The 515,230-nt window shown below is 38.9% G+C and overlaps 3 protein-coding genes, 3 long non-coding RNA genes and 1 pseudogene across 9 annotated transcripts; 1 reads left to right on the plus strand and 6 right to left on the minus strand.

Moving 5' to 3' along the window:
• Positions 1 to 27,638: 27,638 nt before the first annotated feature.
• LOC117022793 (uncharacterized) lies at positions 27,639 to 43,504 on the minus strand. Its single transcript, XR_004423121.1, has 4 exons — positions 43,303 to 43,504; positions 42,135 to 42,251; positions 32,881 to 32,996; positions 27,639 to 32,770 (listed from the first exon to the last, which is right to left on the minus strand). It is a non-coding gene; the product is annotated as an uncharacterized LOC117022793 (long non-coding RNA).
• Positions 43,505 to 53,755: 10,251 nt separating this feature from the next.
• On the minus strand, positions 53,756 to 274,776 carry SYT16 (synaptotagmin 16). 3 transcript variants are annotated; one of them, XM_033106914.1, is made up of 9 exons: positions 193,942 to 194,037; positions 190,939 to 191,029; positions 172,144 to 172,323; positions 152,887 to 153,553; positions 86,875 to 87,087; positions 81,007 to 81,266; positions 75,352 to 75,792; positions 72,028 to 72,217; positions 53,756 to 58,943 (listed from the first exon to the last, which is right to left on the minus strand). In XM_033106914.1, the coding sequence occupies exons 4-9, from the start codon at positions 153,407 to 153,409 to the stop codon at positions 58,630 to 58,632; spliced, it is 1,941 nt and encodes a 646-aa protein (XP_032962805.1). In that variant the 5' UTR covers positions 153,410 to 153,553; positions 172,144 to 172,323; positions 190,939 to 191,029; positions 193,942 to 194,037; the 3' UTR covers positions 53,756 to 58,629. The 3 variants fall into 3 exon arrangements, with proteins under 3 accessions (XP_032962805.1, XP_032962806.1, XP_032962808.1); XM_033106915.1 differs by lacking the exon at positions 152,887 to 153,553; XM_033106917.1 differs by lacking the exons at positions 152,887 to 153,553; positions 190,939 to 191,029; positions 193,942 to 194,037 and adding an exon at positions 274,660 to 274,776.
• Positions 274,777 to 284,445: 9,669 nt separating this feature from the next.
• SNAPC1 (small nuclear RNA activating complex polypeptide 1) lies at positions 284,446 to 314,675 on the minus strand. 2 transcript variants are annotated; one of them, XR_004423309.1, is made up of 11 exons: positions 314,433 to 314,675; positions 312,107 to 312,266; positions 311,806 to 311,946; positions 310,365 to 310,469; positions 305,958 to 306,116; positions 304,387 to 304,455; positions 303,608 to 303,670; positions 300,248 to 300,398; positions 290,714 to 290,812; positions 286,920 to 288,394; positions 284,446 to 286,684 (listed from the first exon to the last, which is right to left on the minus strand). XR_004423309.1 is itself a non-coding variant. In XM_033109472.1 (10 exons), the coding sequence occupies exons 1-10, from the start codon at positions 314,558 to 314,560 to the stop codon at positions 288,342 to 288,344; spliced, it is 1,128 nt and encodes a 375-aa protein (XP_032965363.1). In that variant the 5' UTR covers positions 314,561 to 314,675; the 3' UTR covers positions 284,446 to 288,341. The 2 variants fall into 2 exon arrangements, 1 of the variants encoding a protein (XP_032965363.1); XM_033109472.1 differs by having other exon boundaries at positions 284,446 to 288,394.
• Positions 314,676 to 330,349: 15,674 nt separating this feature from the next.
• On the minus strand, positions 330,350 to 371,695 carry HIF1A (hypoxia inducible factor 1 subunit alpha). The gene is made up of 15 exons (XM_033108589.1): positions 371,378 to 371,695; positions 353,903 to 354,093; positions 353,279 to 353,424; positions 353,112 to 353,196; positions 348,756 to 348,868; positions 347,935 to 348,137; positions 343,201 to 343,307; positions 341,914 to 342,061; positions 339,989 to 340,209; positions 338,996 to 339,282; positions 336,519 to 336,641; positions 335,965 to 336,392; positions 333,522 to 333,630; positions 332,155 to 332,281; positions 330,350 to 331,667 (listed from the first exon to the last, which is right to left on the minus strand). Exons 1-15 carry the CDS (start codon positions 371,410 to 371,412, stop codon positions 331,516 to 331,518), a joined length of 2,475 nt encoding a protein of 824 aa, XP_032964480.1. The 5' UTR covers positions 371,413 to 371,695; the 3' UTR covers positions 330,350 to 331,515.
• Positions 371,696 to 400,120: 28,425 nt separating this feature from the next.
• LOC117023115 (peptidyl-prolyl cis-trans isomerase D-like) lies at positions 400,121 to 401,172 on the minus strand (annotated as a pseudogene).
• A 70,649-nt stretch (positions 401,173 to 471,821) lies between these two features.
• On the plus strand, positions 471,822 to 475,401 carry LOC117022862 (uncharacterized). The gene is made up of 3 exons (XR_004423131.1): positions 471,822 to 471,954; positions 474,830 to 474,921; positions 475,271 to 475,401. It is a non-coding gene; the product is annotated as an uncharacterized LOC117022862 (long non-coding RNA).
• A 14,435-nt stretch (positions 475,402 to 489,836) lies between these two features.
• Positions 489,837 to 495,523, minus strand: LOC117023810 (uncharacterized). The gene is made up of 3 exons (XR_004423263.1): positions 494,863 to 495,523; positions 492,213 to 492,323; positions 489,837 to 490,004 (listed from the first exon to the last, which is right to left on the minus strand). It is a non-coding gene; the product is annotated as an uncharacterized LOC117023810 (long non-coding RNA).
• Positions 495,524 to 515,230: the final 19,707 nt, after the last annotated feature.

The following is a 515,230-nucleotide window of genomic DNA, read 5'->3' on the forward strand; positions in this document are numbered from 1 at the left end:
TGCCATAATCAGAAGTGTTTGGATGCTGATGGTAACCACTTTGAGCACCTCTTGTAATTGCACACGTCAAACGTGACTTGTATTCGTCTTTTTTTATTGGTGTATATTATCACAATTTTAATAGCTTTCCTTTCTTAAAATGTGTATACATTTTTTGTCTCTCTCTCTCTCTCTCTCTCTCTCTCTCTCTCTATATATATATATATATATATATACACACACACATATATATATAATATATTGTATATTATATACATTTTATATATATATGTATACATAAATATATGGAGAGAGAGAGAACTAAGAGTGTAGGCAAGTGCCTCTGTGAGTCTGGGAAATGAAGAAGGTGTCACACAAAAAGGAAGAACTGTGTGAACTGAAACTTGAGGGTGAAAAGACTTTGTCAGGTCAGCAATGGAGAGGGCAAGGCAGGTCAAGTACAGCTATCCAAAAGCATTAAGAGAGCAGAATTCTTCAGGGAACTACAAATTCTGTGACCACCCTCAAAGTTTTTCTATGTCTTCTTTGGCTGACTCTTAATGGACAATAATCAATGTCATAGAATGATCCAAATGGATTCACCTAGTGTGAATGAGTGAAAGCATTGGACTTAGAAGGCTCTTTTCATTCATGACCATGATTGGCGGTGACTCAGTGAATTCAGCAAGCTGATGCAGTGAGGACCAGTGGCCCTTGGAAGGGAACATGGGGCAGAGGTTAGGGTTGTGGGCTTTGGAGTCAGGAGACCTGTGAACATTATGGAGCTCAATGACACTGAGATATTTAGCATGATGTGTGACACGAAAGAAGCACCTTATAACAATCACATGCTGTTACTGTTTCTTCTATTATTAAAATTATCATTTGGAAGTTTACTCTATAATCATACTATGACATTTCTGAATTTTGGTATCCATTAAGACATGTAATTCTACAGGACAAGACTGTGAATGACAATGAGTAATATAAAATTATGTGGTGATATTTTAAAATAACAAATCTACAAATGTATGTAAATTGTCATAATAAATTCAGACTATAAGTTATATATTTTATATAATTCATATTTACATATGCATTTCTATCTGCAGTAGCTATTCATCATATAGAAGAAAAATAGGGGATAAATGTGTGTGATTTTTGTAAAACGACAGATATTTGTAAACATATAATTTTTTAAAATGTAACTTCCTAAGGGATTTTTATTTTTAACTACATTTCCTTATTAGTTTGACAATATCTAGGAGGGAAAGATATTCTATGTTAGTTTGTATATTTGTTCTCTCTTTATATTAAATTAGTATTATTTGGCTGTCTTATCCAAAAGATTTCTGAAGAGATCAGATATGTTAAGTCCAAAACAAAAAGTTTTCCATTGTGGGTGCATCAAGTCAAAGAAACAAAACAAAACTTAGCCACATGAATACAAATGGATTTTAAGTTACCTAGTAATTTTCAAGAAAAAAAATATGAGTCAGGAATAATACTATGACTCAGTCATCTGAATAAGACTAAGAAAATGAGGGTTGGGGGAATCAGATTTTTTTTTTCATTTTAACATCAGTTGGAAAATAATAAAATAATTCATTGTCATCGATATACAACAAATTGAAATTAATGACCAGACCATGGCAATGGAAATGTGTTTTGGAGAAGTAGCTGACCAAAGGGGTGGGAAGGCACACTGCATACTTTGTCAGAATTTATGAATCTAAGAATGACAAGTGTTTGTTCAACAAATACTTTTGGAGCCTATACTGTAGACCAGGCAGTGTTCTAGGTGCTAGGAAGAGAACAATGCAAGAAAAAAAATCACCGCCTTCAGAATGCTCACATTGCAAGGTCATTCTTTTTCATCCAGTTTAAGCTTGTTTGCCTTGAGAGTTAGACAAATTTGACTGTGGATCCTGCTCTGTCAGACCACCCAGATCCTCCATCAAGAATGGAAGAGTGGTCAGAGGGTACAAACTTCCAGTTACAACAGGAATAAGTTCTGGGGATTGTGGGGAGCCATGATTTCTTGTTATTTTAAAGCCTTGCAGACTGGCTCAGTTTATGATTAACTTGTTTCAGCTTCTAAGGCATTATCTCTGCCTGCACCTGGAGGGTGCTTGCAAGCTGCTGAGGAATGAGGTGGGAGTGACCGGTTCTCGGACACTGAGGACTGAAGACTAGCAGGATAATTGGTGGGCTTTGTCATGAGATAATGACTTTGAAAAAGTTTCAAGGATTTTGTAGTTTGTATGTAACAGTCATAAATTTACTCTTAATGAGATAATGCATACTTATGATTGTTAAGCTGCATGTACACAGATGGTATAAATTGGTAAAAAAAAGTAAACTCAGGGCTTCAACATCACTGGAAACCAAATTCACATCATCATCATTTGTGAGTGTCTTTGTTCATTCCCACTCCCCCTTTCAGGTTCTTCGTTGACTCGTGGCTGCTGGTCGGTCACAGGGGATCTAATGTACAGCATGGTATTATAGTTAATGATACTGTATTATATATTTGAAAGTTGCTAAGAGAATAGATCTTAAGTGTCCTCACCACCAAAAAGACATGGTAATTACGCAATGCGGTGGAGGTGTTGGCGAACGCTATGGTGGTAATCATTATACGATATATAAGTGTATCAAATCAACACATTGTACGCTTTAAACTTAAACAATATAAGTTACTTATACCTCAATAAAGCTGGAAACAATATAATGAAGGATTTATTTCCTCAGCTGCTACGAGTGAAACTATCAACCCTCTTTGGAGAGTTGAACTGACTGAAGAAATAGCTTCACCTAAAATCAGCTCAGAGCCAATGACTGATTAACACTACAACTTAGGATGAAGGACATGGCAGCTTCAGAGCTCCTTCCTTGGGGGGCCAACGGAGGCCTTTATTTAATCTATGTTGGGGCTCAACCTTCCCTTCTTCTTTCCTTTCTTCCTTAAGAATTGATCCCAAGAACATTCTCTATTAAGCCTCCTGTCTGTCTTCCTCTATTTCACAGTTGGCTTCCCAGGTAACCCAACTGGCAACACTTTGTATCGGGAGTGAGAAAACAAATGCTAAACTGGAGCACGAGCCCACCTGCTGGCAATGAGGACCCATCTCTGATGACAGCAGCAGCACAGAGAGCCCCTGGCACACTGTAGCTGCAATTGTTGAAACTTTTATGGTAGTGAACAAGAATTGGTGAAAGGAGTGTATTATCAGGATTTGGAGGGAAAGTGGGGGGAATGGCAACTATAAGAACAGTGGGAAGAGGTGGCTGCTGCCATCTGTTGATGTTCTGGATAAAGATAACAAAAAGCTGATATGGATAAATTGGCAATTAAAAGCTAAGTATAAAAAGCAGAGTACATCCTTGGTAGTGAATCAAGTGGTTCTTATCTCCCCAACGGGAGTGCAGAGAAAGCTGTGGACCCACCTAAAACATTCAAGTTTCATAGACTAAACTCCGAACCAAGGCAGATAAGCTGTTCCATAGTCAGGTCCCTGATTTGAAAAGAATGGGATGCTGACACATGGAATGGAGACATCTAGGTTGATGCACTCAAAAATCTTGAATCCACACACTGCTGTAAACTCTCTAAGCCTGCAGAAGTGGCCCAATCCTCCCTGTGAAAGGTTAGCCCTCTTCTTTTGCTTGAAAACTGTGCAGAGATCTCATCCATGCAAATGAATATGTGCCCACTCAGATCCTGCCCCAACTCTCAATCCTGGCCATTTAATCAGTAACTATGGTTAAATCACAGTATCACTCAGTTGGAGACAGGCTGGAAGGAAAGGGACAATACCCCAAAGTGACTGCATGGTGCAATGACAGCGAGAAATGGATAAATAGGACTGGATTCTGAGTGTGCTGGACCAAGGTGGGTAAAACAAATTTGAATAAAAGCTTATTGATATAGGAGTAGTCTCTCATGATATGCCATTTAACACTCTGACAGGACCCTTGAAAATGCTGCAAACACACAGCTAGGATGACCTCTACAAGCATGAGAAAGGTGATAGCCTATACTAAGTGAGATATAAATACCAGAATTACTATTCCAGACAATGGGAAGGGATTAAAATATAGGGAAGTGGTTTTGTCCACATGCACATGTTATGTAAAGCCAGAAAATCCACCAGATCACTTTGTTCCACAGGAGAGCTAGAGGACATACTATTTCCCAAAGCAACAGGGAATGACTGCTAAGTGAGGTAATATCACTAAGAAGTTTGGTGGTGGCTCCCCTATGGGCAGATGATGGGAAATACAGAAATGGGCTCACATCTGATAGGCTAAATCTCCAAATCAATCAAGGCCATGTGTCTGCACTTAACCAATAGAAGCCAGGTGGATGAAAGTATTGTCGTGAATGGCAAGATTAAAGTGACAGCAAAAGAAGCCCTGACCAGCTAGGAGTTATGAAGATGGATAATAGAAAAGAGGGGTGAACTAGATGGGCAGTCAACAAAGGTACTTTCCAATTTGTAAAATTTAGAGAGATCCAATATGGTCAATCAGGAGTTCGAAGGCAGTCACCTCAATACAAAGTCACGATTCCTTTATCGGTTTCTAGAACCTGAGCCAGGTTTCAGAATCAGAATACATCGATTGAAGGAGAAACCAGGTCTCCAGGAGGAAAAACTCAACAACACTGTGGCAAGTATACAAGGAATGATTCCCAGTCTTTTCCCAAGAGACCTAGGCAATTGATTCAGGAAACTATACACTTGAGAAAGGGAAATCCAAACATTTTAAGGACAAAGGGTTTGAGTTACAGTAACACCTGTATACTCAAACAGTCTGCATCCAATGACTGACCTACACAGGGCTACAACTTGTCCAGACCCTTACCCCAAACTCAGGAGAATTCTGAAGGGCCACCCAGGTCCGGAGCTCCCCATGTAAATTTGGCTGAGGACTTCTTTGGGACTGCACTGCATCTCATCTCTATCTACTCAATTCTATTTCTTTCCTTCCCTCGTGGGTGTTGTTTGCAAAAACACTTCATACCGAGTATCCTGCAAACTAATGTTCTCAGAGTCCACTCCCCGGTTAACCAATCTGCAACACTAGGTGAGTTTGAAAAAATGGAGGGAAGTCAGAGGTTCCTGGCATAAGATATCTTCCATTGGCTCCTCCTGCTCTGTTCCCTGCTCTATGAACTGTGTCATCCAAACCCCTTTGCACCCTGGCTTCTCAAGAGAGACCAACAGGAGATTAAAGAGTGGGAAAAGAAAGCAATAAAAATATTTATTACCCAAGCTCCCTGACAGCCTTGCCACAGGTTTGGCCATGGCTTCAATTCTCTACTAAAAAAAATCTTAGCTCCAGAGGGTGATCCTGTCCTATACACAGAATTACAGCTCTCTCCAGCTTCCCCTAATTGTCCCCCACCTCCTCACTTCTACATTACCCCTTTGGCTATTGGAGTATAAATAACTCTTGTCTATAACTAGCCCTAAGAACTTCATTTACCTTTTGGGGGTGGGGCGTGGAGTTCCCTTAATCCTGCCCACACCTTTGTATAGGGCCCCCTTATTAAACACTGCTTAATTAAGCCAGTTGACTATGCAATCTGTTTTCTGCTATGTCCCTGATAAATACAGATCAGTTAGAGCCACATTACACAGGAGCTCAGAAATCAAGCAAAATGGAGTTCAAATGTCTATGCGTGACTTGAAACAAGTGATTTCACTTCCATGAACCTTAGTTTCCTCATCTAGTACTTGAGAGAACAATGATGTCTATCTACCTGTAAGGATGCTTTCAGCTCTAAGCAACAGAAAATCTGAACCAAAGTGACCAAAATAATCATCACACTTACCTCATACAGCAGGAAAGTTAGAGGTCATGAGGACTCTGTACAGTTGGGTTTCGGGCACAATTTCTCTGTAATTCTCTTGTTTTCCCCACCCTTGTGTGTAGATTTAGTCTTCAGGTGGGCTTCCTTCACTGTTAAGAGAAGACCGCAAGCAGCAACAATGGCAACATACTTTCTGTTCCATCCAATGGAAGAGAGTGAACCTCTTTCACCTGAACCATGGAATAAAAGCCTTTCCTTCAATCTGATTGGATCAACTTAGTTTGCTTGACCATCCCTTCACCAGTAAAGATTGTTCTGATTGGCCAAGGGCTACATACTGAACTACCCAATTGTCTTCTAGACCCCAGATCTATATATTTGACACTGTTTGGATATTCCCAGACATTACAGGTGCTACTTGTCTAAAGCTGACCTCATAACCTGGTACCCACCTCTTTCAGTTATCCATGTCATAAACTCAGCTGCTTGCTGAAGCCAGGCACTTGGATGCCACCCTTGATTATTCCCCACCCCCTCATTCCCTACATAACCAGTTACTAACTCCTGGCTCTTCTTCCTCTTACAGATTTCTCAATTCCATCCCCTTCATCCCTACCCCATCTCCATTGGCAAGGAGAAAGCTAGTACTAACATTAATTTAAATGAATTAGGATCCATCCCTGGAGCTGGACTATCACTGGCTACCGAGTTTCACAGGCTTCCTGAGTTTCACAGGCTGCCTGAAGCAAAAGATACCTTTCAGGCAAAGGATTCAGGTGAACACCATCTGTGGAGAGCAGGCTTGGGGTAGTATAGCTGGGTGCAGAGTATGGCTGTGCTCCAGGGAAAGAACATCATTACCCATTGGTCTTCCTTTTTGTGATCAAAAACAATTCAGTTTGGAATGATGATAGATGTGAACTATATTTATGTGGTAATCATTTTTCAATGTATATAAATATTGAATCGGTATGTTGTGCACCTAAAACGAATATAATGTTATATGTATGTAAATTATATCTCAATAAAAATGTTTCTACTATTAAAAATGATTAACAAACAATTGAGTTTGGTGACCAACTTATCCGAGTTGAGCCATATACTTGTGATCTATACACATTTCTATATGTATGCTAAATATACATACAATTAAAATGAAAAACTCAACTTCACATTCCCCATCAACTATAACCCATCTTTCATCTCCTGTTCTAAGACAAGCTTATCAAAGGGGAATATGCCACCCCCACTTTTTCATCTTTCTCTCATTCTTTAACCCACACTCAATGGGCTACTTGTACCACTGTTCACTCATAACTGCTCTAATTACAATCACCAATAACATTCATGTTGTTAAGCCAACAGATTCATTTCAGTCCTTGCTCTATTTGACTTCTGAGAAGCATTCCATCCAGTTGACCTCTCTCTTGTTCAGCTTCTGTGACTCCATACTTCCCAGATTTCCCGCTACAACTCTCATCATTTCTTGAGAACTCTTGCTTACTCATCCTCCTCTACAAAACTTCTAAATGTTGGAGACATATTCTAATAGTTCTCAAACTTTAGTATGAATCAGAATCATGTAAGGAGTTTGTTAAAACACAGATTTCTGGGCTTCACTCCCAGAATTTCTGATTCACTAGGGCTGGAATGGAGCCCAAGAATTTTCATTTCTTTTTTTTTTTTTTTAATTTATTGGGGTGACAATTGTTAGTAAAATTACATAGATTTCAGGTGTACAATTCTGTATTACATCATTTATAAATCCCATTGTGTGTTCACCACCCAGAGTCAGTTCTCCTTCCATCACCATATATTTGATCCCCCTTACCCTCATCTCCCACCCCCTACCCCTCCTTACCCTCTGGTAACCACTAAACTATTGTCTGTGTCTATGAGTTTTTGTTTTTCATTTGTTTGTCTTGTTCTTTTGTTGTTTTTGGTTTATATACCACATATCACTGAAATCACATGGTTCTCTGCTTTTTCTGTCTGACTTATTTCGCTTAGCATCATACTCTCAAGATCCATCCATGTTGCCACAAATGTTCCTATTTCATCTTTTCTTACCGCCAAATAGTATTCCATTGTGTATATATACCACAACTTCTTTATCCATTCATCTATCAAAGGACATTTTGGTTGTTTCCATGTCTTGGCCACCGTTAACAAAGCTGCGATGAACATTGGAGCACACGTGTCTTTATGTATAAATGTTTTCAGATTTTTCAGGTAGATACCCAGGAGAGGGATTGCTGGGTCATATGGTAATTCTATTCGTAATTTTTTGAGGAAACTCCACACTGCCTTCCATAACGGCTGAACCAGTCTGCATTCCCACCAACAGTGTATGAGGGTTCCTTTTTCTCCACAGCCTCTCCAACACTTGTTACTATTTCTCTTGTTGATGATAGCCATTCTAACTGGGGTGAGGTGATATCTCATTGTGGTTTTTATTTGCATTTCTCTGATGATTAGTGATGTTGAGCATTTTTTCATATGTCTATTTGCCATTTTTGTGTCCTCTTTGGAGAAATGTCTCTTCAGGTCCTCTGCCCATTTTTCAATTGGGGTGTTTGTTTTTTTGTTGTTGAGTTTCATGAGTTCTTATATATTTTGGATATTAGCCCCTTATCGGAGGCACTGTTTGCGAAAACCTTCTCCCATTCGGTTGGTTGCCTCTTTATTTTGTCGATGGTTTCTTTTGCTGTGCAGAAGCTTTTAAGTTTCATATAGTCCCATTCATTTATTTTAGCTTTTACTTCCATTGCCTTTTTATGAATTTGACTCCAAAGAATTTTCATTTCTAATAAGTCCCAGGTGTTGCTGCTAGTCTAGAGATTGTACTTAGAAGATCACTGTCCTACCCAAGACTCTTCAAGACCCCAGATCTATATATTTGACAATAGTACTTGGATACTTGCCAGACATTACAGACGTTACTTGTCTAAAGCTGACCTTACAACCTGGTACCCACATCTGTTTCTCTTCCAGTTATGCATGTCTTAGACTCAACTACTTGCTGAAGCCAGGCACTTGGATGCCATCCTTGATTACTCCCTCTCCCTCACTCCCCACATAATCAGTTACTAACTCCTGGCTCTTCCATCTCTTATATCTCTCTCAATTCCATCCCTTTCATCCCCACTACCACCAAAACCTTTTGTTTAGAAGATTGTATCTCTTCCCAACTAATCTCCGAGCATCCATACACTGAGCCATTGTCAACATATCTGCCAGTGATCTTCTCTAAATCAAATTTGATCCCATTATTTTCTTATTTTAAACCTTCACAGAGTTTTCCAAATGCTCTTAGACAGATTTAAAGTCCACAGTGAGGCCAATAGGTTGTGGGAGATCCTCTCCAGTCTCATTTCGTGTCACTCTCCATTGGGCACCAGCAACGCGGGACTCACTCTCCGTTCCTCGTGTGATTAAGTCCCTCCCTCCTGAGGCCCTGGGCACTGCTTTCCTCCCTGCCTGGCTCCCTCACCCTGATCGCTTCAGCAAACTAACTCCTAGTCTTCCTTGGCTTTCCAAACTGGATTGCTTTAAGTACTATAAGAATTTACTTGTAATTATGTAAGAAATGTATTTGTCCTTTATGATACTTTTCAAAATATTAATAATTAAGTGACATTTCATTAACTACTGAGCTCTGAGAAGCAGAAACCATGTGTGTCTTGTTCGTTGTGAACCCCAAACACAGTTAGTACTCAATAAATATTTTTGAACAAAGAATGAATCGATATGCTTGGGAGCACAAAAGAGGAAGCTACTGTCTCTGGACCTAGAGGGACCAAGAAAAGCTGTACAGAGGTGGAGATATTTGAGTTGAGTGGAGTCTTGAAAGATGCACAGGTTATTACCATGTGAACAAGCACTAGTACAATTTTCTCAGAGTGATTGTCCCCAAAGATTGACAAGATTCTTACCCATCTCTCCTACCCAAGGCATTTCTTCAATGATGGCAAAGAAGCCTCGGGCTCTGCTGGATGGTGGCCATCTTTCCAGAAACTTTCAGATTAAAATTCAAGTTCTGCTCTGTTTACACCACAGAGAGAGAGGCAGGTGAGTGATCTGCATGGCACACCACCATCCTGTCCTCAGAGAAGTGAAGACTCTCATACCCACAGATCAAGAAGAAACCAGAGAGAGACCATCCACTGGAGAGTCGTCTTTTGGAATAAGGAGGAAAAGTGAGGTAGCCCACTGCCAAGTTGCCCTGAGAAATAGATAGTAAATGTGTGAGAATAAGGGTTGCAACAACAACTTAGTGGATGAGAATATATTTTCATCGTTTCAAGCTGCAGGATTTATAACCTCACTGCACCCTTGTCAATATCCACCCCTTTCTTCAGAGGCATCTCTGAAAGAGTTCATGCCAAGATAGAACTTGTGGAATCTTGGCCTTGAATAGATAATGCTTTATAGACAAAAGTTGTATGACCACTTCCCCACTGCTGTCTCTCTTCTGTTTTAGTAGATCCACATACAATTGCAAAAACTATCCTTTGCACTTGGCAGAGCAGAAGTGATGAAACGTCGCCATCTAGAGTAGAAATTATGCTACAGCACTTCACCTAGAGGAGAGGAACCACAGAATCCTGGAATCGCAGGTCACACCTCGCAGGGAGCTACGTGAAAAGCCTTACTTTGACCTGGTGACGCCCCCTTCCAGGACTTGATTCAAAGGAATTTATTCTTAAACTGAGGTCAACAAACCACCAGATATCATTAAATGCACTATAGTCCTGAAAATTCTAAAGTTTCTGAAATGATCTTAAATATTAATGAATGGATGCACACACAGAGTTACACATTTCTTATCAGAGGGATGTTTATAACAGCAAAAGAGCCGAAAGAATAACAATGTCCAACAACAGAGATTTTGTTAAATAAATTGTGGAATATTTTACAATCACTAAAATTAATAATATGAAAGAATATCGAATAACTTAAAAACATTTTCACAAAACATATAGTATATGTATATGCAAGTGTGTGTAAAAGTCAGGTTAAAACAAAATATGGTATGTCCAGTATCATCCTACTCTTTGGAGGGAATGAGGGAGGGAGGGAAAAAGAGAGAGAGAGAGAAAGAGGGAGGAGAGAGAGAGAGAACGGATCTGTATCAAAATGCAGATAGATAATGATTATCTCTGAGTGGTGGACTAGAAGTGATTTTTATTTTATTCTTTTTCATTACCTATATTTTTTCAGGTTTTTCTACCATCAACATCAATGTTATCAATGAGCGTTTTATGTTTTTCTGATGGAAACAAAAGCACAAATCTGACAAAGCATTGAAGAGCACAAACATCTTCACTACAAGTCTGAGCTTTCATCTATATCCAAAATAATACTACAGGGAGGAGAATTCAATCTCAGTCATCAGAGGAACACACACACACACGCACACACGCACACACACACACACACACCTGTGCCAAAATAGTTGCGGGGCTATGTAGTGGCAAGATGCAGGGAGGCCCACTGTGGTTAAAGTAGAGATAAGCACTATCCCATCCTGGGTGACCCCTTCAGATTCAGCACCCAATGGCTGCAGGCCTGACAACCAAGCATTACAACCAAGCAGTAAGCCCCTGCCTGCTCTTTTCCGCATTGCATAGACCTCTACTCCCCTTCTAAATCCAAGGAAAATCTATTCTCCCCACAGTTTTCTGAAAATTTGTCCATCGTTTTATCCCAGTCGAATATCTAGGATGGTGACATTCATTCTCCCCTATAGTTACATGCCATGTATATTGGCCAACCAGTGTATGGGTAAAGCTTTAGTGCTGGGCAACCCCTGAGACATGATTCTTATATGTAGCTGGGGCAGCCATTTTAACTGGGGGCCTAGCTCACGAACAGGTGCACAGGTCCCTCTCAGCACTACGGTAACATCTTCAGTGCCAGCAGGAAAAACATCAAAGAGATTCATCATACATTAAGCCTTTCAATGTTCTTATACTAGATTTCCATGAGTGGAATTACTATGTAAAATTAAGTTAACATTTATGACGCGATATGTATTCTCAAATTATTTTTCAAAATGGCTATGTTGTAGCCTCTGAAAGTGCTTATATCACCACACCTCAGTAGCACTATTTCTCTATTTTTCTACGAAATGAAGGCATAATAAGTTACCACTATTAAAGCATGAAGCATCAGTGGAATATGCACGCATGTGCACAAGTGTGGTGAGAGCGTGTTTGTCTATTTATTTTGGGAAAGGAGCTGGGCAGTGGGAGTCTGGTATGTACAAGTTTTCTGCGTGACTTGTTTTTTATTTCTTTGTATCTTTTTCTGTTTGTTTTCCTTCTTTACCACACAGAGTTCTCATACTTCCTTTCTCATTAAGAAGGGCAGGGTTGTTCAGCGGCTTCAAACCATTTTTCTTTTTTCATTTGAAACTGAGGAATGCACACAGTGATCACTGCCTAGTAGAAATATTGATGAAACATTTGCAGGCACTGTGTAACATACGACAAATGATGGCCCAGTTTCCCTGCTCTGTTGGCCATCAGGCCTGTGTGTGCTGTGTCCTCTTCTGGGGTCATTCTTCCCTTCCCCCAATTAGTCTGGTGAACTAGAAACTTCGGGAAAACTTTTCTTGAGTCTGTAAGTTTACAGGGCATGCTGAGCCTCGCCTATCCATTTGGACATTTTCACAGAATCCAAACAGGGAAATAATGGCTTAACTAATAAACAGATGCTGGAATTCGGGGGAAAGTGTTGGGGGCTCCGACACCCTCTCAGAGCCAGTTTTTCTGTCTGTATCTGTGCCAGGCTTCCTCTGTGCTGTCCTGGCTCTCCAACATCCCCCCCTTGTGGTAGCAAGTTCCACCTTATATTCTCTCTCAGTCTAGTGGGAAAAGGGAGATTTCTTCTCTGATAGCTCAACCCAAAATTTGGGAATTGTGTTTTATTAGTTTTGATTTGCTTTCCTGAAATAAAAAACCCAATTCAAAACCTATCCCTCAATAGAAAGGAGCAAAATCAGCTGACTGACTTGGCTTTAGGTCACACATCCTAACCTTGGACTGTGAGGTGTTACAGATGCCAGACAAAAATCAGGGGCTGTTACAAAAGGGACATCTGGCAACCACCTATAACTTGTATGGCTCTCCATTCTCAATGTCATTTTCCCCATGATCCCCCCTCTGATCCCAGGGACAACGTCTGCCTTGTTCTTCAATGCCAAGCCACAAACCTTGTCCATAGCAAGCCCTCAATGTCTGTCAAATGAATGAATAGAACCAGTTGATTAACATCTCTCAATTTAATCTCCTGCTATTTTTGGTAATTATAAAATTGTGACAGTGGTAGAGTCTATGACATTTTCAAATCCTCGTTCTGAATTATCAAGTAGAGTCTATGACATTTTCAAATCCTCGTTATGAATTATCAAAGAGAGCTTTTTACATTTCCATGTAAAAGCTGGTAACTCAGCTGGCAACTTGATCTATATTGCAGACTGTAAATGCAGGCGTCCCTCCCTTGGCAGTGTCTACTCGAGAAGCCCATCCTCAGTGACTTTTCTCTTCTTCTGGGCTCCAAGCATGAACAGCATTGAATCACAGTCTATATATAGAGAACCCTAAAGACTCCACCAAGAAACTATTAGAACTGACAGATGAATTTAGTAAAGTAGCAGGATACAAAATTAATATTCAGAAATCAGTTGCATTTGTATATACCAATAATAAAACATCAGAAGGAGAAATTAAAACATCAATCCCATTTACAATTGCTCCAAAGACTATAAAATACCTGGGAATAAATTTAACCAAAGAAGTAAAAGATCTGTACTCAGAAAATTATAAGACACTGAAGAAAGAAATGAAAGAAGATACAAATAGATGGAAACACATACCATGCTCATGGATAGGAAGAATTAATATAGTTAAAATGTCCCTACTGCTTAAGGCAATATACATATTCAACAGAATTCCTATCAAACTACCAACGACGTTTTCCACAGAAATAGAACATATAATCCTAAAATTTATATGGGACCATAAAAGACCCCAGATAGCCTCAGCAATCTTGAGAAATAAGAACAAAGTGGGAGGTATAACAATACCTGACTTCAAATTATACTACAAGGCTACAGTAATCAAAACAGCATGGTACTGGCATAAAAACAGAAACATAGATCATTGGAACAGAATAGAGAGTCCAGAAATAAATCCATGCCTATATGGCCATTTAATCTACGACAATGGAAGCAAGAATGTACGATGGGGTAAAGACAGTCTCTTCAATAAATGGTGCTGGGAAACCTGGACAGACACATGCAAAAAAATGAAGCTGGACCACCTCCTTACACCATATACAAAAATAAATTCAAAATGGCTTAAAGACTTAAATGTAAGATCTGAAACCATAAAATACCCAGAAGAAAATATAGGAAGAAACTTCACAGACATTACCCGGAGTAAGATTTTTACTGATATATCCCCTCGCGCGAGGGAAGTAAGAGAAAAAATAAACATGTGGGATTACATCAAACTAAAAAGGTTTTTCACAGCAAAGGAAACCATCAATAAAACGAAAAGGGATCCTATTGAATGGGAAAAGATATTTGCCAATGATATATCTGATAAGGAGTTAATATCACAAATTTATAAAAAACTCACTCAACTCAACTCCAAAAAAACAAACAACCCAATTAAAAAATGGGCAGAGGACTTAAAGAGACATTTTTCTAAACAGGACATACAGATGGCAAACAGACATATGAAGAAATGCTCAACCTCACTAACCATCAGAGAAATGCAAATAAAAACCACAATGAGATACCACCTCACCCCAGTCAAAATGGCTATCATCAATAAATCAACAAACAACAAGTGCTGGCGCGGATGTGGAGAAAAGGGAACGCTTGTGCACTGTTGGTGGAATTGCAGATTGGTGCAGCCACTGTGGAAAACAGTATGGAGGTATCTCAAAAATCTGAAAATGGAACTACCTTATGATCCAACAATTCCACTCCTAGGTATCTATCCGGAGAAATCCAAAACTCTAATTCAAAAATCTTTATGCACTCCTATGTTTATTGCAGCACTATACACAATAGCCAAGACATGGAAACAACTGAAATGCCCATCGGTAGATGACTGGATTAAGAAACTGTGGTACATTTGTACAATGGAGTATTATACAGCCATAAAGAAGAAATAAATCTTATCATTTGCAACAATATGGATGGACCTAGAGAACATTATGTTAAGTGAAATAAGTCAGACAGAGAAAGACAAATACCATATGATCTCACTTATATGTGGAATCTAAAGAAAAGAATAAGTGAATGAACTAATCAGAAACAGTTTTGGAGACATAGAGGAAAAACTGAGGATTGCTAGATGGGCGGGGGGGGTGGGCATAAGGGGGAAGGTGAGGGGATTAGAAAACAGTCAGTAACCACAAGATGGCCATGGGGTTTTGAAAATTAATTTGGGGAATGTAATCAATAATGTTGTAAAGATTTTGTAGGGTATCCGATGGACACTTGTCCCATTTAGCAGACCACCTCAGGGATGATGTAGATGCCTGATCACTGCACTGTACACCTGAAGCTGAACAATAATGAATGCCAACTATAATTTTTATATATATATACACATATATATATGTATATACTGTATGTATACTGTATATATATATATATATATGTATGTATATACTTACAAGAAGCGGAGTACAGCATTAGGAATAGAGACAGTGGAAATGTAATGGCTGTGTGCGATGTCAGAGGGATAGTGGATGGGAGGAGGGGTGTTCACACAGTGTGAGGGATATAAATGATAAACATCTAAGTATTACTTTGTCTTGTGCACCTGAAACTAATAATAAATAAATAAATAAATAAATAAATAAATAAATAAATAAATAAATAAAAGGTTAAGGACAGAATACATTTTACTATAATGACAGTGAAAAGAGCTGGATACAAACTTGCATGTACGCCATAATCTTAACCCTGGGAACATAAACTATGTTCATTTCAATTTCTTTGTTGATTCATCTTTTAATTTGTAAGAATAAATGAGAAATTGATTAAATGTGTTTCCCAATGAGACTAATCTTAGCTTTTTCCAGTGTGATCAAAATAGACAGCTCAATTCTCTCCTCAATTATCTAGATAGTCAATGTGGTCAGCTGCCACACTGGTTTCGTTTTGTTTATGTCAGGATGGTTTTGTTTATGTCAGGAGCCCTAATAGGCCAACACTGATCAGCTAACCAGACAGCTCTACAGGATCTGCGCTGGGCTGCCCACCAGTGAGCTGAGCAGTTGCTGATGATTGATCCAATTTCTATTAACATTGTGATCACATGCACTGCTTATTGCTTAAAGTATAGTTTATAGTTCATGTCCTCATTTCTGTCCTGCTTTTAAGTGGGCCTAATAAATATGTGTTGCCAAGAAACTCCTTGACTTATATATTCAAGCAAAAGTCACAGTAACCTTATTTTAAATTACGTTTTCTTTCTTCCAGGATATGGGAAAATAATTCACTTGGCAGATAGCCCAAATATCTGGTCCGTACACTAAATTAAAAAAAAAAAAAAAACAGGCAATTTGTTGTTCAGAGAAAAAAACTGTTCCAGAATTTAAAAGGAAATAAATAAACAGACAGGCAATCAAGGCTCCTGATGTACAATCTGAGAAAGGGCTCTTCAAGAGCTCATGCTCCGGGACTCAGCAGCCCAGGTCTCAGTGTGGAAGCAGCCCCGCGCAGGGCCACCTGGGCCTTGTGTGGGCGAGGCTCACCTGCTTGTCTTAGAGCATTGGCCTGAGGGACAGGCATTTGATTTGACACACATTTGGGGGCCTGCTGGGGTACTCTCTGGGGACAGAGACTGTCGGTGCCATCTCTGCACTCTCTTTCTGCCTTTCTCCACTTGGGAGGTGCCATCTTTCTTTCTTTTCCTTTTCTTCTGTCTTTCTCATCATCTCTACCCCACCCTCTGCTTTGCTCCAGCCAGTGTCCACTATTCTTTTTAAAAACAAAACAACAACAAAAAAAACTGTAGGCTTTTTTCTTTCTGTTTTTCTTTCTTTCTTGTTTTTTTCGCCTTTTCTGGCGGGCACCTGTTCTTCTACACTCTCCCTCTGCCTCTTTCGAGCTGGTGGGCACCATCTTCGTGCTCTCCCTCTGCTGCACCCCAGAGCACCAGTATGTCCCAGACGTGAGCTTTTATAGCATCTCATGCCCTTGTTTTACATCTGGTGCCCGGTTTTTGTGGCTGCTGCCATTTTTCACCGTATATAGGTGAAAGGTTAGAGGTAGGAGAGTTTTCTGAGGCACATGAAGACATACATGTTCTGGAAAGGTCTCTGAGATGGTTGCAGCCCATGGAACTAAGGGAGAAGATAAGGGTCTATCATGTTAGACTCTTGTTAGCTTTTAGGCTCCTTTGTTTTAAATGAGTCTTATTTCTCTTCTCTAACTATCCACCATGATCTCGTTAAGTTATGTTTCCAAAAACAATTTTTAAAGGATAATACAGAACTTGAATCTTTGAGAGTACATACTTTCTCTTTTAAGAATGATTTTTGTGTTTTATTCAATTTTGTAACCATATTTCTGGAATTCATTTATATGTAAGTTGTGTTTAACTGATTTCAGTGCTCACTGCCAGTTTTTTATACCAGTTCCCCCATTCCTGTTTTCTTAAGTTTGAGTCAGCATCTCTTCAAGTAATTTTTTTTCTAAGAATATGTTGAGTTGATTTAAAAAAATGTCCTCATTTTCTCCCTCCCTCCCTGTATCCATGTCTTCTGTAACATGCTTTTGCAGGTCCTCCCATTAAGAGGTAGTCTATTTCCTAACTCTTGTGACCTTATGACTTGCTCTAACCAAATCCATATGGTGGAAGTAAAATTGTGTCAGTTTGAGCCTAGTCCTCAAAAAGTCTTGTGTGCTTTCACTCTTGGAAACCTGAAACCATCCGCTGAATAAGCCAGCAGTAGCCTGCTGAATGATGAAATATGTGTGATTCCCTCACCACAGTTGTCTCATCTAATAGCCAGCAACCATCAGACGGCCGTCCTAGCCGTCAGACAACCCGGTAGCTGACTGCAGACATATGAGCAAGACTAACGAAGATCAGCTGAGACAAGTCCAGCTCTACAGAACTACCCAGTTGAGCTGTAAAGTTATAAGCAATAATAAATATTTGAGGCTTCAAGGTCCTAAATTTTAGGGTGATTTTTTATTACCCTAAAAAATCATTATCTGATACAAAAGATAAGAGAGTGACATTTTCTAAGACTTGATGTACCTAAGACTATGATTATACCTCTTTATTACTTGACCATCCATCTAACTCACATTTAAAATTCCTGATTTACAAAGTTCTTCTCTCAATATTCTGTATATATTGTTCTATTAATTTCTGGCATTATATTTTGCTGATGTGTAGTCATTTATATGTCTCTATACTTATATCTGAATGCTTATATTTATTTTTACTTATCTTTATAATGAAACATATTTCTGTGATTTGGAATTTTGTCAGCTTTTCCTCAGACATAATGAGCCCTTTTAATATGTATGCTTAGAAGTATTTTTTAGTGATATCTTTTAATAGCACTTCTGTTCCAACTATTTATTCTTCAATAAATATCTACATTTTAAAGTTTCTCTCTCCATCGTATGTCCTCTATAAATACTCTTTTTAATAATATTTAAAACTCTAACTTTTGACTCTGCATTATGGGAGAAATCATTAAATTTGCCTTCATATTACTATTTCCATTATTGATTTTATATTGACATTCTGCTCTATGTCTAATATTGATTTCAATCTGCTTTGTAGTTCTAATTGCTATGTAATCTTTTCTCATCCCGCTCAGCTCCATCTTTACCTTTAACTACTGACTTTTGAGTTCATCTGATTATCTGGTCCATGTAATTTGTACTTTTTTAGCTTTCTGTTCCTATTTTATAGATGTTGCATCTTTACATATGTTACAATGGATGTTAATTTTTTATAAACTTTTTTCTAACTCTAGGGAATAATTATGTAAAGAAATTTCTATTCCTCTGAGTTGTAAGATGTATGCAACATTTCTTTTAATCTGAAATCCTTTTACATGTTGAGCAACACTCCAACTGAAAATAAGTCACTGAGAATGGTTTTCCCAAATACAAACACTGCCAAGGGAGGGAAGCCAGCATTTACAGGCTGAAAAATAAATTAAGTTACCAGTCGACTTAGCAATTTTCACATGGGGTGGGGGAAGCTCTTTTTAAGATCTTTATAAATGTTAATATTTTAAAATATTTCAATATTTAATATTTTTAATTTAACTTTATTAAAATTTATAAAGCTAATTTGAAAATGTCAGACTCTACCACCACTACAATTTCATAGTTACCAAAAATAGGAGATATTAAATAGAGGTCTGTTCTTATTTTTTAGTTTACTCCTCATGGAATGAGGAAAGACCCATTGAGACCCAATGTTTCCCAATTCACAGGAATTGTGGCTTAGCTTTAGTACCACTCATTATAAGTGGAAGACAATATCCAGGGCTTAGAGATACTTGTTTATGATAGCTCTTCAGGATTTCAGTGAAATCCCTGTTTCTGCCAGTTGAGCCTCTGATATTGTGAGCTATTGGAGTAGTAGGGCTATTCTTGATTTTGCCCCCACCACGTTCTTTTTATATATTAGGACTACATCTCCAATAATACAAAGCAAACCTTTGCCACTGCCCTACCCAAATGCTCATTTCTTGTCCTGTTGTTTTCTAGAGGTTTCAACTTTCAAATTAATGTGTAAAAACAGGTACTAATGAGGAAGGCAGAAATAGGAGGGGAGAGGAATAGTACTCAGATAGGAGAACAAGAACCCCAATCAGAAGGCAGACATTGAGAAAGGGATTGATGATGGCTTGGTTAAGTTTCAGGTGGCAAAATAGATGACAACAATCATTTCAGCTCCATTTGTCTTAGAAAATAGGAAACATCCCCAGAAGCTGGAAAGAGATATGCCGCAGCTTAGTTTTAAAGGTATTGTCAGTTCTTTGTCTTTGTTTGTATAATGGGAGGTGCGGGAGGGTTAGGGAGAGGGAGTGTGAGCAGGACTTTAGAGTGGACATTGTGGCAGAAAGTAGGAACTTAGTCAAGGAATTCTTGACATGTACACTTCAACCCAGAAGTTTCTACCTGACATTGTTTCCTCAAAATTCAGTTTTATTATTCATATAGGCTTGTATAAATCTGTTAAGGAACTGTTTAGATTACCCACTATCTAAAAAATCTTAACATTGACAATTACTTGATGGGTCCAAAAGGAAAATACAGATAAAATCAAACTCAGCTGGTATAGGTGGATGAGGATGAAGAGATATTTAGTATTTTAAATATACTTAAATCCTACTAATATGTTGAAGTAACCAAAATTAGTCATAATTTATGTATAATACTAATTATTGCTAGTAGAACCTTCCTGTTCCATTTGGGCTTGCATATGTCAGCAGAAACCAAAGTCTGCCACAAATTAGTATAATATAATAATATTTCTGAAAAATCACCAGATGTATTTTTCACTTCCAAAAATTCTTGCTGCACACAGTGAAGCTGAGGCATCTAGCGCTTCAGAAGAAGGATAAATACAGCCAAGAACAATGAAGGAATTGTCCAACACTGACTTTCAAAGCAAAATTTCTGAAAAAGCACAAGTAGAAACAATAATCTTCAGTTGCCAGAACCAGCCAGGCATTGGAAAGACAGGACTTTTCTGAATCCAACAGTGTCCCTTTAAATATGCAGAATTAGCCCCGGCTGATGTTTTTCCCTTTTGACTTTTTTCCCCTTTCTGTCCCATGAGGCAAAAAGAATATTTACCAACACAGTGGTTTTCTAAATGTATTAAATTATAGCTCCACAGTCAAATGTACAATAGCAGAGTCCACCTTTAAGGGCAGTGAACTGAGAGTCCTGGGTTTGGAATTAAGAACCCCGAATGGTGTGTTTACTTACAACTGACTTTCAGGGTAAGATTGAGCAACACATCGTTTTGCTACTTCCATTTTAATGGATTGTACCTGAAACCACATCTTTTCTTTGAAACTTCTCCTGGCTCTGGATAAAAGGGCAGTCTTAATCCTAATCCTTCCATCGATTAATATGGTCTTTTACAATGTACTCAAAAATTAGTGTATACTACCCTCACCTCCTTTACTCATTTCATTTTGGCATAAGGATTCTTTTGTTTACCTGTTTGAAGATTTGCTCTAAGTTTGACCACATTGTCACCACCTGGTCTTCATGCCTACAGAGATTAGGAATTAGATGTTTACTTTGTCCTCAAAGCACCTTCTCTAGCGGCACATGCACTTGTCATTATGCTCTATTTTATCATCCACACTTATTTAGTAGGTCTTCTGCTTGATAGTTTCATTTATATGTTAGCTTGTCATTTGCAATATTGATCCTCTTTGATTGTAAACATCTAGTGAATAGGAATTGTGTGTTTTGTTCCAAGCACCTACTATCATCTTAATAATTAAGCATGGGCCTGCCTGAGTTTCACTGTGTGTGATGTGCTCTGTAAACGGAATTTCACAGACAGGTTCATGTCTATTCGTTTACTCATTCAAGAAACATTTATTTAGTTCCTGAGGATAAAGAGAAAAACAAAAGACAGTCTTTCTCTTGGGGACCTCACAATATAGAGAAGGAAATAGACAGAAATCATTGGTTACAACAAAGAGTGACAGCATTATTAATAAAGCATTATTAATATTGAAACATAATCCTTAAATTATCTAGCATTTGTTAACGATGATGTTACAAGGCTCCTGAGATAACTGCATAATGGAATATTATGATTGTGAAAAATGTTCAGACCTGGTAAAGAGTTAAAATTTCTGCATTCAAATCCGATTTCAATCCTGATCACTTAACTTCTTAAGTTCTGTTCTTCCTATAAAATGAGAAAGCAAAGCAAGATGGCCTCCAACATTCTATCTGACTATCACGTGCTACATGATTCTAAAGGCTATAGAAGAAACTCTTCTACAACTAGTCCAAACTGTAACCTCTCGATAATGTACTTTTGAATACATAGCTTTGAAGTACTGATTGACTGCCAAACTGCCTAGCTGTGTTTATCTCCCCTCAAGATGAACAACCAGAGTGGGAATTAAAAATTGGACACATCAGTGGTGACCATACCACATTCCTATGAATCAGACCAATAGCCATCTGGCTCCTGAGTGTGTTTGAAAACACTGCCAAGCTGGGGAAGTGCCCTTACTCAGGCTTCTGGCCACAAGTATTGAGTCAGATCCTCACTCTGGTTGGAGTCCTATGTTAGGAGGCGGCTTTGTGCGTCAGGAGGATGCAGTTGTGGCTGTGTGGTTATGGGCATCACTCACCTCCCAGGAACATGGCCTGGAAAATACACAGTGAGGCATCTTATAGTTATGCTTTACTTTTTGTCCCCCAGCACCAGTTGCTATCAATTCATTTATGGTGTGTATGGGGTTCTTCAGCATGTCCTTGGCAGGAAAGAAGGCTTCCTCTTATTTTGAAGCCCCCCCACCCACACACACACGTACACACAGACAATTAATACATACACATTGTCACAGAACAAAGCATCTTTCATGGAGAAGACATACCTTACCTTTGAGAACACTCACGAGTAGCATCAGAATTATTTGTTGGGAACTATTTTACGCTGGACCATTTTGGAAGAAGTAGGGAACCCAGGATCCCTGGAAAGCTAAAGATTTGTCATTATTTCTGAATTAGTAACAAAAATTTATTTAATTGGGTTAATGAATTAGCATTTTTACTTTGCATTGTTATTTATTTTACATGGCTGAGAATTTTTGAGCGTAGACTGTAAATTGGACATGATAATAAATGTTATGCATACATTATCTCGTGTGAGTCACATAATAAACCTCAGAGTTAAGAAAAATTATTTCTCCTAATTTAGGTAAAAGAAAACCAAAGTTTAAAGAAGCTTAGGGCAGAACTTCCCCAAAGTCCTGCAACTGTAGGTAGTAGAACTAAGGCTTGGAATTGGGCCTGACTCCAAAAACAATTTTCTTAAGAACTATAATACATTGTCTCTCACGTTGAAATCTCAGGAGTCTGACCACAGACAGTCCAATTTTGGCTCTGCCACTTACCAGCTAGATGGTACTGGAGAAGTTTCTTAAATTCCCTGGGCCTCAGTTGCCTCATCTATAAATTGGGAAATAATAAAATGTAACTCATATGGTTGGTGAGATTAAATATTTACAAAGCATTTAGTTCAGTGCCTGGAATATAGAAAATGCTCAAGAAATTGTAGCTATTTTAATTTTTACTCATTCAACATTCAACTTGCTGAATGAAGGCAAATTAAGCACTTCAAGAAAGATAAATTTGTGGTCTCTGTTCTGGGATCATAGTCAGTCTAGGGGAGAAGAGAGAGAGATAGTTCAATAATTCCATACAAGGCAGACAATGTTTAAAAGGCGGGAGGTCTCAAATGAAAAAGAGAATATATTCAGTTGGAAGACTCTGATGTTGGGAAGAGATGATGTTGATCAAAAATGAATGGAGCATCTACAATCGCTGGGCATATTCTAGATACTAGGATCAAAGGTGAAGACTCTCACTGTCTAGCTAAGAGAAGCAAATCTCTGGGATCCTTTGGTAGTGGTAAACAAAAGTGTGGGAAACCAATTGTGTCAAATAGCCTTTCATTATTCAGGCAACAAGAAATGCGCAGAAAGGCAAAATATTTAATATGATAAATTTTTACTGTAAACTTGAACTAGAAGCCAAGATTAACAGTCAACACCTAGCCTACCACTTTCTTTCGGGGATGTGTTTTACGAGGCAGAGTTGTTTTGGAAAGTACTGGATGTGAGAGATGGGACTGGCACCATTACTGAAGTGTTATCATATTATAATTCAGATAAAAAATATGTATCTCCTTTCCATGTCTGGGAGCATTTTTTTCCATACTATAATCTTGATTTTGACTAAGGACATCACCAAAGATTTCCTGGATGATGTCAAACTCTATCCAGGACCAGTATGTATTGGGTCTTTGTTCCAGAGTAATAGTACGCAAGTTTGTAAAGCAGTGGGCCAGTAGTATGTAAAGAAATATAAAAACTTCTTCAGATGCAACCAATTCAATGAAACTAAATTGTGCAGTGAGAGTAGCAATCATTTCAGCCATCTGTCCGAAAGACACTCGCTCCCTTAGAGCAAATTCAAAGAAGGAAAAAAATAAGAATACTGTCTACATTTTGGAAGACATTGCCAGAGCCCTTTCCTTCCAAATATATAATAGATATTTAAGTCCCTGGTGTATTTGTACCTGATGTCCAGGCTGCTTCCATGATTCTACTTCCCCACCACATGACTGCTTCTTATCCGCAGGCAGACAGCTCTCTCCATCGATGCCAACTGTACCAATGCAATGCTATCCAATTATGTAGGAATCCAAGAAACTGGACATAATGAAAACCAGAGACAGTGAACTACTTAGTGTTTTACGTTTTTCTCCAGTTTCTAATGGCCTATCAACTACAGCAGAGTGAAGAGTTTTTATAGCTGGTTCATTTTGAAAGCAAAACAGAGACAACAATTACTGGTTTGTTTAGGTCTCTTAATTATTTAATATCAATGGCAAAAATTTCACTGTAGAGTTTGACATGAGACGTTTAGCCTCTGTGTATTTTATGGAACTATGACAATCAGGATAAGGTTCCACTGTAAAGAGACAGTTTCCCTATTCACAGTAACCACAAGTAGCAAGGCCTGGTCCTGAATGGCCCTGGTTTCCACGGCGACGACACATTGACACTTGAGCCACTACAGCCTCTGGTGGCAAGATGAGACCCTTAAGGAGTCCCCCTCTCTCCTGACAGGCTGCAGCTGGCTAGTGAGTCATGGAAATGGCCCTGGAGCACCTTGGAAAGGCTTTCCCAGAAGGAAGGCTGGACTTCCTGCCAATGAGGTCAAGTGAGGAGGAAGTAGATTTAATTTGATAATTAAATAATTATGACCTATTTTGTATCACAAACTAATGAAAAGGGAATATGAGACATACAGATAAAACTTCCATATTCAGCTTCCTCATGAACTATAAAAACACTATGACCACAATTAGTCAAAGTGAGTCTATATTCTACTTGTACATATGTATGAACTCATAATAGTTTATTTTCTGTATCTTCTTTTACCTTGAGGTGAGTAATGATAATTTGATATAACTTGTGTTTACATAGCACTGTTAACAAAGATTTCTAATTTAAAAATTCATGGGGCAACAGTAAAAATACATTACAGATAAGTGACTGGTTGGGAGTGGCTCTCACACTGTGGAATGTATTTAATTCAGTGGACTCACATCAAAGAATTTTTACGATAACTGTCACAACATGAAGGAATCACTATGGAGATTTAATCAAGTTTTTATAAAGATGTGTGCTGGTCGAGCTTGCCATGATTATTAACTAACTTCAGTGACAGCAATCAGGTCACAAATAGAGGACGTGGGCCAGGGGTGGGGTAGCATGAGGTGGGGAAGTAGTATACAAGGAACAGGATCGAGAACAGGAAAAGATCCTCCTTTTTTGTGCAGGGTCTTTGTTCAGAGGTTAAAACTTGGCTATCTTTATTACCATAAACTCAACAATTCTAATATATTTATGCTTCTCAATATGACTTGAAATTCTTATGTAGATTTTAGGCTTACTAAAAGAAGTACCCTGAAAGGCACTCATCCTTTCTTCTACTTCTAAATAAATAAATAGCCCATCCACCTGCAACCTGTGGCTTCTCTGGGGTGTGTGTGTGTGTATATGTGTGTGTGTGTGTGTGTGTGTTCCATAAACTTTCAAATAGAAAAGAAAAGCATAACCACTTACTCTTGAACTCAAGAATAGAGCACAAATGGAAGAAATGCATTTATTTGTAAAAAAAAAAAAAAAAAAAAAAAAAAAGAAGAAGAAGAAGAAGAAGAAGAAGAAAAGGAAAAAATAAGAATTACCTGGACAACACATTTTATTACCACCACATACAATACTGTCCAAGGCACTTAAATAATATACAAGGTTGTTTTCTGACTACTGGGAAGAGACCAAATGGCTCTTTTTTTTATCTCAGATGTGTTCTTCCATGTAATTTTAAGTTTCTACTAACACATACGTGAAAGTCTCTGTAATGTATAGGGGTTAGTTGCTCCTGGATTGCTCAAATAACTACACTTAATCAAACCTTTGTCTGGATATACAGAGAAAAATGTTGTTTGCTTGGAAATACCTTACACTTGGGCACTGATGTCTCATATAAGTCAATGGATTGTAGGGGATTTCACAATCACTGGTTTGCAAAATTGATTAAAAAAGATAAAATACCAACAACGACAAAAAGAAAACACCAGCTCCTACTACATAGAGAAGGAATTATCTTCCCGGCGTGTTCTACCTTCTCTTCACATAACAAATCCATGGAGAAGCAAGGGGCACATCTACTGCTGTTCTATGGGTAGAGAAATTATCTTTGACTCTGAGATTTATACTTGGGATGTTGGATAACGCCTACACAGAGTGAGTTCTGTCATGTGTTCTCATGATTCTGCTACCTAAAAACCATTCCGGGGTCAATTTTAGTGAAGAAAATTTTCCAGAAAGATTGGGAATATCTTCCAGGTACTGAAGCAAACTTTGTGTTGAAAATAATCTGCTGAGAGAAATGCCTTTAGGTGAGACCTCTGGAATCGAGGGACATAAAGCCACTGCAGAACGTTCATGATCCTCCCTCCCCTCCTTAACAAAAGCACCCATATTTCACCAGAAATAAAATTTTATTAGTAACGTGTCAAATATGTTTTAAAATACAGTTACCTTTCTTCTTCCTCTCAGTTTAAAAAACAATCTGATAAAAACTCTAAATCAGGAACCAAATATTTTTACATGTTAAAAAGACATATTTTAGATTATGTAACAGATACACATTTTCCCAAATAAATGTTGTAGAACACCATCTGCTTGATATCTGAGTGCGTTTGCACAGAACTAAACTGCTGCTTTCCTCCCTTCGTTAATGGTTTATGACAAATTTATGACACTGTATTTCACAATAGCTATACCAACACTTTATGACCAAAGGAGAGCCTGACAAAAATCACTTGGCATGCTCAAATAAGACAATTTCTGCAACGTTCTCATTTACCCCAATCCTCCACCCTTTACTCGGACGGTGACAACTCAAGGGAAACAGGGTGGTCCATGGCAAGGGGTGGGTCTCTCAGAGAATAAAGCTCAAGAAAAAGTTCAGAACAAGAAGTTCAAGATCCAGGTGCCGTTGTTCAGCTCAGTTTTACCAAATTCTTCAGTCCATGCATCCACCTCTACGTCTGAATTTAATATAGAATGTTTTCATGAGATTTTTCTCAGATTTGGCCAAGAAAGAAATTGCCAACTTCTTGTGAATTATGAACAAATTTTGTGTTTGCCCTAACATTACAAAGTGGTTCTGCCTTGTCTGGGTATAATCAAGGAACAAAAGGCAAGAAGAGAAATTTACCATGTGTCATTTCCTAACTGATAATAATGGTACACAACGTCCATGTTCCTTTTTTGCACTTGATGCAGACAAAATCTATAAGAGAAATCATTTTCTATGTACTTTGCTATATAAAATATTATAATATTTGCGGCCAATTTGGAAAACCAGTTTACAATATTTACTTTTCACCTTGCATTTCTTCAAAGAAAAAACTTTCCAAATATACACTCAGGCCTATACTCAGTATGAATATAGGCCTGAGTGTATATTTTGATTCTCAAACTGATGTAGAGTCTCACTACTCTAAATAGGGTCAGTCGACTGGCAACATCTACATCACCAAGAAGACTTGAGAAATGCAGACTCTCGGGCCCCATCCCAGACCTACTAAAAAGAATCTATATTTTAACAAAATCTCCAGTGACTTACATGCACAAGAAGATTTGAGAAGTGCTAATGTAGAGGAAAGTTTTTTTACCCACCCAACTATAAATAATCCTTGGGAACAGATAGAACTACTTTAATGGGGAAATTTTATCCAAAATGTTCAACCATGAATGAAACAACAACTTTTAGACATGATCCACTTATAAAGAAACAAAGAACCTGAAACATGTCACATGCTGATGCATGGTAATGAAGTTTGAGAATGGGAAAATGTAAGTTAAAATTCCATATATTACATAAATATTCATAAACTGCTTGAATTAATTATACACAATCTTGTATTGTTTCCAAGCTAAAGTATTTTCTTTAGCAAAACATATACAATGGATAACTAACACATTGAACTCTAGAAACATGAAGATGACCTTGATAGGCAATTATTTAATGACCAAGCACAATAGTTTTACAAAGCATTGTATAGAGAAACTGACAAATTGTAGTTTGATACACTCTGGAAACACTTTCCCAAAGAAGTTCAATCAGTACTGCAAATTGTTGCTTTCTTCCACAGATATTTGAGTAAATCAGTATCAACGCTGGGGGAAAAGGGAGAGAATGAAGAACTAGAACCACACCTCCACGTCCAGTGGACTGCAAAGACTGGATGTTTGGCTGTGATTGATTCAGAGAGGAAGCCAGTGGTAGAGAAGGAGGTGGGCTCCAGTAGCTGCTGTTAAGATATCCCAAGGTTCTTTAAAGCAATCACCAGCACAAGGCAAATTAAAAACCGCTGCCCTTCTAACCTCGAACATACTATATACAGTTCTCAGGCTATGATTTCCCAGTCCTGATTCTCTGTCAAATTTCTCCTTGACATTAATATTAACCTGATTTCCCCTGTAAAAGAACATGAAAACTACGGAGGTCAGGGCAGGAGGAATTGGTCTGTATTTGCATTTGTCTCTTCAGCTCCCCTATGACCTCTTGTTTCTCAGGGATGAGCTAAGGTCAGCCACGCTTCTCGTCTTCAACAGTGGTTTTCTATTATCCTTCCAAGTATAAAATACACTGCAAAGCAGAATGTACACTCCTTCTGCTCTGAGATCTGGGTCAGTAGGCCCTCCCTTCTCCCTGTGCATCTTCTTAGCCACATGGGCATCTTGGAGACATATGTTTGACAACCATCCCATAGTTTGGAAAAGAGAAATGCAGGTGCAACTCCCAATAAAGAGTTCTTACCTTTTAAACCAAAGCCAAACATCTCTGAGTCCCTCCCTCATCAGTGAACTGCTTAAGCAAAGAGACTGTGCATTACTCACTCTGTATCCCCAGCTCAGGCACAGTGCCTGGTTCATAGAAGTTGCTCAACTAATCATGGGAAATTGCACTATTTCCAAGTCCTCTAGTACTGAATTTATTCAATCTAGGGATGTACATTGAAATCTTATCATGTGTTTGAGCTCATCCATGTATACACGGGCTTGCCAATTACTCTCCCCCTCAACGTAATTAATTTCTAATTTTCCTTTTCTCATCTACTCAGGAGCTCAATTTTAGGGATATTTCATAATAACACCAAATATCCAATAATACATATACTGAATAGAATCTAATCTAATACATCACTGACAAATGAAAGAAACGATCAATACATTGAGGACATCAGGTTCTAGAAGTACAGCAGGTATAAGAAAGCAAAATTGAGTATAGCAAACAAGCAACTCCCCCCAACACACACACACACATGAAACAACTGTCTTGTTCATTTACTAACCCTGTTTCTTATTTCTCTGCCCTCTTTTTAATCTTCCTCATCTCTTCATTTTTCCTCTACTCTCTTTTTAAAATTTTCTTCTTCCTTAATAGGCCTTCAGGCTGTTTCGGCACCACAAGAGTGATCAACATTACTAAAGGCACTCAGATATCCCATCCGATCTTTCTTACTCTAAGGGTGGCTCTTGTCACCACAGAAAGGATGTCCAGGTCAAAAAAGTTGTAACTGGTCTCCCACAGTTTGCCTCTCTCATAATAGAGCATGCATGGTGGGGTCAGCAGAGCAGGCCTATATAGGGTCTCCCTCTACATCAGTTTGCCATGGTAAAATGACAGAAATCTTACGGGTTTACTCAGACAAGCTACACAGTTTAAATACAAATTATTGTTTTTCTAAAAGTCAAGATAACATTTGTCCACTCTTTATCTATGAATTGTTTATTGGAAGAGAAATTAGATGTTCTGAAAGATATTTTTTAAATAACGTGTTTTGAAATCAACACATTTTTTTAAAGCATATTCACAAATACTGCTGGTTTCTAAGACAGTTTCTTCTCTACATATGAATGTATAGATCAGAGAGTTGGGTTAACAAAGTCACCAAACAAAACAGACTTTATGTCTCTTACTGGTTCATTGCCTAAGAGTTCTTGCTTTGTTTAAGATTTCCGATATACAACAAATATTACAATTTCACACTTTCTTGGTTATTTTTTCCACTCCTTCTCTTTTCTATTCCAAAGTATTTGTGTTTCTCTCCTCAAACAATTTTAATACGTGACCTTTTTTAACTCACTTCTATTAACGCTGGTGTGTTTTTCTTATAGACACTGTCCTAAACCAAGCCAAATGTTCTTTTCAGTAAAAAAATTTTTAACTATTAGAGAGCTAATTCTAATTTTTAGTTACATAACAGTATAATTATCCTATCATGTTTGGAATCTATTCAATTAATATCACCAGTGTTTAAGAAATTTTAAAAGAAGCGTTCTGAGAAATAAGATATTTTATAAGCAGTAAAATTAAGTTTTCAACTTTGGTGCCAAATTTTTGCCCTTAATTTTTAAATATTTAGATTTGTATTTCAAAGCTATCTATCTCACTATTCATACTAAACTGCCTTTAAAAATTAGCCTCAATTGTAATTTTTTAGTTTGTTCTAAAGCATTTTTTCCTAATTTTGATTGAGCAATTAAATATAAACCTGATTATCAATTATTATGTACGTGGTGTTCAACAATGCATGCTAATTAGAGTACCAATATTCTTTATATCCAAAGCATCCATGTTAATCACCCTTGTGATTCATTAGAGGGAGCAAGTAGTGAATCAAAACTAAAAACAAAATTCACTTGAAGAGAAAAAGGCCTTCTTGGTTACAAGATGGCTTCCAACTAGGAAAGATACAATGTTGACAAATCACCATATTTAAATTTGCCAAAACATATGATCACTAAAGGCTTGTAATGTCTTTGTTTAAAGCAGTGTTCTTGATTATCATTCTCATGTATAAAGTGCTCTGAAAGCACATGAGTAATAAAATCATTCCAAAATCTTTTAACAATGTTCTCCTATGTCCTGTGAAATCCTTGTTTTAGATTCCTATCTTCATTATCATAGTCTCTCTAATACTCATCTTTGGGTCTTTGGTATTTTCTTGAATATACCTTTGGCACCTAGTTTTCCCAATCTGTTTTATCAGTTAGTGACAATTCTTTAAAAGATATGTTCCATGGGACATAACTCCAGACATTGAAATCGAACATCTCACTCAAACCTCAAAGAACATTATGAACCACTTCAAACAATTTCAGGACTCTGTCCAACTTATTAAATAATTATCTTTCAAGTTGCAAAATATAGGGACTTATCTAAAGGTCACTACCAAAGTCATTCTGAAACATTTTGTCAAATAGTGAATGGTCGACTATTATACAAAAATCAGTGCAAAGTTTCATCCAGGCAGCTTTAAATGCACTCTAAGATGAAGAAATAACATCACGTAGAGTTTCTGCCATTCTTGCCAATTTTTGCAGATAAGATTTTTAAAAATTATCAACCCTATTAAAAAACAAATTTTACCTGCCTACCCTTTTCCTGAGCTTCACAGCCTATAAAAAATGACATCATAAATAAAATTTAAACTCTTAACTAAAGACCCACCACAAATTTTAACCATCTTAGAACTTAGAGATAAGCCCATCCACAGGCTATTTCATTAAATTTCACTTTTAAAGAGAAAAATCTATCAAGCGAGAAAAAAAAAAAAAGTAAGATGGATCAGGTTGGGAGTAGTCTGGTTGTTACATTCAACAGCTAAGTTGCAGTATGTTTGCCCCATCTTGAATTTCCACCAATGGTCAAAGGAGAATGGTGTCAAACAATGATTTGGCACAATGCTTGACAAGCCAAAGCTTTTCAGAAAGAACCTATTCCTCTCCTCATCATTTACAGAAAATTACCGTAAATTTGTTCCACCCTCAATCCTCAGGGACAAGATTTTATGGGTTTAATCTGTTACTTTTTGTTACTTTCCACTATAAGTGGCAGAATTTGGAAATAGGGAGCTTGAAATGTTTAAATCTGTGTAAGATATTGATGTACGTCTCTTCCACATACCTTATCTTAAAAAAAAATTTTTTTTTGTTTCTTTGCTTCTAAAGCACTTACTCGCCACTTTATAATATGTGGACACATTTCCAATTTGACTTGATAATGCAAAGGACTGCTGAGTAATAACCAGGGTTCTCTCCAATCAGTTCAGCATGCATCTCATCTTTGATCTCAAGTGCACTGGTCAATAGTGCCTTATGTTAACATCTTCACTATAAACAGTTCAGGCATTTAGAAACAAAGTATCAATGGACTTAACAGTTACTTTAATTCATTTTATAAATAAGCAACTGAGAATTTTGCTCCATGTGGCTGCTAGTGTAGCCCATTCCATAAATGGCATTCTCCGAAGCATAAGGCACAATATGATACGAATGCAGCTCTTTGTAATAGAGAGACTGAGAACAGCATTCCTGTACCATAAACTTCAGCCGTTTTCTTGTATCAGAATAAGTAGTCTTATAACACGGAGCTTCTTTAAAGTATTCATAGCTCTCTCTCTCCGTCTCTAGATGGATCTTCCTCAGCAAATTGTTAATTAACACAGACCTTCTCAAGTAGGTTTCTGGGTCTTCAAGAAACCTGAGCTTCTCCAGGGACAGTTTGAGAATGCAAGTCCTGTCCTCAGGTAATATCAGGTGCTGGAAAGCAAACATATCATTAAATCTACTTTTTGGAAAAATGAAAACCAGAGCCATTTGCTATTGACAAGACTTATAAAAATGAAAGAATAATAACAATAAACCCTTACTTTTGGAAAATACCCATGGTAATCTTGATGTAAATCTTCTTCTTCTGCATATTTTCTCTTAAAGTAGGCTACTTTCGACGTTGTTAATGTATATGTTAATACTTTTGTCGGATAAGCTAAACAAAATAAAATATTGGAGAAAAGTCAGATTGTACAGCAAAGAGTATTTTATAAGTTCTGCTTGTAAAAAGAAACGTGTGACTCCAGAAATTAATATTCTCTCTTCATTCACTAAGCAACCTGGTGAAGTAGTCAGTGACAATTGTCCCGGACTGAAAAACTTGTTTGCAGGCAAATGCCATTCAGATCCAAAATAGATGTTACAGAATTATATTTATTTCCTTATGCATCCCCTAAGAAATAAAATACCAATTCTCTACTCAATTTCATGCCACTTAATGTCAAAACATACCCAAATTTGATGTTGAATCACAAAATGTAAGGAAAAGACATAAGTTATTTTTCATCATTCTTTTAAGCAGCCTAATTTACAGAGGGATCTTAATGTTGCTGGATTAGTCAAGCTGGTGCAAAATGGTTGGTGACCCAATTACACTTTAAGGAAATAATTGTGTGTTTTTATAGACAAACCCTATGATATGGTCATGGTATAACAATTCTCATAACACATGGCTTACTGGGGGGTTAACTACCGGTAAGTGAAAAGGTTTAAATAATATCCTGACTAGCAAACTTGAACTTGACCTAATAGATGAAAATGAAACTCTTTGTTCTCTCTTTTAAAATACTGTTGCTATTGAGGATTCTGACTTGTTTAAGGAAGGACAGTGTTGTGAAAGCAGATTTTCAGAAAAGAAATGCTTTGGTTTAAAGGGAGTTCCTAGTGTGCACGCTAGATGGTGATCATATCACAGAAAAGAGGCAAGTTCAACCTTAAAAGCCAAAGACAAGGCGCTTCCTAGTGAAAGCATTGAATTTAGAATACAAATTGAGTCCTGTTCAGGACTCATTCAACCTCAGAGGGCCAGACCAGAAAAAAGTCCATGTTTAAACATCATCTATTTTACCTTTAATCCACACACTCAAACATTTCCAGGTGTTAAAAGCATTTGATTCACAAAGTGAGTAGTTTATTAATATGTTGGTTAAATAAATTTAGGCTTAAGAAACCTGATGGTTTTCCTCTAACATCTTAAAATCATAAATATTAAAAATGTGTTCTTCAAGAACCTGCTTTTTCTAGTTTTCCCTCCAACTCAGTGGCATCTGTATAATGAATGCTTCCTGCAGCTTTTTGTAGCTGGATGGTTTTCCTAAACCAGTAGGAAAAGCTACAAAAATCACCCCTAAAGCATTCCAAATTTTCACTGTACCACTGTGGTTTTAAACATGCTTTGTAAGGACAAAAAAAAAAAAAAAAAAAAAAACATGCTTTGTAAGGACAAAAAAAACTGCAAACCATTCATGTATCTGACCTAAGAAGAGACGGATATGTAAGGATCACTCACAGTCAAAGCAAAGATAATAATTCTTACTATGTGTATATGTACAATGTTTGGATTCAAGTAACAAACCTCAGTTTATATGGAGTTTTCAAAGATTTCAAAAGGTTAGAACAAAAGGAGAACAAAATGATTATATTGGAAACAGAGGAAACATCACCAAATCCAGTTTTCTCAGGGGCTGTTTTTCAGCAAACTCTATTTCTTAAGTATATTTTAAATAGATTTATTCCCATTATTAGGTGAAGCTTTGGGTTATTCCACGACGACAATTAATTATTGTGACTGACTTCCTTTTAAACTGTTTAACTAGTCGATGCCACAGTGGTTCTCAAATGTTAGTGAGCATCAGAACTATTAAAACCAACTTGCTGCGTTCCATCCCTGGAGTTTCTGATTCAGTAGGCCTGGGGTAGGAGCAGAGAATTCATATTTGTAACAAATTCCCAGGTGATGCTGATGCTGCAGGTCTGGGGATCATATTTTTAGGGCCTCGTGTTAAAGTATCAGGCAAGCTTGGTAGTAACACTACAACAGCAAGTTGAAAAACAGAACAGTTAGCCAATCAGCTGATTGCCTTACCATCAGAATGCCAAGAAATCGGCATTCTTGATTGATTTTTGTTGTTGTTGCTGTTGCAATGTTGGCTACATTGGCTTAGATGCTTTCGCATCACAAACAAAGCCAGACTGCATTTTAACTAAATAGCAAAGAATGATTGTCACTTTTCAACATAAATTCCTGGGCTCACATTAAGAAGTATCAATGGGTGTCATTAGCATTACAGCTGGGTAAGTCGTTGATTTTTTTTTTTTAATGAGGTCCAACGAATTACTACAGTGTAGTAAAGGGTAAAGAAAAACTTGGAAATGAGAAGTGACTTAACCATAAGCAAAACATTATTTTCATGTATATGTATATGCCTCTGTGTGTGTGCGTGTGTGTCTTCTTTAGATGTTTGCTCATTTTGTTTTCCAAAGTAATGCAATGTTGACAGAATTTATGACCAATTAAAAAAACCTTGAATCTTTGAATGAATGATACAAGGGAAGGCAGGTGGCAGCTCAGAGAACAAACTGTCAAATAAAGCAAGGGATGCTCTGGGGAAGATATGTTTTACTTAAGAGATCAAGGCCAAAAAATTATACTAAATGTCTCCAAGGTTCATAAAGATTCTGTCTGGCCGTATTCAAGAAGTCAGCCTAAGATTATGAATGTATCAGACCCTGAATATACAGAGCAGATTCTCAGAGGACTGGATTTGTGTCTCAGCTCCACGGGCAACACACTTAGCCACTTAGTTTATTGCTCTTAAAAAACACCCCCATGGGTTGTTGAAATGCTGAAAAGCTTTCACAGCTGGTATCAGTTTGACAATTACCTCCTTGCAGGCAGTTTAGCTATTTGCAATGTTTTCAGCATCAAATTTTGGAGGATGCTTTTAGCCACTTTGAAGCTAAAATATATAGCAAACATAAGTTCCGACATCTGTTTTCTTGGCTGAACCGAACTCAAAAATTCAGACCTGGAAACTATTTATTGATCACCTAGTTCAGCCTCCAAAGATGAGGAAACTGTGGCTTAGAGGGGCTCAATGATTTACTGTCTAGTGTGTGCTGAGAGTGTGGGTTTTGGAGTCTGAATTCCAGCTCTGCTGCTTCTTAGTTGTGTGACCTTGAGAAAAATTACATCAACTCTTTACAAATCTCATTTGTAAAGTGGGCATAGAAATAATACTGGCTCATAGGACCACTAAAATAATTCACGGAAAATGACTGGCACTGTACCTAGTATGTAGTAAGCACTCAATAATTTCTAGCTCTCATTAGTGCCAATGGGACAGATCTATCCCACAGAAGCAACTCTCAGACTGGCCTCCTAGCTCTGACTCTAAGATTTTCCCTCCACTGTGCCTCCTCGAGATACTAGATTATAATTAGAGAGTTAAAAGACTGCAAAGGAATATTTCAAACATTCACATTTAAAAATATAGTGCAGGTACTATACAGGCTCCTAGTAAATATTTATGGACTTATTGCCACTGTTCATACATTTCAGGTGAAGAAAATGTAAGTTGTTTCTGAAACATCCAGACAGTCATTTGGAGAGTTAGAGTTACTCCAAATATCCAAAGAAGTTTGCCTGTTATGATCCAGTAAACATGTATAAATATATATAAATCTATTTAAAAAGGCAAACTCAACCCAGCCTGTTATTCAAATAGAGCTGATGAAATAGACAAGAAAAAGTAAAATGACTTTGTCTTCATAGTCAGTATCCTAAACTCTGAGAACAGCATATAAATTATAAAACTGAATTAGGCTGAGCCTAAATTTATCTCTGAAAGGTGCAATGGCTAGTGCTGGCTTCAATATTCAAATTGTTTTTAATTCTATAACCTTTGGGTGCATAAAATATCTGTGCTAGCCTCAGTGTGTTTCAAAGTGTAAAACTTCAACCAACAACAAATTCAGAGTCACAGGACAGAATGACCATCCCTGTCACTAGACTTCTGGCAATACAATTGATACGCATTTCTTTAAATAAATGTTTAAAATGGAATTACAAACATTGCTCAAATGCTCTTCCTTATTGTTCTGCTTCTGCCTCCAGACAACTGAAACCCTATTATTGTACAAGCGATTTCATTTGGTACGCGGCCCAGGGGCAGTACATTAAGGAAAGATCATCAGCAAATTAATTTACAAACACTTTGAGACAACAGACAATAATAAAAGAAAACTCCTGCCACAGTAATCCATTCTTTATCCAAGACTGTGAAAAGCCTGAGAGATGATAAAGTGATGAGAGCAATGCATCTTAATTTTGGTAAGGTTTTCATTTTCTTCCCCACAACGTTAATCAATACACTGCAAAACCAGAGTTGAGACCACCCTATTTGATGTGTGCATCCATAGCCACAGACAAAAGAAGAGTCTGATCAATGCGGAAAACAAGGTGAGTTTTAATCTCAGATCAACAACTGACTCGTGTTATAGACAAATCACGGCCCCGGCTTCCAGTCTCTCTCACTGATTTCCCTTTATTTGGTGTTAGCCTGGCATCAGCCTTAAAAAGTATGTGTCCCTACCTATCTAAATAATGCTTTGCTGGTGGCAAAGCTACCAGACATCCTTTTTGAAAGGCCATGACCACTTTTGTTTAGAAAACTATCCCATCTGTCACTGTTAGCCACGTTCTGCAAGCTTGTTGCATGGCTTAAAATATGGACGTCAGCATGACATTCTAGTTCTGTCCCACAGCACGAGTTCAATTCCCAGCTCTACAATTTATTTACATACTGACTTTGGGCAAAGTATTTAACCTCTAAGAGCCTGAGTTTCCTCATCAATGAAATATCAAACTCATTGAGTTGAATGCAAATTAAATCAGACGACATTTTAAAAGTACATGCTCAGTGCCTGTCAAATATACACATATTTTCTTCTCAATAAATGGTAGGTATTATTATTGCAGTGATTTCATTTTTGAAATCATACACAAGTCCTACTCAGCAGCACTGTTACCTCTAGGACATTTGTCCTCCCTTCAGTGTTAAGCACAGGTTGCCTGAAACATTCCTGAGTACTTTCAAGAAGGTAGACTGGTACAACATTCAAGGCTGTAAAGCTATGCCCTCTGTAGACCTCCAGTTTTGTTGATAGTTAGCAACAGTCCATCAATCTTCTCCCTCCTAAGCCTTTGCCTGGCACCTTTCTGGGAAATATGCTCCATGGGGCAGAACTCAGCAGCAGATTTTAGCTTCAAATCAATGGAGCAATTTGTTTCTTCAAATTTATCCTCTACCCCGAGTACAAAATTGACTCTACTGGCAGTTTAAGATTACCGACAAGTTGCAGCTGCTGGAAGACTTTCTTAGGAACTTTCAGGGATACTGACAGCCAATTACTTAGAAGGTTTCTCAAGACCCCAGCAGCATTGTCTGGGACCAGAGTCCATGTCCCTTGGGATAGTCTCAAGCACAGGCATGGAATATTAAATAACATGCCACCAGTTCCACAAGCCCAGCTTGTTCCACTGGTGATGGCCTTTGGACCAAAGAGAACACCAGTAAATGGGATATGACCAGCCATGTAATCATGAAGTTACTTTAGATGTTACACCAAAGCCTAACTTTTGCCACGATCTGGTCCCACTAGTGATAGAAAACAAGTACAGTAGTTTTTGTGGGTAAACTTTGTGATTCACCCTCCCTCAGAAGTGCATTCCTCGGTTTGAAGATGATGCTTTCTTTCACTCCACCTTTCACTTTAGAAAGTGGGAATGAATCAAAAAGAAAATTAGCAGAGCAATCACATGGCTAGATATAGGTTCCAAGAAATATCTTACAAACAATGTCTAGGGAGATGCTATAACTTCCTAGATACCCAGGTCTGTTGCTCAGAGAGGAAGGTTGGAATCCCTAACATAGGGGATAGCAGTGGTATTTTGAAAAGTACCTGATCTATGTCACCCACATCGGCTTCCACTTTGATACCACCATCAGGTTTAGGTACATCACCAAGAAGGCTTGTAAAAAAAATATATATAGATGCACACACACACACACACACACACACAGACAAGGAAGTTTGCGAACTTTACACCGTGTACTTACACAGTGTGTCCATATACACCGAGGATGCCAAAAAAGCATATACGCATTTTAAGAAAGGAAAAAAACTGTATTAAAATGGTAATACTCGATATATACCGATAACAAAGATGAATAGAAATTATGTTTGACTTCTGCAATTACAAGAGGTGCTCAAAGCAGTTACTATCAGCATAATTTTAATACAGTTTTTTCCTTTCTTAAAATGTGTATACATTTTTTTGGCACCCTCTGTATGTATATAAATTTTATATATAATATATATAACACAATATTATATATCACTTTAACTATATATACACACATATATATGTATATATGTGTATATATACACACACACATATATATTTATATTTATATTTATATATATATATATATATATATATATATATATATATATATATATATATATATAAGCTGTAGCTAACCATTAACAACTTTACTCACAAGAATACATGAGAATTTGCTCTGGGGTTGGGTGATACTCTGCCCTCACTCACATGGTACCTGATTTGTGTCACCATTTGGAATTACTCTAGTGGTAAGATGTTCTTCATTCACAGAGTACCTGTCTTCTAAGGAGCTTTACATAGGGGCTACTATGAAATTGCATTTTGTTCAAGCTCAAGCACTCCACCCATTAACAGGTGGTCTATCCTTCACATATATGTAGAGAAACTGAGCCATAAAGCAGTAAAACAAGTTACATATGGGGACAGAGTTGAGATTCTAGGCTCTTGAATCTTGATTATTTTTGCAATATCCCCAGTTTTTCTTCACATTTCTACCCCCTGCTCCCCTTTGATATGCATTTTTATAATAATCCCTATTCTAACACACCACTGTAGAGAAGATGTTCCAGCTTCAAACCTGTCCCTTCTCCCTTTCTAAGCATCATTAATATTTAGAAGACACTTGTAGCTCTACTTACACAGACTTTTTGTTGCACTTTACATTCAACAATTTATAATATGAAAAAAGTTTTTTAATGTTCTAAAAATAAAGGCATATTACAATACTGAACATCACACAAGCCAACCCTTAGTGCTTTTCATTAATATTCTCCTACCACTCACACTGAGAATTACTGCAGTAAACTAGATGGCTCTGTTATTGGCCTGTTTGTATAAATTTAATCAGAAAAAAATAAATTGTGTTAGACTGAAAAAGGGAAACATTAAAGTAATGAATTGACACTATTTAGACCGACAAGAGATGAAAAATAAGGCGTAGGGATGTAGGAACTTCATCAAAATCAGCTTCTCCCAAACCTGAAGGTATACTTCTTTCTCAGTTTTAGTGCTTAAGGATTATGGTCAATTTACTCCTCTGCTTCTGAAATCATTATTTTATTTTAGCTTTTTCTGGGTTCCTAAAGCATATTGCTTTGTTAAATACAGCAATCTGAACTGGTCATGCCTTGGCATTAGAGCTATTGCTGGGAAGTCAGTGTTTTGACAGCTAACGCCAGCTGGCATGAGTCCTCAGTGGAGAGCCCAGATGTGGAGGCAAGATGCCTCAGCATCTTGATATTTCTCCACGTTTCAAAGCATCTCCTAAATCCCATGAAAGTAACATGACATAAAATTGAACACAGAATGTTCATAAACACCTATAAACTTCCAACTAGAGTATATAAAGAAAAACTGAAATTAGGAGTTGGTTTCAGTTTACGCTGCCTGATCTCAGCTTTATCTAAGTCTTATAGACCTAAGTACACCCACCCCCTTTCTAACCCCTATTAAATTCAAGCACAGTGGGCATTCCCATTGACAAAAATGACGAGGTCCTTCACTACAAATCGGTGGATTTTTTTTTTCACATTCTAATTTAAGATCCACCAATGTCTCTAGGAATTAATGCTTATATTATAATGATACCATTGGATTTATTTTACTTATTTAAAGCTAGGTATGATGATAACATTTTCTGGTGAATAATTTTAAACAGATCTGGTCATCAAAAGTGCACAACACATATTCTACACATTATACATTCAAGATAGAATCAAAACAAAAATTTAAGAACCTCTTTCACTTGACCTTTTTTGATTGTGACAGTGATCTCCATGAAAGGGCAGACTGAGTCACAGAATTAAAGGGCACTGAATGATTATAAACTTCTATACATATTACATAAGAAATAAGATGTGTGTAAATTACTAATGCATATATATGAACCAATACTTGTGGCTGCTTTATTCCAACTTTCCCAAGATTGATAGAATGCCTACAACTCTATATACATCTCATGGCAGATGACCGTAAATTTCATTGGTCTCCTTGGATTTGTCTCTTACCATAAAATATAGTAATTATGATGGAGGAAGGAAAAGGGATGGGCAATGCTAATGGCTAATTGAAGCCAACATTTTTGATGGTTCAAATGGTCATCTTTAATGCTTAAAATTACTAAACTACAGATATTTCAATGGCTATGGGGACCAGTACTTTTCAAGTTTCATGATATTCATAAACATTATACTAATATAACTAATGTAATATTATATACCAACTATATTTAAATAAATGAAAAAACAGTGTACAACAACCAGACCAGAATAAATTTTCAAATAGGTTTCTGAAAACAATTGTTCAATTATTTATTTTTATAAAGGGAAGTAAGGTAAGGGAAGAAATACAGCATATTTTCATGAATTTGATTGTAATTTGCTAGGCTGGTTAGTAACAGGAACTGCACATGGCTAGCTCAGTACATGTGAAAGTTACACAATGCTGGAGGGCTGAATAATCATTAAAAGACTCTATTCAGTCTTGAAAATTGAGTTTAAATGCTTAACACTCACGAGTTTCTATCATCATGACCTTAATGCAAATTAAATTTAAAACATCACCACAATCTTTTTTTGCAACTTGGAGAGTTCTCTTCACATCCTTCATTCAGACATGCATCAGCGTGCTCATATGGCTTCTGCTTGATCTGTTCCCCGAGCCAGGCTATCTAATTTGGCCCATCCTATTCACATGGGTCTAAGAGAGGAAAATCTGCCAGCCCACAAATGGGCTTCCGACAGAAAACCTCTATTGACTTCTGCCCAGCAACCATCTATATAAACAACCATTTATATTGATCTTATAAGTTATGGTAATATCACATTAGCATTTATTTCTCTGGATACATATTTAAACAGTAATTTCTTTTAAGCTAGTGATTACCTGGTAATGCTGAATCAATCTGAAAACTGTATTTCTAGGACAGCTTCAGAAAATCTGGTGAGAGTTCCCCTTTGCACAGTGAGCATTTCTCACAGCCTCAAGCTCATGAATGGTTACCTGAGATTTTGGAAAAAGGAGACAGACAAATAACATGGGAAGAGTCAGGACTGCACTGACCTGAACTGGTTAACAAGTCAGGAGAAAGCATGTAGTAGGAGGACACTAAAATGTTTGGGGTGGGGTTGATCTAGACCAGAGAGATCAATAGATAAGCCTCAAAAACACAATTAATTTAATCTCCAGATTTAATTTCAAACATGAGGAATCTTAACTATCCTAAGAAATTTGGAAATAACTGAATAACTGATCTCACCCATTATTTACTGGGAGATTATTTGGGGGAGATCAGTAGGTTGATTTTTTTAAAAATCAGAGTCTGAGATACTTAATTTGTTTTTAAATGCCAGGTTTTGTATAATTAGAGGAAATATTCTAAGTAACAATGTAGCAGTTAACTCAAAACAGACTAACTCTGGATGGAATACACACTATTTCTCACAAGATTTGAAAGAGCCAAACGGTACTTTTCTTTAAAGGGCCATGGTTAACTGCACCTTTTCTACATAGATGTACGCTTACAGATCTCATCATCTTCTATATTTAGAGAGATGAGCTTTCCAAAGGAAGACAAGCAGCCAATGAGGAGGTTCCCATCAAAAGAGAGGTGAGTTACTATGGTTACTTTTCAGGAGGTTGAGTAACAGTGAATGACTGTTCCCAGCCAAATGGACCCTTTCCAGAGCAGGACCTAAAAACATTGTTGCTCTCCATAAGTGTTGATTCAATTAGTCCGGACTGCACTATGTCATTTTAGCCTTAATCATAGGCTTTCTATGGGTGCTTGCTGCTTCCAGCTCTCCGGGCGCACATAGACAGTGAAGTCAAAGGAAAAACATGGACTGAAAAGTTCCGAGGACAAACCTAACAGTGACGGGCAGGGAAATCCTTAAGAAACAATTCCAAGATTTGGGGGAGCCCACCCGCTGGCCGCTTTTCAATGGCTGGGGGCGGGGTAGGATCCTGTAACAGTCCCTACTCTCACCTTCAATGAAAGGAGTCATTTCTAAGCCTCAGAGGAAGGCACCTGGCTGGAGGAGTCCAAACCTACCTTGCGAGCTGGGTCCACTCGCCAGGAGATGGGCGCATGCACTTGTTTCGTAAAGGCACGGGGTTCGGTTCTCCCTCCTGCTTTTTCAGTGCTGTCACTCTCCAGACTGGTGCTGACAGCGACAGCGGCGGTGGCGCGACAGTGGCAGCAGCAGCAACTGCAGCTCGCGGGCAGCCCTGGCTCCTGCAGGTCCTTCCCTCCCGTCTCTGAAGTGCCTCTAGCTCCGGGTTCGGAACGTGAGGCGGGCGCGCAGCTGTTCTCGTCTCGCATTGGACCGGAGGGAGCAGATGTTACCCGGTTGCTAGGAGCGTTGCTAGGAGGCAATGATGCCCCTCCAACAGCTCGGGAGCAACTTTACTGTAGGTCAGGTAACACTGGCAGGGGCTGCTAGGAGCAAGGTTTGAGAGTAGGGATGAAGAAGGGCAGCAAACAAAGTCCCAAACAGGGAGAGTCCTGTGCTCACCTAAGCTGGGTCCAGGAAAGCCGGCAGGGGCCCCTGGGGGTGGATTAGCACCTCAGCTCTCCGCACCAGGTTTCTTTTGGCCGATTCCCGTGGGCCAGGGCAGGTGACGGGGGCTAAGCCTCCAGTAGCACCGTCACTAGCAGGAGGCCCTAACTGGGTGTTACGAGGGGGCGGGGGGGGGGGTTGGGGCGCAGAGTGGAGCAGCACTCTCAGCGGCTGAGGAAGCAGCGGGACTTCGTCAGCGCTTCTTAGACACCCAGGCTTACACTGGGAAACTGCCTGGGGCAGGACCCTGGCAAGGGGCAGAGATAGAAGGTTGTGGGTGTGACCTGGGGTGAGGCGTGTGGAATGAAGAGCATAAATCTTCTCCCTTCTGGGACTCTCCTCCCCAGAAAGTTCCTGTTTGTGCCTGCAGGTTTGAGCAGTTGATAGATTTTGAAGAGGGAAATACTAAGTAATCCACGAAAATCAAACCAGAGTCTAATTCCTTTAAACAGTGTCTATGGCTGACTACCGGCGCAATGCCAAAGATTTCAGGAAAAAATGTCCCTTGGGGGGTCTAAAATATTTCCTTTATACAGTTAGAAAGTCTTCGTTTTGATCCAGTGACTAATTAAAGCCTTAGGCGAATATGCAAACTTCTTTAAAGTAACAATACACAAAAGAAGTTTGTCACAAAGGAAACTGGAGAAGGTGTGTATGTTTCAGTCATTTACATTTTAGTATAAATTCATCCAAAAAATTATATCATCTCTGATATCTTATTCAAGCTGTATTTTTAATTTTTACCATTGGTTTTTTGTTGTTGTTGTTCAATTGACTTGCTATTCCTATGCAGGAAGTATAATGAGAACATCAAAATGGGCAAATTTGGGTAGCCAGTGAGCCAAATTAAGGACAGGAAAATGACAGACCTAGCAGAGAACTTTTTCCCAAAGCTACCCTCAGAGGGGGAGTCTCATCGAAGAAGGAGATGCACCACTTCCCTGGTTCCCTATAGGCTCAGGCAAGGGCCTGGAAGGAAGAGAGCACAGCTGGGAAACAATCACAATGAAAAGTTGCTGTCTTTGGAGCCAGGACCCACCTTCTGTGCAGTGTCACGTTGACTCCTGCAATGGTAGACATTCTGCAAGGCTGAAGGGGCGACCCAAAGTGGCCCCATAAATCTCAGTGTTCCTGCTCCTTCAAGCACCCAGTACGAACTTAACACTTGTGACAAAACTTAAGAGTTAACAATGTGTTAGCCCTAAGGCTCTCCCTTTTGCTCTTCAAGGTCCAGTCCCTCTGGACTTTATTCAGTTTCCTTGAATGGGGGAGGTTCTCACTTGTCTCGGGTATTTTGTGTACGCTGTTTCTTCTTCCGTAACGCTCCTCCTTTTCACCTGGCTTACTCCTACTCAGCCTCCAAGTCTCAGCTTAAATACGACTTCCTCAGAGTGACTTTTTCCCTTACAGCCTCCCACTGAGTATTACAGATTGGCCTTCTAATTACATTCCCCAATCATTCTACTGATCCCATTTCATAACATTCACCACACCAGGTGTTAAGCTCTCTCCACCTCGTGGAACACTCTGTCCCCAGCACCCAGCTCACAGTGCCTGGTACATCAGAGGTAATCAAAAGCACTTGTGAATGGACAGAGCCACCCTGCCCGGCCCACATCCCTGTTTACATTTAGCTGTGTAGCTCTCAGTTAGTGAACTTATACAAGCTACGAGGGCAGCCACTAGTTACTGTTCTTTTAGTTAATCAAGTAGAGGGAAACGCCTATTATACAGAAAATTGTTTTCTGCTCTTAATGAGACATTGTGTTGATACAACAATGCATTTTCCTTTTCAAAGCATCTCATAAAGGTCACTACCCGGATTTTAATGACATTGGGAAATAAACTGAAAGTTCTTTATATATCTTCCTAATTCTCTTCTGCGTCCTCCAAAGTAGATGTGAGTCCTCTGAGCTGAACTATTTCATCTTTCCTTAAAACACTCCTCTACCTCAGGTGAAAAGCAGCCTCCATCATCACATGCTACATCTCTATGGATAAAAAAAAATGGGGGGAGAAGCTAGTGAACTTGACCAATATGGGTAGCACTTCTAGTCTACTTTATCAGTATAGACCAGGACATATTCTTTTCTGTTGCTATAACTCACCAAATAATTGTCAAATCCCCTCTTGATCTGGGACCACCTCAAGAAAAATAACAGATGTTGGAAGACATGAAGGAAATGTCAAGGTAATCTCAAGATTAAAGTTGCTTGATGGAAAAGTTGAAAATAGAACACAGGTATAAGAGTTTAACCTTTACTGGACTATTTTATGTCTGCAGATTTAATTTTATAAATTCTTCAATTCTCCTGGCAAGTAATTATAACAAATCTTTCACTAAACAATTTTGGATTTTAAAATTAAATATTAAAATGCCATACAAGCCACCTTAGACTTCATCTAAATTCTAATCTTCTCACCGCTGAATCTCATCCCTTCTCAAGGTAACCACAGATGTAATGCTAATCCTCTCCTACTCCTTATCTGTTTGCTGAAAAGAATGAGATGTTTTATTATGTAGTAGAATACATATTAAAATTCATCAGCACTCCGAATTTTCAGCCAATCTTCCTCTTGAGCTATAGTCTCTGAATTTCCTTGGAGAAATCCTAGGGAAACTATACAGAGAGACTGAAGTTTACAAGACATACAATGTGATTTGATTCATCAATAAAATGTTACTTGGGATAGTTAAGTTTTTTTAAAAAAAATTACTACCTAAAGATTTCAAGAACCAGAGTCATAGATGCCTGTGTCAATTATTTGAACATTTTAAGGATGGGTAAGTCTTTGTTGAAGGAATGTCAGAAGGTAACAATCATTTGTCAAGTTTTAGGTTCTGTGGATGATTTACTCTAAGATTAATATACTGAAAAAATCTGTCTCCTCTGCAATATTCTGCTTTTGCTCATAATTTTATGTTATTTGCTTTGGTGTTTTTAATATGTCATATATGTATTTACTAGTGCACCATACACATGTAGAAAAATGTTCAACCTTGCTCAGGTTATCAGTCCAGAAATGTGAAGTCAAATGAAGTCAACCTTATCTCCCTCCACCGGTGCTGAAACACTCTAAGAAGACTAGGGTGAACTAGGAGAATCCTTAATCAGCCTTTTATGAGTATGTTCTAGAGCCACCATGGGTTAGGAAGAACGTAAGCAACAATATGCCTGCAGTTAGCAAGCTTTCCTTAAATAATCACCACTACCACAGCATTTGAAATCATTTTTTAGAAAAAGAAAAATATATTTGTGGTAGATACTGGCCAGCATAGTCTCACCAAACTGATTCATTTTCCTGTACACACAAAATACAATTCCCAGCCTTCTTAAATATAGGTGGAGCATGTAACTAGTTCTGGCTAGTGGAGTTCAGAGAGCAGTGGAGATTGACAACTCTGGCCCCTTAAACGTACATTTGATTCTCCTACCTTTTCTTCCTCCTCTATTTTCAGGGCAAAATATTCCTTCAGATTCCTTAAGGACTCTGAGATGGCCCTCAATCCCCGAGATGCTGCTAAGAAAGAAGCTGCATGGACAAACATCTTAGATTAGTGAGAAATAAACCATTCTTATGCTAACTCACTGACATTTAGGATTGCTTATTATAATAGGTAGCATTAATTAACTAATGCAGTGTGCAAAAATGGTTAAAAACAAAACAGATTTTTCCTGAAACATCTATAGAATTTTATTTTCTATTTTCTTTTTTTGTTTTGGGGTCATCAGCCATGCTTTTACTACTCTGGGGGGTGTCTGATCATAATTGCCCTGCTCCTTCTACTTCTAGATTGTTGCATCTGAGCCTCGTAAACTTACTAAAACTGGGTCTACGTAGCGAGGAGAGGACTCTGGACAATAACCTCTCTGATGAGCCATTACCTACACATTGTACAAGAATACCTACGTTTTGCCTTCTCAGAAAACTTCAGATGCAATTTAGTTATTTCAGGTGATCTTTACATCAATGTACCTCCTGACTTACCTTCTATTCTTAATTTAAATTCAACACTTGAAACTAGCATCTGAATTGATATACATTGATTTGTATACGTGTTCCACATAAAGCCTATAGCATCCTGAAACCAAAATAAATTACGTGGATCATAAATGTAATGCTTGTAGTTCTAATATATATGTCTGCAGTTGGTACGGTTTTGGAGTTAATGGTTTTTGTATATACTAAAATAAGCAATATCATTCAGGCCCATAAAATTTGCATGTTGATGCGGCAAAACCGTATCTTTTTTTAACATAAAAAATTTTCACACGTATACATATAAGCCATCTGCTTAAACTTTATTGATAAAACCAGTAGCAGCAGTTTTACAAAATTGGAAATGATTCTCAGTTTTGAACTATCATGAGTTCAGTTGCAGCAGACATTTTGTACAAACTGAGGCTAATGCTTCTTCTATGTTTCTGTTTTAAACAAAAAGCAATTAGAATTTATCCTCATGCATTTAAATATCTAATACAGAAATAGTTTTTAGGCTGCATAAAATATGTTTTCAACATCACTGTGAGACTGAACATCTGCCTTAAGCATTATTTGTATAAGAAAAACAATATAATTCTTCTAATCACGAACTTACTCTTTATCACAGGTAAACAATTTTATTTTTTCTAATATATTTTCAAAAGGTGATCCGAAAACATAAGTATCACCATTAAATATTTCACTGACTTGCCCAGTTAAAACACAAGACCTAGTGCAACAGTAATACACTAAAACCATTGCTATGAAATCTTGAACATTACAAAATGTTGAGAGGTACTCTAGTTTTTACGTTTAACAATTAAAAGTTTTTCCAAACCTTTACACTAATTATTCACAGACATAAGTAATTTTAGAAATGGGGTGGATCATTACATTCTATAGCTGTTTGTTCTGGTAACAGCTAGAGATACATTCACGCTTCTTAAGCAGCAGACACCATAAGTCAATAAGTCACACTGTGAGAAACACAGGGACACCCACATGGAATGTTCTGAAGATTTTCAGAAGTTTCTAAAATTAGAGTGCAACCCTTTAGAAGAGAAAATACATTATTCTTCCTTGAATCTCTGGATCACCCAGGAATTCTCTGCTGGAAAACTTTGGAAGAGGAAATTTGACAACAGTCAAGGCCTGAAAATACCCATGAAGCAATGGGAGAAGTTTAGGGCAGCGCCTACGTTACAACTCATTCTAGCCTTGAACAATGAATTTGCCCAGGAATGCTTTCTATTGACTTAGGAATCTAAAGGAAGAGCGAATTTCATACTAAACTGTGTGATTAGATTTCATACCAAACTAAGTGAAATCCATAAAACTATTGACCACCATTCACAACCACAAAAAACTCAGGACAGTCTAGTACATATAAATAACTCATTAAAGTAAACATAGAGGTACAGGTTTATAATATTAATACACCTCCAGCATTCAGATGTGAGTAGAGCCCACTCCTTGCTGAAAAGTATGTGCCCCATGTAGGATCAAGTCTCCCAAAAATAGTTACATATGCGTGTGTTCAAAATGAGTGAATCATCCTCATTTACATTTTTAATGCAAGTTCTTCAAGGACACCCATCAAAAGTTGAGATATAATGGAAAACCAGTAAAATATTTTAAAACAACACAGTTGCACACACTATGCATATGGTGAAACATAAGTGTGTGAATGTGAACAACTGTTTCGGATGCTACACGAAGACCAAAAAAATCGAGAGTCAGATTTATCTTGTACTGTGAACACAAAATATTGCTATGAAATCTTGGATGTACCCTCAAAATGTTTTTTTTTTTAATCTTTAGTTTTTTCTGAACGATAATAAATGGTATTTGGGAAAAAATGGTTATGTGGGTGAGGAAAGTCACTTGGGAGGGAAGAGATGGAGAAGCATGATTTTTCAAAAGAAAAATAATAAGGTAGATTGAAGGACACTTTTTTGGTGGAGGAAGCATCTTTCCAAATACTGTATCCAAATCCCATTTTATGGGGAAAAAATGGTATTCTGTTTAATACTTTCCCTGTACTCAAAGTTAAATTGTTCTAAAGAAGAAAGGTCTATATTCAACTCAAAGATTGGCAAGCCTCCTGAAAAGATGGATTTTCAATTTGTTCTGTGGTCAGGGTGTCTGAACAAAAGAATTAGAACCTAATACTTTATCTTCTCAGAGGCAGAATGGCTAAAGACTATTCGAATTGTAACTTTTAGTCAAATTACTAACATTCTGTGAATATAGCTTGATGATTGGCAGAGATCTAAAAGTGTCAATTACTTTGATACATCAACATAAAGAATTGATTTAACCTTAAAATAAAACTAATGTCTCACAGTCTTCAAAAACTTTTAATTCTTCAAAGTGTTTTTCTATCTATTACCTTGTCATGCTACACAGTGGGTACTCAGAATGTTTGTTATATTAATGAAAGAATGAATGAATCTTACGCTTACAACAACCTGGTGAAAATACGTAAAATGAATATTACTCTTTCCATCTGACAGATGTCAAAATGAAGGCTTGGAGAACTTGTGACTTGACATTCCCTTTAGAGCTCATTAGGGAAGGATTTGATACTGGGACACAGGCCTCATTAATTTTAATCTAATGCAATATTTTTTTCACAACAACACCTTCATCTCTGTAGTAACCCCAGGTTCTACAAATTGCTTCCACTACAAAGCCAAGGGCAGTCAGTACACAAAAAATAATGTCAAATGTTCACGAGACACTGATTGTCAGTCAGGCCTCCCCATTCACCCGGTGTGATTATCAGTGTTATCACTGCAACATCGATCCACTCGCTCATTCAGCCTATCCATTATCATGAGTCATCCTGTCATTCAGAATTCAGAGCTGCTGTATTATGATCCAGATGCTTATATATCACTTGTAGTTAGTATAACTATGACACGGCACAATCACAAAGCTTCCTTCTCTTGGCAGCCGTGGTAAAGTCATACAAACTAGTAACAGAAGGTGGTTTTCTATCATGAATCAGTAATAATATAATTAGCACTTTTTATCAATGTATATTTAAATCATTGCTCAACAACAGAAAACACTACAGAGTCACTAAATTTGGATATCACATCCTCATAGTCTTCAGAGAAAGCTCTAAATAGAGCTTTCTCTGTTTAGATTCCAATGGAGGAGGAAAAGGCTTGGATAAGTTAACAAAAATGAGGAAATTGTGATATTTTTCATGAGTCTTCTCCTCAAGCGTAAAACAATCATTTAGGTGAAATTGATTCCAGATTGGAAGTTGCTACATTTTATTTGATGAATCAAATAAATGAATTCATCTATTTTTCTTGAGAACATGCACATTAACAAAGTGTACCATAGCAATTAGAACTACATTAACAGTTAGATTCTCACAGAACTACAAATAAAACAGATAATAAACAAACTGATACATCCAGACAATAGGATATTATTATTATTCGGTGTTTAAAAGAAATGAGCTGTCAAGCCATGAAAAGACATGTAGGAAACTTAAATGCCTATCACTAAGTAAAAGAAGCCAATCTGAAAAAACTACATACTATATGATTCCAACTATATGACATTCTGGAAAAGGCAAAACTATGGAAACAGTAAAAAAGATCAGTGGTTGCCAAGGGTTAGGGGGGAGGGATGAATAGGCAGAACACAGAAGATTTTTAGGGTAGTGAATCATCAAGATTGAAACGCAGTGTGAAATATGGACTTTGGGTGAAATGATGTGTCCACGTAGGTTCGTAGACAGGAACAAATGCACCCCTCCTGGTATGGGATGTTGTCAGTGAAGGAGGGTATACAAGAGTGGGAGGAGGGGGTGTACAGAAACTGTCTATACGTTCCACTCAATTTTGTTGTGAACCTGAAATTGCTCAAAATTAATTAAAGTTCACCAATGAAAAAAATAGATCACAAAGATCATCATGCTTTTTCCTGAAAATCTTAGGCCAAATCTTATTCCAATAAACATTATTACATAAATTTCTCAGTCACAATAAAGTATACAAATACTAACTTCTTATTCACAAACTTAAAATCTGCAATAAAATTAAAAATTAAAGATCTGGAAAAGGCTTTGCATTTCACAATAAAATTTAATTTCTAGCTGCATTAGTATGGTGGCATAATAAAAGACTGCATTATAATTTGGTGTAGCTGTGAATTAATAAAGATTATTATGGGTCATAGGGAAATGTGGCAAAATCAGTAAGCTTTGTTCAAGGTGCCAACTATAAGGAACTTGACAAAGAAACTCTTAAGAGAGACATGTGGCCCTAAAGTGGGAATACATTATAGAGAATAACATACAAAAAAGTACGTGCTCCTCACCAATCAGAGTTTTTATTGGGAGCCTTCTGATATCTTTTCCCAAACATCAAAGTTTTCATCAAATAAGAGATGTGAACTTTTTTATTATGGGCCATGAAGTAGGCAACAATATAAAACTGTCTTCAGTAAGAATTTTTAGGACATTAAAGATTCTGACTTAACTTACATGATTGAGACATGTTTAGTAACTATTTGAGATAAGTTTTTATGATGTTAAGAATTATAAGTAATAAATCCATTGGTAAAACTCCTATATTTGTCTCTTGTTATAAAATTGAAAGCATTAAGAGTTAGATTCTCACAGGTCTAAAATTATTTGAGACGAGAAAACCATTATTGGTCCATCTACCAAGGTAGGGACACTCTCAATGTTAGCTTTACCCATGTCATTGGGATGCCCCAAATGTGCTTAGTATATAATATCCGAGACAAGTTTTAATCAAAAGACACAGAGAAGTAAGCAGGCTGTTTGTTCACCTCGTCACCCCTTTATCTGGCAGCTACGGGCTCCAGTCACTCTTTCAAAAAGTAAAATGCCTTTCAACTTTTAAAACACAGAGCTTACAAGAACTGTGTCACATTTGTTTGTACAAACCTAGCATTCCAGGGCCTAACTTACTGCCTTGCAAAGGGCACCCAATATTCCATTATAAAAATAAACAAATACTAAACAACTTATATTTCATGGTATAATTCATTTCATTACCAGAATGGAATGCTACATTGCTACCTTCAGATGCAAAACACATCCACTTATTTTGCAGGGAAGCATAGACTGACCAAAACAGCATGCTTCATAACCAGAGGCATAACCAAAGTAACTTATTATTACTTCCATATTTTCTAAATCCTTTCCCTTTCCATGGAGGTGAGGGGAGAAGAAGCACATTGAGCCAAAAATTAAAGGATAAGAAAAGAGCTTATTGTTTGCCTGGAGTTCCTATCAGGATCTAGTCTGTAAAAAGGGAATATTTAGAGACGAAAATGATTGTTGAACTCAAACTGTTTCACTCACCTGCTATTCTCCAGCCCCATGCCCAGGCTCTGGGACATAACATACTGAATGGTCTTTTGAATGAATACGCTCTACACGAAAGAAAAATCAGCAAGCAGATACTTCAAGGTGAAATGAAGTAAACAAAAAGAATGCATAAATGTGGCGATACTAATCGGAAGGCAGCCTTCTCACGTCCTCCACGTGGAATTGGTAACATTGAAATGAAGTAAAAACTGCCATGGAGACACCGCAAGGCAGCGTTAGTGGGCAACAGAGAGCCGGGAGCACATTTGGGGGTGGTTTCATTCTCAGAGGCCCACCGACCTCCATGACAGCCTCTGTGTTCTGTAAAGTCACCAGCTGTTTCACAAGTTCCACAGTGGCCACAAATATACCTGACTCTTGTCTGTGTGTCTTGGATCTGCTTTGTGACCCAAGGGTAACACAGTCAATGCCCCCTAGTGGCGGGAACTCACCGGGAGCCTGCAGGCCTCCGCAGTCACCTACACCCCCCCCCCCCCCCCCCCCCCCCCCCCCCCCCCCCCCCCCCCCCCCCCCCCCCGAAGCAACTCCCCAGAGAAAACCTGGTATGATACAGAGAAAAATCAATGTGGAAAAGGTCCAAAGGGAAGAGGACAGGCCTAGAGTGTTGTTATGTTGATTCTGCTTGGAGACTACACATAAAATATTAGACTTTAGAAGGAGCTTTATAAAGGCTATCTTCCTGGGTGCACTTCCATTCTCCTTTAGACAGAACCCACAGCTCATGCAGATGTTCCTATTTTAAAAGACTTTCAAAGATGGCGATGTCCCAGTGTAACCAAGGGCCACTGTAAGTCCCAGGCTTCCTAGCCCCTTTCTCCAATAAGCTCAGTCCATCTGTTTTACCTTTTCCCACTAAACCGTAACAGGAGACTCTATTTTTTATGGAATGTGATTAGACTAATTAAACAATTGTATGCTGGTAAACACTGCTGGTTTTATGATGATGTTTAAAGCTTCCATGTGTAGTTACAGTCCACCAAAAAGATGTGAAGTCGTCCCATGTTATCCTAAAGAACATGGTGCTAGACCCAACGAAATCCAATGAACACATTTTTATTCATTTTTAATTCATTCATGTTTAGCTCCATGAACCTATCCTTTTTAAGGTATCTGGAAACTGTTTTTGGCTTATCTCTAATCTATCAGGATAGATTTCCCTAATCTATCAGCTATTCGCAGTTTTTCCCTCTAATGCTACAATTATTTTCACTAGAAAGAAAACAAATCTTAAATACCTTTTTTTTTTTTTCTGTTTTAAAGCATGATTGTGAGGGGGAAATATTGAATGCTCATAGTATGCCAGGCTCTATGCTGTTATTTCATTAAAGACTTTTAAAATGCCTTATGAGGTAGGTGTTATTTCCATTTTCCACTTGAGGAAATAGAGATACAGGCTGGATAAGTCATTTTCTTAAGGCCACACAGTTAGCAGAGTTCCATCCGAACCCAGGCTAACACTACAGCCTGTGCCAACTTCTCTCAGCTGTGTTGGACCAGCTTCATTTCCCCCATCTTTAAGTGTTTGCAAGAATTCCACAAGTTGTGAAACAAACGATAGCTAGTTAGCCTGATTTGTCTTTTGGATTATTAGTTTTCTCTTCTTGAGTATATGCTGGAGGATGCATGTTTATTTATTCTTTAATTCTTCCATACACATGCTATATGATTTGTTTTTTATTGTTTGCTTCACTTTTTTCTTTGGAACAAATGAATGATTTTTCTTAAGACAATAAAAATACTTTTGCCATTTCAGGATTATCTATCATTTGCTTTTGTTGTGGATCAAATAAAATGGAATGTTCTTTAGCCAATTTCCTCAAAGGTAAGAGGAGACAATACCACGTGTGCTTTCTAGTCCTGTTTCTTTATCATTACAGAATATGCCTCCATTTGATTTTGTGTCATCTACAAATAATCCTTTCCTATTCACTTATCTGATATTCATGTACTAAGTCCTCTGCTACGAAAGGATAGCCAGGGTTTGCGGAAACTCACAATTCAATGACCACACTGAACCATTAATTTAATCAATTCATTGGCAATCAGATGACTTTCCCTTAACTTGATGGTAATTTCAACTTAAATAATATTTTACTTGAAAAGAAACGAGTTTTGATTCTCAGATAAGACCCTCTAGTACAGCCAGGACATAAAGGTCACTGACCGAGAGGTGTCAACAACCGGTAAAATATTGTGTGAGCCCACCTGTAGCACCTAGCACTCCAGAGAATATCAGTGTTTGAGGTCAATCAGTTATTGTCTTTGAAGGAGGAACAGAGTGAACAGTGCCTGCAGTAAATGATGATACAGCACCATACTCTCTTTTCCCTTTGAAATCACGGTGAGGAATCTTCCTCAAATTTTGTGCAGGTGGAATGCTGAGTATAAGACATTTAAAGGCATTAAAAGTACTTCTTCTGTTCGGGAGGCAAGACCTCCCTTCACAGTTATGCAACATCAGCAAAAACAGGGACCAAAACAACTGCGCATCACACTGGGAGCCAGTGAAGGAAACAGAGTAAGAGCAGGTGGTCAGCGGCCGCTGAATGGCCCATTCAAAAATTCAACAATAGTCACAGAGTAGCAGGGAACCCAAGAGCCACCGTGATGGGTAAAACCAGCACTTCACGATTCAGTATAAACTCCTGCCCCGAAAGAAGGCACATTATAAAACTCATTTCCATAAACCTAGTGCATCATTTACTCTCAAAATATTATGTAAAAAGCACCTCTTCAGGAAAAATCGTGGAGAGAACCTCTCATGCAACAAATACTGATGCTTCCTCAATTTCAAAAATCCCTGTGAGATATTAATTATGAGCTAGATAAAATATGTAAAAGCAGTTTCTCTTACTGCAGAACCAACTAATTATCTTTCATAATTCTTTTGAAAAGCAAATGTAGATGCAAAAGCTCGAGTGAAAAACATGTTAAATGCATTGTGTCTAGACTTTGCCAAGAAAATAAGGGAGTTTAAGTGCACAAAATCAAAAGATCTTCCTAAACCAGAATTTCAAATCAATGTAAAAAATATTCAGCCTCATATTTTAATGTATCTTGTCATTAGCATTTTATGTTTATACAGTCAGTTTTAGGGTGAATGTTACTGTATATTCAAGATATGCATACATCTTACATGGGGAGTAGCACTAACATAGTAAAATCATAAACATAAAAAAATGCTTTTTAGGCATCCCTTCTCTTAAAACACTACACATTCTTGTAACTGTATCATAAACAGACTATTGGAAAGCAGATCAAACACACAAAGATATCTTCATGACACCAGCAGAAAACCTTAAAAATCGGTGGGTCAAGGCAGCAGAAAATGAACTGTAGGTGATCACAGGGTACGATGAGATAAGGGATGCAGCAAAACATAAAGCAGGGAAATGAGGGGTGGGGAAGAAATCCAGGACTGTCTGTACAATATACGCAGATTTTTTTCAAATGTAAATTCTAAAGTGAATGCTGCTTTTATGTGACTGCATCAAAGAAAACATAACAAGGCTGCTCTACTTGTCTTTGAACACAAGCACACAGAAAGGAAGGGATGTGAGAAGCCAATTCTTTGTGCCACGACTTAATCAATTGCACTCAGTTCTCCTCGATGACACAGCCACACTGCAAAGGCCACTCAGCAGTTAATGGATACAATGTTGGAAAAGCACTTTGAGGTCTTCCAAAGAAAGATAGGCTAAAAACCCAAAGGAGCATGTTTTATTAGTCATTCTCAATAACTGAACAGCATTACATAGGAAACGCCCATGACCTAAACAGAAATTAAGATATTAATCTTTTTTGCTAATTCTGATTATTCCATATGAAATCACTTCTGTCAAAAGTGGGAACTTGAAATCATAGTCGGGTTATCCTACTACAGATCACCCTAGTCTCGTCTTGCCAGGATAACAATTACAGGCTGTAAGGAATAAATATGTTCTTCAAGTGTTACAGCCTACATCTACAATCTGTCAAAGTGTAGAGCTGAGGAGGAGTTATGTGTTTTTAACTGTATACATCCATCACTAGCTCTCACTCTTCCCACAGACAGCAAAAAGTCAACAATGAAACATAAAAGCTAAAAATAAGTGACTGAGCAATTGCACAGGGTTACACATTCCTTTCCCTTTTTTATTATTTCCAATTTAAAGTAATTAAAATTAAGGGCTCAGAAAAAAATAAATAAACATGCACTGCACACGTATGTAAAAGTCAGTCAGAAGTAAAATTTCATGCTCATAACCACAAAATACTGTTCTGAATGGCATGTGCCCTGAATGCAAGTATGGACTAATATATGTTTCTGCAAAGGCCATGAAAAATGACAATTATAGGCACATCAAATGCTTCAAGAAAAATTTAGTGTCATTCCATACAAGCTGAAAATATTCCTTCATTCAGTTATTATAACATGTTCATTTCTAAGAGGCAATCAAATCAACATTATGAAAGACCCATAGTTTACAATTTACTATACTCTAATGATGGAAAATATTGCATTAAAAAAAAAACATGGTTTACATGCAGGCGTACATTCAAAATATATGCCTCAATATATAATTGCATATAGAAAAAGTAATCTAAAGGAAAAACACTAGAGTCAGAAAAATCAATAAATCCATGACTTAAGTAGGTTTTTTTGGTTTTCTTCTCATTCTGTAAGAATTTATTAGGTGAGAAAAAGAGCATAAAAACCTTGAAAGTTACAAGTTTGAAATCTTACATATTCAAAAGGAGACAAGTTGTCTTTCAACAGTAGTTTTTTAGCTTCAAAATGATTTATATAACCAAACCTCATAGGAAACCACAATATATAAGTGAGATAAAAAGAGGTATTTAATGAATACAAATTTGTTTTATAAGTGCAAGTTTTAACATTTATTTGTTAGGTAAATAAATGGGGGGTTGATAAAGAGAAAATGTGAAATAGGAGATTATAGGGGACAATTACATTCTTCTTTGAGCCTCAGCGTCTGACTCATTTCTGTATTTTGGGGTTTTTTTGCACCATATTAAGAAAATTCTGATTCATACACATAAGTGGTTACAAATAGTAACATTTACAGCTTCCTGGCAATCTCAGGTTACTCTTCAAGCAAACAGAGAGAGCAGGAGAAGCTTTATGCCACAGCCTGAACCAAAACTCAATAACCTATTAACACAAATCAACTCGTCGTCGCTGCTTACCATGGTAATTTTCCAGATAGTTCACTGTACACATAGGATTTTAAAAAATTGTAATACTTAAATCCAAATCAAACCTTTGAGAAACCCAAAGATTCCCCCACCCCCATAGACACATAAAATGTCTTCGGGGTTAGTGGAATCCAATCCCTATTTGAAAGTCTGTCTTTAAAAAGCCTGCCAGCATACGCTAAGTTGGTGTTAGTAGTCAAAAACTAGGGCCACCTGGGAGGATGCAGCGTATAAATGCTTGTTGGCAAATCTAGGATTCAAGCAAGGTGTGCCATCTGCAGACCTGCTGGCCCCTGGATTCTTTCATTTCCTCCCAGTGGTCTTGTTCCTCCTCCCCACTACTGTTTTGGCCCAGAGCAATCCAACCAATCATCTCTTTACGCTTCATAGTACGCCTGTTATAAACGGAAATCATCAGTGTGACATCAGAGAGCTGAAAGAGGGCCACCTGGAAGACAAAGGTCTCCTTATAGACAGGATTGGGCTGACCACGTCGAATGGACGTCTTGCAGCGTGACATCTCTTGACCCACAGAATTGAGGAGAAAAAGCTTTCCGTATGTATCTAAGAAAAAAAAACAGTGGAAATGAGAAAACATCAGTGCTTTCTGTTTCGCTGTAATATTTCTAAAAAAACATTGGGCTGAAATTGTTTTTCCTTTTTAACATACTGACTGACATCCTTAAGCCTGGCACTTGCTGTAGGACTAACACAATTTACATGAATTATTAAGGAAACGGGTTATTACCTTGAATGCATAATGTCTCATGCAGCTGAATATCAGGCCCCTTGCTGAGGGTCATTAGAAGCTCTACCTGGACAGGAGTGGATACGTGCATAGGCATGTGTGATAGTGTTTGTGGACATACCATATTTCTTCAGTTTGTATTTATGTAATGAGATAAATATACACATTTTGCTCTATGTGTGTTTTTCTTCTCATAGTGAAAAGAAAGTGTTCTATGTCTGAGTTAAAGAGTCTCTTCTCTTCTTACTCTCTACATATCCTTTGGACCATCTCATCTACTCAGTGACAACTGCCAAATCTGGCTTCAATGACAACTACTAAAGCTGTGTCTCTGGCCTAGACTTCTCTCTCAAGCTCTAGATCCAGCTGAATAGCACATTTCTTCTTATGGACATCCCACACACATCTCACACTCAACTCTTAAAAACATGCAGCTCTAGTGTTCCTCATCTCTGTGAATTGTTGCCACACAGCAGCCTAACCGTCTGTCTCCTCGTACCTGACCCTAAAGAAATGAGAGTCTGTGAGACTGACCCTTTCAGGGACTTTGCTTCACCTTTGTGCTTGCACCTATGTCTCCCTGTTTGGTTCCAGAAAGATGGCTGGTCAGCCAATGACAAGTAAGATTCCCCACGGCGGTGGTGGTGGGGGGGGGAGATGGACAACTTAAGCCAGGGGGAGACACGAGGGGACCAACAGGAGAATCCACGGGGTTCACAGAGGTGGGCACAGCTCCCCTCCTTCCCCCAGCTAAGGAGAGCCTCTGCTTCTGTGGCTGCATTCCTTCCTACAACCTGCAGGGGTGACTCAATGATGTGCTCTCCATCTATTCATATGCATAAAGGTTTTATCCTTTGGGGAAGTACAGACATCCTGAGACTCCTGGTCCAGCTGCCTGCAGGCAAGGGTGACTGGCTTGAATCAGTTTCCTATTATGATGTATGGGATCCACAGATCTTGAGATTGACAAGATCTATTTCCTTTACTTGCCCACCTAATTAATAAAAGCTATGCGTAGGCCCAATACGGGGCTCAGTTCTTGAGGCTGGGGTCCCTTGGCCCCGCTTGCACTCTATTCATGACTACTGTCTTTCTTAACCCTGCGTCGCCCTCCTCACTCCCCACAACCCTCGTCGCGCGGACGCAACAGTGAATGGTGGCATCAATGATACAAATCAGAAATCAGGACTACATTGTTCATAAGACTGGCTTCTTCACCCTAGTCCAGCAAATCAATCACCAACATTTATTGACTCTACCTCCTCAACAGCTCCCAAATCCACCCACTTCTTTCCGCCCCCAACGCCATTGAACTTTCGGGGTATACCGTAAGCTCAGATCAGCAGCATCTCTCACCTTCATTACTGCACATTTTCTCACTGAACTCCAGACACTGGATTGCCCAATCCCAAACAGAGTCAGAGGGATCTTTGTAAAATGCATATCTATTCGTGTTACTGTCACTAATAAGCAAAAACTAAACCTTCAGTATTTCCCACTAGTCTCAGGATAAAACCAAATTTCTTGGTATGGACGACATACTCAGGCCCTGTTATCGTCTAGTCTCATGACACACCACTGCTGCCTTTAAACATGGCAATCCAGCTACTGAACTACCTCCATCCCTCCAACTCTTGCATTTCTGCACAAGCTGTCCATGCCCTGATATCCCAAGTGACATTCACCTTCAATGACTTGTCCTCATGAGTTTGGTTTGGACATCACTTTATCCAGGAATCTTTGCTTACCACTTTCCCCTCCCCACCAGCCCTGGTTCAGATAACCCTCCCGTGAGCTTCACCAAAATCAAGTGTTAGCCCATCTCTGCACTTAGCACCCAATATTATCATTGCCTGTTTACTTGTCTGCAAGACTGTCAGTTCCCCAGTGGTAGAAAGAGGGGTTGCCTTGTTTACCATTATATCCCGATGCCTGGCCCAAGGTCTAACATGTGGTATACATTAAAAAAAATATTTAAAATTTTGTAATGAATGTTCATGACTAGCCAGGAGGCTCAACTTCCTTTTTCCTTCTGGTGTCAAGTTTTCAAACAGGCAAAACGAAACTAAAACCCTTATTTTATAACCTCTGTACTAGAATGCTATAAAATAGTGACTAGCATTATATGTTTAGTCATTTATAGAAAGAAAATATCCAAATTAATGACGTAGGCTACTAGTTTTGCTAAAATTCCTAAATGAGTCATTACAAAAAAATATTACCTCCTTAGACGATTATATTTTTATTAAAATCATTTAATTTAGCAATTTCTTGACTTTTTTCTTAACTACAATTTTTACCACTAATTTATGTGTTCTATTCTTTTTTGAAAAATCTAAATTTTAAGGTGTTTCCCAAATTGTATCATTCTGTACATTCTGTTCAACCAGGCTGAAAGCTGATTAGTGTTTACTGCTCACTTTCCCACCTAACAACCAGTCAAACTTTTTAAAAGTGTAAACTCAGATGTCTATAATTTACTGTTCTCTCCAAGAGCATTGTAAGATAGGAAACAAATTACAACCTGCAGTTTTCTTTCTATGTTGATCTTTTTCTATTCTGATTTGATGTGTTATTTTATGCACTTATCTGCTGAGAAACACAAGGTGTGAAATTGCACTTCAGGTGGGAAAACACTTCTCTGTCTCAGAAACAGGGCTCTCCACTCTTCAAACTGCTCTCCAGAGAAAGCTGTCAGAAAACCGACAATGGGGGAGTGAATTTGCATTTCCGCAGCTGTACAGCTACATGATTCCTGTAGGAAAAGTTCAATCTAGTCACCAAACTGCTCTGACAATTCTGTTGCCAGTTATGGCAATGGGAATTGAGTTAATCTTGCAAACAAAGAGCTGTTCATTTCACAAAGAGAGCAATTTCAAGCTTTATCCCGTCACAAGATTGTTTTCTAATTTTGAGAAAGGCCACTTACTACTAAACCTCCATCACCGAAGTTGAATTGTAAGTGACAAAAAGGGACCATAATAATTTGATAAACAACCCAGTCTGAGGATAGCTGACCAAAAGAAGGAAATGCTGATTGTTCTAGCTCAAAAGGGAAACTTTATCAGTAGTAACAATGTGGTTGCTTTTCCATGTTCAGTGCAGATGCTCAGGAAATTCTACTGTGCAAAATAGTGGAGAACATGGCTGGGGTCTTTTGGGGTTCAGCGTCTTATTCTGATGAGCGCCACTTCAAACAGATATAGAGAACTGGTTCAGTAAATATACAACTTAACTGAGCTGTTTTAATTCTTTGGAACTGACACGACTTTTTACAAAATAACACCGAGCAATATTTATCTTCTGATGATGATTCAGAAAGTCTCTCAGTGTCTCTAGTAACGCAAGGCCATCATGAAAAGGCTGAATGGCTCATAATCCCTTGATAGTTTTGGTTGCTGCTTTTCTGAGTCAGCCTGCCAACTGCTTATCTCTCCATAAAGGAAAATACCCCACATACCAAAAAAAATGGCAACAGTACAGTAGCCCCCACCCCTTATCTGTGGTTATGTTTTCTCCAGTTTCAGTTACCCATGATCAACCATGGTCCAAAAATATTAAATGGAAATTTTCAGAAATAAACAATTCATAAGTTTTTAACTGCATGGCATTCTAAGTAGCATGAGGAAATCTCGCACCCTGCTGCTCTGTCCTGTCAGGGAGGGGAATCACCCCTTTGCCCAGCATATTCACACTATATATGTTCCCCACCCGTTCATCACTTAGTGTTTCAGTGTTTAGTAAACCACAATTCACTTATCCATTATTTTAATTGATGCACATTTGTTTATAATAAGAATTAAAAATATTGTAGTGAACACTTTTCTATATTTACATTGTACCAATATTTGAGGATTTCTCTATTACATACCTGGGAGTAGATTACTAGCTGTTTATTTTAGATACAGAATCTTTGTTATATAGCCTGCTAATATCTTCTCCCTGTTTGTGGCTTATTCTTTTGTTTTGTTTAAAGTGACTTTTGTAGTATAAATGTTTTAAATTTTGTGGAGTTAGATTTATCAATGTTTTCCTTTTCAGTTGATGATTTTTAAAAATTAAGAAATTCTACCCAAACTCAAGAGTCTCCCATATTTTCTGCTACAAGTCTTGAGGCCTTGTTTTTCACATTTGATCTTCTTTATAAGATGTAACTGACATATAATATTGTATTAGATTTTAGTGTACACCACATTAATTTGATATACACGTATGCATTACAAAATGATTATCACAATAACTTTAGTTGTCATTCATCACCACACATATTACAAATTATTTCTCTTATGATGAGAACTTTTAAATTTTACCCTCTTGGAACCTTTCAAACATACAATACAGTATTGTTAACTATAATCACCATGCTGTACATTACATCCCCAGGACTTATTTATCTGATAACTAACTGGAAGTTTGTACCTTTTGACCATCGTCACCTATTTCACCCTACCCTCCACCCTCCACCCATGGCAAACAGCAATCTGTTCTCTTTATCTTTTTTTAAATTTTAGATGTAAGTGAGATCATATACTATTTGTTTTTCTCTGTCTGACTTACTACATTTGATCTTTAATCCACCTGAAATTGATGTTTGTGTGTAGTGTGAGGTAGGGATCTAATTATTTTTCCATATGGAAAGCATTATTCACTAAATAGTCCATTATAGCCCAGCTAATTTGTAATACAAAATCTGTCAAGTGTCCAGGCTTGTGTGTCCTTCCTTAAGCCTAATAATATTTATCATCATCATTTTATGTCTTGATTTCATTAGCAGAATCCCTCTATCATTTTTTTAATAAACTACTTAAGTTATTCCAAGCTCTTGCTTGGTTTAACTGGCTCTTTCACATAAATTTTGGAACCAGCTTATCAAGTTCTATGTTTTAAAAAGAGCAAAACATACCAGAAAACACTGTCAGAATTTCTATTGGGATTGTAATGGATACATAGATTAATTTGAGGAAAATTGTTGTTTTCACAATATGGAATAATCTCACCAATGACCATGGTATATCTATTTAGCGTTCTTTTGTGTGTTTTAAAAAGTTTTGTATTTTTTCCCCAAAATGTTCTTATTCATCTTTTATTGTTATCCTTTAATATCTTAGATATTTTGTTGCTGTTACAAATAGTAATGTTTTAAAACTCTACTTTCTAATTGTTCCTGATGCATTAGAAAACAATTGATTTTGTATAAGAAACATCTTAGTAGTTTAAATGTACAGATTTTCTTGTATTTTTAATGTAGACAACCATATTTTTCTACAAATAATGAGTTTTGCTTCTTCCTTTCAAGCTTTAAATTTTTATTTCTTATTCTACTGAAATGCCTTGAAGCTCCAGTCTAATGATGAATAAGAGTGATGTTAGTGGGAACCTCATTTTGTTCTTGACTTTGAAGGGATTGCAGAATTGAGAATGATCGTCTATATTTCTTTTAAATGCCCACTATCACAGTTAAGCAAGTTCCCTTCTTTACATTAGTTGTTATATTCAATACCATTTCCACCTTTCTAAGCTCTTTCCTGTACCAAAGGGGTATAAATCCCTAAAGCTACATTTCCCTAAATCTCTTGCCAGTAAGATCGCAGTTAGATTCCACTAATGAAAGCTACTTTTATGAGACTGGAAAGTAGAAGAAAAGGGCGCCATAACCATCTAGACTCGGTTGCAGGCATGTGTGTAGGCATTAGCAGATTGCAAAGCAAGGGTTTTGCCACTTGTGTACAGACATCCTTATGAGAATCACCCCTGTCACGTGCACAGAGCCCAGACCACATTGGGATCTTTCTTGTGATGCCTGGACGTCTGGATTTTGTGAAGAGAGCCTTCCTGACCTTTCCTCCCCAGACTTCCTATGCTTAAACCCTATAATAAACCACTTCGGACTCAAAACACCTAGAGTCTTTTCTCTTTTTCTGACAACATCTGACTGATCTAGTAATTGGTAACCTGAACTGAAATGTTACAATAGTAATAATAATAATAATAATAATAATAATAATAATAAAAGTAAGAATGATCACTGGCCTAGAAGTTGGGTGCCAGGTGATGGAGAAACTAATATCAGAGCCTAGAACAGTAGAGATCTATAACCCATAGTATATGGTGGTAAAACCGCCATCTGCTATAACTTGGAAGGAAGAGCATATGCCTAATAAGTTTGTTGCTTTAGGTAAACAGTTTGAAAGACAGAGTGTTCGAAGTGAGTATTCAGTATGAGTAGCCTTCATTTGGGAGTTGTGGGGAGGTAAAAAAGGTAAGCTTGGGAAAGGACTCACCAGTGTCCAAGGAAACAGGAAAAGAAAAAGAGAGAAAACAGAAATTCAGACATTTTTGTGGTTGGAAAAACTTATTGCTTCCAGACCTCCAAGCAGACAGAGACAGATTTTAAAAGATTTTGAGTAACAAAGACCCAGTAAACCTTCTCAGGTGAATAATGTGATAGTGATTCAGGTCAAATATCAAATAAAGGATGTAGGGTGCCCACCAGATGTGAGTTGACTGGGCAATGTGACTGAGTTCTGAATAATGAAACCCGAGATTAATATTATCTCCAATCATGGCTGTATCCAACCACTCCTACAAAGCAAGAAATCTCCCATGCTGCCTCTTCCACTTTCATGGCAACAATGGAGGTCATGTTTGAATATATTATCCCCTTATTTAAGAGCCTGTATGCCTTAGTCACAGCTTAGAAGAGAGCCACCTGACTCACTTTGGACAGTGATGCAGGGGAAAAATAAACTCTGTTGTGTTAAACCACTGAGACTATAGGGTTTACTTGTTATTGTATCATAGCCTAGCCTACACTGATATGCCTTCTATTATTCATCTGCAAAGAGTAATTTTTATAAATAATGGATACTACATTTTTATCAAAAGCTTCTTTTGCACCAACTGAGAAAATGATAATGTTTTCTCTTATATCAGTTAATATGGTGAACTACATGAGCAGATTTCCCTAATATTAAATCATTCTTGCATTCCTGAGTTAAGCCCAATTTGTGGGTAATTAGTTGTTGTTGTTTTTTCTTTTTCCTATACATTAGGAGGCTGATGGGCCCAACATAAACTACAATGTATGTGAGATGTAGGGAGTAGAGACAGGGAGAGGTTGAAAGGAAGGGAAATATTAATCTAACATTATATCTGCTTTTTACATGATAGTTTTAGTCTTTACATTTTTATGATCACTGATATATTTTATTTTTATTGTTTGGTTTGTACTTTCTATCTAATCTGCATTTTCTATGTTTCTAAATATATCTTCCTGCTTTCTACTGCATTAAATTTTCTTTATTCTAATTTATTCCCTCTATTGGTTTAAAAGATGGATTAAAATTTTAAATTGTACATTTGATTTAATGTCTAAAATTAATCAGTATCTTTGCCTTCCTCTTAAGCAACGTAAGGACCTCAGAATTCTTTGACTTCCATCTCCTCTTCCCATCCTTCATGTTATTTCTGTGTAGAATTTTATTTCCACTTTATTGCTGTACTGCCAGTATTAGTCATTTTTCCTACTGTTGCTGTTTTTCACGTATGCAGTCTATATGCTTATATTCCCCTACATGTTCACCATTTTTTGTGCAATATTTCTTCTTGCACTTCACTTCTTCCAAGTTCAATTCCTGTCTTCCTGAAATATGCCAGTTAGTAGTTCTTTCAGTGATAAAACCTTTCAAACTCTGTGGAAAATATCTTTATTTTTCCCACATTTGAACAGAACACTAAGTGAGAGTATTATTCTTCTCAGGACTGTGATGATATTCTCCTCTTGTCCTCTGGTTTCTATCATTCCTGTTGAGAGGTCTGTCCTCTGTCTCACTGTTATTCTTCTGCAGGTAACTGAATTTTTTTAATATATATATTTTTTCTTTTTTATTGTTATCTTTTTCTTTTTTAAAAATAGCTTTATTGAGATATAATTCATATGCCATGGTAACTTTATTTTCTCTCCTGTTGCTTTTCAGATTTTATAACTTTGATATGGCTGTGAAAATTAAATGACTTGATTAAGGGATATCACATGTATACTCAATAAGTCAATGCCGCATGCACATCTTCATATGAACTGGTCATAATTCTGAGCCCACAGTGGCTATTAGTAAATAGTCATTATATTTAACTGAAAACTGGACCAGGATTTTAAAAGAAGGTGGTATGCCCCCGTCTTCGTTTAGTCCCTTTTTCCCTGCCCTTCATTTGCAGAGTGTACCCCCTGCCTGCATCCCACTTTCTCTTCACACTAAATATGAGGCAGCTTGATGTGCTTTTTTGTTTTTCTTCCCTCTACTCTCTGCTATTGTGAGTGCCTAACAAGGTTAATATGCTGCTGCCATAAGTATTGTCATTTGGGATGTAATTATTGCATGTGGCTAATCATGCACATACTGAGAGGCTGGGCAACTTGTTTTTAACTGGCAGGGACAGCTTAATGATAGTTTTTGACAAGGACCATTACGTGTGTGTATATACACATATACACACAATGCAGTAGCATGCTGTAGAAGGTGACATAGCAAAGATGGAGAAGGAGAAAGACAACTTGCCAGCAGAATAGCTAACTTTTTTTTTTTTAACGTAGCACTTGTATCAGTAACATTAGCTTGTTAACCTCATTTAATAGGGAAGGAAATGAAATTCAGTGAGGTTAAATCAAATGTCAAGGCCATGCAGTAATTGGGTGGCAGGCCCAGGAAAAGAACAGAACAGAGTGGCTAAAGTATTAGTGAATTGCTTTCTCATGACGCCAAACTCAAAAGATAATCAAATGTTCCTTAATTCTCAATGGTAACTTTTTCAAAAACATTTGTAAATGCATGTGAGTATTTCAGATGTCTACCAGACACAATAAGCTGCTTTTTCCCTGGACCATCCGCCATGTACAGATGTGGAGAACATCCCCTGCTGTCAGATTTGTAGACTAGCCTGTACCCATGTTAATAGCAACCATGACAACAATATTTCTGAACACTGACCACCTGGTCTAAATGAAATGGTACCTTGAAAGTGCCTGGAATGATATTTGGCACATTGTTATGTGACTTGGGTTAAGATCAGTTCATGTTGCTACCTCATTAATATATTGTTTCTGAATAGGTTCTACAGGCTAGTTTCAGTAATTTTCAAATAACTTATTTTATCTTCCCTAGCCCACCTATGATTTGAAAAAAACACAACAAATTATAACATGGACATTTTCACTAAAAAGATGATAGATAGATAGATAGATAGATAGATAGATAGATAGATAGATAGATAGATAGATGATAGAGAGGGAGAGGGAGAGGGAGAAGGAGGGAGAGAAATCTAGCTTGCTAGCTATCAGATGAATTGAGAAAAGACTCAACCTATAAATGAAAAATGCCCAGCCACATGCTTTTTCTTGGTATGGATGTGGTTTATGGAGGATACTACAGAAGACGTCCTCAGGTTCAGGGGCTTGGTACCCTGTTCATCCTGTCCAAGGTTGATTCAGGGGAATGAGGCTGGACCTTGAGATGTCACCATAATAAAAAAACACATAATGCCAATCACAGAAGCCCCTGTCCACGGCTAAGACTCTTGTTTTATTTTTATCCTCCTGACCCAGCTGAACTATTTCAGACCAGTTTTTTCTGCCCAGTATTTTATACCTAAAATTTTCAAATGCACTGGAAATTTGAAATAATTGTACACTGGACACCCACCACCAAGTTCTTCAATTGTTACATGTTGCTCCATTTGCACTATGGTCTGAATGTATACATCCTCCCCAAATTCATATGGTGCAGCCCTAATCCCCAGTGTGATGCTGTTTGGAGGTGTGATGGGGCCTTTGGAAAGTAATTAGGTCATGAGGGTGGAGCCCTCCTGAAAGGGATTAGTGTCCTTCCACTCTTCACATTAGCATAGACACCCTGTAAGGTAGGATTGATGTCTCCTCTTTTCAGAGGAGACACTGCACCTGTGCCAAGAGTCCCAAGGACAGGATTTGTGATCCTCGAATATAGAGGGTGCCAAAAGAAAGTATACATATTTTAAGAAAGGAAAACTGCATTAAAATTGTAATACTCGATATATACCTATAACAAAAGATGAATACTAGTCACACTTGACTTCTGCAGTTACAAGAGGTGCTCAAAGTCGTTACCATCAGCGTCCAGACACTTCTGATTACGGTGAACTACTGCTTGAGCAACGTTGACCAAAGTGTCACCTTGTACATATTTTTTGGAAACCCCAGTATATGTTCCTCCATGTGTCTCTCCCCTGGCAGGCACCTCCTTCGTGGTGGACTCTGACCAAGGGCTTTGGTCCTGCCTCCTGCCCACCCTCCACCTCCAACTTGGAGGCCAGTGCACTTGGCAGGATCCTGCCACCACCCCTCACGCTCAGTCCCATTCATCGCACTTGCATCCTCTGTCCTTCTCCCCCTCTTGCTTCCAACTCTGCTCTGTTACCTCATGAAACTCTTGTTCCCTCATCCCTTCTTTCTCTTGTTCTCTTCCATACAAGAACTAAAAATGCATCCTAAGCTTACCTGATGACTGTCAAAGTAGTGCTAGTGGTGCAATGAAGTGAGACATAATGAAATACCAATGCCATCAACATCTAAAGCCCTTGAAAGTACAAAGAGGTCCTTTTTAGAATCTCCACAAAAGAACCTTCTCCTATCTCAAACTCTCTTAATTAAGTTGGCTTTTCCTCGAGTACCAGCATTTCACATAAACAAAAAACTTTTACCTTCACTATTGGGTTTCTGTTTTAATTAACATCATCACAGAAACATTATTGTCTATTACTTTGGTTGCAAAGATACAGCATGTCAGTTGCATTTTACGTTAAATTGCAACACTATGTCTATAAAAAATCATGTTGTAAATGCCAAACTGACTTAAACTTCTGGAATAAAACCAGTTTCTAAATTAGGACTTGTGCCTTTTTTCCTATTCTGTCTAAACAGTTGTTACAAGAATTTGCCCTTTGGCATTTTTTTCTATCATATGGAAATGTATGAAAATACAATAGGACCATCCTCAACATCACAGCTTTATACATAGGAACCTTACCTGGAAAGTATATATTATCATGACCCCATTTTATAGATGAGGAAACTGAGATTCAGAAAAGTTTAGTAACTCACAGCTCTAGTAAGTGACAGAGCCTGAATTGACACCAAGTTTGCCGGTCTCCAACTGATGCTTTCTTAGCCCCCATGCTGTCCTTCTCCCCTATATTGCCTGGTACCACCCAGCACACAAATTATAGCTTCCCAGCATTCACTGGAATGAGCCATGACTGTGTGATCTGCCTCCCTATCATTCATTCTCTGTAGCTCCACCATGTTATTCCCCCCAAATTGCTCAGATCTCACCAAATCTCAGGAGGTCAGGGAAAGAGACCAGCAAAAGCTCTGATGAAGGAAAAGCAGTAAATCCAGTTCTTTAATAAATGCAGAACTATTTTATAAAACAAAGGCTGTATCTAGCAAATAGACTGTAGCTATACAATTAATAATCAGCACTTACCATGCATTTTAAATAGCTCTCACCTGACTCTGAGCATCAATACAGAATATGGCTTATGCACCTGTTTATTCTGTTATCCAGAGTGCTGGGCTTTCCTTACTAACTTGCTCTAATAGCTTTAATACAGATTGGCTAACACGATATCATAGAACAGAGATTTTGTGGGATGCAGCACACTCAAAAGCTAAAAAAAAGTGAGATCCCAGATTTGGTTGTAGGAGCTGACTTTTTCTACCAGCTCTGCTGGCTCTTCACCTGATGGCTGACACATGAGGCCTGAGTCCATTGACTCTTGCAGCTTACCATGTTCTTATTGATTTAATCCTTATTTCAGTTAAGACTTTGGTGCCTATGAGGGACAGCCTCACTTGCCCTCTACTCCACCCCCTGCTAGTTTACTTTCCTGTACTTCAAAGACTAGAAATTCAACAACAACATTTTCCAGACTCTCTTGCAGCTAGCATTCTAGATATAAAGTTCCTCTGATTAGATGTACTTACATGAGATCCAGAAGATAAAACAGAAGCAAAAACCATCTTCTTGCCCCTTTTTAAGCTGTTTTTGCTGACAAGCAAGATCATTAAACGTGAGCTCATTTTTTTAGCATTCTAATGTTCAATCTCCAACTTCTTGGGTTTTGAGAGACAATTGGCAGCGGCCACTTTCATATTCTGACTTTCTGAACCCTGGACTGCTGCTATTGAAGTACTTCTTGCACCCCTCTTTCCAGGGGTGATCTCAGAAGTTGTGAGTCAGGCCTGTATTGACCCTTATCTTCCTCCTCCACCTCTTCCTCCATCAACATCAAAACCACTAACATTTCTAGTGTGCTCATTATGTATTACACACTGTACTAAATGCTCTACATAAATTATTTTATTTATACCCCAAAACAACCCTATAAAGAGGTACTATTAATATTCCTTTGTTCCAGATGAGTCTGCTGAGCAGAAAAGGAGATAAATTGCAGAGAATCAGAGCAAAGCTAGTGGGTAAGCAGATAGAGCTGAAATTTGATCCCAGACCTGCCTCACTCCAACGCATGCCTGAGCTCTGCCTCTTTAAAGGTGTTTCAGGACCAGGGACATACTAGCAAATTTTAATTGCCCATATACATTATGTTGCTGAAAGGACATCATTCTTTTCCCTTAAACAATAGAACCATAGAGGTCAGCCTATTTCGTGTCGGGATGTATCTAGATATTGAAGAAGCCTCCAATCTAATTAAATAGAAAGGCAATTAAAAAATCCAAGAGCTATCACTTTGTAAAATTCATTTAAGCCATACCAAGATCACTTTTATTGTAAAAGTTGAAGAATTAAGATGAAAGCAGACACAGCCCCTGGAAGGAGCAGAACTGGGGGAATTTAGACATGCACTTACCAGGCGCTCTGTTAACAGCCAGGTTTCGGAAATGGCTGCCTTTGATCATTTCCACAGATAATCGCCCCGTTGTGGCATTGTAGGACAGCCCCACCAACAGCTCTGGCGCCCCTCCATGAGACAGCGACTGCGTGGATGAGGCACTATCGCTGTGAGAAACGGCAGATGGGCTGAGCGGAGACTCTCCACTCTGGAGGGGAAGAAAAACAAAGAATCCATTGGCTCACGCTGCACTACTCTCTCTTACAGAAAGCTGATATTATGTTTGGTGAAACTGTGGCCCAATCTCAACTGCTGCCAAAAATTACTGAGGAACAGTGCACTCGGTGTGAATGATAATGGGCCTGGGGAGTACAGTCATGGATGACAGCCCCTACATTATTAGCTGACATCTTTGTTTCAAGAGCTGTCTCCATTCAATATTTCCTCTCTGAAGACAAAATGAACAAAGATGTTATTACTAGTGTAAATCAAATCCTCTAAGATACATGGAGAGCTAATAATACATTTAATATAAACCCAAATTCCCTCCTGCGTAATTTGTGCTCGCATGTTTCTATGGAACCCATCTACTCCAGGCATGAGTTCTGTTTCTGTTCTCTGCAGCTTCTTGATGAATGTAGCAACACAGGGGGCATTTTGTCTTCACTAGGCAAGAAATGACCACTGGACGTCTACCACCACATAGAACATTTGGCCCCTAGTTCTGCTTCTTAAGGTTGTTAGAAATATGTCAGATGGTCAGATGCTACATTCTTCCTCCTAAGTAAATAAATAATACTGAAAATGAACACTTTTACAACTGTTTGATAAGGAAGCCAACATGGGGACCGTGGATCTCAGAGACCTTGCAGGCACTAGGTGAGCCCAGGGGAGAGCCCGTACTTTGTTATGTTTATTCAAGTGCATGCGGCTCCGAAGCACCCACATTCATGCATCAGACACATCAGGAGGAGAGCAAAGTAGATCACCAAGCTGATTCTCACCCAGGAAGGGGAAGTAGGAATCAGCCCGGAGGGGGCAAACCAGCCAGCCTCCCAGAGTCATCACCTGTCCCACTAGAAACGAGTCCATTGGACTCTACTCAAGCCTTTCTTCTCAAACATGTAAAATCATTTCCTAAAACTTCTTATCAGGAACTCCAATAAATTAATGTACTAAAAAGAATTAAATATTCTTTACATCTGTAGGAAACTATCCTATTTACCAAGCCATGGGAATCTGGAGTCCTGGGCTTTCATGAAATACAATTTGTAAACTGTAGGGCTGGGTGGTTTTGATAGGTACCTTTCAGCCCCTACTAGATGATGATAATCTAACAATGAAATATTTGCTTAGTTTGGGGTGAGGATCACCCCCTCCCCTTTTCTTCTACAGTAGCATCTACGATGGTACCTGTCACGGCATAGCTTGCGTTTCCCATCGAATTCTGCATTCTTGTAAATCTCTCAGACTATATTACACAGCCCAATGTCTGGCATATAATCATGTTTCAGAAGTAAGTGGTGAATGGAAAATTTTTCACCCTCCAAGTTCTTTCATACTGACTCATTTTCCCCACTTAACTCTGTGCTCCCAGCACATAGCACAGGGCCTGGCACACGGAGACAGGAGAGTGATCAAACCTATCCCTCAGCTTTACAGCGCAAGACTCTTTCTGATCCTCCTGTGGCTTCTGTTTTCCATGGTTTCAGATATACTTTACTCCGAGCTTAAGACAAAAAGAGGGATTTGAGCAGAGATGAGACATGATCTGTCTTGTGTCTTAAATGCGTCATTCTGCCCCCCTTCCTGTGTTGGGAACAGTCTGAGCGGACAAAGGCAGAAGCAGGAGGAACAATAGGAGTCCATTTCAATAATCCAGCAGAGAGTCAGATTCCAGTTTTATTTTGAAGATAGAACCAATATGATTTCAGGTGTCAAGGAGAGAAGTCAAAAGGACTTACAAGAATTTTTTACCTGAGCAATCAAAAGGGTGAAATTGCCTTTAGCCAAGATGGAAAGACTGCAGGTAGAATAGAGCTAGGGAGGCAAAAATCAGGATTTCAAGTCTGGAGATATTAATGTTGAGACACCTACTAAAAATTTAAGTGGCTGGATCTCCCATCTCTACACTCTAGCCTTTCTGGCTTCTTCAACAGTTATGATGAGCTCTTTCCCACCTCCTGACACCTGTATGGACCATTCTCTCTGTAAAAGCCTTGTCCTCCATGTGCCACCAGACTTCTTGGGTTCTGTATTTTATCACCACTACAAATGAATTTTCTCTGATTCTTCATAACAAACAGCAGACTCTGTCACTCTTTTTGCTTGCCTGCCTTGGTTTACCTATTGTTACCCTCCTCCACCACACGGGAAGCTCGCCAAGGACAGAGGCACTACCTGTTTTGTTCTTTCCTGCATCCCCTTTACCTATGCAGTACTGACATAGAGGAGGCACTCAGTAAACATTTTTTAATGGATTACTTGATTGGAACTACAGCCCAAGACATATACCTGATCTTTTTCACATGGTCTTTAAAAGGTCATACTCACACTAGGTGACACACAACCCACAGCAATAGTGGGGTTGCCCATCTTGTAGACATGCATGTTGCACTGTCTTTCCTAGAAACCCCATGGGATGCAGAGGATTGGGCACATGGAGGAGCTTGGTCATATAAATGGAAGGTCTTAGAAGTGCCTGGTGTTGTGGGATACTGGTGCAGCCTGCTTAGGCACACTTGTTTAGAATCTCATCTTGAGAGTGCCATCGTTTAGATTCATCTAGTACAGGGGTCTCCAAACTTTTTTCAATGTTTTTCACCAAGGGCCATATGCAGCAAAATACACAAACAGCCGGGCCACTCACTCGAGGTGAAGTACGTGATGCCTCACCTGGTTTATTTAAGTAAACTAAATCTATTTTGGGAATTTGCTGCGGGCCAATTAACAATGGATTGTGGGCCGCAGTGGGCCCGCGGGCCACAGTGTGGACACCGCTGATCTAATGCATCCCGGGGGCAGAGTCGGGGGATGGGCAGTAGGATCATTTATTAGCTAACCAAAAGGCCTAGACGCCTCTCCCAGTTTTCTTATGCCCTCTCTCACATTGTGCTGCCATTTCCTAAAATAAACAGGGAATATAGACTTCGGGTTAATAGAAAAGATGGCACGAAAAATGCATTCTAGCATGAAGTGCAAACCATGGCTTATAAGGATGAGGAGAACCAAATGGAAAATTAAATTAACATGTTTGCATTCATAGGCTGAATATACTAAATCAAGAGCTGATAATTCCACATCCTTGAACACACCATTCATGGCACCACTTAACATACTCACACTGATATTACTTCTTGGCTCCAGAACTAGAGTCACTTTCATTTCCCCTTCTGGGCGCAGATGGCTGAGATAGAATAGCTTCTCCCCCATCATTCTCTCACGGGTCATCTTCCGGGCAGCGTACAGGCGGAAGCGGATGGCACTGGCGGCCATCTCTCTGGGCTCTAGTTTGGTGAAGGTGACCTTCTCCTTGAAGACAGGGTTGGGACCCCTCTGTATGCTCGTCCTGCCCCTCTGTTTCTTACTGGGCAGCAGCACTACGTGAACTTGCCAGGAGTTGATGCCACTTCGGTCCTTATCCGGGAGGCCCTGTGCTCTCACAATCGTCACTGTGAGCTTCTGGCTGGCAGCTCTATATTCAAAGATGACATCCATGTCACCACACTTTGAGATGGGCTCCGGGACCCCAGATGGCACCTGAAAATTGGTCCCATCCTGCTCCTGTTGCAGACAGAGGAAAAGGTTAGGAATAGAAGTGATAAGGCCCCTCCGTACTCCTTCAGAACCCCATACTTTCTGACTGTTAGCACGGGTCCCTCAACATTAGCAAGGTGTGTTTACAGGTCTGTCTCTCCATTAGACTGAATTTTTTGAGAACACTGTGCCTGACATACATGAGCCTTCATGAATACTTTTGGAATGAATGAACAAACTTTTATATTTTGCAAAGAATTGTCATATATACTGCCTCTCAAAATGCACGACTGACCACTATAATTGAAACCAACTGAGATACTATGTCTAAAATTAGCCATGTACAGAACTGCCAGGAGGTAACTGTTTCTTGAGTCCCCAGGAGAAACAGTTGAGCCTGGGCTTGTCCTCCATGGGCCAGGACCTCCAAAAGACAAGAACCCTAACAAAATGGGGTCATGGACAGGTGATCCTTCAGTACATATTCAACCTACAAGGGAGAAAGGTTTAGAGTAGAGCTTCTCAAATGTTCATGTGGACTTGAATCCAATAGGGATTCTGATTCAGTAGGAATCAGAGGGTGGAGCCTGAGATTCTGCATTTCTCAGACGATTGCAAGGATGTCACAGGTGACCTCAAATCACACTTTGAGTAGCAAGGGTTTAGGAGGGCTTCCCCAGCAGCCATTTAGCAAACAGCAACACTGGACTAGGAGACAGAATACCTGGGCTGAATATATACACAAGTGCCAAGCAGAAAGCATAAGTCTATCACGGACTAGCTTTTTTACCCTGGCCATGTAGGCCATCCTCTCTGTAATCTAGCTGAAAGATGAGCAGTAAGATGCTTACTTCACTGAGTGGTGTTAATAGACGTGGAAAAATATGTGGCTCAGACCAGATTCCATAAATACCTAGTCCCATTGCTAGACTGGTGCTACCCATTTTCCAACAGGCTTTCCTCATTATGAAATATTACCCTTACACAGCAATTCACCTGTAGCCAGCCAGATCTGATGACTTCACTGAGAAAACTGAGCTGAACTGCATTTACTGTAATGAACCACCCTCCAACAAACTATAAATAATGTCAACCTAATTTGATTTTTCTTCTGAAGGCATGACATTTACCCATAAATAAACTTTGGTCTGATTCTCATTGTAAATCAGAATCAGTTCTTATTTATGTAATGGAACGCCAAACTTTGCTAATTTAAAGACCTCTTTCTTTTAAATATATAGGTAAAAGTGTGCGTTTCTCTAGAATGGGACAGCCTTAGGAATCCCAGATCTACCACTTACTACCTTGATTATGTTGGGCAAGTTATTTAATCCTTTCCACTTTCTATTTTTCTCAACAGTAAAATAGGGAAGATAGCTACTTTATAGGGTTATTGTGAAAATTAAAGGACTCGATACATAGGAGACATCTAATAAATGCCCTCTCTTTTAATATGCACATTAGTCTACCAAGAAAATTTAGGCTTCTTGCAAAAAAGGGAAGCTTCTTTTAGCTTTTCCTCTGAGCATGCATTCATGTGTGTGTTTCTATTCAGAGGTACTTAGTTTCAGGTGATAAAATTGGTTGCTATAGAGACTTTTGAATACAACTGACTAGTGTAGATACAATATTAGAAGCAAGTCTCCAAGGAGTTAGGCCAACTCAAAAATCAAGTCACAGTCTTCTGTTAAAACTCCTCTTTCTTTTAGCCTACTCTTGATCATCTGCATCGCCTGCTGGACCATCTGTAATAATAGCTAGCATCCACTAAGCCCTCCCTTATGTCAAGTAACATTCTAAACCCTTTAGAGACTCTGAAAGCCCACTTGTATGCATTTCAGACCTTGGCCTCACCTTTTGTTCCATCTTTCCCAACAGGCACAGCGTGTCTGGGCTCTAAGTGGCTTCAGTCTGGCACAAACCCCCAGTCTCACCTCCTGCCATAAAATGGAACTCTCAGCTCCCATCACATGCTCTCTGTCAGTGTCAAGGCTTGGAAAGCTACAGAATCCTGCTTGGCACTCATATACATAAAGTTCAGAGAGAGTCAGCGGGTTAATCCCCATGCAGTCAGCTTTTCTCCCTTTGAAAGACATCCTAAGACTAGTTTATACAGCTTCTTAGAGTATCGTCCCACAACACGAGCCATAAGTCACACTCACTGATGGCCAACTCGAGGTCACCTTTTCACACTGACTCTTTCTTCTTCCCTGCCTCACTGCTTTGTCCCTCGCTCTTCCATAGGATGGCATGTCCTAACAATGTAGGCTCTGCTTTTTGGGAAATCTAGCTAAGAAACATTATCTTTTAAAGTATTTACATTAACCTAATGAGGTAGGTATTTTAATATCTTCATTTTATGGGGGAGGACAATAAGACCTAGAAAGGCTTAGTAACTCACTCCCTGTCCCCAACATCATATGCCCAGGACTATCCAAGGTTTACCAGTATTAATGCTCAAAATTCCAAACTTCTTGTTAAACCATGATGTCTCCCTTCTTTTCCCACAAACCGTTCACCATAGCTATTTATAAGCGTATTAGATAGTAATAAAAAGGGAACAAGATGAGAGATGGGAATTGGAAACACTACTTTGAATTTCACATCCTTTTAGGTCCCTGCTCTTAATATTAGTTAATAGTTCTCAGTTTTGTCATCAATGTCAATGCCAAGGTAAAAATATCTTAGTTAATGAGTATCTCTCTACTTATCTATCAGGCTATCTATTCAGATAAATGCTCACTGCACCAGTAGGCTTGTGGTGAAGTCTTGCGGGGGTGCGAGGGGGGGGTAGGGGGAAAGAGGGGGAGCGGTACTCTGAAATAACAGAGTAAGACACAGCTCCGGGCCACAGCCAGGATTCTAAATGGGAACAATCCAGGCAGCAGTCCATGAAAACTGGGATTTGTGGCCTGAAATGAAGATTTGTGAAGGCTGATATTTTCGTAGCAATTAATTATTTCAACACACTTTACCTATCACCAGGCAACTAAAGGTGCCCCCCATGTGGGTACTGTTAATACCACTCATCCATCTGACCTTCCTGCAAGGTAAAAATCTCTTCATTTTTATCCCCATTTGGCAGATTTTAATTAACTTCTCAAGGCCAACCAGTTAATCAGTGGGAAGCAGAGATGAAAAGTGGGACACCTGGCTCCCTGCGTGCACAACTTCACCAGCCACCCCCCCATTGTCTTCCCTGCCAGCCTTGGGCCTGCAGGAAAAAACTGATGGCCTTTTCCAACAGAGAAGAACAGCACTTGGAAATCCATCAGCCTAACAGGTAGTCATACTGCATGACCGGTTTCCTTCTGAGGTAAAATAAATGATTCTTTTAACTCTAATATCCCAGGTTTTTCTCTAAGATGGGAACACTTGTGCCACGTTGCCAAAACCCATTGTAGGTTTAAAGATTTTTCTATCAAATTGAAAGCCTTTCTGTTTTAGTAAGATAGTGTTGATGTCATCTGTGTGGCCCTCAGTAAACAGACCCACAATATGTTCCCAATGCCAGACACACAGAGTAGACAGGGTTCTTAATACAGCTAAGAGGCAAATAAATCAATTCTTAAAAGGTGAGCTAAGCCTGCCAAGCAGGCAGTTACAGGAACTGCCTCCGAGCTGCATTTCAGGTTCTACTGTAAGAACACCCAATTACAGTTTTTGTCTCAAAATAGACAGGAAACTGAATGGAGCACAGAGAGATATCTGGTATTTTTGGAGTCTGAGAACATTTAGTGCCCTCAACACCAAGTCTTTTATTGAAACTTGATGAGGCAGGCAAATGGGTGATTACCTAGAGAAAGCAAGTCCCAGTCTGCTGGCACAGTGACCAGGGAACAGAGTATCACTAGGCAGGTAAACAGTTCTATTTTGTTTTGGTGGTGAGAGAGCCAAAAGAGAGTATTTTTAAACGTTAAATGTTACTGTGTGGGATTTGTACGACTCTCAGCGGTAAACCGACAGGGAAACAGAATTTATTTTTTACAGACCATAAGGTTAATAGCTTTGGGTGTCTCCGTATGAAGAGCTGCTTTTAACAAGCCACAAACCACGTATCTGAGTTACCATCTCGGTCCTTAACGGGAACACCAGCACACGGGTGTGCATGCACATGTGCACACCTCCTTACACAACCTCTACACACACCAGTGCATTAGCACTAAGGCTTTGGAACATGGTTTTCTGTGATTTTTTTTTCTTCTCCTTGATAAGCATTTGGTGTGTAGGACACTCCAGGTCCTAATAAGAGATTCATCCTGTTTATTTTCTGGCAGATGGATGCTACCAAAATCCATTCACCTTCCTCCTTTCTCTATCCCCACAAATTATATTCAAGTTTTATATACTTATATGACTTATTTCATCAAAATTAATTTCAAAGTAAGTATTAGACACCACTATTTAATATCTCCTACTGTCACAGAATCATAATAGGAGGGATCCAGCTAATAAAGAATAACCATAAGTGCCTGTAAGATAAAACAATGCTTGTAAAAATCCTTATCACAGTGCCTGGCACATGGTAATTGCTTAATAAATAATAATTTCTATCATCAGCACCTCTAGTCACACCTCTGGTTGGGTAGGAATACTCTGGAGTAAGTTTTAATTGAAAAATAAATGTAGACACATCTTGTATCACAGATTTATTTCAAAAAGCAAAGTCCGTGGCTAGAGGGTCATTACAAACTACTGCCATCTTCTAGACCTTCCATTTAATTCCAAGCTAACAAATATACTCCTATCGCAAGATCCTCATCATAATATAATGTATAATTTATTGTGTAATTTCATTTGGAGGGCAACTGTAGTTTAGTTTAATTTTCAAATAATTCTCATATTCAAATAATCATTACTCAAGATATGGAGTACATAAAAAGAGACTCCCCTTAATTGAAACCACGAAGGAAATAAACCAGTCTCTCTCTAAAGAACTAAAAACTCCTTTATATAAAAAAACAAGACTGATTGTTGTTGGTCCCATTCTGCTACCATTCTTCTTTGATTTTTCCATTTTTATAGAAATTATGATTATTTTATTGGTACACCTTGGGGTTGGGCCTTGGTCATCTAAACAAAAAATTATGTCAAATAAAGTTTCTTTAGGTCTTTACTTTTCAAGGCACTGCTTCCTTTTTGGAGAAATTCTTTTCTTGAGGGCTGGGAGAGGGGGAGGAGAGCAAGAACTAGAGAGCACATAATGGCCAAGCAAGAAAAAATGGAAAACAAATCACTTGCCTCTGGACTCCACAGAGAGGAGCTGTCTGTGGCATAGGAGTCTTCAAGTCCACGGTTATTAAAAACAGTTTCCATCTCCAAGCTGCCCTCTGTGGACTGGCGACTGAGGCTGTGGACCACACTCGGGGTCTCTTGGGGAGATGTGCTATGGTGCCTGGTATCTCCCACCTCACAATGGGACCGTGAGTGGGCAGAAATGGGGTCCTCATCACCATAAGACAGATTCTCAGAATACTGCAGGTGGCTGGCTCCATCCACATCTGAAGTTGCAATAAGAAAACTATTTCAACTGTGTTATTATTTTACACCTTTGGACCTAGAGAAACGGAGCATTAGCAACTATACCAGTAAAGGCCTCAAAAACAAAACTCACCAAATAAACCTGCAGAAACATAATTCCATTCATAGGATGGATAAACTTGGCCCATATAATCAAAAAGACAATTAGTTCATTATGTGGTGTAGAAGGTTAAACACCTTCTAATAATGTGTGTATAAAAGATGTCTATTTCTGTTAGGAGGATAAAATAAATACATTAGCATTTTGTTGGCGCTAATGACCAAAGGTTTCGGGGACGGACCTACAAAACAAGAACAGCAATCTACTATGGAGATCGTGTGGTCTCCTGACTACCATTCCTCATTTTCTCTTCCTCGTTCACCATATTACCCTCTGCTCAAAACGCTTCAGTGGTTATCTCAAGGAACCGTTTGATCCATGGAAAGAACACTGGACTTGGATTCAAACAAGGTGGGTTTAAATCCTAGCTCTGGGTTAAGAACTTGAACAATCTGAATTGTCTGAGTCTTTGTTTCCTTATCTATAAAAATGATGACACAAGCCATCAGAAAGATACGTTAAATAATATCTGCTGATAACTAAGAAGCCTTCCATAAATATTAGCCTTGCTTACTTTTCTGGCCCAAACTAGCCTCATCCAACCCAGCAATCCTTGTTTTCTACTACCTCCCGACTCCCTCTCACCTGAGGTCCCACTGGCTCATGAAAATGCTACTTGTGTATTTCTGTTCACAGAGATCCTCAAACCCCCCTTCTTGTCCTTTCCTTCCTGTCCATAGAAAGCCCCAACAATTCCTGAATCTTCCTTGACTCCTTCAAACTCAGTGTTTTTCTCTTCCTCCTCCTCCTTCTTTCCTCTTCTCTCCTCCCACTCCCGCTCTTGCTCTCTCTTGCTTTCTCAGTACTTCCTCACTCTGTTCATCCCCTGCGTCTCCTTCAATGTCTAGGTTACCCTCAAATAGTAAGGGTAAAACTGACAGGGTCTTCCTAAGCTACTGCTTTTACCCTGACTTGCCTCCTACACTGAAAAAGCAGCCAAAAATAAAGAGTCTTCTCTTTGGCCTCCAGATTCTCCCCAGTAGCCCCCATTACAGGATGAGAGAAAATTAGAGATACAGATATGTGAGTGGATGACAAAGTATATATCACAAATTCAGCTCTTATTTATACACTGCATGGCAGCAATTGTTTCCACTGTTAGTCTTAAAGCATCAGTTAGAACGTAAGCTCCTTGAAAGCACCAAACCACATACATCTACTGCACAATCTTTATCTACCAGGGGATTTCACTAAACCCTCAAAGAACTTCAAAGGCTAGGAAGGAAACAAATACTTCAAGCAGCCAGGTGTGTATGGAGTGGTGGTGACAGTGGTTTATCAGACAGTATATCACCTACGTATAATAAACATGTAAACTTAAAAATATATTATTACCTTTTCAGACAAACCATATAAAAATATCTTCTGGCAGACTTGATCCTGAGTGCACAACTTCAGACTCCTAAATTGTGATTTTGCAAAACCACGGCAAGCCATTGAAAAGCTCCCCTATCTGCCTTGTTATTCTTAATAATTCAGTTCAAACCCCTTGGAAATACTTTCAAGGGACACCATAATATTTTTACATCACACTTTCAGTTATTTAGCAAACACACTTTTAAAAAAAAGCCACAGAAAATGATAGAACAAGGGATATGCCACATGTAAAACTCTACATAAAGCAGAATTTTCCTCTAAGGCTCTAATTAGTACATCTATTCCTTACATACATGAACACTAAAATGTCCTATTAAACAGTAGGTCATCCATCAACGTGTGTAGCACCCAGCAGGATTTCAGCACAAAATCTAACTTTGCCGAGAAATTACCCCCATAAAATTGTCTCATGATTTCAGCTCCTACAGTGATAATACCTAGATCAGTAATAAGAGAATTTTGAAAAGCTACATTAAGCCTTGAAAAACTATTCATAACTGAAAAACATAAGAACTATATTAATGTAACACACCATTGTCCCTGACAGACATTCAAGGATGAATTAGAAAAATAAGTCTGGAGTACAAGTCAAGTTGCAAGGAGGAGGAAAGGGAAAGGTGATTCGCCGTTACATAAAGTAGTCTTGCCATGCTTTAAATTAAAGCAGATCATGTCACCTTAAACACATACCGGAAAGTAATTGCCTGTTGTCAGGGAAATGCAATCCTATCTTGGCTTCTTAGAAATTACAGGGCATAATTATGCCACATCAACCATGTGTCTTTCAGCGGAGAAATTCTTGACTTTGTTTAGCTCATATCCCACTTTGATGGAGTGTAACCAATTCTTTTACATTCCCAAACTCATCTATCCCACCACTATCCAGATCCAAATACTTTTGCTTACCATCTAGGATTAATTAATTAATTAATTTTTATTGGGGAATATTGGGGAACAACAGTGTGTTTTTCTAGGGCCCATCAGCCCAAGTCATTGTCCTTCAATCTGGTTGTGGAGGGCACAGCTCAGCTCCAAGTCCAGTTGCCGTTTTCAATCTTAGTTGCAGGGGGCACAGCCCAGCTTCCCATGTGGGAATTGAACCGGCAACCTTGTTGTTCAGAGCTCGCGCTCTAACCAATTGAACCCTCCGGCTGCCCCTCTGATGGTCAGTTTTATGTGTGAAGGTGGCTAGCTTACAGGCCCCAATTATTCAATCACACACTAATTTAGGTGTCGCTATGAAAGTACTTTGTAGATGTTAGTAAAGGCCTTAAGAAGTTGACTGTAAGTAAAGGCGATTATCCTATGCATACATAATCAGCCCATTGAAACACCTTAAAAGGAGAACTGAGGGGTCCCTGGAGAAGAAATTTCACCTGTGGACTGCAGCTTCGGCTCATACCTGAGAGGTCCAGCCTACCTGTCCCAACAGCCTGTCCTATGCATTTCAGAGCTGTGTGATTTTGTTGCCCCGCCAGCCCCCACAAGTGCATAAGCTAATTCTTTGCAATAGATCTCGTTATTTACATATATACATATACACATATATATTACATATATACATATATGTAATATATATGTGCATATATACATACATACTATATATATATATATATATATATATATATATATATATACACACACACACACCACACATATCACCTTGATATATATAAAATCCTGACTGATACACCATTCTGACAAAATTGACCACAGATTCTGAGGATAATTAAGCTTTTTTTAATGACACCAGGAAGGTGTCATTAGCTTTTATGTAATATCCTAAGAACTAAATATTCACAAGCAAAAATAAGGCCTTGCACAAAAACAGAGGACTAAAACTCCAGTAAGTGAACTATTACTCTGCAGCCCACCTTTCATGCTTAAAGACCAGATGCACAGCCTCCGATCCAGATCACTTAACACAAACACTTGGCTGGAAAATGAAGATTGTACTGCCTTGGTTCTAATAACCTCACCACTCAATAAGAATAAAGGCTCTCATTTAAGATTTTACATGAGACAACCTACCAGTAACTCATTTATGGTTCAGATTTGGACCTTTAATTTCACTGGTCCAATATAAAGTAAGAATTGCCTACAATTAAATTTGATCTTAGAAAATCATGTTTAAGGTAGAGTAAAAACTAGCTAAATTGATAGAGAACAGGCAAAAAAACAAAAAACAAAAAACCCTCTCCGCGGTGCACACTTAATCGCTTCATTATTCTTTATTGCTGAAACACAGTCGCTGAACTAAAGACAAACAGAAATGCTCAGAAAAAAATCATGTAATAAAAATTACATTAACATTTCCATGGCATTTGATACCCTAAAATTTAGCATGCAGTTATTCATTTCTTTGAAAATCCTGCTGATTTTCTTCAAAATCTACAGGTAATTCATTCAATGTAATGGACTTTTTCCTCTCTTCCTGGGGGAAAAATCCACCTTTTCTATCACCATCTGTCAAAAAATTCAGAATCACCAGCTATGACAAAAGTTGTTGCTGATTTCAGGAAGGGTAAGGGTTAGAGTGGTTGTCAGAACTCTCAGCATTAGCTCATTGTATAAATCAGAAGTCAGACATTTAGGCTTCTGGGAAATGTGGCCATTAGGTTTAGAATTAAACAAGCTACTCCTAGGGAATCAACTGCTATTAACTTTCATTAGCTAACATTTGCCCTCTCAGTGGAGAGAGAGAAAAGCAAGAAAGGGTGTGAGGAAATGACAGAGGTTCAGTATTATGCTTTGGTTACATAAGGCATTTATTTCTTGGCTTACCTTGGGCTACAAAGAATAGCAATAAAATATGTTATGTTTGCCTATTTCAATAAATAAAATTACATGGTAGATAGAAAATTATGATTTCCTGCTGATAAATACGGTTCTTTTTGGTAAATCTCCTTTTTGTCTTTGTTCTTTTTCTGCCTGCCTCATTCACATGTCAAGTCAGAAATTTCTTCTCTGTTATCTTCTATCAATTTTGCACTTCCCTTTTTCCCTTTCTACTGTTATATGTTGAAGATCATGGAAGAGCTACAGCTATGCCCCCATTGGTTTGACTGACCACATGCCCCAAAGGAAAGAAAGAATAAATTAGAGAACCCAGGTCATTCAGAACAGATCACTAAGGTGGACAGTGTGACATTTTCGCTAGCTTTTTATCAAATTCACTTTACAGACTCTTTCCTGTTCTGACGTCCTGTGTCTATTCAGGGTTCTGGGCATAAGGAGTCAGAGAGATGCCTGACATTCACTTGGGAAAGCACTAAGGGAAAGCACTAAGAAATACTGTACTGTTCTTTTCCCAGGTCATTTTGTGTAAGTGGTGGAAAGGGAAGGGGACTCTTAACAAGGCCCACCGGCCATCACAAGCTGTGTCTAGCCTTCCTTGAGTATCCTCCTCTCCACTTTGTGGAAGGGAAACTTGGTATGAAGATGCTAGAGGATGGCATAAGTCCTGGCTCTGGCCGAGTAATTCTCATGTAGAATGGGGGGTGGGGAGGTGTCCAGAAACTACAGGGAATGAGGGAGAGTGTACAGGGCATGTGTTGTCGGAAAATTTTATTCAATACTATTATAATACATATTTTTATTTGGAAAATGAAACATACCTATTGTCTTAATAATATGAACTATTAAGAGAAAGGCTTCAAAAATCTTCTGAGGTTATATAAATATATGGAAAATAGACTCTATGCTTCCAAATGGGAGAAAAGGCACAGCATCTCAATGTCAACAGACAAGTATGCGAAATTTTTGTATTTATCAGAAGGGAACAAAGATTTTATAAAGCTTGATAAATACCATCCTAGTATTTAGTTTTCAAAACGTACAAAGTAGTAACTACAAGGAAGGAAGGGGTCCCACAAATCAGGGGTCAAGGCTTCGGCACTTCTGATCCATTTCTTCCCTCAGTTCCCTGCAGGATGGCCCCCCTGAGAGGTTTGAAACAGTCCTTTGTCCTGTCCCATTTTTTTCATTCTCTCTGACTCTCAGATACAAGTGCAGTGGTTCCGGACTCAAAAACATTCTTCCCATTAGCTATCCCTGGCCCAGATAAAGGAAGGGTTTGATGCAAAGAATACCTTCACAAGCAGACACTTCTGTGCTGTCCTCTTCGCGGGTGGAGAGCAAGTGGTGGAATTTTGGTTTCTGTTCCGTTCCTGTCTGCTTCCCTTTCTCAGATGTTCTTGAGCGGAAACTCTGGGACCGGGACACAGAAATTTCAAATTGTTTGATCACCTCCTCGTCAGAGTCAGAAGATGTGCATGGCTCTTCATCGTCTCCAAAGCTGTTAACTGGGAGCAAACGAAAGCCATGAGTTTCAGGCAGGGCCCGCAAAAACACAGAGAGAGCATGGGAAAAACAGAAGAACATGGACAATTATTCTGGATCAAGCAGTCCCAAACTGGAGAGAAAAAATTTAAAGCATGTTTGAAACACAAATTTGAGTCCAGATGAAGAAAACAGGCAGAGAAGGCTCCTGAGAATAACTACAGATAGATGACTAAACCCAGGAGAAACCACTGGGACAACCTTAGTCAACACGACAAGCCCTCTTGTTGACCCGGGCAGCCCTGCTGATTTGTTATGTTGCTGAAACATGCTCATAACCGGGAAGAGGACAGTTATCCATGCATATGCCTTATGCACAGCTCTAGTCAACGATGACGGAAAACATGCCCTTTGCCTCATGGGAATTATTAACACTCACAGAGCCAAGCCCCACTTCAGAAAAGACATGTTTGCAACTGAGATTCTCCAAAAACTTCCTGGTGTTGGAGAGACATCCATAGTGTGTGTGCGTGTGTGTGTTACCCAGTTTATCCTAGAAACGTTCTGATGTTAATACCAACACCCAACCCGAGCACCATCTGAATTCAGACCGCCTTCTCAACATCTCCCCACACCTCACTCAGCACACTGGTCCTCTCAGTTTCTCCAGCACGCCCAGATTGGGCCTGCTTCAAGTCCTTTGCTTTTATCATTCCTTTGACTTAAAACCTTCCCTCCACAGGTGTTTACCTGGCTGGCTCCTCACCATTCAGGTGCCAGCTCCACTGTCACTTCACCCTAAACACTTCCCTGATCATCCTACCGTAAGCAGTTCTCTTCATAGCAATCATCATCTTTATTCCTCTCTTTTCTCCCATAAGTTTCATGAAAATAAAAACATCACCTGTTTCGTTAACTGAAGTGTGCCAATTATGTAAAGCAATATCTGTTGCTCAGTAAGTACTTAAAAGCACTTGTTCAATGTTGAGTAAAATGGTGAATACCCAATATTTTCTCCCAGCCTGAGGGCCCCCCACACATACTCACACGTGGTTCCCTGTGCCTAGAATACTCTTCAGTCCCCATCTAGACTACTCAGGAATTTAGCTCTTCCAGAAAGCCCTTCCTTGACTCTTTCAATCAGATTCAGGACTCCTTCCACGTGCTGTAAACAGCTCTCTGTCCTGCCCTGTCAGTGCGTGACAGAATTACCTATTTAAATGCCAACCATTGCACCTAACCTGTACACACCATGAAGGAGGACAACAGACCACCCACCTTTGCTTCCCTCCATGCCCTATCTCTGTGCCAGGCACCTGACAAACTACTCTGTAAATATTTGCTGAATGTGAACTGGAAACAATAACTAACGGGGAATGATTTTTTTTAAAGTCTTCCTCCTTCCATCAAAAGTCACAACGATTCTGGGGAAGAATATGGTTAATTCACAGATGGGTCCTGAAGATCACTTCTAAATCAAAAGGTAAGAAGAAATTTTAAGTGAGAGAAAAATACTTGCAACACCAGCCTGGTCAAAAACATTTATTCTCTGGCTTATTTAAGAGTTGATATTTTTCAGGCTCTTTGGAAGAGAGCCTCTTTGTTAGTAATGATAACAAACATTTTTTGAATACTTTTTTATGTTCCAGGAACTATCCTAAATGCCTTACACATATTACCTCATTTAATCCACACAAAAAGCCTGATTATTCCAAGTAAGAAAACTGAGGCAGAGAAAAGTCGACAGCTGGCTGAAGATCACACTGTCAATAAGGGGTAGAATCAAGGCTTGAATCAAGGCAGCCTGTCTCTAGAGGCCACTTTTCTAATTAGGCTGGAGAGCCAGAGAGAGGTGGTGGAAATCACTCTTATTCTATACACTTACACTGACTAGCTGAGTCCCTGAGGTCAAGTTCCTTAACCTCTCTGGCCCTGTTTCATCATTTGTGAATCATTTCTAACACCTGAGTCATTTCCCAGGTCTTTCCTAGACCTAAATTCTCTGACTCTAAACTCTCTGCCCAAAGGCATTAAAATGCAATCTGCTTCTCTCTTTTATGGAACAGTTAATCCAAGAACACAAGAGCACATCGATGTCAGCTCACTAAGTTCTACTGGCTGTGACCAGCTCCATGGGAGGACCTGAAAAGTTAAGTGTCAGGAGAGACTAGATTTCCCATTAATAACACTCCAATACTGTCCCAACAGAAAACCATCCCTATGGGCAGTCTGCTCATGTCTCAGCATGCCAGGCATAGCACGCTGGAGTTGCAGTGATCCGGAAGAGATCCAGAGCTCTATTGAAACAAAATTAAACTTATTCCACCTTCAGAGTATAGGAGCAGCTAAGCACCTGGGGGGCTGTCAGGGGGATATATGCACAGGAAGAGTGGTTGCATTAGACATCTGTCCGGAGCTCTTTCCAACTCGGAGGTTTCATTCCATTTGTATTACTAGGCCTTTTTTTTTTTTTTAATTTAAGTAGTCATAAGTCATCAATTTCAAATTAACTGAGTTAGCTCAGGGATATTTCCCCATGTATAAAATCAGTAATTAGAATTAATTAAGTTACCCATATATGGCCCTTGATTTTTTTTCACTGAGTCACTGATCACGCACAGAGCTGATTCTCCTCACTTGATATAATAATCGTAATAGTAATAACATTTCCCATTCACTAAACATATATTATATGCCAGGCACTTTTCTTGGGACTTTGCATGTATTATCCCATTTAATCATCACAGCAACACAGAAGCAGAGATGGTTATTCCCATTGTAAAGACGGAAACAGGCACAGAGGCATTAAATAATTTGCCCTAGGCAACAAAGTTAGCGAAATAAAAAAGCTGGAACTTAAACATGTAAGCTAGATGCTTAGCCGCTGTTCACATCATCAGGCATCATTGCATCAGGATGCTAGAGCCGTATCTAGCTTATTTTTCAGAGTGAGGTGACAGGAGACTCTGCTGCCCCTACCCTGACATCTGCCAGGAGCTTGCTGCCTTTATGGGAAGAGCAGTGGGACAAATAGTAAGTCCACGTGGCAGTGATGGCATCCAGGCAGGCCATAGTGTAACTGGCTATTGCTCCTGATGGGATTATAAATACAACCACCATGCTATTCTAAGCATCACCCTCCTCCCCCAGGGTCTCAGGGAATTCTCCACCAAAAAACAAAAGCTCTCATCCCTGGAAACCACTAAGCAGCAACAGAGGTCAAAAGCGGCACTACACAACAATATAAGCATTCTACCTACAGAATTTATCATGTGCCAAGCCTTGTTCTGCAACTTGAGGTATATTAACATTTTTACTCCTCATAATAGCCCAAGGAAATAGGTTATCCCCATTGTAGTAAGGGGGAACCTGAAACACAGTGAGATTAGCAACTTGCCACAGTCATAACAGTTAATAAATAGGGGAACCAATATTCAAACCCAGGCTGTGTCGCTCCAAAGCCAATGCCATTAACGACCACGTTAGGCTCCCTCTGCCTTCTGCTGTCTCAAAGAAAAACACTTCTTAAATCCTGGTCAAAATCTACACAATTCTGTTTTATCACTAAGAAGACAAAAATCACACAGGTTGCTGGAAAGAATTTTCATCATAAGCATCTATTTATTCCCTCATTTTCACAAAGGGAAAACAAAGCCCAAAGAGACAAAGTGTTTTGCCCACGGTTATACAATGCCAGGACCAAACAAAAATTTCCAGGGTTCCAAGTCAATGGTTTTGCCACATTATTTTTCAAATGCTCTCACCAATGGATTATTTTTTCTAATTCAAATCTTGACTCATCTTTTTGAAAGATCCCCAGCCACTCACCTTGTAATGAGTCTATGTCAACAAAGAAATAGCTGATCTGGATTTCATTAAACTGCAATTTTTGAAAATCACAAGTTCACATCTAAGTTGTGGCACTTATTTCAGAGATAAGATAGTACTTTCTGAAACACCATTATCAAATACCAAGTTCAAACTCCTTTCAAGCTAAATATCTGGGAAACAGCACAGAGGGAATTTGTATTAAAATCTTCATCCCTTCATCTAATTAGGCTTACTAAAATAACAGAAAAAAAATTGTACAATTACCATGGATATGGATACATCTTGAAGTTGAGATTGTTCATTTCACTCAATCACAGAATGCAGATATCTTAGATGCCACCTAAATATCTACCACCAAAGAGAGATGAGATTCTTCTGCAATCTTTGTGATGCAGGGTCACCCGGCTTCATCCCTTTGTTTACACACTATTGAGGTGCTACTGTGGGCTTTTTGCACTGACAGGAAGTTCATGACTTTGACAGAGAGAGCTATCTATCGGTGCATCAATATCTAGTCCCTACTTCAATGAAGTCAGATTGTACCTCCCTCTAATTTTTAATGATTTTTTTCTAGTTTAAATAAGGAGAGGCAGAGGAAATGCTATCTTCATCTTCCACATGTAAAAGACAAGAAGACGGGGCCCCCAAACCACAGAAAGTGTCTGTCAGGTGTAACACCAATCAAAGATAGAATGCTTAAGGAATCCGGAGTCAAGCCTGAGTTTGAATCTGGGATTTTCCAATTGCTAGCTTGAGACCTAACCAAGTTCCTTACTTTTTCTGAATATCAGTGTCCTTATTTTAATATTCCTTACTTTTTAAATGTGTTGAGAGGACTAAATGAGATAAACTACATAAAAGCACTTAGCACATGCCTGGCATATGCCATGTTAACTATTATTATTATTATGCCCCATCATGGCAGCACCCCGTGTAGAAACTCTTTTATGAAGGCTTACATTTACATGCAAAGGAAAGACTGTGCCTATTCCTGCAGGATCTCACTTCAAAACTCAGCCTCAGGGTTGTGGGGAAAGGGTAGAAGAAACAAGGGTTGTAACGGGAGAAGATTAAGTTGATAATGTCGGTTGTATTCCCTTCCTTACCTCACCATCCTTTTTCACAAGTCTAGAGCGCTGTATAAGAGTCAGCAATGCTATCTAGATGTGGGCAGTGCCCAACACCTGCTCATTTTGTTTGTTTCTTTTAAAGCAATAAAACCACCAAGTGGTGATGCAAGGAAATTATTTCTTAAGCCTATCTGCTGCTATTTTATACATGGAGAAAGAATTTCTAAATGATCAGTGTAGCGCCAAGCTTATTAATTCCTTCCCACCCACATAGGAGCAATTAGGTGGAGGAAAGTAGTGCTCACATCTTGTAGAAGGGAAGTGGAGACAGGTGGGGATGGGTTGTGCTCGGTGGTGCAGTACCAGGGTGCTACTTTTATCTACAATGCAGGAAATTCTTTATATGCCAGATTTCTCAAATATGCACAGCAAATGTCTGCCCATGTGGCTGGATAAGGATAGAAATAAGAATACGATATTGGTTACAGTAAAAAAGCAGAAGGGAGGTCAAAGGTAACAACTGCCCATTTCAGATCCTAAGAAAATGGCCACATTTCTAGAAGCATAATCCAACCATTCTTGAATTAAGACAGGATAGGAAAATATTTTTATAAATCATCCAGCACGTTATTTTTTTTCAGACTATGCTCTATAGAGGTCTAGGATTCCAAAAAAAAGCTGAAATGCTACTGTAGAAGTGCAGATGAGGGTTGTTGCACTGGGCAGGTTGGGCTATACACCCTCTACAATCAGGACTATTTTGCTTTAACATGGTTTATATTTTTATAAGATTCTGTTAAGAAATTTAAAAATAGGAGTCCTGACACTTTTTTAAAGCTTGAAAGCTTTGATATAACCCAATTGCCTCATTCTACAGAATAAAACCTAAGACTGAGACTTCTTAAGGGACTTATTTATATTCAAATAGCTAGTTAGTGGCAGAGGAAGAATTAGCATCTGGTTCTCCTGTGCACACCTATTTTGTCACCCTACACCTTGTATGAGATGTTTTGACAACTCCATTTCATATATGAACAAAGAGATGGCACTTGTAAGAGTTAAATATGAAAGAGTCAAATAGAAAATATTTTATTAAAATTAGTAACATACAGGTCACTATGAGAAGGAAAAGTAAGTTACAGTTCTGATAACAGCAGAGTAAGTGATTCAAACTAACCTACTAATAACAATTATAAATTCATACAAAAAGACTTTTACATCAACTATTTGAAGACACAGAAAATGAATAAGAGCAGGCAAAAAAACTGCAGGAAACCAAATTTTTGAAAGAAGGAAACTTCACTGGGTGAGACACAGGGTTATATTGCTTTCTTGCTAAAAGTACTCCAAAGTCAGTGAGACACAGGGCATCTACGACTCAAGCAAAAGTCAGAAGACTTATTGACTTGAGGTGTCAGAGGACAGAATTCAGGGCAGCCAGAGCAGCTGGAAATGGAGAGAGAAACCCCAGAAAGGAAGGAACCACAGAAAGGGAACCCCAAAACCCACATAGGAACTTAGCTCAAACACTTGACTAAACTCTGAACTATGAATGTATGGGGGAGAATCCAAAGAACCCAGAAAAAGTAGAAGATAGAGGGCTAAAAACTTGAGCATTTTGGCTGTAGCCTACCTCAGGGGAGACTGAGTTAGGAGTTTGAATCTGGCCAAGTTCGACAGGCATAATAGACACCACAGGTTTCCCATTAAAACTCTAGAAGGTTCAACCTTAGAAGTAAGACTAAAACTGAAACAAGCCCAATGAAACAAAATATAAAAGTATATTTCACAAGCTCAAAGGAAACAATTAGTAATTTATTTCTGGACTCAAAAAAAACAAAAATAAGATTCTTTACAGGAAGATGAAAGAATTCCTCTAAAACATTTCATCCATAATGGCCAGTGCATGATCAAAAATTACTAGACATGCAAGGAAAATGTGAATCATTGAGAAAATAAGCAGTCGATTGAAACTAGCCCCAAGATAACTCAGAAGTTAGATGTAGAAGACAAAATCTTTAAAGTATCAATTATAAATATGTTCAAAGAGTCAAAGAAAAGTGATCATAGTGAATACTAGTATGAGGTCTGACAGTCAAGTTTGAAAACTCATCCTAGAAAAAGTGCTACATATTTCATTGCTGGATATCACGATGGTCACCTTCAAAGTACTCCCCTTAGGAAGTTAAGCACCAATGCCAACATCTAGTCTACCCTTCAAAGCAATTTTGGAACTCTTTTTCTGGAATGGCCATCAGAGCTGTCATAGTATTACCCTTGAGGTCCTGAATGTCATCAAAATGTCTTCTTTTCAATATTTCCTTTATCTTTGGTTAAAGGAAGAAGTCATTGGGGGCCAGGTCAGGTGAGTAGTGAGGATATTCCAGTACAGTTATTTGTTTACTGGCTATAAATTCCCTCATAGACAGTGCTGTGTGAGCTGGTGCATTGTCGTGATGCAAGAGCCATGAACTGTTGATGAAAAGTTCAGGTCATCTAACTTTTTCATGCAGCCATTTCAGCACTTTCAAATAGTAAACTCAGTTAACTGTTTGTCCAGTTGGTATAAATTAATAAAGAATAATCCCTCTGATATCAGAAAAGGTTAGCAACATTGTTGCAACAAGTTCACAAACTTAATTGTCAGACCTTGTATATGCATATGCAAGGGTAATCTCAGCAGAGAAATGGAAACAATATAATAGAACTAAATAAGTAACTAGAATTGAAAATAAAATCTCAGAAATAACAAAATATGTACTTGATTGGCTTTATAGCAGATTGGCGATGGCAATGAACTTTGATAGATCTCAAAAAATAATAATAATCCAAAGAATGTAAATTTGGGGAAAAAATAAACAAAGCCTCAGTGAACAAAGATAGCATACCAAGTTGTCTAAAACATGTGTAACTGGAGTCCAAGAAAGAAAAAACAAAACAAAAAAAAAGTGGAAGAAACTATTTTTAAAGTAATGGCTGAGAATCTGCCAAATTTGGTAAAAAAAAAAAAAACAACATACAGATTCATAAAATTTAGCAACCTGGTTCAAAAGTTCAACCAGCTGAAAATCAAAGATGAAGCAAAATGTCTAAAAATAGGAAAGAAAAAAATGATACATTACACAAAAGAGAACAATAATACAAAGGAAAGCTGACTTCTCTCAGAAAAATATGGAAGCCACAACACAATGAAATGACATTTTTAAGTGTGAAAGAAAAAGTTGCCAACACTGAATTCTATATCCAGAGAAAATATCCTTCAAAAAGGAATGTAAAATAAACATATTTTCACATAAATGAATAGAAAATCATCAGACCTGCACTTCAAGAAATAGTAGAGGAGTGCCGGCCTGGTGGCTCAGGCAGTTAGAGCGTCGTGCATCTAACTCCGAAGGCTGCTGGTTTGATTCCCACATGCGCCAATGGGCTCTCAACCACAAGGTTGCCGGTTCAACTCCTCGAGTCCCACAAGGGATGGTGGACTCCGCCCCCTACAACTAAGATTGAACACGGCACCTTGAGATGAGCTGCCACTGAGCTCCCGGATGGCTCAGTTGGTTGGAGCACGTCCTCTCAACCACAAGGTTGCCGGTTCGACTCCTGCAAGGGATGGTGGGCTGTGCCCCCTGCAACTAGAAAACGGCAACTGGACCTGGAACTGAGCTGCGCTCTCCACAACTAAGACTGAAAGGACAATAACTTGAAGCTGAACGGCACCCTCCACAACTAAGATTGAAGGACAACAACTTGACTTGGAAAAAAGGCCTGGAAGTACACACTGTTCCCCAATAAAGTCCTGCTCCCTTTCCCCAATAAAATCTTTAAAAAAAAAAAAAAAAGAAGAAGAAGAAGAAATAGTAGAGGAACTTCATCATGTGAAAGAGAACCAGTAACAAACTAAATCTCAGATCTAAGGGAAGGAATAAAGAGTCATAATAACAATGTGGGTAAACAATAACAACATGTAGGTAAATATAAAAAGATTTTGATGTTTCCTTCATTTACTTTTTCTAAAAGATAACTGAAAAAAGTATGTACTATTGCACTGTGGGTTTGATAAAATGTGGAAAAGTAATATATGAGAGGTAAACACAAAGGAGAAGAGAGGTAATGATTTATACTGTTGCAAAATACAAATCATTGTAAAGTGGTATAATGTGGTATAATGCAAAGAGAAAATATTGAAATGTGGTACAATATTAACTCAAAGTAGACTGAGATAAACTAAGGTTGTGTATGTAATTCCTAAAGCAACCACTGAAAAAAAAGCAAATACAAACAGGTGTACTTAAAAATTTAATAAGGAAATTAAAATTGAATGCTAAAAACAATAGAAGCAACAGAAGATAAAAATCTGGTGCAATAAATAGAAAACAAACCTCAAAATGACATACCTAGACTCAACAATGTTCATACATTAAATGCAAATGAAATAAATATCTCGTTTGAAAGTAGAGATTGTCAAACTGAATAAAAAAGCCAGACTCAACTATATGATGACTATAAGAGACACACTTAAAATGTAAATACACAGACAGATTGAAAGTAAAAGCATTAAAAAAGATATATTATGCAAGCTGTAAGCATAAGGAAGCTGATGCATTATATTAATGTCAAAGTAGACTTCAAGAGTTTTACCAGAGATAAAGAAGTATATTTTATAATGATAAGATAATCAATCTATCAACACAGAGAACTCATAAGTGTGTATGCACCTATTAACATGGCTTCAAAATACATGATAGAAAAACTAATATAAGTTACAGGACAAATAAATTCAAAATAAAGTTAAAGATTTTAACACCCTCCTCCCTTCTCAGTAGTTGATAGAAGAGTTGATAGAAGAGCTAACAAAAAATTAAGTAAGTACAAATTTGTATTATGACCGAACAAATGGTTCACTGTGATGATATGGACTTGAAAAGATAGAGTATTCTGCAATTTGGGGGCACAGAGTTCATAAATGTTAAATAATACCAATATGTACACAACTGTTACGCAAAGTAGTGGCAGAGAGAACATTTCTCAATCCAGCATAATCCTATACAAACACCTGACAAAGACATCACAAGTACAGAAAATTATATACCAATATAACTATGATCAATTGAATGATCATAGTTACAAAAAATCTTTGGCAAAATATTAAGAAAGGGAATTCAGTAATGTATTAAATGGATCATACATTATGACCACATAAGGTTTAACCTAGACATGCAAAGTTAGTTTAAAATACTAAATCATAAAATAAATTGTGTAATTCGTCAAATTAACACAATAAAAGAGAAAAACAAAATAGTCATCTCAATAGTTACAGAAAAAGTTATTTACAATATTCAACATCAATTTATGATAAAAAAATATTCTCAACTTACTAGGGATATGCATTAATCTGAAAATGGGGAATCTACTAAAACTCTACATGTAACATCAATGAGGAGACCCCTTAGTGTATTTAGCAAAGTCATTATATAAAAATTAATTCTATTTTTTTATTTTGACAACAAATGAAAATGAAATTTTTAAAAATTCTGTTTACAATAGCATCAAAATACATTTTTACTAAGGAATAAATTTAACAAGAGTTATTCAAACTACCATACTAAAAGCAATAAATTACTGAGAGAAAATAAGACAATATTAATCTCCCCAAATTAGTAAATTATTGATTTAATGCAATCCAAATCAAAATCCAAGCAGAATTTTACAAAGATTCTAAAATGTCTTTGTAAAGAATTTTACAAAGACATTTTACAAAGACTCTAAAATGTATAAGGAAACAAAGGACTTAGAATATTCAAAATAATTTTTGAAAAGAACAAAGCAGGAGTACTAACCTACATGATTTTAAGATTCATTATGTAGCTGTACTAATCAAGACAATGTGTTATTGGCAAAAAAAAAAAAAATAGGCTAGTAAATCAACATAATAGAAATCAGTAGAATAGAATTAGAGTACAGAGTCCCACACAGTTATGGTCAAAATTTTTATAAAGGTACCAAGGCAATTCAATGGAGAAATTAAAGTCTTTCCAAAAAATGATGCTTGAGCAAATGAGTATTAATATAGAACATCAATCTTTATCTCACACTGTGTGTGTAAATTAATCACAGATCTAACTGTAAAACTCTAAACTATAAAACTCCTGAGGGAAAGACATAGGAGAAATCTTTGCAAACTTGAGATATACAAAAACATGAACCATAAAAGAAAAAGACTGATAAAATAGACTTCAACAAAATTTAAAACTTTTGCTCTTTGAAAGATATCATTAAGGAATGAAAAGGCAAGCCACAGACTAAGGGAAAATATTTACATACATGTCAGATAAAGGACTTGTATCCAGAATATAAAAAGACATTTTACAACTCAATACAAACACCACAATAAAAGTTTCCAAACCAACACTTTACAGACTAATATGTACAAATGGCCCATGAGCCCATGAAAAGATGTTTAACATCAGTGATCACCAGGCTAATACAAATTAAAACCAATAAAACTTTTATAAGTGATCACATCAAGGGCAAGGAAATAAAAGGCAGCTGGAGCTCTTGTATACTCCTGGTGGGAATGTAAAATGATAAAACTACTTTGGTAGTTTCTTAAAAATTCAAACATACATTTGACCCTATAACCCAGCCACTCCACTGCTAGATATTTTCCCAAGGGGGGAAAAAAAAAAAAAAGCACATGTCCACACAGACTGACACAAATGGTCACAGAAGCTCACATCTGTAATAGCCAAAATCTGGAAGCAACCCAAAAGTACAGCAACAGGTGAATGGATAAATAAATTGTGATATATGGAATATGAGTCAGCAATCAAGAGGAATGAACTATTTATACCTGCAACAACAGAGGGGTTGTTATTAGCTGAGTTGGGGTGGGGGGGGAAGTCAAAAAAAAAATTACACAGGATAAAAAAAAAAGCATACACATTATATGATTCCACTTACATAATATTCTAGAAAATTTTAAATCATATAGTGTGATAGAAAATAGGTCAGTGGTTGTCTGGGGTGGGGTGAGAAAGAGGGATGGATTATCAAGGGGTACGAGAAAATTTTTGGGGTGACGTAAATTTTTGTTTTCTTGATAGTGGTGATGAGTTCCTACATATAATAAGTAAAACTCACCAGGTTGTACACTTTATATACATGAAGTTTATTGTACTTCAATTGTAAAGTGATTGAAGTAAACCTATATTCCATGGCAGCCTTACCTCTCCTTTTTGCAAGGCCTGAGAACCTCCCCTATTGATTGAGATAGTCCCAGCCTTGAACCATTTCTTTGCAATGGAGAAGGCTCCAAGCCAATGCAGTCTAACACTTGTCCTCCTGCTCTAGCGCTAGGAAAGACATCTGAGGGCCAGAGTGCCCACCAAATGGAGCATCTCTCTAATCCACACTGTGTCTACCTGGGAAGTTCTTCTGGCTTTCTGACGTATATTCTGAGTTCCTAGATTAGCCTTGAAATGCATCCCAAATTTAGCTCTTGTCTGACATCTCTTTGTCTCCAGTTATTGGACCTTTTTCCCAACGGCCAACAGCTACTCACATCAAACCTAACCCTGAAGACAGACAATGCTGCCACGACCTGGACTCCCCTGCTGCCATACTCAGGCCGCCACATTTATCCCCAGGAGCAAAAGTGTTTGCCTAGATCAGTCCCAGATTTTTCTTGCATCTCTGGACAGGAATTTGTATTACTAGTTATTTACCACCTATGGGGTCAACCTTATATCCAGGGCTACTTTAGCCTCTTTGTAGCTTATTTCTCTTCCCCATCAGGACAAACTTGTCCAAAATATGAGAAGAGGCATCACGAAAACATTGAGTGTTAAGGCGATGAACTCTGAGTGTGGAGATATTCTGAACAGACCTGCACCTCTGCTCACTGGGTCCTCATTTCTCACTATTTGGAGTCTCTCAAGTTCAAATATTTTCTGAACACTTGGCTTTGACAATTACTCTAAGCTGTTTCATCATTGAAGCAGGGCTCATCTGGACAAGAGCAAGTGCTAAACTGTCAACCTCCCCGACATTTTTGAGCTCTGCTCTGTAATTTGAATGCCTCCTACAAGGGAATTTCTTGATAGGACCCAAGTGTTGTGTTGTTTTCCTACAATGATGGCATTTACATACAAATTAATGGCCAAGACTGTAATTTACTCTGCTGAGAACTGAGGCGACCTGATAATTAAATTTCTGCACATGCAGAGAAAACATAAAGTCAGCATGGTTGTTCTTGCTTTCTTTTTCTCAACCCCCAATAGTTCTCCATCATTCCAAAGAACCCTTGCAAGCACATGTGAATCAGGATTTTAATTTACAAATGTTCTGATTAGGAGAAAGACAAAAAAATAAAAACCCCATTGCCATGGATACTAAAATGCAGGGCCTGGGATGTGTAACCAAGGCTAAGAAAGATAATGAAGAGATCTTGTGATTTGCAGGTATTGTGAGTTCCTGAATGTCTAGCTGTTCAGTTCATTCCCTCATCTTCCCAACCCACGTTGCAAATCACCCTCAAGGCCATTTCCAAGTTTTGTTTTATCTTGCAATAGAGCCCAGCCAAACTCCAGACATGATTTCTACAAGGCATTTTCAAGTCTCCTCAGCACCAAATCTACAGTAAATATATCCAAAATATCATGACAACTGAAAAGAAACAGACTGAAATACTCACTTAGCTAAGCAACAGCTTTTCCAGAAGAAAAATAAAAGCCATATTCCCAAAAAGGTCGCATAGTTTGCACATCAGACATTCGGCAGTGGTATACATACATTAGAAGAGCACACTCCCCATTGAGGTCCCTGAACATCAAATAATGATTCTCTCCATTTGCAGAAAAATTAATGGAAAATTTTCTAAAGGTCCCATTTTTCCCATAAAGTTTCTATGCCTTGGGTGCCTGTTATCACACATACGCTGACCAGCACAAGCAGGTAATAAAACAAATGAATATTGGCAAAGAAATTGCTAATCATGCTTCTTTCCTCAGCTTGTTTTGTCATGAACGTGCATACTTACAGCTGTGACTGTTACATGGCTTACATAATCTAGTCATATTTTCCACTGGTAAAATGATCCCTGATTCATGGTGAAAATAAACACATTAAAATTTCATGGGATGCCCCACAAAGCACCTCAATTTTCAAGCATTGAACAACCTGACCAAGCCTGGCACCACTGAATTAGAAATGTTGCCCTGGGTACAATAATGTCCCTTGTTCCATCCATATTCTTAACTGTCATGCATAGTTCACCATCTATTATTTTTCTTACTTACATTTCCTAAATGGGTTTATGTAGCTGTGACTCTTCTAACATCTTTAAGGAATTTGCAATTTCAAGTCATTCTTCTCTAGTATGTCTTCTTAGTGTCTAATATACTATTAGGGAAAAAAAAACAAAAATGCTTCAATAACGAATGAAAAAATAAATTTAAAATTATTGCAGTGGTGTATTAATCAGAGTTCTCCAGAGAAATAGAACCAATAGGAGAAAAAAAAACTGAATTGGCTCGCATAATTGTGGAGGCTGAGAAGTCCCAAGACCTGCAGATGGCAAGCTGGAGACCTAGGAGAGCCAGTGTGTGGCTCCAGCCTGACTGAAGGCCTGAATCCCAGGAGAGCCATTGGTGTGAGTCCCAGTCCGAGGGCAGGATGAGACTGATATTCTAGCTCAAACAGTCAGGCAGGCAAAGTTCCCTGTTACTCAGCTTTTTTGTCCTGTTCGGGTCTTCAATTGATTGAGTCAGACCCACCCACATTAGGGAGGGCAATCTGCTTTACTTGGATCTGATTCAAATCTCATCCACAAAAAGCCTCCCAGACACACCTGGAATAACTCTCATAGCACCTTGGGACCCAGTCGACATGTAAAATTAACTATCACAAATACCATATAAAAGCTAAATGCAAAGCAGGAACTATACGAACAAGAAGTAGGTCATATGCAGATTTAATTCCAGCTCTGACACTGACCAATTGGGTAACATTGGGTGACCATTTTTTTTTAATTTAAGTTTATTGGGGTGACAATTGTTAGTAAAGTTACATAGATTTCAGGCGCACAATTCTGTAATACACCATCTATATCACATTGTTGTTCACCACCCAGAGTCAGTTCTCTTTCCATCACCATATATTGGATCCCCTTTACCCTCATCTACCAACCACCTCCCTCCTTACCCTCTGGTAATCACTAAATTATTGTCTGTATCTATGAGTTTTTGTTTCTTCATTTGTTTGTCTTGTTCTTTTGTTGTTTTCAGTTTTATATACCACATATCAGTGAAATCATATGGTTCTCTTTTTCTGACTTATTTTGCTCAGCATAATAATCTCAAGACCCATCCATGTTGTCCCAAATGGTACTATTTCATCTTTTCTTATGGTAGAATAATATTCCATTCTGTATACACACCATAGCTTCTTTATCCAATCATCTATCAAAGGGCGCTTTGGTTGTTTCCATGTCTTGGTAACCGTAAATAAAGCTGCAATAAATATCGGAGCACATATATCTTTACAGATAAATATTTTCAGATTTTTTTTTGGTAGATACCCAGGAGAGGGATTGCTGGGTCATACAGTAATTCTATTCTTAGTTTTTTGAGGAACCTCAACACTGCTTTCCATAGCGGCTGCACCAATCTGCATTCCCACCAACAGTGTATGAGGGTTCCTTTTTCTCCACAGCCTCTCCAACACTTGTTATTGTCTTGTTGATGATAGCTATTCTAACTGGTGTGAGGTGATATCTCATTGTGGTTTTTATTTGCATTTCTCTGGTGATTAACATTTTTTTCATATGTCTATTGGCTATTTGTATGTCTTTGGAGAAATGTCTATTCAGGTCCTTTGCCCATTTTTTAATTGGATTGTTTGTTTTGTTGTTATTGAATTCTATGAGTTCCTTATATATTTTGGATATTAGCCCCTTATTGGAGGTGTTGTTTACAAAAATCTTCTCCCATTCGGTTGGTTGCCTCATTTTGTCGATGGTATCTTTTGCTGCGCAGAAGATTTTTAGTTTGATATAGTCCCATTCATTTATTTTAGCTTTTACTTCCCTTGCCTTTGGGGTCAAATTCATAAAATCCTCTTTGAATGCAAGGTCCATGAGTTTGGTACCTGTTTCCTTCTATGCAGTTTATTGTTTCAGGTCTTATGTTTAGGTCTTTGATCCATTTTGAGTTAACTTTGGTACATTGTGACAGAGAGTAGTTTAGTTTCATTCTTTTGCATGTGGATTTCCAATTCTGCCAGCACCATTTATTGAAGAAGCTGTCTTTTCTCCATTGTATGTTTTTGGCTTCTTTGTCAAAAATTATCTGTCCATATTTATGTGAGTTTTATTTCTGGGTTCTCAATTCTATTCCATTGGTTTGTGTGTCTGTTTTTCTGCCAATACCATGCTGTTTTGATTATTGTTGCCCTGTAGTACAAGCTGAAGTCAGGGAGTGTGACACCTCCAGCATTGTTCCTTTTTCTTAGGATTGCTTTGGCTATTCAAGGTCTTTTGTGGTTCCATACAAATCTGATGATTTTTTGTTCTATTTCTTTAAAAAATGCCATTGGGATTTTGATGGGAATTGCATTAAATCTGTATATTGCTTTGGGTGATACGGCCATTTTAACTATGTTGATTCTTCCAATCCATGAGCACGGAATGTCTTTCCATTTCTTTGTGTCTTCTTCAATTTCTTTTTAAAATGTCTTATAGTTTTCAGTATATAAGTCTTTCACATCCTTGATTAAGTTTATTCCTATGTATTTTATTCTTTTTGTTGCAATTTCAAAAGGAATTTTTTATTTCTTTTTCTGAGATTTCATTGTTAATATATAGGAATGCAATGGACTTTTGTACATTGATGTCGCAGCCAGCAGCTTTACTATATTTGTTTATTGTTTCTAATAGCTTTTTGGTGGCGTCTTTAGTGTTTTCTATATATAGCATTATGTCATCTGCAAAGAGAGACAACTTAACTTCTTCATTCCCAAGTTGGATGCCTTTTATTTCTTTCTCTTGCTTGAGTGCTCTGGCTAGGACTTCCAATATTATGTTGAAAAGCAGAGGTGATAGAGGACAGCCCAGTCGTGTTCCTGAACATAGAGCAAAGGGCTTCAGTTTTTCACCATTAATTATGATATTAGCTGAGAGTTTGTAATATATGATCTTTGTTATGTTGAGGTCTTTTCCTTGTATAGCTATTTCATTAAATGTTTTAATCATAAATGGATGTTGTATCTTGTCAAATGATTTTTCTGCGTCTATTGATATAATCATATGATTTTTGTCCTTTATTTTGTTTATGTGATGTATCACATTGATTGATTTGTGTATGTTGAACCATCCTTGTGCCCCAGGGATGAACCCCACTTGGTTGTGATGTATAATCTTTTTAATGCATTGTTGCATGCAATTTGCTAGAATTTTGTTTAGGATTTTTGCATCTGTATTCATCAGAGATATTGCTCTGTAATTTTCTTTTTTTGTGTTATCCTTACCAGATTTTGGTATCAGGGTAATGTTGGCCTCATAAAATGAGTTACGGAGTACTGTCTCTTCTTCAATTTTTTGGAAGAGTTTGAGCAGGATTGGTATTAGATCCTCTTTGAAGGTTTGGTAGAATTCACCAGTGAAGCCATCTGGTCCTGGACTTTTCCTTTTGGTAAGGTTTTGGATGACTGATTCAATTTTGTTACTGGTGATCTGTCTATTTAGATTTTCCAGTTCTTCGTGATTCAGCCTTGGAAGGCTATATGTTTCTAAGAACATGTCCATCTCTTCTAGGCTATTGAATTTGGTGGCATATAATCCTTCATAGTATTCTTGGTTGATCCTTTGTCTTTCTGTGACATCTATGGTAACTTCCCCTCTTTCATTTCTGATTTTGTTAATTTGTGTCTTTTCTCTTTTTATCTTAGGGAGTCTAGCCAAGGGTTTGTCAATTTTATTAATCTTTTCAAATAACAAGCTCTTTGTTGTATTACTTTTTTCTATTGTCTTTTTGTTCTCTATTTCATTTAGTTCTGCTCTGGTTTTTATTATTCCCTTCCTTCTGCTGACTTTGGGTTTCATTTGTTCTTCTTTTTCTAGTTCTTTAAGGTGTAATGTGAGGTTATCTATCTGGGATTTTTCTTGTTTCTTGAGATAGGCCTGTAATGATATAAATTTCCCTCTTAAAACTGCTTTCGCTGCATCCCAAAAATTTTGGTAGGATGTGTTTTCATTCTCATTTGTTCCTATGTATCTTTTGATCTCTCCTATTTCTTCTTTGACCCAGTCATTCTTTAAAATTATATTGTTTAATCTCCACATATTTGTGGTTTTTCCTGCTTTCTTTTTGCAGTTGATATTCAATTTCAAAGCCTTGTGATGAGAAAATATGCTTGGTATGATTTCAATCTTCTTAAATTTGCTGAGGCTAGTTTTATCTCGTAATATACATTCTTTCCTTGAGAATGTTCCATGTACACTAGAAAAAAACATATAGTTTGATGTTGTAGGATGAAGTGCTCTATAAATGTCAGTTATGTCCATTTCATCTAATGTGTCATTTAGGGCTGCTATTTCTTTATTTATTTTCTGGTTAGATAATCATTCCATAGCTGCCAATGATGTATTTAGGTCCCCTACTATAATTGTGTTTTGGTCAATTTCTCCCTTTAGTTCTGTTAGTAGTTGCTTGGTATGTTTTGGTGCTCCCTGAGTGGGGGCATAAATATTGATGACTGTTATGTTTTCTTGTTGTGTAGTCCCCTTTATCATTATGAAATGTCCATCTTTGTCTCTTGTTACCTTTTTTATCCTGAAGTCTGTTTCATCTGATATCAGTATGACTACACCTGCTTCTCTGGATACCATTTGCTTGGAGAGTCAATTTCCACCCTTTCACTTTCAGTCTATGCTTGTCCTTGTAGCTGAGATGCGTCTCTTGGAGACAGCATATCATTGGGTTTAGTTTTCTTTTATCCAATATGCTACTCTGTGCCTTTTTATTGGTGAGTTCAGTCCATTTACCTTTAAGGGTGATTATTGATATATGAGAATTTTGTACTATTGTATATCTGGTTTTCTGGTAGGATGGTGTCTCCGTTGTTTCTTTGCCTTTTTGTTGCTGTCTATTATTTCAAGATGGTGGTATTCTATGATGTTTCCCCTATTTCTTCTTTTTTTATGTTGTATATTTCAGGTCTGGGGGTTTTTCTTTCTTTTCTTTTTTTTTTTTTTTTTTTTTTTTTTTGAGTGGTTACCACTAAGTTTATATAAAAGAATGTTTCATATTTAGAGTAGTGCATTTTGTTCAGAATGCTTACTTTCTCCATTCCCTTGTGCCGGTTCAGACCTTTACTCTCTCCCCTTTTATGTTTTTGCTGTCACAAATTATCCCTATTTATGCTGTATGTTGATTTCTGCACTGCAGTAGCAAATTGTCTTTTTTCTCTTTTCTTAAGTGCTTTTTTTCCCCTTCTTTACTCTGTATGTTAAATGTATAGTGTCCTGTTTGGTGTAGGGTTTGACATTTCCTGCTTCTGTCTGTTTTTTTTGGTTTTGTATTCTTTTCGTTTTTTGTTTCAGGTTGAATAGCCTCCTTCAGTATTTCTTGTTGTGCAGGTCATGTGTTAGAAAATTGCCTCAGCTTCTGTATGTCTGGAAAGGTCTTTATTCCTCCTTCATATCAAAGGATATCTTTGCTGGATATATTATTCTTGGCTTATAATTTCTCTCTTTCAATAGTTTGAATATTTGATTCTACTCCCTCCTGGCTTGTAGAGTTTCTGCTGAAAAATCTGATGATAATCTAATAGGTTTTCCTTTGTAGGTTACCATCTTCTTTTTCCTGGCTGCTTTAAGGATTCTTTTTTTGTCGTTAATTTTTGACAGCTTCAGTACAATATGCCTTGGAGAACAACTGTTGAGATTGAGGTAATTAGGTGTTCTATTTGCTTCTTGGATTCGAGGATCAGTTCTTTCTACGCGTTTGGGAAGTTCTCGTCGACTATTTGTTTGAATATACTCTCTGTTCCCTTCTTTCTTTCTTCTCCTTCTGGTATGCCTATTATTCTTATATTGCTCTTTCTAATGGAGTCAAAAAGTTCTTATAGAGTTCTCTCATTTCTTTTAACTGTCAAGTCTCTCTCTTCTTCCATCTGTGTCATTTCCAGATTTCCATCTTCAATGTCACTGATTCTTTCCTCCATCTGGTCAACTCTGTTACCTAAGCTGGCTATTTCATTCTTCATTTCTTTTATGAGTTCTTAATCTCCAGAAATTCTATTTGGATTTTTTTTAAATTTCAATCTCTTTCGTAAAATGTTCATTTTGTTCTTTGATTGTGTTTCTGAGTTAATTAAACTGTCTGTCTATGTTTTCTTGCATCTCACTGAGTTTTTCAAGAACTGCAATCTTGAATTCTGTGTCATTTAAGTCACATATTTCCATGTCTTTAAGTTCATTTTCTGGAGTCTTTTCATTTTCTTTCTGAGCTCTCTTGTAATCTTGGTTATTCATGGCAATTAATGAATTATTATTTCTCTCCCTAGGCATCTACTGTAGTGGGTTCTGCAACAGGTTGATAGGAAGAGGTCATTTTTGTTTTCCAGTAGGTATTGGTAGAATGTTTTATTTTCTCTCTGACTGCAGCCTTTTATTGTCTCTCATGCTGTATATTCTCTGACCTGTACTAGCTTCTCACACAATGGGGGGATTCCCTGGAATGCAGACTTCTCCTCTGTGAACAGGTCATCTGGGTCACAGGGCACCACCTCCACTGGGGGATGTGGAGAGCTTCTGAAGTTCCAAAGCTCTTCCTGCACCAGTTTCAGAGCCTGTGCATTTCAACGGCTCGGTTTACTTCTGTGGGATCTGCCCAGATAGGTGGGGACAGGGGTGGGATGGGTTGTGAGAGATGGCCCAGGGCAATGGCGGCAACCACCAGCACAGCCAGTCCTCATCCAGGGCTCTCTCCCCTTCGCCAGAACTAGTTGGGCTGCAAATCTGTGGCTGTGAGCCGCAGTTCTCAGAAATGAAAATATTCTGTTCTATTGACCTAACACTGCTACCTGTCCACTTCTAGTGCTAGGAGGGTAGCGGGCGGTCGGCTAGGCTCAGTGCCTAATCCTTACATCCCCTGCTTGGCAGTGAGGGCTTAAACCGCTGTTTTCACCCTTCTTCCCTCAGTCTATGCTCCAAGGTCTCTGTTGTGAGCATTGGGTTCAGCTGTGTTATATGCTGATCCCTCAGGTGGGACTGTGGGCCTTAAGCAGAGGCCTAGCAGTCCAAATTCTTTTCTCTCCCACAGCTGTGGTAATTCCGGAATGCAGGGAGCTTGGAGCTCAGATCTGCTCCTGCGCCTGCCTGCGTCTCTGCACTTCCCCTTTCCCTCCTCCCCCATTCATGCAATTTGCCCACCTTTAGATGATTTCAGTTGCATGCCTCTTAGTCTTGCCTGTCTGCTGTGCAGTGAGTCCTTTGTGGAATTACAGTTATTCAATTTGTTGTAAATTCCAGGGGAGAGTTCAAGAGGCTCACCTCACACTGCTATTTTTATGACATAATCTTGGGTGATCATTAAACCTCAGTTTATTCATCTTTAAAAATTAGACCACTTTTGGTTCATTGATATGGAAGCCTGTGGTCATATAGAACCCCTCCTGCTACAAACTCATAAAAATGATGATGAAATTAGAAAGACACCTGGTATTAGTCCAAAGGGATAACCAACTCTTTTGCAGGTCCCATAAGCTGATATCTAGCATATTAATAGTAGTGGGTTCATACAAAGCTGGCTGGATTCAGGACCCTAGCACAAGTCTCTTACTCTTTAATAACTGCTGCCCTTTCTTTGAAAGAGGGACTAGCAAAATTTCATCTAACAGTTTATATCTAGAGAAGTGGTAAGAAAGTTTACTATCTGTTGGGGCTATAAATGGGGTGGGGGATCCTATGAGAAATAAAAACATCAAGCCTTAACCTCTCACAGAGATATAATATCAGCACAGTGCAGATACCTAAAGGCAAGGAATAATAAGAGAAATGGTTAACCACCTATGAAATCCAGGAGACCCAAGAAAAGCAGAGAGAGCAAAATTTCTCTATAGGAACACTTCCATAACCCAAGGTACATGAGATTACACCCCTCACTAAGCACAAATAGACCCCTTCTGAAGATGAGCTCACCCCACAAATATACAGAATACACAAGAGGGATTAAACTAGCATGAGTGGGATGGAAAATAATCTAAGGATATAAAGTACTTTCAAGCCTTAGGGAAGATTTACAAAAATTAGCCATGTATTAGGCCACAGAAGAAGCTTCAAAAATACAATTTGACCACATTCTAATTTCAAGACAGTAATAAAACAAAAGACGTTTTTAAAAATATAAAAATGCTTTTGGAAACCAGAAACCACATTTTTAAATAATTGATGGGTCAAAGAAGAAACCCTAATTGGAATGATAAAATATTTACAACAAAAAATAATGAACACATTACATATCATAAACTTGTGGGATATATTTAAAGTTGTTTTTAAAGGAATTCATGGATTGAGATATATATTAATATTAGAAATCAAGAAAAGGATTAAAATATTAGTATGATAAATGGTCAATTCAAGATGTTATCAATCAACAGCTTTAACCAAAGCAAAATACAAGGAAGAAATAAAAAATATATAAGCAGATATTATTTAAAATATCGATATAAAGAAAACACTAAGAACTAGAGAACATAAAACTGTCTTTTAAAGATAGACCATTGACAAGATTAATTGAGACAAACAATATATTTACAAATATAGTGGATATTTAAAAATCACACAAGAAGAAAACAAGTTTAAACTTTTTTTGAAAAATAGAAAATATATAGGCCCATAGTCACTAAAATAATAAAATGTACAAAAGTCCAAAAAGAAACATATGATTTTTATATGATTCTTTCCAACTTTGAAAGAACAGGTAACTGCTCTTTTATACAAGCTGATCTGGAAGGATAAACTTCCTGTATCATTTTATAAGGATAGCATAGAGTCAAGTAAGGTAATTTATACAATATATGAATCTCTTATGATCCTAGTTGCAAATATCCTAAACTAAATAGACAGCAGCAAATAAAATATACAATGTATTAAAAACAAATATATCAAGAATAAGGTATCGGGAAAGACTCTTAAATGTAATTTACCACATTAATAGAGTAAAGATGAAAAAAATATAATCACCTTCATAGATCTGCAAATTTATTAAATAAATTTCCACATCCATTCATGATAAAAACTCTTAGCAAACTAGGAATAGAAGGAAACTTTCTTAATCTGAAAAAGAAAATCTAACTACGTATCACACTTTAAACTCTTTAAGTATAGTTGGTATAGTCAATAATATTTTAAGTTTGCACAGTGACAGATGATTACTAGAATCAGTGGGGTGATCACATTGTAAGATATAAAAATGTCAAATCACTATATTGTACACTTGAAACTAATACAACTAATATAATATTGTATATTGAAAGTAAACTGTAGCATTCCATAGAGAAAATGAAAGACAAGAATACTTGCTCCATCATTTCCTTTCTATTTTGTACTACAGGTCTTGGAAGTACTATACAACAAGAACAATAAATAAAGAATGCAGACTGGAAAGCAGGAAATGAAATTCCAAAAGATCAAACTTTTAATGTTTTAAAAAATAAATCCTAGAAAAGCCAACGTCAACTTTTAAATTATTAAGACTTCATCAAGGGGATTTCTGCCCTTGGTGAAGATGGAATAACAAGTACCAAATTTACCCTCACAGATGAAACAACTAAAAACCTGGACATAAACAATTGTTCTCAAGATATTGAACATTATGCAACAAAAAAAACAGGAATACCTGAAAGATGAGAAATGAGCAAGTCAGTCCTGTGATTGCCCAAGTTAACTGCCTGGAGACAGTTTTGAGGTCACTATGCAGGGAAGGGGAACCCAGGCAAAGCTGGTGGTCTCCCCAATTTGAGAAGATGGAACTCGGAGGCCAAAGCTGTGAAAGTTCACCAAAGCAATATTAAAGAGAGCTACAAGGAGAGAGAATCCAGACATCTGCTGCATTTGAGCATTCAGCTGAATACTGATAAATGTGTGTACATGTGAGGAAACTATCCAAAGCCATGGAGAGACTCACTGGAAATGACTGGTGGTAACAGTACCTGGAGCTCACATAGAACCAGGAAAAGTGCCAGGTTCAACTACCTAGAATAGAACACCTCATAATTAATGGGGTATCAGCTAAACTACTCAGAAGGGTTTTGCCTCAGTAAGGAAGAGTAATTAGCACTAGATCAAACATTACTTTGGTCCTATCTAACAAAGCTTAAAACCAATACCTGAAAGGATCAAATTGTTTCCATGTTAACTTAATGACATCTCAGAACAAAGCTCAAGAATAATTATATATCCAACAAGCAAGAAGGTAAAATTCACAGTGTGCGACAGCCAATCAAAAATTTCTAGGCATGCAGAGAAGCAGAAAAATATCACCAATAATGAGGGGGGAAGTCAACAAATTGAAATGGAGTAAGAAATTACACAGAATATAGAATTTGTAGGCAAGGACACTGAAAGAGTACATATCACTGTCTTCCATATTTTCAAGAAGCTAGAAGAAAGATTGAACATAATAAATAGAGATATGAAGGAGTCAAATGAAACTCATAGAGATGAAAACCATACTACGATGAAAAAATACACTAATTGGGATTAATTGCAGATTGAGCAATGCAGCAGATTAGTGATCTTGAAAACATGCAATAGAAACATATCCAAAATGACACATAGAGAAATATAATCACTGTGAATACATGGACAGAGCACCAGTGAGCTCTTCGGGCAGCGTAAAATACATGTAATTGAAGACCCTGAAGGAGGGAGGGGAGCAGGAAAATAATATATGAAGAAATCGTGACCAAACCTTGCCATATATGATGAAAATAATAAACCCATCAATCAAGAAGCTCAACATATCCTAAGTCCAAGAAATATGGTGAAAACTACACCACAGCACACTGTAATCAAATTGCTGAAAACCAGTTAGAGATAATCAGGAACAACAACGCAGTGAACTCTGATGTACACTATGGACTACAGTTAGTAATACAATTGCTTCATCAATTGAAACAAATGGCCAGACCAATCCAAGACATTATAATAATAGGAGAAACAGGGCAGGAAGAGAGGATATGAGACCTCTCAGTGAATTCTGCCCAATTTTTCTGTAAACCTAAAACTGCTCTACAAAAGCCTATTAATTTTTTTTTAAAGTAGTCAGAGGGAAAAAAGACTTTATAAACAAAGAAATGTAGATAAGGATGACAGCAGGTTTCTCATTGGGAAACCTCACAGTCAAGAAATATTTTTAAAGTGCTGAAGGGAAAAAAATAGACAGAATCCTATACCCAGAGAAAATATCTTTCAAAGACAAAGGTAAAATAAAGATTTTCCAGAAAGAATTTATCACCAGCAAAAAAATGTTAAAAGTCCTTCAAACAGAAGAAAAAACGATACCAGATATAAACCTGAAACTATACAAAGAAATAAAGAGCACCTGAAATCACTATGTGGGTAAAAATACAGACTTAGGTTCTTATTATTTAAAATTCTTTTTAAAATGTCCCAAGTTTTATGTATGTGTTGTACTATCTGGATGTTAATTTTGACCTTGAATCTTTCTTTTCTTTCTCTTTAGGTAATGACATTCTGATTATTTTTTAGGAAACCCCTCCTCTCCAAATCTCAATCCACAAGGTTGGGGGTGAGGCTGCCCACATATTCTTTAATTTCAAGGTAGGCATACAACTCAAATCTGGCCAGTGACAGCCAGCCTCAGGACTTTGCTGGAAATATTGAAAAAGAACACCCTCACCCCTGCTGTTGGATGGGATTGATAAACTAGAAGGATATAAGTCTGTGTCTACCATCATCTGGAGGATAGCCTGCCTGAGAAAGACGCCAACCCAGAAAAAAGCAGAACCAAGAATTGTGGATCTCTGATAATAACACCCACTGTAAACTAGAGCCGACTGTTCCTGTATCCACCACAGCCCACTGGGCTTTCCACTTATGTGAGCCTATAAACTCCTGAATGTGTGTGAGCATGTGTGCACACGTGCACTTAAGCCCTTTTTGAATTGAGTTTCTGTCACTTGCACCCTGAAGGGTTCTAACTAATACAGTAGTAAAATGTAAAGAGTATTATAGGTGAGAACAAAGGGATCTCTATTCTAGATCTGCCTCTGTCAACACATACAGTAATTATGAAATCTTGGCCAAGGAACTGTATATCCTGTATATCCCTCTCCTCTGAATTCCTACAATAAATACTGTCTGCATAATTTATTAAGCAAATAAGTATGTACTGTCTTATATGTCTTCGCTCTTGACTATCTATTAAAAGTTTTGTCAACATTTTATTCGCTTACATCTTATTTCCCCAACCAGATTATAAGACCTTGATTCCTCCCACACAGCTGATGCTGTTCCTCTAAAATCAAACACAGATATAACATGCCTAATATGAATTAGCGAATCTTTTAGGGTCCTGTCAGTTTAAAATAAATTTATGATTCTGTAAGAATGTTGTAGTACCAAATATCATGACTGTTTTCTGATTCCTCAGTATTTCATTCATAATGACCAAGCCACCCAAGTCCTGTTCCTGAAATACAATGAGTCCCCAAAAGGAGAGTCTGCCTCAAGCCCTCACAGCCCCAGGATGGAGCACAGTGTCCGTGACACTGTCAGCAGACTGAAAGCACTAGCAGAATTGAACTGAACTCTATCCAAGTTACCCTTTATGTCCAGAAATACATTCCTCCGCTGAAGAAGAGCAGAAGTGAAGAGCAAAGGATTTAGAATCAACAGACCCAAGTTTTAGCTCTGGTTCTGCCATTTGTGTGATTCACCATTTGTTACTTAACTTCTCTGGTCTTCCATTTCTTTATATACAAATGGAAATAATGATCCTTGCTTTGCCTTTGAAGGTTGTCCTGAGGAGCAAAAGCAATAATTTGTAGGCAAAGAAGGACTCTAAGCAACATTTACTAAGCATAATTATGTACTCATTATATTACATGTAATATTCCATGTAAAACTTATCATGTCCTCAGACGTAGCTCTCAGATGCTTACTGAGATGATCTTACTGAGGCCCACAAGAGTCAAATCATGTGTAGGCTCTGCGTGACTCCCAAGTCCATATTCCTGCTATCACACTATTTTACTTGGTAAACACAAAGTGATGTACAAACGACAGGTGTTCCATTCCCTAAGTGACAGGGGACTAAGAAAGACAACAGGCTCGGCCTCAAAACCAAAATGACAATGAGCAAACAAGAATCAAAGTGGGACCCATAGAATGCTTACCCATAGTAGCTAGGATAGGCAAAATAGAGGAACACAGGCCACCACAACCTTTCCCTCCTACACCCAAAGCCATGACACTAACTGGTCATGACACTCTTTCCTGATAAGCTTGGCTGTGGCCTCAAAGTCTGTAAACCTACTCCAAATGGCAAAATCCACCCCTCAGAGCTGCCCGCAAGATGAGGCTCCTGGCCATACCCGGCCCTGTAAAAGCCGGGCCTACATCCTGGTTAGAGACTGCAGAGAAGAGATATAGCCAAGCTTGGAAGCAGGATGGGGAAAAGGAAAGAGAATGGAAGGAAATTCACTTACTTAAAAGTCCATCTGCTTAGTAAACAGTATCGACCTTATGACATGCCAATCCCAGGGCCTGATGGCAGGTGTACATGTGAACAAAAATAGACCCAACCTTCATCTGGCATTTATAATCCCACCAAATCTATCCCTCATCATACCAAAAGGTTTTGGAGGGCCATGAAGCAGGCAGGAAAAATGGGCTCATTTAAGAAAGCGGAAGTAGCCTAGATGGGTCAGTAACTTAAGAGACTTCCAAGTCCATTGTTGGAGCCCTTGGGGTTAGACATGCTTCAGAATTCAGGTTCTCTTGGATTTTAAAAAGGCAATGTGGTGCATATACCATATATTATTTAATACCCCAGTGGAGTCTGGGGCAACACCTTGTAATAAAACTCATTAATAATTAAAACATGTGAATATTCACTCTAAGAGAGATAAGTAAAGGCTCTAAATAACCTCATTTCAGTTCAAGTCCTCCCCGACATTGTGAAAAAAAATCCAGTTTTTGATATTTTGGAGTTTGGAATTCCAGATAAGGATTAGTACACTTGTATTAGGAAAATGTTGAAAATATCAATTTAAGATAAAAGCTAATTTTACACATGTGTCTGATTTCTAGAAAAGACATTCCAAACCATATATTAGTATTTAATAAAGCCATGCAACTCTTTTGCATGCAAGATTTATTGATAAAATTAATACATTTTTAAGATGCAGCTATCTCAAATACTCTAAAAATTCCTGTTTGGGTATATTAAAGTACATTTTCAGGATAACGTACAGCTCTAGGGTCTGGAGATAGCATAGAGTACGTGAAGAAATTACACAAATACAAGGAAAACACTAGAAAACTAAAAGGACCTTGTGAACAGGACCCCTGTCATAATTAAGCTGAAGGAGCAAAATGCTCATGCCCCTGAAAGTCACTTAATGTGGGGAAAAGTGTCCCCAGAGCATATGAGACCTGCCTCTGTAGCTCAGAGGCAAAGGTGCCTAAGAAATGCAATGACTTGTTCCTTGATCCTGCACACAAAAGATGTTTGCTAGTCAGTTGTGCTTGACTGTCCCTTCACAGGATGTGACACCACTGATGCTGTACCTTCGCTGGTCCTCCGCCGCAGCACAGCCTCATCTTCTCCCCCGATCCTTCCTGCTCATCTCTTGATACCAGTGTTCCTTAGGGTTCTACTCTGAGCACTTTCGTAGGTGTTCAAACTCTCCCTGCAAATCTCAAAGCACCCTCAGTTTCAAGTACCTCATCCACAATGATGATCAGAAGAGCAGCTCTTCTATCCCTCTCTCCTGAGCTCTACATGAATGTATTCAACACCTGCCTCGAGCCAGGCTCTCTCTACAACCCCCACCCTGCCTTTCTTGCTCCCATCTATTCCAACCTATGCACTGTTAGCTCTTTCCTTTATTCATATCCTTGTGTCTCTGTACCCAAAATGACCTCTGTTTCCCCCAGACTCCCATTCCCAGTTTTACCCTCATTCTTCAAAATGCTTTTGGCTTTACCCTCATTCTTCAAAATGCTTTTGGATTCTTCAGGGTCTATTCCCCTACCCCAAATCACAAACCTGAGCTTGGGTTTCATTCCCTCATTCTTGCTCCCTGTCATCTGTTTTACCCCTACGGAAGCACTTATCAAAGTAATTTAAGCTCTCTTTATTTGTGCATGCCCCCCTCTAGACTGACAGCTCCTTAAAAGTAGGAGCAGTCCCTTTCTCTGCATGCTAAGAGCCAAGCCAGAATAATGTCAGGCCTACAGCAGCTGCTCAATAAATATTTATTGAATAAAAGCAGTACTTAATTAAACATGGAAAAGCACCTATCACCCTAATCAGGCACAGAGTGGGTGCTTAATGCAGATGTGTTAAATGAATCAGTTACATATTTTGTTAGCATTTATACAATTCCTCATCTTGTAGTTCAGAGACAAACAGATTAAATAGGCTTTTGTGGCCTGGACTTCAGACCCAACTCTTATACGAAAATGCTTTTCAAGTTCCAAATAGCTTATCAAGCAACACTTGGAACACAACCCATTGGTAAACAAGGAGCAGGGCACACAACACAGAAATACCGTTTATCAAATTTAGCTTCTATTAATCTATTTTAATTTCTTTTGCTAAATCTGTAAATGAATATCTACCTGTCTCATTCATGGAATTACAAATAAAAATCCCCTCATTATTTTCTCCCAGTATTCTATCCTTTCTTTATTTTCATGATTTCTTTTTTTCTCTTAATTAAATGGATTCAACATTGTTAAGAGCTATTAAGCATGATAAAGAGATGAACATAATCATCTGAACAAGTAATTAGGACAAGGTAAAAATCAAAGCAATATACACCACAAATAGAAACTATTCATAATTTCAAAAATAAAATGCTAAACAATTGGGTTACTTGCCCTTGGAAATGCTTCAAGCTGAGTTCTGGAAAATATACTAAAACTGATCATTATGCAAACTGGATTTAAAGGGGATACAGTGTCTAGCAACATGTCAAATAAGCTACATATAAAAACCTTATCCCAACTGTGCTTTAGGGGCAATCTGTGCCTTGAAGATTTGACCCTCCATTCTCAAAAATTACCCACCTAAATGCACTAAGAAAACAGACACACATACACAAGCATTTGAGGTTGCTTCAAAGACAATGCAACTATCATAGCTGAAAAGCCACCTTGAGAATGGTAGGAGGAGAGGAGAGGCAGAACAGGCTGGTTCCACACCCACAGGTGACCATTAAAAATTGGGAGGGATATCTTGGCTGTGGAGGTCCCCCAGGGAGAAACAAGAGGTCCCAGCTCCACAGTGGCTGCCTAGCCCAGGGTTTCAGTGGCAGGGAGAGAAGTCCCCATAACTTCTGGCTGTGAAAACCAGCAGACTGTGGCTGAGTGAGACTAGGCTGGCTGCAGTCTTAGGCACTCCTCTTAAAGAGTCTGTGCACAGACTTACTTGCAGTGGACTCACTGGGAGCACCAGCACTGGGACAGCAGCTTGAAAGGCTCTGGAGACATACAGGGAGGAAATGAGTTGTCTGGCTTCAAGACGAGGGCTGGGGGGGGCAGCTTTCTCTCAAAAGGAGGAACTGGTGGAGCTGGTGCAAGTCATTATTTATTTGTTGAGCCCTCCCTCCTCCCTGCATGCAGATGCAGGAGGCCACCATATCTGAGTCTCCATCAACCTGGCTAACAGTTTGTTTGCTCTGATTCCCTGAGACCCACCCCAACCAAATTTCAGGCTCACCCAAGTTACTTCCAGTGGCCTTTCCATATAAATAGCCTGCCTTGACTCATGTTGTGAACTTTCCTAAAATTTCTCAAAGGTTCACAAAACCAAAACAACCAGTTTGTCCTTGACCTCTGGCTGAGCAGCCCTAAGTCCAGCGCTAGTGGCAGCCAACCTCAGTTCATGGTTTGGCCTCTCAGGGCACCTCCAAGCCCAGCAGGGGCAGTGGCCATCTTCAGATTGCTTTGTGGCTCATGCCAGGTAGCACCGGACAGGGCACAGTCTGCAGCTGAACTTGGCATGCAGTGGGGTCTTGCCCAGGAGGCCCCAGGGCTGGCACGCCTACTGGACAGTGCTGGAGCATCACCCGGCCATCTCCAAAGATGACACACCCAAAGGGCAACCTGGGCAGGCACCAGAGTGCCACTAAAGTGAATCCTGATCTGGGGGGGTCAGCCCCTGCACAACAGCTCTTCCACTGTAGTCACAGCAAATCCTCACAAATAATCCACCCAAGGATCTAGCTCTCCCATTGATGTGCCAACAGCAACCAAGGTACTACAACAGGAAGGCACACATAACCCACAAAAAGGATACACCTGGAGAACCCAGCTCAGGTGACCAGAAAGACTGTGCCACTGAGCCCCACAACACACCTACTACATGACACCACTCTACTAGACTGGAAGACATAGCAGCCCTACTGAAAACATAGAAACAAACACAGGGAGGCAGCCAAAATGAAGAGACAAAGAAACATATCCCAAATAAAATGACAGAACAAAGCTCCACAAAAAGAATTAAATAAAATAGAGACAAGCAATCTACCAAGACACAAAGTTCAAAAAACTGGTTATAAGGATGCTGAGTGATCTCAGGGAGAACTTCAAAAAAGAGATAGGAAACATAAAAATGGAGATAGAAAACATTAAAAGGAACCAACCAGAGATAAAGAATGCAATAACTGAAATGAAGAATATATTAAGGGAGAATCAACAGATTAAATGAAGCAGGGAACCAAAACAGTGATTTGGAAGATAAGGTAGCAGAAAACACCCAAACAAAACAGCAAAACGAAAAAAGAATCCAAAAAAGTGAGGATAGTTTCAGGGGCCACTGGGACAACACCAAGTATACCAACATTTGCATGTACCAGAAGGGGTAATAGAAGGAAAGAAAGCAAGGAATTGAAAACCTATTTGAAGAAATGATGACAAAAACCTTTCCTAACCTGGCTAGGAAATAGATATACAAGCCCAGGAAGCACAGAGTCCCAAACAAGATGAACACAAAGAGGCCCACACCAAGATGCATCATAATTAAAATGCCAAAGGTTAAAGACAAAGGGAGAACAGCAAGAGAAAAGCAGTTACTTACCTACAAGGGAGCTCCCATAAAACTATCAGCTGATTTCTCAACAGAAACTTTGCAGGACAGAAGGGATTGACTGGAAATATTCAAAGTGATTAAAAGCAAGAACCTACAACCAAGATTTTTCTACCCAGCAAAGCTATCATTTAGAATTGAAGGACAGATAAAAAGCTTCCCAGACTAGAAAAAGCTGAAGTAGTTCATCAAAACCAAAACAGAATTACAAGGAATCTTTGAGGGACTTTTTTAAGACGAAAAAGAAAAAAAATTAAAAATACGAATAATAAAATGACAATAACTACATATCTATCAGCAATTACTTTAAGTGTAAACGGATTGAATGCTCCAATCAAAAAATAGGGTGGTTGAATGGATAAGAAAACAAGACCCTTACATATACAGCCTTCAAGAGATTGACTTCAAATCGAAAGACACACACAGAGACAGAAAGTAAAGGGATGGAAAAAGATATTTCATGAAAATGGAAACAAACAAAAACTGCGATAGCAATACTTATATAAGACAAAATAGACTTTAAAACAAAGGCTATAACAAGAGACAATGAAGGACCCAGTAATCCCACTTCAGGGTATTTGTCCAAAGAAATCCAAAATGCTAAGGTACTGCAAGGGGATGTCTGCATCCATATGTTTATTGCTGTATTGTTTACAATGGCCAAGATATGGAAGCAGCCTGGGTGTCCATCAATGAATGAGTGAATAAAGAGGAGGTGGTACATATATACAATGGAATATTGCTCAGCCATAGAAGGGATACGTTCTTGCCATCTGCGCCAGCATGGATGGACCTGGAGGATATTATGCTGAGTGGAGTATGTCAGACAGAGAAAGACAGATGCCATGTGATTTTGCTTTTATGTAGAATCTAAAGAACAAAATAAACAAACGAAACAAACAAACTCATAGATACAGAGAACATGTTGATGGTTACCAGGGAAGGGGGTTGGGAGCGGGTGCAAAGGGGGAAGGAATTAAAAAGTACAAACTTCTTGTTACAAAATAGTTATAGGAGCTGTAGGGTATAGCATTAAGAAATATAGTCAATAATAATGTAATAACTACTTATGGTGTTAGATGGGTACTAGATTTGTTGGGGTGGCAGATGGGAGGAGTTGGGGGGCAGGGTGGAAAAGGTGAAGAAGGGATTAAGCACAAATTAGTGGTTACAAAATAGTCATGGGGACGTAAAGTAAAACATGGGGAATATAGTCAATAATACAGTAATAACTATGTATAGTGCCAGGTGAGTACTAGACTACACAGGGTGATCACTTCTTAAATTACATAAATGTCTAACCACTATGTTGTACATCTGAAATTAATATAATACTAAATGCCAAATGTAATGGATAAATTTAAAAGGGGGGGGAAGGGGAATAAGAGGTCCAAATTTCCAGGTATAAAACAAATCAGTCATGGGGATGTGATGTACAGCATAGGGAATATAGTCAATAATATTGTGATAGCGTGGTACAGTGTCAGATGGTGGCTGGACTTACCATGGTGATCACTTCTTTAGGTCTATAAATGTTGAATAACTATGGTGCACACCTGAAACTATTGTAATATTGTATGTTAGCTATATTTTTAATAAAAATCTTTTTAAAATGTATTTTTGTTAAATTTATCTTAATGTTTTTTCCTGCTTAGAAACTCTCCAATCTATCAATATTAATTTTGATAAGATTTTCGATACTGAATGAGAGTTTTGCTTGTAAAACTAACCAGGTATTTAAAGCTAAAAGATCATTGCTATTCAGTTTCATTACCATACGTGGATTCATTTTTATAAACTCAAATAAATAATGTATTTAGAAAGTCAAATAAGAATGTGTTATGTATTGGGTAAACAAAAACATCCTAAGCTAATGAATATTACAAAATAATAGATTTGAAATTGTCACTATTTGGAGGAACTTTTAAGTCTTCTAAATGTCATAGAATAATAGATCTTTAGGATGGTATGCCATTTTAATTCTTATGTTACAGAGAAACGAATTAAAACCCAGAAAGATTAAATGGTTTTTCCATAGTGAATAAAATGACAAAAATTACCTTAATAGCATCCTACAATTCGATAAAACTTTAAATTTTATTAAGATGTTCAGTTACTAGCAATAATGCCAACATTTGTCCTCTTTATCTTTAGGCTTCTACCATTTTTCTTTTGTAACTTGACTTTGATTCCACTTCCGCTGCTTACCTTTCAACCTACTGGGCCATCTGTCCCATCATTCCTGTTTTATTCCTCTAAGCCATTGAATTACCTCTTAACCTCTCTAGCCATTGTCAAGGTAATTCACCTGCGATTTTTCACTCCATTAAATTCCCTTCCATTTTTATAGTTTGAAAATTGTGCTGCTGCCTTGTTTAGATTTTAGTGTCTGCAGACTCTTGCTTTAAAGGGTCAGATGAAGTCCATCTTTCCTGTATAGGCCTTTCCTCATGTCCCACTGCCTTTCAGTACCAGATAAATCTAAATCCTTCCTCTCTGGTCCAAAGTCTGACATACAGAGACACCACTCACTCTTACCTTCAGTCCAAGGCCTGGCTCCTCGGTGTCAAGGATCACTTACTAAAGTCACCACTTTATCAAGATTTTCCAATTTACCCAGGATGGTAAGTTTGATATTGAGGCATTTCATGACTCATGATGCATGTCCCCTGTCACCACCTAGTCATGTGATTTAGAGCAAGTTCACCCTACCCTCCGGTTCTTAGTTTCCTGGATTGTAATATGAGAAGACTCTTCTGGTTTCTAAATTCCTTTTAGCCTTAAAACACGATGCTTTATGTCACTTCCAGGCTCACATTTGCCTTTCTTGTTGTCATGATTAGTGGAAGTGAAAGATGCGCAAAAGTTCAACTACCTATTCATGTACATTAGTCACCATTTGCCTTTCAAATGAAGGGGAACTATTTTTTCCACCTTTAAAATATACTGTGAACATCATCTCCATTTCTGAATAGCTCCACAGTGTTTTTCTAACTATAGTGTTTGTGCTAAATGTGAATAGACCTGCAAATTAATGCAGTTTAGCTCACTCGAAACCCAGATTGGCAAGTCTCTTTCTCTGAACTCAACCAAACAGGAGTCAGTTTGAAAACACGGCTGTGTTTAATATAGACAGGCCCGTATTTATTTGTGCATTGTGACTGCTTATCTTTTCATACTTTGCATATATTTTTAAAGGGACTTTAAAGCAAACTTTCAAAATATTAAACTGAGTCAATTTTAAAAGTTCAAAAATCTATTCTATGTCACTTACATGCTTTTCAATATCTTACGTAATCCTCATAACAAAGCTATGAGACAGGTATTATTATTTCTCCCCACGTTATAGATAAGGACACTGAGGCACAGAGGGAGTAAGTGAACTTGCCCAAAGTCACCTGGGCTTTAGTCACAGACAGCTTGGTTCTAAAGCGCATGTTCTTCAACATGAAATCAAATGATATGTCATCTCTGAGGCTTACTAATAACCAAATGCAACAGATAAATCATAGCTTTGATTTTCTTTCTTTGCAGTTTTCATTTCATAAATACAAAAGGCCACTGTCTGAAAATCCATTTTATTTCACCTGTGCTTGGCTTCAATCGATGATAATACACTCTATTCACTAACTGAGCGAAAGGTTAAAACCACCTTTGAATCTGATTAACAAATAGCAAGTGAAACCTCCATAATTATGCTGCAGACTGATCAAAGCTATATTCTGGCCCTCAGCAAGGAAGTGAAAGAGGTAGTTCAACTAAAACTGTGCGAGACAGAAAGTGAGCGTAATCAACAAAATTTATGGCACAAAACTAGGATTAGGACTGGTGTGGGGATGGCCTCTATGGATCTTTCATTTTCCAACAGATTAAAGGTAAATCAAGGCCACACTTGTCTCACTACAACTCGTCATTTGAAGACATTTCAAAATGATTTCTACACAAGGAATTCATCAACTTTGGTTGAAGTTTCAATATTCTATGAGCAAGCTCTGTTTTAACACTTTCAAAACCTCTTTCCCCTAGCAGCACAATATAAGGTGGATAAAGGTATCCATTCTATTGAAAAGGAACAGATCAAAGAAGAGGAGACAGAGAAAGCTTGGCAAAAATGGCTGTAGTCTGAGCAGAAAGAGACATTTCAATTTGATTTTGATTGAATCTTTTAATAATAGTCAATCTTTCCTACTATCTAAACCTTCCTAACAGAGTTAAACATCCCATAGTTTTTTCTGCTGATGCCCAGCCGAGGAAGACGGTGGGAGGAATGGGTGGTGGAGGGCGGCCACCTACCAGCTGCTGTTAAAATCTGTCAACTGGCGAATAGAGCCTCCTGATTTGTGAGCAACGTAAAAAAAAAATAAATAAATCAGAACTACCATCTGGGAAGTGGGAAGAAGAAACCACTTGGCAAAAATGTTTCAGAAAACATAGGCAAACACAGAACACACACACAAACACACCAATGTGTATACACACATACACACACAGAAATGCAATGCCCTCAAGCTGATAAAACCAGAAAACCCTCCCTAGTACACAACAACTTTTTTCCAACTACCCTAACATTAAAGGGAGGTGAGAGATTTCCTGCAGAGAGTCAGTGGGAGCAGAACAACTGGATTCTGTTGGTAGTCCCACTGCTGACTCACTACCTGACTTCAAGCAAACCACCTGTTATGAATGTAGGGCATAGTTTATCAATTTGCAAAGCAGGTGTGAGCATTCTCACCTTCCACAAATCATGAAGCTCATTTAAATGAGGATTTCAAAGAACTGTGCTATTCTTGGAGTAGAATTCCCAAAAGCAAGTGTAATATATCATTTTTAGAGCTCCACGTGATCTCCAGACACTCATTAAGAATCTTCACAATCAAGATAAAACCACCAGTGGGCATGGCTATTTGTTCACACAGGTGCAGTGGCAAAACCTGACGTCTGTTCCCAGGGTGAGGTGTGGCTGCCACCAGTACTGGGAGAATGTGATGGATGCTCTTTGTATCTCCTTTTCACCTCACATTCACCCAAGACTTTGCTACAAAAGGGCCACTTCATTCCTAATTGTGATGTGCAGGCTGGCCCTGTGGGAACCACTCTAATGAAAGGTAATTGTACAAAAGCACCACGCGCTGCTTGGAACTCTGGCCCCTGACAATTTTTCACTGAGGAACAGACATAGCTGCATTCACTTTAAAGAAGGAGCTCCCAGAATTAGACATTGAAATGTTCTATATTTGTTTTTTATTATACCTCGTAAATCCCACTAAGTTTCTGCTACTCCTTTTTCTTGATTAGACTTCAACGTACTGTCTATATACTTAGTACTTAAAGTTCATATTTGTAAATTAATTTTCAAGTTCCCTTGTTAAATCGTCTTTTAAGCCCAATCCAAAATATTAGTATAACATACTTTTTAAAGAAAGAATATTTATTTCAACACTGGTTATAACAGCATAAAATTTTATTTAGCCTTTCAGACATCAACGCTTTGATACCTTTTCCTATTCAATCATAAAACCTGTTTTCCTTAATCAGTACTTTCAAATAAATCTTAATTCTATTTTGACATGGAAATTCATGTAAAATATTCTCCAACTTACCTAAAAGTTCAAACAAACAGAAGAATGCTATGGGATATTCTTTATAGAGGCGCATAACATTGTGGTTCAGAGGCAGACTACCAGTGTTCGAGTCCTGCTCTGCCATCTACTAGCTATGTCACCCTGGCTTTAAACACTCTGTGCCTCAGTTTCCTCTTTTGCAAAAAGGACTCAATCATAGTCCTTTAGAATTGTTGGGAGGATTAAATTATGTACTAGGTATAGAGCACTCAGAACTGCTTGGTATACAGTAAGCGTTCAGGAAATGACATCAATTACAATCGCTGTCATCACGACCACTACCAGTACTTGGTTCAACAACCTCATGAGTGCACAACCCACTGTGTTTGAGGCTCTGATGAAACAGTTGCAACACAACCAATTGAAGGCAGAGGCCAAACATAAATGACAACTCAGTGCGTTCAGAACAATTAAACTGCGCAAATCCTTCCTTCCAAAGCCCAGCTGGCTAGGAAAGGCATAAAGGTGGCACCTGCAAAAAGACATGCTCAGATAGAGTGTCAAACCCTTTAGTACTAAGGAGATAAGGATAACAACTCTTTGTGGTGTATAAAACTCTGAGATTCCTCCTTCCTAAGGAATCACGTTTACATTTGACACAACTCCCAGCCGTAAAAAAGTCTGCAATAAAAATGAGCAACTTTTCAATAATGCACTGAGTGTACAAAGTACAAAATTCCCTCTGAAATAAAAAGGCTCTCTTCAAGCAATTTGGGGAAGAAACCGAAGGTACAGAAACTTCAGTTAAACATGGCTGCCTTAAAACTTCTGAGTTGTGTTTCAATGAGGTAAGTAAGACTGATTCAATGGGAAGGTCAAGGAGAGTAAAACTCCCAACATATCAAGCATGCAAGGTCATTACACTGCAAGCACCAAAACACAGTGATCAGTGAAATGGCACCTCTAAGAGTATCACTGCAGTGCATCTAAATCTGGACTGAAATACAATGAATGGCTTACTCTGGGTGGTAAACACACAGTGCAATATAAACACGATGTATTATGGAATTGTACACTTGAAACCTATACAATTGAACTAACCACTGTCACTCCAATAAACTTAATAAAAATTATTTAAAAAGAAATACAATGAATGGCAAACTCATGCTTCAGTCTAATAAACAGAACAACACAGTAAGAGAAGATAATTTTAAATATTTTTAATAGCCCATGAGACATCAGCACCAATCAATCAGAATAGCCTCTGGATGTAAAAGCTCTTTTACCCATCCCTTCCGTGTACCCTTAGAGAATCCAAGATCTAGAGCCACCAACAAAAAAACGAGGTCTTTCTCCAGTTCAGACCACAGTCCCCCTTCTTGGGCTCTACTTTTGAAGTGGCTAGAATCATTTCCCTTTCCCAGTCCCACGTGAATACCATTTGCTCTACATTCATTCTGGGAAACATTGCTATCAGAGATGCAGCATGGCCAAGGCTGAATTGGGATGTGAAGCCATATGCTGTATCTTACAGATAAAGTCAGAGATACCAGGGGAGGAAACATGAAAACAGAAAGGCTCAACATGTTCTCAGGGAATTTATCCCCATTTTTCCTAGAGTTTTTAATGAAATAACTTACAGGCCAACTTCAGGAAAAGATGAGTTTAAAGCAAAGAGCATTAAAAAGATAGAGAATTCGTTTTATAAATGATAAAAGAGAAAATCCGCCATGAAAACATCACCGTCAGGGGCAACGTTTTTGGAGAACACACAGCATTTAAACGTGTAGAATAGTTTAATGTATACATGAAGAAATACTTTTTTAGTCCCTGGAAGATCAAATAGACAAAAATGTACTTGAAAATATTAACATGATTGATAGCTACATGAACGTCAAATGTCAATCCTTAAAAGCAGAGAAGACACATTATTTTCAAGTGTCAATAAAGTGCTTATAATGGATCATATTCTTGGGCCCTTAAGGAAAACCTAATATATTACTAGAAGGAAAAAAATGTTTGTTATTTATTCAGCAAGTATTATCTAAGCACCTATTACATGCCAGGCTATGTACTGTTTCTGCCAACATAGCAGTAACGATAGTACAAATAAGATGCCTGTCACCACAGAGATCAGAAACTAGTAAAAAAAAAAAAAAAAAAAAAGGAGAAAGGCTAGGTAATTACAATACAGTTTGAAATATATTTTGATATAGGAAAAGCTTGAGTCAGGGAAGACCCTCCAGGTGAGACTTAAGGAAAGGGACGGTTTGCTAATCACATAAAAGAACAGGGACAAAGACTACTTCAAAATTTCAAGGTACAGATATTACATGACATGTAATAATTTATTCCAAGGCACATAAAAAGGGAAAAACCACCAAATTTGTTTTGTGAAGATAGCAAAGTACAGTAAATTTGGAGAATCATCACACATAACCAAATAAGGTTTATCTCAAGAATTTAAGGATAGTTTGATAACACCAATTAATATAATGCTTCAGATATAACTTGATGCAATGGAAAATATAATTAAAGAAATATTTTTATTGCTATATCTTAAAAAGTGACCATAGCAAGGCTGCAGAATACAATGTTAATATATGAAAGTCACTTGCTTTGCTATATATCAGCAATGAACAACTGGAATTTAAAATTAAAAACAATACAATTTACATTAGTACTCAAAAAATGAACTGCTTAGGTGTAAGTATTTCACCAAAGGCACAATCCACAAAAGAAATAAATGATAAATTGGATTTCATTAAAAGTAAACACATCTGCTCTGCAAAAGACACTGTCAAGAGAATAAAAAGATGAGCCATAGACTTGGAGAAGATGTTTACAAAGAACATATCTGTTAACGAATTATTATCCAAAATATACAAAGAACTCTTAAGACTCAACAGTAAGAAAATGAACAACCTGATTAAAAAATGGGCTAAAGATGTGGCCAGATAGCTCACCAAAGAATATATAGATAACATATAAACACATGAAAAAATGCTCAACATCATATATCATCAGGGAACTCAAATTAAAAACTGCTACACACCTATTAGAATAGAATGGTGAAAATTCAGATGGAAGGGGAGCTGACTCTGGGTGGTGAACACACAGGGTGATTTATGGATGATGTGATACAGAATTGCACACCTGAAATCTATGTAATTTTACTAACAATTGTCACCCCAATAAATTAAAAAAAAAAAAGTAAACAGAAAAAAAAAAGAAAAAAAAATAATTAATTGAAAGGTAAAAAAAAAAAAAAAAAAATTCAGACCATTGGTGAGGAGATGGAGACCCAGGAAGTCCCATGCATTGCTAACGGGAATGCAAAATGGTAAAGCCACTCTGGAAGAAAGTTTGGCAGTTTCTTACAAAACTAAATAGCCAAGAATTGTCCAAAACAAATAAACAGCGAACTACTGATCCAAGAAGTATAATGAACACAAATCCAGATAAATGAAACACACACACCCTGTATTCACACTGCTGAGAAACAAGGTTAAAAAAAATCTTGAAAGCAGTCAAAGGACATATTACATATAGAGTAACAGAAATAAGAATTATGGCAGATTCTTTGTCAAAAACTATGTAACCCTCGACAACTGAAATGGTATCTTTAAGGTGCTGAAAGTGAAAAAAGACTATTGACCAGTGAAAATATCTCTCAAAAATGAAATAGAAATACAGACATTTTCAAACAAAAGCAGAGAATTCATTTACAGCATACCTGTACTACAAGTTCTTCAGAGTGAAGAACTATAATACAGATGGAAACTTACATAAACAAATGAAGAGTACTAAAAATGACATAAATGAAGGTAAGTTTAAAAATCCATTTTCTTATTTCTAAATTTTCTAAGAGATAATTGTCTAAAGCAAAAAATAATAGCAACATATTGGGTATTTAGAGTGTATGTTAAAGTAAAATGCATGCTCACAAAAGAGGGAGGACTTACGAATATACTGTTAGAAGGTCCCTATACTGCACATGAAGTGGTAAAATATTTAAATTATACCTTAATAAAAAAAACAAAAATTAATTAAAATTCCTTGGGGATTTAAAATATTTGTAGAAGTAAAAGATATGACACCAGAAACACAAAAGTACACAAGTGGGTATATAAAATTAAAATGTTACAAAGTTTTTGCATTGTTTAGGAAGTGATCAAAGTACTAATTTAGAGTAGACTTTTAAAAAGTCATTGATGAATATTACAATATCTAGGGTAGCCACCTAAAGAATAAAAGGATATATAACTAAAAAGTGAATTTAAAAATAGACTAATGCAGTATTTGATAATTCCAAAACACAAGAAAGGAAATAATGGAATAAAAAACAGACACAATAGGTATAGAAAACAAACAGTAAAATTCCTTAAGCCCATTTATATCAGTAACTACAATAAATATAAATGAACTGACTACTTACTAGGTTGGTGCAAAAGTAATTGTGGTTTTTGCAATTATTAACCTTTTAAACCGCAATTACTTTTCCACCAACATAATAAAACATAAATATTGTCATACTAGATGAAAGTAAAGAAAACCCAATTATATTTATTTATAAGAGACCCACTTTAAATTTTATAAAATTGGAAACAAAAAATATCTAGCATGCAAATAGTAACCGAAAGTAATATGGTAAAGTTATATTAATATCAGAGTAAACTTTAAGGCAAGAACTATTATTCAAAATAAGGAACAATATTTCATAATAATAAAGTGGTCAATTTAATAGAAAGAGATAAAACCTAAATAATATAACATCAAGTCATATAAAGAAAAACAGAAAAATCTGTAATCATATATCAAAATTTTAATACTCCCCTCTCTAAAACAGATATAACAAACTTAAAATAAATCAGCTTATAAAAATTGAACATGATTTACCAAATTACCCTAATATAGAGAATATATCTATAACATATACACCTTCATGATATGTATTTTTTTCAAATTTATATGGTAGGTTTACCAAAAATGGACTATGTGCTAGGCCATAAACAAAAACATCACAGACTTCAAATTTCAAAGGATTGAAATCACAAAAGTATATTCTTTGACTACAGGGCAGCTAAGCCAGAAATCAATAAAAAGATAACTGGAAAAACACTTGGAACAAATTAGAAAATGTGTCGAGCTTAATTACAATAAAAATACAACATATTACACCTGTGAGAGGTAACTAAAGCAGTTTTTTTTAAGGAAACATAACTTAAATGTATACATTAGGAAAAGTTACACATTAGAAAAGATCTGACAGAAGAAGAAAACCTAAAAGATCCATTATCCATTAAAGAAACTTAATAATCATTTAATTTCCTTCCACAAAGAAAACTCCAGTTCCAGATGGTTTCACTGGGGAAATCTGCACAACTGTAAAAGAAGAAATATTTCAAACTTACATAGTAAGAGAATAGAAAAAGAGGCAAACATTGCCCAAATCACATGATAAGGCAAGCATAACCTTGATACTAAAATCAGAAAAGGACATTACAATAAAGGAAAATGATAGGGCAATCTCTTTCACACACTAAGATGGAGAAACCGTAATCAAGATATCTGAAATTTAAATCCCTTTATATATAAGAAGATTAACACATCATAACCAAGTAGGATTTATTACAAGAATGCAAAGTTAATTTAACATTTGAAAATCAACAAATATAACCCACTCAGTAACAGAATAAAGGAGAGAAAAAAATCATGTGGTTACTTCAATAAGTGCATTAAAAGTATATAATAAAGCTTATCTATTTTATCCCCAAACTAGCAATGGAAAGAAATTTCCTTAATCTATCTATAGTGATAGAAGTTAGAGCTGTGATTACCTTAGGGAGTAGGCATGAGGGAACTGTGTGGGGTCTCTATCTTGATGTGGTAAAATTATAAGATTGGAGATATAAACATTCTTTAAACAGTACACTTAAGATTCCTGGACTTGATTAGATATAAGTTACACTGCAATAAAATAAAAAGACGAAAGAAAAGAAAGAAAGAAAGAAAGAAAGAAAGAAAGAAAGAAAGAAAGAAAGAAAGAAAGAAAGAAAGAAAGCAAGCAAGCAAGCAAGCAAGCAAGCAAGCAAGAAAGCAAGCAAGAAAGCAAGAAAGCAAGCAAGAAAGCAAGAAAGCAAGCAAGAAAGCAAGCAAGCAAGCAAGCAAGCAAGCAAGAAAGCAAGCAAGCAAGAAAGCAAGCAAGAAAGCAAGCAAGAAAGAAAGCAAGCAAGAAAGCAAGCAAGAAAGCAAGCAAGAAAGCAAGCAAGAAAGCAAGCAAGAAAGCAAGCAAGAAAGCAAGCAAGAAAGCAAGCAAGCAAGAAAGCAAGCAAGAAAGCAAGCAAGCAAGAAGGAAAGAAGGAAAGAAGGAAAGAAGGAAAGAAGGAAAGAAGGAAAGAAGGAAAGAAGGAAAGAAGGAAAGAAGGAAAGAAGGAAAGAAAGAAAGAAAGAAAGAAAGAAAGAAAGAAAGAAAGAAAGAAAGAAAGAAAGAAAGAAAGAAAGAAAGCAAGAAAGAAAGCAAGAAAGAAAGCAAGAAAGAAAGCAAGAAAGAAAGCAAGAAAGCAAGAAAGAAAGCAAGAAAGAAAGCAAGAAAGCAAGAAAGCAAGCAAGAAAGCAAGCAAGAAAGCAAGAAAGCAAGAAAGCAAGCAAGAAAGCAAGAAAGCAAGCAAGAAAGCAAGCAAGCAAGCAAGCAAGAAGGAAAGAAGGAAAGAAGGAAAGAAGGAAAGAAGGAAAGAAGGAAAGAAGGAAAGAAAGAAAGAAAGAAAGAAAGAAAGAAAGAAAGAAAGAAAGAAAGAAAGAAAGAAAGAAAGCAAGCAAGCAAGCAAGCAAGCAAGCAAGCAAGCAAGCAAGCAAGCAAGAAAGCAAGAAAGAAAGAAAGAAAGAAAGAAAGAAAGAAGGAAAGAAACCCACCAACCTATGTAATAGAACAAGAATTGACCAACAGCTAATGGACTAGATAAGGCATCCCTGAAATAGATTGACAGAAGAACATGATAAATTATAAAGGAAAGTCTACAGCTTAAAAAAAAAAAATCAATGGGGAAGAAAGAAATTACTCAACAAATGGTATTTTGAAAAAGAATGCCCATTGGAAAAATCTCCAAGTTAGAATTTCACCTTATAACCATATATCAAAATGAACTCCTAAAGGACTGAAAAGTTAAATGTAAAAACAACCCCCCTCCAACCCCTGCCGTCCCTGAATGCAAAAAGGCTAAAAAGAAAATGTAGCTGAATATTCAAATGAAAGAACTTCATATGGTTAATGTTCACTAAGAACATATTACAGGCCAGACACTACCAAAAAGGCTTTGCATACAGCACGCACTAAATACTCACAATTAGAAGGTAACATAGACGGGAAAAGTGAGATACAGAGAGTCCAAATAATGTGCCCCAAGGTCATATAGGAAATAAATGGTTGGACCAGAATTCAAATCCAAATTTCTCTGGCTCATTTTCACCACATCTTGCTCCTCCAGAGTGATACCTTAGAAAATGGGACTTTATAGAAAATTGATTCAGGATTTTATTCTTGCCTTCTAGAGTGATTCTGAACATAAAAACAATGGAACAGTCGCCTCCGCCCTAAAATGACCAACTGACACTGTATAATAGCATATTTGGAAAAATATTTGCCATACATGCCAAAAGCTTAATAGTTGTAATACAAGATGAGTTCTTTGGCATGGTGGGGGGTGGGGGGAATAGATTAAGAAGAAATCTAACAATGAATAAAACCACAAGAAGGCCACCAACATGGACTGTCAGTAAACACGCCTTTTAAAATCATAAATAGTTCACATTCCAAGAAAGAATAAAACGTCACCTCTCGCGAGAACCTTCACAACTTTTCTTTTTCTCAAGCCATCTGCATCTGAAAATTCAAGACTCGAATTTCCAGCCAAGACACACATTGGTCGAGTCCGTGTCAATTTCCAAACCAGCGGTCACCGCCAAGGGGCGCAAGCTGCGCGCACCAGCGCTGGAGACCCCGGGTCCCAGATCAGTGTAGTGGCCATGCCCGCCGCTGAACCTGTTAGAGATACCCAGCGTGGTCCGGAGTGGTTTCTGGTGCCCACTAGGAATTTTAGCAAAGCTTGGCAGAGACTCCGCGCGTGCTTGAACAAAGACGCGTCTGGGGTGGACAGAGCCCAGGGCCGGCGAGGCCGGGGTCCGCAGTTTCTGCTCAGAGCCAGGATGCTGGTTGGTTAAAACAAATTGTGGAGGGGGAAATAAAAATATGAAAGCTTTCTGGGAGCTGAGGGGAAATCTCCGGTACCTCCTGCCCTTCTCACCCCTTGGAAAATGAGGAAAAGTGAAATTGAACCCTCCAAATTCAATTTAATTCAACGTTTTCTGGGCGAATACATAGATAAATTTAGGAACTCTCCAAAGATCAGTAAAAGAATCAAGTTTTGTTTTTTTTTTCCTTCAAAAAAGAGTGAGAGGGAGGTGGTATGGTAGTAGCTGCTGTCCTACAAAAGAAATAATATAAAGAAAAAATATAAGAACAAGACAAACAAATGAAGAAACAAAAACTCATAGACACAGATAATAGTTTTGTGGTTACCAAGGGGTAAGGGGGAAGAGGGGTGGTAGATATATGGTGATGGAAAGAGAACTGACTAGGTGGTGAACACACAATGTGTTATATAGATGATGTATTATAGAATTAGATACCTGAAATCTGTGTAACGCTACTAACAATTGTCACAGTGATAAACTTCAATTAAAACAAAAAGAAAAAAATATGTATAAACCCCGTAGAAACATGAGTGAAGTCATATGTTAATTGACTTTTACCTATCTATTAGAGAAGGGGGGAAAATTCTTTTAAGAAAATTAAATCAGTGAGGATTTTAAAAGGTCTTCAAATCTCTAAACTTCTTTATAACCCACTAAAATAAGAAATCACAAAATAAAGAAATTTTCAGAATTCAAAAGAACTCTAAGATTGCCAGGCCAATTTCTTCAGCAACCTTAAAATGTGATTTATGAAATGACCCAGATAAAATCTTCTACCTTTGCCAACCCAAGTGGATCTCTAACCAATAAGGGGAGAAAAGTGAAAGGATTTCTTTATGTTAAAAAAAAAAAAAAAAAGAAAAGAAAATCTTCACCAATTCCCACTGCTGCCTATGTCCAAGTTTGAAACACAGCAACAGTAGTCTTTGGTGGGATATGATCAGGCCACCATTTAGAATACGGTGCTGGATCAGCACTTTTAAATGATACAGTGGGCAGCTCATCTTTACTGGAGGTCCCAGGAAAGAAGGCTGGTGCCCCCTCAGCTGGGCATTCTCCTTCCCATGACTTAGACTCTACCCCAGCTACTTCCTAATTGCATAGCCAGCTAGTAAGAGAAGACTCACTGTGTTTGCAAATGCATCCCATGAAGAAACACACACCTGGGAGCCTGGAGCATCTCCTCTGATTCTAGGCCAATCTTCAATTTGCAAAAGAGCATAGCCTTTCCCTACTCTCCCCAACCCCTACAAAAAAAGTAGGGTAGGAATATTTGAGAAAAAGAAAATGTATTGGTTACATATCTGACTCTGTGCCTGGTTTGCTGCAGTGTCTCACATTTAACTCGATATTGCTAACCCATGTTACAGATGAGAAAAGAGAGGGCTCTTTAGGTCAAGTAATTTGCCAATACTAACACAGCAAGAAAACAGCAGTGTTAGCATTTGAACCCAGATGCTCCAAAGACCACAGTCTTCACACACATGATTCACTGTGATAATTCAGAAAGTGGAACTGACTTGTTCCATGAGGAGGAAGGTATAAAATATCTTCCTTTGTGCATTTTCTTCCATATTCCCAGCTTCTTTTAAGATATAAGCACATTCTAAGTCTGCCTGATCAGCTGTTAAAATTTAAGCCTTGAAAAGAAAGTCTTTTGTATTGCTACAGTATTATTTCCTCTATCAAAGTTTTAGAGGGCTTCTTTCTAATGTGGTGAAAGTGAAGAAAAGCTACAGTCCTTCCATTTCAATAGCTTATATAGTTTCTCTTATTACAAATCTAAAAGCATCTCATGGCAAATTCAGCCACACAATTTGTGAATGCTGTCAGAATAAACTGTTTGAAAACAGGGTTTACCAAATATTTAAAGAAAAAAAAAAGTATTTATCCATTTAGTTGACAACTATTTCTTTCTCTCCACCATGAGGTAAGCACGTCTAGATGCAGGGGATACACCTGTGAAAAAATGCCTGCCCCCCCTGGAGATAGACACAAATAAATAAGTAAAACAGTTCAAATAGTGAAAAGTACTGTAGAGAAGAAAAGAAAACAATGGCATAGAAGGAAGATGGAATGACTGGAGAGTGGAGGGAGGTAGCATTTAAATTCTTGTGATCAGGAAGGGCTTTGAGAAGGGCCGTTTGAGCAAAGACCTGAGAGAAGAGAGGGAGCAAATGCTGGAGACATCTGGAGGACCAGCATTCAAGGCAGAGGAGACATGTCATGCAAAAGCCCTGAAAAAGGAGCACAGCTGGTGTTCTAGAAGAAGATCTGAGGTAGCCAGAGTTGCTGAAGCAGCGTGGGCAAGGGAGAAAAGAGTAGAATGAGGTCAGAGAGGCCGCATAGGCCTAGATTACTGTGGACCTTGTAGCCACTGAAAGGGCTCTGTCTTGTACTCTAAATGAGCTGGAAACTACCGACAGCAAAGGAATGACATGCTCTAACTGAAGTTTTCAAAGGAACACTGAGCACTGGGTTGCCAACAGACCATATGAGAGAGGAAAGGTAGATACAGAGAAATCAACTAAGAGGTAAGTTCAATAACACAGGGGTAACATAATGGTTGCTTAAAGCACCAGGGTAGCAGGGGTAGTGAGAAGAAACAGCCAGATTCTAGACATATTTTTATGGTAGAGCCAATAGAATTTGCTGATGGATTATACATAGGGAAAAAAGGGAGAGGTGTACATGATGACACCAAGACTTTTGGCCTGAGAAACTGGAAGGATGAAGTTGCTATTTTGAGATAGGCAAGATTATGGGAAGTGCATGATTTTTTTCAGATCAGAAATTCAGATTTGGACATACCGTATTTAAGATGCCCAACAGACATCCAAATAGTTGTGAGCAAGCACTTTGATAGTTCAAGAGAAGACTGTAGACTCATAAGCATATGAATGTTATTTAAAACCTTGAGATTTGATGAGAGTAGGAGAGAGATAAGTCCAATGGCTGAGCCCTGGATTGCGGTGACATTTAGAGGTCAGGGAGATATTAAAGATCAAGCAAGGGAGACTAAGAGAAACTGACCAGTCAAGTAAGAAGCATTTATATTCTTACAACGAAAATGTAACATTTGGATCTTTAAAGAATTATTAATAAAACATATATTTAATGAATATCAGTTTTCCATAAACTTTCTATTTTTAAATCCCCACATTTCAAAAATTCCTGAATACAGACCAAGCCGAAAGAGGCAAACAAGTATCTTTCGACATGTCCCCCAGAGTCTTCCATTTTGCCTAATAAAGCTACACCAGAACCTTTTAAGATAAACATTCCCACAAACTTAATGAAACATTTATTGTGAATCTAACATACGAGCCCTGACAATTAAGTTTGAGAACTCAACCTAGAGAAAGTGCTACATACCTCATTGCTGAATATCATTATGGTCACCTTCAAAGTACTCCCCTTCCTCTTAGGAAGCTATGCACCAACGCCAGCACCTCGTCCACCCTTCAAAGCAATTTAGGAACTCTTTTTCTGGAATGGCCATCAGAGCTGTAGCCGTATTGCCCTTGATGTCCTGAATGTCATAAAAAATGTCTTCCTTTCAATATTTCCTTTATCTTTGGGGGCCAGATCAGGTGAGTAGGGAGGGTGTTCCAATAGAGTTATTCGTTTACTGGCTAAAAACTCCCTCACAGACAGTGCCGTGTGAGCTGGTGCATTGTCGTGATGCAAGAACCATGAATTGTTGGCGAAAAGTTCAGGTCGTCTAACTTTTTCACTCAGCCTTAACAGCACTTCCAAATAGTAAACTTGGTTAACTGTTTGTCCAGTTGGTACAAATTCATAATGAATAATCCCTCTGATATTAAAAAAGGTTAATAACATCGTTGAAACAAGTTCGCGAACTTAATTGTCCTAATGAAAGTCACAGTGCTAAACACAGTGGTAATGAGATACAGGGAAGATCAATACATGCTCCCTGTTCTGAGGCATTTATACAGTCTAGCAGGGAAACTCAAACATGTACACCAGAAATATTAAGACAAAGTTAATGTAGATAAAACTCACAGCAGTTTCTCTTATTACAAATCAGCAGTTTCAGAAACACATTTGGGGGTCAAATATTTTCAGTTTGACAAGAATTCCATTGTAATCAATACCATAGGTATTAAACCAAAAATGTAACTGAAATAATTTAAAGACTCAGTTGACAACCAGCAAAATAAATATTCTTCTGTTAATACTGAATGATAGTATTTTGTTGGTACCATCTCTCCCATCTTAGCTAAAAATCTCTTGACAAGGAGACACCTCTTTGAAAATGACTTGGGTCTGTGCCACTGAGAACTGAAATATGACTTCATGTCTACTGCTAGAATGTCAAAGAAGAGTTGTTGCTCCCTTGATCTTTTGTCCCTGGTGCATGCTCAGGAGAAGTCGCCAGGACTTACCAGTTGGCTCTATGTTGTAATGGTTTTACCATTGCCAAGTTGACTGAGATGGGCCCATTCACCGCTGCTCCACATGGTGATGCCACAGTAGCCCCTCCTGTACGACCAGAGCTCCCTACTTCAATCGCAGAGGCAGGACTCAGGTGCCTTGCCCTGAATCTCAGAGAAACAACTAACCGCTACATGTGAAGGCTAACACACTGACATTCACAATCCATTTTCACTTGTCTTTTAAGTCCTCATTAATGCTGGGTGGAGAAAGTCAAGGCAAGTCTCAAAATACTGTCTTTTTCTGGCCCTTTTTTCAACAGAGTGTCAAAAGTGTTAAGAAACTTGGAGAGTGTTATTGACTAGATTCTCCAAACAATATGTAATCTATAGTTACTTGTAGGCTATTTACAAGCTGATCATTTTCCTGAAGGTAATGAGATATACTGGTGACAGCTAAGATTAGGTTTATGTTCATTCATTTTCTTTTTATTACTATTCCTGGTGTTGTGCTAAATGTTCTGCCACCAAAGAGCCTACAGACTTGGATGGGTTTACATGTTTAAAAAAAAAATTAAATACAATATAAAATCTATATCACTGAGAAATGCAAGATGCCATTGGAACACAGAAGGGGAAGTAGATAACTGCCAGGAAAAGGCAGGGGGTAGGGAAGGAGAGGTCCATATGGGGAATGTGACAGAAGCTGGAGAAAGAAGATAGGAAAGGCTTCTGTTATCAACTGAATGTCTGTGTCCCCCCAAATCCACATGATGAAATCCTAACTTGCAATGTGATGGTATGAGGAGGTGGGGCCTTTGGGAGGTGATTAGTCATAAGCATAGAGTCCTCATGAATGGGATGAGTGCCCTTATAAAAGAGACCTCGGATTGCTCCTTTGCTGCCTCCTCCATCTGAGGACACAACAAGACAAGAAGACAGCTGTTTATTAACAGTGAGAGGAAGTGACCTCTCACTAGACACGGAATCTGCTGGTGCCTTAAACTTGGACTCTCCAGCATCCAGAACTGAAATAACTATTATTCAATCCACTCGGTCTATAGCATTTTTGTTATAGCAGCCTGAATAGACTAAGAGAGCTTCCTAGAGGAAATGATATTTGAGATGACTCCTGAAAGATGAGCAGTTTTCACATGAGCAGGCAGGCATCAGAGCAGGGAGAGGAAACCAAACACTGGGGTGTGCAATGAGCTTGGTGTTTCCAGATACTGGAAGACGGCAGGCCCAAATCATTGAAGGCTGTACATCTTTCAAAGGGAAGATGCATGCTGGAAGGAGTTTGGTATGAGCGAATATGAAATCTGATGCAGAGTTTAGAATGAACATTCTGAGAGGAATCTAGAGAATGGATAAGAGATGGAAAGAACATAAAAATAGAGAGACCAGATAAAACATTATTGAACTAGACCAGGCAGAAGAGGGTATATATCCGATTAAGCTAGAGGAGATAGGAAGGAGTTGAACAGATACAAGATAAATTGCAGAGACAGAATCAATAGGATTTGGTACATACTGAAAAAAAAAAAATACAGGTGGGGTTGGGGAACTGTGAGGGATAAGGAACTGAAAACAACAAAAACCAAAAATTTTCTATCTTACTTTGATGACTGCCTTTTCAGAAAAGAGATAAGAAAGGAAGATGATTAGTTATGCTTTTAAACATGTTGAATTTGAGATGCATACCATCCAAGTGAAGGCAATTGGATATATGAGCCCAGAGCTCAAAAGAGGGGTCCAGACTAGAGATGCAGATTTGAAGTGGAAGTCATAGAAGAGCAATGTAAGAGGGGAACCAATACGTACGGAATAGGCAGAGGAAATGGAATGAAAAGGAGAGAGTAGAATTGGCAAGGAGAAAGCTAGGAACAAGGAGAGTCCAGAACCCAGGTGAGGAATGAGTTTCCAAGGAGGAATATTCAACAGCGTTCACTGCAAAATAAGTCAAGTAAAATGGAGGGTGGAGGGAGTGCTGATTATACAAATAAGGGCACGTACACTGGAGTGGCAGAATAGAAGCCAAAGTGCAGTTAGTAGGGAAGCAAGCAGGATTTAGGAAAATGAAGACGGCAGATAGAGCCCATTTTCCCATCAATTCCTTAAACTCAACTTAGGAACATGTAAGTCCACTGTCAGAATTTGTAACACCCAGTAATTTGTTGCCAGTAACAGCTGTTGAGCTGGACTTCTTGTGGGATGGAAGTGGGAACACTTCAACCCACTCTGGGACAATGGCTACATGAGGAAAGCACCTTGATGTTTTGAATCAGACGTACATGGTTTGGAATCCCAGCTTCTTTACCAGCTAGGGACATTGAGCAAGTTACTGAACCTCCCTAAAATGCTTGTCTTTTCTTTAAAAATAGGAATAATAATCCATCCACCAATGCATGGACACACCTCACAAAATTATGATTATTAAACAATATAATGTATACAAGTATAAAATATCTAGCACATAGTTCAGGTTATACTTTATCAAACACCTATCACTGTTTATTTGTTATTACTGATATTAGCAATCAAGAAGTTCTTCACCCAGAGGAATCTACAAAATCAATAAATACCCTTGGCGAGGTCTCTTGGGTACTTCCCATGATAAAGCACGTACCAGTGGTAACTTTTCCTGCAAAGCTTGCATTCCCTTTACACTCTTTACCATTTCAAAATCAATTCAGGTCTATAGATTTAGATTCTAACCAAAATCATTTTATGAGAAATTCCTGGATGAACCATTGGCAGAGCAGCCTAGAGAAGGGAGCAGTTGATTTTACAAAAATGTAATTTCCTTATTTTGAAAAAATCCGTAAGAGCAAATAACTCACATAAAGGCATGTAAGCAGCTTCCACCTTTTGTGTAATTTCTCTATTTAAATGGCCAATCCAGGATCCTGTGGTGGGCAGACTCTAAGGGAGTCATCCCCACCTCCAAAATGTTCATACTTTTCTCATCCCCTCCCTTTCAGCATGGACGGGACTTTGTGATATGCTTCTAACCAGTAGAGTATGAAAAAGGGGATGGAATGGCACAATTATGATTACATTACATAATATAAGATTCCTTGGGCCCGCAGGCTCTCCTTGCTAGCTTGATGTAGTAAGCAGCCATGTTGGGGAAGCCCATGGAGCAAAGAACTGTGGGTGGCCTCTAGGAACAACAAACAGACACCCAGAATGAAGGGTGGCCTCCAACCAACAGCCAGCATGAAGCTGAGCCCTCAGTCCTACATCAGCAAAGAAACCAAATCTGCCAATAAATGAGAAAGCTTGGAAGTGGATTTTTCCCCAGTCCAACCTCCAGATGAGAATACAGCCCTGCTGTTACTTTAATTGCAACCTTGTGAAATCCTGGACGGAGGACCCAGCTAACCATCCATGCCTGGATTCCTAACCCACAGAAATTGAAGTAATAAACACATGTCCTTTTAAGCCACTAAGTTTGTGGTAATTTGTTGTGTAGCAATAGATAACTAATGCAGATCCCATACAGTTAATTGTACAGTTAAGCCAATCTACAAAGATGAGTTAGGGAGATTTTCTAACATCCAGGAGAGAAGCCATGATCAACGAAATTATCAAATGAGGTACTGTTTTACCTGATTTGCAGCAGATATGCTTCCCTAAGCACTGAGAAGCAGGTGTTCACAGCATATGTGGTAACACAAAGAATCTAGGCTCATCCTTGGAACAGGCTTGTAATCAGTGTGCAATGTAATAAAAGCAGTGGAGTTATCCATGAAAGGCACTGATTCTTCCAGTAGACATCTTGTATTTTTTGCCACCCAATATCTATTCTTCCACCTTCTGGAATTCCAGTTTTCTTCGAGTAAACCACCTTTCCTCCGTGCTCAGACCATATTTCTGATAAAGCTGTCCCTCCACCAACTCCCAGAATGATATGTGACTTACGCCTGGCCAACCAGAGCATCACATTTTCCTGATTTCCATGGTTGCTTAGGTTTGCCACATATTTCAAGCCAATGCAAGGGAATTAAGCCGATAGGTGCTAACCCCAGGATATTTTTTTTAGTTGCCAGAAAGTGTTATTTCTTTCTCTACTGGATTATAATCTAAGAAGATGTAAAACCAGGAGCTTCTGGCAACTGTATCACTACATATGAAACCATAGAATGGTGCCGGCCCAAATGGAAGTGGAGACAAGAGACTGGAGGTGGAGAAAGAGAAACCAGTTTCCAAAGATAATATTTGAACTCCTGGATAAAACGCCTCATGAATCCAGATTTGCTCCCAGACTTATCAATTACTTGAGCTTACCCTCTCTTCTTTGTTTAGAAGAAATAGAGAAAACCCAATATAATTTTAGTTTTCTTCAGTTGTGCTAATAGCATGGTTTCTGGGACATCAGCAATATTGCTTCAACCTAACTTTATTGTTAAGAGGCAGTCCAAACTTGCAAAGGGAAGTATCCAGAGTAAGACACAATGGTCCATGTACAAGCCGATCTAGCTAGAATCAAATGAAAATAAATGCTTGGTATTATAGGTCTCAATGAAGAAGAACAATTTTCCATCTTTCTATACATAAGTTTAGCAATGGCTGTTTTTTGCAGGATCAAAATAGAATAAAAACCAGGTAGTCCCAGAAAAGCTTGTAGTTCTTATTTTGGTTTTGAAATAGGCTCTAATAGTACACCTTAACAAGATAATGCTTGAAGTTTCAACTTTGTAACTGTTTCTTTTCCCCCATGGAAACTGATTTTTGAACTGCTATAAAAGTTTGTGAAGTCTTTCCATGAACAAGAATGTCTCTTGTGATAATCCAACACCTGACATCCGTAAGCAAAAAATTTTTGAAAATTTCAAGAACAGCAGAAATTCCCAAGTAATAACTGGATAGTATTACTGATAACTAGATGCCAATAAACTTGGGTAAAGCCACATTTTACAATCAATCCACCAAATACACTCCTCATCCCACCCCATTGCATGTCCATTTATTTTTCTATGTAAAATGTAGGACCACCCTATATAAGATAACACTCACCCAATTAATATTTACCCCCCTATTCCGCTTTACTTTTCCACATGGCATGAATCGCCTGACATATTTGTTTACCTGGTGAATATCAGACATGGGTAAGACTTAGATGTCCATTTTACCAGTTACCTATCACCTTCAGAAAGTCTCAGTTCACCTTCAGATTTTAGCTCTTGCACAATTAATCTGCACTACTTCGAAATCTATACAACAGCCTAGACAACTCTTTAATTACTATACTGGTCAAGGTCCAGTGAGGAAAACAGAACCACACTAGACATTTCAACAGTGGGAACTTAATGTAGAGAGCTGGTTCTACAGGTATTGGGTATTGAATGAATAGAAAGAACATGGAAATAGCCCAGAGGTTGTAACTGCAGGAAGTAGCTCCCATCCTTCCAGCGGGGGAAGCAAAGTGAAGCAGTCAAGGTTATTAGAAACTAGAAACTCAGAAGAGAGTCCCTATGGATATGAGGCTCAGACATCTGAGAAGGGGCCATCGCGTGGCTGCTGCTGGTGGTTCAGGATCTCAGAAGAAGAGCTCCACAGAGTTTGGTCTGAGACATCTGAGGAGGGGAAACTGCCTGGCCAGTGCTGCCACCTTTGAATGGGGTGCCTGCTGAAAGAAGTTCGAGTCTAGAACCCAAACTCTGATAGCAGTGTGAAGGGCTATGCTGGGGCACCCATAACAGGAACAGTGAGTAAAGGCAGGAAAATGTAAGTCCTTTCTCCCTTCCGCCCATCTCCCAACATCCCTCTAATGCTCCTTTAGCACAACATAGGAGAACACCCACTGGCAAAGGAGACCTGCAGTTATTGGCATTCCAGCCCCATGTCCAAAGCAGGATATGAAAGAATGGATTTGAGTTCAGAGATAAGAGTTCAAAAGCCAGCGCAGATCCCAATGTATTTCCCCAACTTTATTTACTTAGGAGAAAAAACAATTTCAAATGAAATGGTACACTGGTTGACTCCTGGCTGTATTATCACCAGTTGTCTCTTGCAAACCTTGTAGATTAATCTGGAGTACCACAGATGAACTTTGGGCAGCATATGAACCCGTAAAATTTCATTACAAAATTTTTTTGATATATCATGTATGTATTTTCTGAATAAGCAGGTTCACAACTTTCATTAAAGTTTCAAAGTAGACTGTAACCCCCCTATAATTTGGTATCACTCCCTCACGTTCTCACTCATTCATTATTTAAACTTGCTATGGAAAACATAAACAACTCTTAGATTCTTTTAATGCCTTAAGTACCCTCTTGATTATGGCCCTCTTGGTTACAGAGAAAAGGAACTAGTTTGAACCATCTTAAGAAAAAGTGAGGGAGGGCAAGGGAATCTATTCAAGGGACCCCACCCCAGGAAGAAATTGCCTAGTGAAAGAAAGGGGCTCAAAATAAGACTGTGTCTTTCATGCACCCCATCTAAATAAACTCTAGTATATGTGCTCAAAGGTACATTTACATTGCAGAATTGTTTGTAGTAGTGAAAATTTGGAAATAAATTAGATGTTCATAAGAATGAAAGTTGCATCAATATAAGAATAGATAAATTATATGTTAATTAATACAGTAGACTATTATACTTGTACAGTAGTTACTATAAACCAAATCTATAGGTATCTGAATAATTTAAAAGCATAACATTTAGTGGGAAGCAAAAACAAGTTGCAGAATAATATGTTCAATATTATATCATTTGTGTAAACTTTTAAAACATAGAAAATTATGTTATGTGTAATTTACAGATATACAAATACTCGCAGCAAAAGAATAAAAACACAATAGGAATCATAACCCCCAAATTTAGATTTGTTGTACTTTTAGTAAGGAGAGAAGGGAAAGAAAACAAATAAGGGTTTGCAGGGAACTCCAATTATATCTGTTCAAGATGGCTTCTTTAAAATAAATCTGAATTAAATAAGGAAAAATGTTAAGATTTGGCAAAGTTAAATGGTGGGTTTGTGGGTATTTGTCATATCATGTTATATTTTTCTATGTTTTTGAAATGTTTCATAAATTTAAAAACTAGGAAGTGTAAAGGGCACTAAAAACTCCATTAACAATGGCCTAGATCACCCCCTGAGCAGAATTAACAAGATCTCAAAGGAACAGGAACTTATAATCACATCTCAGAAACTCTCTTCATTACAAAGCTCCTTTTCAGAAACAAGACTCTCCTCTGGGGTGGATATTGGAAAAGAGTACCAGGGCAGGGAGAAAGGGGACTGACCAATGATGGGAGATTAATGAAAGGAAGAAGAGAAGAGGATAATATCTCAATGGTATTTAAAAAGATAACACACAAGCACACAGGGAAGACTCTCCTTCAAACAAGAAGAAACAAAATAAACAAAATAAAGTAAAAAAGGTCTTACTAAGTTTGTAGTTCAGACCTGGCTCCAGCTGCTTCCCCATTAGGCCAGATCATTGCAAGAAAGATACATTCCTGAGCTTTTGTGTTATCAAGTGATTCCATTATTAAAGAAAACTTTCTGGTTCCTGGGGAATCATTAAAATAGAATTTAAGCTTATTTGCAGTGTAACTTACCTCTAATTCTTACGTCATTCCTAATGATGGTAAGAAAAGGAAATTAGAAAATGGACTTTATTTTCTCATTTTAAACTTGTCCTGAAAAATGTTCCACCATCTATTATAATAATACCCAGAAATCAAGGTAAAATTTGAATCCATATTTTGGCCATTTATATAAGTTACATGTTCTAACTTCTGTCCATGTAGGATTTTGTTACATGTCTGATATTTCCTTTAAAAATGACACAAAATTGCAAAATAAATATTAATGCAACAATCTCCTTGTCTTAAATGTTAGCTCCTAGCATGTTCATGAATAACTAGCTTTTCTAAAACATGCAGGTCAACATATCAAGAAAATTAACTTCTTGAAGCTTTTAGAAAATAAATTTTGAAGCTTTTTGCAGAATACTAAAATGGACCAATCTGGACCACCAAGGAACATGATGGCAAATGCTATCAAATAAAGGACTAACAAAGGAAGATAAATTCAACCAGGAATAGGTTTACTTTCAAGAAAGCACTGTGCAAAGAAAAAGCAAAGTGCCAGTATTGAGAATAAAGGAAAGGCAGGATGCAATGTTTTATGTGCAGTAACACGCCCGATAGAAAGGCAATAAAGCCTGTATGACTTATAAATCAACTATATTATACTGTCTGATACCATTTAATCTCAATTGCCATAAACCATCCTAAGAACATAGACAGAACAAAATACCTTCAATCCATAAAAGCCTGGGACTAACCAGCAACTACGAACACTGTATGATTCTCCCTTCCATATCATCTTAACCTCATAATCTGATTGAAAAGTCAAATTATTTCACCCTGATCTCAAAGCCTACTGTTCTACTTTTTAAATACATTCCATGTAGCCAGAGTGTTTCTAAAGTTCTATATGTCAGTATGCTTGGAACACATGAATTCCATTAGCAGGCTATTTCAGGAAACAGTAAGCATATTTCTTGGAAACAAACACATGTGGTTAAAAAAACAGCCTCAAAAAAAAACAAAAAAGTATGAGGTGAAAAACTGAAAACAAAGATGATTTTGAAATGCAATTAGGACTCCATCCCACCATATATCAAAGGTGTCATAATTGCTTCTTGACTGAGAATTTGGTGTTTTGGATTTGGGTCTTTAAACTGAAAAGCCTATCTTGAGATGGCACTATAAGTATATCTGCCTCTTAATCACAGGCAACTGCTAAATGAAGTGTATCTATTTTCTCTGTTACATTACTATTGGCAACCAGGTCCTCAGTAAGTGCCCAGAAATGTTTCCATGGTTACAAAAAGCATTCAGCATCCCTCTTGTTTTGGGCCAATTTAGCTTAAAATCTATTGTGGAGAAAAATATGGCACATTAAGAAACATAAAATCAAGATACAACGTTATGAAAAGAATTCAAGGTTAAATGCGAAAAGCAGGCTTGACAAGTCTTTTTAAAAAGTGCATATAAATCACTGATTAAAATGCTTCCTTTTCCTACTGAATCTCCAAATACATCTCTTTAATAGACTGCAAAGCAGCCCATGTACTGCGTTTCACGTGATCCCTTGGTATAAGGGGAAAATTAGCATGTGAAAATAATTTAAGACTTAACCAGCAGGTAAAATAAAAAAAAAAAAATGTGTTTTAACATTCATAGAGCTGAGAGTCCAGTCCCTTATCCTAGTTTCATAGGGCCCTGGGGTATTTAAATATTTTAAGGAAAGAGAGGACTGAGAGCTTTTGTTCATTTGCTATAGGCATTTGAAGTAAATTAGTGAGCTATATCACATCAGGGAGAGAGAAAGGGACGCTCCCTAGAGGCAACTTAGTAAAGCTCTTCCATCTATAAAGTCAGGAGTGAATTGGAACAAGGAGGCTGTCTCATTCTAGGTCTCTGCTGCATTCCCAACTCCCACTGCCACCAAAGAGCCAGGACATCAAACCTATTTTGCACCTTCTGGAAAATATTAAATAAATGGTATAAGCTTTTCAATAATCTGAAGGAGAGGCCCATGGCTTATCCTTCCGTATACTTGTCCATTCCCCACAGTGCTTTGTACATAGTAGGCATTCAATAAATATTTTATTGACTGAGAAGGGCCATCATACAAGTCCTCTCTTTACAGAGAAATGTTTCGCCCCATATTTACTTATGTGTATGCATACATGCTACCCTTTATCATTTTCTATTGTTTTTATTTTCACTGTGAAATGGACAGAAGTGATGAGATTTAAAATCATGATGCTATTAAAGACTAATTTGAAGATTTTCATTCCAGAAAGATAGATGTTCTTTTCCATATTCTTCTCCCTACTTACAACTAAAAACCCTAGACATTGTAGATAAAACAAAGATAAGAAGACTGAACTGTGCAGAGAAGAAGGCAGACTGGCTAGGGACCATGGGATGCAAGGAACAACATGATGGTGAGTGCCCTACGCTCTTTTGCCTCATCTATGTCAGACTTGAAGCTGGAGAAGCTGGCAACCCAGAAATGCCAATGGGCACAAAAAAGGGGGGGTGGACCTTGAGGAAAGCTTGCTCTCTCTAGGCAAAGGACCAGGAAGGGGCAGCCTAGCAAAACAGAAAATTTTTAGACAATAAATGTCTACTCCAGCCAAAGAGCACAGAAAAGAAATTGTGTTCCCCACTCTCACCTACACCAGCAAAGGCCAAGTGGGAAGCCTAGACTTCCATCCTCACCAAGTATGGGGTACCCCACTACCTCCACTGTGGGGTGCCAGAGAAGGCCATGTAGGGATCTAGGACTTGCATGCTTGATGACCACACTGTGCCCCCCTTGTATCAGAGGACACCACATGTGGAGCCTGGACCCCCACCTGGAAGTAATGATGCACCCAGCCCCTTCCCCTTGCGTTGTGTCAGAGGAGGTCTAGTGGAGACTCAGGATTTTCATCATCACCCAAAGTAATAAGGCTAACCTCCACTTGGTGTTAGTGGAGATCACATGGGGAGATGGAACTCCCAAACCAGCATTAATTAGGTGCAGCCCTGCAAGGGTTAAAGCAGGCCAAGAGGGAAAGCTGGACTTCTGCCTCCACCCAGCAGTAATACATTAGTGCCTCATTGCTCTGCCAGAGCCCTGGCCGGCTCTCTTTTGGAGATGCCTTTTGAGGGGAGCAACATCAAAATAATGACAAATCTTTCTCCTTATATACTCATATTGTTTTACACACTGTTTCTTCTTACAAGCGACGATAATAGCTTCCTGACATATATTCTTTCCTCCAATTTAGCCTCCAAACTGATACTAGAGTGATCCTTCTAAAACAGATCTCTGTTCATGTCACTCTTTTAGTTTCAGGTGTACAAAACAATGTAATAGTTAGACATTTATACCCCTCACAAAGTGATAACCCCGCCCCCAAGGTACTACTGTGTTTCCCCGAAAATAAGACCTAACCAGAAAATAAGCCTTAGCATGATTTTTCAGGATGACATCCCCTGAACATAAGACCTAATGCATCTTTTGGAGCAAAAATTAATATAAGACCCGGTCTTATTTTCGGGGAAACACGGTACCCCTCCGACATCGCATACAGCCGTTCCATTCACTGTTGATTAACATCTTTTTGAGATTCCCAACTGCTTAGAGGATAAAAGCTAAATCCTTAACACAAAAAGCAAAGACCTTCCCACTTGCAGCCTAAGCTCTAACCTCACGATCCTTCCCTGAAAATGTCTGGCTTGCCAACATGTCAGTGCTCACACCATTTCCTCCGATTGGAACGCCTTTCTCTCTCCGCTCACCTGTTAAATCCTGATGGTGCTCACAGTAGGTAGTCCTACATCATCTGCTCTGTGGAAACTTTCCGGATCACCTTTGGCAAAATCATCCCAAAAGTCACTATGTACATAATTGTTGCAACTTTAAACAAACTTTTTTATAGGACTTGTTATATGTAACTATCTTCAGGCTTTACAGAACTCCTTTAGGGAAAACCATGATAATCCTCTACCCAGACAGACAAAACCTCCTACAAAAAAAGAAGACAAAAATGACCAATAGCAGGAAATAAAGAGGGAGATTACTATAAACCCTACAAACATTAAAATGATAACCAGAAAACACTATGTCCACAAATTTAACAACATAAATAAAATGAAAAAAAATCCTTGAAAAACGAAAATTGCCAAAAATCACTTAAGGAAAAGACATATTGGGGGGATCATTTCATAAACTGTATAAATGTCTAACCTCTACAATGTACACCTGAAACTAATACAAAATAACATTAATTATCAACTATAATTTTTAAAAATAGTCACAGGATATAAAGTATAGCACAGGGAATATAGTCAATAATATTATAATAACTATGTACAGTGTCAGACGGGTAATAGACTTATTGGGGTAATCACTTTGTGAGGTATATAAATATCTAATCACTATGTTGTTTCATATACCTGAAACTAATAATAACAAAAGACGTATAACTTGAATATTCCTACACATACAAAAGAAATTAAATTTGTATTTTGAAATCTTCCCACAACAAAAGATAAAATAAAATAAAATTCTAAGCTCAGTTGACTTCACAGGAAAATTCCAGCAAACATTTAATAAATAAATAATACTAATTGAACACAAATCTGTCCAGACTATAGGAAAGGAGAAACATCTCACAACTCATTTTATGAGGCCAGCATTACCCAGATACCAAAACCAGACACTGGTACTGCATGAAAAGAAAACTACAGATTAATATCCCTAATGAAAAGAGTTTTTAAATCCTCAACAAAATATTAGCATATCAAATCCAGCAATATATTAAAATAATAATATACCATAACCAAGTGGATTTTATCCCAGGTAGGTAAGACTACTTAAACACTCAAAAATTTATCAGTATAATTCATTTCAACAGACTAAACAAGAAAAAAATCATATGATCTGCTTAACCAATGCAAAACACCATTTGACAGAATTCAAAATCCTTTTTGACAAAAACTCTCAGCAAATTGAAATAGAAGGGAATTTTCTTCAATATGATAAAGAGCATCTACAGAAACCTACACCTAACTACCAAGTAATAGTAAAAGTCAAAGCTTTTCCACTAAGCTCAGGATCAAGGCAAAGATACCCACATTCATCACTCATTCAAACTGATAAAATAGTGTAATCAGTCAGGAAAAAGAATTAATAGACATAGATATTAAAAAGGAAGAAATAAAACTGTCATTTCTCTCACAGATTATATCGTTGTCTATATAGAAAATCCCAAAATAGCTACAAAAAAATCTATTATGACTAATTGGTGATAATACAAGGTTATTATACAAAACTCAGTATTATTTCTATATACTGTGTTTCCCCAAAAATAAGACCTAGCCAGACCATCAGCTCTAATGCGTCTTTTGGAGCAAAAATTAACATAAGACCCAGTATTATATTATATTATATTATATTATATTATATTATATTATATATTATATTATATTACATTATATTATATAAGACACAGTCTAAGATATAATATAATATAATACAATATAATATAATATAATTTTTGCTCCAAAAGACGCATTAGAGCCGATGGCCCGGCTAAGTCTTATTTTCAGGGAAACACAGTACTAGCAAGTGACAATCGGAAATTAAACGTTATGAAAGTATTATTTACAATAGTATCCAAAAAACAAATACTTAGGTGTAAATCTAACAAAATTCATAGGTGACCTATATGCTAGAAACTACAAAACTGATGAAAAAATTTAAGAACTAAATAAATGAAGTGATATACCATGTTCATGGATTGAAAAACACAATATTATTAGTATGTCATTCTCTCCAAACTAATCTATGAATTCAACACAACTCCAATCAAATTCACAAAATTTTTTTAAAAAATCAATAAGCTTATTCTAAAAATTATATGAAAAAGCAAACAAACTAGATAGAACAGCCAAAACATTTTTTTAAATACAATAAAGTTGGAGGGCTCACATTACCTGATTTCAAGACTTAATTATAAAGCTATAGTGATCAAGACAGTGACCGCTATTGGAGAAAGAATAAAAATATAGATTAATGGGAAAATATAGAGTCCAGAAACAGATCCATACATATATAGGTAATAGGTTTCTGACAATGATGTCAAAGCATCTATTGAAGAAAGTATAGTCATTTCAACAAATGGTGTAGGAACGACTGAACATCAATATGGGGGTGGGAGAGAAAGCTCAATCCACATCTTGCATTATGTAAAAAATTACCTCAAAATGAATCATAGCTCTAAATGTAAAACCCATAACTTTAAAATTTCTGGAATAAACCATAGGGAAAATATCTCTGTGGCCCTGGATTATATAAAGATTTCTTAGATATGATGCCAAAAGCACAATTCATAAAAGAAAAACTATACCTAATTGATGTTAAAGATACAGAAATGAATCTGTGACATGGCCCCTACCTTTTGGAGGCTACAATGTAGTGAATAAACATCTCCTGAATGAATAAATGAATGCAACTGTTTTACTGCTGTTAGATTATTACAATTACAAAAGTGAACAAAAGCAAGTGTTATGCATCTATTGAGCCAAATTTATTAACAATTTTAAACATAGTTCAACTTTAGCAAGAATTTTCTAAAATAGGAATAGAAATTTCAAATCAAATCTAAGAAATCCTATTGGTTGCTCAGATATTTCTAGAATTTACTGATGATTTTATAACATTTGAAATAGTTCTTATTTAGTTTATTAGATTCAGAAAGAATATCAGCCTACCTTGTTTTCTCCAATTTATTCTAGCATTTAATGTTACTTTAATTTGGGCAAAAGTATCAAGGAAACATTATAGAAAGAATACAAAATTGTTTCCTCATTTTCCAAGACTTCATATATTTGCATAAAACATTTCCTTAAAAAGATAAAGCTAAGAGGAATCATGAATATAGATGAAGAGATTATGAAGTATTCCAGAAATGTCTGCTCCTTACAAGAGAATTAATTACTTCACCTTTATATTACATAAAAGATCCAATAGTCTCCATGAACTATGTATGTATTACAACCACAAATCACATATACATACCTAAACTCCTTTCTCTGCGTATCATGTAGTTCTCTGTCCCTCAGCCACATGGAATGTCCTAACTTAGGCTTAAAGCATTAGAAGTATGAAAAAATTTGTGCCAGCATATATAACAGCTGCTTTTACAAAGTTAATTATAGTTTCACCATATTCATCATACATTTATTGAAGGCCCATTATATGCTCAGTTATGACAGGATAGAGCTTTATAGGCAGTTTGTCTTAAATGTGTCCTTTCCATTCAAGGCTAAAGAAAACCAAGCTATTCTTATTTCAAAGATTTCTATCTACTGTCATCTCACATCATGTCTCAGTGAAACACTGTGAGAAGTGTTCTTGAAGTGTTAGCAACTGAAAATTTTGCAACAAGGATGGCTTTTTGCACAGGGTTTCACACTGAATAATATAGTAACATCTAGAGATTCCTAACCTAGTGGGGGAAAAAAAGAGAACAATTTAAAAGATACTTTTTTTAAAGCATGACATATGCATAAGGGGCTTCTCAAACAGAACCCACAGATTCATTTTCACCATTTCACTTGCTCAGAACTATTGTTTTGGAATATAGAGCCCACAAACATGGATTTTCCAAAGTGTGATATATTGAGAATATCCCTACAGATTACATCTCTAAGAAGCCAGCGTATGTAAAGATATAAGAGAGGGACAAATAAAATTCATATGACAGCTAAAACAAATCAAAATGAAAGAATTAGAAATGTCCTTCGGAAGAACCCAGAGAAAATGATTACTGGCTAGCTTACCTTGCTTTTTTCCATTAACATTTTCTAAAATACCAGAGAGTTGGCTCTCAAAGCCATGTTGAAGGCCACTCCTTTGCTTTTCAAGGTGATGTTCTTCCTCAGCAATAGAAGAAAGCACTTGCGGTGGCTTTTGGTCATCAAGGGTCTGATTGGGCCACTGGGACCTTATGGAACATGAGTCCTTTGCATGTTGGCTAAGTCTAGGGCTTGAACTTTGGGCTGAGTCCTGCAAATCACTATTACAACAGGAGAGGTGATCCACTTCAAGAAACAAGGAATTTGTGTCCTCTTGACTCCAATCATTGCTTTGTTCTTCATCTTCAGAGTAAGTTTCCTGAATCTGAATATCATCTAATTCTTGGTCTAGCTTGTCACTCAATTTCGAGTCTTGTTTGCTTACATTAACAAACGATGCAGATAATGCACCTCCCGCTTGCTGGAGAGCTTCATATGCCCGAGATATCCAGGAAGACAGAGGCTGGAAGAAGTTCTGAGCATCCTGAGACGCCATGGCCAACACCATGGCCAGCTATCTGATGTCTAAAAGTCCAGTTGTTCAGGTCTTTTGGTACTCTGGGCTTAATGTGAACTACAGAACAAGCATGATGAGAAATTAAATTGAAGGTCTCTTAATGGCTGTGAATATTTCACTCTCAAAACTTCTCAGCTGAAACAGAGGAAAGAAATACTTACACCTGTTAAAGTTACAACCTCAGACCCATCACCAAATGCCTAAAATCAGTGTCAAACAGCAATTAGGGACAAAAAGAGATCATCACTGAAATCTTAAGGCAGCTAAGTAAAAATGACTGTGAAAGTTTAAACATAAATTACTACAATGCCTATTCACCTCCACAGGCATGTGTAAAAACTCCCATTACCAGTAATGGGATCTATTTATGTGAACTGAAAGAAGTCATCCCCAAAGACCAGACCTAACAGTGTGAAAAGAGTAAATGAATCTTCATTAAAAGGCAGTTGGATATGACATTTCAAAATACAAGAAAGGTTGGATGCTTCGTCTACAAACCTGCAGATCCCAGAGCAGGCTAATAAGCATCTCTGCTTCATGCCTCACAGATTTATCCTTTCAAAGGAAATGTGTGCCTGGAATTAAAAAGCTTTTAACAAATCTTAAAGTAGGAGTTTACATTTTTATGCAATTTCTAGAAATTGTATCTATTCTTGGGGAGCAAACAATCACTGGAAAACTGATGCTGGCAAGTGGATTATGCAGCTAACTGGAGACAATCCCTAGCATCTCGTTGTCTTTGTCTATATTCCAACCTCCCCAAGACAGCCCTCCACGCCACGACCTATGAGACTCCTGAGAGACTCTTCTTCCCACCAGATGCACAACCTGAAGGAGGCAGCTAGAGGACATCAACAGAGCAACAGGGCACAATGAAGGATCGAGAGCTAAATATGTGCATTTTTACATATACACATGCATACAAATATATACATATACATGTATGTGTATTATGTGTGTATATATGTATATCTCATTGCCTTTACACTGCTCATCAACAGCTCAAGATAAATATTATAAGTGACAGCAGAGCCTAAAGTCACTGCTTGTACTTTCTAGCCCATCTCTTTCATAACAATAGCTTCCTTCTGACCAAATCTATCAGCAATCCCATAAGTTTCAGCCCTCTTAACCTCAGGCTACTGCATTTGATATGATTGCCTATATTCTCCTAAAAATTTCTCTGTAGCTTTTGCGATACCATTCATGCATGCATTGATTCATTCAATAAACAAATATTGATTAAATAACTATTAAGTGCTGGTCCAATGCCAGGTCTATAAGGTAACCCTGAGGCCTCTGCCCCCATGGAGCCCCAATTCCAGTTAAAGGGAAACTGAACTCTTTGCACTTTCTCCTTACGCTGAATAATTCATGTGTCTGTCTTTCAGGCTCTTCCTTGTCTTCCCGCCAGATACATATCTGCAACCACACATTGTCCTCTGGTTTCTCCTCCTCCCCCTTTATTCTCATCAGCTGACAGAGTGGTAGTAGGGTCCTAAAAGCCTCCTGCTGGGAGACGACTCTAATTCCTGAATCACCGAGTGTGAGGAGGTCTGGGGAGTGCAACAAGACAATGGGAGGGACCTCAGATCAATGGCTATTTAGTAACCAGCTTGGAAGTATTTCTACATTTGCATGAGTCACAGAGCCCTACCTTTCATCCTGACTGAATGTCCAGCTGTGCCTGAGCTGCCCCCAATAATACTGCCCCACAGCGAGGACGCAGCCATTCCTCACCACTTATTGCTATAAAGCCACACTAACACACCCAGCATTTTCCAAGGTGACTGCTCTTGCCTGACTTCTGTTTACTTTGCCAGGGATGCCTTCTCTCCCTCGCCTGCCTGGTAAATAGTTCTTCATTCTGTACAATGAAACTACTATGTCTTCATCTACAATCAAAGGTGTGGCTTCAAGTGCTCTGAATGTGCCTTTGATATAAGGTTTCACTTGGTGTGGTAACTATTTGTCAATCTTCCTGTCTCAGTGTACTATGAGACTGTAAGTGCTTAGACTGTGCTTATGCTTAATAACTCCAGGTCTCATACGGTAGGGACTCTATAAATGTTCGTTGAATGAATGAATGTTATTAATGAAATATTTTAAAGCTAAATGGCCCTGATTCTTTCGTTTTTCTTCATCTGTAAAGTGAAGTTGACTAGATGACCTCTCACAGTTCCTTTCTGCTCTGAAATCCAAGAATTTACCAGTATGGGCCAGAAAAGCAGTGAAATATTGAAGCTGGATATATTCAGCAGTAAGTTGACTTTTCAGGGATTGGTTCTGTACTTTTGTCAATAACCACTTTCAGATGATCTCAGAGTGACTGGAAAGAGGCCAAATCTCAGTATATATGAAACAATACCTAGTTGTTATATTCCAAAATACTAAAAAAAGAAGAGCATCCACAGCTAGAACCTGAAAAACGATCTAGTTAGCAACACTGGAGCCCTTTCATTTTTGACTAAAGCAGCCTAAAGCCATAGGGCTATGTGCTGGCAGAGTAACCATGGAGATATCTTTGCTGCTTGAGCAAATTTCAACTTGATTGGTAGAGCACGCCAAGGGTAATACCAGATATATACCTGGCAACCTGGTTCTTTGGGGGCTTTCTTACCACTGAGAAGACAAAGTGGTTTCTGATATAATAATAATAATAATAATAATAATAATAATAATAATAAAATAACATGAGAAAAAAATAGACAAGATAATACAGTCTAGGTACATAGATTTAAAGGAAAAAATACATATAAGGTCTGTGATAACTGAGAAGGCTTAGTATTTGAATTAACATAGTTCATGATACTTCTTATTATGAGAAATTAAAACAAAAATGTGTGTGTGTGTGTCTGTGTTTATGTGTACATTTTTTATATACAAGCTCCTACCACACAAATATCTACGGAAAGTCTACCACCTTTCCAAGTACTAAACAAACTAGCAATTTAATAAAGAATTAATGACAACTGACAAATACAGATGGAAGGAAAGCCATTGATATATTCCTAGGGGCTACATTTCTTTAAATTGTGTTTCAATTAGAATTATATTTTAGTTATAAAAGTATTTGATTTAATTAAGGTTATTTGAAATATAGGAAATGACTAAACAGTAAACATTAAAGAATTGTGTTTCTGTCGGGGGGAGGGGGAACAATCAAATTCCTGAGCCATATGCTTTATCACATATTTTGATCATTCTCACCAAGGGTAATTGTAAACAGAAGTGTTCCATACCCAGAATGATAATGCGCATGGTCCTTCAAAGGCTGTTAGTTAAATCTTTCTGCCCTCATTTTCTATCTGATGACAGATGCTTGGAAGGAGGGGGAGAGCTATGACCTAAGAAGAAATACCAGCTTCTAGGAGCTATGCCTTAAAAATCTGTTATTTTGGTGAAAACTAAAGTAAAAGCCTGTATGCCTCTGTGATTTTTTAAAGGATTATCAGCTCCAGGAGAGATTCAGACAAATTCTGGGAGAAAATAAAATGTTCCCAATAATATGGTCCACAGGTAACCAGTCCCTGAATCAAAATCTTATATAAGTTCATCTACTAAAGTGTGTTCATGTTTAGCATTTTTTGAAGGAGAAGTTACCTTGGGAAATTTTTCTTTTTATTCTCTACCAAGAGCTGTAGGGCAGTCATAGTAAAAGTGAAGAATATCTGGTTTATTTATGTACTATAGAAATGTACACTGGAAACCTATATAACTTTACTAACCAATGTCACCCCAATAAATTTAATAAACATTTTTAAAGTGAAAAAATAAATAAAATAAAGTGTCTTCTTGCAGCCATCAGTTAACATCCTTGAGTCATCTATTGGATGGGGTTACTTATTATTGACTTCCTAGAGTGGTCCTGGGGCGACTTAAGTCTACAATTTTTATGACAATTATCATGCCTTTCAGAGAAAGGCATTTTGCATTACCTAGTATGAATAAGAAGGCTTAGAAAGATGCATAATGCATGGAGTCAAAATAAGAACTACAAAATGGGCTGCAATCCATCTTTAACATGATTCAAGAGTCTACAGGTGTTTTCCTTTAAGAGCAAATTTGTTATGTGAATAGCAATATGTGCCGTTGAGATGACATAGCCTTTGTAGCATTTGTCCAAAATGTGTTCCAAATGCTGGAATCTTAACAAATATAAAAATGGACTATTGAGGACTCTTTTTGTCAACAACATGGACACAATACAGCTATATTGCCACTGCTGGGACATGGGCAATTCACTAGACCCTTTACCACTAGGCTTCAGTGGGACAGGTAATGTAAAGTGAAAAGTGAAACTGTATAATCAAAATACACTTTTATCACTAGACATTGAGAAAAACAAGACAGTATGAAGAAAAGAAATAGCAATGCTTTGGAATGACACAAAACAAGGCTCTGTGCTGGATTATCCGTCAGGTATGCCATAGCGTAGGGCAAATCATGTTACCTGGGGCACCGAAATGTCTTCACCAGTGAGCAGTAGCTCCTGTCTTGCAAGTCACTATGGAAACTACTCGTACCCTACACAATGTTTCTAAAGTATGCAGAACAGAGCCCAGTCCAAAACAGGCACTCAATATCAGTTATTACTACTAAACCAAAATTTGCAACATTTCAAAAGGCAAAAATATATTCAAATCTTATAGTCTTTTCCCTAGTGTGCTAAGACTGCAGAAAAATGAGACTATCATTGTAGCTAACATTTGCCAAACACTTTATAGTATGCAGTTCTTTTCAACAGCTTGTATGAATAAAAACTCTGTGAAAGATATTTTACAGTTGAAAAAGCTGATACTCAGAAAGTAAATGACTTGCCCTTAGGTTCATACCTATAATAAGGAGTAAAGCTAGTATTCCAATTCTCCTTTATTGAATTCCAAATTCTTGCTCTAACCACTATTCCAAATCTTCACGAAATGCCAATAAAACAGTGAAGACACTAGAAATCAAAAAAGTGACGGTATTTTTCTAATAAGTGACCAATGCGGGGTTCAAAGCCAGGTGTTTCTGACTCCAAAGTCTATTCTCATTCTGTTTCCACTCCACCTTGGCTACCTATTTCACTAATGAAACTCTTAAAACTAAAAAATATTGCAATTACTTTTCCAAAATAAGTGTAATAAAGTAAAAAAAAAATCTAAACTACTGCTCAAATCAAGCAATGGTTATTTTATAATATATTTTTCAAACTCTATCCAACGGATGCCTTTCTATTTGAGCATGATGATCTCAAAAAGACCAGGTTGGCTCAACAAGTTTTAAATTGCTCAGAGTTTTTCCCTATTGTAACAATAGCACCTTTTAAATATTCTCCCAGTTTTGTAAGCCCGTTGAGTATTTTGGAGTGTCTATTATATCCAAGGCAGAGAGAGACTTAAATATGCTCCACAAATACTCAGTGGTTACAAAAACACACAAGGTCTTCAGCATTTCCAGAGGGACTAGTTAAAGTGGCTTTAATGAAACAAGTTTCTTAAGAGACCGTCACTGCTCTTGCACAGAAACCCATTTTCAAGCTCACATAAAATAAAATTTTTCTTGAGGATTAAGGAATAAGTTATATTTTATTGATATTTAGCTTTTTACAGAATCCACCAAAATGAGGGAGAATTTCATTTTGCATCATCCTAGGTAAAGTGATCACGACAGACTTCCCACACGTGTGCACCTATGTTCCACGGCCATTGACATGTATCAACTGGCCCCAAATAAAAGAGATTCTGAAATCTCAAATAATGTCCACAATATGAAGAAATGTAATCAGAAGGTAATGTACTGAAATTGAGGAAGGCAAAATGCAGCACAATTAACAGGAGTTACTCTCAGACTAGGAGATTTACCAGATTGTTGATTTTTGCCCCGAGAAGAGATAGAAACATCATTTGTATCAATTGAAAATGTTGTAGGCTCAAAAATAAGGAAAAATTATGAAAAAAAATGTAATCGCATCCCTCTGAAAATAGATTAAGCAATTCTTTAAATATCAGCATTATTCAGTGTTTGTTAAAGTTTTTTATTAATTATAGAAGTAATACCAGTCTTATAAAAATTTGGTAAAAAAAGGGGGTGAGATCATTTATAATCTCTCCACCTTAACACAACTCTGATTTTTTTCACATTTCTTCTATCACTTTTCCTTGTAATTTGCACAGAGTTGTAATCTATTATATAGGAACCCAAGAGTTATCTTTAATAACTCCTTGTGCTTTACCTAGAATTCATCCCCAAGGCCTATCCATTCTTCTATCTAAATAACTCTTGAATATGCCTGCTTTTTTTAGCTGTAAAGGTAATACCCAAATCCAAGTCACCATCATTTCCCATCTGAACCACTTCAACAGGCTTTTAAGTGATGTCTTTGCATCTTACTACTACCTCATGTTTCTATACAAGAGCCTTTGTGGGTCTTTTTAAGATATATATTTGACCAATCATTCAGTGTTTAAAATGACTTAAAATTATTTCCCATTGCTTCTAAGATAAAGTCCAAAACCCTCTACAAGACTCGGAAGGCCATACATGGTTTGACCTCTTCTTATCTTTAGCCACTCTCCATTTGCTCTCTATTGGTTAGCATCCAGCCTCCTCCTTTCAGCATCTTACTTCCCCAGGCTCCTCCCTCCGTGCTTCCCTCTCCTGTTTCTCAACGCCCACTCATCTCCTTCCAGAGCTCAAGGTACACTTCACTTGATAGATGCTTTGCCTAACAACCAGCCCGCCATAATCCAGACTCCATTATATGCCCTCCTTCCCTGAAATATTCTCTCATAGCACCTCTTATTATTAACACTAACAATAATTGTAGCTCATTGATGACTTACGTAATTATTTCTTTTAACATCTGTCTTTTCTACTAAACTAGAAGCTCCATGAGATCAGGTCGCAGGTTAATTTTTGTCTTTGCCCTGTTGTCAGCCTCTAGTTTAATGACCACCATAGAATAGGTAATCAATAGTTTTGAATATCTGAATATACACACATAATACTATATCCTGTTTCTTTCGTTTAACATTTTCAATGCATTTTGCATGCTTCCACAGTCTTTTGTGTTTACTATTTTTAATGATTTAATATTTTAAAAACTAAATTTTCAGTGAGGACCTGAATACCCTTTTCCAAATACAAATCTATGAAAGTATCTATTCTTATAATAATATGCAATCCTTTACATCTCAAGAAAAAATATCCAATATTCTCCATTAGAATGAAAGTATCACTAAATTATATTAATTCAGATATCATAAGTTTGACATTTATAAGAGCCTTGACTGGAGCTAGGCTAAAGCTGACTTCTATATTTACTATTAAAATAAAACAAAAAAATATGGCTGGCTAAACAAGATAACAATCATCAACATAAAAATATTTCAGGGGACTATTTACCTTACAATTATTCTTATGTTTTTCATTAAGAGGTTAGGAGTAGGGCCTAGGTTTTTCTTTTCTAATCAGCTGCCAAATAATGCTAATGCTGCTGGTTCACTGACACACTTTGAACAACAAGGTTTTATTGAAATATGATTTACAGGTCATAAAACCCTCCCATTTTAAGTGTGTAGTTCAACAATTTTTAGTCAGTTCATTGAGCTATGCAGCCATCATTATAACCCAGAGTGAGAACATTTTTATCACCTCAATAAGATCTCTCATGACCATATACAATTAATCCCCACTCCCACCCCAGACAACCATTAATCAATCTACTTGCTGTTTTTATAATTTGTCTTTTCTGGGCATTAGATATAAATGAGGTCATACAATTTTTTAAAAATAGTTCCGAGAGACTGGAAAATAACACTGGAGGCTAACTTCCTACAAGATCCAGGTATGGTTTTTATAAATTTTAAACTGTATGCAACATGTTAGATGAATAAGCTTTTCCCTGGAGATGATGTTCCTATCTTTTTGAAAGTCTCAAAAGGATCCCTTCTACTCAGTTACTGCAAAAAACAGCGTGGATCTGAGAGGTTAGACTATCTTTGAAAGATACTCTGCATCCAACAATCAACACAAGTTTTAATCTGGTTCCCACTATGCTTGTGATGAGGGAAATATAAATCTTTCACCTAATGAAATTTTCACTTATAGCCAGAAAACCATTCTAGCACAAATTATTAATCTATTGCACATGTTTCTGCTTCATCCTAGGACAAGGCCTCAAATTCTTATTTATACTAGCCCCTTTCTGTGAATGAATGAACATATCAATACTATTAAGTTGGAACTCTCAATCTAAATTAGTGCTAACAAGTGTTCAATATTTTTCCTTATGTTTTCCTTTCATTTGTTTACACAAGCTTCAAACTAAGCAGGTATTAACATTGTTTATTACTAAAATGACTATTGCTACACATTTTATCTCCTTCATTAGTGGTTATCAAAATAAGGTCTCCTGGGGTCCTTAATGACTGGGCTCTTAGAATAATAATGCTAATAACATACAAATGTCAATACTTCTGTGTCTGGCAAACATTAATAATCAGATCCCCCTGGGATCCCATCAAAAGCAACAGCCTTAATGGGATCTCTGTGGTTAGGTGGGAGGCATCTGACGTCTCTCAGGTCTGCCCAGCCAAAGTGGCCCCAATCAAAGAACATTGGAAAGCACTCCTTTTACATTTCCTTTCCACTGGCAGGGGATTTCATGTATGAACTGGGAAGCACTGTTTTCTCAGCATGATGATGGATCCAAACGTTCCTAACTAATTCCACATACACGTACGATCCATTTTATAGCATTATATATAGTTACACCGATTATATCTATTCGGTTAAACAAAAATGCAGTTTATATTTCTATTCTAAGCAAACAATGCCTTTTACTTTTTTCATCTCTTTTTCTTTCAATCCTTCCAATTTTTCACTATGGAAGCTTGCTTGCTGAGGAACAGCAAATACCTCTACACAGTCTTCTGTTAGCACAGTTCAGTTCAGCTAGGATTTACTACCATTTACCCATAATGAATGGATTCTGCTTTCTAGTAGCAATATACTAACATTACATTCCAAAAAGAATACTAGTATGAGTATTCTCAGATTTATTATCTGCAATAAATCAGATAATGGAAAGGAAAATCCTCCAAGTGATATGGAAAATGACATTACATGTTGGCATCCCATTTCTAAACACAAAATACACACCTTTGGTTAGTTTCACATTCTTTGGGGATATTCTAAATGGAACCCTTGCCCTGAAATGTTCTTGAAACTAATTCCGGTTAGATCTTGGACTATAAAGCCAACCCATGGGAAAAATAAAAATTTAAAAGGACTCTACATCTTTCCCACATAGAATGATGAGCTACCAAGTACAGCTTTAATAAACATTACTTGTTTAGGGGCAGAAGAGTGATGGATTTGGGAAGGTGCAAGACCAACTGTAAAAAAAAAAAAAAAAAAAAAGATCTTTCTGCTAAGGAGTAAAGGTAAAACATTGAGAGCTTCACCAAACTTTCCATAATGTGCCTTATAATGCCATGATTTGGATTTTGCTTTAAGGTAATTTAAAAAGGAACATTCAAAGAATTAATGCCCTAAAATGAAGGTTTTCTCCATCATCCTCTCTCGTGTCAAGTGGCCCACACTTCTGTAGAATGACAATTACATTCTGTAGAATGTAAATTGCCACTCTGTCATCAATGCTCACTGGGGAAAAACAAGAAAGAACAGCAGTTTTTAAGCAGATAGCAATTTTATTGTATAAAACTGACATTAATTGCTCTTAAGTATTAAGAACTGTTTTTGAGGAATCAAAGTATAGAAACTAAGAAAATTATTCAAAATGTTTTTGGAATTCCTAAATTCACACCTTCAAATAATACCTGTCACCATGTCATTAAACCTCAGTCAGAAAGCCTGAAATAATACAGCCTTGAAATTATCGTGAGAGCTTTTGTGAATAAGGCTTTTGCTCCTATGGGTGGGTTTTAGAAGAATGGAGATGTTTTCATGGAAACGTAAAACCATAGACATGCCCTTGCTTTTACTTTGTCAGGCTAAGAAAAATGATGAGATTTTAAACCTATTATACCAATAACTAGTTGAAGACAGATTACTCAAAGAGCTAGTTAAGTATATGAACTTATAGACACCTATTTCGATGCAGAAACAGTGACCGTGCTACCAACTCTTCTACTCAATTAATAATCCCTCTTCCCTGCTACCCACCCATCAGCTGAATTTTTCTCAAGGCCTGCATCTCTTTAAAACACAAGAAGCATCACTGTCTTGCTGACAAGAGAAGCACAAAACTCCAATATTGCCCAATAAATGTAACTTTTGCCACCCATGGAATCCTCTAGTCATGATGGATCTCTAAGGTATCATAGACAGAACTCTTGTTAATGATGCCATCTTTTAGCACATGCAAACAAATGCAGAAGCTTTAAACTCACAGGCCATTTCTGCATCTACAAATGAAGATGACAGTTCATCTTCACTGCATCAAAATCCCTCAAAACTACCTATCAAGTTGCTGAGATAGCTGCACTGTCCCAGCAAAAAGACGTGTATTTCAGGCTTCTTCAGATCACCCAGGGGACCCATGCTGCAGAAATAAAGTAAGAATTTCAGTTCACCAAGCAATAAATATTTACTGGGTGCTTCTATGTGGTCTACCAAGATCTACCAAGGTTTACTGAGATCTACCTAGATTGCTCAGTCATAAAATTTCACGCTATGGCTATTTCAAATACAAAAAGGCTCAGAGTTTCTGCCCAAAATTAAGACTCAGGACGATATGTGTGTGTGTGTGTGTGTGTGTGTGTGTGTGTGTATACACACACACACACACAAACATATATATACACACACACACACGTACACACACACACACGTACACACACACACACACTCATATGTCATACAGTCATTGATAAAGTGAAAACTCATGAAGAAAATTTTCTGAAGCTTTTTAGTAGTGATGTTGTTTAGGGATTTCTCAAACTTAGGTGTTAAACATTTCCACAGCAATTCATAGTTACAGAGAGCTTCAAATTTGTTTTTACTAATATCCTAGTATCACAGAGGAAGCTCAAATGCCACAAGGAGAGTGTGTTTGTAAGGCAACTCATTAAGCACTCTGATGTAAATAGCTCAGAAAGCAGAGCTGCTTATAGTCCAACTGTAAATCTGTGCCCAGATCTGCTGAGTGACTTTCAGTATCCTCACAACCTTTAATCAAACGTCCCCATCTCCAATAATCAGCTAGTTGTGTAACGTTCATTTGCTGGGTCAAATTCTTGAGCTGGGGACTATAATCCATCGTCTAAGTTGCAAAAAAATAAAAAATAAAAAATAAAAAATTAAGGATGGAGATTTTAAAGGGACAGATGTATTCCCCCTTAAGCAAGGAAAACAAAGAAATGGAGACAATAGGGTATACTTTAGAAATGAATCGTCTTTCTTAATAATCGTTGAAGCTGAGTGAGAGGCAAATGGGGTTCATTACACCATTCTCTATCTACTCTCCTGCGTGTTTCAAAATTTCCATAATAAAAAGTTGTTTTTCTTTTTAAATGAAGATCTCTTCCCAACCTCCCTACCATAATACACTGAAGAAAACAAGAACACAAACAGAGATGTTAAGTAAGTTCCTGTGGTGGTTAATTTTATGTGTCAACTTGGCTGAGTCACAGTGCCCAGATATTTAATCAAACATTACTCTGGATATTTGTGTGAGGGTGTTTTTTGTGGGTGAGATTAACAATTAAAGCAGTGCACTGTGTATAAAGCAGACTGCCCTCCGTAATGTGGGTGGGCCTCATCCAATCTAAGATCTTAACGGAACAAAGACTGACCTCCCCTGAGCAAGAACTTCTACCAGCAGATGACCTTCAGACTTCAACTGCAATATCAGCCTTTCCCTAGGTCTCTAGCCTACCAGCCCACCCCGCAGTCTTTGGACTTAGCAGCCGCCAGAATCACATAAGCTAATTCATTAAAATAACACCTCTCTCTCTCTCTCTCTCTCTCTCTCTCTCTCTCTCTCTCTCTCTCTCTCTCACTCTCTCTCTCTCTCTCTCTTCCTCTCACCCTCCCTCTTTGTCTCCATATATATATGGTAGGCTAACTGAAAAGTTTGTAGTGGCCGTTATGACCTATATTAGTAAGGGTTCTCCAGAGAAACGGAACCAATATATTTTCTCTCTCTCTCTCTCTCGCTCTCTCTCGCTCTCTCTCTCTTTCTCCCCCCCATATATATATTTAATTCATCAGCCCTACTAAATGTGAAGTATGAAGACACTAATGCTGGTTATTTACAACTGTAAGATGCGCACATGGCCAAATGCCTTTCTTCATCTCAAGGAGCCAAAATAAAAAATGACTAAAAGTAAATCCATCCATATGTGCTGGACAGTACACTTTACATTGTTATTTTTACATCTGTTTCCGATTCTGATTCATACCATTTTGTAAAATTTGTCATTGCTCTTTTTTACTTGGGCATAAAAGGAAAATGGAATGTAGTCTAAATCATTCAGAAAACACTGGGAGTTATATAGATGGGATGGCCAAACTCTTCTGTTTTGATCAAATACACTAAAAATTGGTAGAATGCTCAGAATCTTGAATATAAATTAGACTTGGTTATAATTTGACAACTTTGAATAATTTTATACAGTAGACACTTTCCTAAATAATATTATTTTTTAAATCTCTGTGCAGAATGAAACTGCTGGTAGTGTCCGGGTACATACGGGATGGTGGGGAGGGAAAGCATCATGAAGGAGAAAGCTGGCTTACTGAACAAGGTAGAAGAGAGCTGAACTAGCATGGGAGGAAAATATGCGGGGAACCATCAGATGGATAGTTTGTGGGCAAAAGCAAAGGTGGATTGGGCCAGTGTCAACACTCTGCCCTTGCTGACCTGAAAGAGGAAGTCAGCCATGAACCTACCCCTGCCATCAGTGGTACTCTACCCTGGACACACCTGTGAAGCACTCAGCATTCTTTTTAAATCTACATAGTCTGTCCTGCCACTGTCACTCCCTGTTCTGACAGGATTTGTTTGCAAAGGGATTTGGGCACTGATATTTTTTAAAAGCTTCCCAGGATTGAGATCCAATGCACTTCAACTGGGCTTACAGTTGGAAAGCACCCTGATGGCTGATTACAGTCTGTTCGCATATATCTGACAGGCTTTTGTTATAACTCTTTATAAGAATCATTCTAATCCCAGAGTGGGAGTGTGGAATACCACTGTTCAGGGAAAATGGAGAAAGACAATCTTGCATCCCATTCTTCATCAACTTTCCTAATTTGTAATGCTTGAAAACCATTTCTAAGTGATGCTACCGCCTCCTATCCCAATTTAGGGGGCTGAATGGTGGCCCCCAAGAGATATGGCCCCATCCCAATTCCTGGAACCTGTGAATGTCAAAAGGGTCTTTGCAGATGTACTTAAGGACCTTGAGATGAGAAGATCTCCCTAGATTATCGAGGTGAGAGCTACATCCAGTGACAAGTGGCACAGACAGGACAGACACACACAGAAGGACAGATACACACACACAGACAGGGGCAAAGGTTGGAGTGATACAGCCACAAGCCAAAGAATGCCAAGAATGGTCAGAAGCCACCACAAGCTAAGAGAGACTGTGGACCTGCTGACACCTTGATTTCAGATTTCTGGTCTCCAGAATTGTGTGAAAAATAAATTTATGTTGTTTTAAGATACCAAGTTTGTGGTAATTTATATGGTAGCTCCAGGAAACCAAGCTATCCACCAAACCCTCCTTTCCCCTATTTTTCTCTCATCCCAGAAGTTCAAAAGCATGAAACAGTGGATTGAGTTGAGAAGATTAGGTGGGTAGAAAAAATGGTGCAATTAAGATCTTGACCTCTGGCATTAGACAGTGTTGAATATAAGTCCCAGTTTTGCCACTTAATAGCTTGGGAAGAAATTCATTCCTCTAAGCCTAAATTTCCTCAATTATAAAGCGGAGATGCTAATAGTACCTACTTATTGAATTGTGTAATGGCAAAGTTGTACTTGAACATACTCTGACCTAAATGCAGAAATGAAATAAAAAATATTTGACAACAGCAGCCATCATGACCCAAGCAGAAGGAACTGGGGCCAGTTGGAGGCCCCTGCTGGACCAGAAGCTAAGCATTTAGTTGCCGGTGAAGGTGGTCTTGGGGACGGACCAATCAGCTGGGTGTTTTCACCAACTGGTAGGGAGAAATTGTCAAATTTTAACCACCTTACTGCTAAGCTGCAGGGGGCACAGCCTTAGTGCTGAGCAGTAGCTGAGTACCAGCTTTGCCTAAATATACAAAAGCTGCCTCTGCACTGCCTCACAGTGCTCTTGTCTTTCTCTATTGCCCCCTCTTGCCATGCTCAATATTGAGAAACTAAATTTCAACTTACCCCTCAAAGTAAGTTGGTCAGTTTTATTTTGGATAAATATTCAGTTTGGGGATTTCCCCTCCTGTCCTTCAGGGGGCGTGGGAAATAGGTGTAAGCTTATTTATCATGATGGACGGTTCCTTCCTGCTGGCTCCCCTGAGCTCCCAAGAACTCAGCCTCTTTGCCTCCAGCATCCCTAGGAAGTAGCCATACCTGCAGTGCCTCCTGGTGAGCATTCCAGGCAACACAGTACAGAATTGGCAAGACCCGGGGCAAAATGCAAATGGAGGGCCCTGAGTTCAGAAATCATTAAGAAGTTCAAGATGGCAACAGCAGAGCATTAACCCGAGCACAGGGACCGAAGCCTGGGGACCTGTGTGATGGCACAGCTTGAGCAACCACGAAGCCAGCCCTGATTCCAGGAGCTTCAGGTAGTTTACCCCCGAGCCTCCAATATGGGCCTACCCCACCCCAGGGTGCAACAACTCTCTGGCAGATACATTGACTCTTACTCCCTGCTGTCTTCTCCTCCCCACAGGGTCATGCAGAAACTTCTAAAACCCATTTGACACAAACTGCTCAACTGAGAAAGTGTGGGAGTGTCTTCTAAAGTTCTCTCTTCCTCTATCCCCACCTGTATGATCCATCCACTGCAGCCACCCAGTCCCCTGCCATCGTTCCAGATGGGAAGCACATGACGCTCTGCTTTCTGCTTCTTCCTCAAGGATTCTGACCTTCTCACCACAACCACTTCAACCCCACCCGATACCTGCCACCCTTCTCACGGTTCAGGCAATGTCTCAAAGCCCTCGAAATCGCTTCCTCTGACTTCCTTCTGGCCATCGGCTGCCCTTTTCAGCAGCAGGAGAGCTTTCTTCTCCTCCTCTCTGCCTGGGAGGAATTGCCCTTATATCCCATCCTTTATCCTTTCTACATTGTGCCTCTTAAAAGGAAGCTCCAACTTGTGAATTTTGCCTTTGATACACAGAGAAAGCGTTTTCGGGGGAGGCGGAGTGGGGGTGGAAATCTCTGTCTCAAAGCTAGGCTTCTTTAAAACATATCTCACTATGGAACTTTTCTTGTTAAATGATTTTTTTATCTCAAAGTTGAACAATGGGTTCTTTATTCAGAGGGTACAAACACTTCCCCCAAAATGATCATTGCCAATAAACAACACATGTAACTTGTATAAAGAAATCAAATAATGCATGGAACATACTTAGCAGGTACATGGCAATAGTAAATGCTAAATATATGATTGCTACCAATTATCATCCTCTATTATTATTACTGTGTTATTGGAAAGAAACAGTTTCCATTTCTTTCTCCCCTTACCTAAATCCAGATATGTGTAAATTCTCTCAACTTTGAAAGATATGTATCCTAAAAAAAGGCAAAGTATTTTTGTCAGGTAAATTATTTTGCATAGTAGGTTCAGAAAATAAATTTACACTCCAGCATGATATTATCACACAAATGGAAAGAATTATTTTATTCCTCAGAACTTCACATAGATTCTATTATAATGATTAGGTTTCTGATATTCAGCCATATTTTGATCTCTAGAAGTGACAATTTCATATGGTTCAATCTAAGAGTAGGATGATCTAGTTGATTTTTTTCATGACTTTTATTAGGCCTCCTTCCATTTATGGACTAAGACCTAGAGAAGAAATTGCTATGGTAACCCTAAGAATCAAACAGAATCACACAATAGGAATTGGGAGAAACCTAGTATAGACTCATCAATTTGCAAATCAGGACTTAAGGCCTACAGAGATCAAGTGAGCTTTCCAAAATATCATGGCCAATTAATGGCAAAACGAAGCTCTGGCTGTCTACACCGTGCTTCTTTCCACCACACCAGGCTGCCTTCCTTACTTCTTTACATTTGTCAAAATATGTTAAGAACATCACTGAGAAATCCGTGCTCTGAGGATGATAATTAAGGCAAAAATCAAAAGTTAAATAAAATCAAGAGATAGAAGCATGTTTTTCAAAGACTTTTGATCAATGATAAACTTGTAAAAGGAGAAGTGTCAAAATGAAGGTGTTTGCTTCCGAGACATTCTAATTTGGAGAATCTCCTGGTGAAACTGTTTTAAAGCCCCCTTTGCGACCCTACTTGAGTTGTGCGACATGGATTTTTCAGTGTTTCTGGAGCTAACAGCTTCTGGCTCATGCTCTATTGTTATTGTTTCAGCATTATCTTCAGGCCTCAACTAATTTACAAGTATAATTCATAATTGTCTCTAAAACACTATGACATGTCAAACAAGAAAAAAAGGAACTATATTAAAAAGCTCTAACCTTCGTTCTTTGTAGCCATTATAATTTGCAAAGGAGAAAACATCACCAACTTTAACGTCCCAATTTAAGTAATGAATACAATGTGTTCACATGTGGTGTCATTCCTAGAAGCCATTACTGTGACTAATATTTTATTAGTGCTGCACAGCTATGGATAAAGTTCTATTAGAACTTTCACCACAAGCACTATATTAGTATCTATACAAAACTGACTCGTTTAATTTATACCAACTCTGTAGGGGATGTATTGATAATCTCAATATGCAGATAAGAAAACTGAAATTTAGAAAGTTTCCATAACTGTCCAAGGTCACACAACTAGTGACAGAATCATTGTGAATCCTACCGCCAGACCACCCCATGAGCAAGCAGAAGTCTACTCATCCTACTCACTTATGTCCCTGCCAGGCCAGTAGTGGCTAAACCATGTGTAAGTCCCAGATTTCATGTGACAAACTCTATTTAAAATATTCCAGTCTATTTTTCAGAAGATGAGTCAGATGTCCTAAGTGGAGTTCAAAAAAGAAGGCCACTGCAACAGCAGCAATGCCAAATCGATTTCCAGATCTGCAGTGCACACCCTTCTCATTATCATCTCCTATGGCTATTTTAAAACATTCCCACACACTCTGATACTCTTCCCTTCCAAAGTGGAGCCTAATTCCCCTTCCCTTGAGTGCAAGCTGTATTTAGTGAATGAATAGAATGTGGTAGAAGTGACTGTATGACTTCCCAGACTAGCTCATAAAAGGAACTGTGGCTTCCTTCTTGCTCTCCTCTCTTGGGTCACTCACTCTGCGGGAAACCACCTGCCATGCCATAACTACATTCAAGTAGCCCTGTGGAGGGTTCCATGTGGGTAGGGACTGAAGTCTTCTGCCATCCTGGAAAAGAGTCCATCAGTCCCAATCAAGCGTTCAGATGACTGCAGGCGAAATTCTACCTGCAGCCTCATGAAAAACCTCGACCTAGAACCACCCAAGTAAGCCAATCCCAAATCCCTGAACTTCAAAGACTGTGAGATAAGGACCATTTGTTGTCTTAAACTCTTAACTTTGGGGGTAATTTGTTTTGATGCAATAGATAATTACTACGCACTTATGCCAAAATTATGCCTTTTCTTGTAACAAAGCGAAAAGCTGAAATACCCATGGCTGCAAAAACTGCCATATCAGTAAACCAAATATTCTCCTTGGTCCACTGAGAACATACACAGGAAGCAAGGTGACTAGAAGGTGTTTTCCTCAAGGCTTTTCCCCTGCTGAAAAAAATAATGTAAGACTGTTCCTCCATCAGTGACATCATGCCCCATTCCCTATGCAGCATGGGAGAGAAGGGTCAGAATCAGACAAATAAAAAAAAAAAAAAAGAGCAAAATTGTTACCTGTCAGATAAGAGGACTATCTTTAAATGTCCAGCTTCTGTTGATGATACCCATCGCTCTGTGATAACATCCTATATCACAAAGTTTTACACTGTAGCAACTGAACAGAGAACATATTCTTTAAAAGTAGGAAGCCAGTTATTTCTTTAAGTATGTTATTTCCCCCTATCAAAGCGAAGGCAGTTAGTAAACAACGTAGTAGATTCAATTAACTTAAAGAGTGAAAAGCTTCTTTTGGAAAAGTGACTGTTGCCATATGAGGTGGGGAGTGGTCCTGAGCTCTGAAAATCTCAAAAACAGCTCACTGAAGTAAAATGTCAATTCTGTTCCAACATCATGAGGCTAAAACACATCAAGGCTCATGTCAATCAAAAACAATTTTTTTTCCTTCAAGCATTAGTCAGAGGGAAACTCGACACAGACATCTAAAAAGCTAAGGTGGGAATTGGTCATCAACCAATCTGCTGTTCAAACTCGAAAGAGAGCTAATGTATTCTTTCATAAAGCGAATATATTCTTTAGTAATGCCCATTCATCATGTCCACCACAGCGGCAGCCAAACAGCTCATGTGTGATTTCTTAATGGGCCCATCATGGAAACAGTCCCACTCTTCTCCAGACCCAAACCACAGCACGTTGCCAAGCTCTGGAGAAGTGAAGCGAAATGCTTACCCAGCCCTTCGGGGATCCCAGTCTTGTCTTTAGAGTGCTTTCTTTTCCCTCGTTGCTCCAGGCATGGAAGGCCTCCTAGGTTTTCAAAACACAGTTTCTTGTTGATGAAAAGGAAGAGGACAGCCAGAAGAACCATAAAGACTCCAACTGCAGACAAGAAGCCAATGGCTTCAGGAGGGACTGGCAAGAGAACACAAAGGAAAAAATATCATTACAATTACAGTGACCCAACTTTTAGTTCCAATACATGATCAAATTTATTCAGAACCTTAATGTTTACTAATGAGAATGGCAAATACTCTATAAGTCCTGACTCTTGCTGGCACCCCCAGGACTATGTACAGGGAAAGGGAAAAGGACTATTCCAGGTACATTCTTCGAGTCTGGTTCCTCAGACAACAGACTTCCATACCTTTGCCCATGTGGTTCCTTCTACCTGGAATACAACTCTTCTTGCTCCTATCCTCACCCTAACATTCAACTTCGAGCACGCAAACTATAAGGGAGCTTTCCATCAAATGTGTTGAGCTACAAATGGTTGACCAGTGTTATAAAAGCAAGTCTCTGCATTAAGAAACTGTGGTACATTTATACAATGGAGTATTACGCAGCCATAAAGAAGAAAGAAATCTTACCATTTGCAACAACATGGATGGACCTAGAGAACATTATGTTAAGTGACATAAGTCAGACAGAGAAAGACAAATACCATATGATTTCACTTATATGTGGAATCTAAAGAAAAGAATAAATGAATGAACTAATCAGAAACAGTTTCAGAGACATAGAGGAAAAACTGAGGGTTACTAGATGGAAAAGGGGGTGGGGATAAGGGCGAAGGTGAGGGGATTAAAAAGCACAGTCAGTAACCACAAGATTGCCACGAGGATACGAAAGTCAATTTGGGGAATGTAATCAATAATGTTGTAAAGATTTTGTAGGGTATCCGATGGACACTTGTCCCATTAGGGAGACCACCTCAGGGAAGATGTAGATGCCTGATCACTGCACTGTACACCTGAAGCTGAACAATAATGAATGTCAACTACAAGTTTATATATATATATACACATATATGTGTATATGTATGTATATGTATATATACATATACATACATATATATGTATGTATATATACATATACATACATATATATGTATATACTTACAAGAAGCAGAGTACAGCATTAGGAATAGAGACAGTGGAAATGTAATGGCTGTGTGCGATGTCAGAGGGGTAGTGGATGGGGGGAGGTGGGTTGACACAGTGTGAGGGATATAAATGATAAATGTCTAACTATTACATTGTTTTGTGCACCGGAAACTACTAAAAAGAAAAACTCAAAAAAAAAAAGCAAGTCTCTTAATAATACAGCTACCTGAAGCTTAAAAAATAATCACTTGAAACAAATTACAGACATGTACATCTATCAATAGTAACGACTGGAGGGAAAGTCATTTCCTGGATACATTTTTGCAAATCCAACTATGCAATATGACGATGATGATTATCAATAGTGACAAAAAAACTCCTAATCCATGCCATCCAGATAAGAAATTGAAATTATATTTTGACTGCTAATATTTTAGAATTTTGGAAGATGAAATTCCATCTTCCTCCTTCTCCTCATCCAAAAATCCTGAGTTTCAAATGACCCTGGTTAAGTGCTATCCAGTTAAGTGCTATCCAATCATTGAGCTCAGTTCTAAGGTCCATATAACAGGGAGATCGAGCTCATTTGGGGTTAAGGGAAGATTTCTCTAAGGAAATGACATTTGAGCCAAGAAAACATTCAGTAAAGAAATCCAGAAATCAACTTGTATAAAGGAATCAATTACAGAGTAGGTGTCAATATGTGTTATCCAAGAGAGTTGAGTATATGTGAAAGCTTATGAAAATGAATCTCGTAAGAGCAGCTTTAGTCCTTGGACAGGTTTAATATGTGCGTTAATAATATGAAGGGATAATAACACTCCACACTACCATCCAGAGAAACAGACAAAGGATGAATCAAACCAGTCCCAACCCCACAAAAAGATCAAGAAAATGAATAAAAACTGCCTCACTGAATCTGTCTAGTGGCAAGCCAATAAAGAGAACAAACAAAACAAAAAATAGCAGGCAAGCTAATAGCTCTGTAGTCTGCAAAAAGATAATAGTGCCTCCTCTCAAAGCCAACGTATACCATGAAAAAAAAATCTGCACATATTGATTCTTCCCTCTTCCTTCAGAGGCAGCACAGATAGCGGTGATTACTGGGATGGCTTCAGCAGTCACACTGCCTGGAAGAAAACCATACTCTACCACTTATTATCTGTGTGGCCTTGGGCAAATTATTTATCCTCTCTGTGTTTCAGGTTCCAAGTAATAAAAGGAGATAATAAATATAGCTACATCCAAGATTAAATGAGGTAACACAGAAAATAATCTGTGTGGCATCTGGCACATAGAGAGTTCTCAAACAGGAGTAGCCATCTTCTTCAGCATCACCATCACCATCTTTGCAAAGCTGTTCAACTGTCTGGGAGCAGTCAAATATGGGGTGCATATGCTGCTTTGTGTGCAGTCCGTGCTCTGGACCCCATCTCCCTCTCTTTTACCAAAACAATTGTCTCTGTCTATTTGCCCCTCACTTCTGTATTTCCAACTACTCCGCCTTGTTGGTACGCCATCTTGTTCATCTGCATTAAAAGAGTATTACGCAGCCATAAAGAAGAAAGAAATCTTACCATTTGCAACAACATGGATGGACCTAGAGAACATTATGTTAAGTGAAATAAGTCAGACAGAGAAAGATAAGTACCATATGATCTCACTTATTTGCGGAATCTAAAGAAAAGAATAAGTGAATGAACTAATCAGAAACAGTTTTGGAGACAAAGAGGAAAAACTGAGGGTTGCTAGATGGGCGGGAGGGGTGGGGGGTGGGGGGGAGGGTGAGGGGATTGGAGGGCAGTCGGTGACCACAGGATGGCCACGGGGTTTGAAAATTAATCTGGGGAACGTAATTTAGTGGTTACCAGAGGGTAAGGGGGTTGGGGGGTGGGGGATGAGGGTGAGGGGGATCAAATATATGGTGATGGAAGGAGAACTGACTCTGGGTGGTGAACACACAGTGTAATTTATGGATGATGTGATACAGAATTGCACACCTGAAATCTATGTAATTTTACTAACAATTGTCACCCCAATAAATTTTAAAAATAAAATTAAAAAAAAAAAAGTGTACCAAGTATCTCCCCTCCTTTAAAAGCCCCTCCTCACCACCTTGTGTTCCACCATAGCCCTCTCTCTTTTTCCCTTTCCTACACTCATTTCCACTTTCTTACCTTCAAAGTCACTAGCATCCTACCCAGGTTCCCACTGATCTCCACGTGGCCAGCCTTACCCCCTCAAATCCCTTCTCCACCCAGTAGTCAGTGATCCCTCCAATATATAAGTCTGATTTATTCAACTGCTCTCCTAAAACCCTCTGTAGTGGACTGAATTGTGGCCCCCAAAAGATACGTCCACCCTGAACCTTAGAATGTGACTTTATTTGAAATACGGGTCTTTGCGGATGTAATTAGGGTAGGATTTAAGATGAGATCATCCTGGATTAAGGTGGGCCCTAATTTAATGGTAAGTGTCCCTCTAAGAGACTGAAAAGGAAAAGGCACAGAAGAAAGTCATGTGAAGACAGGGGCAAAGATTGGCGTTACGAAGCCTGTAGATGAAGAACGCCACGGGTGGCCAGCAGCCACCAGAAGTTGGGAGAGAGTCGTTAAACAGATACTCCCTCAGAGATTCCAGAGGAACTAGCCCTGCTGACACCTTGAATTTGGACTTCTGGCCTCCAAAATCATGAGAATAAATTTCTGTTTTTCCAGGCATCATGTTCGTGGCAATTTGTCATGGAAACCCTAGGAAACTAATACACCCTCCTCCAATGGCTTTTCATTACCTACAGGACAAAATTTAAATTCCTTAACTTGGTTTACAAGGCCATTCATGACCTAGCTACTGATTCCAGCATTTGTCATTCATCATTCCCCAACATCAAACTCTGTTGTCAGTGTATTCATTTATTTCTGGTTCCCCAAACATATTCACCTTTAAATAGGCCATTTCAACTCCATGAGACAGATGCTTACCTCTCTTCTGGCTGACTCTGATACTACACTTCCTCTGAAAGCCTTTCTTGTTCTCTTCAGGAGGCTAGATGCTTCCACTGTATGTTTCCACCCACACAACCCTTGACAGCTTTTTCAACAGTTTTCAAATGTTAAATTTTAAACTTCTTAAGAATAGGGACTCTGCTTCGGTTATTCACTGTATTCTCAGCAGCTAGCATAGGTAGGCACTCAATAAATATTTGATGCCTAAATAAATGTTGAACTTTCTGTGTTACAATGCATTGAAAAATGTACCTACCAATGAAAACTTCTGGAAAGAAAAGATATACCTCAAGTGGGTCAGTAACACTAAGGACACAGGGTATGATTTACATAAGATACCTTATTAAGAAAAAGAGGGTTCATCTTTCATTCATAAGCAGAAACATTTGCACCTAATAATTCCATTCATTAATGAAGCTAAATTTTTATTTTTGAATAAAGTTTATTTTTCCATGATAAAGCTGCATGAAGTTGATTGCATAAAATCTAAAATATATAGAAAAACATGAAGACAACCAATGTTAAGACTTTGTGCACTTCCTTTCAGTCATTTTAACTTTTCAAGTTAGATGGCGGACAACACTAGAAATAAGTACAAATCTATCTGAAATGATGAGAAAGCTTAGTTTGGCAAATGTGGTTATTTCAACAGAGTTCATGTTCCTCCCAGAATCTATCCATTTCAATTTCAATTTTTTCTATGTGTTCATGGGTACTTAGTGGGAGGTCTGAAGAGGTGCAGAAGGGGTTGCTAGCAAGTGCTTTGGCTAGTACAGAAGCTTCTGTACTTTCTACATGAGAAGAGTATCACAGAAATGGCTAAAAAGTTGGTAGTGACCCTAGATTTGTAAGAATTGTTTAACCAGGGTCGTACACAAACTGTCCTCCGTAAAAGTGATTTAAAATTCCAAACATAACCCAGCAATTCCACTTCTGGGTATATAGCCAAAAGAATTGAAAATATATGTTCACACAAAACCATGTGCATGAACGTTCATAGCACCAATATTCATAATAGCCAAAAAGTGGAAATATCTCAAATGTCCATCAACTGATAAATGGATAAACAACATGTAGCATATCCATACAATGGAATATTACTCCACAATAAAAAAAATGAAGTACTGATACATGCTGCAACATGGATGAACCTTGAAAACATTATTTGTAGTGAAAGAAATCAGACACAGAAGGCCACATACCGTAAGATTCCACTGAAATGAAATGTCTAGAATAGATAAATTCATAGAGAGAGGAAGTATATTTTGTTGTTCCCAGGATCTGGGGGGAGGTAGAAATGAGGAGTGACAGCAAATGGGTATCAGATTTCTTCCTGAGGTAATGAGATTATTCTGGAATTGGATATTGATGATGGTTGTACAAGTTCATGAATATAGTAAAACCAATGAATTTTACACTTCAAGAGGGTATGAATTTTATGGAATGTGAATTTTAACTCAAAAAAAAGTTTAAATGCCAAATACATTTTAATAAAATTGGGAGGAAATATGAGAAAAATTATAATAGTTTTCTTAGATTTGGGTTGAAAGTGATTTTCTTCATATTTAAATATTCTGTAATTTTATTATTCAATATTTAGAATTAAAAATAAAGCTTAAATATAATAGGTTATGAGAATTGTAGTCAGCAGAGCTCTACCATCAATGTATAACACTGAACACAGAATGCCAACAGCTCTATCAGAATGAGCTAAAAAGGGCTTGATGCTTCATTTGAGTCTAAACAAAATGAGAGACTTTGGCAGGGAAATTCAAAGTCATTTTGCATCCCACATATACAAATGCTATAGTAAAGAATAAGTATCACATGTATCATCCGTAATAGATGACAAGGGCACATATGTCAAGAAAGTTAAGTGCCATCTGCAGAGTAACTCATCTGATTATTCCAGTAATTACTAATTGGAAATCAGATGGCTGTGAAGTTCAGTCACTAGTTCATATTGAAAACTTCCTCAAAGTTAAATATATCTCTCACGTTCCACTGGATAGCCCCATCTGTTGATTTTCAAGCAATGGCTCAAGAAGAAGACAGAGCATATAATGACATAAATAGAGAAGCCTCTTCATGTCACACAGTTACTACATGTTTGCAAATTTCATTCTATGGTTGAAGAGAACTTAAAAGTTCTCTATGAAGAGATTTTTTTAAAAGTCTGATCCATTGCAGCCATCTGACTTAGAACAAGAACTAGAAATAAGATGAAAGGAAGCTGAAATTTTTATTTAACAAAATGGTAAGGGGGAGAATCAGAATTAAAGGAACAATGACAATAGAATCGTAAAAAGTAAAGTTATGATTTCTCAGGAATAAACTTTCTTAAGCATCACTCTGAGGACCATGAGGAATCTCACCTAAAACGTGAAGAAATCCTGAGGTAAATCTAAAACTCTATTCACTTATACACACTTGCCAGTATCCATCAACCTAAAAGCCCTGTTTTCAGTGATGAAATTTCAATTTTATTCATCCCTTTGAAAAGCAGCATGACTTTCAAATTGTTTCTATGAAGTTCTCAAGCACGGCCATGCAGCAGAAGTCCCTGACTTGAACCTGAATTTGTTCATCTTAGAATTCCAGGATTGATCTAATGCACAGCATGGTGATTTATACTATAAATTTCAAAGATGCTGAGAAACTAGATCTGAATTGTTTTCACCACAAAACAAAAAAAGAAATTATAATTATGTGACATAATACATATATGTTAGCTAACAATAGTGTGGTAATCATGATGATAGAGTGGCAATATATAAATGTATAAATGTATCAAATCAACACATTATACACCTTAAACTTGTACAATGTTATATGTCAATTATATCTCAATAAAAATAAATCTAGAAAAGAATTCAGGATTGCCTGGGCATGTCTATATCCTCCTACAGAAATCCATCCACCTGAGGATCCAAGGAGCCTCCCAAGAAGGACAAGATCAGAGTAGAGGTAACCTGATTACAGCACAGGTGTCTACCACTCAGGCTGACCCAAGCCCAGACTCCTTTTGTCCCAGGGCCAGGAGGTGATAATAAAAGCTATATCGTTAAGATAAGACCAACTTTTGCAAAACAAGGAGATGTTTTCAGAAGCAATTTTGGTGCATGAAGAGTTATGGCCCTTGACCTATACAGTTTAGGTTCAGACTTTCTCTGCAACTACCAAAAAGGACAGTAAGCAATGAGAAACTTTTAAGAGTTGAACACCAATGTGCCAATTCCATTTAAAGCTACTTCAGTGTACAAATTCGAAATACCTGTACAAACAATTAGACTCACTTTAACCATTACCTGTGATTTTACAACCGACAAAATTAAATAAGTTCCTGAAAAACTTATTTAATTTAATTTAAATAAGTCACTTAAAAAATTAGTACAGAACAAATTAAACTAAGTGCTTTAATCTTCCTTTTTCTCTACAGTGATGCTTCTGGAACTAAAAAAATAAAGGAACAAAGCCTTTGACACTTAGCAGCATATTATTTTGCCAGTGTCCTAAATTTAGGTTTAGTTAAGCATTATAACCTCAATAACCTTCATAGGTAGTCAATTTTTTTTTTAATTTGGACTATGAAATATTTTACATATATATGCAAATGGGTAGTTCCATTTATATTTTCTTCCTAGTAATAGCTAACAAGGATATAGTAACTACATATTTAAAAGAATTCTTTGGAAGAAAAAAACAGACCTTTCAAAAAATAGGAAAAAATTGGCTTAATGAAACCTAAGTGCAATTTCAGCATGTTCCAAAATAAAACATAGCAACATATGGAGTCGCTAGCAACCAATCATTTCTCAACACACTTGAGAAAACAGCATTTGGGGGTATACATGGGGTGCTATCTTTAATATAGTAATATATGTGTATTGAAATGTGTCCATATTCTTCTGAGAAGTAACCTAACCTGCTTTACACATTTAAAATATAAATTCTCCCTTAGCATTAATACACACACACACGCACACACACATGCACACGCACGCACACACACACACACACACACACACTTCTAGAAATCAAGAATTATTAACAAGCGTGTTCTCCTTTCCCTTAATACTCAGATAGCTCAGAAACAGAAATCAATGATGAAAATAGCTGAAATGCACCAATAGGACCACAGAGGGAATATTTGAGACTTCTTCACTTGTGTGAGTTTGTAGCATGAATATCATTCATTATACTCACAACTGTTAGGCACAGCCGGAGTCGTGGGAGACCAAAATTGGTCTATTCGAATTTATTTGGTGTGTTTGAGCTGTGGGAGGTCAGGCTAGAAAAGACCCTAACCTCCCCGAGCCAAAGGGGTGTGGAGTTTTATAGGAGGAGGTAAACGAGACTGTTCCCCCTTCAATGCTTCAGGGGTTCTGTTGCATGGTCTCTAGCAACAAAGGGTTTCGGGGCATGACCAAGCCCTCCCGTTCCACATGCTGGCCCCCAGGTCACCATCTGGACCGCCCAGGCCCACTGAGCATAAGCCCCTAGGAGACAAACACAAGCCAGCAGGTAAAACATATAAAGCAAGACAAGATGGCTTTTAGGATAAGATGGTTTCCACATTTCAGGTGGCTTCTCCAGGCCTAAGGCAAATACAAGCCGGCAGGTACAAGGTACAAAGCAAGACAAGATGGCTTTTAAGATAAGAACCATGTAGGCTCCTGGCCTAAAGGTGGCCTAACAACAACTGGAACATTATTGAACTTAATATAATTATGTGGTAAAATTGGGAACATATGCCCAATAAAAGCATGTCATTTAAAACATTAGAGAATGTGCACTTACATGATTTTTGATGGAACAGTTGTCTTTCAAGTAAAATGAGAATATTTTTATAAATGAGAGAAATTGAGAGACAAGTCTACTTCAGACAGACAAAATGTCTTTAAAGAAATGTATCCAACTCTTTTCAACTCTCCAAAACAAATGCATTTGGAGAGCATTTGGAGTGAAATATAATTTTGATTTGTTGATAACTTCTTTATTTTTCAATTCACAGGAGACTACCCACACAGTGAGACTAAAATTTTAAGAGTTGTTTTTCACCAATCTGATACTCTCAAAAAAAAAAAATTTCTTGCATTCTGAAACAATTAAACGTTTGTAAAGATTATTATAAAGACTCTTCAAATTTTAACTTTTGACCCCCAAAAGTAGTATGTAAAGCTTTGTGCTGAAAAACTAAGGAGAATATGGGGCATCTAGAAATAGGAAGAAGATTCAAGGGCAATTTACATTCCCATTTTCTCAGACAATATAAATGTTTTCTTGTGTTCAGAGAAAGTCATCCATCCACAAAGATAAAAGTTCATCCTGTTACTAAGAATTTCTTGGGAATACTCAAAATCCACTGACATTTCAGCTAGGAGCATAATGTATAGCCCCTAACAGTAAAATGGATTATCCACTATTAGCATCCCTTTCTAAAGTTCAGACCACATGACAACTATTTAGGAAAACAAAAACCAAACAAAATTATCATTGTATTCAAATAAAATAAGCATCTTTTACCGATTCTAGCTCCTTAGTGGAAGCTAAGAAGCTTCTCTGTAGTTAATTTATGAATAAAAGCCCCTTCCAAAACAGATGGAATTCTAATCAATTCTCAGATTTCTCTACTAGAAGTATTTACTGGTTCTTTTTAACTACAAAAAAAAAAAAAAAACACCATAAAATGTCTGTTTTACTGTCTGTGCTAATTTCATTTCATTATATTATTGGAGTAAGCTATTATTTTCCCACTGGTTCCCATGGCATTTTTCATTATCAGCTGCTAATTGTCTAGCATTCACATAGGACTGTGAACCAAGTAGGCTGCTGCGGGGGCTGAAGTTCTAGGGGAAGCTGAACAGCACTAGGATTCTGCATTGTTATTATTGTGACACATTAGAAAGTTTCCACCCACTTATGTGCCCACATCACTGCTGCACAGCGTCCACACCCAGAGGGGCTGTGCACTGAAGCATGGGAGGCCATCTGCACTAGACTTTCCACTTGGTGATTATCACACATCAAGGGAAGATTTCACGGGCCAAACCATTGCAGCCCTGAAAGCCAGAGGTCTAGCATTGATCTTAAAACACAACTATGACAGGTCCATCTAAAAGGGTTCCTTAATTCCCAGCCTTGAGCACGGGTACCTGACTCTGCCCAGTTACTCTCTCAAACTTCTCCCCCATTTACCCTTCCAGAATCGAGGCCAAGTTAGGGATTTAAACATTTTTTGAAAGAGGTTAGAGACTTTTAAGTAGATTTTGAGATGTACTGCTCCTTGCGATTATTCCCAGTGGAGACTTAGATATCTGGAGCTAATTACATTTGACCTTAAAAATTCAGAATGTGCCAAACAAAAGCTATTAGAAGAGCCAAAACAACATGCAACATTTCACACATTTAGGTCAGGAGGGAGTTGTGAAAGTCTCTTAAATAGCAAAGCAAACAAGAACTATAAAAGTGGGACTTTGAGGCACAGAAGCTGGTGCTTTTATTCCTCATGCTTTGCACGCACCATGTCGCAAAGTCTTGGGAAACAAAGCTCTGATTTCATAGCATGCTATGTGCCAATCACTTTCACCAGAATATTGAGCCTGTTAAGACACCTGTGCCTCTCTGGGCACACCCCCCCTTTCAGGGTACAGGGCTGTCCTCACCGGATCAGTCATAGGGGGCTGAGTTTCTTCCACAGGTTAACCAGGATCATTCTAATGTTATAAAACATGGAAGAGGGAGGTAGAAAGCTAAGCCTCACTTAGTGGTGTGTCCTGGTGAGACCTCCACAGTCTAAATACTAGTCCAGGGTTTTAAAAGTTTACCTAGATGGATAATCCAGTATTACAAGATGATATTTAAAGTTTACCCAGAGATGCTTAGCCTCTTGAGGACAAGTTCACTCTAAATAAACCAGCCAGAGGCTGAAAGGCAGGGGGGCAGAGCAGATACAAAGAGAGCATTTGACACTGAGTTAGGAGGTTCAGGTCCAGCACTCTACTACCTAACTCCATAAACTAGAGTGATGTGAGGTCTGAGCGCATGTCTTGACTACGTGACAAGTATGTACTGTCCCAGCAATAATATATGTGACAAAGAATGACATCAACTCTTATATATAATGATGATTCCTGTCCTGGGAACTAGAACAAAACTTGTATCTATAAAATTACAATCAACTTTGTATCTGGAGAGTGGCTCCACTTAAGATGAAATTATGGGTCAAAGGATTACCTAGTAAGCAATGAATAAAAGCAAGTGTAGGTGGATCTTCTTGAGGTCTATTACCACCCGTTGACAGGGTAGATGACTCAGCTTTCTTCTTCCAAGGACTCTCTTGCTCAGATCCCAGAAAGGCCAGTTGAAATCTGAATACCCAAACCTCTGGATAGAGCTAGAACCCTCCTCACTCATCCTTCTTCAACTTTTCTTTCTACATGTCTAAGTCATCATGAGAATCTTTTGATGTAGGGATCTCCTCCTATCACTTCAACCACTCTCTCAAAGTTCCACTTCTCTGCTCACCTCTCAGAGTCTCTATACCACGTTTCCCTGAAAATAAGACCATCAGCTCTAATGTGTCTTTTGGAGCAAAAATTAATATAAAAGGCCAAGAGATCTGACCAAAATTCCCAACAATATGGTGGCAGAACCAAGACCAGAGCCGGGGCTCCCTGTGTGTTCAGACAGTGTTCATTTCTCCATTCTCTGCTGCTTCTCCCTGACATCCTCTCACAGAATCAAAGCATCTTTGGAGTAGTGCCCTTCTCCCCTCTAACATCTCACTAAATGAAGGAATCCAGTATATACCAACTCTGATTGACAGCCATCAGCATCTACTTGAATCCTTCTAGTAGTTGGGAAGGTCAATACTCTGCCAAGTAACCCATTTCTTCTTTGTCCATATCTTCTGGGTAGATATTGTTCTTCACAGAGAAAGCCAGTATCAACCCTGCCTATAGGTAAAGACAGCACTTATGCCTCCAAATTTTGTTTCTCTAACCTAAAGAACTGTAGTTTCTTCCACTATTCCTCAAAACATATGGTTGTGATGCCACAATTTTCCTGGTTGCCCTCTTCTGCCCCACAGAGTATGACCTAGCCCTAATCAGCTTTTGGCCTTGAAAATAAATGAGAAATAAAACCTTTGAAAAAATATCCTTCAATACCTATCTAATTTTTTCAGTACAAAATTGCCATTTCCACCAGCTCTATAAGATGTCTAAACAGTAATATGCAGGACCTCTTGACAAAAAATATTAGTTGAGAATATTCTGTTTCCAAACCAGTTTATATTTGGTAGAGACCTAAGGAGGAGATATAATAAGCATTATGCAAGTACCATCTAAGAAAATAAATCTTTAGGGCCACAATATCCTAGAACATAATCAAATCAAACTAAAACTTTTCAGAATGAGTTAAAACATCTCAAGACATTCTCTCATGTTTTTTTCCCTTCAAACTCCATCCCAAGTTTAGGAAAGCACTCACTAAAGTATCAATTCAAAACCAAAAATATTCTGTAGATATCTTTGATATGATCACAACCATCTAAAAACTTCTGCAGAGATTCTGTTTCAGAATCCCACTGTGAGTAGAAAAACCGGGGGGAAAAATGTATCTCTTAGTGTATCTAACACCTCCCAGCTAAACTTTCAGTATTTAAACCTAGTGGAATACTATTTTGATAACCCCAATGATATCTCCACTGAAGAGAGTTAAGATAAAATAGAACCAATTCTCCTGCATGGAATACCAACCTGAGATTACTCTTCCAATAATTCAACTGTTTACTGAGCACCCATTCATGACTAGAGTTGAGTCCTAACTCCAAGAAGTTTAGTAAAAATGTTCAGGAAAGCTTTCATATATGGAAAAATGTATTCCACACACGACTTGAATAAGGGGATACAGGGTCAATTGTAAAATAAGAAAATTTTTAAAGGAGGTTGAGTGACTTAGCAAGAAGCGCTTCAACAACTTGATTTAAAAACATCCCATTATCTACATCTGTAAGCAATGCCTTACCTTACTATTAATATTTCTAAAATTTTAACAATCTACAAAAAAATAGAGACCAATATCTGAAACTTATAATTTACATAATTCACCTTGTCAAATTGAGGAAGGTAGTATACTTTTTCCAATTTTTTGAACATCTTTAATATTGCTAAACAAATTAGTATGACTGATGAGCAATATTTTGGTATATGTGGGCAAACAAGCCTTGCATGACAAAAGCAAAGAACTCTTCTGCCCTTGGATGAATTTCATTTGGCTCCAGATATTTTCTGAAATGCTGTTGACTTGTCTTTGGATATCATCTTTAAGATAAATCAGTCCACTTGTCCACCAAAAATGGAAATTAACATCCTGCCCCACTCTCCACTGAGGCAAGCGCACGAGACCATGCTGTGGGGAAAGGCGCACATTTGCAGCCTTGGTCATGAGGTCCATCCATCTACGAGAGGCATGGAGACTGGGGAGGGAGCGCTAAAGTGAGCCACAAAGCTAAGAAGAAAAACGGGAGATTCTGCTTGACCAGAAAAGGGGGAAGCCACAGGCTAGAGCAAGAGAGGATTCAACAAGAGGTGCCAAACAGGAGGCTCCGTCTCACGGAGGACGGGAGCGTGCTGCAGAAAGGGAGAAGGGCAAGAACTTCTCACAAGGTCACTAAGGACTGAAAGAAGAACTCCAGATTGCAAGGAAAAAGTGGAGGGTTAACGAAGATTTCAAAGATTAAAAAAAAACAATTGTCACCCCTTCCTAAAGCAAAGAATAACCTGAAGAGTGGGGACATTGATGTAGACCTGAGTTACTATTGATTTCTGTATGAGTTGATGTTTTGACGGTGGAGCTGTAAATCTCAGAGCTTGGGGGGGGGGGGGTTCCTGTGACAATGTAACGCCTTCCTAGGCAGTCATTAGGGGCCAGTTAGGACTTGTAAGGTCCCCAGCAGTGGCCAGTCCAAGGCAGGCCACAAGCACAGAGAGAAGAGCTGGTGTTTGCATAATATGACCATGATCCACCAGAAGCCTGTTTAACCTCAGAGAGGCAGACGACCTTACCTTCAACACCAACAGGGATCTGTTTGTCCTATAGATCCCAACAAGAAGAGGCGCAACCCATCCTTAGTGTGACAGACTGTTCCAAACTTTCCCTTGGATCATAACAGGCTCCCAACTCCAAAAAATTGGTACTTCTGCAAGGGAAAGTGACAAATGTCTCTGCCAAGACCTGGGTAGCCCCTCCTTTCTTCGGAGGCTTCAAGGGCCCATGGTGGCTGTGTAGAGAATTGTTCTCCAGGTATTGGCCCGAGGGGGAGGCAAAGGCTCCAGCACAGCCTATATGGGACTGTTCCAGCAGAACTGCTGGAACAAGGCAAGCATAACATATAGACCTTGTCAACTGCTTTCGGTTATTGGTGGGATAAATGGACAGTTGGTCTGAGGTGGGTTCCAGGGAAGCCTGCCCACCCCTACCTACGTGGGCTATAGAAGAGAAAGCTGATAGGGAGGAAACGGAGGAGTCAATCGAGATCTGAATCTCCGGGGAAGCTCCTGAGAACAAAGGCAAGCATAGTAATAATTATATTTTACACTTGCATGGCATTTACTGTGTGCCAAGCCCTTTACACTCATTTAAACCTTACAATAGGTTGGAACTATTATCATCACTTAACAGATGAGAAAAAAGCTGAGATTTAGAGAATAATTTACCCAAAACTGGAGAGTAATAAGTGTCAGAGCCATGATTTGACCCTGACAGTCTGGCTTGAGTGCCCAGTTTTAATTACTCTGTTATCATGCCTCATCATGCATTTTTTGAGGCTAAAATGCAATAGACTGTCAGCAGGGGTTCAGATGACTGCGAGGAAAGCAGTTTTAGCCTGAAGTCCAGGCTGGAACAATAGTTTAGAAGTGAGAACCTGAGAAGCTGAGGCCTTAGCCTGAGCCAGCCGATGGCAATAGAGAAAACCAGAAATAAAGAGGAGTCAGCTCAGAGGTCAAAGTTAAATAAGTTAAAAGTAAGTGCTAACCTTGTAAGGAGAACAATAATGAAAACCATGTAGCTTGTAACTTAATTCATCTGTTTTTTCTATATATTCCACTCATCTTCAGAGATTCCCCCAATCATTATAAAAATTACCATGCACATAAACAGATGACTGCAATATATATGGTAAGAAACTAGCGTTGCCAGAAAAGTTAAAAGGGAAAAAAAAAGGAGACAGTCTGCTTGCTAATCCTAAAATTGGGAGTTGAAAAGCCCCACATGACATCAGCCTAAATTCTCCTAGAAAAGAATAGACAGAAAGCTGGCTGGCTCAGGGAACTTTCTGTTTGGGGATGGCCATTTTACCACAAGCGGCCATTTTACCACAAGTGACAGAGAGCGAGGGCCTGGATAAGGGGTCAGCGGAGATGCCTGGCCTCTGTCCTCCTGCTGCTCCTCATCTTCTTCCTCCTTGGGTGCTGTTATGGACTGAATTGTGTCCCCCCAAAAACTCAGATGTTGAAGTTCTAACCCCCAGTACCTCAAAATGTTGGAGATAGGGTCTTTAAGGAGGTAATTAAGTTAAAATGATGTCTTTCAGGTGGGCCTAAATCCCCTACAACTGGTGTCTCTGTGAGAGGAGGAAATTGGGACATAGATGTGTAGGCACAGAGGCAAGACCATGTGAAGACAAAGGGAGAAGACGGCCACCTACAAGTCAAGCAGAGAGGCCTCAGAATGACATCAACCCTGCCAGCACCTTCCTCTGTGACTTCCTGCCTCTGAAACTGTAAGAAAGTACATTTCTATTGTGTAAGCCACCCAGTTTGTGGTATTTTTTACGGCAGCCCTAGCACACAGGTGCCTTCCCTTGAACTACAAATTTACATGAGAGAATTATTAGCTGTCTCACTGAATAAACATGTATCTTTCCTGACCCTAACACAGACTGACAGTCAGTGCTTCATGGGGATTATACATCTCGTGGGGACAGAGGAGAAAATGATTCAAGTCCTTGTAGGTTTCTGCAGCCACATTTCCAGGTACCATGACCCCTCAGCACATGTCCTTTATAAACCCGTGATGAACTATCACAAAGTCCCTTTAGAGTCTCTGTTCCCATGCTCTCCCAGTCTCCTAAATTCACCCTGCTTAGCACTACACCAAATTCATCTTCATCGAGTACTGTTTTTACCATATCGCTTTCCCTCAACTGGGGTTAATGGAGCCCACCCTCAAGCAACCTACCCAAGCTTATCCCACTGTGCCCCCAAGGAAAACTTCTAGTTCAACAAAATTAGCATCCTCACTGCCCCTGGACAGAGTGGTACTTGTCCACTTCCCGGCATCAGGTCCTGTCATCCAACCCCCACCCCAAGAATGCCTTCCTAGTCAAATGCTACTCCAAGTCCCCTCTTATAAGACTTCTTTCCAGCCAAATCTAAAGGTAACTACATAGCATTTCCACACCACTTACCTGGTAAACATTTAATACCTGACAAGCTGAGCAGCTTTTTATAGCTAACACTTTCCAGCACTGTGAAGACCTTGGAGGTAAATATCTAATATTCCGGTACTCCGCCCCACCCTCAATTTCATATGGCGTCTGTCATAGTCTTTTGTTACAGTATCATTCACTAAACACCAGGGCAGGGGATAAAGAGGAAACCATGTGAAAAGAGACTGCCTGTAGCAGTCCCTACTCTGTTTAAGTCTCTCATTTCTTAAATGTTTCTTTATCCTTAGATAATTGAGCATTTAAACTGAACTAATGATCTAGATGTGTGTGATCTCTTCCATTCAAGTTTCCTCCCTGAAATACTGTGTGCGCACGCGCACATTGGGGGAGAATGGGCAGCTTAGGAGAGGCATCAGATGAAAGTTAAAGTGGGTATTACTCAGTGGACCACAAACTCCTTGAAGGCAGGACACTTGTGTGTCATGCTTACCCCTCTGTTAACTGTGCAAGTGCATATTCCTTCAATAGATGTTGGATGATTTCATGGATGAATGGACGAATTTTAAGCCTGGCCATAAATGTGTGATTCTCTGGGGTTTCCCACTGTCGCAGCACGGAAAAGTTCCCATTCTTCCTTTTTCCTCCAGTTCTCGGACCCAATAAACCCCAAAGCAACATCATATCTGAGCAGTCTGGTACCTAATACAGACTTCCATTTCTACCACTTAAACAATAACAGCAATCTTCTCTTACTGGAAACTGTCCTAACATTCCCTAGGTCTACATGGAAAGGATAGGGAGGGCTTCCTGCCCATGTAAAGCAGCTGTGTGCCAAAGCAATCACCTTGACTGGTCCCAAGTTCATCAGAGACTATGTCAGCAAATGCTCAGGTAATTTTAACAAAAGAGGAGAGAGAGGCAGAGCATAGGTACCATGTTTCCCCGAACATAAGCCCTAATGTGTCTTTTGGAGCACAACTTAATATAAGACCAGGTCTTATTTTCAGGGAAACACGGTAGGAGTTGACAACCGTTAAATAAAATCTAAAAGCTAAGTCAGTCTTACAGTTCCTATGTCTGCTACTTTCAAAAGACTTCCCTTCACGATTGCAAGACAGTTAGTCTTCTACTGAGGCAAAGGATTGAATAGTGTCCCCCCAAACTTGACTTTTAGGAACTCACTAAATCACCTGTTAACTAAGCAGAGAAAAGAAGTTCAAACTGCTAGATATTGTTCCTATTAACCCTGTGCTTGATCCAGTGATTGTGAATAACAAATTTGAAAAATCACAATGGAATACTATATAAAAGCAAAATTAGTTTAAAGCAAATGTCGACTTTGAAGCTTTTGCAAATGGAATCACAGAGACACCACTGCCACTGGCAAGTCCCCGCCCAACCCCCAACAAGGTGGGTAATAACTTTGCTCCTGGAACAATCATTTCTGCTGGCTTTGTTGTCTATAAATAAGTCCACACTTACACTGGACAGCTGTTGAGGAAGCTTTTTTAGTGCTTCAAAATTCACCAGTGAAAACAATTTGTTCAGATTTAACAAAACAAAGATGTGCAGGTTCACCTTGTGACATATGGTAAAATGCTGCTATTTTTAGAAAAACTGGAAACAGGCTGAATTGTTACAAGGAAGGGAACATGCCAGGCCTGGCAGCCTGAGGGTGATGAAAAGATGCCAGGGACGGCGACCGGGCACGTGACCCCAGTCTCCAGACGGGGGCTCAACCATCATCCTGTGCCCCTTTCCTCTGCCTTCTGAACAGCTGAGACCACAGCTGTAAGAGCAGACACAGGCAGACACAGAACAGAGAAGGGGAAGGGATGTGGCATGGAGCAGAGGGGAAGGCCAAGGGAAAAGTGTGGAAGAAAAAAAGTAAGAGGGAGGAAGAAAGGGGAAAGGAAGAAGATGTTGGAGGTGCAGCAACATCAGTATTTCATCAACTGCAAACTCTCTAGCGAATCTCAGGAGCAATATGTTAGGACCCCTACCTGTCTCACACCTAGTACTTCTCTGACATCGCCACCAGCTGACCAGTCAACATATAACTGCCTTGTGGACTGGGAGTCGGTCACCTTCAGTTCAGAGTATAATGCTTGGTTCTAACCATCCCCCAACAGCCAGAACAAATTTAGAATGACCTACTATCAACTTTTTCATTTATACTCACCCATAGTTACCAACATTCTTCTCTTTGCTGGGAAAACATGGCAGAAAATGATGATTCCTCATGCATCACTATGGAAACCCTAAAGCTTCCCCTAGAAAATATCAAAAAAGGCAGCACATAACCCAACTCTGACTTTCAATCACAATTCTCTCCAAGGAAGAACATTAAAAATTAGATAGATTCATTCCAAGTTCCCTTTTCCAATCAAACAGATGGGATTTAGATAAGCTCTTAAAGCAAATTGTGATTCGTATAATAATATGTAAACTTATCTCAAATCTCAGAGGCTTTTTCTAAAGAAGATTCCGATAATTAAAATGTTCCTATAGAACTCAAATTCCATTAAAGGAATATAGTTACATAAAAGCTCTCTAAGCTAAAATATTTCCATGCCCTGGCCAAAGGGCTAGAATATTTGTGCCCTTTACTTAGTTTATTAAAACGCTGATAATTCTGAAAAGTGTAATACTAAGAACCTGTCTAAAAACTTTTCCTATGTCTTTGTTTAATGCTTTTTAAAAGTCATTCCAAAAAAAAATATATAGTATTTAGAAAACACCTACTATGTGCTGAGCATATGCAAAAAAACAATCAAGAACAAACTAAGCACAATTATGAGAAACCTCCTTCTAAATCTGATGATTTAGGGTCCATATATGACACACTGAAATGAAGGTCCTAAATGCACAGGCCAACCACTTTCCCAGTGGAACTGCATGGTTGGTTTTCGTTTGTTTGTTTTTTACATTTTTTAAATTTATTTTTATTTTTCCCGTTACAGTTGATATTTAATATAATTTTATATTGGTTTCATGTGTATAGCATAGTGTTTAGACTTTTATATAATTTATGCAGTGATTGGAACTGCATGTTAAAGAGAAACTAGCATCCATCATGCTCTTAACACACGCCAGTCCTGTGCTTGCAATGTCCTGTGCTCAGCTCCATGCCCGCCCCCAACAACCTTGCTAGATTGGATTTATTACCCTCACTGACCTAGATCATGCCACACAGGCTTAGAGAAATGGAGTGACCTGCCTATTGGTCTGTCACAAGCCCTGGTCAACTGGAGAGCCAGGACTAGGCACCAGAAATGAAGGGTTGGGGTTTTCTGTATCAGACAATGGAATCCGACTCTGGCCGAAAAGTGAAACCAGAATGTGACGAGCAGATACGCACAGTCCACAGATGAGGAAGAACAGAGAACGGATGAGGCTATAAAACAGCCAGAAGGAGGCAGTTTGAGCATCTGGATGGGAGGAATCGATGAGAGCCACTATCAGCACACATCAGCTTCTGTTACTGCAGGACCCTGTATCTCCACTGACGGGACATGCAGACCCGTTCGCTGGAAGGGCCGGGCTGCTTGGTGCCACCCAACTGCCTGCGATGGGGAGTGGTGATGTCCCCAGGCAAAATTAGGAGGAAACAAGGAATGGACAGTGGGCAAGCAAAAATTTTCTTTCACTAAATATAGTATGGAGTTCATAACAGTAAAATTTCGATAATCTTCACAGGCCACAAAGTTTTAAACTCTGGGAAGTGTATTAAAAGCCCATGTTGTTTTCTCCACAGCTGACTACAAATGAATTGAACATAGCAGAATCGGCTTCACACCACGGAGTTTTAGATGTGAAAGGAACCTCAGAGGGTCAACTAGAACAATTCTATCGCTTTACAGGTGAGGAACCTGAGGATTTGCACATGGAGTGGCAGAACCTGGGACACTGAGCTTGCCTGGTCCAAGGTCAAAATCTGTCCACTACGCTACACCACATGCTGTCATCTCAGTAAAGTGTCAGTGCAGTAAAGGAATCTGGTGATCTCTTTGGTGGTGGCTGGCACCCTGAGCACATTTTATCTGCCAGGGTAGTCGCAAACCGTCTCATCTCTTCCTGAAGTTTCCTTTGCTTCATGCTTCAATTCTGGAGCTAACATGGCAGCTTTAGCAGTTAAATGCTCATAAAGCACTCTATATTTTCAGTCATCAGAGTGTTTTTCTCAGGCTGATTCACCAGTTTAAACAAAAAAAGAAAATTTAAATGACTAACATTTAATGGGCACTTGGGGATTTGTTGGGTATTTTTTAAGCCATTTACATACAGGTGCATGAGAATATAAGCCCAGAATTGTTTAAAGAAATAGAAACTCAGAAACAACCTAAGTGTCAAACACTGAAGGGTGGGTTTAATCAAATCATAATATATCTATATGATAAAAAGAAAAAAGATTATCCATTCATTAAAGTTATAGGCATGGGAATATCTCATGATGCACAGTTGAATGAAAAATTTATGCAGGAAAAGAATATGCAGCAAAATTCTACAAAAACAATAGCAATGCATACATGAATGCATGCTTACATATGTATATATGTATATATATATATGTAGAGTCACATATATGAACATACCCATATACATGTGTGCACATATATATGCATTCACACATATAAAATTTGTACCAAAATGTTAATTTTGGTGGTGAGGAAATGCAACAGATGGTTAAAATTTTCTATTTTCCTACTATACAAATTTATTTTTTCCTTAAATAGTTTTTTAATGTTCAAATGGCCATCTAGGCAATCCTGGAAGTGTCTGATAACCTAAACCTCACTGTCCACACGGAGCCCACCGTACGGAAGAGGCACAAGGCCCCAGAGACAGGAAGTGTGTGGGCCCCTGCACACACCAGCTGCTTTAGTTGGGGAAGGATCACACTCAGTGCACTCTCTCCTCAGAACCCAGGCCCGGAAGGTAATGGTGAGACCTCCCATCCCGAAAAAGTCGGCTTTGTTTTGTTTTTCCCAGCATCTCTTGTTTCGGAATCCAAGACTAGAACAGCTTTTGCACCCTCGGACTTTTCAAGAGAAAATAATTGCCCTAGATGTTCCCACATCTAGGGATGGGGATGGAGAGGTGGGAAAACAGGATAAAAGGACAGGTTCAGTAGTTCCAACTTTCAATGATTTCCCCCTTGTAATTTTAGAGACAGTGAGTGTACCTCTTGCTTCAGATTTAGGTGCCTTGTTTCCATGGGCAGAATCTTTGTGAAAGCAGGCAATGAGAAAGGAGCTTTGCAGCTGTCCCTTCACCTTCTCCCAGCTCTCCTCTCTGACAGGCAGCATGGTGATTTAACTGTCAAACACTAAGCAGCACATCTTCTTTCAAGAGGCTCCACAGACCACTCCATAGACTAACAAAGGAATATAACAAACAAACAAGTGCCTGAAAGCTTTTATGTTGCCATGACAACTAGCTTAGCTTTCCCAAACTCACAAGGTAAAAACTACTCCACCAAAAAGGAGGGTGTACTCCACCAAAAAGGAGGGTGTAAATAATAGTTTTTAACTATTAAGTGTCTGTACATGCCAGACACTTGTTTCAAAAACAGCCACAGTCCAGGCCAACTACCAACCAGGTCAAAACCGCCCTGGACCTAGAAGTCTAGCAGGAGGTGTTTGCTGTTAATGTTGAGTGAACAGCAATGTCAGGCTGGTCCCCTCCACAGACATTGATGGGACTCACATCCCACCATGTAAGGAGGCTTCTACACTGTATAATATGCAGTATTTACATACATGAATCATGCACGAGTAGCTCAGCTCCATGAGTAAATAAGGTCTGGAGTGAAGCTGGGGCAGAAGAGTTCAAGGGAGATACGAGGGTCTCTCTGTGTGGCTCCATACTGTTTCCTTTACAGGCTCCTGCCAGAGACCAGAAGTATATCAAAACAGGTAAAGGCCATGATTCTGATTCCTTGGTTTCTGGCATTAGATGGGGTGGGAAGGAGTGGGCCAATGCACGGACCGTTCTGAGCAGCACTGGTACCAATCCTCTGGAGGTACGATAGGAGGATATCTCTGATACAAAGACGCTGAGTGTGCTGCTTGCAGACCACAGTGCCTGGGCTGTGTTCAAATAAAGCAGTGCCTACTTCCAGTGTAACACTATCCTCTGGTCACCTTTGATGCCCTGCTCTTTAGTCTTCCCATATAGCCAAAGGATGGCCGGGCATGAAGGTCAACTTGATGAAAGGACACTGCTGACGAGGGTGCAAATTGGTACAATTTTCCTAGAGAGCATCAAACACCATAAAAATTCAAGAGTCTCTGACCCAGCTATTACACTTAAAGGACTTATTCTATGGAAGTAACCACAGACATGCACAAAGATTCTGCAAAGGTATTAATTGGAATTGCTAATCATAACTGAGAAAAATTGGACATAATATTAAAGTTCAATAACATGAGAAAGAAATTACATTTTAGTACAGCTCCACAAAGGAATTCTGTGCAACCATCCAAAGGGCTACAGAAAACTGTTCACACTATACTAAGTTAAATATTTTAAAATAAGTAAAATATCTTTTTTAAAAATATATGAATGTCGATATATAAATAACTAGGAAGCCACACACCAAAATAATAAAAGTAGTCCTCTCTGAGTGTCTTCATTATGGGTTGTTGTCCTTTTTTTAAATCAAATTGGCTACAATAAAGTGCTATTATATAATTTAAAAAACAACAGACTCTGAAAAAAAAGAAGAAATAAAGGACAGAATATATTTTTATTTCATCCTGTTCCCAGAAAGGGATATATAAAACATAAGGTAACCAACTGATTTTTAATTTATCTCCTCATATTAAAAATCATAGATTGGACCAAGGTGCGGAAAAACAGGCTGTTTCATTTATTCATTGCCTTCTGTGTATACAGTGTTGAGATGCTGAGTAAACAATGACAATATAGGGGTTATAAAGACAAAGGAGTAATATGAGGTACAAGTGGATTGCGATGCTGGCACAACAGAGGTAGCAAGACCAGTGTGTTACTCTTCGATTGCTGCTGCAACAAATTACCACAAACACAGTAACTTAAAACTACACACATTTCTTATCTTACAGTTCTGTAGATAGTCCAATGGGTTTCACTGGACTAAAATCAAAGTGTCAGCAGGGCTGCCTTCCTTTCTGAAGATTCTCGGGGAGAAGTCATTTCTTGCCTTTTCCTGATTCTAGAAGCAGCTCAGATTCCTTTGCTTAACGGCCCTTTCCCTCATCTTCAAAGCCAGTAAGGGCCGTCAAGTCCTCCTCCCATTACATGCCTGTGATCTCCACTTCTGCCTCCCTCTTCCACTTGTACAGACCCTGCCTGGATTATCCAGGATACGCTCCCTATTTTAAGTTCAGTTGATTAGCACCCTTCATTTCCTTTCATCACAGAACCTAACATATTCACAGATTCTGGGGACTAGGATGAAAATCTTTAGGGGGCCATTATTCTGACTACTAGAACCAGTTAGACAACCATTACAACAACCCAAGTGAGAGCCTGAAGGATGGCTATAGTAGTGGGGATGGGATGGAGAAGACAGTTCCATCAGATATAAGGTGGAACCCTCTAGGATTTGGTGGTCAGTTAGAAATGGGGAGGGAGCTGGAGCCTAGCTGCCAGGTGAGAGCCATTACTACTCAGAGAGATAGGAAACACAGGCAAGGGACCAGCTGGGGGAGAAAGACAAAATATGGTTTGCATGTAGAACTTGAGGGGCTCGTGGGACATGGGGGTAAACATGTCTGGTAGAATTTGGCTCTGTGAGCAGGTGGTCTGTAGGGAGGTCTGGACTGGGTAAAACAAAGTGGGAGACAGTGGCATAAATCTCCTAGATGAAGCAAGGAGACGAGCCAGCTGAAACGAGCCAGCAAGGAGACAATCAGACTAGTCGTCTGATCTAGTACGAATCACATAGAAAGGAAAGAAAAGCCTTTCTCTATGGATATCCTCATTTTATACTCAGTATCCACAGGTTGAGAAGCCCTATGTAAGAGATGAGCACTACATAAGGTAAGAAGGATTATTCTCAAGGTGGATTAACCAAGATGAGCCCTCCCTTGCTCAATTACAGCCATAGGGAAAAGAAGTTCTAAAGTACTTCTCTAAGTTAACTGTACCCCATAACTGCCTTATATATAATTCAATCTGGTGACATGTGTTATAGAAAGGCTACAGTATATTTCCAGCAGTTTTATTACCTTCTTTTTCAGTTGGGAAAAAAAAAGCAATTGAGCAACCTTTAAAAACATACTCAAGCCACCAGAAGTTTTAAATCGCTCAATTTGGGGAACACCTCTGCTACGGCACTATCTTTTTAGAAGCACTCATGGAGAAAGAGCAGAAAACTCCATTTGATCTCCCAAAGTCACATGCAAGCCTCCCACAACACCTGTCCTTCAGGGACACGAGTGCTGTAGCAATGCAGTAGTCACATAAACCTAAGATATTTCAGATGCACCTTCATTATAAATTCAGGCACCAAAGGCAAAAGAAAAAAAAATTTTTTAAAAAAGTATTGGTTGTATCAGTTTTAGTTTTGTCCAATTACTACTGAAGCAAATATTCTCCCCTGAAACATTTGAAGTCCATAAAAAGGGAGGTAGGTAATAGTTAGATCCAGAAGGGTCCTAAGAGATAATTCAGTGAATATGAGGCCACTGAGGAACAGAGAGAATTAATGACTTGTCCGAGGTCACTTTACCAACGACAGTACCAGCCCCGGGATGCTGGGCTCAACTCCCAGGGCGGTATTCCTCACCTAGCCCTTTCTGACTCTCTCCTGCTCACCTGCCCAGGAACCAATCACCCCCACATACAACAAACACATTTTATCTACTCCCATCTATCTCTCTGTATGAAATTATAGATGCCTAGAATTTTCTTTCCTTATTTCATACCCACCACTCGCATCTCCAGTGATTCCAACAATGTTTTTCTAAGCTGCCAAATCTGAGATACACTGAGCGTAGCTGGCAGAACTAAATACCATGTTTCCCCAAAAATAAGACTTAGCCAGACCATCATCTCTATTGCATCTTTTGGATCAAAAATTAATATAAGACCCAGTCTTATTTTACTATGATATAAGACTGGGTATAATATAATATAACATAATATAATACAATATAATATAACACAATACCGGGTCTTATATTAATTTTTGCTCCAAAAGACCCATTAGAGCTGATGGTCCAGCTGGGTCTTGTTTTCGGGGAAACAGGGTATATAAATAATAATCAGAAGTTTCTTTACTCATACTCTCTGAATCACGTTCCTTTGGGCCTCAGAATGGGTAGAAAAGCAGAATTAAGTCAATGCTGAAGGAGCAAAGCAGCAAAAATTTATAGTACAGGGATTTTTCATAGACATTTAACAACATTATTGCTCCACGGTACAAAGTACTTTTCCCCCCACACACACGGGTTGTCACTAATGACTATGCACACAGGACGTGTCAGGTTTGTGTGTCTATTAAATCAGCTTGCTTCCTGCAAGAGACAGTGCTTGGGGATGTGCTTTTATCCTTATTTACGTACTTATCCTCATTATCGTGCTCCTGATAACAAGCTGTCTGCTATGCTCTAGCCCCTGAAGGAAGCAGTGCTCAGTTCTAAACCCAGGTTATTAAAAAGTAACCAGACGCCTCCAGTGTGCCTTTGAACAGCGGAGTAGCCAGTATCTACAAACATGAGCCAATCTTAGAGAAGAGAAACAAGCTTTGCAAATGAGAACAAAATGTAATTGCCACCATCTGCTCCTGCCAATCCCCAGAAGACGGGCCTTCTCACCTAGATGTAAAACAGTCAGGTGCCCACAAGTGCCAGACCATGTTGCCATGGGATTTCTGATGACTACAGATCACTAATGCTCACATACAACCCCACCTGGCTAGGTGTTCAGACATACAGAAGGGACGCTGGAAATAGGCTCACTCACCTCCAAGCTCTATGTCAAGGTCAAAACTAGTTTAAAAACTGACATAAGCATAGGGGAACGAAACTTCAGTTATATTCTGTCTTCCTGCCAACTGCTGCACAGCAGACAGCTTTCTATCACCTACTTCCCTTGGGGCCCCTAATGGCCATTGCTGTCTCAAGCGAAGGGAGCAATAAGCAAAGCAGTCTGATTGCAGCTCTGGTCAGCATCTGTTGCCTCCTTTCCAGGCACACATACCTAACCTCCGGCCTCTGCCCAGTTCCAGCTCTCGACCTCTCTCCATTTCCGTGGTCAGGTGAGCCCATATGACAAAGAGGCATAAGGGGTTTTAAACTCCCAGCTAAAAGGTCTCAAATTAATCAAAAGTCCAACAAAATGTGAATAGGTTAAATACCAAATTTACCCCTATCATGTCTCTTTAACTATTTTCAAAGAAAATTGCCTCCTCCCCTTACAACACCAAAGTTAGCCAAAGAATTGTTCAGAAAAACCAACTCACCTGGCTCTGTGGAAATTCATGACGGCAAAGCAAGTTATACCAGGCGTGGTATTTCCTTGAGAAAGATGATTCAATAATTGCTTCAATCTAATATATGGTGATGGAAAGAGAACTGACTCTGGGTGGTGAACACACAATGTGATATATAGATGATGTATCACAGAATTGTACACCTGAAAACTATGTAACTTGACTAACAATTGTCACCCCAATAAACTTAATTTAAAAAAAGAAAAACAAAAAAATAAAAATTGCTTCAAGACTACCTAAATATTTCCTGAAAATGCCCCTCCACTTCCCATTCTTCTCCTAACTCTCAAGTTATTAGTTTTTTTCTAACTCTAGGTCATAATGAATTTTTACCCTCCTTGGAGTTAATATTCACTCCAACAGCACAAAACTTCGGTTCCCAGCTAAAAGGGGTAAAAGGACAGCTAGTTGCTTGTTTGAGTGTGAGAATCACCAAAGGAATGTTTGCTAAAGAGGAGGTAGAGAAACTAGTCTGACTCACTATGATAGCTATTTGAACCCTCTGCCTTAATAATTTAAAATTTTATGCAAATACAAAACCACCTGTTCACTGGCATTATTCGTTCTCTCTTTATGAGCAAAATTATCTTCCTGATAAATTTGCTCCAAGTTATTATTCATTGGCTATCAAACTGTAGGTAATTATTTCCTTTAGGGAACAGATGTAATTTGCTGCCCTGATGAAACTCAGACTCTGGCCATAAATATTTTAGTTAATCATAAAAGTCCTTTGTTTCTCTTATTTGTGCTTACAGCCCCTACAATAAAAAGCAAGTACAAAGTAGCTGCTGGGATTCTGATGGAGACAAAAATGTCTAGTCTCCCATGAATATCATAACCTGGAATAAAAATATGGCATTTCCCAAGTATTAATCACTCCTTTCTTTACTGAATAGCTCTATAGAGCTTCAGGCTGAGAAGAAGCCACATTTCCTGGAACTTAAAACCTGAAGGGTCACAGAAAGTCATAGATTAAACTGTGAAGCCAGAAGTAATAGCTGAGCTGTTAGTCTATGAAAACTAAAAATAAGTTCTGTGGCATGAAGGACCATTGTTTTTGAGTTGGAACAGATTTTAAATGTCCAGCTTCATACAAGAGGAGTCATATAATTACAGCTGAGAAATTGTTACAGAATGTCTACTTAGTCCATTTTCCCTATGTATGAATGAAAGAGAACTGTTATTTTCATGTATACTTAAAAAAAAATAGAAACTTGAAGTTATAGAAGACCTCACTACCATGGTTCATATCTCTGGGTCTAAGAACTCCCTTTGAAATTGGTGTAAGCTCCAAACCCTCTTCCAGAAAAAAAAAAAAAAGGTACAAAATTTTGTGAATACATTTATAGAATGTATTGATGCTCCCTTAAAATACATCCAAAAAAGGCCTTTGAGGTTCTCAAACTCCAGGTTAAGAACTTCTGCTTCAGAGGTTCCATGCTTAAGTCCAATTCTCCCATTAAGCCAACACACACAAAAAAAAATTCCTCTTTCACATTACAGCTCTTCAAAAGCGCGGAAGGCGCTCTCCTTCCAGTTGACCTTGATTAGACATTATTTTTACACTCCTGTGTTTTCCTCTCATCTTTTCCCAAAATGTAGAGGCAGAATGTTCTGAGAAATGAAACGGCATGCCTCAAACTACATTGAGTTTCCCATTGCTGGGTACATACAGAGGACGGACTTTGACTTGTTAGGGGAGTTGCAGAACAGATCCAAGAATCAGGAGGGGAACTGGAAGAAACGGCCTCTGAAGTCCACTCCAGTCTGAGATTTCATGATTATGTTGTACGCCAATGCCTGTGTGTCTATGTCCTTCATAGGGATGGCACTCTATAGTGAGCTTCCTGTCAGGTTCAACCAGGCAAAGCACATACTCTACTTTGCTTCTGTGCATTAATTTGGGCAGAATCAACCTTATTTTTACCCCCAAAGCAAGCAAATTCCTTCCAGCATCTAAGATCTCATTAATTTTTGAAAGTCACAACTTCACTCCTATTGAATTCTAAGTCAGTTAAACCCCTCTTTTACACATCACCCACCATTTCTGGCAATTCATTTATTCAATTTGTTCTCTTAGACAACATACGAGGTGTGATCAAACAATATGGTGAATGTTTAAATTTTAAAAAATTATTATAGTAAAAGACACATTGCCATTAATCCCCCTCAAAATACTCTCCCTCACTTCGAACACACTTATCCCATTATTTTTGCTACTTTCTGAAGCAGTTCTGGAAGTCCTCTTTTGTGTCTTCAATTGCACTCTCGCGGCTGCCTTGATGTCCTGAATCATTTTGACTTTGGGGAACAGCCAGAAGTCACACAATGCCAGATCCAATGAGTAAGATGCATGAGGATACAGTGTAATGTTTTTTTCGACAGAAATTGCTGTACCAGTAGCGATGTGTGACATGATGCATTGTCATGTCAAGGTAAAATACACCTCTCAACCGTAGCTCACACCTGACTGACTGCACCGAACAAGTTGAAACTTCTCACACACTGTTACTAAGGTTCGACGAACCAATTCCTGTATTGACGATCCCTGCCTTCTCGTTGGATGGCACTCAGCAGTAGCATTCACTGTATTTTGTGATCATAACAGAAAGGCTCCATGTCACACACTGCTTCTGGTATAAATTTCTGTTAAATAAAAACATTACCGTGTGTCCTCATCCACCTTATTCACTGGATCTGGCACCGTGCAACTTCTGGCTCTTCTCCAAAGTCAAAATGACCATGAAAGGTAAACGTTTTGAATCAATTCAGGACATCAAGGCAGCCAGGATAGCACAACTAACGACACTCACGAAAGAGGACTTCCAGCACTGCTTCAGAAAGTGGCAAGGATGATGGAATAAGTGTGTTCGAAGTGAAGGGGAGTATTTTGAGGGGGATTAATGGTAATGTACCTTCTACTGCAATAAATTTTTTTAATTTAAACATTCACCATGTTGTTTGATCACACCTTGTATTTTTATATATAGCCTACGATGTACCAAGCATCTTCTAGAGGTACAGGCAGGACTGAGGGAGAAAAAGCCCCTGCCCTCATACGTTCATGCAGTGATTTTACACATTCTGAACCATGACCCCAGTCCTAGAATTGCTAAGTTTTCCTTTAATTTTCACAAGCATGGAGGATAAAACACCTCCTTTTCCTTGAGGATAAAACATGAAATATATGTAAGCCCCACAGAGCTTTCAGAAAATTCTTCTGGGACTACTTCACCTTCAAGGTGAGAAATTCTGATTCATTCACTTCAAGTGAAGAGTGACAGGAACATAATCATTACATCGTAAAACATTAAAAGAAAATAAAGCAAAAGCACGAAAGACAGCCACTGTGAAGCCTAACCTTGAAATTTTCCTAAGAGCAGAACACGTAATACATGTGCACAGCAAAACTGCAATTATACGTTCCTACAAGTCCTGGAGAAGAACCCCTTCTTTTTCATCTATTAATTACAATGGGCCTATGCAGTGCTAAAGAGTTTCTGAGGTAGTTTTGGAAAGTGTTTGTTTTGCACGATATTAAATGCTGAGCATATAATCAGCTACTTACATGCAAATGTTAATACATCAGTTGTGTCCACAGTGAACACTCTTTGCACAACACAGGATTCGATAGTAATCCATGCCAAGATTTTCTTCCGCAATCACAAATTAACTGAAACTGGCCACAGGAATTCCTTCCTCCTGCCAAAAAGCTCTCTTTTTAGGCTTAACACTTTCTAGTCTAAACATGAAGACTCACTGCAGGTGGAAATAGCCGAGAAGAGGGGACAGGGGGAAGGAGGAGAAGGGAACATGCACTTGAAGAACATCTATGCCAGACACTACCCTGGGCTACCGTGCCAGACACTGCTAGCTGCCCCCGGTATCTCTTCTCTCCTTCTTCCTTAGGAACAGAACCACCAATTATTAGCTAGGCAAATGGCTGCCCCAGAATAAAGATAGCATTTCTTAGCCCTCCCAACAATTCAATGAGGCCATACGGCTAAGGTCTGCCAAGAAAATGTTAAGTGCAAACATTAGGAGGTGTGGTAAGGATGGTGAAGCAACAAGACGGAAGCAGCCTGGGTCCCTGATACTCAACACGCCAATACAATGGCCCCAAACTAACCTACCTGTGGACTTGACTTAGGTGAGAGAGAAATAAACGTCCAACTTGAGGAAGGCACTGTAATTTGGGGTTTTCTGTCACTTGTAGCTAAATTTAGGACACAACAAACTTGTTTAATCCACAAAATACTTCTATTAGTTAGACATTATCATCCCCTTTCACACAATAAGAAACTGAAGACTTTCTGCTAGGCCCCTCATCAGCAAGAGAATCCCATACATGAAAAAGAACATAGCAGTATGAGAAATAAACAGCACATCTTGGTGCAAAAGATAGATAATAGTACTAAGTAGACTGTCATAGAAGTGTTTTATAGAGAATTCTGAGGATTAAATAAATACCCAAACCAAGATTTAATTTAGGTACTTGATTTAATACTGAAAAGGAAATACACCCTAGTGCTGAACGCGTACCATACTAGTTGTTTACATACTAAGTTGCTGCTGCTGCTGCTGCTGCTGCTGCTGCTAACACCTTTACTCTTAGGTTAAAATGCATGGAAATGTCCAGGTCTTCCTTTACAATTTCATCCAAATGACAACTCTAATCCTCATATATCTTAGTTACATATTCCATATATGGTGACTCCCATGCACTCCGTTGGCTTACAGGTCTCAAATGCCCTCAAATATTCTCAAAGACACACAAATTAGTAGGGCTCTTGTAGTGCTTTGGTTTAATCATCTCAATACATGAGCTTCACCCAAATTACCCCCACCCTCTGTCCCCTTTCTTCAGTATATATATATATTTACCTCTCCATGGCCCTTAGCACAGTTCTGAGTATAACTAGGGTCATCAAAAGTCACTTAAAGGGGGGGGGGGGGCCAGCCCGGTGGCTCAGGCGGTTAGAGCTCCGTGCTCCTAACTCCGAAGGCTGCCGGTTCGATTCCCACATGGGCCAGTGGGCTCTCAACCACAAGGTTGCCGGTTCAATTCCTCAAGTCCCGCAAGAGATGGTGGGCTCTGCCCCCTGCAACTAAAATTGAATACGGCACCTTGAGCTGAGCTGCCTCCCCCATGGCTCAGTTGGTTGGAGCGCAGGCTCTCAACCACAGGGATCCAAGGGATGGTGGGCTGTGCCCCCTGCAACTAGCAATGGCAACCGGACCTGGAGCTGAGCTGCGCCCTCCACAACTAAGACTGAAAGGACAACAACTTGAAGGTGAACCAAGATTGAAAGGACAACAACTTGACTTGGAAAAAAAAAAAAAAAGTCCTGGAAATACACACTGTTCCCCAATAAAGTCCTGTTCTCCTTCCCCAATAAAATCTTTTTAAAAAGTCATTTGAAGGAATTATCTAATGGGCAAAAAACACCACCTCAAATTACATGTCAAAATAACTTTAATGTCTTCATACCCCTTTCCTTCCATACTGGACAGTGGTCTTATATAACATTGTGTAAGTATTAACTTTGCATGATTGACATTTAACGTTTAAAGGAAACTATTCATTGCTCCAAACAAACAAAAAGACTGAGAGCAGTCCCAAAATGTAATTGTACTCTTAATGAAAAATATAGCCTTATAATCATTTTTGGCAATATGGTTTTGAAGGAAGGTCAAATTCCTATTGATAATATGTTGATTTTGAATCTTTATAAAGAAGTGACAGCATGATTTCCAAGAACCTTATAAAATATAGCAAATACTAGATAATTAAGTTGTCAAACACTTAAGCTGAAAATTCATTTCCATTTGTCTGACTCAGGCACTTAATCTACTGCGTCCCAATAATTGCATTAAGATGTTCAGAGGCTACAAATAAAGTTTTCTTCCAGATCGTAGTAGGACACCTAGTAGGAGACAACTACACAACAAATAGCTCAAAGTGTTTGCACTCATTCATTGGCCAAAACACAGGAGGGGTTTGTCACCTAGTGGCGAGGTTAAGAAGTAAGAAATTTGGGGAAGAGGGATTTTTGGGTCCCTGGAATGGTTGACTCTGTAACAAACCAGGGCAGTACAGATCAGTGTAACTTATCACCCAAATCAATGCAGTTCAAGCTACCTGGCATCTTTTTTTTAAGAGAAAATGGTAAAGAGATAGCTGTTTGATTGTATTAACATACTTCTTATAACTGCGTTTGATACCATACCGGTAGTTCCCATAATTTGTGGCCCAACTAATTGGAATATTCTTTGGTTAACCTAATAACTTTCTATATAATTTTAAAAATCCACAAAGGTCATTCTCTTCCAGCATGCCAGAATGAGGAGAAAGAATGGCATACAAATAATCCCTCCAACTCAAACTAACACTGATTTCATCACCACCAATAAGAATTTATAAAGCATCCCTGTACCTCTTTACACATGGAGCTAGTTGGGTCCTACGTGTGATCTTTCTTTTGAACCCCTGCATTGACTATAAGTATGTGACAGATAGTCTCATTTTAAACATAAGAACCCTTGGCCCACTTTAAAGCCAAGGGGGAAACAACTCATAGAAGTACTTTCTTTGGATAAAACAGCTAGTATTTTCTTAAAGCTAAGACTTGAAACCAGGTCTGTCTATTCCGAAGTATTTTCTCTTAAGCACTGTACTATTACTTTTTCATCTCACTTCCAACAGGACATTTGCTTTGAGGTTGTTGCCCCACAGGTGACAGACTGGTATGTCTCTCTTGCTGGGTCTACCACGTAACTAACAACAACTTCCAGCGTAGCTGGTTTGGGTTACACAATGTTGAAAGGGAAGAGGCCAAATAGTTCTTCAATGGCTCTGAGCCCCTTACTCTAATCAACAAAGCTAGCAGGGCTCAGGGAAGCCGCTCACAACCTGAGGTGACACTACTCCATATGGAATACAGACAGCTGAGGAGAGAACCGAGAGTGAACGTATAAATAGGGCAGAGACAAAATTAAATATTGACACTGCCTACCGAGCAAAGGTTATGAATACAACAGAAACACAAAAGTTTCCTGTTAGAGAGAATGGGACTGAGAAAATGGTCCCCTCACTTATGATTAGTTACAGATGGCTTCTCAGAGGAGAATTCCAGGTGCTGTCACAAAGAGGAAACGGCTAGTGACCTTTCCAATAAAAAGCAATGATGTTGGACCTGATTCAAAGGGCAAAGTGAACAGAAGGAGAAGGTTCTAGGACAACCCACTGCTGAAGGATCATAGCTATGTGATGATGATGAAGCAACAAGGAGCATTTACTTGGTTCAACAAACGAGATCTTCAATGCTTACTGTGCCAGACTCTGAGCTAAATGCTGAGGGAACAAAGATGAGTAAGTCAGTGTACATTCTCCAGAGGGAGACGAGAGATAAACACAGATTTAACCATCACATGTTAGCTACTAAGCTGGAAATGAGCACAGAGGGCTGAGGGAACACAGAAGAGCTGCTCCTAAGTCAACCTGGAGGTTTGAGAAGAGTTCACTAAAAACAAACCTGAGGCTACGAAGCTGTTTAGCCTTGTAGCTGAGAGCCTGAGGGCTGCAGTCAAACTGGAAAGGTTCAAATCCTAGCTCTACCACTTACTGCCCTGTAAATTAGGCAACCACTTAACCTTTCTGGGCCTCAACTTCTTCATCTGTAAAATGGAAATAGGAATAGTATCTGTTTCATGAGGATGTCCTGACAGCTAAAATTTAGAAGAGAGCCTGGCACATGCAGTAAACAATCAATAAAAGTTACCTAGTATATTGCTGAATAGAATAATGAACATTCATTCAACAAATAAGTAAATGAATTCAACAGTTTGGGGGTAAGGGGATCAAGAGAATGTCTGTCTTGAATTTCAAATGGCTACAATGCATATGGGACACCCAAGAAAAGGTTTCTAGTAGGCACTTGTATATGCAAGTCTAGAGACAAATTTAGAACTAGAGATACAAATTTGAATATCTTCAGGTGGTCGAAGTCACGAGAATGGATGAGATCATCTAAAAGGACAGAGAGGAAGGTTAGAGCCAAGTTCTGAACACATCAAACATTTAGAAATCAGGAAAGGAAGGAGAGCCAGCAAAGAAAAAATGGGAGGTAGGACAAAAGTCAGGTGCCTGGTAATCAGATGAATAAAAGACAAAGGGGCCAGCATCAGCAAAGGCACAGGGTATGAAACAGCAATGTATGTATGTGCGGGGGGGAGAATGGCGAATTACTACAGGTTCAGTACTACCTGAACATAAACTGAGAGGCCGGAGGGAGGTGAAGACTGAGATAAAAGCCAGAGGGTGAAAAACCTTGTATGTCAAGTCAAGAGCTTTGGATAATTAAGAGGCTCAAAGAGGTTTCAACCAGGACAGAGGTCTGTCCTGGTTGTCACATGTGAGCACCGTAGTAGCCAAGGCCTGCAGTATTTCTTACATCTGCCACTTCCTGTATACCCACGGTCATCATTCTAGTTCTGTCCACCATCACTTCTTGTCTTCTATTGCCTATTCTTCAAACTGGAGAGATTGTAAGCATGTCATAAATGCCACCTCCTCCCACTAAATATTTTCTTGTACCAACTGGCTCTTTTCTTAATGTTCCTTGTGGTGCTACTTGTATTAGTAAGACAGGATTGTGGGTGCCTTGTGGGGGTCTTGTGCATACAAGACCGCTTATTCTGGTAGCTATGAAGGTGATTGTCTATGGGAGGCAGAATAATGGCCCCCCAAAGATGCCTATGTCCTAATGCCTGGATCCTGTGAATATTTTAGGTTACCTGGCAAAGGGGCATCGAGGTGGAATTAAGGTTGCTAATCAGATGACTTTAAAATAGCGACATTATCCTAGACTATCCAGATGGGTCCAATGTAATCACAAGTGTCTGTAAAAGTGGAAGAGGGAATCAGAAGAGAGAACCAGACAAGGGATAGCAGAAGGAGAACTCGACCCATAGTTGTTGGCTTTGAAGCTGAAGGACAAGGGCCACAAGCCAAGGAACATGAGCGGCCTCGAGGACCTGGAAAAAGCAAGAAAATTTGCCCCTAGAGCCTTCAGAAAGAAACTCAGTCCTGCTGACACCCTGATTTTATCCCAGCGAGATGCATTTCAGACTTCTGAACCACAGAACTGAATAATAATTTGTGTATTTTTAAGCCACTAAGTGTGTGGTCATTTATTACAGCAGCAATAAGAAACTAATACGACATCCTTAAGAGCTAAAAATATTGGAATCAGAAAACAACAGCTAGGAGGCTGTTGCACTAGTGCAAAGGAGAGAAAATGAAGGTCTGTCCTAGGAAAATGGGAACAGGCTGGGAAAGGGAGAGGTGCTTCCCTGAGCATCTACTGCTTACCTGTCCGTGTGATTATCAACACATCTCTAGCAGATGGACAGGTAGGCCTCTTCATGGAACACACTGAAGGAAAACCTACCTAATAAATTGAATTGGAAATTAGTGCCAAAGGAAGATAACAATAGACGTCGCCCATTGTCATGCTGAACTTTTAAGACTATCTGTCTTTTCTGCTATGAATCCTCCCCATTTGTTGAGTTTAGTTTTGTATTATTTTCAAAAGTTAGAAAAATGTTTTTATAACTTTTGATTCTTTCCTCTACATTTCTCTGACACGATTTTGCAACACTAGTGATTTTCTCTCTCAGGAGCTACCTTCTGCTTCTGTTTTTTTATGCAAGTAATTCATATTCATTTTAGAAAAATTAGAACACAAACAAGCAAAAGAAAGAAAAGGTAAAACATTCTAATTCCACCCCCCTTGAGGTTATCATTTTTTGCATTTTCAGAGGTATCTTTGAGAATGTTTTATTAATATTTATATGTATTCATGCATTTTGTTAAAAAAAAAAAAAGGAACCATACTTTTCTAAAATGTCATGCTTTTCTTGCCAGGCAATATATCATGAATCTTTCCAGAAACTATATTTAAAATATAATTCTTAATGGATACTAGATATTTCAACATGAAAGTATATTGTAATTTATTTATGCGGTCCCCTTACCACTCGACATTTGGTTTTGTTTTTCCTTTCCACTCCCCACCCATCTTCTGTGTTCCCTCCTCCTCCTCCTCTTTTCATCCAGGTGTTCTCAGACATCAACACTGGGTGCCATTAGGTCAGCCCGGCTGCAGCACCTGGTTCCTACTCCTAGCTCTGAGTGGCTGCCATATCTTCTTCATCTGACTGACCACTCAGATCTCCCAGACCTGTCTTTCCAGTATGGCATTGGATAGGAGACAAAGTGCATTTAAGACAGAACAACAAACTTGACCTTTGTCAATAACATTAATAGTGACCAGCAATATACAGCAGTACCAAAATTCGTCAGTGCCAAAGCTTCAGTTCCAAAGACTAAAAAGCTCCCTACTTTATTATTGCTTATAGTTTACAGTTCTGTGTTTATTTATAATTAGGAAAGGCTTGCTACATCTTAATCCTGACTTTTATTTGCAAGTGACAAAAAAGTGCCAACACAAGCGGCTTCAAGAAAAAAAAAAATGCTCAGACACTATCAGGGGACTATCCTTCTGGCCCTCTGGGCTCTGCTGTCAGTTGTGCTGGCTTTACTTTCAGGTTATGAAGGTTCCCTATAAAGTAGCAGCGGCACTTTCAGGTTTCTATCATTATAGCTCCAAGTCCAGTAAAAGACTGCTTCCTTCTTCAGTATCTCAAAAAAACAACCTTGGAACTGGCTCTGATCGTACCTCTAGGTACATGTCCTTGTCCCTGTGGCCCAGAGAATGGACAGGCTCATTGACTTAATTAGATCTGGCTACAGGCCTCCCATACCAGGTACTAAGTATGGCCAAAGACATCAGGTACAGTTACTAGGAGGGAAATGGATACTGTGTAAGCAATACAATAGATGTCCATGCAAGGCTGGAACTCTCTAAGACAGGGATCTTAACTTTGTAGGGTCACAAAACCGTCTGAGAATCTAACATAAGATCCTGATGGCAGAAAATGAACAAAAGCACATACAAGCACACATATTTGGCACACGATGCACTTGGAGACTGAAATTTTATTTCTTTCAATAGGTAGAATATACAAGCAGCTTTACAAAGAGTTATGTTTCTCACTCATTTTTTTCATGCAAAAATTAATGGGTATTTCCTGAACACTGATTGAAATAAATCCACATTTTGCCCCTGAAAAAAAATCTTCTCAAATGTAAATTTCAACAAAAAGGTTGAAGTTGTTTGACTTGAATAAGAAGTTGAAATTATGAAATGGTTTTGAAATACAATGCAAGTCATCTTAAATATTTAAGCAACTTTTCATTTTGATAGCAACTAGTCCTGAAAAAAAATGACTCATAAAGACACAGCAGCCAAAAATCAAAGCACCCATCTTTCACCTTGACAGACAGGCCAGCTTGTATCAAGGAATATAAGAACGCTCCAAGCTTTGGGTTGAATTCATGTTGTACCACTTCCCTTGTCCTCAAACCCATGAGATCATCTTTGGCAAAGACTGTATCAGTGATGCACTGTTGTGAGCAGGGAGAGAAATAATAATCCGTGCTTAATATGAAGGTCTTCCAAGTAGAAGCCACCTTCAAACAAATTCTGCAGTATTTCCAGAAGTCTACAGATTCCTACCCATAGAAACATCAACTGAAAAGGCATCGTCACACTAGACTCCAACACGCAGGAGCAATTTTTCCAGCAATGGAATTTGTATAGATATCTACTTCCATGATAGTGGCAACCTGATCAAACACAATCACCTATCATAGTGAGTTGGAAAATAAAAATATATACCTAGTTCACATATATAAATATACATGTGTACATGCATACACGCATATATTCAAAAAGAAAAGCAATAAAGAATTAACTCCTCCCTGCCAAATGGTTCCAAACGGGTTTTTTATTTTTATCACAATAAATTAGTTTAAATGTGCGCCTATCATTCAATCAGGGGCTTCAAAATTTTGATGTCTAGAAATTCAAAGAATTTCTGTAGTAGGGAATTTCATCTTGTGGTCCTATTGGATGGCTATGTATTATATATTGTATGAAACATACCTATATACATATAAACACATATAAGACGATGGACAGACAGCTAGATAAAGAGTTTTTAAAAGAATTTCTTGTCTTAAATGTAAGTTCCATGAGAACAGGGTCTTTGTTCTCTTTGCCGCTGTATCCCTCTTGGCCAAATATCTAAAGCCAAGTTCATCCATCAGCTTTAGTGTGAAAAAGGCCAATATTTTATTCACCATCTGAATGTCCTTGGTGTCCTACATGACAGGAAAAGAGGGGTATTATTTAATGTCTCCCCAAAACCACAAACATGAAGAAAATTAATTAGAAGGCACAGAGAATGGCAGGGTTTTCTTCTAGACTGAGTGACAGGGAGCATCGTAAGGACAAGAGCGGGAGGAAATAAGGTTGAACTAGATCGTGTATGACCCTTCAGGCCATGGTGAGAATTTGAATCTGATTCTAAATATAATGGATGCCACAGGAGGGGTTTTGAGCCAGAGTGTAACAAGGCCTGATTTACAGCCTGAAAGGCTCATTTTGCTGCCGTGTGGAGAATAGGCTAGAAGGGGTAAGAGTGGAAGACGGGAGATTAGTTAGGAGCCTCTCTCAGAAGTTCAAGAGTGAGGTAACGGTAGTTTCTACCTGAGTGACAGCAGAGGAGGTGGATATATTTTTGAAGGTAGCAGCAAGCCAACAGGCATGGCTGATACACTGTATAGAGGTTGTGAAGAAAATGAATGAATCACGGATCATGTCAAGGTTTTGAGCACAGATGGTGCCACATTACACAACTGAGGAATGCTTTCGGAGGAGCAGGTGGTGAGGAAGAATCAAGAGTCTGTCTTGGATATGTTCAATCACTGATGCCTACTGGACACCCAAGTGAACATGTCACGTGGATAAACGAGACTGGATTTCAAGTCAAGACTGAAGATAAAATTGGGGAATCCTAAGAGTGTACTAAAATAGTATGCATGTGACTGAATGAGATTCCTTTGTATAGACATCATGATTCAGCAACAACATGACATATGGAGCTTTTGCTTCGCCAAAATAGCAAAAAATAGATATTTCATCTGTGCTTTGTCTGGGTTCAAAGGCCAAGATTTTCCTTCCAGCTGGAGTTGTGCCTGGCAAAGAAACTTTGGTTGGACCTCAGCTTCAGAAGTCATGAGGCTTCTGCAATCTTGAAGTGATATAAAAATATACATATTACAGGGATTAATGATCTCCCAAACTGAACAAATTATAACTCCCCATCTCCTTTCAAAGACATCAGTAGCTTTCAAAGTTTCCAAAATGGGCTCCTCAAATAAGAAAAACAGGAGAGGCTATCCTGAGAAATCCCAGTAATGTCATCCACTTGTGTACTAAAGAGATGTGACCTCACTGATTTTTCTAAAACCTGCTTCAAAATATTAGATTTGCCAGTAATTCTGGAGCTTCTCCAATTGTGTATGGCTTTCTATCCTTAGCACTGCAATAAAAAAGTTTGTAGACAAAGCTAGTGTGTTTGGCAAAACCAACTTTGGTCTCATCTCATGAAGAAGATCTATTTTGCCTAGTGTATTTTTTTCAACATGCAGAGGTATAAGGTGCTCCTTTCTGCTTTGTTGTCTCTAAGCTTTCTTCAGGGGGGAAAAAAAAGCCACCCAAAGAAGGATGATCTTTTCTTCTCTGTCATTTTCAGTTGAAGCTAAACCCAGTGCAAATAAAGTCCAGTGTCCATAATCACAATAGCAGGGTATATTTTCTTTAATTTCCACCAACAGGAAATTACTTAATTTCAAAACATAAAAATGGAAATAATTACATATTATCTAACAGCACACTTCGGCAACCCATGCCACCCAACTCTAAACAGATCACATGACATTTTTTTTTTTCCTTAAGTACAGTCGTAAGAGGTGTAAAAAGAAAATAATTTTGAAAAAAATTTTGGCCAGCCCACCCATCTCCTCAAGGCTACAGACTAGGACTTTGTAGACTAACATGTAAAGTAAGTCTTCATGCTTCTGTGGTGGCAAGTTGTATTTCCAGAGCTTATCATTCATTCATTCCCTCCTCCTTTCAACAAACATTTGGTGATCACGTGCTATGTTCTGGGCACAATGGCCACGGGGATACAGCAGCAGCAGCAGCAAGCCAGACAAAATCCCTATACTCATAAGCTCACAGTCCAGGGGTAAAAACAGACAAACTAGTAAACAAATAAATATGTATATTTTCAGAAAGTGACAAGTATCAAGAAGAAGAATATATTGAGGTAAGGAAATATAGATTTGAGTTGACTGAAGGGTGGCGACAGGAAGTGGGAGAGGATTTTAACATTTGAGCCAAGACCTGGATGAAATGAGGGAGCACCAAGACTCCATGTTCCCCAGTAGAATCCATCACCCCCTACTTCATGTTTCTACTGCACTTTATATCTCTATTCATTCATTTTGACAAATATTTCTTGAGTGTCTACCACATCGCAGGCACTGTTTGAGGAGCTCTATTTAGCTTTACTTCATCCTGTTTCTATCCGTCCCAAGAGATTGCAGTGATGTGGACTAGGTCTCTCTAGCTCCTTTAGTGCTTTGTATTTGGGGAAATAAAATGTTTGATGGAGAGATGAATAGATGGATAATTGGCTGGACGGTCCAAACCTCAAGTACTTCCAAGAGTCAATTTTGTTTTTTTCCTTGCTGCTCCCCCAAGCAATGTTCATCATTTCTCAGAAGAAAACCAAGGTTATACAGCCTCCTCCTAGAGAACTCAGCATAATAAATCAGGTTAGGCCTCTGGGGAAACAAAGGATTCAAGTAAAAAGAAATCTTTGATTAAAATGTAGTTCATTATTCAACACTCTTTGCTAGACAGCAAATATAAAGGCCATAAACCTTGTCTTAACTCAATAATTCAAAGAGCTCCCAAGCACAGGGTAATACAAACTGACTGTTTTTGAAATCGTACCCAAGAAGTGACTCATTGGTCATAAGTGCATACAATGTCACACTTGGGTGTGAGGCTGTCAGTGCAACAATAGTATTCAGATGTCAAAAGCAAAATGAAAACAAATTTAGTAATCCTATCCAGCCCTCTAATTCTGAAGAAGCCCCTACATACCCCTCTTTTTCATGCTTAATTCTGTTTCTTGGTGCTTAGACAAACCTTTTCAAATTAAAAGTGAGTTTTGATAAATCCTTAGTCTCCCAGGATGGGATATGAACTAAGAGAAGTAATACAAAATATTAACTGGTTGATCAAAATTAGTTATAAATTGGCATTAAAGCTTGATGACATCACTCCCATCATGATACTAAAAATATACATGACATTAATGAATTTGCAGTTGAATCTTTGCCAGCATCCTCAGTAAGGTACGTACCAAATGGCCTTCCCAGGAATTTTCTGCTTCTATAATCATTTAGTAAACTGCAACAATGACATACTTGTTTCCCCCTAACTGTACTGTTTGGGCAATGCAGATAATATTCCTCATGTAAACCCCTGTTTCTGTTGTTTTATAGATCAAACATCTTTCACCTGAGAAGCACAGAGGGGCTGGTTTCCCTGGCAACGTAATTTGCTTCCAGTTCAATGGAACATGGAGTTCTTTTTCATGGGTTCACTGCACTGAGAGGCCAATCATAGCTCAGAGAGCTCCACTTCCTTTGCAAAGTACTACCAAAAAAAAAAAAAAGGTCTGTTGCTAAGGTGTTTTTGTTATGGTTAAATGAACCTCTTAAATATTGATTTTAATGCTTTCAATTTTTTAAGCTATTCTACTTTCAGCTTTTTCTTAAACACATAGGACACAGCTCCTCTGAGCCTCTTATTCATCTGCTGTGGCTCTTTTATTTCAATGATGCAAATTCACTTGCATCTTCTTTTGTAGATTTTTCAACTAAAAACAACAATCCTTTGAGTGAGGATGGACTTGGGAGAGAACCTGTTTTTCCAACTCTGATTTAAACAATCCAGAACTGAAAAAAAAGTGAATGTCCCTCTAAATTGGCCAAGCCTTAACTTCTAGACCCAAAATACCTAAAGGTACATTGACTGGGGTTGAATTTGTATTAAAGGTAATGGCTTTGAACCATTCTGGCAAATGCCTACTTCTGACAGCAGATCTTCAAATTTAATTAGGTTCTAGCCTGTGACCAGTCCTTCAAAATTCAACCTCTGCACCCATTTCAGAGGTATCTAGTTACGCAGTTGGAATTCCTATGAAATATGTGTCCATCAGGATAGAAGAAATCGTTTTCAAGTAATATACCTTATAAATTTTACTCAGAAAAGTTCAGGTGAGTAAATTAAGAGTGCTGCCTGCATAGTTAGGAAATAGGCAAAAAACTCTTCTATAACAAAATCCCAGTGAAACAGCATGTTGTTGCCAAAGGACAAGCAGCAGCTCGGAGTGATGTATAAAAATGAAACACAGAAAACAAACACAGGAGAACAGCTTCTGAAAATGGTGGAAAGACATTCAGTGCTCTACATGAGGGTTTGTTACCTCATCTCATCAAAGCTAGCTTCAAGTTTTGGAACACACTTAAAGACAGAGGACATGTTGCTATATTTAAAGTATTAAGACAATATGATGTCATATTTGAAAAAACAATATAAAGTTGGAGTGCCTGTATTTATATGAATGCATGATAACAAGTAGGGATAGAAATATCTATCATAATAGAAACATAGTTGTTCTATTTGGGCCAGAAATTTCCTATTCTTCAATACTGAGCTTTAAGTGAACGCAAACAGGCATTGAAGACTCTAATTGTATAAGGGTCACGGTGTCAAAAATCAATAAAAGCAGTGTGGTACATGGTTCAGCATGGAGTGTGGAAATGGATAAGGCACATCAGAGAATGATGCAGAGGGACCTTAGGAGATAAAAAAAGATATAGGTACAGACAAGACCAAGGATCTAGCTAAATGCTGCTTTAGCCATTCCTGATTAAAAGCTCCACAAATATTCAGTAAAGAAAAACTGATAGTTAACTCCGAACACTACAAGTTATATAGAGTTTGCTTTCAGTTTTACAGTCATGTAGTGAGTTGAATGGTGGCTCCCAAAAAGATATGTCCCTGTCCTAACCCTCAGGACCTGTGAATATGATCTTAGTTGAAAAAAAAAATAAAGTTCTTTGCAGATATAATGAGATAAAGGATCTTGAAATAAGATGGTCTTAAATTTTCCAGGTGAGCTCTAAATCTAGTGACAAATGTCCTTCTAAGAGACACAAAGGAGAGATACAAGAAGAGGGGAAGGCCATGTAAAGACAGAGATTGAGTTAGACAGCCACAAGCGAAGGAACACCTGGAGTCATCAATGCCAGAGAGACAGGAAATATTCTCCCCCAGAGTCTTCAGAGGGAGCACAGGCCTGCCAGCACTACAATTTTGGACTTCTGGTCTCCACAACTGTGAGAGAACAAATTTCTGTTGTTCTAAGCCACCCAGTCTCTCACATTATGGTGACCACAGGAAACTAAACAAGTAATATTATATATACCATGTATACAACACAGTTATATCTCTTGTGAGGTTTTAAAGTTAGCATATGACGTAAAATTGCATATAGATTACCCTGAAATTTTCTTGTAAAATATACAGTATGGGTCATTTTGATATCAGAGCTTGAAATGGATTGCTGCTTCCTGGTTGAGCACCAGATGCAGACACTGTGTCGGGACAGAGTCCCAGAGAGCAGTTTCCAGGCTCTCAGCCTCAGGTGGAAATGTGCTGGCTCGGTTATTAGATGGCCATCCGCTGTGGCTGGGTGGCCATCAACTGTTACAGGTTAGCCATTAGCCACTAATACAACTGCCGTGGCCACATTAGGGGGTTGGTTGGTTGATACAGAAGAGGACGGCAGGTTGCAGATCGTGTGGCTCCTGTTTCCTGTGTCTCCAACCCAGCCACCAGCGAGACTATAGTGGTGTGACTCCCCTATCTATGGCTCCGTGGGTGTTCCTTTTTGGCCTCACCATGTCCTGCGTTCTTGTGCGGGGAGTGGGACTAGAGACCCTGCATGACACACTGACTTGACTTTCAGGAACACATATATTAAAAAATAATAATAATTCCTAAGCACTAGTGTAAGGCAGGGACTCAGCTCCCGCTCCCCGCACACAAACGCAGGACATGGTGAGGCCAAAGAAACAGAGCCATGGATAGGGGGTTCATACCACTATATTCTTGCTGGCGGCGGGTCGAGACACAAAAGCAAACATCCACCAGTACCCCAACAAGGGGTTTTCCTGCACCCCAGTCTCGCTGGCGGCCGGGCAAGACACAGGAAGTAGGATCAACACGATCCGCAATTCACAACCCACTTGCTAACCGCACTTGCTAGCTGCAATCTGCGCTTGATAGCCACGGCAGTTATATTAGTGGCTAATGACTAACTGGTTACAGCTGACGGCCAACTAGTTAGAGCTGATGGCCATCTGACCACAGCTGATGGCCATCTACTACCTGAGCCAGCACCTTTCTACGTGAGGCCGAGAGCCTGGAAACCGCTCTCTGGGACTCTGTCCCTACAACTAGACTTGCCATCAAGGAGGGATACTCAGAGCCCAGAAGGCACTATAGAGCCCAAACTACTAAGACAGCATCACCCATCTCTGCTCACTTTGGAGCAAATGTTCATCAGGAGAAATCAGAAAGACAATTGCCTGCTTATTAAAATTGTTTTCTTTCTCCATATTTCAAATTGCCAAACACTTATATTTGAACCCCAATAAGTTAGATGCTGACTTGACTGTCCCCATTGTGATCTAACTCAATGTTCTTTAATCTTATGGGACCTAAAAATTACCTGAAGTGCTTTTTAAAAAAACAAAACATAGGCCTCTCAGGAAATTCTGATTTGATACAAGTAGGTCTATGCCAGGCTGAAAATCTGTATGTCTAACAAGTAGCATGTAATTCTTATGACCTAGTAAGTTCCTAAATCACTAATTTAGTCTATGACACATGCTAGGTTCTCCTCAGCTTGATCTTGTTGTCACTATAAAGTATCAGATTAAAAGAACACTTTACAATTTCACTAAGCAGCTAAACCTGGTACATCCACATCAGCTCTGCAGTCAGCATGCTGGTGGAGAAATTGTGAAGAAAGACGGGCAAAAAGCAGCCTTTAAAGACCAAAGTCTTGTCCTACAGGTATATCCCACAGTCTTACTCAAGTGAGGACTGTGAAACAATGGGACCCAAGTTTAAGACCCAAAGTCTTAAAGTCACAACATATTTGAAAAAAAAAAAAAAAGAGGCTACAAAATCAAAACTGTGTGGCTATGAACACACCTCCACCTAAACACAAAAGGAGACTTTCATACTCTATGTCCTTTTAATGTGATCCTAAAAGCCCTAAGATGGCCTGCATCTCTTTGTAGGAACATTGTCATATGTTCACTTTGTTAAAGTCATATTTATAAGAGTGAAAAAAAGTTACAGAGAAAGGATATTACGGTCGCCACCCAGTCTTCAAGATGGCTCCCAGTTATCGCCACCTCCTGGTATTCGTACTTTTCCATAGTCCCCCCACATTTTATCAGGGTTATCTACATGACCAATAGAACGTGGAAAAAGTAACAGTATATCATTCTGAGGTTGGGTCATAAAGGATATTGTGGATTGCACACTGTGGGGAAAGCCATGTCATGAGCAGCCCTATGGAGAGGTGAGGAACGGTGGCCTCCAGCAAACAGCTGTGTGAGTGCACCTGTGTGGAAGTGGATCCTCCAGCCCCAGTCAAGCCTTTAGATGACTGCAGTCCCTACTGACATCCTAACTGCAGCCTCAAGAGAGACCCTGAGCCAGAACCACACAGATAAGTCACTCCTGGGTTCCTGATATCAGAAACCGCAAAATAATAAATGTTCATTGTGTTAAGCTGCCAATTTGGGGGGTTATTTGTTACATGTCAAAAGATGACTAAAGCAGATTTCCTTAATAAATGAAGTAAATTTCCATTGGTAATAATCATTCATAAGAACATCATCTCTAGTTAATGTATAGGTCTTGTCCAGGAAGCACAAACAAGTGTTCTACTGAAAATAGTCAACGCTGCTATAACCAAGAATAAAATGATCAGCTATTTAAAAGCCATTTGTAAGATGTACTTGGATTTCAGTTTTAATGAACCATGCAACTATCTGAGAGAAATGAACAACTCTGTCCAGCTACCCTCACCCTTAGCACGGTTCTGTTTGTTATAAAGACAAAGGGGTGGCCAGGCCCATCTTTGCCTCAACCAGACTTTGAGCAGAAATGCTATGTACTGCCATCCACTGCAACTTTTAGCAGAGGGTATAGATAAAAGGCATTTAAAATACTAATTCATTTCTAAAACAATTTCTAATTTTCAGAATGTGAGCTCCATGAGACAAGAAGTGCTGTTTATCTCATTTACCACTGTGTCCTCAGAGCCTTGCAGAGCTCCAGGCACAAAATAGGTGGCACGCACAAGTGGTGGGTGGATGGGTGGGTGGGTGGGTGGATGGGTGGGTGGGTGGGTGGGTGGATGGATGGATGGATGGATGGATGGATAATGGATGGATGGATGGATGATGGATAGACGAAAAGTACATCCTGAGCTATTTAGTGCAACCACTTATTTATATAAGAGTGAAATTTTGACATGGGAGCCCAGGGGTGACAGGAAACTAAAACACTTGTGCTCTGCTGCTTAGGACTATAGGAGATTTACAAATACTCACTGCAGGCTATGAAAATAAGACAAAGGGAAACATTATGTTAAGAAAGCTGAAGAGCAGAAGGAGAATCTTAAGTGTAAACTCAGTGAGAAACCCTTATAACCAATATATTACCGGAGTACACAGTTCTAACACAAATAATTAGGTAAGGGAATTTATTTTATGGCCTACTGTTTGTGGCACACTGCTTGAGTATTTATCCTTTATCCCTGGCCACAACCCCCTCCACCTCTTCCCTGAGGAACTTGGCTGTCTCAAATTATCCATCAACATATTTTTAAGCAAGTGTTTTACCACTTTATTAGTTAGGGTAGCACTAGATGTGGTAATAGATAAGGCTGATTTCTCAGTAGCTTAACACAACAGAAGCCCAATTGCAGCAAAAAGTGGGAGTGGAGGTGACTAGACTGACGAGAACCCTGCTCTCATCAGCTCTTGGCTTCCAAAGAGACCCTGGGTGTGGACAATCACCCAGCGAGGCAAGTAGGTAACACGGAAGGTTGTCACAGGCTATGTCTAGAAGCAGCTTACATCACTTGCACCCACGTTCTGCTGGCCAGCATTCCGACATATCGCCCCAGATAGATACAAGAAGGGCTGGGAAAGGTAGTTCCTGACTACAGAGTCATTTCCCAGCAACAACTTTACACTGTAAAGTGAGAATATGAATCTTTGGACATCCATACTCACAAAACTCATTCACACAAAGGTGTTAATATTTGATAACAGCTTAAAGCTTCCCAAAGAGATTTGTTAGAAGAAATCAAGACTGTAAGCTAAAGGGATGACTCGGATGGAATTTTAGGCACCTGAGAACAGTACGGGGTTTCACTCATCTTTATGGCCCTAGGGCGTAAATCAGTGCTGGTAGGTCCTATACATTAGGTTGTTGAAGGAACAAGGAGGAAATGTAACGGAGAGGTTTTGAAGTAGGTAATAAGTAAATACATGCTACTCCACTTTGACTCCAACTATAATAGAAGCAAATAGATGGCATCACAAGTCCTAGGCTACGCAAGAAAAGGTGTTCGTGACTGTTCATCCATCTCCTGTAAGTGAGTGTTAATCATCTCCCTGTCTCAATAACTGCTACGTTTCTAACCTCCCCGTGGTCCCGCATATTCAAGTAAATTATGATTAGGAGCTGCTAATTTTAGTAATGAGAAATAGGAAAGATAAAGGGAACAATTCGCAAATATCATACATGTGACAAAAGTGGGCCAAGGCCTCGTCAATCGCCTTCAGCGGCCCAGGAAGAGGAATGCACTGGCAATAAGCATTCCCAAAGCCCTGACTTGGTCCACACTTTTGTGCCCCAGCACTCAACGGGCACACAGATTCGCTCTTTCCCTGGTAAGTCCTCCTTATATAAAATCATTACAACTATGGGCTCCTGGTGTCCAGCCAGTCACTCAAAAGACTACACAGCAAATGGGAAAGAGTATGTTTTAGTCACAGACATACTCCAACCATGCACCTCTTGAAGGCAGCTGCTTATGTTCATAATCCAGAGATAAAAATTATTTCTACTACATTTCCAAGACACAAGACTGAAACTACAGAAAGCCAGCATTCAAGGCCTTCATAAAAGTTTGACCTAAATATGATTATTAAGAAACACAAACCTCATAACATCATGGAAACTCAAAAATTGACTCTGTGTTGGCTCCAAGATGGAAGGAATCTCAGATTTGCATTTCACATGATACTGAGCTGCTCTCAGTGAAGCCCTAGAAGGAAGCTGGCATCTGTCCTCTGAGACGTGCTGCAGTGTGAGGAAGCTGACCACACACCTAAGGAAAGGACTCCAGGGGGAAAGCAGGGAAGTGAAGAAAACAAAGGCAAATTGTAACCTCCTCAGAGTTGGCAGTCCTAAATCAAGTCCCAAATGTGCCATAACTGAGGGCATCCATAGTAGAAAACTCCACAGAAGTGGGAGACCCTGAGAAAAGGCAGAGATGGGCGGTTCCACTGGAAGTAGGCAATTATCCGTTAATGCCCCATGGTGGATGGGGTTTGAGCTAAATATCCAGTTTGGGCAGTATACAAGAGCTAAACTGGGGTTCAGTCTCCTGTGATTAGGAGTTTCCAGAACTAGAAAAAAAGGAGGGTCAACCTGTCTCAGGAATTACTGGCAAACTTCCCTCATTGGTGATACCCTTGGAGGACATGAGGAAACCCACAAAGTCTTCAGGAGAACGCCAATCTACAGAAAAAAACAATTTCTGATGTCTGCAACACTCCAGCAGGGATTACTTTTATGCCAGGCTCCTACCCCCTGGGTGGCAGCTAGCAAGAAGTCAGCTTTACTTGCTAAAGTTTGTGAATTGATCTAAAGAACTACCTCAAAGTCCTGGCTGGGGCAAAACGAGCAGTGTTTCTAAAATTATCTACCCTGTTTCCCAGAAAGTAAGACTTAGCCAGACCATCAGCTCTAATGCATCTTTTGGATGTTCAAGAACATCTCTTGTATGAGAGCACACAAGAGGAAGAGATTAGCACCTGGTAAAGAGAAGCTGGCATCAGAGTAGAAGGAGCAAACACACACAGGTCCGAGAGGGAAAGTTAGATCAGGTTAAACTGAAGGTGGCAGGACAAGAGGAGCTGTTATCACAGGCACGTCCCGAGAGAGCAGTGCAAGATCACAAAAGACCATCAAGATCACACCAAGGAACCTATGTCGCTATCAACAGAGCTTCAAGAAGCTGAGCCCTTCCCACCAAGGTGCTGGCTGGCGTGGGTAGCTGGCATCCACTCCACCTTCGTGTGGCAACAACCCTCCACTTATTTCCTTGAGGAATTTCCTCTTCTCCATTGGATTACTCTTTGGAACTTAAATCAAGAGGTGTTGCCTTCCCCTGGCCAGGAGGTGGGTACCTAGTCCAACCCAGGCCAAACAGAGCCTCCGTCTCCAGACTCGAATTGGGGGGAGAGTGATGAATAGACTGACTAAAGCTAGAGGTAACTGGCTCCCACTGTGGTGGCCACAGTGAGCCCTGCAGAGATTCCCGCCTCAAGACCTTCAGTGCTGCCTGGTTCCCGCCCTTTCTGAGCCACTGTTTCTAACCTGTGAGCTCTTCTCTATTGTGCCGGTAGATACCCTCTTGATTTAAAGCATCCAGAGCCAGTATCTGTTGCTAACCACCAAAGATCCCCAACACCCTAATACAACTTCAACAAATGGGCCTTCCTGACCATTTGCTTTCAGAACAGAGGTACCAACAAGAAAATGGCAGAAAATTGGAGGACAATGCTTACTGCCCGGTAACCAAAATCACTAACCAGCTCCTTCTTCTTTCCCTTCGAGAAAACTGAAGCCTCATGGTCTATCCCGTATTCAACAGTGTGTGTGATATAGGATAATAGAAGTTATAATATAACCTGGATTTCCTACATCAATCATCTTATTAATCCCTTTTTCAGTTTTGTGGACACCACGAAAGGGGTGCTATTTCCCGAAATGAGTTCTCTCTTCTGAATACAGTTCTACCCTGGGAGATTCACTGACTCTGGTTTCCCTCATCAGTACCCGATGTTAAAAATAAAGGCATCTGCTCAGATCAGATCAGCCTCTCTCTCTGCTCTGAACCCAGTTGTTCCCTAGGGCTTTGCTCAGCTAGGATCAGGTTTCTAACCAACAGGCTTTCCACACTGCCTAAGGCAGAGACCATTCTAAACTCAAATCTATAATTCCACCAGAATCAGTGTTCTGATTCTTTCAAGTTCTTTTTCTAAAATGAGCATGATTGCAATATTCTTGATGCCACATTTGAAGTTAGACATTTCTCTCACTGCTGCTTTTGTACCTTTCAAATTTATTCACTCAACCAGTCCATACTGAGAATTCTCCATGTGAGAACGAAAAGTAGGCAGATTGTTACATCCCTGAAGGGAAGTGAATGTTATTCTTTCTGTATCCCATGCTAGCAGAGCACCTGGCACGTTATGAAAGGCCTAGAAAAGTTTCTTCATCAAAAAGGAAAGGTTTGCAATTCTGTACTACAGAACTGTATACCTGAAATCTATGTAACTTTACTAACAATCGTCACCCCAATAAACTATAATTTGAAAAAAAGGAAAAGGAAGGTTTGCTTCACTAACAGCTATATGCAAAGTAGATATCAAGGACCTATCATAGGGTCCCACCTGACTCTCAAGTATTAGGGCATGTGGAGCTGGGGGAACTCCAGTCATATTGTTGGGCCCCAAATCCTAGCTCCTCCCCTTCTGACTATGTGACCTTAGGCTAAATAATGCACCTTTGAAAGCTTTAGTTTCCGCTGCAGAATGGGATTAAAACAACTCAAAAAGTTATGAAAAGTCACGAAGTCATGAAAAGAATTAAATGAGAAAATGCTTTAAAATCATCTAGTACAACAGCTGGCACATAGTATTTAAGATATGTGACTATATCTGGTACAAATTTTATAAATCACAAATTCTAGTGTGCAAGAAACAACTTATTTCCTATAACTCAATTTCTGATTTTGAGCCTCTATTGACAAAAAAAAACTCAGTAAAATAGAAAATGTTCGGGCCGGCCCGGTGGCTGCTGTGCTGCCATGAGCTGCCGTGAGCTGCCGTGAGCAACAACTCTAGTGCCCGACTGCCTCAGCTGGGGAGCGGCGGTGGACAGGGGCACAAGGCTCATAATACCAGCTGGGCCAGAGAGCGGTGTCCTACACAACTAGACGGAGAAACGACAGCTTGAACCGGAGTGGCAGGTGGGACGGGGGGGGGGGGGGGGGAGGAGAAGAGGGCGGGAAAAAGAAAAATGTTCCCCTTTGTCCCACTCCTCTCTGAAGGTGTCCCTAAGTTCCAGACAAGGCCACTTTGGTTGTGGTGGTGGGAATAGGGGCATACGGCCTCCTCCCGAGGAGATCACGCATCCCAAATAGTCTTTTACACAGGAAATGGGCAATGCTTTCTTGAATGGCTCCCTGGAGCTAGTGATCCCCTGAGATGTTGGCCCACCATGGGCAGAGACTGTCCCTGTCACATCTTCCCAACACACACCCTTCTGTGCTGTCTGACTCTTTCAGGTCTCAGGCATACACTCTTATTTGGTGTCTGTCCCTATGAGAGGGAGTCATAGGAACTTTTGGATGCCCTGGCATGTCGCTGAGTATCTGCAGAGATCTCCAAGGCATTCTGTAGCCTAGAAGCTGGTTCTAGTATACAACAATACGTGATGGCAACAGAATCCCTCCAGGAAATCAGCCTTCTCCCTGAATCTACCCAGGATGCCAGGCATGGATCCTCTCTACTGTCACATCCCTAATCAAAGGGAGAAGGGGCAATAATGGTGTTCTCCCAACCCCAGGACTCAGCCTGAAATGGGAATCAAGAAGAACAGGGCACAAATGGAGGGGGGTACAGGAGGGACGAGGAGGAGAAAGGGAGAAGGAGGAAGGAAGGGAAGAAGAAGAAGGAGAGAGGTGGGGTGAAAGAGCAAACAGAGTAGAGGGGATGGGGAGAGAGAGAAGATAGGGGAGGAAGAAAAGAGGTCTTCCCTTTCTCCTTTTCTCTCCTCTCCTCCTCTCCCCTCTCCTTTCCTCCCCTGGTTAGAGGTCTTTAACTACTCAAGGAGGAGAACTGAGAGGGGATGAGACAGGGGAGATGTCAGGGAGGAACTCAATGAGAATTATTCTGACTCATCACATTTACTTCCTCAATCCTTGTTTCACTTTTCTATTTTGCATTTAGAAGCTAAGAATTGCTACATTTTTCTGTAGTTTGCTTCTGACAACTCCTCTAGGGGTACAGGGTGAATAGCAGTTGTTAGAGAAAGGAAGAAAGGAGAAAGATTAATGCAATCTGACATCATTAAGACAAAAGCATCCTTAAAGTGGGACCTGAGTCCAGATCCACTTTGAAACCTCTTTCATTTGAGTATCTACAGGAAAGTTCCCCTATGCAACAAATGCAGCCCCACAGGAGGTGGGGGTTCACTGCTATTTAGACAGCCTGCCAGGCTCTAGGAGGAGCCCAGAGAGCTCCAGGGCACTTTGCATTCAGGATGCGAGGACAAGCTCTGGCCCAATCTCTGATCCAAGTGTGCCTTTGGGCTTCAAGTGGCTTTTATCTTCCCTTTATCATCCAGATGGTTCCCGCCTGCCTCCCCTATCTTGTCAATACTCAAATCTCTCTAGTAGGTTCCCGACTTGGGAAGCAAATCAGCCATGTGACTCTTGCTGTGCACAAACTCCCTCAATCACATATTCCAGGACTGTTGTTAGCTGCTGTTTACTTTTCATCTACAGATGGCTTCATAAAAGCATTCTCCTTATTTGCAAAAAAGTCCAAGTGGTAGCTGGATATTCATTTAAGATGCAAATCGGGTTATGCAGGTGGCATAAAATAACGGCAGGCTTTAAGAGCCACAATGAGAGATGGAACTGACACAACACCATGCACAACTTGATGAAAGCACAACTTCTCCTGCCCACTGTCCAGATCAACGCCTCCCCAGGGGGGCTGCTTTGCTCTCACCTGTAGACAATAAAAAGAGAATTCTAAACAGAATGCTCTCCCTTATATTCTTCTTCATGTTGCATCCAAATCTCAACCAAGGGTCAGCAAACTTTTTCTGTAAAGGGTTGAATATTAAATACTTCCAGTTTTGCAAGCCATACAGTCTCTGTTGCAACTACTGGACTCTGCCAGTGTAGTGCGAAAGCAGCCACAGACAATATGTAAATGAATCAATATGGCTGTGTTTCAATAAAACTTTATGTATAGACTCCGAAATCTGAATTTCACATAATGTTCACATGTCATGAATTATTATTCTTTTGCTTTTTTTCAACCATTTGAGACTAAAAACTACTGTTTGCTCTTAAGTTATACAAAGCAGGCAGTGGACCAGGTTTGGCCCATAGGCCATAGGTAGTTGACCTCTGACTTAGATCATCACAGTCTAATGAGATGAATATCAATTCTAACAATCCACTAATTCTGGTCCCAAGTAAAACATGAAAGGAAAATTCATTAAGCCATCTCTTCTTGAAAATATGATAAAAGAGGAAATCCCTAGAGTTTACAGTAATAATGCAAAATTATAAGATGACCATAAACTGCATAAAACAAACTATTTTCAAGTACAAAGTCTATTAAGTGGAAACTCATTCTTATTTATTCATTAAAAGTGTGACAGGGTCCCTACTGGCAGTATTTAATTGGCCTATGTTGAATAGACCTGTATTCAAAGAGATTGTATTTCTCTGTCTAGTGTATAACCCAGAATTTTCATTGGTTCATTCTAGCCTTACCAACACCACCTATTTTCAGTTTGAATTGGTAAGTTGTCCACATTCAAGAACTTTGTTCCCAAACAACTGTTAAGTGCACATTGCTCATGGCTGACAATGTACTTAAGTCCGCACTAGTCACCTCCAGGCTCTAATTTCAGAGGCATAGTTCAAGACCTTATTCACCCTCTTCCCAATAGCCTTCCCACCAAAAAAATAGAGACCAACAAGTGATTGCCTGCTCCACACTTGAATTTCCTCCATGAATAATGAGTTTTGATTTGAGGAATTAAGAAAGTGAAAAATAAAATTTGGAGACTACTGGGGTAGGGGGATGGTAAGGCATAGGTAAAGCAGAGAATTATAAAACTTCCCTTAAGTTTAGGGACCCCAGGACAAAGGAGCATAGCCCAGGGAGCCTGTAGGCCTTGAAGAAAGACTTCTGGTCCAGCTTGATCCCCACGGGTGCCTGAGCTCCCCGAGAAGCCTAAGCTCAGCCCCCACAAAACAGGAGGCCAGCCAGGAGCCAGAGAACATGTGAAAATGTCTCAGTGGTGTCTGCCCATCCCATCCCCCACCTCCACCAGGCTCAAAAATGGCTAAGAGGCCAGCCCAGACCTCAGAGATGTGTAAGGACAGAGGCCACAAAACAAACTGAAGACGAGGTACCTCAGTGCAGATAGACGATAATTATGGACCACATGGCCCTGTCCCCACTGCAGGGTCGGAAGTAAATCCCAGGTGGTTAGCTCATCCTCTGAGGAAAAATAAAGTGGTGGAAGGAAGAATTTTTCAATTTAACTATTTACCTGAAAATCCAAAAGAGAATAAATGCACCTTAAATCGACAAGATTATATATTAGGTTGGTGCAAAAGTAATTGCGGTTTTTGCAATTATTTTTAACCTTTTAAACCGCAGTTACTTTTACACCAACTAATATTTTCTGCAATTAGGAGAAATAGGGGCTCAAAATTCAAATTAAGAGTAGAAGTAATACAATAGGAGTAACAATAGTGGTAAGACAGTAGTGATAATATCGTTGTAGTAATTATGCAGTAGTAGTACTCATAGTAATTGTAGTAAAAATACAGTAGTATAGTAGCAGTAATAATGCAGTAGTAGGTAGTGATGGTGGTAGTAACAGAAGTACTAAATGACAGCTGACATTTATCACGTGACGTTTATTTTCCAGGCTTTGTTTTAAGTATTTTACATAACAGTGCTCATTTAATCCTTACAACAATCCTGCGAAACAGGTATTTATCCCCATTTTACAGATGAGAAAACTGAGGACAAGTTTTCTCATCTGTAAAGAATGAGAAAAAGGTAAAAGCTTGGACAAAGACAGACTAATGAATATTTGTCAAGTGGATGAATGAGTTCATTTATGAAATCAAACATAAACAGGAAGTGGATCCCACATAAAATCAGAAGGAAGTGGGCATCCCAAAAACATTGATAATGCTTTTTAGTGCCCTGGATTCAGAAACCAAAGTTTAAAAAAAAAAAAAGGAAACTTAAAAAAATTAATGACTAAGACAACAGAGAGAAGGATAGAGAATCGTCACAGGCTAACTTGTAATCAACCTACCTTCTCTATCTTATCATTTCCTCCATCCCCTCACATTAGTTCACAGTGGATTCCCTTATTCTTCCTGATAAATGAATGCTCTTAGTCTTATCAATTTCCAAACTAAAGCTTCTAGAGTCAACGTTTCCTGCGATCCTGCACTACAAGCAGTGGGCAAGGCAGAGGAGGGAGGAAACCAGCCAGGAGGAGACATCATTAGGCCCAGACTGGCCAATGCGTGAAAGATTGTTGGCGCCCACAGCTACTCCTGATCCAGATACCGCCCTCCCCTCTAAGGCGTGGCCCCATCTCTTTAGGGATTTAATACCCTTTCATTTGATTGCTTTTTCTCCTTAGTGGTATATATTTACTTTTAATTTAAGTGATTTTAAAGTTTTTTTTTAAATGATGGTTTCCTACTCAGCCACAGGGAAGGTTTGCAGCCCCGATCAGGAAGTGAACTGAAGGGAATCTTCAGTGAGCACAGAACCCAGGTCTCCCTTTCTGAGAGGGGACAAACACTGGGCCCTAGATGATCACGCCACCTAGTGGCACACTCATTCTTCTGTGAGCCTCCCTCACTCTGAAATGAGGGTGCCCAGCCATCAGTTAAATTATTCCATCACACAGCCTATGAATTTCAATAAACATACCATCTGTTCACCTTCTGTGTGGGAGTTCAGTCATCTTCTTGGCAGCAGCATTATTCTACAGCAATTACCTATGTCTTTATCACCCCTCACTGAGCTGCAGCAGCATCTCTGTAAAACCGACAAGTTTTAAAGCACAGTTTCTGTAGATAGGGCAGTCTCTGTGGTTAGAACACAGAAAAGTCTCTACCCGTAATTGCGTGTGGGGCAGGGGTGGCACACCCTAATGAAATGAGCAGGCTTTCCTTCGAGCCACGGCGTAAAACTGAGGAGGCTTCATTTCAGGCTGCCCGTCTTGATCTGTTGAAGTAACAAGACTGGGAAAAGGGAAAGGCCATGCTGGAGAGAGGAGCCTCCTGCTGACAGACAGCACAATCAGGAGATGTGGAATCTGCCTCCAGCTCTGGCACCAACCTGCTGACTGTGTGCATAGTCAGGCAGCCTCTCTGGGCCTCAGTTTCCCCTTCTGTAACATGAGGAGGTTGGAATGAGTGACCCCTGAACTAACTCCCTTTAGCTCTGAAATTATCAGATTCTAGTGGGTGGGGAGGCAGAGTGTACAGTGCAGCCCACGCCCAGATGCACCACTGACTTGCTGTGCTTCATTGAGTTGCTAAGTAAAATTACAGCTAGAAAAAGAAAAGAATCACAACTACCAAAGTGATTTGAATGTTTTTTTTATTTAGATATAATTGACATGTCACGTTATGTGTTTTGGCTTCAGGTGAGTGCTTTTTAAATTTGGGTTATTGTTAATGATATTTTCTTGTGCAGTGCATGAGAAGAGGAAACAAAGACTTAGAGAGGCTAATTTCTTCACAATTGCCACAAGAAAATGGGGAAGCTGCGGGTTAACTCACGCCATTTGGTTCTAAAGCCCAAGCTCTTAAATACGGTGCCCTATCAAAAGGCTTTGTGAAAAACCAGAATTTTAGGACAAGGTATAGATCCCAAGAAAGAGTGGAAGGCATTTCAGAGGAAAGCGTATTTATATTAGATCAGTGCAAAAGTAATGGCAGTTTTTGCAATTATTTTTAACCTTTTAAACCGCAATTACTTTTGCACCAACCTAGTATCTCATAAATACCCGGCATTACATAAGTTTATATTCATTCAGATCTAGCTACCGACCGATCATATATCCAAACAAGCTGACTATGGCCCTAACAGTGCTATGCATTCCTCAAACCCCCTTCATTTTCTTTCTGAGCACAAAGGAAAACTGAGTTCCCAGCATCCCTTGCAGTGAGAGTGGGAACAAGGGATTGGGTTCCAACCAATGTGGTGTGGGCAGAAATCCTGTACACCCTCTGTGTGTGGCCATAAAACCCTGTGTGGTTTACACTCTTGCCCTCTCACTCATGCACCTGGAAGTGCAGGACTCCAGCACAGCAGCACCATGGGATAAAAAAGCCTCAATCCCTGTGTTGTCACATTGAGGGAAGCCTTATAGAGAGCTGCTCCCCCTGCACTGGACTGTGGAGACTGAGAAACACACCTTCATTTTGTATCCTCCTGAGATGTGGGACGGAGGGAATTACATCTTTTTCAGTTTGGATTATTATAAATATTTTCTTGTAGAAAAAGTAGTCAGTAGACCACTAGTCAGTGGACAAACCAATGGGAATAGTAATGGCACCTTGTCGTTTTCCTTTCTTCTGAATCCAATCCCCAATTCTCCTCCTCTGGCACCTTGATTTTCCTAAACTTCTGTCCACATGGTTCAGAAAGGGATACTACCACCTGTTCTCAGCTCTAAGTTCTGTCAGCATATTCCAGCATCAGCCAAATGGGAGGCAATCCTGGGACATTTTGCTGAAACTATTATGAAAAAGAAACAACTCTTTTTCCATTGGGAAGTCTAAGCTCGATAATGTAAGTCTGGAGCACCAGGGAGGTCACCATAGACGAGAGCCTGCCCTAGAATAAAGTTAGCATGGGGGACAACAGAACTACAAAAGGGGCGGAGAGAGGGGAGAAAGAGGAATAGAGACGGAGAGAAGGAGTGGAAGGCAGAGCAAGAGAGAAAAATGGAGGCAGGGAGGCAAAAGATGGCCAAGGGAGCAAAGAGAAGAAGGGGTGTGGAGGTGTGAAGGATACAGGGACGAAAAGTAGGAGCAGAGGGAGAGGGGACAGAAGGAGAGAGATTGGGAGGTAAAGAGTGGGAAGCCGAAGGAGAGAGAGAGAGTGAGACCAGAGAGAGAAATTGGCAGGGACACTGAAAGAGAGATCAGGCAGGCACGGGGAGCATGGGCTGGGGAAGGGGCAGTGCGGAGAGGGGCAGAATCCGGGAGAGAAGCAGCCAAGGGAAAGGAGAAGAAGAGAAAAAGAGAGAAAGAAGAGAGAATTCATGGTTGGGGGATGGAGGGCTAAGGAAAAAGGGACAGAGATGCACTAAGAGAATCAGGAAGAGAGAAAAGGGGAGAGAAAAAAGGGAAGGGAAAGAAGGAGTGAAGGAAATACGATCTTTGATTCCCTGGGTCCAGCCCCACCTAGTCGGCCTTACCCCTAGAATTCTTTGTTATCTGAGTCAAATTCTCTTTTGCATTTACCCATTTTAATTGGGGTCCTGCCACATGCTAGAGGGATTTTTTTTCATATTTTCCAAAACAACCTTAAAAATAGATGAAGCAATTTAGTAAGTGTCAAAATACGGACACATAGTTATGTAAGACGTTCAAAAAAAATTGATTTCTACCAAAATAAGAATTTTCAATATGCAAAGCATCTCTATCAACTTATCCTTTTACTCTTTCCCAACTGACTTCTTCAGTCCTCTCCTAGCCTGGGATTACATTCTATTATGATTTCTGGCTTGATTCTTTACTCTCTCTCTTTCATCTTGTTCCCTATTCTAATAGGTTGAACTGTCTTTAGCATCTTTTCCTGATGCAACTTTCCATGTTTTTGTCTTTCACATAATGGTTTAGAGTTCTGTAAGGGTTCCAGATAACAGTTCCTTCAAGTCCCACATCTACTCTCAGCACTGCAGCGGCAGCTACTGAGGCACATGAACTTGATCTCACAGGTTGTCAGCTTTAGCTGCTGCTGCGCAAATCACCCGACATGAGTCAACAGTGAGCTGAGATTCATTATTCTGAATCCCCTAACATCCCATTCTCATGAGCAAAAGCAAGAGAGAGAATTGGGTTGAAATGCAAGCCAATGCTCAAATCTGTAAGCACACACACACGGTGAAAAAAATGTGCTTACCACAAAGAGCAAATGCAAGACACACACACACACACACACATTATGTGTGTGTGCATGGGGGTACATATCCTAGAAGGAGGGGGTAGAAGGTAAATCAAAGGATCTAGTTCTCAAACGCTCATCAGGAAATAAAACACTCCAGCTTTCTCTAGGGTCAGAAGAAAAGCAATTAGTAGAATTTTAAAAGGTGAAAGAAGGAACGTCCCTTGGCCAAAGCCCAGGGAGCAGTTTCACAAGTTAGGGGCAAAGATCACCTCCTCTCTTAGTGACAGCACCCGAAACTATCGCCAACAGGGAGTCCCTGCACACCAGGGACTTATTTTCCGAGCATATTTTGTTCCATTCAAGCAAGATGATATATATGACATTTGGGCACAAGGTCCTGTTCAAAGAGAAAAGTCAACCCAGCCAAGCTAATTTTACCCATTCACCAGCCACCGCCCTACCCACTGGCCGCCTGCCCTCTACCATTCACTCACAGAACACAGCCAGGAAACTGTTCGATATAATCCCAGAGGCTTGTTTTTTTCTGCTACTCTTATGCATAATTTACTAACATACACAATTCCTGTCAACAGTGGCCTCGGTTTTTCATGTATCGATGAATTTCAGGGCTTTATAAAAACCTGGATACAGATAAAAGAACACTGCAGACAAAGAGCTCAGTTGTGCTTTTTTTTTTTTTTCCTAAAAAGAAATGAAAATGGTATTTTCTATAGAAGGTTAAGCTTTTGTTGTTGTTGTTGTTGTTGTTGGGGGTTGTTATTAAGAAAACACTCCTGATAAATTTAAAACCATCCAACTCCTTCCTTCATCCAGAATTCCACACTCAGAGGCCCATGGGACAAATGCAGCCCCTCTACTTTGGGGGCTGACCTCCGTGAGCCTGGATCCTTGTCCCTCTTATAATGTGTGAAATGAGATGGGCAACTTGGAAGGAAACACAAAGCACCTTCTCTCTCGTTCCCTGCTCCGCATCTACAGCTCTGGGACCTGCCTGGGCCCCTCCTTTTATCCAGGGCAGCAGTCCTCCCTCCAACCCCCACCCAAATCACCCGCGGCTACAAAGCCCCCAACCCTCCTCCCCTCTACACTTCCACCAAAGGTATCCACCCAGTCATGGAGCATCTGAAACGAAAGGCGGGAAGAGAGGGAAGGCTTGTCCATGCTCCTCCTAACCCAAGATAGAGCAATATCCTGCCTCTTCTTACTCTTTCTCCACTTGCAAAAAGATTACCCTTATTCCCCAATGAGTTTTATGTCCCTGGTGGCTGCAAACCCCTTTTTCTCTGAAGTGGCTACCAGAACCTCGCCCTGGGCCTCCTAGGGTGAATGGGGTCCTAATGCCTTGTACCAACACCAGCAAAAACTCAAATGTGAGAGAAGATTACAAGATGGGATGTTACAGCGAGAGCTATCAGCTTTTGCCCCATCATTGTAAATTTTTAGGGGAAAAAATAGGTGGAAATAAGATCTACCTTTCTATTAAGATACCATAAAACATGGATTCCATTTTATTTCCAAATATCCGCTTGCTTTGTCAAGCCTCAGGAGACCAGTTATTAAACATTAACCTGGCTCCATGTGCAAGGATTCATCTATCCACAGATATTAATGCCAGAACGAATTTACCTAGAGTGTCCCCTGAAAGACCAAAAGATAACTTTGGGCCATTCTCCGGTAACCTCAACAATAATAGTAATTCTAGTACCGCATTTCCCCGAAAATAAGAACTAGCCGGACAATCAGCTCTAATGCATCTTTTGGAGCAAAAATTAATATAAGACCCAGTCTTATTTTACTATAATATAAGACCAGGTCTATAATATAATGTAATGTAATGCAATGTAATATAATGTAATATAATATAATATAATATAATATAATTAATATAAAATATAATGCCAGGTCTTATATTAATTTTTGCTCCAAAAGACGCATTAGAGCTGATTGTCCAGCTAGGTCTTATTTTCGGGGAAACAGGGTAGTAGTCATCACTATCTGCCATGGATTTTACACAAATACATTTAATTATCACCAAAACACTCTGAGAGGCACTGTTATCTTCCCCCACTTTGCAGATAAAGAAACAGAGGCAAAGAGTAGGTAAGTTACTCACCCAAAGTCACACAACCAGCTGAGTCAACATTTGAATCCAGATCTCTGGTTCAAGAGCCCATGATCTTAATTAAGCATTCCACTACCTCTCTGTACCCATTTAAAATAAGGTATCTTGTTACACAATATTAAACAGATAATGCATTTCCAATACTACTTTCTGAAACAACGGCACCTAAGAAAAGAAAGCAGGGTATGACCCAACCAAAGAAATCGGTAGAGATTATTTTGCTCAAATCTTTCAAGGGAGAAATCATTCCATTATGTTTATGGCTCTATGTCAAAAGAGGACAATTTGACTTTACTTCCTGGAGTCCTCTGGTTTTTAGTGGGTCCCAAGTGAGAAATCTGCTGGAGACTTTTCAATGTTGCACAAAGCCTCCGATCACATTTATTGACTTTCTGTCCTACACACAGTGGGAAGAGTGACTTCATCCCCTAATCAGCATAACAGATCTTGACACTGAATGCGCAAAAGCTTTTTGCACTCCAGAAAAGCAATTATTTTCTAAAAAGAAAACAACAAACCCAGTCAACTTCTTAGGCATAATGAACCCACCTATTAATCTTGTCCATCTACTCTTGCTAATTCTGAAAACAGGAAAATAGTCACGCCTTGTTGCTCTTAAATTTTAAAACCATGAACGTCATCAACAACAAAGGACTTTTCAACTTTGTCCTTCAATTGGTCAAGCTGTTCTGCAAGCAACTACTTAGGCACCAACTGATGAAGAAGAGCAGCTATTGAATTATCACTTTAAACTTAGGTTTTGGCTTTTGTCATAGGGAATCTAAATATCATTGACTAAAGCACTTAAAGGACCTTTAGTAATTTACAAAACGCCACTTCCTTAACTAGTTGGAAATCTATGTCTAACAAAGGAAGGAAAACAATAATAAACTGACTTTGGACCACTAACAATCCTTAATATTAATGTAGGGAGACTGAGGAGTTCTCTTTTTAATGTTTTCATAAGTTGTTGATGAATGAATTGCCAGGTAGTGCACCAACCCCAGATAACTAGTTCTGCTTATACATTTCCTTCTAATGATTAGTGCAAATCTTCCCTCTGTTACTGAGAAAGCATGTACGGACTTCAGTTGAAAGAAAAGGTAGATGTAGAAACAAAAAAGCACCTGATGGGTCAATAGTTGTATGGAAATCCAAAAGATGCTCTGAAAATTTGGAAAAACAGTGATATTTAAATTAAACACAATTTACTTATCAAGTCATTTGTATTTGATAGTGCCGTCCTGCACTGTCTTGCTTACCCTACGTTAATTCTAGTTTTATATGTTTGGGGGATAGTATATGATGCAATGTCTACTATTTGAGGGTGATTTAATTAGACTTGTGTTTTTAAGAGGGCCACTTTGGCTACTATGTAGAGAACTAATTAGAGGGAAGCAATCCCCGAGTTTAGAACACAGTTCAGAAGCTCCTGCAGTAACTGACGTGGTGATATAACAGAAGGACAAAAATGAAACTAGAGGGAAGTGAATGCACTCAGAAAAGGTATTTAAGCAGTAGCATGGTCTGGCATTAGTGATACACTGGATGTAGGGAAGAGGAAGAAGAAGGAGTTCAGATTTCTGGTTTAATGGATGGTGTCTACTGAAACAGGGAACACTAGTGAAGGAAGGAGTGTGGGGACTAAGATGATAAACACATCTGGACCTGTTGAAGTTGAGGTACCTGCAAGACATTAAAGTAGACATGAGACAGAAGTGATTGGATATGTATTGTAATCCCTAAGGCCCAGGCAACAAATATTTGTCAATCTACTATCTAGCACACACTAGACTGGATGCTGGGGCTAAAGCAGTGAAAAAGTTAGACATTCCCCGCCTTTGTGGATGTTGGAGTCTAGGTGACAAAAAGGGCATTCAACAAGCAATCACCCAAATGAATAATAAATGGAAGCCATGGAAAGGACGTATTTCAAATGGGCAAGGGCCACTGACATCAAGTGATGCTGAGAGATGGGAAAGGGGACAGACAGCGCTCTCTATTGGATTTGGTAACATGGAGGTCACTGCAATCTTGACAAGAGCTGTTTCAGTAGAATGCCAAAAACAGAAGTCAGATCTAAGATGAAAAGAAAACTGTAAAGTGAGAAAGTAGAAACAGTGACTGTGGGACTTTTGTTCAAAAAGCTTCACTGAGAAAGGGAGCAGCAAAATGGAGCATTGACAAGAAAGGGACATTGGTCAAGGGAGAATTGTTTAAGATGGATGATTTCAAAGCATGTTTGTATGTTACAGGGAATATTCCAACAGAAAGGGAGAAAGTGATCCACTGGAGAAAGGGGACTCTGCCTGAGCCGAGTCTATGAGACCAGAAAAAAATATTAGAAGCACAAGGGTCACTTTTGGGGAGGTAGTGCTGGAAGGGAACACAGGGAGGGGGCATCTGAGGTACAAACAATGTTCTGTTTCCTAATCTAGGTACTAAATAAGTGTGTTCATTTTGTTAAAATGCATCAAGAGGTAAATTTGTGTGTGTTCTTTCCTATGTGTATACTATGTATGTCAATTAAAAGATAGGCAAGAAAAGGCCCACTTCGCTTTTTTTGTTTTAATTCATTATGAGAGCCAACTAGGAAAATTATTAATAATAAAGTTACCAAGTGTTTGCTACGGGCATACACTGTGGTATCTGCTGTGGTGATATCCTGAGGTGGGATATGGCTGACCGCTTCCTTACAGGCATATTGAGTCTATGTATTGGGAGAAATGGACTCACAAAGAAACCAAATTAATAAATAGCAAGACACGGTGGGGAGAGTACCCAACTCTGTGTATCACGACTGTTAGTAGCTTACAGTGGTAGCACCAAGGGGTGTTCTGGGGGTTTTGAGCCAACTCTCATCATCCTAAGTACACATTATAAAGTAAGTGTGCTTGCTACGGAGACATAGCTTCTAGAGAAATCCTCTAACAACTCCCTGACTGCCCCTCCAAGCCCCTCCCATTTCACATTGCTACATCTCCCACTAGAGGTTGATTGAAATCTTTGTAATGTTCTCTTAGACTTTTCCTAGTCCACATTGCCAGAAGGGGGAGAGCTTCATTTTGGATTCTAGGCTGAGATGAAGGGAGTGAGTGGGGGCTTAAAAAAGAATCCGAAATTCAAATTACTTCAAAACTCAAATTTCACTGTGAATCTGGTTGAAATGTCTTCTGTTTTTTCTTTCTCAAATCAAAGTCTTTAGGATTTGGGAAGCCAGTGTGAGAGATGTGAGTTTGTTTCAAGTGTGGCCATGTAGTTATTGCGATTGATTTTCATGGTCAGGTACACCTGAAAATCAGACCCATTATGCTTTAGTCACATATCTGCATTTGGGAATCATGCAAATTAGAGCCACCCCGTGGAGCTTCCTTGCACGCATGTGGAAGATGGCTACATCTCAGCTCTCTTTAAAATGAGATTTCTGGATCAACTCAGATGTTCCCACAAATGGACTTTATATAACTAAGCAAAAGAAGAGCCAAGAAATACTGCCTTTGTCTTGTGGCTTTCTAGGAGAAATGGTCAACATTTCTTTTATCGTTACACTGAGGACATTTTAAAGATTATATAATCACCTCCATTTTCAATGTAATAATAATCACTGACTTTTTTATGAAGGCAAAAAAAAAGTAAACAGGAACTATATCTCATTCCCTTCTAAAATTATTTGCTGCAACTATAAAGCTCTTATGTAAGTTATTTGATTTTCCTTAGATCTCTAGAGAAGAGTGAGTGAAATTAGAGATGCTCACACATCTCCAGAGTTTTGATCTGGCCTGATATATTTATGATGTTCGCCTATATGCCCAGAATATTCTGCTCTTGTCATTCTTAGTGGTCAGAAACACCCAGGGATTAGGGCTCGTCTAATCAGTCTCACAAAGCCTGGCCACCTCCTAAATATTTATTTCCACTATGTTTCTACCCAACTCCAAGCCTCAATTCGTCTGAGTGTTCCTGAGACAGTAAGTGTTCCCATTCACACTGTGAAGACCGACGAAGCCACCCTTGCAGGGAGCATGTGACCATGTGTACACAGAGCTGCCTACAAGGTTCATAGGGCAAGCACTCAACTCCGGACAGGAATGAGGAAGCCCAAGAACTTCATACTTGGAGCTTTCTGTCCCCAGCCTGGTTCTTGATACCCAACACTCTTTAGCAGGGGCTTGCATGGGGAGAAAATGGGAATGACTTTTAAGCTCCAATTGCCTGGGAAACTTTTAAACCCACAGGGGTCCAGGCTATATCAAAGCCCTAATGAATCAGAATTTGGGACATCAGTCTAGAAATGTGTATTTTGCAAAACGCCAAGAGAAATTCATATACACAGGTAAGTTTGCAAACCTTTGTCCTACCTTCTTAGTACCAGGAAGTGGGGCCCTCAGACTTCACAAAAGATCAGTGTTTCTGCCTCCCTCCTTGACTTCAGATCTAAATGGGTGTATGTGTGTGTGTGTGTGTGTGTGTGTGTGTGTGTGTGTGTGGTGTGTACCTTCCCTCCTGGAGGTGCAGGTGAGAATGTCAACAAGACATGAAACATCACATGCAATTCAGTTGAAAGACTGAGTACAAGGCACTCATATGGGGCTTCACTAGCTTCCTGGTAGAGAAAAACACCCAAGGGCCAACTCCCAAAGAAAATCTATTAACCCCGCCCAGCACACACAGTTCATACAGACTTTTGATTGGCACATTTTGAGACAGCACATTAAAAGCACCAAGAAGTTTGCTGAGTGGAAGAAAGCTGGGGGAAGGGGTTTCTAATGAGAACCCTCCATACACACACACACACCCCCCACAAAGAGGGCTCACTTCAGCTTTGTCTGAATAACCGATAGGTGAACTCTAAAAGTAATGACCTGGTTCCTCCAGCTGTGGCAGAGGCATAAGATATTTCTGTTCCTAAGCAACAGACTTTATTTCCCTTCACTGCTCAGGCTGGAATAATTCAACTCCGTTTCCCTTACAGTGCAACCAGTTTCCCACCGTGTTTCCCCAAATATAAGACCAAGTCTTATATTAATTTTTGCTCCAAAAGACACATTAGGGCTTATGTTTAGGGGATGTCATCCTGAAAAATCATACTAGGGCTTATTTTCCAGTTAGGTCTTATTTTCAGGGAAACACGGTGCCTACCTGAAGGACAGAAGCATGAAGTGGTGCCCTGCCCCTTATCTGATGCTATCTCACACGGAGACAATAACTTTCTGAACGACTTGGTCCTGTTCTTTTTGGATACAAGGAAAGGAACATAATCTAGAAGGCCATCTGTCATCCTGAAATAGCCAATAGTGGCACTATTTTTACCCAGCAATTATCAAACAAATGGAATCATTTGAAAGAGTCACAGCTGTTCCTTGGTGTTATCTCAGTACAAATACGACACAGTGCTGGCTGATTTTGTTTTCTGCTCTCTCATGTATACCGAGGCACTGATAATTTCTCACCCTCCCGTCAGAACACAAGTCCAAGTGTGTACTCCACAACTGAGTCACTCGGGCAAAATAAAAATCTCTTGTTATCTTGATTACATGGTCAGGGTTTCACTAAATATGACTCTCATTTAGAAAGAGAATGCAGTGAATTCTGTATTTCAGAGTGTTAGGAAGCTTTTTTTTAATCTCACAGAAAATATCAAGTTTACTCCTGGCTAAATGTGATCTAAAAGAATGATTGAGTCTCATGATTTAGATATATGTTAACACTTTTAAACAAAAAAAGTAAAATTCTGCAAAATGAATCCTATTTTCCCCATTATCAACCTTCATCATAAAATCAGAAAAGTGTCCTATTGATATAAATGTCTCTAGTTGGGGTGGCCGGTCAGCTCAGTTGGTTAGAGTGTGGAGCTGGTAGCACCAAGGTTGCCGATTCAATCCTCGCATGGACCACTGTGAGCTGCACACTACTTAAAAATAAATAAATAAATAAATAAATAAATAAATAAATAAATAAATAAATAATAAATGTCTCTAGTAAATGGAAAACTCATGTGTGCACACACTCACACACACACAGGAAACTCTATCAAACATTTCTCATTCTTTTTGTCCACCTGCATCTCAACCCTTTTCTTACGTATGGGGAATTTCCCAACCTGAGGAAGGGCTCAGCTCACCTCCCACAATGAAAGCGAAGATGCCCAAGACTTTCTTTCCCAGCTTCCCTTGCATTTGGGACAAAGGCACATGATCTAGGCTAGACCAATCAGATGAGCCCGCCCAGAGTTACAGAGATCACCCTGAGCTCCCTCTGGGAACAGAGACACTACAGAGAATACAGAGTTCTGGCAAAGCAGGGCTGGTGTGGACAAGCAGTTTTCTGTAGCAATGACATCGAGGGTGCAAGCTGCAGCCTCTGATGCTCTGCAGTTCCAGGAGTGTACAGCAGACCAAGCTCTGCAGGCTGACTCAGGCCTGTCCCTGGCTTCCTAGCCACAGCCGGGCTCTCTATCCCACCCCGAGATCCTGTGAACCAAGCAAAATCCTTGCAAATAACTCATGTACTGCTTAAATCAATCAACACTGGTTAATTGCTACAACTAAAAACCTTAAATCAAAAAGCATTTTTTCAATGTTTTAACCATGTGAAGACCAATAATATGCTTGGAGTTTTTATCTTTCAAATTTTCCCCATTCCTGAGTCTCTAGTCTTTCTTTTATATACACACACAATCCACAGATATTTATCTAATCCCTGATTCCTGACTTTCAACTAGGAATGGACCTAAAAGTAGGAAGATAAAAATCATAGACGGAAGATGCAGATTGACACGGCCACTTGCTTCTAAGAGTATTCTCTGGGGAATCAAGAAGGATTAAATATCTCCGTGCTAAAACCACAGCACTATATAGGCAGACCTCATCAGTTTCGAGCAGTGCCTCTCAAAGTTTAATGTGCTTATGAATCTCGTGGGAATTGTGTTAAAATACAGACTCTGCATCAGTAGGTCTGAGATTCTATAGCTCCCCCAAGCTCCCAGGTGGTGCCCAGGCTGCTAGCCCACAGCTGCACTTTGCATAGCAAGGCTGTCAAGTACTCAGGCACTACTCTTAAGTCACCAAAATAACACTGTCCTAGGTCAGAAAAAAACGCAGTGTTCTCTCTCCATTTTCTGGAGCTCATCTACTCTACATCTCCTTTTAATTTTATACTGAGAATAACTAGACTCTCAAGTGGCAATACATTCCATCATTTGGCACACAACTCACAGCAAACAGAAAATTTCTTATGTGCAAAGTGTTAGAATGTATCAAACACCTTGCTTCATTGGTTCTGAAAATGTTAAATGCTATAAAACTAGACTATTTAATGGAAAGACCACTTAGGCTTTCAGTTTGGAGCCTACAGAGTAAATGAAATTAGAGATCTCTACTATTTTATGGTTCTCATGATTCTTTCTCACTTGGGTGGACTTAATATTGTTGCAAATATAAATTAAAAATATAAAGGCTTATGTTTGACTCATAGCAACCCTTGGACCCAAAGATGTGGGTACACAAAAAGGAAATGTTCTCTGTACCTCATCCTAATGCAAAAATACATTTTGTATATATTTTCTTAACTCATTTTCCTCTTGTGCCCTTGATGGAATTTTCCAGTAATGTCTTCAAAAGGGGAAGGACTGTTTCTTTTCAATATCAACCAAATTGTCTTGCAACATGCTGTGCAATTAGAGTTCATATCCACATCCTCTTTAGAGCTCAGATAGCACTTCAGCAATTTTTATCTCCAGAATTGGCCATCATATTTTTCTGAGCATTGATCAATGGAATTTCTGAAGGCAGAACATATTCTGCTTTATTTATAACACTGATAACTCCTCCCTAAACATGTCCAAAATTTCACAATATATAAGAAAATTAAGAGAGCACTAACAGCCCTTTTTTTGTACCTCTAGAAACAACTGTAATCAGTCTATAACTTTCTAGAAGGCCACAGGGTAGGTACAAACATCATCTTACTTTTAGTTATACTAACATGAAATTCTATCTTTTTTATATTATGATGGATAGCGTGGATTAATGGTAAAAAAAAAAAAAACAGAAAATAGTTCATAAATTAGACACACTTTAGCACTTCTATTGTGAATACTAAACCTTTGTATGTTATGAGGGCATTCTCTGCTCCCATTGCCTTCTTTGTACTGTCCCTATTCAGGTGAGGGAAGATTTTTAGCATTAAAAACTGCATCAAAGTTATGTTATGGATAAATGTTATTTACAAAAGAGATTTTTTTTTTTTCTGGTGCATAGTCGACAAAATGTCAAGATCCATGGCCAATGCGACTGAACAGAAAGTACAAGGAGGGGAGAGAAGCAGCAGCCAGGGTCCTGGTGGAAAGAAGGGTGAGAAGGAAGGAGGGGAGCTTGCTAAGGAGAAGCCACGAAAACCCAGCACTGACAAAAAGGAGCTAGAGATGAACCAGGAAGAAATGCCTGTCCATCCTCTGGACCCCAAATTTATTTGTGATTGGCTGTGATCATGGCAGTTTCCTTTCAGATAATGGGATAAGCCTATGAGTCTTTCTCTCTGTTTGGGGTATAATTTCAGAGTTACATTCTTTCAATCAAGGACTCTAGTTTGAATAGCAAACTTTAGAGCGCATCTGAGATCACATACTCAAATATCACAGGCTTTTATCATTCACATGTTCTCTTTTCCCAGGAAAAGATTTATCTACAGTCAATATTTTAGCCCATTCTCAGGAAAACATTGAGCTCTCCTTAACAAATAATTGCCTTTCATGAGAAAACCAAACAGATAAGGCTAATTCATTTGCTATATCACTCCTTATCTATAAATATAATGTCTTAGTATGATTCTCTCCTATATTCTATACAAAATCGGATTCTATAAACTTAACTGCATAACAGAAGTGATTAAGTATTTTTACCAAGATGTAAGCAAATTGTGCACAACTAAACTCAGTTTTTAGAGATTGAATTACACATCTAAGTAGACAAGGGCTAACTCCTCTCCCTGAAGAAAAAAACAAGGAGGCTATAAACTGGGATGAGGGCACTTAAACCAAAGTCATTTCCCGAACCTCAGGACAAAGAGTAGTGAGAGTTCAGAGTGGGATGTGCCATTGGTCTCAGCAGCCCAACCCTCACTACTCAGCCCCTCTTCTCAGCTACCACGGAAAAGAGTGAGCAAGAAATGTTTTGCTCTTGAGAACAAATAGGAAGAGGCAGGGAAGGCACAGACACTAAGGACTTGGGAGCTGCTGAGATCCAGTTAATTTCAGGTGAACTTGTGCAGGGAGTTCTCCTGTATGAGTTTTAAACCAAGACTGATCCTCAAATTGGCTGTATTAAAAATGTTTTAATTTAAATAAGACAGCTACAGGTATGAAGATGTATTGTGTTCATAGGGAAAATTGTAAATAACCCAGACACAGTTTCTGTCTGTAACTCAGGAATAGTTTATGATTATGCATTTGGTAATTCATTATGTATCAATGAACACTATAAAACAATGCATCGAATGCTTATAACTGGATTTAAATCAGGATATGGAGCCATATATATAGTATGATTATAACTATTAATGACAACTACTGTTTATTCAACACTTTTTATATTTTATTTCCAGTTCATGCCGCAATATTCCAAAGGAAGTTCAATCATTCATTTTACACATAAGAAAATGAGGCTTAAAGAGGCTAAATAACTTGCCTAAGATAAAGATTAAAAAATTCAAAATGAATACTTAATTGTAGGATCAAGCAACTCCAAAGTCTTATTCCACTAACAAAACTGCCTAAAATTTTCATAAGGAAAAAAAAAACTTGAAAAAAGCATGAGAAGGTAGTAACATTGTTTATATAATGGCACTGTATTATTTTTCTTATATTTATGGTCTATAAGGTGGCATTATTGTAATTTTATGTGGAAAAATTAGTAAGGAAACTCAGTTTTGACTGTAAAGTAGTAATAGGGGTCAAATTTAATCCTCTGCCTTAAACCAAAACACTAAACAAAGTATGTAAAATAAAGGGTTTAAAGACATAGGAAAACAGGCAGAATCCAGAGTGAGATCTCAATCTTGCTGAGTTGAATAGAAAGTGTGGAGATTGGGGAAGCCAGGTGACTAGAATTTGGGGGGTAAAATACTGCAGAAGAGAGCTTCATAGAAAGCTCTGGAAATCTACAGAGGTTTTCCTTGACTCTTTGTCTGAGTACTGATTAGCACATGTGTGTGAAGAAACTATCAAAGCCAAAGAAAGAACCACAAGAAAGGTACAGTCAAAAAAAAATCCCTAGGGCTCAGAAAAGGGTGTGTATAATATGTGTTCTCACTAGCCAGTGTGTAAAAAATGTTAACACAGAGAATGAAGCAAAATTCTTAGAAGTATATTACCTCAATAGCGGGGCCAAATTAGCACTACATTAGAGGTTGATCTGTACCTACCTAAGAAAGTTTAAAAGCAAGGCTCAACAAGATTAGAGTAATTTAAACTAACTTAACTGTATTCCAGAACAAAGCCAAAAACATTTAAAGGAATAAAACAAACCACCAGCCAAAAATATAAAATTCACAATGTCTGGCATCCAATCAAAAATTACCAGACAAGCAAAACAACATAAGCAGGAGGGAAATCAATAAATAGAAACGGACCCAGTAATGACAGAGATATTAAACAAGAAGGTTAAAAGAACTATTATAAATGTACAATAATTCCTTACCTAACATCATTAATAGGTTCTTGTAACCATGGTAAAAGGATGTATAATGAAACCAATTTTACCACAGACTAATTGATATAAACAAAAGTTCCTACAGCATCTCATCAACATTATAATGAAATGATATTGAATGAAACAATGTTATTCGAGGACCTGCCATACTCCATATGACCATTACGCAAACAGAATAGAAGACAGAAAGAGACTTAAATCAAATTTATGGAGATGAATAGGGGCTGGCCAGGTGGCTCAGGCGGTTAGAGCTCCATGCTCCTAACTCCGAAGGCTGCCGGTTCGATTCCCACATGGGCCAGTGGGCTCTCAACCACAAGGTTGCCGGTTCGACTCCCGCAAGGGATGGTGGGCTGTGCCCCCTGCAACTAGCAACGGCAACTGGACCTGGAGCTGAGCTGCACCCTCCACAACTAAGACTGAAAGGACAACTTGAAGCTGAATGGCACCCTCCACAACTAAGATTGAAAGGACAACAACTTGACGTGGAAAAAAAGTCCTGGAAGTACACACTGTTCCCCATTAAAGTCCTGTTCCCCTTCCCCAATAAAATCTTAAAAAAAAAAAAAATAGAAATTAAAAAAAAAAAAAATTTATGGAGATGAATAATATAATGCCTGAGGTGAAAAAATATACTGGATAAGATTAACAGAGGAATAAACATTGCAGAAGAAAAGATTAGTTAGTTAAAAATAGCAATAAAACTATTCAAAAAATAAAGAAAAAATACTTTTAACAAAAGAGATTCAGTGGCTTTGGACAACATCATGTAACCTAACATATGTAACTGAAGGCCAGAGGGCGGTATACAAAATATATTTAAAGAAAAAATGACCAAGGTGTTTTCCAAACTTGAAGGAAATTATAAGTCCAACATCTATGAAGCTCAACAAACCCAAAAGATAAAAATAGCAATAGACTTCTTATCAGAAACAAGGCAAGCCAAAAGATATTGGAAGAACTCCTTTAAAACAATGAATTATGGAAATGTAATGGCTCTGCGTGATGTCAGAGGGATAGTGGATGGGGGGAGGGACGTTCACACAGTGTGAGGGATATAAATGATAAACGTCTAAGTATTACTTTGTCTTGTGCACCTGAAACTGATAAAAAAAATAAATAAAAACAATGAATTAAAAAAGCTGAAAAACTGTAATTCTATAACTAGCAAAAACTCTCAAAACTGAAAGTGAAATAAGACTTTTTCAGACATACAAAACCTAAAAGAATATATGACAAGAATCCCACGCATTTGTTATAGGATGTCCTTCAAGAGAAAGAAAATAATACCAGGTGGAAATTTGTATCTACACAAAGGAATGAGGAGCATCAGAAATGGTAAAAATGTGGATAAATATAATTTTTCCCTATTTTTAATTGATTTAAAAGATTATTTTAAAGCGCAGATAATAACAATGTATTGTTGTGTATATAACATATCTAGTGGTAAAATACATGACAAAAACATTCACAAAGGCCAAGAAAGAGGAAATAGAAGTATACAGTTCTAAGATTCTTACACTATATGGAATGGACTATAATATTATTTGAAGCTAGACTACGATAAATTTTAAAATTCTACTGTAAACTCTGGAACTACCACTAAACAAACAAAAAGATATAGCTAATAAGCCAAAAACCTAACATAGAAACATAACAAATAGTCATTTAATCCAGAAGGTAGGAAACAAAGAAAAAAAACAGAACAGATAAGAAAATAGAAAATACATAGTAAGATAGATTTAAATCAACAATAACAATTTCCTTAAACAGAAATGGTCTAAACTCACCAACTAAAAATCAAACTGTAAGATTGGGAAGAAAAAAAAAAAAAGCAAGATTCTACTATGGAAGCTATTTACTAGAAACTCACTTTTAAAAAATATAGAAAGGTTACAAGTTAAAAAAAATAAAAAAAGATAAACCACACTAAGTAAAAGAAAGCTGAGTGGCTATATTAAGATCGATGTAGATTTCAGAATAAGGAATATTACCAGAAAAAAGAACCATTTCATAATGATAAAGGGAGTACATAACAATCCCAAATGTTTATTCAGATAGTAAAAAAGCTTCAAAATGAATGAAGCAAAAGCTAATGGAATTTGAAGGATAAATGGACAAATTTATAATTACAATTAAAGATTTCAATACTCCATATCAATAATTGACAGAAAAAATAGACAGAAATTCAATAAGTATATAAAACACTACCAAACAAACTAATCTAACTGACATTTATAGAACACTTCACCCAATAAACAAACACACATTTTTATCAACATTTACCAACATCATAATCTGGGTCATAAAAGAAGTCAAGGTGAATTTTAAAAGATTCAAGGGAATAAGAGGTCCAAATTTCCAGGTATAAAACAAATAAGTCATGGGGATGTAATGTACAACATAGGGAATACAGTCAGTAATATTGCGATAGTATGGTACAGTGTCAGATGGTTGCAAGACTTATCATGGTGATCACTTCCTTAAGTATATAAATGTTAAATAACTATGGTGTACACCTGAAACTAATATAATATTGTATGTTAGCTATATTTTAATAAAAATCTTTAAAAAATAAAATGAAAAATATTTTTAAAGACCTCATACAATGTATGTTATGTAATTACACAGAGTTAAATAATAAATCAATAACAAAAAGGATTTTAGATAGTCTTGCAAATATTTGGAAACTGAAGAACACACTTCTAAATATCCCATGAATTAACTAATTTGCAAAAGAAATTAGAAAATATTTTGAATGAAAATAAAGCCAAAATATACCAAAATTTGTGGGATGCAGTTACAGCAGTGATTATAAAAATACAAAAATCAAAATCAATGCTTCCATCTTAAGAAATTGGGCAAATAAAAGCAAAGTATAACTAAATTAAGCAGATGAAAGGAAATAAAGGTAAAAGCAGAAATCAATGAAATTTTTTAAAAACATGATAATAATAGAGAAAATCATTGAAGCCAAAAGTTAGTTCTTTGAGGGAAAAAAATAATAAAATTGGACAACCTCTAGTCAAGCTGATCAAAATAAAAAAGAGAAAAGACACAGATTACCATTTTCAGAAAAGAGAAAAGGAACATCTCCAGAAATATCAATATTAAAGGATTAACAACAGATTATTAACATTATGCCAATAATCCTGACAAGCTTTAATGAAATGGAAAAAATCCTGGAGAGACACATAACAGATCAGAAAAAGCTAAAGAAGTTCATCAGCACCTAACCAATATTACAAGAAATGTTAAAGGGACTTCTTTAAGAACAAGAAAAAATAAAATATCAAAAATATGAATAATAAAATGGTAATAGCTACAAACCTATCAACAATTACTTTAAATGTAAATGGATTCAATACTCCAATCAAAAGACACAGCGTGGAAAAGAAAACAAGATGCATAAACATGCTGCCTACCAGAGACCCACTTCAGATCAAAAGACACAGAGTAAAGGGATAGAAAAAGATATTTCATGCAAATGGAAATAAAAAAATATTAAAAAACTGGGGTAACAATACTTCTATCAGCAAAAATAGACTTTAAAACAAAGGCTACCACAAGAGATTAAAAAGGACATTTCACATTCAATAACTAAGATATGGAAGCAACTTAAGTGTCCATCGATAGATGATCAATAAAGATGTGGTACATATATGCAATGAAATATTACTCAGCCATAAAAAAGAATGAAATCTTACCATTTGTGACAACATGGATGGACCTAGAGGGTATTATGCCAAGTGAAATAAGACAGAGAAAGACAAATACTATATGATTTCACTTATATGTCAAATCTATAAAACAAAATAAATGAACAATCAAAACAGAAACAAACTCATACATACAGAGAACACACTAATGGTTGCCAGATGGGAGTAGGGGTTGGGGGCTGGGTAAAAAAGGAAGGGATTAAGAAGTACAAATTGGCAGTTACAAATTAGTCACCAGGATGTAAAGTACAGCATAGGGCATATAGTCAATAGTATTGTAATAACTATGTATGGTTCCAGATGGGTGCTAGACTTATCAGGGGATCATTTTGTAAGTTATATAAATATCTAACCACTACGCTGTACACCTAAAATTAACATAATGTTGAATGTCAACTGTAATTGAAAAGAAATAAATGTACCAGTATATATGTATATAGAGAGTGTGCCAAAAAAATGTATACACATTTTAAGAGATGTTATCTTTAGATAATACCTGGAATATATTAGAAAACTACTTGCTATTTTCTATTTAGGGAAGACTTCCCTGCCTTCTACTATAGTAGTATTGAAAGCAAAAAAAAAAAAAAAAAAAAAAAAAAAAAAAAAAAAATGAGAAAGGAAACAAATAGTGATGTCAGCAATATAGAATAGGAGGTCCCCAGCCCTCATCCACCACCCCACCCCACTTTGCCCACACAGAAACACAGATTTGGCAACCACCCATGGACAAAACTGCCTTTGTGAGTGCTTTAGGATCCAGGTAAGAGGCTGAGACACCACAGTAAAACAAAAGAACTAGGAAACCCACTTTGAGAAGGTAGGCCCGCCAACTGTGAACCTGGCTACGGACCCAGAGGCAGCCTCATCTCCCTGAGAACTTAACCCCAGCCCAGCTCATCTGTGGTCCTACCACCAGCCCCTCCTACCCACAACCCAGCAACAGAATTGTCCAAGCTCAGACCCAACTGAGGACCCAGAAATAGCCCCATGAACCAGCTCTAGCCCCACTCAACCATGGTCCCAGAGGCAGTCCTGGGCAGCTAGGCACCCAGTAAGAACCATGCCCATCATGCGTTGGTAACAGGCACACCAACCATAGAACCAAAGGTAGATTCAGAAGACCACAGTCTAGGGAGCAGTCCAGTCTGTCCGAGGACCCAGCAAAAGCTATGCTCACCTATGTCCAACTGTGGACCAGGAAGTAGCTTTGTGACCTAGCTTTGGCCTCACTACACTGTGGTCCCAGAGGCAGTCCCATCTGAGTGGGGACCCAGCAGGAGCAGGTTTTTATCTGCTGAAACCCATCTGTAAAGACTGAAAGAAATGACTGCTCCTTCAAATTCACAGGCACCAATGCAAGGCTACAGGATGATAAGGAGTCAGGCAAACATATCACCACCAATAAACCTCCAGTAACTAACTCTAAAGAAATGCAGATCCATATACTGCTTGATAAAGAATTTAAAATAATCATCCTAAAAACGCTCAATGAACTACAAGAGAACACAGATAGGCTAAATGAAATCAAGAAAACAATACATAAACAAATTAGAAGTTCAACAAAGTAAAAGAAACCACAAAATTTTAAAAGACAAATAAACTGAAAGACATTCCACGTTCATGGACTGGAAGAATTAATAATATTGTTAAAATGTCCATATTTCATAAAGCTATCTATAGATTCAATGCAATCCCTATCAAAATCCCAAAGGCATTTCTTACAGAAATAGGAAAAAAAATTCTAAAATTCAGCTGGAATCACAAAAAACCTTGCAGAGTCAAAAATTTTTGAGCAAGAACAACAAAGCTGGAGATATTAAATTACCTGACTTCAAAATATATTATAAAGTAATTGAAACAGTATGGTACTGGCAAAGAAAGAGACACAGAGACCAGTGGAACAGAATGAACCTACGCGCATACTGTCAACTGATCTTAAACAAGGGTGCCAAGAATACACAATGGGGGAATATATAATCTTTTCAATAAGTAGTGTTGACAAAACTGGCTCTCCACGTGCAAAAGAATGAAATTGGATCCTTATTTCACACCATATGCAAAAAATCAACTCAAAATGATTGAAGACTTAAATACAAAACATGAAGCAAAACTTTCAGAAGAAAACATAGGGAAAAATTCTTCTAGACATTGGACTGGGCAATGATTTCTTGGATATGACAGCAAAACCACAGTGAACAAAAGCAAAAATAGATAGGTAGGATTCCACCAAATGAAAACACTTCTGCACAGCAAAGGAAACAACTATCAAAATGAAACAGCAACCTAAGCAAAGGGAGAATATATTGTAAACCATGAATCTGATAAGGAATTAATATCCAAAATATATAAGAAACCCATATAGCTCAACAGCAAAAAAAAAACAAATAAACTGATTAAAAATGGGCAAAGTATCTTAGTAAACGTTTCTCCCAAAAAGACATACAAATGGCCAAAAGGTGTATGAAAAGGTGCTCAACATCACTAATTATCAGGGAAATGCAAATCAAAACCCCAATGAAATATTCCCCCATACCTGTTAAGATGGCTATTATTAAAAAAAAAAAAAAAAAAAAAAAAAAAAACAAGTGCCAGTGAGGATGTGAAGAAAAAGGAAATCTTGTACATTATTGGTGGGAATGTAGATTGGTACAGCCACCATGGAAAACAATAAGGAGGTTCCTCAAAATTTTTTCAATAGAATTACCATCTGATCTAGCAATCCCACTTCTAGGTATATACCCAAAAGAACTGAAGTCCGGATCTCAAAGAGATAGCTGTGCTCCCGTGTTCATTTCAGCACTATTCGCAATAGCCAAGATGGGGAAACAACCTAAAAGTCCATTGAAGAATGAATGAAGAAAATGTGGTATAAACATACAGTAGAATATTATTCAGTCTTGAAAGAGAAATAAATCCTGCCATTTGCAACTACAAGGGTGGACCTAGAGAACACTGTGCTAAGTGAGATAAGCCAGACAAAGAAAAACAAACACTGCATATCGCACTTATATGTGGAATCGAAAATAGTTAAACACAGACAAACAGAAAGTAGAATGGTGGTTGTCAGGGGGTGGGAAAGGGAAAAATAGGAAAGTGTCAGTCAAATGATACAAAGTTTCAGTTATGCAAAATCAATAGGCTCTGAAAATCTACTGTGCAACACAGGGCCTATGATTAGCAATACTGAGCTATATACTTACAATCTTGCTAAAAGGAAAGGAAAGGAAAAATCACAAAAGGAAAAATATCTACAGCTTTTTATAAGAAAAGAAGGAAAAGAGGGAGGGATGGAGGGAGGGAAGAAGAGAAGGAAGTAGAGAGGGTAGGAGGAAGGAAGGGAAGGAGGAAGGGAGGTCAGTCCCAAATGGCCTCATATCTATTAAAGAAATTGAATTTAAAGTTTAAAAAAACAAAAGAAACCCTCCAGGACTAGGTGGCTTCACTAGAAAATTCTACCAAACATTTAAAGAAAAATAAAACCAGCTAACTTTGCACAAACACTTCAAGAAAACAGAATATAAGGAATATTTTATGATGCTAGAATTATCTTCGTACCGAAACTGGGCAAAAATATTAAGAAAACTTAGCCCAATATTTTTCATAAGAACACAGACACAAAAATTATTTTAAAATTATCTAAAGAAACCCAACAATACATTAAAAAAATGATAATACATAGGTAAGACCAAGTGGTTTTATTCAAGGAGTGAAAGAATGGGTCCATATTCAAAATCAATCAATGTAATTCAACATATTAACAAATTAAAAAAGAAAAACCATATGGTCTTCTCAATAGATGCAGAAAAAGCAGTCGACAAACTTCAACATTCATTCTTCATCAAAATTCTCAGTAAGCTAGGAACAGAAGGCCACTTCCGCAACCTGATAAAGGGTGACTACAAAAATAGAAAAACAAGACTACTGGGGGCTTCAATATTGTCCATTGTATACATGCAAATTCATTTATTCGGGTTCTTTCCCAGTGTTTGCTATTGTGAGCAGTGTTGTAAGGAATCTTATTATCAAGAATCCCGCTCTCTGATCACCACTTCCTGTATTTCTAGTTCACTCCTCTTAGAACTCTAACCACTCTAGTGAGACAGGTTAGCATGTTGTTAGGTAGACAGGGAGGCCCCTGGTGGAATAAACAACAGGTAGCCATATCCTGAAATTCCAGGTTCTGGAATGGCTCCTTCACTCCAGGACAAAGATATAAGAATGTGACTTGAGGTTAATAAATTATCTCATAAATTCCTTTTGGCCGGACAAATGCAGCAGATCTGATAGCTAGGGATGGGTTATTTTGCTAATCCCTTTAGGGTGGGCAAACCGAATAAACCTGATAGATTAATTCCGCTAAAAGGTGTCAGCTCCCCTTCCCCAAACAGGCAAGGGAAGGTATAAAAGTAAGAGCTTCTGCCTCAGTCAGGGAACATCCCATTCGGGAACCCCCTCCCGCTTGGGAGCTGGGAGCTGTAACTCTTACTTTTAATAAACTATCCTCTTTTACAACTCCTCGCCTCTCCTTGGTCCATGCTTCCATTCTTCGGTTTCATGAGACACGATCCCGGCACTCACTCACTCACAGGAAATGTCCACATCATTTGGGGACACAGAGAAATTATCCTACATCACTTGAGTCTTCCAGGATCTACATTCCCTCAATCCCACCACCTTTTCAGTATCTCTCACCCTCCTCAAGATTTTCTTCCTTCTTTCCCCAGCTTACAATGCCACAGACAGTCACTATACCTTTCACTGTATATCCCACTACTTCAAACCCACTTAGCAAAACCGCACTCTGGTAAAATCCAACTCTGCTGACTCTACAGAGTCTGACTGTATTGGGGCAGCTGAAGAAAACCACTGGAGAAAACCACTCAGTGAGCTGAATGGCCTGACATTGTATCCCCGGCACAAGCCTCAGGGGGATTCCCAGTGCTGTGAGGCAATCTCCCTATTTTGTCCATCCTTCCTGTATTTCCCTAGTCCTTTCTCTCCCACTCTCCTAGCCCAGTGCCTCTCAAAATACCTGTTGTGAAAGACCGGATGTTTTTATTTCCACTCCATTATAGACCAATACTTCTGTAAAATACAACAAAAATGTTACAGCGATGTCAACTACTCTAAAACTTTCTAAATGTTCACTCTCACTTTCTGTATTCATCTGGCATATCAGTAACTGAGAACTCACAAACTGGTCACTCCCATGCACTGCAATCCCAGATGACTCTTTCACGCCTTCTCCTCTCCCCTGAAACCGCCACATTTTCTACCCCTTTTAACTAAGTTGATAACCTTGTTTCCTCTTTTGTAGGGAAGGAATGAAAGATGATCAAAAGGGTCCAACCTTCCATACACTTTCTCTCCCTTCACTACAGATGAATGTCCGTGTTCCCATCTAAGGCCCAATCCTCCATTAATGCATTGGATTCACCCACTCAAGGACGTCGTTCCATCAATTCTTTCTCTTGCATCAAAGATTTTCTTCATTCCCATCAGTTTAAATGCTCTTATTTCTCCCATCTTAAAAATAATAAATCTCTCTTGATGCGACTTCCCCTCCAGATTCTTTATTCCACAATCCTTTCGTGCTATCTGTTACACTTTCTCCAGTCCCTCTTCTCCTTTCCTTAACCTACTCTATTCAGGTTTGCCCCACCATTCCCTTAAACTGCTTTCTCAAGGTCAAAGGCATCCACTTTGCAAAATCAGTCAACTTGAGAGGGTAGGTAGATAGAAATGAGCAGGAGGAGGAGAAAGTTCGCCCAGGTTAGAAAGCCCCTTGCTGCAGCTCCTACCTGGGTCAAGAGCCCTGGCAGCTGCCCAGCAGGATTCCAGGTTTACACCTACTTCTTCTTTTTTTTTTTTTTTAATTTTATTTTTTTTTTAATTTATTGGGGTGACAATTGTTAGTAAAATTACATAGATTTCAGGTGTGCAATTCTGTATCACATCATCCATAAATCACACTGTGTGTTCACCACCCAGAGTCAGCTCCCCTTCCATCACCATACATTTGATCCCCCTCACCCTCATCCCCACCCCCCAACCCCCTTACCCTCTGGTAACCACCAAATTACGTTCCCCAGATTAATTTTCAAACCCGTGGCCATCCTGTGGTCACCAACTGCCCTCCAATCCCCTCACCCTCCCCCCCACCCCCCACCCCTCCCGCCCATCTAGCAACCCTCAGTTTTTCCTCTTTGTCTCCAAAACTGTTTCTGGTTAGTTCATTCACTTATTCTTTTCTTTAGAATCCGCAAATAAGTGAGATCATATGGTACTTATCTTTCTCTGTCTGACTTATTTCGCTTAACATAATGTTCTCTAGGTCCATCCATGTTGTTGCAAATGGTAAGATTTCTTTCTTCTTTATGGCTGCGTAATACTCCATTGTATAAATGTACCACAGTTTCTTAATCCAGTCATCTACCGATGGGCATTTTGGTTGTTTCCATGTCCTAGCTATTGTGTATAGTGCTGCAATAAACATAGGAGTGCATAAAGATTTTTGAATTGAAGTTTTGGGTTTCTCTGGATAGATACCTAGGAGTGGAATTACTGGATCATAGGGTAGTTCCATTTTCAGATTTTTGAGATACCTCCATACTGTTTTCCATAGTGGCTGCACCAATCTGCAATCCCACCAACAGTGCACAAGCGTTCCCTTTTCTCCACATCCGCGCCAGCACTTGTTGTTTGTTGATTTATTGATGATAGCCATTTTGACTGGGGTGAGGTGGTATCTCATTGTGGTTTTTATTTGCATTTCTCTGATGGTTAGTGAGGTTGAGCATTTCTTCATATGTCTGTTTGCCATCTGTATATCCTTTTTAGAAAAATGTCTCTTCAAGTCCTCTGCCCATTTTTTAATTGGATCGTTTGTTTTTTTGGAGTTGAGTTGAGTTTTTCATAGATTTGTGATATTAATCCCTTATCAGATATATCATTGGCAAATATCTTTTCCCATTCAGTAGGATCCCTTCTTGTTTTATTGATGGTTTCCTTTGCTGTGAAAAAACTTTTTAGTTTGATATAATCCCACATGTTTATTTTTTCTCTTACTTCTCTCGAGCGAGGGTACACCTACTTCTAAATCAAAGAGATAGTTGTTAAAAATCAGAGTAGGGGGAACCCATCCTATTTATCACCAATATCCTACTAGCCCAACAGGACTCCAGGTTTTCACATACCCCAAAGGGATGTGAAAACACATCCCCCAAAACCAACGGGATGTGTTTACACATGCCCCTAAATCAAAGGAACGCATTGCTAAGTATCAGAGAACTAAGCACCTCAGGGGAAGAAAGAGATAAGAGAGGGAAAGGAGGCAGCAATTCTACCCATAAAAATAAAAGCCTTCACACCATGTAAGGCGAGGCTGTTTCCCTCTCTTGAGTCAGCCCACTCCATGTCTGAGAGTACTTTCTTTTACAAATAAACTTCTGCTATTCTTGCGGCACAAATTTCTGTCTCTTGATTGAAGTCTTTCCTTCAAGAAGACAAGAGCTGAGGTTTCAGTGTCATTTTCCCAGTAACAAACTGTCAGTCTTCGAAGCAGACACTTGTGATGGTCTGCATCAGGCTCCCTGGCCCACCTCCGATGTCCATCACAGCGGTGGTAGAAAGTTCCATGCTCACTAACAGTACCCTTACAAGCACCCACCTCACCTCTGTCTGCTTTTCTGCCTCAAGGCTTTCTCCCACAGGAGACTTCAAAGCACAGAAGTGGAGGGGAGACAACCTCCTGAGAAAACCCTCAACCAACGGGGGAAACGTCCCAGCTTCCCATCACTTGAACAGACAATTCTGGGAGCACTCTGTGTCCTTCTCGGATGTCTCAGTGGAGCTGACTCCATCATCTAGAGGAGCCAAACCAGTAACACACCCTGTACTGGCTTTCTTCCTCCATGGTCCCACTTCCCCCACTCTCTCATTCCTGTTCCTTGGATCACTTCCCAAATGATACCTGTACTGAAGACCTTGTCCACAGGAGGCTCTGCTTTTAAAGGAACTCACACTAAAGCAATCCTTCTCTAACTTATCAACCACATTTGATATGGCTGACCATTCTCTCTTTCTTGAAACAAATTTTAACTTGGCTGCCACGATACTAACTTTCCTGTTTGTCCTACCTCACCGATTGCTCCTTCTCAGTCTCGGCTAGTCCTCCTCCTTCACTTCTGGGTCCTTAGCCATTTTTCCAGACCTACGCTTCCTCCTTTGGGGATGTGAGCCAGTATCATGGCTTTTAATACACCCAACGGCTGATGACTTTCAAACTGCTATGTTGAGACTTCCCCCTGTACTCCAAACTCAGATATCCAACTGCCGATTACATATCCCTGTCTCTACCAAAATGTTTAACAGACATCTCAGACTTGGTGCTTCCAAAACTAGACTCTTGATCTCCCTGTCATCCTTACCTGCCCACATCTACTCCTTCTACAATCTTCTCTCTAAATTCATGGCAACTCCTTCCTTCCAGTTGCTCAGTGCAAAATCCTTAGAATGTTCTTTGATGTCTCTCTTTGTATCATACTGCATATTTAGACTATCAGCAAATCCTGCCAGTTCTATCCTCAAAACAGTAGATATGTTATATTGGAGATGTGTGTGTGTGTGTGTGTGTGAGAGAGAGAGAGAGAGAGAGAGAGAGAGAGAGAGAGAGAGGCTAAAATCTGAGTAGTTGTTACCACTTCCACTGCTCCCCCTTAAATCAAGTTAGCATTGTCTTTGGCCTACATTCTACCTAACTGGTGTCACCCATCATTCACCTTTAGTCAATTTTCAAACAAGCAACCAGAGCAATATTGTTAAAATGTATGTTAGCTCACATTACTTCTGTTATCAAAATATTTTACAGGTTCATTCAAAGTCTCCACACTCGCTCTCAGGACTACACCACCCTGCCCTCCGTCACCTGAACTCACCTCCTTCTACTCTCCCTTCGCTCACCCTGCTCCAGGTACACTGGCTTCCCTGCCATTCTTCAACCACACCAGGAATATTTCTGGCTCTGTCTTTTCTTTTTTTTTTTCCTATTTTTTAAATTAAATTTATTGAGTGAAATTAATTCTATAGGTTTCAAGTGTACAATTCTATATCATCTTTATATTGTATTGTGTGCTCGCCACCCAAATGTCACCATCTATTTGACCCCCTTTACCCTTTCCTTCCTCCCCCCTCTTCCCTTCCTCTCTGGTAAACACTAAACTGTTGTCTGTGTCTATGTGGGGTTTTTTAATTTGTTTGTCTTGTTCATTTGGTGTTTTCAATTTTATATCCCACACGACTGAAATCATATGGTTCTCAGCTTATTCTATCTTATTTTGCTTAGCATGATGTTCTCAAGATCTATCCATGTTGTTGCAAATGGCAGTATTTTATCTTTTCTTATGGCTGAGTAATATTCCATTGTATACCTGGGGTGCCAAAAAATCATATACAAGTGGAAACTTTGGTCAACATTGCTCAAGCAGTAGTTCGTCATAATCAGAAGAGTCTGGACTCTGATGGTAACCACTTTGAGCACCTCTTGTAATTGCAGAAGTCAAACGTGACTTGTATTCATCTTTTGTTATTGGCATATATGGAGTATTACAATTTTAATGTAGTTTTCCTTTCTTCAAATGTATATACATTTTGGTGGCACACTCTGTATATGTACACCCTCTTTATCCATTCATCTATTGAAAGACACGGGTTGTTTCCATGTCTTGGCCACCATGAATAAAGCTGCAATGAACACAGGGGAGCATATATCCTTACGGATAAACATATTCAGATTTTGGGGGTAGATACCCAGAAGAGGGATTGCTGGGTCATATGGCAATTCTATTCTTAATTTTGGGGGGGGAACCTCCATATTGTTTTCCATAGTGGCTGTACCAATTTACAAATGAGGGCTCCTTTTTCTCCACAGTCTCTCCTACACTTATTATTACTTTTCTTGTTGATAATTGGCTCTACCTTTCCATACGCCTTTAAGGACTTGAGGGAGAACATTTAAGTGGAAAGATAAAAAATGCATGTATTAATTTGATATATTAGTTGTGAAAGGCTTTTTCCCCCCCAGCTGTCTCAGTTTTAGACTTAGGCAAACCACTCAAGTTTATTGCAAAAGGATTGGATCCCCTTGCATGAGATTTGTTGGCTTCTGCTCCAAAAAACACTAAGAAGTAGAAAAACTTTGCCTGAATATTACAATTGATAAATAAATAACAACATAATTACCACTCTTTATATGGTAAACTATTTAAGCATAATAGTTTTTAATAGTTTAATAGTCATCCTACTATACACACATATACATCTGTAGTTCCATACAAAATTACAGTTTAATTAATTGACCCAATAGGCATAAGATAGGCTTGATCCTTTAAATCTCCTTAGGAAATTAACCTTGATTCAGATAGCACTGAATTGTCTGGCAGCGTATACCTGTGCTGGCTGGCCTCTTGACTTGAAGGACTTTGTTTTTGACTTGTAGTTAATGAATTATAAACAGAGAAAAGCTTTCTGGACACCAAGCTAATGGTCAATAAACCTTTCTGGGTCCTTTCAGAAAAAGAATATTCAATGCAGCATTCATAGTTCATATAACCTTGCCTCTACCGTTTCCCATAAAAGTAAGTGTGATGAGAGAAAAATCCAAGAAAAAGAGTCTTTAACTTAAGAACCAAGTGCTGGAATTATCACTACTATGAGACAAACAAAAGTAAGATCCTGAACCCCTTTCTATACACAAATGAGGTGGGAGCAGGGAGGTATTTCCTGCATGTCATGGCTAGGCAAGTGGAAAAAACACAAAGGATAATCAACAGTGTTTACAAAATTTAGGTAAATTCCTAAAGAACTCATTTGTTCTCAGGGCTTGAGTTTCCCTATTTGCAAAATGTCAGCTTCCCATTGTGCATTAAAACCTTGTCCCTGAATATAGCACCAGAGAAAAGATACCCAGCCTATAAAGGGCCCAGTAACTCAAGGGTTCAGAATCGTTTCATATTTTCTGCCTTTAAAGCTGTGTTTGGTTGGGGCAAGTAAAGAACAACACAAAGTCAAACTCCACATTTTAAATCATCAGTAATTCAATAAGCAACAAAACTCTGTGTTTATAGTATCACTTTGACTCAAAAAAATATCCTAATTAACTTTCTTTAAAATAAAAAAGATGTCTTGCATTTTCACATAATCCTTCAGAGCAATTGTCATTTTCATAACAGCTAGTTCAGCCCCTTAACCCTGTCACAGAGTCAAAAAGAAGACATAGTATTGGCCTCAAGAGTAGTCAGGACATTCAGATTTATTAATTATCACCAACACATACAAGGACAAAGAGAAGGACTAGAGGCATTTCTCATTCAAACCAAAGCGATAGATTTTTGTCAAATGCATCTGATCTAGAGAATACCAAAAGGATAAACATAAGAGAATTTCTTTCTTCAAAGTGTTTACAATTTAGTTACTGGATAGACATAATAAAATTAGGAAAATAATTAAGATAATCAGTTAAAATTAAAGAATTTCAAATTAACCAGACTCAGGTATTCCAAAAGACTTTTAAATCAAAATTGCTAATCTGGGAATTCCCCATTGCTTCCAATTACATGCTGTTGTAAATGACACAGGATAAAGTCATTCTTGTTTCCTATAACCATACCAGGTTAGTTGGGGAGCTGCCAAGCACTCTCTGTGACATGGAACAAAAGCCAGGGACATAGCTACAAGTGTGTCCCAACACAATGATTGCTAACAGTGGATACTCTGTGAATTTTTCTTTTTAACTTGAATTACATATGGTGCACTCCAAAAGGATCCTAGATAGTTCTGGGAGGCCAAATTGCTATTTCTAGATAAGCCTCTGAGACCTTTGGTTACTTACATCACACAGTGGCTGTTATTCAGCCCAGGGAGATGCCAGGGGATTTTTACCCCATTTCAGTAGATTCTCAATTTGGTCCCTAGTCCCCAAAACAGGTTCCAAAGGACAGAGATCCACAGGGCTAACCTAATCCCACTGCCTTCCTCTCACTTGGGTGACTGTTCCATTAATTATCTCTCATTTTACACATCTTCAGTCTCTCCCTGTCTACTGGCTTTTCCTCTCAAGCCTATAAATTCACTCAAATCTCCCCCTCTTAAATCTTTTATTGGAATGCTGAGCTGCCCTCTCATCGCCTCACCTTCTATAAATCTCTTGACAGAACAGCCTGTATTCACTAGCTCTACCCCTTCATCTCCCTTTACACCTTAAGGACTCTGATCCTGCAGCTTCAGCTCTCTTTATACCAGTCAGCTGAAACTAACTCCCAGGTAACCAGCCACCTTCTCACTGCTGTTTGATCTCTAGGCTTTAAGACATTAAAAGTGCTGCCTTTGGCGGCTAGGACCACACTCCCTCCGCGCCTCCCTCCTACCTCTGGCTCTTCTTTCTTGGTCTCATTTGTGACACTCTAGTTATCCACCTATTCATAAACATTTGCACCTGTAAAGCTTTGCCCTTTTCTCCCTTTCTTCCTCTACTCTCAGGAGTGATCTTACTTGCTCACTTGCGTGGCTTCTCAGCCCTTTCACTGATGTCTCCCAAATCTGAAACCACCAATTCTCTCCCAAGCTCTAGACTCATATTTCCAACAGCCTGCCTCGCTTCCCTATCCAGAAGTCCCACGTGCATCCTAAATGTGCCCCAAAACAACTCATTATCTTGACCTCCAAATATACTTCTCTTGCTTTCTGTTTCAATGAGATTTTCACCCAACCAGCTGTCTAATGAAAACCATATAATCTTCACCCCCATATCTAAACTAAGATCTATAAGCCCTGGATTCTTTCTCCAAAATGTTTCTTACTTCCATATGTTCCTCGTGCATTACCAGAGTCCCTGAATACTTCTTGCTTTGCCTGGTCCACCAACTGCTAACTCATCTCTCTCTCTCCCTGTTTCTCTTCTCCTTTCCACTCTCCCATCTACCGTGTTTCCCCGAAAAATAAGACCAGGTCTTATATTAATGTTTCCTCCAAAAGACACATTAGGGCTTATGTTCAGGGGATGTCATCCTGAAAAATCATGCTAGGGCTTATTTTCCGGTTAGGTCTTATTTTCAGGGAAACACGGTATGTTCCACAATGCTCCTTTCCACTTTAATTACAGCTACTTGAACAGGAGAGAAATAGTTAGAAATACAGTTGGCCCTGAGAGACTGGCACATTTCCCTAAGTAAGCCCCTGGGAATCCAATGCAACAGCAAATGGACTTGACTTGCTGGCCTAAAAGATAAATTAAAATTTTCTTAGTATAGTAAATGAGGTCCTCTGGGATTAGGCTCCAACCCAGCTCACCTGCACTCACTCACTCCCCCACGTAATTCCTACACATGCATCACCATGAGCCACAAAGCATTCCCAGTCACTTGTCACTTCGGGTACTACAGACCTGTGCTCCTGCAGTTTCCACTGCGTGGGGTGTACTGTGCCGCACCCCTCCCCACGTGCAGATGCTTTCTTGGATTCCAGGCCCAGCTCAAGTGTCATCTAACTCTTCCTGCCCCATCAAGCGGAGTCATTATCACCTCCCTCCGCACTCCCACACAACTCTGGTGGTACCCCTCTGCTAGCACTTAGTACCCCACTTACATTATGTAACTGACTGTGAGGTCTTCATACTGCAAGAACCCGGTACAATATGAGTACTTACCCTATGGTACAAATTCAATAAACAAACATCCATTTAACTGCTAGGGCTGACCCAAGACAAGAGATAACTTTGCCCTGCCCGTGCCTTAGGCCTGTTGCCAGGGCCAAACGCAATGGAACAAGACGATTTACTGAGGTGTTAATTCGTCCTTTCTTCCTACTGCTGTTGCTGTTATCAGCATTTTTCCTTCTCTCTGCCAAGAAGGTAGACAGACCACTGTTAGCTTGGCGTTCTGGACTCCTTGGCCTGAGTCACATGAGACTGTTAATGGTTTTGTGTATTGCAGGGTCATAAATGGAAGTTGCAAGATACCTACAAAAGTTCCCATCCAGACAGTAGTTTGTGAAAGAAGGCCTCTGCCGTAAGGGAAAGGACACAGATATTCAAGACCGGGAAAGGAATGAGTTTGAAGGACTGCACTCTGTCAGAAACCCAAGCCCCATTCCCACTGTGCCCGGATTTGGGGATGTGGGGGGCGGGGTCGGGGTACCCCAGGAAGCCTACAATGGACGGACAGTATGTACTGTGTCCCAGAGTTCTCGGAGGTGTGAACCGCTGGGGGGCGGGGTCATCAGACTCGGCCTAGACTGTTAGTCCTCAGCTGCAGCATATCAGACTGTGCGACCATCATGACGGAGCATACTGGCCCCAGCCCAAATTTGTGGCACTGCATTGGCCTGGGATTCTTATACAATCCCATGGAGAGGGTGAAGTTACCTCAATAATGAGTGAGATGGAATTTTCCCTCCAGCCAGGCAACTAAGTCCATGTAATTTACAGAAATAAAGGAATGTGACCTAAAACAATATTGTGATCTAAAGTTAACACCTACTACACAATGCTCACTCCAATCCTCAGAAATATTACAGGATCCCTCAGAGCATCTTTGCAACAGCTTTGGAACATAATATTGGCCCATTCTTATTTTGAACACACTTTACCTAATATATCAAGATGCTATTATACAGGCAATGAAATTTCTTGCACAAATATCCGTTTAAAACTACTAGAAAGTCTTCTTGTAGTATGTGCTGTGACATTTTCCTTCAAATCATATTGGATGGCAAACCCAAAGGCTGAAACAACCCAGGATGACTAATTACAGCTTTTCAGGATACTAGGGTCTAGGACGCAAGCTAACGTTTGGGAAGTACAGTTCTCAAGCATGGCCACAAGGTGGCAGAGTGACGCTATACACCAGAAGCATATCCTCAACTTAAATTCTGGGACCTAGGGTTTGTTCCAGAATCCACGAGGCTGTTAACATAGTCGAGTTAGAAAGCCTGTTTCTAGAGGAGTTTTCTCCCGAGGGATTTATTCTCATATTATTCACTTTCCCATTTTCTAGAGGCAGGCCCTGCAAGAGCCTTGGTGAGGCCTACGTCGCTCTCAGATATTGGCCCCACAGCTCGAGGATCAGCCTCCCATGCTTGGTAGAGAATCAATACCTGTGACGAGGCCTGGCCCTGCTGGCTAGCACAAAGTTACCACCGAAACGAGGTCTAATTTGAAACCTCCTCAGTTTCAAGGGACTGATAGAGCCTTGTCCAAAGAGGAAAACAGGAAAGACAAGCTCAATGTCAAATATTTCATCAAAGGCAGGCTTAACTGCCTCAGTAACGGGAATGTCGACTTTCAATTACACTGTCTTCACACCACTTCCCTTTCTCCTATCACTGTAGGTAGTGCACCTTTTGTAGGGGAGACTGGAAAATCCACGGACAGCAACCTGAAAATTGCCATGAATTCATGAGAGAAAATAAACAACTAATTTGATATTAATTTGAGACTACAAGAAAATTTATTCAAAGAAATGTAGGAAACCCTAATGAGAGAAATAAGGACATAAATAAATGGAGATATATATTACCTATGACTGAGTGGCTACAAAGCTTATTTCCCTGGCATCCTCACATAATTCTGTAAGATGCTATATACTCTATAGTTAAATCCCTTTTTTTAAAGTAGTTGAGTGGGTTCTATTGTCTGCAATAAAAACCCTGATTATTCACTATGTTGTATACCTGAAACTATATAACATTGTATGTCAACTATAAGTGAAAAAAAATTTTAATTAAAAAAACGGATGCTATTTTACAGATACCTTTATGTGAGTAAGATAAATGCTTTACTATTAAGTCTTTAATTTTTATGTAAATTTGTATTTTTATTCCCCAGTTAAAAAAGAAATGTGTTGTTAAATAAGACACCGATTAAGGGGGAAAATCCCTGATTATTACAGAAAACAAGGAAACAAATGGAATTGCTAAATCATTCTATAGAAAAAAAGATGATCAGTGAGAGGAAGAGAGGACAGTGAGGAGAGGATAGTGAAGGAATGGCTAATGGATTTTAGAATTGGCACATCTAGCATTCAGTTTTAAGCTGTTTGTGTTACTAAACTACATACTTCTTCAATCATCCCAAACCACCAATTGGTCTTCTACATATTCAAATGTCTTTCAAATGAATGAATTGTATGTGTTCATGTAAAATGGAAAAAAAAATGGATTCAGTTTCTCATCTGGGTCAGTACAATGTAGACACAAGAGCAGCTATCACAGTAAAAGTGCAGAGATCAAGAGACACTTAAAAGCAGGAACAAAGAGTTGGAAGAGACTATGATAAATCGAGCTCCAGGAATTCGATTTCTATGATTTGTGTGAAGGACAATGTGGGAGCAAAGAACTTAAGCTGACCTCTGAGTTACACAAGGATGAGCTGCTTGTAGGCCACTGGCTGTCAAACTTGGCATGCATCAGAATCACTGGGAGGGGTCATTAAAGCAGATCGCTGAGCCCCAGTGAGTGTCGCTGTAAGTCTTGTCCCAGCAATGCAGATTCAGTTAACATTATAAATGTAACATTTAGTTAACATTAGAATATTTCCTTTCTCAGTGAGGCAATTATTATTTCATGCTTTAGTATCCCAATGTTATCTAAAGTTTTAGAGGCATGTGATAGTCCAAACAAAAATCTAGGTGAAGAAGTAGATGCTAAAAGTTTCATGAGGAGTATGGTGGATGGGCTCTAAGACAATCTCCAATTGCCTCCACCTCTTAATCCACAGGCTCCTATTTAATCCCTTCCCTTTGAGTTTAGCCAGACTCTACACTTGCTTCTAACCAACAGAATTTGGCAAAGGTGATGAGATGTTATTTCCATGATTTTATCACATAAGATTGTAATACCTACCTTGCTAGGAGACTCTGTTCCTTGCTAGCTTTGGTGATGGAAGTGGCCATATTGGGGAGGTTCATATATTAAGGACCTGAGGGTGGGGAACAGCCAACAGCCAGCAAGAAATGAAGATCCTCAGTCCGTCAGTCTGCAACGGTCTGAATCCTGCCAACACTATGTGAGTGTGGAAGTACATCCTTCCCCAGTCAAACCGCAGGCTTTCAGATGAGAACTAGCCCTGGCTCATACCTTCATTGCAGCCTTGCAGACTCCTGACTCCCAGAAGCCCTGCCCAGACTCCTGACTTAACAGAGATGTGAGACAACAAATGTATGTTGTGAAAAGCCACTAAGTTTGTGGTAATTTGTTCTGCACTAATAGGTAATAAATACAAGGGGAGCACAAAGAAAAAATAATGTATAATTATGATTGTAATTACCACCACTAAATCTAACAATTGATTTCATGCTAATAGGCCAGTTAGGAAAGACATTATAATGGACCTCTAAAACACCTGAGGACAGGATGGTGGGGCTGAGGACTGAAGGGTTGTTTTCTCCCTCTTCCCTGTGAAGAAGTAGGGGAGGCTGGATACACGCAGCCTAGCTGCTGGTGATTCTACAAACCTGAGATTGACAGGGCCAGTGCATCTCCGCCAAAATTCAAAGGAATGGTTAAATGGAAGGAAAAAGCAGACTGGCAGACATGGAGAGTTAGAGCATGAGCTGGAGAACAAGAGAAACAGAGACTGTCAAGACGGGAAGTGGACGGGCCTCCCAGGGCAGGAGTAGGAGACGGAGAAAGGCGACTCTCGGAACCGGGATGACCAAGCTCAGGACCATGGGACACCAGGCAGATGAGGTCATTACGTGTGGACATGACTAGAAAATTAAGACTTTTTAAAGCTCAATAATGGATAACCAGCAATTTCCTCAAGCTTACTGATATCATCAGACAGGCTTTCACAAGACTTCAGAGCCCGGAGGGGCTGAGCCAGGGTACACTGGCCACTGTACCACCAGTGCTACAGCCACATCAGTCGTGCCCAGGAGAGAGGCAGGCCTGAGAGATCACCAAGAGCAAGTCGGCAGAGGATCCCAGACTATCAACCAAAGAGCCCCTCCAAGAACCCACCACTGAAATCTCCCTAGGATATGAAGGCTGTATGTGTGCATATGCCCCACAAGCCAACATCTTCATTGTAAATGCTGTAGGCACACTTGTGCAAAACAATAAGCACTGGGAAAGAAAACATCATGATTAACACTTCTATTTAAAATCTGAGTTCTGCACCTTTTGGCAATTTCTCCTAGATTCTCTTTCTTACAGTCTTATGTTGCTAAACAGATCCGTGGTCTTAATTTTCTATTCTTCACAAGTAAAAATGGAATCAACGGGGCCAGCCCAGTGGCTCAGGCGGTTAGAGCTCCATGCTCCTAACTCCGAAGGCTGCTGGTTCGATTCCCACATGGGCTCGATTCCCACATGGGCCAGTGGGCTCTCAACCACAAGGTTGCCAGTTCAATTCCTTGAGTCCCGCAAGGGATGGTGGGCAGCACCCCCTGCAACTAAGATTGAACACGGCACCTTGAGCTGAGCTGCCGCTGAGCTCCCGGATGGCTCAGTTGGTTGGAGCGTGTCCTCTCAACCACAAGGTTGCCGGTTCGAGTCCCGCAAGGGATGGTGGGCTGTGCCCCCTGCAACTAGAAAACGGCAACTGGACCTGGAGCTGAGCTGCGCCCTCCACAACTAAGACTGAAAGGACAACAACTTGAAGCTGAATGGCACCCTCCACAACTAAGATTGAAAGGACAACAACTTGACTTGGAAAAAAGGCCGGGAAGTACACACTGTTCCCCAATAAAGTCCTGTTCCCTTCCCCAATAAAATCTTAAAAAAAAAAAAATGGAATCAATGACTGGCAACCCCATTTCTGAAAGTCAGATTGCTCTTGTAACATGAGGCACACATTATGGGATGGATCTTGTAGGGGCGAGGAGACAAATATATAATGCCTACTATGTGCACCACCTCATTTAATTCCTGCAACTGAGTGGCAGGGCCAGAGTTCAGAAATCGGGCACCTCTGAACCTCTGGCACTGAGTTCATCAATCTTTTGAAATTTCGATTGAGTTAAGTCAATTGAAACCTAATTGTGACTGGTAGTAGATTATGCTTAGAGCAGTATGTAAATATTCTAGTATACATGTATAAGCCAGGGGAGTTTTCACATACGGCGCATAAAATCATTTTATGTATCCAACCTTTACTCCATTGTAAATCAAACTATAAAATGTGACTGACTGCATTCCTAAAATTAGAACTTCTCAAGAATATTATATATGGCAATGAGAAAATCTATTGTAAAGGGATGGTATCTATGCATAAATTTAAACAGCCTAAATCAGATGTGCATAATCCCTTAATGGAAGGATGATAGCTGTGCATACGAAATTTTATTTGCAATATGTGCTTCAGATACTTCCTTAATTGATTAGAAAGAGCTGTCAATGAGTTTTACCCCATTATTTTAACGTACAGATAATCATTATTAAATGGCACAATGGGCATCATTTTATCAACCCATAACGCTAAATAAGAGTAGTTAACTACTAAATAATAGCCTAGTGGTCTAAAAGAACAAATGTCCTCTAATTCTACCATTCACAGGAGGAGGTTTATTCCTCCCAAGAGATCTGGCCCATTTCTCTTACAAAGCAGAAAGTCAGCTCGATCAAGATGAAAATGGAAACATCTGGATTTTGGATTTTCTCAGATCGCCTTCATGTGAACCTTTTACATTTTAAGAATCAGTAAAGGTTTCAATCCCCTTTGCCTCCCAAGCATTGAGAAAGCTTACAAATTATGTTTCTCCCTGGGATTTGTGTGACTTCTTCAGCTGATGTACTTGACACAGGGAATTAAAGGTGGGCTATATAAGTCATAACTACCCAAATGTGAGTTGTGTAGATAATGATGTGGCCCTGTTGATTGAAAGTGTGTATGTTAAAGCACTTAGACAACCCTAATCTGCAATGGAAATGTAAATGATTTTTCATATTTTATGACTGTTACTAACGTTTCATAATAACTTTTATTTTTGTCATTTTTAAAGTAAAATATGATGGATTGATAAAAAAAAAAAAAAAAAAAAAAAAAAAAAAAAAAGAAAAGACTTCTCTGGGTTTACCCAATCAAAGACACCGCGGCTGAAATTAAAATATATGGAATTCTACTCAAATAGGATGAAATAGGCTGAATTCTTATTTGTCACTCTAACTGACTTTCAGACTGTTTCATTCGGATAACATCTAATAAGTAAATCAGTCCAGATTACTCTCTCCATACCCATATTTAGGTTTTCTTCAAGAAGTTAATCCTTTGTTTAAAAACAGGAGGAGGAGTTTGGTAAGCAAAACAAGAACAAGGAGCTTCTCAGACACTTTCTTCTACACTGTCTGTAATTACCCAGGCTTAGTCAGCTTTTCAAACTGAAAACAAGTGTACAACCCATGTATGTCAAATCAGTGCGTTTCTCAGAACTCTGGTTACTGTTCTCTAACACTAACAATACCTAAATACTGTCATCTCTAATTGCAGAATTGTTACTTTTCTTAAGTGCAATAGCAGCATGGTGGGGGGTGTTATGGGAGGAAATGAGGGTGCACAGAGGCACACTGAAGCATCAACAGTTACAATAACATGATGTCTTGCATTTACTTTCTGAATAGCTCCCCCAAAAAAAGTAGGAGAGAGACAGAGGCAGTAAGATTGGCAAAGCAGTGCTAACTGTCAAAGCTGGGTTACCGGAGTCCATGGGCGTTTGTTATACTATTCTCTCTTTTTTTGTACATATATATTAAATTTTCTATATAAACAGTTTTGTTAACAGTATCATCTCAAACCAGAATTAGGAGTGTAAAATTAGGAGTCTTTCAACATTATTTCTTTCAAAGAGTAAACTCAACAATCTTAGACCACAACACCTAGAATTACAGATTTGCATCCAAGTGCTGCCATTTTTTTCAAATTTACACAAAAGTTGCACGAATAATACAAAGACCTCCTAGATTCACCACTGTTCAAATTTGCCACATTTTCTTTCCCTCTCTTTCTTGTATAACACACATATTCATATAAATGTGCACATGTATACATTTTTTTTCCCCAAATCAGTTGAGATTCATTCGGTTGGTGCAAAAGTAATTGCGGTTTTTGCAATTTTTTTTAACCATTTAAACCGCAATTACTTTTGCACCAAACTAATAGTTGCAGACATCATGTCCCTTACCCCTAAATACTTCAGTTTCCCCTAAGAAGAAAGATATTCCCCTCCAAACTGCAATAAAAAAAGTCATATTTAGGGAATTTAACATTGATACAAGGCTAGTGTCCAATACATAATTCATATTCAAATTTCACCCATTATCACAATATTGCTCTTTGTGGCATTTTCCCCTGATTTTGGATCTGATTCATTGCATTTCATTGTCTTTTTGGTCTCCTTCAATCTGGAACAACGTCTCTGTCATCTTTCATGACATTGACTTTTGTGCAATGTCTCTGTTTGGATTTGTCCGATATTTCCTCCTAGTTAGAACCAGGTTATATATACATTTTTGGCACAACACGTGGCTTTGTGTCCTCCTCACTGCTTCATATCAGGAAGAACAGGCTATCAGCTGTCCCCGTTACTAGTGATGATAACGTGGATTGTTTGGTTAAGGTAGTATATCCCAGGTTTCTCCCCTGTAAAATGACCGTTTCCCTACCCCTTGCAATGAGTAAGTAATCTGTGAGGAAATTCTCCAAGGATGTAAACACTCTGGTCTTCTTCAAGTTTTCACACAATAGTTTAGCATCCATGGATGATTCCTGATTGAATTAATTATTATTGTGATGGTCACAAAGTAATAATTTTCTAATTTTGTCTTTATTTTTAGTTGGCATCATTTGTACACTTTTTAATAATTATGATTGGAAGTAGTTTTACTCGGTTCATTTTCACTCAAAGTCAAGCAATTTTCTTTTCAATCCTAAACATCCTAAGTCCTGAACCTCTCAACTAATTGTTCGGCAAAGGTTTGTAACATTTACCTGCTTACCTTTCCCTAAATTTGATGTTTCCCTCCCCTCCTCTCTCTTCCTTCTACTCCCCAAGACTAAGCAGAGAGTGGAAATTGCTGATGGGGTAGGCAGGATGGGGAGAAAGGAAACTGCAGGTTGCTGACCAGAAAATAGAAGAGAAGGAAAGGCCACCGGTGGAGGTTGCCGGTGGGGTAGCAACAATCAGCTTGTGGATGGACCAGGCAAAATGACACTAGGATCAACCCGATGGGGACCAGATGTTTCCCTTATGAAGCTAAGTGCTCACAAAACAGCCCCACAGATCCATCCACCCAAGAATTGGCTGAGATTTCTGGGGCCAACTATAGTTACATATTTCCAACACTGTCCAAACATGCCTTGTTGTTCCTGAGAAATTATTCTTATAAACAGACTACAGTGAGTTCAGCAATAAAGACTTATATGGAGAAGTATTAATAATGCAATAAATGACATAAATGGAAGAAAACAAGAAAAATACTTCTCTATGATCTAGAAACACAAAATGATCTGGAATACTTGTTGCTGAGGAAACATAGTTCAAATACCTAAGTACCACCGCTGTATATAATAAACCAGCTGCTCATGATAGCAGGGTTTTTTTCCCTACTAGTCTCTTTTTTTCTATTACAATTTTTTCAATCTTTTAAAGATCTTATACGCCTGAGTTATCCAAATAAAAATATGAATAGCTCAAGGGGAATTTAATTTGAGGATCTCAAAGTCCCGTTTCCCGAGAACTCACTGAAAGCTAAGATGACATGCTCACGTGGATTATCCATTCCCTCTGGAAACTGCCCTTAGACAACAGGTTGCTCGGACATATGGACATTTTCTTTCTATTTGTTACATTCTTTTTGGTAAATGTTATAAGTTCCCAGGCAAATATTTTAAAAATATCTGTGTATCTTATATACATTTACATACCACATTCATAAAGAAGGTCCTTCTGGATCCCTTCCAGAAACGACTGGAGTCGAGGAGTCAGATTTTGCCTGGCTTTAGAACCAATTTTTCTCTCATGGGAAATTTCTTGGAGGAGAAAAATGGAGAAAGCAGTCAGCTATAGCCCAGGGCAACACCGTGCCCAGCTTTGATATATATTAATGAGGCCAAGTACTCGTTGCACAGAGACAGGACAGGACCGCAAAGAAGTGATCGTCACTCTGTGATACTGCCTGCCTCTCACCTGTCATTCCCTCACCTACAAAGAGGTAAGGAGGAGGACAGGGAACTTGTTAGAAATGTCAATTCTCAAGCTAAAGCCCAGACTTACTGAATCAGAGATTCTGGGGGGTGGGGCTTGGCCATCTGTTTTTAATAAATACTCCAGGTGACTGTGATGCACATTAGTGTCTAAGACTTACTGAAATACAAAAAATACTAATGCCAGCATATTTGTAAAGCTCTTGGAGGAGTAATTCAAATGCAGTTGGGCTGAGACCCAGAGCTAATCAAAAAACTATGTGGTAGAGGAGCCCTGGGCTCTACAGTTCCAGGGTCACCTGTGCACTCTCTATAAGAGGACTGAGGGACTTTCAGGTACAGACCTGGTCAAGATTTGTGGAGAATTTTTCAAGACACTGGCTGACAATACTTCCCTTCTCTTCGTTTCCATAGTAGGGACACATAGGTAAGTCTCTCTCATTACTTCTGAATGAGAACAAATATGAACTAATTATACCCTACACTCTGGAAACCTTTCCGAGTTCCAGCTCCATCCCAGCTGAGAATGAACATAATTAAGATTGAGCCTGAAAATCAGCTCCAGAGCTAAGCTGGTTGAATATTATCATAATTTTTTCCCAAAACAAACAAAACCAATGAGATAAAGTTTGATTCTCCAGTAGAGTTGAATATACCAATGTAAGGAAGTAGAAGAAACAATTATCTAAATAAATTGGGACAGAGCATGGACAATTGTTTTCTAAGAAACCAAAGGTATCATCTTTTCCCAAAACATAGGAAAATGAATGCTAGAACACTGTCCCGCTGTATTACGCCCATGGATACTCCGAGTCTCTTTGCCTTTGTTTTTCTTAAATACAAGAATAGGTGAATCTAATTATCTTCCTCTTTGTTGAGTTTTATTTTGTTGCTTAAATCTGTTATTTCTTTTCCTAGACAAAAAAATAATAATAAGGCAGACTATACTTTTTTATGAATCAGCAGAGAAAAAGGGAGCCTTGGCCCAGAGTCACTGATTTTATTATAAACACCTGATCTACATTAATTTAATTTAACAAGGGGGAAACATGTTGGTATATCCACCCATAAAATGATGGCAAAGCAGGAGGGGGACGGTCACCATCCTTTACTGAAGGCCACCCGTGTGCCCATCTCTGTGCAAGAGACGTACAGCTTTGTCCTGACTTGAAAGATAAAGAACCAGAGGACACTTGCCACGGTTCTACTTCCAGTGACTTTCAGAGCTTTAAAATACAGGTCTATTTGACTACAAAAACCCATGTTCTCCGCACCATACCAAAGCTGTGTTCCTGGCTGGGAAAATACTTGTTTTAAAAGAAAAATAATAATAAATTATTGCAAAAATGTTGACCCCTATCTTTGTCCCTTTTCTCCTCTCAAAAATGCCTACCAAAAGGTGTCTCTAACCAGTACACCAATCATTCATTCAGTGAGACTCTAACACATGCCACGTGTGTGCTAGAGACTTTGAACCCAGCACCTTCCACATGCTCAGTATGCAGCAGGTGTGACTGGTGCTTTTACTCTGATTTCCCTTTGAGGCTCCACTAGTACGTATCTAGCTTCCCATGCATCTAACTTAACCAGCTCTCATAGACGTGACTCCATTTCCAGAAGCACTGAGCCAATAGAGCAGTGGTGCCAAGATGCCAAAAGCAGGCCAACCCAAAGCCTTCCAACACTTTCATTCAGTCGTTTTTACCTGACAAACAGGAGCTAATGGCATTCACTGTCCATATTAACTAGATGTGGTCTCTGGCCAGCCCTCAGCTGCCCGTTGGGAATATGGCTCGAGTGAGGCCACAGAGCAGCCACCCTGATCCCCAGAAGGCAAGTGCGCAAATCCAACCCAGAACTCAAGGCGAACCTTGAACTCACAAGGTTCCTGAAAGGCTGTCTCTGGGCCTGAGGGCACTGCCCCCGAAGGGCTGCGATGACAGGCCCCGCTGCCCCATGGCAACGCAGCGTCCCCTCCATCTCCGCGCCCAGCGGAGCGGACGCCCCCTTCTGCCACATCCCTCCCGAGCTGGCTGCCAGGACCACCTGCGCCTCTCAAGTCCTGCCTAGTAGCAAGGGGCGATGGGCAGAGGGGCAAGGGCCCTCCCGGGGGTGAAGGGGGGCCCTGGCCGCTGGTCCCGCGAGCCCGGCATAAACACAGGCGTCGGAAAGAGGAGAACTTCCCACCCTTGGGCCCCGCGGCCTCCCACCCGGGGCCTCCACCGCCCCAGCGCACTTACTGTCAGTCGCCATGGTCTGACCAGGGGCTGGGGGACCCTGCGCGGAGCCCAGCCTGCGGCGCGCTCCTCTCCAGGCCCCGCGCGCTCGGGGGCCGCGCTGCGCACAGCCCCTCCCGCCGCGCGCCCCCGCCGCTGCCTCCCGCCCCGCCGCCCAGCGGGGGCCCTAAAGCCGAGTCCGCTGCAGAGCCCGCTGAACTACCGCGCCCGGCGGCTGACCCTCCGCTCCCCGCCTCGCGGCATCCTCACGCTCTCCACTCCTCTCTCTTCCCCTCCCCCAAGACAATGAATGCAGCAACTTGGAAACAAGCTCTTGGCCAGGCCAGGGCACCTCTCCAGACTACCTTTCCCCTATATTCCCTGCTACATTCTTGTTTTCCTGTCACCTTTTTCAGTTTCCACCTCATCCATGCCTTGAGCTTCCTACCTGTGGCTTGGGACACAAGACTCAACGCTCAACCCCAGATGGAACCGAGCAAAACATGGAAAAGAGTTGAGAGTAGGAGGCAACGCCTAGCCAGGTGCGGGACATTAACCCTCCAGTGCACAGGGACTCCTGGGAAATCCGCCCAACATACCTTCCCAGTAGGTTCCAAGGGTCCTGTGCCCCTCATGTTACCACCTGTTTTGTCTCCAGTGGGAAAATAGCGCATAGTAGGCTCTCAGTAAATATCTGCTGGGTGGATGAGAATATGACTGGAGGCCTGCGTGAATAAATGAATGGAAGACCAACTAACTGATTGGATGCAGACTGGATGAGCAACTAAATTGACAGATGACCCCTGGCAAACCATTGCGGCTGGACGCTGGAGTCCGTGGATCAGCCTGAATGAGTGAGCCAGTCGATTTTGTGCCTCACAGGCGGTTCCTGTTTCAGAGCTGCTCTGAGTCGAAGCTGTCTGTGAAAGTTGAATACATCTATCTTCTTTAAGTCCAGAAACCAATTTCTGATGGGTTCTTGGTATGTCAGGGGAATGGTCCATGAGATCCCAGATTCTTTATGTAAAACATCAAATGGCTCAAACATGTGCCCTAAAGCATATGGCAGTCTGTTTACTTCTTACAGATAGAGTCTGTTTGATGCCCTGGTGAAGCACATTCAACCCAATCAGTGGGGCTATCCCAGCCCGGGGGCTGGACACTGAGAAGACCTGGAGGGAGGCAGGGTCAGAAGTAGCTCCCATTTGGCCAAGCAGACACAGGAATCACCCAGAGAACAACACAGGCATCCCTTCTGATGAGGCCACAGGGCACAGATGAGGGAGGTGTGGGTATTCTGAGTGGGCTCCACATCCAGAGTCAGGACATCTGGAGTGGGACCGAGGCTCATCAGTTGCTTGTTGTTTTTAATCTTTGTGAGTTTAATATAGGTGATTCTGAAGCACCACTTAGTTAACAACCACAGAGATCTGCCCCGTTTCTCTCACACCAACCCTCTGCAGCAGGCCCCAAAGCAAAAAGATTTTCAGTGGGGTAGACAGGAAAAGAGAAAAAAAGAACTAAAGATGAGCCTGCACCTTTGAACCTATTTGTCGCTCAGAAATCAGGAGGTTAAGCTAGTTTGAGGGGGAAGATGGTGAGTTGGGATTGGACTCATTTGAAGGGTCCGTAGAACATTTGTGAGGCTCTTTATTCATTAATCAAACCTATTTTTCTAAGTCAGAAAGAGGAAAACTGACTAAGTCAAACTCCAATAAGTATATTCTGAATGACTGATCTGTTAGATAGCAAGTTGATTAACCTGGAGCTGATGTCAGATATGAAGGAGTAAGTAGATTTCAAAGAGCTGGAGGTGCCAGGTATAGATAATCCTCTCAAAAAGTTTTGCAAGGAAGGGAATGAAAGGGGACTGGAGAGCTTCAGGGGAGAGCAGGATTGAGGTAAGACTGGGGGGTTTGTTTGTTTTTTTAGAGGATTGTTCAGCAGGAAAGATATTTCTATCCCATATTCAAGTATATAAAAGGGAAAAAAAATCACTTTTCTGTAACTAAATTAACTTTCTGGCCCAAGTCCCCATTCTACCTGTTGTTAGGAAGTTTGATTTTAGTCAGTTCAGGGTAACCTCCATCCATTCAGGTTTTATCCCAGGCAATTCAGATGTTTTCTCCCCACTTTTCTTGGGGTTGCGTCCCATTTTGGAGGAAAGGGTTGAATAGCATCAGTGATGTGAGGAGGTATCTGTCTCCCACTGTGATGGGCCGCTCCTGTCTGGACTTCAGAGCACATCACACCTCCTCAGTGGTGGATCACTATCAGTCCTGAGGGCAGCACCCACAGCTCTGCTCTCTCGCTGACACCCAAAGCCTCTCCAAGTCTGATTTTTTTCTCCTTGACTGTCCTATTGCTATCAAGTGGAAACACAGCCCATGCCATTCTAGGGAAATCTGTGGAGTCTCAGGCCTTTTCTAACAAGCCAAACAACCATTCCTTTCTTATAATTCCCTTACATGGTAGCGAAGCGGAACTCTGCCAACAAATAGGGTGTTTAATATGATGTGAGACAAAGGTCCCATTAGTTCTCCATTTCCCCAACTTATATAGAAATTTTATCATCCCCCTCATCCTTGGCAGTAGAAATTATGTCTAAGAAAAGGAGTGGAAGGAGTGGATATGGGATGTTTTCAACTACATGTACCTGCATGGGGGTGGCCTAAACCGTTAAGAACATCTTATCACATATAACAAAGAATACAAAGGTGAGTGGTCCCATGGCTGGTTTTGCATCTCAACAATGTCCGTGAAGATTCAGCAATGTCCATCTTCCTATTCTGCCATCCTCAATTTGTCAGCAGCAGTCCCCTCCCCCCACGCACACACACACACCATAGTCACAACATGCTTGCTGCAGCACAAAACCTCATAGCTTCACAGGACAACATTCCAAAAGTCAGGGGAGGGGGTATTCTTTTTCATCTCTATATTAGGGAAGACGATCTTTGTAAAAGCCCTCAAAAGCCTCCTCCACAATTCTAGTTGCAAGGAAACCTGGGAAAGCAAGTGTCTGCTATTTTCAGCTTCTATGACATGAGGTGGATTCTTCCAGCAAGGAAGAAGGGGGTAGGAGGTAGGGAAGGACTGTTGGGCACACTAGCAATGTCTTCTCTTGTCTTCTCATACCCCCTCGTAGAATGTCACCTCACTGCTCTCCTTTACAACACTTCCTCTCTCTATGGAGTCTATTTTGTAAGGGCTGGAAAACTGACTCTTAATAGATTCTGCATACTCTTGCAAATCTTTGTATCTTATGGGGACCTTAGCTTTTAAAATTCGAAAGCTGAGATTTGGACTCCTTTGGTTCTCTACACAAACTAAGGCTGTAGATGTAGATGCCAGGATCTAGTTAGAGACAGGGAAATGCCAAGGAGGCCCACATGGTAAATGAAATTACATAACAGGAATGAAAAATACATAAGTCAGTATCAAGCTAGGATTCTAGTGGTTATGAGGGAGAGAAGGAGCTATCGGAGGGGAAGTATCTAAAATAGAGAGAGGCAGGAATGGGCGTTGGATGGAAGACTGGCTGGCATTGACAGCACAGGCAGAGTTTCACTTTGGAGAGAAAGACTTATTTGCAGTCTCAGAAACTTGAGAAAAAGAGAGTGATGACGCAAAAGGATTTTGTGGTTGGAAGAAGGAAGTTGAGAGAATGCAGGCATGCTATGTGGTCCCCAAGTTCTCTGTAATGTAGGACGATGCTTAGTTGCCAAGAAGGCATGGAGCAGAGATGGAGTTGAGGACTTGAGTAAGACAGTGGGAAAGGATTTAAGCTGCCTCCATTAGGAAGGCAAGGGGAATCCAAGGATAAATACTAGAGGACTTCCAGCAGTGAGGGCCCACCTGGAATTAGACCTCAGGAGCACAGGTTGCAAGGTGGCCATGTGGAAGCTTTCTCCATCATCACTGGGTCAGACAGGTAATGGAAGGAGATGAGACTTAAGGGAAGGCTAAAATGAGGAGGAATTCTAAGTCACTGTGTTGTCGAGACAGCCAGCCACAGGCTCAGGGGGGTTAAAAGGGTAACTGAAGCCACAGCAGGACTGCGGAGGGACTGAGAGAATGTGGAGGGGCCCATGGCCTGGAGACGTTGAAGATGGCAAACAAGACAAGCTCAAATGGTCTAGGAGAACATTAGCTTTGGGGGCTGTATATACATAAAGGGGTCAGGACAGAGAAAGAACAGGACTGAGCAATTGCTTATAAAATACTTTAGTTAAGGTACAAATTGACAGTAGCCAGATGGGAGGGGGGGTTGGGAGTTGGGTGAAAAGGATTAAGAAGTACAAATTGCCAGTTATAAAAATAGTCGTGGGGATGTAAAGTACAGCATAGGGAATACAGTCAATAATACTGTAATAACTTATCAGGGTACTAGACTTATCAGGATGATCATTTCATAAGTTATTAAATGTCTAATCACTATGTTGTACATCTGGAACTAATATTGTATGTCAACTGTAATTGAAAAATGAATTTAAAACAACAAAAACTTTTTTAAATAAAATAAAATGTTTTAACAAGGTAATTTATAATTATTGCAGGACTCTTCTGACTTATTGTTTGCCATGATTGTGATTCAAATATCATCATCGACACTGCTTGAGGTCATTTCCATAAGACAAATACCTCTTCTACATACTGCTTGGAAAGTACCAACTGTATAGGCTCTGACGATTGGCCTAGGACCACATCCTGTTGACTTTATCAACGCTCTGCCTATAAACAAGAAATGAGGACAGAGAAGGGTGAGGGACTGAAGCCACACACTGAGTGGGTCTGTGTCACCATGGAGACTATTTTTGGTTGAAAGAGCTATTGCTTTGTCTCTGTTAGAGTAGGTGAAAATAGAAAACTTATTTTAACTACGATTTGTGCATGTATCCTGATAAAAAAAAGTTTTATTATTTTGTGTAAAACTTGCATTTGATTTTTATTCAGTCTCTATTTATATCTGTCCTAAGCTTCCCAACTCAAATACTTCAGAACATTCAAATACGACATGGATTATGATAAAAAACAAATCAAGCTTTTCCAACTTCTTTCAAACCATTAGGTTAGTATGATACTAAATTATGATCACATAGCACTTGGGTGACTTAAATGAATTAATAAACTCCCAAAGAATACTAAGTGGAGTCTGGGCAACCTAGGAGACACTCAGGGCACAAATCCAGTGAAGAAGGCTCAGTAACTTCTGGATACCCAGGAAGCTATGGTCTCATTCCTTTCTGCAATAAAAACTATAGGGGATGCAACCCTTGACAGGAGAGATCCGTGTTCACACAACTTCACCCCGAGTGCATGTCCCTGTCCATGCAACAGGGCAGGCAGAACTCAGGCAAGAAGCCTGAGTCTTACTCACCCGAAGAGTCAAACAACGGAGTTTGGGCTATGAGGGTGGTTGGAAATCAAGATGGGAAATCCCTGAAATCAGTAATTACAGAGAGGACAACCCAAAAATGTGGGTGTAAAACCCCCTCAGATCTTAGGCTGTAAGCAGGACAAGAACTCCACTCATCTCCAGGGCAGGTGAACTGTAGAGCTGAAAGTGCTGAGCAGATATTTCAGCATCTGCCCACTCAGGGGTCTCCTGAGTTCATAGTTCAAGCCCTGCCAGGACAGAGTAATGTGGCAATAACTAGGTTTTCCATTAAAACTTAAGGGCCACACCCTTAGAAATAAGGGCTTCATACCATGACTAAGATATTTTTTGTAAAACTAAGGACAAAAACCAAAATAGATCCAGCTACTGTGTTTCCCCAAAAATAAGACCTAGCCAGACCATCGACTCTAATGCATTTTTTAGAGCAAAAATTAATATAAGACCCGGTCTTCTTTTACTATAAGACCAGGTCTTATATAATGTAATATAAAAGAAGACGGGGTCTTATATTTTTTGCTACAAAAGATGCATTAGAGCCGATGGTCCTGCTAGGTCTTATTTTCAGGGAAACACAGTAACAAGGCCTACAAATCAAACATCCGCAAGTTCAAGATGTTCAGTCAGTAATCTAACTACCTCCTAGAACATGCAACACTCTTCAGAGGAAGATAACAGAATCCAGTGCCTCTAATATGTATCATCATACAATAAAAATTCCTAGACAAGGAAAGAAATGGGAAAATGTGACCCATAGTCAATAGAAAAAAAAATCAGCCTGTCGCGTCCAGCGCAACTCAGGCAGTGAGGGAACGAGAAGGGGCGGCTTTAGGCTAAGTTTCAAGAAAGACAGAAACAGACTTAATGCAGTTGAATCTCAGAAGGCCAAGGGTCTCACAGTCATGAAAGACTGGAGCGCAAAATCAGGCCGACTGGTGGCTTTTATTGATTATACAAGGGAGTGAAAATTATCTTATCTACCGTCTGTGAAACTCACCCATCATATCACAAAGGTGATTTAATCCAATTATCCCCGCCTGCAAACAGCCGGAGCAGAAAGTCCTATGATGACTTATTTAAGGTGTGTACCCTCCTGGGGATAAGTCTCTCATGATAAAACTTTGTTGAGCTAAATGGGAGAGCTTTTGGGGACCGGACAGAGAGACATGAGGTGTAAACATAAAGATGAAGTGAAGTCCCAAGAAGGCAGTCTCACAGACTCTTCTTTCCTTAGGGAAAGGTACGAGGGGACAGTCGGCGAGACTGCTGCGTGACAACATCAGCCAAGAGAAACACATACTCTGATGATCCCAATGTCGGGACTAGCAAAGACTTCAAAATAACTCGATAAGTATATTAAACAATCTGTAGTAAAAGACGTATATAATGGGTAAGGAAATGGAAAATTTCAGCAGAGATATGAAAACCATGAAAAAGAACCAAGGGACATCCTAAAATTGAAAACTCCTACATCTAAATTTTACGTTATTGGATGAGATTAACAGCAGGTTTGAAAAATGAGAAGAAAAGATTTGTGAGATTGAACTCAAAAGGAATTATCAAATCTGAAGCACAAAAAGTATTAGGGGGAAAAAAGTCACAGTGACCTGTGGGACAGTGTCGCGTAGTGAACACATATGTAATTGGAGTCTTAGAAAGAGAAGGGGGCCAGCCCAGTGGCTCAGGCGGTTAGAGCTCCATCCTCCTAACTCTGAAGGCTGCTGGTTCGATTCCCACATGGGCCAGTGGGCTCTCAACCACAAGGTTGCCGGTTCAACTCCTCGAGTCCCGCAAGGGATGGTGGGCTCCGCCCCCTGCAACTAAGATCGAACACGGCACCTTGAGCTGAGCTGCCGCTGAGCTCCCGAATGGCTCGTTCAACTCCTGCAAGGGATGGTGGGCTGTGCCCCCTGCAACTAGAAAACGGCAACTGGACCTGGAGATGAGCTGCGTCCTCCACAACTAAGACTGAAAGGACAACAACTTGAAGCTGAATGGCACCCTCCACAACTAAGATTAAAAGGACAACAACTTGACTTGGAAAAAAGGCTGGGAAGTACACACTGTACCCCAATAAAGTCCTGTTCCCCTTCTCCAATGAAATCTTTAAAAAAAAAAAAAAAAAGTAAGACCACTGCAGAAAAACACGTAAGATTGGCTGAGAGAATAAACCACAATAGGCACGTATCAAACTGCTAAAAACCAAAAATAAAGAAAAAAATCTAAAAAGCATCCAGTGAAAAAGGGCACAACATATATAAGGGAACAACAGCAAGAATGAAAACTAACTTCTCATCAGAAACAATGAAGGCTGAAGACAATGAAACAGTTTTAAAGTACTGAGAGAGAAACAGCTGTCAACCTAGAATTTTAAATCCAGCAAACGTATCTTTCAACATGAAGGTGAAATAAAGACATTTTCAGACAAACAAAAGCTGACAGAATTTGTTTCCCACAGAGCTAAGCTACAAGAAATTAGTATTAAAAGAAATTCTTCAGACTAAAGGAAAATTATTCCAAAAGGCAAACATAGATTTGCATGAGCACTAGAAAGGTTCATATGTGGGTAATTTTTGTATTTCTTTGGTCTAAAGCAAGAATAAAATTGTATACTGAGATTAATAATATGTAGAAGTAAAATAAGAGATGTGATAAAAATATATGGTGAATGCCGCTGCTGAGTGCCATCCAACAGAAAAGCAGGGATCTTCAATATGTAATTATGTTTTTTGACCTTGATGGAATTGTGAGAGCTGAGTTTGTACCCAGGAACACTATGGTTAACTTTGAATATTATAAAGGCTTATTAGAGCATTTAAGAAATGATATGCGTAGAAAACAGCCTGAAAAATGGGCGAACGGTCTCATCTTCCATCATTGCAACGCTCCGTATCACACTGCGCTTCTGGTACAGCAATTTCTGTCAAATAAAAACATCACGGTGTGTCTTCATCCACCTTATTCACCGGATCTGGCACCATGCAACTTCTGACTCTTCCCCAAAGTCAAAATGGTTCAGGTCATTCAGACAGCCATGACAGCCCAACTAAAGACACTCACGAAAGAGGACTTCCAGAACTGCTTTAGAAAGTGGCAAGAACGATGGGATAAGTTGTGTTTGAAGCAAGGGGGAGTATTTTGAGGGGAATTAATGGCAATATGCCTTTTACTGTAATAAATTTTTTTCAACATTCACCATATTATTTTGATCACACCTCATATATAACAGTCTCACAAAGGACAGAAGGGGGTTTTAGTGGTGTATATTGAGTGAAGGATATACACCACTAACTTATTACATGGTAACCCCAGAGCAAACCTCAGTCTGGCCCCTGAGCAATTTCTCTTAACCACTGTGCAATGCTGCTGTTTGTCAAGTGAATATTTTTGCCACTACGTGATTACTTCGAGGTTGCAATATTGACATTATCATTTTAATCCAATCATGATTGGACTGAAAAATCCATGAGATTCCAAAGGCCTGTCCTGCTCACAACTTCTAAGCTGCGAGTGTTGGGTTCTTCCACATAATTTGCTGTGCCCTGTAGCTTGTGATCCTGCTACACTGGCCACAGTTGATTGTTCCACGAATCTATGCCTTAGTTAAGGGCAGCCATCCTTTGGGAGGCTAGAATGACCCAATAATCGGTGCCCAATCAGGGGACTCTCTTTTGCATTATATAATAACTAGAAGAATCAATCCAACCTCTTTCAGGGAGAGTATGAGTAGCAGAGGGAGAAATGTGCAGAGATACTGGAAAACACATGAATATGTATATTGTGACTATATAGCAGTGGACATCCATTTGAAGATGAGGACACAACCGAGCCACCTGAGCTGCTGTATTCATTACATGACAAAGATCTATTTTTTTTCCCAAGAAGCTATGCCTCTGAGACATTCACCTTTGTATTCTTAAAATAAGCCTCCAGCATTTAAGATAACGTGCTTTTGTTCCTTGCAATCTCAAGGAATCTGTCCAAACTTACCTTAAAAAGAAAACATCCAGACCTGCAATGTACAGCACATTAAACTAAACGGTTAAGGCATAAAACATACCACATAAAAAGGGGTTACACAGCCTAAGTAGGGCACTGACATTTACTTTAACACAGGGAATTTAAAAAATTTGCTATGAAAATTACTACATAGCTGTTCAAAAGATAAATGAAAATGTGAATAGTTAAGCACCCACAGAGTCTTCTCAATGCCATTTAAAAAGCAAGCCTTCTTCAAACTCTAATTTAATTCAAGAATCAAGGGTAAAATGGGAAGGCATTAATAACTCTGCATATTTTCCTAGGCTCTTTATGTCAAAACAAAAGTAATATTCAGGTCATAAAGCTCATTTTTAAAGATACCTCAATTAAAGATATTTTCTCTCTCCATATACGTGTGAATCTTTTTGTCATAACCAAAATAGGCTATTAGGAAGAGGATATATATTATAACTAATTCAAGTTGGAAAAAAGAAACCAGGTGCTCCTTAGGTTGTTGATTGAGCCATAAGAGCTTTGTCTCCTGTCAATCTGAGTTTCTGTGTAAACGCACAACCTTTTAATTATTATGACATAAGAAAATCACCTCAAAAATCACATTAAGCACTAATAATCACTCCGGTTTCCTTGGGTTCCAAGTGTATATTAAAAGCTTACACTTTTCAGCGGCAATTCTTTTGAAGTTTAGTATTCATATCTTTGCATTTTCAAAGCATTATGCATTCTTAATACTTCTGACAACTCAGTAAAATCTTCTGTATTATCTTGAATTTACAGCTGAGAAAAGATTTGAAAAGAAATGAATTCTTTAAGGATGCACAATGAATCAGTGGCAAAACTAGGATACAAATTTTTAACTTCTTAGTTTCTAGGTGAGAAAATTACAAGTATTCAAAACACTTAGATACATGCATTTTTAATGAATTTCCCTGTAACACTGTTGTGGAAATCCCCATAGAAGACAAAATCTTTGCCTAAAAGTTGGACCATTAGTCCTCCTTCGGCAGTAGAAAACACCTTGCAGCTGGTACAACTGTGTCTGTTTCAGGGAACACGCACTTTAACTGAAGTTGAAGAGATTGGGAGTGTTTCCCCACATTGAATATGTCTACTCACAATTAGAAAACCTTTGAAGCATTAACAGATAGGGGTTATAAACCCAGACTGGATCTTAGGTGTGCTCACAACAACATAAACTTTTATCAGTACCAGAAAAGGAAACAAAGACAACACAGTAAGATTTCTCATACAGAACTGCACATTTCCAGGGTACTTTCCTTCTGAAGAAATAAATTAACATTTTAATTTCAAAGTGAAAAATATTCTCCTAATAGTCATCCATACTCATTTTCCTTATGGTCCCACTTCTTTTATTCATGGTTTTTTAGATCCTCCAAGTAAACCTGGCATGTAGCATTAAAACCAGTATAATTCCAATTCTCGACTTTGAATAATACTTTCATATATTATGATTTCTGAAAGTAGAGGTATCGTTTAAAACACAGCTCAGGTTTATAAACATGACCACAATGCCTTTTCCCTTACAAATCATTAATTTAGTAAATATTTAATATTAAAATAATGTATTTAGGACTTGGTACATTTTATTGTAATTAAGTTGAACATACAAATAGCTTAATTTAGTAAGTAACGAGTGTTTGGACACCACATTTTAATTCTGAAAACCCACTGTTAAAATACAAATATTTTCCATTTGAACTCTGTTCAATAAGTTTCATTTCCATCAAGTGATTCACCCCCTATCTGCAGAATATATTCATGAAAAACTTGCTATCGGCTAAAGCACTGCACTCTGTCAGACGTAACCAGTAACAACTCACATCTGCTTAGTACAGTTTTGCTACTTTTATCTTTCTACATTTTCTGTTCTTAAGATCCAGGCTGCATTCAATTGACAATGATTATAAAGAATGATAACCAGTGTAATGGAGGTGGGGAGAGTCCCTCGCAAATACTGTTAGTAAGAATGTAAACGGGCAGTCTTTCTGGAGTCCAATTTGGCAATAAATATCAAAATTTTAAACACATACTCTTTGATAAGCAAATTCACATGTAGATTTATCCAACAGAAACACTAACATAAGTAAGCCAAGGTATACACACAAAGGTCAACACAACATTGTTCGAAATAGTGAAAAATGAAATGAACCCACCTGTGCAGAAAAGATGTAACATAGTAGGTCTGAGACTGCTACCTTAGAAACGCTTGCTTGCAAGGTTGGTCCTTGGCTAGCATCTAGGAATTTGGCTGGTAAACAGTTCCCTGCACTAATAAAAAGCTTTCGCTACGGACCCAAACCTGAATGTATGAAGCCATCATTGAAATGATATAACCCAGATATATATAACCCAGAGCCACCCCACACTGAGATTCAACTGGTTATAAAATACTTTCCTTCTTGTTTAAGCCATTTTGAAATAGGGCTTTATTGGTTGCAGTCAAGAGTATCTGTCTGGATTTCCATTTCTGTTGGCTTATATAAAATGACACTGAAATTATGGGCCAGAGAGCCCTGCATTTGTATCCTCAGATGCACCATTTACTAATGTTGTGAATGTGAGCAAGGCATTTACCATCCTGAGGTACAGTTTCTTCATTGTACAATGAAATGATACCTTGTACAGTAGTACCTTGGTTTTCGAACGTCTCTGTTGACGAACATTTCGGTTTACAAACACCGTAAACCCGTAAGTAAATGCTTCGGTTCTCGAACATGCCTCGCAAGTCGAACACGTCACGCAGCTTCTGCTGAGTGCAAGATCCTGAGGCCTAGCTGTCGGCTGTTTGCGAACGTTTCAGAACTCGAACGGTCTTCTGGAATGGATTACGTTCGAAAACCGAGGTACCACTGTATATCATAAGTACTGTTACAAAAAAAAAAATAGAGGGCAACTCACTGTGTAATCTGTAAAGTGTTTCTAGACTTTAATGATGAGACAAGTTCTAGCAAATAACTTGCTATACAAGTGGCCAATAATGGACCCATACCTCTGAGTGGCTCAACCCTAGAATATTTAAATCCCAGAAGCTCTGCCAATGTCCACATTACAAAAACTGCCCCATCTATTACCAGAAACATCTGAAGTCAGTCATGGGAAACAATTTTGTTTAGTAGTTAGTGTGATGACATAGACTGTCATAAATGGAAGTTTTAGTTGGGCTAGTGTCAGGATTTTGATTTCGAAAGATTCTAGATATCACACAATGTCACTCACAAGACATCTGCAGAATTCCTGAATTAACAATGCTGGAAAACAGCACGGAGTATACTGTAAGACAGGCTGAGTCAACCATATGATATGGAGATGGCAGCAATTCAAACAACATGGCACAGACAACCTCCATTTAAATGTCTCAAATGAGAAATTAACAGAGAGGCACATCCAGGAAGCTATAAAATTTTTTTCTGAGTACCAACGATTCTGTACCATAGACACATTCTGGAATTTACATTACCACTCTTAAAGGTTTTACTAGAAATAATCAGTAATGTTGTACTTAATGTATTTTACTAATCATACTATAAAATATATAGAGATATAGATATGGACAGATGTATACATATATCTATACATATACAAACAGAATGGATACATACATAAATGTTAGGCCAAAGGGAGCTTTACAATAAGCACCAAAGAATATTTAATTGCTTGCAGAAGTAGAAACTGAGCTTCCTAAGTTATTAATCACAGAAGTTACTACCCATGTATGTTTCATATACTAAAAAACAAAGCAAATAAGGCAAAAACTTTAGTGCACTTAGACATACAATATAAAATAGTTAATACACATCATAAACAAAACCATTACCAGATACAAAATAGCCATTTACATGTAATAAACATTAAGTATTTCAAGAAAAAAAGATTTTAAATACAATAGTTAATATTACCACAACTGTACTAACATAGTATAATATCACAGGAAGTTGTAGGAAATAATAATAATCTGCAAAAAACAGGATTATTTCTTTTGTGTGTGGGGGGGTGGTAGGTATTTATTTCTCTTGGGTGCAACAAGGCAGAATTATTTCTGTAACATTCTGAATCTAAATTTTATCTCTATGCGGCTTTCACAAAAGAAAAATGTTAAAATTAAATTTCAGAGCAAATTCTTACTCTAATTTTTTGTATTTTTATTCTAGAAGTATGTTAAAGTATTACCATTTCAAAAAAAAATAACCTACAGTTTCCCAGAAGAATTATTTTTAATACTGGCAACCTTCCTGTTCAATACACAAAACATAAAATCTTTTCTTCTTCAGAAAGCTCAAAATTCAGAACTCTACACCAAGCTCTTTGTTCTGTGTTTTCTTTTCCTCTTGGGTGCAGTGAACTCTAAAGACATAAAAATAAGAAGTCTGTCAGGCCTTAAAAAAGTAATACTTAGCTGCTAACATACATTTAAACTATATAGATGTTTAATTGGTATTAAATAAGAATGGCATCGCAGCAAAGCTCCAATAAGAAATCTTAAACCTGACATAACGTGATTTTCTTCTTCAAAATGATAGTGCTGTTGAAAATTTACTAATGTACACCCTAGTCATCCTAAATCCTACTTAATACAGTGTTTCCCCGAAAATAAGACCTAGCAGGACCATCAGCTCTAATGCGTCTTTTGGAGCAAAAATTAATATAAGACCCAGTGTTATTATATTATACTACATTATATTATATATTATATTATATAAGACCCTGTCTTATTGTACTATTATAGTAAAATAATTTCACTATTATAGTAAAATAAGACTGGGTGTTATATTAAGTTTTGCTCCAAAAGACGCATTAGAGCTGATGGCCTGGCTAGGCCTTATTTTCGGGGAAACACAGTAGTAAGCTACTTTGAAGTTGTTTCTTTGGTATGTTCTCCCTATAATAAGCATGGACCCCATGTGCCAGATCTGAAAGGTACCTAGGACAGTGCTAAGAGAGATAAAATGCCTAAGATTTCAATTTCATTTCAGGTTAACCTGAAAATTAACCCAAAACACTAGGACCATACATCTTTTTGGCTACCATACCAGATTCCAGAACCAACATGCAAATAAGTGTCCATTGAGAAATAGTTGTGAACCTAACAGTTACTAGTCATTAAAACCAAAGAAAATAATAGAAGATAGAAAAACATGGAGATTATGAAAGGTGTACAGAAAAGAAACATTCCCCACCAATGAAAAACAAAAGCAGAGTGACAGGACAAGGAATGAGCAAAGACAAAGGAAAAGTTAAGAGAAAGAAGAGAGATTCCTAGAAGAGAGCAGCAGCCAGGACAGCATGCAACCAGCCATGAGAACTGTCCAGAGTAAAGCGGTCACGGTCTGGAAGAGACTTCTTTAAAAAGGAGAAACTGATAAAATGCCTAAGAGGAGATTTACATGACTGAGGAAGAGTCTGGGGATAAATCCGTGATAAGTACACAAAAGAAATAAATAAATAAGGCAAAAAAAGTTATTAAACTCTAGGGAAAACAAATGTACAGATTAAGGAAGAATCATAGTATATTACAAGGCCCTGCTGCCGATAATGTTGTGTAAATGCTGACTACCAATACAACTAAAATAATAATTATATTTGGAGAGCAGGGGCTGGGAAGCATACATGTGCTTGGGATGGGAGGTGAAGAATATAAAAGAACAAAATCCTCGACTTCCTCAGTGGGAAGTCAATAGATAATCAATAGAATTGAAATATGAAGAAATGACAATATTTCATGTTATGACATATGACATGTTATTGAGAGACCCAGAGGTAAATACCACAATTAATAAAGAGTTAAAAGTGGTTGTCTCTAGAGAGTAAGCAATGGGAGTCAGAGTCAGAAGACTGGTTTCTTATAATGAGTATTACAAAATTATTTGAATTGTTAAACTATGCGCATATGTACATTTAATGAGAACCAAATTTTTAAGAATCACAAGCTTGCCAGCTAGCCATAAAGGTTTATGTATGTGATTAATAGTTTGCAAACAGTAAAAGCCAACAAGCAGGACTAGAGAGAAACTATGGTCTGAAACTCACCAACAGATTATAAAGGATTGTTTTATGCTGACATAAGCAAACCACAGAAGCACTCAAATTTCTGAAGAAATACTCTCTTTTAATTGTCTATTCTTTGTCTTCTATATGCTTCTATAGCACCCTGTTCCTCTTTACCATAATGCACTGGCTTGTTTTTCTCCCACAATAAACTATAAAGTTCTTTGGGACACAGACTGATATGACTCATTCAACAAATATTTACTTAGGTCCATTATGGACCAGTCACTATGCTCAGATCTATAACCACTGTGATTAAAATAAAATGGTTCTTAAATTCTTGCAGCATATATTTTTATATTTCTGTACCTAGTTAGTGCTTGATACACAATAGGCACTCAATAAATGCTTGCCGAATGAATATACAGCCCAAATGAAAAAAAAAGTCATCAGGCATTATTTTAATACACATTATATTCATTATCATTGATGGATTACCAATTACTACTTTTAAGTGTCTTGATTAATGGTATGATTAATACTAAGGTTCTCCAACGTGCCAAAGATAAAAACATCACAAGAGCTCACAGCCAACCATCACGTTCTTCAAGGGTTCTAAACCTTGATGTTCTATGAGCATAGCTTTCCTTCAGTAGTTTGACATAATTTCATCTGTACCTGTTTCACTGTAACTTTTGTTCTCCTCGTCCTCTTCTGTAATTACAGGCATACTCAGACTTAAACATTTATCTTCCTTATGTATATTCTGTGTGTCATCTAGAAATGGATGAAAATAATTTTATATGAAAACAGAGGATGCTAATATTTAAGAAAAACTTTTACACAAATAATGCCATTATTACAGCATAAAAATTAGATTTCAGAAGCTAAAATTGTAATGATAAGCAGAAATACGCATTTTAAAGTATATGTCTTCCATTAAAGTAAAGAAAATGGAGGAAAGGGGAGGAAACAAAATTAGCCAAACTGATATCTCATTGAATCTTTATCATACATAGCACAGGTTATATCTGCTGACATCAGGGAGTAATCATGTGTGTTACTTCAACTTTATTAATTAATCACAAACGTAATTTTAAAGTTACAGCCTTGTTTTAGAGTGAAGACACACTTTATCACCACACATGCTCTGTAAAATATATCTCTCTAATCATAAGTTGCCATTGACTTTTCATTTTCCAAATCACTGGAGGTTTTCTACATCAACCTTCTGCTGCCTGAAAAAATATCCTAAAATATCCTAAAAAATTTATCACATACCATTGTCATATCAGGTCTCATTGAGCACGTAACTTCCATGTCCCAACAGCAACCCCCAACACAGTCACTCTTTATTGTGTATGCTGCTTAGTCATCTCCATAACACTTCTCCCACCTGATAGAATTTATTTCTTTATAGTCTTGGCCTCTTCCCACTAGAATGTAAGATTCACAAGGATAGATTTCTGGTTTAAGATGAGGTACTCCAGCACTTAGGAAAGTGTCTGGCATATAGTAGGGCCTCACTAAATATTTATTAAATGATTAAATATGGTTTCAACTATTTTATAACGCAATGCTTCACAGCACATATGTTAACAAGTACTTGTCAGCACAGGAGGCAAGAAATTAAATGAAAACGAGTTTAAGCTTTCTGTTCTGAACACATGTATGCTGGATCTTAATGGGGTGCACATTTTACAGAATGAAGAAATTGCTCAAAGATGGAGTTGAGTAAATTACAGCCATAACTTTCCATTTTAAACACAACTCAAACTTCATAAAATAATACCAATTTCCCATTAAGTCATTACAATAGAATTTTACCTTTATTTTCAAGTCCTACATATTATAATTTTTACATGATTTTTAAGATGACAATCTTTTAGGAAAATCTCTTTCCATATCTAATCACATTTTTTCAGACTTTGAATCTATAAAATTTTTCAATTGATCACAAATTTATAATCAATATGATCTACCCAAAATTACTAATATTGTTCCTCACAATCTTTTAGCCATGTCCATCCATATCAATTATTAATGATTTTTTTAAATCCACATTTACAACATAACAGAATCTATCCAACAATGTCAAGGGAAGAATTTCTGAGTTCAAAACTGGCAGCTCAGAAACAAACCATCTAGTCACGTGATGATTAACTACACTTTAGAGATCTCGTATTTCTACATTAAATGAATAGTCTTAAAAATTGAAAAGCAACATTCTCCAAAAGCTCTTAAAAACAAATACAATGCTTCACCCCTCTGTCATGCAGCCAGGAACCAAGAAGTGAGTACAAAAACTTTAGGATATTTATCGCAAAGTCCACAAATTAAATAGAGCTCATGAATTTCAGCCACAGATATGTTCCTCACGCCTTTATCCAGAACCTAATCACATTTATTTTACAGAAAACTAAAATGGTCAACCAGTTTCTTAAATCATTACAGTTAAGAAGCAGCAAAAGGGCAAAAATAAATTGCTAAAAGCCTGCACACTGAGAAAAGAAAGAAGACAACCACCACAACAAATATGACAGAAAAACTATTTTTTAAAAATAAGACATAAGAGCTGACATAAGAACTGCAGCGTGAAGACCTAAGTATCTGCCCCACACATTGAGGGTATTTCCTGATAGGATCATTATTTTATAAAACCCAGTAAACTATGCTCATGAAAACTCTGAGTCATAAAGAAAAAATTAAATTATGTTCAGAATAATACACTGTTCTAGAAAATAGGAGAGCATAAGAAACATTTCAGTATTTTTCTAATTATTCAAAATGATAAATGCACATTATAGAAAAAAGCACATAAAGGATAAAACATGTTTTAGAAAGATATCAACCAGAATAATTAAACTTTTAAAAAGCAAAATTTTGACACTTAAATCATTAACCTCCGTTATCCACCAAAACTAATTCCCCAGGAGATGTCAGGGAGATAGTTTATTATGCTCAAAGCTAATGGTGTGGGATGCAACTATTGTAATAGACTATTGGTCAATCTCCAAACAAATGATTACTAAACATGCACCTAAAATACAACTTGCTTGAGGGCATGTCTAATTTGAGCTGCAGGTCCCCATTTCCAATTACCTGAGATACAGTAATTATAGCTGCTCAAGATTCAGGCTTGGATTCAGACAGACCACCAGTCAAGTCTTAGCTCTATTTATTAGCTAGGTGACGTTACACATGTGAAAAAAGTTTGGCAGATAATAAATGTTACATAATTAATAACTGCTGTCGTCTTCACCATCATATCATTACTCTTACTGACGCCCGTCCAGAAAAGTGCATGTTATATTCTCAAAATGATGAACAGATATAACCAAAGCTTAAATAAAACAAACTTAGGTAAATCCAATCAATATACTGAGCACCTATTTATAGCTACATAGCTATTAGAGGAACTGAGCCTGGAAAGGCAGACTGGAGCAAACTCCTCCCGCCAAACGAAATCTTCATCCTGCGATCCCTGCTTCTATTAAATGCCTCAACATTCCCTCCATTGCTTAGGCATTAGGCATCCTTGTCTCATCCCTCTGCATCAGCCTTTATATTTGGTTACCTACAGCTATACATTGGCTCTCATATCTGTTAGTCTGCTTGTCTAATTCCTATGAACCAACTGGCCAGATACTCATTACACCCCGGTACAGCCTTTTACTTAGTGTTCCTGTTTTCTTCAAAGAAAACTGGTCCTACCACTTTCTTGCTCAGAAGTTTTAGATGACACCTCTTCCTATCAAATAAAGTAAAAAATTTGGGGTTCCACATTTAAGGCCTGGTCAACATATTTTTTTACATTAACAGTAACTTTTCAACACACCCTTAATACTCCAGGAAAAATGGACCCCTCACTCTATACTTCCAACTATTTTGCCAATCACTCAACTTGTATTAGACTATGGAATTATTGTTACATTTATTCCTACTCAGGAAAACTCCAAAGATAAAAAAAAAAAATGTAACAATAATTCCATAGACTAATACAAGTAGAGTGCTTATCACAAAATTCAAACGTTACAGAAATTTATAGACTTAGAAATTTCTCATGATCCCATCCCTTAGAATTAACTACTGTTTGTACTTAATATGCTTCTAGATTTCTTCAATGACACACGTTAGTGCCCACACATATTTTTATTATTAGGTTGGTGCAAAAGTAATTGCAGTTTTTGCAATTATTTTTAACCTTTTAAACCACAATTACTTTTGCACCAACCTAAACAGAAATGGAATCATATTCTTCTTTAAAAAAATATTTTCACTAAGCAATGTATCGATATATTTTGGATATATTTTCAGGTCAACATACATATAAGTTTTTCCAGCTTTAATCACTGCAAAATATTCCTTTCTATGGACTGACAATAATTTTATGTTCCCAATTTTTAATGTTATACATAAAAAACTGAGTTGTTTACAGTTTTTGCCATTTCAAATAACCCTATAATGAAGGTCCTGTATGTTTTGTCACTTGCAAAGGATAAACTCCTAACAATTGAATTGCTAAGTTAAAAGGAAGTACACACTGTTCCCCAATAAAGTCCTGTTCCCTTTCCCCAATAAAATCTTAAGTAAATAAATAAACAAAAATAAAAGGCAGTATGTTTAAAAGTGACAGATGATTCCAAACTGCTCTATAGAAAGGCTGTGCCACTGCACTGTACACCTGAAGCTGAAGCTGAACAATAATGAACGTCAACTACAAGTTTATATATGTATATATATATATATATGTATGTATATACTTACAAGAAGCGCAGTACAGCATTAGGAATAGACAGTGGAAATGTAATGGCTGTGTGTGATGTCAGAGGGATAGTGATGGGGGGAGAGGGGTTCACACAGTGTGAGGGATATAAATGATAAACGTCTAAGTATTACTTTGTCTTGTGCACCTGACACTAATAAATAAATAAATAAATAAAAGGCTGTGCCAATTTACACCCCCCCTTCAATTCAGATTTTATCTCCTCACACTTTCACCATCAATGGATATTCAGTTATCTTTAATCTTTTCCAATCTAATAAACTATATAAGAATCACGTTTTAATTTACCTCTTTAATTATTAATGAAATTAAATATCTTTATATGCACATCGACTGCCTGTACTTTGTAAACTGCCACTTCATGTCCTAAGCCCATTTTTCTACTAGACGGTGGCTTTTTTCTTACTAATTTATAAGAGCTCACCTAAAATTAGTAATTTTAACATTATCGTATGTGCTACAAATAGTTTTGCAACATCTTTTGCTTTTTTGAAAAAACTATGAAATCAAAAATACCTTTTCGCCTTAATGAAATAAACTTTTAATTAAAGAGAAACCATGAAGTAAGCACCTGGATCTTTACTGAGGAATAGAACAAATTACTTCTGCTTCACAGTACTTACGATACCTTCTGAGCTGCAGAGCTGGTTGGCTGGAATAGTTATGATTGAAGATCTGAATTCAGATTATGTTTTAGTATGTTTTCTTTCTCATAGGTTAAATCCTCCCTAACATGCCTAGGTCAATTCAGTAACAAATCTCAGATGTGCTCAAGAACCTGTCCTTAAAAGTTCATTTCAGAGTTTATGAAAATGTTTTAGGTAACTACATTAAGTAATAAAATATAACTAGTGAAGAAAGTGCTATTTCATAAATTACACCTGTCAAACATTTAAGATGGAAAGGAACTTTCATTTAATTTCTTTACTGTCTTACACTTGCTCCTCCTTTGTTCCTCAACCACATAAAAAACAAACAAATAAATTTGTTTTTCAGGTGTTTAACATTAAAGCATCTTAACCAGCTTTCCTCTCTGCTGCACTTGTACGAAGTGAGGTTAATTAATAAAAAATGTTTGTGCAGATTTCTAAACCTAAGTATCTTTGATACCTTAGAAAAAAACATTTTAATCTACCAGATGTTATTTTTTTAATTATAATCAAACTAATCAATCTTTTCCTCATGGCCTCTGTTGAACTATTAATAATATATAATAAAATGCAACATTTTTAATGTGCAGATCTAGGAATTTAGACAAATGCCTAGTTGGCAATCACCACTGCAAGCAATACAGTCAAGTTCTGGCACTCCAGAACCTTCCCTTGTGCTCTTTTGCAGTCAACACCTTCCTCAACCCCCACTTCCCAGCAACCAATGATCCAGTTTCTGTCCCTACAGGTTTTCCTTTTCCAGAATGTCTCACAAATGGAATCATACAGTATGTTCCTTTTGTGTCTAGCTTCGTTCACTTAGCACAATGCATGAGATTCATCCATGTCATTACAGTGTCTCAAGCAGTTCATTTATTGCTGAGTAGTATTCCACTGTACGGTTATACCAGTTTATTTATCCAATGACCAGCTGAAGATATTTCGGCTATTGGCATTTTTCAATTATGAATAAAACCACGATAAACTTTTGCATACAAATTTTTGTATGAATATATGTTTTCATTTCTCTCAGGTAAATACCAAGGAGTAGGACTGCTGGGTCATACAGTAAGTATACGTATAACTTTATTAGAAACTGCCAAACAGTTTTCCAAAGTGACTGTACCATTCTGGATTCCCACTGGAAATATATGAAGGTTCCAATTGTTCTGCATCCTCATCAGCTTTTGTCATTGTATTTTTTGGCTTTTGCAGCCATTCTGACAGGGAATAGAATGTCACTGTGGTTTTAACTTGCATTTCCCTGATAAATAAAGATGTTGAGTTTTTTTCATGTGTTTATTTGTCATCCACATATTTTCCTTGAAGTGTCTGTTCAAATATTTTACCTACCCATTTTTCAATTGGGTTGTTTATTTACTAAGTTTTGAGAATTCTTTATATATTTTGGATATGAGACCTCTATCAGGTTTGCATTGTGCAAATATTTTTTCCAGTGTATAGCTTATTTTTTCATCTTCTTAACAGTGTCTTCCAATGAATTTTAATTTTGAGCAAGTCCAATTTACCAATATTTTTTCTTTTATGGCTTGTGTTTTCTATGTTACATATAAAAAATATTTGTCCAAACCAAGATCATTTTCTATGTTTTTTTCCACAAGTTTTAGGTTTTATATTTAGATCCACGATCCACTTTGAATTAATTTTTGTATATGATGGGAGGCATGAGTCAAGGATCTGTTTTTTTGCATATGGATATAAAAACGTATCAGCATAATTTACTAAAGACTATCCTTTCTCCATTGAATTGCCTTTGCGCCTTTATAGAAAATAAATAGCCATACATGTGTGGCTCTTTTTCTAAATTCTCTATTCTTTTCCATTGATTTGTGTGTCTATTATTTTGCAGATAGCAAACACACTGTCTTGATTTCTGAAACTTTATAGTTATTTTTCAAAACTGTTCTGGGTACTCTAGTTTCTTTGAATTTCCATATATACTTAAGAATCAGTGTGTTAATTTACACTAAATAACCCTGTTGGGATATTTTTATTGGGACTGCATTTAATCTAGAGAACAATATAAGATTAGTTGACATTTTAACAATATTGGGTCTTCTAATCCATGAAGACCATATGTCTCTCCATTTATTTAAGTCTGTTTTAATTTCTTTTTTAATAGTTTTCAGGCCTACATATATTTTGTTACCTATATAGCAAAGTAATTTGTGTCTGGTATTACTGTAGGTTTTCTAAAATCTCAATTTCTAATTATTCACTGTTACTATAAAAAAATACTAACCCTGAACTTTGTAACCTTGCTAAACCCACTTATTAGTTCTGGTAGCTATTATGTACATTTCTTTGAGATTTTCTGTGTAAAAAATCATTTCATTTCCAAGCAAACAGTATTATTTCTTCCTTTCCAATCTCAATGTCTATTAATTCCTTTTTTTGCCTTACTTCAATAGCTAGGACCCCTAATACGATGTATAAGAAGAGCAATGAGAGCGGGCATTGTTCCCAATTTTAGGGGGCAAGTATTATTTCACCATTAAGTAGGATGTTAGCTGTAGTTTTTAATAGAAGTCCTTTATCAGGATGAGGAAGTTCTCTTCTAAGCCTAATTTGCTCATTTTTTAAAATCATAGATGCTGAATTTTGTCAAACATTTTGTCTACGTATATTGAGATTATAGTTTTTCTCCTTTATTCTGCTAATATGGTGAATGATGCCTTATATTCCTGGGATAAACCCTAGTCTATCCTATTATAATTGTTCTTGTAATATATTGTTGGAATCAATTTGCTAACATTTTCAAAGGATTTTTATGTTTATGTTCATGAGGGATATTGGTCTTTAGTTTTCTTTTCCTGTAAGGTCCATAAGCTGGAAAGTGTTCCCTCTTGTTTTCTGAAAGAACAGGATTGACCCTATTCCTTTTTAAACATTTGCTAGAATTCCCAGTGAAGCCATCTAGGAATTTAATTTCTTTACTAAACATAGAAGTGCTTAGATTTTCTATTTCTTCTTGTGTTGGTTTTGGAAATTTATCTTTTAAGAAATATATCCATTTTATCTGAGCTATCTAACTTATTAGCATAAAATTATTCATAATTTTTCCTTACTATCCTTTTAATTTATGTAAGGTCTGTAGTGGTATATTTTACCTTAAAAATTTTTTGTTCCTAATTTTTTTCAGCAAATTCTCTTTAGAATATTTTTAAGGCACAAAATTAATCATTTGCAAATCATGATAATTTTGTAGCGTTTCTTTCTGAAATTATACCTCACTTCACTCTCCTGCCTAATTACATTGATTGGCCCTTCAAAAGCAATGTTAAATAAAATTGTAATACTTCAGTGTATTACCATCAAACATGAGGTGGCCTTTGGTCTAATAACACAGACACACATACTGTACACACACACTCCTTAAAATTAAGTTACAGAAATAACCATCTACTTGTTTTATCTGGAGCAGGGGTTGACAAACTATAGCCAGAGGACAAATGTGGCCCACCACCTGTTTTTGTACATACAATTTCCTGGAACACACTCATTTGTTTATGGATTATCTATGGCTACTTTCACCGTACAAAGGCAGAGCTGAGTACCTGTGACAGAAAGTCCACAAAGACTAAAATATTTACTATCTGGCCCTTTACAGAAAGTTTGCTGACCCCCTAAACTAGAGGATTTTTTAAAAAATCAAGAATGTATGTTGGATTTTATCAAATGTCTTCTTGGGTAACTACCGTAGTACAATGAGTTCACATTCTGCCCTTTAACCCACTTAATATGGCAAATTATATTGATAGATTCCATCCCGCATCCTAGAATGAATGCACTCAGTCAAGGTGTTTTGTATCTGGGATTCCTTTAACACATATAATTTAGGATTTTTTCAGTAACACTCATAAGTGAAATTGGTCTAACACTTTTCTTCACAATATCTGCTAGCTTTGTAAAAAGAACTAAAAAAATTTTCCTTTGGAAGTTTTTTTGGTTATCCTTAACAAATGTGGTACCTCCTCCTCTGAATTCTCACTGCACTTCAAGCAACAGAACTTAATCATATCTGGACTATATTAAAAGTATTTAACTTCAATTCTCTCTCAACTGCCTCAATATAGGGAAAAACACATGTTAAAAGGCTGTAATATATCTTCATACACTGCTGCAGTAGCTAGGAGTGTGTTTTATATTAGGCATTAAATATTTACTAATGTTTCTAATGCTCTTTTTCCCTCTGAGCCTGCTAATCAGACTCCAACTATATGGTTAATACATATTATTTGTGTAAATTTAAAAAATTAAACTATTAATATATATAATTACTTCTTAAGAACCAAATACCAAAGGTAATTTTATAGATACACTATTTCAAAAGAAAAACAGGTACAGCTTAAACAGTGCAGCAACTAGACAGAAACATGGTTTATAAAATGTTATTTCTTTTCACAACTTATACCTTATTCTACACATAAGTTTGTTAATTCACAAAAATTACTAATAAAGTATGCCTTGGAAAATTCTAGACTGATTATATAACTAGCTATAGCACTTTTGGAAAAGGTATTTAATCTACATGAGCCTAAATTTCATCATCTATGAAATGACGAATTTGATGACTCCTATGGGTCCCTTTCAGTAGTTAAGATTCTAAACATATAATTAATTTATTTTTAATTTCACAATGTTCCCAATCAAACAAGTATCTAATCCTTTTTAATAAGAAAAAAAAAGTGAGGGGATATTGTAAGTAAGACCCATTCAACCTAGTTGAGTTTCAAAAAGACTTTAAAAAGTTACCTCTTTTCCTGGAAGACATCTTCTTTCCTGCTGATTTCAACATTTCTTTGTTTCCTTTCTTCCTAGTGGCTGTGATCTGTCCTTGACCAGACGCAGAGTCAGAGTCAGAAGAGTCAAGTCTGACTTGACGATGCCTTCTGGACTTGGAGGCCTTAAGAATCAGAAACCCAATTAACCACAATGAATCACAAAATGAATCCAACTGACATAAAGACAAAACACACAAAAATAAGGACAAATTTACAAAAATATTTGTCCTAAAGTACTTTACCATTATACTGGCTTGCTTAATACCTGTCGCATGTATATAGTCTTTTATCTTTACAACTGAAGAAGTTCCCTGCAGCCGTCATCACCATCTACTCCAAATGGGTTAAAATGTAGTTGTGGTTGCACGATTGGGAAATGGAGGTATAAAGGACAAGTACTGTTTTTCACTGCCTGACAAACTTCTCTCCTCTTCTTCTAGTATTTTATTTTCCTTGGTTACTACCATGTATTTGGAGTGGAACTACCTTATGCCTGGCTCCAGGTCGGGCCATGTGGCCCCCATCTAGTCAAAATGAGTTTCACATCCCAGGGGCCACTGTGACTTGTTCAGGGGTGGGCATATGATCTGTTTCATAGCTGATATAACTCAACTTTATAATTCTGTTTAACTGTTAGGAAGGAAAATTCTCTGTTTCCACTGAACCTAAAGCTGGAAACATGCAAGGCTGGAGCTGTCATGAACAGCACTTGGACACAGTGAAAGCAACATATTCCCTTTTATCTATTCCCTTTTAGGTGAGAAATGGAGGGACAGTTTACGGACTTTTTAGTTACATCAGTCAATGAATTCCCTTATTTGCTTAAGCAGAGACCTAACACAAGAGTTAACGTCATATATGCGGTGTAGGTAGATATTAACAATTGTTTAAAAGCTACCATGCACTCTATGTTAATTGTACCTCAATAAAGGAGAAAAACTAAAACTACACAATGACACACACTTATAACAATTTTTGGGGATTATAATTTAATTGTTTAATAATTTTTAAAAATTATTTCATAATGTCTTAAGATATACATTAAACATCAATTACCACTATATACTATGGAAATAGTTCTGGTTTATAAGAATTTGGAATAATTAATTTATTGTTCTTGGTGCTTTAATTCAACAATATTTTGTACTCAATTTACTATGGTATAGCAAATATAATACTTAACTAATCCACAGTCACTTTTAATTTTTTTATTTATTCCCTTTTATTTCTACACCCAGAAAAAACAGTAATTTCCCACAGAAGAAAGACATTCTTAGATTCACACACACAAAAAAAACAGGATAACATATGGGATTAATCATATAAATTTATCAGTGCTTCCTCCTGAAAACCCACTAAAATGAGTAAAGGAACAAAAATGAACAAACTCACAAAACACACATAATAAGAAACAAAGCAGCTGTAAAAAAAAAAAAAAATGGGGGATGGGAAAGTGAGTGACACCTGACAAAAGAAAGAAGAAAGCTGAAACCGTATCACCTATATTGAGGAAACTCCTATAAAACAAGCTGATCCAAGTGGATCAGGAATTAGTCATCAGAAACAGGACTAAAAAGAAAAATGGGCAGATATGTTGAAAATCTACATAGTGAATAGTGTCCCGTTTCCCAGCCTCAAAACTAAACTGACCTCCTCCTGAAGAAAAAAAATATTTGCTCCCTAGAGAGACTAAACCCGAAAAGCTGTACGCTTGAGGAAACTAATGTAGCTGAGGAAGGGAAAACAGCCTCTTACTGAAAATAGGGAGGTTAAGTGAAACCTGCATTAGGAATGGTAAGCTTCTCGGCTTATTCTCTCCATAGGATCCCAAACATTAGCAGCTGGGCCTATATACCACTTTCCTCCCCCACAGGGAATGGAAGATTGCCATCTGGTAAAAATGACTAGATCCAAGAGAAAGAAATATAGATGTTTAATGGCTGAATCTCCACATAACCACTCTTAAATATGATCTGAGGTTCTTCAAAAATTTGGAAAAAGCCACCAAAATTAAAGACAGAGATTAAAATAAATAAAAGTAGAAATTCTGGGGGAAAAGAAGGAAATTTCTTAACACTATAATTAACATCCTCAAAGAGATAAGATAATGCATTCAGGGGAAAAAAGATAAAGAACACATTTTTTTTAAGTAAGAAAACTGATTTAGAGAAGAAGAAAAAAAAAATCTTAGTAATGAAAACACATCAGCAGAAATTTAAAAATTCAATGTAACGGTTCAAAAGATAAAGTTTAAGAAATCTCCCTGAAAATAAAGAGATTGAAAAAGAAAGAAAATAAGAAAGTAAAAGTTCAAGAAAAGAAAAAGAGCAAAAATGTAGCAAAGAACACTATCAAGAAACAATACAAAAAACACTTCAGTACTGAAGGCTAAATATGCCCACCATGAGAGCCAAGAACAACGAAAGAAAAAAGACCTATAGCAAGTTAAATCATCATGAAATTTCAGAACTCCAAGGACAAGGAGAAAAATCCTAAAACCTTCCATGATCAGGAATACAAAAGCTGGAAGACAATAAAGAACAACGGCATTAAAAAAAAAAAGAACAATGGCATCAAAATTCCAGGTAAATGCCAGAATAACTAAAAGAGAAGATAAAGATGGTTGCCTCCTAAGATTAGGAATACAGTGGTAGGAAGTGGTAGAGCAAGAGACTGTTGGGTTATATAAATTACATAGTATTATTAGACTTTTTAAAAACTATGTACATGTACTACTTTGATAAAAAGTAAAAATGTAATTTAAAAAGCATCAAATCAATTTCTAAATTACCTTACTAAAAAAATAACTTGAGGGCTGGAGGGGAGAGGAAACTAGGGGAATATATACCCACAGGTCCTTTCCCTTTGGGGAAGAGCTTGTTGAGTTTGGAAATAGGAAGGGGCTCCATGAGCCACATGACATGGTCATCTAATCCGTCCAGAAGAAAAGATACTTCCTAAACAGGGATGGGACAGGGAGGGTATTTATAAGGGCTACTTGGTGCAGACGGGCACCCAACGGGACGATTGGAGGGTCTGCAAGCACACTCTGGCCCTTCCCAGAAATAGGAGAGGGGTCCTTTTTCTCAAAGCTTCAACAGACTATGTATTAGGAGATCATAGGGAATATTTTGTTACGGATTACAGTCATTATTATTATTATTATATTACTATTTTTATTAAACCTCCCCTTACTGATGAGTGGGGGACAAAATAAGTATTTATCTCCTCAAATGTCCTATTACCAGGAGGGGTTGACCCTGACACTCTGTGAGGCAGTAAGAAACCAATAAAGACAACTTTGTAAGCTTAAAAAAAGGAAATAACTTACCTGAACAACAACTGAAAAGGCCTTTGATTTTATTTTTGCTAATGATTCTGCCCTTTCACATCTCTGGAAGTAAAAACAAACAGGAAGGGGAAAATGTTAAAACACATGATAAGTGAAATTATGACTACCCACAGAAATAAGATTTCAGATAGAAGGTAGGGTAAAAGAAACTAACATTTATTGGACACATACTGAGGGTCCAGTAAAGACACATAAACACACACCACATTCCCATAGCAGGTGCCATGATACCATCCCCATAGCTACTAACTGGTTTCATTCAGGATTTAAGGAGGAAATAAGAACGAAAGCCTTGGTGAACAGGCCATCCCCTGCTCATCTGTCTATGCCCAAAGACGGCTCCTTATCTCATCCACTGATATGGATTACAACTCTGGAGGCAGAAAGCAGTAATGAGTAGCTTGAGCTCCAGGCTGGTTGAAAGGCTGACAGGGAGTGAGAAAAGGCGTATTACAAAAGCCTTGCTGCGCCCCTATAAGGACTCAGGGCACATTCCACCATCATCCTTCCCTTCTTCTGCTAAAAACCATCAACATCCTCACTCCCAATCTATACCTGATGTGGTCTTTCACAAGGTTTCCAGTAAAGAACAGACTAGCCCTTCACAGAACCCACATTTCAGAATTTTCTAAGATATTTATTACAATACTGACCAAGGAGCATAATGCTTAGTATACAGAATCACAGCCACACATAAAATAAAAAGAAGCTAATCAAATTCCTGCCCAGTAAACAAACATATAGTGAATTTTTCTGACCTCTGATTCTTGTGAATTTCCTTCTCTCTTTTCTTCTCCATCTTTAACTTTTGATTTTAAGGATGGATTCTAAAAGAGCAAAAAATTTATGTATACACATTAACAATTCAAATTATCTAAGAAGTAATTACAAATCAATTTCAGAACAATGAAAATCATTTACTTTTAATTACTGAAAAACTGGAAGATCATTTCATGTTATTGCATCATGCTTCACCACATGACATTAAGGTCATGGGTCAGGTTTCAGAATAGTTCTAAAATTCATCAATAAAATGCCTAAATCCTCTTAATGAAGGATAACATGCATTTTATGTGGTAGTTAAGAAAACTGGTTTATTCTCATTTCCTTCAGGTTTTCAGAGGTCTTAATAATGCTCACTGAAGAGCATTATTAAAATAGAGTACTATAACAGATTTTTACCTTAAATGCCTTGATTATTTGTGTAACCCATTTGTGGCACTTCAAATATTCATACATTCTAAAATGTGCTATCTCCTTAAAATAAACACAGGTAAAGGAAGCAAAGTATTTCCTTCTTCCCAAGAATGTCATCTCATCACTCTCCTTGTATATCTTTTTCTAAAATTAAGTTGGAGCCAGTTTCTTTATATAATGGAAAGTCAAAAAGTGGCAACAAATCTTTCTGAAAAACAATACGTAAGATAGTAACACCTATCTAGCACTTGGGAAAACACTAACACAGTATTTCACACATAGTAAGCAAACAGAAATTGCTTATTTTTACCTTTTTTTTTTTTTTTTTTTAAGAAGTATTCACTAAAATAAGACGGAGTAGTGGTTTCAAAGGTAAATTTAGCAAGGCTGGCCTTTAGGTTTCCAGAGTCAAAAAGTTTCTCCAGCTGAAAAGGTTAATGTGGAATATGGGTAGCTCTAGTCTCAGTATTTGGATCAGAAAACTAAGATTTGTGTTGATGAGATCTATAAATGGATAAACCAAGAGCATGTGGTAAGCAGAGAAGCATGTGCTCTGTGACAATGACAGAAGCAACCACTCACGTCCAGCCATCTGGGGCCACATAGCAAAGTGGAACCAGTGCTATCAAACCTGATTTTTAAGAGAAGTTGGACATCTGGAATTTCACAAGTCTACAAATATTTAAATGTTAGTGACTAATTTAAAATTTTAAAACAATGTTAGAATCAACGCTATGTCAAACAAAACACTTCTGTGTGCAAGATTTGGCCCAAAGACTGCCAATGTGCAACCTCTGGAAAATGTTAAATCATAAAGATTGCAACAAATCAGGGGTATACCAAGATGACTTATTCCCCTATAATTATATATGTACATATATAATGTATACTATTTAATTATATATAATATTACGGTTATTAATTATAATTGTTTAATTATATACATAATTATACATAAAACCTGTCTATAAGGTTAAGTAACATCACACAGCTAATAAGTGGCAGAGAAAAGCGAAGCCCCCTCAATCGCCGCTCTGCTGTGCTAAGCCACGTCTCAAGATTGTCACCCATGTCTAGCCATCCGTGCATAACGCAAATACAAAGGTAATGTCTCAAACAAGCAGTCACATACCTTCCTGTCTTTGTGCCACTGCTGGTGCTCCAAAACTATGTTCTTAATATTGTCAAAAAAATCATCCTTTATCAAGCTGAGGGCTTTGTCTGGATTGGACTTATCAACTGAAATTATATGTTTCATGTTCTGATAATGATCATGAACATTCAGCATTTCCTAAAGGTGAAAAGATGAGTCTTTTATTTCAACTTTAGAGGAGAAACTTAAAGAGAAAACCAACACAAAATAAAATGGCATTCCAAACTGACTGCGTTGATAAGGATAACATGCCACTGTATACTGAAAATAATATAGTCATGCAAACAAATAGTACAACTTTGTTAATGAAGAGGCTGCTTTCCAGGGGAATGGATTCATGGAATTCAACTCAACAAACATTAACTAATAATATACACTGTATGGGGAAAGACTAATCAACACAAGATTGCATTTTAGGATGTAACAAAAACTATTTGTAGTATAACAGATCATTAAATATCACTACTGATAACAGATAATTTTTATGTCACATTGTCACATCAAAGCTATTTATTATACAGTTATTTATGTTCAGCTGGAAAAGTCCTATATAAGGACTCTTATGCAATCCTCCACAGAGATGTGCTGATTTTCAATACATCTCAAAACCTGTGTGCCTGTCCCCGTAAGCTTTATCATTACTTCAGTGTTAAGATTCAGGAATAAAAGAAATAGAGGGGGATTTATGACACTATTTGAGACATCATTTATTAATTAGACCTTTCTCCCCCACAAGCCTCCAGCCAAATGGGCAGGTCTGTGTGGGGTAAGGAGAAAGAAAGTACACTGCAGGCCCACTTAAGAAATCAGATAAAACCAGTACTGGCTTGGCTCGAAGACCAGCAGAGAACTACCCACACTTCCTTCATAGATGGCCACTGCAACTGCTGAGTCATCCCCAGTCAGGCTATTCAATTCATTTAGAGTCGATTTTAATGGAATTCATACCCATCTGCTCAAGGACTCAGAAAATGCTCAGCAGTGATGAGTGCTCCCATATGCAGGATCTTCAAAGGGGAACAGTGTCCCGACATGGGGAGCCCCTCACTTTTTACAGTTTACAATGGGCTGTGCTCCCATTATTTCACTATGCACAATACAATGCAGGGGAAAGACCATCAGCTTGACCTGGTTTTGAGCGTGAGTTCTGTCACCTGCTAGATCACTCGCTTGAGCAAATCCCTCAATCTGAGAATCCCGTTCCACATTTGTACAAAATAAGTAGCACCACCCAATGCCACTGTAATAGTAGTAAGTGAACTTACACAGTGAATGTTCTATATAATGTAAAACACTAAACGAAACTAAAGGATTAAGAAATAAAGGAAAGTGTCTGGACTTCAGAGCCCTACAGACTTGCATATTCAAATCTGGTGTCTTCACCTTACTTTATGCAAATTACTTAACTTCTCTGAGCCTCAGTTTCCTTGTTTTTAAAACTAGGAAAATAACACCTCCTCTGCAAGGTTACTATGATGATTAGTGAGCTAACATACATAAAACATCTAACATAATTCCTGGCAAATGTTGAAAACTCAACACATAATGGCCATTATAATAATTGTATAAATGAAAAAATAGACACAAATGAAACAATTAGCTCAAGGTCATATTTAAGCAGCAGAGTTAGAATTAATAACATTTAGACTTAATAACATTTACAAGCAGTAGATGGAAAGTAGAAAAGTATTAAATTTAGGATTATCAGTGAGACTGGGTCAAAGGCTATGCCAAATAGATGAATAGAGTCAACAGAGCTATTGAGGAAAAGGCTCTCAAAGCAGATCTGTGGCAAGCCAAAGGTTAGAGATAAAGTCAGGATGACATCATGCAGACTACTTCATTCCGAGAAGCTTTCAGGAATAGACATTTCACAGTCTAGCCCTTCTGACCCTCTTCTCCAATCACCCTAAAATAACAGGCCTTTATGCATCACCCCAGTTTTGTTCTCTAAAATCTTTCATACCTGTGTGCTGATACACACACTTTTTTAAAACAGAGGAACCTTTAATTCAACATATTGTATTAGGTTGGTGCGAAAGTAACTGTGCTTTAAAAGGTTAAAAATAACTGCAAAAACCGCAATTACTTTTGCACCAACCTAACAGTAAAAGAACTGAAAATAAAAAAGCACGTTGAAAGCATATTGGAAAAAAATGAACATTCTACCACCATAGTAGTCAACAATCAAAAATTATACCAACTGGATTCAAATCATCTTTTTTCATTAGGAGAATATTGATAGAACAATGTCTTGCTGTTCTAAAACATCCTCTGCCTCTCTCTCTATGATTCACTTCAGTACTTCTTGGTAAATCCTTTTTGATACCCAAAATCTTTCATTCTGCACAATGGCTATTCTAAACTTTCTCAATTCACAGTTCCTTGAACTCCCATGGCCCTCTCTTCAAATTCAGGCTACCAGGTCTGTTTTCTTTCTATTTCTCTTCTTCACAATTATATGAATCCATTTTCACCTCCTTCCCTCACATTTCAAAGGAAGAAGTGTGCTTTCTCCTGCTCAAAACTAATCTCTCCACCAGGGAACCACTAACAGACCCACCTGACTCCTCCATAACAGGAATCTGGCTCCTTCTCTTTTACACAACCTCTCCTTCTGACTGGCTCCTTTCCTAAATCTAAATATATACTTTAAGTCTCTCCAATCTCTAAAACTGTTAAATAACTCCCCACTACCAAGAAGACAAAATACAAATTCTCTCTATTATACAAAGTTCATTTATCACATTTATTTTTCTACATATAATCTCTCCTACCTCTTTTTCACCAAGCTGCTAGAGAACAAAGATCCTAGTTCTTATTACCCTTCACTCAGGTGTTTGCTGAATGATATATGTGCGTATTTCTAAGCCCAGGCCCAGCTCAGACCAGGCCTTCTGCTGTCCAACAACTGGGCACCGCAGCCATACAAAACTTGGCTCCATCACTTCCTAACTTAATATCCGTGCTTCAGTGTCCTCAACTTTAAATCAGGGACAGAAACACCTACTGTTTATAAAATTAACAAATAATTTAAAAAATGTCTAAAACACCTATTTTGTAAGAATGTTGCAAGGAGTAAAATAATCTATGCAAAACATCCCATATAGCTCCTACACTATGCTGTGTCTTTAGACACTTAGTAAACAATGTCCTTCTAAAGCAGTAATTCTTAACCTTTTTGGAACATGAACACCTTTGAGAATCTTAGGACAGTTATGGTACCTCATCCTAACCAAGCATCAGTAAGACACTCAATTTATCATACAATTTGGGGGGGGAGGGGACATATGGACCATCTGAAGGTTATCTATGGACCCCAGATTAATAATTAATAATCAAAGATTAATAATTCTTGCTCAAAAATAAAGGCATTTGATCTGATCCCTCTTTCTCTCCTGATACACATAAGAAAAGACTGTATAGAGTTGACCAAAAAAAAAAAAGTAACATTTATTAAGAGTCTACCATGGGCCATATGCCACTATCAGAACTATTCAGGTGTAATTTGGTTTCAATTCTCACAACTGGATGAAATAAAGACTATAATCCTAATATTAAGAAGTGAGAAACTAAGGCTCAAAGAGATTAAAATACATGGCCAAGACGCCCCCAGCTGCTGCTCACACTCACTGCTTCCTGCAAGCGCCCTCTCTCTCTCTGCAATCGCCTCTCTCTCTCTCTCTCTCTCTCTCTCCATGTAATATATATCCATTCTTTTGAAATGAGAGTGTATCATTGATTAGAAGGCTGTAGTCCTGTGGTGGGGTTTTATTTTAACCTCAGGGGAATGTTTCTCTATGCATGTAAAACTCTCTAAGTGAGTATCACTACTTATCCATGTGAAACATTTTTTTCTCAATACTGTATAAGTCACATAAAATACCAAAATGTATTAGATGGTAAAGCTGTTTTAAGACTGTACCTCTTACGCATAATTCTTGACTTCAAATTTTTGTTTTATCAGAATAGCCTGTTTTACAGTGGTGGGATTTTAAATAAGCATTGTAAAAAGGAACTCAGGAAATGAATACATATTGTAAAAATAAATAAAATAAAAATAAAGTCACTTCAAATTCTTGTTTTATAATCTATCTAAAGTCAAATACAAATGGTGGCTTCCATATTTCCATCTAATTATCCTGAGTCCAACTCCAGTCTTTTACATCTTTCTGTTTCTTTCTGTGTTTCAAGATTTATTCCATATATTTTTATATATTTAGAATGTATTATTATTTCTAATACTTTAGAGAAAATAGGCATTCTATAATTGGATAAAATCATTAGAAAAATTTTCAGAATCTAGTAGATGAAGGTATAACCTCAATATATAGTTTACAATGAAACAATTTTTAAGGAGTTTCAAGAGAATAAAAGCAAATTTACCTCTAATACATCAGAAGTGATAAGCTTCATTACACGATCATTTGGGTCCTTAAATTCTTCCGTAACTTCAGCTCGCTGAATTTTTTTCTTCATTCTGTATGACAGCTGTATGATAATGAGTATCTTTTAAAGTATCTTTTTAAGTACAGAAAAAAGTGGGAGAGCAGTAAAAATTGTCTATCAGTAAACATTAATGAAACAAAAACAGCGCTAAATGTATATTAAATAATCCATTTTTCAAAGACTATTATACTTCTGAAATAACTCTGAAGGTGTGCCATGCCACATGCTTACATAGTCAGGTGAGTCAGAGAAGTTCCATAATTTGCCAGCTGATGGCAGAGCTAGAACCAGAACCTAATGCTCTTTTAATCTAGTGTCTCAACTGTCAAAAGATCAAAAACATATCCTATTTTATTAGTGGAAGTTTCAACTTTTCACCAACTGACATTAAAATTCCTTGGTCCTCTGACATAGTCAGAGCGGAGCTTTAGCCCAGAGCACACAGCTGCTGGAGAAGCCAAACAAGTGGCCCAGCAGGAGGCCCAGCGGGCCCATTTCTTGGTGGAAAAAGCAGAGCAGGAAAAGCAGCAGCAGATTGGCAGCAGATTGTGCAGGCCAAGGGTGAGGCCCAGCAAGAGGCCGAAGCGACCAAGGTGCTTGGAGAAGCACTGAGCAAGGATTCGGGCAGCCCAGAACACCTCCAAGATGATTGCCACATCACAGAATCATTTCTATCTCACTGCTGACTACCTTGTGCTGAACCTACAGGATGAAAGTTTCACCCGGGGAAGAGACAGCCTCATCAAGGCTAAGAAATGAGCTTGGTAACCAAGAATTTAACCCCCAGAGAAGTCGATCTGTTTGTCCCCTGCTGTTTGAGGAGCAACCCTCCACTCCACCCCTAGTATGTGATGGTCCCCTCTGCATCCGCCCTCCCAAACCTTCTCAGATGAATGAAGAATGACCCGTTTTCAAGGGAATGACTTTCTTCTTCCCAGTGTTGGCCGGGAATGATTTCTCAGTGATTTCCTACAGTGCTGGCTCCTCCCTTGAGGTTGGGAGGCGATAACCACCATCCCAGGAATTCTTAATAAATTTTTATTACTTAAGCTAAAAAAGTAAATTCCTTGGTCCTGTTTCACCAGCTCTGATATGTGAATAAAGGAATGAGCCAATGTAGATGCTGAATTCCATTTCCTTTTCTAACAATCTGCTTAACAGATGGCAGCCAGAAATGCAGTGCATCTAGAAGCAAAGGCTGAATTTTTGTTTGCAACAAAAAGCAATCAGAAAGCATATTCTCCTATTTTAAGAAGCTTTTCTATAAGCATTGGAAACTATATAATATCCTTTCCACTTTATGGAGACAAAGGTACTTTTTGGACAATGAAGCATAATTTCTCATTTTGAAAAAAAACAATCTATTTTAGTAACATACCAATTTGGGCATTGCTGTAAAGTGAAATGCTTTGTCTAGTCGTAGCTTTCTAAAAATATACGCTGCATCAAAATGTTGTGCATTTATCAAATCTTGTTGAAATTTTAAAACTTCATCCCAATCCTTCAGGGCAACTCTAATCTGCAAACAAAACGGGTAAAAACGTTACTAAATGTAAACCTTCTTTCACAAATGTATTATAATTTTGAAACACTGGCACTTCTATTTAAATCAGTTTATTGCAAAAATATTGTACCTGTTTCATATTTCTGTTGGGGGAAAACAACTCACCAAATATTACCTTTTGTTTTGGTTGACACAGTTGGGTGTTATATAATCCATAGAGCAGATACAAAGCACCAACTCTGATCTGGAAGGTGTATGGAGGTAAAAAATATCGCCAAGCCAAAGCTAAAGCTTCTTTTGTAAACGTGTTCTTTTCTAAATTTCTCATTCTACCACTAGAAAACAAAGAGAAAATATATTATGAATTTAATAAGCAATGAACAAAAATTAGAAGAGGTATATTCTAGCTGTTGCTAAAAACTGGATGAGCATTCCACATCTGATCCCTTATGATTCAAGCACAAAGATCTAATCTTCTGCTGTGTTTCTTCCACTGAGGCACGGGCGTACACTAGGTAAACATGATGCATCTTCATAAAGCATCAACGTGACTTGCTGAGTTGGGGAGCGAAAGGGGAGAGGTTACAAATTATTCCCACTTAAAAATGTACAACATTTAGTATGTGAAAATAACTATGGTTAGGTTACAAAATAAAATACAAAAGTTACATACATTTTAATACATAATGGATATTTTCCTATTGCAATACTCTCAGGGATTCACACTAAACATCATTTGTCCTTGGGACACCTAGATTAAAAAAGTTAGACAGCACAGTACAATGTAACCCACCCACTCCTTCCATTTCTGCAGGGCAAAGCTCACCAAAGTAAAGAAGGAGCAGGCTAGGAAAGCAGACTCCACTATGCTCCCAAAGCCTGGGCTCTTCAAATAATAAATTTAGTAAAAGAATACAAAATGCCTACCGTAATATAGGCAACAAAGCAATTTCTAAAGAAAAACCACCACTCTTCAAGTGGTCTCTACTTTTTTCATTAGCTAAAACCTCTGCAAAATTTGCCTGACCTGTCACTTTTCTCAAAAGGGATACAACGAAAAATCATGGGTTTTAGAAACAGACAAATATGTTTCAGTATCTGTTCTACCACCTACCAGCTGAGTGATCAAGGAGAAATTACTTTACCTCCTTAAGCCTCAATTTCCTCATCAATAAAACATCTATCATATTTGCTTTTCAGAGTTGTTCTATGGATTAAATACATTAGATATTAGTTTTCTCTCCCTTCATTAACTGTATATAACAAACAGCTCTCCATCTTCCATCCCCTGTGATGCACAAATTACGTAGGTAATTATATTACATTAAGAGAGAAAAAAAGAGAGCTTTTACATTTTATTCAGCAAAACAAAGTTTTAATCACAAGAACTCATTCATTCAATGATTTAGCCTTTCAATATTGTATTTATTATGCTAATAGCTACCAGATTCATCCAGTCACTGTCTTCACAGAGCTCTGTCCAGGGGAGGGAAAATTAAAAATAATGAACATTTACTGAGCACTTACTGTGCACTTAACACATATTAGCTCATTTAATCCTCAGAACTGCATTATGAGGTATTTTCATTGTCCCTGTGTTACAGATCAGGAAGGTCAAGCAAGTACTCTACCAAAAGTCAGTTAGTGGACTCTGATTCAAATTCAGGTAGCTGTTAGGCTCCATAATCTGTGCTCTAAACCACTACACTGCCTTTTGAACTACACACTTAAAGTGTGGTAAGTCGAGAGATAAAATAAGCAGAATGCTACAGAAAAAACGAGCAGAACACCTGCTTAGTCTAGGAAGGCTTCACTGAGCTTAAAGCTGAGTGCAGAATAAGACGGTCAGACAAAGGGAGTTAGGGGAAAACTCCAGGCTGAGGAAACGCCGGTAGAGGGCCACAGACAGACGCTGGAGCAAGAAAGGGAGTGAATGGAGGGCACTGGTGGATGAAGCTGCAGAGACTGGCAGAGGCCAGTCACCGAGGGTCTTGCCAGCCATGTTAGGGAATTTGAGCTGCATCCCAAAAGCAATGAAAACCACTGAAACGTGGTAAGCAGGGCAATGGCATGATCAAAATGCACTTTAGAAAGATAACTCTGGTTGTATGTAAAATGAATTTAATTGTGCCGTTTTGTCTTCGCTTAGGTGTTTCTTTTGTTTTGAAACATAGGGTTCTAGAACAGAATGGAGGAGGGCAAACGACGGTGACTTAGGTCAGGATGGGGCAGTGGAGATAGAGAGGAGAGTTTACAAGAGCCGCCAGGCAGAAATACATATTCGGAAAGAGGACGCAACCGAAACCAATGAAATCGCCCCGGAGAGTGCGTAGCCTGAGCTCAGGAGAAGGCCCAGAACAGACCGAGGTAGCGCGTTCTGACTGCGGCTTTTCTCCACCCTTCCCAGAGGCCATGAAGCCGGGGGCAGGTGGGCGTGCACCTTCCTACGCCGCGTGAGCACACGCCGGGAGGGAGGCGAGTAGCGGACTACCATCACCCACCAGAAGATGGTCCCGAACTTCATGCTCCTCCAGACCTCCGTGAAGTCCTCGAAGCGCACGCTGTCCTTCTCCTGGAAGCGGCTGAGCAGCGCCTCGCAGTCGGCCTGCAGGCCTGGAGGGGTCCCCATGTCTGCAAAGCCCCGACACACCGCGAGTCGGCGGACCCCGGCGGTCGCCGAGGAAACCTAGCCGGGACGCGCCCGCCTCCTAAGATGTGACGCACACGCGCTCCGTGGCGTGGTATCCGGCCGCTTTAGCTCCGCCTCCAGCCTGACCCAAGAGAGTGGTCGCGATGCTTACTGCGCGTGCGTGAACGCATACTTTTTTTTTTTTTTTTTTTTTTTAAACCAGTTCAATTCCCCTTCACCTAAATCCTAAAGGACTAAGATCAGCCCTTTTAATTTCACTGAAGAGGTTTATATCTCAAGTGTCCTGTGACCCCAAGAAGGATTTTAGGTTTACATTAGGCTAGCTTATGTAAATTGGCTTTACCCTTACTATCAGTGAGTGCCCTTTAGAGACCTTACAGTGACAGAAGTCAACTTTTAGAGCTAGGAAAGAACAGTTCCCAGCCTCAACTCACCCCCTAGTGGAAAGAAGATCTGAAAAAGAGAGTTTACTAGCGAATGGACTGGACTCATTCTCTTATGCTCTCTCTGTAGCACTAGCAGTCTTTTGCAACCACCCTTGAAAAGCTCTTTTGTCAACATCTCACTACCACCCACCACCCCTACGTTACAATCTCGCACAATGCTTAGCAGAAAGTATATACTTTATATATACTGATTAATTGGCTGCATTGGCTTTCTATGTACACTCTGCCTCTTAGCTTACTTACCCTGGAGCTAGATAGTGTGTAGTAGTCTGTACTTTTCACCTTTTCTCTAATTGCAGGGCATGCTATTTTTATTCTTTTAGAGAGGTATCCTAATATAAAAGCATTGGGCTTTCTGTCTGTAAAAGGAAGTCAAGTTTAACTCACTTAACTTTCCTGATCATTGATCTATTTTTTAAAATTTTATGTAATATGTACACAGAATAACTCTGTAACATGTCTGAGAAAAGCATAGCAGTAAAGCGAACATCTGTGTACGTTCTGCCTGTGTAGGAACCACAACATTACCAACACTGTCACATTAATCTGTGAATTCCTCTTTTATTCCCCTACCTCTACATTACTTTAATAACAACTGCCTTACTTATTTTGTTCCCCATTCTCTTGTATACACTTTATCACATGTGTATAGATCTCTAAACAATATATGGTTTAGTTGTGGTTGGTATTGAGTTTTACCAAAACTGGTATTGCAATTTACAATATATATTCTTTGAGTTGCTTTTTAAATTTTATGTTTCTAAGATTCATTCATGTTCTTACTCAGAGCTGTATGTAGTTCATTCATTTTCACTACTGCCTAATATTCCATTGTGTAAGTATACAGTTTTTCCATTATCTCCTCAATGCAAATTTAAGTGGGTTCCAGATTTTGCTATTACAATGCTATGAACACTTTTGTACATGCCTCCTCTTCTTTGTAGGATTCCCAGATAAAGTATATGAGGCCCAATTAAATTTGAATTTCAGATCCAATTTAATACTTATTCACTGTTTATCTTAAATAGAGTTTAATTGGGCATCCTTTATTTTTGTTTGCTAAATATGGCAATTCTACATATATGCTACAGCAGTCTTGAATATATAAACCTGTAAGTGGAATTGTTGGATGATAATTGGTGTAAATGTAAAACTTTAAAAGATAATGTCAAATTGTTATTCTAGAGTGGTTGAACTGATTTACACTTCACCATCAGTGAACAAGAGTTCCCAATTCAGCCTCTTCCTCTCACAACCTTGGTATTGTGGTCTAAATATGCATTTCTCTGATTATTAATATGGCTGAGCCTCTTCTCAAACTCTAATTTGTTATTCACATTTCCTCTGCTGTGAAATGCCTGTTTATATATTTTGTCCATTTTTCAATTGGGTTGTTTGCCTTTTTCATATTGATTTGTAAGATCACTTTGTATACTCTGAATACCAAACTGATATTTGTTTTATATATTACAAATATAGTTTCCCAGTTTGTGACTTGTTCTTATTTACTATCTTTAAGGTGGTTTTTGATGTTCAGAAATTCTTATTTTCAATGTAGTCAATTTTTAAATAATTTCTGATAAGGACTTTTGTATCTTAAGGCAACAAATATGTTCCTATATATTACATTATTAGTTAAGCTAATACCAATGGTATAACTAATAAACCCTGAATACTCAGTGTCTTAATACAAATGAGTTTTCTTTTCCTTTCACATTAAGTTCAATTAATGGCAAGATGGGGTGGGAAGGGTTCCACTCCAAGAAGTCACTTGGAGTTCCAGGCAGATGAAGCCTTGCCTTCTTCAGCCATTGGCTTTCAAGGCCACCCTGATTGTAGACATCTAACCTGTAGACTGATGAGGAAAGAGAACATGAAAGACTGTAAAAGGGATTCTTATGGGCCATGCATGGAAATGGTGTGCACTCAAAGGGTGGTCCACTGACTTCTGCTGGTCTGCAAACTGTTTATTACCTACTGGGTATTGCACGGAAATTGTGAATAAGTGTTTGTAAACTTTGAATAACAATTTGACAAAGTAATTTTCTGTCTGTTGAATGTAATAATTAAAAAATGGACTTGTATTTGGTGTGAATTTTTAAGTTTCAATTTTCTAGTAATTTATTTTTATTTTAGTTTACGAAAGTATTGGTCCACAATAAATTGGGAAGAAATAGTATACTACCATAGAAAGTTTGAAAAGCACTGCTGTACCATTTCAGTCCACATCCCATTGGCCAGAACTCAGTCACATGGCCCCATGTAGAAGCAAAGCGACCTAGGAAATGTAGTCCCTAACTGGGGACTGTCTAGCAACAACTCCAATCTATAGAAAAGGTGCACAATCTTTGTTGAACTGCCAACATTGCCGCCACAATGTTATTCCAAAAGTCTTAAAGTGTTGTCTTTCACTTTTAATCCACTGTATCCATCTAAAAATGATTTCTAAGGATGGTATATTTAAGGATCCAATTGCACTTTTTTTGCATATGTATAATCATATATATGTATATATGTATATATAATATATATATATATTTTCTATATGTATGGTTTTCCAGCAACTGTGATTGAATAGTCCATCCTTTCTTTCCCCAATGATCTAAAAAGTCACATATCAAGTGTGCAGGGCTAATTGAAACCAGTACACAAGCATATAACTCTGTACCTGTTGTTAAAATGACAAAATACTTCCATTACTGTTAGTATATATGAGGTATGACAATTAAGTTCACGAACTCATCCTAGAAAAAGTGCTATATACCTCATTGCTGAATATCCTATGGTCGCCTTCGAGTACTCCCCTTGGGAAGCTATGCGTCAACGCCAGCGCCTATTCCATCCTTCAAAGCAATTTTGGAACTCTTTTTCTGGAATGGCCATCAGAGCTGTCGTCATATTACACTTAATGTCCTGAATGTCATCAAAATGTCTTCCTTTCAATACTTCGTTTATCTTCGGGTAAAGAAAGAAGTCATTGGGGGCCAGATCAAGCGAGTAGAGAGGGCGTTCCAATACAGTTATTTGTTTACTGGCTACAAACTACCTCACAGTGCCGTGTGAGCTGGTGCATTGTCGTGATGCAAGAGCCATGAATTGTTGGTGAAAAGTTCAGATCATTTAACTTTTTCACGCAGTCTTTTCAGCACTTCCAAAGAGTAAACTTGGTTAACTGTTTCTCCAGTTGGTACAAATTCATAATGAATAATCCCTCTGATATCAAAAAAGGTTAGCAACATTGTTGCAACAAGTTCGCAAACTTAATTGTCAGACCTCGTCTTACTGCCCTAAGCCTCCTTACTACCTCTAACCCACCACTTGGGGCACCCAGGCCCCTCTCCTGGAATCCCCTAAACCTCCCCACAATCCAAAATTGAAATGGTAAAGCCTGGCACAGGAAGAGGCCTCCAGTACCCACTCCAGCTTCAGTCTTCATCTGGGGTTACAGACATCTATCTACTTCCCAGGGTCAATTTAGATTTTGAACCTCCCCACAATCCAAAATTGAAATGGTAAAGCCTGGCACAGGAAGAGGCCTCCAGTACCCACTCCAGCTTCAGTCTTCATCTGGGGTTACAGACATCTATCTACTTCCCAGGGTCAATTTAGATTTTGCTACGCTAATACCATATCCTGATGACTACCGCTTTAAAAAAAAAAAAAAGTCTTATCTAGGAAGGAAAGTTCTTTCATCTTATTTTTCTTCAGAAGTATCTTGACAATACTTGGACTTTTGCTTTTTCATAGAAATTTTAAATTCAACAACTTGTCAAATTTCTTTAATAGTGCCACTTGGAGTTTGATTGCATTAAATTTATAAGACAATTTGTGAAGGAATAACATCTTTTTTGTATTAGTCTTCCTATCCATACTTTTAGGCCATCTTTAGCATCATCAACAAAGTTTTATACTCATAATTTTCTCCAAGAACTTTTTACGTGTCTTTTGTTGGATCTAGTTCTGTATTTTTTGGCTATTGTACTTAGTATCTTTCACTTCTTCATATTTTTTTAACTGCTTGATTTCAATATATATAAATGAAATTGAATTTTATATATTGATCTAATATCCAGTCCCCTTGTTAAATTATTAAAGTTTCTTCCTATAGATTCTTATAGGTTTTATATATAGATGATATGAGCAGCTGAGAATAATGGTAGTTTACTTTTTCCTTTATAATCATTTCTTTTTTGTTGTCCTCTTATTTCCTTGGCTAAGACCTCCCATACCATGTGAAATATAAACATAGGAGCACGGGTGTGTCTTTGTTCGCTACTCTACCACCAGTACCTAAAAGTGCTTGGTACACAGTAGATGCTCAATGAAAATCTAATGAGTTTTCATTTCAGCTATTTTACTTTTCAATTCTAGAATTCCCATCTGGCTTTTTAGTGATAATTTCTATCCATTTACATTCTGCATTTAATCAGCCATTGTCATCATACAGTCCTTTACATCTTTAAGCATGGTTTCCTTTGGTTCTTTGAACAGATTTTCAATGGCTACTTTAAGCCTTTTTTCTGTTAAATCTGCCATCTGGACCTTCTGATATGTAATTTCTGTTGCCTGCCTTTTTCCTGTGCATGGATCAGACTTTCCTGTTTCTTTTCATGACTCAGCTTTTTGTTAAAAACTATTTCAAGATAATTTATTGTAGCGCTTCTGAATACTGATTGCTCCCCCTTTCCCCTGAAGCTTGTTGCTTTGTTACTTATTTGTTTAGTGACCTGGCTGGACTATTTTAGTGAAGTCCATTTCCCCCAGAGTGTGCCTGTTAAATAGCTCTCAGAAGGCACAGCCCTGGTTATGCACACAGTCACCATGGGATGACAAAGTCACATGGGCTTTAGCAGAGCTCTCTTAGGCTATCTCTTTCCCTGATCTCTCCAATAAGCTATCTACCTCTGTTGGTATCACACCCAGCTATTAGTGTCCACTATTGCTAGCTGATTACTCTATTGCTTTGACAATGTACTGGGGCATGAATTGCCCCACAATCTAATCTAATTACACTGAAGAGTCTTTGCAGAGACAGTCTTTGAGTCCATGCTTGAGGTTTTTCTGATCCTAAGAGGGCTCTCTTAATTGTCTCTCCCTGGCTCTCTCTGGCAAACTAGCAGGCCGCTTTATAATTTAGCTTGTTGCTGTCATGGACCTACCAGCCTCCTTTTAATTACTTACCACAAAAATATTCATTGTTTTCAAGAGGACCTTTACGTTTGAATAAAGTTTGAATAGAACTTCAGAATTCTCTGTTCTAATGGACTTTCTGTCCCTCTGGGAAAAATCTCTGAGCTACTACTCCAGAGCTGGAGATGAGGACAGTGGCCCACTTTTTTCAGAGTGATACCTCTGCTTTACCGGCAGGGCTCTGCAAGGGGGCAGTAGCTTCTGTTTTTCTCATGCTGTCTTCTCCTGGCATAGAACTCCCACATTATGTGTGAGCTGGGGGAGAGCAACTGAGGTCCCACGTTACATGTGAGCTGGGGGAGGGCAATTTTGGTCCCATCACTCTTGGTCTGCTGCTCCTATGATAGAGCCTCCGTCCTATGAATAGTGTCCGAAAGGAAGAAAGGAGTTCCCAATCTCTGCCATCTCCAGGCCATACTCACCTGGAGTTTAACCTTTGCAACATGACGCTAAGAAGTATGAGAAATGCTGGCCTTCTGGCACTCCCAGGGAGATAACGTAGCCCTTTATTTAGATCTTGTATCTGCACATAAACTTCATCTCTTTAGCATGCATTCTGCTTTAATCCAAGCCAGTTTTGTTTTGCCTGACGGAACTATGACTCACCTGCATTCTTTCCCCAGATCCTCCTACCTGTTCATATACTGTATCTCCACTCATTAAGCTCTTAGGACATTAGGACATTAGGCTCCGGTCAGTGTCAAATGTGTTTAAGAATAAAGCTTCAGGTCTATCAACCATGACCAGATACAATAACCAAACCTCGAACCAGAATAAGGTTTTAATCAAATAAAGATAACACCTTGGCCTCAGTTATGTTTCAGCTCCAGACTCATGCAAGTGGAATGGCCCCACGGCCCGCATCCCCTGGGAACTGGACAGAGTGAGGCCGTAAGTGACAGCAGGATCTGATGCCGTGGTCAGCTGCTCCCTGCCTTAGCCCCAACCAATCAGTAGAGTCGCCAGCCCAACTCCCAGAGTCACCATGATTAAAGAGTTCTCCCTTATAATAACCCAGCCACTGGAGGCCATTGGGAAGCCAGGGCTTTGAGAGCACTGGCTCACCTATGTCTCCTGGCTTGGCACCAATTCCGTAAATAAACCTTCACTTTCTTTGCTGCAATTTCCTGTTTGTGTCTTGTTCGGCTTGGATGTGTGCAGTCAAATGGACCATCTGCGTCTGCAGTGACAATCTGGGGAAGAGGGAGCCCCGCCTTCTTGGCCACATACACCCAGAGTGGAGCTTTTGTCTCCTGAGCAGGGTGGCGGGTGGCAGCAGGTCATGGCTCAAGTGTCACTGACTCTTGCTGTTCTTACCGAGATTTAGTAGATTTTCTTGAATAAAAGTTTCTCTCTATGCTGTATTCCCTACAGAAAATTTCAAGAAACTTTACATGGTTTTCTAAAAAAAAATTTTCACCAGTTAGAGGTGTTTTGCTGGGGAGTAGATCCATGGAGCTCCTCATACTGTCATTTTCCTGGGGATGCACTTAAAGGCATAATTCCTGTCCTCAAGTTGCTTGCCGTCGAATGCAGAACAATTCATCTCAAGTCGATAATTATAATTTTATTGTGACAGATACTATGAAAGAAGTAAGTGCAATGTAATATCGGAACACCTAGGAGAAACTCCTAACCCAGCTCCTGAGAGGAAAAGCTTTCTAAAGCAGGGAGTTGTGAAAAATGAGGAAAGACTTTAGATGAAGATGAAATAGGAAGAGGGCTGCAGACACAGAAAAAAACACGTGCAAAGGCACAAAGAGGTAACAGAGCAAGTCAGGTGGTTACATCACTGGAGCACAGGATGCAAGGGGAAGAAGTTGTAATACTTGGAAAAATACACCGGAGATCCCAAGGCCCAGCCCGCTTTGTGCTGGGAGATTTTCTCCCTGGATTTCTCAGTGTTCCTCCACGTTCTGAGCCTGCTAAGCAAAGGATGCCTGAATATAAGTCTTAAAGATAGAACACTCTGAAGAGATTTAGAGACTTACCTCCCCTGGAGCCATTTGCTTACAGATAGGTAAAGGAAAGATGAAGACCTTCCCTTCTACTTCCCCCACCCCCAGAGATTTGTTTGCGTTCCACAGCAATGTTCTAGCATCATCAACAAAGTTCTGTAGGGGAGGAAAGACAGATGTGCCAGCTACTATATATAAGCTCCAGTCTCATAATTTGGGGTTTCCCCTCTTGTGGTACAAACTCTGCTGCACATACAGGTGAATATCTGGCCCTCACTGTGTAGCCCATGGGGAATTGGGTCATGGGGACTCAGCGTCAGTATTCTCTATGAGTAATAAACGGTCTGTTCTCCGGTCCAGAGGTCTGATTTCTGTCAGTGTGTCCGTGTGTCTCCCCACCCCCACAGTTTTGGACTTCGCACCATATATAAAAGCATTTGAACTCTCATCTGAAGACAATCAATAGCTACTAATTTTTTTCTATTAACAAAAGTAATCATAGTCCCTATTAATTATTACACAGATACAGAAATGTATTATGTAGGAAGTAAAAGTCCTTTGACACTCCATTTCCCAAGGACAATTACTGTTTCATATTGTTAAAAAGAAAAACCACAGGCCGAAAACGGTGTCACTTGTGCAAAAAGCCCATGATACCAAACCTAGATTTAATACCTAAACTAATTACAGATTCAACTTCTCCCAGGAGTGGAATTTTAAACCTATCAGTCTGGAATTTGCTGCTCCACACTAGTGAGGTAATCAGGCTGATTAAGAGCCCATGCCTGCCCCTAAGGAAAGGGTTCCTTGCCTGAAACAATCTACTATTAACTTTAGTCCCACCCTCCCTCTGCCTATAAAATCCTTCCATTTTTGTACAACCCCTCAGAGGACATTGTACTATTCCTGTTGAGGGAATTTTAAATACGGAAATAGCTATCAGTTTCGTTTTAGAAAGCTCAGTTTGGCAACAGTACAGTGTGGCAGGGATGAGGCAGATTAAGAGGGGAGGAGAGGAAATTCAGACAAGAAGTCATGAGGCAGTACTAATGGACACGTACAGAAGGAGGTGATTCAAGAATATCTAGAAACAAAAACAAAAGAGCTGTGTCACTGGCTTTGATGATACTAAAGCATTGTTATTAAATAGGTGTGATAATAGTACTGTGCTAATGTGAAATACAATATTTAGAAATACTGATTTACAGAATAAATTATGTGATGTCTGAAATTTTTTTCACAATAATTGGTGGGGGGGAAGGATGTGTAAAGGTATAGATGAAAAAAGCCAGGAGTGGGTGATGGTTGAAGCTGGTATTGTGGTTGATGCTGTGATGAGACATCCAGATGTCTCAGGAATCACTCTCCTGGCTGCTGGGTCTGCAGCAAAAGATGCTCCTCACTTAAGGTCATGTCTTTTTTGAGGGGCAGCCCACATCCAATGACTGATCAGTGTAGGTGTGTAAAGGCCCAGCGCTCCCTGTAACTTGGGACAATCCTGAGGGCTATCCTAGTGCAGAGGTCCCACGTGGCTGCTGAGGGAGGTTGTTGGGACTGCATCTCAGTTCAGTTTCCTCCTCTACCCTTTTCTGCTCTTTCCCTTCCACATATGCTATTCCCCCTGCAGTAAATAAAAGACCTGCAATCTCCATCTCAGAGCCTACTTCCCGGGGAACCCAAACTGCACACACTTTGGCATCATTACACTGTTCCCTTTACTTTTGTACATGTTCAAAAGTTTCCATATTGAAACTAGGGAAAGAAAAGGACTGAGTCAGACTGGATGTGGCCGATAAGGGTGTAAGTGACAAGCGACCTCTAAGGCTCTGGTTTTGAACTGGGTAGTGCCATTCAGTGAGGAGGAGGAGCCATTTGGAGGACACATGAGGAGCTACAGTTTTTGAGGCCAAGTTTGAGATGCCTGTGGAGAGTAGTCTGGGCTGGATATAGATTATCAAGATAGAGACTTTCATGAAGAGGAAAGGTAATGGTGATTTAGAACATCTTAGGTGGCCAATAAAAATTCTATTTAGACTTCAGTTGCCTGCACAATGAATGTGTGAGTACCTCACAGAATGGGAATTAACTACACTCTCAATGGCAGGCACCATATTCTGGAATATTTCTATCACCCACGAGAGTCTTAGAATGACACTGTCTTAGTCTGTTCAAGCTGCTGTAACAAAATATCATAAACTGGGTAGCTCAACAACAAAAATTTATTCCTCCTAGTTCTGGAGGCGAGAAATCCGAGACCAGAGTGTCAGCAGGGTCGGGTTCTAGTGAGAGTCCTCTTCCAGGTTGCAGATTGCTGACTTCTTGTTGTATCCTCAGATGGCCAAAGGGGCAATGGAGCTTTCTAGAGCCTCTTTTATAAGGGTATGAATACCATTCACGAGGGCTCCATTCTCATGATTTAATCACATCCCAAAGGCGCCACCTCCAATACTGTCATCTTGGAGGTTAGGTTTCAACATATGAATTTGAGGGAATACCACCATTCAGAACATAGTAAACATCTTGGACTCACTCAACCCTCAGTAATTGTTCATTGAATGAATGGATTTCACTGCAAGAGCTAGAAAATGGTTGACAAGAGGTAAATTCTGAGATGTCCTAAATTAAATTACAGCAGGCTGGAGAGTGGCAGACTCCTAGTTAATATTAGGGGCCAAAACTAACAAAAGACTATTCACATTCCTAAATGTTTTGTTGAAACCTTCAACCGACTTCCAGGCAGCTATCTTAACAACAACAAAAAGTCGATCACCAGACACTACTACATCCCACTTTATACATTAATTTTTGGGCTGTTGTCCACAACTAATCAAGTAGTACATATTTCTGGCTTATGGACTATGCACCTAACCTAGAACTGCCCACCTTTCCTGCCCCCCTTATCCCCCAATGTAAATTCCTTCAAAACAGCTTCCATCTTCCTTCCCCCAAGTCATTGTATAAAAGAGCCCCATCAATCCCAGGACAGTCGCCACGTGTTTCTTTTCCATCTAGCCCTGCTGCTGGTGGTGTAGACTGTTATGTCCCAGGACCTGGTCCTTTTTCTGGCTGGCTTAACACTCAATAAACCCATTCTTTCGCAAGTTTCTGGCTGCGAAGGTTTTTGTTTAACATGGTCATCCTGTTTTCCCTATTGTCCAACTCTGATCATAATTCTTCTGTGGTCCCCATGTCACATGACTTCCTTTCCCATCTTCAATCATGTGTGAGTTGTCCTTGCAAACACAGTGTGGAAGGTTTTAGGAACAAAGGTGAAATCAGATGGAGCCATGCTCTGAAGAGCTTAGTAGGAGAGAAAAGACATGGATAAATGATCATAGAAGGTAAAAAAAAAAAAAAAAAAAAAAAAAAGCAAGCAGTAAAGTAAGCAAGTTAAAGGTGAAGTGACATGGAAGTTCACAAGGTGGCAAATATTTGCAGTTGAATTTGCCCGGGAAGAGACAAAGCTGTGCTGGCTCCTTTCTGATTTGCAGTGTTAGTAGCTCACTTTGGTAAGGTTTTTGCTTTCGATATTCTACCAGACTGCAGAGTGAGGCAACAGTTTATAACGGCTTACCCCACAGTTTGTTCAGTGCTCCTATTAAAGAGTTTGTCATAGCAGTTGTTTGTAGAACCATTAAAAAAAAAAAAAATCCGTTTCCAAGACCAAATATTACCTGGAAATATTTAGAAAGGACCTCCACATAAAATAGAATTTCTTAATGTCTTACTATTTCAAAGATCTCTAAAAGATAGATTCAACTTAACTGTCCAGTTTACTTGTCAGGCTTGTATGTTTCTCAATGCTTTAAAATGCATTACTCTTTGTGATAAACATCGCCCCCGCCTCCCCCACACACCCTACCCTGTTCTTCTCTGTGGAGAATCATCAGATGGTAATGATTTATTAAGCATCCATAAGACCAAAAGAGTTGTAGCACTTGCCTTAAATGGCACCTCTTTGATTAAACATAAGATGACTGAGGCTACCAGTTTTCATCAATAAAAAAGTATTTAAAACATCTTGACCAGTTTTTAAAAAATAGACCATTATGTTCTAGGAAATTCTATTTGAAAGACCATACACAATGAATTTTCATGAAGAAAAAAAATTTAAAATAAAATGTAAAATGGAGTTGGCTGTGGATATACAGAGGTGAGGTTATCTTTTCTAAATAAAATCTGCCTTTGTACTTTACAAAATTGGGCTATCCTAACATACTAATTACAGCAGATTAAATTTAGGGCCCCAAGTTTTTCCATTATTCCATAAACTCACCTCCCTTCTGTCTATTAAGATTATCTTCTCCCAAAGGACTCTCAATACTTGCCCTCAATAAGGTGCAGGCACACAAATTAAAAAAACACAAGGAAATACAAAACAAAAACACCTGGAGCAGCTAAAGTTTCGATTTACTTAATCTGGGACATCTCAAAGTGCTTTATTTAAAATAAACTAAACCTCTGACAGCCTTTAGGGCAGTATATTTAAATAACCAAACAACTCCGCTATTTCTGATCAGATTAGAAGATGACTAATTTTTAAAAAACCGTTATACCGTTAACCAAGGTCCAACTGTTAGAAGACCTCAGATATTTTTCTATTGTACACAGCACAGCTGCACACCCCAAAGCATTAGACTGGGAATTTCGGAGACAGTTCAACAGCAACATATCATCTCATTCCCTCACCGGTCCCATCCCACCTCCCAAACAAAAAATAGTTTGGGAAAGGGCTAGGCGGCAGAACTGGACGAGTCACTTAAGACAAACGGCAGCGCTAACCTCTCGTGCACCAACTCGGCCCCTCCGGCACGGACCGGCCTCCAACATGCGCTCTCACACGTACGCGGGCGCCTGGAGCGGCTGCGAGCGCGCGGAGCCGAGGGCCGGGGCGGGGCTGCGGCGCTGCGGCCGAGCACGTACCCGGGAGTGGCCTGAAACGCAGCGGGTGGGGTGTGGGGAAGTTGCTCCGCGCGGCTGGAGATTCATAGCCTCATAATGTAGTACCAGCGGCACCAGGGACTAAAGGGGTGCCGGGTCTCTTCGGCATCCTTGGTATTTTTCCCCGCTGAGGGTCTGATCACTGCTGCTCTCAGGCAACTGCCTTTCCTCTCCGTCCCGGAATGGAACCAAGACAAGGGAATAAAGGAAATAATATAATACAAGGAGATCGGGTTTCTGAGCAGCGTCTTGGGTAAAACCGTCCACTACAGGTAAGAATAAAAATTATGCCCAAACCTCCGAAAGGTGTGAACACAACAAAGCTCCAGAAGTCGTTCAAAGGAGGAGTTACAGTAAGGTGTAGCTTTTATCTTATAGGTAGACTATTTCGTATCAAATTCTAAGAGTGAACTAATTCTCTGTAAAATCATCTGGGCCAGCAGGTTCAGTGCTATTTAAAGGGATGAAGTATGAGCAAAGTGGTTAGTGGCAGACTTAAAAAAACACCTGAGTAAAAGATTTTTTTTTTACATTTTTGTTCGTTCCAATTAGCAACAAGTTTGCAGAGCTTTTAACTAAACCCTATTGTTAAAAAAAGATTCCGTATTCTTTGCAACTTGTTTTTGACGTTGCTGCATTAGAAATTTGAACTTACAGAATGTTTAAGTTTCTGCAAAGCCAGTAACTTTTAAGTTCATCTTTTCTGTGTTTCAGAGGTTGTAGGGGGAAATCAAGATTTGCAATAATTGTGAGGTTATACAAACTTAAACGTATGTAGTGTGCCATTAAGTCAAACAGCTCTGGGAGAACACCACCATACATTTGTATAGCTTTTTATAGTTTATCACTGTGCTTTTCATATACCACCTCGTTTACCTGAGTTAATGTCTCCATAACCAGACACCTGAATGTCTAGTTCAAACTAAAACCCAGCTCAATAGCACTTCAAAACAGATTTGCCATTCCTTTCTTAGGACATCTCCTCAGTGTCTTGTATGATTTCATTACCTTCAGGAGACACCTACCCTCAGTTCCCTACACCCCCTTTGCTTTCTTCTGTTTGCTACTTAAACAGTTAATGAAGAAAAGGGTACCGTTTCCCCGAAAATAAGACCTAGCCGGACAATCAGCTCTAAGGCGTCTTTTGGAGCAAAAATTAATGAGACCCGGTATTATATATTATTAATAAAATAAGACCGGGTCTTATATTAATTTTTGCTCCAAAAGACTCCTTAGAGATGATTGTCGAGCTAGGTCTTATTTTTGGGGAAACAAGGTATGTTGTGGACTGGCTGGCACTGAAGTGGTTAGTACCAGGGGCTATGGAATCACTGATGGCCAGTTCAAATGCTCTGAACCTTCGGCCACCTCTCCAAGACTAATTTTTCATCTACAAAACGAGAGACAAGTACGAATTCATAGGGGTTTTGTGAAGATTGAGATAACATGCAAAATGCTTAGCAACAAGTCTAGCGTACAGTACTGAAGAAATGTTAGCTTCATTTTAACTATGTGTCATTGCACCCAGCAGCGGTAGGTTCTTTGGGGAACTATTTCTAGTTCCAAGGTTAATAGTGAGGCTTAGAACCAATGAACAAAAATACACCAACTAACCTCCTTTCACATCCTTTGTTCAAATGTGAAAATATTATGGTCATTTATTCACAGCAGCACCAGAGAAGGGGAAGTAGGCATGCATAAGGAGACAGGGACAGTAAGGGGGAAGAGCTACTATAAAAGTACAGGTGTTATACTTCTTGAATAAGGAAAGGCATTATTTTAAAAATATGTGATGATGTGAGAGAGCGCAGCGCTGGGATGGAGGGGCTGGTTCTGCTATTTCAAATAGCTTCAAGCACTCCAGGGGTTTGTTTTTTGAATGACCCCGAGGTGGATACTTGTTTTCTTCCAACTCTACTGTCCTTTAAAGTGTCTTTCTCTTCTAAAACATTGCTCTCACAGGACATTTCCTCAGACTCTAAGTCATTACATAATCTGACCATTTACTAATGTTTGAAGCTAACCTGCTATCAGAACAAGCAGGATATTTGGTGTTTCGGAATATTAGGCAACCACTTTATTCTAAAATACCATCTCTAGTAGAATCTGTAATTAAATGCACAGAACTTCGGATTGTAGTATTTACAGTGAAATATACATGTGCCCCCGAAATCTTATAGATTGAGTCTTAGTATTGTAAACTTTTAAATTTTCATATAACTATAATCACATTTTCTTTATACTAAGATAAAAATAACTACCCTGTTTCCCTGAAAATAAGACCTAGCTGGACAATCAGCTTTAATGCGTCTTAGAGCAAAAATTAATATACGACTCGGTCTTATTTTACTATTAAGACTGGGCCTTATATAAAACCGGGTCATATATAAAGTTTTACTCCAAAAGACACATTAGAGCTGATTTTCCGCCTAAGGCTTATTTTCGGTGAAACACGGTACCCAAGATCCATGGCTTAGTTTATTTTGTTCAGGATATTATTTTGTAACCTCAGGCTACAGGACATAAGACTCTGGCACTACCTATATCATTTGTCTATAAAACCAATTTGTCGTTACCTCTAGGTACAGGGATTCAGTGATTTTCTGTTTCTCTTTTATATCTTTTTGTGCTGTCTTTTTAAAAAATGAGAATGTTTTACTTTTATAATTAGAAAATACAGCGATTTTATAAAAATATACAGGAAAAAAAGCTATTTAAAACATTTTAAATATATGGTATCATAAAACTAAAACAAAGCAAGGTTAGTTCTCAGTTTGATATTAGAATCAGAAGACCTAAGTTTAAACCTCTGATAAACGACAAACTGTTTATCATTTGAGGTCTAAATTCCTTCATCTGTGAATGGGAATAGATTAGAAATCTTTAGAGGACCTTCTAGCCCTTATAACATTATGTGACTATAATGTTCAGGATTTGCTTCACTCATCCCATTCATATTAAAATCCTTAAAATTGTTTTTAATAGGTTCCTAAATTTATAAACAAGTTTCTTTTCTAAAAGCATACTCTTTATAGTGGAACATTACGGTTTGTTCTTTAACATGACATTTAGGGACACACTAAGGTCCCTGTACATTAATACATAGCAGTAAGATAAATGGAGAAATAATCAATGCCAATGTTAATTTTCATAAAATTCTTAAATTGTTGGTAAACAATTTTAGGAGTTGGGAGGTGGTGAAGCAAATATTAACATAAAAGTTGATCAAAGGGGCCTGGTCCACAGAAGATGTTTATTTGAAGTAACAAAACAATACAGTTAGTGTTAGATCCAACCACAAAAAGCAAAAGGAATGAAAAATTTGTACAATGCACATAGAAAAACAAGATGTTTACTGTGACTATATATTTCTAAAATAATACTTCTAAAATTACTCAATTATTGAAATCTATATGAAAACAGAAGGGTGTTAATCGCGACAAAGTGCATAAAACCAAACATCAAATTTTGAGCAAATTAAGATACTAGGCAATTTTGCTAACAAAGCATGATTTTTGTTGTTGTTGTTCACAATGTGCTCAAAACATCTTTACACCAACAGGGTGGGCAGAACATTTAGGTTTAATATCAATTACACAATATTAGCATAAACTTCCACAACTACAGATAGGGTACTGCTTTTCTTTTGAGCTGGCAAAGTGACTACAGAAACATCAAGATCATTTCTCTGAATTGAGAATTTTACCCAAATAAATGCCACATACCTTCCAGATATATGCATATCTTTCTATATCATGTAAATGGCTTTACCATTTAAATAATAAACCATACAAGCATTTAAGAATCATTATTATATGATTAACAATGTCATGTTCCAGGTTTAACAATTTCATAGGCCAAAAAAAATTTCTTCTTAAAAACTAGTTTTATAAATGCAGAATATATTGCATGAGTAACTGCTGGTATTTGTTAAGAAAATATATTGTGCAATTGTGGCTACCACGTACTGCCGGCAAATCATTGTTCATGTAAAATGTGAAAAAACTGAGTAAAAATTTTTCAAACTTATCATGATGAAAGGTTACTGCCTTCTTAAAAAAATTGTATTGGCATCTTATTAAAAATAATTCGATAAGGGACAAATCCCCTAGCCCAAAATAAATAAATAAAAAGGTGCATTTTAAAAATGATGCTACTGCAATGCAACGGTTTAAATATCAAAGAACTGTGAAAATGTGCTGTCTGTGATCTGGCATTAAGGAACATACTAAAAAAGAGCATGAATGTAAATTAAGTAAAAAGGGGATCAAAATTGAATGGAGTTTGTGCAGTATTGTAGCCAGGCTTCTAAAATTAGATAGATATAGAAAATATAAATAGACTGCTTTAGGTAATGAGCCACCAGTGTCCAAAAAAAGGAATGAGATCATGAAAGAGCTCAGTTAACTTGATCCAAAGCTCTGAGTAATTCTTCACCCTGCAGTAGGTTTCTGCTGCCTTGTATAGGCGCATTAACTTCACAATCATAACTGGTCAGCTGTGGTAATCCACTCTCATCCATTGATTGCCCCAGCAGTCTACATGCTAAATCTGAAAAACAAAGAGATACCTAAGTATTCATTCATCTAGTAAATGAATATTATTAAACACCCACTATGTGCTAGGTATTGGGAAAATAATGCAAACAAGCTCCAGAATGGTTTGTAGTCTATGGGGCAAACCATGGCTATGTAAACTAGTTAAGTGCAATCAGGTGTTACTGGTGCTATGTCAGAAATGTTTGCAGGATACAAGATACAAAAGTGTGATAAATCATTGTAGAAAATGGCATAAAAATTTACAGGTATCGGCTTCTATTCAATATCAATAGCACATAGACATACCAAAAACAATTACTAAAAAATTAAAGTTCCATCTTAAAATAGCTATTCCTGTGTTACAGCCATTAGATGAAATGCTATCTTAACTTTTTAATCCTGCTAAGGAATAAAAAGCACTCTCACTTGGAGTAAAGCTCATAAATAAAAAGTCATATAATTCTCTCTGTGATATTCAAGGGCAAAAAGAATAAACTAACCAGAGGGTATTAAAATAATTGTCTTTTGCTCCATTCCATTCTGTTCACTAGATTTGCATCCTTTTACGCGTTTCCAAGAAAGTGATGTAGTAGTTGCACGATCATCTGGCTGCTGCAATAATGTTCCCTAAAAAGAGTAAAGTTATTTGTTTTACTATGTTCAGTTTTGTTTAATCAAAAACTTTGATATCAGTGTAAGTTTAATAACATGTAGGCAGGTTTCTTAAATCAAATACTGCCCCAAATTGTTTTTTTAATTCTTTATCTTAATGCTATGATAAAGACATTTGCCACACATTATGGCTAACGTCTCTGTAAATGCTTTCCAGTTAGTCTTGTTAGTCTGAAAATATTAGTACGGAATATACCAACATTGACTTCACATAACTGTTGTGGGGAGCAACTTAAAGGGAAGAGAATGAGCCTACAAGAGACTCACTTCAGATCGAAAGACACACAGACTGAAAGCAAAGGGATGGGAAAAGGTATTTCATGAAAATGGAAATGAAAAAAAAAAAAAATGGGGTACTCAGCCATAAACAAGAATGAAATCTTGCCACCTGCAACATCATGGAAAGACCTAGAGGGTATTGTGCTGAGTGGAGTAAGTCAGACAGAGAAAGACAGATGCCATGATCTCATTATATGTGCAATCTAAAGAACAGAATAAATAAACAGAAACAAACTCATAGATACAGAGAACATTTTGATGGTTGCCAGATTGGGGGGCGGGGTTGGGGAGGTGGGTAAAAAAGGGGAAGGGATGATGAAATACAAATTGGTAGTTAGAAAATAGTTATGGGGATGTAGGGTATAGCATAAGGAATAAAGTCAGTAATATTTTAATAACATGCTGTCAGATGGGTACTAGATTTATCAGGGTGATCACTTTGTAAGTTACATAAATGTCTAATCACTATGCTGTATACCTGAAACTAATATAATATTGTATGTCAACTATAATTGAAAAATAAAACAATTATTTTAAAAAGGGGAAGAGAATGAAACTGGTGATGATGTTGAGGTGGAATGAGGGGAGAACGTTACTTTTTACTCAGAATACATCTGCATGATTTGAAATTTTCACACCGAGAACATATTCATTAAATATTTGTTTTTGAGAGCATTTGAGATCCCTTTCCCTGGTATACGTCGTCAGTTTGGCTCAAACAAATTCTTATAAGAATTCTCAAAACAAACAAAAAAAAGTTTGTTTATAAGAAACTGTACAAAGTGAAAGAAAAACAACGTATAACTTCTGAAAACACAACTTGAGTTTTTTGGGAGAAACAAGGAATTACTTATGTATGTAAGACTTAGAAATAGAATGTAGGCTAGAATAGAAAAGCAGACATTTTCACACTTACAATTCCTACTGCTTGAAAAAGTGAACCATCATGTTCTATTTTTCGCTTTCTCTGAGCATTCTGCAAAGCTAGTATCTTTGGATTTACTTCTTCCTCAGGAACGGTAGTTCTGAAAAAAATTTTAAATAAAAATATGATTGTCTTACTATTTTAAAAAATATATCAAACTAGCTTTTTTCAACAAAATATATAATGCCTATTTTCCAATATTTAAGAATATAATGTTATATATAAGAGAAGTTTCCTTATTACTAAAGTTTATCAACTTAAAAGCCATAGATCAGGTTTTAAAACAAAGTATCCTAAAACTTGCATTTCCCTATTTATAAAACAGAACTGAACTAAACTTACTAGTTTTGTAAGTCAAAACCTGTTAAATATTGGCCTTTCAGTCCACCTAATACAGATATTCTTGGGACTACTGTAATACAAGATAATTTCACATTTGTATAACATTTTCAGTTGGTAAAACATTTCATGTTCGTTAGTTTATTTTAGCCTCATGCCAATCCCCAAGATAGTAATATAGGTATACAATACCCATTTTATAAAGGAGAAACCTGAGGCCTGTTAGGTAACTATCTCAAAGTCCCACTGCTATTATAATTAACTTCCGATATGGAAGTACATTATAGATCTTATACCCATGCCTCTCCCAATGATCTTCCTACTAAGCCACTTGGTCTTCAGTATTGATCTCACTATCAAACCTGAACTACCTGCATTTAAAATTAATATTAAATAGTGAAGAACTGTTTTATGTGTCAAATACATCAATTTTTGTCATAGCTATTTTGTCTTTTCAACAACTGCCCCATCCATACATAAGGATAATGGCTCCTTGCTCTGGTCCATATAGTTGAGAATGCCATATGGATATCACTCTAACTGCTCTCCTATGCGCAGTTTTGCTTTTTAAAAACTCTATAAAACCTCCACTATATAGACAGACAGGTTTTAAAATCCTCATATAGCTATGTTATCTGTATGAAATGTAACTCAGTGCGTCCTATAAATATCATCTCAGTGGCAGCATTTTTAATAGTTATCTTTAATCTTGGCTCTAAAGCTGTAAGTTGTCTGGTACAGCACTGTAGTATAGCACTTTGATTTTACAAATAATTATCTAGAGAGATAGTGAAGAAAAAGCCTCCATATAGTTCATAAAGTTCATCTCTTAAAGTATGTAGTACATACTATACTGGGACTAATGTAAAAAAACTGCTAAAGTGACTAGATGTTAGACTTTGGTTTTGACAAGTACACAATTGTTCAGAAAACTGAATGTCCTATAGTCCTCTGTAGCAAATAGTAAACTATAAATTAGAGGTCATCACCATTTATATTACTATATTCATTCATCTGTCCATCTTATTGAGCAGCTCCACGTTAGATACTGAGTTAAGTACTAATACCACTAAAATGTCCAAGACACTGTCATTGCCCTAGAGAAACTCCAGCTAAAGTCAGCTGGTGACATAGTCATTTACAACATTATGTAAAATGATTCTTTGTTCATCTCAAGCCCCAGGATCTTTTCCCAGCTCTAGGAAAAGCCTCTCCCAGCGCTCTAGCCCAAAGCAGTGATGCAGGGCGGGAGAAAAGAGCCATAAGCACTGGCCACAATAGCACTTCTTCCTATTACTACTGCCACCGGGATCAGTATAGGCACAGTAGAAAAGGAACCATTTCTCCCCTCCAGACACTGCCCCAGTGACTAGCTAAACTCATTTCCTATGACTACAGCCTCAAATTTAAAATGTCAAATCCCATTACAAATTACATACAAAAATTATAATTTAAAATTTGGTTGGTGTTCAGATATTTGCTGAAATTAGCTTCATAGAAGCACTGTCAAAATCATGCTTAGATTTCTGTGGCAGCTCTTAAAAACCTATTTAACTTACAATATAGCTAATGTTCTATAAATATGTAATGAAAAATAAAAGCAATTGTAACATAAGTAACTATACATAAAATTTAAAAAGAAGTCTTAAAATATCTATATTGAGTACTGAGGACTAAAGACCTTCAGGCTCAATTTGGAAGGGGAATTGGAAATAACCTTAAGTTGGAAGGGCTTTTTGCCAGGTAAGCTTAAAAGGAGCTCCATGAGATGGAAGCAGTGAGGATAATTAGTTTAAACAACTGCAGGAAACTGGGTCAATTTTTGTACATTTACAGGAATTATTGGCTGGATTTTAAAGGAGACCCTCCTACCTCCTACATTCAGATAGGTGATATGATTATTTTAGAATACATAAGCTAATTTAGAAACAGGTTTAGGAGTGCTTGTTTTAAGTTCATAATTTGTATATCAATTTTCTGTACCTTAAAGCGTATACATCAGAAAGTTTGCTATGTTTAGAAATAATTTACCATCATACACATTTTCTAAAAAACAAAAAAAAAGAACTATAATTTTAATGTTACATATAAATACCTTTGACTCAAAGTGATAGATACCACGTTAGGGCTTCTTGGATGAGATTTTTCTGTCTGTTCTATAACTCCTTGTCCTGCTCTTTTTGGTGACGCTGTCTGACTTCGAGTATCACTATATGATGATGTTGTGGTACTAGCAGTTTCTTTAGGTACGTGGGTAGGAGATGGAGATGCAATCAATATTTTAATGTCTTCCATACCATCTTTTGTCAATGTTTTTAATTCATCAGTGGTGGCAGTGGCAGTGGTGGTGGTGGTAATAGCTGGTTCTGGCATTTGAGTCGGCTGGAACACTGTAATTGTGCTCTCACTCTGAGGGCTTGTAGAACTGCTTTCCAATGGTGATAACTGATCGAAGGAACGTAACTGGAAGTCATCATCCATAGGGATATAAGGAGCTAACATCTCCAGGTCTAAATCAGTGTCCTGTAAAACAACAACTATTGAGTTTTTACAATGGCCACACCTTATTAAAAAAAAAAGTTACACCCAAAGTCACTTCAGACTAAAAATTAATAGTTTAATAAAAATATAATAAACAAGTCTGTATACCTGAGTGGAAAATGGATTCTTTGCTTCTGTATCTTCAGCAAAAAGTTTCTCTACCAATTCCAACTTGAATTCATTGACCATGTCACTATCCACATCAAAACAATATTCACTGGGACTGGTAGGCTGTACAAAGAATTAAATATGTTAACTTTCCCTAATAAAGAAGGCTGCATATTTTTTGCTTGTTGTTAGAATTCTCAAACCAGAATTCAGAGGATATGCAACAAAGTCCATCTGTTCTATCAAATTTTATCTAACTAGCAAGAAGTTAAATTTTGGAACTAGCATTTTTAATTAATTTTGCCAATGCTGTAGTCCCCCCCTTATCTGCAGTTTCACTTTCTGTGGTTTCAGTTATCCACAGTCAACTGAGGTCCAAAAATATTAAATAGGAAATTCCAAAGTAAACAACTCATAAGTTTTAAATTTCACATTGTTCTGAGTAGTATGATGAAATCTCACACCGTCCCACTACGTCCGCCCTGGACATGAATCACCCTTTGTCCAGCATATTCATGCTGTATTCACTACCCAACCATTCATCACTTAGTTATCAGATCAGTTGTCATAATGCTTGTGTTCAGGTAACCCTTATTTTACTTAATAATGGCTCCCAAAGTGCAAGAGTAGTGATGCTGGCAATTTAGATATGCCAAAGGAAGGCGTAAAGTGCTTCCTTTAAGTGAAAATGTGAGAGTTCTTGACTAAACAGGGAAAAAAAACCCAACAAAAAACCGGTATGCTGAAGTTGCTCAGATCCACAATAAAAATAAATCTTCTATCAATGAAACTGTGAAGGAAAAAAATCCGTGCTAGTCTTGCTGTCACATCTTAAACTGCAAAAGTTACAGGCACAGTACATGATAAGTGCTTAGTTAAGAAGAAAATGGCATTAAATTTGTGGGTGGAAGACATGAACAGAAAACATGTTCTGATTGATGGAAATGTGTTGTGCTAAAAGGCATTGAGCCCTATATGAAGACTCCAGTAAGGATCCGCTGAAACAAGTGACACCAAGCCATTAGTAAGGGATGGTAACAGATTCAGGAATAGATTTGGACTGAAAAATATAAAAATTACTGGAGAGCCTGCATCTACTGATGAAGCTGCTGCCACATTTTTTGCAGAGATGAAGAAGCTAATTAGGGTTCAGTACTATCCGCGGCTTCAGGCATCCACTGGAAGTCTTGGAATGTGTCCTCCACGGGTAAGGGGGGACTACTGTATACACGTCTGACTATATGTAGTATAACATTTAAAGGTGGATTATGTGCTTATTCTAAAGAATAAAACTCATCTAATAATTCAATTCCCACACGGTACCCTATTGGTCAACAACTAGATGGTATACTCATTGGAACCTACCTTGAACCGGGGGTCACTTCCGTGTGGTGATCTAACAATCTCACAGCTGCTCTGGGGGTTGGAGTGGAGACTTAAGTTCTATTAGTTGTATTCACCTTAATGATTGTACTATTCTTTTATTAGTTCGGAACAAGAATTCTAAGAAAATTATAGCTTTGTATTCTAAGCATAAACTTGTGCTTCTGCTATTGTAACATTTGTTAGATTTACTTTTGTTAGATTAAAAACAAAATGAATCAAACATTTTTGTGCTAGGCAAACCGAGCAACCAGAGCATATGGTGTGTTATTCTCTAGAAGGCTGTAAGATGTCAAATCTCCTCCTCTCATCTTGCCAGCTTGGATCAATAAATACTTAATGTAAAATTACTTACCTCTTTAATTTTACCTAATGAAGACCTATCAAGTTATAATATTGAGCTCTCAGTTGCCCAACTCTGAGCATAGTTTTAACATTAGGAAGCTCTGAAATTCAAGCACTCTCTAGATTTAGAAATAGAGCCTTTGGTCTTACGACATCTTTGGTCTTGGCCCAGCGTAACCCTTAAAGACGATTTTTATTGATTTTATAGCAAAACTAATATGAAGACAGAACTTGCATAAAAAAGTTACTAAGTATTCTGTGTAAGACTTGGTATTTTCATGTTACACTTATCCAGAATTTCAAAACAGTGACTAAATTGGGCAGAGCTTAGGGTCCTTTCCCTTCTAAGCCTTGCTTATAACTCTTTTGCCACTGGGCAATTCTCCAACTCAAAGGGTAATATGTACGGGCTAGAGCTATCGTAGGCATACACAATTTTGTTCTCTGTGGATGTTTAAATTCAAGGCTTTTTTGTCTTACTGATATAAATATATAGAGGAGCAACTAAGTTTTACCTTTTGATTTATGTTAAGACAGTTCCTTCCCATGTTTCTATCTTTGACTAAAACATGCATTGAGGCCCAAGTTAAGCTCTTAACAGCTTTTTTAGAAATTTTTAAAGTGCTAAAATTCATCCAAGCAAAACTGTGACTGGCGGTTCAAATTAAAGTTTGAATCGAATTTATGACTATATTCCTGAACATTAAAATCTGAAAGTTATTTTTTTCTTATTATATCATGACACCTACCTCGGGTGAACTTTGTCTAGTGCTTCCATCAGAAGGACTAGCGGGCTGATCTTGAATCTGAGGCATGGTAAAAGAAAGTTCCAGTGACTCTGGATGTGGTTCTAATTTTAATGCAACTTCCTGGTTGAGTGCAGGGTCAGCACTGCTTCGAAGTGGCTTTGGAGTTTCAGAGGCAGGTAACGGAGACATTGCCAAATTTATATTCTGTAATTTTTCACTGGATGAGGGGAGCATTACATCATTATACAACGGAACTTCCTCAAGTTGTTGGTCATCAGTTTCTGTGTCTGTAGGGAAAAAAAAATCAGTGAATTTAAAGAATATCTAGATTTTAACGTCTACAGAAATATGTCCCCTTTTACCAAAAGTTTCTCTAGTTCACTCAACTAATAAAAATGTCACCAAATTTTCCTTAATCAGAAAGTTTACAGATGTTACGGTATAACCATAAGTCTGAGTTATCTTTCCAACACACTACTGACAACTCTTAATCTATACAGCAGGAAAAAACCCAGTAATTCCAACCTTTTCATACCTTTTATTCATAAAATTTATCCTATTCAGCTTAAACTGTAATTTAAACTGAAACTACATTTTTTATTTTCAATGTTTGATTATTATGTATGGTAATGACTACTTATTTATCCTTTAATCAAATATACCTATTGCAATACAACTCTGCTAAATAGTGGAGAAAATCTGACACTAGGATATACAAATATAAGAGTAGCTGAGAAAAATTAAAGTGGGAAGAAGAAATACCTTAAGGACACTTTGAGGTACAATTTCCAACCATACGACAAAAGCAGGAATGCTGAGAAACTACAGGGGCAAAAATATTTAAGCAAATACCTTCAAGAAGACTACGATAAGCAAAATATATTAAAACCAATGTCCAAGTGATTACCAACAAAAACTGTCAACCTAAAGTTCAGTTAAAATAGGCTTGCATCAGCAGACACAGTTTAGGCAATTAACAAAATAAAGACCCACCATTGCTGCCAAAATCTAAAGATATGATTGTGTCTCCAGCAGCTGGGGCCAGCAAAGTTAAAGCATCAGGTTCCTTCTTAAGTTTATCAAAGAGGCTACTTGTATCTTCGGATTCAACTTTGGTGAAGAGCTGAGTCATTTTCATATCTGAAGATTCAACTGGTTTGAGGACACATTCTGTTTGTTGAAGGGAGAAAATCAAGTCGTGCTGAATAATACCACTGTCAAAAGAGAGAGATGAGTAATTCTTAAATGAGCACCTGACACAATAGGAGTGTGGGGGAGGGACCCCGAAATGACCTTGTCTCTTAAAAAAAAAAAAAATCTAGTTTATGAAAAGGAACATTTTAAGATGCGTTGACCTAATTTCTCATACATAACTTGGTCACATTCATTCAGGGTTAAAAATACCAATAAAGATCTATTAAAATTCACAGTATAAGACAATTCAAATATTTGACTAATTTCAATTAAGAAACTTCAGCTTCCCTTAGGGAAGAGTGGTGGTGACAAAGGAATCAATGGTTAAGTATGACAAACAGAGCTTCCCAATTTTTGTTGTCACACATACTGATACTAGCACCGAAGAACTCTTTGGCACTAATATATGAGGTGTGACCTAAGGATGGTCCTGAATATAAAGATATATAGATAAATGATCAAGGTCTTTGCAAGAGTTCTGCCATATTTTCTTTGGTGGTTGGAAAATATGGTGATGCCACCTATGGGAAAAGAATTAAAGAGGGATGATAAACAGCTCCACATTCATGTTTAGATTATACGTTAATTTTATTGCCCCTTTAATCAACAAATATTAAGTGTTTATTATGTGAAATGAACTAAAGACACAAAAATTAAAGTATCTAACCCTTGCCCTCAACAAGTTTATGTACCCAGTGTGAAAGTAAATGTGCAAACAATGAAAATACAAAGTAATAATTGCTAAAATGGAGAAGGCCTGCTTCAGAGACAGGCCAACAAACTTGGGCTCAAGTAGTTAGTATTTGTTAGGTAGATTGAAGGGGAAAAAGAACACTGCAAGTAACTGATTCTTATGTAATGGGAAAGTCTCAAAAGAACTCTTTGGCACTAATATTAAAACATTAAAAGATGGTGTCAGAATTGGTGAAAACAAAACCAGATTTTAGAAAGGGGTACATCTATGAAATTATGGGAGTTGAGAAGATAATGACAAGAAATGATGCTATGCAAGTAGGTAAGGGTTTATCCTGGGGGTGATAAAGGGATCTTTTAAAACAATTCTAAGGAAAATGGGATAAGCAGATACCAATGCAAGAAAAATCAGCCTGGTGGTAATGTGGAAGATGGACTAGAAGGGGGCAGTCGCCTACTGAAATTGATCAAATGAAAGATTAGTTTATGATATCCATAATATTCACAAGCCCATCAACTAAGAAAAGAGTTCAATAATATACAAGAACCATGCATTCCATTATACAGCCTTTTATATTAATTTCACATAGAATTTCATTTAATCCTCATCTCTCCTGTATGGATGAAATTCAGAAAAATGAGACTTCCCCAATGTTATGGAGAAATGACAGAGCTATGACACAAACCTAACTATTCCAAGGCCAGTATTCTTCCTACAAAAATAACATTACTGCCTTGAGATAATATATACTGACTGTGAATGACTAGAACAAACTAATCCAAAGATTTGGTGTTTCGTTCCAAGGTTTTTTTAAAAAATGGAGTGAAAAGGATGGGAATGGATAGCTGCTGACAGGAGTTAATGGAATCACTGTAGAATAGCTGGCCTGGAAATACAAGTTAGAGTATTTAGGTAGAAATGTAAAAGTAAAATAAAATTCAGTTAATGTTTATAATCTTCTCCTACAAAGGAACTTAAGTGTCTAAAAAGACTTATTAGTTGTCCCCCAAAATATTTTTTCCAAGCTTACCTCACAACGTAATTTACACATACAATGCACTGTGGTTGAGAATTCTTAGTGTTATATATGACAGTCGCTTGAGTTTCAACCCAGACATATCCACCTCTTTTGGCAAGCATCCTGTACTGCCCTGTGGTGACTTGTCCTTTAGTAAACACTAGGAGTAAAATAGAAAGAGTCATGCAGAGAAAATAACTCAATTGTCAATCAAATGAACAGATGCTAAATGTTGGTCATTGTTTTAGAAACAATTACTTTAATGGAATCAGTTATAACTGTTTAAATTCAAAGAGGAAAAGCCCCAACATAGCTGAAAATGTACCCATTTCATTCTTCTAACCCCCAAAATAAACTCCTTTCCTGCCAATCTTCACTTTAAATAAAATGAAAGCCAGAAATGAGGGACAGCAGTGAGTAAAATTCCTTTAATGACTTACATGTTGGAAGCAGAAAGACTAGAAAATGAAAAATCTTGATTCCATGGAGAACATTCAAGAAAGAAGCACTGCTATCATTTCCTTAAATTCCTGCCGTAGTTTCCAGAAAACCAAAGATGCTTCAAATAGCTGTGCTAGCGTATTTGAATCTCAACTGATACCGTTCTGAAGTCTTCTGGCAATTTAGGCAATCTTAATTATTGATTTGGGAGAAAGTACTAAATAGTAATGATGATCTTATCATGAGTATTGGGGCCCTGATTATGGACTTGAGCCTATTCTGTAGTTCAAGACTAATCACACTAAACTCAGTGACATTCAAGCATCCCGATTCACATTGGAGGTCTTCTTTAGGTACAGACTAAACAGGCAAGTGAAAAATTCCAAAGGTTTACTTACCAGGGGATCTTCAAATAACATTTGAGTAAAACTGAGAAACATATCTTATGTCAAGGGTACTTATTATCACTTGTGCATGTTGATCACCTTCACTTTACTAAACAATTCACTTCACTGAACAATTGCTTTCTGAGTACCTTCTAAGTGCCAACCACTGTTCTGAATACTTAGGTATGAATTCTGAAAATGATACTATAATAATCTATATTTTTGAGTTTTTGTATTCAAAATGCCAGGGAATTTTAGATATTAAATGATTCTGCTTTAATTGGTGTTGGTTGTAAGAAATACAAAACATAGATTTAATGATCAAAATCCCTTATGAAAAGTTTTATTATTTAGTTTGGGAAAGACTGGTTAATATTAACCAAAAAGTTACATGTATGACCAAATAGTCATACTGCTGCAAGAGACTGCAAGAGTTAAACAGAGTATCTATGAGTTCCTCCATTGTACTTACTATCATGATGAGTTTTGGTCAGATGATCAGAGTCCAAAGCATGATAATATTCATAAATAGAGCGGCCCAAAAGTTCTTCTGGCTCATATCCCATCAATTCAGTAATTCTGTTAAGTAAAAAAAATGTAAGTACGAAGAAGAAGAGAAACTAATTGATAATTGAAGATTTAGCTTCTCCAGAATAACTTACATGCATTAATCTTCGACAAGTGAATTTTTGAAACTAAAGATCATTTTTCTTTGCTGAGAATAAATTTATGTCTCACCTTTAGTAATTCTGCAGTCACTAAATACAGCACCATCCATTTCCTCTGGTTTTATCCTGTTATTTGACTCTTTTATCCCCTTCACCCAAACTTGTTACCTATTTTTATCACAGTTTATTGTACATACTTTTGGTAATAAGACAGGGTATTAATAGATATAATTAATGCTAAATTGAATGATAAAAGTTATAAAGGTAGTCTCTGGCATTTATTTTAAAATATAGATTAAATCCACATTATTGTACATAAAACCAGATTCTGTGTGTGTGTGTGTGTGTGTGTGTGTGTGTACACAAAACCAGATTCTTTCTATGCCAGTTCCCTTAGACAAAGCTTCACTTTGGGAATCAATATCCACTATAAAATTTTAGTATCATTAACCAGAGTATCCACATTAAATGGGAATAAAAGAATACCTATTATGTTGGTTTTGGAAGGTGCTCTTGCACTTTGTTTTTGAAATTACACAAAATTATAGGAATTCATTTCAGATGAAACAATGGTATCAAATTAAAAATAGACTAGAAAGTAATCCAGTTACCCCTTCTGGTTTCCTGGAATTTCCTTTAGAGAGAGACTAAATCTTACTCCTCTCTGTAACCACAGTCTGAAATTGAACCCATTTCATGAGATAGAGAAAGTTGTCTTAGCACTACTTAGAAGAGAAATGTTCTTTTCTGGGAGTAAAACATGAGTTAAGCTTTTCAATTTCTCAGACTTTGGATTTCAAAGGACTTTCTGAGGTTCAAACAAAAGTTATATAATGTACTGTGTCCAAAAAAAACAAACAAACCCTAATTAACTACAGAAAGCACACAGGGAAGATACCCCTCTTCTAACAAATGTATAAAAATAATATTGTTTGTGTTGTCACACTTTAAGGCAAGATCTGTCATAGTTTATTCCAAAGAAATAAACAGAAAGCAGATTTGTAAAACAACAAAAATTAAACCAAGCCAAGCCAAAATCTAGACTTCTTTACAAAGGGATATCCCTAAACATATCTACACTAGGTGGCAGCATTTCAAAGCAAACTACATACTGTAAAAAGCCAGACCTCTCTCTAAATTACGCTTTAAAAATAATTTTAATTGGTCTTATGTAGGTTATATGTTTAAAGAATATTCCCATGGAATTATTTTTTTCATTATTTAAACTTTTATACACCTGGCACTGTTCTAGGTATGAAAATGGAAGACAAAACTCATCATTGTGGCTAATTTTCTGGTACACTACACTACTTAATGGAATAACGTGGTAAGTGCAGTGATGAGAATCTGTTGTAGGAATTGTAGAAAACAACCCTACCCAGGAGAAAGGAATGATGGGGTAATGGAGAGCTTCCTATAAGAGATTTATGCATTGAAGTATAGAAGAGAGTCGAAGAGAGAGCAAGCCATTTCAGGAAGAAGGTCTACCACAAGCAAAGACAGAGATGAGAAACTGCTTGACACTGTACAGGCAACAAAGACTCTGATGTTGTTAGTGGGGGCAAGTGGAAAGAGACGAGGCTGGGAAAGTAGGCAGGAAGATCAGATTAATGAGGGACTTGCATAGCATGTTGAAAAGCTCTGATTTGTTGAGATGTCAATCAGTGCTTCTCAATCTGAGTTACATCTACCACTAAGGGATGCAGAATGTCATAACATAGGGGCGGACTGTGAGCTCAGTTGGTTAGAGCACCATGCTCAGAACACCAGGGTTGCCGTTTCGATCCCCACATGGGCCAGTGTGAGCTGCACCCTCCACAACTAGACTGAAACTACTTGACTTGGAGCTGGTGGGTCCTGGAAAAACACTCTTAAAATAAATAAAAGTTAAAAAAAAAGTCATAAATAGCAAATATTTTCCTGGAAGGTCAATTTTATTCATATTTGAGGAAGAAAGGCCAAGTTAATTTAACTTTAGAGAATCACACAGCTTTTATTCTGTACCAAAGAGAGGAAAAGTGATCCAGAAAATTTGATCAAAAAGTATTTTTAACAGAATAGGAAACCTGTGGTCTAAAGCAATTATACAGTACACCATCCATTCATTTTAACTCTCTTGAGGGCAGGAACTGTTAATCTTCATTTCTACTTTAGTGCCAGTTATAGTGCCATGGCACATAGTAGGTACTCAAATAAATGTCCTGAATGATTATAAATGGAAATTGGTATAGTAAATAATGGCTGCTTGTGGGATATTCTGGATGTTAAAAGTTTGATACCTTAGATTTTCTTAAAATTCGGCAAAATTTTTTCTATGTCTTCCTTCTTAGGGGTTATAGATGTAAAGAAGTTCCTAGAAAAAACTCTAACCAGAAAACTAACAATTTCCTGGTCAAAGTCAAAACCTTACTTGGCTATGTCTAAGTTGGCTCGCTTTACTCCTCTGTCATGATCTTTCTGCTAATTTTCTGATATAACCAGAAGGGGAATGTCACTCCCTCCCTTTCTAGCTCCATTACTTTCTTTTCTCCCCCGTCTTACCCTACACTTTGTTACTAAGTCAAACAAATAAACAAACAAAAAAATCCTCTAAAAAGAATGGGCGTTTCTGTTCTACCATACACTCACATGAATACTGACAGTAAACACCATAAAATATATCGTAGCTCTTTTATCTTCATTTTTCTTAAAGCTGACACCAGAGGTAACCAGCATTCACTAACAGTACTAGGCACTCAACAAACTCTTTTAATCCTTACAACAGCCTTTTGAAGTATGACCCTTATTTTAGATAAGGAGGATGAGATTTAGAACAGTTGAGTTCTAAGGCCATGCTGTAAGTACCAGAGCTGCAGGCCAGGACTGAATGCAGGATTATGTGATTCCAAGCCAACACTTGGTCACATTGCATTGTCGAGTGGGGTGGGGGTTTCTTATCTACATTAGGGCCAAGTGCTTAAAACTGGTTTTCTCATATAATCTTCAAGATGACCCAACTAAAGTAGATGTTACTAAAGATGAAGAAACTAATACTCAAAAAGAACTAATGTGTCCAAAGTCATTTCAATATAGGCAGCAGTCAGGATCTAAAGTCTGGCTACAGAAACCATGTCTTTAGCTACTGTTATACAGTCTTACAGTAAAACAATAGGACAAGCAGGTAATTACAAAAGTAGAATAAGTTCTGTAAGAGAGGTAGGTACAAGGAACAGTTTAATTTCTTGAAGAAACAAGGAAAACTCCACAAAGGAGCGGATGCAGTACTTCTGGCTCTTAGAAGGTAAGTATGAGTTAAGAGTTGAAGAAAATAAGTATGTGCAAAGGCACTAAGACAATAAAATGGCATGTGGAGCTCTCTGGCTATAGTGTGTTAGGAGACACATCAGAAAGGGTTCTCCTCCTGCTAATTAATCTGGAGAAGTGGGCAGAGGCCAGATCATAAATATCTTTGCTTGCCATGCTAAGAAATTTAGATTTTTATTGTGTATGTCTATTTTTTTTCAGCTTTTCAAAATACATGTTGTCTTTTGATAAATAAAAATCTCCTGCCCTCTAATATTTTTATAAACGAAAGTTTTTTTGTGTGAAGAAGAAAGCAAGCATTTGAGACATTTTCAATATGACAATGACCTGATCTGATTTTCACATTAGGAAATCCACTTTTTAGAAACCTGGATATCCAGGTTTCTAAAACTGTCTCTGCCCCCACAAATCTGGGGGGGCAGAGACAGTTTAAGAGACTATGGCAACAGGCCAAGCTAAGCCAAAGCTAATAGTGAGCTGAGAAATTAAATGAGAGCAAGGACAGAAAGGAGGGAATGGAGCAAGAGCTACAAGTACATAGTAAATCTGTGAAATTTAGAAACCAATTAAGTGTAGATAATGAGGGTAAAAGGAAAGTTAAGGATGACTTCCACATTTTTTCTGGAGTCATGTGTCTACAGTGGTATATTTAACCAAGATAGGCATTATCTGGAGGAAATCCAGTTTTTGAAGTTGTTACTGTTTTGGGCAAGTAATGGTGCACTTCAGTTACAGAAATAGTTAGTTTACAATACAGAAGAGTATCCAGATAAAAGTATCAAATTGACAATGAAATAGAAATAGGAATATAAATTTGGGAAATGGCCATAGAAACCGCGGGCAGGGATAAAACTGCTCTGGGAAAATACACAGGGTTAGCTGACCAAAGACTTTCCTTTCTATTCCATAAGCAAAAGTAAACTATCCTCCCTCATATTACGTGGTGTATGCATATGTCTTTGAAATATATTTGTTTTCTCTTTAGAGTCACTAAAGAAAAAAGACCTCATCTTAATAATTTCTGAATAACAGCTGATAGAACTCATAGTACATAGTAAGTGCTCAATGCAGCTGAACTAATCTACAAAGATAATCGAGTATTACGGAGTTCTGGGGTGTATCATGGCATTCAGTTTAGTGGAAGGAAGTATACATAGTCTTTACTACAGTGAACAGTAAAAAAAAAAGTTGTGGACTAATTAAAAATTTCAAGTTCTATTTTATATCGCATTTACCTTTCATCACAATAAGAAAATTTCATATCCAGACTGTGACGACTGAGAAAAGTCTTGCTATCTAATGGAATTTCAATGTTTGATGGATGAGGAATGGGTTCACAAATCAGCACCAAGCACGTCATCGGTGGTTTCTTATACCCACACTGAGATTGGTTACCGTTGGTATCGTACACATGAATATGTCCTGTGCAGTGAAGCACCTGTGTATGAAGAAAACAAACTAGTTTTTTTTTTTTTTTTTAAATATACAATGCCAGAAAAAAAGAAAATGTAGAGGTAAATACTGGAGTCTGACATGGTAAGTAGTAAGTTTTGATCAAATTTACTCTCTTTAAATAAACTGTATTTCTGAAATTCAATCAATGTTTTCCTTATACCACCACCCATGACCTACTTGTCAGGCACCATAAATTACTCTTCTAAAACATTTCCACACAAATCTGGGCTGATTTTTCATTCATTTGGTCATCACAGCTGTTTGATGGTTATTCTTGCTTTGATGTCTGTTTTAACACTGAACAAATAAATTATACAACAATGAACAGAAAAGTAAGCTCTATCAAGATTCAAACACTGGATGGTTGGCAAAGCCAACTGATTAAGTTATCGCGGTACACCAGTGTCACAATTCACAGAATTTAAGTTCATGCCTCAAACTGGCAAATTACACCGTTTTGGATGTTAAATCTGCAAATGCCAAGGAACAACTCTAAGTTTTTCCTCACAAATCTAGTGCTATCTTAATACTTCCAATGTCAAAATGTATGAAATTATCTATAAATCAAACGCATCACCACTCACAAATCATTTTTACTTACCTTCCATGTTGCAGACTTTATGTTCATAGTTCTCCCCCGGCTAGTTAGGGTACACTTCATTCTGAGAAAAAAGCTTCGCTGTGTATTTTGCTCTTTACCCTTTTTCACAAGGCCTAAAGAAAGCATGAAATGAAGTTTGAAAAACATAATTAAATATGCAACTTTGTTACAGTAAGAGTAGCATAGTACCCAGAACCTAGGGGCTGTTCAATTAACCATCTCAGCACATACAGAGATTCACACTCGCTTTGCCCACACCAACACATCCAGCAATCTAACACACTCCAGTCAGTAACAGGTTCACAGCAGCAGTGATGACCTGAGTTGGTAAGATGAGAATCTGTATTTGGGTAACAGTTAATCATTTCACATTCAAGCCAGTAAGTCAAATTGCAAAGAAATATAAATATGGTATGAATTTATCCTACAACTAACTGTGCCATCAGTGTATAAGCACATCCAAAAGAACTTCAGCAAACTCTGCCAAACCTTTAAATATGTTAGCTCAATTTATAATAAGCACTCCATTATTTATAGAACTTTGAAATTAGCAAATTTCTTTTAAATAGCAAATAACATTTTTATATATCTGATTTTTGCTTAGATCTTCTTATAAGCTGAGGAAATTATTTCTATCTACTTTGTTTAGGAAAAAACATATTAAATGACTTTTCAAAGCAAAGTTAGAATTAAATAAATTCAGATCTATTTATTCCCATTCCAAACCTCATGTAACTAAAAAATAAGATTATACTAAGGTGACTAAGAAAATGGCAACTTGGGGAGTTTGAGGGGATGGGTGAGACAGGCGAAGAGATTAGGAAGTACAAATTGGCAGTCACAAAATAGTCATGGGGATGTGAAATACAGTATGGGGAATGTAATCAATAATGTTGTAAAGACTATGTAGGGTATCAGATGGGTACTGGACTTATCAGGGGGATCACTTCATAGATTATATAAATGCCTAACCACTGCACTGTACACCTGAAACTAATATTAAATGTCAGCTGTAATTAAATATATATATGTATATACACACAAACACATATATATAGTCATGGGATGAAATATACAGCATAGGGAATATAGTCAATAGTACTGTCATAGCTATGTAAAGTGTCAGATGGGTAGTAGACTTGGGGGGTTATCACTTTGTGAGGGGTGTATATCTAATTATGTTGTTTTGTACACCTGAAACTAATAATAGATAAATAAATTAAATAAGCAAATAAATAAAATTAAAAAAAAAAAGCATCTTGATTTCTTATCTTCATTGATGGGTCTGATGTAAAACAAATACAAAAGTATTCATTATTCAGGAACTGGACTAGATAAATAAGACACATTGCCTGTCTTGAGAAGTTAAAAATTTAGTAGATGTAGTAAGGTCAAGAACAGCAATACAATGCAAAGTAAGTGCCCAAGATTTACAACACTTTAAAGAGGCATAGAAGAGAGCTTAGAGGATAACTTCTAGTGAAGGGGAAATCAAGAAGTTCTTAGAAAAAGAAACGTTAGAATTTCAATAAGTAGAGATTAGTTAAAAGGGTATTCCAGGCAGAAAGAAGAGAATGAAAAGCAGAGGTGGGAAAATAGCACATGTTTGGGGAACAGTACTAGATAGTGCAGTGTGGCCACAAGATTAAGTACATGAAGGAGAGTAATGCGACAACTAGAAAGGAAGGTTAGAGCGATGACTCTGGAGGGCCTCAAATGCTACAACGAGGAGGTCAGCCTTAAATATACAACATGGAGCATCTAAAAAATTCTGATACGGGAAGTACAATCAGGAAGTTAAGGAGTATTAATTGAGCAGCAATACACAGGATATGTAAAATTTAGAATACATGATGGTAATGAGGGGTTGAAAATTAGCAGAAGTGAAAAGAAGGGTGACAGAAGACAAATGAAGAGGTAGAATCTACAAAAATTTGAAAACTAATGGAAATAAGGAGAAAATTTTTGAAAAGATTTGAAGATTTTTAAGGCTAGTGTATTGAAAGAAAAGTTTCAAGCGGGAAAGAAACAACTTTAAATGAGGCCAGGTTAGCTAGAAATGCTGGATTCTTGAAGCAGAGGAGTTATAGTTCACACTTTTACTAATGGAACTAGACAAGTTGGGGCAGTCTTGGTACTAATACAAGTCATTTGGGTTTACTTACATAAGGATGAATTTGCCCTCTTTAGAAGCGTTTGAGAGTGGATTTTAAAAAGATGCCACAGAACTACACTGGTCTTGGTGATTTTGTGTGTGTGTGTGTGTGTGTGTGTGTGTGTGTGTGTGTGTGTGTGGTGTGTGTGTGGTGGTGGTGGTAGTAGAGGTCCACATGTAAAATCTTTGTGGTATTTTCAGTCCTTCATAATCTAAGCTTCAACTGGACTAATCTTTGGAAACCCAAAGCCTTTGAATTGGGACATGAAGAGAATTTTAAAACCAAGGGAATTGAAAAGTACTAGCATTTTCCTAATGGAAAAAATACATTTAAAAAAAATAATAAATTTTCAGCCTTCTAAAAATAAATCATATTTTATAATTTATTAGGTTGGTACAAAAGTAATTGCGGTTTAAAAGGTTAAAAATAGTTGCAAAAACCTCAATTACTTTTGTATCAACCTAGTAATAACATCTAAATCACCTTTTTAGAATTTAAATGAAAGAATAATAGGACTATATTGTGTGAACACACCACTGGCTCTTAAAGTATCATTAAAATGTGATGCGCTATAGCAGCCCCTCTTTCCTAAAAGTAAAAATCTGCATTTTTGTTTTCCAACAAAACATTAAAAACGAATTGACTGCATTAGGAATGATTTCAAAAAATGTTCATGTTCTTAAAAAAAAAAAAACCTGGGTTAAAAACATACATTTAAACTATATTAAGTAGACTATATCCAATTTAGAATAATGCATTAACATTATTACCAAATCAAAACAAGACATCCTAATACCCATCCACTTATAGTCTAGCCTAAGGGAAGCATTGAGCAGCCAATACAAATCTCCAAATCTAAACACCAGAACTCATATATTAAACTCATTGACAACCCACTTAGGTCCTTGCTCAGAATGTATTTACTCCTTTATACAGAATTCTAAAAAGTATGCATTTGCTTTCCAAGTTCACAGCATGAAATTAAAAAACAGGAGAGCACTCCTACTGACAAGATGAAAAATGGCACTAAAATGCAGTGAGAGTGGGTGAACATCAAAAGAATTCTAAAGTGTTCCGTGTGGACTCTGGAGCCAGTCCACCCGAGTTTTACCCAGGCTCTGCCATTTACTAACCTAGTAATCCTGGGCAATCTACTCAACAACTGTGTGCCTCAGTTTCCTCAGAAAGACAAATAATAACAGTAACTTCACAGGGTTGTGAGGAATAAAGGCGGTAAGGCACAGAAACGCAGAGATCCGTGTCCTGGCACACAGTGATCTCTCAGTAGAGGTTAACTATCATTATAAATGAGATGAGATGAAAAAGAAACCGTAAAAAGACTATTCAAAAGTACTATAAACTTGAGGTTGTTTAATACAGAAGCCAACAAACTTACACACTTTAACTGGAGTGCTGCAAAGAACTCAGAGCACAATGACAAATTTTCATTGTGGTTAACTTCCAGTTATTAAATAAATGTTAAATTGTGATCAGCATTTTTGTTTAAGAGGGCACAGATATGAAAGGACTTTATTTACTTAAGTTTTTGTAATTTAAGAGGTACTTTCCCAACATCTTGGAACATTTGATTATTTTTATCAATTCATTTCTCAGAGTTAGAAGTCTTAGCAGGTATTTGTTGTTGTTACTAATGTGGGGCATCCATAATGCAATACTTTGTAATCTAACTACATACTCTCAAATTGTTGGGAACATAGGAAGAGGGCAAGAAATAAGCAATTACTTTGCTCTTTAAAACCTGGTGAACTTTCTTTCCTTTTTCTTGGGCCTTTAGAAAGCTTGAACCCAAACTGGCACCTCAACTTTAATAACTACTATCTAAAATCCTACTATCTGCCATTTGAATTATGATTTCCCCTTTCCTTAAAGTTATATTTTAATTTGTAACTTCCTTGGTCCTGATTTTTATTTATTTTTCCATTTTATTTTATCTATTCTTATATCGATGTAAGTATTTATGGAATTAACGAAGCTTTACAAAATTTTTTAAATCTATTTTAATGAAATTCCTAAAAAATAGAATAACACGGATTTAACAAAGGCCAACATTTTATTAAATATGAAATGACGTTTTGCCTTAGATAAGTAAAACAGGAAAATGTTTAAAAAATTAGTAACATAATCTAATTAGGTAAAATCACCTGTCACATTAAATCAAACAACAGACTTTTCTTCTCACCATTTCTGTGTGTAAGCATTTCTCTCATTTCCTCATGGTCACATGGATGAGTAAAGTCAAACACACTGTGTCCAGTTAGTTCAAACTGTAAATAGATTTTAAAAAATTAGATCTGTATTATAAAATCATAAAAACATACAGGAAGACCTAATATTTGGGTATTTTACCTGAGTTAATCCCATGTATTTGTTTACATTATCAGAAATGTAAATCATGTCACCATCATCTGTGAGAACCATAACAAAACCATCCAGGGCCTTCAAATAAAAGCAATTCATCTGTGCCTTCATTTCGTCTTCAATATCCAAATCACCTAAAAAGGTCACACAAAGAGGAAAGTCATTAGTTAAAAAGTTATACTTAAATGGCAACCATAGTTTTTTTATAGTTTTCCCCATACACTTTAATATATACGAAAAAAATATATATTTTTTTCTGTATATTTAATTTTCCCCCTGTTACTCCCCTTTTAACACAGGAAGACTAAAATTAGATTTGCCAGTTACTTTTAACGATTATTTAAAGTAATGTAGCAAGGCAAACCATTGTAAAGAGAAAGAAGGGCCATGTTATTTAAAGACAAGTAGGTAGCTAGATAGGTAGGTAAGTGAGGCAGGAGAAAAAGAGGGGGGAAAGGCCAGTGTTTATATTCCTGACTGAAGTTTTAAAAGCAGGTAATCAAAACTGTCATATTAAGGAAGAAATAAGATATGACCATCCTCTAAATATAATTTCTAAGTACTTCTAGTTTCTAATTTTTAGGCCTATTTTGCCCTGGTAAAACAACTCACCAGCATCCAGAAGTTTCCTCACACGCAAATAGCTGATGGTAAGCCTCATAACAGAAGCCTTATCAAGATGCGAACTCACATGATGGGGAAGTGGCAATTGATGAGCAAGCTCATAAAAAACTTCAGACTCTTTACTTCGCCGAGATCTGGCTGCATCTCTAGACTTTTCTTTTCGACGTTCAGAACTTATCCTATTTAACAAAAAAGAAGGGGGGGGCACAGAAAATTCATAAATTAGTTTTACTTTGTTTGAATAAAACTAATTTTACATTTTGCTTACCACAGAAGGATTAGAAGATGCCATGTAACTAGAAATTTGACTACAATATGAATGTATTTTTATTAAAGACAGTTATATAAGATGAAGCTTTAAACCTGTCTGAAGCAGGTGTTGTCTCCCTGACATGTTAAATTGGAGATGATGTTTTTGTTTTAGCCAAAATCTGAAAAGTAGCCTGTGTATCTATCTAAGGCTGTACCTTCATAGCCATTCAACAGTCATCTCAACATAGAGAAATCATGATTAAGTCTAGAAAAATGAAAGTACATAGCAACTTGGAAACAGGTACTTTTAAGCAGGTAGGACAGTAACAGCTACAAACTTTTTTTTTGACACTAGTACTTTCCTGCCCCCCTCCTTACCGGAGGAGCTATACTGACTGTAAGCCATAGGAATTTATATTAGCAGCTATAATGAACTACTGTTTTCAGGTTGCTTACTCCCTTAGGGGCCCCTTATCTATAACTATCACAACAGGTACCAAATAAATGTGGGGTATGGAAGAAAAACAAAGAAGTGGCACAAAACTAAGAATTTAAACAAATGGGTTAGCAAAGATTAATAAAGGTGTCAATACAATGAAGTATTTTAGGGAGCTCTTCTAAGAATAAAGTCAGAAAGATTTTCCTAAGTCATACCAAGCAGAGCTGTCTTCCTTTGCTTAACTGTATAGAACCATGTATTCCTCCTGACCCAGCTGAAGGCAAACAAGGCTGAACCTGGTTCTGTCCTTCCTTCGCTTCTCCTTTAATACTTACTAAAACCTACTACCTATGTGCCAAGCACTACACTGTACTAGGTGCCTGGTTCTCTCATAATAACCTATAAATAGGTTAAATATCATCCCTGTTTTACAGATGAGGAAATGGAGATTCAGTAGGTTAAAAACAGCCATTGTGTAGCAGATGGGATTTGAACCCGGGTGTGCTTTTATTCCAAAGTCTTTGCTCTTCCACAATGTTTTGTCTTCTTAATGGAGAATGCTGCTTCCTATGACCCAGCTGCTCTCCTATGACCCTCAACCTAATCCTGCTAAGTCAATTATTTATTACTTGTTGAAATAGCTGTTACCATTTATCTATTGAGCACTTAGCAGTATGCTAAGTAAGGACTTTGCTAGCATTATTTCACTTAATCCTATGAATGAAGTACATTGCCGTCTCCACCTCAAATCTTTCCTCCCTCCAAATGACTTGCAAAGCTGCAAGGTTCAATCACAGAAGCAACATTCTCAAGAAACAGGCAGGGTTCTCAGCGCATGCTCCTGTTACGTTGTGTAATAACAAGTGAATACCTGACAGCTGTACTGTGACAACAGTGATAGTGTACTTCTTAGCACTTAATCAAGTGTGTGTGCTTACCTGACTTTTATCCTTTAATAAGGAATATCAACATTTGCTGTTGTTAAAATGGAACTTTGATACAAAAATTTCAATTGAAGCATTTAGATCAATTTAACTTGAGTATTTTGAGATTTAAAGTAACCTATTAAAAACTATTACTACTTGTAACTACTTATCTATGTAAATCAGTATTTTCTCAATGCTGTACAACTGGGGAAAAAAACACACAAAAACAAATTAGTAGTTGAGGGCTACCATGAAAATGCAACAATGTCAACAGTCTGCAACTTTTTTTTTTATGTGCATCAAAACTGCAGCATTGCTCTCATTCATTTGAAGTAGGTTTTAAATTTGAACTTAAAGATAGTACAATAATAGAGTTCTGCAAAATCTGCTTCATACATATACTTGGGGAGTGAAGGTAGAAATCTACTGTGGTCCCATTGACCCTGGCATCTTGGATACTTGTTCCTTCACTTCTTTCCCCTCTTGAATTGGTAAGTGAGAGGCAGCCATGGCAGTGGGAAACAGATTCCTATCCAGTTTGAGTAAAACCATCAAAAAAGAGTGATCATCAATGATCTCATGTTCATAAACCTAAACATTAATTCAAATGCCACGATTTGTCCAAATGGTCAGAATTTTACCAGCAACTTTCATCAGACTTACCATCCCTCTTTCTCTTAATTACTCAACCAAATCTAAGCTACCAAAAAATGACTACCCAAACAAAACACACGGTGAAGTTTAATCCTTTTATTATCTGTACGATAAAGGATATCTGATCAAACTAACCATAGTAATGGATATCTCCATACATTTAGAAATACTTGTATTGTCCAGAACTTCGAAGATAATGATTGTGTTAAGATGTGGCAACTAAATTTATAAGACAAATCCATTAGAAATATGAGCTTGGATAGATAAAACATTTAAAGGACAATATATTTAAGCTAGTGAAGACTGTAAGAATAAGAATTTGAACACAAGCCAGAATTTTGGAAGAAAGATAAGCCTCAATAAAACAGTATGATTCTTCAAAACTTGACAGACCTAATTTAGGTGAAGAAGGTGATGCAAATCAGTATGTCCTCTATTACATAATCAATCTAGGCATAAAGCAATTAGGAGACCTATAATAAAAATTCAAAGAAGAAATTTATGTTCTTCACATGTGACTATTAACATGGGAGCTCTTCAAACATTTCTAAGCTTAAAGCTAAAACTTCACAATGTTCTTATGAGTTTCAGCATCTGAGCTACCCAGCTTCTTCTACTCACCGGAAGGCTCTTTTCATAAGGTCATACCTAACTGAATTACAGTACTGACCAAGAATTATTTGTTTGACCATGTGATCTAGGTCCCACAAAGATGAATCCTGTACTATTTGTTTACTTACTACTTAGACTGCATAATAGACCAGAAGGAAACTGGCAGATTTTTCAGCATGAAAATAAGGTCACTATACTACTCAAAATTATCAATTGCATTTATGTTGTTTTTATTAAGTACTGATCAAGTAAAATTCTGCTACTGATATATCTGCAGAAGGTGCTATTTCACAGACTGCCAGTCAAGTCACACTGGAAATCAGTTAAGAGTACAGTAAAAATTCCATCTTTTGAATAGTTTGCTTACCCAATTCCATGACTGTTCTAGAACTAACATTTGAGTAAACAAGCAAAACCGCTCAATCTTTGTGGAAACAATAGTTTCCACACACTTATTATTTTACTATCACCTAACATACAGTACTGGACAAGAAGTTAATAATTATATCTTGAAATTATTTTTTATTAGAGATATAATTAGGAACATAATTTTGAACTACTGTCTTATTAAGCATCTGGTGGACAAAGTTCATGAATAAGCAACAGCCATTTTACAGAGAATGCCTGTTATTCTTTAGATTAACAAGAACACAAATGAGTGCAGAAATTTTAAATCATCTATCTGTGTTGCCTACTAATTGCACAAGAAAAGCCTGTCAGTGTTCCTGACTATAAGTATACATTACTTTAAGAATTGACTTTAGATCAGTCAGTCAAACTGTTAACAGGTGATTAGACTTATTTGTAATGAAGTTAAAAAATAAATTTTAAAAATCTCTCGGGCAGACGGGTGGCTCAGTTGGTTGAAGCACGAACTCTGGGCAATGGGGCTGAGGGTTCGATTACCACATGGGCCAGAGAGCTGCACCCTCCACAACTAGAATGAAGTCAATGAGCTGCCGCAGAGCTCTCGGGTGGCCAGATTGCTCAGTTGGAATGCGGGCTCTCAACCATAGGTTGCCGGTTCGACTCCTGCAAGGGATGGTGGGCTGCACCCCCTGCAACTAACAACAGCAGCTGGACCTAGAGCTGAGCTGCGCCCTCCACAACTAAGATTGAAAGGACAACAACTTGACTTGGAAAGGGTCCCGAAAGTACCCCAATGGAGTCCTGTTCCCTTTCCCCAATAAAAAATCTTAAAAAAAAAATAAAAAATCTCTCAACTCGAGTGGTGATTTTAACTCTTTCTGGCCCAAGAAGGTACAAGTTGTTGGTTTGCACTTCTTGTGTCAGTATTTCTACAGGATAGACATTGTAAAGCAGAATTCTATGATCTAAATAAACCATATGACATTTAAATTTTCCTTTCCAAAAAGGTCTGTACCCATTTTTGTCTCGGCCAATCCATGAATGTATCCATTTCCCCATGCACTCTGCAGCAATATATATTATGGATCTTTTATATCTTTTAAATTTTTGCCAAGCTGACAGGTAAAAATTGAATCCTGCTGCTTAAACTGCCCTGCGCTACTTAAAGTCTCAGGCCAGAAGAAATTCCAAGGAAATTTTCATGATTCTTAGTTGGCATTTTGGCCTGCAGCTTTAAATCCAAACATCTATACATAGCACTTAGCATATACACAGTGGTATTCTAAACATTTCTCATCCAGTAACTTTTTAAATCTTTATTATCATAACCACGTTATAGATAAGGAACCTGGTTAAACAGCTTACCCAAGATTACACAGTTAATAAATTGTAGAGCCTATATTCAAACTAAAGCAGTCTGGCTCTCTAAATCATGCTATTAACAAGACTATGCTGCCGCTCAGAAACTCATTCTAATTACCAAAGTAAGTATTAATAAGTCCAGGCCATTATTATAAAGTTCAAAATGTGTTTACTTCACATCTCCAAAGACACAGAGGTATAGGGGTTGGCTTTAAATTTAGGATTTCACCCTAACCTATTTGGAGAGACTCGGGGCCAGGTTCTTTCCTGGAGTCAGCCAGTAAATCCAAAATCCTAATTGAAAGGCACCTACAATGGCAATGCTCTCTATCCACTGTCTACCAGTTCTTCAAAGCAAAGCTACTGGCAACCACACAGCAGAGAGAATCAGGGGACAGTAATTCAATCTCCCTCAGGTACTCCCACTAAACTTTGTTTAATTTGTATGAGAAACTATTTGAACATCCTAGTCACTATTGTTGGCGTTTTATTTGCTCAAATCTGGACCCCCAAAGTAAAAGCAATCTGCATACTCACTTAAGGAGATCTGGCTAGGCATAAGCCATAGCCAAGAAACTTAACCACACTAAGTACCATGAGAGAAAAGATGAAGAGAATATTTCCTTCTAACATTTATTGAGCACTTATCATGTGCCAGGTACTGTGCTAAGTGGTCATGTATTAGCTCATTTAACGATCATAACAACTCTAGAAAAAACCAAAACACAAGATGGGAAGTGGCCCTCTTAAACCTCGGAATAACCTTCTTCATTCAAGAAATATTCATTCGGTAAATATATATTGAGCATCTATCAATCAAGTACCACGGACTGTGCTAGGTACTAAGAATACACTGATAAGCAAAACAGCTCTCATGGAGCTTAGACAGCCTCCCCGTCTCACTTAGTCTATTGAAATAGTAATCTAAAGCTACATTCCCAAATATCAATCTAGTTGCACCATAATTACCTGTGGACATTCAACATTTCAAACTTCTGGGCGCCTCCTTTGTAAATTCTGAATCAGTAGATCTGAAACACGGCCCAAAAATCTGGGTTTTTAAAAATTCCCAAGATACATATGATACACAGTGAGATTTGGGAACCATGGACTGAACTAGTCTCTCACTTCTCTTTTAATTTCTTCCTCAAACTACTAACATAATCATCCTTTCAAAATAAGAATCTGATCATTAGGTTCTGCTTACAACCCCATCAAATGTACACAGGACAAAATATAATTATTTTCAAAGGAAACCCGCCCTTACCTAGTTCCCTGCTAATTTCTTCACCCTCACCATTTCCCACATTGTTCAGCCACAGTGCAGTTAATCAAAGGATAATATCTCATTCCTTCTGGCTCACTCACTCCGCTCTCTCTGCCTGGTGTAACCTTCTGAATATGTGACCTGGTAAATTTATGGGAGACACTTTCAAGCTTCAACTTTGTCTCTGTTTTGTCTCCCCAAACAAATTGCTGCTCTTCTCCAGATCTGACCACTGGTAATACTTTGCTATGTTTTATCTTCTCTACAATACTTAAAGCTTCTTGGAGGCAGGAAACTGTTTCATTAATCTCTGGGTTCTTAGAAGGGATGTAAATTCTACTTGGTTTTAGTATTTGTCCCAAATCTGCTATTTGACCTTGACTTCAGGCCCTCTGAGGGTTGACTGTCCTTTCAACATTCTTTTTGGGATCCTTGAATGTGCTTCATCAGTGCTCTTGTGATCCTATAGATTACAATCATAATTAAACAGCATAACCATGTCAGTAGTACAAACAAGGCATACTATTTGGATTTACTGGGATTACCTGGATAAGCACTTTCAAATATAAGTAACAAAGAAGAAGTCAAAGTGAAAAAAAAGGTATTGAAAGAGATTTAGAGGCACAAGGATACAGTGGAGAACATAAAATTACCAATTTGCTGAAAAGAGGCTCAAGGTTTAAGATTATTTCCCTTATCACTGCAATCTATCGTATAATCTCTTTTACTGTTTTGTCCTAAGCTAATGTGGTCAGGAAAAATACCTGAGCTATAATTAATGTTAACCAATTTACAACCAACACCTTTACTACCTTTATAAATATGTCTTCAGCTGGAAACATGAGAACTGACTCATTTTGTTTTTATCATTAAGACATGAAAGTTTTCATTAAGTTGATTTCTAATCCTAGTAGCTCCTACCCCCCGGAGGGGGGGTTACTCTTAGATAAGGATTTTTATTATTTATTGTTAGAAGTATTTTATTATTAATAGGAGTTGTTATATTTTCCATCTGGTAGCTGCTGCAAAACCAGAATACTTCAAACAGATAAAATTTAATTAAAAAAAACCTACTTAATGGAAAGAACAGCAAAAATATGACACTTCATGTTAAATATAAATTACTTTGTCAGGACAGCTACCTATTATTTGTAATTATTTTCTCCAGAAAAATATCTTGAGTTCTAATCATTATCGATAAGTTTAAATATGAAACTTTAGTATACTCATGTTAGAGAATGTCATTTATTTATTCAACAAATATTTCTTGATCATCTCTTATGATCATCTCCTATGTTCTCAGCATGAGGCTCAGTGCAATAAACCAAACACATCAAGTTCCTACCCTCATGGAGCTACATTCTAGGACAAACTATCTTTACATTTCTTGCCTTTATTCTTGCCTTTATTTAGTAGTTACCAGGGTCAAACTCTAACTGACAAAACATTGGCACATGAATAATCTTTCCATAAAACCAAGTAACATAAAATTTCAGGAGACAAAGCAAAGTCTACAAAAATTAATCTGTGCTTATAGGAGATGTTACACTATAGTATTATGTGAAAACAGTAGATTGATTATACAGTAAGATTTGAGAATAAATCCATTTATGTGTAATGCATGTATATACATACATAAATGTGTATGTATGCATATACACACGTAGACATAATTTATAAATGTACAGATAAAACCAGAAAGATACAATCACAATCACCTGGAGGATTCTTAAAACACAGATTACTGACTGGGTTTTAACCCCTCAATTTCCCATTCAATGACACTGGTCTAAAGAACACTTTGAACCTAAGAAAATACTTCTTTATGTGTCCTTCAAAAATGCCAAGAGAAGCAAAAGATTGTTCATCAACACTCAAAAACGATTTATTAAATACTTGTCTTTTTTAAAAAATCTGCCCAAATGCTTTACAAATACAGGAAATACATCCAACCTCTAAGACATTTATATTACCACATACTTAGAACTCAGCAAATATAAAACACACTAAGGATTTAGACTAGTCAATAGTTGACCTATGGTAAACACCACAGTCACCAATGGAACTACCCCCCCCCATATACATGCCTAGATCCCAACCCTGGAAATGCAAATTCCAAGGTTAGAATGTCTCTTTAAAAAACCAGTTTCACAGATGATTCTGATGAGCACTCAACTGTTTAAGGTTTGTGTTTCATCTATGGGTACTTGTAAAATTTACAGACTCTTGAGTCCCATCTGAAAATGACCAAGTCAGAATCTCTGGAGTTTCTGGGAATCTCTGGTAATCCTTATGTTAACCAAACACCCAGGTGATTCTTAAGCCACACAAGTGTGAGAACCATTAGCAGGTCTTAAAGCAAAGATTTAATAGGTTAGCCAATAAATTTTGAATAAGAAAAACTCATTTTCAGTTGCAACTACACGTGCATGCTATGACAACTATGTTTGTCAAACAGAACAATGAACTGAGTTGGTTGGGCAACACTACGTTAGGTACAATCGCTGGAAACAAGAAGCTAGAGGTACAACTAAAGGACAAGCCAGTAATAAAGTGTGTGCTTAATAAAAAACAATAACTTTGCCTCAAACATATAAGATCATGATTAGGCTTCAAAGATGACCAAATGAAAAATGTGATAACCATGGGATGGTTTTTTACAAGTCTCTGAAACAATTAAAAAAAAAATCACCCTTTAATCTCTTTATGAATACCATAAACATCAACGGGCTGAGAATCACTGTCCCTGAGTACCAGCCTGTACTAAAGATGCTCCTGTGATAGTTTATATTGAAGTAACAAAACAAATACTAACGTTAAAACTTTGAAAGAACCTCAAACTTCAAAACACACTATACTAAAAAATAAACAATGGAATGTTATGGGTGAATCGACTAACACCAAAAATTGAATACTCAACTGTAACCCAAGCCATCAACAATTCAATTTTGCTTGAAAAATTGGATGCAGAAATATCTGTTGAATAAATGAGTACACAATAATCTCTTATAGGCCAGAGTGGTTAGGTGCTACAGTAGTGGTTTAGGATTGAAAAAAAATTTTGAACCACTGAAATAAATCAACTTGTTCACATTATCCAAGAAAATACCCATTCCTGCATTCCCAGTGAAGGCTGACTACTGGTTTGATATATTACCCACTTAACCATTTTAGCTATGTTATCTGTAAAGGTAGGCAATCTCCAATTCTCCTCTACTAACAGGTTAAATATAAAATACATTTACTGAATTACTGATACCAAAAGAGTGTGGAAAAGTAGGATTTCTTAATTTGCCAACCTTAACAGCCACATAAATACCCTTGAGAATATATTTCTTGTTACTATTATCAATATGGAAATGATTATTTTAGAATAACATGTCTGTACAAAATAATTTCTTTATTTAATATGCAAAGGCCAGATATTCATGGGGGGGGATACCAATGTAGAGGAAAAATAGCACTCACTATTGTATTTCTATTATAAGTTCACTGACAGTTTGGACCAAAGAACATCAGCCTTTGTCAGCATGTACCAAAGAAGGCTCGAATGATTCTAAACAATATCTTGAGACTTCAAGGGAGTGAAACTCTTCTGAACACAACATAATAAATATTACAACAATGTGAATATAATAATAGTTTCTAGTTCATTAAGTCCTTACTTTATGAAAAGAATTGTTCTGAGTGTTTCACATGGGTTAATATCACTTTTATCCTCACAACAATCATATAAGGCAATTATTCTTATCCTCATTTACAGATGAAGAAAGTGAGAGCTCAAATGAGGTAAGGCAACTTGTGCAATCCCAGTTAGTAAATGGCAAAGCAAGCAGCCAATCTCTAGAGCCTAAACTCTTAGCTATTAGTTATTACTACCTCTTTCTTAAGGAAATTAAATGAAAACTCTAACCCATAATAGAAGAGACTCCAAGCTTCCCAAAAGGCAGAGCAGGAACAGTTGCAGAATGACTATGCTTGGTAGAAAACTCTTGAATTTTAGACTATGAATTCAGGTGATTTGCAACAAAAACCTATAGCCCATTCATTACAGCACCAGCATTGTTCAAGAGTACTGTATAAGGAGATAATTAGTCATCTACATCAAGTTAGTCAAATATTCTACAATAAGACATTTGACTCCTGTAATCAGCGAATCAACCCCACTGACATAGTTAAAAATGAATAGTCCAAGCAGAGCAAACTGGCATTCATCCAGGAAACTGACATATGGATGCTAGAAGAGAGGAAGTTTCTTTTTATTATTTTTTTTAATCACAAACTATGGATGCAGGCATGGGAATGTTAGTGGTCATCTTTCATACCATATAGATTGGCTATTAGTGGCAGAATGGGGCCAACATGCAAATAGAGCAAAGGCATATAAAATAAGCAACATTCAAGAGAAAGTCAGGGATTATACTCTGAGGATATCACTTGAGACTGGATCTAATTGTCCCTTAAACCAAAACTAGGTTGTGTGAGCCAATAACTGCCTTATTTCCCCCTCTAACTAGTTTGAGTTGTGTTTCATCACTTGAAATAAAAAAGAATCCTAATACACTTAGCAAACTGCCAGCGTTTCAAACTAAAAACAAACTTTACTGATGATAAAGTACAAGAAAATGGCTTTCTCATATACTGCTAGAGTACAAACTGGTAACTTTTTGGAAGTTTAGAGTAGACTTAAGAAATGTTTGCTAAAAATTAAACAAGGGAAAAGATACTTTCCACACATTTACCTAGCTGATTTTCTGCAGCCATATACATATGCCTCTTTAGTCAACTTTTCTACTCAGTGTTCTCAATATATACAATTGACAGGCACTAACTTTTAACTTACCTTAAAGTAGGGTACTACTTTCAAGATAAGTACATGTTACACAGCTGTATTTGCTAACAACATGTTTAATAGACTGGTTCTAATAAACATACATATTTTTTAAATGACAAAAAATTAAAATTCAAGACTCAAGAAAGTTCTAAAGTAGCCAAGGGATTCCCAAGCGTAAGAAAAATTCCTATGAAAAGTGAGACATAGAAGAGAGGACAATAATGACTTCCAAAAAATCTTTTAAAAATCTTAAAATCTTTCTCTGCTTTCTCTTTGTTCATTCAATTATTTTTTCATTGCTTCGTTTGTTCAAATACTTAAGAGCTCATTGTGTGTCAGTATTCTCTTTTATACAAGTTTCAAATTCAGTCTATTTGTGATCTTGCCCACTGAAACATGTTTCAATTTTATAACTGAAAAATGGGGAGGAGGGTCACTTTAAAGAAATTTTCTTAACATCTGAATTTCCAAGAAAAGAGCTATAAGAACAGATGTACATCCCAATTCTTAAAGACTTAAACTTTCTGCCTTTAAACCTTACATTTATCTTACCATAGTATTTTTCAATTGAAAAAACAAAGTCTCACAAGCTATCAGGAAAGGGGGAGAGAGTTGTCACTAATAAACAAAAACTGTAACAATAACTAGTAAACACTTTTAAGTTGTCTAAACATACTGTGACTTTCAAAACAATTGAATGAAGAACTGCAGTTTGTTCCATCATTAGATTTTGTCCCATTTATAAAACAATACATTTTGAAAATCATACTTTAGAATATTTTCATGTTTAATAATTACAACAAAATGAAATTTTAAAATGAAGACACTCATTAAATGACCGTTGAGATCACCAGAACAACTAAAAGGTAACATCTTGGGGACAGTTTTCTTATAAAAATAGACCTATTTCAATTATTGTTTTAAATCTTTTAAAACAAAGTTACTAATTAAACGGGATTTTATTGACAATAAGTACAGAACATTTTAAACAATAAGTACTTTTCTGAAAACGTACGGGTAAACCAAATCTTTCTAAGCCACTAGGAAAACAATTCTTATTTAAGAGGTACTTAACTTCATTTCTGATAGAGCTTCCACTAGCAATTGTTCTCTATGGTTAGCTTTAACTTGGTTAATTATCCACAAACAAACCCTTAAAAACACAATCACTTCAACACAACCACTAGGATAACTACTATCAAAAAACCCTGGGAAAAAAGTGTTGAAGAGGAAGTAGAGAAATAGGAACACTTGAGCACTGTTGGGGAATGTGTAAAATGGTGTCGCCACTAAGGAAAACAGTATGGCGATTCCTTAGAAACTTAAAAAAATTGGGCCGGTGGCTCAGGCAGTTGGAGCTCTGTGCTCCTAACGCCGAAGGCTGCTGGTTGGATTCCCACATGGGTCAGTGGGCTCTCAACCACAAGGTTGCCAGTTCAATTCCTCAAGTCCCGCAAGGGATGGTGGGCTCCGCCCCCTGCAACCAAGATTGAACACGGCACCTTGAGCTGAGCTGCCTCCCGGATGGCTCAGTTGGTTGGAGCGCGTCCTCTCACCCACAAGGTTGCCGGTTCGACTCCTGCAAGGGATGTCGCCCCCTGCAACTAACAACAGCAACCGGACCTGGAACTGAGCTGCGCCCTCCACAACTAAGGCTGAAAGGACAACCATTTGACTTGGAAAAAGTCCTGGAAGTACACACTGTTCCCCAATAAAGTCCTGTTTCCCTTCCCCAATAGAACCTTAAAAAATAAATAAATAAATAAATGTAGAGTTATCTATCATATAATTCAGCAATCCCACTTCTGGGGAATATAGCTAAAATAACTGAAATCAAGATCTTGAAGAGGTATTTGTAAACTAGTGTTCATAGCAGTGCTATTCACACTAGCCAACAGGTGTCCATGGAAAGATGAATTGATAAACAAAAAATGTGGTATATAACTGAATTATTATTCCGTCTTAAAAAGGAAGAAAATTCCCACACATGCCACAATATAGGTGAACCCTGAGGACATTATGCTAAGTGAAAAAAACCAGTCACAAAAACTGTATGATTCTACCTACAGGAGATATTTAGTAGTCAAATTCACAGGAACAAAAAGGGAATGATGGGTGCCAGGGAGTAGGAGGAGGGGAAAATGGAGAGTAATTGTTCAATGGTTATACAAGTTTTACAAGATGAGAAAGTTCTGAAGGTTGGTTACACATCAATGTCAATATAGTTAACACTGTTGAACTATACACTAAACAATGGTTAAGATGGGAAATTTTATGGGGTTTTTTTTCCACAATTAAATTTAGATTTTATGTATTATTTTTCTAAAAGGGTCATGTCTGGCAAATAGATATGAGTTTGTTAATTTTTATTGCACAAAACACAAATTTTAATATAAAACTCAATAAACATACAAAATAGTTAATTTTGCACACTTCAAGAGACAGAAAGGGATACAATTATTTTTTAAATTCCAAGACCTATAGCTAATTTGAAAATTCTCATCATACCTTACCAAAAACATTGAGCAACAAGAAGATTGGCTTCTCCTAGTTTCAAATTCTTTTTCTAACCCTCTAAGCAGAAAACATATACAACACATACACAAGTAGCAAAAGGCTATGTAAAATCCATCAACTGGATAATTAGTCCCAACATAAAAAAAAAAAAGATAACGTTCTTTTTATGAATTAAAATCTGCTTCTTAATAGAAAATTAATCCAACACATTTAATTTAGATTATTTTCTCCTAGTTAAGAAATAGACATGTTAACAATCTTAGATAAGACTTTAATCTTTTTAAGAAGTATCTGAATTTTTAAAAATTGAATTTTAAGAGGACATATCTATGAACAAGCATAGTAATCTAACCCAAATCTTTAACATCTTTGCATAAACTTTCAATTTCACCACCGAACAATAAATTATTACAAGCTCTTCAGGAAAAAAAAAATCAGTCTAGAGACTAATCCCCTCAGCTTCCTACATCCATTCTTAACACACAACAAAAAAGTATAACCATAAAATCTTAACCTTGAGCCTAAACACCATTAGCACTGCAAAGACAATGGAAGTCAACATGTAGAAAGATGGACATTCTCCAAACTACACAAAATGCTTTACAGTGGACCACAGGAATGTACTACCACACTTTAACAGTCTAAAACATGATTGTTCAGTAAACATATACATGTGTAAGAGTGCACTAATATAGATTTCATACAAACTGAGCCACAAAATTAGACTAACAATACAGGTTTGAAGCCTTGCCTTAAAATGGAAACCAACGGTCTTAACTTTGGAGAAATTCATAAGCAAAGGACAGTTCTTCCACCAGGTAGGTTCATAGGTTTTACTGGGAATACTTTATCAACTGGTCATGTTTAGCAAAGATTAATACCAGGGGTGCCAAAAAAACGTATCAAGTGGACACTTTGGTCAATGTTGCTCAAGCCGTAGTTCGCCGTAATCAGAAGTGTCTGGACGCTGATGGTAACCACTTTGAGCACTTCTTGTAATTGCAAAAGTCTAACGTGACTTGTATTTATCTTGTTAATCGGTATGTATTGCGTATTACTATTTTAATACAGTTTTCCTTTCTTAAACTGTATACTTTTTTGGGGCACCCTCTGTATTTATAAAATTATCTAAACTATGGCGTCAAGACAATAAATGTTTTAAGTTATGCCAGTCCTAAGGCTGCAGTGCTTTGCACATATCTTGCTGAAATGAACTATATAACTAGTATATGTGTTTATGATTCTAGTCTCTAAAGTCCAGAGTAAATTCAAAGTAACCTATTTGGGGACGAAACCAAGGAGTAAGGAATTGTGAAGAAGGAGGCCTAAAGTAGACAGTAGATATTAGATGCTCAAGAATTGATGCTAGATGCCAACATAACCCAGGGATGTACTATTTTAACCAGAAAGAACCCTTTTTAAAACTCTGATCCAATGTTAGTCTTTTCATTTTTAGGAGGTACAGAAAAGATGTATGAGGTGGGGAGAAGAGGAACTAAAACAAAGAAGTATTTGGAAGGACGTGCAAAAAGTTTTTAAGTGTGTAGAAGTTTAAACTAGAACTTTACTAGGTAACACCTATTTTCAAGTACACAGTGTTACCAAGACTTCTAAATCAGGCACTGGGCATAATCTCATTTAATCTTCACAATAACTACTAATATGGCTGCTATTATTATCATTTCAAAAGCTGGACACAGGCTCAGAAGCAGTCGGTAATTTGCCCAAGTTCACAAAGCTAACAATGTGAAAAGGCTGGATTCTAACTTAGAGGTGAGGTGTCTGGCTCAACCACCAGGCATACTCTTCTTCCAACAAGTAGAAAATCAAAGTAAAATTGTAACAAGAAAAAAGTTACTAATAAATGAGAGAGCTCTAGACTTTTAATGACCTAAATTAAAGAAGGAAGTTAAGGACTTCATTCTCAGAGTTTTTACTTTAATGATCCAATAACTATATGGTTTTGAAAGTCTGGCCTGAAATCTGAAACTGAACGATGAACCTCTTGACATTCCTTTGAAATCTAAAAATCTGTATCAATGTGCTACTAAATAAAGCCAGCCGCTACCCCTAAGGAATCAACATCAAAGGCCTTATGTGAAATCTATTATAACCATACCCATCCTCTGATCTGATTTCTTCCAATCCTGCAGCTATGAGTTTCCTAGACCTTCTTTAAAGAAAGACAAATTTGTCTCCCCCACCTGGACTCTGGAGGCTCATTTAAAATGGAAAAATTGTAATAAGAAAATCCCTGCCCCTCCATCTTTCAGTTATCTTTTCAAAAGGTTTTAAAATTAGTTTAAAAAGGGCAAAAACCAGACATCCTTAACAAACAGTACCTAAAATTGTTGAGTAGCCACCATTTATTAAGTGTTTAACATAACTTTCAGGTCTAAAAACCTCCATATAAAGAAATATGAATCCATCTGATCCAAATTTGCTAAATTTTCAAAAGATAAAATTTTGAAAATAACACATGGGACTGAGGAAAAAAATCCAAAAACTAGTTTAGAATTGTGGGTGATGCATAGTAGCTAATTAATATTTGTATTAAAACTGCTTATGATATTCTCAACTCATGAATTGGAAAGGAGAAATGAGTACAGTATTGTATATAAAAAGGAAGTGATCGGTGCATAACTTAATGTACAGTATTAAATGTGATTCAGCATATCATAACAGAAAACTGGCACTACACAGAGGTAATCTGCCTTAGGTTTACAATACAGAGACCACATCTTTTCATCAAAAGCATTGTAATCACTTCTGCAAAATTAATTGTAATTTATTCTTGGGAACTCTTAGAATTTAAGTATAGGTCTGTTTAGTGAGTTTTTGAATTTTATAAGTGCTTTCTCTGGTGTCACAAACTGAGAATTTATCATTCCATTGAATAAGGACCAAAACGGCATCTACAAAACAGCAAGAACATAAACAAATTTATCTTCTGCTGACATTGATTAGGGAAGTTAATCTCTGCCAGGAGAGTGGAAGGACTTAACAGTAAAGCCAGTCTACTAACCACAACTCTTTATTATAAATCTTCGATTCCTTAAAATGATTTTCTCAAAGGTTAAAATACCAGTGGACCAAATTCAGTGTGGGTGGGGGGGGAGGGTCATTGAATCCCACTGTTTCAACTAACATTCCTGTAATATACCACTTAGACTCAAACTTCAAGGTGTTCTAAAAACTTGCGTTAAATTCTAACAATGATTATTTACTTCAGACGTACTTTGAAGGTTTTCCTTTAATATACTTCAATTTCAGGAAAATGCGACAGTTCTAAAAATTTTTGCAACTTTTTAGTTATGTATTTCATTTGCTCTGATCACATACCTTTTTTTCCAATCTCATTAAAAATGTTTGCCTAAATTTAGCCAAGCGCTACGTTTTCACTAAAATACTTTCAAGAATGAATGAGGCATATATTCATTTGTAATGTCTGGGCTCCTTGACAGGTGATATAAATACAAGTATCCAATTCTGATGTTCTCTTTAAAATGTTGCTGTTTCTCTAAATTCCCGTTACTCCACTCTCAGACTAGGGAAGTTTTTCAAGGCGATTAAAACACAAAACAAAACCTGCACGTGCAAACTAAAAAGTTAGCATCTTCAGGCCACCGCGACAAACCCCTAATGCACAAAGGCACAGACACCCCCCACGGCTGGACAACCGCAGGGCAGTATCGCTTTCGACCACGCGAGCCACGGTCCGGAACCCGGGGCCCCGATCCCATTGGGAAGCCAGGACCCGCGTGCAGGGTTCGCCCCGGGGCCGAGTTTTCAATGGAACCGGAGAGGATGGGGGCGGGAAGGAGCAGAAGCTCGGGTACAAACGGCGGCGACCGAGCTGTGGCTCATTTCTCTCCCGGGGTTTTCTGGCTAGGGGAAGTCCACCCGAATGGGGGCACAGGGCAAGCTGGCTTTTTGACGCAGATAGGGAGGCGGTGCGAGGCCCCGGCGGCCTGCAAGGGAGGGCGAGCAGGGCCCAGCCCCCGGCCCCTGAAAGCACTTTCAATGCGTCTCCCGCCCCCCACGACAAGATGGCGACGTGGACAGAGGGGGAGCCCGGCCCGCGAGGTTGGAGGAAAAAGAGGGGAGGAGAGAAGAGGCAGAAACAAAAAGGCGGCCCCCCCCCAGAACGACGAGGCCGGCCCGCGAGCCCGGAGCGGAGGGCGGGCAGGGGCGCCACGGAGAACGCGGCCCGCGGAAGACATGGGCTTACTTTTTCTTGTCGTTCGCGCCGCCGGCGCCCTCCATGGCGAATCGGTCCCCGCGATGCCTTCACGGCCGGCGGCCCCCAGGCTCGCTCCGGCCTAAGCGCTGGCTCCCTCCACACGCGCGGAGAGAAGGAGAGGCACGTCCAGAGGTGCGAGGCGGGAAACCCCTCGTGAGACCAGAGGCAGGAGGAGCAGGCAGCAATCGCCGGACTCTAGGCTCGGCTCAGAAGAGCCTCCCCTCGGGCTGCTAGTCAGGGCCTGATCCGAATCACTGGCCGAAGCGGTGGCAATCCTCGCGTCCCCTCAGACGAGTCGGCTCTGTGCTTGTTGGAGCTGAGGCAGCGACAGGGGGCGGGCAAGGGCGGAGGCGCGCTCGGAGGCGCGCGCGGGGGCGGGAAGAAGTGTCGGCGGCGCGCTCCCGCAAGCCCGCCTCACCTGAGGGGGAGGCGGGTTCCCTGAAAGCCAATGGCGAGCGACGCAGGCGGCCAGTCCCCACCCCGGCCCACGTCTGTCTCAGCCAATCAAGAGACGGTCAGCTGAGGCACAGCTGAGACGCGCTGCCGCGCTCACGTGCTCGTCTGTGTGCAGCTGCGGAGGCAAAAGAAAGGCGCTGGGGTGCGGCCAGCCTGAGTTCGGGGACCTGGCGCCTTCTCCTAGGGAAGGCAGGGGCTGGCTTTGGGAGGCGCTGCTGAGAAGAAATTTCGGTTTGTGGGTCCCAAGCCAGCATCATATTTCCTGCTCGTTGCTGCAGGTCTCCCGCTCTCTTTCTCCTCCGCGGTTGTGCAGTGCAGGGTTGCCGCCAGCTCTACTGAGTCCCAGTTGAAAAAAAACAGACTTTTCACGTCGTGGCTGCAAACCTTTCGGTCCCTTTGCCCACATGTATTACAATGGGGTCTTTCTTGTCAGGTTACCTAACCACGGACCGTGTCACCGACTGCACTCTTTGCGGTAGAAAACACAAAGGTGCTCTCCTTGTCCACTGTTTCCCTGTGATGAAGTTTGATTACTGAGTAAATGAAAATAAACCTCTCTTCCTGTAAACCTCTCAAAGGAAGTAGTCGAATCTTAAAGTTTGAAATTATATTAAGCATATACAAATAGGTATAAGTGGCTTTAACAAAAGAGCATCAAGCCGAATTTCAGGGAGAGCAAGAAAAATGGCTTTAAGTAGACTTCTATTTTTTTTTTTGCTTTTAAAAGAGCCCCCCCCCCAAAAAAAAATCTTACTTGGATTCGAAAAAAAGGAAGACGACCCTTAATTTGAGACTTATCACCTGGAATTGAGTTCACTGCGTGGACTGGAAAAAGGAAGTATTCTCTAGATCCCCACCCAGACCTGGGCAGGGGACCTCTGAACCCGAGTTAACTGGATATGGTGGCCGCCAGTATTACCTGTTTGCTAACATGACTTTGCAAGCTACTGAATAAGATTTAATCACTTTTTGGCTTTGGAAGCATACATTTCAAGACTGTCAGTCTTTTAAATGTTAAAAAAAAATGTATTTTGAATCAGTAAAGAAGTACTGGGTATATATATATTTATCCACTTTACACTAGATCATTTCTCACCTTTGCCTTTTTAGTTATATTGTTGCAATCTAGCTTTGGTTTGTATGTTAATTAATGTGGATATTTAGTGGATTTCAATTATATTGCTGTGTAAAAACAATGATCTATATAACAGCATTAAATTCCGATAAGACAGCTATCAATTCACATCGCACCTCTTTAACTGGTCGGTACACCCACAAAGATAATAGTTCAAGATCTTAATGTTACTTGTTTTTTAAGATCTTTAAGAGGTCTGACAATTAAGTTCATGAACTTGTTGCAATGACTTTGCTAACGTTTTTTGATATCAGAGGGATTATTCATTATGAATTTGTAACAACTGGACAAACAGTTAACCAAGTTTACTATTTGGAAATGCTGAAAAGGCTGCGCAAAAAAGTTAGACGACATGAACTTTTCACCAATAATTCATGGCTCTTGCATCATGACAATGTACCAGCTCACAGGGCATTGTCTGTGAGGGAGTTTTTAGCCAGTAAACAAATAACTATTGGAACACACTCCCTGCTTGCCTGATCTGGCCCCCAATGAGTTCTTTCTTTCCCCGAAGATAAAGGAAATACTGAAAGGAAGACATTTTGATGACATTCAGGACATCAAAGGTAATACAACAGCTCTGATGGCCGTTCCAGAAAAAGAGTTCCAAAATTGCTTTGAAGTGTGGACTAGGTGCTGGCATCAGTGCATAGCTTCCCAAGTGGAGTACTTCGAAGGTAACAGTTGTGATATTCAGCAATGAGGTATGTAGCACTTTTTCTAGGATGCATTCGCGAACTTAATTATCATACCTTCGTATATACACATACCTATATGAACGCGGAAAGCAGTAATATTTAACTAATTTGTTTTCACATAATTACAGAGGAGCCAAATAGTATTCTCTAATTTAATCAATCCTGTTAAATTACAGAATGTTAAATAAAAGGCAAAATTTTCTGTAGGATAAAATTTTATCCCATCATCTTCTTTAAAACCATCTATCAATAAATGGACTTAGGCTGTTACAATGTAAAATAAACCTTAATGAATGGCTTTATTCAATCACTTTGTAATGTTTGTAAGTGTTCAAATTTTATTCCAAATTACTTTGCAGAACTTTCTAGGTAGACTGCAAGATTATTTTCAAATGACTCAGTTGACCCTTGACACGTATTTAGTAGGAAGTTGGGCAGTGATTCAGGAGGAGACAAGTTAAACTTGAAATTTGGATTACTACTAAATAATGTAGAGCATTGAGCCTTTTAAAGAGTGAAACACATCAGATTCAGGTAATTTAGAGTGTATCAAACTATGTTAGTAGACTTAATTAGTGGTCAGTAAGTGATTCTTGGCTCATTACCCTCAGTTTCCACACCCCCACCCCACCCCTAACCTATTCTGTTACACGAACAACAACAAAAAGTATATCATTTGGAAGGAAAGTGCTTAGAAGTTAATAAACATTAAAAATTCCTTTTTTTATTTCAAGGATGACAACAGAAAATAAACATGTATATTTGTCTGAGTTTATTGAGAATAAGAATAGACCAAAAATTTAACACTAGCACATTTTAATTATGATAGACATTTTAAGCATAAATTTACAAAGGAATGTCAAGGGATTTTCAGTTTCTGGTCCAACATGAAAGAGATTGGAAGCTCCCATTTTCACAATAAGAAAAAAAAGCTGAATAAACTGAAAAGCAACAACTCTTCTTAGATCCATCAGAGAATTGTGGTTTCAGGGAACTGCTGCCGTGAAAACTGGAGGAACCAATGGTTATAGAGAATAACTGCTTATCAGAGGATCACAGTTTACCAGGAGCAGAAGTCAGCACCTGAAGCCAGCATCACAGTTGGAGCCAATATCAGTAGAAACACTTCACACTGTAATTGAGGAATTGCTGGAGGCTCTGTGTAGACCAGCTTGAGAGTTGAAAAACTCCAAGGGGGCTCAGCCTCAGAGGGGCCTCACAACTTTCCTGAGTTTTACCTTTAGGAGCCCTACCAGATTCTCACTGTGAAAAACCTCTTGCTTTTTTTGGAGTCGGGGGTGGGAGGGAACTAACCTTTTTAAAATAGTCCCAGAGTTCTCTGTTCTTCATACAGTCAGCCCTCAAGGAAAACTATTTTACCAGAGCCTAACAAACCTTGGGGTAGGGAAACACCCAACTCCAGCCTTCTCTAGCCTTCAACATAGGAGAAGGCACATACTCAGGCTCACAAGACTAAAACCTAATCATTGGACTATAGAATGCTTTCCCTTCTCCCTCACCTTACCATAACACCACAACAGTAGGGTTCCAGTGTAATAACAGGATTATAGCAAAAAGAACTGCAAGTCTCAGAGCCCATTTAAAGAGTCACTAGGAACATTCAAAGACAACAAGAGAAACAAAAACAAGGACACTAGAGTAAATTTTAGCCTCAGACACCACAGCTACAGCAAATAATAACACAGACTAATTCTTAGCCAGATAAACATAAAACTTTATAGTAAAGGCCTATTTACTTAAGTTCCTTTCCCCTAATACAATGTGTCTGGCTTTCAACAACAACAAAGAAAGAGAAAAAAGAAAGAAAATTACAAGACATGCTAAGAAGCAAAATATAACCATTTGAAAAGATAAACAAAACATCAGAACAAGAATTAATATGGCAGAGATTTTGGAATTACCAGACCAGGAATTTAAAATAACAATGATTGATATGCTAAAGGCTCTAATGCAAAAAGTGAACAACATGTAAGAACAGATGGGTAATGTAAGCAGACATGTGAAAACTCTAAGAAAGAATTAAAAGAAAATGCTAGAAATGAAAAACAATGTGACAGAAATGCAGAACGCTTTTGATGGGCTCATCAGTAGACAGGACACAGCTGAGGAAAGAATAAATGGTCTTGAAGATGTGTCAATACAAACTTCCAAAACTGAAATACAAAGAAAAAAATTAATAAAAAAGATGCAACAGAATATCCAAGAACTGTGGAACAATTACAAAAGATGTAGCCTAACTGTAGTGGGAAAACCAAAAAAGGAAGAGAGAGAGAGAGAGAGAGAGAGAGAGAGAGAGAGAGAAGGGGAGGGAGGGACATAAGAAATAGTTGAAGAAATAATGGCTGAGAGTTTTCCAAAATTAATAACAGACACCAAACAACAGATCCAGGAAGCTCAGAGATACCAAGCAGGATAAATGCCAAAAATGACTCCTAGTATAAAAGCAGAACCAGCTCAAAATTGTTTTATTCTGTTTAACTAGACACTGAGTTGCTTTTCAGAGACAACAGACCAAGACCAGAATTCATGCAGCCAGTGCATGTATAGAGGAAAGAAATTTAAGCTCCAGCTACACCCAGAACCAGTCTTGCCACCCTCACCCCTGCCACCTGTCACACGCACACACATGGAACCAAAGGACCAGGACATAACTGGAACTTGAATACCAGAACCCTTTCAGAAGCCAAGGGTCCATTGTCCAGGAATATCTGGTGTTGATGCCCCTTTACCGTAAATGGCCAAGTTCCAAGTTTCTGCAGTTAAAACTTGCTTCATCAGCACTTCCTCATAATTCTCCCTAGCCCCTTGAAAACCTTTAACATAGTTCATTCAGCAAGCAAGATGGATTTGAGGCACCATTAGTTCTCCCATCTTCTTGGTTGGCACCTTCTCAATCAAATCTTTCTTTACTCCAAACTCTTTGACATTTTGAGTTTGGGCCTTTTGAAGCATTGGGCACTTGGACTTTGGTTGATAACGCTGGGTACATCATATTTAAACTGCAGAAAGTCAAAGACAAAGATAAAAGCTTGAGGGAAGCCAGGGTAGTGGAGGTGGTGGTAGTGAAAATACCTTACCTATGGAGGAAGGATAAGAATTACATTGGAGTTCTCTTCAGAGACCATGCGAGCAAGAAGAGATTGGACTAAAATATTTAAAGTGTTGGAAGGAAAACAAAAACAAAAACCCACCAACCTAAAAATCTGTACCTAGCAAAATTATCCCTTAAAATTGAGGGAGAAATGAAATTGAGGAAATTTGTTGCCAGTAGACCTGCATTGCAAGAAATGTTAAAAGAAGTTGTTCAGAGAGAAGAAATACTATAATAGAGGTTAGAAACTCAAATCTATATAATAAAAATGCTGTAGAAGAATAAATTAAGGTAAAACAAGTTTAAATTTTCTTTTCCTTAGTTGATCTAGCACATAACAGTTTGTTCAGAAAAATAATAATAAAAGTATATTCAATGGTCATAATTTATGGATAAGTGAACTGAATACAGCAATGTTAAAAGGGATGACAGGAGGGAGAAATTGAGGAAACTCTCTTCGAAGATATTTACATTACTGGTGAAGCAGTATAATGTATTTGAAAGTGGTCTTGGATTGGTCATAAATATATATCGCAAACACTAGTTCAATCACTAAAAATTTTTAAGGTATAATTGATATGTTAAGAAAGGAGAGAAAATGTAATCATATAGAATACAGAATGCTTCTTTTTAAAACAAAAGCAGGCAGGAAAACAGTGGAAGACAAGAAATTAAGTACAAAGGCAACAGATAGAATTATAAAGAATAGACAAAACAATCAGGAAAACTGGAATGAATAAACAATTATAGCAAGATTACAGGATATAAGATTAATACACAAAAGACAATTGCTTTCCTAAATACGGAAATGAGCAATTGGAATTTGAATTAAAAACACAACACCATTGACTATAGTTAACAATCCTGTATTGTATTCTTGAAAGTTGCTGTGAGAGTAGAGCTTTAATGTCTAACCATAACAAGAACAATAACAAAATGGTAATTATGTGAGATAAAGAACGTGTTAACTAATCTTATTGTGGTAAGCATTTTGCAATATATATGTATATCAAATCATTACATTTGTACACCTTAAGCTTACACAATGTTATATGTCAATTATATCTCAAGAGAGCTGGGGGTGGAATACAACATTGTTTATAGTAGCACCCTCAAAAAAGAAATAGTTAGGTATACATCTAACTTAATATGTACAAGACCTATAAGAGATAAGCAATAAAACTCTCAGAAAGGAAATCAAAGATCTAAATAAATGGAGAGATATTTTATGTTCATGGATAGGAAAACTTAATGTTGTTAAGATGTCAGTCTTTACCCCAATTGATCTATAGACTCAATGCAATCCAAATCCCCAGCAAGTTACTTTGTGATATCAGCAAACTGATTTTAAAGTTCTATGGAAAGGCAAAAGATCAGAATAGCTAACACAATGTTAAAGAAGAACAAAGGAGGACTGACACTATCTAACTTCAAGATTTACCATAGAGCTACAGTAATCAAGACAGTGTGGTATTGCCAAAAGAATAGACTAATACAACAATGGAACAGAATAGAGAGCTCAGAAATAAACCCACACAAAAATAGCCAAATGATCTTTGACAAAGGAGCAAAGGCAGTTTAATGGAGAAAAAACAGTCATTTCAATACATGGTGCTGAAATAACTGAACATCCACATTTAAAAGAATGAATGTAGACTCTGATGTTATTACACCTTTCACAAAAACTCAAAAATGGATCCTAAACCTAAATGTAAACTGCAAAACTGTGCAATTTCTTGATGATAACATAGGAGAAAAATCTATTAATAGGTGACTGTGGCTTCAAAAGCATGATCCATGAATGAAAAAATAGCTAAATTTGACTGCATTGATTTAAAAACTTCTACTCTGTAAAAGACACTGCCAGGAGAATGAAAATAATAAGCCATATACTGGGAGTTTGTACAACACATATCTGATAAAGGACTTGTATCCAACCATATACAAGAACTCTTAAAACTTTACAGTAAGAAAATAGACACCCAATTAAAAAGTGGGCAAAAGATCTGAACACACAACTCACCTAAGAAGACATATAGATGGCAAACAAGCATATGAAAATATGCTCAATGCAATATGTTTTAGGGAAATGCAAATTTAAATAACAATGAGATACCATTGTACACTTAAAATGGCTAAAATCCAAAACACTGACCACATCACATGCTGACAAGGAAACAGAGCAATAGGAATACTTATTCATTGCTGGTAGGAATGCAGACTGGTACAGCTGTGTCTGAAGACAGCTTATCAGATTCTTACAAAGCTAAACACGGTTTTACTGTGCAATCCAGCAATCACGCTCTTAGGTACTTACCCAGACGAGTTGAAAACATGCTCACACTAAAATCTGCACATTTATTTACAGAATATTTACAGAAACTTTATTCATAATTGCCAAAAATTGGAAGCAACTAAGACTCACCAATGAGTAAATTGATAAACAACTATGGTATATCCAAACAATGGAATATTATTCAGTGCTAAAAATAAATGAGCTATCAAGCTACTACACAACATTAAATGCATATTTAAAGAAGACCTTAAACGCATATTGCTAAGTGGAAAAAAAAAACCAATCTGAAAAGGCTTCATACTCTGTGATTCTAACTATATGACATCCTGGAAAAGGCAAAACCGTGGAGACAGTAAAAAGATCAGAAGTTGCCAAGGATTGGGGTGGGGGAGGGGAGGCATGTGTACGTGGAGCACAGGAGATTTTTAGAGCAGTGAAATTATTCTGTATGCTACGTATTCTAATGGTGTGTACATAACATGCATTAAGCAAAACTCATAGAACTTTATAAAGTATGAACCCTAATGTAACCTATGGATTTTATTAAATAATAATGTACCAGTATTGGTTCATCAGTTGCAACAAATGTACCAAACCAATACAAGATGTCAATAATTAGGGAAACTGTGAGTTTGTGGGTAAGGGAAGAGGGAGAAAATGGGAACTCTTTGTATTTTCTGTTTAATTTTTCTGTAAGCTTAAAATTACTCTAAGAAATCAAATCTATTAATTACAAGAGAAAAAAACAGAACATCCTTCCAAAGTCAAGTTTTCATATCTTCCAGAATAAAGCATAGGCTTAAATATGTAGGAATGAACCTTGATGAAACATCTTTTTGACTAAAAAGTGATATTTGGATATTTTTCTAACATCAAAGTTAGTTGGAAGATTCTGAAAAGCCACAGATCCTTAAGATTTTCTACTTCTAGAAATAAAAGACATGAAAGAAAAGAAAATAGTTTTACCTTTGAAAATTAATGGTAATAGTACTTCCTGTTCCAAGCACAGGATTTCAACATCTTTTTTCACCTGTAAGTTGTACTTTAATAAACCAAAGAAAGATGTTTATTAAGAATCTGCCTTGCTCACCTCCTGTCCACCAACCCAGACCACACCAATAGGTTAACGTGCTGTATTTCCCCAAAAATAGGACCTAACCGGAAAATAAGCGCTAGCATGAATTTTCAGGATGACATCCCCTGAACATAAGCCCTAATGCATCTTTTGAAGCGAAAATTAATATAAGACCGGTCTTATTTTCGGGGAAACATGGTACTTAAATCATATCATTGTATCATCATTAATTCAATATGTATAGTGTCCATTCTGTTATGGGCCAGACATTTACTTTTTGTTTAATCTGTAGGTTTGTGTGCCGTTGTAGAGTGTGAGCTCCTTTTGTACAGGAACACTTTATCTTGGCAGCCCCAGAATCTAGGATGGTACCCAGCATACAAAATCCACCATCTCTTGAGCACTGGCCATATTCTAAGCACTATGCTAAGCATTTTTAGATATGCTCTTTCTTTTAAGCACTGTGACAGCACAGTGAGGTAGGAATTGTGATCATATTATGAAATAGTAAGTGAACCGTCAAAAAGGTAAGAATACAAAGTCATAAAACTACGACTCAGCGGAACCAAGCTTATAGACCATGCCACTTCTTTATGTTGACTCAAACTGTGATAACTATGTGACAGGAAATGCTGAAAGCTATGGAAGATGTGTGTGGTGAAGACAAAAGCATAGCTCATCTTCCTAGAGTGTCAATGTTAGAATGAGGAAAAGTTGAGTAATATAACTATATATGTGTGTTACTGGGTATGTTATGCATTTGGCTGGAAGAAATTCAAATACAGCAAATGAGCAAATCAAAAAGTTCTCTGACTTCCCTTGCCTCTTCCTTCTCTGTAGAGGGACACGCTGCTACCAATTATTCGTATGTCTGTCCAGAGATATTCAATTAGTATACCAAAAGATCTATTTTGTAGTCTTTCCTTTTTGTACAAATGATAGACTAGTATACACTTTAGTTGTCTACCTGTTGAATTTATTTAATATAACAATATTATTTGGAGATTACCTCTTATCAATTCAGATATATCTAATATTTTCAATACTTATAATAAACATATACAATGAAGTAGAGTGCAAAATGAAAAGAAATTTTAAGATAAAATTAATATAACATTAATATCTATGAAAAATGATTTCTTAAATTTGACTACAAGTAAAATTAGGTTTCTCTAGGCAGGTTAGCAAAGAGACATTTAACATCTAAAAAGACAAACTTTTACATTATAGTTTGCTTTAGGAAAAACCTACCGTGTTAATTTTCTTATCTGTTTGTGAAAACTATTAACTGTAAATGAATTACAAATAGAGAAAACTGCCTTCTACCTACTGTGTTTCCCTGAAAATAAGACCTAGCTGGACCATCAGCTCTAGTGTGTCTTTTGGAGCAAAAATTAATATAAGACCCGGTATGATATGATATGATATGATATGATATGATATGATATGATATGATATGATATGATATGATATAACACCCGGCATTATATTATATTATATTATATTATGTTATATTACATTAGACCCAGTCTTATATTATAGTAAAATAAGACCGGGTCTTATATTAATTTTTGCTCCTAAAGATGCATTAGAGGTGATGGTCTGGCTAAGTCTTATTTTTGGGGAAACACGGTATATTCATTCTGCTAACCAGTTAAACAATATTTTTCTTTCCTTTGTCTTTCCTCTCTCTACAACAAATACTTTAATTTTGCATAACATACATCTTTATTTTTTAGCTGCAAGGACATGAAACCTCTTTGTTGTAAAGACAGAGGGTGCCAAAAAAATGTATACACATTTTAAGAAAGGAAAAAACTATTAAAATTGTAATAATATATACTGATAACAAAAGATAAATATAAGTCACATTTGACTTCTGCAATTACAAGAGATGCTCAAACTGGTTACCATCAGTGTCCAGACACTTCTGATTATGGCGAACTACTGCTTGAGCAATGTTGACCAAAGTGTCCACTTGTATACGTTTTTTTGGCACCCCCGGTAACTAGCCATTTCAAAATCCAATTCAAACCAGCTTAGCTTCATCTGATTTTTATGTGAAGAGCAAAAAGTACACTATGAATCTAAGAATTCTATACTAGGAGTTTAAAGAATTCACTTGCTAGATTTTGAGCATTTATAGTTGTGATAGAAATTAGTATTATTAATATATAAATATTTTTCATTTGGGGCTAAAATTCAGATTTGTTCATATATCTGTGGAGAAGAAACACCTTCAAATTTTTTATACAGTCTGTTGAAGTTCTGCCAAAACCCTGCTAAAAGATAAGCCTTTCCTTTTTCAGAATTTCTGTGCATCTCCATCCAACTTTGTTTCAATGATACAAGCTAAACTTTTTTTTTTCATATAATAATATACACAGTCAGATGATGGAGGGTAGGTGAGAGAATCTCAAAATAAATCTTAGGACAGAAGTGCTTACTTTTATAAACTGTTTGTGTGACCTAGTAATTCTCTCCAAAACAACTGTGGTTTCTATCAGGAAAAAAACACTACGAGGACATTAAAAATACCTGTGAACCTGGCATTTAAAAGGTATTTTTTCCTCTAAATGTTAATGTCCAATACATGTTGTATCTTTTTTATCCAGAGATGTAAAAATAACTATTTTTAAATGAAAAACTGTGATAGGAAAATTAAAGCAGAAAGAAAAGAAGGACCTTACACTGCTTAATATTTATCCTAGCTTGCTTTTCTTTCCATGTGTACTAAGACACTAAGAGCTCATATTTTCCAAATTTTGGGTGGGTGATGTTTTCACTTTGATTTTTTTGTGGGTAATGCAGAAACATTAGCTGTTTGGCTCTTAAATTGGAAACCTTATAAAGGCTCCTTTGGTTAAATGTGTCAGAACTTGCCTATGAAGAACCAGAGGCAGTCACAAGAAGTTGATTAATTTTATACATGGACTTGCAAAGACAGCTTAGCTATTCTCTCCTGTATGAATGTAAATTACATGTAATACCAAGCAAGCTAAAGTTTCACAGCATTATCTTATTATCAGGGCTCATGGTTTTAAACATGAACTATGTGCCAAGATTTGGGGTGAATCTTGGGAATTACAGACATTGTGTATCATTACTTCAACCAACACCTTCTAGTCTTGACCCTCACCTCCACACCCCACTTCTTGTCCAGTCTTCTGGGATTGTAAGGGAAAAAAGAAAGACAATTCAGTGAGTTGTGAAAAGTTTTTGTATTTGGACGGATAAATGTCTGGATCCATGAACTGACTGTTCCCGCTACACTCCCCATGTGGCCAGACAGCAGAACATCTGTGATCCTTGCTGCATGGACATTCTCCAAGCACTTTGCTGATCCTGTTGGCAAGATCTGTGGCAATTAGGTTCAGGGACAAGAGTTTATCTCAAAGTCTTGTTGCTACTGGTACTGCACTGTTACTTCCTATTGAAAAAAAGACAAATTCCAGAGCTTGGCTATCCTAGGATCTGAGGAAGGAAAAAACTGAGAAGATGATGTGGTGGAAAAAAAGGAGTCCATCCCAAAACATTATCATGTTGGCATAATGATAGATACACACATACATCCATCTTTCAAAACACATTGAACTCACATAAAATGGGTTCGTTTCATTGTATGTAAATTATAACTCAATAAAATTGATTAGAAATGACACTGTCCATAAAGAGGCATTGTGACACTCTTCTAATTTCTGACCCTTTCCTTGGTATCATCCCCACCAGGCTACATTTCAACTACTTATGTTGTTTATACCCTAACCTGTGGTTGTTCATCTTGGCTCTATTGGCTTCTGGATCCCAGCTCCATTTTTCAGAGCTTTACACACCCTGTTCTCACTACCTCAACTAGAAGAATATGTATAGCAGCTGATTGCCGGCTGGCATAAACAAGTCAGGATAGAACAGATGAATGAATTCCCTCTGCTCCAAAATGTGGAGGGAAAATGAAATGGCCAGACACAGATGTTAAGAGCTGGCTCTTTGCTCCTTCCTGCTCAACCAAAGGCAATTGCAAAATACGTGTGTCATTGAATATAAGGCAGATATATGAGACAGAGGGGGTTCTCACATGGCATGTGGGCTTCCACAAGTATATTCTTAAATAGCCTAGGAACTTGGAAACTACCTCTAGGAAGACTGAAACATGAATATTGGTCCAATATGGAGAAGAAATGTTCTAATGGAGTCTTCCACCTAAAGAAATGCACAGCCAAGGAGAGCAGTAGATGTGTGTCCTATAAGCTTGAGAGAACAGGTTACTTTTCTTTTAACACATATATAGTGATTTTATGCCTAATATTTCAGTTGCATATAAATTCTATTGTGGCAGTAATTTGTCTGTCTTGTTAAATGCTGTATTTTCAGTGTCTTGAATAATGAATGCCAAGCACAGAAAAACAACTCAACAAATACAGTTTCGTTGGTCTCCTGAAAACTGGGTCCCATGGGCATTAGTGTGTAAAAGCTCTAGAAATAAGGAATGGTGTGAATAAATATCATACAGATTACTTGGAGGCCCAGTGAATAAGCATAGTGAACAACTGTTTGTGTTGAATAATCTCTGAAAAGGAAGACATAACATCCTCGAGAGCACTTGTCCATGATGTGGTGAAATGAGTACTACACATGGATAAGAATTTTGGGTTCATGACCTTTTATACCATACACAATCTAGATAACCTCCCCTTCTTTAGGACTCAGTTTCCTAAAAATGAGGGATTTGACCTGTATCACCTTCAAAGTCCCTTCCAGCTCTAAAATTTTATGACAAACCTCTAAAATAATTTGTCTCACACAGCCTTTAAAAGGAATGACAGGGAAACAGAATGAATGTCGTAACTTAGGTGGACAATTAGAGTCAAAAACCAAAATTTTAATTAATTATAAAAATAAGAATCCTTCACATATGAACAGTACATTTAGCACATCTATCAGCCCATTTGATATTCAAAGCCACCTTGTAAACATTTTAATACGTGCACAATCTAAGAAATAGGTTCGTAGCATGAGCTCACACAGAAAACTGGTAACAGATACGAGTAGAATCTAAATTTCCAAAATCCTAGCTTTAGTTTTTTTCATATATATATATATATATATATATATATATATATATATATACACATAAATATAAATATATAAATATACACATAAATATATACATAAATATAAATATAAATATAAAATAAATATACATATATATAAATATATATGAAACAAGGTGCCCAGCAAAATCTTTTTTTTTTTTTTAAGTTGCCCAGCAAAATTTTTTACTTTTGTTTTTGAGAGTGTAATAGGGCAAGCGTTTTAGGTTGGCCAAAACTGAGATTCTAATACAGTTATGGGCAGAGATAGGCAACTTCCTTTTTACTTGCATCTGTTTGCATCTTTTCCATTTGATTTGATTTCTACAGATGCTGATAGCCTTTTGGGAAAATAATTGGGATAGCATCAATTACTGGATTTCAGCATATATAAGCACATATAGATTATGAAGAACTCAACTGGAGCAAACTACAATAAAAGGACAGCTGCATCTCAAAGGCAATTATCCTACAGGTAGAAAGCCTGGTGTGTGTGGACTGGATTTAGCAACATAAGCTAAGCGATTGAAGAGAGCAGTTTTACATTTTTCTTTTTTTAACACATTAGAGTTTAAAAATGTTCCTGGGAGACCCTCTAACAGTGCAATACTGGGGAGAAAACTGTTTCCCTTCTCACTTGGAAGCTCACTGCTGTTGTATTACTACACCCAGCAAGGGTTGAAAGCACTGGTAGCTAGAATGGTTGGCAAGGATCTGAACCTGGTATAGAACATGAACGTGGCAGAGGCAAGCAAGGGCATTTAAGCAGATCTCCAGCTGGTGTTGAACCACAGCAGAGCCTGGGCATGGCAGAGGCCAGCCATAGTAAGGAAAGTGATGACCTGGACTAATTAGTTAATTATATGAGATACTCCTCTGGGACGCTCAGAAATAATTTGGGGAATTGGAATTCCTACCTAAACATGTGGGAACTTCTACTAACAACATGTCATGCATGATTATGAGACGATAAATTTTTCCCCTGGATTTTGGCTCTTAAGCCATGCTGTTCTTGCTTGTTTTCCGGTTAGAAGTTTGACTTCTTAAACTATCTGAAAAATTCTTAAGTTTATTCTCGATGAGTAATCCATTGATTTCAGTTAACTCCTGCATGCTATGAAATCATTTTCTCATTAAGTTGATTTAAAATATTTTCAGTTTTTCAGTGGAGGTTGCTAAATTTGCATACTTACCATAATTTTACTTGGAGTTGAAATAATAATTCATTAAGTCTGAAAAATTCAAACCATAGTGTGTAAGCTGTTTTTTTCTTGTGTTTGCTGATCCCCTTTGCTAAATCTGTCTCTTTTGCTTTCTGGAAAACAAATTATCATATCAAAAAGGTTTACAAATCTTGTTAGACCATTTCCTTTATGAGCTATCTAACTTCTGTATGTAGACAAAGCCTCACATACTGTTCCTTATCAATGTTAAATTTTATGAAAAGGTAGTCTTATTTGCTATGTGACTTTGTTTTATTCATGGTTCTAATTATAATTGTGTTATAAAGAACTGCACTAACATTTTTTTGCAACCAGGTGATGTCAATGCACAATACAGTTTATTGTAAGAACTTCAGGACATACTGCCTTTGGGTGGGCTATATAAATCTTTATGTCTTCCACCCATGCAATTGGCTCTATCAGAGGCACAGGGCATTCTAATTCTCCAGTGGTACTTGTGTTCCATCAAACCAAAATTTTACAGCAGCAAGAATAGATGCTCTAATCTAGTCAATTCCTGAAGAATCTGCAAACATCTCTTACAATTATAATAATAAACATAACAATAGTTGCCATTAAAAGGCCCTTAATGTCAGTAACTATGTTTCGTCAATCTGAATAGAAATTTTGCTTCCTTTTAGTGTAGCAGTTAACTGCTTTGCAATGTTAACTGACAACTCATAGATACTTCTTCGAATTGAATCGTTGTGCAATGGCAGTTCTCTTAAAATACTGGATCTTATTGCATCACTATTCAAATTGAAGTCTCTACGTTCATGACAGTCTCAGCAACTGTATGAGCATGGCCAAGTTTTACAATGATTTCTGCAATTTTATAAGACCTAATCATTCCATTGTCATTTGTGTGTTCTTCTTAACTAAGGAAGGAGCAGTGTTATATACAGCACAAAACTCCATTCTAAAGTTTTGAAATATTCTGTACATTCACCTACTATATCAGCATGTTTTTCTTTTCAAGGGATCCAAAATTCTTAATGGTTTCATAGCTGAAATGGTTTCAAAGCTGGAAAAGAACTATTGCAGTACACAACACATAGACTGTCGTGAGTTGAGTGGCTTTCAGTAAAACCATAGCCGATATTCAGTAAGATATTGTTGACATCTTTTCTTTTTAGTACTCGACCTAATTAATGGTGGGTTGATGCACTTTTGTAGGAATTTTGTAGATGTAGAATGAAATAATAAAATAAAAACCATCTTTCCTTATTTCTCAATATCCAAGTCACACACATAAGCACTGACGATCAAGCAGGCAACATCCACAAGGTAGTCAGTGGTAGCCAATCTGTACACACAGTCCACTCCTGCCATAGACTTCAAGATAGAGAAATCCATCGAGAGAAAATACGTCAGTCACTGTCATTATTCACCATCGTTTTGTAGCACTCGTCTAATAGGCTTTTTGTGTATTTTCCATGAAATTAATGTCAATGCTGCTCATGCCCAAGAAAATCCAATAAGAGAAATGACATATTAAGGAATACAGTTTTTGTCAGGTAGAGTTGAGCTTTGGAGAACCACAAACCATTGTACTAGCTAAGAGTTTTCTTCTACCCAAGAGTCAATTTTTGCCCTCTTGTGGGCAATATTGCCCTCAGTCTCAATGCATGTACTAGAGGTATTTCTGGTGGGAAAAGACATCCATTTGTAGTTCATGGCAAGTCCCAAAAGGAAATAATAATGTAGACATCTGGGGTTCTGGCATAAGGCTATGTCCTCTGCTGCAAGGAAATATAAGCCATTCATAAACCACTCGGTGGGCTATTGGACAATGGTAGGGACACAATATATGACTGTGAGACACCAAGTAGCCATTTGACTAGTGCTGCCCTTCATGAGCTGGGTTCATTCAGCCCCACCTAGGGACCTACTTGAAAGCAAAAGGATGCAGCAGTGGCACATGGCCACGGGGTCCATTGGTCTTATCTCACACTGTATTCCACCAGAAGCCATCATCCTCATACAGTGATGAAACAGCCTCATAAAAATGCATCTGAGCCTCCATTTTGGAGATGATATCCTGTGAGGTCAGCAGCATCACCCAAGATGCTGTATAAATCCTGCGCAACAAACACTACATGATATTTATTTATCCCTAACAGGTAAAATACAAGAGTTTGGGGACTAAAGAATGGAATGGGACTGTCCCTTTATATCACCACTTTCAGTGACTCATTTGAGAAATCTGTACTTCTCATTTCTGCTTTGGGCATTGTGGGTCTGGAGGCCCTATTTCAGAGGATATAATGAGAGAAAAGCTTCAGCTTTTCACAGTGTCACTTTGGGCTCCATGTGCCAAGAGACTAGCAGGCGCAAAGAGGAATCACAGTTCTGGGTATAGTAAGTGCCCCTAACCATCAGGAGGAGGCAGAGCTACTGCTCCATAGCAGGGACAGGAAGAATATGTGTTGACACCGCAGTGACCCACTGGAGCCTCTCTTGGTTTTCTCATGCCATCTTGTTAAGAGTAAGTGGGCACCATCAACAGCCACCACCTGCGGAGGGCAATGGTAACCAGAGGCTCAGATTCCTCAGAGAGGAGGGTCTGGATTACCCGACTGGGCAAGCTGCCTAGATCAACAGAGGTACTTAATGCGGGTGGATGGTGGAGGAGATAATGAGAATCCGTTATGGCTCTAAGATCAATTGCAGCAGCAGGAGCTGTTCTTCATCACACTAACCTCCCTAAGTCATCCAGAAAACATGAGGTTTCCCAACCAAACTCCTGGAGCAGCTACGCTGTAAGAAACAAGTAGGAGCTACACTGTAAGAAACAAGTAGGTAGCACTTTCAGATGGTGGGCTTTAGTGGATTCTATGGTGCTCGACTCAGATCCTCAGCCCATTGGCTTATCCAACACCAACTGCTGGGAATATCAACTAACAGCTTGCAGCTGTGTCTCTCGTGGGCCTTTTCCTCAGCCCCAGAGAATGGCCCTGCCACATGCTGTACCTTCCCCGATGGAGAGGCCTGTAGCCAATGCCTGACTGATGTGGGTGTACAAAGGCACAGCTCAATTGCCTCCGTTCAAGACAACTCTGAAAGGCCATCTCAGTTCCAGAGCTTGCTGTTGCATTACCTGAAGTCTCAGTGGCAAATGCATATGGCCTGGCTTCTTCCTCTGCCCAATTCTGTTTTCTTCTTTGTAGTTCTATTTCCTTAATAGATCTCCCCAATAAGTCTTCTGCATGCAACATTTGGTTTCAGAGTATGTTTCCAGGAAACCCAATGAGACACTATCCCAGAATGTAGCCCGAAATTTCCTAACAAACTAAACCTAGCAGTTGCCATCAGCCGCAACCAGGTGGCTAAAATTGCAAACTTTGCTTATGACATTATTATTATTGTTGCTGACTTCAAATAAAACAAATGTTTATTGGTTCATGCATACTTTAAGAAAACAAAAATTTTTTGGTAGTTTACCTGAACAAACACAAAAAATATTTGTAGAACAGTAGCAGAGCTTTGTGGAAAAGTATACGGTCATGCATCATTTAATAACGGGTATACGTTCTGAGACATGCACGGTTTGGCAATTTCATTACTGTATGAACAGCAAAGTGCATTACATAGACCTAGATGGTACAGCCTACTACACACCTAGGCTGTATGGTGTAGCCTACAGCTGTTAGGCTATAAGCCTGTATAGCATGTTACTATGCTGAATACTGTGGGCATTTGTAACACAATGGTATGTGTGGATCCAAACCTATCTAAATATAGAAAAGGTACAATAAAAATACAATATAAAAGATAAAAAATCGTACACTTGTATAACACACTTACCATGAATGGAGCTTGCAGGACTGAAAGTTGCTCTGAGTGAGTCAGTGAATGAGCGCTGAGTGAATGTGAAGGCCTGGGACATTACTGTACACTGCTGCAGACTTTATAAACACTGTGCATCTAAGCTACACTAAATTTATAAAAAAATTTTCTCCCTTTAGTAATAAATTAATCTTAGCTTACTGTCCCTTCTTTACCTAATAAACACCTTAGTTTTTAAAACTGTTTTGTTAGCTTAAAACAGAGTGTACAGCTGTACAAAAATATTTATTTCTTTATATCCTAGTCTATATTAATAGCTGTGAGTAACACGTTGCAATGGCTGTGACCTTACAATGGCTACTACATTACGAGACTATGACTTTCCCAGCTACAATGTCACTAGATAGTAGGCGGTAGAAAATTTTCAGCTCCATTATAACCTTATGGGCTCACCGTTGTCCTATATGCTGTCCACTGTTGACTGAAAAGTTGTTATGAGGTGCACGACTGTAAGTGTTTATTACTAAGTAGAAAGTTGATTGATTTTTAGGGGGAAAAACAGTGAGATGGTGGAGGTAAAAGGGCAGAAAGGAGCTATTCTCCTTTCATCTATTTATTTCATGAATGTTGTTTTTAAAATAATGGCTTTGGTTCCTGATGGCTGAGAGAAAAGTGATCCTTGTTTACGTCAAGGAAAAACTGAGATTTCTCTTAGAGTTATAGTCTTAAGACAGTGTCTTATCATTGAACACCTTCTGCTAATTTTTAAATTTAAGGCTCTTTGGTTTATAATTTATTCTTTCAAAATGAGCTTTTTAACTTTCTACCTGATAATTAGCCACAATAAAAAATATTCATTTAGAGAAGGATTGACCTAAACCAGATCTGACTTCAGTTATAATCTGTGTTGTTTAGGAAGGAGGTCTAAATACTGAAAGTCACATGCACGGAAATGGATTCTTAGCACAGGGCAGCTTTATGTCACGCTAAGTGGAAGCTATGTTAAGAAACTCTTTAAATACCTCTTAAGAAAATATCTTTGAAAGCACTGCCCTGAGACCAAAGTATCCAGCACATTGCATGGCACGCTACAAACCCTTCACATATATTACCCATTAGAACTGAGACCTGTCTGATTGTGGTCTAGTGCTTAGATGAGCATTGTGAGGCATAGGGAGATTATTTCTACCAACTGGCACTTCTTTATGCAGAGTGTAGTATACTTATGATTGATATTTGTAAAACTAGTCCTCAGGCAATGAAAACCTTAAAGAAAGATTAAATTATGTTATGGATGATTTAGTATAGTACTGATTACATTCTACCCTACAGTTCTCTAATTCCATGAAAACTGGTAAACATGCACAGTATATATGGAAACTATTCAGCAGATGGTTCCATCCTCTCACCTTGCTGTTTGGGTTGTCCCCTTTTCATCCCTATCAGCAACTGTCCTTGCCAACATTTCACAGAGAAACTAGATGTAGATGGACAAGAATTCACTGAGTTTCTTGCATCTGCCTTAACAAAATCATCAGCCTCTACTCCTAGCCTTATCTCTTTGTCTCTGGGGAAGAGATATATCTCCTGCTGCCAGCAGCTAATCTCTGCTCTTCATCACCTGTCCTTTTTTAAGGGACCTGGAAACACCATTTACCTCCTCTCTCACTTGTATTTTCAACCTCCAATCTGATTCTTTCAGATGTCTCCCATCTCAAAAAGAGATTCTTTCAATAGTCCCCTCCAGCTATCACCTGATACTGCTTGCCCCTCACAGCCAAATTTTCTTAAAAGATTAGTCAACACTCAGTCTTTACTTCTCACTTCCCACTTACTGCTTATTCCCACTGTCTTCTCTTGTCACTCCAGAAACTGCCTTTACCTAGGTTTTAAATTGCTTAGTTCAATAAATGATTTAGTATTCTTATCTCACTTTACTGATCTGCAGAATTTGACACTGTTAATTGCTTCCTCCTTCTTGAAACACTTCCCTTGATTTTTCAAATACCATCCTTTGCTGGTTTTCCATTTGCCTCTTGAGTAGCATCTTCTTTATTTATTTTATTCTGTTCTATTTTTCTTTTCTTTAAAAATGTTAATTTTTTAGCATTTCTTTTTTTGGGGGGCATACGATATTATTTTACATTAATCTCAGGTGTACAGTATAGTGATTAGACATTTATATAATTTACAAAGTGACTCCCTCAAACTAGTATCCACCTAGCACTATACATAGTTATTACCATATTATTGATTATATTCCCTATGCTTTACTTTACATCACCATGACTAATGTCTACTGTGTAACAACCAATTTATACTTCTTAGTCCCTTCCCCTTTTTCACCTGCCCCCAGCCCCCTCCCATCTGGCAACCATCAAAATGTTCTCTGTGTCTATGAGTTTCTGTTTCAATTGTTTGTTTCATTTGTTCTTTAGATTCCACTTATAAGTGAAATCATATGACATTTGTCTTTTGCTGTCTGACTTATTATACCCAGCACACACAGTACCCTCTAGGTCCATCCATATTGTGTCAGATGGCAAGATTTCGTTCTTTTTTACAACTGAGTAATATTGCATTGTATATATATGTACTACCTCTTCTTTATTCATTCACCCAGGTTGCCTTCGTATCTTGGCTTATGTAAAAAGTGCTGCAATGAATATATGGATTAGCACATCCCCTCGAAGTACCATTTGGGTTTCTTTGATTAAATACCCAGAAGTGGGATGAATAAGTCCTCCTTTGTTTTGTTATAGCCTTTGTTTTAAAGTCTATTTTGTCTGGTATAAATATTGCTACCTCAGCTTTTTTGTTTGTTTGTTTTCATATCACGTAATACCTTTTTCCATCCCTTTACTCTCAGTTTGTGTGTATCTTTTGATCTGAAGTGAGTCTCTTGTAGGCAGCATATGTAAGGGTCTTGTTTTCTTATCCATTCAGCCACCATTTTTTTTTTTATTGTAGCATTTAATCCATTTACACTGAAAGTAATTGTTGATAGGTGTGTAGTTACTGCCATTTTATTATTCATATTTTTTAATCTTACAGAAGTTCCTCTAAGATTCCTTGTAATACTGGTTTGATGGTGATTAACTCCTTTAGCTTTTTCTTGTCTGGGAAGTTCTTTATCTGTCCTTTGATTCTAAATGACTGCTTTGCTGGGTAGGGTAATCTTAGTTGTAGGTCCTTGCTTTTCATCACTGAATATTTTATGCCAATCTCTTCTGGCCCGCAAAGTTTCTGTTGAGAAATCAGCTGATGATCTTATGGGAGCACCATTGTAGGTAACTAATTGCTGTTCTCTTGCTGCTTTTAAGATTCTTTTTGTCTTTAAACTTTGGCATTTTAATTATAATGTGTCTTGGTGTGGGCCTGTTTGGGTTTATCTTCTTTGGGACTCTCTGCACTTCCTGAGTTTGTGTTTCCTTCACCAGGTTAGGGAAGTTTTCTGTCATTATTTCTTTAAATAGGTTTTCAATCCCTTGCTCTCTCTCTTCTCCTTCTGGTACCCCTATGATGTGAATGTTGGGATGCTTGATATTGTCCCAGAGACCCCCTAAACTATCCTCATTTTTTTGGATTCTTTTTTCTTTTTGCTGTTCTGATTGGGTGTTTTCTGTTAACTTACCTTCTAAATTGCTGATTTGATCCTCTGCTTCATCTAATCTACTGTTGATTCCCTGTAATGTATTCTTCATTTCCATTATTGTTTTCTTTATTTCTAACTGGTTCTTTATTGTTTTCTATCTCTATTTTTATGTTTCCTATATCTTTGTTGACGTTCTCCCTGAGATCATTGAGCATCCTTATAACCCGTATTTGGAACTCTGCATCTGGTAGATTGCTTATCTCTATTTTGTTTAGTTCTTTTTCTGGAACTTTGTTCTGTTCTCTTATTTGGGACATGTTTCTTTGTCTCCCTATCTTGGCTACCTCCCTGTTTGTATCTATGTATTGGGTAGGGCTGTTATGTCTGCCAGTCTTAGTAGAGTGACCTTATGTAATAGATGTGTTATGGGGCACAGTCTTCCTGGTCACCTGAGCTGCACACTTGTGTGGGTTGTATGTGCCCCCTATTGTAGTTGAGCCTTGGTTGCTGTTTGCACTTCATTGGGAAGGATTGATCCTTGGGCTCACTGGTTGTGAGGACTGGCCATGACTACAGTGGAGCAGTTGTGGTAAAGGGGCTGGGCCTACAGGATCTGATTCAGCAGGGCTCTGGTGCCTGCCCAATCTGCCTGTTGGGTGTGTCTTTCTTGGAGGCAGCTGGGTGATGCTCCAGCTCATTTTGAAGCTGGCCACTGGGCATGTGAGCCTCAGGGTCACCTGGGAGGGGACCTACTGCAGGTCAAGTTCATCCAAATCCTGTGCCCAACCTGGGGCCACCCGGCAGGTGCTACAAAGCAATCTGCAGGTGGCCACTGCCCACACCATGCTTAGAAGTGCCTCAAGAGGCAAAGCTGTGAACCAAGACCAGCTGCCACTAGTGCTGGGCTTAGGGCTGCTCAGCTAGAGGTACGGGACATGCTCAAGCAAGATGCTGCTTGTCTGGGTTCTGAGAACCTTTGAGAGACCCTAGGAAACTCTGCAGCATGAGCCAAGGCAGGTGGTTTGTACAAAAAACCATGGGAAGTGGTTTGGGTGTGCCCGAAAGTTGGGCAGGGCAGGGTCTCAGAATCACCAGGGCATGGAGAATGAATGGTGTCAGCTAGCTTGATGGAGACTCAGATATGGTGGCCGCCTGTGCCTGCGGAAAGGGGGAGGGCTTAACAAAGAAACAATGACTTTCACCAGCTCCTCGTCCTGAAGAAAGCTGCCCCTCATCCTGTAGCCAGACAACTCAGTTACCCCCGTATATCCCTGTCGCCTCTCTAGCTGCTGCCCCAGCAATGGAGCTCAGAGCCATTGATTCCATCTGTAAGTCCATGCATGCTCCCTTTAAGAAGAGCACCTGGGACTCCAGCTGCCCTTTGTCTCACTAAGCCACAATCTCCACTGGTTTTCACAACCAGAAATTATGGGGACTTCTCTCCCTGGCACTGGAACCCTGGGCTCGGGAGCTTGGTGGGGTGCTGGGACCCCCTTCTCCTTTGGAGGGGGACCTCCACAACCAAGATATCCCTCCTGATTTTTAATGGTCACACGCAGGTTTGGGACCAGCCCTTTCTCATCACCGCCCCTCCTACCAGTCTCCAAGTGGCTTCTTCTGTATGTCTGTAGTTGTAGGGGTCCAGGAAGATTTCAGGTGATTCTCAATGATGGTTGTTTTGTGTATTAGTTGTAATTTTGTTGTGATCATGAGAGAAAGTGCGCCCAGCATTTACCTACTCTGCCATCTTGACTGGAACTCTATTCTATTTTTCTTTATTTTCTTTATCCTCTTAGTTTTTCTCCTCAACATTTTATCATGAAAAATTTCAAGTTAGAAGAAAGTTGGAAGAATTGTGCAATGAACATCCATATACCCTTCCCTTTCTCACTGGATCTTCTCACTCCAATACACACTCCTAGCCCATGTACTCAGTTGAGACCATTTCTGAGTTCAAGCATATATAGTCCAAATGAACATTCCTACCTTGATGGCCAAGAGGCAACTCAAACCCAACGTGGTGAAATTAAGCTTCTATTTCCAGATTCACCCTTTATTTTTCCATTTACCTTATCAGTCAGTCACCAAGTCCTGTCAATTCCATTTCTTTATATCTCTTTACCCAAATTCAGGCCCTAATCATTTTTTGTCTCAACTGCTCTTCCTGCAGTCAGCCTTGCTCACTCATCTTAATTCGCTCACCACACAGCTGCCAGTGTCATTATAAATGCAAGCGTGACCACATGAATTTCTTGTTTAACATCTTTCAGGAATTTCAGTTTAAGCTCTTTAACCCATTAGCAAGGCCCTTCATTATTCCTAGTTAGCCTGATTTTTCACTATCTTTCTTCTTAAACTTTATGAATCAGGCTTTATAAAGCTACCTAAAATTCCTGGAACATGCCTTCGTGTTCATACCGTGTTAACTTTTCTCACTGACTTGCTCTCCCTAATTATTTCACCTAATTTTTGTCCTTCCAACTTCTAACAATTTTTCCAAGTTGTCCTTCATAATAGAGTTTAGACATTACCTTCCCCAGGATAAAACTTTCTCAACCTCCTTGTCATGCAGGACAGCCTGCGGGGTCTCAGCTCCTGCTCCCCACACAAGAACACAGGATATGGCTAGGCCAAAAAGGAACACCCACGGAGCCATAGGTAGGGGAGTCTACTACTATAGACTCACTGGAGGCTGGAATCACATGACGTGCGACCTGCTTCCGCTTTTCTGCCTGCCAACCGACCGGCTCCCCAACCAACGCAGCCGCCGCAGTTATATCAGTGGCCAAGTGGCTAATGGGCCACAGCTGACGGCCATCCACCACCCGAGCCAGGACCCCTACACGTGAGGGCTAGAGCCTGGAAACCGCTCTCTGGAGCTCTGTCCCCATACTCCTCTTCCTACTTTTCAACCATCCCCAGATCTGGGTGACATGCTCCTGATAGGGCACCTTCCCATAGCACCTTGTGCTTATTAGTTAATTAATTGAGTCATTTAACAAAGATTTGAAGCCCTTCAATATGCTGAACTCTGTTAGGTGATGGAAATACAGCAGTGAATGAAATAGAGCTTCAAGGAATTTACACAGTATTTGAGGATTTAGGTCAGTAAAGGGACTTTTGATAAAGTGTGGTTAGCTCTTGAAAGAAGTAGACATAAGACACTCTGGGGATACTTAGAAGGGACTGTGGAGATGGAGTCCCAGAGAGCAGTTTCCAGGCTCTTGACCTCACGTGGAAAGGTGCTGGCTCGGGTAGTAGATGGCTATCAGCAGTGAGTAGTTGACCATCAGCTGTAACCGGTTAGCCATTAGCCACTAATGTAACTGCCGTAGCTATGCTTGGGGGTTGGTTGGTGGCTTGGTTGGCAAAGAAGCGGATGGCGGATTGTGGCTAGCAAGTGAGGTTAGCAAGCACAGATGGCAGACTGCGGATCGTGCAGCTCCTGCTTCCTATGTCTCCAACCTGGCCGCCAGAGAGAATATAGTGGTATGACTCCTCTGTCTATGGCTCCATCAGTGTTTCTTTTTGGCCTCACCATATCCTGTGTTCTTGTGTGGGGAGTGGGAGCTGAGACCCCACAGGACAGGACACAAGCCCAGACTTGGAGAATGAGTTATGGCTTCTCGGAGGAAGAATCATCTAAGATATGGAGGAAGAATAGGAATAAGCTAGGGGAGGGGAATAGGTAAAGGGGAGTGTGGCTGGGGAAGAGGAAGGAGAGAGGGAATGTGATTCAGGGTGCTCGTTAGTGAGAGCCTGGCTCATTCAGGGTAGGGAGTGTCCCCAGTGCTTGGCCTAGTGTTTGACAGAGAGAAGGCACTCCATCAACATTTATTAAATGAATAAATGTATGAATGAAAGAGACTGAAGAAGAAGGGGCCAGATTAGAGGGGCCTCACCTGAAAAGGAGCTTAGATTTTATTCTGAAGAAATGTCATAAATACTTACTAGAAGAAAGATTTTAAGCAAGAGTTTGACATAATCAGATTTGTACATTATAAAGATTATTCTGGACAAAATGAATTGAAAGGAGAGTGTAGTGCAGGGCATCCTGCCGACTTCGCCATGTGTCATGCAGGGCATCCGGCGGGGTCTCTGCTCCCACTCCCCACATAAGAACGCAGGACATGGTGAGGCCAAACAGGAACACCCACGGAGCCATAGGTAGGGGAATCACACCACTATACTCTCACTGGCAGCTGGGTTGGAGACACAGGAACCAGGAGCAACACAATTCTCAACCCTCACTGTGCCGCTTGCAGGCTCAGCCACCATCTTCTTGCTAGCTCCCCCTTTTCTGCTAGCCTAGCCACGGCAGTTGTATTATTGCCCAATGGCTCACTGGTTACAGCTGACGGCCAACTAGCCACAGCTGATGGCCATTTGATCACAATCGACGGCCATTTACAATCTGAGCCAGCACCTTTCTATGTGAGGCCGAGAGCCTGGAAACTGCTTTTTTGGGGCTCTGTCCCCACAGAGAGCAAGAGGCAAGTCGAGCAGCAGGAGATCAGTTAAGAGGCTGGTGTGGTCACTGATGTCAGAGATGATGGTGATCTGATGAAGGAAGTGTGGACAGAGGTCAACCAACTTGGTGACTGTCAGAATGAGGATGAGAAAGCAATGGAGGGTGCTATTCAAGTTTTTGACCTGGGTAATTGTTGGTAGCAATTGTTGAGGTAGGAAACAGAGGAGAATGAAGAGCATCAGGTTGGGCTGTGAGTGAGATGAAGAGTTCAATTTTGAACATATTGAGTGAGTTTGAGGCACGTATTGGTCCTGAGTCTGTTGCCCACAGATTATTTGCCTTGCTCTATCCCTGTTTGTTGTGTGTCATCAGGAGCTGACTTGCTGGCTATGATTCCCAGGCTCCATGCCAGCTGGCTTCTGGCTCGATTTGGGCAAGAAGGAGGCACTGGTAAGGGGTTAGAGAATAAGAAGAGGGGAAAAGCCAGGATATGGCTCCTCTTGCCTTTCCACCTCTGTCAGTGTCTCCAGCAACAGCTGCTTCTGCTCTGTGGCCCTAGCTCCTTCCTGACAGGCTTGTCCCAGTCTCCTCCTGGAGGCCCACACCTTGTGTTCTGGTGACACAATCACCTTCCTTTGTCCCTCCAGTCTAGAGAAGGCAGGTAGTGGCTTCCTGCTGTTGCCTGACTCAGAGTCTCTCGTTTGGCCTCTCAGCTTTTCTCTCCCCTGTGTAGCATTAAACTCTCTGTTTTAAATACTTAGAATGGGTTCTGTTTTTCTGAGGACCATCCAAGTGGAGATACCCAAAAAGCAGCTGAGCATGTGGAAGAGAGATATGGGCCAAGAGTCATCAACACATAAATAATAAGTTTCTATCAGAGCACTTAATTCCCTGGGGAGCAATTTTCTCCTTACTTATCTGTCTTGCACCAACCAGCCTGAGCGATCCTTAAATGCAGAAAGACTATCTTAGCTCTATCTGTGTTCTCTGGGCCATCTCAATACCTGGCACAAAATAGGTACTCAATAATATTTGTTTTTTGAATGAAGAAATAAATGCATAAACCCTATGTATCATTTTTAGATGATATTAATTGGTGGATACATTTTTATAATAAAACGGAACTCAACCTGGAGAGGAGAGTGCCCAATCTGAATTAATAAGAAATATGAATCCCTGAACATTTGCTAGCATACGCAGTGTTATTGACCTCAGATTTGTCATGATATGGATAAATGAACAGCAGTAAGTTGCCCTAGTTGTTAAGTCATTTATTGAACAGAGAAGAATAATACGAAGTCATTGCAGTTGTGTATACAACTGTGTATATAAAGGCTATTGCTAAATAAACTGAAGATAGTAGGCTTGTTTAAATGGGTTAAACAGTCGTCCAAATCCTCTAATCTTAGATACACAATCAATTTCCCTGGAAATGCTCTGCAGAGGTAACCTCAGCCTGGGTCCGCATTACCAGTCCTGACTATAGCTGAACCAATTGGGTGTTATAAACAGGGCATTCCAAAGTGTAGATGTTGACTTTGGCCCAGAGGAGAGACAGATCTGTCCTTGAGAGCTAAGGATCTTTGCTCCTGTCCCCAGTGGGAGGGTCCACGCGGGGCTCCAGGAGTTATGTGTACCTTGTGTGCTGCTGGATCTGTGGTTGGGAGGGAAGGAATGAGGCTAGTGACAGCCTCAGTGTGTCCTCTGTCTTCTGGTGGGTGGTTGAGAAATATTTTCTCCTGCTATCTACATTGTGATAATGTGATTTGTAAGAAATATGTATTTGGTCACTCAGATGATCAAAATATATTTTTCTACCTTGATAGCTTTATCTTCTTGTGCTATCTCCTGAGCATTCTTAAAATCAGTCAATGCTTGATAGTATTCTTTTAATCCTCACTGTCCTTGAGCTCTTCAGTACAATGCTTTGGTATTTGATGGGTCTATTTCAAGAGCTGCCAAACAACTGTTGATTGGTCCCTGCCAATTTGACATCCTCAGTTTCCAAGCACCAATCTTCATGCAGCTTAAAGCTATAGGTTGCAACTTCAATCTATCTGCTTTCTCAATAACACTCTTTGAAACTTCCACCTAGTTTCAAACTTTTGTATATTTTTTAAAGGGATATCTCCCAGTTCTGGGACTTGAAAAACGTATATCCAATGTTTCTTAAGTCTTCTGTCATTCATAACATTTTATTTACATCTTTTAAATTTATATCTGCATCCTCGAGGAAATCTGGATGACGGTCATCAGAACCATCTTTTGGAATATTCCCCATCATCCCCTTCCTTCTGTTCTCTGCATTCTGCAATCATGCATAATTTGGCCTGTTTTTCTCCTTTCACGTCTACATTTTCCAGAATTCTTGCCACACTCATTCCTTTAATTACTTGGCCAAATACCATGTTTCCCATTCAAAGGAGGAGTCAGAACTGTTGTGGTAAAAACTGACAACCATTTGTATCGCAGCCTGCATTTGTCATGTTCAATAAACCCTCCTGGTCATGCTTATAATAGAAATTTTCATCTTCAAATTTTTCACCATAAATACTTTCTCCACCTGTCCCATTCTGATTTGAGATGTCTCCACCCTGAATCATAAATTTCTTAATAATTTGATGGAAAAGGCACCTTTGAAAAGGAGAGGTTTCCCCAGTGGTGGGTCCCATGCCTTTTTCTCCTGTACACAATTCATGAAAATTTTCTGCAGTTTTGGGTACAATATCTACAAACAATTCTAAGACAATTTGACCAAATCACTGGCCTCTGATATCCATGTTATAGAAGACTCTGGGGTTCCTGGGGTTGGAGGGCTTAGCTTGGGGGAATGGATGTGACATTTTGACTTGCAGACACAGTTGGGGAGCAGGCTGAGCCCAGGCTTAAGAACTTTCAATCCTGCCCCTGATTTCTGGGAAGGGCAGAGGGTCTGGAGATTGAATCAATCGTCAATGACCAGTGATTTAATCAATCGTGGCTATGTAGTAAAGCCTCCATAAAAACCCAAGGGGATGGCGTTTGGAGAGCTTCCAGGCTGGTGAGCATGTGCAGATGTGGGGAGAGTGGTGGACCTGGAGAGAGGCTGGAAGCCACATGCCCTTTCCCCATACCTTGCCCTATACCTTTCTTCCAACTGGCTGTTCCTGAGTTATGTCCTTTTTCAATAGACCAGTAATGTAGTAAGTAACATGTTTCTCTGAGTTCTGTGAGCCATTCTAACAAATTAATTAAACACAGAGAGGGGGTTGTGGGAACCTCTGATTTATAGCCAGTCAATCAGAAGTGCAGGTGATAACCTGGACTTGCGATTGGCATTTGGAGTTGGAGGGAATTGGTGGTACCTCCAATCCGTGGCCAATTAGTCAAAAGCATATGTAGCCTGGGCTTGTGGCTGGTATCTGCTGTGTCATGGTGGTGATGGGGGAAGAGGGGCAGTCTTGTAGGGCCAAACCCTTAACCTATGGATTCTGATACTACCCCCAGGTAGATAGTGTCAGAATTGAATTGAATTCTCGGATTCCTTGCTGGAGTCTGAGAAGAGTTTGTTGGTGTGGGGGAACCCCCGTCCCCCATGGTGGAAGGGGGTCTGGGAACCCAATGTATACAGTAAAAAAAAAAAAAGGGAAGCAGCAGTAAGAAGCTAGGGAAGGTGAATCTTTGATGTCTTACTTTGTGTAGCAGTGATTAAATTTGTATTTGAGAAACATTTGAATTTTGTAAAAGAAGCAATGTAGATTTATCACAAAACTGAAAAAAATAAAAAAATGAAATTAAATCACTTCTAATTTCACAACTTAGAGTCAACCTCTCTGACAATTTGGAATAAATTCTTCTCAAACCATTATCATGTAAATTGCTATAGACAGAATATTTGTGTTCTCCCAGATTTGTGTTAAAACCTAATTCCCAGTGTGATGGTATTAGGAGGTGGGGACTTTGGGAGGTGATTTAGGTCGTGAGGATGGTGCCTTCTTGAATAGGGTAAGTGCCTTTATAAAAGAGACCCCAGATTGATCCCTCGCCCCTCTCTCTATGTGATGACACAGTGCGAAGATGGCCATCTATGAACCAGGAAGTGGCCTTTTACCAAACACCAAATCAGCCGGCACATTTATCTTGGACTTCTGAGCCTTCAGAACTGTGAGAAATAAGTGTTGTTTATAGGTCACCCAGTCTATGGAATGCTGTTGTAGCAGCCCAAATAGGCTAAGACATGTTTATATTTAATAGTGTCTTCATATTACATGTACTGCTCTGTAACTGACTTTTTTCATGCAAAAATATGTCATGAACAATCTTCCATGTCAATTTCTATGGTTGTATGGTATTTCATTTTTTAAATTCACCATAATTTATGTAACCAAAATCTCCCACTGAGAAACATTTGGATTAGCTCCAATTTTTCACTTTCAGGCATATGATGAACCATTAGCAACTGATTTTTAAGGTGAATCTTTAAGCATTTGCAATAAAATATTTCGGGGCAGGTTGTGGGAAGAATGAATAATGATATAAAAGGGCCCAAGGGAGGGAAGTGTTTATGTACTGGTATTATTCTTTATAGATAAAGGACATCAGTTAATAGGAGTGAGGTAGGGGAAGATAGTGTGAGGTGGGAGAAAGTAAGGGAGGGTGAAATGACAGGTATGGAGAGAGAGAGAGAGAGAGAGAGAGAGAGAGAGAGAGAGAGAGAGAGTCAGACAACAGCTTGAGAGACAGGTAGACAAAGTGAAAGAAATGAATGTGACTAGAACAAATAGAGGGAATCAAATCATTATCAAGGCTGCTGAAAAAAGAAAAGTTTTGTGTTGATTGCTAAATAGAACAGTGGCATTTATACAATTGATGACATATCATTGAATGAATACAAAGGGAGACAAGTTGCCCCAAACCTGAGGGGGGACTTTGGTTATCAGGGTAGATACAGAGTATCCTTTAAAAAACTGTGAAGCAAAGGAAAAATAATAATTAAGAAATCTCATTCTACTTCATTTAATTCACACACCCACACATGTGTGCATACCATGTGCTGAACATTGTCTTTAAAAACATAGCTTTCTTTAACTCTTGTCATTGATAGTTTTAGTTATATTTTCTCTTATGGTGATTGGGTTAAATATTTTGCATCATTTCTTAGCATCAGAGCCCCAGAAAAAATGAAAGAGGAAGGAGTTAGCTTCCCTTTTCCTCTTACTGTCTTGCCTGCTTCCTGTTTTAGAGAAATTAAAGTTAGGTGTGAATACCACTTTCTCTTGCAATCATTCTTCTGTATAATTTGGGGGTGGGTAGGATGTATATTTGTGGAGGCTGGAGGATTTCCTATACTGTATACACTTGTAAAGGACAAAGAAAATTACTTGTATAATGAACATCACTGGTACACATATTACAGTGCATTCAAAGTTTTTTTAAAAAAATCAACTTATGTAAAGAGAACAATTCTATGTTTCATGGGAAGCTGTGAGGAACTAATGAAATTATTTATGTAAAAATGTTTGGCAAATTCTAAAAGTCTATACAAGTGTGACATCTTTTTGATGATTGGAAACTCATTATACTCTGGCATCAGCAGAATCTTATCAAAGACAGTAATTTCTGTTACTTTCCTACACCTAGGGGTTGGGATGGGGAAATACATCCATAGATAGCCTTGCCCTTTGTTCTCTCCCAGTATGATCTTTTGCATGTACAGAAAATTTAGGAAAATACCTTTTCCTTTGTCAAATCTATAAGAAGCGGGCAGATTTCCCTTTTTTAATAATCAAATCAAGACTGACTCATATTAATCACATCCTGTATGGAATTCTATTCCATGTCCCTGACACACACCTAGCAAAGAAGGGAGAGGGTGAGTCATTGCTTCCAAGTGCTCCTAAGGGCACTTTAATTAAAGCACTAATGCTACATGCCCAAAGTGTTTAGCATGACTCAGCAAGATTAGTCACTTATGCCGTCCCACCCCAGGAGTATATGAGCACGTCCAGTCATATGACCTGGGAGAAGAGGGATACCAAACCTTACTGATTTAGCTGAACTGCTTACTTAAATCAGTCCTGTTACTGAGTGACAGTCAGAGTAGGGCAGAGCAAGGGCAGCATAGACCTGTGGATCCTCGTCACAACATTTCTGTATTATGTTACCTTGTGTCTAGCTGAGTGCGTGCCAGGTCAGCTCTACATGGGGGCAGAAGAAAACCTCAGACAAAGATTCTGATTTGTATCTTCCATTTGGAGAGGACTTTTATTCTGTTCACATTTGTGGCTTTTCTTTGTTCCACGAAGGATTGATGCATTACACACACAAATGAGCCCAAAGTATTTTAAGTGCAAAAAAGCTCCACGCCTCATCTTTACCAACTACACTACGACCTCATCAATTTTTCATAGTGTCTGCACGTAATTTAGTACTTTCCGAGCATTCAGTTCTTTCTGAAAGTGTAGGCATTGTAATTTGCTTGCCTTGTCATTCTGAAATCTTTTATGCATACTATTCAGACATCCTGTTTATTTAGTGTGTGCAATGCCAACTTAATTACTGTAAAATATGTACTTCTGCTGGCGCGGATGTGGAGAAAAGGGAACGCTTGTGCACTGTTGGTGGGATTGCAGATTGGTGCAGCCACTATGGAAAACAGTATGGAGGTATCTCAAAAATCTGAAAATGGAACTACCCTATGATCCAGTAATTCCACTCCTAGGTATCTATCCGGAGAAACCCAAAACTTCAATTCAAAAATTTTTATGCACTCCTATGTTTATTGCAGCACTATACACAATAGCTAGGACATGGAAACAACCAAAATGCCCATCGGTAGATGACTGGATTAAGAAACTGTGGTACATTTATACAATGGAGTATTACGCAGCCATAAAGAAGAAAGAAATCTTACCATTTGCAACAACATGGATGGACCTAGAGAACATTATGTTAAGCGAAATAAGTCAGACAGAGAAAGATAAGTACCATATGATCTCACTTATTTGCGGATTCTAAAGAAAAGAATAAGTGAATGAACTAATCAGAAACAGTTTTGGAGACAAAGAGGAAAAACTGAGGGTTGCTAGATGGGCGGGAGGGGTGGGGGGTGGGGGGGAGGGTGAGGGGATTGGAGGGCAGTTGGTGACCACAGGATGGCCACGGGTTTGAAAATTAATCTGGGGAACGTAATTTGGTGTTTACCAGAGGGTAAGGGGGTTGGGGGGTGGGGGATGAGGGTGAGGGGGATCAAATGTATGGTGATGGAAGGGGAGCTGACTCTGGGTGGTGAACACACAGTGTGATTTATGGATGATGTGATACAGAATTGCACACCTGAAATCTATGTAATTTTACTAACAATTGTCACCCCAATAAATTAAAAAAAAATAAAAAATGTACTTCTGTATTCTTCTGTAGAAAAAAAGGAAAATTAAATACAATGCACATTTAAGCTGTTGCAGTGTTCCAGTCTAACACAGAGGCTGCTGCTGAAATACTTGAACACACTGTCAGGGAATTCCACAATCCTGTTTACTTTGTGGTTTTATTTTTGTGTGTTTTGAAAAAGTATGTCGTATTGTTTAATTGCTACAGCACAGGGTGGAAGGACATTTTTAGTGTCTGAATGATGCATTCTTTACTCACTTTGGAAAGTTTAAAATTGGCCAATTCTGATAGTGAGAAGGTTCAAGAAAACTAACATATGTGGTCAATTGTACTTTTTATGGCTCAGCTTTGTGTTTCAGCGATGTTATAGACTCATCAAAAACAAGCAAACAAGCAAACAAACAAAGATATCTGCAATTGCTCTAGCACTTCTGATGTACAAAATGTTTGTTGGTTTTGTGTAGGAAGTTCATAACCTGCATGGTATTATAACTCATGTGTATTCGTGTATTTGGATGTGGGAAGGATGCCAGTTGGTACATTTTTTTTCCCCTTCTGTTTCTTGGAATTTTTGTATTCAGCTCAAAAATCACTAATATCTGCTCCCTTGGGCTTTAGGTATCCCTTGAACTCACATTTATATTTCTGCCTATTTTCTTTTCAGGAAACTTGATGAATGTTTTGGAATGTCCTCAGTGCAAATTCAATGTCCTCTGTAGCAGAGAGATTTTGCTTCTTTCTACCCTCTCCTACTTAATTTTCCTTAAATAAATAGCCTCTCAGCTTATCCTGTGACATGTTTAGACCTCAGAGTCCAGCCCCAGGGTAGATAATATCTGCAATTCTATATATGTATGTGTTGATTTCTGACCCCTTGGAAAATGTGGTCTTTGAGAAGTTGAGTTGAAACCCACACAGGCTTTCAAATGGTAACTGGTTTCAAATTCAGCATAATTTCCTTTGAGGTTGCTGTTAAGAAATAATTTGAGTAACAAGTCTAGTCATCACCATATCCTGATAACCCACCGGGAAGAGAAATTACTTCCTGTAAGTTATGACATTTCACCTCCACCCACTGGCAGTTTGTTATATTACCTAGTTGTCTTCTAAGTAAACAATAGCTCTGAAAATAGTTAAAAGGAATCTAATTTAAAATGTACTCACAAATAGTAACCTAAGTACAAAGACATATTAGTATTTAAAAATAAATATGTAAACTCAGCCTTTTTTTCCTTTAAATGTGTCAATTACTGAAGCTTTCAGTGGCATGTAGATCCTTAAATGAGCCTCTGAAAGCAGTTTAATCCATTCCCAGACATCTGGACAGACTAGCTGGCATTATGCTAGTCTTCCACAAATGTGGTCAAGGCTCCCTGTGGTCTTTACAGTTTTGTTTTATTTGTGGCTTGTGTTTTCCTCTCTCAGTTGAATATATCTGGTTCAGAGTATTGGGTCAATGACAGGTTCTGTCTAAAGGAGTAGAAAAGAGAAAAATTTGCCAGGACAAACTTAATGGGAGCAATCACCGTAGTTTAATTTAGAAATTATTCATAGACCACACAATATACAAGCAGAAAAGGACGTGCACATTATTATAAAATGATATAAGTGTGGCCCTGAAAATATTTTCCAGTGGTTCCATAGCCTAGCCGTTGTTCCTTCTCCTCCCCATCGGAAATGAAGCTTTCACAGCTCCCTTCTAACAGCGATGCATTGACTGCAGCTGAGGAGTAACCTGACATTAGAGCCATGTCAAAATGGCTCAGATGGTATGCATGTTTTAGAAATGGAAAAGACAGGTCACTTAATATATGGGAAATTTGTTCCTTTTCTGGTCCAAGGAGTTGCGTGGGCCTAAGGCTATATCACAACTGTGAAGGCTTCTTATCTCATGTGATTTCTTTTGGTCTGCTTGAATCCTTTTATGGCTTTTCAATGAGATATGGTCCTGATGAAATATAGCATGTCCCAACAATTAGACTTTTTAAAAAAGCATATCTTTTGTGTTTGTCATTTTCCATAATTTGTTTGCTTGATTATTCAGAAAGTCTTTTACACTTTTAACCCAGATGCTGTTTATGTCAGGCAGTATTGTTCACTTTCTTCTGTTTATTGTTGTTGGAAAAAGCATTGCATTTTTATCCTAAGGGGAATCTATTTAATCTATTCCTCTCATTTCAAGGTTGAAAAAAACAGCCCAGAGAAGCTAAGAAAGCTGTCTGAGGTTAATAGACATTGGGGTAATTGACAGACCTGAGACTAGAATCTAGAGCCTTCTGATTTCTAGTCCTGGGCTTTTTTTTTTTTTTTTTTTTTTTTTTGCAGGGCTGGAGGGTGGTTCTTCACCTAATGTGTTTAGCCATAGGGATTTCAAAAATCCTACCAGTTATTTAAATGAGTGGCTAATTTCTTCTCTGATTATTAAGATTATATCAACAGTTCTTTAAAGATTTAAAATTTAGGGCAGGTGGGGCTTTCTCCCACTTGAATGTAGGGACAGCGTTTTTCAGACTCACTGTTCTAGGAGCCACTGAAAAATAAGCACATATTTACACTTAGGTGTATATAGTGTACCATTTAACTTGCTAGTAATCATCCTGCACCCGTGTTTAGAACAGCTATGTTCACATTTTATTTTCTGCTTCTAGAGAATGCCAACAATACCAAGCAACCGCCACCCACCTTCTTGCTTAACTCTCACTAGGAAGAATTTCAGAAAAAAATATTCAAATATACAATATTGAGGAACTCAAATTGCATCAGCAAAGTTAATAGACACATCCTCCAAACGCTTGTTCCCAAAATGTATCTTTTTGTTTGTGAAAGTACTCCCTTTAAGAAAGAACTTCTTGGGAGGAGTTCTGGTCAAGATGGCAGAGTAGGTAAATGCTGTACTCGCTTCCTCCCACGACCACATCAAAATTACAACTAAATTATAGAACAATCAACCTGGACAACCACCTGAAGAGTAGCTGAACAGAAGTCCTATAACTAAAGATATAAAGAAGAAGCCATGTCGAGACCGATTAAAAACAAAAATACAATCAGAAAAAAAAAAAGACTTTCTTATAACTTAGTATCACATCTCAAAATAAACTATTCATAAATCCAGAAACAATGAGGGGAAACAATACAAAATTCTAGATAATATAAATAGGAAATTGTTTCCTTAACCTATTTGGTTCTGAAAAGAACCTTTTACCCAACCTTTATACGAGCCATGATACCTGACAGTTCTTCCAAAGAGAATCTTTGAATTAAAGCTCTCAAAAAGCAGCAATTTTACTTAGGGTGGGAGTATTACTGACTAGTGTACCTAGATTAATTCATACCTAGGTTCACTATATAGTAATCATCTCAGAAGCAGAAACAGGGCTTTGATGGATGTGAATAGTTCTTTAGTGAGTTCAGGTGCAGGTGGAATGGGCTCTAACCATGTTTCCCAACTTTAGTTATTTGCCAATCACCTTTATGATTTTTGTCATTTCTGATTATGTACCACTTATACATTTGTTATGTCATCTTTTTCTTTAAGTTGATTTAATTTAAAATTTAAGTATATTTATTTAAAAAGAAAACTTTATTACTTCTATGAATGGGAAACCATTCATAGGAGTAATAAAATAAAAAAAATAAAAACCAAACAACATTGTTATAGTTTTGTTAAATACTGTCTCCTCAGAAGGCTATGATCCCCAAATCTGCCATCTTTTTGTTAAAAGGTAAAGTAGCAAATGTCAGAAGAGTGTTAAGTACACACTTGCGTCAAATGGAAACTTTTTCCTTGAGACAATCAGGATTGAAAGAAAACTGGAAAAGGGAAAACCTGCTTCTGCACCATCATCTCCTGCCACTCTCCCCCATAATCATTTTATGCCACTTCCTGGGGCTTCCTTACTGTTCTGCTAAGAGCTCATGCCTGCCTCAGTACCTTCACACTTATTATTTCCTTCCACTGGGTAGATTTCCCCCAGATCTTTACAGAGCTGCCTCTCACTGGCCTCTACTCAAATCTGCTTTTTCAGAGTATTCTTTCCTAATGACAGTCACTAAAATACCCATCCATCCATCCATCTATCCATCCATCCATCCATCCATCCATCCATCCATCCATCCATCCATCCAGTGTTTATTCAGTTCGTCTGGGTTAATTTCCATTAGAATCTATCTTGCTTTCTTCCTTATCTGACTCTATTCCTCTCTGAATATACAACCAGCCTAAAAAATGTAATTTATTGTCATCTTGTGAGCTAACTAATATTTTTGGTGTGTACAATAGAATTAGCTTTTATAAAAAAGAAATGTGCATATGCAAAAAAATACAGAAGAATATACAAAACATCTTAACCATTTAAACTTCAGCTAATGGAAGTTATAGTGGTTTTCATTTCCTTTGTTATACTTTTTTTCATCGACTGATTTAATTCCCAGTAAAATCAATCAGAGATTACAAAATCTCTGTTTTTTGTAATCAGATAAAACAATAGTACGAGTTCCATGTGGCAAAATGAGTGATGATTAATATAAACCCTTAGTTCATTAAACTAGGGAGCCAGTAAGAAGGGCATGGAATGAAGCCTTGTTTAGGCGCATAAATTGAGTGAGAGAAAAATCTACTCTACAAAGCTGCAATTTAAATCCTTAACTTCAGGAAGCCATTTCATAAATGGTTTTCTTTGGTCACATAAGGTGACCATGGGTCACAGGGGGTGATGTTAGAAAAACAAGTCAGGGCTTCTGTCCCACTGGTGGTGGATCAGTTATCTTTCTCTCCATAAAGAAAGGAGACTCTATAATGCTCATAAGCTTGTCAAATCTTTAGCAACCACCCCTCTCCCAGCCATTGCCCCCCACCTCAAATTCTATCTGGAGCATTATAGGGCAGACCAATGATTCAAACAAAATTAAGATCTATTAAATTAGTAATTCCATTTTCCCAATTAAGAATTTATTTTGCACTTACAAAATTGAACTATAGCCTTGTGTTTATTTTTAATGCAGGAGACTCTTAGTGAAGCAAATTTGTCTTCTTCATTTATGTATTTTGGAGCAAAGTTTATTTATATTCAGTGAAATGATAGCTTTTCTGGTAATTTCTCCCTTTCCTGGCAAAGAAACCTTAATCTCCTTTCTGAAAATGACTCTATTTGGGCAGCAAATCCTACATTGAAAATCGTCCCAGATCTTGTTATGTAACCTGAACAGATGGCATTTGCGTGGCTTTGACATGTCAGGCTGCAGTCACAAGACATGCTGAGGAACCAGCTCTGGAGCCTTCTAGTGGACAAGCAGGCAGCTCCCATGAGCAAGCAGACACGCGTGACGGTGGGATCAGGTTAACTACTTCCCATATTCATGACCCAGGAGTAAATGCCTCAGGGTCCCGAGAGAGGTACAAATAGTTCTGGAGAAACTGGTAGTAAATTTGGTTGAATCATAAAAATAAACAAATCTTTCCTGTGGGAGAAAAACAGTCTTTTCTTAGGGGATGTTATACCAGAAGAGTGATTTAGTTGGTGGTAATATTGAAATGTCCCAAGCAGATGGACATTGAACTGAACAACAGTACCTTGGGCTTGGAGTACAAAGGGGCAAAATGGATAAAAATTCCTTTCTTCACAGAGCTTGCAATTTAGTGGGGGAGAAAGACAACCAACCAACCAACCAACCGACCGATCAAACAACAAATGAACAAACACACACGAGAGTGATAAATGTCAAGGAGGAAAAACTAATTCAGAGAAGAGGCATAAGATGTGTGTATGAAATTTTAGATAGGGTGGCCACAGAAGTCCTCTTTATAAAAGATGACATTTGAGTAAAGACCTGAAGGGAATGAGATTGCAAATCATGTATGTCAGGGGAAGAACATTCTGGAAAGAGGGAACAGTGAGTGCAAATGCCTAGCGTCGGGGGGAATACCTGGAGTGTCCAAAGAACCACAGAAAGCACAGTGTGGCTGAACCTGAGTCCATGGGGGGGGGGGATTGTGCATGATGATATTTGAGAGATAATGTGAGGTCAGATCATACAGAGTTTTAAAGATCATAGTTTGAAATTAGCCTTTTATTCTGAGATACAAACCATTAGGAGGGTTTTGAGCAGACAAAGCACATGATCTGAATTATTATTTATCAGGATCACTCTTTGTAGGGAATAAACTAGGGTAGTAAAGGGCAGAGGCCAGGGGTAAGGGAGGGTGGGGCAGTGAAGAAGCACTTAGGAGGCTAGTGAGAGATAATGAGGTAAGAGAATGGTGGTTTGAGGCAGTAGCAGAGGTGGTAAGAAGTGGGCAAATTCTGGCTATATTTCAAAAGTGGAACCAACAGTTCTGGTTAATGGATTAGGTGTACTAGAGTGTAAGAAAAAAGGAGTCTAGGAACGTTTGAAGGTTTGGGGGCTGTGCAACTGGAAGGATGGAGTATGAGTAGAGTTTAGGGCAAAAGCCTTGTTGGAATGGGTTCAAGAGAGAATGCAGACATTGGAGGCAGTGAACAAAGCCAATTCTTTCAAAAACATTTGCTTTGAAAGGAAGGAGAGAAAGATGGTCGCTGGATGGGGAAGTGGAAATCGAGAGAGGATTAAAAAACTTTATTAAAGTATAATTACATGATAAAATGCGTATTTCTTAAGTGTATAGCTCTATAATTTTCACAGTCAAACACACTGAAGAACTTTCACCCATTTATCGTTCACCAGTCCCCAAGAAGCCTCATGCCCGTTTTCTTCCAGTTATTGTCCCCAACACACCCAAGTGCAACAACTATTTCTAAAACCATAGATTTATTTTGCCTGGTTTTTGTACTTTGCATAAATGAAGTCATGCAGATTATGCTGTTTTGTATTTGTAGTTATAGGCTAATCATTTTTATTGCTTTAAATTAATCCATTGTGTGTATATACCAAGATTTATTTATCTATTCTACTGTTGCTTCGCAACTGGTTATTTTCCAGTTTTACAAATAGTGCTGTTAGGAGCATTCTTGTATATGTTTTTGGGTGAACATGTGTGCGTGTTTTACTGGGTATATTTCTTTTTTAAAAAAAAGATTTTTATTAAATATAGCTAATATACAACATGATATTAGTTTTAGGTGTACACTATAGTTATTCAACATTTATATAAAGAAGTGATCACCATGATAAGTCCAGCAACCCATACCATGCTATCACAATAGTATTGACTATATTCCCTATGCTGTACAATACATCCCCATGACTAACTGTTTTATACCTGGAAATTTGGACCTCTTATTGCCCTTCACATTTCCCTCCTTCAAATTTTTTTCAATTACGGTTTACGTTCAGTATTATTTTATATTAATTTCAGGTGTACAGCATAGTGATTAGACATTTGTATAATTTAAGAAGTGATCCCCCTGACTAGTCTATACATAGCCTAGGTTCATCTAATAAACCATCTCTAAGAAAAGGCTGCTCAAGCCAGGCTCTGAACTTCTAATGGTCACGATCCTGCGGTGGGCTGGTTATACAGCTAGATGTAGTTCCTTGCCCTTTGCAACTATGTGGAAATGGTTATTGTTTATTTAACCAATACAGTAAATACACTTCTGCATAAAATTGTTTTCCCCCAATATCTATATCCATCTGAAAGGAGTATAAGTAACTAAAATCATCATTACATCCAAGGCAATAAATTAATTTTTTACTTGATTGTGTCTGATTACATCAAAAAGGTGAACCACTGAAACAGTAATTGTGGAGCTGGTGAGAAGCAATATCTTTCAGTATGTGATCTCTTAGGTAAAACCATAATCTGCCCTATTTAAAAAATATACACTCAGGCCGGCCCGGTGGCTCAGGCAGTTGGAGCTCCGTGCTCCTAACTCCGAAGGCTGCCAGTTCGATTCCCACATGGGCCAGTGGGCTCTCAACCACAAGGTTGCGGGTTGGACTCCCACTAGGGATGGTGGGCTGTGCCCCCTGCTTCTAGCAACGGCAACTGGACCTGAGCTGCACCATCCACAACTAAGATTGAAAGGACAACAACTTGACTTGGGAAAAAAAAAGTCCTGGAAGTACACACTGTTCCCCAATAAAGTCCTGTTCCTTCCCCAATAAAAAAAAAAATCTTTAAAAAATATATATATACACTCATATTTTATAGCAGTTTTATATTTATGTAAAAATAATTGCCAAAATAGTATAGAGCATTCCCATATACTCCATACTCAGTTTCTCCTATGTTAACATTCTATATTAGTATGGTACATTTGTTATAATTAATGAGCCAATATCGATATATTATTATTAACTAAAGTTTATACTTTACTCATATTTCCTTAGTATTTCCCTAATGTTCTTTTCCTATTGTAGAATCTCTTCCAGGGTACCACATTACGTTTAGTTGTCATGTCTCCTCAGGCTTCTGTTCGCTGTGACAATTTCTCAGTCTTAATTTGTTTTTGAGGCGTACACATCAAGTATTTTGTAGAATGCACCTTAATTGGGATTCATCTGATGTATTTCTCATGACTAAACAGGGTTTTGGATTTTTAAGGAAGAAGACCACAAAGACAAAGTGCCATTTTCATCACATTGTATCAAGTGTCTGTTCTATCAAAATGACCTATTACTGTTGCTGTTGACCTTGATCACTGGGCTGAAGCAGTTTGTCATGTTTCTCCACTGTAAAGTTTAACCCTTTCCATACTGTACTCTTTGTAATGAAGACACTATGCACAGCCCACACTAAAGTATTGGGGAGATATGCTCTACCTCCTTGAGGGTTAAGTATCTACATAAATTATTTGGAATTCTTCTGCAAGGGAGTTTTGTCTCTTCACTCCCATTTATTAATTTATGCAATCATTTATTTATATTAATATGGACTCATAGGTGTTTACTTCGGGTTATTGTCCAATACTACATTATTTATTTTATTTTTCCAATTGTCCCAAGTTTGTTCATTGGGAGTTCTTTCAGTTGATTCTTCTGTTCCTTTGACATCCCTTATCAGGCTGTGTGTGTGTGTGTGTGTGTGTGTATACTTTCTTACATTTGGGCGCTATAAGATGCTTCTAGACTATCTTGTATATTTTCTGACCTAGTTCTAGAGTCAGCCATTTCTCCAAGGAGGCTTGGTTCCTTTTATTGGGAATGGTATTAGAAACCAAGATCTGGGCACTCCTAGGGTGTCATTCTAGTTTCTTTCAGCCAGCAGAATAAGGAAATATATTTGTCTATACCAACCCCTGTATATACACATACTTATAAATATGTTTATGTGTAATCATATGTATTTATGTTAAGCTAAGCCTGAGTTTATACTGATAGCTCCAAATCTAATCCATTACCACATAGACCATTCCAGCCTACTCCTATTGCTTACCTGTGAACTCCTGCTCCAACAGTAAGAAATCTGACTCCCTCCATCCACCAACCATTTACTTAATTTTTCAGTTCCAGTATACATGTATAGCAGTATCAGGATTGTTCACCTGAAACTCCATGGAAAACTATTCAAATAGAGGACAGTTTGATGTACATTTTCTTTTGCCTTTAGTCATATAGACTCAACCCATTTCTAAAATTACTTAAGCAACACTTTTTCCCCTACCTCTTTCAGCAAAGCTGTTTCATATATATTTTTAAATAGTTAGATTTTATCTGCCACTTCCTGCATTCCATCCCAGGATCCCTCGATATTAAATCTGCATGCATTAAAGTTCACTCTTTGTGCTGTAAAGTTCTGTAGGTTTTGACATGTGCATACTGTCACGTATCCACAATTGCAGTATCATACAGAATAGTTTCATCACCCTAAGAAATTGCCTGTGCTTAATCTATTTAACTCTTCTGCCCCTCTCCCTGAGCCCCTGGAAATTACTATCTTTTTACTGTCTTTATAGTTCTGCCTTTTCCAAAATGTCATATAATTGGAACCAAACAGTATACAGTGTTTTAGACTGGCTCCTTTTACTTAGTGCTATGCATTTAAGATTCATCCATGTTTTTTGTGACTTGATAGCTCATTTCTTTTTTCTCTGAATAATATTCCATTGCATGGATGTACCAAACTTTATCCATTCACTTGTTAAAGGACATTTTGGTTGCTTCCAATTTTTGGTGAAGGTAAATAAAGCTGCCATAAACATCCATATGCAATTTTTTGTGTGGATGTAAATCCTCAGATCAGTTGGGTAAATACCTAGGAGTACAATTGCTGAATTATATGGTAATACTATGTTTAACTTAGCTACTGTATTTAGCTAACATTTGCCACCCCTGAAAATCACCCCTGTAATCATCAACAGCCTTCACCATTAGTTATCTATTTCTTCCACCCACATTCCAATTTTTAGCATATGAATATAGTTACTGAGTTTCCCTCCTATGTGAGAATACTCATTCTTTATATTTTCTAAAGTCCTTTAACATACATGATCACAGCAGCAGGAGAATAATCAATCTGTTTAAGGGAAAATACCGACTCTGCTCCTAATCTACCACCTGTCCCCGGGAAAGTAGCTAAATCCTTTCCCCTGTAAAAGGGGGTACTAATAGTGCCTACCTAAACCTACCTCAATGTGTTGTGAGGGTTTAACGAGCGCTTGGAGTGGTGACCTTCTTTGACCAAACCACACTGCTGTGAAGGCTCAGCCAAGATTAGAATGTAAATCTTCTGGCTCCTATTCCTATGCTTCTTTCACTAGAGATAAAACCCCAATTTCATTTTCCTGCTACCTAGCCAATATGTGGCTCTCATCGACCTCGAAGCAATTGATCTAACCATTCAATTTAGGAAAGCCTCGGGTAATTTTTGTGTATATGTATGGGAGGCGAGGGATCTGTTTTTAGTTAAATAGGGTAATCCAATAAGCATTGGCAGAAATAGTCAGTCTTCTCTCATTTTGAAATGGAAGACAAAGAACAACAGACTTCATTATAAGGTATAGGCTCTCAGATCAATGAATGGCTACGACCTAAAGTAGTTTAATGATCCACGAGTTAAATTGTATGAACATGAATTAGTGAATCAAACTCTACGGACAAAAAATGGATCTGTTCAGAAACAAGTTTGGGCAGTTCACATCTGGTATAGTGTGTTTCAGAACAAGGTTTAATTATTTTAAGAGGTTTGAGAGCTCTGTATCCCAGCCAGAGTATGCTTATCTGCTTTAAGCTGGTTTTTACGTGCAGAGTTTTTGTCTTGGTGACATCATTTCTTTGCTCCTGTATTTGTAAATGCATTGCTCAATGGCAGGAACTGATCTAAGGTAATCATACTCTGGGAATCCCTCAGCATGCTGGCAGTTACTGAGAAGGTTTTTAAGGCTGTTATTTCAAGGTGCAATAGGGTCTCTTCTATATGGTCAGGGTGACTTCCTATGATCATTTAGTTGCTTATGTAAGCAGTGAATGTGCAAAAATTCTCTAGGACTGACAGGCAGAGATTAATATTGTGTTGTTAAAATAAGCAAACAAATGCCTTCACATACACATACACACATACATATATGTATAAATGTATACATACACATACACCCATGCATGTACAAACGTACCTTTGCTGCAATCTGTTTGGCTTGGACTAGATGTATGTGTGAGACGTGACTGGAACTATCAAAGAGAAGCACCAGGTTTACCAGGTTTCCAAACCACTTGCAATAATTGATGTCAGTTAAAAATGCTTGAATTATCCAATTAATCAGGGTCACAATCTAGTTTGGAAACCATTTATAAATAAGATTAAATTCTAGACCAACAGAAAAACGTAAATATGCACGTCTTTATAAAGATACAAGAGTAAATCTTTTAGCTAAATGCTAATTACATGCTAGCGTCTTCAGCAGGGAAGAATTATGATCTAATCATCCAGTGTTTTGTCACAATGATAATATGAAGGATAGCTCTCTAGTGGGTAAGTCAAATGCTTGTACCTTGAATATTGGTATCACACCTCAGAAGTATTTAATGACCTATACAATCCTATTAGGAAAAGCAGGAGGTGTGGAATTTTGTATATTAATTCACTTCGTTCATTCATTCTACAAATATGCAGGACTTACTATGTACCTAGCATTAGGCTTGGCACTGGGGAACAGACAATCCAATGGTATTTGGGGGAACTGAAACAGTTAAAGAGCCAAGTGACATGAATGTCTAGATGTTTTTATTTAAAGTTGAAGATGTGGACAAATTACAACGACCAAGAAGTTTTGACTAGTTTTACCTGTGTACATCTAATATGCCTACAGTAACCTTCCACTAAATCTCTCTGGGTATGCTTGCCTGCTTTCTAACCATTGCGTATTGGCTATAATTGACAAACTGAATGGCTTGTACGAGTATAACAGAGGCGGGTAGACAATCCTTAGAACTTCTTTCTACTGTCCATTTCCTGGCACTATTTTCCTATAGTTTATTTCTTCATTTTCTATCATTATTGTAAATGTGATGACTCTTCAGTAAGCCCATTTAATTCCCCTGCAATTGGATTTGCAGAATGTATCATTTCATTTTATGAAAAAGTTTTTGAAATGTAGCCAAATTGCTGTAGGACAAGCAGATTTTGTTTTCTTACAATTTCATTGGTAAAAAATGAGGATCCCAATATTGAAATGTCACAAATACAGAGTTTTAAGTCACACATCTGTGTTTCCTTAAAGGAGAATACCTTTTCTGAAACTTAGGAACATCTGTGAACAAATCAGTTAAACAGCATTTTGCAATGAAAGAAAATTCCCATTAGTTTGGTTGAATTCTTTTTGTTTTATTGTAGGTTTATTTAATTATTATCCAGGAGGGAAAACCCACATAAAATTATAAAAGAATAAGAGAGAAAACAATCAAATACGGCTCCACTATGTAAATGATTCTTATGCGCTTCACTGAACACAAGATGTAACCTGAGCCCCCAAGAAACTGGTTCCTCTCCCTGGCTTGACAGAGCATCTGTTTCTCACAGATGTTTGAAAAGCTATCCAGCCTCTCTGGATTGCTGAGGTTCATTTCTGTTCATTGCTCTATGGTAGCACAGAGTGTAATTATGTATTTTGTGTATAAGGGATGGAAGGCAGTAGGTGGTTGTGTTGAGTATATTTCAAATTCAATCTATGCTCAATGCTATGGATTGAATGTTTGGGTCCCCCCAAATTTATATGTTGAAGTTCTAATATCCAATATGATGGTATTTGGAGGTGGGACCTTTGGGAGGTAATTAGGTCAGGAGGGAAGAGCCCTTATGAATGGGATTAGTGCCATTATAAGAATAGACACAAGAGAGATGATCTTTGCCTCTGTCATGTGACGATGTAGAAGAAGGTGGCCCTGTGTAGATCAGGAAGTGGGCCCTCCCCAGAACCCAACCATGCTGGCATGCTGACACCAGGATCTCAAACTTCACAGCCTCCTAAACTATGAGAAATAAATTTCTGTTGTTTAAGTCACCCAGTCTATGGTATTTTATTACTGCAGCCCAAGCAGACTAAGACATTCTTGTACCAAAGAGTGAAATCATCTTAATGCACAACCCATGGTTGTACAAACAATTAGAAACACCATGTCCAGTACTATAAAAAAACAAGTAAAAGAAAATAATAACTTCTTATTTAGATATAATAGTAAAAAGCTCATACCCAGTACCAAGGAAGGGGTGTCTGCTGCTCTTAGTTCCGGGGATTGCCATCTTTAGTAATTTCAGAGAGAACACTGACAAACTGGAAGGTGAGTGCATGACTGTTGTGTTACCTACCAAATGCATAGCCCTGGAGCAGAGCATGCAGTGGACACTCAGAAGTAGTCGTTGACTCAATGAAAGGAGAGCAACTAGAACCGTGGAGGAGTTCTAAACAGGCCTGAAACAGGCCATGTGGTTAAAGAAAATGAAAATATTTAGTGTGGGAGGAAGAGACTCAGGAGACACGATAGTTCTCTTCAAAGTATCTGAAAGAAGTGTTCATGTAGAAGAAGACTTAGATTCAATCTAGGGAACAAAGTGACTGTATAAAGAGGAATTTACAGTTACAGCTGCCCCAAATGGAAGAGTCACCATTGTAATAACTCTTGATCACTCTAATTCTTAATGAGTTGTCACATCTTCCTGTCACTGGAGTTGCTTATTCGAATATTCATCTACTCATTCAAAACTATATATTGAGCACTTTTGATATATCAGGCATTCCTTTAGGTGCTGGGGAAACAACAGGGAACCCAACAAGCATGGCCTTTCCCCTCATTTAGTTTACAAGCTAGTGAAGGAAACAGACAACAGTGAAACCAGACACTGCGTTTAAATAGAAGCTGCATGATCATCTGTTAAGAATAGCAAAAAAGGGAAATTCGGAATTACATGTAAGGACTGGACAAAATGCTCTCCCTAATCCTTCTAAGCCTGGAGATTTCTGGGATTCTATTTTCTTTCCCTCTATTTCCATCTTTTCAGGGCCCCATGATGATATCTGGGAGTCATTCTGTTCACTTGCATCCTCCTCACCTCCACTTCAGCTCACCCTTAGTCTTGACCACTCTGGTTCTAGTTCCCACACCTTTATCACAAGGTCATCCTCATACACCGTAGCATTTCCTAGCGAGGTCTGTATCTCGAGGGTAACAATGTACAAATGACAGAGTGCAGCATTCCAGGAAATCCTAATGCAGCTGGTCTGCTCACCGTGGGTTGAGAAATACGAGTTTTCTGTGTAGTGGGTTGAATGAGGACTCCCCGAAGGATATGTCTATGTCCAAATCCTCGGGAACTCTGAATGTCACCTGATTTGGAAAAAGAGTCCTTGCAGATGTAATTAAGTTACTAATCTTGAGACAAGATCATCCTGGATTCCCCAGGTGGATCCTAAATGCAATGACAAGTGTCCTTACAAGAGACAAAAGAGGAAAGACAAACGTACAGAAAAGGAGATGTGCAGACAGAGGCACGACAGCCACCTGGGGCTGGAAGAGGCAAGAAAAGATTCTCCCAGAGAGCCTCCAGGGCGTGTGGCCCTGCTGACACCTTGATTTTGGACTTTTCGCCTCCAGAACTTTGAGAAAATGAATTTCTGCTGTTTTAAGCCACCAGTGTGTGGTATTTGTTACAGCAGCCTTATGAAACGAATACGTTATGCCTCCCACCATCCAACACAAACCACTCTTCACAAAGCTGTCAGGCGGACCTTGCTAAATGCAAATGGGACCGGCTCACACTCCAGCTTCAATCCCTTTGTAGTCTTTCTGTCGCCTGTAGCAGCACTTCTTTCTTTGCCAAAGGCAGTGTTCACTTGAATGACATACTCCCCGGGGGTACATGGGTGCTGCTCAGTGGAGTTAATGCCACTTTCCCTCCCACTCCAGAATTCACATCAGAACGGAACTGAACGAGATAAGACTTTTATAGCGATAGACACTCTCATTTAATTATTAAAACCAAAGCAGGAAAAAACCTACTTTCAAACTGCTGCATGCCCGTCAGATTACTTGGAACGCACCCTGCCCATCACACTCTGTTGACTGCCTGGCATCACCTGGCGTCAGCCTTCCTCTCCACACTTCTCCCTCCCAGCGTGTTATGCTTCAGCAGGGCCAACTCGCTTCTAGTTTCTAAGTCACAACTTGCTCCTAGAACACAACTTGCTGGTTCAGGCCTCTGCCCTCGCACCCTGTTCCCTTTGCTTGGAATGCCCGTTCACACTTAGCCACCACCTCCTAACTCCTATTCGTCTGTAAAGCCAAGTTCACATGCCATTTACTCTAGGAAGCCTTTTTGCCCACAAAAGTCTTATTTCCTGTCTTTTGCAGTGACCTTACTTTTTATAAAATATAAAATACTATTTTACTTATTATACTATACTGTAATCTTTTGTTTATGCATCCATTTTCTTGAAGACCCGGCCATTTAAAACGCGTTTTAGTATTCTGAGTATCTAGCACATAGAAGAAACGCAGTACCAGTCTATTGAATTACATTGATTCAGAATGCAAGCTCTTGAATCGGTAATCATGTTTGAGGTTTATAATATTTCTTTTGTGATGAAAATAGCACAGATATCAATGTTTAATGGAATTTTTCATGATTTTAAAGGAGCAGTTCTGAGAGATTGGTAGAGATAGTGAAGAAAATGCATTTATTCCTTAGGACATTCATTTATTAGGCAGCCACACTGGGTTCCACAGAATCAATATGAAAACTGAGAACATGATGATCTACTTTACAAAGACTCAGTGATAAATTGCAAAAGAGATACTTTTATTCTCCACAAAATAACTAACAGTAGTTTTGAGAGTGAGACAACATTTCCTCTTCATGTTTCACAAGTAGATTTGTCCTGGACCCTGGTCCTTGTAAGATGTGATCTGCCTCTGTCCCTTCGTGTTGCTTTCTCAGCCCTACCAGAATAGTCTCCAGAAACACTGAAGGGTATCATGGCTCAGGGTTCCTTTGGGAATGGAAGCTGGGAATAAAAATAACCAACAATATCTCTCTATAAGTTCTCTCAATAGCTTAAAAGGAAGCCTCTTGGTAACAGCACTATTTCTATGTCTGTCCTGAAGCTGGGGTTCTGCCTGAGCTATTTTTGGCCTTGTTTGCAGTTGCCGCTGGCCAGTGGCAGACTTTCACACTTGGCTGCCACTTCTCATTACTGCCCACTGTTCCCTTTGTCAGTAAGGCTTCTCCCTCCAGGCTGACTCACCCGAGATGCTGCCCCTGCCTTCCTCAGCCAGGTGGACGCTGTAGGAAGTCGGGTGTATTTGGGTTTGATTAGGCAGGGCCTGTTACCTCACCTTTCAGAAAGAAAATACTTTCTCCCCTGTGAGTGCAGGAGATTTCACTCCTTTGTTAGGAAGTTGCAGTCAGAAATTTATGAATGCAAATGAAGCAGACTCCTCCTCCCTGGGCAGTAAGCTGTCTATGCAACATTGATAGGCTTTCTTGCACTCTGGCATCCTGTTGGGCTCAGCCACTGGGGAGCCCTGTCGGATACTGGAGGCAGGTAAGTGAGGTCAGGACATATTCCTGACTCCCTCCCTGTGAAGGTCTCTCCTCTGAGTTCCAGTAACTGTTCCCTCACTCTGCTCTTTTGGGCACAGGTATGGTAAGAGCTCTGCAGTTAGTAACCTTGGGTTTCTGCACCATCCCCTGTGGCTCTACTAATCCTGCCCACACCTTTGTAAATCTTCAAGTTGAGTGTGCCATCTGTTTGGTTGGGGCTCTTCCTGATACACTCACCTACACTGGGGTTACACTAAAAGGTGTAATGAACAGGGATCTTCTTGGTTTGGGAACACAGACTCACTGAGACTCTGAATGAAAAGAGCATTGATTAAAGGGATTCAGGGGAATTAAAAAAAATGAATTACAGCGAGAAAGTCATGCCCTGTAGAAAGATTCTTTTTCTTCATCTCAGGGCTTGCCTGATCTCAGTTTCTTAACTCTATCATCTGTTCTATTTTCTCTATAGAACATCTGCCTGTTTTCTCTTGATTCTTTTTTCACACCCCATCTCATAACTTCATCTTGTGCGTGCTAAAGATTCTGACTTTATTTTTCACCTTTGACCTGGCAGTTGACCTTAGAAATTAAGTAGAAATTATTGGATCATAAAGCAAATTAATAAGCAAACAAACAATACTGTAGTTACTAATGAGGACATAAAAGCAAACTCAAATCCATTTTGGGAGAAGAAGAGTACAAATGAATGTTTGCGAACGATGGGAAGTTGAGTTGGTTAAGATATGCACCTACCTATTTCTATAGAGTCATAAGTAATGACTCATGTCTATGTACCGTATTTCTCAGAAATTAGAGTTCGGTCTTCCAAGGCAGTTGAAGAGAATATTGTTCTGAGTCATGACCCCTTAGGGACAATATGGAGTGGGAAGCTGGAGTTTTCTCTACACAGCAGTCTGGTGGTTCTGTCTCCCTCAAGCTGTTCTAAATGTCTTTGGAAGTTCAGGATGTTTGTTTGAACCTTAAAATGATGATAAAGAATCTACAGCAGCTTCATAATGGATGAGTTTATTAGACTTGAAGAAAACTTTGATTAGTCTATGACAGGACACCTGACACTTCCTTCCGGTGTACCCAGGCCCTAGGGGTGAATTGGAGATAAGAGTAGAGGGCTTATCCTTATCCCTTTTTTTCTAATGTATATTCAGATTAACTTGTTATCTTTATGCAGATGAATAGGACGTAGGCCTTCAGGTAGATCAAAAAGGAAGACAAATTTCTCCTGAGAACTGGTTTTATATTTTCAAAACAGAAACAAATGAACCTACTGTTTAATAATTTCTGGAAAGAGCAATATGGCTGAAGAAACTTCCATATTTGGTTTCATATTTGGGTTGGTTTCAGCTTAGATGACATTTATTGCTAAAAAAGATTATTTACTTTACTTTCTTTATTTTCTATGAAGAAATTGAGGCCCAGGAAATGTAAGTGACCTGCTCATAGTTATGACAGTTGATATATACTTTCCCAATTGCTCTTCTTTAGTTGATTATCTATCTACAGCATTGAAGATATTTTCAAATCTAGAATGGCCAGGATAGAGACAGATTTCAGTGTTTGTGCAAAACACCTGGAAGAGTGACTTCCACAGTAGGTTGATAAGACCTGGGAGCAACCATATAATTTATTGTTCCAACTGGAACCATTTTGAGAGTGAAAATGAGTGTTAATAATTGGACCAGAACATCAGGCATAATCTGAGAGTGTCTCTCTAAATAAGAGGCCATTGCAGAGAAGTAGAAAGGAGGAAACTTTATGTTAATCCATGACACCAGTGATGTCTAAAGAATAGGTGCCTCTGTGACCAGGTCTTTGTCAGCAATGTTTGCCAATGTTCTGGGCCTCTAGTTGCTGAAATCTAGAAGATGGACTCATTTAAAATAGAGCCGTGGGCTGAGGTTCTTAATGTAATGGGGGTTTACTGTTTTCTTTGATGGGAAAGAGGAACGATTTACCTCACAAATTATAGACCACTGGTCTGTTGGACAGCTCTCTGAAGCACTCATATCTTCTCAAATGATGGGGTCCAGTTTTTAAGTCTAGTAACTTGTATAAGGAGTAAAGAGGCTATGGTATCAATTCTACTAATGATTTTGCTCTGTTCTCTTTTATTTCAGAAAAAATTAAGTACAAATAATGGAAATCCTTTTATAGTACAGATCAATTTTTTTCATTTATCTCACTTCATAAATAGGGGACCAAAATATGTAATCTGTTTCCAGGTTACTGGCCATTAATGCCAGTATGTCTGTGTCATGGCACCATTATCAAAGTCTTGTGTTAATTGAACTCCAGCCTTAAACTGTAGAAAAATAGGGCTGTGTTCTAAGTCCTTACCTCTTTTTTCTAATATATATTCAAATTAGCTTGTTATCTTTATGCAAATGAATAGGCCGTATACCTTCAGGTAGATCAAAAAGGAAGACAAATTTCTCCTGAGAACTGGTTTTATTTTTCCAAAACAGAAGCAAATGAACCTAATGTCTAATAATTTCCAGAAAGAGCAATATGGCTGAAGAATACCAAAACTGAAATCTCTCAATTGTTAGACAGTCTTCCTCAGTTGGTTGAAATAGGAAGCACCTCCATCAAATAGATTATTCTTTCATTTGTTCTTTCCTTCCATCAGTAACCATTGAGTTCCTTTGATCTGATCATGAACTAGATATTAGGTACTGGGTTCATTTATCATGTTCATTTTTGCTATATTTTTCTTCTAATCTACCTGCCTAAACTATCAAGGAGAAATATTATGGAAAATTAGGTAGCGTCCAGAAGACTTAGTGAACTTCCTTCATAATCAAGGCAATCAATTATTAATACCTATTTTTAATATTTTCTTGTATCAAAATCATATTTTCCATGTTGGCCCAGAACTCTGCAGGGTCCACCAAATACCTGTCATGTAGTCAAGGATAGATTGAAAGGTTTTCTTTTTGAAAATATTAGCCTAACTGCCAGATACCCTCATAGCTTGCACCAACATTGAAGAGGAATGACTTTCTGGCTAGCTCTGAATGACAACTCTTCTTCCCTCATTCTTTCTTTCTCAAGTGCCTGGCTAAATCTCCCTGTAGTCAAAAATAGTGCCTCCATAGTTTCCAGTGTCAGAAAATGTTCTTTGACATTTTCTAAGGTTTCCCTTGCGATATCTGATATTCAAAAGGGACAATCCAAAGGACATTACCTAGTTCTTCTTCCAGGTTCTCTCCCTGTGTTAAGTTGGAGTGGCTTCTCAGCCACAGTGTGTATACATGCCTACATGACCTCTGGGAAACTCTCAGAATTATATAACTTGAAAGGCATTCCAGGACCTTGTTATTAGTGACCTTATTTAATGAAACATGCTGTATACAGAAGGCATTTAATGTTTAAATACAAAATTATATTTATATACAGTTTAAACACTCTGTGTAGGAATCATATTTCTGTTATTTATTATTCTACTTAAGAAAAGGATGTTATTCACTCCTAAGCCTTCCAACTCTAACATGAAATCAGGCTGATTCATATTTGACACCACTGGGATAATTCCAAAACAAGGAAATCATGGAGAAGCCATGGATTTAGGAATTTTTAGTTTGTGATACTAAAAAATTGTTGAATAATTTTTTAGTTTCTGATGTAGATAAATTGTAGTTTTTCTTGAGTCATTCTCTCCACTCCTAGTTTTTGGGAAGTGGGGGCTATTACTAGAGTACTCTTTGTGTAGACTACTCTTAACTCCTACGAAATTCAAGTAGAGAATTCTACAAAGTTGTTATCTGTTATTAACTCCACTGTAAATAGAGGATCAAGTAAATTAAGACAAGACCACAGTCAAGGTATGGAGTTTCTTGGAGGTAATACTTTCTGTTTCCTTTTATGAGAAAACATAAGGGTTGTATGTACTAAGAAATTAAATTGTCAATACATTTTGAACCTCATTAATAGACAGTAGATAATTCTATTTAGTATATGTTCATTACTGAAAAATTCAGCACAGACTTTTTAAACAATTCACTATTTAAGTGAAGAGTGATCATGGGAATGGAAGAAAGGAGAAGGAACCGTTTGGAAAAGAGCTTATGTTGCAAGTAATTCAATATTAATACAATTAGAGCTGAATTTTGCCAATGATTTAACTTTTTTTCTAAATGAAACAGTATTAAGATTATACCCATATTTCCCCTTAATTTTCCCTTAATTTGCACCCAGTTCTCTCTTGAATGGAAGAGAAAGAGACGAAAGGGATGATGCAGAAGGAATTAATTATTCATATCTGTGGAATTTTTGTGGCAATATACTATACTTGTAAGCATATATGTACTTGTATTTTGGTGGAACCACAGCATTAAATCATCAAAAAAATAAATTTCTTAAGCAATTTCACATAAGTTTTCCAATAAAATGCCATCACTGAGTTACAATTTAATTTTATATCATCAGGCTTTATAGAGGATCACTACATGGAAATTTTCGAGAACATTTTCATAATTTAAAAATTTGTTGTTGAAGACATTGTGTCCCATTGTCTAAGGACCATACATTAATTAATCCTTAAATTTAGGTTAAATTTTTTTATATTTAACTTGAATCTTCCTTTAATTAGACAAAGGTACAATATAGCCCAATATGTTTCTATTTTTGTCAAAGCTACTAAAAAAACTCCAGATTAGATTCATTGCCAAGCTTGAGTAATTCATTTAGTTCAAGTGCCTGGTGACTTATTTCTTGAGTTGGTCGTGTATTTTTAAATATGATGATTTATATCAACCATGTTGAAATGGAAAAAGGTATACATATGAAATACATTTGAGTAGACATTTACATTTATAAATTCTGTTTGGTTGCTCTTTAAAAAATTTCTCATTATCCAAGAGTCATAATGTTTTTATTTTGTTTTTGACAACATGGGCATTATTTATAAGACTGAAATATAACTTCATTGATATTGTAAGTGGGTATTATTATAAATAGAAAGTTTATAAAAAATATACATACATGTTTCTCTGATACAACAACTATTAGAGGTGATCATAAAAATAACTTTTAATCATTTGCCAAGTTGGCCAATGATCAGGAATAAATATGAGTTGCTTTGTTAATGAGCTTATTTTCATGTCTTTACCAATATGGTCTTCCTGGCTACTGGCCTTAAAAATAATTATGGGTATAGATTTTGTTCAACACTTCAGAGTTCACCTTGGTAAATTAATACATTCTTTCCTTTACCATGTCTTGATGGAAAAATGAATATATTTACACGAAGTAAATAGCATATTGCCTGGGGAGAAATGAGCCTTGACTGAAAAGATGGAATTAATTTTATGTGACAGCAGCTGTTCTGCAATATGTGTAGCAATATTCACTAATTTTGATTCTTGGAATAAGTATGCTCACGTTTCCTCCTGACTTCCAAGTCATGCTTAAGTAAGGACTATAGCTCCAAAGTGTACTCATTTCATCAATAGTAAATGTTAATAACTATACCTTAAAAATACATATGATTTTATGGTATACAATATAAATGGATAGGCAGGCAGCCAAAAATTTTGTCAACTTCTGCGTTAGTTATGATTAAATTTGGCTACATAGACAACAATAAAGCTCGTACCACAGAAGTGGCTCAAGCAGAACCAGTGTCCATGGACCTGGGAGATGGTTGAGGTCAAGAGGATATGGGGAGTGCATAAGAAATGTTCGACAAACATGGCAACTGATACTCCCTTAATAAATATTTTATAGCTCTTAGCTTGAAGTTAGGTCAAACAGGATGTTGCTTAGAGTAATTGTCTAATTTATGCTTATCCTTCCAGGTTTAATAGAAGGTAAATATAAACTGTCCATGTCAAAAACTGGTAAAATAAAAATGAGCTATCTACAAGTTTTTCCATGAATATTACTGTAGAAATTAGTAAGCAATTTACAACAGCCCCATGAGACAGGAACTAGTATTACCCTCATTTTGCAGATGAGAAAATGGAATAGAGAAATTAAGTAACTGGCCATAGTGACACAGCAAGTAAATGTGAGACTCATATCCAGGCTATCTGACTCCAGAGCCCATGTTCTTTAAGCATCATGCCAGCATTTTGTCATTGATGAGGCGGAGCAAAAGTATAAGAAAAATACAAGAACATAAAACTTCAAATAGAAAGAAGATTATACATTGATTTGTGTGTGTGTGTGTGTGTGTGTGTGTGTGTGTGTGTGTGTGAATTAGGGAAGGTTGATATAATTCAATTTTAGTGGTAAAACACCTCAAGCCACCAATGGTGCCCACTGTTTAGAGGGAGCCCAGGTTGGTCATTTCTGTATTGGATTATGAGAGAAAGGCATCTGATGAGGTATAACAATAGGGAAAAATAGGAGTGTACTGGCATCTTCAGTGACAGGCTCTCATTGTCAAGTATACTCTATTAACAATGTTGTCTAAGTCCAATCCCTAACCTTGATAAAGAAGCAGAGTCTTCTAGTTCCAATGTGGGATACATACATCAAAAGGCCAACAGGGAAGTTTTATTTAGTGAATGACAGACAGATTCATGGCTCAGTGAAGTCATCTTCCTCTGAGAAATAACTGTATTCATACTTTATCCCCCAGCTTGATTATTTTATTGAGCACTGCATCCTATGCCTTACATTTCTGCTTATACCATTCTGGAGAGCTGACAGACAATTCAGTTGGAGTCTATTTGCCAGAAAGGCCAGGAAGCTTCCTGGGAAGAAATTAGCCTTAAGGTAAGAGAATCAAGATGGTTGGTTCAAGGACAATAATGGGTCATGGCCCGAGGACAGGGGATGGAGATATGGATATAAATGTGATAAAGCTTGTCCTCTATTCAGCCTCTTATATGTCCTGGTGTAGAATTAACCCCTGGTCATTCGCAGAAGGTGAAAAAATTCATGAGACTCTACAAAGTAGGAGAGCAAGAAAAGATTTATTTAAAGTCAGGCAGAGAGAGAGAGAGAGAGAGAGAGAGAGAACTGGCAAAAGGTGTTTTGCCAGGGTAGAGTCCGATAGGGACAGCTGCGATAATCAGAAGGAGTGTTGGGGTTTTATATTTTTCCGTGCAGGATGTAGGGTGCTTGTTAGCTTGTGTGTGTGTGTGTGTGAGGGGGGGGGATTGGGGGGTGGACTCCTGTTTTAATTGTCTTTTCCTGGGAAACGTTTTTCTCCTGGAAGCAAAAACATTTGTTAGCTTGCAGGAGGTTATTGTTGCTATTGGGAACTGTTCTGTTCCCACCTATGATGGATATAAGGTGCTTGTCAGCTTGCAGGTACAGTGCTAGTCAGGGGATGCAGAGCCAAGTGGTTAATTTTTAAGCTAATTTTTAAGCTCATTCCTGCCAGCTAACAAGTCTGCTCCTGTTAACTCTTTACTTGTCTCATCATTATATGCTTGGTTAACTCCTAGGGAGAGAGGGCAACAATAAAAAATTCAAGTTAAGAGTAATAGTGAAAGCTATATTACAAAAACTTTTTAAAAAACTGGGACCCCAAGACAGCCCTCTTTTGTGAACTTGTATTACAAGTAAGGGTGGAAGGCATTTGCCCCACCTCCACATAGTGCATTTATAAGTAAAAGCCAACACATCTTTGTAAGAGGAAGAACACTAACTAGGTCAAAAACTAGGGTCAAAAAGGTCAAGTCAATGTTGGAGAGGAAGAAGTGACAGTTTCTTACCACTCAGTTGTCAGGATCAGGCAGGAAGCACCTATGTGGGCACCCCAGGCAGGTTAATAATTTGACATCTCTTCAAATTGACATATTGTGATATCAATTCCTTAGGGTAGAAAGTGCTGGCTACATGGGGAAAGGACGGCAAAAGAGAGTCAACAAGGGCAGCTTCAGTCTTTCTACTTTTGCTCAAAACAATTTCCCTCCAGCTCGGATCTGAGAAAACATGTTTAGTCAGATGTAATCCTTCAAGTTAAGCCATCCCACTCTCCTTAGAAGCTGATGTATTGACCAACTACCTGTTGTTACCACAGCATGGCTCTTGGAGTGGGGAGGGTGTCTCATCCTCGTTTGTTCCTCCCTCCATTCCACCTGAAACTCATGGAAATACATTTACCAATAGCATACTGTACATATTCTTCCTGAAAGGATTTCTGAGTAATATTGTTTTCTCTGTCTTGTTACATTTCCTGTGATATTTTATTAGCCTAATAATGTTTTAATGTGCCTTATAGATTGGTAGCTGTTCCAGGGGGGCCCTTTTATCCAGCTCAATTGTGGGAGGTGTCTTAGTTCTGAAGCAAATAAGTGCCTCCTTCCTAGGTGATTGAGAACCGTTATGTTGGAACTACAGCAACAGACAGCAAATCAAAATTCTGGAGATGACCACTCTAAAATAGTGTTCTATTACTATTATTGAGACCCTTTTGTTCCCATAGGTGGATACAGTTTGAGCAAACAAAGGTGAGAGTTGTGGGTGATTGTATAAATAGGTTAATCCTTCTGATCATCTCCCTAGACATCCTGATCATGTGTATGGGCGAGGGTCCTAGCAGGAAACAGGTGGCATTCAAACTGGATGATGAGGAGAGTTTAATGAAGGGAATACATACGAGTGTTAAGGCAGTGTTGAGGGAAACCGACAGGGGATATGAACTGTAGGCCTAAGAGGCCAGAGAAGGGGAAGGTTACAGGAATCTGGAAAAGTACATCCACAGGAGCTATGATATTTGGTTGAGGAATGCAGCCATTGTCAGGCCATGACCTGGCAGGGTGGAAGCAATTTCTGTCTCTCTCACCTCCTTCTGATCTTTCGCTGGTGATGTTCACTGGCCACACCCACCCAGAAACCAGAGAGCCCAGGGGTTGAATTGATGCAGTCCACAGAGGTCCGCCTCTTTGGGAAACAGAGTAGGGAAGAGGAGGGTAAAGAATAGATCTACATCAGGTAAGTGGAGAAGATCCAGTACAATCAATGGTGACCACATTTTAAAAATGACTGAACCTGTTCACATTATGTTAAACACAATGTGTACACACAGTCTAACAATTATGGGTAGTTACTTATTACCAGATCTTGAGTATATGGTCTGATTAAAGTCATTCCTCTTGTCTATACATATTGCAGATGCATTCCATAAAATGTCTTAATTCTGCTTTTTAAAAGGACTATGCATTTTACACAAGTTTCTTAAAGGAATTATTACCACATCAAAAACACTATAGTATGTTCACTAAAGGCTATAATTAATTTTTAGACTTTGAAATATAATACCTGTTGAAAGGCAAAATTTTCTGACAGTTTCTAGAATAAAATGTACCCAACAGGCAAGACAGGGATGTAATTGCAGATTATTAGATGTTCATGCAGTATGATTGACCAGCCTCTGGAAAGTGCCTCTCCACTGGACCATGAGATGGTACATCAAATAATTAGAAGTTCCTTTATATGGCTTAGTGGTTTGTTGTTAATTCTTTTTTTATATAAAATGCAAATGGCCTGACAGTTAGAACATCATTCATTTGGTTAATTTTTCCTTATTAAACATTACTGTTACTGTCTGTTAGTAGTTTGTTAAGCATTGGCATATCAAACATGAACAAGACACTGCTTGTCCCCAAGGTGTTCAAAATCTAATGGAAATTGGACAACGTAGTCAAGGACTCCAGAGTTGGTTGATACGTGCTATGTAGAGGTATCACAAGACACTATGGGGGAATATCTAGCTCTTTCTTAGAGGATATAAGAAGGGAAGTAGAGTGGTGAAGATAGAGAAAGACTCTTCACAACTGAAACAACAGCTAAACTGAAAATAAATGAGGGTGAACCAGATGGATAAAGTAGATGTGAATGTAGAAATTAGATTTTGCAGGAAGAAACAAGCCCTTCATCAGATCATATCCAGAAGATATGAAACTAGAAGAGGACTCCAAGGAGTCAATGAAAGATGAATCTTCGACCTACAGAAAAATCACCCTGGAGACAATGCAGAGAATTGGATGGAGGCAAGACTAGAGAATGAGTTAGTTAACAGGAACTTGCAATGGTTTGAACAAGAGATGAGAAAGTATGAACTAATGAAGTGGCAGTGAGCATAGAGAGAATGGAGGAATTCTAAAAATATTTAGGAGGTGAGCTAAACTGAGCATGACTTTGTAACCAATGCACTGTGATGAAAATAGGAGACAGTATGAATAATTGAGGAAGAAAGATTAGAGTGACGCCCATGTTTTTGTCTTGGGTGACTGGGTAGAGACTGTTGCATCAACTGCTAGCAGAGGCTTTGTATGTCTGCAAAGGAAATGATTTAATTTGGGTTTAAATATCTTGAGATAGAGCCTGGGACAGAACTCTGAGCACGGGTGGTAATTAAAGCAGTGGTCCTGCAGGAACTCACCTCCGTGGGGTAAGCAGAGAAGAGGTTGGAAGTTTAATCTTATGGGAAACACCTATATTTGAGGGACAGGTGAAGAAAGAAGAGTACATGGATGAGAACCAGAGCTGACTGAGATCATGGAGAAAAAAATTTTTAAGGGAAAGGTGATCTACAATATCAAATGCTACAGAGAGAGGGTATATTAATTAGGATATATTTGGCTGCCAATAATAGAATAAAAGTGACATGTCATTACAAATGACTTCTCAAAAAGTCTGAGGTACGTGGTCTTTGGTTGGGTTTTGTGACCCAGCAATGTTATGGAGGACCCAAGCGTGCTCTATCCTTCTGCTCTGCCACCATCAGTCAGTGTGTCAAAAAGGTTTCCGGGATGATCACAGGCTGGGCATGCCAATCAACAGAGATCATCCCAAGCAGAAAGTTAAGGGAATGGAGACAATACTTTTTCTTTGTGTGCTTCGTTCTCTTTCAAGGAGGAAAATCTTCCCCGGGAGACCCATCACACTTCCCCTTAGGTCTCATTGACCAAGGCTCATTCCCACCCCTAGATTAATCACTGGCAAAGTGAATGGGGTTGCCATGACTGGCTTAGATCAATCATGGCGCATCCTCGAGGACTGAGAAAATAAATAAAAGGGGTTCTGTTGGCAAGAAGGATGGGAAAATAGCAACTTTCAGTCTCTTTCTCCTACAGGAGTTTAATAAGAATAAGACTGAGGAGTGTCCATTGGATTAGGCAATTAGGAGCTTATTGGTGACTTCAGTAGGAGACATTTCTGTGAAGGCGGAGCTAGGGATTGGCACCGGGGCCAGATGACAATGGGTGGAAGAGTGTATAGAGGTAGGTCCTAAACTACTTTTCAACTAAATGTAAATATGTTTGTCAAATCCTTTTCTGAAAACATATTTTGATGAATGGAGAGATGGCAAGAGTTACCTAAGCGTTCAGGGAAAAGAAATTAATAAAGAAGTTGGAACATGGAAGATAACCTTTGCCCAATTCATCATTGAACAACAACATCTCTTTGGCAAGGAAGGTGGTTTTCTCCAAATTTCTCCAAATTTGAATTTCTCTTCATGGGTAGGCTCAACCACAGACTGTAATTTTTAGAAATCTGAGTCAGCAACAAGAAAGAGAAATTGTTTTGAATTCTGAATAAAGCCTCACTATTCCACAGCTGTGTACAATTGGTGGGGTGGTGGTGGAAACGTGATTAAAAGTTTCCACAAAGCACTGAAATTAAATTAGCTAGGAGGAGCTTCAATTTTGAATTCCTTCCAAGATTTCTATCAGAGAAATTATATATTTCGTTAAAAAAATAAGGCAGGGTTGGAGAGATACGATTAACAGAATGAGAGCATAGATTTTCTACTTAAGTTAGGCACTGTATTTTTTTCTCTGGTACTTAGGAATCGTTTGTATGTGCCTGTTCAGCCTCAAAATGCATCTTTTCCTCTGTCTACCCATCACTAAGTAGAATGGTAGGTAACCTTCATATCAATCACCTAGAGAACAAACATAATCAGCTAATCTTTTTGGTTGATGAGTCTCTTTTTTATCTTGTTTGTTCGTTTTTAATAGACTTTATTTTTAAGAACAGTTTTAGGCTCACAGCAATATTGAGCAGAAGGTGCAGAGATTTCCCATATATCCTGTGTCCCCACGTGCACAGCCTCCACCATTATCAACGTCGCCCACAAAAGTTACATTTGTTACACTTGAACCTACCCTGACACATCATCACCCAAAGTCCATCGTTTATATTTGAGTTTACTCTTGATGTTGTATATTCTATGGGTTTGCACAAATGTGTGCTGACATATATCCGTTATTATCGTATCATACAAGGATATTTCTGCTCTAAAAATCTTCTGTACTCCTCCTATTCATCCTCCCCTAGGCCCACCCTTGGCACTACTGATCTTTTCACTGTCTATAATTTCGCCTTCTCTATAATATCATATAAGTGAAATCATACAGTATGTAACCTTTTCAGATTGGCTTCTCCCACTTACTAATATGCATTTACGGTTCCTCCATATCTTTTCATGGCTTGATTGCTCATTTCTTTTTAGTGCTGAATAATATTCCATTGTCTGGATGTACCACAGTTTATTCATTCACCTAGTGAAGGACATCTGCTTCCAAGGTTTGCAATTATGATTAAAGCAGACAGAAGCATAATTAGTCAATCTTCTTGGTGGATAAGTTGTCTTTTATGCAGCTCTGATCACTAGAGTCTTAGCTTCTGAGCTTAAGAAAATGTAAAGCAGTAGGAGAAAGTTTGTGGCTTGTAGATAAATTTACTGGTCAGAGTAAACAGAAGACAACAGATGACCTCATTTCCTGGTTGCACAGCAGTATCTGTACACTACATTATAGTTAAAGAGTCTTAAGTACAGAGAAGTTAAATACGGGGTAATTCAGTCAGGCTTTAACTGGCTGGCGTCATTTTAAACTGCTTTGACCAATTTGGAACAGAATTCACTCTGGGTTTTAACAATTTAGAAGTATAGTGTATCAGAGATGAAGGAATCTCAGCAATCATCTGATTAATGTGAGAAAACAGAGACCTAGTAACTCTGTCAGATACAGACCCAAACCAGACTTCAGTTCAGCTTTTCCTGACTTCAATTCAGCTTTTCTCTATTTTACCTGGTGGCCTCACTTTCAGAATATCTTATTTAATTAAGACAAAACCCTAAGAAAATCCTAAGATAGAAATCGTTGTCAAGGTCACTTTAATTGTCAGGGACTTTAAATAGCTTAAAATCCATGTTGACCTTGCACCTCTTGCTCTGGGCAATGACAAGCAACTAGCTCAGAAAAGCTTTATACATGTGGAATTGCTAAAAGAAGGTGAAGCCGCTATTTAGGTATTTATCCAATTCTTCGATTTTTTTTTTAATTGAAAGTTAAAGACTGCCCCAGCGAGGTCTTGTAATTATTCTTTCTTGTAATAACAGGCCATAAAGCTAGGCATTGTATCAGTCAGTGTTCTTAGCTGCAAACAACAGATACCAAACTCTGGCTAATTTAAGCAGAAAATGGAATTTAATAAAAGGAAATCGGATGGTTCCCAAACTTTCCAGAAGGGGTAAGAATTTGGTTTAGAGAATACACATCAGAAATGATGCTGAAAATCATGTTATGGAACTAGTTCTATGAACAAACCCTGCAGCTGCTCCTGGGTGGTAGACATTACTGATGGCACACCCAGAATCATCAGAACTGGATGTGGATGTTTCTGCTTTCCCTGCTGATTCTGGAAGTTGGATGTAGCTGCCATTTCTGCCACCACCCATTGCCAATAAGGATTTGGTTCAGCCTCTCTTTATATCTCTAGTTTCCAATTTAGTGTCTGGGGCAACTGCACCCTATTGGCAGAACCCTGGTCATGTGCCAATGTCTTGGCAGCAATAGAGGCGGGAGGAAAAGTGAGTATTTGGAATATTCAGTTTCTACAGTGGGAGGTTAACTCTTCTTTACAAGGTGAGTGGTTCGGATGCTGGGCAGCCTAAAGAAGGAGTAATGTTGACTATAGTTATCTGTTTTTTATAGTAATTTCATTTTAATATTGTTACTATTATTTATTGTTTTATGTAGGTACCATATTTATATGTGCCAAATTCAAAAGATAAGAAAAGATAGATATGTCATGAGAAATAAGTTTTCCCTCCGCTGGCTCCCAGCCATTCACTTGCTGGACTGTTTACTGTCACCAATATTTACTCTACTCTCTGGAGAAAGATTATATCCTTCCATCCTTTGAAGTTAGGTTTGCTCAATGAAATGTAAGCCTAAGTGGCCACATCACTTCTGGGTAGAAGCTTTAAAAGTCAGTTTATGTTTTGCCTCGTTGTCTTTCCTTCTACCACGTTCACTGGCCATGTTCCAGGTGGTGCCAGCCTGAGTTCCAGAGTGTACTAGATATTTTGTCCAGAGTCCACCCTATCCCTGATGCTCTGTGCCCTAGGACACTGCCTTTGATGGACTATAGCAACAGATCCCTTTGTCCTCTGTCTTCTGGTTCAGTTCAAATACTGAGATATACTGGCCAGAGTGCAGGGGGCCGAAGGAGGGTTATTTTGAGACATTTAGTCTCTCGCTCCCTCCTTTCCAGTTCTCCATGGCTGGTTGCAGTCCTCACCAAAGAGCTTCATCTCTTGTTGGGTGGCATCTGCTCTCTCTGGGTTCTGGTAACTGCTGTACCTGGGGTACTGTACCATCTTTTGTTGACGTCCTTCAAATGTACCCTCATGTTTTTAAATAGTCCTTTTATTAATCTCTCCATAATTTATTATTTGACTATATCATCTGTTTGCCACCAGAATTCTGACTACTACATTGAGTGAAGGACAACTATCATGAGCAGAAGACTCTTCTTTCAACTGGCATTGGTCACATAGCATAAACACTGAGATTTCTGGGATGTTTGTCACCACAGCACAACCTTGCCTAAACTGATGAATACGTTCTGTTTCTAGTTTCTTATAATGCAGTTATATTTTAATCAGCAATTGGAGTCACAGTCAGTATGGAGCTTAATAAAAATATATATGTTTAGTTTCTATTTCTGGAAAGTCTAATTCAGAAAGTGTATTTTTAATAAGCTCCAAACAATTGGTTTTGAGGATTTCCAATATTAAGAATACTTCTCATATTGGCCATTGTTTTTGTTTCCAGATATGTTTTATAACTGTAGTGTATAGGAGGTCTATTAGTCAGGGTTCTCCAAAGAAACAGAGGCAATGGGATGTGTGTGTGTGAGAGAGAGTGTGGGGGAGAGAAATTTTAAGAAATTGGTTTATGTGATTAAGGAGGCTGCAGGTCCAAAGTCTGAAATTCAAGTCTAAGGACTTGGGGGAGGCCAGTCCTATGTTTCTATGTTTTATTCAGGCCTTCAACCAATTGGAGGGGATCCACCCATATTATGGAAGACAACCTTCTTTACTGAAAGCACACCGATTTAAATGTTAATCTCATCTGAAAACACCCTCACAGAACATCCAGAATAATGTTTGATCTGGCACCATGACCCAGCCAAGTCAATGCATAAAATTTACCATCAGAGTGTGTTATATGACACATGGGTAGAGTTAAATGCAAAGGATTGAAGGAAATAGTAACCTGATTCCACTGGCAGAGACGTTTAAAAATTTTAGATACATGTCAGTATCAATATCTGTCAGTGTCAGTCAGATTAGACACTGGCTGAAGTTTAAGTAAAATTTCCAGATTCGTTATGTGTATATAATTTCCCTTATAACATGTACAGAACCATTCTCACTGTGTAGCTAAAAGTATAGACTTTAGCATCAGACAGGCCTAGCTTTGAGCCCTGGCTCTGTGGATTTGAACAAGCTCCTTGAAGTCATTTTTCCTTGGTTTCCTCACCTGTAAAATCTTTTCTTTAATGTGAGGATTAATTAGAAAATGTATGTAAAGCACTTAGTACCTAAAACATAAAAGATGCTTAATATGAGTATTGTTAATATATAATTTTCAAAAAAGATTGAGTCCAAAATTGTATTTCAATTCATAATCATATGAAAAGAGACAAATGACTATGACGTCTTTTAGGTATTTTTTTCTTTGAAAAATTGAGAAATTGTGATAATGTCATTCATCACTTCCAGACTTTTATCTGACATGCATGCAAGGAGCCATGAGAAGGTTCCTAAAAGTGAGCCAGAGAAAGGGAGTTTTTCTACATGGGTGGGAAAAGGGCTCACATATCTTAGTATTCACAAACCTTCTGTCTGGGAACAGTTTCTGACTTGAGATAGTTACACGGATGTATTGGCAAAGAACCCTTTAACTAAGTACAAATGATTCATTCCTAACCTTAGTGAGAAAAATGAGAAAGGAAGTGTGAGCCTAGCGTTGGCAGAAAAATCTATGTACGTTGTCCTCTGCCTTTCAGCAAGTAAGACTATGGTGCATTGTACAAATCTTAGCCTGTTTGTTCGCAAGCAGAGAAAACTGATGATGTTGAACCAGCGATACGTTTACTTTAAGACAAGAAAGGGTTAGGAAAGAGATGAGCAGCAATTGTGTAGCTTTTATAGGTAGAGGTGACCAGAGCTAACCATACGCTCCCCTGGGTCGTGTTCTTGACCTTTGCCTCACCGTTTTATAATAGTTATTTGCAACATATCTTACGAGTAGCTACTCACATTCTGAGATCATTAATCTGGGATCATTGCAAACCATGTCTTTGTTAATTTGATTTAATCCCATGCTGCTTAAAAGACAGTGGATCCAAATCAGCAGTCTTGAAACTTTTGGGGTAAAATTCCATAGCTTCCTATAGTGCTCTGCTACTGTTCATAAGGAAGTTTTTAGATAGAATAGGCAATAAATGTTTGTGTAATGCTCTTAACTCTTTCTTCACTCATCAAATTTTGTTTTACTCTGTTGGTTACCAAAGTCCTAGGATAGTGGCATCAAAAGGTTCTGGTGAGAACTGCTTTGGACCTTTTGAGTGTCTGGTTATCTTCTAAATGCGCACACACACACACACACACACACACACACACACAGACTTATAGAATTTTTCAGAACACTCCCTGTTTCATGTTTTCCTGCTCTTAACAGTAAGAACACAAAGCAATAATCCTATGCACTTAGTGCCAGGGAATGTCAGTTGGGTGTAAATATGTCACAGCTATACAATATTCTCTCATACTTTCAGAAGGTAACTGATTATTTTTGAGAGAAATCTCTCTCTAGAAGCATCAACCCTTCAAAGTTTGCTGTTACTGTTTTCAGGGGTTTTTCTTCCTCTGTTCTTTCCTTTCCTTCCCTACCCATTCCTTCAGCAAAGATAATGTAGTACAAAAAAAGGAGGAGCTGGGGGACAAATCAGGAAGAAATCAGTAGGACCCAGCCTTCCTCAGTCACATGGTCTAACATTTGGACTCGGCAACAACGATGGACTTTCTGAGACACAACCAAGTAGAACTACATCATCTTTCAGTCTTTCAGTCTTTCCAGCTCTGTAATTCTATGAACCTCATGAAGAATGTAAAGAAGGATGTTCCTCTTCAAATGAGGAAATGCCAGGCTTACCAAAGGTGCTGCTCTACCCGAGGTTTCGGGCTATCCCATAGTGGGACAGAATTTTATCCCTGGCTTTGAGGAAACGGATATTTATTGACAACTGATACATAAATACTATTTAAAATATTGATATATGACTGGTTACTATCTTGCAGAGTTATCTTTTTTGTGGTAAAAAAACACATAACATAAAATTTGCCATTGTAACCATTTTTACGTATACAGTTCCATAGTGTTAAGTATGTTGATATTGTTGTTTAATAAATTTCCAGAACTTTTTCATCTTGCAAAACTGGAATTCTATACTCATGAAATTACAACTCTCCTTATCCCCTTCTCCCAGCCCCTGGCGGCCCCCATTCTACTTTCTACTTCTATGAATATGACTTCTTTAGATACCACATGTAAGTGGAATCATACAGTATTTGTTTTTTGTGACTGGCTTATTTCACTTGCAGTTTCATCCATGTTGTCACATGTGACATGATTTCCTTCCTTTTTAAGGCTGAATATATATAATACTCCATTGTATGTATACATATATCACATTTTTTAATCCATTCTTTCATCAGTGGACATACGGGTTGCTTCCACCTCCAGGCTATTGTGATATACCTGTTCTTTAAATATTAAAGTTTAATTCAACTCTGACCTTTTGAGTCCCTCTGGTGGGTTTAATAAACACAATGTCATCTGTAAAGGCAGACACAACCATCATGGAGCGTGTGAAACATAAGAAGAGAGTTGAAGGCAGAATCTTAGGGAATCCAATTCATTTAAGATGCCAACAGATGAAAAAGGAGGCTGAGAAGGAAGGATTAGTGGCAAAGAAAAAGCCCAGGGGGTGGGGGTGTTTCCAAGGGACAAATAGCAGAGATGGCAGGAAAGCCAAGTAAGATAACAAGAAAAGGGTGTCAGCAATAACAAAACTGTTGGGACTGTTTGCAATTTCAGAAGGGGAGAGCAGCTTGGCTAAAGTGGGTGGAGGAGCGAGTGGGAGGTGAGAAAGCAGAGTAAACTGTTGAACACCATTTAAGAAGCTTAGGTATGAACAAGAGGAAAGAGATTGGACAGTAGCTACAGGAGGATGTAGTGTCTTTTATTTTTATTTTTATTATTGTTGTTTCTTAAACTAAGAGAGACTTGAGAATTTTTAAATGTTGGTGTCAGTTTAACTTTTTGTTACATAAAAAACTATCCCAAGCCTGAGGGACTTAAAACCACCATTATATTTTGCCTCATGGTTTTGTGGGTCATGAATTGGAGAAGGGCTCAGCTGGGTGGTTTGGTGACAGTGGCAGTGATTGGGACTGTAGAGTCCATTTCCAAGATGGCTGTTTCACCCACACATATGGTGCCTGGGTGTGCCTTGGCACCTCTTGTTCTCCTCCAGGACCTCTCAGTGTAGGTAGGGCTTCTCGAAGAATGGTAGTCTCCGGACAATCACACTCATTACATGGCAACTCATATTCAAGAGCAATTATTTCAAGAGACTCAGGAGACAGCAAGGTTTCTTTTGACCTGGACTTGAAAGTCAAAGAATGTCATTTCCACTGCTTTTTATTGGTCACACAAGTCACTAAGGCCCACATGTATTCAAGAGGAGTGAAGAAATAGACTCTACCTCTTGGTGGGGGCTGGCACGAGCCCACAGGAAGGGAAGGACTTGATGGCAGCCATCTGGGGAACAAGTAGAGAAAAAGGGTTTGAAGTTACCAAGGTACCTAAAGTTGCAGGAGTGGGTGAAACTTTTGAGATTTGAAACCAAAGATGTGTAAATTGAAAAGGCTTTGGCAGGAGGAGGAAGTTCTTTTTATGACACTATAATTCTTTATAAACCACAAACTCGAAGGTAACCTGAGGATGTTTATGAGCATGTTTTTCAGTACACAGCAGTCACAGAGTTCTACCTACTTTTTACAAGCACCTGGCACTGAGACGAAGTCCAGGTACTTAGGGGGCCCTTCACTAAGCTAAAGGGTACTTTTGGAAGATCACAGTTAAATATACTAAATGGTCTTCTGCTGTGTGTTGATCTTCTGAACTCTTCCATCTCAAGTACCTGCTAAGGAAATCTCTTGCTATCTTTACTCACCTAACTTTATGAGTGATCAGATGTAACATTTCTAATAAAACTATTGTTCTATCTCTTTGAAAGGAAGTGTAGTGTATAGTCCCTGGAGTTAAGCTCACTATTCCGTCTACTAGCTATGTGAACTTGGGGCAAATTATTTGAGCTTCTGGAGCACCAGTTTTTCCATCTATAATAGGCACCAGTGACCTCACAGTCACCTCAAAGGGTGATTGTGAGAATAAAATGATGTAATCCATGTGAAGGATAGGTATTTTTATTATTAAAACTTATATGTTCAGTTGAGCTCCTTAGTTTCATCTTTGGGTGGGAAGCAGAAGTTTAGATCATTAACATCCAAAAGCATTCGCTGGGCAAGCTGGAAATCACTGTGACTCACTCTCCACAAATGGTGCACTTTGAACAGGAGTGGAATTTTACCTTGTGTGCCACAAAAGCTTTACAAGCTTCACCAAGGACTGGTTTACAAGGAGAAAGTATCTTGGGCACTTACATAAGATAATAAAGCTCACTGAATCAGAGACGTAAGAAAGGAACTTTGAGCATCTGTCTAGTTTGCTATTACCTAAGCCACCCGGACATATGAAAATCTGCCTTTGTGCAAACAGCTCCTAGGTCTTACAGTTCTGTCTCCAGCTCCCTCATCCCCCAGGTAGCCCTGCTCTCCCTGGACCCAGTTGGGCTCCTGAAGTCCAGTCTGGCCTGAATTAGAGCCCTGGGCCTCCTTCTAACCTGGGAGCAAACCTGGAACAATTATGTTAACTAATCTCTTGCCTTATTTTAAAATGAGATATGACAATAGAGCACTTTGACTAGCATTTTTATAAATACTATAAAAGAAAATCTTTCTTGGGCCAGTTTCAAGAATGTAGGGCATTGTGCTGGTGAGTAATGATGCAGAACTGACTTGATCTCTTTGTTTTGGCTGCCAAAACCCATGGCTGGTTATAACCATCTTATTGGGTCCTGAAACTCCCCCTTGCCCTTCACACTCTCCAGCTTTCTGCAGCTGGAGTAATTTCTATGCATAACATTCTGAGTACTCCCATAGCTGGCCATTACCCTCTGGAGTCCAGTCTAAACACAGCCTGACCTCAGAACTTCCCCAGTACCTGCTTTCATCTCTTGCCCTTGCCATAAAGGTGGGGGAGATGAAAGTGAGTTGCAGGGGATTCAGGTGGATCCTGGATGTTGTCTCTCCAGCCTGCACATGGCAAAGTCCTCTTCCTTCCTCACATGCTAGGAAGGTCTTCTGACAACTTCCATTCTCTCACACTTCATTCCCCCGAATGCCTGACCATCTCTTTCCATTTAGCTTACTCTTGTAAAGCTGGAGTTTCTATGTATGCTAATCTTTTTTTTCCTTGCTGAAAAAAAAAAAGGAAAAAACTCTGCTTCTAGTTCTTAAACCAAAGTGATTTCTGCCCAGACTGCCAGGAAAAGGGAATGAAAGGATATTGAGTGGAGGTGGGGAAGTGGGTGGGTAGCGAGGGCTTTAAGTAGAAGCAATGAGATTGAGGTTGGCAGGCTTTCACAATCACATTGATAATAGGTGTTAATTTTTGGGTCAGAAGAACCTTATAGACCAGGCCCATGTCTGTTTTTTAAATTACTATTTTATTATTATTTTATAGGTCTTTTAACTGAGGTTAAAAAAATAGAAGTCAAAATTTACATTTGAGCCGTCACTCTAACAATTGAAATGTTTTGTTTTTATTTGTCTTGGTTTGGGTTCCCCGTTCATCGTGTTTCTCACCCCCACCCCTTTTGTTTTTGAACATTAACTGCGTAAGGAAACTTTTTAGACATTTTTTCCTTAATTATCCTCCCGCATAGATTCTCAATAGCACCGATATGCTGTAAGTTTGTCAATGTACTGTACTTTATACATAAAAAGAGGAAGAGATCACTGCACTGTACACCTGAACAATAATGAATGCCAACTATAATATTATATATATATGTATATATAGGTATGTATACATTTACAAGAGGCAGAGTACAGCATTGGGAGTGGAGATAGTGGAAATGGGATGGCTCGGTGTGATGTCAGAGAGACAGTGGATGGGGGGAGGGGGTTCCACAGAGTGAGGGATATAAATGATAAACGTCTAAGAAAAAAAAAACACCTCATAGACAAGACAGACAATAGTTTAGTGGTTACCAGAGGGTAAGGGGGGTGGAGGGTGGGAGATGAGGGTAAGGGGGATCAAATACATGGTGATGGAAGGAGAACTGACTCTGGGTGGTGAACACACAATGGGATTTATAGATGATGTAATACAGAATTGTACACCTGAAATCTATGTAATTTTACTAACAATTGTCACCCCAATAAATTACAAAAAAAAAAAAGAAAAAAAAAGAGTAAGAATTTTTTTGCCCCCCCAAATTACCAAGTTTCACCCCTTGGTGGGGGCTATACCTCCCCTGTTGAGAATGTATGCTCCAGAACCAAACATGATAGGCGGGTAGTTTATTTAGGAGATGAGGAAAGTGCTGGTTGGGGAGTGGAAAGTGAGACAGAGAAGGAAAAAAGGTAGTGTAATGTGAATTAGGGCAAGTTAGCACTGTGGGCAACTGGAGTGGAATCTCCCTGGCATACTTGGGGAACCAGTGTTCAAAACACCTGCCACAGCCCCTCCAGGACATTTTGCCTGACATGCTAGGTATATACACAGCGCTTTCATCAGTTATTGATTGAGGGTTGCTCCCAGGATATTAATTTCCCAGGAATTTTATTTTGTCCCTCACTTAGGCAGAATGAGCTATGGAGGACAGAGAAAGGGGCTTGTTCAGGGAACATAAAATGATAAGAGCTGGGGGTTAAGGGGGGTGGGGCACTGACATTTGCTGGATTTGTTTTCATAGACATTATTTTTTTTTCTCTTTTTTTATTTTTTATTTTTTTAAATTTATTGGGGTGACAATTGTTAGTAAAATTACATAGATTTCAGATGTACAATTCTGTATTACATCATCTATAAATCCCATTGTGTGTTCACCACCCAGAGTCAGTTCTCCTTCCATCACCATATATTTGATCCGCCTTACCCTCATCTCCCACCTCCCACCCCCCTTACCCTCTGGTAACCACTAAACTATTGTCTGTGTCTATAAGTTTTTGTTTCTCATTTGTTTGTCTTGTTCTTTTGTTGTTTTTGGTTTATATACCACATATCAGTGAAATCATATGGTTCTCTGCTTTTTCTGTCTGACTTATTTCGCTTAGCATTATACTCTCAAGATCCATCCATGTTGTCACAAATGTTCCTATATCATCTTTTCTTACCGCCAAATAGTATTCCATGGTGTATATATACCACAACTTCTTTATCCATTCATCTATCGAAGGACATTTTGGTTGTTTCCATGTCTTGGCCACCGTAAACAAAGCTGCAATGAACATTGGAGCACACATGTCTTTATGGATAAATGTTTTTAGATTTTTCAGGTAGATACCCAGGAGAGGGATTGCTGGGTCATATGGTAATTCTATTCATAATTTCTTGAAGAACCTCCACACTGCCTTCCATAGTGGCTGTACCAGTCTGCATTCCCACCAACAGTGTATGAGGGTTCCTTTTTCTCCACAGCCTCTCCAACACTTGTTACTATTTGTCTTGTTGATGATAGCCATTCTGACTGGGGTGAGGTGATATCTCATTGTGGTTTTTATTTGCATTTCTCTGATGATTAGTGATGTTGAGCATTTTTTCATATGTCTATTTGCCATTTGTATGTCCTCTTTGGAGAAATGTCTCTTCAGGTCCTCTGCCCATTTTTCAAATGGGTTGTTTGTTTTTTTGTTGTTGAGTTGCATGAGTTCCTTGTATATTTTGGATATTAGCCCCTTATCGGAGGCACTGTTTGCAAAAATCTTCTCCCATTCAGTTGGTTGCCTCTTTATTTTGTCGATGGTTTCCTTTGCTGTGCAGAAGCTTTTAAGTTTCAGATAGTCCCATTCGTTTATTTTAGCTTTTACTTCACTTGCCTTTGGAGTCAAATTCATAAAATTCTCTTTGAACCCAAGGTCCATAAGTTTAGTACCTATGTTTTCCTCTATGCAGTTTATTGTGTCAGGTCTTATGCTTAAGTCTTTGATCCATTTTGAATTAATTTTGGTACATGGTGACAGATAGCAGTCCAGTTTCATTCTTTTACAGGTGGCTTTCCAATTCTCCCAGGACCATTTGTTGAAGAGGCTGTCTTTCCTCCATTGCATGTTTTTAACTTCTTTGTCAAAAATTATCTGTCCATATTTATGTGGTTTTATTTCTGGGTTCTCAATTCTATCCCTTTGGTCTATGTGTCTGTTTTTCTGCCAATACCATGCTGTTTTGATTATTGTAGCCCTGTAGTACAAGCTAAAGTCAGGGAGTGTGATACCTCCAGTATTATTCTTTTTTCTTAAGATTGCTTTGTCTATTCGGGTAGACATTATTTTTCACAGCAGTTTTAGGTTCAGAGCAAAACTGATCAGGAAGCACAGAGCTCCCATTTACTCCCTGGCCCCCACATACACAACCTACCCACGATCGACATGTACCCACCAGTGGTACATTTGCTACATTTGATACTCCTAGGTTGATACATCATTATCACCCAAAGTCCATAGTTTACATCACATGGTTACATAGTTACGTACATTACATTACATAGTTCACTATTGGTGTTGCACATTCAATGGGCTTTGACAATGGTATAATGACACGTATCTACCATTCCAGTATCATACTTCCCTAAAAATCCTCTGTGTTCTGCGTATTCATCCCTCCCTCCCTGCTAAATTACTTTTTATGTTTCCTTCTAGACCATAATACCATATTATACAATTTTTACATAGTTGGAATCAGCTATGGGGATATAATTTTGTACTGTGCTTTTTTTCACTTGAAGCACTTTTTCAGGTTGATACAGTTTTTATAATTATAACTTTTAAAGACTGCATAATTTTGCTTCATATGCATATACCATAATTCCCATAATCATTTCCTTATTGTTAAGCATTTGGCTTATTTCTTTCTTTCTTTTTTTTTTTTTTTTTGCTATTATAAATAAATTAATTGCTAGAAAAAAAAGTAGAAGGCACTCACTCTTTAAAACACAAAGAGTGTTAACAAAGTGTTAACAGTGGTTGTATGTGTAGAATTCTAGGCTTTTGTTGTTGTTGTTGTTGTTCTGCCTATTTTTCTATTGTTGCTTTTATAACAGGAAAAAAATAACAGTTTTTTGTGTTGATTTGGCTAGGCTAAACTCAGCTGTACAAACACTAATCTAGGTGTTGCTGTGAAAGTATTTTGTAGACGTGATTAGCATCTGCAATCGGTTCACTTTATGTGAAGGAGATTGTCCTTGATCATCTGGGTGTATCTGATGCAGTCAGTTGAAAGACCTTAAAAGAGTGGAGGTTTATGAGAGGAAGAAGAAATTCTGTCTTGGACTGTACCCTCAGCTCCTGCCTGAGTTTCCAGCCTGCCCTTTCTGGTGGCCTGCCCTTCCTGACAGCCAGCAACTATGGTCGCCTAAGCCAATTCCTTGCAATAAACATATCCCACTTGCTGTCTCTGGTGGACTTAATAATCCAATGATCTCTCACTGTCCCTCTTTTCCTGCCCCCCTCCCCGCCCCAAAGGCATGGCAAATAACATTTTAAGGCACACAGACTTTTTTTTTCTTATTTTATACTTTTTTGTCTTTCCAAGATTGAGATTTCTGGATGTGGCAGAAACATATTTCGCTAACATCCACCCACATTCTTAATTATGAATCCCTAACAATTGGTGTAGTGAACACACGAGCCAAATTAAAGTGTGATCCAGATGGGCATGTAATGAGGTGTCAGTCTAAAATGGGTTCTGACATATCTCTAAAAATGTAATAAGATGGAGAAAATTGTGTTCCCCAGAAGCCCTCGCAGGGGGAGTACTGTGTGTGATTAGAAGGAATAATTTGGTAAATTGATTGGGTTGGGGCAATGAGACGTCCAAGGAGAGTGCTCAGAGAAAAAGCTGATGGTCTCTAAACTGCCCTCTGAAAGTAGTGGTTCTAGTTAATTGTAGGAATTGTTTGCTGGCTGGCACATGCCCGTTTGGGGCCAGAGCTGAACTGTAAGGCACAAGCAAGGAGAGGTGAATTCTGTTCCAGTGGTCAATCTATCCTCAGGAAGCCCTTTGCCTGCTATAGAAGAAAATTTGAATATTTAAACCAATGTTTAAACAAATGGAGTGCCAAAATATTAACCTGCTTGAGTTGTCCACTTCTCCAAACCATCCCTTATGGGCTTCAAGTTGATGCCTGAATTAAGTTTATTAACCACAGGCAGTGTCCAGTTACTGTCTTGGAATGATAGGGGGCAAATGTTACGACGTTGTTAGTGTTTAGAGGAGAGAAAGTTGCACAGTGGTGGGGATATGAAGAGTCTGAATCCCAGAAGGTTCCATAAAGGATGTAGGGTTTCAAGATCTGTTTTCCATTTATTCAGCATCGTATTCTGAGTACCAGGCATTATGCATGTGGAAGTGAGAGAGAGAGTTACAGACCCTCCTCATGGAGTCTGGGGGAAAGATAGACAGTGACTGCATAGTGATTACATACCTGATTATTTAGTTGTGAGCACAGAGAAGGAAACACAGGATGCTATGCGGACACAGAATGACAAATCAGAACGGTTGAGGCAGTTTTGCAGAAGCAGAAGTTGAAACTGACGGTGAAGCTAACTTTCCTAAGCTGTACCTGAGTCCCTGAATTACACTTGAGAGTGTGTGTGTGTGTGTGTTGGGGTGGAAGGGAAGAGCACACAGAAGATAGGTTGAGGAAGTCGGTACTTGAGGCTATTCACCTTGGTATTTAGAAAGGCCACCTATCCACCTCATAACCAAGTAGCAGAAGGGAGACTTGGCAAATACAGTACAAATATTAGTAGCATTTTGCTACTTCAAATGGTTCTTGGTTCTTAGCAGGTGCTTACTAAAAAGTAAAGGAGGGAGAAATTACCCAGGTGCTATATGTGTGAGCATTATATGAAGGTGCCCTATGTAAACTTCTTACTTAATTTTCCCATGATAATTTCACTATTCCAGTAGAAAAGGAGGGAAACTTCAGTCTGGAGTTTTAAAGAATTGCTCAAAGTCATAGAACCTAACACAAAAGCTTGTGTGCTGTTGCTACAATGAACATAAGAATGGAATATGTAACGACCATTTTGGAAATCAGTAGAGTTTGAATTGAATTCTTATACTGTGACTCATTCCTGAGGTATACGATGGAATTAATATTTATCTGCAGCTTACTGATGAGCTTTCCATTCCTTTGATCCACGAGCATTCAGAGCAGAGTAAGCAATTAAAAATAAATGGATGGATGAGACATTTTAAACTTGGCTTTCAGGCTTTTTGTTGACAAGCTACCTTCTGTTTCTGTATTATTTCTAATTTTTTTTCCTGAACCACAACTCTTACTAGATATTTTGAAAATGTTTTTTTGCCCATTAATTTATTTTAAAGGGAATAAATTCTATGAAAATCCCTATAATCAAAGAGACCCTTTGGGTTTTGTCTTGCCAGATCTACTAAGATCTGGCCAGAGTGATTGGGGACAGTTTGTGTGTGGGATATGCTTTGACAAGTTAGGAGAGATGCTTTGCAACTGCTCTGAATTTTTAGGGATCCTGTTTTGTCTGCTGTATACAATTATTATCAGCTTCAAAATTCATCCTCAATCTATTCCCCTGTACTAGGAATATCAGTAAGGGTTGTTGACTACAAATAACTCACTGATTGGTTAACTTACGCAGAGAAGGCATTCACTAGAAGGATATCAGGGAACTCAAAGAATCAGCTGCAAGACCAGAGAAGCAGGCTTGACAAACAAGCAGAAACCAAGGTATATAAGAAGGCCAGACTTACAGTCAAAATCACAGGACAGGAAGGGTCTGGTTAGACATCTCTGCCACTGCTGGCACCCTCATCACTCCCACAAGAATGGATTCTAAACTGTCCTTGCATCTCTTTTTATTTTTGGTTTTATAAAAACCTATTTTATTAATTCAGGCACTTCGAACAATTTGCTATACTAAGCAGTTTAAGTATCCTTTTTTCCTTTTAAATTCATTTACTAGTTCCAGGTGTACAAAGCAACATAATGATTAGATATTAACACCTCTCACAAAGTAATAACCCCCTCCCCCAATCTACTACCCCTCTGACATCGTACATAGCTATTACAATACCATTGACTCTATTCCTTATGCTGTACTTTACATCCCATGACTATATATATATATATATATATATATATATATATATCTACATATATATATACATATATATATATATGAAATTATAGTTAACATTTAATATTATTCTACTTTAGCTTCAAGTGTATAGCGCAGTGGTCAGGCATCTACACAGTCTATGAATGTCCTTGCATCTGTAAGTCCTCGCTTCTGAGTGGAATTCTGCTGTGTCTGGCGGGCCAAGCTTAAGTTCAATGCCAGAGCTCTAGCTGCTGCAGCTCAGAGAGAGTAAGCATATTTGCTTTTTGGACTTTCATAGCAGGATGCACAGCTAGGAGTTGGGTGAAGCACAAAACTGGAGGAGGTATTCACTCCCGGGATCTTTAGTTTTTAAGCAATTTCATAAAGAATAATTTTTAATTTTAAAGTTAGTCAAATTCAGTAAAGTATTTCATGTATGAACTGAAATTTGCACATAAATAAATAAATCAATAAATCTGTCCACCATAAAGTTGCAACCTCTTTCATTGTCTTAAATTTTAAACACAAATGAAAACGCCTCGTGCTCAAATACAACAGAGATAACTCACGATTTGCTTCTTCATCTAGACAGTTGCTGTCCTATCATTGCTTATTTCAAATTTGTTTAAATGCAAGAACAGGTAGTATCACGTGGGTTGGAGACACAGAATGTGCCAAAGCTTGGATAATTCCAGCCTGTCACAAACTTACTTTCAAAAGGAACACCTGCGGTGGCTGAGTTCACCTGCGCCAGGGGCCACAACAATTGCAATTGTTTAGAACTTATAGGGAAGAGTATTTTACCACTGGCGCTGTTTAAATTGTCAGCATAACTAGTTTGTTGTCACTTTTATTATTTTTTTAAATTCTCTACAGCAGTGCACCCCCTTCTTGCCTGTACTCTCTCTCCCCCATCTGCCTGCCATTGTTTACCACGGAGTGAACCATTACACAGGAAGTTGGCAATAGACATTGAATCCAGGGAAGGAACGCTGGGGTACAGTGGAGGGAAGAAGACTTGGTTTGTACGCGGCCCATATATTACCCATCCAAAAGACAAAGATAAAACAAGATGGCGCCCTAGGAGTAGCTTTGTTCTAGTCCTTTCTTATGCCGAAGACCAGTGTTCTTGAACCAGTGAGGCCTGTGAGCCCAGGGCTTCCGTCCACTCAGCACTGGCCAGCTGCCTCAGGAGTGAGTGCCTCTGGCCATGCTGGCAACGGGGGCAAGGGATTCATCAGTTCAGTTCACATTCATTGCTGCTGTGAGAAAGACAACAACAAAAATACACAGTCTGCTCATGATGTGTCCTCATCTCTGAAAGACGGGACACCACTGATGCAAAGCAGATTCCTACCCTAAAAGCAGATCTTCCGCTAATTAGGCACATCAGCTTTGTGCAAGGTCGGGCCAAAAAAATGCTTTCATTTCACTAATTTCAGAAGACAGGGCTGATGAGGGCAAGAGGAGATGCCCCATATTACAAGAGCTATTGTTCAGTTCTTCAGCAAGGCATTCCCAGGGCAAGATCATGAGATTTTCACAGCTGATCTGACCCCCAAAAGATAATTTTATAAAGTGTCCTTGTTTTATTCTTTTTTTTAATCTTTTCAACTTCATTAGAAAATATAAGAGATGCCTAATCCTACTCTTTACCCTCAGACGAATGGACATAATGAATTCCCAGACGCATAGATTTGGCAATGACTACTTCACCCAGAAAAGGTCCTTTGCACTAAGCTCTTCTGACACTTATGTTCATGCTTAAGCAAACACATTACTGAAGAGAAGAATGGCTCTGTCAGCTGGCCCAGGCTTTCGGGTACCATGGGAGCTGCAGCTGCGCCAGGTCTCACTCAGATAGGCGCAGGGAGACCCAGTCCTGTCCACACACACAGGGATCCTCAGATTAACACACTCTTGTTTACACATCACACACAATCAGCATCAAACAGCTGACTTCAGGAAGTTCCGAAGGAGAGAAAGAAAACTTTGCTGGTTATTAATAAGCCTGAAATATTGCTACGTCTGGATTCTCTGCCATTCTTTCTCTTTCTCTCTTTTCTTTTTTCTTTGTATGAAAACATTCACACTTGTGAAAAGAGGTCTGCTGGAGGCTCAAATGTTCTCTAGAGAGCTATATTTGGGACTATTTCTTAATCTTTTCCACTGTAGCTTGTTCCGTGGAGTGCCTGTGTTCACATTAGCATTTCTGTCTGGGGCTATGAATTATGCTGTCAAAAGGAGCTGCAAACTGGGTTTGTTACCTGGATACCCACAAATATGCTTGGTCTGTTTGTATAAATCTGAAAAACCTCTCTTGTCCTTAGGAAACCAGGCCATTCTGCATATTAGGAAGGGGACAGTGAATCTAAGCTTCCGTTGGTGCTCTGGGCTGTTAGGGGAACCGTGCCTAGATAAACAACAGTGGAAGGGAGTCCAGAAGTCCATTCTCTCTCTCTTTTTCTTTTTTCAGAAGTCTGTTCTTGACTGGGGAGGTTGTGCGCCATTCACAAGGAGATAGACTTCTCTGTAAATGGAGATACAGGATGAGCCTGCCACCACACATCCCTAAGGTCAACGTTCAGACCAAGTCGTGTCTGCCTACAATCATAGCCATCACTATTAAAATCTCCTGGGCATGGTACACACTATGCCACAAAACAGCCCAGCTGTTGAAACATAGGCCAGAAGCAGGGGCCACAGGAGACAAGGGCAAAGCAAGGCACTGGAGGGATAACAGAGTGCTGTGGCTAAAATCCTGGACCATCTGCACACTGAAAGAGCCCCCCAGGAGATTTGCTGAGAGATGATGATGCAGCCTGTTCTTCTCTCATCAGGTCAGACTCAAGCATTTACATCTGACAATGTCCCACATTCTCACTCTTTTCATAGCTACTTCCCCTCAACCCACAGTCCAATCTCGGAAACTGACTGTGAGTGAGGATGATCAGGCCGAGTTCAGGACCACTAGAGGCACCACGTCCACATCATCCTTGTGAAGAAGATGCCTCTCGGGCTTCCTGTCCACAGATGCTCTCCCCAGATGGGTGTTGTCAATTTCCATCGCCCAATCCCTCCAGGCCAAGCCCACTGGGATTGGCTCACACAAAAGGGAGGGGAGGAAAGGCAGCCCTCGCTGAAAGGGCCAGCTGCTTGAGCATATCCTTTCTTTGCTGCTGGTGTTGGGCAGATGTTCTACTTTCTACTGACATTGCCCCGGCTCACTCATTTCCTGTCACTTTCTTGGTAGCTTGATTTTACCTAGTTCAGGGCATCTCCAAGTTTACTCATGATCCATTTACAGGAAAATCATCTAGGGTGCATGTTTCAGAATCTCTGGGTATGAGGCCCCAAAATTTGTTTTTTTTAGCAGGTACCTCTGATGATTCTCGTGCACGTTAAAATTTGAAAGCCACTGGAGTTTGGCCACTAGCACTAGGTATTTCTATTTTATTTTATTTGGACCTCAGGAAAATGGAATAGAGTTAGCCATTCATCAGTTCATGTACTACTGTCATTATCCATCTACCCTCTTTCCTGAGGTGTAGTTGACATATGAAAACTGCATACTTTAAAGTGTATGATTTTATAAATTTTGACGTATATACACCCATGAAACTATCATCACAATCAAGATAACCATTTCTCATCCCCACTCCTTCTCCAACATTGGTACTGACTTGAATGAACTTCTGTATATTCTTCTAATCCACCTCCGCACGTTAGGTATGTGTTCTTAAAAACATACTATGAGGTGCCATTTTGTGTGTGTTCTTCCTTCACAAAATAGGGTTCTGTGCTATGGAACGTGTTCTGCTTCTTACCTGTTTTTTTTTTTTTTTCATCGTTAGGCTTTGGTGACCCATCCATGCTGCTATATATAAAACTCCTTTACTACTTCTAGCTAGCCTGTGGTCCGATTATGCTTAACTAAACCATTGCTTTAGTAATAAACACCAGGTTCCCTCCAAGTTTTTGTACACACATATGCATGCCTACACACATGCTCCAATGAATAGCCTTTGCGTATATCCTTTTGATCTGCACACTAAAATTGTACTGGGCACATACTCAGGGCTGAGACTGCATCCTTGACATCTTTCGGGACTGACTGCTCTGCAGAATGGCTCCTCCAGTTCACACTCTACTAGCGCTGCCTCTTCACTGTACTTGATATTATCGAACTGTCTGTCATCTCTCATTGATGTTTTAGTTTGCATTTCTCTGATTGCTGGTGATGTTGGGCATCTCTTCATATACTTACTGGCCACTCAGAGGTCTCCCCTTCTATGATTTGCCTATTCATATATTTTGCTATTTTGTTTTCCTGCCGTTGTCGCTGTCTTTTTCTTATTGTTTTGCAGGATTTCCTAGATATACAAGGTTGGACAATAAAATTCACAAACTCACCCTAGAAAAAGTGCTACATACCTCATTGCTGAATATCACTATGGTCACCTTCAAAGTACTCCCCTTGGGAAGCTATGCACTGACACCAGCACCTAGTCCACCCTTCAAAGCAATTTTAGAACTCTTTTTTCTGGAATGGCCATCAGAGCTGTCATCGTATTACTGTTGATGTCCTGAATGTCATTAAAATGTCTTCCTATCAATATTTCCTTTATCTTCGGGGAAAGAAAGAAGTGATTGGGGGCCAGATCAGATGAGTAGGGAGGGTGTTCCAATACGGTTGTTTGTTTACTAGCTACAAACTTCCTCACAGACAATGCTGTGTGAGCTGGTGCATTGTTGTGATGCAAGAGCCATGAATTACTGGCAAAAAGTTCAGGTCATATAACTTTTTCACGCAGCCTCTTCAGCACTTCCAAATAGTAAACTTGGTTAACTGTTTGTCCAGTTGGTACAAATTCATAATGAATAATTCCTCTGATATCAAAAAAGGTTAGCAACATTGTTGCAACAATTTCGCAAACTTCATTGTCAGATCTCATAGATGTTTTGGTGTGAGTTGTTAATAACATCTTCCTTTCTACTAACTACCTATTGACTTAGTAATATTTTTTGTTGGAATAAATCTTTAATTTGGTTTTATATAATAGAAAAATCCACCAAGTTTTCTCTTGCTTATGGTTTGTACTTTTGGGGTTTTCTTTAAGTTGTAGTCAAAAGTCACAGTGATGTTCATCCATATTTCTTCTATTACTAGAGAGTTTTACATTTAACATTTAGGCCTTTATCATATTTGGGATTTCTTTTTAGATCGTCTGAAGTGGGATTGATGGACCCAATTTTCCCATTACTATCTACTAATTAATCTATTGCTTCCCCAGTGATTTGTGATGCCCCTTCTCTTATACACTTGGTTCCCATCTACAGTTAGGTCAATTTCTGGGTTTTGTATTTTGTTCCATTGGTCACTTGCCTCATTTTTTTTCCTTTTTCAAAACATGGATTTGTGATATGCCATAATACCTAGTAAGGTAAATCTTTTTGCTCACATTTTTTTAATTAGTTGTTTGTGGATGTTCATTGCCCTATATACATTTTAAAACCAATTTCTCACAGTCTGGAAATTGGAGGGGGCATTTTACTGGAATTACATTTGATTTATGGTTTAATATGTGAAGAAGTGACAGTCTAAGATATTAAATTGTCCCATATAATTGATGTATCACTCTATTTATTCAGGTCTTTGTTTATGTCCAATATTGAAATGAAAATTTTCTCCAAAAAGTCTTGTACATTTGGGTTAGAATATTTCCTAGATAATTAAGAAATTAAAATTTTCCATTCCCAATTCCTCTAGATCTTTCTGTTGCTATTTGCTTGGATGTTTTCTCCACCCTGTTCCTGTTTTCCCCTTTGCTTTTATAGCCTCTTGGTTTCTTTTTGGCTTCAGCCCTCACTGTTCTGCCTCTTCAGTTGTACTTCCTCATTCCATTCCCTTGACCTGTAGCTACCTGGTCACCAGGTGTGATCATTTAGATATTCTTTGTTCAGAGTGCTTTAGGGATGTTACCTAAAGCCATATCTGACATGTAGCACAGGATCTTAATGAGGCTTATGCCTGAGAGTAGACTGTAACTTCTATGGGGGTAAAAATAGGACCACTGATCTGCTTACCCAGCTTTAGGTAGCAGAGTGCATGTGAAATTGGACTTGTTCCAAAGTGTATTAGTTAGATGAAAAAAAATGGACTCCCATTATATAAAATTCAAATAATAGTAGCCTAAGTAATTAAGACATTTATGGTCTGACATAACATGAAGTCTGGAGGTAATTCCAAGTTTGGTACAGAAGTTCAATGAGGTCATTTTGGCGTTTCTTCAGGCCTTTCCCTCATGGTCAATAGATTGTTGCCATGGTTCCAAAATATGACTTTCTGACCCTACCTCATTTAAGACATGAAGGATTGAGGGCCGAGCAGGCCAATGAGAGCTCTCCTCATATTTTTCTTTCTTTTCATCAAAGACAAAAATCTTTCCCAGAAGTCCCCTAGATGTCTCTTTCTATCATTAGCCAAAACACTGGGGTATAACTACTCTGATCCATTGCTGACAAAAAGGAATGGGATTGCAATGGTGGGTTTTGACCACTTCATGATTTAGTCCCTGGGCTGGGCATTTTGCCAACCAAACAAAATCAATGTTCTGATAGCAAAGAACTTGTGGAGAATGGCTGTTGTGTAGAAAACTAACAAATGTTCCTAGTGTGGATGGGAAAAGACTTGAGGCAAAACCATCCCTGTTCTTCAATCTTAGAGCCCTGAAGTTAGAGGTTTCTCACTTATTTATTTAGCAGTATTGACTGAGTACCTGTCATGCTACACACTGGAAATACAGTGATGAGCAAAACTGAACCGGATCCCCAGCGCCACAAGAATTACAATGTTGTATGGGAGAAAGCATTAAATGAATGTTTCCACAAACATGGAAAGTTCCAATTCAGCACAATTTAGGACATGAACAGGGAACTAGGGGAGTATATAATGAGGGCAGCTGTTCTGAAGCAGTGATAATTCTTTCACATTCCAGGGAGGAGACACAGAGATGCTGAGAAAGTTAGTGGCCAGGCAGAAGCCTGAAGTTACCATGAAGGGGTGGTGGTGGTGGTGGTGGTGGTGGTCTATGGGACTGGAGGCCAGTGGCTGGGGCTCTGGAATCCAGTGGTGAGCACCATTTCATCGAGCCTAGACGCCCAGGTTAGGTCACGGGCACATTGCTGCTTCCCAGTCCAGGGAGCAGGCTTATCTAGTTACTTTACAACAGAGATCAGAAGGGATCCAGGGTTTCCTCTCTGGATGGGTTTAAGGACCCTGCCTCTCCTCTGCTGTCACAAGGTCACGACCCATAGATCTCTCCCCATACACCCAAATACCAGTTTGGCAGAAGGATGCAAAGGCCTGACATTTATTCCCAACGAACTGAGATTCCTAAAGAAATACTCAAAATATTAGATTAGCATAAAATGAGTGGATTGGACAAAAATTAAAGTTCTTTCCACATTCCTCGGCAGAAGGAGTTTGTGAGGAAAACTAGAGCAAGTAACTGAAAATTAAACACATTTTCATTGCAACTGAGTTAGTGTGAGTATATTGAAACAACCTTATGAGGAAAGTACTACTATTCACTCCATTCTATAAACAAGGAAACTGAGATTCAAATAAGATAGGTAACTTATCCAAGGTCACATTGTTAGCAAGACGCTGACCTCGGATTTGAACCCAATGTGACTTTAAAACCTCCATGCTTTTAACTACTTACAAGATACTACATTATACAGTTGTAAGTGCAATAAGTACAGATAAACTTTCAGGATTATGTGGAGAAAGAAAAAATGACTTCTAGAAATGGAGGTCCAAAAGAAGCTTTGTGGAAGAGGTAGACATTGATTCCATCTTTTCATCAATGTGGTCCATCTTTTCCTTTTTAACATACGATGGTAGTTAATTGACAGTCTTTGTCAACTAACTTCAACATCTGAATCACCCGTTTTTACTGTGTTTTTCCCCTTGGTTTTTCAGTCATGTGATCCCGTCTTTTGGTATACCTAGCAAATTCTAACTGAATGTTGGTCATGGTGTATACTAATAGATTAATCTCTACTAAGTTGTAGAGATTTCAGATGAAATCTTCTTTCAGAGAGTGTTTGCCATTCATCTGACAGACAGAGAGAATGGTGGCTGATCATGTTATTCCATTTAGTGATTTGCTGAGTTACAGTGAATTATAGGTCTGGTAATTCTCAGTCTTCCACCGGTTTATCTCTGACTTGAGTTTTCAACAAAAAACCCATTGTATTCTGCAAGCCTGGCCCCCAGTGGGTACTAAACTCTAATCTTAGTCTTACAAGAGTGCTGAAAAACTTCACTCTGCTTTTCAGAGGCAGGGTTTCCACTTGCATTTTAAAACCTCTGCTCTGAACAGACCCAGTATTTGGCAAAGTTCTCAGGGGAAAGCTGGCTTAATGCTTGAGGCCCTTTCAAGTCTTTCCCCAAACTCTGCTGCTTTCTCTCCCTCTTTAACAGCCAGCCCTCTGCCAGACTTTGCGCTGCATCTTGCACTATGATTATGAGCCTCCTGCAAATGCCCCAAGTGTAAAAGTGGCTGCAGAAACAGCTCTTTCTTCTCAAGGTTTTTCCTCTCCAATGCCTTAGATCTTCCAGTTTTCATTGCCTCAGCAGTTCTCAGCATCCTTCAAAGAGATAACTTATGTGTTTTAGTTGGCTTTTCTGATTATTCTTTTGGGAGTGTTGGTCTGTTGACAGCAACTTCATCCACCCAGAAGAGGAGGCAATTGAGATGAGAAGGACAGATGGATTTGAATAAGGGAAGTGACCTGCCCTAAAGAGCAGCTATGATCTCCCTGTCACCAAATCCATTGGTCTGTTCCTTATCGTCAGCCTGGTTGATCTTTCTGTATTATCTGGCCCCTCTTCAGAGACTCTCCACTCTTCATCTTTTATTCTTCCTTTATTCCTATAGTTTCTCCTCTAACTCCTCCTTCACACTCTTCTTTACCGGTGCAATACAAAGTTTAGCACCATCACTCTTCTTCCTCTGCACATTCTTTCTTGTAAATCAATACTCTTTGGGCTTCAGCAGCCACCTCTGTGTGGATAACTCCTTATTCTACGCTAAGAGTACTGCCCTGTCTCTGGAACTCCAACCTTACCTTTATATCCACTCACTTATGGCCACCTGAATGAGAGCGAGAATTGATGGGAAGGTAGGGAGGGGAGCAATTTGCAATCTCTTCTTAAAGGGGAAGAAGAAACACAAAAAATCCTAAAAGTAGGGGCAGTATCTATCTGGGAAAGCAAAAATACTGATGCTAAGAATGTGAGAGAGGTTTAGCAGAGGAACTGAACTGCAGGGTATAACATTTTGTTTTTTAAATAAAGACCTAATTTTTTTAGAGCAGTTTTAGATTTACAGAAAAATTGAGAGGAAGTTACAGAGATTTCCCATATACCCCTGCCCCCACGCATGAATAGCCTCTTCCGTTATTAATGATGGGAGCATCAAAGTGATATATTTATTATAATTGATGAAACTATACTGATGTATTATAGTCATCCAAAGTCCATAGTTTACATTAGAGTTCACTCTTGGTGTACATTCTATGGGTTCAGACAAATGTATAATGACACATAGCTCTCATTATAGTATCATACAATGTATTTTCACTGTCCTAAAAATCCTCTCTGCTTCTCCTATTCAGGCCTCCCCCTACCCCACTGGCAAGCACTAATCTTTTTACTGTCTCCATAGTTTTGTCTTTCCAGAATGTCATATAGTTGGAATCATATAGTATACAGCCTTTTCAAATTGGCTTCTTTCACTTAATATTCCTCTGTGTCTTTTCATCACTTAATAGCTCATTTCTTTTTAGCATTGTTCCATGTTCTGGATGTATCACAGTTTATTTATCCATTCACTCACTGAAGGACAACTTGGGAGCTTCCAAGTTTTGGCAATTATAAATAAAGCTGCTATAAACATCTATGTACAGGATTTTGCAGTTCTCTGATAACATATGATGTGAAACCATATTTTCATATACTTACTTGCTATCTGTATATCTTCTTTGGTGAGGTATCTGTTAAAGTCTTTGGTTCATTTTTAAAATCAGACTGTTTTCTTGTTGTTGAGTTTTAAGAGTTCTTTGTATATTTTGGGTAACATTCATTTATCATATGTGTCCTTTGCAAATATTTTCTCCTGTCTGTGACTTGTCTTCTGATTCTCTTGACATTGTCTTTTTCAGAGTAGAAGATTTTAATTTTAGTGAAGTTCAGCTTATCAATGATTTCTTTCAATGATTGTGCCTTTGGTGGTGTATTTAAAAAGTCATTGTCATACCCAAGGTCACGTAGGTTTTCTCCTATGTTTCTCCTAGCATTTTCAGTCTTGCATTTTACATTTAAGTCTATAAGGCATTTTGAGTTAATTTTTGTGAAGGGTATAAGATCTGTGTCTAGGCTCTTTTCCCTTTTCTTTCTGTCTCTCCTTCCTTCCTTCCTTCCTTCCTCCCTCCCTCCCTCCCTCCCTTCCTTCCTTCTTTCCTTCCCTCCTTCCTTCCTTCCTCTTCATGTAGATGTCCAGTTGTTCCAGCGTCCTTTTCCTCCATTGTATTGCCTTTGCTCCTTTGTAAAAGAGCAGTTGACTAGATTTATGAGGGTCTATTTCTGGGCTCTCTGTTCTGTTCCATTGATCTATTTGTCTATTCTTTCATCAATACTACACTCTTGTGACTACTGCAGCTTTATAGTAAGTCTTGAAGTCGGGTAGTGTCAGTCCTCTAATTTTGTTATTCTTCTTCAATATTGTGTTGGCTATTTTATGAGTCTTTTGCCTCTCCATATAAATTGCAGAATCCATTTGTTGATATCCACAAAATAACCTGCTGGGATTTGATCGGGATTGTATTGAATCTATAGATCAAGTGGGAAGATCTGACATCGTGATAATATTGAATCTTCTTATCCACTAACATGCATCACCTCTCCATTTATTTAGTTCTTTTATTTCGTTCATCAGAGTTTTGTAGTTTTCTTCATATAGATCTTGTACATATTTTGTTAGATTTATACCTACATATTTAATTTGGGGGATGTTAATATAAATAGTATTGTGTTTTTAATTTCAAATCCACTTGTTCATTGCTGGTATATAGGAAAGCAATTGACTTTTGTATATCAACCTTGAATTCTTCAATCTTGTTACAATCATTTTAGTTCCAGCAAAAATTTTTTTGCCAATTCAGATTTTCTACATAGATGATCACTAATATGTGTCATCTGCAAATAAAGACAGTTTTATTTCTTCATCCCCAATATGTGTACCTTTTATTTCCTGAATCACTGAATTAGATAGAACCTCTAGTATGGTGTTGAAAAAGAGTGGTGACAGCGGACATCCCTGTCTTTTTCCTGATCTTAGTTGGAAAGTTTTTAGTTTCTCATCATTAAGTATGATGTTAGTTGTAGAATATTTGTAGATAATCTTTTTTTAAGTTGAGGAAATTCCCTTCTGTCCCTAGGGTTTTTATCATGACAGAATATAATATTCTAAAGCAAAGAAGAGAGAGGAAGTAAAAAGAAGAAAATTATAAAAACGTGATTTTCCAGTGATTGTAAGAGACTGATATGAAATCATTATAAGATTTATGAAGCTTTTAAGGACAGTTGTTAAAGGGGAAATATTTTATTATAAATTATAGCATGTGAATACCTTAAAAATATAGATATTATAAAGACAGTGTTTCAAATCATTAGAGAAAAGAAAGATCATTTAATAAATAGGGTTGGAATAACTGGTTAACCATCTGGAAAAAATAAAATTGCTTCCAAACCTAAAACTTTAAATCAGGATACATGTTAGATAGATCAAAAATTTCAAAGTAGGGGCGGCTGGATGGGTCAGTTGGTTAGAGTGGGAGCTCTTAACAGCAAGGTTGCCGGTTCAATTCCTGCATGGGATGGCGGGCTCCGCCCCCTGCAACTAAGATTGAAAAGGGCGACTGGACTTGGAGCTGAGCTGCGCCCTCCACAACTACGTAGATTGAAGGACAACTGATGGGCCCTGGAAAAACACACTGTTCCCCAATATTCCCCAATAAAAATTGAAAAAAAAAAATGCTCTCATTTAAAAAAATTTTTTCAAAGTAAAAATAAACCATAAATGTAGAAAAAATAGACCATAGAATTTTTTTTTTTTTTTTTTTTTTTAACAATCTTGGGCTGGGAAAGTCTGACAGAAAACACAGAAAACATAAAATAAAAGAATTTCTAAAATGCTAATAGTAAAGTTAAATGACAACAAACTAGGGAAAATATATGCAACTAAAACCACAGATAAATCACTAGGTGTTATAATATATAAAAAGCTCTTATAAATCAACAAGAAAAGGGTGAAAAACATGCTAGACAAAACAAAAACAAAAATAACCCTAAGGGTATGAACAGTTTATAGGACAGAAATACATATTGCCCTTAAATATATGAAAAGATTCTCAATCTCACTCATAATAAGAGAAATACAAGTTTATACTGAAATACCATTGTCCACCTATCACATTAACAGAGGTTAAAAAAAATGTTGGCAACACACTATATTAGTAAAAAGGTGAGGAAACAGGCATTTTCTACATTACTGAGAGGGCTTTAAATTGGTACAATCTCTAAGAGGGGTAATTCAGCAATTTCTGTGAAAACTATAAATGCTCATTTACTTATATCCCGCATTTTTCCTTCTAGGGCTTTATTCTTGATAAAAATTTGCTGATGTGTAAAATAATGTATTAATTGCAGTATTGTGTGTGATGGCAACCTGTGAGTAATAAGAGACACGGCTAAATAAACAATGCTTTAGTCATACATTAGAGTATAATGAGATGCAGCTGTAACAAAAATCATGTGGCTTTTTTTGTATAGATGCAGAACATCCCCAAGGTGTATTGCTAAGTAAAATTGTCAAGGTGCACAAAAGTGTGTGTAATATGCTACACTGTGTGTAAACATTTTCACAAAAGAATATATGTGATAGTCATATATTTGACTATGTCTGAAATAACTCTAGAAGGGTAAATAAGAAACTACAACTTGCTTTTCCCTAGGGCAGGGACCTGGGTAGCTGAGGGCCATGGGTGGGAGAGGGATTTTCACTATATATCAGTTGGTGTTTTTTAAATTTTAAGGCATATAACTATGTTTCCTATTGAAAAATAAACTACAAAATATCTTTGGGATAAAGTAAACATATTTTAAAACTTCAGTGAAGTCAGAATGAATTTCCATGAGGTAGGAGGGTGAAAGAGCCTGGATGGCTTGTAAAGAACACAGTCTGAGAGTTTGCTTAACAAGGAAAAGAAAACACAAACATATGCACAGGCCTCCTCAGATCATCAGTGTTTCCTCCCAGGCCTTGGCTATAAAAAGCTTTTCTCTTTTGCTGAGCTCTCAAGCTGCACTCATTTCCTGCCTCTCAGTTGCCTGCACTTGCTGGCGTTTGACCGAAATGACCTTTCCAATCTCCCAGGGTGAGAGTGGCACTACTGAGAAATGTCTGAAACTTCTCTTTGAAAGCTCAATACTGGGTAAACTGCTCCTACTGAATGTGCGTGTGTACTTCTGTGCTTGCTATAAGTATGTCTGTGATGTCTCCTTTTTATGTTAAGTTTCCTAAGGACTCAGTCAGTTAACAACAAGCACTCCTGTAGGGTTAACTCCCCTCTCAAGTTGGTGTTCCAGAAACCTCTCATTTCCCTCAAAGTTGTTAGATCCTGGAGATCCAGAACAAAGAGGGTTTGTTATTAAATCTGCTTTTGCTGTCCTTAATAAACTCTCATTGTAACCATCTCCATCTAGCATGGCTTTAGGAGAATATAACTTAGTTACAGTCTCACCTCTCCATTAACTAGCTTTGGTTCTACTCTTGCTTCCAGTCTTAGATCTGCGCTGCTAGCTATGTTAACCATAAACAAATCAGTTAATATTTCTAGTTCTTAGCTGTAAAATTAGAGGATTGGAATAGATAGTCGTTAGATTTTTCCACAACTGAAACTACGACCCAGGGGAAAAATTCTCTCCTATGCCACACCTCCAATGTAAGTAAACAGACCTTGTTCTTTCTATTAAAAGTAGCATACATTATTCTAAAATCTTGAAAAGTCTGTGGAATAAGAAATTTCAATCTGGATAGTTAAAATAATAGATAGTTCTAAGAGACTAATATACATGGACTTAGGGCTTCAGAAAACTACGAAAAAGGCAAGTAACTTAAGAGCTCACGTATCTGTAAGAATTTAAAGTATGGTAAAGAAGCCATTTCCAATCAATAGAAATAATATGGACTATTGAGTCCAAATGTTAATGAAGCAATTAACAAGTTAGGGGAAAACATTAGATCCCTACCTCACACTAGATATCAAATAATCTCCAGGTGACTTAAAAATATAAATGTAAAAAATAAGAGGATAGAAAAAACACAGGTAAAAAATTATATAATTTTGGAATGAGGAATGCCCTTGTGAGCATGATTCAAAAGTAAGAAACAACAAGAAAGTTATTGATATATTGGCTACTTAAAACAAAAGAAAACTTTATATATCTAAACCACATACTTAAAGTTATGAAAAACTGAAAAGAAAATTCACAACACATAGGAGGCAAAGGTTAACATCTGAATTATGAATAACTCTTAGAAATCAATGAAAAGATTTAGAAAATGGATTAGAAAAACACAGTTGAAACATGGTTAGGTGAGTTACACACAAAAAAAGAGAACTTCAAATGGCCAATAAACATGCAAATATTTTACCTTACTCATAATAAATGAAATGCTAATGAAAATACCTTTTAACTTATAAAACTGGAAAAATTTGAAAAAAAATGATAATAACTAGTGTTGATGAGGGTGTGAGATAATAGGTACTTTCATACACTTTAAAGGGACTATAAATTGGTTCAAACTTTCTGGAGGGCAATTTGGCAAATTGATATAGCATTTTAAAAATGTGCATACTGACATTTAAATGTTCACATCTAAGAATTTATCAGGATAAATGCACAGAAATGCCTGTACAAGAATGTTCTTTGGTGTGTTTAATTTTGTTTATAAAAACCAAAGATTGGCAAACTTAAATATTTGTCAATAGTGGAACAGAAAGCTATGTAATAATGTCAAAAGATGGACAGAGATGTGCTTGACATGGTAAGCAAAACAAAGATAATGTAATGGAATATACAGTACTATTATATCTACATATATTTTTATATGTATATATTTAAAAAATAAAATCTAGAATACCAAGTGTTAATCATGACCGTCTCTGGATGTTTTGAACAATAGGCAATATTTACTTCCTTGTTTATGCTTATCTGTATCTTCTGATTGTTCAAAAATAATGAGCACTTATTATTTTTATTTGGAAAAACAATAAAACCATAACCCTCCTTCCAAAACTCATGTATGATCCTCAGAGGTAAAAAGAAAACAATTGGACATGAGTGATGCACATATTTCTGTGACATAGCTTTTGGTACCATAGCAAAATGCACTCAGAAGCAGTGTCCAAGATGAAACAACTGTGCATCTGCCAGATGTCTCAGCAAGATTTGCTTCCTCTATTGCAGATGAAAAGCGGAATGTTCCAGTGAACTTTCCACAGAATTGCCACTTCACCAGGTGGGTTCCAGTAATAATATTTTGAACAAGATCTGTCATGGAAATGATCTTTGATTTCCATTTTTCCAAAGAGAAAAGATGTCGAAGGCAGAAGCAACACACAGTTGTTTCTTCCATCTTACTCTCTGTATCCACCCCATCCCCAGCCTCATTTCCTCCATTTCTTCCTTGACCTTTCTCTCTCTCCTCTTTTTCTCTGTTTGTCTTTCCCCTAACATCCACTCCTTCCTTTTCAGCCATTCTCTCACCAGACATTTCCTGAGAGTTTTCCAGGTGCCAAGCACTAAGCTGGTGCCGAAAGCAACTTCCGCAGCGTCATGGGTGCATGAGAACAAGTACTTTCTCCAGCTCCCTATCCTGCAGGTAATGGTAATTTCAAGGCAAAATGGGAAGGCTAGCATTTTAGTGATTTACTTCACTTCATGGTGAAATACTTGGATTGCTACTGTTATTATATTTTTAAATCTTCAGAATTCATAAAACTTAAAACACCAGTGAAACAATATATGTAGTGCTTTGCAGAAACATACATTTATAAGTCAATTGCAAAACATTAAGCAAATGTACTAAAGATATAAACATTAAACATACAGTACTAAGCTATTACGAATTAGCAGACAAATTAAGAATATAACATTATAAATAAGCACTCATAAAGTGAAAATTCAATTAAATTTGAAAAAATTATAATTGAAATACCATAGTAATGTTATTTGATTTTTAAAAACAGCACAATTTTAAAAAACAAAGTGCTTCAGTGGTGTCATTGTTGAATTACCAGTGTATTTTTATGCAAATTTTTACAACTGTTGAAAATACTCTAACTCTATACTAGTGGGTGTATAGGTATAGATTAAAACTATTACAGATTAACTTTAAATTTTTTGCTTCTGAATCATTGATCTTTAAATTATAGGATTTCTTGCTTTATAACTAAGGAGTCTGAGGACTCTCAAGAGTTTTTTGGTGTGTGTGTGCACGTGTGTGTGTGCACGTGTGTGTTTGTATGCACATGTGTGTGTTTTGTATGTGTGGATACATGTTTTGGTATGTGTGTAAAAGGTGTGGGGGGGTCTGTGTATGTGTGGTCTGTGAGACGTATGTAGTGTGGTGAGTGTGTGTGTGTGGATACACGTGGTATGTGTGTAAGTGAGTGTGTGTGTGTGTGTGTGTAAAGTGTCTGTAGGGTCTGTGTCCCAGTATATGCCATGTGTGGTATATGCATGGATAAGGTGTGTGGTATATGTGTATGTGGTGTGTGGGGTATCTGGGATGTGGAACAGGCAGAGACTGGCCAAGTTCTCTAACTCTGTAATTTGACTCTGAACATGAACCTTATCTTGGCTGACTGTGATCTGAAGGCCGTGCTTGGTGCTTTGTTTATCCATGCAGGGACAAAGTGATACAGACCAATACTAGTTTGCAAGGTCAAAGGCCCGACAGAGAGTGTCAACCTCCAAGTCACCCTGCAGCTGCCAGGTCAGGGGAAGGCCAGAGAGTTGCCTCACTAGAGAGAAACCTCACAGAGGCTCTGGGAGCCCTGAGAGATGTCAGAGAATCTGGCTGGAAGCTCCCTCAGAGGGTGTCCAGTCCAGTGTCTGTCAACCTGAGGAATTTAAATTTTAGTGGGGAGTAAAATCAGTTTAGTGGACTGCAAAGAGCTATTTCGAAAAGTAGAATAGAAAAGTATATATTGTACTAGTAAGGATAAGCACAGATTCTTGGAACTTTTGCTTCAATTCTGTGTGTGTGTGTGTGCACACGTGTGATCTAAGATATGATGTAAGATGAGTTTATCATTAGCCGCAGTCACTTTACCTTTCTATTTTGTAATGAGAAAATGGAGGGTATTTGAGGAAAGTGATCTGCCTCCTAAGGTCACAGCTAACTAATGATGGGAACGGAGTCTTTCCATTACATCCTATGCTAGGAAGCCAATAGTGAGTCACCAGAAGGGATCGGAATAATGACTCCTCTCTTCCTTTAGTGGAAAATAGCTCTTTAAGTCATTTCTGAAATATTATTCCGTCTCAAAATTTTTGTATTTCCTGCGATTTCTAAATGAGAGCACTGGACCAGTTGGCTGACGTTCAAGTTTCCCTTCAACGTTGAAAATTGTAGAGTTCTGTGATTTTAAGGAGGTCAGAGAGAGAGTCAGAGTATGTAGGTGACTCAGTGACAGTCTATGGGGAAAACCATTTTTACGTAGAAACAGTGAATGTGGGCTCAAGTGTCCCCTCTGTCCCTGTGGGACCTGGGGTAAGTCATTGGACATGTTCCCCACTGCTCAAACGCTCTATTTCACAGCTACTTTGTGGGAATCAAATGGGATCATTGTGTGAAATGCTTGGGAAAGTACAGGAGTGAGGCAAAAGTTGCTATTAGTGATTTTCCGTAGTATCTGGCCTGGTCTTTGCATCCTGGTCTTGGAGCCAGTCTGTAGCGTCATGTATGGGCAATTTAGACCACCATGGACACACTTCAAGTACCTATACAAGGTGACATAATGTGCCTATTATCCTAGTGATAATCATGTCATTGTAGTCAATTATTACCTATTTAAATGATTTTTCAGGTTATAAACATGCAATGATAGGATTCTCCTATGAACACTAAAATCAAAACAAAACCAGGGACTGGATGAAACACTCTTAACTTTGTCAGTTGCTATGCCGACTCACATAATGACCCTTGTAGCTGGAACTGCCCTGCCCACCTCTCCAGTCTGTATCTCAACCACTGTCCCCTTTACTTGCAGATTCTAGCCACGCTGGCCTTCTCTTAGGTCTTCAAACTTTCCACGCTTCATCGTTGCCTTTGCACGTGCTATTCCCTCAGCTTGGAAAGCTCTTCCCTTCTCCATTTTTCCTCTGAATACCCTTGCTCAGCCTTCATTCAGATCTCAGCTCAAATGTTAGTTTTTGGAGGTTAAGTTAGGACCCCTGTGGTAAGCTCCTGTGGCACCATGAACCTTTTCTGTGAGTGATTTCGACTGTGATTTTACATTCATTTGTGGAATTGTTTGATCAATGTTCACCTCTTTAACTTATAAGTTCTATGAGGGCAGGGAGATTTTCTATCTTTACTTCCCACCGTGTTCCCAACACCAAGGACAGTGTCTAGCATGTAGTTCAGTGTTTAAAAATGGTATGTTGAATAAATAAATAGATCTGGAGTGCATAGGCCACACTCAAAAAGCATGTATTTCATGTCTATTTCTAAAGAGTGCCATCCATGTGATTACATAACAGGGACTGAATGAATAAGTCTGTTTGTGAGCAACTTGTTTCAATAACTTAAGTACGACCAAAGACAATTCTTACCGAGAAAGTCAGCCTGGACCTAAACCTCTTCATTGTAGGAAGAGTCTGTATTCTCCACAGGGAAATTTTGTGTTTTTTTATGAATCACCATTTTAAATGCCACAGTTTCTTTTTGCTGCCTTTTGCCCCCTCAGTGGCTAAGGGGAGACGGAACGAGAGGCACGTTGTTGGCTACCTCCTCTTTATTTCTCATTCACTTCAGACAGTGCAAATTCAAAACATGTTGGCATTGGTCTTACATGGGTACTGCACTGTGGTCAGGTTTCACTGTGCACCGGGAAAAAGTATTTGGGGGCAGTATTTTCCCATTTCACAAAGCAGCACTGCCTACATTTCCTGGTTTAAACTCCACAATACTGTTATGAGAAGACAGCATCTTCCAAATTTTACATACAATGAAACTCAAAAATGTGAAGTTACTTGTCCAAGATAACAGAGAAAGTAAAGTTTGGAGAGCAGGACTCAACTCCATTTCTTTAAATTCCAGGGTTTTATGTTAATATATTACATCCCTTTTGTACCCATAGGCTTCATAATACTTCATAATTGTACCCTATATTTTATGACATTTCTTATTTTTCCAGATATACCACATTAATTCATGTGATACAATAACTTCCTGGAATAGGCGGGACAAGTTATCATCCCATTTTTACAGATGAAGTAACACTGAATGGGCCAAGTATAATCACAAGGGTTCTTGTAAGAGAGAGCCAAGAGGGTCAGAGAGAACAAGACATGTTCAGGAGGCAGGGGTCACACTCAGAGAGAGAGAGATTTGACGATACTATGCTGCCAGCTTTGAAGATAGAGGAAGGGGCCACAAGCCAAGAAATGCAAGCCAAGAAGTGGTGTTCTCCTGCTGAACCTAAGTATTTCCATAAAACACCAGCATCAGACAAGGGTGCTCTGTGATTGTGATGGAGCAAAACAACAAAAGACTAATCCATAATCATGCCTGGACCCAGACAAAAAAGAACATTGTTCAAAAATGATCAAAGATGCCCCTTTCCTGACTGATACGAGTGACTGCTTTTTCTTTACCAATTGCAGCTTTACCTTGTCTCATTCCTCCTTGCCTTCTAGGTAAGTGATTAAGACAATCATGACATTACCCCTGCTTCCTGATAATATCCAAGGCACAGCAAGATCCTCCGTTTTTTGGTACTCTTCTCCAGGTCACCTAATCCTAGCCTCAATTCTCTAAGTTCTCTGTTCTCAGTAGCCTCCTCCTGAGATGCCCACGGCTCCCCATGGTGTGTGCTACCACTCATTGAAACTAATCACTAAACCAAACATTGTTCAACTCCGGTGATCCTGGTGGTGTCTGGCTGGAGGGCATTGACACTGTGGAATGGAAGGCAGGCTTAGCTGTTTTGCCATCTTGGAGGGGAAAATGCTAGTTGGGCCAGCTGGTCAGCTAGAAATCCTAAAACCCTCTGCCAGTGAAACAATACCGGATGCAACTGGGTGCATATTACCCAACAGGCACAAAAGAAGGGCTGGTGAGGTTCCTGGTAGAGCTGCTTCCTTCCAGGTGCATGGCATACAGGGGCCCAGCAGGTGCAGCTGTGGTCTGCCTGGCTTTCCTCAGGGATGCCCCCACCCAAGACACCGCTGCTCTGTTGCCAATCTATCCAAGTCAATCTCTTCAACACAGGGTCAAAAGCCCCTCACACTATTTTACCTACCCCTTTCCCCATGTTTTTTACAGTCCACCTTAAACTGTTCTTAATGCCTGAACTAATCTCCTGATTGATCTCCTTCACTGCCACCCCAACCCCTAGTGCCACTTGCCAGCCCTCTGCCACAGTGCTTCTGTGCCAGCTAGGCTCTGACATCTGGGCTTCTTTCCTCTTTTAAAGCCCTGTTTGATGATTAACTCACCCCTCCCAAAATTCTGCTTGCTTGAGCCTAGATGGCTATCCAGCTTAAAACAGCTGCTCTCAACATTTACCAAGTGAGTTTGGGTTACAATAGCTGACTAGGTTGATTTATGGATTCGGGAGACTCGTGTGGCCAGTGAGTATGTTTGATTTTGGTAAGAGTGAGATTCATACCATTCATGTCCCCATCTAGAGCCTAAAGTCCCCCAGCGCGAGGCTATCCCGGCTGGCTTCCTTATTTGACCCCTTTCTCCCCACTAGCTGAGTCAGAAGGGTAAGTGCCCAGCACCCCTCAGGCCCTCAATCCTCTAGGAGAAAGCCAGTCAAGGAGCTGATTTTCTGCGGGGTTATAGAATGATACCCGCCCCCACGCACCCAGCATCGGTGCCTGCAGCTGCCAGGTGTGCGTCAGAGAAAGCCATTTTCAGGGATCCTTGATGCTTGTTGAGTATCCTGGCTGCCCTAAGTTGTTTGTTCCTAACTGTGAGCTTCATGGCTTTCTAGCCACAAAACATTGATTCTAGAATATTTTTCTTTCTAGAACTGAATGTTTTCCAGCCTGTCTGACTACTCCAGGACCCAGATTACTCCAGTTAGGGGTGAGAGTTAATCTCTGATGTCCTTCTCATCAACCACGTCCTGTAAACACCTGACGACACTTGACAGCACAAGGTCAATGATATCCCTGACACTTTTTTTTTTTTTTTTAAAGAGGCACATTGGGATAAAGGATACTCTGATGCCTTAAGTAGAAACAGGTTAATCTAAATGCATGATGTGGGGTAATGTCCAAGATATAATGTTAAGTGGAAAAAGCAAAGATTGCAAAAGTACATATATATACATATATATTATGAACTCATTTTTATAAACTTATATATTTAATGTTTTTATGTATAGGAAAAAGAGTTGAAAAGATTTTTACCAACCTGTTTGTCATGCAGGGGACCCTGCTCGCTGCGCCATTTGTCCGCGGGGCGGCCTGCGGGGTCTCTGGTCCCTCTCCCCACATAAGAACGCAGGACATGGTGAGGCCAAAAAGGAACACCCACGGAGCCATAGGTAGGGGAGTCATACCACTATACTCTCGCTGGCGGCTGGGTTGGAGACACAGGAACCAGGAGCAACACAATTCTCAACCCTCACTGCGCCGCTTGCAGGCTCAGCCCCCATCTTCTTGCTAGCCCCCATTTTCTGCTAGCCTAGCCACGGCAGTTATATTAGTGCCCAATGGCTCACTGGTTACAGCTGACGGCCAACTAGCCACAGCTGATGGCCATTTGATCACAGTCGACGGCCATTTACTACCTGAGCCAGCACCTTTCCACGTGAGGCCGAGAACCTAGAAACTGTACTCCTGGCTCTGTCCCCACACTGTTATACAGGAGTTATGAGAGGAATTTCACTTTCAATTTTTATAGTCATATTTGCTATTTTTGCAATCAGTAAAAAATAAATTTGAAAAAAAGGACTTGGGTTAGCAACTCTTATTTTCATTCCATTTAATTTTATAGTATTTTCTAAAAAAAATAGAGGATTTTGCTTCATCATTAAAAGAATTCTTAATTAAATGAGGTTTTATATATATATATATATATCTTTGTTTAAATTTTTATCTGAAATTTCTAATTTATTCTTTACTTTCTTTTAATATCTCAAAGAACTTCAGTTTTCTCACAAGCTTCGTGCTGACACTGGCCTGGGGAAATCTGAGAAGCAGAGATCATTGTCCAGCCCCTCAGAAAAACAGTTCCTGCAGGAAATAATTGAGGGCAGTTATTCATTATATTTATTCAACATACATTATTAAGTGTTACTGAGTACCATGCTGTGGTCTTGATGCCAGGACCAAATAGTTGACAAAAAGGGATTAAAATTTCAAGGAAACATGCTAGGCTATTAGGTTGCACTAGGGCCGCAGGCTGTCCCAACAATATAGAGTAGTGGGTAAGAACGTGCATTGGAGAATCAGGCGACTTGAGTTTAGATCCCAGCACCACCACCTAATAACCTCACGGCTATATGCCAATTAGGAACTGGGTCAGATGCTAATAACAACTAGAAATAACATAGGCTTAAATAAGATAGAGATTTGTTTTGCCTTCATTTAAACAAACAAGTCTGGAGGGAGGCAGTCCGAGGCTGGTACAGCAAGTCGTGGTCATCAGGGACCCAGGCTCCTTCTGTCCTTCTGCCTGCAGCTTCCTTTCTCAAGGTCACAAGGTTGTACTACTAGAGCCTTGGCTGTCAATCTGCACTCCAGGCAGGAATCAGGAAGCAGGAAAAAAGGGGAAAGAGCAAGAAAAAACCCATGAGGCAGCCTATTCCCTTTTTAAGAAGCTTTTTGGGAAGTCCAACCAAATGACCTCTGCTTCCATTTTATGGGACATAACTGCCTGCAAAGGAATCTGGAAAATGTAGACTTGGAGCTGGCCGTATTGCCTCCCCAAGGCAAGTCAGGTTCTCTTAATAAGTAAGAAGGGAGCTTTAGGTCCTGGTAACTATCTGTCCCTGCCCCAGGGTAATAATATTGCCCACCTCCCTAAGTATGAGGTGATTAAGTAAGGTAATACTTGTAAAGTCCTCAAATGTCACCTTCCTGTGAAGCCCTCCTTGGGTAAAGTTGGTCCTCTGTTGCTCAGGGATCAAATAGCACATTCCTCACACCTAAATCCTTATACTGGTTGGGGTTTATGGTAATTTTACATGTCCCTTATGGGACTTTGAGGCCCGGGGGCAAGGTTTTATTTACCTTTGCACCTAGAGTGTCTACAGCACACTGTAGATTCTCAATAAATCTTTGTGGAATAAATCAAAGAATTTCCTTTCTTTCCTTTCTTGATGTATCTTCCGAAACCATGTTACTCCCAAATCCAAATACTCTCCAGGCCCTAAGCCTTCATCATTGAAAAGTCACTTTCAGGTTTTGGTCTCCTCAGGGCCAAGATAGAGTGAAAAGAATGATACCACTGGCCTCAAATATCTGCTTTGTCACTTATCTGCTGTGTGACATTAGGAAAGTTGTTAAACCTCTCTGAGCTTCTATTTCTGTTGGGAAGTAGGGATATTATCGGTGACACTGTGTGTGATCTAAGGATTAAATGAAAGTATGCAGCATGTACCTGGCATGGACCAGCACTCAGTATACATTAGCATCTTTGGTCTTCTTTTGATATGTTCCCTCCTACCCTAATAGAGCTAGTCCAGGAAGTTAGAAAAAGATAACATTTTTTGAGCACTTACTATATGCCAGGTGCTACCTTCAGGTAGGTACTATCTCCAGATTAGGATACAAAGGTTCAGGGAGTCACCCAGCTAGAGGCTGGAGGCAGAGCAGTCTTGTCACAGAGATCATACTTCTATCCACTACACCACACTGCTTGTTTGTTCCATTTAGCGCCAGCATATTCCCCGGTCAACTCTTCTAATGTCCAGTCATTGAAATCTGGATACGCCAGAGATCACATCACTCGGGAAGTAGGCCAGGAGGATTCTGGGTCAGCTTATCCACAAGGATGATTTTCTCAGTTCCAAATTCCCCCCACAGAACCTGGTAACTACTCATTCTTCCACGAGAACATCATGACCAGTTCGATTTAAGAGCCTGAGAACAGCTGTGACCTCAGACCAGTTATCATTGTAAGTAAGAGGCACCCCTACCTCATGAAAATCCAACCTGTAAAAAATTCAGACTTATAAAAGAAATCATTGTGTGTGCCTGGGAAGGATAATGTGCATTATATAAAGATAATTCACTGTATAAAGTATGGCCCTCCAAGCTTCCTTTATTTTGCAATCTTGCCTTGTGTGCTTCTAGTGATTTAATTTTTAAAAATTCCATTTATGTGAAACTTTACAGAGACATGAATCTTGAGCCAAGTAAGATACGCCCATACAATTTCATGATCTTGATAATGCCAGGAAATTGCTGCAAACGCTACCCTATCTGACCCTTTCTCTATTTTTCTCTTTCAAATTTTCTTCTCAGGAGGTGCTTTTTGAATCTAATTATAAGAAGAACTTCATTGAAAACCATTCAGTTATTATCACAATCAAAAGAAGTTCATTGTGGCCGTGCTGGGAGGCCCATCAACCACTACCATCTTTTTTCAGCACTGGAAAATTACAAAGTTGGTTTCTCTAGTCTTTTAAAACTTGAAGAGCGTCTGGGAGTCCGCAGTTAAGGATCTGGCCACCAGCCAGTAACAATGGTGCAGGGGCATAATGCTAATGACATCATGGAACTTAGAGGCCCAGAGACCTTTCAAGGAGCTGGCCTCCCGAGGCTGGCCTTAGCTGCTCCTGGGCAGGCTGTTCTAGTCACCGTCTCCAGCGAAGATTAATGATGTGCCTTTCTGACCAGCCTGCCGGTGACAGGAGATGAAATCACTGACAAGAAGGGGCAGAAAGCAGCGAGGAAGAGGAGGAGAAGGGAGAGGAAGGGTGGGAATCCATAAAACCTTGGAGAGAAAAGTGAAGCACATACTTTTATTATGTTTCCAGAAAGTGAAAACTGTACTTGAATATGAAGCAGAAGCTATCACCAGCCTTCACTCAAAAAGAATGAGGAACCCAAGCATTTTGTCATTTTTATGAGTGGCCTTCAGGAGAAAACTGCAGTCAACTGCAAGTTTACATTTCAGGAAAACCTGGCCTGGTGAAGCCTCTCCTGACTCCTGCTTATGGGCTGGAGTTCATGTCCATTGTTGGAAAAGGTTGACATTTTCTTGTAAAGCAACGAAATACTGAAGTGGGACACAGGGCTTTTCAGAAATCCCCTGCAAGCTCTCCTCCACAATCCTGCACCTATTTCTTTTAACAGGGCTTGACTAGGGAAGGCCCGAAAGTGTACAGGACACAAGATATAAGGAGATGCTCCCTCTCAGGGTTGGGCAAGTGCAGGGTGGGTCCCGAAAGTAAGGTCCTTAAGTCTTGTTCCCTAGATGCCTCACTTTCCTTGTGTTCCTGCCCTGCCTTTCAAACACGCCATTCAACACTCCAATTCTAAGTCTCTTGGTTTAAAATGGGGGGTGGGCATTTTTAAAAGCTCCTTCGATTATTCTAATGTGTAGCCAGTATGGGGAGACACTACTTTAAGTAAATGGGTTGGTGGCAAAGTGAAGTATTCCAATGGAAAGCTGAGAGTCAACCTTGACTTTATCTTTTCATAGTATGTTAACTGGTGTAAAAAATTCTTACAAATTCCTTTTGATTCAGTCTGTTCACTATATATGGGTCACAAAGGGTCCTGTACAACGTTGTCAGATAAAATACAGGATATCCAATTAATTTGAATTTCAGATAAACAACAAACAATTTTTTAAACTTATCTGAAATTCAAATCCAACTAGGCATCTGGTAGTTTTGTTTGCCAAATCTGGCGATTCTCCTTTTGCATGACATGCAAGAGAATGTGGGCTAGATTGTGGAGGGCAGCGTTTTCTAGTTTGTATTACTGAACACAAGTTCTAGTGGCTATCATGTGTTTTATACTAAGAAAAAGAATCTCCATAATCAAATAAATATGGAAACACTGGGTTATATCAAGTGAATCAGGTTTTTTGACTACAAAACATCTAATAGACTTTAATATGCATATGTACACTAATGTGACCCTCCCCACCCCAGGTTGGAGACTTACAGACTTTCCAAACCTCCATAACTGAGGGACATTTTATAGAACTCATGTTCCAGGAAACTTAATGTGGAAAACACTACAGTGAGAGGTGGGGTTTTAAGGGGGCAAGTGACAAAGTCAGACTAATGACTGAAATGCGTAATTATACTTTTAGAAGTAACGATTTGAGAAGGACAAAACTGGAAGCAAGGAGCTCAGATAGGAGTCTAAATTAGTTTGCTCAGGCTGCCATAACAAAGTACCACAGACTGAGTGGCTTAAACAACAGAAATTTATCTTCTCACAATTCTGGAGGCGAGAAGACTGAGACCGAGGTGCTGGTAGGGTTGATTTCTTCTAGAGCTCTTTCCTTGGCTTGTAGATGTCTGTCTTCTCCCTTTGTCTTTACATGGTCTTCCCTCTGTCCATGTCTGTGTCCTAATCTCTTCTTACAAGGACAGCAATCATATTGGATTAGGGACCATTCACATGACCTCAGTTTACCTTACTTACCTTTTTGAAGGCACTTCTCAAAATACAGTCACATTGTGAAGTACAAGGGGTATGACTTCAACATATGAATTTGGGGGGAACACAATTCAGCCCATAACAGAGACTATTACAATAATCCTACTGAAAGATGATGAGATTGTGAATTAAGGTGGGAACACAGAGAAGAGATTGAATCTTAGAAACATTAAAGAGTCAGAACTGAAAAGACAGGGAAATTGATTAGATGTGGTGAACGAGCAAAAGAAAAGCATAGTTTCTAGCACAGAATAGCACTCAAATATATTTATTTCCTCGTCTTGACTGCTCCCTGAGTCTAGACTAGAATCTTTCCTGTTACAAATTCAAACTCATAAAGCAGTGTTGGACTGAAATCATTTTAGAGATAGAAGCATGAACAATAGTTATTAAATATTTCCTACTTATTTCCAGAAACATCCACTAGTTTTTGCATGGGGATGATTGACTCATCTCTACATCATCTCTTCCCATTCTTGGAAAGAAATATTGCATATTATGGGAATGCCTGGCTTACTTGTGCCAGGCTCATTCTTTTCCAGTGGGTGAAGTTCTGGTCATTTCCAAGGACAACAAAGTCTTGGTGAGGAGCAATGACTTGAACAGAACTGGTTCCCTTGGGGACCGTGGTCCTCTGGCCCCTTTAAGACACACCAAAGACCAGCTCTTGTCCCTGCCTTCAACCTAAGAGTTAGCCAGAATAGACAATAACTTTTGGAAACCAAAATCCTAGTCAAATTTTGATAGTATTAAAAAAAAAAAATCACTGATAATTTAGACACATGAGAAAGTAGCCAAAAGACATTTTGAGTGTCAGCCTTCAGTTCTGCAAAATCTATAGACCAAGCTAATTCTACAAAAAAAAAAAAAAACTTTTGGGATTGCTAGTCAGGGAACGCAGGCCCTCAGGTCAATGTACCCTTTGAGCACCAGTCTCTGGTCTTTCTTCCTGGCTTCATTTGACCTGGGCACCAAAACATCAAGTGGATGGCTGTGGTGTGGAGGGGGATGCCTTGGGAAATCATGAAAAACTGCCAGAGTGACCATAAGCTAGGACCTATCTTTGCTGAGGTGTATAGAATTCTTGTTGATACAAGTGTTCTTTAAGTTAAAAGCAATAAATTCCTTCTGGTTTAACTAAAAAAAAAAAAGAAAGAAAAAAGAAAAAAGAAAAGAAAAGAAAGAAAGAAAAGAAAAAAATCAATTGGGAGAACTTGGATTCTTTTCCCTTTGTCTTCTGATGATTGATGTATTTCTCAGCCTTTGGCCTCTTTGACAATTAAATAAAGATGCTGGCCAAAATGCAACCATTGCCTATAATCTTTGTCTCTTTTGAGTCTTTAATCTTTCCATGGCTTTTTCTTTTCAGCCTATACTTGAAGTCTACCTCATTCCAAAGATTTTCCTTGGCCAGTCATCTCATAGCATTAATATTCTGCTTTGTTGTCGAGCTGGAGGCTTGCCCTGCCCTCCTTATTCAAGTAATAGCTACTTGAAAGGCAGGAAGGAGTTCCTCTGTGACTCTCCCATGGCTCCCAACACATACTTTGGTTATGGCAAATATTCAACTGGTTGTCCTGTATCTGATTCAGAGCCTCTACCACAACCTCCTCTAAATGCAAGTCTCAAAAATTACTTGTATGTGCTTGTGTTGGCATCTTTTCTTTTTATAACTAATTTAAATTCATCCCATAATAATTTAAGTTCATTGCATATTCCATTTGTAATACATTGTTGCAAAAATGGCCCAAATCATTCTCTTACTTGTATCCATGCCTCTTTGCAGTGTGGCTTTCCATCTTCTCTTATTAAGAGATAGAATCTATTTTCCTACCCTTGAAATGTGGGCTGGCCATGTGACCTGCTTCGACCAATAATTTACAGCAGAAGTGATGTCGTGCCATTTCTAAGCCTACTCCTTAAGAGGCCTTGTGAGTTTATGTTCTCTCCCTCAGATCTTTGCCCAGCTACCTACCATATGAAAGTACTCAAGCTAGCCTGCTACATAGAGAGTGACCATATAGCCAAGTCAACCCTCCACCCTTGTTGGCTTTAGCTAATAGCCAGTTAATCCCCAGAAACAGGGCTCCTTACCTGACCCGTAGCTGACCATGGATGCATAAAAGAACTGCAATTAAATTTGAAATTAACAATGAAAAGAACTTAATAATAACTTACAACATGTTTGGAAATGAGTAAAGCAATGTTCTAAATAACTCATGGGTTAAAGAGGAATTCATAATGGAAATGATAAAATATGTAGAAGTAAATATCAATGAAAGTACCTCATATCACAACCTGCAGAAACTGTTCCAAAAAAATGCTGTGAAGGATATTTATGGCATAACTGGAAAAATTTGAATAAGATCTATAGATTAGACAAGAGTATAATATTATATTAAATCTCCTGACTTTGATAATTATACTGTGTTGGAGTGAGAGTCTTTGTTTTTAAGAAATATACTCTAAAATATTTCGGGATAAAGGCATATGAAGTGTATTCTCAAATGGATCAGGCGATGATGTTGATGATGACGACGATGATATCCAGAGAGAAATAACAAAATGTTATCTCAGAAACAGCAAATCTGCGTGAAGTGTATATAGGAGTGCTTTTTACACAATTTTTGTAGGTTGAAATTGTTTCAAAATAAAAAGTTTACAACAGAAAACCTGTATGATGATGCAGTTAAAGCTAAAGGAGACTTTATTTTAAAATCTAAATAGTTCTGTCTTTTAAGAGGGATAGTGATTTCCCAGACTTAATTTCCCTTCTGAAGTGTCTCTGTTTCACTGATTGGACAAAATCAAAACCTGTTGTGTGAGAAAAGAGCACGTTGTGCAAATGAGCAAAACAGATGGGGATGCCTGTTGTGTACGAAACAGCATCTCATGGTTGCCAACACCTTCGTTAGGAATTGCCTGAGGGATAAACATAGACTAGTGACTAAACAATGATGTCACACAATTGTTTTAAATAAATGAACCAAAAAGGCAACTTGTGCCACATTCCAACTAGGTCATAAAACTTTATTTAAGAAGTGTTGACCCTAGGATTTCTCTGAACCTTTTATAATACTTTGTTTTGGCTCCTCTCTCCATGTGCCATAACTCAAAACAGTGAAACCCAATCTCCTTTTAAATGTTTCCTGAAAAATCTGCCTCTTAACTTCAGAAGAGTGCTGAAGTGTTGACACATTTCTGAGAGATTGTTTCCAGACACTCAGCATTATGTGGAAAGGTCCCATGATGGAGGACAAGAGCAGGAATATGGCGACACTGTAGGATTGCCAAGGAGGAAGGGTGAGGGTTGGGGAAAGGCAGAGAGAAAAGAGAAAAAGAAGCAATGTGTAGTTTTGAAAAGAGCTTTAATGACAGGTTTGGGAAATCTACCACGGCCCGCATGTTCACTAGATCTCTCTGTTACCACATAAACCTCGTTGGTGAAAAAGGAAAAACTTCTACCATGTTTCCCCGAAAATAAGACCTAACCGGAAAATAAGCCCTAGCATGATTTTTCAGGATGACATCCCCTGAACATAAGCCCTAATGTGTCTTTTGGAGCAAAAATGAATGTAAGACCTGGCCTTATTTTCGTGGAAACACGGTACACTAAGGGCCTCAGAAAGGTTGCATGATGGAGAGTAATTGCTAGAGATGGAGAGGAGAATACAGATTCTAGATGTGTGATGTCACTGCTTTCTCATTCAGTAGACCATGGTGGGCCTAATGGGGCGGGTCACGTAAATTGTTTGGGGACCTTACTTGTTTTGCTGCAGACTCATTTTCAGGGGTCTTCTTTGGGATATTACTCTCCCTGGGCCAGGAGACAGTCTTGGTCTTGTGTTACTCGACGAAGTTGTAGCAACATTTGGGTCAATGACACTCACAGTATATTGATAGCCAGAAGGAGACTGGAAAATTATGCCACCTCTAAAAGATAGCACAATTCAGGATTTTAATGAATTTTCTACCACTGCATTTTATGTCAGAGTGTGTCTATTTTAATTGAAATTACTTCAGAAGACAGAACATGGGACCAATTCCAGAAGTTCGCATTTCATTCCTGGCAAGTATCGAGGCCCAGGAAATACTGACAAATGTCTAAGTTGTGCCTAATAATCATCTCCTGGGAGATGGCCATGTTATTGGGGGGTTAGCGCTGCTCCCTATTTCACCTGACCAAAACGCTATCACAGCTGTTTCATAGAGAAAACCTTTCCAGATGATGGATGGGTCAAACTGAGAATTCCTAATCTACCAGGGATAACTGTGATTACCCGTTTCTAACCATTACTCCCCAAAAGTTATTAGCTTTGAAGGAAAAAAGAAGAAAAATCGGGCTAAATGAAAAAATATCTATCTCATAGAAGCAATCAGGAAGGGCTCTGGTAGGGTTGGTGCTAGGAGACTGCAATGTTGAAACTTTTCCTATTTGCCCAGATTTTATAAATACCCTAAAGCTAAATAATAATAATAATAATAATAATAATAATAATAATAATAACAATAATAATAACAGCAACAACAATGGAGCCCATCTCTACTCCTCTCACCAAAGAGTTTCACTGAATACCATTTGAAAACCCCCAGCTAAGAAAATGAGGCCCAGAGAAACTGAAAGCCATACCCCAGACATGCCAACTTGTTGGTGACAGTACTAGGACCACAGCCCGTTCACCCACAGAAGCATTTACTCATTGCCTGGAAGTCACTGCATCATGAAAAGGGATGGCAGGCCCGATCTCTGCCCCCGGTAATTTTTAGTGTAAGAGACACTGTCAGAGTCAGCACACACACAACAATGTTATTTCAAGCCCTCTGAATATGGTCAGCCAGCCTAAACTCTTTGTGGCATTTATAATAATATGCAACAGATTGTGCCTCCAGGAATTTGTGTGACTTCTCCTTCACCCCACACGAGGTACAGGCGGTGGAGACTGTGAAAAAGCAAACAAGGCAGCATATGTGTATTCTTAGGAACCCATGGATGGATCCCACAACTCATGGATGGATCCATTCTGAGCAGGACTTAAATTAGGCATGCCATCACATAATTTGGCAAGGATTTTGTTTCTTTGTTTTTTTCCCCCCCAGGGAGAATAGGGAGAAAGGGTAGGAGGACACTACTTCACATAATAGCATGGTTATATTTATGTACTATTTAAAACCTTTGCACAATTCACCCACATACTACAAATAAGTATCACAATAACAGAGCACTGGAGCAATATTTTCCTTATTCTACTAACAAGGAAAGGAAGGAGAGAGAGGTCATGTAGTTGTCCCAAGGCTTCTCTATCAGTTGGTGACAGAGGGAATGATCAGTCAATGATTGAAGGAGGAACACCCCATTTTATTTTCCATCAGACTCTAGACTAGATTCAGGCTCTGCCCTTCAGTGAACACCTTGTGGACCCAAACAGAGGGGCTGTTCTACTTTGGAAGAACAGGACAGAAAAGGCATTCCAATGGCTCATGGATCAGAAAAAAACAAACCAAAACAAATATAGAAAGATGATAACAGACATCACAGCACTCCCTCTGACCTGTGTGTTCTTCAGAATTATTTATAGATCATTTATGTCCAAATATAGATTTGCATTTGGTGGTTAAGTTCTACCACCATAGATTTGCATATCTTTTGGAATATATGTGCTGGTTGAAACTACCTTTTCCTATGAAGACTTTTAGATCAGTTTAATTCATCCCTGAAGTAAGACTAAAGACACTTTTTAAATGAGGAGTGGACTTTGAAAGGAAAGGTCTGTGGTAGTGCCAAAGCAAGCCCCAGGAGTAAGAGGACTGATTTGGCAGCTGTCAGGACAGATCAGCTCATGGAGTGAGAAGTAGGCTGAAGGGAGGGAGCTCTGTCCGCAAGGACAAAGCTGAGCATGTAGGTCCAATTTTTCAAGCTGCTTCTCTTCCTGGTGGTGCCACCCATAAGACCCCACAGGCCTTGCCACCTCGTCTGATAGAGGTAGAATGCTGGCACGTAAGTCCTTTCTAATTGAAGTGCCATTACTGGGGCCTGAAACATCCGTGCCCAGAAGTCCTGAAATAACACAGGTTTTTCAGTGGCTTGACTGAGTGCCCCTGGAATTCCTTTAAAATGCCAAAGGAAGAATAACCCTGGGTTCATTTCTGCAGAGAAAGACCCAAATACAAGCTGTCAACAGTGCAAAATTTGTAAAGAAAATCTGATGAACAAGTGGTTGCTTTTCAGATCAAAACCTGTTGAGGATTAAGATGTCTGTCTGGCAACCCAGGGTTTACTCACAGGCCTGTTTCAACTGTAGCAGTAGCTTCAGGAAACGGCAAGGTGGGTCTGCCAGTAAGTATGCTACACAAAAGATGTTCATGGCTCAGGCAGAACCAAATTTGGTTAACAACGCTTTTCAAATAGGGATTCTTGTCCTGCCCAAAGAGAGTTTCTGACCACCCGGAGGGTGATCCTGGGAACTTCTGAATCTTAGAATAAACATGAATATGGAAGAACAAATTAAAGTGTTTGGGGAACCCGAATTCTTTCTTTCTTTTTCTAAGTGACCCACATTAGAAGCCCCTGACGACATTTCTCAGGCGCACATCTGCTTTGTGTGCAGGGAACTGGAAAGCTGTCCTTGGGATGGCAGCTGACTAGTCCACTGACCTTGGGCTAATCACTTACTTCGTGATTGGTAATTCACAAAGTCATGATTACTGTGATCCAACAGAAGTGAGCATGCCTGGGCATGGGCACTCAAGGGTTATAATTTTAAGAATGTATTCCTTGGGAGTGGAGGCAAAATGCTGATGGAATTAAAGCGGCCCAGATTTGAATACTTTAGCAGTGAGTTTTACCAGGGCTCCCACACCTTTCAACAAGTCCTCTGGTCTTTTCAGTGGGCCTGGGGAGGCATAACCCACTTTGGCTCAGGGGTTTAGAAGCCAGACTTGGGTGGTTTATTAGCCTCTTCATGGGAGTGTTGGAAGAGACCTAAATAATGCTGTTTTCATTCACCCTTGTCCCACCAGAGCAATGTTCTGGAAATACAAATTTAATGTTCCCACCCCCTGCTTCAAATGGCTTTGCATTGTTCCAAAATAAAAGACAAACTCCTCATTACTGTTTACATATCCCCACATGGTCCAGTTCCTGCCTACCTCCCCCATCCTTGCTTTCCGCATTCCCTTTCATCTAGTCACAAGGACTCCATTTCAGTTCCTCCAGTGACCAAGCTCTGTCTCAAGCACTCCCTTATACCTCTTGACTTTTTAATTTCTATTTCTCTTTTAGTGCTCAGCTCAAATGTTACTTTCTCTGAAAAAGCCTCCTGAACTTTCCTGCCCCTCCCCATCCCCCTTAGATGAAATAAAACTTCTTATAATGTTCTTGAAGAGTATCCTAATTTTTTTCTTCAGGGCCTTTATCACAGTTGATAATTACACACTTACTTGTATACTTATTGCATTAATGCCAGTTCTTTCATTAGATTATAAGCAATGTCTCTTTAGCACTGTATCTCTAACGCCTACCACAGTGCCTGGCATACAGCAGACACACAATACGGCGAGCTCATTAGGACACAGGTGATGTGAAGTGGAAGATAGCAACCTTACTGTAGGAATCCAGAACACTGCTCTGATCCACACCTGCAGGCCTTACTGGCAGTCCAGCTAGCCAAACAACTGTTTTTGGAAGAACGTTAACACCTGTGGATAAAACAAATTCATTATTTTCATTAGTTTTAGTTGGTTAGGACCCTGAGGAAATTTGAGAAGAGATGAAGTCCCAAACTGCCCTGTTCGCTTTCCTTAAGCACAGGGCTCGCTTGAACACATTCTACCACCTGCTCTGTCTCTGGGGAGCGAGCACACAGGGCAGTGAGGGAATCTGTGTTTGGGGACTCTGGCCTGACAGTGAGATTCAACATAAGCAGATAATTAAAAATATGCTGACAGTGGGGTTATGTCTTCAATGCCCTGGAGACAAAAACCTTTGTTTTAAAAACAAAGCACTCATACAGAGCCAAGAACGTCCCTGAGTCAATAGTCCTGACCCTTTCTCAATCTGCTTAAGAGACCCTGGGTCTCAGATGGATGAGCCAAGGACCTGCCACTTAGAGATTACTGTCTCTGTAAATCCAACTGACATTGATCAAGCACTGTGTATAATACGGGCATGGGAGATAACAGAAGATGCAGAATATAAAAGGCTACTGACGTATCTGTGTAGATAGACAAGAACACAATTAGAGAGTAATTCCAAGGTTACACAAAAACAGGAATGTGATGGTATATTAGCTTCTGCCCCTGAGCGGTGAATTTCCCTTGCATTAAAGGTGAGCTGAGATCACTCAGGAAGTCTTCCTGGAGGAGGTAAATTTGAGCTTTAAAGAAAAAAATTTTTATTAGCCAGGAAAGCTGAGCAGTGAACAGCTGGGCCCGCAGTAACCAGGCTGCCCAGAGCTGAGACTCTGTGCTAGAATTGTGTTTTGGGCTGCCTCTATTCAACCATTTTGGGAAAAATAAATTCCTTTGTAGTATCCATAATAAATGCCCAACGTCTACGTGACGGGGTAAAGTGTTGTTTTTCTTTTGAATTGGTTGCTGGGATGTTATGCAGTCTCAGTGCCTCTCTGATTGTCTGACTAATCCAGGATTCCAAGTAGTAATCACCTTGTCCCACCAGCTGAATAAGGGCCAAAAAGAAAATCATAACTTAGACTGTACACTTTTGCTTACAGTTGTTACTCCTGGTCTGAACGATCCTCCATGGAAACATTGAAGTCCTACTGAATTTTCAGCAACTGTGTCCACTTAGCTACTGTGGACAAGAATAAAAGAGGCAAGAATAAAAGGCACAGGGCATGCCAGAGCAGCAATTACTTTCCACAAGGAGTCAGAGATTGGAAGTGAAGCTAAACTTCTTCAGCTACAATGGCATCTCTTTTAAGGCAAGCCATTTCCCTAGGGAGCGTTTGCGGCTTGGAGCAAAAACAGGACAATAAAAGATCAAGGATGTCTTTCTAAGGCTGCAAACAGAGCAGCTGACACCTTGAACTTGGTCTGCTTTTGGCCCTTTAAAAGCCAGGACAACAGCAAAGAACCCTCATTACATTTTCTATAAGCTGGCCAAGCATCTCTTTTTTAAATCAATAAACCCCCCAGTATTTGTAGAAAACAGGCAAAGAGGGACATCCTGGGAGATCAGGCAGGTCTCAGCAGGTGTCACTCCAGCCTGTCTTCTCCTGAACAGTTTTCTGCACTTCTCTTCCACCTTTCCCGTTTGTCCTACTCTGGAAGTCACTGGTCTGTGCTCTCCTCACCTACCATGGTTTCTGCACCTTCTTTTCCAAAGCCATGTGTAAAACGTGCTGCGCTGTGCAAATGGGCAACTCCAGGGAGTTAGCCTCCTTCCATTTTTCCTGCAGTATTTGCTAGTTAGACCCGGGAACTGATTCCAGAGCAATGAGGTCAGAGCTACTGCCAAAGCTAAAGCCAAACTGGATTTTGTTTAGGAGGTGGTCTCTTGTCATTTTCATCTCCAGAGAGAAGAGCTCTGTTTGCTCAGAAGGTAAAAATTAGGAGTAGCACAGAGTGGGTGACTCTGTAAACAGGTGGGTGAGGTCTCTGGTGGAGGAAGGAGGTGTCTGTGGGTGCTAGTCCCTTCTTCTGAGCATGTGCATCATCTCCTGCAAGCAGAGCTTCGAGAAATTTTGTCCGTTTCTCAAACTTTCACATGTATGCAGACCTTATCCAAATCTCTTTACAACACAAATCTCCTTTCAATCAGTCTGCGACAGAGCCTGCAATTCTACCAAGCTCCCTCCCAGTGATGCCGCTGCCCTGGTCCCTTGCACATTTTGAATAGCAAAAAAACCTAATAGAGATTAGGTTTTTATTTCCTGCCTTCCTACCCCCAGCTGGGCTATGGCATTTTATCAAAACAATGTGGTAGGAGTGAGGACCAACTACTAGCCTCCTGAATCATCCATTGTTAGCGCTGTTGCTTGCAGTTACATCAAAAAGCTCCCTCCCTGTATTTCCCCATTGCCCAAGAAGCCCGTTTGTAACAAGATACCTTGGACAAGAAAGCCACTATGGAAAACAGGGTTGGCTCTTTTTTGCCCCCTGCCAGGTGGCTGCTGATTGATAGAGCAGGAAGTTTTATGTGAGAGTGGTGTTGGTGCTCATGCTGAAGGAGTGGGGAGCACTTTGCCGCCGCAGTTTCAGCTGCCATTCGTGGCTCCAGCCCTTCAACCCCAGCTGTGGGAAGGATGGTGTGGAAGCTGAGAGAGAAGTATCAGGCATAGTTCTGCAGACTAGGGGGTACTGTTTTTCGCTTTCTCTGCTACAGGACATCCCGCCTTTTATAAATATTTACAGAATAAATTCCCTCTAGAGAGTGCCCAAGTGTGGGGGATGGTAGGACGATGGTTGAAGGGAGAGAGGAGGAAAAAGGTGTTATATGAGGCTTGGAAGGGGGGCTGGAGGGTGGGGGAACCCTGAGGGTTTGTTTCAGGCCAGTCTCCTCACCCAGAGGAAGAGTTGGACTAGAATGCAGAGGTTAAACCAGGAGTCTGGTTTAAATCAGTAACTCCCTGCAGTTGTAAGCAACATTTAGTCAGTGTGTAAACTTTTCTAGGGCGCGAGTCCATAGATTTCAACAAATTCTCAAAGGGTCCATGATTTACAAGAGGTTAATCAGCACCATTTTAATCAGGATCATCTTCCAGTCTCTCCCAGAGTGGATATTTGGAGCACTAGGCTTCCGGAAGTAGCAGATATCAAATTCAGGCCATGAGATTAGGAGGGACAGGGCCGCCGCTTAGAATTTTTCTAGCAGAGGTGGAACGCGGTCAGATAACAATCCTATTTTACAGAGGACAAGCTGAGCTGCAGTTAATCCAAGTGACTCCCCTAAACCACCGAGTTAGAAGCGGAATGTGGACTAGAACCCATACCTGACACAGAGCTCAGGTCTGCACTGGAGAAAAGCCCCTTCAATTAGGCCCTGTTTCAGAAGGGCAAGGGGCCCAGCTGGTTATTTCTAGCTTGCTGAATGTCGAAAATCCAGGCCGCTTCTCACAGCAGCCTCCACTTGTGAGACCAAATCAAAGCAGCAGCTCATCAAGCAGGCAAATCATCTGCCCCTAGCGCTGGCCTCGCTGCGCTCACCCCACCTGCATGGTGCACCTGACACTGTCCCCGTGCAGCCCACATGCTCGGCGTCCCGTGGGCAGCTGCTCCCACCTGTAGCCCACATGTCACGCCTGTGCGGATGCCACGGTTTTCTCAGTGTGGAGCCAGCTTGGCAGCCTACCTTGGCCTAGTGTGACCATGGGAAATGGTCTCCCATGGCCTTTGACCACAGTGACGAAGTGGATAGGACACTCGGCTTTCTCTGGTGTGTTTTGGAAGGTGGAGACTCCCACCTTCACTCCATTTGCTTTCTTCCTTCTCAACACAACTCCCACCCCCCGCCCCACCCCAGTTCTCTAGATCCAAATCCATGATCTTATTTACGTCGGCAGAATCCTGCTTTACAGGAACATAAGCGAACACCAGTCCTGAGTGTCTGCTGTTGGTTTCCCCTTCCAACTTCTCATCATTGCACAAATATTGGAGCATCTGCTGGCTAGAGTAGACTGAGTCCACCCTCAGGGAGCTGACAGCCTCCTGGGGGAAGAGAAGGTGATGTTTTTAAGCTGGGATTTGAGGGTTGCATAGGAGTTTGTTAGGTGAAATGGGGTGGGGGTGAAAGAGTATGGCAGACAGAGGGAACACCTAACGGTGTAAGACCTAAAAGAAGGCAGGGTGGCCTTGCATGTAAAAAGATGGGAACAAGTAGCATCTGATGAGCTGAGGAGCCAAAAGGGACTTTTGAGCCTGAGAATGGAGTGTAGACTTTATCCTGACAATGCAGGGCTTTCTTTCATTTTTTTTTTTTTAAATAAGGAAGTAACCAATTGTTAGGCAAGGACGGAGGAATGAATTGCAAGAGACCAAAATTGGTCTGTTAGAATTTTTCTTAAGATTTTTTTTTTATTGGGAAAGTGGAACAGGACTTTATTGGGGAACAGTGTGTACTTCCAGGACTTTTTCCCAAGTCAAGTTGTTGTCCTTTCAATCTTAGTTGTGAAGGGCACAGCTCAGCTCCAGGTCCAGTTGCCATTGCTAGTTGCAGGGGGTGCAGCCCACCATCCCTTGCAGGAGTCGAACCGGCAACCTTGTGGTTGAGAGCCCACTGGCCCATATGGGAATCGAACCAGCAGCCTTCGTAGTTAGGAGCACGGAGCTCCAACCGCCTGAGCCACCGGGCCGGCCCCCAGGTCTATTAGAATTTATTTGGCATGTTTGAGCTGCGGGAGGTCAGGCTAGAGCAGAGGGAAAAGATCATAACCTTCCCGAGCAGAGAGGGGTATGGAGTTTTATAGGAGGGAGTAAATGAGGCTGTTCCCCCTTCAGTGCTTTAGAGGGTTTTCCATTGACAAAGTGTCTCAGGGCCTGACCAAGCCCTCCAGCTCCACACACTGGCCCCAGGTTGCGTCCAGACCGCCCAGGCCTGCCCAGGCCCACCGATCACAGGCTCCTAGAAGATTAAGCAAGACAGGATCAAGGCAAGATGGCTTTTAAGATAAGGTTTCTGCTCCTGGCCTAAATATGGCTTAACACCAATCAGATTTACTTTCTTAAGTGGGACTAAAAGCAGAATTCCTTAAGTCCCAACACAGGGGCCCTACCATTTTCCAGGGCAGGGGTCATATTTTCCCACTTGGAGCTCAAATTACCCAGTTTTCTTCTGTTCACCCCCACCCTACCCTGTGGCTTTATTCTTATCCTTAACCCCAGGGTGACTGGTTTGGCCTTCTACATCCCATTGGCCCTTGCCTAGCCTTTAGGTAAGATGCAAGGTTGATTGTACTTCCAATCCACCACGCTGTTTTCATTCACTTACTCACTGATTCAATGAGTGTTTATTAAGTGCTTGCTATGTGTCAGGTGTTGTGTTAGTCATTGGAAGATACAGAAGGGAAGCTTCACATGTTTCCTGATCTCAGAGAGCTTCGGATTTGTCCAGTGGGTCCCCCAACTTGCCCATGCATCAGAATTATCTGTAAAGTCTTAAAAAATATAGCTGACTTGGACTGACTAAATTGGAATCTTTGGGGGGTAAGTTCCAGGGAGCCTTATTATTAAAACTTTCCCCCAGGTAATTCTGTTGAGCAGTCAGAACCACTGACCCTTAGAGGAATGCCGAACTGGAGTTTCTCTGGTGGCTGTTATTCTGCATGGTTGATAGGGAGAACAAACCCAGAGTCTGGATCCTGACCATGAGACCATCAGAAATCACCAGAGAGGGAGACAGGGACAAGTTCAGTCCAACTGAGCTGTATGCCTGAGACCTGCTCATGTGTCTTCCAAGAAGGAAGAGGGGCAGGCAGCAGAGCTGGATGAATGGAAGGGTGGAGTAGGGGATATTAGGATGGTGGGATCTGCTGTGCCTACCTGGACGGGACGGTGTCTCTTTCTAGACCTAGATTATATTAATTGTCCAGTTAGAAAGCACTCCAGCTCTCTCACATGTGACACAAACACTCCCATCTCAGCATCACATTGGTTGTTACGGTCAAGAGCTGGGGATGATTGCACTGGCCAGTTTCAAATGGTGGCTGTGATGAGTAACTAATAAAAAATAATCATCAAGCAAATTATACACAAAACCATAAATCTCTACAAATTAAGTCTGAGTACTGTGGCGAACTGAAATAGAGGGGGTTAGTTAGCTCACTGTCCCTCAGCTGCTTTTGGCCACCCTTTGGGTGATACAGTCTGATTATGCCTTGAATCTCACACCCCAGAGGATGGATATTCATGGGGTTTGAGAGGATTAAATTTCCAGTACCAGCAATTTTCTGTCTCTTGGTGAAGACTGTTCTGAAAAATCTAATTATTAAGTATTTATTATATTTGTTGAGATCCAGCTATGGGCCTCAAACATGAATATATATGCAATCCCCTGGGAAGGCAGGACACAATTGTATGTAAAAGTAGGTAAATATAAGACAGAAATTTTCAGATCATGCCAGAATTGGTTTTGTTGTTGTTTGAGGTTCTGTATCCTGACCACTTATACACACAGCATGTATTTGAATGCAACATATTCTGATATACGGACGTGTCCTCAAGAAGCTTAAACTCCAATGGGAAAGACAGGACATATCTGTTACTGGGAACAATGATTTTCCTCAGTTCTTGTCTTCTTGAGAGAAAGAATTCAGTCAAGAGACTAGAATGAAACAAGCAGCAGACAGCAGAGTGTATTTATAAAGCAAGTACACTCTGAGCATGGAGCGGGCTGGCCTGAAGGTGGGTAGCAGCCCAGCGTCTCTGAGACCCCAGCCTTTTATCCTGTAGCTTGGGCTATCCTCATCGTCAACTTTCTCTGTTTTTTTTTTTTTTTTTCCCTGCATGTCTCCTTCATCCTGGCGTGTTTGTCTTTGTTCTGGCTACTCGCTTCAGTGGGTTTACAACAGAATGTTGGTGACACCACTGGGTGACCTGTGGGGGGCTCTTAGTTCCTCCGTCTCCTGCTCATGTCTACCTTCCTACCTCCGATATCATTCCCCCCTCAAGAGTGTGAGACCCTGAAATATTTTAGGAGAGGGCGACTGTTCTCTCTTCTGTATCTCCTTCCTGCTGAAAAGGGGCGGAGTACTCATGAGGGTCTTATCCTCTGGCTCTCTATCGGGATGGAGGAGGTGTGTTCCCCAAATATATAGCAAGGTGGAGGCGAAACCTGTGAGCCATAGCACCAAGAGGAAACTGGTACATCTCTAGGGTCTCTATGTCCAAAGGGACTGGTTGAATTCCCTGAAGAACCATCGTCTTGCCATGGAACTGTTGTAATCTAGAGGAAACAAATGTGACAAGAAGATTAAAAAGACAGGGCCCAAAGATTAACAGTAAAACTAAAACCATCAGCAATCCTATTAGGGGCAATAACCAGGAAAAACTAGGAAACCATCCCATAAACGTATCTTGGAAATTTGTATTTCCTTTGTTATACCGATGTAACCCTTTAGCTTGATCATGTAGTTTTTTGATGTTGGTTTTTACGATTCTAGAGCTGTTGCTGTAAGTACAACAGGTTTTATTAATAATAGCACATATACCCTCCTCTCCCCCGCCCCTTTTTGGCTAAGTGGTTGTCAAAACTACATTTGCTAATGAATTGAGAGAGGTTTGTAAGCCCCCTAAGAAATCTGCAGCATCCCCAATGGCCTCTTCTATCCCTGTAGTTATCTCTCTAAGACTGATTTCATGATAAGTAAATCCTCCCCAAGGGGCCAAAGCTGAGATGGAGACAATTGCCCCTTCAAGGATTAGGCCGAAAGCTCATTTTATTCTTGGGAGTGTCTGTGTTATGTTAAGAATGATACTGCCTCTTGGGACTCTGGTTCCTAGAGTGCGGTCCCCTCATACCTCAAGGGTCTCCCTAGGCCCTTTAAGAAAATTGTTAGGGGTCCCGGAAAGCCAGTGAAGTCCCAATGGTGGGGTCAGGAGGTTCGACTCATTGGATTAAATTGGTGTGGGAATGTTACCGATGGAGCTTGGCAATTGCATAAAGACCCAAGAGAAGACTGGAGATGTGGATCTTTTGTTGCTGGAGGCCCTTTAAAGGACGGTAATATTCTTTGAAGACAGTAGCCTAATTTCCAGGAGATGCAACCAGTTCCGTTTGGCGCAAGAGCATGGGTTAAATCCATACATGAATGGGTAGTATTGGGGACACAAATGGATTTAAAATTGGGCTGTGTTATAATGTTAGACCAATTCAGTGGTTAAATATAAATCCTTCTAGGGGGAAAGTTCCCCCTGACTCGAGTTAGCTAAAACTTTATAGGGATTTATATTACTAGTGTGGGTATCATTGTAACAGGATGTGCATCTTACATTAACTTTACATTTTAAAGAGGTGGTAGTTAAACGTGTGAGTAGTGGGGCTGGTTATATGAAAGCAAAGAGGGTGGAGTGAGGCCCACTATAGTTTAAAACTGATTTTTGGCCTTGTAATATTTAAAATGGCATTTAGGGTCTGCTTTATTGTGTCATTACTTATGAGATATGGGATATGTTCTTAAATTAGTTTGAGCATTTTTTTTCTTTTTTCTTTTTTGATTTTCTGGTCTTAAATGACAAATCCAGCAATGAGATATGTTTTCACCCTTGGTAATAATCCAAGAAGAATTGACAATAAAGTTATTTTCCCATGGTAAGCTTAGGCAGTCTATTAATACAAAGTTCTCATGCTGGGGGTGGGGGGTAAACTACCAGGAAAAGCCCCCGGCATGGCTAATTTATCTGTTTATCTCCTTCCAGAATAGAAGCTTGAGGTCTTCTAGAGGCTCGCAGGAGTATTGGGGTCCAGTTGGCAAGTCCTCTTCTTCGTCGTTTCTCCAGGATTTTATCCGGGAGTGATATGTCCAGCTAGGGATTCCTGGCACCTTAAAAGCTGTAGTTGTGGAAAGGGGTACAGTAAAAGGACCCTTTCAAGTGGGGCTTAATTGGGATGTGGGGCTGCCATCCTTCCAAGATCTAATGAGTATTTTGCTGCCAGGTGGGTACTGAGTTGGTGATGGTGAGTTCTGTCTGGTAGGCAAAGACAGAGCCTTTTGCCCATAGGCCCCGAGGGCCCCCAGGAACTGTCGTAGGGAGATGACATATTGAAGAAGGTTTGTAGCTTCTGTATCTAAGAGTATGTCAGACAAGAGGAAGGCTCTCCCATATAAAGTCTCATAGGAGCTTAACTGTAGAGCAGCCTGGGGCTTATTTGAACCCATAATAGAGCTACCGGCAGGACGTTGAGTCAAGGTTGAGAGGTTTCTTGATAGAGTTTTCTCTTCACAGGGAGGATTGGAGTGTTACAGGAAGATGAACATGGTTTTAATAGACCAAACTTGAGAAACTTATTAATAAGGGGCCAGGGGCCATCCTTTGTTTCAGGTTTCAATGGATATTGTCACTGAGGGGGTAATGGATAAGATCTGTAAGTTGAATTTTAACTGGGACCGCATTTTTGGCTCGTCTCAGGACTTTTGTTGTTCAGATTTCTGGGTTTGCTGAATCTAGCTATTCAGGTTCCACCAAGATAAGGGTCTCTCCTTCAGAAAGTAATGCAAGTATATTAGGGAAAGGGCTTCCAAATGTTAGATGTGCTCCTAGGTTCTGGAGAACGTCCCTGACCAGGATGAGGCTTGGGCAGTTTGGCATAACCAGGAAGGAATGTAAGAATAGTTTCCCCTCATGAATAACATAGGGGTGGGGTAAACCTCTGGTCGTGGGCAATCCTTTGACCCTAACTATTTGACAGGTTTTAGGAGAGAGTACAGGGGAAAGAACTGAGCACGGAATAGGCAGCTCCCATATTAAGAAACTTATGGTCCTACCAGCCATGTCCAAGGTCGTCTTGGGCTCCATCCCCTTGATGATGATGCTAATTTTGGGCGCCGGAGAGAGTATTGTGCTTCCTTAGTTCAAAGCCAGGATGGGTTGGGGGTGTTTTACTGGGAGGGGGCCTTTGGCTCTCCAGGCAGTCTTTTCCCCTATGGCCCAACTCATTGCATTTGGGGCACAGTGTTCGTGGCTTCTTCTCCTGGCATTTGCACTTCTAGTGTCTGGACTTTCTGCAGTTGTGGCATCTTCCCAGGATTTTATTCCCTGGGTGACCTGGAGTTGGCTGTTGGCCTTGTAAAGCAGCCAATAATTGAGCCTGTCTCTTAATTCTTTGCTTTTGCTTCTCCCATTTTCTCTCCCCAGCCTCTTCTTCTAAGAGGGGAATCCCAGGGGATGAAGTTCTGGTGAAAGGCAGAGTGGGAGGCAGAGGAGGACGGATTACCCTCTCCTTCCCCCATCTCTGAGATACCCCCTGAGGCAGAGCGTCCTCCATCTCAGGCCATGGGATGGGCCTATTTCTGTCCCCTTCAAGCTATGGAATTACATGCACATTAGCACGTGCTTCTATTCCTCTTGCTCCCCCAAGCTACTGAATTATATACACCTTGCCACGTGCTTAATGGGGAATGAAAGCCCTCTGTCCTTTCCTTCCCCTTTCTTAGACATTGGCCTTATGTATATGTTTCTGCCTGCCTGCCAGGGAGGGGGCTTCTAGTCCTTCCCAGGTTGGGAGCCCTACGTCCCTCGCGCCTGTCTTATTCTTCTAGAGAATGCCTTTCTCTGACTATGTGTTGCAGCCATTTTTCAAAGCTGTTATTATTTTGGACCCTAGGACAGATTTTGTCTCCTTGCTAGTCGGTACCTTTCCCACCTCTGATTATCTATCCAAATCTTGGAAAGGATACTATCTATTATAACCCTCATAGCCCACCCTTGCAGGGACAATTGGAATTGTCTAATCTGGTCCCTAAGAAGAAAGTAGAAAGACTTCTCCTTGCCATTAACATCTGTTGTTGTCCAATGCCAAGACTAGATGAGGCCTCAAGACTTGGTAGCAGACCGGGCTTCTGGAAAGAAGCAGGATAAGCAATGTCACAGAAAGCAAAATCTAAGCTCAAGTGGGCTGAGATGTGTCTGCCAACACTGATCAATGGGAAAGGGGCTCCAATTACTGGGGGCTGCACAGACACAGGAAGAAGAACGGCTGGCTGGGCAAAAGAAATTAGCCAGGTGGATACACATATCTGAGCTCTCTGGTCCCCAGAGGCGCTGAAGGAGTTCATGGAAATAAAGAGCACTGTCTTGTGACAACAAAAGCAGAAAAGTTGATCCTAGAGGGCTGGGAATGAGTTTAAGGGAGGCTAAATGAGCACAAAGGTCCTCGAAGACATTCTGGTCCACCATTTTTAAGCCATCTAGGCATATCAGGAGAATGTAGAGCAGTGCAAGAGAAAAGGAGATAGATCAGCAGCAGACAGGCAAGAAGCCTAAAACGGCACCCAGCGTAGGGCTAGTAGAAAGAACCAACTCCTGGGAGGCCCTACTATTCTTGTTGGGGGTGGGGGTTAGCCACTAGAGGGGTGGGGGATTGTGTTCCACACAGCAGCCTAACCGTCCGTCTCCTCGTACCTGCCCCTAAAGAAAGGAGAGTCTGTGAGACGGATCCTTTCAGGGACTTTGCTTCACCTTTGTGCTTACACCTTACGTCTCCCTGTTTGGCCCCAGAAAGATGGCTGGCTAGTCAAAGATGGATACGACTCCCCACGGCGGGGGGCAACCCAAGCCAGACACAGCCAAGTGGGGACCATCTGGGGAACTCGTGGGGTTGATAGAGGTGGGCACAGCCCCCCATCTTCCCCTGGCTAAGGAGAGCCTCTGCCTCTGTGGCTGCATTCCTTCCTACGACGTTCAGGGGAAGTGACTCAATGATGTGCTCTCCATCTATTCATATACATAAAGGTTTTATCCCTTGGTGAAGTACTTATCCTGGGTCTTACGGTTCCGCTGCCTGCAGGCAAGGGTGATTGGCTTAAATCAGTTTCCTATTGTAATGTGTGGGATCCACAGATCTTGAGATTGACAAGCTTTACTTCTTTTACTTCCATTCCTAACTAATAAAAGCCACGCGTTGGCTCAATTTGGGGCTCATTCCTTGAGGCTGCAATCCCTTGGCCCCACTTGCACTCTATTCTCATCTACTGTCTTTCTTAACCTTGTGCCGCCCTCCTTGCTTCCCACAACTCTTGTCGTGCTGGATGCGACAGGATTGTATGATTGTGAGACTGTGTACAAGAAAACGGAAGTTTTCTTGTAGTTGGCAGGGCACCTATTACCAATCTTCCCCAATCTGTGACCAACTCATCCTATCATGAGAGACTTCAAAGGGTGGGAGCTCTATGGCTTTTAAGTGCCCATCTCATGCCCGCAATGCAGCTAGGGTCTTCCCAGAGCAGCTTAGTCATGAAAACGGAAGAAGGTAAAGGGAGTGAACAAAGGGAGCTGTCTCAGAAAATCAGAGAAAGAGAAAAATAGAGAGCTGAGCCCCAATGAACTATATTACAGGATTGCTGGGGGGAAGAGACTTGGATGCTTGAGGACCGTGTCCCTGCGGGGTGTGCAGATCTTTGTCTTGCGCCTGACAGGACCTAAATCAGCATCCTGGACAGCAACAAGGTTATCATCTCACAGAAGACTTCTTTTTAAGGTGGTGAATGCCTTAAAGGCTTTTAAGTGTCTGTTCCGCACCCGCTTAGATGTGTGGCTGGTAGTGGCCCGGCTATTAGAAGAAGTTAGAAAATAGGACAAGTAAGATAAGTTATCTTGAATCCAGAAAATCCAAGTCACGGCACCAGAAGATGTTATTAGGAATAACAATTTTCCTTGGTTCTTGTCTTCTTGAGAGAAAGCATTCAGTCAGGAGAGTAGAGTGAAGCAAGCAGTAGATAGAAAAGTTTGTTTGTAAAGCAAGTACACTTCGAGCACGGAGCAGGCTAACCCGAGGGTGGGTAGTAGCCCAGCATGTCCGTTACCCTGGTCTTATATCCTATAGATTGGGCTATCTTCCTCCTCCCCTTTTCTTGTTTTTCCTCCCCACCCCACCTCGTTCTGCGCGTCTCCTTCATCCTGGTGTTTGTGTTAGCCTAAGTCTTTGTTCTGTCTACTCGCTTCAGTGGGTTTACAACAGAATGTTGATGACGCCGCTGGGTTACCTGTGGGAGTCTCTTAGTTCCTCCTCCTCCTGCTCGTGTCTACCTTCCTACCTATGATATCATATCCGTATAAAATATAATAGAAAATAGTATAGGCTGGAAAAAGTACGTGATTCAGTGTCAGCTTTACCATAATAACATTCGTACGGAAATATTCAATTTTTTTTTCATACCCTGGACATCTTTCAGGAAAGACTGTCTGGTAACTTTGGGATTCATCTTATTGGAATTAGTGGTCAGGGGGCTGCAGGCTCTTCTTTCGACATTATCAAATGCTGTGGGCTAGCCCTTTGCCGGCTCTCACTTCCTTCTTCATGCCTGTGCATCACCTCCATTTCAGTTGGAGAAAGTCACTGCATCACTGTGCAGAGGCAGGTGCCCTGACTCTTGCCTGAAAGCTGGAGGAGTTGGCTCAGAAGAGGCAGGTGAGAGAAGAGGCCACTTAGTGTCTCCCTGGGAGGGGGTAAGCAGTCTGGCTCCTGGTGGAAAACTTACATGTGACTGTGTGATTTTTCAGGCCTGACCAGACGCAATTACAAAGGCTTTGCCTGGCTGGCCTAGGGTGTGTGTGTGGGGGGTGGTGTGGTGGGGAAGCTGCCCTCCCCACACGTGGAGGGAGCTACAGTCAAGGACTCAGGCCTCAGGCTGGTCATGTTTTCTGCATATTTACATTCCTAGCCCAGGGCACCTTCATTCCTAAGTCTCTCTCGGTCAGAGCCCTTGGGACCACATCCTCTGAAGGTGCCTGTCTCTGCTGGGCCTCCTTATGGGGGGAGGGACATAGGAGGAGAAGGAAACTGGGAAGACACTTTCCCCATTCTGACTCAGTACCCAGTACTTTTCCACTCCGAGCCCTTCCTCCTCTCCCATCTCAGCTCCACAAAACTGCCTGTCCCCCATCCCGATCTCCTTCAACAGTGAGATGGCCCCCCACGTCTATGCTGATGTGCAGTTGGTATGGAGCTGGTATGCAGCTCCATGGGGGAAAATGGAACAGAGGGTTGGGCACCTTCTCTAGGTTTAGACTCTGGCTTATACCATCTCTGTGAGTGATTAAAGGCTTCTTGTTTTAATTGGCTACCCCAATACCTGACAGCGTAGCCCATTTTCTCTCTCCCAGCTGAGCTGACAGAAGAGACTCCTCAGCTCCCTACCTGCTGGGAGCACACACTCAAAGCATGGATGCTATGGCTTCTCTGACATGTGTTTCTATTCCATTTCTAGATTCGGTTTCTCTCTCTCTCACACACATAAACATTCAGTAACTGAGAACGAGAAAAAACCCAGGGTTGCCACAGGGGCTGGGCTGGGATTCAGCAGGAAAAAGAATAATGATGAAGCAGGCCAGATCTAGACTTCCAGACTGTGAGAACTATCCCACTTCTTCCTGTCCAGACTACAGAGGAGGAACAAAAGAGTCCGAGAGGTGAGAGGTGAGTGACTTAGCCAGGGTCACCCAACTAGAGCCCAGGTCCCAATGATTTCCAGGTTGCCTCCTTGGTCTTCTGTTTGCTTCTTGCTACAGGTCCTGTGCAGGGCTGTGTCCCTGGGTGCCCAGGCCTCCGTGAAGCCCTCTGTCAGTATCTTGGGGGACCTGCAGGCAAATGGGAGAAGAGAAGACTAGACAGGGTTCTCAAACTGGAGTGTGTTTAGAATCACCTGCAGGGCTAGTTAAAACACAGACTGCCCGAGTCCCAGAGTTTCTGAAGCAGTGGGTCTGCGATGGGGGCTGAGAATTTGCCCCCACGTTTCCAGGTAGGGCTGATAAAAACCCCTGGACTAGACTATAAATGACCACAATGCAACAGAGAAAGAAAAAAACGGAAACTTAGTAAAGGAAGGTAGGAAGAAGGAATGGAGTAGGGCTGACATTGTATATTAGGGCAAGAAATGAACTCCAGTTGCTTGCCCTAGGGAGGTTTTCCTCTTCCTCATCCACCCTGACCTGACGTTCATCTAGACGTATTCACCATATCCTTTAAATCCCCGCCCTCCACGCTGAGGGGCTCTAGCCACAGGTGAGGCCAAAACCTCCAATTAGATTCCTTAGAGCTGGCATTAAAAGAGCCCAGAGCTGGCTTTCTTTCCAACACCCCTCATCTCTGTCTGCCTATTCTGATCTCTGCAGGCTGCACAGCCTCCTGTGTCCCATTTGTCCTGAGGGCTCACATCCCAAAGGCCATGGGGAGAGAGTCTTAGAGGGTGGTTGTGGCCAACTCGCCCACCACCTTCTGGCACTCACCCAATTCCTGGAAGACCTAGGTGGCTGACACTCGGCGAGAGGTAGGTCTGTGAGCATATTACAATAGGGTGGGTGGAGGGATTAAAATCTCCACAGCTCACATTGACTCAGCTTGTCTTTCAAGTTTGGAGTCATCAGTGAATGTGGACTTGCTTTCAGTCATTGGGTCTGAATGTGGGTCACTGAGGTTTAAACTGGTGCTTGATCATAACATCACAAAGCTGAGCCAGATACATACAGGAAAAAAAAATAGCTCTCAAGTTGGTGTGAAAACCCAGGAGTGACCCTCTTCTCCAAACCTGCACACTGTTTGATGAGCTCCATTGGCTGTGGGAAAACCAAGGCACAAATGTTATGTCCAGTGGTCCAGAGCTGTTCCAGGGACAACAGTAACCTCGGGAGGAGAGCACAGATTAGCCGATCCAAAGGCAAAGGGCAGGAACCCCCACTACACATCCGCCGAGAGTAGAAGCACGTGAGGGCTAGGGCAGGGCGAGAACAGCTGGAACTGGGGCCCCCCAGCTGCCTGGCGACTCCCAGAGGACCAACCGACAAACTTCTGAGAGTGTCTCAGACTCTGGCTGACTCTGGTGGTAAAACACTGACATTTCATTGAGACAGATATAAAACATGCCACCCAGAATGTAGAGACGTTTACCTACTTCCATGGTGTGAACTCCAGAAAAGAGAATTAGAAACAGTGAATGGATTTTCTGTATCGAAAGCCTGAAAAGTATTTCCAAAAGACCTAGGTCGAGTCCGAGGCCTAAGGGTCTCTCATCTCATCCCTTTTCCTCCAGCCCTGGGGATGGCGAGCTGCCATGGAGCCCCATTTCAGTCCCTTTCAGAAGAGCCCATGGGTGCCTGGTGAGGTGAGTGTTTCTCCTTGTGGAGAGGAGGTGGGTGAGGCCCTGGACATGCTTCCTGAAGCCACAAGAGAAAGGTGATTCACCAACAGCTGCTTCCTGTAATTGCAGTGCCGGGCTGGCAAATGAATGGTACTTTTCCAAGATGATCGGAGCTGTTATAACATTCTTGCTCTATCCCCATCAGACCTTCCTGTAAGTCAAACCAGAAAGTTATCCAAACCACCCCTTCCTGAGCAGTCAAGCACATGAGAGTCTAGATACAATGTTAACAACGTGCCTTAATATCCCTCCTGAGTCTGGGGTCCAGTCACCCAGTGGCCTCTGGACTTCCTCAGCTGGGTCATGCAGTTTCCTGGCTGGCCTTGGAGTCATGTGGGAGACAATATGTGGCTCCAAGTCATCCAGGAAGTGCAGGCCTGGCCTGATTCCCCTAATAGGACTGTCAGCTGAGAAAAGAGCAGAGCCTTGAGCTTGCTTTGTCTTGCGTTTCACAAAGACCCTTTCTCTGGTCCTTCCCAGCTCTCCTGCTGGTCTGAACAGAGAGCTACCGTGTCTGTACAGAATCAGTCTTGGCTTTTTCTCAGAAAGAAGGCCCTGGCTTGGAAGTGGCCCTGCCTGACTCTGGTGTCTGCTTCTCTTTCTCACATAAAGGAGCCATGAAGGAGCACCCAAGTGTCTCTGCTGCTTTTGAAGTGCAGTGGCTTTTATTTGGGATGGAAACTCCGATGGGTGCAGCTGGGGTATGTTCAGAGCATGGTGAGGAGAAATTCTGGACATCTCCTGTTCGGCCTCTGAGACAGATTGTGGTGGGAAACAAAAATTAAAACTCTTTGGGTCCACTGTTCTTATCCCTTCCCCAACAAACAGAAAACTAATGAGAATGGAGGTGTGGGAAATAAAACAGATGGAGTTGAGAACGAGGGCCCCACTCAGCACAGTGACTGAATCCCACACCTTCTCAAGGATTCGAGGATGAACTGGAATGTGACTTCTCTCTCCCTCCTCCTTTTTGACTGATGTCTTAAGGAGCCTTTGGGTGAGGAAATGCTGATTTAAACATAATTCCTCAGTTGTGCTAAATATAATTTGTATTGAGAGGTAAGAGTTTACAAGCTATCCTTTTTATCCTAATCACAGTCTTAGGAATTTGTATTATTGTTATCATTGCTATTTAATCAAAGAAGACAGCAAGGTCTGGGAGGGTTTAACAACTGACCTAAGGTGATCTTTCAAGTTTCAAATCCATGTTTCCAGACGAAAAGGCCATATTCTTCAGAGTCCATCGTGGACTCTCAGCAGATAGTATTGACAGCTCCACTCTCCTATCCCCTTCTGGAATCCGGCTCTGAGCCTCAGAAAGTAAGTCCCTAGAATCACAGTGGGGACCTGTCAAATGATAAAACTAAAACAAATTAGTAATGAGCTTTGTGTCTTTTATTTAAGGGAAAACTAAACATGGATTGGGGGAGTACAGTATCTCACAGCAGGGGAGCACTCTTTCCCAGGGGTTTTGGGCAAGCGTGAGTGTTACAGAGCATTAGAAGAGGCAACTGGTAAACAAGGCATAATTGGCTAGCAGGTCCTATTTGCTAGGGTAAGGCAAGTTAGCTAAAGCTGGGTTGGAGGACTGGGATTGGTGTGAGGTTTCCTTGACAGGTGTTTCTTGTTAAGTTCAGGCTGACAGGTTTACATTTGTAAGGTGGGCTGGGCCAATGGGGTGGCCTCCATTTTGTGGGTCCCAAGATATGAATTAATTTTATCAGGGCCCTAACATTCTGAGAAGATACAGACCAAACAGAAGTGTGCCTTGTGGCTCTGTCGCAATGTTGGTCTGCAATAAGCACATGGTGGTTGTGATATTGTGATTTTTATAATAAGAAATATATTTGTTACTGGCACAAAACTCCTCAAACCCGTGGAATTTCCTGTGATGAGAGTAATAAAGTTGTCTTGTTATGTTCATGAGGGGACTTGTGGAAAACACCTAAGGATGTGGGTTGGTTACAAGTGGAACCAACCACTTGATTAGAGGGCTGGAAATTCTAGTCCCACCCCAACGTCCAGGGAAGAGAGAGGAGCTGGAGATCAAGTTCCATCACCAATGGCCAATGATGGAATCATCGTGCCTATGTGATGAAGCCTCCATAAAAACTCAAAAGGACAGTTTCAGAGAGGTTCCAGGTTAATGAACACGTGGAGAGAAGTGTGGTCTGAGAAGCATGGAAGCTCCATGCCCTTTTCCCATACCTTGCTCTATGCATCTTTTCCATCTGGCTGTTTCTGAGTTATATCCTTTCATAATAAACCAGTAACCTAGAAAGAAAAATGTTTCTTTGAATCCTGTGATACACTCTAGCAAATTAATTGAACCAGAGGAGGTCATGGGAAACACCAATCTATAGTTGTTTGGTCAGAAGCCATAGGTGATGATCTGGATTTGCAATTAGCATGGGGTGGGGAGTCTTGTAGGACTTAACTTATGGAATCTGATGTTATCTCCAGGTAGGTACTGTCAGAATTGAATTGAATTGTAGAAAACTGAGCTGCAGGCAGATAATTGGTTGGTATGGGGAAAACTCCCCCATATCAGAATTGATGAACTGAATCTTAGTAGTCCTCACAGGGCCCCCTTCACTGCTACAACACTGGAGGAGTAGAATGAAGAAGGAAGCGTGTCTTACCTTCTCAGGATAAGTTACACAAGCTTTTTCTTTTAAACAATATTTATTTATAATTTGAGATGTTTATGTTAATTAAGACGTATATATTGATCATTTTGCTGTTTTTGAGATATAATTGACATAGCATTAGTCTCAGATGTACAACATAATGAATTGACATATGTATATATTGTGAAATGATTACCAGAATAAGTTTAGTTAACATCCCTCACCACACATAGTTACAAATTTTTTGTGATTAGAGTTTTTAAGTTTCCTTCTCTTAGAAGCTTTTAAATATACAATTCAGTATTGTTAACTATATTCACTATGTTGTACATTACATCCCCAGCATTTATCTTAAAACTGGAACTTTGTATCTTTTGACTGCCTGCATTCATTTCACCGCCATCTCCTCCTTACTAATAACAACCATTAATCTGTTTTGTGTGTCTATGAGTTCATTTTGTTAGATTCCACATATAAGTGAGATCACACAGTATTTGTCTCTCTCTGATTTATTTCACTTAGCGTAATGCCTTCAAGGTCCATCCATGATGTTGCAAGTGGCAAGAAGTTTCATTTTTATGGCTGAGTAGTATTCCATTATGTGTGCATATATAGGAGGTGTGATCAAACAATATGGTGAATGTTTAAATTAAAAAATTTGATTATAGTAAAAAACACATTGCTATTAATTCCCCTCAAAATACTCTCTTCAAAATACTCGCTTCAAACATACTTATCCCATCGTTCTTACTACTTTCTGAAGCAGTTCTGGAAGTCCTCTTTTGTGAGTGTCTTTAGTAGTGCTGTTGTGGCTGCCTCAATGTCTTGCCTGAATCAATTCAAAACGTTTACCTTTCATGTTCATTTTGACTTTGAGGAAGAGCCAGAAGTTGCACAGTGCCAGATCTGGTGAATAAAGTGGAGGATCACACATTGTAATGTTTTTGTTTGACAGAAATTGCTGTACCAGAAGCGATATATGACACGGAGCCTTTCCGTTGTGAGCATAGAATATGGTGAATGCTGCTGCCGAGTGCCATCCAATGGAAAGGCAGGAATCTTTAATACTGGAAGCAGTTTGTCGAACCTTAGTGACAGTGTGTGATAAGTTTCCAGTTGTTCAGTGCAGTCAGTTGGGTGTGAGCTACGGTTGACAGAAGGTGTGTTTTAAAGTATGTCATAAATCATCCTCCATCATGACAATGCTCCATGTCACACATAGCTTCTGGTAGGGGATTAATAGCAGTGTGCCTTTTACTGTAAGAAAGATTCACTTCAGCTTTAAGGACACATACAGACTGAAAGTGAAGGGACAGAAAAACATATTCATGCAATATATATAATATTCAAACAAGCTTTTTGTCCCTTTCTCTTCTGGGATTATTGCTATAATGTGAATATTGTTCTGCTTGGTGTTGTCTCTTAAGTCCCTGAAGCTCTCTCCACTTTTTCATTCTTTTATCTTTTTGTTCCACTGATTGAATGAATTATAGTGCCCTGTCTTTGAATTTACGGATCCCTTATTCCTTTTGTGTAGCCTGCTGTTGAATCCTTTTATTGAAATTTTCAGTTTAGTTATTGTATTTTTCAGCTCTGTGATTTTTCTTTGGTACTTTCTATATTTTCTCTTTTTATTGATTTCTCACTTTGTTCATGTATTGTTCTTCTGACCTCAGTGAGCAACTTTATAACCATTATTTTGAACTCTTTATCAGGTAAATCACTTATCTTTGTTTTATTAAGGTCTTTTTCTGGGTTTTTAGCTTATTGTTTCATTTGGAACATACTGCCCCCCCCCCCAATCCCTTTTTCCCCATTTCCCTTGACTGTGTGTCAGTTTTTATGCATTAGATGAAATGGCCACCTCTTCAAGTCTTGAAGGAGTAGCCCCTTGTAAGAGATAAATCTTATTGTTCAACCTTGTCCTAGCTCTTAGTTGTCTCTCAAAACTTTGCTATTGTCCAAGCAGCCAGATTTGTGCTTTGTGCTTAGTGGTTCCCTGTAGTTGAGAGTGTGCCAAGACTTGTCAGCTTCCCAAAGCAGAAGATCTCAGTCAGCACTTAGGTATTGTCCGATTGAAAGCTCGGCCCTCAGGCAGAAACTTTAAAATATGCCAATATACATCTTTCAGGGGAAGATTGGAAGCTGGGCATTTTTGTCTGTTCCCCCTGCACTGAGCCCTGGAGGGATAGCTAGTTAAGAACTGTTTCTTTGTTTGCTACCATCTTGCTGAATCTGTGTATACAAGCCCCGCAGTCCACCAGATTCTCAGGGATGTGTCCTCTTTAGAGGCAGCCAGAAAAGCTGGGGCACCACATGTGTTTGTACAAGCTCCTTTCTCTGGCAACCTGGGGTGGGGCAGAAGGAGAACAAAAAGATGGCACCCACTGACCTCCCCAATCTCTGGAGAGGTTTGCAGCCAGCCCCTAGATATACGTTAAATTAAAAGCAAGCCCCTAAATATATATTAAATTACAAGGCCACAACTTTCAAGATCTGCAGATAGGCCTATTTCATGGAAAGACTGGACATTTCAGTGTGCTGCCTGTGTGCTGTGCTTTGGGGGGATAGCCGGTTAAGAACTGTTTCTCTGTTTATTACAGTCCTGTAGGACCTGTGAATGTAAGTCCTGCTGGCCACCAGAGCCAGATCAGGGGGTGTGCCCCCTTGGCTGCAACAGCAAAAGCCAGGGTGCCAGACATGTGAACAAGCTCCTTTCCAAGATCTGGGGCAAGGCAGATGGAAAATACAAAGATGGTGCCCACCAGCCTATGCTGTCTCTGGAGAGGATTGCAGTCTGTTCCTAGATGTGTGTTAAATTAGAATCCTGCTCCTCAGGCCATAGCTTTTAAAATCTGCTGATAGGCTTCTTTCATGAAAAGGCTGGGCATTTATTTTTGCCTCTGCTATGGGCCCTGGGGGGTGGATAGTTACATTGAGTCTGCAGGAGCCTGTTAAGAACTCTTTCTTAGTTTTCTATAGCAATTTGGGTCTTGTGGACTCGAGCCCCCTTGGTTTTCAGAGCTAGATGTTTTAGGGGTCTGGGTCTCAGGTGGAAGTCTTAAAAGTTGGGGCACCAGATGTGGAATCCAAACCCTTAGCTCCTCAGGGAGAAGCTCAGAGTTGTGTTTCCTCCAGGCTGTGTATCCCTGTGCTAGGGGTGGGGTTTATGACAAACTTGTATCTCAGCCTCTGCTGCCTGGTTCAATGTGGGCTTTTTTTTTGTTCATCCAAAGAGTCGCTCGAGTTGTTTCTGGATTTCTTTCAGAGGAAATTGTTTCGTATGTAGCTATAGATTTGGTGTGTCCATATGAGTAGGGGAGTTCAGGAGCTTCTTTTGTTGCCATCTGGAATGGAACTGCAAAAGCTTTCTTAACCCTCTTCCTCCCACGCCTTATTTTTTTAAAAAATCTTAATCCAAGACTTTACTTCTGTTTTCAAACTGTTCCATGTCTCATCTCTAAGAACAACCATTTCTTAATGCATCTATTTTTCCCCACTGAGCTCTTTGCCCCATGGAAATCAACTAGCTGGGATGGAGAATGGGGCCAACACTGCTGGTTACCTGAAAAACAGCCATCCTTGCTCTTCTCTCCCCTCCTAGAACCCTGATTTTGTTCTCCATTCTTGTCCTTCAGGGAAGAATGAGTTCCCCCTTTAACCCCCAGGCCTAAGTCAAAATAAGTCTAAGACTTACACCCTAAGCCACTGGTTCTGTATTCTAACCGCACGTTGAAACTATCGCAGGAGCTTTAAAAATCCCACCAACCCCACAGGAGGCTCCAGGGCACCCTCAGGAGCTGTAGCTTGGCTTTCATTTCCCTTGTCAAGTGATTGTTTTTAGGTAAGCTCATGTTATGCTAAACTGGCCAATGGGTTATGAAGATATGAGGCTGGGAAGCTTCCGGGAAGGTGTTCCACATTAAAAAAAAGTCCTGATTCAGGGATGTTCTTTTTCTGTCTCTGGAAGTTGTTTTCTTCCTCTGACTCCATGTGAAGGAGCTTTGTTTAGTAATTGATCTGTGGACACGGTCTCATGTACTCCTCACACTACCCTCTGAGGTATTGAAAGTCGTGGTGTGGAATTAACCCCTGGTCATTCACAAAAGATGAAAGCGTTCACAGACTCTACAAAGGACGTTTTTTATTTAAGTTAGGGCAGAGAGAGAATGCCCGCCAAACACGGTGGCGGCCTCAGGTAGGAAGGAGAGAAACACTGGTGGGTGGGTGGGTCACCGGGGCAGAGTCCAGGTCTGAGATGGACAGCTGCACTAACTTTAGGTTAGTTTCTTCTTCTGTAGGAAAGGGGGAGTTGGTTAGGTAGGTTTGAGGGCTGACATCCTTCCTGGGGTCTGGTCTGTTTGAAGACGATGTTACCTTAGGACTCAGACTCTGCCATAGCGGCCTGGGACTTTAATGCGTCACCAGTAAAAACTGCAAGAAGTTGTAAATTGGATTTCAGTATCCGGGCGCCTGAGGATTAAGAAATTGTTCTTTTCCAGGTTAGGATGTTGTTAATTAACAAGGTATGGGTAGCCTTGAAAAACGGAATAAACAGAGTTCTTCAGTTAATCAGTGAGGGGAGAAACAAAGAGAAAACAGGTGAATATCAGGATGGATCAAATTGCAAACAAACTAAGCCTAATTACAGGTGGCTAGATAGCAAGCTATGCAGTGAGTTAAACTGCAAACTAGCTAAATCTAACTGTGTTATTGGTTCCCTGAATTTCACCCTTACATTTAGTAGTTTGATTTTCATTATCCCTATTTCACAGATGAGGAAACTAAAGTTCACAGATATTTCAATACTTTCTCCCCAATGATGATAGCTAATAAAGGCAGAACCAGGATGAACCCAGCTCAGCCTGGCTCCAAAGACCATGATTTTCTCACTATTCCCAGCAGTGTGCTGATACGCTGTCAAAAATAAATAAACAAACAAATAAATGAATAAGGTAAAATTAAAGAAATAGAAATTAAAGAAACAAAAACAAGCCAGATTTGTAGCATTTGCCAATTTTCATGGTGTAAATATTCTTACCACGGCCAGTGTGAAGCTACCATCATGAGCTCACTGAACACCAACGTGGAAAGAGATGTGCACAGTTGGTTCTTATGAGCCGGTGCGAGCTAGCTCCAGCAAAACACTAGAAAATGGGTCAGGGCTCAAACCCAGCCTTTGATTCTAAGAACCACGTTTCTCCCCAACCTCCCAAACAGAGCTGTCTCTTAATGTATCTATCTCCTCAGAGCACATCTTTGCACTGGAGTTCTGCCTTGTTAGGGAGGATGCTTAGCTCTTATTCCTAGAAGGCAGTTAAGCACGATGAGGGACAAATCATAGGGGTGAACTTCAGAGGTTTCCTAATGCCTTCAGGATGCTAATGATGCAGACAGGAGTCCCAGAGGACTATTTATCATTCTCCATGATGGTGGGCCAAGAGATCCTTTACCATTTGCTTTATCTCTTTGCCATTTGAGCTGCTTACAGATTCCTGACTGTGTGGTACAGCGAGAGCAGCAGGGGCCCGGGCATGTGGCCAGTGGAAACATTATGGTGAGCCAACTCCGGGCCTTCCCCAGTGGACCAGGGCAAGCAGCACACTTACTGCGTGCTGGCTTAGTCCACTTCAGACAGTGGCAATGACAGTCTCTCAGGGTTGGAAGGGACCCCTCTGATTATCCAGTCTGACTTCTGTCTATCATCCCGAGGGCTGTAGACTGAAGACGTCCAGTGATGGTGAACTCCTTCCTTTCCAAGGAAGTTGATTCCACATTTGAGTACCTTTGTGCAAAGTTCATTTTCTATACTAAAATAAATTCTGCAAACTTGTTTCATCCTGACATCATTCTGGTTCTAAACCTGGGAGCTGTAAATGACCAGACTAATCTGTCTCCTTATGGCAGGCATATTAGTCAGGATAGCCTAGGTTATGCAGCAGTGACGAACAACTGCCATAATATCAGCAGCAATAAACAACAGTAATAAAAATGGTAACAGTTCTTGCTCATGAAAAATGTTCATCAAGTGTTGGTTGAGCATGTGGCTCATGTTAACACAAGGACACAGGCTGTCGGAGCCCAGTCGTCATCTCTCAACATGACCATTCTCTGGAGGATAAAAAGAGTTCCTCGGCAGCACTGAAATGTTCTAGCTTTCAAGTATTGTACATAATTCTGCTCTTGTTGGCTAGGACTATTCAAGTGGCCTTACTTATGCTTAACGGGACCACAAAGGGGCTCTTACTACATGCCCAGGAGTCAGAGAGCTAGAAATATTTGCAGCTCAGCCTTAAACACAACCACAAAATAGCTTTACATGTATTTGAATATAGCTAGAACGTCATCCTGCTTTTTCTTCTCAGGCTAACCCCCAGCTCACCTCCTCATTTACAGTGTTACGTGCTTCTTGCTCCCTTCATCACCCATTTTACCCTCCTCTGGTCACGATAGAACTTTGTATCTCTCTGTGATCATGTCTAGAGTTTGGTTTTTCCAGGACAGTCTAATTATGGATCATGTCCCTCATCGGAGGCACCATGGTGAGAATTCTGAAGACTAAGATTGCAATTTTATTATTTTTTTGGTGTCCACAGCCAAAAAAGAGAGGACTATGACTGTCTTGCTGTGTAGTGTCCCCGTTATTTGGCAAAAGTTCTGATAAATCTTAGTATTTGTTGGATAGATACGTATGTTGAATTTACTCTGTACCTGTGCCTAATTTTTTACTCATGCTGTCAAGTCTTGTCACCTCCATCTTGTCCTGATATAATTAGCTTTATCAGACTCAAGTACAGGTTATATATATTTCTTAAATTTGTTCCAGCATAGAGTTGTGAAAGAATACTATTTTTGGAGTCAAAAGTGTATATTTGACACTCAGCTCTGATTATATCATTCAACAGCACATATTTCTTAAGTACCTACAGTGTGACAGGTGCCTTGGATACAATTATGAGAAAGACAAGTCCACCAGGCCACCTTACCCTTGAGTGGGTTAATTTGGGCAAAAAAAATATACCATCTCTAGATTAGCATGTATGTTTCATGTATTTTCTTTTTTACTATGGTTTTCCCAGGATACCTGGCATATAGTTTGTGCTCAATAAGTATTAATGAGTGAATGGATCGCTAAGCTCCAGTTTGTTCTTTATCAGAATCTCCTAGGAGGGCATGTGTAGTTTGGAAACAGAGTAGTACATTGTCCCATTGTCTCATTTTTATTTTTAGTCTTGATGTTGATTGTTTGAAATCTAAAATAAGATTAAAGGAAGACATGAAATGTGTCTGTTAACCTCAGGGGATGAAGGGTTACCCAAGGTTGCATAACACAATTCTAGATTGATACCGATCTGTTAATCACCATACTTTAGGGACCATTGTTCACTGAATCCAACTTGGCCACAAGGAAGTGAGGCTTTGTCTTGTATGTTGCTGAAGCTCAGCTATGCAAAACCTATCACGTCTCCCTGGTCAACCAGTCTACTAACCAAACAAGAAAACCTAATTAGACTTTCCAGGCTTGTTTTTATGAACCGTTGCACAGTCCTTATGATCGATGCCCCTTCTGGTGCTCAGAAATTACTGCTTAGCTAATTTTGTTCTGCAATGTTGCCTGTATTTACCTGAATACTTTATACAATCTCTTTATCTACCTTGGGCTACACAATTCATTGTAACCTTTTCATCTTGAAAATCACTTTCTTTGAGGGGAAAAAAGAAAAGCAGAGTTGAGGAATACTGCTTTCTCTTTCATTCACAAGTACTCTTGCAAGAAGAGGGCTTTATCTTTTTCATGATCTTAACTTTAGAAAGCATTTTTCCTTTCTAACTTTAGAAAGCATTGTTCCATACGAACAAGCATGAGAAATATGAAAGGCAACCACGTGTGAGAAAGTGCATGTGATTTTAGGACAAGTGTGTGTGAGCCTAAGGGTAATTTGGGATTGAGAGAGCATTCAAGAGAGGGTGAGTGGGTGTGCTGGTGTGTGAAGGTTGCACAGAGGTGGACAAGGAGGCGATCTGAATGACGGAGGCTTTCTGTGTGGTGAGAGTAGTATGGGGTTGACATCTGCAGGTGGAGGCTGATCAACCGTATCTCTCTGCTCTACCTTTAGTCGTGAGAACTCAGGCTGGAAGAACTTGAGGGATTATCCAGATTATTTCTGACACTGTCGGGTCAAATGACTACTAGACTAGCCCTAGTTTCTAACTTGAACTGTCTCCAAAGAAGATTCCTCTCTCAACCTCTGCAACCCACTTGAACGTTCAACGCCACAATCTTCACTTTGTCTAGCCTAAATTCTTCTAGCTCTGGCCCAAACCCTGAGAAGAATGAAATCTCTGTGAGGTGAGAACTGCCCCGGTGGCATGAGAAAGGCAGCTCTGGGTGGTCTGGAAGGGCTATTGCGTGAGGACAGGGGTGCTATGGCCCAGTGTTTGGTAATCCATAGGACTTACAGGGTCTCTCATTTTATTAGAAAACTTCCCAGATATCTTTACGTAGGTTGAAAAGGCCCATTGGTTCTATTGTTGGCTTCAAACCCTTAGGCATGCCAGGACTCAGTGAGCTTGTTGAGCACATAGTCTTCTCTTTTCTGAACTGTCCACAGGCATGTTGAGTGTCTGGAAGGTGTGCAGGAGGCACCGGGGTTGGGATGTGGTCTCTGTGTTATTTGGTCAGAAGTAAATTAAATGTACCTTCCAGTTAAACCTGGCAGAACAAAAACATTCCTGAAATGCTTGAGAAAAGATCCATTTTAGGGAAAACCATGGATATTTCTTGGCCTCTCACTTTTAGGTTGAGCAGTACAGTTTCAAGCTTATTATTGATCTGCATGTCAATCAGGTCAGGATGGACTCAAAACTTCCTAGAAGAAGTTTTTAAAAGAGTCTCCTGAGCAATCACCGCAGCCAATTGTTTAGAAAAGTAAACCACCTCCAACTTGGAGCTGGCACAGCGTTCCCACCAGGTGAGATGGGCCGCATGAAGAGTGTAGCACTCTGTCCATTTTGTGCGAGCCATCTCACACAAATTTCCCTTGGTTCACCGGAATAGCTGACAATAATAACTGCTAACATTGAGCATTTTCTATGTCTCAGGCATGGGATAGGTGCTTGACATAGACTATCACTGCTGATGCCTGCTGTAATAACACAAGGTGGGTGGGTGTAATCTCACTCCCATTTTACAAATAAGAACATTGAAATCTGAGGAAAATCTGCCTTTTCCCAAGCCCACATGGTAAATGGCAGACTCAGTGCACAGGTCTGCGTTCTACTCACCAGTGCTCTTAACCCCTGTGATGTGTTGCCTCCCTGAACCACGGTGGGCAGTGCAGGGAGCGTTGTTTTCATAGGCAGTGAATGCCAGGGCACAAGCTGAAGGTGTAGAATACATGGGAGAAATACAATGGTGGCTGTTATTTCTGAACTCTAAAAGAGCCTATAAAATAAATATGCAAATTGGGACTTTATGTCACCTTGGTGATTGGAAAACTAGCTAATATGACAGATTATGCTCGGAAAATCCAATGGTAGAGGAGAGAGTACAGAACTGACTTGTACTGGGGAACAGTGAGGAGGGGGAACAGAGAGAACAACTGACGGGAGTGGAGGTGATTGTGGCTGGGGCAGCCTGGGACAGGATGAAGCTGAGGGTGGCACTCTTAGCTTTGGTTCTGATTCAACACAGGAAGGAAGGGAGAGTACAAAGCCCCATTTATAGCTGCACTCTGGCCGGCTCTGTCCAACACGCAACTCAGTTCAGAGGAACTTAAGACCACAGGGCTTGTTTCCCTTGCAACTGTCTCAGACTGTATCTGAGTCTTATCCTCAGATGACGTCAAATGAGAAGTGCCAGGACCCAGTGTGACTCTGAGCCAAGGGCAAGCACAGTGGGCTTGTCTAGTCATTTTAAAGTCAACACAGCCAGATTAAGCAATCATGATGACCAAAGCTGGAATAAAGAAGACACAAAGCTTTATGCTGTTGGCCTGTGATATGGTCAAGGCCAAACCTGTCGCTGGAATAGTTTCAAGGCAACGTGCACCCAATTAAGATCAATAAATGATAAATGGGGTGTTTTATGTTTTTTTTTTCCTTTGCTACCAAGTTATAGCAGCTCTGTAGCTGTTAACATGTGGCTGCCCAGTTAGGCCTCAGGCTATATGTCTTCTTCCTATGATGCCCCAGGAACAAGCAGGGTGGGTGGTAAGGGAGTTATTGAAACATGAAGAGGCTCCTCCAGGAGGAGAGAGAAGGGAACTGGAAACCCCACTAAGGCTCAGAGGTTACCCCAGGGGTTCAGACTGAGTTTACGGGATCCAGTATGACCCAGGCTATTTCCTCTTCCCTGGGGAGGCCCAAGTCCCAGTTGCGACACTCTGGCCTGCCCCAGTTCTCCAGGCCCTCCCTTGACATGCAAATCCTACAATCTCACTGCTGATAAATGGTTTGCAGGCAGGATGACTAATACTATACTGCCCAACTGGCAGTTTATCCAGTGTTCCTGCTAATCCTGGTTTTACACCCTTTTTATTGTTTTTAAAACCCCACAAAAGTGGGGGAAAATAGAATTGGCCTTAATAGAAGAACCTTACCAAATCAGGCTATAAAAATAGCAACTCTGGAGTTAAAAGTGCTCGGTCCAAATCCTGACCCTACTGCTTTAGTTGTGTGACTTTGGACAAGTTGCTTAATTTTGCTGTATCTCAGTTTCCCCATCTGTACAGTAAAGAGAGTATCTACCTCCTGGGGTATTGAATGAGTAAATACATTTAAAGTGTTTGGAACAGATAATAAACATGCACTCAATGTTAGCCATTATTATTAAGGGAAAACATGTTCTGAAGTCAAAAGCTGATCAACATTTCAAAGCAAATGCTTTGTAGTTATTCTCCTTTCAAATACTTAAAGCCGGATGTTGAGTTCAGCATGGAATAACGTGGGAGGGTAGGAATGAATGGCTGTGGGGATAAGGACTAGCTGGGGCCACCGGGTGGGGGGGTACGGGGGGTGTGGGTGGGGGAGAGGATGGAGGACAGCAGAGTGATAAGGCCTGAGGATCTATAAATATCCTTATCCTAGAGGCAAAGGTGGTCCTGCAGAAGTGGGGGATCAGTGTGACCTCGTCTTGACCTCATGCTGCTAGCTAAGCTCAGGGCACCCTGCAGTCCCAGCAGCACACTCAGCACCTGCTGATTGAATGGCCTTTGGCCAGTCTGCCCCAGAAAGTGCAGGCGGGAGGCTGCCCTTGTGATCCTCAGAAGGGATGCAAGGTTTAGCACAATTGATGAAAAATGTGAAGCTGCGCTCTAACCATAGAGTTAGAGACTCTGAGTTTTGGTAAAAATCCTGTACCTCCCCATCTC

This window comes from Rhinolophus ferrumequinum, chromosome 6 (assembly GCF_004115265.2).
Source record: "Rhinolophus ferrumequinum isolate MPI-CBG mRhiFer1 chromosome 6, mRhiFer1_v1.p, whole genome shotgun sequence".
Classification (NCBI taxonomy): Eukaryota; Metazoa; Chordata; class Mammalia; order Chiroptera; family Rhinolophidae; genus Rhinolophus; species Rhinolophus ferrumequinum.

What these genes read in the sequence shown, in the direction of transcription:
- SNAPC1 (XM_033109472.1), bottom strand. Translation starts at nt 314,560, where the DNA reads ATGGGGACCCCTCCAGGCCTGCAGGCCGACTGCGAGGCGCTGCTCAGC. An exon ending in AAGTTCGGGACCATCTTCTG is followed by an intron (nt 312,267 to 314,432) that starts GTGGGTGATGGT and finishes TTTGTTTTCTAG; the next exon opens with TGGTAGAATGAGAAATTTAG. An exon ending in CCTTTTCAGTTGTTGTTCAG is followed by an intron (nt 300,399 to 303,607) that starts GTAAGTTATTTC and finishes CTGATTCTTAAG; the next exon opens with GCCTCCAAGTCCAGAAGGCA.
- SYT16 (XM_033106914.1), bottom strand. Translation starts at nt 153,409, where the DNA reads ATGGTGTTGGCCATGGCGTCTCAGGATGCTCAGAACTTCTTCCAGCCT. An exon ending in CCTCTCTGTGGAGTCCAGAG is followed by an intron (nt 75,793 to 81,006) that starts GCAAGTGATTTG and finishes TGTCTGCAACAG; the next exon opens with GAGCAGGATGGGACCAATTT. An exon ending in GGCTGTTAACAGAGCGCCTG is followed by an intron (nt 58,944 to 72,027) that starts GTAAGTGCATGT and finishes TTTTTTTCTTAG; the next exon opens with ATACATACGGAAAGCTTTTT.
- HIF1A (XM_033108589.1), bottom strand. Translation starts at nt 371,412, where the DNA reads ATGGAGGGCGCCGGCGGCGCGAACGACAAGAAAAA. An exon ending in GGCGCGAACGACAAGAAAAA is followed by an intron (nt 354,094 to 371,377) that starts GTAAGCCCATGT and finishes TTTGTTAAATAG; the next exon opens with GATAAGTTCTGAACGTCGAA. An exon ending in TTTAGATTTTGGCAGCAATG is followed by an intron (nt 339,283 to 339,988) that starts GTGGGTCTTTAT and finishes TTTTCCCTACAG; the next exon opens with ACACAGAAACTGATGACCAA.